This window comes from Narcine bancroftii, chromosome 3 (genome assembly GCF_036971445.1).
Source record: "Narcine bancroftii isolate sNarBan1 chromosome 3, sNarBan1.hap1, whole genome shotgun sequence".
Taxonomy (NCBI): domain Eukaryota; kingdom Metazoa; phylum Chordata; class Chondrichthyes; order Torpediniformes; family Narcinidae; genus Narcine; species Narcine bancroftii.
The window spans coordinates 61,943,061-62,430,770 of NC_091471.1; the positions used below are offsets into that span (position 1 = coordinate 61,943,061).

General features: G+C 40.1%; 4 protein-coding genes, 1 long non-coding RNA gene and 2 other non-coding genes across 15 annotated transcripts; 6 read left to right on the forward strand and 1 right to left on the reverse strand.

Moving 5' to 3' along the window:
* The first annotated feature begins 52,447 nt into the window (after positions 1 to 52,447).
* On the forward strand, positions 52,448 to 52,593 carry LOC138759726 (small nucleolar RNA SNORA66). The gene has a single exon (XR_011355053.1). It is a non-coding gene; the product is annotated as a small nucleolar RNA SNORA66 (small nucleolar RNA).
* A 56,589-nt stretch (positions 52,594 to 109,182) lies between these two features.
* zfr (zinc finger RNA binding protein) lies at positions 109,183 to 214,448 on the forward strand. Of its 7 annotated transcripts, XM_069924174.1 has the most exons (22): positions 109,183 to 109,300; positions 109,598 to 109,658; positions 109,995 to 110,083; positions 110,268 to 110,349; positions 154,150 to 154,429; positions 155,214 to 155,337; positions 155,892 to 156,101; positions 167,475 to 167,695; positions 176,328 to 176,516; positions 179,736 to 179,997; positions 180,377 to 180,552; positions 184,601 to 184,720; positions 185,345 to 185,490; positions 186,024 to 186,162; positions 186,493 to 186,692; positions 187,594 to 187,762; positions 188,198 to 188,339; positions 191,434 to 191,531; positions 192,386 to 192,481; positions 194,683 to 194,794; positions 200,123 to 200,220; positions 212,244 to 214,448. In XM_069924174.1, exons 3-22 carry the CDS (start codon positions 110,047 to 110,049, stop codon positions 212,427 to 212,429), a joined length of 3,087 nt encoding a protein of 1,028 aa, XP_069780275.1. In that variant the 5' UTR covers positions 109,183 to 109,300; positions 109,598 to 109,658; positions 109,995 to 110,046; the 3' UTR covers positions 212,430 to 214,448. The 7 variants fall into 7 exon arrangements, with proteins under 7 accessions (XP_069780275.1, XP_069780278.1, XP_069780274.1 ...); XM_069924177.1 differs by lacking the exon at positions 109,598 to 109,658; XM_069924173.1 differs by lacking the exon at positions 109,183 to 109,300 and having other exon boundaries at positions 109,411 to 109,658.
* Positions 123,845 to 123,990, forward strand: LOC138759727 (small nucleolar RNA SNORA66). Its single transcript, XR_011355054.1, has one exon. It is a non-coding gene; the product is annotated as a small nucleolar RNA SNORA66 (small nucleolar RNA).
* Positions 214,449 to 233,927: 19,479 nt separating the features above from the next.
* On the forward strand, positions 233,928 to 262,153 carry LOC138756123 (myotubularin-related protein 12-like). Its single transcript, XM_069922768.1, has 2 exons — positions 233,928 to 234,020; positions 260,615 to 262,153. Exons 1-2 carry the CDS (start codon positions 233,961 to 233,963, stop codon positions 261,194 to 261,196), a joined length of 642 nt encoding a protein of 213 aa, XP_069778869.1. The 5' UTR covers positions 233,928 to 233,960; the 3' UTR covers positions 261,197 to 262,153.
* A 14,564-nt stretch (positions 262,154 to 276,717) lies between these two features.
* On the forward strand, positions 276,718 to 357,493 carry mtmr12 (myotubularin related protein 12). Of its 3 annotated transcripts, none has more exons than XM_069924180.1 (17): positions 276,718 to 276,944; positions 302,137 to 302,188; positions 303,138 to 303,277; positions 304,693 to 304,765; positions 309,424 to 309,560; positions 312,232 to 312,325; positions 316,123 to 316,264; positions 318,814 to 318,889; positions 329,097 to 329,200; positions 329,787 to 329,917; positions 330,569 to 330,647; positions 342,675 to 342,745; positions 342,935 to 343,104; positions 348,504 to 348,674; positions 351,178 to 351,336; positions 352,474 to 352,530; positions 353,819 to 357,493. In XM_069924180.1, the coding sequence occupies exons 1-17, from the start codon at positions 276,759 to 276,761 to the stop codon at positions 354,398 to 354,400; spliced, it is 2,424 nt and encodes an 807-aa protein (XP_069780281.1). In that variant the 5' UTR covers positions 276,718 to 276,758; the 3' UTR covers positions 354,401 to 357,493. The 3 variants fall into 3 exon arrangements, with proteins under 3 accessions (XP_069780281.1, XP_069780282.1, XP_069780283.1); XM_069924182.1 differs by having other exon boundaries at positions 276,739 to 276,885; XM_069924181.1 differs by lacking the exon at positions 352,474 to 352,530 and having other exon boundaries at positions 276,719 to 276,944.
* On the reverse strand, positions 342,816 to 386,832 carry LOC138757208 (uncharacterized). Its single transcript, XR_011353421.1, has 2 exons — positions 386,084 to 386,832; positions 342,816 to 343,083 (listed from the first exon to the last, which is right to left on the reverse strand). It is a non-coding gene; the product is annotated as an uncharacterized lncRNA (long non-coding RNA).
* On the forward strand, positions 386,202 to 473,891 carry LOC138757207 (Golgi phosphoprotein 3-like). The gene is made up of 4 exons (XM_069924183.1): positions 386,202 to 386,699; positions 426,012 to 426,143; positions 449,440 to 449,554; positions 471,554 to 473,891. Exons 1-4 carry the CDS (start codon positions 386,445 to 386,447, stop codon positions 471,976 to 471,978), a joined length of 927 nt encoding a protein of 308 aa, XP_069780284.1. The 5' UTR covers positions 386,202 to 386,444; the 3' UTR covers positions 471,979 to 473,891.
* The last annotated feature ends 13,819 nt before the right edge of the window (positions 473,892 to 487,710 follow it).

The following is a 487,710-nucleotide window of genomic DNA, read 5'->3' on the forward strand; positions in this document are numbered from 1 at the left end:
AGAGCAGAGTGACAATATTTTAAACCAAATCCAGGGCACAAAAGGTGGGAGTTAAATTTATTTATATATATAACGAAAAACAGTTTATTGTCAAACACAAAACTACATACATCAGCCATAGCCAAACAGGTGTAAAAAAGAACCACAAAACTACCCAAGTAAGGGGAGTCACGTGATAGAGTAGTGGCCGGTAGGGGAACTCCAGCCCTCATCAGAAAAGTAAAAAAAAGATAGAGAAAAAGCAAAGGCACAAACATAAAAACCAAAACAAAGTGAAAGTAAAAGTGTGGAGAAAATGGCAGCGAAGAAAGAAAAGCCAAAAACAACGGGAAGAAAAGAAGGAAAGACGTTGGAAGAAGAAGGTGAAGGCCTTACCTGTCCGAGGAGGCCTGCCGTGGAGAAAGAAGCCCGCTCCCTGAGGTCAGTCAAAGCCCCGAACTCGGGACAACAAAAATGGCTCACTGAGCTAAACAAAAGTGCGCAAGCGCGATGCGCAAGACAAAAATAACACTGACGGGAGGGGTGACCAGCTGAGGAGTAGATCTCCACAGCTGAAACAGGCAACTACGACACAACAGCAAGAGGAAAACATAGAAAATAACGAGAACAAGAAAGAAGAGAATAAAAATAAGAAATCAAAGAAACAACAGATGACCAACCCAGAGGAAGAAGACCAACATCAAGACACTTCTAATAAAAATAAGAAGACCAAAAATACCCAACAAAATAAAACAAACAACCCAACAAGAAAACCAGAAGAGACAGAGGACACAGATCCTGGAGTGGACTCAGAAGAAGAGGAGGAAGAACACAGAGAAATGGAAGATGAAGGGAAGGGCAAGTACATAGATATATGTTTTTTTAAAGAATATATGGAAGCAGTAAAAGAATGGCAGTCACAAGAATTCAGTGAAATAAAAAGAAGAATAAAAAGTACAGAAGAAAAAGTGAATAGATTAGAGATGATCATGACAGATATAGGAAAAAGAGTAGACAAGGTGGAAGAACGAGAAACAGCCATAGAAATGGAAGTAGATGACTTAACAAAGAAATTAGAAGAATCTGATAAAAAAAAGTTAAGGTGTCACAGGAGCTGTTAGCTCAGAAGATAGATATAATGGAAAATTATAATAGAAGAAACAATATAAAGATAGTGGGCCTTAAGGAAGATGAAGAAGGCAAAAATATGAAAGAATTTATAAAAGAATGGATCCCCAGGGTCCTAGGAAGACCAAAATTACAGAAAGAAATGGAAATAGAAAGGGCAAACAGAACATTAGCCCCTAAATCACAACCACAACAAAAACCAAGATCCATTCTAGTAAAATTCCTAAGATATACAACAAGAGAAAATATATTGGAGAAGGCAACGAAAAAAATAAGAGAAGACAAAAAACCACTGGAATACAAGGGTCAAAAAAATTTTTTCTATCCAGATATAAGTTTTGAACTCCTGAAGAAGAGAAAGGAGTTGTTCAATGTAGCAAAAACGACCCTATGGAAAAAAGGTTATAAATTTATGTTAAAATACCCAGCAGTACTTAAAATAGTTATTCCGGGGCAGCAAAACAAACTATTCTCGGATCCGGAAGAAGCATGAAAATTTGCAGAACAACTACAAAACAGACAGAGAGATGAAGAGATGAAACAAGAACAAAAATGACAACAAACTATATGTATGTGTGTATGTAGGTATATATATATGTGTATGTATATATATATGTATATATATTTAAAAAATAGAGTATAGGTAAGAACTAAGAAAGGGAAGTAAGGAGGGAATTAAGAGAGTGACCTTTGTTATATATGAAGATTAAAATCTTTTCTGGGGGGGCTGGGTGGGGAAGAATTACAGTCACTGCGAAATCAGTTGACGCTTGCGAGTGAATTCGCAAATCCAAATGGAGAGGGGAGATGTGGTTGCCCGACAAGGGACAAAGGGCAACTCAGGAAGGGGAGAGACTATTTGGGTTAAAGGAATTTTAGATATGAGAATAGTGCAAATATTTTATGTTTTAGAAATGTTGTCTTATAATGTGTTCAAAAAAAGAAAGCAGAAATGGATAAGAAGGGAAGGTGGTGATGAGGAAACAGAAAGGAAAGATAAACAAAGTATGAAATGCCTATGTAGAACTATATGACTTTAAATATTAATGGAATACATAACCAAATCAAAAGGAAGAAACTGTTAAATTTACTGAAAAAAGAAAAAAAATGATATAGCATTCGTACAAGAAACACATCTAACTGAAGTGGAGCACAAGAAATTAAAGAGAGATTGGATAGGACATGTAACAGCAGCATCATATAATTCAAAAGCCAGAGGAGTAGCTATATTAATCAATAAAAATGTACCAATCAAAATAGAAGAGGAAATAATAGATCCAGCAGGGAGATATATAATGATAAAATGTCAGATATATTCAGAATTTTGGAATTTACTCAATGTATATTCACCTAATGAAGAAGATCAAAAATTTATGCAAGATATCTTTTTGAAGATAGCAGACAAGCAAGGGAACATACTAATAGGAGGGGATTTTAACCTTAATTTGGATACAAACATGGATAAAATTGGAAAAAAAACTAACAGAAAGAACAAAGTAACCAAATTTATAATTAAATTGATGCAAGAAATGCAACTTTTGGACATATGGAGGAAACAACACCCAAAGGAAAAGGAATATTCATATTATTCGGGCAGACATAAAACATACTCAAGGATAGGCCTATTCCTGTTATCAGCCCACATTCAAGGGAGAGTTAGGAAAACAGAATAGACTATTATCGGTCCACTCACCCCTGTTATTGGCAATAGAGCTAGAGGACATCCCACCAAGAATGTATAGATGGAGATTGAACTCCATGCTACTTAAAAGACAGGATTTTAGAGAATTAATTGAGTACAAATTAAAATGTACTTTGAAATAAATACGGAATCAGTGAAAGATAAGTTTATACTATGGGACGCAATGAAAGCATTCATCACAGGGCAAATAATAAGTTATGTAACTAAGATGAAGAAGGACTATAATTGGGAAACAGAACATTTGGAAAGGGAAATAATAAATATAGAAAAAGAATTAGCAATAAAGGAATATACTACTCACAGAAGAGAATTGGCAGATAAAAAAATAAAATATGAAACACTACAAACATATAAGGTGGAGAAGAACATAATGAAGACAAAACAGAAATATTATGAGCTAGGAGAAAAAATGCACAAAATTCTAGCGTGGCAGCTTAAGACAGAACAAACTAAAAGAATGTTATTGGCATTAAGGAAAAAGGACAAACAAATTACATATAATCCAACGGAGATCAATGCAAACTTCAGGGAATTCTACGAGCAACTATATCAAACTGAAAACGAAGGGAAAGAAGACAAAATAAATGAATTTCTAACTAAAATTGAACTACCAAAATTACAGTGGAGCAAAATAAATTAATAAAACCATTTGAAATAGAAAAATTACAGGAGATAATAAAAAAACTATCGAACAATAAAACACCAGGAGAGGATGGATTCTCAATAGAATTCTATAAAACATTTAAAGACTTATTAATTCCTCCCCTTCTGGAAGTAATTAACCAGATTGATAAAACACAAAGCATACCAGATTCATGCAAAACAGCAATAATTACAGTAATACCAAAGACAGGGAAAGATCCACTTGCACCAGCGTCATATAGACCAATATCTTTACTTAACACAGGTTATAAGATAATAGCTAAACTATTAGCAAACAGATTAGCCGACTATGTACGAAAAATAGTAAATCTAGTCCAAACTGGATTTATTAAAAAAAGACGAACAACAGACAATATCTGTAAATTTATTAACTTAATTCATGCAGTAGAAGGAAATAAAACTCCAACAGTAGCGGTTGCTTTAGACGCAGAGAAGGCTTTTGACAGAGTAGAATGGAATTATTTATTCAAAGTACTACAAAAATTCAGCTTACCAGAGAAATATATTAATTGGATTAAAGCATTATATAAGGGGCCATTGGCGAAAGTGACAGTAAATGGATATATATCAAAACAATTTAACTTAAGCAGATCAACAAGGCAGGGATGTCCACTATCTCCCTCACTGTTCGTGTTAGCTATAGAACCACTTGCAGAACTGATAAGAACAGAAAATAAAATAAAAGGGATAAAAATAAAAAAGAAGGAATATAAAATCAGTCTATTTGCAAATGACTTTATAATATACTTAACAGAACCAGAAATATCAATAAAAGAATTACATAGGAAATTGAAGGAATATGGAGAAGTGTTGGGGTACAAGATCAACGCAAATAAAAGTGAAGCAATGCCAATGAATAATGCGGATTTCTCAAAGTTTAAGAAAGAATCGCCATTTAGATGGCAAACGCAAGCAATACGATACTTAGATATACAAATAAATAAAAACCTCGGCCATCTATATAAACTCAATTACCATCCATTAATGAAAAAATTACAAGACGACTTAGAGCATTGGAAAGACTTACCACTAACACTGATAGGAAGGATAAACTGTATTAAAATGAACATTTTCCCAAGGATACAATACCTATTTCAGTCATTACCAATACGCCTAACAGAGAAATTCTTCAAGGAGTTAAAGAAAATAATAAGGAAATTTTTATGGAAAGGGGGGAAACTGAGGATAGCACTAGATAAATTAACAGAATGGTACAAACAAAGAGGCTTACAACTACCAAACTTTAAAAATTATTATAGAGCCGCACAATTAAGATACCTATCAGATTTTTATCAAACAAGGGAAAAACCAGATTGGACTAGATTAGAACTAGATAAAATAGGGGAGAAGATACCTGAACATATACTATATAAATGGTATGAAAAATTGGTACAACGTAGGAATTCACCGGTATTGCATCATCTGCTCGACATTTGGAAGAAGATTCATGTAGAAAGGAATAAAACAAATTACCAACTACCAAAACTAATATTGACGCAAAATCAGCTAATCCCTTTTACAATAGATAACCTTTCCTTTAGAGAATGGGAGAGAAAAGGGATCAAAAGAATAGAAAATTGTTTTTCAGGAAATAAATTATTATCCTTTGAACAAATGAACGATAAATATAATATAACTCACGATACAATGTTTGCATACTACCAACTGAAAACCTACTTGAAGGACAAATTGGGAAACAGTCTGAGGTTACCAGAAGGAAGCAATTTTGAATATGTGATTACAGAGACAATAATAATCAAAAAATTTGTAACAAACATGTACATCAAACTGCAAGAAAAGGAGAATGAGGAAACAAATGGTAAAACTAAACAAAAATGGGAACAAGATCTAAACATAAAGATAAAGAAGGAAACATGGGAGAAGCTATGCTCTGGAACTATGAGAAATACAATAAACACGAGGTTACGTATGATACAATATAACTGGATACACAGGCTATACATCACACCTCAAAAGTTAAATAAATGGGACCCAACAGTATCAGACAGATGTTTTCGCTGTAAAAAGGAAATGGGAACAACAATTCATGCAATTTCGACATGTGAGAAAGTAAAAAAATTTTTGGAAGATCTAAACCAGTTATTAAATAAAATCACAAAAAGCAATATACCAAAAAACCCAGAGATCTTCCTCCTAAGTAATATAAGAAACAAAGAATTTGGACTCAATTTGGATGGAGCACAAAAAAGATTTGTTATGATAGCCCTAGCTGTAGCAAAAAAATGTATTATGTCAACCTGGAAATGAGAAGATAACTTGAGAATACAACAATGGTATATAGAAATGAATAAATGTATTCCATTAGAAAAAATAACATATAATTTAAGAAATAACATTACAATATTTGAACAAATATGGGAGCCATACATGAAACACAATAGAGAAATCCTACCGTGGACTTCCACCACCTAAAATGACAGAAGGAGAAGATAATGAAAAGAACTGACTCAGTAAAATTTCTTGTTTATTTTTATTGAGTGACAACATTGTTTAACGGGTTTAATGTATCTTATAGTTTGAACTTTAAATAAATGGGAAAGGGAGTAAGGGAGGGAGGGAAGGGAGGGGGAAAAAGGGGGAGAAAACGACACTATATATTTCAGAAGAAAAATGTCTGTATGTATCTTGGTCAATATGGTTTATCGTGTGAAAAAGAAAAAAATTTTAAAAAAAACTACCCAAGTATGAAAAGAGATTTGAAAGATAAATAATAAATACTCAGTTACCGTGACTCAAGAAAACAGTTCAGTAAATTAAAGAGTGCAATCCTGCAGACAGATCTTTTTGGAGTCCCAGAATAATTTATGTTGAGGGAAATAAGGGAGGGAGGGAGGGAGGGAGGGAGGGAGGGCGGGGGGGGGGGGGGGGGGGTTCAAGAACATGAAAGCCACTGAAAAAAATACAGTTCTTAAAGTTGGAAGTGCAAGACTTCAGGCTTATGCACATTTTTCTGGAAGATAGCAGCAAGTAGAGGTTGGGACTAAGGTGATAGAGCTCCTTTATAATGTTGAATGTCTTCTTGAGGCAGAGACAGATGTATTCAATAGAAGGGAGGTTAGAGCCCATAATGGACCTGCAGCCTTCTGTATTCTGGGACTGAAATCACCAAACCAGGCCATGATGCAACCAGACCACATATTCTCTCTACTGTGCTTGTAGATGTTTGATAGAATATTCAAAGACAAGCCAAACTTCCTCAGACTTTTGAGAAAGTGAACCTGTCATCATGCCATCTTCTCAATGTGCTAACTTCAGAAGTCCTTCTGCATGTGTACTCTGAGGAACTTAAGGGTGCTACAGAGTACTCCTGAAATGTTCACCTATTTCTCTTTCCAAAGTTACTGCCTATCCTGCAGAGTGTTTCTAGCATTTTCTGGTTTTATTTTTATACTCTTAAGGGCTTTGACAATGTAAGTATAGAATTAGTGAGAGAAGTGTATCAAATAATTTTCAAGGTAATGGTGTAGCCACTCAGTACACAGATTATAAAAATATTCACTTTTAAATTGTGCCATTTTGAAATTCTCTACACAAGAGGACTGTGAATGCTAAGTTGCTCAATATACTTAAGGCATAGATCAGTAATTATTTAGATGTTAAGCTTATAAGTGCAATCATTAAGTTAAAAGATGAATAAGCATCTGATTAAAATGGCAGAGCAGTTGAATGGTTTTTCCATGCAGCAACTCCTCTTGTTCAGAGAACATATTATATGAACTGTTTGCTCTTGACCTAGCAGATGACACCAAAATTGGTGGTGTAGTGGACAGCGAGGAAGATATTTAAATTTACAACAAGATCCAGGTCAGTTGGGAAGGTCAGCCAAGGAGTGGCAAATAGAATTGAACTTTTAACAAGTTTGTGGGGTTGCACTTTAGTAAGTCAAACCAAGGCAAATGGTAGGGCCCTGGAGAGTATTGTGGAACAGAGAATCCTTGGAGTACTGATGCATCATCCTTGAAAGTGGACAAGGTGGTAAAGAAAGCATTTTGGCATTCTTGCCTTCATTGGAGTCAGAATCAGAATTTATTGTCATGAACAAGTCACAAAACTTGTTTTGCGGCAGCATCACAGTGCAAACATTTTTATAAACCACCTTATAAGAATAAATAAAAATAGTGCACAAAAAGTCAAAGTAAGGTTCATTGATCATTCAGGAATCTGATGGCAGTGGGGAAATAAGCTGCCCTTGTGCTGCTGAGTGCTTTTCTTCAGGTAGGGGATATGCAGCAGCCACTAGATACTGTCCATTCCTGTACTTCTGTCCCTGTGAAGTGTGAGCTCTGGTCAGTCAGTACCTCCTATGGTGCTCCATAAATGGAAGAGAGACATTATAGCTCTTTAATGGTGCTGTCCTGGTCACCCCGCTGTCAGGGCACCACCACCAGGACACCTGAATATGTGTCGACCATTGTGAGGACGTACTGCTTTTTATTTTGGTGTGGGAGAGGGCTTTTATAGTCAATTTGCCATACCTGACTCGCTCTTGTGCCCAGTTGAATGCGGCTCTGAGGGCTGTTGTCCACCCCCTTGGATTTACTCATTGACAAATCGGGCAATTGACCACCACTGTTCTTGCTTCATCATGGGAGAGTGAGACCCTCTGCCCATCTTCACATCCCCATATGCCCACTTTTACAGTGCACCCATGATGCCAAGGGTCCAGGATTGCTCAGCTCAGAGTGAGTGCTAGCATACTGCCATGCCATTTGCCGCAGCTTAGAAATCAATGTAGTCTCTTTTAGGATGAGTGTGACAGCCATAAGCTCGATAGCCCTTTGCCCCTTCTTGTGTAAGTGTTTTACCCATGACGGGGTGGAGCGCCATCACCTTCCACACTGTTTGCTGCATTTCCACCGCTGGAGCCATCAGTAAACAAAGCTTCTTGCTGCTGTCTGGTGACTAGGGTGTTGAATAGTTGACCCCAGGCCATGGGGGAAAGGCTGCACTGCAGGTAATCCAGGTGGGAGCACATCACTTTCGAGCAGGGATATGACCTGTCCATGTAAGCATCTCACCTCTTCAGGATCAGCCTCTGCACAATCCGCTATGTACCATTTCCATTTAAGTATGGAGGACCATTGGGCACAGTCCTCCTTGTGGGTGGCATCCTCAGATTTAACCCTATGCATGATGGAGAGATGCAGCTAGAGTGTGACTGTCTCTCCTGATGTCTGGTGCTCTGTGGCTAGAAGTGTGAGGTAGCAGGTGAGCAGCTGAGGTTTAATGGGGAATAGCAGGAGGCAGCTTTGGGGAGGGACTTGGTCCAGAAGCCAAATGGGACTCTAAGACCTTGCCTCTTTTGCCAGAGGCCCCACTCAGCCATTGTCTTTTTAGCAGAGACCAGTCAGTACTCAAGTCGGTTGGGGGTGGTGGTGGTGGGTGGGGGGGTGGGCGGGGGGGAGCAGCAGCAGTGCCTATTCGAAGGCCTGTTTTTCCATTTCAAATGTATTTTGTTGCTCAGGTCCCCAATGAAACACAGCTTTTTTTCCTGGAAACACTGGACAGTGGACTGAGGAGCATGGAGAGATGGGAAATGTTTTAACACCATTAACCCAAAAGACTCACGAAACTTTGTGTCTCAACTTTTTTGGTGGGTATCGCTGCATTGAGGATTTTGCTTTTCAGGCTGCAGTAATTTTTCTGCTGCCCGAGTGCCACTGGATGCCCAGGAAAAGGACTATTTGTCTGGGACCCTGTACCTTTTCCAGGTTAATGGCCCATCCTCACGCTCACAGCAAGGTAATCAACAAGTTGAGGGCTTGTGCTACCACTTCCTCTGAGAAGCCCTGGGGGAGGGTATCATCAATGTAGTGTGCCTCTGAGATATCCGAGTTGATATTTTCTAAGTCCCAGGTGATTAACCCATGACACAATATGGGGTTGTGCACATAGCTACAGGGCAGATAGCAAAATGTAAACTTTCTGCCCTCCCAGGTGAAGGAAATTGATCTTGGGAGTAGGGACTGAGGGGGATGGAGAAGAAAACAACTGCGAGGTTGACAACTGAATACCAATGTTTATTCTCCCATTCCATAATGTCCTCCACCAGTGTGAATACTTCGGGGACTGCAGCAGTGAAGGAAGTATGCAACTTTGTTTAGTTCTCTGTAATTGATATTCATGAGCCACATACCATTTTTCTTTTGCACAGGCCAGACTAGGCTGTTGAATGGTAAAACGGCAGGCCGGATGACTCCTTCACACAATAATGTGTCTATAAAATCAGTGATCTCTTTGTTGCCCCCAAGCACCCACCCGGTGTTGTTGATTACTGACTACCTTGGAGGTGGTGAAAACAACTATAGGCTCCCATTTGGCCATCACAACTGCTATGGTCACACGAGCAACTCCAAAGGTGAACTTTCCCTTGTTGGTGCATAGGGATTGCCCCTTCAACATGTTTGAGTGAGCCAGCAACCAAAACGGGGAAGGAGTGGGATGCATTGTTGCCTATAGATAAGCGAAGGATATCTTCTCTAGCCAGGATTATGGAGCCTTCTAAACTCTCTATGGAGACCTGCAGTCCTCCCAAAACTGCAGAATTTCTGGGGATGATAGAGGGCTCAGCCCCAGTGTCTACTAGGGCCATTTAATGCTATGTATTTCCTTTGCCCCAGGGTACAGCCACTAGGATGTATAGCCTCAGGTCACCTGACCAGGAGAGGATAGTGCAGGCATTCCTATGGGAAGGGCACAGATGTCTGCAACCTCGTGTGTAATGTTTTCTGCTGCTGGATATGAGCAAGTTCCTGCTGCAGCAGGGTTCTCAGCTAAGGGAGTCAGGGGCCACAGTAGTTGGGGAGGAGCTGAGGGAGGCTTGTTCTGAATTGTGGCTGGGGACTTCGGAGCTCCTCTCCAACAGGGTTTCACCCTGCAATGCTCTTTTCAGAGCATGTACAAAGCAGAGGTAGGGATCCCATGAATGCGAGCATGCTCCATGCCAGTGGGCACCAACGCCATAAACAACTCTTTGTGGATAAATTGGGGCCCCTTGTCGCCCACCCTCACCTTGGCCTCACTGACTTGACTGGGTGTCCCCTCGCCCCATTCCATGTATTCAAGTCCTTCTAATAATCTGATGGCTTCCCGGACAATCTTCCCATTTGTCAGTCCCTTAAGGGGTAGGATCACTGATTTTAGGTCAGGGTGTGCTGTGCTGACTACAAAGTCTGCTAGGGCATTAGTAACCCTCATGTTCTCAGGGAAATGGCAGTTGCAGGCTCCTCATATATGCCTGTAATTAAAACCCATTCTCATATTACCCTTGTCCTGTCATTAATTGTGTTCCACTGTTATGGGTGGTATAGGTCCCATTCTAGCAGGGTTGGGTATTGGGCTTGCACTGCCATTACCACCAAATCCCACAGGGAAGTGCCATCGAAGGGCATGATAAATTGTCTTCTGGTCCGATAAGCTCCCAATGCGCTTGTTTCCTGATGGGAGAGGTTCACATTGGGGGCCCCTCTCATTCCAGAGCCTGAGCAGCCATGTGGCCAGGTGTTCACCTGGCACTGGGGTTATCTGCCTCCCAGCATGTTCAGCTCTTTCGCTGAATATTCCTGTGCCATTGTGGTTTCACAGTGGCCACAAGTATGTCCATTCGAGGTCCCCCATTCTATGCTGCTTCCCCATTCAGTTGGGTCAGTGGGGTGCCGTCGTGGCAGGTCTGCGACCGCATGGTCATGTACCTAACCTTCAGGGGTTTGGGTGCAAAGGGGGGGAAGGATGTGTGGGGCAGGTTTTGTCCTCCTCACTCTCATCCATCCACACGTTCCCCTCCCCAAAACATGTGTCAAACCTGTCCCCTCACCAGACAATGGCCCAGACCTTAACCAGGTCTATCTGCCAGCCAGACCGGTGTGCTGCGTGCAGCTGTGGCATTTTAAGCACCCTACAGGTTACCTCTGTCTCTCTCACCTCGAGATCAATTGCTTGGGCTTGGGCAGTCTGTGCTGCCTAATCCAGTGCCTCTATCTCCAAACCTTTCCTTTTTATGATCTCACGATGGTTTCTCAGGAGAAATGCTAGTAGCCAAAAGGCACCCTCTGACTCCACTCAGTTTTTAGGGACCCTGACTTCTTGAGGAGGGACACCACGTGGTGACCCATTTTCTCACCATGTGAATCCAGATGCTTGGACCAGTCTACTGGTTTGCTATGGTCTGCCAGCATGCTTGCCAAGCACTATTGTCGGTCCTCCCAGGGATCCATCCTCTCTGCCTGCACTAGCTCTCCTGCCACGATCCCAAAACATTCCCCCTGCAGCTGTGTTCAGTTGTAATTCTAAGGATCCTGCTCACAGCACCAATTGTTATGGGTGTGAAACTGGTTCAATAGGTCCCAAGGGAAATGAGTCTGAATGAAGCAGTCTTTTATTTACACGTGTAAGAGAGTTGTAACAGGGGTAAAACCCACACACAAACACATACCTGCCGGATTAAACAATACTGTTACAAGTCTAGAGGACCCCCAAAACCCAACAGTAATAGAAATTCACCAAGAAAAATGGTTACTTAAACAAAAGTTGCTTTCAATGATCTTTAAACATGAAAACAGGATCAAATATTAACATTACTATTAACTTAACTTAACCTAACTTAACCCTCTTCTAATTCTAAGCACACATGTATATAATGTGTACATGTTTAGGAAAGTTCTTTGATTCACAGTCCAATCTCACTCTGCGTCATGGCAGAGGAGTGGAGACCAGCTCATCAGAGTCTAGATATGCCAGTTTCAGGCAGTCGACAGTATATGTTTCATCCTTCCCGCCGATGTCGAGGACAAAGGTGGAACCATTGTCTCTAATGATCCTGTAGTGCCCCTCATAGGGTCATTGTAATGTTGGTCTGTGTGCGCTCCTCCTCATGAACATATGCCAGCAAGTCCTTAGGTCATTTGGGGCGCTATACTTGGGCTGGTTGTACTGTTGGGTTTGGCACGAAACCAAGGACTCCAGCTTCTGTGGAGGTTCTCGAGGTTCGCCGCAGGGTCTTCCAGACATTTATCAAGGCCAGGAACTCCCTGGGAATGATTAAAGGCACACCGTCTCCACTGCCGAGGCATTGAAGTCCTCCTTCAGTGCAGTATGGATTCCCAGCAGGACCCAAGGCAGTTCGTTCACCCAGTTGGGACCCTTGAGCCGGGCCATCAAGGCTGTCTTGAGGTGCCTGTGGAAGTGCTCCACCAACCCATTGTCCTGTGGGTGATATGCTATTGAATGGAGCTGTATCCCCAGAAAGTTAGCCAGTTCCGCCCAGAGCCCGGAGGTGAATTGTGCCCCCGTCTGAGGTGAGGTGCTTCAGGACCCTGATCAGGACACCCATGTGTTGATGACTGCCCTGACGCAGGTCCCTGAGGTTGTATCAGACAGTGGGACTGCCTCTGGCCACCTAGTGGAGTAGTCTACCATGGTCAAGAGGTATCTCTCCCCACAAGGAACCGGTAATGGCCCCACTAAGTCAATGTGCATGTGGCTGAACCTGAGCTGCACCATCTCAATAGTCTGTGTGGGCACTCTAGTGTTAACCTGCGCTTTGGAGGACTGACAGTTCATGCAGGTCTTGGCCCACTGACTGACCTGTTTATGGAGCCCATACCAGAAAAACCTGTTGGCCACCATTTTGACCATGGCACAGATGGCGGGATGCACCAGGTTATGGATAGCCTTGAAAACCTGGCACCTCCATGCAGCCAGGGCAATTTGGTGGGGGATGTCAGTAGAAATATTGCACAGCAGTGTCAGGTTACTTGGGCCAACAGGGTCGTCTTCCACTCTGAAACCTGAGATGGCTGTCCTGTAAGCTGGGAACTCAGGGTCTTGTTGCTGTGTTTGGCCCCTTGGGACGGGGTGTGTATTGACTTGATGTGACAGAGCATCAGCCACCATGTTGTTTTTCCCCACAATATATTGAATGTCTGTGGTAAATTTGGACACGTAGGACAAGTGTCTCTGCTGTTGGGCCAACCACAGGTCCGATACCTTATGGAAGGTGAAAGTCAGTGGCTTGTGGTCAGTGAATACCCTGAATTGCTGGCCTTCCAAAAAGTAACATAAATGTTACCGCCAGGTACAGCGCTAACAGCTCCCGGTCGAAAGCACTGAGTTCTGGGGAGTGGAGGTGCCTGCTGAAAAATTTCCTTTTACTTTCTCGAAGGAGAGTGGCAACCCGCTCTCCCAGAGGTGCACTTGATGGGTTTAACTTCTCATCCCAACTAACTTACACATTTCTGAAATAATTTTTTTCAAATCATCTTTAGTGAGCAATAATTCTAACAAGGACTGTCGAGGTAACTAACTCTAGTGATTCTTGAAAGATTATTATCTTTCAGATCCTTGGGTTGTAGTCCATCTGGTTCAGATAACATATCCACTTTCAGCTTCCCAAGCACCTTCTCCTTGGTGTTAGCGATTACTTTCCAGGACCTTAGTGTCCACTCTTGCCTCCCTCACTATTTATACAGTATATCTAAAACACTCTTGTTATGCTCTTTTATTATTTTCTTTAATTGGCACCAATTGTACTTTTCAAAAGGCCAAGACTTGTGAATTTTGCAAAAAAAATTACCTGTCAAAATTGGATTCAAAAAACTATTAATAACTTGTGTTTTCAATTTGCAGATGATCTATCCGGTGAACTTCTTGATCAAATGACTATATTTTCTTATAATCATTCCCAGGTATTCATTATTTAACAGATAGAACACTCATCAAATATATACTACATGACACTGCTTCATTTTTTATTAACTGAAATTAATCAGCAAGAAACTATTATCTTCTGACGACATATGCCTTAAAAATGAAATTTGCTGTCATTGCATTGGTTTTCAATGATCCCTTGCACAAATGGAATTACTCTTGTGATAAGGAGAAAGAATGTTACATTTAAGAATATAAACAATATTACTTCTCCAAAACTTTCTTTTATTCTCAGATCATTTGTAATAAATTTCATCAAGGATTCCTGCTGCTAGTCACTTTTAAATTTGTAAGGGAATATACTGTTTAAATATTTAGAGCTATCAAGGGTAACTAAAACTACAAAATATTCATGCAGCCCGATGTTATTGCTAAACTGTTGGTGTTTGTGACAAACAAGGAAGTGAAACGTGAAAGTCTGTAGACACTGTAGCTGTAATAAAAATGCAGAAATGCTGGAGGAATTCAACAGGTCTTATGTATTTTTTTTTCCCGATTTATTGTCAGAGTACATACATGACTTCACATACAACCCGAAGATTCTTTTTATTGCAGACAAGGCAGAATTACCACTTATTGGCAGTGCTAAAAAAAACGGACTCAATGTACACATGTAAACAAATTTAAAAATGGAAATAAATTGACTGTGCAATACAGAGAAAAAAATCAATAAAGACCAAAAGTAAGAGTCCTTAAATAAGTCTCTGATTGAGTTTGTTGTTGAGGAGTCTGATGGTGGAGGGATAATGTGGTGGAACATGGTACTGCGGACATGTCCAGGCATGACCACACTGGGCTGGGCAGGATTGCCCAACTTCTGTGCCTGTAGCCCCTCCCCATAAGATCACCTAATAAAGGCTGAGAGCCCTAGTCTCCTCCCTCATACCTGCCCTGGATGTGAGCCAGCAGCATGTAGAGGCATGCCTGGGTTTTCTGATTAATGAAGCCTTTGACTGCTTGCTTTGTGTCTGCAGGTAGCATCTGTTCCTGAACCTGATGGTGCAAGGCACCTATATCTCTTTCCTGATGGCAGCAGTGAGAACAGAGCATGTGCTGAGTAGTGTGGATCATTGATGATTGCTGCTGCTCTCCGATTGCAGCAATTCCTGTAGATGTTCTCACACAGTCTATAGTAGGAAAAGATATATAACCAATGTTTCAGGCCTCAGCCCTTCAAGGTATGAGTAAAAAGTAGGCAGGTGCCTTAATTAAAAGACTGGGGAGAAGGAAGGAAAGAGTGAGGGAGGAGCACAGACCAATAAAGAGTGAAAATTGAACATAGGTAGGACTGGAGAGGAAAGGTGAGAATTGACTGGGGGGTGGGCGGGGGGAGGCATTTGTAGTGATAGAGTGCTAGTGATTCTCCTGACCACTAGAAGGAGTTGGAGACTAGTTTGTGGCAGCTTGGGGTTGGATTCGAGATGGATGCCTCCGTATGGTCATGAATATTGCTAAAAAATATAGTTTTTTTTATATTTTATTTTTCAGTTTTCAAACTCAAACTCATACAGTGATCAGTATTCATCAAAACTTATGGTCATAATTTCTGTATAAGGTTCACCATTGAGTCTGAGCCCTTTTTCTACCCTTCCCTCCCTCTTTACCACACACAACAAATCACGTAATATACTACATTTAAGATGCACAAAACAATGGTTAAAAACATAAATCAGGGATGTGTGGATTTGTTATGCCCCGGTGACCTGTAACCTGGTCAATATCCTATCCATGGCTTCATTTTTTTGGATTGGGATGAGATGAAGCTAGGCTGGGAGGCAGGACGGCCCACCCTATAGCTGTGCAGCTATGAAATTTAGATTCGGTTTCCAAATTTTAAGGAAACTACTGTGCTTTTTCCTGAGATTGTAGGTAATTTTCTCCAGGGGAACACAGCTCTGCATTTCTGCATACTAGCATGCAATGTTCAAGCTGGAGTTGGACTTCCATGTAACTGCTATGCACTTCCAGGTGGCTGCCAATGTGGCCACTGCCAATGTGATCATTACAAATTAGATTTGAAATTTTGACAGCTTCATTATAAGTCTTATGTCCATCATTTTTCCCAGAGGAACAACTCTGGATCCTGTGGGAATTCTTTGCCTATGATTTTCTCCAGGACTTCAGCCAGGTCCACCCAAAAGAACCTTGGTACACGTCCAACTTACGTCCACGAAAGTTCCTGTTGCAATGCCACATTTGACGCATTGGTCTGAGACTTCCGATTCTGATCTGTTTAATTTTTGCGCCTCAGATATAACTGGTAAAGGAAGTTGTACTGCACCAGCCTGTATCGCACATTAATGATTGCCGTCATGCCAATCCGACACAGGTCAGACCAGCACTGCTCGTCAAATATTATTTCTAAGTCTGACTCCCACCTCTGCCTTGACTTGTGAAGGCCTGATTTTGCCCTTCTCCTGCTTACCTGAAGTAAGAAGTAGTTGCTGAAATAAACTTCAATGTGTTCCCCTTTAGAATCAGGGTCTCAACGTTCACTGGATGCTGGTAGTGCCATAATTGAACCTAATTTTTCCCTGAGAAAAGATCTTATTTGTAGCTAGCAGTGGAATGTCCTATTTGATAAACCATATTTATTTCTGAGCTGCTCAAATGACATTAGCGGCCCCTATTCGTAACAGTTCTCTATGCACTGGACACCATTACAATGCCAGGTGTCTCGGATCTTGTTACCCACCAACCATGGGAGCTGTTTATTCAGAGCTAGGGGTGTTTTTGGAGACAGCCCCAGTTTGAATCCTATTTGTTAATTGATTTTCTTTCAAATTAGTTTTAATATGGGGCTGCCTTTCTTTCCAGATAGCAATTTAGCATTCAATTTGTAAATAAAGTCCTCTGCTATCTTCTCTCCCATCATGTGCAAATCAATTTGTGCCCAGGATGGTACACCTCCGCCTCAAAGAGTGAAGCATGTATCTTGATTGGGCTGCCCAATAATTCCTCCACCTCCCTCGTGTACTCCTTTTTAACTGTTTTTGTGTACCCAATTATCTGACCTCTTAAAAATGCTTTGAGGGTATCCCACAGGAGAAATTTATCTGGAGTAGGGGTGTAATTTGCCTCATAGAACATGGCTATTCTGTCCCCTGACAAAACTACAAAACTCTGGCTTCTTTAGCAGCAATGTGTTAATCCACCACTTGTACATTGCATCCTGCTTATCTGGCAGAGGTGAATGATCTGAAAGAAGTATTGCTACATATTCAATCACCATGATCCTACCCTCTATGAGGGCCGAAGCCAAGAAAAAAATCTATTCTAGAGTAGGAGTCGTGTTGCTTTGAATAGAAAGAATAGTCCCTCTCCCTCGGATGCTTCCATCTCCATACATCTATCAAATTCAGCTCCCCCATACAGTCAATAGTAGCCCTTGCCACCTTTGTCTTGGTTATCTATTTTGTTGTCTTGTCCAAGACAAGATCCAGAGAAAAGTTAAAGTCTCTCCCAACCAAAATATTCTCGCTTCCCTCTGCCATTTTCAGGAAGGTGTCTTTTATAAACTTCTCATCATCAAAGTTGGGGGGAATACATATTCAGCAAGGTCCAGGGCTCTGAATATATCTGATAGTGCTTCAATATGAACCTCCCTGTTTTGACTGTGACCACGCTTTGCACCCTTCCTGGAACACTCTTTCCTATTAGGATTGCTACCTCCCCTTGCTTTCAAACTGAATGAGGAGGCTATCACCTAGCCCAACCACCCCCTTTTCAATTTTTTGTGTTCCCATTCTGTTAAATGTGTTTCTTGGAGGAAGGCCAGATCCGTCCTCATTTTCTTGATGTGTGCCTAGACCCTTTTCCTTCTCACAGGCCTGTTCAAAACATTTACATTGAGACTAATATATTTTATGCTATGAATCATTACCCCAGGGACTTCCACCAGGTTTGTGCCCCTGTGCCTCAGCAGTTCCATTCCCACCATCCCCCCATTTCTTTCTGTCCAGCCAGCCAGTGCATCAAATCCGAAGAAAATCAGGGGATGACAAAGCCAAAGGGATAAACAAAAACAAAAAGGAAACAACATATAACACCATACATTGAAACAACTGACCAATCCCATGCCTTTATCTCCCTCTCCTCTCCAGCCACTTTCTCTGAGCCTCCCAGACCATTTTCCTTATTGTTTCTACTTTTACACCCAGATATTTACATTTTTTAAAATTTTGTTATTTCATAAACATTATTTACATTCTTAATTGTTACAACTTGCCAGTTGCTTCACAAACTTTTCAGCCTCTTTTGCACCTGAGAAAAATTTTCTCTCCCCACCCCCCCACCCCTGGCATTACCATCTTCAAGACTGCTGGGTATTTAATTACACACTCATACCCCTTTTGCTTTGCTGCCCTTTTTAGTGGCTCTAATTCCTTTCTTTAATGCAGGAGGGGCTCACTTATATCAGGATAAAAGAATATTTGTTGTCCTCCAGCTCCAGTACTCCACTCCCCCCCCCCTTCACTTTCGCCACAGCTTTCAACATTTTTTCTCGATCCTGATGTTACAATAGCTCCACCAGTACCAAGCTTGGCCTTTGTCTGGGGCTTGGGTGCAAAAAGAAGGATCGATGGGCTCTCTCAATTTCTACTAATTCCTCCAGACTTTTCTTTCCCAGGTCTCAGGGAGCCAGCATTGAAAGAAGGCTACAGGGTTTCTCTCCTCTATCTCTTCCTTTAGTCCCACAATTTTAATTATATTGCGTCGACTATAATTTTCAAGAATGTAAATTTTCTGCCATAAACCCCCGCCCATTCCACCGCCCCTCATACTGTAAGCTCTTTTTCCAAATGCCCTATCCTGTCCTCATTATTCCCTATTCTTTCTTCCAATTCTGTCATCCTCCCTTGCAAGACATTCAATACTGAATGGCATTTGTCTAGTTTGGCAATTAACTGGCCCATTTTCCTGCCCAAGTGCAATGAGAGTCTTTTCTCTGTTTTCTCTACTGCTTCTAGAATCATCCACAGTGAGGGTTCCAAGTCCCCCCTCCTTCCTGCCACCAACATCTTGGCCACCTCATTCTCAACAGTACCACCTCCGTGTTGCTCCTATCATTCCCAGCATCCCCAGAAAAGCCAGTCGCGTTCTTGACCACCTTTGCTGCCTCAGGGCCCCTCCTCTTCCCCTTCTTACCACCTGTCAGAGCTTGTTATTCTGGGGAGGTAGATGTTTCCTTCCTTCTCACTGGACAAGCCAGTGGAGATATTTGTTATCTCCTCCCACGTGGGGCCAAAGTCTTCTGCACCATCCTGTGCCGTCTTACCCACTGTTGAGCTCCAAGCCCACTCTCCTGCTGCCTGTCATTCATCTCGAGGTAACTGGGTTTGTTCCAGCCCCCTCCATCTGCATGATGCCTTCTGGTGACCGGTCCCTAACAACACCACCAGTTTTCTCGCGGTTGATAGCCTCCTCCCCCATCACTCTGTCAGGCGAGTGTTGGGGCTTCCCCCAAGTTGGTTTGCTACTGCTGATATTTGGCACCTTGGGGCTCCAGGCCCTCTGCCTTTGGTGCTCCCAGTGCCATTCTGCTGTTGTCGAGGCAGGCTGGCTCTGACCTTGCTAGCTGTCTTCTGCTGTTTGGGATTCTTCCTTCCCATCCTCTTCTGGTAAGTACCTTGTTCTTTACTTTTATGCTTTTGAAGTCTTCTGAAGTGAATTTCTGGGTCTTCGTCCTGGTCCAGAAGCAATTAGGGACACATCCTCCTATTCCCTTTGTATCATGTGACCGCTCCTAAAGTATAGGTGTTTTAAAAGAACCCAAGTTCCTTTATTGCAATAAAAGAAACATCACATGGTACCAGGAGTGAAATCAGTCAATATAGCAGCAGAGAAATGGAAAGTGTGAAGACTCCTGATGTTGTAAATTAGACTGGAAATGTCGACCACAAGTGGATGCTGCTCAAACAAAGGTTCATGCTGTAACTGCAAGCTACTGGACTCTATAGCAAACCTGATGGATGGAAGATTACACTGTTACTTATGTGGTGGGACCTCAAGCATTAGATGTTTTCAATACATTTGTTTTTGCCAAGGCAGAAGACCAGGGCAAGTTCGACAAGGTGAACACTGTTCACCAAAAAAAAATGAAACACTCAAGAGGTACATGTTTTGCTCATTCACGCAGCTGAAAAGAGAGTGTTTGTATACTTTTTTAACAACTTGAAACTATTAATAAGAAAGTGAGAGAGAGGTTGATGCGAGAGACAGTGTTTACCTGAGCTGGACCTGAGAAGATGTGCCTTGCAGTGAATTAGCTCTGCAGTATGTGAAAAAGTTAGATGATAGTGGAAAAGCCAGTGAAAATGAAGGCATAGCCATAGCTGCAGTGTGTGCCCACACACACAAACAAAAAATGAGCCGTAGGAAACAACAAAAATATGGAGAGACATTCAATTGCAAAAGATGTGGCACTCAACGTGCATCTAAACAATGCCCAGTCGAGGAGTCACGTGATGGAGTAGTGGCCGGACGGTGAACTCCAGCCCTCTCCAGAAAAGTCGGGAAAAACAAGAGAAAATACAAAGGCACAGAAATACAAGTTAAAGAAAAGTGAGTATAAAGGAGGAAAGAAGATGGAGACAAAAGGAGAAAAATCAAAATCAACGGAAAGAAGAGAGGAAGAGAAGACAACGGAGGAAAAAGGTGAAGGCCTTACCTGTCCGAAGAGGCCCGCTGTGGAGAGAAGACCCCACTTCTCAGGTCGGTAGAAAGAGAACTACAACAATGGCTCACAGAGCCGAGTAAAAGTGCGCAACCGCGCATGCGCGACTCCTCGCGCATGCGCGATGCGCATGAAAAAAAACACACCGACGGGAGGGGGGACCAGCTGGGGAGTCGATCTCCACAGCCGGCAACGACAGCTGCAGAACACCTGCAGCAAGAAGAGACCACAGAAGACAATGGAAACAAGAAAGAAGAGGAGGAAAGGGCAGCAAAGAAACAACAGATGGTCAACCTAGAGGAAGAAGAAGAGGAAGAATACAGTGAAATAGATAAAGGGAAAGGCAAGGTAAAGGATATACTTGCTCTTGTTAGAGGATACATGGAGTCATTTAAAGAATGGCAAACACAGGAATTCAATGATTTAAGAAGAAGAATAAACAACACAGAAAAGAAAATAAATAAAATGGATATGACCTTAACAGAAATGGGGAAAAAAATGGACAAGATGGAAGAACGGGCAATAGCAGCAGAAATGGAGGTAGAAGACTTAAAAAAGAAATTGGAGGAATCTAATAAAAAAACTAAAGAGACACAAGAATTACTAGCCCAAAAAATAGATATAATGGAAAATTATAACAGAAGAAATAACATAAAGATAGTGGGCCTTAAGGAAGATGTAGAAGGCAAGAATATGAGGGAGTTTATAAAAGAATGGATCCCTAAGGCCCTAGGATGTCCAGAACTACAGCAAGAAATGGAAATAGAAAGGGCACATAGAGCATTGGCCCCTAAACCACAACCACAACAAAAACCAAGATCTATTGTAGTAAAATTCCTAAGATATACTACAAGAGAAAAGGTACTGGAGAAGACAATGGAAAAAGTAAGAGAGGGCAACAAACCACTGGAGTATAAAGGGCAAAAAATCTTCATTTATCCAGATATAAGCTTTGAACTCCTAAAGAAGAGAAAAGAGTTCAATGCAGCAAAAGCGATTTTATGGAAGAAAGGATATAAATTTACACTGAAGCATCCTGCGGTATTGAAAATATTTATTCCAGGACAACAAAACAGACTATTCTCGGATCCAGAAGAAGCACGAAAATTTGCAGAACAATTACAAAAATAGACTGAGGGATGAAGACGGGTAATGAGAGCAAAAATTATCACGATTGATATGTATGTGGGTAAAGACAAAAATAGACTGAGGGATGAAGACGGGTAAGGAGGGTAAAAATGACCACGATTGATATGTATGCGGGTAAAGAGGTATAAGAGTGAATAGAGACAATGGGCATATGTGAAAGTATCTGTAATTAGAGGAAAACATAGAGAGTATAGACAAGAATTAATAAGGGAAGGTAATGGAATAGAGAGAATAAGGAGGGAATTAAAAGAGTGACCTTTGTGACATATAAAAAGCGAAATCTTTTCTGGGGGGGCGGGGTGGGGGGAAATAGCGGTCACTGCAAAATCAGTTGACGCTTGCGAGTGGATTCGCAAATCCAAATGGAGAGGGGAGATGTGGTTGTCCGACAAGGGATAAAGGGCAACTCAGGAGGGGAAGGGGAGATTGGGGATAAAGAAGATAGAAATAGGAGAATAAGGAAAATGTTGGATGTTGTAGGAATGTTGTCTGGTAAAGAGTTGAAAATAAGAAAACAGAAATGGAAAAGGAGGAAAGGTAATGATGGAAAAACGGAAAGAGAAGATAAACAAAATATAAAATGGCTACGCTGAACTATATGACTCTAAATATTAATGGAATACATAACCAAATTAAAAGGAAGAAACTACTAAATTTACTGAAAAAGGAAAAAATAGATATAGCATTTGTCCAAGAAACACACTTAACTGAATTGGAGCACAAGAAATTAAAGAGAGATTGGGTAGGACATGTAACAGCAGCATCGTATAATTCAAAAGCAAGAGGAGTGGCTATATTAATTAGCAAAAATGTGCCATTTAAAATAGAAGAGGAAATAATAGATCCAGCAGGGAGATATGTTATGATAAAATGTCAGATATATTCAGAGCTTTGGAATCTACTTAATATATATTCACCTAACGAAGAAGATCAAAAGTTTATGCAAGATATCTTTTTGAAGGTAGCTAATACGCAAGGGAACATACTAATAGGAGGGGATTTCAATCTGAATTTGGATCCAAATATGGATAAAACGGGGAAAAAAATTAACAGGAAGAACAAAGTAACCAAATTTATAATTAAATCAATGCAAGAAATGAAACTTGTGGACATATGGAGGAAACAAAACCCAAAAGAAAAGGAATACTCATACTACTCGACTAGACATAAAACATACTCAAGGGTAGACCTATTCCTGTTATCAGCCCACATTCAAGGGAGAGTTAGGAAAACGGAATATAAAGCTAGACTATTATCGGACCACTCACCCCATTTATTGGCAATAGAGCTAGAGGACATCCCTCCAAGAATGTATAGATGGAGATTAAACCCCATGCTACTTAAAAGACAGGATTTTAGAGAATTTATTGAAAAACAATTAAAAATGTACTTTGAAGTAAATACGGAATCAGTGGAAGATAAGTTTATACTATGGGACGCAATGAAAGCATTCATTAGAGGGCAAATAATAAGTTATGCAACCAAGATGAAGAAGGACTATAATCAGGAAACAGAGCAGTTGGAAAGGGAAATAATAAACATAGAAAAAAAATTAGCAATAAAGGAAGATACAACCAAAAGAAGAGAATTGGCGGATAAAAAAATAAAATATGAAACATTACAAACATATAAGGTGGAGAAGAATATAATGAAGACAAAACAGAAATATTATGAACTAGGGGAAAAAACACACAAAATCCTAGCATGGCAGCTTAAGACAGAGCAAACTAAGAAAATGGTATTGGCAACAAGGAAAAAAGACAAACAAATTACATATAATCCAAAAGAAATTAAGGAAATCTTCAGAGAATTCTATGAACAATTATACCGAACCGAAAACGAAGGGAAAGAAGGGAAAATAGATGAATTTTTGACTAAAATTGAACTACCAAAACTACAAATAGAGGAACAAAATAAATTAACAGAACCATTTGGAACAGTAGAAATACAAGAGATAATAAAAAATTTACCAAATAATAAGACACCAGGAGAGGATGGACTCCCAATAGAATTCTACAAAACATTTAAAGACCTAATAATACCGCCCCTCCTGGATGTAATCAACCAGATTGATGAGACACAAAACTTACCAGATTCATGTAAAACAGCAATAATTACAGTGATACTAAAACATGGGAAAGATCCACTCTCACCAGCGTCATATAGACCAATATCTCTGCTAAACACAGATTATAAGATAATAGCTAAACTATTAGCGAACAGATTAGCAGAACAGGTATCGAAAATGGTAAATTTAGACCAAACTGGATTTATCAAAAAAAGACGCACAACAGACAATATTTGTAAATTTGTTAACTTAATTCATGCAGTAGAAGGAAATAAAGCACCGGCAGTAGCAGTTGCTTTAGACGCAGAGAAGGCCTTCGACAGAGTAGAATGGAATTACTTGTTCAAAGTATTGCAAAAATTCAGTTTACCGGAGAAGTATATTAATTGGATTAAAGCATTATATAAGGGACCGTTAGCGAAAGTGACAGTAAATGGACATGTATCAAAGCAATTTAACTTAAGCAGGTCAACGCGGCAGGGATGCCCACTATCACCATTATTGTTTGCGCTAGCTATAGAACCACTAGCAGAATCGATAAGAAGAGATAATAATATAAAAGGAATAAAAATAAAAGACAGGGAATATAAAATCAGTCTGTTTGCGGATGATGTGATAGTGTACTTAACAGAACCAGAACTATCAATAAAAGAACTATATAAGAAATTGAAGGAATATGGAGAAGTGTCGGGATACAAGATAAACGTAAATAAAAGTGAAGCAATGCCTATGAATAACGCGGATTTCTCAAAATTTAAGGAGGAATCCCCATTCAGATGGCAAACGCAGGCAATAAGATACCTAGGTGTGCAAATAAACAAAAATCTAGGCCAATTATATAAACTCAATTACAATCCACTAATGAAAAAATTACAGGACGATTTAGAGCATTGGAAAGAGCTACCACTAACACTGATAGGAAGGATAAACTGTATTAAAATGAACATTTTTCCAAGGATACTATACTTATTTCAGGCATTGCCAATACAACTGACAGAAAAATTCTTCAAAGAGTTAAAGAAAATAATAAGGAGATTTTTATGGAGAGGGGGGAAACCGAGGATAGCACTAGACAAATTAACAGAATGGTATAAACAAGGAGGCTTACAATTGCCAAACTTCAAAAATTATTATAGAGCCGCACAATTAAGGTACCTATCAGATTTTTATCAAACAAGGGAAAAACCAGACTGGACGAGACTAGAATTAGATAAAATAGGGGAAAAGATACCTGAACACATATTATATAAATGGGACGAAAAATTGGTACAACATAGAACTTCTCCAGTATTACACCATCTCCTCAATATATGGAAGAAGATTCATGTAGAAAGAAATAAAATAAATTACCAAATACCAAAACTAATATTGACGCAAAATAAGCTACTCCCTTTTACAATAGACAACCTTGCCTTTAGAAAATGGGAAAAAAAAGGGATTAAAAGAATAGAAAATTGTTTTTCAGGAAGTAGATTCTTATCCTTTGAACAAATGAGAGATAAGTACAATATAACGGGAGATACAGCGCTGGCATATTACCAACTGAGATCCTACTTGAAAGATAAATTAGGAAGCAACTTGAGTTTACCAGAGGGAAGTAACCTTGAATATGTGATTACAGATACAATGTTAATCAAAAGATTTATAAAAAATATGTATATTAAACTGCAAGAAAAGGAAAATGAGGAAACAAATGGTAAAACTAAACAAAAATGGGAACAAGATTTAAATATAAAGATAAAAAAGGAAACATGGGAGAAGTTATGCTCTGGAACGATGAGAAATACAATAAATACGAGGCTGCGTATGATACAATATAATTGGTTACACAGACTATACATTACACCGCAAAAGTTAAATAAATGGGACCCAACAGTATCTGATAGATGTTTTCGATGTAAAAAAGAAAGGGGAACAACAATTCATGCAATCTGGACATGTGAGAGAGTAGAAAAATTTTGGGATGATCTCAATCAGATATTAAATAAAATAACAGAAAACAATATACCAAAGAATCCAGAGATCTTTCTCCTAAGTAACATAAAAAATAAAGAATTTGGAATTGACTTGGAGGATGCACAAAAAAGATTTGTTAAGATAGCCCTAGCTGTAGCAAAAAAATGTATTATGTCAACCTGGAAATTGGAAGATAATTTGAAAATACAACAATGGTATATAGAAATGAATAAATGTATTCCATTAGAAAAAATAACATATAGTTTAAGAAATAATATTGAAATATTCGAACAAGTATGGGAGCCTTACATTAAATACAATAGCGAAAACCTACCGGGAACAAACATTACCTAAGTTGATGGAAGGAGAAGAAAAGAAAAGAATGGACTCAGTAGAATTTCTGGTGTATTTTTGTTGAATGACAACATTGTCTAACTGAATTAATGCAACCTAGATTGTATAACTAAAATGGAAGAGAGGGGGGGGGATGGGGGGGTGGCTTGGGAGGAGGGAGGGGGGAGGGAGAAAAAGTCACTGTAAATGTGTGGAAAAGAAAAAGTGTATATCATGGCTATTGTGATTTATGGTGTGAAAAATAAAAAATTTAAAAAAAAAATAAAAAAAAAAATAAACAATGCCCAGTCTATGGAAAAGTCTGTAATGACTGCAAAGGAGAGAATCATGATGCAAAGCAATGTTTTTCCAAACGGAAACAAAACAGAAGTGAAAGCGTGTACACTGTACACACTATAACTGAAACTGCTCCCAGTGATACACTCTTTGTGGGCATGGTAGGTGCAAGATTATTTCTCGAACACCCTTTCCTTTTTTTTAATTTTGCAGTGGGGGGAGTGATATTTGGGTAATCATATGCGACAGCAGTTTTAAAATACTATTTATCTGGTGTATGTCATAATGTTCTATCTGAATCTTGGAAAAATTAAAATATTTTTATTGAGTTTAAAAATTATTTTCTTTATAAAATATTTTTATTGAGTTTAACATACAATTCCTACATAGTCTTTAATAAAACAAATAATAGGTCATATCATATACATATGGATAGAAAATAAGTAAAACTACTTTAAACTATCCCTTAATCTAAACAAAAGGTAATGTAGTGGACCGAGCAGCTGCACAGCTGGGCAGACAGAATCGCCACTCTGAGTGGCCAGCACAGAATGGTGCGGGCTCCCCTTCTTTGCCCAGAAGCCCACATTTGCAGACCTCTGTGGGTTGACAGAGTGTGTTGCTTCCCTGCTGGCATGTTGCCAGAAAAACAATGACTCTGCAGCAGGCTAACTTCACTCCCCTTTGTGAGGTGCACTGTCATCACTCCCCTTTATGAGGTGCACTGATATCACTCACCTTTATGAAGCACATAATTGTTCAAAATAAAAAACAGTTGGTAGTTGACTCTTCTCTGCTAAGCTGTGTTTCTTGAGCTCAGCAGTTAGTACCACTAAATTGGTGACCCCGACAGGTGCTCAACGTCTTTTGAGCCCCAACAGTGAAACATAGTGAGAAAGCCTACAGAATGAATGTTCGCAGTAGCTGTGAAACTGCCCATCTTCTAGCCTCACAGATCACGTCCATGGTTCCAGCAGGCTGAGGCACAGTTCCACATTAGGAACAGAACAAATGAAGCCACCAAATTCTGGCATGTGGTCACCTCATTAGATGAAAATTCTGCTGCCAAGGTAGATGATTTTATCAACAACCCGCCTGAGGAGGATCAATACAGTGCTTTTAAGGCACACCTTGTGGTGATACAACCACCAATCTACTGCAGGAGGCGATCTCTGTACCTGCAGGAAGACCACCTAAGGCCTAAATTCACCTGGCTGTCTTTCAATCAGCCGACCTGAATATAGATCTGAGCTGGCCCCTCCTGAGGCAGTCACACAGTGACTGGTGTTCAGTCTTTTACCTGAATAAAGCCTGTTGTACAGTCTTCGAGTTTTGTGCTTGTTTGCTGCTACCTCAGTCCACCACAATTTATTCAGGTAAAATTGAAAGAATGACCATGGAGAAGTTCCTATCAATCGGGAGCCTGGAGATCGACCTTCAACACCTGGAAGCCCAAGCACACTTCGAGATCTGGAGGCGCACGATTGAGGCGATCATCCTACACAGTCGGAGGTGATCAACACAAACCAAAAGCGACTCATGGTGCTCAACACCAAGCTGGGCCCCCGAGCCTTCCAGGCCATCAAGGACTGCACCGACTACGAACTGGCAATGGCTGTCCTGGAGAGCATGTACAAACCCCTGAAGAACGTGGTCTACGCCAGGTACCTCCTCAGCATCCAGTCTCAGCAGCCAGGTGAGATGGCAGATGCTTACCTGGGGGTCCTAAAGGAGCTAGCCCACCCGTGCCTGATCGAGATCGGGGTGACCAAATGGGAAGTGGAGCGATTGATCCGAGATGCCTGTGTGCGAGGGCTGCACTCGAGGAGCGCCCGGCAGAAGCTGTTGGAAGAGAACATCACCTCACTTACCAGGACCAAGGAGGTGGTCCATTCCCTGGAGGTTGCAGCTCTCCATGATGAAGTCTTTGACTCCTGACTCCCCCAACACCCAGCCTGGCAGATGCAGATGACCACCTTAGCCAAAGGGATGCACGTGGAAGAGATGATCGTTGCTGCCGGCACCCCGCACCCCTGTAAGTACTGCGGGTCCCAGTGTGGGTCAGACAGGCGATCGCACAAAGGCTGTCCAGCAAGGAGCTTGTACTGCTCCCAATGTGGGAGGAAAGGCCACTTCCAGTGCCACCTCCAAAGCATTACCCTCAATTTCAGCAGGCCCCTCCCCCGCTCACACTCCACAGTGCGCAGGCCTGTAATGGCCCCAAATCCACCTGCGGCCTCTCCACCCTGTGGATAACCCCCCTTGCCCTCTCCGATTGCAGGACCATAGGTGCCAGGAACAGGAGATATTGCGTGGCTGACTTGGCCTTCATTAAGGCAAAGAGCCCAGCACCAGTCCCTGGAGACTCCAAGTCCTGGTGGTCAAAGGGGCAGCAAACCGTGGATGGGCATTGATACAGCCAGACCATAAACCAGTACACACTTCTGGATGCCTACCCCCTACCCAGAACAGCCGACATGGTCAATGAGATAGCCCGCTATAAGGTCATCTCGACAATTGACCTAAAATCGGCCTACCACCATACACAGGACAAGCCCTATACCACTTTCGAGGCAGACGGCACCTCTACCAGTTCCATCGAGTTCCATTTGGGGTCACGAATGGGGTCTCTGTTTTCCAGTGGGAGATGGACCGCATGGTAGATCAGCACAACCTAAGAGCGACCTTCCTGTACTTGGACAATGTCAGCATCTGCGGCCACAACCAGCAGGACCAGGATGACAACCTGGAGAGATTTCTCCAGACAGCCGAGGAGCTGAACCTCACGTACAACAAAGAGAAGTGCATGTTCAGCACCATTCGCCTCACCATCCTAGGGTACATCGTGGAACATGGTGTCATCGGTCCTGATCCAGAACGCATGCGTCCTCGAATGGAGCTGCCCCTCCCCCACATGCTCAAGGGCCTCCACAGGTGCCTTGGGCTCTTCTCCTTTTACTCACAGTGGTTCCCCCATTTCGCAGATAAGGTTCACCCTCTGGCCCAGGCCAATGCCTTTCCTCTCCCTCCCGAAGTGCAGGTAGCTTTTGCCCACATCAGGCAGGACATCGCTGATGCCACGATGCATGCCATGGATGAGACCACCCCATTCCAGGTGGAGTGCGATGCCTCTGATGTTGCCCTCACAGCCACCCTCAACCAAAAGGGTGACCCGTGGCCTTTTTCTCCAGGTCCCTTCACAGTTCCGAGCTCAGACATTCCTCCATTGAAAAGAAGGCCCAGGTAATCGTGGAAGTGGTCCACCACTGGTGCTACTATCTGGCAGGTCCTCCTCACCGACTAGCATGCAGTGGCATTCATGTTCAGTACCACCCATAAAGGCAAGATCAAAAATGATAAGATCTTGTGCTGGAAGTTGAGCTGGCCATGTTCAGCTACGACATCCAGTACAGACCGGGAAAGTTCAATGACTCCCCTGATGCTCTGTCCCAGACCTGCACGGCGGTGCAGGCTGACCAACTGCAGGTGCCACACAACTCCATTTGTCACCCAGGCGTCACACACCTGTACCATTTCATCAAGTCCCGGAACCTCCCCTTCACCATACAAGAAGTCCGGACCATGACTGAGTCATTCAGGGTCTGTGTGGAGTGCAAACCGTGCTTCCGTCTGCCACAGACCCACGTCATAAAGGCCACTCGGTCCTTCGAACAGCTTAGCATCGACTTCAAGGGCCCCCTGCCTTCCACGAACAAGAACGTCTTCTTCCTCACAGTCATAGACGAGTACTCCTGTTTTCCCTTCGCCATCCCTTGCCCAGACACCTCCATAGCCACCGTAATCAGGGCACTGATGCAGATTTTCAACATGTTCAGATACCCGGCAATCATCCATAGTAAACGGGGGTCCATCTTCATGAGTGAGGAGTTGCGCCAGCACCTGGTAGCGCGAGGCATTGCGACTAGTTGCACGACTAGTTACAACTTAAGGAGCAATGGGCAGGTGGAGCACGAAAACAGGATGAACTAGAAGGCAGTCCTCCTGGCCCTGAGGTTCAAAGGCTGGTCCATCGACTACTGGCAAGATGCCCTGCCTGAGGGACTCCATGCCATTAGGTCGCTCTTGTGCACAGGTACAAACCAAATCCCTCACAAACGCCTTTTCTCATTCCCCAGGAAATCAGCGACTGGAATCTCACTCCCAGCTTGGCTCACATCTCCAGGACCGGTGCTCCTATGTAAACATGTGCGGGCCCAGAATGCTGACCCGCTGGTCGAGCAGGTGCTCCTCCTCCATGCCAACCACAACTACGCCTACATGAGGTACCCCAGTGGCATGAGGACACCGTCTTGACCAAGGATCTGGCACCAGCATGGGCACCTCTGCCGCCCCAGCATCACGACTATCTGACCCATCTTCCCCAGGATCCGGGGGCTGAAACACTCCCTCCGCCCCTCCAGCAAACCTCACTCCTGCCGATCCACACCTACCCAACCACAAACAAATGTGCAAATAAACACCACGCTGCCCACACTGGTGCCCGCCACAACCATGCTGGACTCAGCCAGCAACCCTAGCTGACTTTTGACCAGGAGCCAACCCTGCGACAGTCACAGAGACTTCGACGGCCGTCGGACCATCTAAATTTGTAGATAAACTTGTAAATATCACCCGGCACCATTTTACACACTCCCGCCAGGACAATTTTAAGAAGTGGGTGAATGTGGTGATATGACCACCAGTTTACTGCAGGGGGCGATCTCTGTACGTGCAGGAAGACCACCTAAGGCAGGTGTGTCAAACTCAAATTCACAGAGGGCCAAAATTAAAAACTTGGTCTAAGTCGTGGGCCAAACTAAATATTTATTGAAAATTTTCAACAACATCTGCATGTTTTCTCTTCTTTCAACATATGTAATGTTAAACTTTTTCTTATTAAAATAAATGTTTAATAATAGTTTTGGTTAAACGCTTTCCAGAAGAAGCATTAACAAATGAGAAATAAAATATTCAATAAATAATATTTCTCTATAGCCTTTAAGCTTCTTTTAAATTTTTTTTTTTCACAAGCCAACAAGTCAAAAAATAACAACTTGCTTCAATGAAAATCCAATCTTTCAACTATGAACAGTCCAAAGTTAACCAAAGAAAATATTAATCCAACCTTAGCTTGCTACACTGTGATTTACTCTGATGCACCTGGGTCTAAATCAGATACTTGGCATCTCTTCTTAGATGCAAGTTCTCAGAGTCTGCCTCCCACCTGTCTTGAAAGGTCCTGTTTTCTGTCTTTCGTTTGGCCATTTTTCGTAAGGGGTTTATTACATGTGAGTTTGGCGACAGGTCACAGATGCTAATGAAAGTAAAGAGAGGAGGTGGGGGCAATTAGCGAGCTGACGGGCCTGCGCCAACGCATTTGCAAAGCATTCTGGGATTTGTAGTATTAGCTGTGCATGCGCTATACTGGCACGGCGGCCAGCGGGCCAGCTCTAATACATATTTCATATGATCTTGCGGGCCAAATATAATTATATCATGGGCCAAATTTGGCCCGCGGGCCTGAGTTTGACATGTGTGACTTAAGGGCTGACTCCTCCTGGCCACCTGTCAATCAGCTGACCTGAATAGAGCCAGTCACATGGGAGCCACTGAAGCATGAACTGGTGTTCAGACTTTTACAGTCTTCGAGTTTTGTGCTTGTTGCTACTACCTCAGCGCACCACACACCTCCTTGCGACTTTCGGCATGGTCTGATCTGGAAAGAGGCACATGCCTATTCTACTTCGATGATTTGGATGCAGATTTGTTAGTTGACGTGAAAGGGTGCCGTTTGGTTTACACCATCACATTCCACACATACCCACTTTCTTCAGGTCATCGGTTGGCAACACTGCTATGTGTGCAAATACTTGACCGATGATTTTGTGAACTTATTAGCAGAGTTTCCTGAACTACTTACACCAGATTTCCATTTAGTCTCTCCACGTCATGGAGTTCAGCACTACGTAACCACTATCGGCCCTCCCCTACATTCCAATGCACGCAGTTTCCCCTGACTGGCTACTACAGGCCAAAAAAGAGTTCAGAAGGTCCGATAGTCCTTGGGCATCACCAAAGCCCAAAGCATCCGGCGGCCTAAGACCTTTTAAAGATTACCGACACCTCACTGGCACAATTGTGCCAGATAGGTATCCAATACCACACATTCAAGATTTCGCCGTCAACCTCCTTGGAAATCGTATCTTCTCGAAGATAGACTTAGTAAAAAGTTATCACCAAATTCCTGTCCACCCAGAGGATATCTCTAAAATGGTCATTATTACTCCATTTGGTCTATTTAAGTTTCTCAGGATGCCTTTCGGCCTTAAGAACACACCTCAGATGTTCCAACGTTTAATAGACACCGTCACGAGAGATTTGCCTTTCCTCTTCATCGTCCTCAATGACATCTTAGTGGCCAGTGAGTCAACACAAGAGCACAGACAACATCTGTGACAATTGCTTCTGGATTTTGGCCTTTCTATCAACCTTGCAAAGGGTGCATTTGGCAAACACTCAATTGACTTTTTGGGACACAGGATTTCAAATGCAGATGCAACCCCACTTCCAGACAAAGTATCAACCATTTGGGCCTTCTCAAAGCCCACTACAATTAAAGGGCTACAAGAATTCCTGGGAATGGTTAACTTTTATAATAGGTTCAACCCAGCAGCTGCCAGGATCATGAAGCCCTTGTTCCACATCCTCACCAGCAAACCTAAAAAAACTGCTCTGGACTACAAGGGCCACAGAAGCATTCAACAAACCAAAAGAGGCACTTTCAAAGGTAACCATGTTGGCCCACCCCCATATGCATACCATGCTTGTGCTCACATCAGACGCATCGAACATTGTCATGGGGGTGGTCCTAGAACAGAAAATCTGTGGTCACTGACAACCCCTGGCATTTTTCAGCCGCCACTTACGCCCACCCAGATTAAAGTACAGCGTTTTCCACCAGGAGTTGTTAATGCTTTATCTGGCCATCAAACATTTTAAATATTTTCTCGAAAGCAGGCATTTTACTGTGTTTATTGACGATAGCCTCTAACGTTTGCCCTTGTGAAGATTACGGATCCCTGGTCCCCGTGTCAATAGAGACATCTAGCCAATATTTCTGAATTTACCTCTGATGTGCGGCATTTGTCTGGTAAAGACAATGTTGTAGCTGATGCCTTGTCCAGAACAGAGGTCAATGTGATTACAGGAGGGCTGGATCTCCGGCTTCTCACAATAGCCCAACAAGAGGACCAGGAGGTACAAACTTTCTGTACAGCTATTACGGATCTACTCTTAGCCAACACATTCCAATGAACCCCAAACAGGTGAACATATTTAGTGATACTTTAACCGGCCACCCACAACCAATCATTCCACTGTCTTGGCAGAGGAAACTTTTTGACCACATTCCTGGCCTCTCCCATCCATCCACACAACCATCAAGCTTATGTCCTCATGGCTTAAGAAAGCAGGTCACTCACTGAGCATGAATATGCCTCTCCTGCCAGGTAGCTAAGGTCCAATAGCACACCTAAGCACCGCTTCAACAATTTCCACCTATGACTCAAATGTTTTAGCATGTGCACATAGACATTGTAGGTCTGCTGCCCATGTCCAGAGGTCAACGGTATATACTAACAATGGTTGATCATTTTACCCACTGGCCAGAAGCTACACTATGGCTGAAACGAGTGCTTGGACTTTTCTCTCGACCTGAGTTGCTTGATTTGGAGTACCAGTCCATCTAACCTCTGACAGGGCAATTCAGTTTATTCAACCTTGTGGACAAACCTGGTGAGACTTTGCGGTACGCAACTACACCATACCACAGGCTAATGGGCAAGTGGAAAGTTTTCACCGGCATCTGAAACAAGTTTTGCGGACAAGACTTAACAGGCCTCAGTGGGCAGATGAGTTACCGCAGGTGCTGTTGAGTATTAGAACGGCACTAAGGATGACTTGGAGACCTCTTCTGCAGAATTAGTTTACAGTGCTCCACTTCTAGAATCAGCAGACATCATTCCTTCTCCAGCCAAAGATAGATCCTTGGTTACAGAGGAATTACAAGAACTAAGAAACAAGATGGGTTCCCTGGCTCCAATTCCAGCAACTCGTCATGGATCACTGCCCACACATGTTCCTGCTGCTGTAACATCCTGCAGATGTGTAAAGCAGTGGTTCTCAACCTTTTTCTTTCCACTCACATACCACTTTAAGTAACCCCAATGCCATTGGTGCTCCGTGATTAGTAAGGTGGTATGTGATTGGGAAGGTAAGGTTGAGAATCAACTGAATCAATTGTAACTGAAATATTTTGCTTGAGAAAATTTGTCATTGGCCCATTTCCTTTGGAGTTATGAAACTGTGCACATAATGAGTCAATTAGGTATGATTAAAACAATGGTTTTCAAACTTTTTCTTTCCACCCACATACCACCTTAAGCAATCCCTTACTAATCACAGACCACCTATGGCATAGGGAATACTTAAAGTGGTATGTGAGTTGAAAGAAAAAGGTTGAGAATTACTAGTCTAAAAACAAGCTTGCCTGTATTTTTCCTAACTTTTTCATTGACTTGTATGTTTTGGTCCTATCCAGTTTTGGAAAGATATTGGAAAGGTATCTTTGATATTCTTTCAATAATTCTTGTAATTAATTTGCAGCCAAATCATTTAACTGCTCTTTTTGGAGTTTTAGGACCAGATGTAAGTCATTGTCTGGCTTCTGGATTCAGATGATAGCCTTCACTACCCTGATGGATAGGAGAGCAATTCTTTTGAGATGGAAGGAACCCACTCCTACTATAGTTCAATGGTTTTCTCAAACCGTGGCCTGTTTGAATTTAGAAAAAAATTAGAAGTGCCACATCTAATTTTTCGATTAAATTTGAAGAAACTTGGCGCCCATTCAAATAATATTGTCATGTGAAATACATTCTAACATTTTTCTTTTGGAGTTGTTGTCCCTTCCTGATATCATTAAGTTTCTCCTATGGGTGAGGACTAGGCTTCTTAGATTTCATGAATGCTGCTCCAAGGCTTTCCAATGCTTTTTTTTTGTGTTGTTTTTGTTTTTTATTCTTCTTTTAAATAGATTAGTATAGGAGTTTTTAGTACAATGTGAATTCTTTTTTCCCTCTTTGACTGTATAGGGAAATTAAGACACTATTATTTTTATTTGGTTGTTGGTATATTGTAATGTAACCTTATTCTCTCCATGAATTGTCCACTGTATGTTTCATATTATTTTAAAATCAATAAAGATTGAAAAAGGAAAAGAAAAATCTCAGTGAAATGTCACCGAGAATCCAAAGCCTGATGATGAAGCTACAACGTTATGACTTTGAATTGGTGTACACACCAGGGAAACCTATAGTGTTAGCTGATGTGATATCCAGGGCAACGACGCAGAGTGAAGCACACAATGAGAGTTCCACAGAGACAGATGAGTATATCCACATGAACCTGATCACTGAATTGCTTCCCATATCTGACATGAAATCCAAGCAAATTGCAGCTGAAACAGAAAAGAACACAGTTCTACAGAAGGTCATAAAGAATCTGAATGAAGGATGTTAGCCATACTACATCAGAGCTGAGCTGAGTGTGGTCAATGGGTTCTACTCAAACAGAATAGAATTATCATTTCTCAATTACTGTGACAAGAGATGCTGAAAAGGGTGCATGAGGGGAACCTTGGAATGAAAAATCCAAGAGGAGGGCCAGAAATGCTGTTTATTGGCCAGGGCTAAATGCTGACATTGACAGGATGGTTTCAAGCTGTGAGACCTGTTTGAAACATCATACAAAGCAGGCAAAGGAATTCATGATCATAACTGATGTACCAGCAGAACAATGGCAGAAAGTTGGGACTGATCTGTTCCACATGGATGGAAATAATTATTTGCTGGTTATTGATTATCTATCAAACTATCTGGAGATTCCACTGCTTGTGTGATCAAACATATAAAATCAATCTTTGCAAGACATGGAATTCCTCAAATTGTCTACAGTGACAATGAACCATGCTACAGCTGAAGAAAATTCCAGAAGTTAGCAGAAGAGTATGGTTTCGACATATGACTTCAATTCCTCTGCATCCACAGTCAAACGGTAAAGAAGAGAAAAAAGTTAATGTAGTTAAACAGTTGCTCAAGAAAACACTAGACAGTGGCTCAGATCCATATCTAGCTCTGTTGAGTTACACAGCTTCACCACTTGAACATGGCATGCCACCTGCTGAGCTTCTGATGGGACATAGATTACAGGTTTGTTCTCCCTTCAGTCGAGTGTGAGCTTATGTCTACACTACAATTTTATTATCTTACAACACAGGTAGGGTTCAAGAACAGGCTACAGAGGGGAGGAGTCACGTGATGGAGTAGTGGCTGGTAGGGTAAAACCACCCCTCTCCAGAAAAGAAGAAAAAAAGTTAAGAAAATACAAAGTTCAATAAATACAAAATATAAGAAAAGATAAAGTTGCAGAGAAGAGAAAGAAAATGGGACCCAAGAAGGAAAAAGTAAAAACAACATGAAAAAAATAAGAAGAAAAAACACTGGAAAAGAAAGGAGAAGGCCTTACCTGCAAGAAGGAACAGGGAGCCGTGGTGGAGAAGAGCGCCAAATCTCCGAGGTTGGTGTCGGCCCTGCGGAGTTAGGACCCCCGACCGGTGGACTGGAAAAATGGCTCTCTGAGCCAAACAAAAGTGCACAATCTAAGGTAAAGGAAAACACCGACGGGAGGGGGGCTCAGCCAAGGAGCGGGCAACCACGGCGCGACCAGCTGAGGGATGCCCGACATCAGGGCTCTCAGCTGGAAGAGGAGGAAAGCACCAGGAGAGGGAGTGAGTACCAGGTGAGAAAGAAAGTCGACAGGGTGAACGAAAAGAGGAGCAGCAGCAGGAAGCTCGACAGATGAGCAGCTCAGAAGAAATGGACCAACAGAAAGAGGCCAAAGCAAGAAGAGACCCAACAAAGTGAGACAAGCAACTCATCTGAAAAATCAGAAGAGACAGATAAAGAGACAAAGATACAAAGAAGAAAAGAAGAAGACACAAACACAGGTCAGACACAGAAGAAGAGGAAGAAGAAGACCAAGATCTTCACAGAGAGATAGAAGGCAAAACAGATGGACAAAATAAAGATAAAGCTTTTTTTGAAGAACAAATGAGAGCATTAAAAGAATGGTTGTCATTAGAATTTAGTGCAATTAAAAGAAAAATGAAAACAGAAGATAAAATGCAAAGATTAGAACTAGTCATGATAGAAATAGGGAAAAGAGTAGAAAATGTGGAAGAACGAGAAACAGCTATAGAAATGGAAGTAAATGACGAGGAAAATTGGAAGAAAGTGATAAAAAAATTAAAGAAACACAAGAGTTGTTAGCTCAGAAAATTGATATGGTGGAAAATTATAGTAGGCGGAAACAACATAAAAATAGTGGGCCTAAAGGAAGATATGAAGGAATTTATAAAAGAATGAATCCCGAAGGTCCTGGGAATGACAGAAATGCAGTAAGGAATGGAAATAGAAAGGGCATACAGAACATTAGCTCTGAAACCAAGATCCATTTTAGTAAAATTTTTGAGATATACGAGAAGAGAAAATATACTGGAGCGGGCAAGGAATAAAATTAGAGAAGACAATAAACCATTGGAATACAAGGGTCAAAAAATATTTTTTTACCCAGATATAAGTTTTGAACTCTTAAAGAAGAGGAAGGAGTTTAATACAGCAAAATCGATCCTATGGAAAAAAGGTTATAAATTCATGTTAAGGCATCCAGCTGTGCTTAAAATATTTATCCCCTGGGAGCAAAACAGACTGTTCTCTGATCTGGAGGAAGCACAAGAATTTGCAGAACATTTGCAGGACAGAAGGAGAGATGGAGAGATGTATTAAGAATGAAGAACAGCGATAAAATATATATAAAGATGTGAAAACAATGTATATGTAAAGAACTAAAGAAGGGAAGGAAGGAAGGGGGAAAAAAGGGACGGCTTTGTTATATGTGTAAAAAAAAGTTTTCTGGGGGGATTTGGGGGGAGAGAATAACTGTCACTGCGAAATCAGTTGACGCTTGCGAACAAGATCGCAATCCAAATGGAAAGGGTAATTGTGGTTGCCCAGCAAGGGATAAGGGGCAACTCAGGGAGGGGGGAGGATATTTGGGGTTAAGGGAATATTGGATGTGGGAGCTGTTGGAGTATTTTATGTTTTAAATGTGTTGTCAGACATTGAGTTTAAAAAGGGAAAATAGAGATGAAAATGGGGAAAAGGGGGATGGTGTTGGTGAGGAAGGGGAAATGAGGTGTAAACAGGATATCAGATGGCCACATTGAACTATATGACTATAAACATTAATGGAATACATAACCAAATTAAAAGGAATAGGCTATTAAATTTATTGAAAAAAGAAAAAAATAGATATAGCATTTGTTCAGGAAATGCATCTAACTGAAGTGGAACATAACAAATTAAAGAGAGACTGGGTAGGACACGTAGCAGCAACATCATATAATTCAAAAGCTAGAGGTGTAGCTATATTAGTTAATAAAAATATACCAATGAAAATAGAGGAGGAATTAATAGATCCAGCAGGGAGGTATATAATGATAAAGTGTCAGATATATTAGAATTTTGGAATTTGCTCCTAATGAGGAAGATCAAAAGTTTATGCAAGATATTTTTTTGAAGATTGTAGATACACAAGAAAATATATTGATAGGAGGGGATTTTAACCTTAATTTGGATCCAATGTTGGATAAAACTGGACAAAAGACTAGTAAAAAGAATAAAGTGGCAAAGTTTATGGTTAAATCAATGCAGGAAATGAAACTTATGGACAAATGGAGGAGGCTGCACCCAAGAGAGAAGGAATACTCATATTATTCAAGTAGGCATAAAACATACTCAAGGATATGTTTTTGTTGTCGGCCCATATTCAAGGGTGAGTTAGGAAAACTGAATATAAAGCTAGATTAATGCAAGGGAGGAACTGAAAGAAATCAGTATCTCTAAGGACATGGTCTTGGGGAAATTGATGGGATTGAAGGCAGATAAATCCCAAGGGCCTGATAATCTACATCCTAGGGTACTTAAGGAAGTGGCCATTCAGATAGCAGATGCTTTAAGAATTATTTTCCAGAAATCGATAGACTCAGGGTCAGTACCAATGGATTGGAGGGTAGCTAATGTTACCCAACTATTTAAAAAGGGGGGTAGAGAAAAAGCGGGGAATTATAGGCCGGTGAGCCTTACATCAGTAGTGGCCAAAATGATGGAATCCATTATTAAGGATGTAATAGCGGAGCATATGACTAGCAGAGAAGGGATCGGACAGAGTCAACATGGATTTACAAAAGGTAAATCGTGCTTGACAAATCTATTGGAATTCTTTGAGATGGTGACAGGTAAAATAGATGGGGGAGAGCCAGTGGATGTGGTGTACCTGGACTTCCAAAAGGCCTTCGATAAGGACCCGCATAAACGACTGGCTTACAAAATCAAGGCTCATGGGATTGGGGGCATTGATGTGGATTGAGAACTGGCTGGCAGGTAGAAGACAGAGAGTTTGGATAAATGGCTTGTTTTCTGAGTGGCAGGCGGTGACCAGTGGGGTGCCACAGGGATCTGTACTGGGACCCCAGCTGTTTACAATTTACATTAATGATCTGGATGAGGGGATTGGATATAATATCTCCAAATTTGCAGATGACACTAAGCTAGGAGGGGTTGTGTGCACGGAAGAGGGGGTCTGGAAGCTCCAGTGTGATTTGGATAAATTGAGGGACTGGGCAGATACATGGCAAATGCACTACAATGTGGATAAATGTGAGGTTATCCACTTTGGTCATACAAACCGGAGGGCAGATTACTATTTGAATGGCAATAGATTAAGAGATGGGGAAGTGCAGAGAGACCTAGGGGTACTTGTACACCAGTCTCTGAAGGCGAGCATGCAGGTACAGCAGGTGGTTAAAAAGGCAAATGGTATGTTGGCCTTCATATCAAGAGGGTTTGAGTATAGGAACAAGGATACCTTACTGCAGCTGTACGGGGCCTTGGTGAGACCCCACCTGGAGTATCGTGTGCAGTTTTGGTCACCTTAAATAAGGAAGGATGTTCTTGCAATGGAGGAAGTGCAGAGGCGATTCACCAGGCTGATACCTGGAATGGCAGGAATGACTTATGAGGAAAGATTGCGCAAATTGGGATTGTACTTGCTGGAGTTTAGAAGATTGAGAGGGGATCTCATAGAGACATATAAAATTCTGGCAGGACTGGACAGAATGGATGCAGATGGGATGTTTCCAATGATGGGAAAATCCAGAACCCGGGGCCATGGTTTGAGGATAATAGGCAAACCATTTAGGACCGAGATGAGGAGGAATTTCTTTACCCAGAGGGTGGTGAATCTGTGGAATTCATTGCCACAGAGGGCAGTAGAGGCAGGTTCATTAAATATATTTAAGAGGGAATTAGATCTATTTCTTCAGTATAAGGGTACTAAAGGTTACGGAGAGAAGGCGGGGACGGGGTACTGAACTTTAAGATCAGCCATGATCTCGTTGAATGGCGGAGCAGGCTCGAAGGGTCGAATGACCTACTCCTGCTCCAATCTTCTATGTTTCTATGATCATTCACCCCTGTTATTAGCAATAGAACTGGAGGACATCCCACTAAGAACATATAGATGGAGGTTAAACTCCATGCTATTTAAAAGGCAGGAATTTAGAGAGTTTATTGAACGCCAAATTAAAACATATTTTAAAATAAACACAATCAGTGAAAGACAAATTTATATTATGGGACGCAATGAAAGCCCTCATTAGAGGGCAGATAATAAGTTATGTAACTAAGATGAAAAAGGACTACAATCAGGAAAAAGTGCAGTTGGAAATGGAGATAGTAAGTACAGAAAAGGAACTAGTAAAAAGGGATGAAATAACGAAACGGAGAGAATTGGCGGACAAAAAAATAAAATACGAAACATTACAAATGTACAAGGTGGAGAAGAACAGAATGAAAATAAAACAAAAGTATTACGAACTGTGAAAAAAAAACACAAAATTAAGTCTGGCAACTTAAAACAGAGCAAGCTAAAAGAACTATATTGGCATCAAGGAAAAAGGACAAACAAATTACATATAACCCAATAGAGATTAATGAGAACTTTAAGGAATTTTATGAACAATTATACCAAACTGAGAATGAAGGAAAGATGATAAAATAGAAGAGTTTTTAGCTAAAATTGAACTGCTGGAATTGCAAGAAGAGGAACAAAACAAACTGATAAAACCATTTGAAATAGAAGAAGTACAGGATATATTTAAAAAGCTGCCGAACAATAAAACGCCTGGAGAGAATGGATTCCCAATAGAATTCTATAAAACATTTAAAGAGTTATTAATTCCTCCTTTTCTGGAAGTAATGAACAAGATAGAAGAAACACAAAACTTGCCAGATTCATGTAAGACAGCAATAATTACACTAATACCAAGACGGGGAAGGATCCATTAACACCAGCATCATATAGACCAATATCTCTACTTAATTCAGATTATAACATAATAGCAAAATTATTAGCATACAGATTGGATGATTGTGTACCAAAAGTAGTAAAACAAGATCAAACTGGATTTATTAAGAAAAGATGAACAGCGGATAATGTCTGTAAACTTATTAATCTAATTCATCCAGTTCAAGGAAATATGAAGCCAACTGTGGCTGTTGCTTTAGATGCAGAAAAAGCCTTTGACAGTGTAGAATGTTTAAAGTATTACAGAGGTTTAATCTACCAGAAAAATATATTAATTGGATTAAAGCATGATATAATGGATCATTGGCAAAAGTAACAGTAAATGGATATGTATCAAACCAATTTAAATTAAGTAGGTCAACTATATAGGGATGTCCATTGTCCCCCTCATTGTTCCCTTTAGCAATAGAACCTTTGGCAGAACCAATAAGAACAGAAAATAAAATAAAAGGGATAAAAATAAAGGAGGAGTATAAAATCAGTTTATTTGCAGATGACATCATAGCATAAAAAATTGAAGGAGTTTGGAGAAATATCAGGATACAAGATCAATGCAAATAAAAGTGAAGTGATGCCAATGAGTAATGCGGATTATACAGAATTTAAAAAAGAAACAAGCAATACGATACCTAGGTATTAGGTCAGATAATAACTTAAGTCACCTGTACAAACTAAATTATTAGCCACTAATAAACAAATTGCAGGAAGACTTAGAACATTGGAAAGAATTACCGCTAACATTGATAGGGAGGATAAATTGCATTAAAATGAATGTCTTCCCAAGGATACAATAGTTATTTCAATCGTTGCCAATTCTCTTAACAGAGAAATTCTTTAATGAACTAAAGAGAATAATAAGAAAATTCTTGTGGAAAGGGGGGAAACCGAGGGTAGCGTTAGATAAATTAACAGAGAGGTATAACCAAGGTGGTTTGCAGTTACTAAACTTTAAAAATTATTATAGAGCTGCACAATTAAGGTATTTATCAGATTTTTATCAGACAAGGGAAAAACCAGACTGATCTAAGATAGAACTAGATAAAATAGGGAAGTAGGTACCGGAACATATACTTTATAAGTGGGATGAAAAGCTGGTGCAATATAAAAGCTCACCAGTATTGCATCATTTACTTATATGGAAGAAGATCCACTTAGAAAGGAAAAAAATGAATTACCAAATACCAAAATTGTTATCGACACAAAATCTGCTAATCCCTTTTACAACCGATAACCTTTCCTTTAGAGAATGGGAGAGAAAAGGAATCAAAAGAATAGAAAATTGCTTTTTGGGAAATAATTTATTAACATTTGAACAGTTGAAGTACAAATATGGAATAACTCATGGTACAATGTTTACATATCATCAACTGAAAGCTTATTTAAAGGATAAATTGGGAAACAGACTGAGATTACCAGAAAGAAGCAGCTTTGAATATGTGATTACAGACACAATGATAATTAACAAACATTTACATTAAAATGTTTACATCCCTAACGTCGAAGTACTCGAGATGGCAGAGGTCGACAGCATCGAGTCCACGCTGCTGAAGATCCAGCTGCGCTGGATGGGTCACGTCTCCAGAATGGAGGACCATCGCCTTCCCAAGATCGTGTTATATGGCGAGCTCTCCACTGGCCACCGTGACAGAGGTGCACCAAAGAAAAGGTACAAGGACTGCCTAAAGAAATCTCTTGGTGCCTGCCACATTGACCACCGCCAGTGGGCTGATAACGCCTCAAACCGTGCATCTTGGAGCCTCACAGTTTGGCGGGCAGCAACCTCCTTTGAAGAAGACCGCAGAGCCCACCTCACTGACAAAAGGCAAAGGAGGAAAAACCCAACACCCAACCCCAACCAACCAATTTTCCCCTGCAACCGCTGCAATCGTGTCTGCCTGTCCCGCATCGGACTTGTCAGCCACAAACGAGCCTGCAGCTGACGTGGACTTTTTACCCCCTCCATAAATCTTCGTCCGCGAAGCCAAGCCAAAGAAGAAAGAAAAAAGACATTAAAATGGAAGATAAGGAAAATGATGAAATAAACTAAACAAAAGTGGGAAAAGGATTTAAACATAAAGATAAAAAATGAAGCATGGGAAAAGTTATGTTCTGGAACTATGAAGAATATAAGAAACACAAGGTTATGCATGATACAGTATAATTGGTTACACAGGTTATATATTACGCCTCAAAAGTTAAAAGAATGGGATCCAACATTATCAGATAGATGTTTTCGCTGTAAGAAGGTAATGGGAACAACAGTACATGCAATTTGGGCATGTGAGAAAGTGAAAATGTTTTGGGAAGATCTAAAGGAGTTATTAAATAAAATCACAAAAAATAATATACCAAAAAATCCAGAGATCTTTCTTCTAAGTAACATAAGAAGTAAGGAATTAGGTCTCAAATTGAGTAAAGCACAAAAAAGACATTATGATAGCCTTAGCAGTAGCAAAAAAATGTATAATATCAACTTGGAAAATATCAACTTGAGAATACAGCAATGGCACATGGAAAAGAATAAATGTATTCCATTGGAAAAAATAACATATAGTTTAAAAAATAAAGTCACATTATTTGAACAAATTTGGGAACCATACATGGAACATAACAGAGAGGGCTTGCCTCGGACCTCCACCCCCTAAAATGATAAGAAGACAAAACGACTTGATCCAGTGTATAAAAGTAGATGACCCATTTTTCTTGTTTATTTTTCATTGTGTGATGACATTGTTTAAGGGTTTTATTGTATTGTATATGTTGAATATTTATTGGTTTTGGAGGGGGGTGGGAAGGGGGAAGGGAGGGTAGAGGGGAAAAAAGGGAGAAAATGCCACTGTGTATATTTAAAGAGAAAAAAGTTTGTATATATTTTGGTTGATATGGTTCACAGTGTGAAAAATAAAAAATTATTTTAAAAAAAGAACAGGCTAAAGAGGAGTTCTGGGTTTAGGCGGGAAACCAGGGTTATATATGGGCCCCAGGGGGAGGAGCCAAGATGTGGGACCAGTTGTCAGTACAGCACACTCCTAGTGAATCCCATTTCACTACATTCACCCCTTCCTTCAGAATTAAGGGTCTGTGGCTGAAGAGAACAAGAATCAGAAGCCAGTAATCGACACAGAAAATAAATATTTACAATACTCTTTACAGATTCAGGCGGTCCGGGGGTCTGGAGATCCTGGTGGAGCGCTTTAGCACCAGGGGCCTTGGGCTCCTTGAGTCTCCTGGTCTGCCTGTGATGGAAGAGTAGTGGGCTGGAGCTCCGACTCGATGATAGAGGGAGGGTTCCTCCTAATCCAGGTCCCCTGAGGCCATGAGCAGGAGTGGGGAGAAAAAGCTTAGTAGTACGTGGGGCACCTGAGGCAACGGATCCTCTATTCTGGCGGGTGCCAGGTCCTTGATGGAGATGGTGTCCTCCCAGCCATCTGGGCACTCCACATAAGTGTATGTGGGGTTGGCAAGGAGCAATTTCACCCACGGGGTTGTTCTTGCTTCTCCTCACATGCTTCTTGAAAAGGACCGGACCAGGACTAGTGAGCCAGGCTATGAGTGTAGTCCTCGATACTGACCTTCTGTCAAATGTAAACATGAGCTCATGAGGAGTAGCATTGGTCGTAGTGCAGAGTAATGACCAAATTGAGGAGCTATGCAGCTCATTTGCGGCGGGAGAGACTGAATGTCTGGAGGAGGAGAGTTTTAACCACCTTGTACTTGTCATTAGTTGGTGGCTGATGCAGGAAATTGATCACATAACCTGCAGTCTCCTGGTCGAGGGTGCTCACCACTTAATAGTATGTGGTGACGTCTGCAACTATCTGCCTAATTTGGAACTGTGCCTCAGCTTGTTCAAACCAGACCACTGTCTAAGTTGTCCAAAAGGAAGGCAGTTTGAGGAAGAATGCACTTTGTGAGGCAACGTTGTCCATGCAAGGTTCAAAATTCGTTGGGCCCATCAGGGTCACCAATGTAGTTGAGCTGTGTTGCAGCAAAAGAAGGAGTCTGACTCGAGTGGCATCCAGTTGGAAAACTGTTTACTTGTTCACACATATGTGCGTTTTAAATATTCCTCGCACTCTGCAGGGAGGACACCACTCTGCACACCACAGGGCAGAAATTATGTCACCTTCCGGCCTGCGGTTCGCCCCACAGTCAGACTCCTCACAGTTGCTGACATCAGTGGTTCATCTGCAACTTTCTGAGATGGTTCAACCTGCACTTGGGCGAGTCACCACAATGTGATAAATGGTGTGCATGTACAATAAACATTAAAAGCCATGATGACACCTTGGTCAAGGGTCTGGAGGAGTTATATCGTTCTTGGAGACACATAACCACCTCCACACTAAGAACATTATCAAAGATCGGTGGGATCTTTTATTACAATTTTTTCATGCCAGATGGCCTCCCACTTAATACAGAAAAATAATAAATGAAAACAGTTGAGAAAAATAATTGAAATAGGTTTACATATTTTTCCAAAGATACCATCTGACCTGCCAATAATTTCTGTTTTCATTTCTGTTCCACACCACCGCCACCCCCAGAAGTAAGATTAATACAAAATGATATATCAGTTGCTCTTGTTTAAGCAGCCTTCTTAAGTGGCGAATTCCTGGAGAAACATTAAAAGTCTCAATACATTGTGGCAATATAATTTATTGCCACATTGTAATACTGCCAGCAAAACTAGGACAGACAATGCTGTACAGTGTTGTAAATATGACTGCGTAAGAAGAGTTGTAATTACGCAAGCTTAATTTCCTGAACTTGATTGAGCTGGATTAAAATATTTGGCTGTGTATTTGCCAAGGTCAGACCCGATGGAACAAAAAACCTTGAAGTTGATTAGGAATCAGTTGAGATGAAGAGACCAGCTGCACATGTTTCTTTTCATACAGAACACCACTCAGAAACAAGTGGATCTTTATTTTTTAATCAATGTACATCAACAAATGTGGCTTCCCCTCTACTACCACCAACTCTGGCCCTACCAGCATCTCCTTTATTTCCCACACAACTGTCCTGGTCCCCCCTGCCTCTAGAAGCAACAAGAACAGCATTCCAATTGTTCTCACCAACCACCCCACCTGCCTCTGCATCTAACATATTATCCTCTGCAAATTCTGTCACCTACAACATAATCCCAAGAACGGGTCATTCGAATGTAGGTGATAGGTGAATGTACGATGGAGCTGTGTTCCCAGCAGGCACGACAAGTGCGGTCCACAGCGCAGATGGGCCGGGAGACAGAAACGTGGCACCCAGGTGGAAACGAGGGCCCTGGTGCACGACTCTCCTCCTCTCTCCACCTTCTGCAGGAACCTCCCCCTCTCCCTAACCCTCATTCCTTTCCCTTGTTACCTATACATGTGACCATAGGATATGCTATACTTGTACCTGCACCTTCTTGTTCACCATAATTTGGGCCGCAAACAATCCAAGTGAAGCAACACTTCACTTGTGAATCTGCAAAGGTCATCTACTGCATGTGGTGCTCCTGTGTAGCCTCCTCTATATTGGAGTGACACTGACTTTGTTTCATTGAGCAGCTTTGGTCTGACCAGTGTAATAGTGGGAACCACCCAGTGGCCAACCATTTCAATCCTGCTGCTCCTCTTTCCCAAGTTTGTCCATGCCCTGATGCGCTGCTAAAACCAAGGCCACATGCAAATATACTTCTGCCTGGGCACTCCAATCAGATTGACTTCTCTGGTTTCCATCAGACCCTTCCCCTGTCTCTTTCTTCCCCACCCCCTTTCCTTTCCTTCCAGGGGAATAATTTCTCAGGTTTTTTTTCTGCCCTCCCAACCAGATTCACCTTGCCTGTTTATCCTTCCCCCTCCCTTTTTTTTCATTCAGGCACTGCCTGCTTTTCGCTCTTGAGGAAGTGCTCAGGTCCGAAATGTTGGTTTTAGATACGTGCTTCCTATGAACGCTGCGTGACTTGCCAAGTTTCACCAGCACTTTTGAGTACAATCACAGCGTCTGCAGCCTTGCTTCACTATTGTGGTGGAAGGTATTTGCAGAGACGTCTGGACTGGCCAGTCCCAACCTACCTGACCTTCCCTAACCTCTCCCTGGATTTCCGAATTAAGGATGGCGTGCCCGGACTTACCCTTCTTGCTCCTTTACCTGGAACCTGGCCAAGTAGTCTATCAGTAATGCTCTGGTTTTTTGGTATATTAAATCCGTTTAATTACTCCATTATTTCGACGTGATCACTTTGCGTAACGACATCATTGGTTAGTTGTTTTAAATCTCTGCTGTGGTAGGGATTCGGACACGAGGCATCGAAGGGTGATCATAACTGCTGCTCCGTTGTCTGGATAAGAGGTTTGCATTTCCGCTGCCCATTATTTTACTGCTCTCTTAATTCTTGTGTTTGTGTGATTGTTCAAATGTACACTTTCCTTGTTTTATTTTCTCTCAGTCTGGTTGACAATGAAATGACGGCTCTGATGAACTCCAGCACCCAAAAACGCGCATGCGCGGTGTGCCTCCTCCGGACTGCACAGAACGCATGCGCGGTGTGCCTCCTCCGGACTGCACAGAACGCATGCGCGGTGTGCCTCCTCCGGACTGCACAGAACGCATGCGCGGTGTGCCACCTCACATCACGCATTCACTCCACACGGAGCACGCTAAAAAAGTAAGGGATGGTCCCTCAGCCTCCGTTTGTCCAGTAATATTTACGGACGGTAAGTAAAATTAACACGAAAAGGGCAATATTTTGGGGTTGAGAAGACTGAAGGCTGGAAGGGTTGCGGTGGGGTTTCTTTGTTCGTGGTGGGTGAAGCGGACCGATGTGATGTGCGGGTTCTGATGAGGTTTTCCTGCTCTCTCCCTTCTCCCTCCTGTTCGTTTGGGCGTTGGTCCTGGCGCTCAGTGCCTGGCCGGCTGGGCGAAGATGCCAAAATGGCGACCAGTAACTACTTTGGATTTGCCCACGGTGGTGCTGCGCAGTACAGGTACGTTCTCCCCTCGCGCGTTCCGCCGCGGCCTCTCTTGCTGCCTCCATTCAGAGCTCACGCTTCCCTCCTTGCCTCATTTGAGGGCAGGGGGAGGACCTCCCGCTTCAACGTCGGGACCGGGTCGAGCAACGAGCGCGTGTCATTTCTTTATCTCCTTTCCTTTGGTGATAAAATGGCGACGTGGCGCGCGGTTTCGATGAATGCGGTAGGTATTTTTTAAATTAAAATGCGCTCACTTTTGGAGTCGTATAAACCTGTGGAGTTCGATATTCGTTTTCTTTCTAGGAAAAGCGCACTGATTTATAACGTAAATTCTGCCCTTTGGATGAGGGATGGGACTGGGACCCGAGTCTGAGCACGTGGTGCCATGCAGCAGAACATTGGACACAATTTGACGAATGGTAAGTAAAGTTAACAATTCTAAAATGTAGAGAAATTTCGTGGGTTGATCAGACTGGAAGTGCTGAATAAAGAATTGTTTTCGCGCTGTGATGTGTGTGTTCCAATGATGCTCCCCTCCTCTCTCTCTCTCTCTCTCAGTCTTGGGCGCTTGTGGGGCTCAGAGCCTGGCCGGCTGGGCGAAGATGCCAGAATGGCGACCAGTAAGTACTTTGGATTTGCCCACGGTGGTGCTCCTCAGTACAGGTACGTTCTCCCCTCACGCGTTCCGCCGCAGCCCCTCTTCCCTCCCTTCAAAGCTCACGCTTCCCTCCCCACCCTCCTTTCACCCGCTAGTCTCTTGTTAATCGTGCAGGGACAGACCTAAACACGACGATGAGTAAACTGTTTTGCTTATTACGGACGTTGTTTCTTTTTAAACTAAAACATCTTTTCCATAGTCAAAATGACATGCACGGTTTCGAACAATGCGGTTGCCTTCTCCAAATTATTCACTTTGATTAAAATGCTCATTTTGTTGGAGTCTTATCAACCTGTCAAGATTTTTTAAAGAAAATTCGCCGTGATGACCCACTCCGTTGTATGAGGAACTTGTATCAAACACGTGCGACTAGGACCCCTGGGGCACTGAGAATGTAACGGCAGAGAATCAGTTTTCATTATCATTGGCTTTAAGAAAAATAACAAACCTGTCTACTACATACACTTTACAGTTAGCTGTTTTAGTTAGACATTTAATGGCTCAAATTTAATGTCGTATTTCGAGCTCCCATTTTGAATTTTAAAGTTTTAACAAGATTTAGTATTAATGTAACAACTGAAAAACCTCACAAAGATAAGCGTATACAGAGCCGTTGTCATACCCACACTCCTGTTCGGCTCCGAATCATGGATCCTCTACCGGCACCACCTACGGCTCCTAGAACGCTTCCACCAGCGTTGTCTCCGCTCCATCCTCAACATCCATTGGAGCGCTTACACCCCTAACGTCGAAGTACTCGAGATGGCAGAGGTCGACAGCATCGAGTCCACGCTGCTGAAGATCCAGCTGCGCTGGATGGGTCACGTCTCTAGAATGGAGGACCATCGCCTTCCCAAGATCGTGTTATATGGCGAGCTCTTCACTGGCCACCGTGACAGAGGTGCACCAAAGAAAAGGTACAAGGACTGCCTAAAGAAATCTCTTGGTGCCTGCCACATTGACCACCGCCAGTGGGCTGATAACGCCTCAAACCGTGCATCTTGGCGCCTCACAGTTTGGCGGGCAGCAACCTCCTTTGAAGAAGACCGCAGAGCCCACCTCACTGACAAAAGGCAAAGGAGGAAAAACCCAACACCCAACCCCAACCAACCAATTTTCCCTTGCAACCGCTGCAATCGTGTCTGCCTGTCCCGCATCGGACTTGTCAGCCACAAACGAGCCTGCAGCTGACGTGGATTTTTTACCCCCTCCATAAATCTTCGTCCGCGAAGCCAAGCCAAAGAAAAAAGAACATGGTGCAGTTTGATATTGTCACGCATTTTGCTCATACCTTGCCTGAAGTCTCTGGTCCAAAACGTTGCTTATGTATCTGCCTCCTATAGTAGTTGTGGGACCTGCTTTTGTGAGTAATGATTTTTCCACTCTCCTGAAGTCAATGCCCAATCAGACTTTGCTTTTCCTATTGCAATGTCAGATTTGTGTACCACATTTTTTTTTTAAACTTTGTTAGAACCATTCTCTTTTATAGTTTCACATTATTGTTATTCCTGAAGTTATTTTGAAACTGGTGAGCTTTCATTTGACATAAATGAAACAGTACAACTTCTAAAGTTGCTTTTGCAGTTGTCTCACTGGTCGAAACCCAAACTGTTCTCAATTTAAAAGTAATTGCATATTTAAACATGCAAAATTTTGCCGGAGTACTCATACTTGAGTGCATTACTTTTATGTTGAATATACATTTCCTTATATTTTACTCAATTTTGGAATACTTTACAGATGTTGATTTAAGTATGTTTTTGAGTAGCTCCTGCTATTGTAAAACATGAAAACCATGTGTCGAGAGCTTTGTATATGACAGGGAAATTAGCAGAATTTTTAGACTTGCAGCATGGTAACAGCCCTTTTGGCCCATGGGTCTGTGCCAGCCAAATATAACCAATTGACCAACAACCCCAACTTTTAAAGTCAGAGTACCTGGAAGAACCCCACCACAGAACTGGGAGAATGTAGAAACTCCTTACAGTGCCAGATTTGAGCCCAGGTCTCTGGCTGGCTGTGCTGCCTTATTTTTCTTTTGAGCAGGTGATTACAAAATGGATGAAAGACAACCAGATTCTTTCAGATTTCTGAAAGCCCCTCAAATTGCCACATGATTCACTGAATTGAAGTTACAGAGAGGCATTTTTATGGTTGAGGATTGGCTGCCTGAAAGCAAAAGTTAGGGATAAAGCAACTATTTTGAATTGCCAAGCTATAATGAGTATTTTATGAAGTGCTGCTAATGCCTTATTTATATTCTTCAACCTTTTATGGTCTGGATAAACAAAACCAAGTTGTTGTTGTCATGGTCATATTTTCAAAATCAGGCATATTTACATCTAATTAAAGTGACAGAAAGGGTCATTTATTGTGGAATGAGTAGCATTAGCAAATTTAGTGATTCGAGGTCTTGTTTGGATATCTGAAGTGTGATTGTCATATTTAACTGTTCTGCTGTAAATATAAAATTTGTTATGATATCTCCTTAAAATATTGGCTTCAACAATAGCATTTTGTATTTGGGCAAATATAAAATTATTTAATTGCCCTCTTGTTTAATTTTTATTACAAATCTACTTTTGTATTCTAAAAGTACAAAGCAGGTTCCCATTGGCAAACTAGATCACTTGCCCAGCATAATGTTGCTGGAGCGAGGGGAACACGTTTGCAATATTAAATTGTAACTGTGGTTACAGGCAGAATTCCAGCTAGCTGATTCACTTTATTTTGGCTAGCAGCTCTGTATCACGTACAAGAAAATAATGCACTAACAGCTTCTTTTTTTTATTGCTTAATGGTTCTAAAGGTTCTTAAATTTAACAAACAATCCTTTTGAGATTGTAAGCTTCTTCAGCATTTTTAACATAAATGCCATTTAAATCTTTTCAATATTTTTATTGACATTGAAATTTCACATCAAAGAAATAGTGCATAAGGATATGTTAAATACAAAAGATACATTACACTTGAATTATATTTCATCCAAGGTGCCCCACATTTTCAATTAAATTATATTAATATTTTTTTAAAATCTAAACCCACTACCAAGAAAGAAGCTATTTGGCCAAAAAAAGACAATTTTTATCAGTAATCTTTTACCTTTCAAAAAAGTTTCCCACAATGTTTGAAATTTTGAATTCAAATTAGAAATTGAGCATCTAATCTTGAAATTTAAACATGATATGCTGTCATGGAGCCATTGAGCATGAATAGGCAGAGCAATGTCGCACAGTCTGAGCAACACTGCCCACCTAGCCATAAGAGAAATAAAAGGTAATATATGCAGATCAGATGGTGTTTAAGTTCTGTCATTCTCTCCAACAATACTAAATAAAGCAGTTAAGGAATAAGGTTTAAAATCAACTTTGAAAAGTGCAGAGAAAGTTTGAAATACTTCATTTCAATATTTCTAAAGACTGACCTGTCCAAAACATATGAATTAATTAAGCATCTCCATTGTTGCATTTATCACAATGAGGAGGTAGATTGACATGTGAGCTCTGTGGCCTACTTTAAGTTGTAGGAGAGAGTAGCAGGCATATAAAACCAATGTGAAAATTACATTCCAAGTTTCTTCAGAAATTAAAAGCTGTAGGTCCTCTTCCCAGGCTTTATTTTATCTGAGGGAGCCTCTCTTGTTCCCAGCAAATCATTAATGTTAGATATTGAACTGTTAGAAAAGGTAAGAGTTCCATTATTGTCTCTTCTCTTTGACTTGGCTTCGCGGACGAAGATTTATGGAGGGGTAATGTCCAAGTCAGCTGCAGGCTCGTTTGTGGCTGACAAGTCCGATGCGGGACAGGCAGACACGGTTGCAGGGGAAAATTGGTTGGTTGGGGTTGGGTGTTAGGTTTTTCCTCCTTTGTCTTCTGTCAGTGAGGTGGGCTCTGCGGTCTTCAAAGGAGGTTGCTGCCCGCCGAACTGAGGCGCCAAGATGCATGGTTTGAGGCGATATCAGCCCTCTGGCGGTGGTCAATGTGGCAGGCACCAAGAGATTTCTTTAGGCAGTCCTTGTACCTCTTCTTTGGTGCACCTCTGTCACGGTGGCCAGTGGAGAGCTCGCCATATAACACGATCTTGGGAAGGCGATGGTCCTCCATTCTGGACGTGACCTGCCCAGCGCAGTTGGATCTTCAGTAGCGTGGATTTGATGCTGTCGGCCTCTGCCATCTCGAGTACTTGGATGTTAGGGATGAAGTCGCTCCAATGAATGTTGAGGATAGAGCGGAGACAACGCTGGTGGAAGCGTTCTAGGAGCCGTAGGTGATGCCGGTAGAGGACCCATGATTCGGAGCCGAACAGGAGTGTGGGTATGACAACGGCTCTGTATACGCTAATCTTTGTGAGGTTTTTCAGTTGGTTGTTTTTCCAGACTCTTTTGTGTAGTCTTCCAAAGGCGCTATTTGCCTTGGTGAGTCTGTTGTCTGTCTCGTCGATCCTTGCATCCGATGAAATGGTGCAGCCGAGATAGGTAAACTGGTTTACCGTTTTGAGTTTTGTGTGCCCGATGGAGATGTGGGGGGGCTGGTAGTCATGGTGGGGAGCTTGCTGATGGAGGACCTCCGTTTTCTTCAGGCTGACTTCCAGGCCAAACATTTTGGCAGTTTCCGCAAAACAGGACGTCAAGCGTTGAAGAGCTGGCTCTGAATGGGCAACTAAAGCGGCATCGTCTGCAAAAAGTAGTTCACGGACAAGTTGCTCTTGTGTCTTGGTGTGAGCTTGCAGGCGCCTCAGATTGAAGAGACTGCCATCCGTGTGGTACCAGATGTAAACAGCGTCTTCATTGTTGAGGTCTTTCATGGCTTGTTTCAGCATCATGCTGAAGAAGATTGAAAAGAGGGTTGGTGCGAGAACTCAGCCTTGCTTCACGCCATTGTTATGTAGAATATAACATGCATGAAATTCTTTAACTTTGTCTACTGTAAGGAAGACTGAGTCGCTACTATGTCCAGCGACCCTCAGAAATGAGGCCCCAGCGAAGAAACGTGATCCCTGAGCTATTGGAGCCTGCGTAGAAATTTTGTAAATTAAAAATTACATCAGTTAAATTCTGATCAGTCCTCTTAGGAAATGTATGTAAATATAGATAATGAAAAATTAGAATTTGGTAGTCCATCTTTAACTGAAAGTTGCGCAAAAGTGAAACTCCTCTCGACAAATATATCTTTAAAACATTTTATCCCCAATCTATACTGTTCTTTAAAAGTTGCATCAATCCTGGGAGGTTTAAAAAAAAATTAGAAAAAATAAAGTCTCGAAAGAAAATCTCATTAAACCAAAATATTTTCGAAATTGTATCCAGATCTTCAAAGTATGTTTAACCACTGGATTATTTAAAGGTAAAAGAAGTGAGGATCCAAGAAGAGAAATAGAAAATTTTGTAAAAGAATTAGATTTGAAAGAGACCCATATTGGACAATCTTCACTCTTAATAATATAAACAAAATGTAAGATTTTGTATATTGACTGCCCAATAATAAAACCACACTTTTTAAATTTTAGCTTTTTTGTTTTATTTTTGTAATTTCCTAGCTGCAGTGGTTACAGGTACACGATCCTTTATCTGGAACCCTTGGGGGACAGTGTGTTCTGAATTTTGGGTTTTTCTGGATTTCGGAAAGCCAGATTTAAGCCCACCTGAATTGTCCTGCCGTCTGCCCCCCCCCCAACCTTCTCGGCCGCCTGACTTGCGGTGCCACCTCTCTCCCCACTTGCTGGATTTCAGATGTCCAAATAAAGGATTGTGTACCTGTATTGTTTTAAGTATTATCACATGTCAAACCTGTTTGAATACTAACTATTGAATCATAATTTTATGTACTTCATTAAGCATGCTTTGAGCTTCATCTTCCTTTGCTTTCTTTGACTGTGTCCAGTTTTTTTGTTGCAAATCTGTTTTGATTTCTCCATTGGAAATTAGCTTAATTTTTTGTATAGGCATTCATGGATTTTTTCCCATATGCAGTGGAATATGAATATGCTTCTTGATAGTGCAAACAGAGCCTGTAGCGCCTTTGGAAGACTACACAAAAGAGTCTGGAAAAACAACCAACTGAAAAACCTCACAAAGATAAGCGTATACAGAGCCGTTGTCATACCCACACTCCTGTTCGGCTCCGAATCATGGGTCCTCTACCGGAACCACCTACGGCTCTTAGAACGCTTCCACCAGCGTTGTCTCCGCTCCATCCTCAACATCCATTGGAGCGCTTTCATCCCTAACGTCGAAGTACTCGAGATGGCAGAGGTCGACAGCATCGAGTCCACGCTGCTGAAGATCCAGCAGCGCTGGATAGGTCACGTCTCCAGAATGGAGGACCATCGCCTCCCAAGATCGTGTTATATGGCGAGCTCTTCACTGGCCACCGTGACAGAGGTGCACCAAAGTAAAGGTACAAGGACTGCCTAAAGAAATCTCTTGGTGCCTGCCACATTGACCACCGCCAGTGGGCTGATAACGCCTCAAACCGTGCATCTTGGCGCCTCACAGTTTGGCGGGCAGCAACCTCCTTTGAAGAAGACCGCAGAGCCCACCTCACTGACAAAAGGCAAAGGAGGAAAAACCCAACCCCAACCAACCAATTTTCCCCTGCAACCGCTGCAACCGTGTCTGCCTGTCCCGCATCGGACTTGTCAGCCACAAACAAGCCTGCAGCTGACGTGGACTTTTTACCCCCCTCCATAAATCTTCGTCCGCGAAGCCAAGCCAAAGAAAAAAAATGTAGATCATGAGGACCAAAAAGGTGGATTTTGCTGTTGCAATATTTTACCCATTTACAGCCTACGTTATGATTTCAGTACATGAAGCATAGTATTTTTATTCGTGTTGTAGCAAATTTTTTTTTTGCACTAAATGCATCAGTTGTATGAAAATTTCTGTATTTAGGTGTATTTTGCACAGCTGTGATAAACAAGAATTTCAGTGCGTTTGTACATGCAACAAATTTGTTTTTTTTCCTGCTTTTTGTGAACAGAAAGTACTCGGAGAACTCACCATATGATTGTTGATACTATCCTGAAAATAAACAAGTCTCGCCTACTCTTGTTTGGGGTTTATTGGCAACATTAAGTCACAATCCCCAGTCAGCAATTTTTTTACAGAGAACTTGCATGGTTTTTTCCATTCTGAAGTGTCTCCCTTCAAGGAGTGGCCATTCACACAGGAATGGCCAAAACTCCAAATATCCATATCACACAATTTAGACAGAATGCATGAAGTGCATTATTTTAGGAGGCTGGTTTTCCTATTTGTTTTCCTGTTGTTCAGGGCTTGCCTGCAGTTCAGTTTTGACTGCAGGCAAACTGAAAATAATTATGGGTTGAGGGGGTAAAAGCAGGAATGAGTCCTTATCCCATTCTTATCTTTTTACAGAGACTTCTAGGAAATTGGGAATAATTTCCTGGAATGCAGTGGCTGCGTAAGTTTTTATTTTTAAAAAAAAACAAAAACCATAATTAACAAGCACCTTTGGCACAAAGATAGTTCTTACCACTTGTCAGATATGCACGAATATCATTCAGGCAAATGTGGTCTGCTACATTCAATAGGGAGTATTGAACATGATTTTGCCCAGATTAAACGGCCCTACCCTAAGGTGGAAGGAATGTTATTTGTACAGTTGTTTTAAATGCCTAATCTATGATACTCCCCTAAGGAATTCCAGCAATGATATCCTCAGATTGGGCAAATTGATCTTCACTAACAACAACTTTATTCATTTGTTGGAAGTCATTCCATTCACTGGAGTATCTTGCATGTAATTTTCACTATTTACTATGCATGTAGAGCATCTTGTGTGTGTGATTTTTAAAAAAATTATTGCTGTTGCAACTTAATGCAAGCACTCACTTTGACCCAGAATTGATTCCTGTCTTGTCAGTAACGGGATACATTGGGTAATAAAATTATAGATGACATTTCTATGCATTTTTTTATGTTTTTGATGGTGCCTCTTGATTATTCAGTTTGAGCAATCTGATCTTTTCTAAATCTTGCATTTAAAATTGTGGTATACAGTGTGCTAAAGTAAGATCTTAAAGGATAATGCCAATACTTTTGTGAAATGACACATCCTCTACCATGATGATTTAAGAGGTTGGTTATGGAGCAAATGGACTATCTTAAAAAGGACCCAGACACATTTCAGTTTCTCATCACAACAGGTCAATAGCAGGTGCCATTTTGCTACTCCTCAACTCTGTTACATCACCTACATCACAGGAACACCTATGTCTGGTTGTGGCTTGTCAACTACATTTTTTAAAAAAACAATCATTCCAGCAAGACTCCTGACCTCTCAGCCCCTTTACCTGGCTTTCTTCCCGTAACCTTTGATGCCCTGGCAAAACCAGAACCTATCAATCTCTGCCTTAAATACACCTAATGACTTGGCTGCTGTAACCCCCCCCAGAGGTAACAAATTTCACAATTCTAGCTAAATAAACTTCCCCCACATCTCTTCTAAGCAGACACCCATCAATCCAAATTAAAGGTAGAGATGTAGATGTTTTTTGATTTTAGTAAGGCATTTTGAAAGGTTACCCATGGTGGGCTTATTGAGGAACATTGTGAAATTTAAAAGTCTGCAAATGTGATTTTAGTAAAAAATACTGAAGGACTTGGTGAATGGGGGAAAATTGACATGAAGGGTGGAGGTGTTTGGAAAGAGTGGAACCTTTTGCATTTAGCATTGACAGAATCCAGGTTTGGGCAGAGGAATGGCAGATTGAGTTCCATTTACAAACATCAAGTGATGCACTCTGGAAAATCAAAGTGAAGGAACAGAGGTATCTTGGGGTACAAGTCTGTAGATTCTTCATAGTTGCTGTATATTTGATAGGGTTTTAAAGAAGGTATATGGTGCACTAGCTAGAATTAGGGGTGATGGAGAGAAAGTGGGGACGGGGTACTGAACTTTAAGATCAGCCATGATCTCATTGATCATGATCAAAGGGCTGAATGACCTACTCCTGCTCCTATCTTCTATGTTTCTAGCCTTCATTAATTGATATTGTTGCAGCTCTAAAATTTTGATCAGGCCATACTTGGAGTGAAGTACTTAGCACAAGTTAGAATGAGATACAAAATTATAAAGACAATGCTATTAAATAATAAACTTGTTTATCCTTGGAAATTGGATAATTAATAAATCCTAACTTTCTCTTTGGAACTGAATTGCAGGCACATTAATGGAGATGAATGAAGCTTTCTACATCAGTAAGCACCTGGAATTTTAAATGGGCCTCTCCAGCCAGAGTGAATTTTGTAAACAAGAAATCGCCAGAGATAACAGCTTGCTGCAGTTTCAATGCAGTTGGTTAAATATCTCTATTGTCACAACATGAAGGAAAAAGCAACACTTGTTCGCTGCTTTATCACATTAAAAGGTGGTTCCTGTGCAGCTATTCCCCACGTCAACACCAGAAGCCTAACTACAGGTCCAATCTTCTGCTTACAATGGTGACCTCGAACACTATGAACCAGTGGAAAAGTGGGATGGTTTTCTGGCCAAACCCTGAGTATTTCCATTTAACAGCTGCAATGTAAGCGGAATTGTAGTTTAAATGTACCAACTTTGTTTCTATACAGTATTTAAACAGTGCTGATGACATGACAATTGTGATGACCTATTTTCTTTGCCTGTCCTGGAATATCTCTTCCAGAGAAAGCAGGGGGTAAATTTATATTTTTTTTACTATATCTGAGAGTAAATAATACAGAATTTACTTGTTTTCATTAAACTAAACCGTTTGCTTACATACTGGGTTTTTAAAAAATCTGGAAATAGTCATTACCTTTGAGGGGAAAACTTTGAAGTGTGCAGTGATTTCTGAATCCAATATTGAAAGGATTGCGTTGGATATTTATTTTGATAAATTGGACTGAATTAATAGATGCCAACTATAGTTGACAATAATTTCAAACAGAATCCAGGGTGGAATTAATTGTGTTTACATATTTTAGAAAATCTTAACTTTTGAAGTACTTTTCATCTGGCATATTCCATAAAGGTACTTTTTTTAAAAAATAAAATATTTATGAATTATAAGAATGAGTTATTTTTATGTGCGTGAATTACATTTGCACTAAATTTCTTGCTGCGTCTAAACAGGTACATATTTTTGGGGAGGCATGAAACTGACTACAAAGTGCATGAGGCGACCCCAGTTTGGGAGAGGTGAATATGAAAGATTAATAATAAATATTCATTTATGACTACTGCAAGAAAATAAAAGAATGCAGTGGTACAGACATGTCTTTGTGGTTCCAGAATAGTTTGAGGGTAGTAACAAAAGGTTAAAATGTCTGCCATTGTAGTCATTGGGGATGGTTATTGCGAATTGTTTAATGTTGAAAAGGAGGATTTACCAGAAGCGTGTATTTAGACAGTTGAATTTCAGGAGATCAGATGTTCCAAACCTCGTAAGGGTATCATGGATGTTTTCAAATCTTTTGTCAGGGGGCTTGGTTTCATTAAAAGAGGAAGAATCACAGGTTCCAGTTAAAATTCTTAGACATATTGGGGCTGCTCAGTCACTGTTGTTGGAGAATGTTTTAGCTCTTGATCAAGACTGACACAGGGGAGACAACTTTGATTAGAGGTGTTGGAGGTGAGGTAGTCAATATCTCTTCACAACCTAGTGCTGAATTCAGAATTAGTCGAAGGACCTGCTGTAATCGGAGTGCTTTTTTTTTAAAGCTTTATTCATTCAAAAAACATTATATATGACATATACAGCAATTAAACATGAAAATGAACTTTTTATATATATATATAAAAAGATTTCCCCCCCCCCCCCCCCCCTTTCAGCCAACTCTCCTCAGGAGAGCCATAAGAAAAAAATTTAAAAAAATTAAATATTCATATTAAAATCTAATCAATATAAATTGAAATGTAAATGTTCTGAGTATAATAGTCTGGCCTTTCTGTCACTTGACCTTTACAGTCCAGCAAGGCATCATCATAGTTCAGTGAGGAGTACAGAGGCATGTACTAGTTGTGTCTAAAAGTGATCTGGCCCTGGGATTGAAACAAAGGCTCACAAATACCAAATACAATTCACTGGACAGAGCCAAGTAATCTTGCACCAAATGGATCAGATCAAAGCTTTACAGGCCTGCCACAGCCTCTGGATAATTAACCAGCTACCAGGAAAAGGCTTCACAATCAGTGCAGGTTGGAAACATCACTTATCCTCACAGACCATTGATACAGGGGGATCCAAGGCAGTGAGCTTAGTCCCCTATTCTTTTCACCTCATATTACATAAGTATTTTTTAATGTTTTATGCAGTCGGTAGGAGAGAAGTATGGAAGAACCCAAAACTTGGCTCCTTCATAGGGAAAGGCAATCATAAGCTTTAAGGAGAGTCGGGGGTGGGGGTGGGAATAGCCGGGAAAAAAAAGTTAACGGCTGGTGAACCGGTGCGGACTCGAAAGGCCAACATGGCCTGTTTCTGTTTATATAACAGCCACTTATTAATAAAAAAAATTAATTATGTGAAATGTAATTTTTTCCATTATTAAACAATATTTCATCTCATTATGCCATCTCGTAATATCAATCATTTGTATCTTTCCACATACTAGCAATAGATTTTTTTGCTACGGATAAAGCTAAATATACAAAAGCAATCTGAAACTTATCTAATCCCAAGCCTTTCAGAGGTTGCAAACTACCTAATAAAAATACTGTTGGATCTAAAATTATTTTAATCTTATACAGGTATTCTAAAAACGATTGAATTTTCTTCCAAAATGATTATATGTATACATGACCAAACAACATGAAAAAAAGTTCCAACTGTATCACCACATCTAAAACACAAATCTGATTCATTAAAACCATGTATTTTTTAAATTTTTCAGGTGTCAAATACAATTGATGCATAATGTGCATTTATCAATCTAGTTACACTATCATAACAGATATCTAACCAATCCTCTTCAGAAAAAATAAAACCAATATCAGCTTCCCATTTAATTTTAGATCTATCGCAAACCTTTTTATCCATACCATCCTGTAATATTTGATACATAAATGAAATATAATCCTTCTCTGGTACCTTCATAAGAGAAGTCTCAAATGTAGTCATTTTAGGTAAAATCATATCTACCAAACAGACATTTTACCAAAGATTGAATTTGATAATAAAGAATTCTTATCAATACCAAAATCTTCCCTCATCTGATTAAAAGATAACAACTTACCCTCTAAAACAATCTTCCAAATTTTTCACACCTTTAAATCTCCAATGCAATAAACTTTGATTATGTATTGAAAAAGAAATAAATTGATTGTTATACAATGGAGTCAAAGCCAATAATTTACCCCTAGAACCTATTTTATTTTTATTTATCCATAACTTCATTAAATGTTTTAGTATAGGCACATTATATTGTTGTAACAAATTCATATTCCACCTAAACAAAAATTGATGTATTTCAAATTCAGAAATACTAAAATCTCAATTTTAGCCCAACTAGGAGGCTGTACCAAATCCATCAATTAACTAATAAATTTAAGTTAGGCTGCCTCATAATAATTTTGAAAATGTGGTAAATGTAATCCCCCCTAACTCATATTTCCAAGTTAATTTATTCAAAGCTACTCTCGAACATTTACCCCTCCATAAAAACTCTAACCATTTTATTTAAATCTCGAAAAAAAAATTATCAAGTAAATACGGAATAGATTGAAACAAATATTGTATACGCAGAAATATATTCATCTTAATTGTATTTATCCTTCCCATTAAATTAATAGGTAAATCTTTCCATTTAATCAAATCAGTTTTAATTTTTTTCATTAACAGAGCATAATTTAATTTATATAAAGATTGATAATTAACATTCAAAATTATACCCAGATATTTAATTTGATCAGTCCACTTCAAATTAATAATATTCTTATAAACTGAATAATCTCCTTCAATTACTGGTAATATTTCACTTTTTCCCCAATTAACTTTGTATCCAGAAAGATATCCATGTTGTACTAAACCTTCCTTCAAATGCAAAAGTGACTGAGCTGGATTTGTTAAATACACCAATACGTCATCAGCAAATAAATTAATTTTATACTCATCTAAAACTTTCATACCTTGTATCTGTGTATTTTGTCTTATCAACTGTGCTAAAGGTTCAATCACTAACACAAACAAAGCTGGTGATAAAGGACAACCTTGACGAGTTGATCGAGTTAACTTAAAAAGATTCCGAAATCAAACCATTTGTCAATACTCTTGCAACAGGTTTACTATATAGAGCCCTAATCCAACCAATAAAAGAAGGACCAAACTTAAATTTTCCAAAACTTAAAACAGAAAATTCCATTCAACTCTATCAAATGCTTTTTCTGCATCTGAAGATATCACCATTGGATGATCTAAAGATTGTCGAAATCTATTAATCAAACTAATCATTCGCAAAATATTTTCTGAAGCATATCCTTTATAAAATCTGTTTGATCAATATGAATCAACTTTGGTAAAAATTTAGCCAATCTATTCGCTAATACTTTAGCTATTATTTTAGAATCAAATGGAGATTGGTCTATATGAAGATACCTTCAAAGGATCTTTTTTAGGAATTACTGTATTTAAAGCACTAGAGCACTAGAGGTAAATCATAGTGTTCTCCAACTTTACGTAATACATCCCCAAACACTAGATAAATCATCATTAAAAATTTTATAGAATTCAACCAAAAATCCATCATCACCAGGCGATTTACCATTTGGCATTTCCAGTATAGCCATTTTAATTTCTGAATCAGTAAATGGTTCTTCTAATTCCTGTATATCTCCATCCTCTAATACGGTAAATTCAACTGATTTTTTAAAAATTAATTGATCCAGTTTCCTGTTTTCCTTCAGATGTATATAACTTTTTATAAAATGAATAAAATTCATCATTAATCTCACGAGATTTATAAGTAATGAGAATTCCGTCTAACAGCATTAATAGTCCTCGATATCTGTTCTTTCTTTAATTCCCACGCCAATACCTTGTGTGCTTTCTCTCCCCATTCGTAATACCGTTGTTTAGTCCTATTAATCACACATTCAAATTGTTAGGATTGCAAGGTATTATATTTCAATTTCAGCCTAGATAATTCTATTTTCTGATCTTCTGTAGCATCTTTCTGAAATTCCTTTTCTAACTCATCGATCTTTTTCTCTAATTCAAGACTCTGATTTAATCGATTCTTTTTTATTTTATAAGTATAACTAATTATTTGTCCTCTCAAATAAGCTTTCATAGCATCCCATAATACAAACTTACTTTGAACAGATTTAGAATTTTCTTTAAAAAAATTAATTTGTTTTTTTAAAAATCAATAAATTCCGTATTTTTTAACAACATTGTATTAAATCTCCAACAATAAGCTATTTGAATTTTCTCAGAAGTTTCAAATGTAAAATATAACAGAATGATCTGAAATCACTCTACTTTTATATTCCGCTTGTTTTATTTTCCCTTGTAAATGTGCCGATACTAAAAAGAAGTCAATCCTTGAAAACGATTCATGTCTAAATGAATAAAAGGAAAAATCTTTCTCTGTTGGATTAAGATGTCTCCAAATATCTACTAAATTAAGATCTTTCATCAACACTTGGACCTGGATTGCCATCTTGGATTTTTTAACTTTATTCGGAGATTTATCTAATAAAGGTTCCAAAACACAATTAAAATCACCACCAACTAAAGTATTATCATTAGCTTGACCCAAACATAAAAATGCATCCGAAATAAATACTTCATCATCTGCATTTGGAGCATAAACATTAAGTAAAGTCCAAAATTCACTAACAATCTTACAATTCAATTTAAGAATACATCCTGCCTTTTCTTCCATTGATTGTAATTCTAAAGATAAATTTTTATGTATTAAAATTGCTACACCTTTAGCTCTGGAATTAAATGAAGAAAAATATACACGCCCAACCCAATCCCTTTTTAATTTTGCACTTTCCTTCACGTTCAAATGTGTTCTTGTAAAAAAGCAATATCAATTTTCATTTTCTTAATATACGCCAAATCTCGCTTATGTTTAATCTGACTATTTAATCTTCGAACATTAAAAGTAGCAAACCTCAACTTCGACATATCTACTATTATTACTAAATACCAATAATATATTTATATAAAAACTCAAATCAATGTATATAGGCCCTCCAATAAAAAAAATCACAAATTAAAAACTAAGAAAAAAAGTAAAAAAAAATAAATAAACCCCCCCCCCAAAAAAAAACTACCAAAAGGTAGTAATCCCCTAAACAAAAATTGGGTGTGAATCACCCACCAGTGGCTGATGACTAATAAAGAACTTAATGCAAATCTCCCCCTCCCCAGCCAAACAATCAGTAACATCCAAATATAATAAGAGAAAAAATAAAATAAGAAAATTCTTCTTTACATCCAAAAGACTCCAATCTCGAAGATCCCATTCCGGAAGGAGGTGGACTCTTTCCATTCCCATTTTTCCCATTTCTGCCATTTCTTCCGTTTCCAGAGCTACCAAATTTTTTTTTAGGAGATAATGGTAGACTATGTCTTTGTCCTCTTATATCTGGCAATGAGTCAGCAAAAATCATTGCTTCACAATCAGTTTCAAAAAACCGAAATTGATAGTCTCCATAAAAGACTACACTGCTGGGTAACGAAAAGTAGACTTATAACCTTTACGCCACAAAACTTTTTAAACTGGATTAAGTCAACGTCGACATTGAATGACATCTTGACTCAAATCAGGATAAAAAAAGACTACTATTCTGAATCAATAATGGGGTTTGTCACTGTCTCGCATTTTGTACTGCAAGTCGAAGTATTGCTTCTCTATCCAAATCGAATTATTACCGGTCTCGAGGGGTTGACCAGCTGAGGGTATTCTTCTTAAAGCTCTATGGGCTCTTTCCAGTACCAATCCCCCAGTGAAACATTCTTGCCCTAATATTTGCGGAATCCAGTCTTTAAAGAAACGAAGAGGGTCTTGTCCTTCTATACCTTCTGGCAAACCAACAATTTTCACATTATTCCTTCTTTTTCAATCTTATTATTATTATAATTTATAAACACATACAGTTCAAAGAGATATAAAAAAAATACATAGTAAGTAATGAATTAATACAGAGATATTAAACAATAATATTACAGAATAAAAATATATCATAAAAAAAATTTTTTTGATCAGTTTAGGGTGTGAACTATCTCTACAAAAAAAGATATAATTAATAACAATATATGAAAAAAGAGAAAAAAAACCCCAAAAAAAGAAGAAAAAACAAATCTGAATTTAAAAAAACCTACAGATATAGCTAAACCACGCCGATCACTCCGATCTCATCTTACAGCCCAATTATCATACATAATCATAGAAAGAAAACAGAGCCAGATCAACTCACCACAAATGAAAATATTGAATAAATGGTCGCCAGGTTAACTCAAACTTAGAAGGGGATTCATAGACAGAGTTTCTAATTTTCTCTAAATTTAAACATAGTATGGTTTGGGTAAACCATTGGAAAACAGTGGGAGGATTTACCTCTTTCCAATTTAATAGTATAGATCTTCTAGCCATTAGTGTAAGAAAATCAATCATACGATCCGCAGGAAGAGATAAATAAGTCAAATCTATCATAGGTAATCCAAAAATTGCAGCAATGGGATGTGGTTGTAAATCAATATTCAAAACAGTAGATATAATGGAAAAAATTTCCTTCCAATAATTCTGTAAAGAGGGACAGGACCAAAACATATGTGTAAGGGAAGCTATTTCCAATTGACATTTATCACATATAGGATCGATATGAGAATAAAAGCGATGGAGTTTATCTTTAGACATATGAGCTCTATGAACAACTTTAAACTGTATTAGTGAATGTTTTGCACATAGAGAAGAAGTTTACCAGTCGCAGAATTTTATTCCAATTTTCATTAGAAATATGAAGGTTGAGTTCTCTTTCCCAATCATTTTTAAACTTTTCAAAAGTCCCAGAATTTATTTTTGTAATTATATTATATAATTTAGATATATAAGTGTATGTTTAATTTTATATTAATCTATACTAGGGTTGGTGCCAGAACACAGCCTTGCTTCACGCCATTGTTAATGGAGAAGGGTTCAGAGAGCTCATTGCTGTATCTGACCCGACCTTGTTGGTTTTCGTGCAGTTGGATAATCATGTTGAGGAACTTTGGGGGACATCCGATGCGCTCTAGTATTTGCCAAAGCCCTTTCCTGCTCACGGTGTCGAAGGCTTTGGTGAGGTCAACAAAGGTGATGTAGAGTCCTTTGTTTTGTTCTCTGCACTTTTCTTGGAGCTGTCTGAGGGCAAAGACCATGTCAGTAGTTCCTCTGTTTGCGCGAAAGCCGCACTGTGATTCTGGGAGAATATTCTCGGCGACACTAGGTATTATTCTATTTAGTAGAATCCTAGCGAAGATTTTGCCTGCAATGGAGAGCAACGTGATTCCCCTGTAGTTTGAGCAGTCTGATTTCTCGCCTTTGTTTTTGTACAGGGTGATGATGGTGGCATCACGAAGATCCTGAGGCAGTTTTCCTTGGTCCCAACAAAGCTTGAAAAACTCATGCAGTTTGGCATGCAGAGTTTTGCCGCCAGCCTTCCAGACTTCTGGGGGGATTCCAGCTGCGCTGGATGGGTCACGTCTCCAGAATGGAGGACCATCGCCTTCCCAAGATCCTGTTATATGGCGAGCTCTCCACTGGCCACCGTGACAGAGGTGCACCAAAGAAAAGGTACAAGGACTGCCTAAAGAAATCTCTTGGTGCCTGCCACATTGACCACCGCCAGTAGGCTGATATCGCCTCAAACCGTGCATCTTGGCGCCTCACAGTTTGGCGGGCAGCAACCTCCTTTGAAGAAGACCGCAGAGCCTACCTCACTGACAAAAGGCAAAGGAGGAAAAACCCAACACCCAACCCCAACCAACCAATTTTCCCCTGCAACCGCTGCAATCGTGTCTGCCTGTCCCGCATCGGACTTGTCAGCCACAAACGAGCCTGCAGCTGACGTGGACTTTTTACCCCCTCCATAAATCTTCGTCCACGAAGCCAAGCCAAAGAATCTATACTAATAATGTGATTATATTCTTTACTATTTTATATCTGAATTGCTGAAAATGGCGATTTTTTTATCTTTTGTTTATTAAAACTTTTCATGGTTTTTTTTTACATTCGCCATTTTCTCTTTGTCTTTCTTCATAAACTAATTTTAAAATGATTTAACTCTTTATGACTTTGTTTTATCAGTAGGTACTACACAATTACGATTTTTCTTTTATTTCTTTTTAAATATTTTTCTTTCAATATTTAGTATTTGATTTTAGCTTGAGTTATCCTTTTTATAAGTTGAGCTGCCGTCTGAAGACATGGGGGTAGGTTTAGTATTATCTCTTCTTTTTTCTCTGATCACTCTCTGGTCAGATGGGGGGCTTTGTGGGTGGGGGGTGGGTTTTGTTTTTCCTTCAGGGGTTCTTATGTTTCATTTTCTTTTGTTTATTCTTGATTTTTCTTTTAGAACTACAGATATGGCTGACACGTCGTCATTTCCGGTCCTTCCTTATATCTTAATTCTTCTTCCGGGCGCATGGGTCCCTGCTTTGGTTAACCCTTTATATACTGGAGGGTTGACCTAAGTAATGGATCAAAACATTAATTTTGTCTCTTGGAATGCTAATGGTCTAAACAACATGTTTAAAAGGAGGAAGGTCTTTAAAGTATTCCAGAGACTGAAAGCACAGATTATTTTTTTACAGGAGACTCATGTGAGGAAGGAGGATAATCTGCATTTTTTAAAATCTTGGAAAGGCCCACAATTTCATGCCAACTCATGCTCTAAGACTCGAGGTGTATCTATTTTTATTGATCCCTCTATTACATTTGTTCAACATGACATCAGTGTAGACCCTAACGGCAGATTTTTATTGGTTACTGGGTTATTATTCAATATTAAGGTTGTCATGGTTAATGTTTATGCCCCGAATGTAGATCACCCTGAGTTTTTTAGATCTTTGTTTACTATTTTACCCAATCTAAATGAATATCATTTAATAATGGGTGGGGATTCTAACTGTTGTCTGAATCCCCTGCTAGATAGGTCGAAACCTTCACAGCTCCTACCGAATAAATCGGCTACATATATTAACTCTTTCCTTACTAACTCTGGAGCTGTTGATATTTGGAGATTTCTTCACCCGACAGATAAAGAGTTTTCATTTTTTATTCATGTATACCATTCATACTCGAGAATTGATCACTTTTTTATTGATTCACGTTTTATTCCACTTGTAACTGCTTGTAAGTATGACATTATAGCCATTTTGGATCACTCTCCATTACAACTCTCTCTTAAATTCAAATACTCTGTTTCTACTATTAAGCACTGGCATTTTGATGTTACATTATTGCAAGATTTAGACTTTGTTAAATTTATGAAAGAACAAATTAACTTTTTCTTTTCAACAAATTACACTACGGAAATTTCTTATGGAATATTGTGGGATACATTCAAGGCTTATATTCGTGGTCAAATTATTTCTTAGTCAGTAGCTTTGAAGAAATGCATCAAAAACAAGATTCATCTATTGGTTGAGAAGATTAAAGACATTGATAAGAAATATGTGACTGATCCTACTGAAAAACTTTACAAACAAAGAATTGAACTGCAGATGGAATATAATTTGTTACTTACATCTTCGATTGAAAACCAGCTAATTAGATCTAAATCTGATTTTTATGTGCATAGTGAGAAATCGGGTAAACTGTTGGCTAATCATCTGAAGAATATTTCAGCTAGACGCCAAATTGTGGAGATTCGCAAACAGAATGGAGAACTGACTGTTAACCAGGAAGAGATAAATCAATCTTTCCAAAATTTTTATACATCCTTATATAGTACAGAATCCCCTCAAGACCTTAGTAATATGTTTAATTTTTTAGAACATTTGAAATTCCCAAAAGTATTACCGCAAGATAACTTAGAATTAAGTAAACCCATTACAGATTCGGAGATCAATAATACTATTTTCTCACTGAACTCGGGGAAAGCACCAGGTCCCGATGGATATTCTGTGGAATTTTATAAAGCTTTTTCTTCTACTCTCTCTCCCTGGCTGATTAAGATGTTTGATGAATCTATCACATTGGGTAAACTACCACAATCATTTTACAGAGCTACGATTTCTCTAATCTTGAAAAAAAATAAAGACCCGACCGAATGTTCTTCTTATAGACCTATTTCTTTGTTGAATGTTGATTCTAAGATCTTCTCTAAAATTCTAGCGACAAGGCTAGAGAAGATATTACCATATATTATCTCTGAAGACCAGACTGGATTCATTAAAAATCGTTATTCCTCCTTTAATATTAGAAGATTGATGAATATTATTTACACTCCTTCACATAAGTCTTCAGAATGTGTTATTTCACTAGATGCTGAGAAGGCCTTCGATAGAGTAGAATGGCCTTATTTATTTACAGTTCTTGAAAAATTTAATTTTAGTCCGATATTTATATCTTGGATTAAACTTCTTTATAATTCCCCAGTTGCCTCGGTTTTTACTAATACCCAAAGATCGCCATATTTTCGATTATTTCGGGGCACCAGGCAAGGGTGCCCCCTTAGCCCTTTATTATTTAACTTAGCTTTAGAACCTTTGGCAATTGCTATCAGAGAAGCACCCAATATTACTGGTATTATTCGTTGCAGGGATATTCATAAAGTATCACTATATGCAGATGATTTATTGTTAAATATTTCCAATCCTGAAAATTCTATTCCTGCAGTTTTATCTTTATTAGCCCAATTTAGTAATTTTTCGGGATATAAACTGAATTTAAATAAAAGTGAATTATTCCCTTTTAATGGATGGATCCTTATTTATGATAGTTTACCTTTTAAAATAGCTAGAGACCATTTTATATATTTAGGGATTAAGATTACTAAAAAACATAAAGATTTGTTTAGGACTAATTTTTTCCCTCTATTGGACCTGATCGGCAGTTTACTTACCAATTGGTCACCATTATCCCGAATTAATGCTATTAAGATGATGATCTTACCTAAATTTTTATATATATTCCAAGCTATACCTATTTTTGTTCCTAAATCTTTTTTTGATAAGGTCGATTCTAAATTGTCCTCGTATATCTGGCAAAACAAGAATCCTAGATTGGGGAAAAAATATTTACAGAAATCTAAACTAGAGGGAGGGTTGGCATTACCCAACTTTAGAATTTATTACTGGGCAATTAATATTAGTTACTTAAGGTATTGGTTGAATTATTCAGAATTATCTCTAGATCCCCATTGGGTAAATTTAGAAATTAAACCGATACAAAATTTTTCAATTAGCTCTATTTTGGGAGCTGCTCTCCCTTTTACTCTTACTAAATTATATAAACAAATTGATAACCCAATGGCTAAACATACACTACGTATATGGTTTCAATTCCGGAGATTTTTTGGCCTAAGTCATTTTATCTTGGAAACTCCTATTGTACTAAATTTCCTTTTTCATCCCTCTCTAATTGATCAAGCTTATTTACTCTGGAAAGTTAAAGGTATAACATGCTTTTCGGATTTATTCTTGGATAACTCTTTCATGTCATTTGAACAATTATCCATGAAATATGATTTACCTCGATCTCATTTCTTTCGATATTTGCAGATTAGGAGTTTCTTAGTTTTGACTTTACCCTCTTTTCCCAATCGGGAGACTACGACTGTTTTAGAGGATATACTATATTCAAAATTCCCTCCAAAAGGTGTGATATCTACATTATTCCTTCTGCTTTGGTTTTCCAAATAATCTATTTTTCTTTCTAGTTCCTATGATCATAATTCTATGACTGATTTTTCCACCTTCAACACTTTTTCTGTGTTAAAAGTCACTTGTTGTTTATAGTTCAAAAAAGCAGTCTGAATTTTTTTAAATTCTTCATAAGATGCATCCACATGTGTCTTAACCATATTTAATTCTGAACTTATACCAGCATTCATTTGAACCATTTCATTCATCAGAGATGTCAACAAAGGTTTTATAACAGCTTGAATAACTGCATTCAATTGCGTACACTGTAAATCAGTAAAACTCAGCTCTGCTCTCTCTGACATGGTGGCAGAAAAGGTAACTGCAGCTCCTGCTGCAATTCAACAGAAGGCATAAAAGTTTTACTGCGGGTCTGGACTCCAAGCGACGGCACCCAGACTTCTTCAGGGGGTCGCCGCTGGTCTACCCCCGCATCTTTCTTGTTGTTTTCTCATCCATTCGCGAAGAAAAGCGATTTCTTCAGATTCTAATGCTACCTGATACATTTCCAACAATGGAGTCATCTTCCTGCGTGCTCCCCGCATTGAAATCGAAAGGCTTTCCAAATCGGGATTCATTTCTTGGGAACACGTACCTTCTTCCGGAAAAAGGGTAATTCCAGCACCATCCTTCATTTGGTGAGTAATAGGTTTTTTTTTCCGGCCTCCACAGGTGATCTTTGGGATTTAGGCAATGAAGAAATTGAGCCTGGGGCTGTTTCAATTCATCTAGTCCCCAGATCTTCAGCACTTTGAAAATGTATCTTCTTTTGAACTTGAAATTTAGTCTTTTTTACCATTAGTGGCCATAATAATTCCTTAATACTTTAAACTAAAATTTAAAAAAGTTTAAACTTGAAAACAAAGGGTTAAAAAAACAGGTATTTAAAAGTCTGGCCAGAGAGGTCGAGATTGCACGTCTAGACTCTATGCCATCTTGCCACGCCCCCCGTAGTAGGAGTCATTTCAAAGTTAGCCATGCAAGAAGTTTCATTTTTATTAGAAAATGATTTGGCCGAGGAGTTGGGTTAGTAAGGATGAAGTTGAAGAAGATTAAGATACTTCCTCCATGTGCTGTAACAAGGTCTTTGTTTAAGAAAATTATGAGAGCAGAGGAAGATCCAGTTGATACTTTCCCAGTACTTCTGAAATAGTCTTGAAAGAAGAGGTTAATTGTGAGAGTAAGGATTGCTTTGTCAATTAAAGTTAATTCAGCAACAGGACAGATCCAGATCTTATTGACAAGGGATATTACTAGAAGGGTGAATTGTTGATAAGGAAATGGAGACCTATTGATATTTCTGCTAATGAAGAGTGGGTGGGGGGGGGGGTGATTCATCAGGTGGTCATTCCTAGAATTTACTGGAATGAAATTTTAAATCTTGCCACAGGACAGTCATCTTAGTGTAAAGAAAACCATTGTGATAGAATATAGATGTTTTTGGGAGATAAATTGGGGCAGGGTTTTTAAGTGTAGGTCACATACAAGCACTTTAAAACTGATCTTATTTAAATATTGGAGCTCTGCTCATGCTAGACATGTTGGGGGCAACAGTCAGGCTTTGGAGAGTGCCCAAGAGACTTTACTAATGGATTTTTTTTTAAAAGGCAACAAATGAAAGCTTGTTGGAGCTGCATTCTGTCCAGAGTGGAACTTGCTGTTCTAGGAAGGTCATGTGGTTTTGCAAGCAGAGAGAGTAACACAGGTTTTCTGTGTGTGTGTGAGAGAGAGAGACACGATTCAGTTCTACAGTTCAGTAGCAGCAGCAAATGGAACAGGACAAGCTGGCAAGCTTGTGGAAAACCCCGTTTGGAAGATGGGTTGTGAGTGCTTAGTTCAGCCTGGTCAAAGCCCTTGTGGCCAATAGAAGAGGAGATGCTGCCTGTATAATGTTTCACTTGAAATGAGGAAAACAAAAGGAACTCTGGTGACCTGAAAGAAAGGTTATCATCTGGAAAATCCTGATGGGAAAAGTTTCTTTGGCGAAATACTGAAGTGGCTGATCGGAAGGGATCAATTGTGTGTCCAATGAGCAAAAAAGTATTTGAAAACCAACAAGAATCTTCCTGAGAGGTAACCATTTACCTTTCAAGCACCAAAGCCTGGTGAAATTCCTAAATGTTCAGTTCTGTGCACAGTACAAGAATTGCCTGATACTAGTGAACTTGGAGGGATGGAGAAGTAAGATTGGACTTTAAACCAAGTTCAAGAATGTGACCACGGATGTTTCGAGTCTTTGTGTTAATAAATTCAGAAAAGTTATCATCTAATCTATTCAGAAAATGTCCTTGTTCCTGAATTTTAGTAAAAGGAGACAGAACTTAAATTTAGGATTGAGAACTAGAGATTTAAGTGAGTGATAATTATCTATGTTTTTTCTTCTTTGGCTTGGCTTCGCGGACGAAGATTTATGGAGGGGGTAAAAAAGTCCACGTCAGCTGCAGGCTCGTTTGTGGCTGACCAGTCCGATGCGGGACAGGCAGACACGATTGCAGCGGTTGCAAGGGAAAATTGGTTGGTTGGGGTTGGGTGTTGGGTTTTTCCTCCTTTGCCTTTTGTCAGTGAGGTGGGCTCTGCGGTCTTCTTCAAAGGAGGCTGCTGCCCGCCAAACTGTGAGGCGCCAAGATGCACGGTTTGAGGCGTTATCAGCCCACTGGCGGTGGTCAATGTGGCAGGCACCAAGAGATTTCTTTAGGCAGTCCTTGTACCTTTTCTTTGGTGCACCTCTGTCACGGTGGCCAGTGGAGAGCTCGCCATATAATACGATCTTGGGAAGGCGATGGTCCTCCATTCTGGAGACGTGACCCATCCAGCGCAGCTGGATCTTCAGCAGCGTGGACTCGATGCTGTCGACCTCTGCCATCTCGAGTACCTCGACGTTAGGGGTGTGAGCGCTCCAATGGATGTTGAGGATGGAGCGGAGACAACGCTGGTGGAAGCGTTCTAGGAGCCGTAGGTGGTGCCGGTAGAGGACCCATGATTCGGAGCCGAACAGGAGTGTGGGTATGACAACGGCACCAACCCTCTTTTCAATCTTCTTCAGCATGATGCTGAACCAAGCCATGAAAGACCCCAACAATGAAGACGCTGTTTACATCCGGTACCGCACGGATGGCAGTCTCTTCAATCTGAGGCGCCTGCAAGCTCACACCAAGACACAAGAGAAACTTGTCCGTGAACTACTCTTTGCAGATGATGCCGCTTTAGTTGCCCATTCAGAGCCAGCTCTTCAGCGCTTGACGTCCTGCTTTGCGGAAACTGCCAAAATGTTTGGCCTGGAAGTCAGCCTGAAGAAAACTGAGGTCCTCCATCAGCCAGCTCCCCACCATGACTACCAGCCCCCCCACATCTCCATCGGGCACACAAAACTCAAAACGGTCAACCAGTTTACCTATCTCGGCTGCACCATTTCATCAGATGCAAGGATCGACAATGAGATAGACAACAGACTCGCCAAGGCAAATAGCGCCTTTGGAAGACTACACAAAAGAGTCTGGAAAAACAACCAACTGAAAAACCTCACAAAGATAAGCGTATACAGAGCCGTTGTCATACCCAATTATCTATGTAGAGCTGGCTCTTCAGCGCTTGACGTCCTGCTTTGCGGAAACTGCCAAAATGTTTGGCCTGGAAGTCAGCCTGAAGAAAACTGAGGTCCTCCATCAGCCAGCTCCCCACCATGACTACCATCCCCCCCACATCTCCATCGGGCACACAAAACTCAAAACGGTCAACCAGTTTACCTATCTTGGCTGCACCATTTCATCAGATGCAAGGATCGACAATGAGATAGACAACAGACTCGCCAAGGCAAATAGCGCCTTTGGAAGACTGCACAAAAGAGTCTGGAAAAACAACCAACTGAAAAACCTCACAAAGATAAGCGTATACAGAGCCGTTGTCATACCCACACTCCTGTTCGGCTCCGAATCATGGGTCCTCTACCGGCACCACCTACGGCTCCTAGAACGCTTCCACCAGCGTTGTCTCCGCTCCATCCTCAACATCCATTGGAGTGCTTACATCCCTAACGTCGAAGTACTCGAGATGGCAGAGGTCGACAGCATCGAGTCCACGCTGCTGAAGATCCAGCTGTGCTGGATGGGTCACGTCTCCAGAATGGAGGACCATCGCCTTCCCAAGATCCTGTTATATGGCGAGCTCTCCACTGGCCACCGTGACAGAGGTGCACCAAAGAAAAGGTACAAGGACTGCCTAAAGAAATCTCTTGGTGCCTGCCACATTGACCACCGCCAGTGGGCTGATAACGCCTCAAACCGTGCATCTTGGCGCCTCACAGTTTGGCGGGCAGCAACCTCCTTTGAAGAAGACCGCAGAGCCCACCTCACTGACAAAAGGCAAAGGAGGAAAAACCCAACACCCAACCCCAACCAACCAATTTTCCCCTGCAACCGCTGCAATCGTGTCTGCCTGTCCCGCATCGGACTTGTCAGCCACAAACGAGCCTGCAGCTGACGTGGACTTTTTACCCCCTCCATAAATCTTCGTCCGCGAAGCCAAGCCAAAGAAAGAATTATCTATGTAATGGAAACAATTAAAAGTGATCACTGAAGAAATTTATGATGGGAATTGCATGACAAATTATAGCATTCTGCACATTGCAGATTTTAATTTGTATTTGTTCACTCATGGTATCTCTTGCATCCTGAAGGTGGTTTCAGCTTTGCTACAGTGGAATTACATTAAAATTTGGTGGGCACTTGTGAAATGAGATTTTTAGCATCAAAATTTGGTCCCATCAAATTAAAGGAATTCAGATTATAGTTCTTGAACTAGGGCCAAGTTATTGATAGGGTTTTGACAAGGTGAGAAGAGGGATTTTTGTTTCATCCCACTCTGGCAGTGTTTTTGGCTTCTTAAATAGTCCTTGCACTTGAACCTCTCATCAAACGCTCCAGTTGAACCATTAATCAAAAATTATAATGTCATTCAGTAGAAAGCTTTGTCCTTTTTTTGTGGAAATTCTATGGACAGGTATATTCAAAATATGTAAGCAAAGCTGCCAAAAGGATATGGAGAGAGAAAAGGTGCCATAGGATATGAGTACTGTACTGATATCCATTATTTGTGACTGGTTTTCCAATGCAAGAAGTTGTTTGCAACTAAATATTATAGATGGGCTTAGAGGCCTGCACTGAAATTTGGTGACTTCAAGTAGTATGTTGGCGAGATCAGTGAAAATTGCCACCTGCCACTGCACGCAAATTGGGGGAAGTGCATAATCTCAGACTTGTTCATAGAATATATGATAAAAATATTGACACTATGTTCTTTGTAAAACAAGATTTTCACTATCTCAGTTCATATGACAAGAAATAATTAAATCAATTCAAATGGAAGCATCACTCATCCCAATTTAGCTAAAACATTAGTTCTCACCATCTCTCCACTGCCACTACTAAACACAAGTCAAGATACAAATTGGAAGCAGGGGTAAGTAGATTACTATTTCTGTCTATCCATGGTAATGTTTCATCCATTGTTTATTAGGAAATATACTGTAAGAGCCCAAGGCTCGTTTCCATTGTCAATTTGGCTGCAGGTGGGATCTGGAGGTGCTTGCACTATTGACTTGGGTGCGCGCATGCGTGAGGGTTGTGTGCAGTTGAGGCAGATAGCCCGCATTTACTGGTTGGTTGGATAGACGGTGGGTGAGTGAAGCTTTGATATTTTCTATTGACTGTTGCATGTCACATTTCCAAAGACTGGTCATTACTGTTAGATGTTAGACATTGACAGTTATCCTTAGCATGAGTGACACCATATTATCATATTATCAGAAATGTTGTACCAAGTTCAAGAATGTGACCACGGATGTTTCGAGTCTTTGTGTTAATAAACAATTTACAACTCATCTGGGCTTTAAGAATTTATTCAAACGCATCACAGTAAAAGCCTGCAGCCTCTTGGTGGCTTTTTTTATGGGTAGTAATCGCTACATTTTCTTCAAGAAAATATTGAACTGGATTTTGTTGGAACATCCTCTTGGAGCTATACTGAAATCAATATGGTGGCCATGTTCGAAATGCTGAGTGGAGGGTGCTGACAGCAATCCACCTCCATCGGTCAGAGCATCAGCCACAGAGGGGTCCAAGGCTTCTAATCCAAGAGAAGAACATTCTATGAATGCACTGGCAGAGTCATTTGTTGAGAACCACAGTGAAATTGACTGTTGTCATGGTGGAAACTCGCTCATTGACAGTGCATCACAGCCATCAGAAGTGGTAGGATTACTTTATTTTTTCTATTTTAAAATGTTATTTTTCAATTTTTCCCAAAACAAACAGCATCTGGGAAAAAAAACCCAATTCTTTTTAAAATTTTTACACTTTTAGTATAATTCACTTCTCAGATTCAAACATTGTCGACTTACTTACAATTTCCTTCCTTCCCCCAAAACTTTGAAAATTAACAACTAAAGCAATTAAAGTGACAAACAGAAAAATGGTAAAAAGAAAAGAAATTCAGCATACCTCCAGTTTCTAATCTACTTCCACTCTGAGGGGCCTCATGACTGTTTGTCTTTATGTATTTTGTTCGCATTTTTGAACTGGGCTGTTCGAGCTCTAGATAAGGCTGCATATTTTGGCAAAAGTATTTCTTAAATTATTTTCTCCATGGGCACGCAGTTGTGCATCTCAGTGATCCATTGAGTGATGAGCAAGGGGGAGTTGGACTTCCGGGTGATCACAATGCATTTTTTTGCCACTGACAGCAATGTCTACAAATTTAATTTTACAATTAATGTTCTGCTCACATCCTCTAGGTTTCCCAATAAATCCAGCGGGAAGCCTATTCCTGTAATAATTGTTAATAGATAATTCCAACCAAAAGGGTCTCATCTTCAGGAGTGTATAAAGGTACCAATTTCTAACCCACACCTAAAGCACACTTCTGATATCTGATTTTCCTTTATGTAATTTTTGTGGTGTGAAATATGATTGAGTAAGAAATTATATTGTACCAGATCACCGATGTTGCATTTTCCCTACATGTATCTGACCAACACTCATTATCGATCATTTTTCCCAAATCAGACTCCCTCCTCTCCTTCAATCTTTGCATGCCCAGTTTTGGGCTCTCACTTTGAAGTACCAAGTATATTCTGAATATAAATTTGGGAGCGCCTCCCAGTCGAAGTAGTCCTTCCACCTTGTTCCCTTCAGGTGGGGTTTCTGTATTTATTTAGTAGTCCTTCCACCTTGTTCCCTTCAGGTGGGGTTTCTTAATTTATTTAGTAGTCCTTCCACCTTGTTCCCTTCAGGTGGGGTTTCTGTATTTATTTAGTAGTCCTTCCACCTTGTTCCCTTCAGGTGGGGTTTCTGTAGTTATTTAGTAGTCCTTCCACCTTGTTCCCTTCAGGTGGGGTTTCTGTATTTATTTAGTAGTCCTTCCACCTTGTTCCCTTCAGGTGGGGTTTCTGTAGTTATTTAGTAGTCCTTCCACCTTGTTCCCTTCAGGTGGGGTTTCTGTATTTATTTAGTAGTCCTTCCACCTTGTTCCCTTCAGGTGGGGTTTCTGTAGTTATTTAGTAGTCCTTCCACCTTGTTCCCTTCAGGTGGGGTTTCTGTATTTATTTAGTAGTCCTTCCACCTTGTTCCCTTCAGTTGGGGTTTCTGTAGTTATTTAGTAATCCTTCCACCTTGTTCCCTTCAGGTGGGGTTTCTGTATTTATTTAGTAGTCCTTCCACCTTGTTCCCTTCAGTTGGGGTTTCTGTAGTTATTTAGTAATCCTTCCACCTTGTTCGCTTCAGGTGGGGTTTCTGTATTTATTTCGTAGTCCTTCCACCTTGTTCCCTTCAGGTGGGGTTTCTGTAGTTGTTTAGTTGTCCTTCCACCTTGTTCCCTTCAGGTGGGGTTTCTGTAGTTATTTAGTAGTCCTTCCACCTTGTTCCCTTCAGGTGGGGCTTCTGTAGTTATTTAGTTTGAACACAATTTGGAGGTGCTGCAGTTTTCCACTGGGGACTGTTGATTTTGCGCGTGCTTGAGCTCGGGATGGATGAACAAAGATGCGAAAAATGGCCGTTGCTGCTGAAGCACGATTAAAACCACTGCAGAAGAGATGGACTGAATTTAAAGTCAGGAACTGGGAAATGTCTGAAGATAAAATGAAGAGGACTAAGATGCAAATGACGTGCAATTCCAACTGGAGAAAGTCCAGTATTAAGGCAACATCTGACATGCAGGATTAAATACAACCAGGTGACAGTGTGTCAAATGTTGGAAGCAGGAGAAACAAACAAAGTTCTTCTGGATCAGTGTTTCCCAAACTGGGTTCTGTGGAACCCTGAGGTTGCATGGAAAATACTAAGGTTCCTGTAGAAGAAATGACGGGGATCTATCTTTTTCCTTGTTACTTTTTACCTTTAATTTCATTTGTTTTAGGGAAGACAAAATGGTGGCTGTGGGGATGGGGGAGGCCCCTCCGTTAATGTTCACCTCGGCAGCTCATTTGCCCAATATCTGCTCAAATTGGCGCTCAGACTCAGCCTGTCTGTCAAAGGGTCTGGACCAATTAGATGGGAGGATTGTGACATCTTCTCCCCACCCATGCTGCCAATCACTGGGCTGCCCCATTATGACGTAGATGGGCAGACGGGCACAATGGGGGTTAAGGTTCAGAAGCTCCTCCCCATCTAATCCACAGCACTCACTCCCCATGTGTGATCAGCACAGCGGGAGTTCTTGAGCTTTTTAACCTCACTTGTGTGGTGTGCTCCATTTGTCATTGACTATATAAACTGTGCGGCTGGAACTAAACCGCTTCTGCAACTAACTTGCTTCTGCAAAATGAGGGAGTAGCTGAAATGGCAGGTAGAGGGGAAACCAATTCATTGGCGTGACTTGTGTGATCACAGCATCTTGGATCCGACACTTTTTCATTAAAACAAGTGATGGTGCGATGGGAGTATGGGATCTCAGCATGGGAGTACAACGGGGCTGCCTGTGCTGGAATGACCACCAGGACAGGTAGGTTAACGCGTTCTCGCTCTGGAATCCAGCTGCACACGAGGAGGGAGAGGCTTTTCCTAGGAGTTGGATGCTTGATTTGGACAGTGGGTTTTGGTTTGACGAGTTGAGTGGATGCTGTGTTGATCCACTGTGGAGCCGAAAAGACAACAAAAGTTTTTAATCACAAAATCCTACTGATAATGGAATTTTGAGCAGCCAAAGTATTGGTGGAGTAAGTTCACAGGTCAGGCAGCATTCATGGAGAGAAATGGTCAGTTGTTGAATTTGGAGCAGAACAGCAAGTGGCAAATGGTGTTCATGGTGGGGACCCTTGGTCTTGGACCAGATCTCCAGATGCTAGTGCTGTGGGTAGGTGGAGGGGCATAATAACCTATTTGGGGGACATAGCCTACAAATGCCTCCTCCCCCCCCCCCCCCAAATGATGCCAACCCTGTGTAGATGCCAGGTCTTTAAAACTGTAATTGATGATGAGGTTCCATAATTTCCAAGGGTTCCCCAAAAGGGTTCTGTGAGCTAAAAGGTTTGGGAAGGCATGTTCTAGACCAAGCTTCAGAGTTTCCAGTAAAGCATCTACATTTATAAAGGCTAAGGCTGAAATGGCAATATATAAAAATTGCTGAAGGATAAACATGCTTTGGAAGAGCAGGAGAAACAGCTAAGGAGGAAAGGGGATCAGATAAGGAAAGAGGAGCTGGACGCTGCTACTAGGCCCAAAGTGAGGGTACTAGGAGCCTTAAAGGGATCTGGTGTTCAAAGCAACTTATCTGAAATGTCTGATGGTACAGAGTCTTATCTTGAGAAAGGACACAGGGAAGGAAAGCATTTAATGTTAAGCACATCCTTTCGTACCACAGTAACAAGACATGCATACTCATGGACAAATCCTCCCAAAGCATGGTGTTACCAATCCACAAACACCAATAATAGCAGACAGCTGAGCTCAAATCTAATCTTTCACCAGAGCTGCCTTTTGACACTCCAGATAAGCATCAGAAATCTGGGTGAATATGCACATGTGACATCTCCAGCTACATTCAGGAAGGTTAAGTCTTTACTATAGGAGCATTTTGAGCATAAAATTCCTACTGTGGTGGCTCACCTGCCAGGATATCAAACCAGCTCATGAAGTCTTGGGCAGCATGATGACATCTCCTTTGCCAATGTGTACACGGGATTTTTTAAAAAAGTGCACAGATACAACTGGACTGTGACTCTTCATTTCGCACCATGATGCAGCGACTACACTACAGCTTGTATGGAGAAGGCTCTTTCATGGTCGTCAATAAAACCTGATGAGACAGAAGCCTTACGAGCATTCAACTCTTTCTAAGAGGATGTTGTAATGCCATGGAAGATATTAACTTGACATACCTGCTGATATGCTAGTCATCATAAGGAAGCTGCCCTACCAGCTGAGGGATATATGGAGAACTGTGGCCTCTGATTTCTGGGAACAAACACAATCAAAGAGCTACCTTTAAGGATAAGGGGGATTTCCTTGAAAGGCAAGTGAGAATTGCAACAGAGCCTGTATTTGGAAATATCTAAGACACTCCAACAGTGGGCAAAGATGTAAGGAGGTCCAAGTCGCAGCGTCATCCAAGAATAAAAGGAAATATCTTGGCCACCACTGTGACGGTTGCAGATAAGGAAAATGATAAAGGAACGACCAAAAAGGAGAGTTTGCCTGCTGTGAAGAGCTGTTTGTTCTGTGGAGGTGGACATGCTTTAAAGATGTGTCCACATAGGGAGAAAATTGCTTTCCTAAAAGAAAATGGTGTATGTTTTGGCTGTCAAAAGGACACATCAACAAAAACTGCAGAAAGTGACTCCGCTGCAACATGTGCAGTTTTTTTTTGATATTTGATTAATTTTTTATTCAATAGTTTTTTCAGTAATGATACAAACAATTAAATAAAATGTAAAAAAAACCTTTTAAGAGACCTGCCTTAACTTGAATATGTTTCCCTTACATTTGACCTCCCAAAGGGAAACACCTTTACAGGTGTGGATGCCCATATCCATAACAGACTTATATTTTGTATTCTTTGATAGTCCTTTACACAGTTGACAACTCCATCAATTTCTGCACTTACTTGTTCCCCCATCTTCATTTTCATCAAAGTCACTTGTATTTATGACAAACAACAATAATCCTAACCACAATCCTGTGGAACACCACTAAGTACAGTCCACCTGCCTTCCATATGCCAGCCAATTCAGAATTCAAACCAATGATGTTTCAACAGATGCACGAATTCCATTAGCAGACCATGGGGGTCTTTGTCAAATCCACCAACTTTGTAACCTCCTTGAAGAAGTTCATCAAATTGGTAAGACATGACCTGCACCACCCCCCCCCCCCCAACAAAGTCATGCAGACTGTCCCTAATAGCCAAGCCTTTCCAAATCTGCATAAATCTTATCCTTAAATTTTCCTGCCACTGATGTGAAACTCAGCATCCTATAATTTCTTGGATATCCCAATTTTCCTTCTTGAACAAAAATATAACATTGCTGTTCATTATCCTCTGGGACCTAGTCTGTAGTAAGTTCAAGCGCTCCATCCTCAATATTCATTGGAGCGACTTCATCCCTAACGTCGAAGTACTCGAGATGGCAGAGGCCGACAGCATCGAATCCACGCTGCTGAAGACCCAATTGCGCTGGGTAGGTCACGTCTCCAGAATGGAGGACCATCGCCTTCCCAAGATCGTGTTATATGGCGAGCTCTCCACTGGCCACCGTGACAGAGGTGCACCAAAGAAGAGGTACAAGGACTGCCTAAAGAAATCTCTTGGTGCCTGCCCCATTGACCACAGCCAGTGGGCTGATATCGCCTCAAACCGTGCATCTTGGCGCCTCACAGTTCGGCGGGCAGCAACCTCCTTTGAAGAAGACCGCAGAGCCCACCTCACTGACAAAAGACAAAGGAGGAAAAACCCAACACCCAACCCCAACCCACCAATTTTCCCTTGCAACTGCTGCAACTATGTCTGCCTGTCCCGCATCAGACTTGTCAACCACAAACGAGCCTGCAGCTGACGTGGACATTTACCCCCTCCATAAATCTTCGTCCGCGAAGCCAAGCCAAAGAGAGAAGAGAGAGAGAGAGAGATATTAAAACCTGACCAAGCAGCGTTGCACGAAAACACACAATGATGATATAAGCAAAATAAATATTTTATATATATGTCAGGGGTGCTTTTGCACGTCCTCCCTCGTTCATCAACCCCTTCTATCTCGCCTCTGTACTCTAGGCCTTGGAAGGGTTTGGGCCCGAAACGTGGACCATTCTATCCCACCCCCTCCGACCCTGCTCAACTCGTTTGTCCTGGGAGACAGCGGTACCTGCACTCGAGGTCAAACAGTAGCATTTACCACCCGCCGCCTTCACCTCACCCTCTCGACCTCCACTGCCTGTCTCTCCCTTCTCCCTGCTCCTGCTGCTCCAACATGTGCAGTTTAAAGCATCCCAAAATGCTGCATGTCCACCAAAGAAAGAAGGAAATGGAAAAGGAACAAGCAGAAAGAAAGGAGGCAGCTGTAGCCTCTGTTCAGACAAGTGGTCTTTCTGGATCCAGTGAAGATGATTGCAAAGTCAATAGTGCCTGTACAAGTCAAAGCCAGGAAGGGAAATGAAACAGTACATACTTGCGCATTTCTTGACCTAGGTCGCACTGCATCATTTGAAGTTCCAGTATTCTATGGAGAACTATGGGTCAAAGGAAGGTATTTGAAACCAGCATTATTTCAGGCCTAGAGGCTGCTGGATTGGACAGTAGCAATTTTTATGTCCTAGGCATATATATTCAGAAGACTATGCCCGTGCACAATGGAAGCATCTCATTTCAAAACAATATCAACCGGTGGTCTCATCTAAGGAACAGTGACCTGAAATTGGCTCTGAGATAGAGTTGCTGATTGGCTCAGATGTACCAAAGCCTCTGGAATAGAGTGTGAGAGACTGACCTTGTGCTGTTAAAACTATGCTTGGTTGGACAATTAATGGACCATTAGGAGGAAAAACCACTAATACGCAGGAGCAGTTTAGCAACAGGGTGTCAACAGAATGTCAGTTGTGAAACTTGGTGAACTGTGGGAACAATAGTTCAGGACTAACTTTCCTGAGTGCCTCAGTAACAATCAATATTGAGAGAAGACCAGCAATCCTTGGATTTAGTCTCAAAATCTGCCAAACTAGTTGATAGCCATTATTGCATTTGATTACCTTTAAAGGAAAGTGTTGCAGAATCCAGAGGACCCCAAAAACCAACAGCAATAGATATGCACTACAACACAGGGTTATTTAAACAAAAGTAGTTTTAAATTATATTTGAACAAGAAAACAGAATTAAACTTTAACTTATTACTTAACCTACTTACTTAACCTACTTACTTAACCTACCTAACCCACTTAATCCCCCCCCCCCCCTCTAATACTAAGCGCGGGTGTGTGTAATGTATATTTAAGATTAGAAAAGTTCTTTGGATCACAGTCCAATCTCACTGATTGCAGGCAATTCTTGTACTGTGCACAGAAGTTAGTATTAACAAAGTTCACCAGTCTTTGGTGCTTAACAGGCAAATGATTACCACTCAGGAGGGTTCTTGCTGGTTTTCAGAGATTCTTTTTCCAGGACATCCGCAACTGATTCCTTCTCAATAAATCTTGCTGATGAAACTTGCCCCCTTCAGGGTTCTCCAGATGATCCTCTTTCTTTCAGGTCACCTTTCACACTGCCGGTCTTCTCCTTTGACCAGGCAGCCTTCCAAAGTTTGCCAGCTTGCCCCTCTGGAACTGATTTCTGTGACATCTCTCTCTGTTTCACACCTTCCCTCTGAGAGCCAAAACTGTTCTGTCTCTACCTGCAAAGATCACATGCTCTTCCGGGCCAGCTGTATTCTCCAACTTGGTTGCTCTTTCTGCAAAAAGCACTCCGTAAAAGTCCTGCAAATATTTTGTGTTTTAAAATGTTTGTGTGCAACCTGCTCTCGCAATTCCTCCCAAACCACCGCAAAATACTGTCACAAAAGTCCTATGAAGGTGTTGGACACAAAGTCTGACCTGAAAGTTCCAACAACTAGAAGCATTATGGATCTTGAAGCTGGATCTGTCCTTCCTCATCCTAATCACAAAATGGTGAATGTGGCTTCCTTATTCGCTGATGTGCAATCTATTCTCAATGATCCAATAGCTGGTTTTGCATCTATTGTTCCTGCTGAAGGTGCTATTGTTGCTATTTTAAGATATAGCCAGAAAGACATGGATGCTGCAATGTGAGCTGTAAAACATGAGATTGCCATCTAGGAAGGTATGACTTTGGGATGGAAACAGAAGCACGAGGAAAACCTTGCACAGAGTGCAGAGATGAAGAAAAATTGTCAATGAATGTGCTAAAATCGGTTTTCAAATGGAGGCCTATGACAAAAAATGAAAAGGCCAAGGCAGAGTTAGAGAAAGAAACAAAAGAAAAACAGCAAGTCTTAAAGATGAATTCCATTGAAACAATTTTCTGAGTTCAAATGATTTGAGAAACAAAAAGTACATGAATGGATTCAGGATCTTCATATGCTGGAAGACAAAGGTTGATAGATGCTTCAAACCCACAAACTTTGGAATAGTGGCATCTGTTCAGCTGCATCATCATGTGAGGATAGTTACAGAACTGTTGGTTACTTGTTACTGCGTAATAACCATAGTCAGAAAATGAGCAAATGTAATAATTGCCCAGATCCAATTAATATTGTTATCACCCTTGGTGCAGATGCAGTGAGGCTGTACTTTATTCAGTTGTAAGAGCATAAAATTTACAGTTTGAAGGAGTGAGGGATGTTTTCCTGCCTTGGTACAATGCATACAGATTATTCAGATTGCAGAAGGAAGAGGGTATTCAATTTCTTTTCAATGAAAGTACAGTTGAGGACAGTGACAACATCATGGATAAATGGATGCTTTCATTGACACAATCCCTTATCTAATTTTTCAAAACAGAAGTTGAATCATACAGAATCTACACTGTGGTATCCAGACTAGTCAAATTTATAGACATGCTCACGAACTATAACACAGTTATAGTCAATGGAGTGTCTTTAGTGATAGAGATAATACATGTACAATGTCAGTAAAGCAGACTAAGCCCAGCAAAAGACTGACAGCATGACATAGATTCATTGCCGTCTCTTCCCCCCCCCCCCCCCCCGCCACCGGTAGAAGTTGGGTTAAAATTAAAATAACAATTTCTAGAGTAATATTGAAGCGAGCAAGCACTTCTACTGTAAGCATAACATAGTCAAATAAATGGCATTGAAAATTTACTGAGATAGCCAAAACAAGGCTAGCAACTATCAGCGCAATCAGAATATAATGAGATGTTTATGAATAGTGGAGCTCTCGGGTTGTTTTCAAACGTGAGAAGACCTCCTTGTTGGAGCAGGTGGTGATTTTGCAGGAGTGACAACCTTGGGAACTGGCGGTGATGATACAGTTCCCTGGTCTGTAGTGAAAGATGGCAGGACTTCTGGACCCACTCCAGAATCACCTGCTTGAGGCTGTGGGGCCTCAGCATGGACATCTAAATGCTAACTAGGGGTCACAGGCTGGGGTGGTGCGTCCAACCTCAGGATCACTCTGAGTGGAGTCGTTTGGAAGGGTTGAGCCAGGCAGGGCTAGGTGTCTTAGGGGTACTGTGTCCATGCTCCCATCTAGAAATTTAACATGGGCAAAATTGGGATTAGTGTGCAGTAGTTGAACTGGCTGGACTAGAGGGTCCGTTTTACGCGTCCAAGCGTGTCTCTTCGGCAGCACGGTTCCAGGTCCAGATAGATAGGCTGGCCAATCTATCACAGTCCCTGATTTCCTAGGAAAAGTAAACATATGTTGATGAGGTGTTTGATTTGTGGCTGTACATAATAGGGACTAAATAGAATGTAGTGCCTCAGGTAACATGTCCTGCCACCAAGTAACAGGGTAACCATGTGTCTTTAACGTGAGGTTAAGTCTTCCAGACAGTGGAGTTAGCCCTTTTGACCTGCCCATTGCCCTGGGGATTGTAGCTCGTGGTGCGGCTGGTGGCAATCCCCTTGCATAACAGAGCTTGGTGCAGCTCTGCGCTCATGAATGCTGAGCCTCTGTCTTTATGAATGTAGCTGGGAAAACCAAAAATACTGAAGATTCGGTCAAGTGCCTTAATGATAGATGTCGTTGAGACATCAGGGCAGAGTATCGCGAAGGGAAACCTTGAATATTCGTTGATTACAGTAAGGAAAACACATTTTTGTTGTTAAAAGGTAATGGCCCTTTAAAATCTAAACTGATCCTTTCAAAAGGTCAGGTCACTTTGATGAGAGTGGCCCCCGGAGCTTTAAAGTACTGCGGTTTGCATTCCACGCAAACAGGGCAGCTTTTAATCAATTTTCTGACTTCTTTGAGGGAGTAAGGAAGATTGTTAGCCCTTATATCGTGGAAGAATCTTGTGACCCCTGGGTGGCACAGTCTGCTATGGATCTCCTTTAGTCCTTTAAGCTGAGGACCGGCAGTAGTTCGTGACAATGTGTCGGAGCATTTAACTTGGCAGGTCTGTACAGGATCTCATAATTTTAAGTTGAGAGTTCTATTTGCCAGCATGCCATCTTATCATTTTTAGTTTTACTTTTGTGTTTAGTATTAAGCATGTCAGCTACAGATTTCTGATCAGTGACCAGGGTGAATTTTCTACCAGCTAGAAAGTGTCTCCAGTAGCGAACAGCTTCAATGATAGCCTGGGCTTCTTTTTCAATGGCTGAATGTTTAAGTTCAGGTCCGCATCGCATGCGGGAGAAAAATGCCACTGGTCTGCCCTTTTGATTAAGGGTTCCTGCTCAAGTACAACCTGAGGCATCGGTTTCCACTTGGAACAGGACATCTTGTCAATGGACAAGAGTGCAGCTTTAGCAATATCAGTTTTAATTCTCTCAAAAGCTTTCAGAACTGCTGGAGAGAGAGGGAAAGATTTTGTGTCAAATAGGGGAGATGGCTTTGTAGCGTAGTCACGTACCCATTTGCAGCAGTAGGAAAAGAATCTCATACACCTTTTAAGGGCTTTGGCGGCGGAGTCTTGGGGTGGCAACTTCTTAAGGGGTGCCATTCTTTCAGGATTGGGGCAGATTTCACCCTCGTGAACAATGTAGCCCAGAATGGGTAGTTCTGTTGCATTGAATGTAATTTAACTCTCTCGTTAAATGTAAGGTTGAGTTCTTTGGATGTTGCCAGAAATTTTTTTAGGTTGTTATCGTGCTTGGTCTGTGTCTTATCACAGATAGTGACATTATCCAGAGAGGGGAACATACCCTATAACTCATACATGCTAACGATTTTATCCACCTCCCTCTGAAACACTGACACACCATTAGTGACCCAAAAAGGTACCCTTCTAAACTGGTATAGGCCCCCTCCCCCATCAGCCTCGAACACCGTGTAGGGTAGTTCATGTTTTTAGTGGGAATTTGCTGGTAGGCTGTCTTAAGGTCGATAGTCGAGAACACTTTATATTGTGCTATCTGATTAACCATTTCATTAATGTGAGGCGGGGTAGGCGTCCAAGTTAGTATCTAAGTTAGTATAATGGTTAATTGTCTGGCTGTAGTCAATAACCGGTCGTTTCTTAGTGTGATTTTTTTTTCTCACCACTACCACCTGGGCTCGCTAAGGACTCCTGGTGGGTTCAATCACCCCCTCTTTAAGTAGTCTCTGAGTAATCTTACACTTGTCCAATATAGTCCTAAGTTCACTACAAGCCATAAATATCCATCGGTTCGCTGAATATCTCTGCAAATTTAAGGCTTTGGCAACCTTTTCATGAATGTAGCTGTCAGTGCTGCCAGAGTCTATTAAGCAATCGACAGTCTCACCATTCATCTCCCCCTTCATAGTCGACTGTTCCAATCCATAACAACCCCCAAGCTTTACAGTTAATTGAGCTATCACGGGGGAATTTTGTGTTGATCTCACTTCACCATCACTAGATTCAGTGGGCTCGTCTGAAGATCGATTCTCTTCCCCCCCCCCCCATCGCAGTTGTTTTCCATTCCAGCGGCTCTTGGATGAATTTTCTTGGTGTTTTTCTTCTTATCAGTGGGAGTATTTTTCGCCCTACATGCTTTAGCGAAGTGGCCATGTTTCCCACGGTAGCTGCAAGTAGTGAATCGAGCTGGACACTTCTGTCTGGGGTGCCAGCTCTTATTACAGAAGTAACATTTGACAGATGTTTGTCCCTTCATCCCCCTCGGGGTTCCTGGGTGTTTACTTTTCAGTTTCTAGTATTTTGCTGGACCGCATAGCACTTCTCAGTGTTTTGGCTAACGTGACTCCTTGACCATAGATCAGAGGCTCTGTTTCTAATAACTTCTGACAGATATAACTGGAGGCGATTCTGTTGACTAAAGCATCCAGCTTCAGAGTATTGGGGTGTTGTTCCATATTGACTGCCTTGACATTGCATTAGTTTGCCAATGAGTCGAGAGCCAGTGCATAGGCAGCATCACTTTCCCCGGGTTTCTGGTGTCGAGTCAGCAACTGGTGTCAGACAAGTACCACATTCTGTGGCACCACATAGTAAGCGGTCAGTCGTTCCTGGGCTATAGCCAGAGTCGCAGCTCCTCGAGTAACAGCAAAAGGGATATCACCCAGTAAGGAGTTCAGGTGGCCCCACTGTATTCTCTCATCGACCACATTGTTCTGAGCCATGTAGTAATCGAAACAAATAATCCAGTGGTTGAAGATTTCTCTGGCCCTCGGGCAGACTGGTCGATCATCAGCCACTCTGGCTTGAGTGCTGTATCCATTTCTACTAGTAAAATTGAAGTGCCAGTTAATGAAGGAATCGAAGGCTGTGTAGTTAACCAGGAATCATGGCTTTTATTGGTAGAAGCTAAGTAGTACAATAATGAATGATAATGGGTGCATACACAATTATAGCCAAGGGGAGTGTCTTTCATGGTAGAGATAATACACGTCCAATGTCAGTAAAGCAGACTAAGCACAGCGAAAGACTGACAGCATGACACAGATTCATCACAAAGATCATAGAAGGTTAAAGGGTGAAAATGGTACAAAGCTTTGGACACTTCGTTTGCTATTTTATTTGACGTGCTGGCTGATGGCACTCTTTACACCATATACCACTGAACTTGTACTAGAATGTAAGGCACTTGGTTGATCCATCCTTTGGAGAAAATAAGGATACACAAAGCATTTACTACCTTATGCTCCTACAAGTAAGGAAATCTGTTATTGATAAACTTATTGAGGCAGTAGTTGCCCAAATGCAGTCAGTTATTGAGCTTGGAAGAGTGATATGAGACAAAAAGACCCTTCCTGTTAAGTACCCTTTTGAAAGAAGCTGTGGTTATTCACTAGGATTCAGAAGCACTGAAAGAAAACAGATCCCTGGAAAAATATATTCTGGAACTCCATATTGGGCAGCTGACATTATCCATGAAGACAACAGTTTCTTCTGTAAATATTTGATGCAAGTACAAGCAAACATACTCAATATGAAGCCTATTCTGATGTCCAAGGTTTGGTTCTTTTAGATGTCACACTTGACCAATCAACGTTGGATGAAGGAGTTGCACAAGAGGTGATAAACCTTATCTAAAGCTTAAAAAAAGGCTCACCTTGTGCCCTCAAATGAGATCAAGATTTATTATAGTTCCCAACCCTAAGAGCATATTTGGATAATGTTATTAAGAATCACACTGATTTTTATCTTGGGAACAATAGAAGCCTTTCTGATGCCCTATCCTGTAACAAATTCTGCTGAAGTGGTAATCCAAGAAAGAACACAGTTGAAGGGCTTGAATCTTGATTTGGCTCTTGTGAAAGGCACCTCATATACTGGTGCTTCACCTTTGGGCCCAATCTGTGCATCTTTCAATGTCAAGATTTCTGTGGATGGAAAAAGGGCAAGTTGGTGTTGGAAAATACAAAGGGACTAGTACGCCATGTTTGGATCAAGGCCAAAACCAGCTTTTTGAACAGACCCATCAACAAAGTCTGCCTTCCACAGAGGTGGAGGAACTTTGACAAGCCCAAACTGGCTTTTTGTTATTTGGATCTTGGCCCTTCCCCACTACACAAACTACAGACTTTACCAGTCCAGAGAAGTGGTAACCTCTGGCTATGAAGAAAATCTACTTAATACTGGAATTTACTGTATTTGTTATTTATAATTGTGTACAGTGAAACCCCGTTATAACATGATTGTTGGGGTCCATAAAATCTCATTGTGAAAAAAGTGGGGTCACGCTAAATCGGGGTTTCACTGGTTTTCCCTGTTAAATTTGCATTCCTACATTATTTCAATTTCTCCTTTATTTGGAACATCCCAGTTATTCTGTATGCATTTTAAATTAATCTGGGAGCCCCCCTACTCCAATGACTTCGCATTATATCTGAATTCCCATTAAATCCAGATGCATAAAATCAGGGTTTCACTGTAACTATTATTTGAGGCATAACAATTAGGGACCTGTGTAAGAGCCAAAGGCTTGTTGGTACCATTGGTGAGTTTACTGATAAGGATAAATAATATTGTTTTATTTTCCTAATGTAATTATAAATTATATTTTATTATTTCAGATATTTAAATGTCGATTTAAATTGGGAGTTTTTGTTGAAAATCTTGGGCTATTGGGAAAAGGCTTTTAGAATTTTCATCAGAAGGCAAGAGAATTGGGACTTCAGTAGGCTTTTTGCTTTTCAAGCCTTCTCCTCTCCCTGAATGTCCTAATAGCTGATCTCCACCAGTTCCACATGGACCTCAATTTCTTATTTTTCAAAAATGTAACTAAGTTCTTATTAAATTCCCCCAATATTCTGGAATATGCAACCTTCCAGGGTGGATACTTTGATAGATTACCATGCTCCCTGAAAAGAAATTCTTATACACCTCAGTTTTAACTGTCTTCTTCCTTGTAACTATATTCCCTGGTATGACCCTTTCCAACCAGAGGATGTATCTCAATCTCCATCTTCTAAACACCAAAGCTTATAAATCTTATGATTTTAGCCACTCCTGATTGGTCAGCACTCCCATCCTAGAAATCAGTCTATTGATGCTCAGATGGACTGCCAATGGTAGTATATCCTTTCTTAAATAAGGAGATCAAAACTGTATAGATGCCACACACTGAACAAGTATAATGATTGTAATACAATGGCATGTAAGCAGTGTCCCTAGCCAATGGATCTATAACAGAGCTGACAGAAATTACAATGTCAAACAAGGCCGCCTCATTGGCCCAACATTTCTCATGGAAATGTTACAATGATGGACTGATTCATGTTTACAACCTTCTAGTTTCCTAGGGCATAATGCACAGCAGTTCTTTACCACCTTGATGGGATACTTTCAGTAGTGCACCTATTGAAGTTAAGGGATGCTGGTGACATGTCAAATTTCCTCAGGCTTTTGAGCAAGTAGAAGCTCATGCACTTTCTTGGCCATTGGAAAAACATGGGTGGACCAGGACCAGTCACTGGAGAGGTTTACTCCGAGGAACTTTAAGCTGTCTGCTCTCTCCACCTCAGCATTTTTGATGCTGACTGTTGAGTGTACTCATCCTTCCTCTATAACTTAGAGCTCTATAATCACTCTTTGGTTTTGCTGACAATGAGGGAGATGTTGTCCTGGTACCAAGCCACAAGTTTCTCTCTCTCATCTGTCCTCTATTTTGTGGTTGTTAGAGATCCTGCCTATGATGGTGGAGTCGCTTGCAAATTTATGTGGAGTTGGAACTGCATTTGGCCATGCATTCCTGAGTATACAGGGAGTATGGTATTGGAGTGAGTACTGTTATGAGCCCAAAGGACCCCAAAACCCAGCAGCAATAGACATTCACCAAGACAAGTAGTTAAACAAAAGTTGTTTTTAATTATCTTTAAACATGAAAACAGATTCAAACTTTAACTTATCTCTATTCTTAACTAACCCAAATTAACCCTCTTCTAATTCTAAGTGCACGTGTATAAATTTAAGAAAAGTTCTTTGGTTCACAGTTCAATCTCACTTCTCCTTCTTCCAAGTTCTCTGGTTGCAGGCAGTTCTTATACTGTGCACAGAATTCAACATGTATGAAGTTCACCAGGCTTTGGTGCTCGAAAGGTAAATGTTTACCACTCAGGAAGGTTCTTTGGAGGTTTACAGAGAGATATTTGTTGTTCCAGGTACACCATTAGTCATCTCAATGTCTCGCTGATGAAACTTGCCCCATCAGGGATCTCCAGATGGTAACCTCTTTCAGGCTACCACAGAGTTCCTTTCTGTTCCACTTATTCCAAGAGAAACACCAGACAGATAGCACTTTCACCATCTGCCACTCTTGAGCTTTGTTTCCAACCAGCTTCTCCTGGCTTGCGTGTTCGGCTGCTTTCAGTGTCACACAAACACTAGCTGAGAGAGCTTGTTGAGCTTGTTTTTTCTCTCTCTCTCTCACTAACTGCCAACTGCCAGAAAGCCCATGTGACTCTCATTTGCAAAAATCCCCACCTTCTTCAGCAAACCACAGGAGTTCTCCCTCTTGGTCAAGCTGTTGTCTTAGGTAAACAAAACCCAGGAGTGACCTTTCAGTGAGTACTCTGTAGGTACTTGCAAACAGCTAGTTTGTCATCTCCAAAACAATGATCTATTCATTTCATGACGTCATTACAATTAGCACCTACTTGTGAAATGTGCACATCATTCTCCAAAGTGTCTGCAATGTTACTGAATATGAATTCTTAATATTTCAAATAAAATCTGTTTTAAAATGTATGTAGGTAACCCACTCTAATCTTACCAAATTCCTCCTAATATTTATCCATTTCAATACACATCCTTATGATGCCTGGCATTGATTGTGGAAGAGGTGCTGACATCAAACTTCAATGAAATATTGTCCATTGAATGATTTGTTAATCAAGTTCAAATTATTTTCTTAAATTGTCACCAGTTATGCATCTATTTATTTTTCAAATGGCCAAGTGAATTTTGGAAAACAATATCCATGGATTTATTTTTTTTTAAAAAGTAACTTGTATTCCAAAAAAACCTGAAATCTTTGGAAATGGGATTCAGAGGAGAATTATAAATCATTTGCACTTTTAAATTGCAGTATTTCTATCAGCTGAACTTCTTGATTAGATGACTACTTTCTTGTAATCAATCCCAGAAATTTATTATTGAACAGATTAAACACCGAGTACATGACACCGTTTCATTTTTTATTACCCAGTCTAATTTAATCAGTAAGCAAATACTCTGAAGACAAATACCTTAAAATTTGAAAACTATTGACTCTGTGACCCCCCACAAATGGAATTACTCTTGTGATAAGGAGAAAGAAAATACTATCTCGAACATAAATTGTTACTTTCTACAAAACCTTTCTTTTGTTCTCAGATCATTTGAAATTAATTTCATCATGGATTCCTGCTGCTAGTCACATTTAAATTTGTAAGGGAATATACTGTTTAAATATTTAGAACTCTCAAAGGTAACTAAAACTGCAAAATATTCACACAGCCCAATATAATTTCTAAACTGTTGGTGTTTGTGGCAAATAACAAAAATTCTGTTTACATTTAACATTGCTTGTTCTGAGGGATTTTCCTTGTCTTGAGGGAAAAAAAACCATACTGTCCTCTTCAATAAATATTACAAGATTAGAATTTTATAATGGTATCAATCGAAAAGGTGACAAGTAAAAGATGAGACAGATATGTGGTCAGTTGACTAAAATTTACTGACAAAGTAACAATAGAATTTTATGAACAAAAATGCCCAAACAACTTCAAGCAAGACAAATTGCTGTTTTGGAGTCATGTTCCATCATTTCGCTGGTGAAAATGAGGAGTCTTTCTCTACTTTTTTTTCCATCAAAATACATGAACAAGTCTTCACTCCACATACCTGTCTTGTCGCTCATTTGCCACAATTGATTTCTCCTCTTGCATATCATCAGAAAGGTATAATGAAGTGAATCTTCCAGTCATTAGAAATAATCATTACAAATATTAGCTCTCATTCCCTGATGAGTTAAATGTTTTATGCTTGTTTTGATCAGGGAGCCAGAAGGGAGGTGATGTCCACATCAACTACTACAAGCACCGCTGCATCAATGGGCCTCCTCTTGCAGTCGGGACAGCCTTCCGGTAGGTGAACCTACCAAAAGCGACTGGACCAGATGAAGTCCTGAGAGCCTGTGCTGATCAAATGGAAGATGTATTCACAGATATCATTAATCTCTGCCTACATTGTTCCTGCTTCCTTCAAGGTCAACTATCACAGCTGTACTGAAAAAAAAAAAGCACTCCAATTTTCTTATCTGGAAAAAGCTACAGTTCTCATATTTATCTCAGCAGTAACATCAGAACTCAAAAACCAGAGTGGAAGCAGATCATCCTTGATTTTGAATGGTTTTCTCAAAAGAAAGGGAAGAATCCTCTCAGCATTTGGTGTCTTCTATCACTGCCCAGAAAATAGGATGTGATAAATGGAGTGCAAGTACAATAAATATTAAAAAGCCTTGATGACACTTTGGTCAAGGGTCTGGAGGAACTATGCAGTGCTTGGAGACACATTAACAACCTCCTCACTGTGATGCACAGCTAGATGGCTTTGAGGATTGCTTAGAACATTATCAAGGATCTTTTGTTGCAGTTTTTCTTATGCCATGTGGCCTCCCACTTAATGTAGAAAAACAATAAATAAAACTAGTTCAGAAAAATAACTAAGAGCTTGTGTCCCATTGATTTGGTTCTCCAAACTACTGGTAATGGAGCATTGGTTTTACCATAAACTTCCCAATGCATACATGAGAAGGGCATGTCGATCATTTGTAGTGTTCAAACCGAGAACAGATCTCATCTTTAAAAAATTTTTTTTTTTCACTCTATGAACCATATTGACCAAAATACACATAAACCTTTCCCTCTTGAATATACACAGTGCCATTTTCTCCCCTCCCTCCCCACCCACTCAACGTTCAACATATATGATACATTAAACCCATTAAACAATGTCATCACACAATGAAAATAAACAAGAAAATTGTGTCATCTACACTGGGTCAGTTAATTTCGTCTTCTTCTCCTGTCATTTTAGGTGGTGGAGGTCCGCGGTAGGACTTCTCTGTTGTGTTCCATGTACGGTTCCCAAATTTGTTCAAATACTGTGATGTTATTTCTTAAATTATATGTTATTTTTTCCAATGGAATACATTTATTAATTTCTATGTACCATTGCTGTATTCTCAGGCTATCTTCTGATTTCCAGGTTGACATAATACATTTTTTTGCTACAGCTAAGGCTATCATAATAAATCTTTTTTGTGCTCCATCCAAATTGAGGCCAAGTTCTTAACTTCTTATATTACTTAGAAGAAAGATCTCTGGATTTTTTGGTATGTTGCTTTTTGTGATTTAATTTAATACCTGTACATCAAACTGCAAGAGAAAGAGAACGATGAAATAAGCTGTAAACCCAAACAAAAGTGGGAACAAGATCTAAACATAAAGATAAAGAATGAAACATGGGAAAAGCTATGCTCCGGAACTATGAGAAATACAATAAACACGAGGTTACGCATGATACAATATAATTGGTTACACAGGCGATACACCACGTCCCAATGGGACCCAACAGTATCAGATAGATGTTTTTCGCTGTAAGAAGAAAACGGGAACAATAGTACATGTAATTTGGGCATGTGAGAAAGTGGGAAAGTTTTAGGAAGATTTCTCATCTTTCGAAGGAAAGATTCTCTTTGCCATCCAATAAGCTGGATTCATCTGCCTAGCAACTTACTCACATTTTTAACCATTTTTCACAGTGAGTTTGGCCATCTTGACAGCAATGCTTGCTGATGTTTATTGGCCTGCATATGCAGCTACACCAACCAGTTTAACATTAGGCAGTCCATAATTCCTTTTGAATTTCTCAAATCAACTTGAAAGGTAGTTTCCTTGACTATGCTCTCCCTGACTTGACAGCTTCCTGGTTTCAGTGATTGTACAGACACTTTCACAAATTGCTGGTCCTTTCAGCAGAAGTCTTTGTATGTGTTTGGACATCATTTAACTTGCTCAGTAATTTCTCCATTTTTCATGAGGCTCTTGAGAGTCATTGAGTTGCACAACATGGAACCAGGTCCTTTCGCTCAAATTTGTCCATTATCCCTCTGAATTTTTTCTATCCATGCACCTGTCTAAATGCTTTTGACTGTTATAAATGTCTCCACCTCTACTAGCTCCTCTGGCAACTTATTCCATATGCCCACCACTCTCCAAGTGAAGAATTACCCTCAAGTCCCTTTTCATCTTTGCCCACTCATCTCCAAGCCATGGCCTCTAAATTTTATGTTATTAGCTGGGGAAAAGCCTACCACTTTGTGCCTCATGATTGAATAAACCTCCATTGGGCTCCCAGATCACCTCTTACGATCCAGCGAGAAAAATCCTGACACATCCAGCGTTATAATTAAAGCCCACTAGTCCTTGCAAGATTCTGGTAAATATTTTTTGTGACCATCCCAGCCTAATGATATCTTTTCTAAAGCTGGGTGACCATTACTTGTATGTGGTTTCACAAAAATCCTGTACAGTTGTAACATGATACCTCTGATCTTCTATTCAGAGGCCTGACAAATGAAGCAAGTCTTCACTACTGTCGACCTGCTTCACTACATTCTTGGAATTATGTACTAGTACTCCCCAAATTCTCTGTTTTACAAAGCTCTCCATGGGCATGCTATTCACTGTGCAAGTCCTGCCATGTTTTAACTGACCAAAATGCAGCACTTTGAAGTAATGTGTAAACACATTACTAATGTGTTTAAAATCTGTTGATCCATGGCCCTCTCTCCCAGTTTGTCAACATACTGTTTTAACCTCAGACAACTTTCCTCACTCCACTTTTCCACCAATTTTTGTGACATCTGTAAATCTTGCTAATTACATTGTCATCCAAATCATTAACATAGATGACAACCAGTGGACCCAGCACTGCGGCACATCACAGGTTACCGGCTTGAAGTACAAATAACAACCCTCCACTATCAACCTCTATTAATCAATCGGTCACCTTACCCTTGATTCCATGTGTTCAGACCTTTCAAACCACCCTTGCATGTAGGTGTTCTTTCCCTCTCTATCCTCATCAATTTTCTTGGCCACCTCTTTATTAAAAAAAACTCCTTTGCATAAGATACAATTTCACACACAAAGGTATGCTGACTAGCCCAAATCAGTGCTTGCGTCTTCAAATACAAGTACATTCTGTTTCTCAGAATCCTCTGCAGTAACTTGTCCACAATTGATGTTAAACTATTGGCTTGCAGCTTTTTTTTGGAAATAAAGGCAAAACTTTCACCATCCTCCAGACAACTGCTCCTCACCCTTGCCTAACATTCCACTAGGACTGCTGCATTTTCCTCCCTTGCTTCCTGTAATCTCATGAGACACACTTGATCAGGCTTTGAGATTTTAGCTTCTTTATGTTTTAATCCCTCCAGCACCTCCCCTCAGGTAATGTGGACTATCTTCAACACATTGCTATTTACTTCCTGATTTCCCTAGCCTTCATGCTAAATACAAATGAGACTTACTCATTTAGGACCTTGCCTGAATGCAGGATATGGCAGGTTTTATGGACACTCAGTGTCACTGAAGGGACTCACTTTTGCTTAACGTGTCCTGATAGGCAGTTGTACTACCATTCTTCTTTGTGTGCCTCTACAGGGTAAACAAAGTTGAAACTTTTTGTGTACATCTGATCTTGATCCTGGATTTGCCCTGATGATAAGACTCATTGCATAAGTATCAGCAATGTCTTCCTTTTTCAACAGTGGGTTTCTAATGCAGAGGACAGAGCCATTGACCGCAATTCCTCTATTTCACACACCTCTGCTCTCATCTCTTCAGAACAGAATAGAGTGCCCAGAATAAAAGAGTGTCACGCGAATGATTGCCCTCATAGACAAGTGAGAAGTACAAACACGCTTTTAATACCTTACAGTCAATGGCTGGTAGACACAATAGTTCTCAGGTGAATCTGAGGTAAGGTGGGAAAACCAGGGTATATATTGGGGTAAGTGAGGGTGGAGTCAGCCATCAGAACAACACAAACTGAATTTCAGTACACTGCATTCACCTCTTCAGAATTGGGCCTGTGAATGAAAAACAGATCATTCATTAAAAAAACTAATACCTCACAAATATTTACAAGTTGAGTCTGTCAGGTGGTCTGGTAATTCTGGTTGAATGCTGCAGTACTGGAGGACTTTGAGCTTCTTGGACCCCCTGTGGTACAGGATCAGTGGGTCTCAAGGGCTCCAGCTCAGGATGTGGGGTGGATTGGACCACTTCCCGAGTAGCGTCCTCTGGGACCCTGTGTGGGTTACCTGGTAGTTCTTGGCTCACTTGATGCATCGAATCCTCAGTTCCGGTGGGTGCCAGGTCTCTGATTGAGATAGTGTCCTCTTTGCCATCAGGGTATGCCACAAGCATTTGTTGGGTTGGTGTGCAGCAGGTGCACCCTCTTGATTGGAGGTCTGCCTTGCTGCTCCTCAGGTGCTTTCTCAGCAGGACTGGCCCTGGTACCAATAGCCAAGCTGGAAGAGTAGTCCCAGGTGTGGATTTCCTCTGGAACATAAACATAAGCTCGTGAGGAGTTGCATTGGTTGCTGTGAAGAAAAGTGACCTTATGGAGTGGAGCGCTGTGGGTAGGACTTCTTGTCAGCATGAGTCTGGAAGACCTTTGGACTGGAAAGCCAATTTCACGGCCTTCCATATAGTCGAGTTCTCTTTTTTAACTTGTCCATTCCCCAGAGATTTAGCTAGTCATCCTTGAGGCAATGCCCCTTACGAGCAGGTACCCAAACAGGGTGAAAATAGAGTGCAAGGCCCTGATGACCATGGTGGTCATGTTTTGGCAGGGGATGGTGAATGGAAAACATGAATACTCATTGATGATGTTGAGAAAGTACACATTTCCATTGGTGGAAGGGAGGGGACCCTTGAAATTGACACTGAGTCATTCGAAAGGGTAGGATGCCTTTATCAGGCGCGCTTTGTCAGGGTGGAAGAAATGTGGCTTGTTCTCAATGCAGACCTGGCAGGACCCGGTCATTTCCCTGAGGTCCTCAATGGTTTAGAGCAGGTTACATGCCTTGACGAAATGAGTTATGCGAGTGATGCCTGCTCATCGTGCAGTGATTGCAACTGACTGGTGTGCGTAGAGGCCCAACTTCCTCTTGATGGGACATCTGGAGGTAATTAAGAGTACCTGGCCTGTATCTTATGTCATAATTATAGGTGGAGAGTCCCATTCTCCACCTAGCGATCTCCTCATTCTTTATTTTCCCCCTGTTTGCATTATTAAACATAAATGCCACTGATCTCTGATCAGTGAGCAGTGTAAATTTTCTGCTGGCCAGGTAATGCCTCCAATGCTTGATGGCCTCTACAATGGCTTGAGCCTCTTTCTCCACAGATAGGTTCCAAAACTCATGGCCTTATAGGGTGTGGGAAAAAAAAAGGCAACTAACTTGCCTTTCTGGTTAAGGGTAGCAGCCAGAACTACGTCAGAGGCATCGCTTTCCACTTGGAAGGATGCATTCTCATCCATCGCATGCATGGTGGCCTTTGCAAAGTAGCTCCGAATTCAGTTGAAAGCCACCTGGGCTTCAGCTGATGATGGGAAAGAGATGGACTTTAAGAGGGGGTGGAACTTATCTACGTTGTGAGGGACCCACTGAGCATAGTAGGAGAAGGAACCCAGATACCTCCTTAAAGCTTTCATGGTCTTCGGGATTGGGAGGTCTATCGGGGAGCATTTGATCGGGGTCAAGGCCAATGATGGCATTCTCCACCACATAGCCCAGGATTGCCAGACATTTCATTCAGAACATGCACTTACTAGAGTTGTATATGAGGTTCAGGGCCCTGGCCATGTGGATAAACCTCTGGAGGTTGGCATCATGATTGTCCAGAGATTGTCCACAAATGGTAACATTGTCGAGATAAGGGAAGGTGGCTTTCAACCCATACTCTTTGACCATTTTTTCCATCTGAATCTGGAAGACTGAGACCCCATTAGTGATGCCAAAAGGGACCCTCTGAAAGTGATAGAACCATCCGTCTGCCTCAAATGCTGTGTAGGGGCAGTCCTTGGAATGGATCAGTTACAGATGGTATGCAGCTTTCAGATCTATGGTCGAATAGACCTGATACTGAGCAATTTTGTTTACCATGTCCGGAATTCAAAGAATGAGGAATGTGTCCAGGAGTGTGAAGCAATTAATTGTTTGGCTATAGTTCATCACCAGCCAGGACTTTTCTTGCTTGGCTCAATTATGTTTTCTTTGAGCATCCGCTGTGTCTCGGCTCTGATAAATTCCCAATGCCCCACACTGTTATCGCCTGCTCTTTGTAGCTATTGGTTTGCCATCGGGAGTCAGGTTCGGAATCAGTTGGGGGGGGGAATCAATATTTAGGGTGGAGAGGCCGCATGTGGCGTCCAGCTTTTGGGACCTTCCATTCCGCATCATGATTGGAAGAAATGGGCCAGAGTACTCCATGGTCACGCTTTTAAAGTGACACAGGAAGTCCAGGCCCAGCAACACAGGAGCACACAAATCCATACAATCGGTACATACAATCGGAACTTACAAAATTCCATCCCTCCCCCTTTTTCAATTATACAATACCCCTGGATCGCAGTAGAGTGTGAGTCCATTAAACAAACTCTTAAGTTATACCCCAGAGCCATCGCAGAGTTTATAAAGCTCTCAGTGGAGCCAGTGACTACTAAGCAATCAGTCAGTTGTGCTTTTACCCTCACCTCCTGTGGTAGCAGCAAGCAAGCACAAAATTCAGACCGTACAACAGGCTTTATTTCAGTAAAAGTCTGATCACAATTCAAGCCTTGGTGGCTCCCCATGTGACTGGCTCAGGAGGGGCTGGCTCAGGTTTATATTCAGGTCGGCTGATTGACAGCCAGCCAGGTGGAGTCAGCCCCTGACTCCAGAGATTGGCCCCTGCAGTAAGCTGGTGTCGTATCACCACATTCACCCCCTTCTTAAAATTGTCCTGGTGGAGGGAGGGGGGATGTGTGTAAAAACAGTGCCGGGTGATATTTACAAGGTCCAGCAGCCGTTGGAGTCTTTGGGACCGTTGCAGGGTTGGCTCCTGGTCAAAGGTTGACGAGGGTGTGGCTGCTGCCTGAGGGTTGGGTGGGTCCAGCATAGCTGTGGCAGGCGAAAGTGTGGGCAGCGTGGTGTCTACCTGTATGTCTATCCGCGGGGGGGGGGGGGGGGTGGTTGGGTGGGTGTGGGCCTCTCTTGAGGGGCGGAGGAAGGAAGTCGGCCCCCGGATCTTGGGTGGGCCAAGGGTACCCATGGTGGGGAAGTTGGGCTGGGTGGTCATGATACTGGGGGTGGGGCCCCTGCTGATGCCAGATCCCTGGTCGAGATGGTTTCCTGTTGCCCACTGGGGTACCTGATATAGGCGTAGTTCTAGTTGGCGTGGAGGAGGAGCACCTGCTCGACCAGTGGGTCAGACGTGGGCCTGCATGCATTTGTGGAGGAGCACCAGTCCCGGAGATGTGAGCCAAACTGGGAAGGAGACCCCAGAAAAAGTGCTTATGAAGGGTCTGATTAGTAGCCATGCACAAGAGCAACCTTATGGCTTGGAGGGCCTCTTGCCAGTAGTCAACGGACCAGCCTTTGGACCTCAAGGCCAGGAGGACTGTCTTCCAGATCATCCCATTTTTGCGCTCCACCTGCCTGTTGCCCCTCGGGTTGTAGCTAGTCCTGTGACTAGCTGCAATGCCTTGCACTACCAGGTACTGCCGCAGCTCCTCACTCATGAAACTGGACCCTCGATCACTGGATGAATCCCAGGTATCTAAACACGATGAAGATTTGCGTCAGTGCCCTGACGCATGGCTGTGGAGGTGTCAGGGCAAGGGATGGCGAAGGGAAAATGGGAGTATTTGTCTACGACTGCGAGGAAGTAGACGTTCTTGTTCGTGGAAGGCAGGGGGCCCTTGAAGTCGATGCTAAGATGTTCAAAGGGCCAAGTGGCCTTGACGACTTGGGCCTGAAGCAGGCGGAAGAAGCGCAGTTTGCATTCCACGCAGACCCTGCATGACTTGGTCATGGTCTGGATTTCTTGGACGGTGAAGAGGAGGTTCCAGGACTTGATGAAATGGTACAGGCATGTGACACCGGGTGACAAAGGGTGTCGTGCAGCGCCTGCAGTTGGCTGGACTGCACATTTGCGTAGGTCCGGGACAGGGCATTAGGGGAGTCATTAAACTTCCCCAGTCTGTACTGGACGTCATAGTTGAACGTGGCCAGCTCGATTCTCCAGGCCAAGATCTTATCATTCTTGATCTTGCCCTCATAGGTGGTGCTGAACATGAAAGCCACTGCACGTTGGTCAATGAGGAGGGTGAACCTCCTGTCTGCCAGGTAGTGGCGCCAGTGGAGGACTGCTTCCACGATTGCCTGTGCCTCCTTTTCAATGGCAGAGTGCCCGAGCTTGGAACCTTGAAGGGCCCTGGAGAAAAGGCCACAGGTTGTGCCCCTTAGTTGAGGGTGGATGTGAGGGCAACATCAGAGGAATCGCACTCCACCTGGAATGGGGTGTCCTCGTCCACAGCATGCATCGTGACATCAGCAATGTCCTGTCTGATGTGAGCGAAAGCTGCTTGCGCCTTGGTGGGGGAGGGGGGGGGGGAGAGGAAAGATGGAGGTTTGGCTCAGTGGGCAGACCTTGTCCAAAAAATGGGGACCCACTGAGAGTAATAGGAGAAAAGCCAAAGGCACCTGCAGAGGGCCTTGAGTATGTGGGGGAGGGGCAGTTCCATTAGTGGATGCATGCATTCTAGGTCAGGACCAATGACACAATGTTTGCAAGGCAGGTGGTGCTGAAAATACTCTTCTCTTTGTTGTAAGTGAGGTTCAGCTCCTCGGCCATCCGGAGAAATCTCTCCAGGTTGTCAATGGTGACATTGTCGGGAGGTCACTCTTGGGTTGTGCTGGTCTACCATGCAATCCATCTCCTGCTGGAAAACACAGACCCCACTAGTGACCCCAAACAGGACCAGGCAGAACTGGTAGAGGCGCCCTCTGCCTCGAAGGCAGTATAAGGTTTATCTCAGGCGTGGATAGGGAGCTGATGGTAGGCTGTCTTTAGGTCAATTTTCGAGAAGACCTTATAGATGACTACCTCATTGAACATGTTGGCTATTCAGGGTACTGGATAGGTGTCCAGTTGGGTGTACCGGTTTATGGTCTGGCTATGATCGATTACCATCCTCAGTTTGCTTCCCCCTTTTACCTCTTGGACTTGGGCTCTCCAGGGACTGGTGCTGGGCTCTATGATACCTTCTGCCAGAAGCCACCTCACTGCCTTAATGAAAGCCCTGTCAGCCACGCAATAGCATCTGCTCTTGGCAGCTATGGGTTTGCAATCTGATGCAAGATAGTTGAAGAGGGCAGGAGGGGTTACCCATAGCATGGAGAGGCTGCAGTCGCTGGGCTGTGTGCTGTGGAGTTTGAGCAGGGGAGGGCCCGCTGAAGTCGAGGGGAAGGCTTTGGAGGTGGCACTAGAAGTCTAGCCCTAAGAGGACTGGGGCACAGAGCTGGGGGATGACCAGGAGCCTGAACCCTTGGTATGTCCCCCCTCCCACATTGTCAATTCCACTGAGCAGCACCCGATGGCTCTGATGGAATGGTCCTGGGCAGTGAAAGCAATGGAAAAGTTTGTGGGACAGACTTTGAGCTTTAATGTCCAGGCCACGTTCAGGTGCACAAAGCTCTCAGTACTACCACTATCGAATGGGCATCCTGTTACCTTCCCATTTGACAGCGATGTCCATCATTGAGCACCTGAGGCCCTTTTTAAGGTGGTGTATGCTAGGACCATCTCGGGGTCCGAGTTGCTGCTCCCCAATCGATAAGGCAAGTAGCGCCCAGTGGCTTCCTTCCAGGGCGTGGGGTGTGTCAGTTGGGCGATTGGGTATGTGCCCATGTTGACCATGTTGTCCAGTCAATCTGATGCGCGCATTGCACCAGTCGGGGCCCAGCTCGCCCAATATGGCGGTGCCCGATGGATGCACATGGTGTCTGTGCAGTCGGGCAACCTGACTGGCAGTGAAGCTGAAGGTGACGTCATCCGAGTGAGTGGAAGTGACATCTTTGGTGCAGGTGGAAGTAGTCCGAAGGAAGATGATAGCACTAAGGGTGAGCACACTGTAGCGGTGCGGGTTGGTGGTGGTGGTGGAAGTGACGTCAGTGGTGAGGGCGGAAGTGGTGTGGCAGGTTTAGCATTGCCCGGTCCTCGCATGTGGGGGTTTTTGGGAGGGCTCCCAGCTGGTTGCAGAGGGCCAAAGATCTCCCAACGAGCATGGAAAGGCACACTTTAGTGAAGTGGCCTTTCTTCCCACATCAGGAGCAATGTGAAATCCTCAACAGGCAGCCTTTGTAGGATTGCCTGTGTGACCCACACCGGGACCCGCAGTACTTACAGGGCGAGCTGCACCAGCGGCTGCAACCGTCTCCTCTACGTAGGGTCCTTTGGCAACGGAGGTCGTTTGGAACTGCCAGGCCGGAGTTGGGGGAGTTGGGCATCGAAGACCTTTGCATGATGAGCTGCATCCTCCAGGGAGCGGCTACCTCCATTGCCCTGGTAAGTGAGGCAATGTTTTCCTCCAGCAACTTCTGTTGGGCACTTGTCTAATGCAGCCCTCACATGCAGGCATCCCGGATCAGTCGCTTCACTTCCCCTTGAGTCACCCTGGTCTCAGCCAGGCACGGGTGGGCTAGCTCATGCAGGGCCCCCAGATAGGCATCTGCTGTCTCACCTGGCTGCTGGGACCTGATGCTGAGCAGGTACCGGGCATAGACCACGTTTGTCGGGGGATTGTACATGCTCTCTCGGATGGCCATCTCAGGTTCATAGTCCGTGCAGTTCTTGATGGCCTGGAAAGCTAATTGGCTCAGCTTGGTGCAGAGCACCATGAGCCATTTCTGATTGGTGTTGATCACCTCAGCCTGTGTTAGGATGATCGCCTCAATCACATGTTTCCAGATCTCAAAGCATGCCTGGAAATTGGGGTGTTAGTGGTCAATCCCCAGCTCCCGATCGTCAGAAACTTCTCCATGGTCTCTCTTTAAAATTTCTAATGGATTAAATTGTGGTGCATTGAGGTAGTAGCAAGCAAGCACAAAAGACTGTACAACAGGCTTTATTCCAGTGAAAGTCTGAACACCAGTTCAAGCCTTGGTAGCTCCCCATGTGACTGGCTGAGGAGGGGCTGGCTCAGGTTTATGTTCAAGTCAGCTAATTGACAGCTGGCCAGGTGGAGTCAACCCATTAGGTGGTCTTCCTGCAAGTACATAGATCACCCTCTGAAGTGGGCTGGTGGTTGTATCACCACACCTCCATCATTGAGCGATTTAATTGGTGAGGTATTGCCTGATCCAGGATGACCAATGCCAGTGCCCCAGAAACCCTGTCACTCCCCATGCCGATGTCGACTCTCTCCTCTTGGCCCATGGGCAGACAAGATGGCGTCGATCATGAGGCGAGCCAATGAAGATCCAATGAAGGACTAGATGGCTTTGACCTCTAGGCATGGCAAGATGGCTGCTGTGGCTTCCCACGATGCTTCACTTCCATTGGCAGTTCCCGCCATAAGGTGCACCAAGTCACTGACATCGAGCAGTACAGAGAGGCAGAGGCTGGCATTTCAGTACTCGGGCATGGGTTGAGCAATGACTCAGGGGTTGCACACGTGGTTGCTGTCTTTGTGTTATTTTTAGTCCAGTAGGCCTTCACCCAGTGCTCTCACTTACTCCATCCTGAGCGCACAGCGTCCTTTGCAGGGCATTGGGTTTGGGGGTGCTATGCCTGTCCACAGAAGTAGCATCCCCGGTTGCACGTGGCCGCAGTGGTTGGTGCTGGGGCTGCAGGGATCCTCGTTGCCCTAATGAATTGGTTCTCTGAAAAGGCACCGTTTTCACCTGTGAGGTTGTCACTCCCAGTTGGGCCTGTTCGAGCATCTTCGCCAGCTCTCGGGTGCTGGCCGAGTCTTTCTTCCCCAACAACTCCAACAGTTGTTGCCTCACCTGCCTTGTTCTCACTCCTGCCACAAGGGTGTCCCGGCTTTGTTCCTCCTCTCTCATCCAGGCCATGGCCACTTCATAGTGATATTTTCTGGTCAGGGCCCACAGTTCAAGAACACAATGTTCCTTAGGTGAATCTGAGGTAAGGTGGGAACACCAGGGTTTATATTGGGGTAGGTGAGGGTGGAGCCAAGAAAAGTGCCAGCCATCTGAACAATACACAGTCAGTGTATTCCAGTTCACTGCAAAGTGTCTATTTTCTTTTGTTCCTTGCTTTAGTATTCCTGATTCATCTGGAACTCTTTCCCAGTCTCTTTAAAAAAAAGTTTAGTTGATAAGGAGACTTCCTGCCTCTGAAATCTCTTTTTCTTCCTCTATTTCCCATGTGTTTGCTCCAACCTCTCCTCTGGTAGAGAACAAAGACAGAATTTCACTGGTATTTCAATGTATTATCCTTCACACTTTCAGACAGTTGCAAGATAATCCCACCACCAATCACATCTTCCACTACCACCATCTCCCCCCCACCCCTCGCTTTCTACTGCTCTCTCTGGAACTCCCAGATCCATTCTTCTATCCCACCCACCACCCTGCCCTTCCCATTGCAACTGGAGAAAATGTAATATCTTCATTCACTGCTTCGTTTCCCACCATCCAGAGGACCAGATAAATTAAGTAATGGCCAGCAATGGGAGGTACATGGAATTCCAGAAGCCTTTGATCAGGTCAACATAATAGGCTTATTGGTAGAGTTGAAGCTATTGCCACATAATGGAAATTAATACCATGAATACAAAGTTGACCCCGTTAAAGACAGTTGTGGTGAATGTTTTTTGAACTGGAAAACAGTGAAGTGTGTTCCAGAGATCCGCGTTGAGGTCGTTTTATTTATCTGCATTAATGAGCTGGACTTGGGGGTGAAAAGCATGATTTCTGAATTTATGGATGACACATTGAAAAATAGATGGACACTTGAGGAATGATGTATTGCATGTGAAATTTAACGTGGAGAAATAAAATGCTCTGCATTTTTTTAGGAAGAATGAGGAGAAACAAAAAGTATATTATTCGAAGAGGGGTGCAGAAGCAGACAACCGAGCCCTCTGTCTGCGCAAGCCACTGGAAGGGATAGGGAAAGCTGACATGGAGATAATAGGCAAACACAAAAAGGAAGCCGCGATTTCTTTTTCATCACGATTAAGTGCAAGTGTGCCATAGATAGTTTAGCATCGAGGCCTGATGGTACAGAAGTAGCTCTGACGAGAAGTCAGCGACCCTAAAAGGTTTCCATATTTTTCCACGGATGCCACCTGACCTGCCGATGATTTCGGTTTTCAGTTCCGGTTTCCAGAATTTCCGCGCCCCCTCCCAATGTGGGCATCGCAGAAGTCAGATGAATACAGTGTGATATTTCGGTGGCTCTTGTGCAGAACACATTGAGGCAGCGTTTTGGAGTGCAGAACAAAATTCCTGGGACAGCTGGTAAGCCTTTTAGCGTCATGCTGTGGATGGGATGGGATGTGGTGGGGGGGAAGCCATGATATTGCCGCAATATTGGCGCACTGTGTAATACCGCGAGCAAAACAAGGACAGAACATGCTGACCGATATTCTGAATGCGACTGCGTCCGAAGAGCTGTAATTGTGTGGGCTTCATTTCCCGGACATGATAGAACTGGATTAAGCTTGTAGGCTGCGGACTTGCCAAGGTCAGACCCGATGGAACAAAAAAAGCCTTGAAGCTGATAGACCAGCTGCAACGTTTTTTTCTCCCATACAGATCGTCACGCAGAAACAAGTGGATCTTTATTTTGTTTTAATCAGTCGACCGTCCAACATTGGTAAGTTGCTTTCCTCCACAATCTCTGCTGTGGCGTTGGGGAAGGGGGGGGATTCAGATACACGAGGCATCGAATGGTGCAGTAACCCTTTCTCGCTGGTGGTCCGGATTTCCATTCTACATTTTTTTTTTCCGCCACGTTCTTAATTCTTCCGTTTCGCGTCGCCGTCCCGATGAAAACGAGGTGTCTGAACCCTGTCTCGTGTTTGTCAGCCTGGTCGGTTCCAGAAGGAAACGCTCGCTGTGGTCGCGCAAGAGACCACAGCTCCCAGAAGGCATCAGCGCCCCCGCGCATGCGTGTCGTGCCTCCCACTGAGGGTGACGTCTCTCTCCACAGGGTACACACTTGAAAGGTAAAAGGTCGTCGTCGGTCGCTCAAAGAAACCCCCATGATTCCTATATGCCCAGTTGTTTCTTTTACATATGGTAAGTTGAATGAACAACTTATAAGGAGGAGGATGGGGCGGTTGTGGGGGCTGGAAGGGTTGCGGTGGGGTTTCTTTGTTCGTGGTGGGTGAAGCGGACCGATGTGATGTGCGGGTTCTGATGAGGTTTTCCTGCTCTCTCCCTTCTCCCTCCTGTTCGTTTGGGCGTTGGTCCTGGCGCTCAGTGCCTGGCCGGCTGGGCGAAGATGCCAAAATGGCGACCAGTAACTACTTTGGATTTGCCCACGGTGGTGCTGCGCAGTACAGGTACGTTCTCCCCTCGCGCGTTCCGCCGCGGCCTCTCTTGCTGCCTCCATTCAGAGCTCACGCTTCCCTCCTTGCCTCATTTGAGGGCAGGGGGAGGACCTCCCGCTTCAACGTCGGGACCGGGTCGAGCAACGAGCGCGTGTGTTCGATTTTCATTTGGTTCAAGGCGCTTTTCTTCCTTTGTTCTGCATAAATTAACTCCCCTTTCACTCGTCACAAAATGGCGACATGGTGCATGGTTTCCAATTAGGATGCGGCTGTTGGGTTTTTTTTGATTAAAATCCGCACTTTTGTGTTTTGTTTTGGAGTCTCCTCAATCTGTGCATTTGGATTAGATTTTAAAAAAAAATGATAAATCGCCTTGATTTGTAGCGGTCGCTCGTTGTGTTGCTTGAGGATCATCAAACAGGTGCGACTTGGACCCGATTTCGAGCTCTTGGTGCAATGTAGGCAGAGAATCAGCTTTCATGATCATTGTGTTCTTGGGGGGGGGGAGACACCCCATGTTCAACATTCCCATTGCAATTGACTGTTTAAGTTCAACATTTAATGAGCCGAATTTACTGTGGCATTAAGACCTCCTAATTCCGGTTTCCTTAAATTTTTAACGGTATTCATGTAGTGTGGTGGCAACTTGATAGTTTCCAATACTTGGAGTAAATTCCTATTCGTGCATCTTTCCAGAAAACGGTGCAAATGCACGTGGTGGGGTGGGTTGATGGTGGAAAGGAAATGAGGACCATGATAACAAAAATGCATGGGTTTGCAATCCAGCCTGTTTTGGTTCAGAACTTGTTCACAGTAACAAATTCAATAAAGACCTCTCATCGCTGATCTGCTGCAGTATTTCTTCACTGGGTATTTAGAGAGGTGATTTTCATCTTCTTTTAATTCAAATAAGTTAGGAAGAGCTTTCAGCTGCAAAGTTGAGCCTTTGTGGATTTGGGTTGCACATTTAAAGCTTATTTCCTTTACTGATAGTCAGTTAATTTGTAAAAATTATACCTAGCACAAAGAGAAGTGGCTGCCCCTTATAATTTCAATTCCTGAATGCTTTTAGAAATAGTTGTCGACACCAGAGAAGAACTTCTAGTGTTGTATTTTAGAATAAATGTGACTTAAAGTAAGCATCCTTGCACAACTCAAAAGTTGTAGCAATTTCAAGTTGGTAAATTTGATCACAACTAATAAAGTGTTAATTCCAAACACCAATATTGCTTTACTCACCTTGGGTATGTATTTTTAAATGTATGCAAATGAAATATGTGGAAATGGGGTAGAGCTTTTGTGTGATGTAGAATCAGAAGGCAAAGAATACAGACTAAGAAGAGATGGAAGTGCAGAATGGGTGTGTGATCTGCCAATTACTGTCCATGTGAGAACAAAAATAACTTGGATTGACAGGAACAGTCTTGGAGATAAATGAGATGATATTACCAGGGATTATCTGTTCTGGTAATCTTATTTCATTGGTTATGATTTGGACAGTTCCTCAACCAACTCAGTTGAATTACTGTGAAAGGGTGGATTGCCTTGGGGAATTTGGTTTCTTGTCTGCAAAATGAGGATTTATACTAGTAAAATGTTCTTTCTGATGATCTAATTATGTTACTTTCCACTTGATGTTAAGAGAGCAGTTCATAAAGTTATTATGTTTTTACTCCAGCAACAGATAAATTTATTTTGAAAATCGTGCCTTGTCTTCCACTGATTGAAAATTGTTTTAAAGAAAATTGAAATATTTTGGGCATAGTTCATGGAAGGACTAATTTAATGCAGACTTTCTAATTGGGGTACAAAGTACTTTTAGATGAGTTTTGTTTGGAAGGGTGGTAGCTATTTCTGAGGTGAGAATGCTTCTTGATCAGGTCAGAAAGATATATTTTGTAAATGCAATGACAGAAATTCTTAAATTCATAAAATTCATATCTGAGCCATTCAGATCTCTGATTTATTCATTATGTACAAACAGAGTGAAGTCAAAGCTCATCAGGTGAGGTGTGGGTTTATTGTACGAGGACGGATTGAGCAGGCTGTCTGCACTTGCTTGAGTTAGGAGGTATATCAGAGAGTGATTAGGATTTGAATCTTATCTATTCTGAGATTGAGTGAAAGCACAGCAAATTATTTACTTCAGAATAATTTGTGTTTAAACCATGTAGCTTCAGAATCAGAATTTATTGTCATGAACGAGTCATGAAATTTGCTGTTTTGTGGCAGCATCAGTGTAAACATTCATATTATAACCATCTTGCACTATTATTATTTTATGATAATGTATGAAAAATAAGGCATTGACTTTGGTTCATTGATTATTCAGGAATCAGATGGCTGCGGGGAAGAAACTGACCTTGCGCCACTGAGTGCTCATCTTTAGGCTCTTGTGCCTTTTTCCTGTTGCTAGCAGAGTGAAGAGGGCATGGCCTGGGTGGTGGGGGTCTTTGAGGATCGAGGTTGCTTTTTTAATACGCCACCTCATGTAGATGTCCTCAATGGAGTGAAGTCTGGTGCCTGTGATGTCACAGGCCGAGTTGACAACCCTCTGTTGCTTATTCTTGTCCTGAGAGTTAGCACCTCCATACCAGGCAGTGATACAACCAGCTCTCCACCTATAGAAGTTTACAAGAGTCTTTGGTGACATACCGAACCTCCTTAGACACCTCACAAAGTATAGCTGCTGGCAACTTCTTTGTGATTGTATCAACTTGGAGGCTCCAGGCCAGAACCTCAGAGATGTTATACCAAAGAATTTGAAATTCTTGACCCTTTCCACTAATGATCCCTTGATGAAGACTAGGTCATGTTCCTCCGACTTCCTCCTGAAGTCCACAATCATCTCCTTGGTTTTGCTGACGTTGAGCGTCAGGTTGTTGTCGTTACACCATTCAGTGAGCTGATCTATCTCCTTCCATGTACCTTTCTTCATTGCCATTTGAAATTCTGCCGACAACTGTGGTGATGACATTGGATTTGTGCCATCTTTCCATTAATATTCAAAAATATGTTGGTCTCTTCAATATACAAAAACAACTAACCTTCCACAATCTTGGTCAGAATTCCAAAGGTTTACTGCTTTTTTTGATGAAGAAACATTACCTCTTTTAAATATTTTTATTGAGTTTAACATAATAAGCATAAAGACAATGACATAATGAATCAGTTGTATACAGGTAAATACATACCAAAGGGAGTGGGGGGAAAAAAAAGCAATGGTTAAATGCATAACTTACTTATAATAGCCATCTAGTAAAGATAATGTATGCAGCCATGTCAGACCCATTTATTAAACTGTTGTATTAATATAATAGATAAAAAAGGGAGAAGAAAAACAAAATTTACTCACTTCTAATTAAGGTAACCTTTTAGCAAAGAAAAATAAATTAATAATGATGTGGAATCACTGGTGACCACCCCCTTCCCCTTCCCCGGGAGAACAGACAAAGAATTACTGGCGCTTTCAATTATTAAAAAAAAATTCTAAGAATGGGCACTATAACTTGTTACATTGAAACTTTATATCTTTAATATATCATATAACTGCTGCACATGAGTAGGGATGAATTCTCATTTTCATTTCAGTAAAATATCTCGTCTGGCTGTCAATGCTTAGACTTTTTCTTGAGATGCCAATAAAGGTTCATCTGAGTTGTGAGAAAAAACCGATCTGAGCAATTAATGGACAAAGTTCGAAGATAATCTTAAAAATTGTTGATAGCTTGAAAAATCTTTTTCCAAAATTTCTCTAAATGTGGGCATTCCCAGAACATATGAATCAGAGAGATTTCAAAAATTTTACCTCTTTATCCTTGACTTTAGATATCCAAGCTAGGGCAAATGTTAATTGCATTTCTTATCCTGTCAAATCCTTTGGGTATGCTGTGTCATTGAGGACTCTATATGAATGAGAAATGATCTCATTGACAAGTGGGATGTAGAGTTAATATTTTCTCAGCTTGGAGTATGTAGAACCAGGAGTCTGTCTCAAAATAAAGGCCTGGCTATGTCGACCGGTTTCTTTCTCTGGAGGAAAAGGGAAGGGGTACGTTGGAATTCACTGCCTAAGAGGATGGTAGAGCTTTCGTTGCTTGCCATTTCCGACCCAGGGGTTTCATGTTCCCCCCCCCAATAAGATGAAGCCACGTAATCTATGCATATAAAATGTAGTCTTTATTAACTTCACGCAAGTCGGTGAGAGTGAATTTTGTTTTGTATCTCAATTTCTTGCATTGTGATTTATTAGAATGTATTTCTGTTACCCGAAGAGCTGTAATGTTGAGATTGCCTGTATATTCAAGAGATTTTTTTCTTTGTATAAAGCAAATCAAGGGACAGGGGGTCCTCAGAAAACTGGTGCTGAGGTTAAAAAGTCAGCCATGACCTTGTTGAATGGCACATGGAGCCAAATGACTATTGTTTACTGATGTAGCTTGTTTGAGGAAATATTGAATTGGTTTCATTGTCTATTAAACTTTGTGAAAACATGCAAAATCATAATCTGAAAATGTACACCTCAATATTGTGTTTAACACTGCACTGAATCCTAAAATAGATAACCATACCAATACTTTTGTGACTGGCATCTCTGGATTCTAAATCGGAGCTCATTCAAATTATCCTGCCCATATTCTAATCTGTAGCTTAATGACTTGTTCTTGTTTCTAGATCTTTCTAGGATCTGACCCACTTCCCTTAGTTTCCAATTTGACCTCATCAACCTCCTTTTTTTTGATTGGTCATCAATATTCATAAACATTCTCCTTCTTTGTTTAAACTTGTTTGGTAGCTATGACGAGGCTAATTACATTTTGCTATATTCATATGTGCAAGTTTTTAATAGTCATGGAGTTTTAAACCCCACAGGGCCAGTTTGTCCATGCCAAATATCATTCCCATCTGTTTCCATCCCATTTGCCTACATTAAGCTGATATTCCCTCCAAGCCCCTCCAATCAATGTAGTTAACCAAGTGTTCTTTAAAGAAAGCAAATCTACCTGGATCTACCACTTGGGTAGTTTGTTCCATATCCCACCACCACCACCTGAGTAAAGAACTATCCACTCATGTCTCTATGAAATCTTTATACTAATGTCCTCTTCAGTTCTACTCGATAAAACCTAAAAAAGATCCCCCTCTCAACCTCCTGTCCTCTGAGGAAAGCTTCCTGAAGCTAGGTGAGCAACCTGCACACAATATTCAAAGTATGGTCTTGCCAAATTCTTGCAGAACTTCCAACATTTAGTCTGAACACAGGCAAGAACAAAGGCAAGAATCCCATGTTTTTTTTTTAACTACTCTGTTTACCTATGCTGTCATCTTTAAAACTCCCTTTGCTACCCTCTTCTTGGGCTGTCATCTTTAAAGAGCTATGTACCAGTATCCATAGCTTTCTCTGCTCTATAACACTCTTAAGAGCACTGGTCCTGCCCTGGTTCATTTTGCCCAAATATGGCACCTGGAACTTTTCCAGGTTGAACTGCATCAATTATGATTTAGCCCTTTTCCTCATATGATCTGAATTTGATTGCATATCAAGATAGCTTTTGTTGGTATCCATTGCATCAGCTATTTTTTGCCATCAACAAACTTGGCTTGTCACATTCTTGGGTGTTAATTAAGAAAAGCTTGGATCTTTTAAAAAAAAAGTGCCCTTTTGCCACTCTCAAACTTGTGTCACAAAGCCAATTCTTAAAATGAAGTCGACTTCCTATCCCATAACTTTCCATACAAATCTTGATATAAGATATTAGCTTTGTGGTAGTAGAATTTAAAAATCATTGAATATTTTGAGCTTGGGTGATAAGTGCTGTCAGTAAATTGAAGGAAAGGTTTTGTTTGGGAATAATAATGAGCAAAGGGTTTTAATCCTATCACAACTGACATTTAGGTAAAACTGAATTTAAAATGTTGGGAGGTGTGAAATGTGAATTAAAAATACTAAACATAATTGAGTTGATAGGAAACGTAGTGGAGTGGTGAGAAGAAAGAATACGTTAAGGAAATCAATGAAGAATTTGAAGTCATGTGGAATAAAGCATGGCAAGCCATTTAAGGAAAAATGTTAGAGACACTGGAACTGACAGCAGATGGAGAGTTTCTATTTGTGGACAATAGTGGTATTTGAGTATTGTATATTCCCATTTTTTTACAAGTAGTATTGAAAGTGAGATCAGTGTTGAAGCTAGCAGCAGAACATGATTTGATAAATTTTGAGCAGAGATTGCTTGGTAATTCGCCAAATCCTAGTGAAGGCAAACAAAATGCTCATTGGTACTGTTCTAGTTCTAAAATATGCTCATTTGTCCACTAAGGCTTGAAAATAGCTGGTGTCTCATACAAGATGGAAGAGAAGGATTAACTCAGACTTTGCAGTACTTTTTCTATTGAGACAAGAATGAAGAAATTGTGAAGATTAGTTTCACAGAATATATCACCTCTTTAAAATAATGAAAACAATGCAGAAGTGGTGTATAAATTTTCAGATGTTCGTTTCAAATTCACATTTAGCAGATGAGGTTGTAATAGCAAAGAACAATTGCTTGTGAGGCGTCATTAGGGCATTGAAAGGGGAGATGGTTAGAGACTCTTTCCCAGAGTGGAAATAACAAATACCAGAGAGCATAGATTTTGGGTGAGACGAGAGTTTATTTTTGCATGGTGGCAAGTACCTGTAACGTTCTGCCAGAAAGAGTGATGGAAGCTGATACGATAGTGATGTTTAAGAAGCATTTTGACAGGCACATGAAGATGCAGGAAAAGGAGGGATATTGTTCATGTGCAGGCAAATGGGATACATTTAATTTGGATCAGGGTTGGCCCAGAAGTGTCTGTTCTTGTGTTGGATTTTTCTAATTTCTAAGCAATTGAAATGTCAATGATTTATGGAATTTGGATAATAGTCAGAACATTACAGCATAGATGCAAGGATCGACAATGAGATAGACAACAGACTCGCCAAGGCAAATAGCGCCTTTGGAAGACTACACAAAAGAGTCTGGAAAAACAACCAACTGAAAAACCTCACAAAGATAAGCGTATACAGAGCCGTTGTCATACCCACACTCCTGTTCGGCTCCGAATCATGGGTCCTCTACCGGCACCACCTACGGCTCCTAGAACGCTTCCACCAGCGTTGTCTCCGCTCCATCCTCAACATCCATTGGAGCGCTTACACCCCTAACGTCGAAGTACTCGAGATGGCAGAGGTCGACAGCATCGAGTCCACGCTTATGAAGATCCAGCTGCGATGGATGGGTCACGTCTCCAGAATGGAGGACCATCGCCTTCCCAAGATCGTATTATATGGCGAGCTCTCCACTGGCCACCGTGACAGAGGTGCACCAAAGAAAAGGTACAAGGACTGCCTAAAGAAATCTCTTGGTGCCTGCCGCATTGACCACCGCCAGTGGGCTGATAACGCCTCAAACCGTGCATCTTGGCGCCTCACAGTTTGGCGGGCAGCAACCTCCTTTGAAGAAGACCGCAGAGCCCACCTCACTGACAAAAGGCAAAGGAGGAAAAACCCAACACCCAACCCCAACCAACCAATTTTCCCTTGCAACCACTGCAATCGTGTCTGCCTGTCCTGCATTGGACTTGTCAGTCACCAACGAGCCTGCAGCAGACGTGGACATACCCCTCCATAAATCTTCGTCCGCGAAGCCAAGCCAAAGAAAGAAAAGAAGAATAAGGTCAGCTGTCCGTCTTGTGCTCCAGGAAACATCCACCCTTGTAACTTGAATCATGAACATTTTTGTAATTTTCTTTCTACAATTCCCAGGATTGTCCTCTTAACTTAAATGAAATGACAACATTTGTCAGTCATCAATCCTCCAGTACCTGTCCTGTGGCTGGGAAGGGCACAAAGATATTGCCAATGCTCCAGCAGTCTTTTTCTTTGCTTCCTGTAATAACCTGGGGTACATACCATCCAATCCTGGGGACTTGTGTACCTGAATATTTTTAAGAAGACGCAGCACATACTCTTTCTTGACTTTAACAAGCTTCAGCACATTAGCCTGTTCCATAATGACCTCACATTCACCAAATTCCCCCTCCCAAGTGAACACAGAAGCAAAGTATTCATTTAAGACCACCTCTGCCTCCACTCATCCTACCCTCATTCTCATCATCCTTTTTGTTCTTCACATACTTGTAGGATACCTTTGAATTTTTCTTAATTGTACTTGCCAAGGTCTTGTGCCTCCTTCCAGCTCTCTGGAGTCTGTTTTTAAGCTCCTTCCAGTCTACCATATAACTCTCATGATCCTTTCCTGATTTTTGCTTCCTAAACCTTGTATATGCTTCCTCCTGATGAGCTGTCCCACCTCTCTGTTCAACCATGGCTCCTTTACTCGACCATCTTTTCCTGTCTTATTGGGAGAAACCTGGACCTTGCGCATGTGATTGTTAAACATCATCCCTATTACTGCTGTGCTTTTCCCTGAAAACATCTCAAAAGTTCATTTATTATCAAAACATGCATGACCTTACATACAACACGAGATTCTTTTTGTGGGCCAGACAAAATTTCTTTTTTCTGTAACTGTACTCAAGAATAAAGAAATGTAAACAAAATGTGGAAGTACAGAAAATAAAAAAAATAATGTGCAAAATAAGAGTCCTTAAATGTCTCTCTGATTGAATCAGTTGTTTAGGAGTCTGATGGTTGAGGGGTAGCAATTGTTCCTGAACGTGGTAGTACGAGTCCTAAGGCATTAGCAAGAACAGGGCATGTCCTGGGTGGTGTGGATCCTTGATGATTGCTGCTGCTCTCTGACAGCAGCATTCCATGTAGATGTTCTTGATGGTGATGTACTAGGCTGTATCCTCTACCTTTTGCAGGGCTTTACACGCAGATATTGGTGCCCTATTCCAGGTCATGATGCAGCTGGTCAGCACACATTCCACTACACATTTAGAAGTGTGTTAAGATTTCAGATGTCATAACGGACCTCCACAAAGTCCTGAGGAAGTAGAGACATTGACGTGCTTTCTTCATGATGACATTCGTATGTTGTCCAGGAAAGGTCCTCTGAAATAGTGGCTCCCAGGAATTTAAATGTGTTTACCTTCTTGATGTCTTTTTTTTCCCCCAGTGGATTGTACACCTTAGGTTTTCCTTTCTTAAATTCTGCAATCACCTCCTTGGTCTTGGTGACATTGAGTGAAGATTGTTGGAACATTTGTTCCCAAATTACTCTTCCACATAAAGAGGAGTGAAACACAAAAGTCTGCTGTGATTGTAGTAAAAATACAGAAATTCAGGAGGAACTCAGCAGGTCTCGCAGTATCCATAGCAGGTAAAGATGTATTACTGATGTTTCAGGCCTGAGCACTTCTCATGGTATAAATAAAAAACAGATAGGCATCTGCATAAAGACTGGTGAAAAGAGAGGAATGGCAGGGGGAGCAGGACAGACCAATGGATAAAAGGTGTTAATTGGATATGAGAAGAAGACAGGACGGAGGAAAAGTGAGAATTGATTGGGGAGGGGTTTGTTTTTGGGTCGGTGAAAGGAAATCGAGGGAAGAGAGCTAGAGGAAAGGAGATAAAAGGAGTGACCTATAGGACCAAGCCTCTGTCATGAAATCCCATACTGTTGGTGGCTAACCAGACCAGGCCTGCAACATGAATTCCCACCCTGGAGGCTGACAGATCGAGCCTCTGATGCAAACTCTCACCCAAGCCACAGCAGCCAGCTTTGGACAATCTGTCGCCAAGGCATCAACCGTCTCAACTTCACCACTCGCCTTACTCATTCCAGTTTCATCCCTCAGAACGCCTTGCCCTCCATGCCAATCCCAACCTTACCATTAAACCCATTGACAAGGCTAATGCTGTTGTGGTCCGGCACACTGACCTCTATCTAGCTTAAGCCAAACGACAACTCTCAGACAGTTCCTCTGACTTATCCTTCCAATACCCCCACCACATCTTTCCCTATGTCTCCTTTCCTCAAGCTCTGTCTTCCTTTTCCCCCTCCCCCCATCAATTCTCATCTTTCCTCTCTCCTGTCCTCTTATCCAATTAATACCTTTGTTGGTCTATGCTCCTCCCCTACCATGCTTTCCTTTTCACCAGTCTTTATACAGACATCGAGTGAAACATGAAAGGCTGCAGATGCTTTGATTGTAGTACAAAGACTGAAATGCTGGAGGAACTTGGTTGGTCTTTTCAGCATCTATAGGAGACAAAGATATCTTGCTGATGTTTCAGATCTGAGCCCTCCTTTAAGGAGAAATCAGAAAAGGCAGAAGCAGGATATATCACAAAGCCTCAATAGGGAGGAATCCAGACCAACACAAGGTGTTAATTGGATGTGATAAGGGACTAGGTAGAATTTCTCATGTCTGTGCAAAAGGAGACAAGGAATGGGGAAAGCAGGGGTTGGGTTTAACGAAAGCCAGAGAAGTCTATATTAATACCATCCAGTTAGAGGGTGCTCAGCTGGAAAATGAGGTATTGTTCCTCCAATTTACGGGTGGCCTTGGTCTGACAGCACATGGACAGACATGTCAGCAAAGGAAAGGGATGAAAAATTGAAATGGGTGGCCATGCTATTGTGGCGGACAGAGCCGAGGTGCTCAATGAAACAATCTCACAGTCTGTGTTCAGTCTCTGATGTAGAGGAGACCACAGTGGGAGCACCAGATGCAGTGGATGACCCCTGCAAATTTACAAATGAGATGTTGCTTCATTTAGAAGGACTGTATTGGGCCCTGAATGGTGCTGAGATGCCTTTTTGATGAAGGTATGAGAACCTATTGAGTTCCTCCTCCATTTATGTTTTTACTGCTTTTTTACAAGTCTGCTAGCCCTTCTCTGATTAAACACTTTTTCATTTTGTCAGGGAGTTGTGGTCAATGTCACTGAAATGTTCACCCACCAAGATATTTGTCACCTGACCAGGTTCCTTCTGAGTATGAGATCTAGAAAGGCCTCTACTCTTGTTGACTTGGCCACAGTGTGTGTCAGGAATGCTTGGACACACCTGACAAATTTTGCCCCATCTGAACCTTTGCATGAAGGAGGTGCGAGTCGGTATTAAAGGTTGAAATCTTCCATGACACCAATCCTGTTATTTTTGCATTTTCTGTAATCTGCTGACATGCCTCCTTGACAGAACTTGTATTTTGCCTTCTCCTCTGTGTTGCGGTGAATATTTGGGGGCCTAAAGAACCCTCTCAATAGAGTGATTGCTCCCTTCCTGTTTCTGACTTCCACCCACAATGACTCTGGAGACAATCACTCCTCTACATCTTCCCCCTTCTGCAGCTGTTATACTATCCATGCCAAACCCCCCCCCCTTCTCTTTTACCTTCCTACCTATCCCTTTTGAAACGTCCAAACCCTGGTGATTCCCATTTTCTGCCTCATTCTGTTCTTGTCTTTCCAATTACAGGCAGATCTCATCTCAGATTGGTGTTGCTATTGGTTCAGGTTGTATATTTTAATATTTTGCCACTTGATTAGTACAGTATTTTCTTGGATTATTTTTAAACTGAAGTGAGAGAAGTCTATCTTAGTTCCCCATAGGCTGCAAGGCTTTCATTGGACTTGGTGAAAAAGTTATTAGGTAAGTTTTGTGCGTCCATTGTAGAGATACAACCTTTAAAGTTGCTTCTCTGTGCCTTTTCCTCACTGGTCCAACCACACACACACACTTTTCAGTGTTGAAGGTACTGCATATTTAAGCATGCAAAAGCAAAATGTTGCTTTCGGATTATGTAAGAAATTTCTGTTTCACAAAGATTGACATCTTTGCCTATTAGTTTGCTCTTGAATATACACTTGTATTTTGTCACTTAATTTTGGAATATGGTGCTTATGTGGATTTAAATAAGGTTTTGAAATAATGCTTTGAGCAGCTCTTAATTTTGTGAAATTGTGAAAACCATGTTAATCAGCTTTATATGTGCCTCATGAGTGGGAAATTGTGCTTCGCAAGTTCTTTTGTGGAGGCATCCAGAAGATGTCCATTCAGATTTCGAGAAGCATCTCCATAAAAGTTGCTGTTTACTGTATTTGATGAAGATTCAGTGAATTGAAATTATTAATGAGATATTTTTATGGTTGAGGCTTGTCTGCCTTAAAGCAAAAGGTATGGATAAATGGTCCATACACAAGTGCTGAAGAAATTCAGCAGGTCCTGCAATGTCCATAGGAGAGTAAAGATATATACCAATGTTTTGGGTGCATGGATAAATGGACTGTTTTCATTTGACAAGCTGTAATGTGTAGGGTGCTTTATGAGCTGTGCTAATGCTTTAATTGTTCAGATTCTACAGCAATCTTTCAACGGTTGGGTAAACATTAAAACTAGGTTGCTGCTATTGCCATATTTTCAACGCCAGGCGTATTTACTTACAATTTGAGCAAAAGAAAAGATTCTGCATTTTGAAAATTGCTAACACCAACAAACTTATGGGGATTCCCAGAGGTTTTGTCAGTCTGGATGTTGCTTCTTTGCATCAGACCAGATAAATTGACGGAATGTTATGGTCAGAAAAGTAGTTAACAATGGTATCTCCTTCAGAGATTGGCTTCAACAACAGCATGATGTCTTTAGGCATATACAGAATGATTTACAGTACAACTCCAATTATCCAAAATGGTTGGGACTGGGCCCATTTTGGATAAATGTTTTTTTTGGAGAGCCAGTCTTTTTTTTTTAAAACAGCCCAGTAGCAAGAGTGATACACTTGTAACAGTGTTTAAGCAACACCAAACAACAATGTAAGGCTTTTTAAGCATTTAATTCTCACCAAAAAAAAATGCTGACCACTGGCGATCACCGACACCTCCCCACTGAGCCCTTGGTCCTCTGCAGTCGGTGCTGGAAGCCCGAGGTCCATCGCTGGCGGAGCTGGAAGTCCGACGTTAGGGTTTGAAAAAAAAAATTCAGATAACTAAGGATTTCGGAGAATCCGACTTTGGATAATCGGAGTTGTAGTTAGTATATTACTCTTCTTCTAAACTTGTTCTTTTAGCTTCTATTAAAAGCTTGTCCATGGCAGTCATTAGGGGGAAAAAAAAGCATTTTTCAGTCAGATTTTGTATCTCAGAAGTACAAAGCAGTTTGAGCCTCTCGTCGAGGTATTGAAAAAATGTTGGTAAGCATCTGAGCAAAAGAGTAAGTGGGGGGGGGGTGGAGAAGGTGTCATTATTTCCATATTTTCAAAACCAAGCATATTTACATGCAATGAGAGTGACAGGGTCATTTAGTTTGGAAGTGGATCACATTAAAAAAAATTTAGTGATTCAAGAGCTCTTGTCATTCTGAATATCTAAAATGTGATTGCTTGTTTGCAGCAGAACATTTAAATATGGTCAGAAAATTGGTGACAGTATTTTCTTAATATATTGGCTTCCTATAGAAATATTTAATTGTCCTCTTGTTTAACTTTTATTACAAGATTGTTCATGGCAGTCATAAGGGAAAGAAGTAATCTTCAGTCAGCTGTTGTATTCTAAAAGTACAAAGCAGGTTCTCATTGGCAAACTAGATCACTTGCCCAGCATAATGTTGCTGGAGCGAGGGGAACACATTTGCAACATTAAAGTGTAACTGTGGTTACAGGCAGAATTCCAGCTCGCTGGTTCACTTTATTTTGGCTAGCAGCTCTGTATCACATACAAGAGAACATCGAACAGTAACAGATTTTTGTTCTTTGTTTAAAGGTTCTTAAAATTTGATTTAAATCTTTGAAAGATTGTAGGCTTCTTCTGCAGCATTTGAAACATTTTTGACATGATATTTAAATCTTAGCTCTTTATGTTGTAATTTTCTAGTTGCAGAAGTATTACTTATTTTAAGTTCTATCACGTGTGCAGCCTGTTTGAATACTGACAACCAAAACATCATTTTGTGTTTTGTAGCAAACGTGTCCTAAGCTTTTTCTTTTACATGCTTTATTTCTGATTGTTTTGGTTTCTCCATTAGAAATTAGGTTCACTTTTTGTGTGGGTATTCATGGATTTCTTCCAATGTACTTGCTCTTTGAGATCTATGCAATAAATTATGAATATGCCTCTTTGATAGTCCCAACTAGGCCTATTCATTTACCCTTTACAGATTTGCAGATTATGTTGACCAAAAAAGTGGATTTTGCTGTCGCAACATTTTGCCCATTTACAGCCTGTGTTTTGCACTCTGTGCACGAAGCAGAAAATACTTGAATTCGTACATTGTATCAAATCTTATTATTTTTACACTAACTGCAACTGTGCATCTATAATTTTTCTAGTGTGGAAATTTAATAGATGTTCCTTTGGTATATTTTGTGTAACTGTGTAGTTGCAGTTACACATGGGGGTACGTACAGAAGAGCAAGCAAGTAGGGATGTATTCTTAAGTAGCATTGGGCAAATCTTAAAACTTCACTCCCAAGCAAAAATATTGTGTCCAATTCTAGACATTGTACCTTTTGAATATTTTTGAGAATGTAAAAGGCAGTTGCTCGAGTGATTCCTGAGAATAAATTTACAATGAGGAAGCCAGATGAATGCAAGTTGCTAACAGACTGAATGGATGTTGTTGATGATGTTTGACAGAGATCAGTGTTCTCATTTTAAGTAGAAACATCCAAGAAAATGTAATAGTTGTGGAACATCACAAAGTTCAGCTGGATTGAAAGAATTTAGTCTTTTTAATGGCTAAAGTATAAATACCAAGAAGGTATAGTATTTAGGTGATTGGCCAAAGAACCAAAGGTAACACATTGAAATTGGTCAGAGTAAAACTGCAAAAATATTTCCCAGAATATGCATGAGGCAGAGGAATGTCAATGGAATGAAATTGGAAAGAGGATGAAGTTACAGTCAATAGCCAAAATTACAAATAAAAATGTGATACTTTTCCTGTGGAAAATTTGAACTAGGAAGATTTTGAATTGTGCTTTTTAAGGAAGACTATCAATGTTGAGAGATTCACATTTTCAAGATCTTAGAATTGAATAAGGAAAATGGAGAAATTTGGTTAAATTGAGGATTTTTGGTTGGAGGTAGTATTCAATAATTGCGTTTTTTCACATTGCTTGAAGAAAGAACAATGTCATAATAGATAATTAAAATACTGCAGATGCTAATAAACTGAAATTAAAACAGGCTGGAATGTTTGAGCAGCCCAGCCAACATTTGTGAAGATGAATGTTGTGAAGCGTGTTTCAGAGTGACCTTTATTCAGAATTTACCTTCTCCGAAAATGTTCAGTTTCTATTTCCATAAATGCTGCCATATTACCTTCTGAGTGAGGTCTTGGGAGAATTAAAAGGGCAGAAAGCAACTGTGGTAAGATAAAAAGATCTTTTAAGATTACAGAAATGTGGATGCAGGGTGGAGATGATTGGGAATTAAATATTCAAGGGTAAAGGGTAAATCCAAAGGGTATGCAGGAAAGTAAGGTAGGTGGGGTAGCATTTGATTAAGAATGAGATTGGGGTTTTAGTGATGGTACAAGATCTAGGGAGCAGAATGTTGAATATATCCCTGTATATGGAGAGGGATTAGAAATAGCAAAGGAAAAAAAACACATTATTGGGAATTTTCCATAGGCCACCAAATAATAACATTGCGATGACACTGACAATGCCCCAAGTAATGTATGATGTATGGAAGAATGCAACTGCAGTAGGCCTAGTGAACTTTAATATCCACATAGATTGGGCAAATCAAGTTGATTGAGGCAGTCTTGAAGAAGACCACATCTGTTGTAGCTTTCTTGAACCGACAAGAGGACATACTATCTTAAATCTTGTCAATAGAATACTCTTGGAAGGAGTGATCACAATATTTCTCGTACAAATGAAGAGTGTGTTATCTCTAAACAAGGGAGTCCACACCAATTTTTGAATCACCTGCAAACTTGGCCATAAACCAATCAATTCAATAATTCAGATCATTAACATGTAATGTGAAAAATTATGGACCCAATACTGACCTCTGCAGGACAGCACAACCTGGTGGCATTCAGCCATAAAATGAATTCTTTATTCCCACTCTGTCTTCTACCAGTCAGCCAATCTTGGTGGTACCGTTCCTGCCATACCATGGGCTCTTGTTTCACCACTTTGTGTGTAGCCCCATGTCAAAGGACTTCTGAAAATCTAAGTGAACAATATCCAATAACTTTAATACACAAAAGTGCTGGAGAAACTCAGCAGCAGGTCACACAACTTCCATTGAAAGTAAAGACGTATGTAACCAACTTTTCGATCTTAAGCCCATCATCAAGTATGAGCAAAAAGCATGCAGGCATCTGAATATAAAAGGTGAATGGTAGGAGGGAGGAAGGGGCAGGGGAGGACCACAGGTCAACAGGCAAGTAATCATGGATGGGAAGGCAAAAAACTGAGGTGATAGGGTGGGGGTTGGGGGGGGAGTTCCCCCTCAGAATGAAGAGGGATGGGGGTGAGGAGCTGAAGGGAAGGAGACATAGGGAAAGGGAGAGAGATGGAAACAGGAAAAGTCAATGTTAATACCAACTGTTTAGAGTGTGTCCACATAGAATATTAAGTGTTGTTACTTCAATTGGTGGGTGGCCTTGGTTTGGCAGTTTGAGGCCATGGATAGAGATCTCAGTTGGGATTGGGGCATCGAATTAAAGTAGTTGGCCACGAGGAAGTGAAGGTGGTCAACGAAACAATCTAACAGACTGTGTTTACATTCTCTGATGTAGACCTTGCCACAAGGGAAGTCCCGATTAGAGGTGGTCACGTGATGGAGTAGTGGCTGGTTAGGGAAAACTAGCCCTCCACAGAGTTGGAAAAAAAAGTAGAGAAGAAAAGTTTAAAAAAAAAAGTCATGATAAAAAGTATAAGAATTTGAAGATGGCTCCAAAGAAGGAAAAGACTACAATGTCAAGTAAAGAAGAGATAAAGATATTGCCAGAGAAAAAAGGTGTCCAGGAGCAGGGAGCTCTCCCCATGAGGGTGGCCCAGTTGGTGAAGCCGGTAAGCAGACAGCTGGGTGGCGATGTTCCTGGGGTGGTCTTGAACGTTACTTTGCAGAGCCTGGAAAAGAAAAGCCAGCGTACATGCGCAGTATGCATTGTAGCGAGGATGCAGATGGGAGCGGACGCCAACAGCAAGATGCTGAATCAGCAATAGGTGAGGCCGCAGAGAAGACACCGGTAGAAGCAGGATCAACACTGAGCCAAGAAATAAGGTTAGAGAAAGATCAAGAGGAAGATAAAGATTTGAAGAAAAAAATGCAAGGTAAAAAAACAAGCAGATAATTGATAAGGAATACTTTGATAGTCAAATAAAGATTCTACTGGAAACAATGACTGAGTTCAGTAATATTTAAAAAAATGCAAGAGACAAATGTAAAAATGCAAAGAATGGAGAATGCTAAGGCAAACATGAGAAAACGATGTGATGAAGTGGAAGACAGAGTGATAGACGTGGAAATGGAGGTGAATGAGTTAGGAGAAAAATTGGAAGATTGAGATAAGGAGATTAACAAGACATATGATTTATCGGCCCAAAAAATTGACATATTAGAGAATTTCAACAGATATAATAATATAAAAATAGTGGGCCTGAAAGAAGGTTAAGAAGGTGCAGATATAAAAGGATTTATAAAAAGATGGATCCCACAAAGAACTCCCAAGAAGAAATAGAAATTGAAAGCATTGGCGCCAAAGTCGCAGCCTCAACAGAAACAGCGATCAATACTAATAAAACTACTATGATATACAATAAGAGAGAAAATATTGGAACTGGCAATGAAAAGAGTGAAAGAAAATAATGAACCATTGGAGTACAATGGGAAAAAATATTTTTTTATCCAGATACGAGCTTTGAACTTTTAAAGAAATGAAAGGAGTTTAATTTAGCAAAAATCATACTATGGGGAAAAGGTTATAACTTTGTGTTACGCCATCCAGCAGTGTTGAAGGTATTCATCCCTGGTGGGCAAAATAGACTGTTTTCAGATCCAGTAGAAGCTCATCGCTTTGTAGATGATTACCAAATAAGCAACAAGAGTAAAGGAAATACTAAAAGGACTGTTAAGATAATGTATATAAATAAGTTGGAATGTTATAGTTTGAGTATAGACGTTTAAGGAAAAAAAAAGGCTTTCTTAGATTCTTAAGAATAATAGTGATTTCTTTGGGGGAGGGCTGGGGGGGGGGAGGATCTGCCCACTGCGAAATCTGTCGACATTTGCGGTACATACAGCAACCCACATAGAAAAGGGAGTTGTGTCTTGTGAGGTGGCAAGGGCAACTCCGTAAAGGGGGATTTAATGTTATTTTCTTTAATAATTTTTTTTGGTTTTCTCATGGTTTTTGTTATTTTCCTATTGTGTCATTGCATATAGTAAAGAGTAAGAACAATTGAGTGATTTTAGAAGAAGGGAGATGGAAGGGTTGAAGAGGTGGGAGAGATGAAAATGGATGGATTACTATATGACTATTAATATTAATGGAATCCACAATCAAATTAATAGACAATAGGAGCTGGAGTAGGCCATTTGGCCCGTCGGGCCAGCACCGCCATTTTAGATGATGGCTGATCATTACCATCAGTACCCCTTTCCAGCCTTATCCCCATAACCCTTAACTCCGTTACCCACAAGAGTCTTATCTAACTCTCTTTTGAACATAGTCAGTGAATCCGCCTCTACCACCCTCTGTGGCAGAGCATTCCACAGATTCACACTTCTCTGGGTAAAAAAATGCTTTCTCATCTCCGTCCTAAAGGGCCTACCCTGTATTCTTAAACTATGCCCTCTAGTCCTCGTCTCCCCCATCATTGGGAACAAGTAATCAGACTTCACCTTGTCTATCCCCCTGATGATTTTGTATACCTCAATCATGTCCCCCCCTCATCCTTCTAAACTCCAATGGATACAAGTCCAGTTTTTCAAGCCTTTCAGCATATGTCAACCCCGCCATCCCTGGAACTAACCTTGTAAATCTGCGCTGCACACCCTCTATAGCTAGTATGTCCTTCCTCAAGTTTGGAGACCAGAACTGGACGCAATACTCCAGGTGGGGTCTCACCAGGGCCCTGTATAACTGCAGAAGGGCGTCTCTGTTCCTATACTCCAATCCCCTCTTTATGAAAGCCAACATTCCATTTGCCTTCTTCACAGCTTTCTGAACCTGCATGCTAGCCTTCAGTGACCGGTGAACAAGTACACCCAGATCCATTTGCACTTCCCCACTCCCTAGCTTGTCTCCATTTAAATAATACTCAGCTTTCCTATTAGTTCCCCCAAAATGAATAACCTCACATTTGTTCACATTGAAATTCATCTTCCATTTAGCCGCCCACTCCTCCAGCCTGTCCAAGTCCCTCTGCATTTTCCTTACATCCTCCTCACACCCCACACCGCCACCCAGTTTAGTGCCATCTGCAAATTTGCTCATGTTATTTATAATCCCCTCATCCAAATCATTAACATAAATTACAAACAACTGAGGACCCAACACCGATCCCTGAGGCACTCCACTCGTCACATCCTGCCATTCTGAAAAAGACCCATTTACTCCAACCCTTTGTTTCCTATCTCTTAACCAATTTCCTATCCATGTCAGCACCTTACCTCCAATACCATGCTCCCTGATCTTGCCCACTAGACTCCTGTGCGGTACCTTATCAAAGGCCTTCTGGAAGTCCAAATACACCACATCCACTGGCTCTCCCGAGTCCACCTTCTTTGTCACATCCTCAAAAAATTCCAGAAGGTTAGTCAAGCATGACTTACCCTTAAGGAATCCATGCTGACTAGCCCTTATACTATTATTACTGACTAAGTGTTCTGCTATTTCTCCTTTTATGATGGACTCCAATATCTTCCCCACCACTGATGTCAGGCTAACCGGTCTATAATTTCCCGTTTTCTCCCTCCCTCCTTTCTTAAAAAGCGGCAAAGAAAGTTACTGATACAACTTAAAAAGGAAAAAAATAGACGTAGCTTTTATACAAGAAACACATTTAACTGAGTTAGATCACTGCAAATTGAAGAGAGACTGGATAGGTCATGTAGTGGCATCATTGAACAATTTAAAAGCCAGTCATTAGTTAATAAGAATCTGCCAATTAAGATAAAGAAAATAATAATAGACCCAGCGGGTAGATACAAGGAAAATGATGAAACAATATATAAACCCAAACAAAGTTGGGCAAAAGATTTAAATAGATGAATAAAGAATGAAACATGGAAGGAACCGTGCGTAGGGACCAAGAGAAATACAATAAATACTCGGTTTTGTATGATACAATACAATTGGCTACATAGATTATATGTTACACCTCAAAAGTTAAAAGAATGGAATCCAACACTATTGGACAGATGCTTCTGTTGTCAACAAGAAATTGGAACAATACATGTAATTTGGACATGTTAAAAAAAAAAAGTAAAAGTTTTTGGGAGGATTTAAACCTAATATTAAATAGAATTACAAAAAATAGGATGCGAAAAGATCCAAAAATCATCCTGTTAAACAACATAAAAAAAACAAAGAATTAGGCCTAAAATTAAACAGGGCTCAAAAAGATTTATGATTGCACTTGCAGCAGCAAAAAAGTGCATAATGATAACTTGAAAAACAGAAGCAACCTTAAATGTACAACAATGGTACATCAGAATGAACAAGTGTATTCCATTAGAAAAAATTACATTATGATGTATTATTTCCAGTATTTCGACGTATTAGAGAAAGCAGCAGAAACGTCTTCTCTTCCGGAATCTTATTCCTGAGTATTGATTACAGATATTCCAAAAAAAAGAGACCCGTTAAATATAGACCAATCTCTTTGTTAAATGTAGATTATAAGATTGCAGCTAAAGTGTTGGGAAATAGGATAGCAAAATATTTACCAAAGTTAGTTCATGTAGATCAAGCAGGATTTATTAAAAATCGTTACACAGCTGATAATGTTGTTAAATTAATTATGTTAATGTTTCTAGAGAACAACATCATTTACCTTTGGTAGTGACTTTAGATGCAGTAAAAGCTTTTGATCGTGCTGAATGGCATTTTTTATTTAAAATTTTGGAACATTTTAAATTTGGTCCAGCTTTTATTGGATGGGTAAAAGCCTTGTTATCACACCATACAACAATTACAGCACAGAAACAGGCCAGATCAGCCCTTTGAGTCCATGCTGAACACCTTCTCCCACCTAGTCCCATTGACCTGCACCCAGCTCATAACCTTCCATCCATATACCTATATCCATCTCTCATCTATGTACCTGTTCAACTTTTCCTTAAATATGAAAATCCAGCCCACATCTACCACTTTGACCGGAAGCTCATTCCACACTCGCACTACCCGCTGAGCAAAGAAATGTCCTCTCATGCTTCCCCTATACTTTCCCCCCTTCAATCTCAATCCATGTCCTCTTGTTTGAATATAATAATTCTTCAGCTAGGGTATTAACAAATGGATTAATTTCTCTGACATTTACTTTATCAAGATCAATGAGACAGGATTGTCCATTGTCTCTGGCTTTATTTGCTTTAGTGATTGAGCCTTTGGCTTAATCTATTAGACAGAATGTTAATATTAAAGGTATTACTTTTGGGGAGGATGAATATAAAATTAATCTATTTGCGGATGATGTGTTAATTTATCCAACAAACCCTAAAGAATCTTTAGTATATTTACAGACATGTTTGGAACAATATGGAAAGATGTCTGGGTAGAAAATTAATTGGGACAAGAGTGAATTATTACCTGTTTCAAAAAAGGATATTCAGAATATAAACAGATTACTCAGTTTCGTTGGTCGAAAAGATAAAGTATTTAGGAGTCATAATAAATTTGGATTATTGTCAGTTATATCATTGAACTATGAAAGCAAATTTGAAGAAGTGGAAAGTTTTACCTCTAACTTTTAATAGGAAGGGTGAATTGTATTAAGATGAATGTGTTTCCATAATACAGTATCTTTTTCAGTCTATTCCTTGTTTTTTACCAAAATCTTCTTTTAAAGAATTAAATGCGGCTGTTCATTTATTTTTGTGGAAGAATAAATTATCTAGATTTTCATTGCAAAAATTGACTTGGAAATGTGCGTTACGAGGTCTTCAGTTACCTAATTTTGAAAATTATTACGAGGCAGCACAATTGAAATTTATTAATTGAATGTGAGATAGGGAGCAAGTTCCTATATGGGCTAAGGTAGAATTAACTCAACTTTCAGAGAAGTCCTATTAATGTTCCTGTACTTAGACATTTAATTGACATTTGGTATAAGAGAGATTGTATAATTGGAGCAAAGGATAAAATTACTGGTCGGACTCCCATATATATATATATATATATATATAGATTGGACTAGTCAAATTGGTAAAAATACTGAGGAGGAGGAATTCCTTGAATGTTTACGGGACGGTTATCTAGACCAATATGTCGAGGAACCAACTCGGGAGCAGGCCATTTTAGATTGGGTATTATGCAATGATAAGGGGCTAATCAACAATCTTGTTGTACGAGGCCCTTTGGGAAGGAGCGATCACAATATAATCGAATTCTCACTCGACATGGAGAGTGATGAAATTAAAACCGAGACTCAGGTCCTGAATTTAAATAAAGGGAATTATGATGGTATGAGACGGGAGTTGAGCATGATTGATTGGATGGTGTTTATGGGGGGAGTTGACTGTGGATAGACAATGGAAAGCATTCACAGATCTAATGGAGAAATTGCAAAAATCGTTTATACCGGTTGGGCATAAAAATAAACCAAAAAAGGTGACTCAACCGTGGATAACAAGGGAAATTAGAGACAACATTAGGTCCAAAGAGAGAGCATATCAATTGGCCAAAAAAAGTACCGCAACCGAAGACTGGGAGCAGTTCAAGATGCAGCAAAGGAGGACAAAGGGATTAATCAAGAGAGCAAAACTAAATTACGAAAGTAAGCTTGCGGCAAATATAAAAACCGACTGCAAAAGCTTTTATAAATATGTCAAGAGGAAAAGATTGGTGAAATCCAGAGTAGGTCCTTTGCAGTCGGAATCAGGGGAATATATAATGGGGAATAAGGAAATGGCAGACCAATAAAATTCTTACTTTAGTTCTGTTTTTACAAGAGAGGATACAAATAACCTCCCAAGGATGTTGGGAAACATAGAGACTAATGCAAGGGAGGAACTGAAAGAAATCAGTATCTCTAAGGACATGGTCTTGGAGAAATTGATGGGATTGAAGGCAGATAAATCCCAAGGGCCTGATAATCTACATCCTAGGGTACTTAAGGAAGTGACCATTCAGATAGCAGATGCTTTAAGAATTATTTTCCAAAACTCGATAGACTCAGGATCAGTACCCATGGATTGGAGGGTAGCTAATGTTACCCCACTATTTAAAAAGGGGGGTAGAGAAAAAGCGGGGAATTATAGGCTGGTGAACCTTACTTCAGTAGTGGGCAAAATGATGGAATCCATAATTAAGGATGTAATAGCGGAGCATATGACTAGCAGAGAAGGGATCGGACGGAGTCAACATGGATTTACAAAAGGTAAATCGTGCTTGACAAATCTATTGGAATTTTTTGAGATGGTGACAGGTAAAATAGATGGAGGCGGGCCAGTGGATGTGGTGTACCTGGACTTCCAAAAGGCCTTCGATAAGGTCCCGCATAAACGACTGGCTTCCAAAATCAGGGCTCATGGGATTGGGGGCAAAGTATTGATGTGGATTGAGAACTGGCTGGCAGGTAGAAGACAGAGAATTGGGATAAATGGCTCGTTTTCTGAGTGGCAGGCAGTGACCAGTGGGATGCCACAGGGATCTGTACTGGGACCCCAGCTATTCACAATTTACATTAATGATCTGGATGAGGTGATTGGATGTAATATCTCCAAATTTGCAGATGACACTAAGCTAGGAGGGGTTGTGTGCACGGAAGAGGGGAGGTCAGGAAGCTCCAGTGTGATTTGGATAAATTGAGGGACTGGGCAGATACATGGCAAATGCACTACAATGTGGATAAATGTGAGGTTATCCACTTTGGTAATACAAACCGGAGGGCAGATTACTATTTGAATGGCAATAGATTAAGAGATGGGGAAGTGCAGAGAGACCTAGGGGTACTTGTACACCAGTCTCTGAAGGCGAGTATGCAGGTACAGCAGGTGGTTAAAAAGGCAAATGGTATGTTGGCCTTCATATCAAGAGGGTTTGAGTATAGGAACAAGGATACTTTACTGCAGCTGTACAGGGCCTTGGTGAGACCCCACCTGGAGTATTGTGTGCAGTTTTGATCACCTTATCTAAGGAAGGATGTTCTTGCAATGGAGGGAGTGCAGAGACGATTCACCAGGCTGATACCTGGAATGGCAGGAATGACTTATGAGGAAAGATTGCGCAAATTGGGATTGTACTCGCTGGAGTTTAGAAGATTGAGAGGGGATCTCATAGAGACCTATAAAATTCTGCCAGGACTGGACAGAATGGACGCAGATGGGATGTTTCCAATGATGGGAAAATCCAGAACCCGGGGCCATGGTTTGAGGATAAACCATTTAGGACCGAGATATGGAGGAATTTCTTTAGCCAGAGGGTGGTGAATCTGTGGAATTCATTGCCACAGAGGGCAGTAGAGGCAGGTTCATTAAATATATTTAAGAGGGAATTAGATATATTTCTTCAGTATAAGGATATTAAAGGTTACAGAGAGAAGGTGGGGACGGAGTACTGAAGATCAGCCATGATCTCGTTGAATGGCAGAGCAGGCTCGAAGGGTCGAATTATCTACTCCTGCTCCTATCTTCTATGTTTATATATATATATATATTTTTTTATAATATATATAAATATTTTATATATATATATTTTATATATATATGTGTGTGTGTGTACACTATATATATATATATATATAGGATTATACCATTTTCAATAGATAGTTGTTATTTAAAGGAATGGGATTCAAAAGTTTTTCGAAGGTTAGATGATTTTTTTGAGAAAGGAGTTTTTTTAATCTATTACAAAAAAAATCCATATTTCACTGAATTCAATGTTTGCTTATTATCAAATACGAGCTTTTTTAAAAGGAAATTTTGGACAAGAAATTAAACTTTCTAATTTGTCCAGATTTGAAAAATTAATTACAGAACCTTTGGGGGGGGGGGGGGAAAGATTTATATCAGAAATGTATAACTTGTTGCAAGAGAAGATGAATAAACTTGGTGTTTTTAGAATTTTTAGTGTTTTACAACTTATATTGGAGAAGGATTGTTTAAAGATATGTGGTTGTCCTGGTTAAACTTGTGCTTCTCACCTTGTTCGTTTTAGATTGGTCACAATGTTTCAGCTACTGAAAGAAAATAGACACACACGCCCAGAGCACTTCAGTTTATACAAATCTTTATTACAAATTCTAAAGCTGATATCAAACTACAATATGCAAGCCCTTCCCAATTATACTTATCGACGCCTGGACTGGTCCCAAGTGCAGAAGCGAGGCAATGACCGCACACTTGTAGTAGGTTGTCGGGGCGCCGGTAGCAACTTCTCCACCTCCCCTGACCGGGACGTTGGCTGGACTCTTGCTGAGAAATGTTGCCACTTCTCAGAGAGTCTCAAACTTCAGCAGTGGGACCATGCCTTATATTACCCAAAAATTGCTTACTCAAATACCTATTCCCAGCACAAAAAGAAAGATAAGCGAGCAAGCTAGGATGCCTAGGCTTCTATCGAATAAGACAACTTTCAGCTTATCACTTTGAATACATGGTTTATATTGCGTCAAGATTAAGTCTCTGCCTGAAAGACTGTGACCAAAACAAGCAGGAAGATTCTTGGCACACAGATGTCTTTTTGTCAGATAACTGTATATCTGGGCCCCATGGTGAAATTTAGCTTGTATCTGCTGAGTCTCAAGCAGGTTACTGATTCTCAGCCTTGCAGGAGCAAAAACATGGTTTAAATCCTCCAATACATGTGCTAACTAAGTTGATTAATGTAAGATATAATTTAGTTAATTATAATTTTGTACATCAGTTATATGTTTGACACCGGAGAAGTTGAAAAGATATGGTTTTCGGGACTTAGTTTTATGTTTCTGGTGTGGAGTACGAAAAGGGACTTATTTACATTCGGTTTGGTTATGTGAAAAGATGCAAAATTTTTGGTTAAAAGTTAAACAATTTTTAGAACGTTTATATAATTTTCCGTTATTACTTGATCCTATATTACTTTTATTAGGATTTATGATGGACTTAAGGGGATTGAAATTGGATAAATTTCAAATCACTTTTATTCGTTTGACTTTAGCTGTTGCGAGAAAATGTATAGCAGTATCATGGAAAGATGATGTAGAGGTTCGTATTCAAAGATGGCATAATGATTCCAATCTTGTAACTATTTAGAAAAAAATAACAAAGATTACATAATAATTATTTTTTAACTAAAATGTGGGGTCCATATTTAAAATATATGGGTCATAGTATATGTTAATTAAGATATTTTAATTATTTTAAAATTATTCTTTATACATGTTATGTTGAGGTATTTTTAGCCATTATATAAGGCTCCATTAGTTTGGGGTAGTTAGTAGGGATAGTTTGGGTTTTTTTGTGGGGGGTTGTGGTTGTTTGTTAATTTACTAATTTAAGACTATGTATTTTACTAATGTATTTTTGTAACAGGAGATTTTTTTATTGTTTCGTTGTATTATCTTAAAATATAAAGTTTAAAAAAAACTTACATACAATCTAAAAGACAAATATACTTTATTTGAACAAATTTTGGAAACATACATAGAATATATTAGAAACCACCAATTTCAGACCTCCATCTCTTAAAATGATAGGATACAAGTTTGTAAATATTCAAATATGAAATTTTGGATGACACAATTTCTTTTTCTTTTGTCTTCTTCCATTGTTTTTTTTCTCTTTTTTCTGTTATGGGGTGGGAGGAAGGGGGGGGAAATCACTATATTTTAATGATGAATATTTGTATATATTGTTATTATCATGGTTCACAGTGAAGAATTAAATCACCCCTGAATATTGACAAGTGAAGTGTTGCTTCACTTGGAAGGACTATTTGGAGCACTGAATGATGATCAGGGAAGAGTTGTGGGTACAGTGTAGCATTTCATGTTACAGAGATGGGTACCAAAGGTGGCTATCAGTGGGAAGGGATGAGTGGGTAAGGGAGTCACAGAGGAAGCGGTCCCTGAGGAGAGGAGATGATATGTTTGGTGGCGGGATCATGTCGTAGGTGGCAGAAATTGCGGAGGGATAATATGTTGAATGGGGAGGCTGGTGGGGTGGTAGGTGAGGAACAGGGGAATCCTATCCTTGCTGCATCTTGGGGCCAAGGCAGATGTGCAGGAAATTGAGGAGATATGGATCAGGGCTAAAGTGATGACAGTGGAGGGAAGCCATGTTTTTTGAAGGAGGGCATCTCAGATGTTCTGGAATGAAGGACTTCATCCTGGGAGCAGATGAGATGAAGACAGAAGAATGGAGAGAAAGGAATAAAATTCTTTCAGAGGACAGGGTGTGAAGAAGTGTGGTTAAAGTAACTGGGAGTTGGTGGGTTTGTAGAAAATGTCTGTAGAGAGTTAGTCTTCTGAGATGGAGACAGAAATCGAGAAAGAGGAGATGGGCTGTGAATTTGAGGTCAGGGTGGAAGTTGGCGGTAAAGTGGGTGTATGAGGCAGCATCAAGGTAGTTGCCAATGTAGCGGATAAAGTGATGAGCCTTGCCTGTGTGGGCTTATAAACATTGGATTGCTCCACATAGCCAATAAAAATGCAGGCAGAGCTAGGACCCATGACTATCCCCTCAACTTGGAGAAAGTAGGATGTCAAAGGAGTTGTTGAGGCTGAGAATAAGTTCTGCCAGATGGAGTAGGCTGGTGATGGAGGGGGTCTGGTTGGGTCTGTTGTTGAGAAAGAAAGGACTTTGAGACCTTGGATAGCAGGGATGGAGGTGTACAGAGATTGGATGACCATGGTGAAAATGAGGTGGTTGAGTTCAGGGAATTGGAAATTTTTTAAAATAATTTTTTATTTTTCACACTGAACCATATCAACCAAAATATAGACAAATGTTTCTCATGTTACAGAGTGGAATTTTCTCTCTTTCCCCCCCCCCCCCCCTTCCCACCCCCCCTCCAAAACCAATAAATATTTAACATATACAATACAATAAAACCATTATACAATGTCTTCACACAATGAAAAATAAACAAGAAAAATGTGTCATCTACTTTTACACACTGGATCAAGTCGTTTTGTCATCTTATCATTTTAGGGGGTGGAGATCCAAGGCAAGCCCTCTCTGTTATGGTTCCCAAATTTGTTCAAATAATGTGACTTTATTTTTTAAATTATGTTATTTTTTCCAATGGAATAATTTAATCATTTCCATGTACCATTGCTGTATTCTCAGGCTCTCTTCCATTTTCCAAGTTGACATTATACATGTTTTTGAAACTGCTAAGGCTATCATAATAAATCTTTTTTGTGCTTTGTCCAATTTGAGGCCAAATTCCTTACTATTTATATTACTTAGAAGAAAGATCTCTGGATTTTTTGGTATGTTATTTTTTGTGATTTTATTTAATATCTGATTTAGATCTTCCCAAAACATTTAAACTTTCTCACATGCCCAAATTGCACGTACTGTCGTTCCCATTTCCTTCTTACAGCGAAAACATCTATCTGATAATGTTGGATCCCATTCTTTTAACTTTTGAGGTGTGATATATATAACCTGTGTAACCAATTATACTGTATCATGTGTAACCTTGTTTTTATTATATTCTTCATAGATCCAGAACATAACTTTTTGTATGCTTCATTTTTTATCTTTATGTTTAAATCCTTTTCTCACTTGTTTCGGTTTATAGCTTATTTCATCATTTTTCTTATCTTGCAGCTTAATGTACATGTTTGTTATAAATCTTTTAATTATCAGAAGGAAGCTGCTTCCTTCTGGTAATATCCGTCTGTTTCCCAATTTATCCTTTAAATAAGCTTTCAGTTGATGATATGTAAACATTGTACCATGAGTTATTCCATACTTGTACTTCAACTGTTCAAATGTTAATAAATTATTTCCCAAAAAGCAATTTTCTATTCTTTTGATTCCTTTTCTCTCCCATTCTCTAAAGGAAAGGTTATCGGTTGTAAAAGGGATAGCGGATTTTGTGTCGATAACAATTTCGGTATTTGGTAATTCATTTTTTTCCTTTCTAAGTGGATCTTCTTCCATATATTAAGTAAATGATGCAATACTGATGAGCTTTTGTATTGCACCAGCTTTTCATCCCACTTATAAATTATATGTTCGGGTAACTTCTCCCCTATTTTATCTAGTTCTGTCTTAGTCCAGTCTGGCTTTTCCCTTGTCTGGTAAAAATCTGATAAATACCTTAATTGTGCGGCTCTATAATAATTTTTAAAGTTTGGTAACTGCAAGCCACCTTAGTTATAATTTATCTATCGCTACCCTCTGTTTTCCCCCCCACCCCCCCTCTCACAAGAATTTCCTAATTATTCTCTTTAGTTCATTAAAGAATTTCTCTGTTAAGGGAATTTGCAATGATTGAAATAAGTATTATATCCTTGGGAAGACATTCATTTTAATTAATTTTACCCTCCCTATCAATGTTAGTGGTAATTCTTTCCAAAGTTCTAAGCCTTTCTGCAATTTCTTTATTAGTGGTTGATAATTTAGTTTGAACAGGTGGCTTAAGTTATTATCTAACCTGATACCTAGGTATCGGATTGCTTGTTGTTTGCCATTTAAATGGTGATTCTTTTTAAAATTCTGTATGATCCGCGTTGCTCATTGGCATCACCACTTTTATTTGCGTTGATCTTGTACCCTGATATTTCTCCATACTCCTTCAATTTCTAATGTGATTCTTTTATTGGTATTTCTGGTTCTGTTAAGTATAGTATGATGTCATCTGCAAATAAGCTGATTTTATACTCCTTCTTTATTTTTATCCCTTTTATTTTAATTTCTGATCTTATCAGTTCTGCCAATGGTTCTATTGCTAAAGCGAACAATGAGGGGGATAATGGACATCCCTGTTTAGTTGACCTACTTAATTTAAATTGGCTCGATACATATCCATTTACTGTTACCTTTGCCAACGGTCCATTATATCATGCTTTAATCCAATTAATATATTTTTCTGGTAGATTGAACCTCTAATACTTTAAATAAATAGTTTCATTCTACTCTGTCAAAGGCTTTTTCTGCATCTAAAGCAACAACCACTGTTGGCTTCTTATTTCCTTGAACTGCATGAATTAAATTAATAAGTTTACAGACATTATCCACTGTTCGTCTTTAATAAATCTAGTTTGATCTTGCTTTACTATTTTGGTATACAATCCCCCAATCTGTATTTTATAATTTCGCTATTATCTTAAAATCTGAGTTAAGTAGAGATATTGGTCTATATGATGCTGGTGTTAATGGATCCTTCCCCGTCTTTGGTATTACTGTAATTATTGATGTCTTACATGAATCTGGCAAGTTTTGTGTTTCTTCTATCTGGTTCATTATTTCCAGGAGAGGAGGAATTAATAACTCGTTTTATAGAATTCTATTGGGAATCCATCCTCTCCAGGTGTTTTATTGTTCGGCAGCTTTTTTAATTAATATATCCTGTACTTCTTCTAATTCAAATGGTTTTATCAGTTTGTTTTGTTCCTCTTCTTGCAATTCCAGCAGTTCAGTTTTAGCTAAAAACTCTTCTATTTTATGATCTTTCCCCTCTTTCTCAGCTTGGTATAATTGTTCATAAAATTCCTTAAAGTTCTCATTAATCTCTATTGGGTTATATGTAATTTGTTTGTCTTTTTTCTTTTATGCCAATACAGTTCTTTTAGCTTGTTCTGTTTTAAGTTGCGAGGCTAATATTTTGTGTGTTTTTTCTTACAGTTCGTAATACTTTTGCTTTATATTCATTATGTTCTTCTCCACCTTGTACATTTGTAATGTTTCGTATTTTATTTTTTTATCTGCCAATTCTCTCCTTTTCGTTATTTCATCCCTTTTTACTAGTTCCTTTTCTGTACTTACTATCTCCCTTTCCAACTGCTCTATTTCCAATTGTAGTCCTTTTTCATCTTAGTTACACAGCTTATTATCTGCCCTCTAATGAAGGCTTTCATTGCGTTCCATAATATAAATTTGTCTTTCACTGATTCCGTGTTTATTTCAAAATATGTTTTAATTTGGCATTCAATAAACTCTCTAAATTCCTGCCTTTTAAGTAGCATGGAGTTTAACCTCCATCTATTGCTAATAACAGGGGTGAATGATCAGATACTCAGTTTTCCTAACTCCCTTGCATATGGGCCGACAACAAAAACGTATCAATCCTTGAGTATGTTTTATGCCTACTTGAATAATATGAGTGTTCATTCTCTCTTGGGTGCTGCCTCCTCCATATATCCACAAGTTTCATTTCCAGCATTGATTTAACCATAAATTTGGCCACTTTATTCTTTTTTCTAGTCTTTTGTCCAATTTTATCTGACATTGGATCCAAATTAAGGTTAAAATCCCCTCCTATCAATATATTTCCTGGTGTATCTACAATCTTCAAAAAAATATCCTGCATAAACTTTTGATCCTCCTCATTAGGTGCATATATATTGAGCAAATTTCATAATTCTGAATATATCTGACACTTAATCATTCCACAGCTCCCTGCTGAATTAATATATCTATACCTCTAGCTTTTGAATTGTATGATGCTGCTGCTACGTGTCCTACCCAGTCTCTCTTTAATTTGTTATGTTCCACTTCAGTTAGATGCGTTTCCTGCACAAATGCTATATCTATTTTTTATTTTTTAAGTAAATTTAATAGCCTCTTCCGTTTAATTTGGTTATGTATTCCATTAATGTTCATAGTCATATAGTTCAACGTGGCCATCTGATATCCTATTTACTCCTCATTTCTTCTTCCTCACCACCCCATTTTCCCCATTTTCATCTCTCAGTTTTCCCTTTTTAAACTCAATGACTAACATATTTAAAATATAAATTTTATAAACTCCCACATCCAGTATTCCCTTAACCCCAAATATTCCCCCCCCCCCTCTCTGAGTTGCCCCTTATCCCTTGCTGGGCAACCACAACTACTCTCCATTTGGATCACGATCCTGATCACAAGTGTCAACTGATTTCGCAGTGACAGTTATTCTCTCTTTCTCCCCCCCCTCCCCAACCCCCAGAAAACACTTGTTTTTAAACACATATAACAAAGTTCTCCCTTTTTTCCCCTTACTTCCTTCCTTTCTTTAGTTCTTGTTCTTTGTTTTTATATCTTTATCTATATTTTATCACCATTCTTTATTCTTATTACATCTCTTCATCTCTCCTTCTGTCCTGCAAATGTTCTGCAACTTCTTGTGCTTCCTCCAGATCCGAGAACAGTCTGTTTTGCTCCCCGGGGATAAATATTTTAAGCATAGCTGGATGTCTTAACATGAATTCATAACTTTTTTTCCATAGAATTGATTTTGCTGTATTAAACTCCTTCCTCTTCTTTAAGAGTTCAAAACTTGTGATGGATAAAAAAATATTTTTTGGCTCTTGTATTCCAATGGTTTATTATCTTCTCTAATTTTATTCCTTGCCTGCTCCAGTATATTTTCTCTTCTCGTATATCTCAAAAATGTTACTAAAATGGACCTTGGTTTTTGATGTATCTGTGGTTTCGGAGCTAGTGTTCTGTGTGCCCTTTCTATTTCCATTCCTTCCTGTATTTTTGTCATTCCCAGGACCTTCGGGATTCATTCTTTTATAAATTCCTTCATATCTGTGCTGTGCCTTCTTCATCTTCCTTCAGGCCCACTTTTTATGTTGTTTCGCCTACTATAATTTTCCAACATATCAATTTTCTGAGCTAACAATTCTTGTGTCTCTTTAATTTTTTTTTGTCACATTCTTCCAATTTTCCTCTTGAGTCATTTACTTCCATTTCTGCAGCCGTTTCTCATTCTTCCACATTTTCTACTCTTTTCCCTTTCTGTCATGACTAGTTCTAATCTTTGCATTTTATCTTCTGTTCTTTTCATTTTTCTTTTAATTGCACTAAATTCTAATGACAACCATTCTTTTAATGCTCTAATTTGTTCTTCAAAAAAAGCATTATCTATATTCGGTCCATCTGTTTTACCTTCTATTTCTCTGAAGATCTTGGTGGTCTTCCACTTCTTCTGTGTCTTTACCTGTGTTTGTATCTTCTTTGTATCTGTGTCTCTTCTGATTTTTCTGATGAGTTGCTTGTCTCACTTTGTCGGGCCTCTTGCTGTTGGTCCTCTCCTCTCATCGTGCATGCGCAGTTGCGCACTTTTGTTTGGCTCAGAGAGCCATTTTTGCAGTCCACCGGTCAGGGGATCGCGACTTCGCAGGGCCGACACCAACCTCTGATATCAGGGACTCTTCGCCACCATGGCTCCCTGTTTCCTTCGTGCAGGTAAGGCGTTCTCCTTTCTGGTGTCTTTTTTTCCCATTTTTACTTTTTCCTTCTTGGGTGCCATCTTTCTCTTCTCTGCAGCGTTTTCTTTTATTTATATTTTATATTTGTTGTACTTTGTCTTTTCTTGAATTTTTTCTTCTTTTCTGGAGAGGGCTGGTTTTACCGTACCGGCCACTACTTCATTACGTGATTCCCTCCAGACTTGGAAGTTGTTGAAGTTACGGAGGCCACGTAAAGTATTGCAGATGTAGGTATGGAGAGTTTGGACCGGGAGGAAAAAATAGAGTTGAGATAAGATGACACCATTTCGGTGGGGCAGGAGCACACAGACACAATGTGTGCACTGTGACAATTGTAGATGTTCAGTGGGAGATCAAACCAGGCATTGTGGGACTCGGAAATGGAGGATGGAAGCTGTGGGAGGGAGATAACTGGAAGTGATGAGGTCAGAGATGTTGTGAGAGATGTGGCTTGATGTTTTTTTGGTGGACTCCTGTTCTTGGGCTCCTGTTCGAGGGTAAGTAAGCAAATAAATTTTCACTGACTCATTTATGATGTTTGTTAGTTCGTCAAAGAATTCAAGCTAAGGTCACCCCTGAAGGAAAACATGTTGACTTGGATAATTTTATCATTTTCTTCCAAGCTCTCTGAAACCTTATCCTTAATAATGTATTATTAAATCTTGCCAATCATTGAAGTCTGGCAAACTGGACTATAATTACCTTCTTATGCCTCCCTCCCTTCATAAAGAGTGAAGTGATATTTGCTATTTTCCAGACCTGGAATCATTCTTGACAATAATGGTTCTTGAAAAATCACAACCAATGCCTCTACAGTCTATTTAGTTTCCTTTTTCTGAACCCTAGAGTGTAGTCCATCCATTCTTTCAGGGAGAACTATCCACCTTCAGTCCTTTTTCAGCTTTGTAAGCACCTTCTCCTTGGTAATAGTGACTACATTCACTTCTGCCACTGTACTCTCAAATTTCTGGTATGTTGCTTGTGTCTTAAACAATGACTACACAAAAGAGTCTGGAAAAACAACCAACTGAAAAACCTCACAAAGATAAGCGTATACAGAGCCGTTGTCATACCCACACTCCTGTTCGGCTCCGAATCATGGGTCCTCTACCGGCACCACCTACGGCTCCTAGAACGCTTCCACCAGCGTTGTCTCCGCTCCATCCTCAACATCCATTGGAGCGCTTACATCCCTAACGTCGAAGTACTCGAGATGGCAGAGGTCGACAGCATCGAGTCCACGCTGCTGAAGATCCAGCTGCGCTGGATGGGTCACGTCTCCAGAATGGAGGACCATCGCCTTCCCAAGATCGTGTTGTATGGCGAGCTCTCCACTGGCCACCGTGACAGAGGTGCACCAAAGAAAAGGTACAAGGACTGCCTAAAGAAATCTCTTGGTGCCTGCCACATTGACCACCGCCAGTGGGCTGATAACGCCTCAAACCGTGCATCTTGGCGCCTCACAGTTTGGCGGGCAGCAACCTCCTTTGAAGAAGACCGCAGAGCCCACCTCACTGACAAAAGGCAAAGGAGGAAAAACCCAACACCCAACCCCAACCCACCAATTTTCCCCTGCAACCGCTGCAATCGTGTCTGCCTGTCCCGCATCGGACTTGTCAGCCACAAACGAGCCTGCAGCTGACGTGGACTTTTTACCCCCTCCATAAATCTTCGTCCGCGAAGCCAAGCCAAAGAAACAATGAACACTGACTAAATACCTATTTAGTTCATGTGCTATTTAATTGTTGTGCATTACTGCTTTGCCATTTTCTTGCAGTTGAATATTTTGCTTCTGTTTTACTCTTTTGTGTCTTAAGACATTTTTTTTGATGTCTTATTATTGGCTAGCTAACCTTCATATTTTGCCTTTCGTCAGCTTGTTGGTTTTTTGTTTTCAAAAGCGTCCCAATCCTCTTGCCATTTTTGACACATTGAATGCCATTAACTACTATATTTTTTCACATATAACCGCGTTATATGCGTATCTTCCAAACTAGGTCCCCCCCCCCCCCCCCCCACACCGTGCTTTGTAAGCATGTGCGCACTATACAAGAATATTTTTACATGTTGAAAGAACGCACAATTAACAGTGGGCATGGGAAGTCAAACTGGCAATCTATAGCGAGTGTGGGAATATGCATAATTAATAGCAGCCAAGGAAAGATGCGCTGGCAATTGATAGCAAGTGTCGGAATATTGATGAGCTTGGGAATATATAATAGCAGCATTTGAAAGAACGTGCACAATTGATAGCGGCCGGGGGGTGGGGGGGGGGGGGAGATGCGTCAGCAATTTATAGCAAGTGTTGGAATATTACAGGGAGTATGAGAATATAATAGTGGCAAAGAAAGAATGGATACAATTTATAGTACGCGTGGGGAATTTTTGATCTTGGGAATTTCTCTTTGTACTTAATGGTATGATTATCCTATAAACAGAACATTCTGGTCAGGACTCTGCACCTCATCCATATTAATTGCCCAAACCAGTCCCTGAGGGAGATTAACATATCAAGTGCCTCTGATTTGAGACAAGAAGAATTAAAATCTGCTTAATTCTGAAGCTTAAGCTGCTTTCAGGTGGCCAGAATACCCAACTGTAAAGTGCCTATTCTACCCCACTGCGACTGTCGGGTGGCCACCTGAAAGTGGGGAACCTGGCCAGGAGGAGCACTTACCTAACCCTCCTCCTGTAAGTATATTCTCTGGCTCAGAGAATCCCCCATTGCACCTGAAAGCCGCAGTGGGAATACAGCCACAGTCTACAGGAGCCAGTGTTTGCTCGGACGTGTCTCTTCAGCTGGCACGTTCAGGTGACAGAAAGGCGTCTTCTCCATGGCCACCTGAACATCCTAGCCGCGTCTGCCAGCGCATTATCTGCGTCAGAGCACCTGAAAGCAGCTTTAGATCTGTTTAATTTATTCATTGTCTAAGCTTGTAAATTTGTTGTAGCAGGATGCCATCTATATAATGTGTGATTGACACCTCTGCGGGGAGGGGCGGTTGGGGGGGGAAGAGTTGTTGGGTGTTAATTGTGGGAGATTGACTGTGGCCTGGTTTGTGCTTTGTCTAGTGTCCTATTTAAATTCATATTGCTTTTGCTAGTCAGAATTTAGAATTCTACACCTGCACGTTATACGCATGTGTGCGTTATATGAAAATATTTTTTACATCGTTTGATTTTGTGGGTGAAAATACAGTATATGCTCTCTCCTTATATTTGGCCTCTGGGATTAAACTCCAATCTGCTATTTTTCAATCCATATCAGTAACTGATCTATATATTTTATTTGATAACCCTCTAAGTTATCCACAACTCCACAATCTTTGTATCATTTCCAAACTTGCTAACCTGCTCACCAACCTTTTCATCCATATCATTTGTACATATCACAAGCAACTGGGATCCCAACACTGTTTGATTCCTGTGGAATGACACTGATCAATGACTACCTTTCTAAGTGAAAATAAACCCCATCCCTCAGAATCCTCTCCAGCAACTTAAGTTTAAATTTGTTCAATTTTGGCTGCCTCATGGCAGTGGTATTCTCTTCTTGCAGGATGTGGGAAATCTGGGACAGCACAAGTGTCCCTGACGTCTACACCTGCAAGAAGTGCATCCACCTGCAGCTCCATATAGACTGAGTTAGGGAGCTGGATGAATTCTGGATTATTTGGGAGGCATTGTGAGTGACAAATGAGTTAGATTTACTCCTTGGACACATGAAATAGGTAACTGGGTGACAGTAGGGAGATGCAGAGTGCTTCTGTGGCAGCCCCCTCCATAACCAGTATATAGTCTTGCATAATCTTCTGTGGGGGGGGGGGGAAGATCATGGAAATTATCTCCCAGGAAAAAGTCAACAGTGGTGGGGTGTGGGGGGTGGGAGGAGGGGGAGGGGGAATGGGAATGGGAATGATTTCCCAGGAAAAAGTTGCAGCAGTGAGGTCTGACTGTGGCTCAGAAGTGAGAAGAGCAATAATTTTTAAACCTTTATTTACTGTATGGTAGAAATCATTCTGTTCATTTATACCCATGCTGCCCAATTACACCCAAGTCAACCTCCAACCCTGTACATTTTAGAGGGTGAGAAGAAACTGGAGCACCCAAGAAAAACCCACACAGATATTTGGAAAATTGGATTTCAACTGGTGCTGTAAGATTATCACCCGATCCGTGCTGCCTATATGGTAGGCATTGGTTTGGAGAATAGACAAGAGGTTTTGTGGAAGGGATGGAGACTCTCAGATGGAATGTTGTGTCCCAGTGGCCAGGGTCAGATCTGTCCCCGAACGAGTTCATAGAATTCTGGAGCAGAAAGGTGATCAGCCAGATTATGTGATATATACATTCACAGGACAAGTGATGAGGCCCTGAAGAGAGGAAGGAAGCTAAAGAGCAGGACCGCAAGGGTGGTAATCTCTGTATTGTTGCCTGTGCTATGCGCTTGTGAGGCAAGAATAGGAAATTATGGGAGATGAATGAGTGGCTCAAGATTTGGTTCAGGGGTTTAGCTTTGTGGATCATTGTGATCTCTTCTGGGGAAGGTATGACATGTTCAGGAAGGACAGGTTGAACCTGAACTAGAAACTGACCAATATCCTTACAGCAGGTTTGGTAGAACTGTTGGGGAGTGTTTAAATAAGCTCGACGGGGGGGGATGGGAACCAGTGTGTTAGGTCAGATGATGGAACAGTTGGTGAAAAGATGTGATTGAGGAAGCACAGGAAATGGATGGAACATAAATGCAGCAAGTTGAATGGGTTGAAGTACTAGGAATAGAGTCAATGAATTCAGTTTGGGTCAGTACATAGAACTATGTCTTTGCTGTCTTGGAGGCAGGAATGGCTGCTGAACGAGCTGAGCTCTAGATGTTTCAAGCTGGATAGGGAGGGAGGTAAAAGAGGTGGGGAGTGGGATGGTTGATCAAGGATACTATCACAGCTGTAGAAAAGGGGCAAGTAGTGAAGTGATTGTTTATCGAAGCAATGTGGTTGGAAGTCAATAAGGGGGCAAGAACCCTACTGGCTGTATATTATAGACCCCCCTCCCAAGTCATCAAGGAACAGATAGGGGAGTAGATTCCAGAAAGATGAAAAAAAAGGTGTAATGATGGATAATGTTAATTCTCCTATTTTGATTGGCCTTCTTGGAGTGAAGGGTTTGGATAGAGTGGAGTTTGGTGTGTTCAGGAAGGTTTCCTGATACAATTCTTGGATAGGCAAACTAGAGGAGAGGCTATACTTAGCTGATATGGGGAAATGAACCAGGTTGTGTGTCAGATCTTAGTGACTGAATGTTTCAGCGAAAATTATCACAACTCCTTCTTCTTTACTATAGTGCTGGAACAGGAATAGACAATTTGGGAAAACATTTAATTGGGGCAGGAGAAAATGCGGTGCAATTAGGCAGGAGCTTGGAAACTTAAATTGGGTGTCGTACTCTGGGAAATGTATGGCAGAAATGTGGAAAATTTTAAGGGAACATTTGTTTGGTGCTTGGCACAAGTAAATTCCATTGAGGCAGGAAAAGGATGGTAAAGTGAAAACCAATGTGCACAAAAGATGTTTATAAAATCTAGTCAAGAAGACAAGAGAAGCTTATGAGGGGTTTAAGAAGATGGGAGCTCATAGAGCTCTAGAAAATTGCAGGATTGCCAGGAGAGGATTTAAGAGCTAGAAGGAAGGGGCCATGAGAAGGCCTTGGCAGGCAGGATTAAGAAAGGCTCCAAGTGTTTTACCAATATGTGAAAAATAAGAGGATGAGATGTATGAGGATATGTGTGCATAGGGACAGGAAGCATCAGAGGTCCTTAATGAATATTTTGTTTTAATTATTCATGTGAGAAAAGGACCTTGGCAATTGTTAGGATGACTGAAATGCTTAAGCATTTTGATGTTAAGAAATAAGATGTGTTGGAATTTTTGAAAATTTGCCAGGACCAGACGAGAAGCTAGGAAGGAGATTGCTAAGCCACTGGCAATGATCTTTACATTATTGGCAGGGACAGGAGAAGTACGGAGGATGGAGGGTCACAAATGTTACTCCTCTGTTCAAGAAGGGAAGTAGACATAACCCAGGAAATTATAGACCAATGTATCTTCAGTGATGGGCAAGCTGTTGGACAAGATGCTTAGAGACAGGATTTCTAAGCATTTACAGTGATGTAATCTGATTAGAGCTTGTAAGCATGGCTTTGTCAGGGGAAGGTCATATCTCATGACCCTAAATTTTTTGAGAATGTAACACAGCACACTGATGAAGGTAGTGATGGATGTAGTGCATATGGATTTCAGTAAGGCATTTGATAAGATTAATTAAACATGAAAGGCTCATTTAGAAAGTAAGGCACAGAATCCAAGGAGACTTTCAGGATACAGAATTGGCTTGTCCAGAGAAGGCAAAGAGGGTGGTTGTAGATAGTTCGTATTCTGCAGGAAGTCGGTGTTCTGCAGGGATATGTCCTGGGGCCTTTCCCCTTTGTGATTTAAAAAAAATATATAAATAACCTAAATGGAAAAGTGTTTGGGGTGGGGGGGGGGGGGGTTATGAAGTTTGTGGATGACACAAAAATGGGTAGTGTTTTGGATAGTCTGGAGGATTGCCAGAGGTTGCATTGATAGGTTGTATAACTGGGCTGGGAAGTGGCAGATGGAGTTTATTCCAGAAAAGTGTCAAGTGGTTCATTTCAGTAGGTCAAATGTGAAGGCAGAATACAGTTAATGGGAGGATTCTGAGCTGTGTGGAGGAACTGAGAGATCTTGGGGTCCATGGGACACTCAAAGCTGCCCCATAGGTTGTTAGTAAGAAGGTGTTGCTGCATTGGTCTTCATTGGGATTGAGTTCAAGAGACTTGGGACATTATGGCAGCTGTACAAGACCTTACAAATTATCTAATTAGTTGGGCTCCACTTGGAATATTGTGTTCAGTTCTGGTCACCTCACGATAGGAAATGTGTGGATGTTATAGAGAGGGTGCACTGGAGATTTACAAGGATGCTGTATGGATCAGAGAACATGCCTTATGAGGATAAGTTGAGTGAACTTTCTTTTCTCCTTGGAGTGATGAAAGATAAGGATGACCTGATGGAAGTGTACCTGATGATGAGAGGCATTGATTGTGCACATGTCCAGAGGCTTTTTCCCAGGACTGAAATGGCTAAAATGAGACGCATAGTTCAATGTTTCTTGGGAATAATTTTACTTACAAAGGGGATAGAAGAGGTATGTTTTTCCACACAGTGGGTGGATGGAATGTGCTGCATGCATCAGTGGTGGAGGCAGATACAATAGATCTTTTAAAAGACTATTAGAGAGACACTTCTAGTTGAGAAAGATGTCGTTTATTGTTTGTTTTTGTGTAAATTGGAAAAATTAATACTGTAATATGCATGCTTAATGGTTTCCTCCAATTTTTTCTCTTGTGCCACCATGATATCAGAGTTTGCGAGCAATGATTCTGGGGCAAAAGTGAAGCTGCCAAAACTTTGCATAATTAATTGAAATAAATCCAAATTTGGCTCTAATAGCAATTTTTTTTGTCAGAAAGCTGTTCAGCTCCAAAGCCTGTAGCAGATTTAGTTTGTTCCACTCCACTGTTCTATCATGCACCTAGTCGTCCATACCCCTCCATACCTCTTCCATCCATATACTTGTCCAAATTCTTTTTAAATGTGAAAATTAAGCCAGCATTCACCACTCATCTGGAAGTTCGTTCCACGTTCCCACCACTCTCTGCGTGAAGAACTTCCCCTAATGTTCCCACTAAACTTTTCCCTTTTTACTCTTAGCCCACATCCTCTGGTTTGTATCTCACATACCCTCAGTGGAAAAGCCTATCTATGTTTACTTTGTCTATTCCTGTCATAATTTTAAATACTTCTATCATTCTTTTAAGATCCAGGGAATAAAATCCTAATCTGTTTAACCTTTCCCTGTAACTCAGTTCCTGAAGTCCGGGCAACATCCTCGTATATCTACTCCACTCTTTCTATTTTGTTGATATCTTTTCTGCAGTTAGTATTGCATTTTGTAATACTTCTCAAGTACCTCATTTGCTCCATCTTGCCTATACCTGTTATATACCACCTTCTTCGGAACCAAAAACCAAGGTTCCTTGTACCTTCTAATCTTTTGATCCTAAAAGGAACATACAAATGCTGTACTCTCAAAATTTCACCTTTGAAGGTCCTCCACTTACCTCGTATATCCTTGCCTGAGTCCACACATTCTAGATCCTTTTTCATTTCCTCAAAATTATGGCCTATCTCCAATTTAGACTCTCAACCCGAGGCCCAGACCTATCCTTCTCCATAATTAACTTGAAACTAATAGTATTATGATCATGGTACCCAAAGCGTTCCCCTACACATACTTTTGTTATCTGTCCTGTCTCATTCCCTAAGAGGAGATTCAGTATTGCACTCTCTCTAGTTGGTACTTCTACATATTGATTTAGAAAACTTTCCTGAACATATTTGACAAACTCCAAGCCATCCAGCCCTTTTTCAGTGTGAAAGTTAAAATCCCCTACTATCGCAACATTGTATTTCCTGCAGTGTCTGCTATCTCTATACAGATTTGATCCTCCAATTCTCATTGACTATTGGGCTGTCGAAAGTACAATCCCATGAGTGTGATCATTACCTTTCTCGTTCCTCAGCTCCACCCATATATCCTTAGGAGGCAAGCCCCCTGGTCTGTCCTGCCTGAACACAGCTGTGTATTTTCCCTGATGAGCAATGCCACTCTTCCCTCTTTCATTCCCCCTGGGTTCTATCGCGTCCAAAGCAACATAAGTAGGTCCTGTCCCTCCTGCAACAAATTTCACTCATGGCCACAATGTCATAATTCCATATGCCAATCCATGCACTAAGCTCATCTGCCTTTCCTACAAAACTCATTGCATTGAAATAGATGCATCTGAGAACATTTCAACCCTGTTCAACCCATTGACTTCTAATGGTGCATGCAATTTTAACATCATCTTTTCTCTCCTCCACTACTCTATCTGCTCTAGCACTTTGGTTTCCTTCCCCTGCAAAGCTAGTTGAAACCCACTGGAACAGCACTAGCAAACCTTCCAGCAAGGATATTAGTCCCCTTCCAGTTCATATACAAACCATCCCGTCAGAACAGGTCCAGTCTTCCCTTGAAGAGAGCGCAGTGATCCAGAAACCTGAAGCCCTCCCTCTTACACCATGTCTTTAGCCATGTGTAAAGCTGCATTATCCTCCTATTTCTAACCTCACTAGCACATGGCACAGGTAGCAATCCCGAGATCACTAACCTGTAGGTCCTGTCATTCAACCTAGCGCCCAACTCCCTGAACTCTCCTTGCAGGTCCTCCTCACTTTTCCTACCCATGTCATTGGTCCCTACGTGGACCATGACATCTGGCTAATCACTTCCCTCTTGAAAATGCCGTGAACTCTATCTGAGATTATCTTGGATCCTGGCACCAGGGAGGCAATGTACCATTCAGGATACTTTATCCCTTCCTCAGACCTCTTATTTGACCCTCTAAGTATGGAATCCCTTATCTCTGCTTGCCTTTTCTCCTCACTCCCTTTCTTAGCTGCAGGACCAGACTCCTGTCAGAGACCTAAATGCCATGGCTTCCCCCTAGTAGGCCGTTCCCCACCAACAGTTTCCAAAATAGTATACAGGTTATAGAGGAGGATGCCACAGGGGTGCCCTGCACTGCCTGCTTGTTTCTTTTCTGTCTCCTGTCACCCATCTACCCTCCTTCTGCCTTATAGGTGTGAAGGTGTTCCTGTAACTCGTATTTATCATCCCCTCTGCCTCCCAAATGATCCGGAGTTCATCGAACTTCCAGCTCCAATTCTTTTACTCGGCTTTTCAGAAAATGCAGCTGGATGCTCTTCTTGCAGATGCTGTCAGGGATGCTGCCAGCTTCCCTGACAACCCACTAGTTGAACAAAATGTATATTATCTAAAAACCTGCCTTTAACTGTGCCTACCTGCTTAATTGTTTTTGTTCTTTGAATAGAGTGGCTTAGCACCCTTGACCAGGCCCACTCCTACAATGACTGCTCCCTCATTGAAATCCACTCATGAACTCCAGAAATGGCAAAATTCTATTTGTTTGGAAAAAGTATTGTGGATTTTCACATTTAAAAATTCCAGTTGTGTTTTGGTGTGCAAGCAATACATTTAACTCATCCAACACATCCTTGTCCTCAGAAACTGGTTAAAATTGCTGTGCCTAATCTCTATTACATTTTCTAAAATATAACTACTGTAATTTGTGCAGTATTTGATAGCATATCTGTTTTTGGCTTTGTTACAAAATATAAAATGTTTTGTCTTTTTGACCAGCCAACAGCCGGCCACTGGCATTGCATACTCCCATCCAACCACAGCTGGCAGCTACACAGTCCACCAGGCACCAGTAGCTGCTCATGCTGTGACAGCAGCCTATGCTCCTGCAGCTGCTGCAACGGCAGCCAGACCAATTCCTGCTGCAGCTGCAGCAGCTGCTGCCACAGCAGCCTATGGAGGATACCAAGCCACACATACTGCAGCAGACTATGGATATACACAACGGCAACAAGAAGCGCCTCCACCACCTCCACCAGTTACTTCGCAAAATTATCAAGTATGTGCTAGATAACTTTTTTTCATGTTTGGGCATATCATTGTAACTATTTATTACTTTTGGAGCTTATACTTATTTCCAAGCCCCAGAAGGGATTTTAAAAAGTGTTGCAAAAGCAATCATTGCAATGCTTTCTTATTGTCATGTTTTTAAATACCATGCGTTTGTGTAAATCCAAAGTGTTCATCATTGGTAGATTTGTTAAATGGGTTCAGATGTTGTACTACAAACTTGTTTGTAGGTATAGCTTTACATTTCAAAAATTTTGAGAGAAATCATTTTCTTGTAGTTGAAGTGCGACAAATAGACTCATTCTTTTTGGGACTGAACACCGACATGAATAGAAAATTTCTTGCAGAAGATTGCAATGGTTTTGAAGCAAAGGCAATTTGTTTAATATTTCTATATCTGGATTGGAGGGGATGGGGAGAAGTGTGACCATTCTTTTCCTTTATTAATCTGCAGTGTGCACATCCTCAAAAAAAAATTTCACCTGGAGAATCAGTGGATTTGGGTTGAGTCTATTTGCTTTGTATTTTTTTATTGATTTATAATGTTCTGCATTATTTTTAGTGATACTGTTCATGGAATTATGTTTGTTCTGTCATTAACTGCTTATTATGTTTTACTATCTAGTTTTTTTGAAATTTTATGCACGGTAACGTTGACTGAAATTGATTTGGATTTATTATTTCTGACGAAACTTTCTCGTAAAAGCCTGTGTTTGAGTTTATACTTGATCTGGAACATAATTTAAAGTTCCAATTGAACCATTCCATTTCAGGACACTTACACATATGTGCGCTCCACAGCACCAGCAATAGCCTATGATAACAAACAATATTATCAACAGCCTGGTGCTACAGCTCAGCCACAGCCAACTGCTGCAGAAGCATACTATCAAGCTGGTGAGTCTAGAACTTTGAAGAAGTTCATTATGAAAGTGAACTTTCCTTGTCACATGTAGAGTCTGCTGTAACTTCTTCACAACAGCATAGTTAGAGTGCCTTAACCATGTTTCCTGGAAAAGGAAAGAGTAATCAAATGCTTGATTTTTCAATAGATGTGAATACTGTCTTTTTTTTTCTTTTTTCCAGCTTCAATTACACTATCTTCTCCCACTCCAAATTAAGACTTGGCACTTGTGTGATTGTTGTTTACTGCAAATTATGGTGCACAGGCTCGTTTATGCGAGTTTAGGTGACACTTCTGCTGCCTTCAGCTGGGTGAGCAGAAGAGCCCATTTTCTAATGCATAATAAGATAACTTGAGGGATAAATGTGAATTTAAGTTGACGTATTAGAGCAGAATTTTAAAGCATTAGGTCCTTTGAGCTGTGTGTGCTGTACTACTTTTAAATAGGTGGGCTGTAGATTAGTTTTTGTGTGTACTAATAACTGGAGGAAATATTGACCAAAAAAAGATCTTGTATCAGTTCCCAAGAGTTACCATTTTGTTTCAGCTGCAAAGGCAGGATATAGCCAAGCTGCCACACAATATACACAAGCTCAACAGACTCGACAGGTGACAGCAATCAAACCAGCGACACCAAACCCAACTACCACCTTTACTGTTTATCCTGTATCCACAACTGTGCAACCAGCAGCTGCCACTGTGGTTCCATCCTACACTCAAAGTGGTACATATAGCTCGACTGCTGTGACATATACTGGTAAGAATTAAAGTGTATTTTTTGATGGATTTAGAAATTTAAAATGAACTACAAAATAGACAAACAAAATTATGGGTGACTATGTTCCATCATACTCAAGAGAAATAAGAACCTAATTTTCTATGGGTAGGAAGTAAGTAGATTGATTCAAAGTAAATTAGAATATGAGAATATAAATGCAAAAGCCTGATAATGAATAATAGGAAGAAATTAGCAAAAATAAACTAGAAAAACTGTAGGAGGCAGTAAGGGAATTAGCAATGTTTATAATGCAGATTAAAAGATGGAAGAATGTAAATTTTTGGGAAAATTTTTTTTTTAAAGGTTGAAAATATTAGGAGGGTCAGACAGACAACATCTATAGAATGAGAAACTTAATATTTACGATGTAGACAACATCTATAGAATGAGAAACTTAATATTTGCGATATAGACAACATCTATAGAATGAGAAACTTAATATTTACGATGTAGTCAACAGCTATAGAATGAGAAACTTAATATTTACGATGTAGTCAACAGCTATAGAATGAGAAACTTAATATTTATGATGTAGTCAACAGCTATAGAATGAGAAACTTAATATTTACGATGTAGACAACATCTATAGAATGAGAAACTTAATATTTACAATGTAGACAACATCTATAGAATGAGAAACTTAATATTTACGATGTAGACAACATCTATAGAATGAGAAACTTAATATTTACGATGTAGACAGCAGCTATAGAATGAGAAACTTAATATTTACGATGTAGACAGCATGTATAGAATGAGAAACTTAATATTTACGATGTAGACAACAGCTATAGAATGAGAAACTTAATATTTACGATGTAGACAACAGCTATAGAATGAGAAACTTAATATTTACGATGTAGACAGCGTTTATAGAATGAGAAACTTAATATTTACGATGTAGACAACATCTATAGAATGAGAAACTTAATATTTACGATGTAGACAGCAGCTATAGAATGTGAAACTTAATATTTATGATGTAGACAACAGCTATAGAATGAGAAACTTAATATTTACGATGTAGTCAACAGCTATAGAATGAGAAACTTAATATTTACGATGTAGACAGCATGTATAGAATGAGAAACTTAATATTTACGATGTAGACAACATCTATAGAATGAGAAACTTAATATTTACGATGCAGACAGCATGTATAGAATGAGAAACTTAATATTTACGATGTAGACAACAGGTATAGAATGAGAAACTTAATATTTACGATGTAGACAACAGGTATAGAATGAGAAACTTAATATTTACGATGTAGACAACAGGTATAGAATGAGAAACTTAATATTTACGATGTAGACAACAGGTATAGAATGAGAAACTTAATATTTACGATGTAGACAACAGGTATAGAATGAGAAACTTAATATTTACGATGTAGACAGCATGTATAGAATGAGAAACTTAATATTTACGATGTAGACAACATGTATAGAATGAGAAACTTAATATTTACGATGTAGACAACATGTATGGAATGAGAAACTTAATATTTACGATGTAGACAACATGTATAGAATGAGAAACTTAATATTTACGATGTAGACAGCAGCTATAGAATGTGAAACTTAATATTTACGATGTAGACAGCAGCTATAGAATGTGAAACTTAATATTTACGATGTAGACAGCAGCTATAGAATGTGAAACTTAATATTTACGATGTAGACAGCAGCTATAGAATGTGAAACTTAATATTTACGATGTAGACAGCAGCTATAGAATGAGAAACTTAATATTTACGATGTAGACAGCATGTATAGAATGAGAAACTTAATATTTACGATGTAGACAGCATGTATAGAATGAGAAACTTAATATTTACGATGTAGACAGCATGTATAGAATGAGAAACTTAATATTTACGATGTAGACAGCAGCTATAGAATGAGAAACTTAATATTTACGATGTAGACAGCAGCTATAGAATGAGAAACTTAATATTAACGATGTTGACAACATCTATAGAATGAGAAACTTAATATTTACGATGTAGACAACAGCTATAGAATGAGAAACTTAATATTTACGATGTAGACAACATCTATAGAATGAGAAACTTAATATTTACGCTGTAGACAACAGCTATAGAATGAGAAACTTAATATTTACGATGTAGACATCTATAGAATGAGAAACTTAATATTTACGATGTAGACAACATCTATAGAATGAGAAACTTAATATTTACGATGTAGACAACATCTATAGAATGAGAAACTTAATATTTACGATGTAGACAACATCTATAGAATGAGAAACTTAATATTTACGATGTAGACAACATCTATAGAATGAGAAACTTAATATTTGCGATATAGACAACATCTATAGAATGAGAAACTTAATATTTACGATGTAGTCAACAGCTATAGAATGAGAAACTTAATATTTACGATGTAGACAACAGCTATAGAATGAGAAACTTAATATTTACAATGTAGACAACATCTATAGAATGAGACACTAATATTTACGATGTAGACAACAGCTATGGAATGAGACACTTAATATTTACGATGTAGACAACATCTATAGAATGAGACACTTAATATTTATGATGTAGACAACATCTATAGAATGAGACACTTAATATTTACGATGTAGACAACATCTATAGAATGAGAAACTTAATATTTACGATGTAGACAACATCTATAGAATGAGAAACTTAATATTTACGATGTAGACAACATCTATAGAATGAGAAACTTAATATTTACGATGTAGACAACATCTATAGAATGAGAAACTTAATATTTACGCTGTAGACAACAGCTATAGAATGAGAAACTTAATATTTACGATGTAGACATCTATAGAATGAGAAACTTAATATTTACGATGTAGACAACATCTATAGAATGAGAAACTTAATATTTACTATGTAGACAACATCTATAGAATAAGACACTTAATATTTACGATGTAGACAAAAGCTATAGAATGAGAAACTTAATTTATGATGTAGACAACAGGTATAGAATGAGAAACTTAATATTTACGATGTAGACAACAGGTATAGAATGAGAAACTTAATATTTACGATGTAGACAACAGGTATAGAATGAGAAACTTAATATTTACGATGTAGACAGCATGTATAGAATGAGAAACTTAATATTTACGATGTAGACAACATCTATAGAATAAGAAACTTAATATTTACGATGTAGACAAAAGCTATAGAATGAGAAACTTAATTTACGATGTAGACAGCAGCTATAGAATGAGAAACTTAATATTTACGATGTAGACAACAGCTATAGAATGAGAAACTTAATATTTACGATGTAGACAGCATGTATAGAATGAGAAACTTAATATTTACGATGTAGACAACATCTATAGAATGAGAAACTTAATATTTACGATGTAGACAACATCTATAGAATGAGAAACTTAATATTTACGATGTAGACAGCATGTATAGAATGAGAAACTTAATATTTACGATGTAGACAACAGCTATAGAATGAGAAACTTAATATTTACAGTGTAGACAACATCTATAGAATGAGACACTAATATTTACGATGTAGACAACAGCTATGGAATGAGACACTTAATATTTACGATGTAGACAACATCTATAGAATGAGACACTTAATATTTACGATGTAGACAACATCTATAGAATGAGACACTTAATATTTACGATGTAGACAACATCTATAGAATGAGACACTTAATATTTACGATGTAGACAACATCTATAGAATGAGAAACTTAAAATTTACGATGTAGACAACATCTATAGAATGAGAAACTTAATATTTACGATGTAGACAACATCTATAGAATGAGAAACTTAATATTTACGCTGTAGACAACAGCTATAGAATGAGAAACTTAATATTTATGATGTAGACATCTATAGAATGAGAAACTTAATATTTACGATGTAGACAACATCTATAGAATGAGAAACTTAATATTTACTATGTAGACAACATCTATAGAATAAGACACTTAATATTTACGATGTAGACAAAAGCTATAGAATGAGAAACTTAATTTACGATGTAGACAACAGGTATAGAATGAGAAACTTAATATTTACGATGTAGACAACAGGTATAGAATGAGAAACTTAATATTTACGATGTAGACAACAGGTATAGAATGAGAAACTTAATATTTACGATGTAGACAGCAGGTATAGAATGAGAAACTTAATATTTACGATGTAGACAACATCTATAGAATAAGAAACTTAATATTTACGATGTAGACAAAAGCTATAGAATGAGAAACTTAATTTACGATGTAGACAACAGCTATAGAATGAGAAACTTAATATTTACGATGTAGACAACGTATAGAATGAGAAACTTAATATTTACGATGTAGACAACGTATAGAATGAGAAACTTAATATTTACGATGTAGACAACGTATAGAATGAGAAACTTAATATTTACGATGTAGACAACATGTATAGAATAAACTTAATATTTACGATGTAGACAGCAGCTATAGAATGAGAAACTTAATATTTACGATGTAGACAACATGTATAGAATAAACTTAATATTTACGATGTAGACAGCAGCTATAGAATGAGAAACTTAATATTTACGATGTAGACAGCATGTATAGAATGAGAAACTTAATATTTACAATGTAGACAACATTTATTAATATTTACGGTGTAGGTCCCTTCATTTGAACTCTGGTCTAGGTCCTGAAAGATCATTTATTTCTCTTTTCACAAATGCTGCCTGATCTGTATTTTCAGCATTTTTAAAAATAGTCATGTGGCCTGTGCTTGTTCATGTTCATGGTGACCATTCCTTTTATAAGCATTTGGACTGCAGCCTTCTCTAACTTGGTGATTCAAATGCTCATCTCCTGTAGGTGACTTTGTAGGTGGAATATGCAAATACAATAAAATCCTTGTTAACTGCAATTCAAGTAACCAGCAGCCTGAAGCAACCAGCAAAATAAAACTGCTGAAAATTAATAGCATATTATCCCCGGGTCTTGTATGCGAAGTTGAAATTTTGGTGATAGTGGTGAGTAATGCCAAAAGTGATCATTGTCACTGCATGGCTCACCATCGATCGCTGGGGGCTGATGGTGGGCTGTCGGGGTGGGGGCGGGGGGAAGCAGGGTGATGGAATCATTGTGGGGGCTGGTGGCAGGCTGTTGGGAGACCGATTCATTCCACTGTTCCCTCCCGACAGCTTGCCACCAGCCCTGATAGGTTTCACCGCCTGCTCCCTCCTGACAGCTTGCCACCAGCCCCAACAGATTTCTCTGTCTGCTTCCTCCTGACAGCATGCCACCAGCCCCGACACTGATCCCACCCCCTGCTCCCATCCAATGCCAATCCCGCTGCCTGCTTCCTCCCAACATCTTGGCACCAGCCCCCACGTGGCTCACTAGCATTGCCGCCACCTTTCGTTGCACACCAAAATACAAACGCATAGTGATATTCAAAGATGGCTATAGGTGAAAACTGCTCAAATTATACTTTGCACACAAAATAAAAGTGGTAAACCATGCTAAGGAGCATGGTAGTAGAGCAGCAGCGAGGGTTTTTGGTGCACCGCCTACAGCAAAAATGATACGAGAATGGAGAAAGCAAGAACAGCTATAGACTGCTATAAAGGGTGAACATAACCTTCATTGTACAACCCCACATTAGCCAAAACTTGAGTTTAAAAAAAACTGGGTGATCAATGAGAGAAATTCGGGGAAATGTGTTTCTATCAAAATGATAATTAATAAGACCAGGAGATTAGGAGAAGAACAACGTTTTGCAGGAAGGTTGGTGTTGCCGGGTCATGAAAAGGAATGGTTCATCAATGTGTACAAAAACATCTATTGCACAGAAAATGCCAGCAAATTATGAAGACAAAATATTAGAATTTCATAAATTTGTAATAAATGCATGAAAAATACAGTAACTTGTTTGAACTGGGCTAAATAGGGAACATGGTTGAAGTTCTAATAACATGAGAGATTTTTTCTTAATATTTTCTGCTAAAATAGGGTCTCGAAAAGGTCATATGCCCATGAGTCTTGTGTGCCATCAAATATGGCAGGTAAAAAATGAAAGTTTAAAATTGGCACCCCCTAGTGGTCAGTTTACAATTCACATATCACGCAATCTCGAGCACTGGCAATTTCATTTATCCGGCATCTGCCAATCCTCATAGGTGCCAGATACCAGAGGTTTTACTGTTGTGTAATTTTGAGTCGTAAGATTTGGAGATTAAAGAAATGAATACTTTTAAGTTAATAGGACTAAAAGCTAATCAATACACCAAACTTGTGTCAGTGCAGTTGCTGTAAATTTAGTGGGGTAAATTGATGTTTGTTCTTGAATTCCTTTGGATTAGAATGATTATTGTAGATTGGGAATGAAAATAGCCTGCATTTTAAGAAAGATAGGGAAGAGAAAATTGATAACCACCAGGCAGTTATCCTGATGTTGGTGGTCAGCTGAATTATGGCATTTTAGACATCTGATGTCCCAGCTTCAGGGGCTCCCTGAGTCGTGAATAACTTGCAGTAATCAAGACTATACTGAAATTCTCCAATTAGTATTTGAAGGATTTTGTAAGCCAGTAATGTTTCATGGTGTTGATTTATGACTGAATACAATACATATTCCATTAGTTTACTTATGGATAGTGTAAGGGTGATTATTCGAGCATTGGATCATTGTTATAGCAAATTAATGTAAAGTGATGCAATCTGGATTACTATAGAAAATGGATAGACCTCTGGATTGAAACCCCTTGCATAACCTTGGGGTGCTTGTTATTGGAGAAGCATTAAAATTTTGTAGAATCAGTGTGGGTTTGAAACATCAATTAGATTTTGAAAAATCTGTTCATACAAGTTTTTCATCAGGATGTAATTACAAGGAGAAACAAGTGTTAGAGATTTGAATCCTAAAAAAATGATTTGTTCTTCATCAAATTGGGTGCACTATTGAGGATTCATGAACATGCAAAAACACTTGGTAAAGCAATACTGAGGTTGGACAGATTGCAGTTAGCTTGGTACAGTAATTTGTATGGTGATTCTAAGCTGTTTATCTGTAAATTATTTTAATGAAACTGGATCTAATCTGCGAGATTCGATGATGGGGTGGGAATTAAATTAAGAGGGTATGTTGCCTTCAGGTAAGAGTTGATTCAAATATTGAAGATGAAATGTCACATAGAAAAAGGTACAACTCCGATTATCCAAAATGGTCGGGACTGGGCCCATTTTGGATAAACTTTTTTTTCAGAGAACTGGTCATTTTTAAAAAAAATCAGCCTCATAGCAACAGCAGAAGTGTTTATACAGCAACAAGGTAATGCTTTTAAATCATTAAAATAAAGTTTAATTCTTTCAAAAAAAAATGCTGGCCTCCACTAATTACCGATACCTCCCCACCGAGGCCCCACTTGTGCCAGAAGCCTGAGGATCCTGCTCCTGCCCAGGAGCTTGAGGTATGCTGGTGCCGGGGGCTCAAGGTCTACTACTGCCGCTGCCTGGAGCCCGGCTCTGAAAAAGTTTCGGATAAATGAGGATTTCAGGTAACCTTGCTTATCCAAAAAAATTTTTTAATTTTGGAGAATCTGATTTTGGATAATTGGGAGTTGTACTGTAGTTTTAAATGCAGAATCAAAACACTTTTTCAAGTGATGGATTGTGAAGTTCTTGTACATAAATTGAGAGATAGAATGCAGATTCAGCAAGTAAATAGGATGTTAATCAACTGATTATGGGCCATAAGCCAGAAATAATAATGGTTTAATCCTGGCTTTCTGACATGGTGCTTAATTTCAGATTTTGGCATCTGTGGTATTTTTGCTTTTTTTTATGCACCTTACCCTTAAACAAAAGGGGGCATAATTTAAAAATTTAACTAGAGTTGGATGTCGGTGCAAGCAAACTGGCCTACTGTTCAATTTTTGTCTCTTTTGCATAAGGAAGGGTGTAGAGTAGAATCCCTATTATCTGGCACCTACTGGGATTGCGAATACCGGTTATGTGAATTTTTGGTTGACTGAGACTCGCTTCCAATCCTAACAAATACACCATTGAAAAGACAAGACGATGAAAAATGTAGTAATTGGAAAACAAAGGAGTATCGTTGTTTTTAATTATGCAAAGTTCACTTTAATCAGGTAATTCCCATAAGTTACAAAATTTAAATTGGAGCCCCGGTCACTGGTGCTGTAACAGTATTGTGCTACTCTAACTGTGCTGCCGTTGTAATTCACTGCCCCTCCAAAGTTCACAAATAAAGCCTCACTAATGTACATAACGCTGATCAAGATAGACTCTTGCTAGGTAGGTATCGGGAAGTCTCAACACCTCTGCCGTCTTTCCCCTCCCCCTCCATATCCTATCCCCCATCCTGCTGGCTCCAACTCGAGTGTCCAGGTCAGGCCCTCGGCACACCTTCCTCGTGCAGATAACCTGGGTTACCTTCACGCAAATGGCATCGATGAAGTAATGCGTGCACATGGTTGGGGGGCGGGGGGGCATGGATAGTTCAGCAGGGCATACGAGTGTGTGTCCAACCAATTCTCAGTGATCCCCTACAGCAGGGGTGTCAAACTCAAATTCTCGGAGGGCCAAAATTAAAACCTTGGACAAAGTCGAGGGCCGAATTAAATATTTATTGAAAATTTTCAACAACATCTGCATGTTTTCTCTTCTTTCAACATATGTAATGTTAAACTTTTTCTTATTAAAATAAATGTTTAATAATAGTTTTGGATAAACTCTTTCCAGAAGCATTAACAAATGAGAAATAAAATATTCAATAAATAATGTTTCTCTATAGAGGATTTGTCAAATGTTGCTAGTGTGCTGTCGAATAGTAAAATCTGAGGGCTATTGAGAATGTGGGAGAATAACATGATTCCTGAAACAATCAAATGGGTGACTGATTGTGGGCATGAACTCTAGCAGGGTTATTTGCCATGCCCTTTTTCCACTGGTACAGATATCCTTTGATTTACACACTTTTCAAGTTTTATGCCTAATGAGCTTGTATCCAGGTGCAGGACCATTTTTAACCAGGAATATATTTATCACTGTGACATGAAACTATTGGAAGATCGTTTTATCCTGAGATTAAAGTTCATAATCCTTACTCAGGCCTGTGTGCGGGAGGGCGGGGTTTGCGGGCGATCGGGTTGGACAACGACAATGCGGGGGCATCGGCTCTCGCTGCAGGGCGGCATCTCGGCGGATCAGCGGCCCCGTCACCGTGAGTCGCGGGTCGGCCTGCGGCAGGGAGGGGGAGTGGGTAACGGTCCTGGCGAGGTCAGGCCCCCCCTGAGTTTCTGCCGGACCCCCCCCTTGACCTGCTGAGTTTCTCCCAGACCCCCCTTGACCTGCTGAGTTTCTGCCGGACCCCCCTTGACCTGCTGAGTTTCTCCCGGACCTCCCTTGACTTGAGTTTCTCCCGGACCCCCTCCCCTTGACCTGAGTTTCTCCCGGACCCCCTCCCCTTGACCTGAGTTTCTCCCGGACCCCCTCCCCTTGACCTGAGTTTCTCCCGGACCCCCTCCCCTTGACCTGAGTTTCTCCCGGACCCCTCCCCCTTGACCTTCTGAGTTTCTCTCGGACCCCCCTTTGACCTGCTGAGTTTCTCCCGGACCTCCCTTAACCTGCTGAATTTCTCCCAGACCCCCTCCCTTTGACCTTCTGAGTTTCTCCCGGACCCCTCCCCCTTGACCTGCTGAGTTTCTCTCAGACCCCCCTTTGACCTGCTAGTTTCTCCCGGATCCCCCTTTGACCTGCTGAGTTTCTCCCGGATCCCCCTTTGACCTGCTGAGTTTCTCCCGGACCCCCTTTGACCTGCTGAGTTTCTCCCGGACCCCCTTTGACCTGCTGAGTTTCTCCCTTCTGGTGTTTTTACGAGAACCACAGACTTTCGCTCATACGTTGTTAAGGGGGATCAAGGCCCAAACATTGTCAGGTACCTCTCTGCTGGATAAAGGATACGATTTAACCCGCTGAGTTTCTCCAGTGTTGGGTTTTCATGAGGTAGAGTCAAAGGGCCGAAGGGCCTGTTTCTGATCTGTAATGTTCTACGGACCCTGCTCTTCTTTCTGTGCCGGTGTCCCAGGACCTTTCCAGGGCAGTCTCTGCGCTCAGGACCGCACTGGGATCCCGGTCAGCGGTGGAGGAACAGGTGAGCGCGGCTAATCCCAATCCAGCCCACGCCACTCCCGAGATTGGTGGGGGGTTCCATCCTACCTGCCTGACCAGCCTCGCTCTCCACGTGTACTCCGGGCACCCGCCGCTGGTCCGGTGGGATGGCGACTGGCGGCCGGTGCCCCCATCGCCCGGCGGGGAGCCCCAATCTTCCCTCCGGCGTCCCGACTCCATCTGCAGCTCCAAGAAACGCTGTGCCACTGGGGTTCCGGGCGCTGGGAAGCGGCCTTGGCTTCCCCTGACACCGGCCAGGCCGCGCTGCGGTGGGGAGTGGGCGGGGGGACACGACAGCGTGTTTATAAAACCACCCACCACTACTTTTCAAGGACCAGGATTTTTCTCTCTCTCACCCTGGGACACAGCAGTTACTGTGCATGCGCTATACTGGCGCGGCGGCCAGCGAGCCACCTCTAATACATTTTTGATATGATCTTGCGGGCCAAATATAATTATATCGGCCCGCGGGCCAGTGTTTGACATGTGTGCCCTACAGGGTCCATCTGCCCGGTCTTTTTAATTTACAGTATTTATTTCCTCAATTTTTTTATAGCCTCTTGTTTGAGTTTCCAGTTGATTGAATTCCACATCATGGGAGTCTTCTATACTTAAAGGAAATATATTGAAGTTTCACTCGTTTAATCTGTAGAGATGGAGATGTTTGCAGCTTTTCTTGTTCAACTGTAAGGCCCCTTGATCCAGTTGAGCAATTAGTATCCTCCATCACAATCTGAGATTTATGACCAATGTTAACGGCTTGAAAAAAAAGTCTGGATCATCAGTTGTCCAGTGACTTCAACCATTAAGATTCATGATGTGTTTGTCGTAAATTATTTTTGAATTAATGGGCAGCTATTTATGATTTTTTTCAGTGCTAATATTTATTTTCCCCCTAATGAATGAAAAACAGATAGCTTCCCCTTAAACGGGCGGAAGAATTGAATCAGTGATTCTGGTGCTCCGTAATGTTTATCTAGCTTCAAAATGAACATCCGAGAGATGACAAGAAATCTTTATATTATTTCAAGGTTGATCACTTTTTATATATTTATAACCTTTGTTTCAAATGTAAAATATACTTGTGTTTGAACTGTGTGTGAATGAAAATTTTGTTGTGATGGGATTTTTTGATTTAAATTTTATTTTATTTTGTAGGAGCTACATATGCTGGATATGAAGCTGCAGTGTATTCGGCTGCATCGTCCTATTACCAACAGCAGCAACAACAACAGCAACAAAAGCAAGCTGTAGCTTGGGCTGGGAGTACGTTCACTAAGAAAGTTCCTTTTCAGAACAAGCAGAAACCAAAGCAGCCACCCAAGCAACCTCAGATTCATTACTGTGATGTTTGTAAGATCAGTTGTGCAGGGCCCCAGGTAAGAAAATGCTAAATTTAAAAATTGTCAATGGTTGCATTCAAATAGGTGTCTTTTCAGTTGCAGTTTACTTTCTGATTTTTTTTGCAGAACTGGCTAATACTGTGTATCTATTCATCCAGTTAATTTTCAAAACAAATTAGATTTTGTTTTCTCTGCTTCAGTTCGTAATGTTGTGCCAACCTACATAAACTTATTCTAATCCTTCCCTCCCTCACTGACCATAACTTGCCATTTTTCAAATATCTATGTGCCTATCTAATAGTAGTTTTAAATGTTCCAATTGTATCAGCCTCAACCACCATCCTGACAATGCATTCCAAGAACACACTAGCCTGTTTGTATAATAATTTTAAAAAAACCCTCTGATTTTGCCCCCTAAACTTTCCTCCGCTCACCTTAAATGGATATCCTCTGGTTTTAGAATTTGCTGCCCTGTGAAAAAGTTACTTGCAAGTGTTTAGAAATTAATTGAGGGGAAGACAACAAGGGAATTGAAGACAAATTTGGATATGATGTATTGAGAGCTGAATTTTTAGAAAAAAAACAGAAATTGGAATTAATGGGGTTTAGTGGTACCGATAGAATTTAACTGTAAAAAGATGTGATTTTGTTTTCATTTATAAAGGTAATGGGGCATTTCAGATACTTATTAAAAGAATTGTGACGTCTGCAGGTCTTGGTAAATTTTACTTCCAAGCACACTGATTTCAGGGATCTGTTAAGTAAAGAGATCAGGAAGTGTATTCTTAAAGAGTTAAAAGAAAAAGATTTTTCCCATAGTGGGAGGGACAAAAGAGCTGAATCATTAAACAAATGTCATTAGAGACGGGTATAGTGCCGGAGGATTGGTGTGTTGCGCATGTGGTTCCTTTGTTTAAAAAGGGTTCGAGGAACAAGCCTAGCAATTATAGGCCTGTAAATTATGTCTGTGGTAGGTAAATTGATGGAAGACGTTCTTAGAGAACGCTCCATATAAGTATATGGAGGGACAGGGTCTGATCAGGGACACTCAACACGGATTTGTGTGTTGAAGGTCATGTTTGACCAATCTTGTTGAATTTTTTGAAGAGGTGACTCGGAATGTTGATGAGGGTAGAGCAGTAAGGCCTTTGATAAGGTTCCGCATGGGAGGTTAATTAGGAAGGCTAAGTCCTTGGATATTAATTTGGTGATAGTCAAATGGATTCAACAGTGGCTGGAAGGAAGGTGCCAGAGAGTAGTAGTAGATAATTGTTTGTCAGGATGGAGGCCGGTGACAAGCGATTATACCTCAGGGTTCGGTATTGGGACCATTGTTGTTTGTCATATATATTAATGATCTGGAGAATGGGGCGGTAAATTGGATTAGTAAATATGCAGATGATACTAAAATAGGGTGAATTGTGGATGATGAAGAGGGTTTTCAAAGATTGCAGAGGGATTTAAATTGCTTAGAGGAGTGGGCAGAAAGATGGCAGATGGAGTTTAATGCTGATAAGTGTGAGGTGCTTCATTTTGGAAAGAATAATCAAAGCAAGACAAATGTGTGGTAAATGAGAGGGCATTGAAGAATGCAGTGGAGCAGAAAGATCCCTGAAGGAAGGAGTGCATGTGGATAGGGTGGTGAAGAAGGCCTTCAGTATGGTTGCCTATATAAATCAGTACAGAGAATATAGGAGTTGGGAAGTAATGATGAAACTGTACTAGTCATTGGTGAGGCCAAATTTAGAGTACTGTGTGCAGTTCTGGTCACCGATTTATAGGAAGGATATTAACAAGATAGAGAGAGTGCAGAGAATATTTACAAAAATGTTGCCTGGGTTTCAGCATTTGGAATACAAGGAGAGTTTGAGCAAATTAGGTCTTTATTCCTTGGAACGTAGAAGGCTGAGAGGGGATTTGATAGAAGTGTTTAAGGTAATGAGAGGGATAGATAGAGTTGATGTGGAAAAGCTTTTCCCATTGAGAGTAGGAGAGATGGATACAAGAGGTCATGGGTTGAGAGTTGACGGACAAAGGTTTAGGAGTAACATGAGGGGGAACTTCTTGAGGGGGAACTTCTTGAGGGGGAACTTCTTGAGGGGGAACTTCTTGAGGGGGAACTTCTTGAGGGGGAACTTCTTGAGGGGGAACTTCTTGAGGGGGAACTTCTTGAGGGGGAACTTCTTGAGGGGGAACTTCTTGAGGGGGAACTTCTTGAGGGGGAACTTCTTGAGGGGGAACTTCTTGAGGGGGAACTTCTTGAGGGGGAACTTCTTGAGGGGGAACTTCTTGAGGGGGAACTTCTTGAGGGGGAACTTCTTGAGGGGGAACTTCTTGAGGGGGAACTTCTTGAGGGGGAACTTCTTGAGGGGGAACTTCTTGAGGGGGAACTTCTTGAGGGGGAACTTCTTGAGGGGGAACTTCTTGAGGGGGAACTTCTTGAGGGGGAACTTCTTGAGGGGGAACTTCTTGAGGGGGAACTTCTTGAGGGGGAACTTCTTGAGGGGGAACTTCTTGAGGGGGAACTTCTTGAGGGGGAACTTCTTGAGGGGGAACTTCTTGAGGGGGAACTTCTTGAGGGGGAACTTCTTGAGGGGGAACTTCTTGAGGGGGAACTTCTTGAGGGGGAACTTCTTGAGGGGGAACTTCTTTACTCGGAGAGTGGTTACTGTGTGGAATGGGCTTCCGGGAAAGATGGTGGAGACGGTGTCAATTTCGTCATTTAAGAAAGAGTTTGATAAGTATATGGATGGGAGGGGGATGGAGGGATATGGGCGGAGTGCTGGTAAGTGGGATTAGAGGAGGGTACTTGGATCAGTGTGGACTAGAAGGGCCAAATTGGCCTGTTTCCATGCTGTAATTATATAATTCTAAATGCTCTGGGGGGGGGGGGGGGTGGATTGTAACCAACTTTTTATATATTTTTTAAATGAGAAAGGTTCATGATTTAATAATTTGTGTCGAACCAGAATTGATTAACAGTCTTGCAACCCATATTATGTGATAATGTCCTTGCCATTCAAATAGACTGCTTTGTCATTGAAGAGCGTAAAGTTATTGGGAGTTGACAAAACTACAGTTATCCAGACACTTGGAGAGCATGTCATCATGCTGTTAACTTGTACCTTGTCATTGATGGTTGCAACTTATTGGTGGACACCTAAATGTTGTTCAGATCCTCTTGCAAATAGGCTAATTTTCTCAGGAGTTGTGAATGAAATTAAATGTGCAGTTGGAAGACTCGGAAGTGGGAAAAGGTGCAAGTCATTTAGTCGCTTAATTCAGGTCTGATCAAGTCTACTCTTCATTAACCACCATTCCCTTACTGATTGGAAATTTCGGCCTGAAATGTACACGTGGAATCTGCTCTCATAGCAAAGAGTTCCAAAGAGTTAGAACTTTGAGCAAAAAAATTCTTCTTTATCTTGGTTTTAATGGGCACCTCTGCCTAGAAATCATGCGCTATGGTAGAGAGACCATCATGAGAGCAAGCATCCAGTTCCTAATGAACTTTCTGACCTTGTGATGAAAGGAAGATCATGATGAGGTAAATGAAGGTGGTTAGGTCCAGCAGCGATTTCCTGGGGCTGGACTAATTGGCCTCTAAAAGCTGCATCCATCTTTCTTTGTACAAAGTGTGATTCCAGCTAAGATGGAATTTTTATTTTGTTGCTCAAGGTCTTTAATTTTGTCAGTATTGTTTGATATAACACTGTGTCAAATGCAGCCTTTGCATCAATGTGAATCCCTCTTGTTTTACCTCTAAATTTATAGGTTGTGATGGTGTACTGCAATCCAATCAGTTCTGCCTTGTCCCATCTATAATGCACAAAAACTTGATGTGATTTGTACTCTGAGTGCAGATGGAACTTTGCTTCTATTAGAGCTTGAAGTAAAGCACGAAAGTCTGCAGACACTTAGGTTGAAGTAAAAACACAATGCTGGAAAAAAACTCAGCAGGTCAAACAGTGTCCTTAATATAGTAGATACATAACCAATGTTTTGTGCTTGAGCTCTTCGTTGAAGTATGGAAAAATGTCAGCAGGTGTCAGAACGAAAAGGTAAGGGGGAGGAGCATAGTCCTAAAGACAGATGATGAGGAAGGGAGGGTATAGCAGCAGGAAGGGGGACGAAGGAGAGGGAAAGAAGACAAAGGGAAGGGAGGGAGAATATAGAGTAGGTCAGCAAAAAAACAGAAGTTGATGTTAATGCCATCCAGATGGTGAGTGCCAGAATGGAAAATCAAGTGTTGTTCCTCCAATTGGTGGGATAGTAAATGAGGCCAAGGACAGACCTCTGAGTATAGGAGTTGGATGCAAAATTGAAATAGTTGGGCACTTGGAGGTCCCTGCCACTAATATGGACAGAGCGAAGATGCTCAGTGAAGTGATCTCCCAGTATGCACCCAGTCTCTCTGATGTAGAGAAAGCCACAAAGGGAGCACCAGATGCAGTAGATCATTCCTGTAGATACTCAAGTGAAGTGTTGCTTCACTTGAAAGGACTGTTTGGAGCCCTGAACTGTGATAAGTGTGGCGCTGTCGGTGCAAGTGTGGCACTTCCTGTGGCACAGAGGAAGGTTCTAGAGGGGTGGGCAATTGGTGGGGAAGAATGAGTACATGAGGGAGTGGTCCCTATGGAAGGCAGAGAGAGTAGGAGAGCGGCAGGTGTGTCTGGTTGTGGTACCATGCTGTAAGTTCTGGAAATTCCAAAGGAGATGTTGGATACAGAGACTGGTGGGATGGTAGGCGAGGATAAGGGGAATCCTGTGTTTGTTATGTCAAGGAGACTTTGCGGTCTACAATAACAGCTCCACCAGTGATATCAAGAGTCAGATAAAGAAGAGCTGACCACATGGACACAGAGGGGGCTACAGGTCAAGCTGAGATGCCAGGACCTGAGGCTTCTGCTCCCTACCATCCTCCTGGCCAACGAACAGTTTTTGGAGAACAAACTTGATGAACTCCAAGCCAGACTTTAACATCAGAGTGATGTGCTTTATGGAAACATGGCTAAACGTGGACATTACAGACACTACACTGCAGCACAAGGGCTACACCCTCCATTGCACTGATGGAACACTGGTGTCTGGAAAAACCATGGGAGGCAGCGTTTGTATCATTATCAATTAATTGTGGTGCACAGATGTGATGGTCATGTCCTAGTCCTGCTCCCCGACCTGGAACATCTGGCGATCATGTTTCTCCCATTCTACCTGCCCAGGGAGTTCACCGCCACCATCCTGGCTGCAGTGTACATTCCGCCCAGGCTAACATCACGCTGGCACTGGAGGGACTGAGCACTGTGGTAAACAGCCATGAGCCAGCGCATCCTGGTGTCTTCCTGATTATTGTGGGAGACTTCAATCAGGCCAACCTGAAGAAGTCTCTGCCAAAACTACCACCAACACATCATATGCGAAAACAGAGGAACCAACACACTCTACCACGACCACACTACACCAAGTCTGATCACCTGGCTCTACTTCTACTCCCGGCGTACAAGCAAAGACTGAAGACCACAGCACCAGTGGTGAAGGTGGCAAATGTGTGGTCAAGAGAAGTAGAGAAGTGTCTGCAGGACTCCTTTCATTTGGTGGACTGGAACATATTCAAGAACTCATCCATAGACTTGAATGAATATGCAACGTGTCACCGATTTCATCACAACCTGCATGGATGAATGTGTGCCAACGAGCAAATAATGGGTGTTCTCCAACTAGAAACCTTGGATGAATTAGAGAATCCGCAACCTGCTGAGGGCGAGAACAAAGGCATTTAAGGCCGGGGATCAAGATCTTTACAAGAAGTCCAGGTACGACCTGTGGAAGGCCATCTCTGAAGCAAAGTGGCAGTTCCAGAGGAAACTAGATGCAGAGACAGATGCACACCAGCTATGGCAGGGAGTGCAGGCCATTACAGCTTACAAAGTGAAGGCAAACACTATAGATGGCTGCAATGCTTCACTACTCAATGAGTTGAACGCCTTCTATGCCCGCTTTTGAGAAGAACCACCAAACAACCAGCATCCCTGAAAAGACCAAGGACCCAGTGATAACTCTGAGGGTGACATCAGAACATCATTCAAGAGGTTGAACGCTCACAAGGTGTCAGGTCCTGGTGACAAACCTGGCAGGGTACTGAAAATCACCGCCAACCAATTAGTCTGAGTGTTCAGACATTTTCAGCCTCTGTGGCAGTCAGAGGTTCCCTGTAACCAAATGTGGGCTGCCTCAACGTCTATTGCCCAGTAACATTGAGGGCAAGTCTGATCACCTGGCTGTACTTGTATTCCCAGTGTACAACCAAAGACTGAAGACCATAGCACGAGTGGTGAAGGTGGGAGGTCATGGCCAAAATTATAACATAATTAAGCAATTCACCTATAGTAACAATCACTCCACAGCATGTGCAATATTGCTGGGCCTCCACTCAGCTCTGGATCACCTCAAAAACAGCAATTTATATGTATGGCTGCTCTTCATTGACGACAGCTTGGCCTTCAATACCATTATTTGCTCAGTGCTGGTCAAGAAGCTACAAACTCTAGGCTCTGTATCCCCCTCTGCAACTGGATCCTGACTTTCTCATTGGAAGACCACATTCAGTACGAATTGGAAACAACATCTCTTCCTCACTGATCATCAACACGGGTGCACCCCAAGGATGCGTGCTTAGCCCGCTGCTTTACTTGTTATACACCATGACTGTGTGACCAGGCACAATTCCAATGCCATTTACAAGTTTGCCGATGACACCAAAGTTGCTGGCAAAATCACAAACTGCAATGAGGAAGCATTCAGGAGGGAGATGGATCAGCTTGTTGAATGGTGTAACGACAACAACCTTGCACTCAATGTCAGCAAAACCAAGGAGATTATTGTGGACTTGAGGAAGTCAGGGGAACACAACCCAGTCCTCTTCGAGGGCTCAGTCATGGAGAGGCTCAAGAACTTCAAATTCCTGATGTCAATATCTTCAAGGATCTGTCCTGGAGCCTCTCTCTATGTTGATGCAATCAAAAGAAGGCTTTGCCGATGGCTATACTTTGTAAGGTGTCTGAGGTGGTTCGGTATGTCACCGAAGACACTCATGGAGAGCATTCTGACAGGTTGTATCACTGCCTGGTATGGAGGCACCAACTCTCAGGACAAGAATAATCTCCAGAGGGTTGTTAACTCTGCCTGTGACATCCCAGCCACCAGACTTCTCTCCATTGAGGACATCTACATGAGGCAGTGTCTTTATTTTAAAAAAAAAAGCAGCCAGCCTCTATCCTTAAAAGGCCCAGGCCATGCCCTCTTCACTCAGCTACCATTGGTGAAAAGGTATAGGAACCTAAAGATGAACACTCAGTGGCACAAGGACAGCTTCTTCCTCGCTGCCATCAGATTGCTGAATAATCAATGAACCAAAGACGCTGCCTAACTTTTCGTGCACTATTATTTTTATTTTATTTTTTATAGTTATGTCATAATTTGGTTATAATATGTACATTTGCATTGTGATGCTGCCACAAAACAGAATTTCATAACTTGTTCATGGCAGTAAATTTTGATTTTTGTGAAGGGGACAGTGGGAAATGGAGAAGATGTGGGTGAGGGCAGAGTTGATGGTGGTGGAGGGGAAGCCACATTTGTGGAAGAAGGCAGATATTTCATATTTTTGAACAGATGTGGAGATGGAGAAATTGTGAGAAGGGAACAGAATCCTTGCAGGGGACAAGGTATGATGAAATGGAGTCGAGGTAATTGTGGGAGTTGGTGGGTTTGTTCTCGGGGGATGGACATTGATGTCCCACATCTTTTGGTTCCCCGAGAAGATTCCCTTTTATCTGAAGCTGAATCATTCTTACTCAACTGCAAGATGAGCTTCTGATCACGTGTAGTATCGCCAAGCCAAATCTCACAAATCACTTCCTAAGTGTGGAGGGGTTAGTGAGATTGACAGATGGGAAGAAACTTCCTTGTCTATGTTTGATCTGATTCTGTGGCCTCAAGGCATCTGAAGTCAACATTAGTGACTTTCAGCCCAATCCTTTCCAGTGCTTTGCCACTGTGCTGTTTCAGACTTTATTCTGATGGGAGATCTCTACTACTGCGGTGGACAGAGCCAAGGTACTCAATGAAGTGATCTCCAATCTGCATTCAGTCTCTCCCAGTGGCACCCATTCAATTCCCTGCTCCATTCCCTTGCCGACTTGTCTGTTTATGGTCATATGCACTGCCAGACTGAGACCATGTGCAAATTGTAGAAACAAAGCCATCTGGGCACCTTCCAACTGGATGGCAATAACATCAACTTCTCTGGCTTCTTTATCCACTCTCACCCCCCCCATCTTTTCTTGTCTTCCTTTCCTCTAGCTTTGTCTCTTTTTTTTCCCCCGTATCCCCTTTCAGAGCCATAAACAACTTTTCACCTTTCCTCTACCCTGAACTCTTACAATATCCAATTAACATCTTTTGGTCATTTGGTCTGTATTCAATTCCCCTCCCATTCTTCCCTTGGTTCCTACCTGTTTTTTTCCTCAAATCTTGAGGAAGGGCTCAGACCTGTTGGTCATATGGACGTTGCATGACCTGTTGAGTTCCTCCAGTTTTTGTTTTTACTTGTATTGGAAAAATTGTTTGCTGAATATTTGAGGGAAAACCAAACTTTCTACTTCTTCAGACTTACAGGGAACATTTGGAAGGACAGAAACACAAGAAGAAGGAAGCTGCTCTGAAAACCACTAATCAAAGTAGCAATGCTGGAACAGCTCGAAGCATTCAAAATCAGCTGCGATGTGAACTCTGTGATGTCTCTTGCACTGGAGCTGATGCATATGCAGCACATATTCGTGGAGCAAAGCATCAGAAGGTAAATTATTTTTAAAATTTTATTTATTCAATAAAACCTGTTTTTTAAAAATCTAAGATCGTTATATTCCACATACTGACTTACGTTTCTTTTTACTTCATTTGAGCCCTTGATTTGTAGATTATTTTTGCAGCTGTGTTCCATGGATGTCAATCATATAGACTCTGTGGGGAAACCCTTCAGATTTGGTGGGATTGCTTCTTGATTTAATGATCAAAATCAATGCTCTCAAAAGACAACTTGGGATTTGAAATTTTTGGGCTGTTGTGTACCTGGACCCCATATGAGTGCTTCATTTTTCTGAATGTAGAATGTAGAATATGAAAAAGCTAACTCTCCACTCCTAACTGGCATTTCCAAGTTGATGCCAACTCTTCGATTTGACTTGAGGTCATCTCCCCATTCTTTTCCCATCCCCATCCCTTCCCCATGAACAGTATTTTGACAGCTGATAACATGTACAAAAAAGGTGTGTTAAACAGTTTTTAAATTACTTTAAGATATGTAAAAAATCTATCAAAATTATTTAAAACCTAACAAATAATTAAACTTTAAAAATAATTCAAGCACGACCTTCCATGCCATTTCACCCTGGAGTAAACCTGAGGGCTGGTTGCAAAGGGATCTGAAAAGTTCCATCCATTCAAGCAGTTCCCACTGTGTTACATTTTACTTTATCATCTGTAAATTGTGCATTTCCACATGTACTTGGGTAATGCCCAGGCTGCTTATTAAATAGTACTGGATTTTTTTTCTAAATTAATGTTAGAAAGTCCAGCTATTGTTTTTGGATCTTAACTGGTTTCCATTTCCTCCATGATAGTTTTCTAAAACTGAATTAGCTTTTGCATTCTTAGTTGATCACAAGATGAGCTTCTGACCACACATGCACTAACACTGTGAAATTATTTTCATCACTTTGCCTTAATTCTGAATTACTGAAGCCCTCATACCTTTGCTTGAGTTCGACTGCATGTCAGCTGCCTTCTAGCTTTGTAGATTTAAGATTATTCAGATTTTTAAAGTCCGTAACTGAACTGGCATCGATTCCTTCTCCTCTTGCTCACTAACCTATCTTGAGTATTTTGCTTGAGAGCCAAATTAAAAATTTATTCTTTCTGATCTTCTCAGAACTTGATACTTGCTATCTCTGTAACATCTTCCATGCCTTCAGTCTTTGAAGATGTGTATGCTCTGGACTTCCAGGGTCCTGCACTTCAATTTATTCATTACTCCAATAATGAAACTTTGTTTTATTTGAGGTCTTAAGTGAACCACTGTCTATATCCAAGGAAAAAATATCTTTGGTTATGTAACAAACAATGGCTTTATTTTTTTCATTATCTCTGTCATTGGCTACTTTCACTGCAAGATCAGCTTCTGGAAATTTTTATTTGAATATTTTTTTCTCTTAGCTATTTGTTTGCAAACTTCCTCTATGACTGAGTTTTGATCACCTGTCCTCATTGCTCCTTTCTAGGTTTGGTGCCATCTTGATGATGTTTCAGTGAAATGAGGTTTAATGTGCTCTATAAATTAGTTTAAAACTTGCTGTAATACAAATTGGAACCAGTGCCTTCATAAAAGTTGCATTGGTGATAACAGTGCATTTTGTGCACATTTTGCAACAAAGCTGTTTGGAGAATAACTGGTTACTGTGGCTAATTTATTTTTTCCTTGTCAACAGAGGAAAAGCAAATTTAAAACCTCTTGTCTGAGCTGAAGTGGCATGGCTTAATATTAGTGAAATATTGGCAATAGGCTCTTGTAAATGAGATTTTAAAAACAAGAGGGTAATAAATTTGCAGATAATGCAAAAATGGGAGGAGTTGTGAGAAGGATATCAAAGTATTTGGCAAGATGTAGACCAATTGGAAATATGGGTAGAAAAATGGCAGATGAAATTTAATCCAGATAAGTGTGAGGTGCTTCATTTTGAAAGGTGAAATGTATAGTAAATGCAAGGAACTGTTGGAGTTTTGTGGTACAAGTTCGTAGCTCCCTGAAAATGGCAACACAAGTAAATGGGATGGTAAAGGAAGCTCATGACACGCTGGCCTACATTGGTTGATGCATTGAGTAGAAAAGGGAAAGTCATGTTGCAGCTATCTTTTGGTTAAGCCACATTTCAAGTATTGAGTGCAGTTTCGGTCACCTCATTATAGGAAAGATGTGGAGTCGGTGGAAAAGGTGCAGAAGTGGTTTGCCGGAGTGTTTCGTAGATTGACTATAAGGAGAAGATAGGTGAACTTGGATTGGTTTCTCTGGAACGTTGGAGACTGAAAGGTGACTTGCTAGAAGTATATAAAATTGAGAGGCATAGATGGTCATTATCCCAGACTAGAAGTGCCAAATAATAGAAGTGCCAAATAATAAGATGAGGGGGAGAAAGTTTAAAGGAAATTGATGAGGCAACTTTTTTTTTTATACAGTGGGAGGTGACTGGAATGTACTGCCAGTAAAGTGATGGAAACAAATGAGAATAAAGTTTGAGGCATTCAGGAGGGGAGGGTATATGACCATGTGCTGGTTAAATTAGCATTGTGGCACAGGAATTGTGGGCCTTACTGTGTTCATTGTTTTCTCGTCTATTTTACTTCTCCATCATACCATATTTGCAACTTGAAACTAAATTCTAGATTGTTAGATTCTGGACACTTTGTGGGTTACATTTCAAATCCCTTTCCATAACTTTTTAATCAAAGAAAGGTGCAAGGATTGAACAAATTACATTGAATGAAAATTTGGGTGAGATGTGGGCTGCAGATATTAAGCTAAAAACACTTCAAATTGATGCAGACAACATATTACTGTTATTGGTTTTGACTTTCAAATATTTTAATTTAAAAATAAATATTCTTTGGTTTCATCTCATCTATGTTCACTGCTGTCTGATCATTTAAGCAAGTTAAATCCTGCATAATTCAAAGGGGCATACATCATTCTTGTTGCAAAGAAAGGTAAAAATCCAACACAGTGCTCCTCCTGTAAGCCAATCTCTTTATTAAATGTTGATGTCAAAATTTTGGCTAAAGTTTTGGCCCATAAATTTTCTGTACGATTTGTTTGTCTTTGTAAGTCGATTTAATAAAAAAAAAAATCTAAAAAAACATTCTTGTACTTTAACTAGTTGAAAAATTAATCTCCAATTTCATTGTCTCAGTTCACAAAATTTCTTGAATGCCAAATTAATGGTTGTATTTTTCTGATTTTCATTAGGTTGTCAAGTTGCATACTAAGCTTGGCAAACCCATTCCATCCACAGAGCCCAGCATGGTCAGCCAGACAACAACTACAACTACAGCTGGGGCTTCTGTCAAACCAGCTACACCAAATCCACCCATAGGATCTAGCAGTGGAATGGCTGCTGCAACTCCCACTGTTGTGAAGACTAATCCAGTCACTGCTGTATCTGTCAACAATGTGGCCAACAAGTTGCTTGCTGCAAAAAAAGCACCAACTCCGAAGATTACTTTTGTCGGCAAGTACACAATATATTTTTCTTTAATCAGGAAGCTGGCTGTGCTGCAGCTACAGTTCCTATTTGCTAACTTGTTGAATACCACCAAGCTGTGGTAATTGAAGAGTATTTGCTGCTTTCAAAATTGAAAAATGGAGGGAAGAACCAGAATAATAATTACTGTGACAACATCAAAACTCTGTCTTAAATGATGTTCCAAGTGTCATAACTCTGACTTCATGTAGATAAATCTAAAATGAAGTCCTCGTGATCATCCATTGGCATTGATGATTCTGATGTCATGCATTTTGATGAGTTCCAGGTATAATGTAAAATATAGACATTATCTGCTGTAAAAATAAAAAGGCTGGACTGATTGAAGTATTGAATTGTTCTCTAGGTGGTAACAAGTTGCAGTCTACAGGAACTATAATTGAAGAAGCCAAAACACCTGAAGTAAAGTTGGCGACACCACCTGTTCAGGAGTCCAAATCCGAGGCAGTGGTGGAGCCAATAACAGCACTTGCTGCACTGCAGAGTGATGTTCAGCCTGTTGGTCACGATTATGTGGAAGAGGTAATTTTACCGACTATTAATGATGTGGTCACATCTTGATTGGCATTTTTTCTTTTTAAAAGAATAAAAGATGCTTGTATAAACTGGATGAAAAATAACGATCTTAGCAACTTTATGCAGAAAAATTAAACTCTTCCATGTACTGCAGTATTAAAATATTAATGTGGGATGTCTAAAATTATTAATTGAAAGCTAATTTGGTGCTTCTTGCACAATTAATTTATTTGTTGAATAGATAAGAGGAACTTTTGAATTTTGATGAACATTCTGAAGAATTGATCGATGTTAAATGAGAAGATTATGAAATTCATTTCACTTATCCTTTGTGTGAAAGCAAGTGACTTTTGTTTTGGTCCTTGCCTTCTCAGGTCTGTCAATTCTTACTGTCAAGAGTGGCATTATCATTGTGAGAAATAGCTGGTATATGCCCTGTAATGGGTTCATATCTGGATTTTAGACTTCATTATGTATTCTAAGTTGACACTTGACCACTGAATTTAGAATGACAAAAAAAAATCCTTGTTCAGGTGGTCATAGTCATTAGTGTTTTCAAAGGACTTCTAGGTTTTTGCCATTCATTCTATAACCAGGATTAGCTAGTCGTTATTAATATTTATTGTTTTTGCAATCTCATGATCCATTTCTGTGACTTTTCTTAAACTTTTATTCTCATAGGTTTGCTTTCAAGTTGAAATCAAAGGATATCTAGAACTGCACTGCAGGAAAGTTTTAACATATCTAAGTAGAGGAGATGATTATGTAATATCGGGATTGCCGTAAATATTTGTGTATAATGCAAAAATTTTTACCCCCTTTTTCGCCTCAGAAACAGAAGTAGGATTTAAAAAAAAAATTCTGGGCGGCTTGGGTGGGCGAGTGGTAGTTGGCAGCGCAACTCGTGTGGCAGAGTGGGTGAGGCGAGGGGGGGGGTCACATGAAACGTGTATCTTGCTGTTGCTCTAATTTCTATCCATGATGTTTTCTCCTGGAGCGAAGAGAAAACACAGTGTTTATGATGCATCATTTAAGCTGAAAATGATCAAGTTCGCAGAAAGCAATAACAAATGTGCAGCCTCCAGAGAATTTGGTGTTGCTGAGAGTAACGTCAGGCTTTGGAGGAAGCAGAAATCAGAAATAGCCCAGTTGCCCTTCACTAAACGTGCTGGTAGGGGAAAGCAGGCTCTGTATCCAGATCTGGAGAGGGCACTGGTTGACTGGGTAGAAAGGTGGAGAAAGGATGGCTACATTGTCACCTGTTTCCATATCCAGCTTCAAGCTAGGAAACTGCAGAAAGATCGCAAATATGGAGTGAGTGTCATGGTTGGTGTCAGAGGTTTATGAAGAGTCACTCCCTGGTCACACAACAGAGAACCAAGATATCACAGAAGCTTCCCAGTGATTTAGATGACAAGATCATAGGTTTTTATGATTTTGTGATTAAGGTAAGGATGGAGCATGACTTTGATATGAATAATATTGGCATATGGGTGAAATTCCCTTGTGTTTTGATATGCTTGGTAACAGAACTAATGACAAAGTAAGTACTAAGACAGTTTATGTAAGGACGACAGGTCATGAAAGGACCCATTTCACCGTAGTTTTGTGCTGTTTAGCTGATGGGTCCAAGTTACAGCCAATGGTGATCTTTAAGCGTAAGACCATTGCAAAAGGTGAAAAGTTCCCACCAGGCATTCTTGTACACTAATATCCCAAAGGGTGATTGGATGAAGAGGGCGTCAAACTGTGGTTGAGAAGGTGTGGAATAGAAGAGCTGGATCTCTTTTAAATAAATTGTTAATGTGGGTCCAGTTTCAAGCCCATCTGACAGAAGCGGTAAAGAAGTAGCTCAAGTGATTCAAGTCACACCAAGCTGTTATTCCTGGTGGCTTGACAAGTGTACTGCAACCCCTTGATGTCATGCTGAATAAGCCATTTAAGGACCATGTTAGAAAAGACTGGATTTCCTGGATGGCCTCAGACCAAGTGGAGAAAACAGCAGGGGTAAATCTCAAGAAACCAGGCCTATCCACTGTTGTTTCCCGAGAGAAGCAGGCCTGGGATTCACTTCTAAGTAATATGGTCTCTGAGCTTTTTAAAGACAGGAATCAGCAACAAAATGGATGGGACTGAAGATGATGTTTTAGGGGCTGATGCAAGTACCACCACTTCTTCAGACTATGAACATGAATCTGAATATGAAATAACAGACACAACCGGCTGGGACACAGATGAGAAGATCAACAGAGAAGAATGGGATGCGCTTTTTGGAGCATCTGATGACGATGAGTCTGATTTTGAAGGATTTTAAATAATGTTTTTCTTTTTATTTATGTTTATATTTTGAACAATAAATTGATTGTTTATTTTGATGATTTTGTAACCTCATTCAGCGCAACATCACTCCACAACCTGTCAAAGTGGCACTTCCATGATGATTTTGGCCCAATAAAAAGTGGGGGGGTGTCGCATTATACATGGGGGTAAAATTTTCCCCTCAAAAATGTGGGGGTGCATTATACACAAATATTTATGGTAGTTTATTTTTTGAAAAGCCTGCAACAGTGACCCAATTTTGCACCTTCTGAATCCAGCCAAAGTAATTAAATTTCAAAAACCTGAACTGTAAATTGCAAGCAGTAATTGTTTAAAAATATTTTAAGAGTTTATTTACTTTTTTTTACAATACATGCAGTCAATTACAAAATTAAAAATTGCAAGTACAAATATAAATCCAGTATTTACTCCATGGTGGTTTGCCCCAATCCCCACCCACTTAAGAAAAAAGCCCAAAGAAAAAAAAACAAGAAAAAAGCCCAAAGAAAAAAAAGCAAGAAAAAGAGATAAAGAAAAGAAGGAAAAGTGCTGCATATTCCATGAATCATAAATTGATGTTCTTTTTAATTTTCTTTGGTGAAGATCAATGCAGATGTCAAGGGTTGGGCAGAATGCAATTAAAGATTTAGATCTGTAAATTGTAAATATGGACGCCAAACTCGTAAAAATATGTACTTATTTCTTAAAGTTGTAGGTAATTTTCTCGAGGGGAATACAACTATGTATTTCAGCATTCCAACATACCATACCTAGATGTGAATCAGACTTCCATGCATCTGTTAAACATTTTCTAGCCACGACCAATGCAACTGTTTAAATTGTGTAAAATTGTTTAAAATTTTGAATAGGGAAGTGAACCCATGGTTATTCTTGTAGCGGAAGCCTTTGATCTGTGTGCCTTTTTTGGCTTGTAATACTCTTTAAAGTATTTCCATTGTTTTAGTGTCACATAAAAAATAAAACAAATGTTTATCTCATTGAAAGAGGCCATTTTTCTCAGTTCTGCAGTGTTGACAATCTTGGGTTTTATAGGAAGTGAACTGTAATTTTCTGTGCCCTTACTGAGGTTCCCTTTCCAAAGTCTTTTATGGATTACGAAAATTTTGTAATGTTCCTTTATATTCGCCCTTTCATCATGGGTGTATCAATGGTTTAAAGATATGTTGTTGCTCTAGGAGAGTAATTGTCAACTGCAGGGGATTGTTGTCAAATATTTAAAATATTTATTATGTCAATACATCTAAACATATCAAAATATTTGGGTTTGAGTTGAAGAAATTTATGAGGTAGGTTGTCGTTTTATCTGTTGCTAGCCAAAAGCGATTAATCTTGATCAGTAAGTAATAAATATGCAAGTACTTGACCAAGTACTTTTTAAATGAGAAATTTTCCGTCTTCATCACCCATTAAGGCAGACAGTTTTGGACCCTACCACTTGGTGGTGAAAGTTTTAATTTCTCGGTGTTTCCTTCCAGGTTGAGAATAATAATTTTAAAAATTGCTCATGATATTTCGAATATTCCTATGTGCCTGGTATTTGTTTTCTTAGTCTGGCTTATTCTTGGATCAACCGAGCAATGCTGGAAGACTTAGATGTGATGTACATTAGTAAACAGTCACCTTGACATTCCCCTAGTTATGTAACGGCTTCAAGGGGACAATATCTTATTCAAATTTTTTTTTTGTAAATTACCAGTATTTTCTTTTGTCTAAGGTTCGAAATGATGAAGGCAAAGTGATTCGCTTCCATTGTAAGTTATGTGAGTGTAGTTTCAATGACCCAAATGCAAAGGAAATGCATTTGAAAGGAAGAAGACACAGGCTGCAATACAAGGTGAGATTTCAATTCAAGTTTATCATCTTCCGAATGTACAAGTGCAACTGGTCAAAACAGAGTTCTCGGTCTTCAGTGTAAAATAATGCAAATATATCTACCTATCTATCTCTAAAATAAATAAATGTTGTTAAATAAATAGTAGAGTGTCAGGATTTGTATGTGCAGTTCATCAGTTCAGAGCTTCACTGCTCATGGGAAGAAGTTGTTTCTCAGCCTGGTGGTTCTGGCTCTGATACTCCTATATCTCTTTTCCAATGAGAGTAGCTAGAAGTTGCTGTGTATGGGATGATGGGGATCCTCAACAATTTTGTGAGCCCTCTTCAGACATTGATCTTAGTAGATCACGTCAATTTGGGGCAGGGCGTGGTGGAGGGAGACCCCAGTGATCTCTCTGCCACTCTTGCGTTCCTGTGGATTGACCTCCGATCCTGTGCTCTCCAGTAACCATACATCACTGTTATGCAGCTGGCCAGGAAACTCTTGATAGAACCCCTGTAATAAGTTGATAGGTTGGTGGCCGGTAGGCTTGCCTGCCTCAATCTTCTCTGGAAGTATAGTTTTGCATTCATAATTGCCAATCTATTTTTCAAAAAGTATGAAATGTTTTTCTTCTAAATCAAGAAAAAAGTAAATCCTGAATTGCAAGTTGAAGTAAAGCCAAGCATTAGAGCCAGAAAAATTCAAGAAGAGAAAATGAGAAAACAAATGCAGAAAGAAGAATACTGGAGGCGTAGGGAGGAAGAAGAGCGCTGGCGAATGGAAATGAGGTAATCAAAATAATTTAAAGTTGCATTTTCATTTTGCTGATTCTCCTGTTTGGAAGTTAAAGCTGTGAGGATTTATTTGTAAGTAATCTTGCCCACCTTCTGCAATTCAATTTTTTTCTTGTTCCATAATTTCTGTTCATCTGTTGCTTTCAAGAGCAAGGGTACCTGTTTTCTCTTTTCCTTACCACCACTCTTGAAGAAACATGTCTGAAAAATATATTCAAATATCCACAGTTGATCATCATATTGTTGGATTGTCCAAGAAACTATCTATAATGTCATTCTGGAAAGGAAATCTTACCTCACCCAGGCTGATCAGTATGATGCCAAGTGCAGTGTTGACTTGTATCCTTCGTTACTTTTTCAGGTTGAAGCCAATTAAGGTTTAGCAAATAAATTCTGGATCTGGCACTGGTCCATAATTGTGAACAAATAATTTAAAAAAAAATCTTACAGAGCAAGTTGTAATCTTGTTAACTTGTTTTGAGATATTTAAATCAGCTGAGCTGAGACAAGGTTTCTTTATTGTTCAGGCGGTATGAAGAGGACATTTACTGGAGGAGGATGGAAGAAGAGCACCATTATTGGGATGACCGCCGCAGAATGGCTGATGGCTATCCGCCAGGCCTACTTGGTGTTCGACCTGGAATGATGCAGCCCCAGGGGCCAATGGTATACTGTTTTTAATGGTTTAGCCTTTATTTGTTGAACAAGGCTGAAAAGTTAAAAGGCTTTTGGATTTAATTCCTTTTTAACAAACTTGAATCTCACTGTCTCCTACTGAACATATTTCGACTTCTTGCATCTTTCTAAGTTGAAAAGAACCTTTGCAGATGTGGCCTTTTTGGATACCAGCGATAAAATATAGTCGTATAGAAAAAGAGATTGTTATTTGCATTCTTCAGAAGGAGTAAATTCATTGCAAGTTAAAATCTGCCTGCAAGTTGCTTTCATTCCAGAGGAAATGCCAGATTTTGGTGCCAATTATACATCTTTGCTTAGCCTCCTAGGCGTCCAGACTCCTCAGATGATCGTTATGTTATGACAAAACACGCAGCTATTTACCCAACTGAAGAGGAACTGCAGGCTGTTCAGAAGATAGTTTCACATACTGAACGTGCTCTTAAACTTGTGTCTGACTGCATAACAGAGCAAGATAAGCCAAAGAATAAAGAGGATGATAAAGATGTCATTAAAGATAGGTATGGAATGTTATGGTTATAGTTAGATTGTTTGACTTTGTAAAATGTGATCAGTTGCATTATTTTATGGAGCATACTCCTGTCATTGGATTTAATTGTTTAAAAATATACAGCATGTTTTAGAATAGTTTGCTACCACAGTCATTTTTTAAATTGCAGTTAAGTCTTTAAGTGTATAATTTCAAAGTATCAAAGCGAAGTTTATAAAATATTATGCTGTGCAATGGATTGTTAAAATTTCATTTGGCTTATTTAAGAAAATAAATTATTTCTGATTACTTGACATGAAACTTAAATTGAAATTGTATTATTTAAATTTGGGGAATACTGCTTGTTTTTTGACCACCATTTGACATTTGAGAGAAGTCTGAGCGAAATTGGCAAAATCTTTATAATTTTAATTGCATTTCAATTTCTCTCTTCTATAGATGCTTTGCTGGATTTTGAGTGTGCAGTTTTTACTTTTTGAGAATATATGGTTTCTCACTGGTGCATGTCAATAGGCATAGTTTCATAAACTTGGTGCATGTAATTTTTTTTGCATGAATATGGGCATTGCTGGCAAGGTTAGCATTTCTTGTAAATTACTAATTGTCATTGAACTGAATGCATTAATGATTATTGAAAATTAATCACTGATTTGTTATGAAGTGATGCATTAAGCTAGAATCTTGAATGATTAAAGACTACAGTCTTGCCAGAAAGATCAGCTTTGTTCATTTGTTAGCAGGCTTTGTTTGGAAAAATTGGCAATTAAGATAGACTTTGACCTAACATCTGAAGGGAAGGAATATATTGTACATCTGTCAGAAAATCTACCATTGGCAATTAACTTTTTTGCCGTTGACTTGAATTTAAGTGCAATTATTTTTTTCTTCTCTGCTGCCCAAATTTGCTACAGAAGAGATGATAACCAGAGAGCTTTGAAGGGTGTTATGCGAGTTGGTGTACTTGCTAAAGGGTTGCTGTTACGTGGAGACAAAAACGTGAACCTTGTACTGCTCTGCGCTGAGAAACCAACAGGAGCCCTGCTGAATCGCATTGCAGATAATTTGCCGAAGCAGCTTGCGGTATGGTGCATGTAGTCCTAAAAGAAATTGCTTTTTTAAAAAAAAACTTTAACTTTGAATCTAAAACTGTGTTAACAATGTTTTAGCGCTTGACAATAAATTTAAACTTTCAAGTAGAATAAATGCTGGTATTTATTTGCAGATGAAGCACACAAGGGGTTAATTTTAACTATTTTTGGAGTGTCACTCCAATAGGTAGTTAGCTTTTTGAGTGTGGGTGTTGGGGAGAGATTTTTAAAAATCAATGACTGTAAATATCAAATAGAAAATTCCTGGGAATACCAAACCTTTTGACATTTGTAAAGAAAAAAAAACCCTAAACAATATTTACTCCTTTAATATATTGTCTGTATTTCCATCTTTTTTGTTCTTGATTTTGAAGGATGTTCCAATTTGATCGTGTAACATTGCTTTGTTTTAAAATAATGACTATAGGTAACTACTCCTGAGAAGTACGATGTGAAATGCTGCGTCCCTGACTCGGCCATAATTATTACTTCAAATGTGGAACCAAAAATGCAAGTCACCATCACACTCACATCACCGGTCATTAGAGAGGAGAACATGGGAATTGGAGGTTGGAAGTCTAAGATTCTTTACTTGTCTGCTTTTCTCTTCTGTTAACCTACTTGCTATCATATGCCAATGGGCCCTAGGAGTTACTCTATGACACTTTTCCATACATAAGAGATTTGAAAGAAAGTGAAGTACAAAGCATGTTAGTGTCTGTAGAATGTGAAGTAACCCGTGTGGTAGCAAAGGAAAGTGTTGTAGAACTTGCTATTCTGAGGTCCCTTGGTATTCAACATGTAGCTCCCTGAGTGCAAGTTGAACCTGTCTCTTAATACTATTTTTGTATTGTAATTTATAAGTGTGCTGGTATTTTTTATATTTTTACACATTTTTTTATATTCAAGGAATTGCTCATGTCAGAACAGGGCTCTTAAATTCAGGTTTATCATTTCAAAATTCTGGGATTTCTGACATTTTACAAAATTGAAGCACAGATTTGGATAATTGGTAAATTGTCTTGGATGGCTCTATCATTTTCCAAAGCAGAATTTAAAAAAAAAAAAAAAAAAATTAAAACATAATGAGTAAATGCAGTTTATTAAATATTTAGAAAGTAATTTGGGGATAAAGACTTAAAATATACTCACTGAAGTCAACCTACATGATATTTGACGAAGAATAATTTTGGGCAAATTGATAGCAACACCTTTTCTAATTTAGGAAATGGAACTAAATTCTTAATTTTCATTGAATTTTAGAGCCCTGGTGATGTAAATTACCAGATATCATTTGGGTTTTTGGAACCTCCTTTGGGAAGTTATTTAACAACTAATGAAGGCTTTGCGAGAGGAATCTCTGATGGATGAGGGACTGGGTATAACGAAAAACTCCTTAATTGTTAGATTGCACCCGTTTACTGAGTCTGCGTGTTTTGCTCCTGTTGACTCTGCAATAACTTGTGTTGGGATGTAGATTTCCTGCAAGATGGTTGTTTTTATCTATCCATAGCTCATGGATTCAGTCCAAAGCCTTCTAGCATCAACAGCAAGAGTCGAATCCTCTCAGGGGCTGCTGACACGTCATCGGAAGGATTTTTGACCAAGGTTTTTGTAAGAGCTTAGCCACACCTGCCACACAGTTGTTGGATGGACTGGGGCCACTCCAGCCTTGCTTATATATAAAATGTATCCAGAGATCGAACAATGCCACTTAATGTTGATATCAGATGTTTCTGTTTACTTGAAGTAAATTGCTTTTCATGATGCTGCCTTCTTCGAAATTACATTTAATTGAAGTTCTAATTTAAGAATTCAATTTCAATCCATTGTACTTGCCAACTAAAATCATCCAAATTTAGATTGAGGGTTGTTTTGCTTTCAAGCAAATCCCTGGTATGTTATGCCAGGACATTGCATACTGCCAAATATGTGGTATCGGTCTATCTCAAGTATTTCTTACAGAATTCTATTTCCTTTCCTGCTTTCTTTGACTTGGTTTAATGGCACTGACATTTATGTAATTTTTTTTCTATGAAACTAGTAGGGCCACAAAAATTCATTAGTTTTTAATAATCCATTAATCAAGTCCTTTCCTCTTGGTAAAACATCAATTCCATTGTTTTCAAATACTTGATTGTTACATCTGTAATTGAGGACACCATTCTTCTGAGTCAAATAGAATAAATTTGCCCTTAAAAATAGTTTAGAAGTATATAATTAACAAAGGCCAAGTTCACCTCCAGCTGGCACCAGACTATCATTATGGCCCTTAATCCCAGCGTTGAATTGCAGATGCTGTAAATCTTAAATAAAAATAAAAAATACTTATCAGGTCAGCAGCATTGGTAGAGGGAAACGGTTCAAATATAGGGTCCATGGCACATTGTGTAGAGTTATTAATGCAAATCTTTAATGAATTTTTCATTTATTTTGCATTTTGTTTACCTGTTAGTAAATTTATGCCACCCATGTGTCATTTCTTCAATTAAAGCAGGTGGAAGTTGATTCTAACACCAAGCATAGCATTAATAAATTGTATTTTAGAGATCAATGCCTTTTTTTTTAGTAAAACATATTTAAATGTGATGAATTCTTCCACATAAAATGTTTGTTGTCCAAGTTGTTTAAAAGTTGAGCAGTTTTATTGATGGTATTGCCTCTGCTGGGTGGACTACTTTGAATTTTATTTTTCTGACACTTAGTTTGAGGAAATTGTTTAATTTTGAAAGCCGCAGAAGTTTCTAAAGTATTTTTTTGTATCTGTGACCATAAGTCCTAAAGACAGTTGGGTTTGCATTTTCAAATGCTGGCCTACTTACTTTACTCAGCATTTAACATTGAGGAGCCTGCATCAACTACAGTGTTGTTTTTGTATCCAGATCATGTATTTTCAAAAAAATTGAAAAATGTGAAGTGCTTAAACTAATCAGGTATCATCAGTGGAGATAACAAAAAAATTGATGCTTCCTACTTGTCCCTTTATTCAATCCCCCAAGATTAGATTTTATTCTGAGTGATTCTTTTCATCTATGAGAAGAAACATGGTTGACATACTTTTTTCCCCTCCTTTATTTTTCCTTTGTGTATCATTGGGTACTTTTAAATAGTTCACCAAATACAACATTGGAACGTAGTCACTGGCATTGAACAGAAGTTCAACTTGAGTGGAACACTTACGCACTGTTTCTTGAAAGATGATTTTTTCCTAAGAAACCCATAAACATGAAATACAGTGAACTGGTTAAAAGGTGCACCTTGTCAATTGACCCATTCTAGTTTGCAAGATCCCTTAATTTTTTTACATGGATTTCTGGAGGCCCTTCTATTACATGTTCTGAAATGGCTGGAGTAGTGTGGCTTCTAGTCCTCCTCGTGTTTTAGGGAAAGGAAATATTTGGAACAGTGTCATTTGCTTTCGGTACACTGGACATTCTTGAATGTGTCATTATTCATCAAGTTACTTGAGATACAAAAACTCAAGTGCAATAATGTGTTTAATTGGAAGTTATTGGATATTTCAAAAAAAGTTACATTGATAATTCCCTCGTGTGGTTAATTTTTCGTAGAATGTGTGGCAGTATGGCTATGTTTCTGAAATGTCATGCCTACCTGGTCAAACACCCATTCCTCACTGCACTTTGCCAATTCGATCCATTTTAGATGTAACCTCGGTTATGGTGAAAGACCCACCGGACGTCTTGGACAGGCAAAAATGCCTTGACGCTCTGGCTGCTCTCCGCCACGCTAAGTGGTTCCAGGTTCGGAACATCATTTTACTTACTTACTTGTAGCCTTATGAGAGATGATTGAGTTTGACTTTTCCATGAAAATGAGCTGTTACATTAGTAAACCTAATATTCCCAAGGCTGCCTACGTTGATTGTGCCTTTGCCTAGGAAAGTGACCAGGAAAAATACATTTGATTATTTTATCCATTGTTTCAAACTTAAAATTCTGCATTAACATTTTTTTCTGGTCATCAACTGTAGCATGAGGCATCCTTGTATTGTTTTATGTAATGTATGCACTTACCAGTATTGTCTTGTAATTGTTCCATAAGGCTGCAGTTTAACTAGCTCTTAAAAGGGTGTTTGTAATGCTTTACGCTCAGCTTTCATAAACTTTTTTTCACCTGCTTCATTTATAATTTGTAAGATTTAATGTTTATGTTCGAGCGGGAGACAGAAGTTGCTCAAACTTACTGTGAATTTGCAGTGTGGCAAACGTGCAGTAAGAATCGGCAATCTACTGTGTTCCGTGAGTTATATTTTCCTTTTAACATGTGATTATGTACTTTCCATGGATAAATCTTGTGTTCTTTAAAAATGCCATAAAGGAAGAACGTGGGGGAGAGGAAGTTCTCAAGAGGCCAGGAAGATGAGCTAGGCCAGCTTCTTCCTGTTTCTGCTGTGCACTTTGACCCCCATTTCTTCCACAGAAGAATTCTGCTGTGGACCGTAGGCTCACGAGTAAAGTGCTGGATATTTTTTCTTTGAATCCACCATCTTTACAAGCTTTTGTTTCAAAGCAGCAGCGTTTTTCCCCCATTACTTCGTCTCTATCCTTGAGATTTACTGACAGCAATGTAACTTAGATTTTTGTTTTTGCTCTAGGCTAGAGCCAATGGTTTGCAATCTTGTGTGATTATTATTCGGATCCTGCGTGATCTCTGCCAGCGTGTACCAACCTGGGGAGTTTTGCCAAGCTGGGTGAGTGTACCTTCTATTTGGTTCTAGAAGTTATTTTAAATATTATTGGGATTGACTTTTTCAATGTACAGAAGAATGTTTCAATTTCACAGTATTGCATTTTTCTGTGATTAAAAGTTGGCCACAAAATAGTTGTCAAGAAGTAGCATAACTATTTATTACTGTTACCATAATACAATAACTACTCTTTAATACTGAAGATCTATGCTACAGCCAGCCTTGTAATTTCGCAATAACATTGGCTTATAACCAATTGTCTAAAAAATTGGCCAGGTATATCAATTGCAGAAAATAAAGGATAAACCTAATCTGGCTCATTACTATCTCATCAGCCTGCTCTGAGCAGCCAAAAAAGATGAAAGCATCCTTGGCATTACTTTCAGGTAGCATTTACCAGTTTACTCCTCTCTGATGGTCAGATTAGGTTTTGCCAGGATATCCTCACAACATTGATTGAAGAGCTAAACGCCAGACATGACTTGCCTTGAGAAGTATTATTTGTCTGGTTGTGGTTGTGGTTGAGTCCTTGTAAAACTGAAATTAGTGGGCAGCAAAGGGAAAACGCTCTCGTGCTTGAAGTCCTACTTTTGTTCACAATGACTCGAACAAACTTCATGCTTCAAGAAGAAATCTTCTTTTCATAGAACATGGAACATTACAACTCACTCCTCCAGGCCTTTCAGCCTATGATGTCAAGTCAACCTATGTAAACTTAGTCTACCACAATCTTAATGTTTCCCTACCTCACACCTATAACCCTCTCTTTTTTTGCCACCATATTCCTTTTGAATGCCCTTATTGTACCAGTCTCCATCACCTCTCCTGGCAATGCATTCCAGGCACCCATCACTCTTAAGTAAAAACACTTACCTCTGACATGGTGCCTAAACTTTCCTCTGCTCATCTTAAACAGATCTCCTTTGGTATTTGCTATTGTAACTCCAAGAAAAAAGTGCTGGCTGTTCAACCTGTCTAAGCCTCTCATAATCTTGTACCTCTCTCATCCTTCATTGCTCCACGAAAATCCCTAGCTCTGTCAACATCCAGGTAAATCATTTCTGCAATCTCGTCACAGCATTTACATTCTTCCTGTAGAGAGGACGAGAAATGAACACGATACTCAATATTCCCTTTCCATCTGACAGTCATCCAGCTTCCTGCCTCCAATGTGTGAGTGTCTCCCTGTCACCCCCTTTGCCTCCAGAATTGCTCTAGCTGGGTATACTTCTCACAGGTGTAGTCATCCTGTCCCAGATTTCTCTCATTCTGCAAGAGGAACAAAATACTGCCCTACCTACCATTCCACTGCTCAAACTATACAATAAGAAAAGACATGACCTAATCTGATTTGCTCTTTTCTGTGCCTTCTTTTGGAAACCTTTTTTCCAATAGGGCCTTTGTCACTTTCCTCAGCTTCTGCTTGCCAAAGCCTCTGTCTCTCTTTTACACTAGCCTCTGAATCCAAAGATTCAAAGTTTTACTCTTACACTCACCACCACCACAATGGCTGCTCCTCATTGGTCACTCCTCTTGGATTCCGCTTTCTTTTATTGACTACAGTTAATTAGCCACTCTCAGAATCATCTACCTTTACTGGTGCTTTTGCTGAGGAGGATAAAGATCTAAAGGCCACTTGGTGTCTGTTGTTCAAATATACCTTCAAACATCAAAACTATAGAGCTGGGTCACCTAAATTCAAATGGAACCTGAAAATGTGTAACTCTTAATTTTGTTTTTCTGTTTCATTAAATGTAGAATGCTATGAAGCTGTTTTAAACCGAATGTAACTTTATTGATTTTGGGAGTATCTGCCAGTTTTGCCATCAATGTTGAAACTTGTAACCATATACCAAAAATTCCAGAACACCTGTTGCCATTCTTGCATTTTTATAAGATTCTGACTAATTCTTTTGGATTCCTTGAGCTCTGCTCTACCCTCAGAACTTCAACTATATCTCAACCCACATTGTCTATTATCTTAATTTCCCTATTGTTATTTGAAGCTCCTGCAAATTTTGTCGCTACTAGAACTTTCCTCATAAATTGCCTTGAATTGTTTTTAAGATCTCTGATCTATTCTTTCCTCTCCATTTTGAATTACTGTTTCTTCATTTACATCTCATTTGACATTTTCTGGTAACCAATGTGAAATAATTAACTGTTCTGAAGTGTTCTATACTAAAATTTTGTAATTTACATAGGCCATGGAATTGCTGGTTGAAAAAGTCATCAGTAGTGCCTCAGGACCACTTAGTCCAGGTGACGCCATGAGGAGAGTTTTTGAATGTGTTTCATCTGGAATACTCTTACCAGGTGAGTTCTCTGTGTGGTCCTTAGGTAGCCTTTCAAATAATGGTACCATTATTTTAAATAAAGCAAGACTGTTATTCATTAATCTCTGCCAGTTTATAATCTCTCCCATCTACTACCTCTGTCCTCAGTTTGAACCCAATCAATCTTCTGCAAATGTTTATTGTTTCGTTAAAAATCACAGTAAAAAAAAGTTCTAAGATGCCTTCTGAATGAAAGTTTGTACGTTACCCATTGTAGTGTTGCATATTTTCCCAAAAGTCATAAATTAACAGTGAATAGACTTTTAAGAAGATTTTATGCAATTGAGATTTCAGTTCATGTTGATATCTGCATTTGTCTCACCTCAATAATCATCCTTACTATATACCACTTTCAGTGTCAATGCTGTGGCTTGTGTGTGCCATCTAAAAGATGCACTGCAGCAACTCAATAGACTACTGTGATCACACCATCTAACCTGCTGTTGAAGAAAAGAGATATGGTTGTGGGTGAACATCGACAGCTTTGTATTCCTTCTAAACTCCACACCATCCTGACTTTTGTATTGCCTAACTATCGTGCTCTGGGACAAGTAATAAAGAGAAGATAGATTATGAAAGTAAACTAGCAATAAATCTAAGAAAGACAGTTAAAAAATGTTATAAAGAGTGAAAAGGTGGCTAGAGTGAATGTAGGTTCCTTGGAAGATGAGAAGGGGGATTCATATTGGGTAATGTGTAAATGGTTGAGGCATTTGGAAAACTACATTGTGTCAGAGAACACTTGTAACGTGCCATAAACAGATGTGATGGGAGATGAGCACCTAAGTACAATTGCTATCAGCAGAGAGGTAGTGCTGAGCAAGCTAGCATGGCAAGTTCCCTGGTCATGTGGAAATGCATCCCAGGATACTGAAAGAAATGGCAGAAGTTATAGTTGGTGATAATTTACTAAAATTCTCTGGAATATGGCCAGGTTCCTGGCAGATTGAAGTCAGGGAATGTTACATCACTGTTATAAAAATAGATATCGGCAAAAGGCAGATAACTATTGGCCATTTAGCTTAATATCTATAATTGGGAAGATGCTTAAAGCTTTCATTCAGGAAAAAATGGCAGGAAGCACAGGTCCTGTTTGATTAATTTACTGGAGTTCTTTGAGGATATAATGAATGCAGTGGATAGAGGGAACATGAGAATGTTGTACAATTGGATTTTCAGAAGGCATCCATAAAATGCTGCATGAAAGACCAATCCTTATGGGGTTGCTGGTAATGGATAGAGGATTGGTTATCTGATAGAAGGCAGAGAGTTGGGATAAATGGATGTTTGGATGGCATTCAGTGGTGAAGGGTGGAAGGGCAGGGGTCAGTGCTGGACCTGCAATTGTTCACAATATATTGATAATTTGAACAAGGGAACTGAATGTAGCACATGTAAATTTGCTTCTGACACTTCATTGAGTGGAAAAGTAAATATTGCAGAAGATGCAGAGTTTGCAAAGAGGTTAAGTGAGAGATGCTCTGGCTGATGGAGTATAATGTTGGTATAAATGCAAGGTCAATCACTGTTGAAGGAAAATAGAAATCGGGATATTACTTAAATGGTAAAAGAGTGCACATTACTATCATGCAGAGGGACTTGGAAGTGCTTGTATATGAATCACAACATGTTGATTTGCACGTGCAACAGGTTACAAAGATGGCAAATGAAATGTTGCCCTTCATTGATGAAGAGATTGAATTTAAGAGCAGGAAGCTGCACCTGGAAAACTGCCTGCACTTCTGGTCTCCTTAGTGGAGAAAAGGTGTACTGACTTTTGAGGCAGAGCAGAAAAGTTTACCAGATTGATTCCAGAGATGAGGGGGTTAGAGTATGAGGGACGATTGGAATGTCTGGGATTGTACTTGTTGGAATTCACAATAATAAGGGGGAATCTAATAGAAACATAAAATTCTGAAAGTGAGAAACAAGATCAAGGTGAGATTAGAACTGGGGGATATAATGTTGAGGTTTAAAGGAGTAGGTTTTGGACAGAGATAGGGAGGAATTCTCTATTCTGAGAAGCAGTGGAGACTACTCATTGAATCGATTTAAAGCATATCTGAGGAGATTTTTGCATTGATAGGGAGTTAAGGGTTATGGGGAAAGGCAGGTAGGTGGAGTAGAGTCCATGCCCAGTTCAGCTATGATCTTTAAATGGAGGAGCAGTCTCAACAGTTTGAATGGCCTACTCATGCTTTGATTTGTGTTCTAAAACTAGGTCTTGGTATTTCCTACTTAGCAGCACCGGAGGAGGAAATTCACATGAAATACTACAAAGTTTATTGTGGGCAGTGAATGCCATCCTTTAATTCGTGATGGCCCCCAAAAGATAGAATTGTTCATTGTGGATATCAGTGATATGGCTGGAATTCATTTGACGTCCGAGCGGCATGGTTAGAATAGAGATTAGGCCAAGCTGTTAAAGTGCCATTGACCCAGATTTAGATCCCACGCTGTCTGTAAGGAATTTGTACGTTCTCCCTCTGTCTGCATGGGTTCCTCCCAGGTGTTCTGGTTTCCTCCCACCTTCCAAAAATGTACAGGGATTGTTGGTTAATTGGGTGCCACAGGCTCGTGGGCCAAAAGGCTTGTTACTGTGCTGTATGTTTAAATTTATATTTTGTCTCTCTATGCCTCAAGCTTGGATGATTACATACAGCTGCATTTGTGCATCTGGATTAAATGGCAGCCAGGCTAGTTAAAGATTTCATCCCACAGAAGAAGCAGCATTTCAAAGAGAGGGTGAGGCAACAGAGGCTGACCAGGGAAATTAAAGAGCATAAAAGCAAAAGAGAGGACCAACGGTATTGCAAAAATCATCAGTAAGCCAGAGGATTGATAACTTAAAATCCAACTAAATAAACCACAAGGGGAGAAGAGATGAAATTTTGAAGGTAAGAGAGGAAAAGCGAAAGTCTACAGATGCATTGATGGAAGTAAAAGCAATGTTGGAGAGTCTCAGCAGGTAAAACCGTGTTCTTTGTATAGCAAAGATAAAGATACATAACCGACATTTTGGGCTTGAGGCCTTCAAGATATGAGGAAAATGTAGATGGGCGTCTGAATAAAGTGGTGGGGGGGTGCTGGAGTGATAGCTCTGTGAATGGAGAGGGAAGGGGATGTCGAGCTGGAGGAAAGATAGGGGGAGAGGGAAAATGGGGAGGGGTCGAGCAGAAACCAGAGAAGCCAATGTTAACACCATCCATTTAGAGAGTGCCCAGAAGGTAAGCTACCCAATAATATAAAAGATGATACTTTTATATATAGTGCGATTTTCCCCTTATCTGAAAATCCATTAACTGAACTTTTTTGAGGCACTGACATGATGTCACGAGTTGAAAAAAAAATCACCCAGCTCACCCATGTGGAGCTTTGTCAGCACCAATTTGATAACAACAGAGCTCTGAACCAGCCGGGAAGACAGATGCTGGATGTCGGCTCAGAGAAGCAGGTTGGAATCTTGAGCCGTCGGTGAGTGACTTGAAGGAAAAGTGCATGGGTCAGGGGAGAAATTAGAACATCAATTGTCCTTGTTTCAGATAACTCCCTCCCATCTCTTTCCATTTCTTCTTTGCCCACTGCTGTACTTGGTTTATAAACTGCGTGCCACTGTCTCCCAGCTGCAAACGGTCTGAAAAATCCTTTGTCCCAATGTCATAGAGAGTGGCCTTCCCAGTAACTGCAAGGACCATAGTCTGAAGTGGACTGGTGGTGGGGAGGAGGCAGGGACCGACAACGGCTGATGCTACTGTGCTTTTTTTGGATTTTTTTTTGGTTTTGTTTCGTTAACCGAAAAACCCAATAACCAAAAAATGTACAGTCCCAAGCTTTTTGGATATGGGGAAACTTACTTTATTACTGAGGAGAAAATTTTTGGGAAGCTGAAGGGTCTGAGGGTGGATAAGTCACTTGGACCAGATGAACTACACCTCAGGTTCTGAGAGGTAGTTGAAGAGATTGTGGACACATTGATAGTGATCTTGAGGACTGGAAAATTGCAAATGTCTCTGGACTCTTGAAAGGAGGGAGCCAAAAAACAGAAAATTATGCCTTAGTGGATGCTAAGATTCAAGAGTCAATTGAGGATGATGTTTTGAGGTGCTTGAAAGCACAAGATAAATAGGCTTTCAAACAAAGTTTACAGATGCTGTGATTGTAATTTGCCCAAAAATGCTGTAGAAAATCAGCAAGTTCAGCAGTGTTCTTTATGTAAGTAAAGATATATGACCAATGTTTCAGGCCCCGAACCCTGTGTCAAGTGAGAGCAAAAAGCAGACTGGTGCCTGAATAAAACAGTAGGAGGAGGCCCACAGGAAAGGAATCCTGGGTGGATATGGGTGGGAAGGCACAAGAAATAAAAAGCTGAGATGATGGGGAAGAGCACAGCTCACTGAATGTAATGGGAAGGGGGTGGCAAGCTGGTGCAAAGGAGACGGGGAAGGCCTAACTAAAACAGCAGAAGTCGATATAATGCCATCTAGTTGGAGAGTGCCCAAATGGAATATCAGGTATTGCTATTCCATTTTGCCTTAGTTTGGCAGTGCATGAGGCTATGGGCATACATCAATGAGGCAGTGGAGTGTGGAATTGAAACTGTAAGTCATTAGGAGATACCTGCTACTACAGCTGGAAAAGTGAAGGTGCTCAACGAAACTATCTCCCAATCTGCCTCCAGTCTCTCTAATTTACAGAAGGCCATAATGGGAGCACTGGATACAGTAGATGATCCCTGCAGATTCACAAGTGAAATATTGCTTAACTTGGAATGACTGGGGCCCGTAATGTGGTGAGGGAGGACGTGTGGGTGCAAGTGTAGCATTTCATGTGGTGCAGGTTAGGTGTTACACTTTCTGCCACATTTCCGAAGTCACCTATTTGTTTTCTGGGAACTATGTCACTTGTATCAGACGGTTTGTGACTTTGAATTGGTATTTTTGGACTTGGCAAAAGAAAAAAGTATTTGTAGATAGAAACCTGTGTAATCAGTACTCTCTACTTCCACTGGCTCCCATGTAGACTTTACCATTTTTTCAGCTTTGATGTGAATCTTGGGAAAATGTGGCTTATCAATGCACAGGCAACCATTTCTTTGTGAGTCAGTGGAAACAAAAGTTGATGACATTACATTGTCACTTGTATATGGAATTGGTGTGTTACACCAAAAGCAAACAAAAGATCGTGGTACCTTGTATTTCATCCTTAATTATACTTGTTTATAGGATCCTTTATCCTATATAATGAAGCTGAAAGAGTAAATCTGAAATTTTATGAAGTAGTCAGTTTTTTTTAACCTTGATATTTTTAGGTGGTCCAGGCCTGTATGATCCCTGTGAAAAAAACCCTAGTGATACACTGTATACAGTGACTGGACAGCAACGGGAAGATATAACAGCTAGTGCACAGGTATGATTATTATAATTGGGAAAGGCTAGTTGTGTTTATTTTATTAAAAGGATTATTGTTCTTGATGGTACATAACTAAAGAAGAATAGTGCAGTACAAATTAAACTGTATCTCTTCTTCCATTCCATATGTGTCTTTGTAAAAGCCTTTTAAATACAACTATCGTTTCTGCTTCGCCACAATCATGCAAGCCCATTCCAGGCATCGACCATTATTTTTAAAAAATTGACCCGCACATTTCTGTTTAAACTTTACCCATTTTACCTTAAATGCATGTCCTCTAGAATTCGATATTTTTACCCTGAGGAAAAGAATCTTAACTGTCTTCACTATTAATGCCTCTCATAATTGTATACATTTCTATCAGGTCTTCTCTGAGCAAACAACCAAAGTTTGTCCAATAGCTTATACCCTCTAATCCAGACTGCACCATGGGAAGTCCCTTCTATACCCTTTCTAAAACCTCCACATTCTTCCTGTAATGGGAAGTACAAAATTATACACAATATTCAAAGTGCAACCTACCAAAGTTTTATAAAACTGCAACATCCTTGCTCTGTACAATGCCTCTACCAATGAAGGCAAGCGTGACATACATCGACTATCATTCTGTCGACTTGTGTGGCCACATTCACTAAGCTGTTGATTTGGACCCCACCCCACCCAATCCCTTTGTACATCAATGCTGTTAATGGTCCTGCCATTAACTGTGTTGTTTTCCCCTTATATATGACCTCCCAAAGTGGAAAACCTCACTGTAGCATATATTGAACTTCCATCCATATCTGTAACTATCTGTATAATCTAGGATTGCCTTGAACATGGTCCAAAACTCCACCAATCGTTGCAGCATCTACAAACTTACTAACCATGTTATTTTTGTGTCTATCATAAAAAGCAGGAGTTCCAGCTCTAATTTGTTGCAGAACACCACCAGTCATGAAAGTCCAGCTGGAATAATACTTTCACCACTATCCTCTATCTTTGTAGAAGGCAATTCTGAATCTAAATATCAATTCACCATCATTCCAATGCATCTTTACCATCTACATCAGCCTTTGGGGACATTATCAAATGCCCAAATTTTTTAAATTTTAAAAAAATTTTCACACTATGAACCATACTGACCAAAATACACACAAACATTTCCCTCTTGAATATACACAGTCATTTTCTCCCCTTTTCCGCCCTCCCTTCCCCTCTTCCTTCACCCCCCCTCCCCACTCACTCAACGTTCAACATGTATGATATATTAAACCCATTAAACAATGTCGTCACACAATGAAAATAAACAAGAAATTTGTGTCTTCTACTTTTACATACTGGGTCAGTTCATTTCGTCTTCTCCTTCTGTCATTTTAGGTGGTGGAGGTCCGCGATAGGACTTCTGTTGTGTTCCATGTACGGTTCCCAAATTTGTTCGAATACTGTGATGTTATTTCTTAAATTATATGTTATTTTTTTCCAATGGAATACATTTATTAATTTCTATGTACCATTGCTGTATTCTCAGGCTATCTTCTAATTTCCAGGTTGACATAATACATTTTTTTGCCACAGCTAAGGCTATCATAATAAATCTTTTTTGTGCTCCATCCAAATGGAGTCCAAGTTCTTTACTTCTTATATTACTTAGAAGAAAGATCTCTGGATTTTTTGGTATGTTGCTTTTTGTGATTTTATTTAATACCTGATTTAGATGTAATTGTAATTTTCAATAAAGAAACCTGCTGCAGAGATCTTTCTGTTCGTTCCCCTTGACCAAAAAACAACACTAGCGTGCATATCAGACCAAAAAAAATCAGCCAAGTCCGTCTGTATAGTCGCTCGGTGCTGTGGTCCATTTAGCCATTCTGAAATTCCAAATTTCCTTTTAGATATGGCAGGCAAATAAGATTTCTAATGGATTGTATTTTTATCCATATCTAGAAACTTCAAGTTTTCAAAATCCCCTAAAACATTCCGAGCTATTTTCTGCTCACTCCAGGCAAGCCTGAATTAATTAATTAGCTGCCTTTTATGTTGTCAAGTTACTTTCTGTCAAGTTTTCTGAACTTTTGCATTTGCTTGGTGTATTACTAGGAAACAGCAGTGCATTAAAACTTGACTGTACACATTGTTGGAATGGCTTGCAAAGCTACCATATGTCCCCAACTGATTTAGATCTTCCCAAAACTTTTCCATTTTCTCACATGCCCAAATTGCATGTACTGTTGTTCCTGTTTCCATCTTACATTGGGACCCATTTATTTAACTTTTGGGGCGTAGTGTATTAGCCTGTGTAACCAATTGTATCATGCGTAACCTCGTGTTTGTGGTATTTCTCATAGTTCCGGAGCATAGCTTTTCCCATGTTTCATTCTTTATTTTTATGTTTAGATCTTGCTCCCATTTTTGTTTGGGTTTACAGCTTCTTTCCTCATTCTCTTTCTCTTGCAGTTTGATATACATGTTTGTTATAAATCTTTTAATTATCATTGTGTCTGTAATCACATATTCAAAATTGCTTCCTTCTGGTAATCTCAGCCTGCTTCCCAATTTGTCCTTCAAGTTGGTTTTCAGTTGGTGGTATCCAAACATTGTATTGTGAGTTATACCATATTTGTCCTTCATTTGTTCAAAAGTTAATAATTTATTTCCCAAAAAACAATTTTCTATTCTTTTAATCCCTTTTCTTTCCCATTCTCAAAAAGAAAGGTTATCTATTGTGGAAGGGATTAGTTGATTTTGTGTCAATATTAATTTTGGTAGTTGATAATTTGTTTTATTCCTTTCTACATGAATCTTTTTCCAAATGTTGAGCAGATGGTGCAGTACTGGTGAATTCCTATGTTGCACCAGCTTTTCATCCCACTTATATAGTATATGTTCAGGTACCTTCTCCCCTATTTTATCTAGTTCTAATCTGGTCCAATCTGGTTTTTCCCTTGTTTGATAAAATTCTGATAGGTATCTTAATTGTGCTGCTCTATAATAATTCTTAAAGTTTGGTAGCTGTAAGCCCCCTTGTTTGTATCATTAATTTATCTAGTGCTATCCTCGGTTTCCCCCCTTTCAATAAGAATTTCCTTATTATTTTCTTTAGCTCCTTGAAGAATTTCTCTGTTAGATGAATTGGTAATGATTGAAATAGGTATTGTATCCTTGGGAAGATATTCATTTTAATACAATTTACCCTTCCTATCAGTGTTAATGTTGTCTTTCCAATGTTCTAAGTCGTCTTGTAATTTCTTCATGAATGGCTGATAATTTAGTTTGTATAGATGGCCTAGATTATTATCTAGTTGCATACCATGGTATCGAATTGCTTGTGTTTGCCATCTAAATGGTGATTCTTTCTTAAACTTTGTGAAATCCGCATTATTCATTGGCATTGCTTCACTTTTATTTGCGTTGATCTTGTACCCCGATACTTCTCTCATATTCCTTCAATTTCTTATGTAATTCTTTTATTGATACTTCTGATTCTGTTAAGTATACTATGATGTCATCTGCAAATAGACTGATTTTATATTCCTTCTCTTTTATTTTTATCCCTCTTATTTTATTTTCTGTTCTTATCTGTTCTGCCAGTGGTTCTATAGTTAACGCAAACAGTGAGGGAGATAGTGGACATCCCTGCCTAGTTGATCTGCTTAATTTAAATTGGTTTGATATGTATCCATTTACTGTCTCCTTCGGCGATGGTCCCTTATATAATGCTTTAATCCAATTAATATATTTCTCTGGTAGGTTGAACCTCTGTAATACTTTGAATAAATAATTCCATTCTACTCTGTCAAAGGGTTTCTCTGCGTCTAAAGCAACCGCCACTGTTGGCGTCTTGTTTCCTTGTACTGCATGGATTAAGTTAATGAACTTACAGATATTGTCCTTTGTTCGTCTTTTCTTAATAAATCCAGTTTGATCTAGTTTTACTATTTTTGGTACACAGTCGGCCAATCAGCTTGCTAATAGTTTAGCTATTATCTTATAATCTGAGTTAAGTAGTGATATTGGTCTATACGATGCTGATGTTAGTGGATCTTTCTCCATCTTTGGTATTACTGTAATTATTGCTGTTTTGCATGAATCTGGCATGTTTTGTGTTTCTTCCATGAGAGGAGGAATTAATAAGTCTTTAAATGTTTTATAGAATTCTATTGGGAGTCTATCCTCTCCTGCCATTTTATAGTTCGGTAGTTTTTTAAAATATATCCTGTATTTCCTCTATTTCAAATAGTTTTATTAATTTATTTTGCTCCTCTTGCAATTTCGGTAGTTCAATTTTAGCTAGAAACTCATCTATTTTGTCTTCTTTCCCTTCGTTCTCAGTTCGATATAGTTGCTCGTAGAATTCCTTGAAGTTTTCATTGATCTCCGTTGGGTCATATGTAATTTGTTTGTCCTTTTTCCTTGATGCCAATACCGTTCTTCTAGTTTATTCTGTCTTAAGCTGCCAAGCTAGTATTTTGTGCGTTTTTTTCTCCTAGCTCATAATACTTCTGTTTTGTCTTCATTATGTTCTTCTCCACCTTGTATGTTTGTAGTGTTTCATGTTTTATTTTTTTGTCCGCCAATTCTCTTTTTGTTGTATCTTCCCTTATTGCTAATTCTTGTTGTACTTGCTATTTCCCTTTCCAGCTGTTCTATTTCCTGATTGTAGTCCTTCTTCATCTTAGTTACATAACTTATGATGAACGCTTTCATTGCATCCCATATATAAACTTATCTTTCACTGATTCCGCATTTATTTCAAAGAACATTTTAATTTGTCGCTCAATTAATTCTCTAAAATCCTGTCTTTTAAGTAGCCTGGAGTTTAATCTCCATTTATACGTTCTCGGTGGGATGTCCTCCAGCTCTATTGCTAATAACAGGGGTGAGTGATCCGATAACAATCTAGCTGTATATTCCGTTTTCCTAACTCTCCCTTGGATGTGGGCTGACAACAGGTCTATCCTTGAGTATGTTTTATGTCTACCCGAATAATATGAGTATTCCTTCTCCTTTAGGGGTTGTCTCCTCCATATATCCAAAAGTTGCATTTCCTGCATCGATTTAACCATAAATTTGGTTACTTTGTTCTTTCTGCTAGTCTTTTTTTCCAGTTTTATCCATCTTTGAGTGCAAATTAAGGTTAAAGTCCCCTCCTATCAGTATATTCCCCCGTGTATCTGCAATCTTGAGAAAGATATCTTGCATAAATTTTTGATCCTCTTCATTAGGTGCATATACATTGAGCAAATTCCAAAATTCTGAATATATCTGACACTTTATCATTACATACCTCCCTGCTGGAACTATTATTTCCTCCTCTATTTTGATTGGTACATTTTTATTGATTAATATAGCTACTCCTCTGGCTTTTGAATTATATGATGCTGCCGTTATGTGCCCTATCCAGTCTTCCACGAATGCTATATCAAATTTTTCTTTCTTCAGTAAATTTAACAGCTCTTTTGATTTGGTTATCAAATGCCGAACTTGAGTCCAAGTGGAAACATCCATTGCCTTAACCACTTTTGTCCCCTCAAAAATCTGAATCGTTTGTCAGACATAAGCTGCACAAAACCATGCTGACTGTCTCTAATTTGACCATGCCTTTCCAAAAGTGCATAAATCCTGACTGCACCATGGGAAGTCAGGATCCTTGTGTCCTCTCCAAAAGCTCCCTTACCACTGAGATTTATTGGCTTATAGTTTTCTGGATTACCTCTGTTTGCCTTCTAAAGCAACGGAACAATATTGGCCACTCTTCAGTTTGGATACCAGTCAAGGCCCGAGCAATCTCCTCACTTGTTTCTTTAATAACCTGAGTTATACCTCATCAGGTCCCAGGGAAGTATTCACCTTGATGCCTTTGCGGGAAAAAACCTAGTACGACATAACCTTGATACCAAAATACCAATACGTATTTGTGTTTCCCACATTGTTCTTGCTATCCTTCCTAACCTCCTAGATAAATACTGATACAAGTTATGATTCATTTAGTACCTTGCTCTGTACCTTCCACTCCAAGCATAAATTCCCTCCTTTATCTTGGGATTATCTTGAATCCTACTCACCAAGATCATTTTATCGCTGCTTTAGATCTTTCCTGCCATCAGGAGCCCTCTGATTTTTAACTTGATCTTTGCATATGCCTACGTTTTCTTTTTGATTAAATTCACAACTTCATTTGTCATCTTACCCTTTCTATGCTTTCCCTGCCTTTCCACCTTATTGGCTCTGATTGGCTAGTAATTGACTAACACCCATGTCTGATGTGAACATGCTTCCAATCTACTCTCCCAGCTCCTTTCTAATATTGTTTTAATTTGTCTTCCCTTCCACCCTCTCCCAGTTGAGCACTTTCTCCTGAAATCCATACTTATCCATAACTATCTTAAAATTTGAGGAGTTGTGATCACTTCTTTGTGAAACCCTAATTACCTGACCAGGCTTGTATGCCTCAATAGGGGGTCTGTAGCTAACAAATTCTGCCCCGTCTAAGCCACTGGCATGGTTAATTTAAAGGAACAACCTTGTTGTTTTTGCATCTTTCCACAATCTGCCTACATATCTGCTTCTCTATCCAAGTGGCTGTTGGGAGGCCGATAGTGCAGCCTATCTGTGTGAGTGTACTTTAAGCTCTACCCATACTGTCTCAGTGGATAAGTTCCCTCTGACTGCAGTTGTGCCGCTGCTTAGTATGCGATTCTTCCACTTGTTTTTTAAAACCTCCTCTCAAACTGCAGCGCTGCTGAAATGAAATGCGTGTGTGTGTGCACGCGCTCACACTTCACGCGCTGCTTTAAGGATACGAGCCACTTCCTGTCTGGAACATGTTGGTCTGTGGGAGTGAAGTCAGTGCTTTACGGAGTCGCTGCCTGCTCAGCGCTGTGTGACCAGGAAGTAGCAACATTACCTAGGCAACGCGTGTTGCCAAATGTGGGCTTCTCCTAAGAAGGGAAGGTGGGGGGGGGGGGCCTCCGCCATCTTGTACCAACTGACTGGGGCGGTGATTCAGCCCGTCTAACCGCGCAATTGCTCTGCCTGCTGCAACACCTCCCCAGAATCACTACTACCTTTTGAGCAAGTCACATTACTGTCTTTAGGTGGACATCCTCTGTGTCTGACCTGGGGAGTTGGGACAGACAGGACTGAGTCCAAATGTGCTGCCTTGAGGCCATCAATGGTAAACATGTCCTGCTACCTGCCAATGTCCAGGGTGAAAATGACACCATCACACTGCAACACCTTGAATGGGCCTTCGTAGGGGCATTGCCAGGATGTTCCTTGCTTTCCTGCGAATGAAAACAAAGTTGATTGACTGCAGATCTGGGATAGTAAGCAGGGAACCAAACACTAACTCGGCAGATGATTCTGGCAGGTCTTCTTTTGGTGCTGTGCAAATTCCCAACAGCACCCATGGGAGTTCGTCCATCCAATTTGGGCCTTGTAGTTGGGCTTTTAGGGCTGCTTTTAGATGGTGGTGAAAACATTCAACAAGTCCGTTTGCCTGAGGATGATAGGCCACGGTGTGGTGTAACTGGCTGCCGCAGAACTTAGCTAGGCTTGACCAGAGCGAGGAAGTGATGTGGGTCGCGACGTCAAAATGTGCAACCCAACTGGATGAAAAGGCTGTGGCGTAAGTCTCTGTGTCACATGTGGGCAGGGGTAACGCTTCCAGCAAATGGGTAAAACGGTCAACTATTGTGAATAGATACCGCACAGGGAGCAGGCCCACAATGTCCACGTGTACGTGGTCAAAACAGCATTGCACTAGGGTGTCTGTGAACTTTGGTGCACTGGCAGTCCAAACAAGTCTTTGCCCACAGAGTGATGTCGCGGCAGATTCCACACAAATTTATCGGACAGCAGATGGACCATGGACCTTATCAAAAGGTGTGACAAACTCTGGATTTGGTCGAACACCCACCATCGCCAGGTCATGAATAAGATGGGTCTAGGAAAACCTGTTGATATGTCACACAGTCAAGTTGGGCTTCCTGGTGAAGGACAGAAATGGCTAATCTTAAGGCCTGGATGTCAGTATCCTCCACCTGATCGAACGTACTGCATTGAGTTTGGATGTCTGGAGATGTTTGCTGAGGCGGCTGGGGGCACCACTGGTCATCGACCGACTGCTCAAGTGCTATGCTGACTGCTCTGTCTGATGCGTCGGTTGGGTGGGGGGGGTGGGGGGAAGAGGGGAAGAGTCAGGATGAGCCAGAGATGCGGCATCTGCTAGTGGCAAGGAATGCTTCGGTTCTGTGTGTCCACTGGAGGGCCTTGTCTCTAAGTTTGATGAGGTCAAATAGAGGTCGCACAAGGGTAGCTGCTCCTGGGAGGAAACAATGATAAAAGTTCACCATCCCTAGGAATTCCTGTAGGCCTTTGATGGAGCTCGGCCTGGGGAAAAGCTGGATGGTTTCTTTGTTATCCGGCAGCGGTGTGGTACTGATATGTTGTCCAAGGAAATCAGTGGTTTCCAGACCAAATTGGCACTTCGCCAGGTTCACGATAAGTCTGAACTCCTGCAACCTCTCAAAGGCGAGTCAGATGAGACCTGTGGGTGCTGGCGTTGGGTCTGGCAATGAGGATGTAATCTAGATAGTCGGCATGGATTTTGATTTCATCTTTGTCTATGTCCATGGGATGTTAAAATGTCTGGGCTGTGTTCTTTAATCTGAAAGGCATCCAGAGGAACTCTGAGGCCGGAAGGTGTAATAATCACCATTTTCAGCACATAGTTAGGTTGCACCGGAATCTGATGGTATCCCTTGATGAGGTCCACCTTCAAGAAAACCCGGCAGCTTTGGAGCCATGTAGCAAAGTCTTGGGCGTGTGGGATAGGGTATCTACCTGGGACTGTGATGTCATTGAGCTGTCTAGTCACCGAATGGATGCCAATTGCCAGATTTCTTCTGGTTCATGTACAGTGGGGATGCCCAGGGGCTATTTGAATGGCGGGTGATACCCAACTGCTCCATGGCAGCAAACTTGGTCTTTATGCGTGCCAACTGCTGAAGCTGGCCTGTTCGTTTCCCGTTGCCATGCTTGATTTGTCGTTGGGGTACAAGCATGGAGGGACGCACCGCCAGGTATTGCGACCCCATCTGCAGTAATCACTCTGTCTGGCGTGCGTTGTTATTGGGTCGCAGCTACTTCTGGTGGAACCGACAGAGGGGAAAATCCTTGCCCAGGGGCTGAGCTGGAGGCGCTGAAGTCATAGAATGTATCATGTATCAAGCTCTGCTGCGGGATGCGGTAAAGCCTGTCTGCTTCCTTGGCTACCAGGTGTGATGTTCTGAAGTCCATGTCTGATATTGCCAAAGAAACGTGCACCAGTAGCTTAGAGAGGAACAGGGCTTTGAACAAGAAACAGTTTGTGTGCCCATCAGCTAAAGCCCCCATCTCGTGCATGAACTTGGAGGGGTTTCTATTGTCCAGGCCTTGTAGATTTAGAATGTGGATGACATGCTCGTGCTAGCCGAGTTCCAGGGAATTGAGGAGGAAATACCAGAATTGTTTACTTTATTTGAAGGGTACGAGCAACTTCCTGTCTGGAGCACGTTGGTCTTCGGGAGTGACATAAGCACTTTGTGGAGTCATTGCCTGTTCACTGCTATGCCACCAGGAAGTGGCAACGTTATCTTGGCAATGTGTGTTGCCAAACACTGGCTTATCCATCTTGCGCTGACTGACTGAGGCAGTGATTCAGCCTGTCTAACTGCGTGATCGCTCAGCCCGCTACACTAACAAATCATCAATAAATAAGTTGAATTTGTGTTCAACCTGGCCCAGCAGCTCAGTATGAACTGTGCTGGGGATAATGGACAGCCCTGCCTATTGGACCTACTCAATGGAAACACTGAAGATATCTTCCCATTTGTAAAAACTTTAGCTTTGGGTTTATAGTAGAGAGTCCTAACCCAATGAATAAATGTTTGTCCCAGTCCTAATTTTTCCAGTACCTTGAACAAAAAGTCTCACACTCCAATCTGTCTAAGGCCTTCTCTGCATCCAGAGCTATGGCCACTCCTGGAGGACCTTGCCTGTTTTTGGTATCAAAATGAACCATGATCTTTGCCTGCTTACCCTTGCCTCTCAAAATGTATTATTCACACAGAGATGTATCGACCCTGCATCCTTGCTTCCAGCCAAACACTTCTGTGCCCCTAATTTTCAATTCCGATTGCAATCGCTGAGCTTCATTTGGTCATGGTGCACTGAACAGGTATCTTCTGCAACAGTATCAAAAAGTGATATACCTGAAACTGAGGGAGATGGCCACAGGGGGCCCCTGCACTGTCTCTTTACTCCCTTTGCATTTCCTGGTGGACATCCAACAATCTTCAGGTGTGATCACATGATGTCTTATAATTTATTCAGAATGTCATATTTTTGGGCCTCGTTTATATTAAGTGGTTCTTTTCTGTTTGCCCCTCTACTTTGGGGCTCCCTTCAAGTTGACCTGAGGGAGTGATGTATCATAAATCATTTGCTATTTGGTGCCAATGTGACATGATCTTGTTATCACTGTGTATTTATTTTTACTTAGTGTGCAGTTGTTCATCACTAATTAAAACACACCAAAAACAGCTTTTCTACTTCTGGTTACTTCTAACAATTGAAATGGTTAAATAGGTTTTTTTTAACAATGCTTTTTTTTAACCTGTTATCTTAGCGTTTTCATTATTTCACAACTGATATTAAATTGGTGAGGGAGGTTGTTAGCATTTTTATTAGTTAAATAGTGCCTTGAAGTCTCTGGATTCAAATTATGCTATTAAGTCCTTTGTTAATGTGTATTTGATCATTACTTTGTTCAGTCTAAAAATTACGTTTTGAAATTTGATTGTCTAAATTTGTCATTGAAACATTTCAATTGTTGCCTTTAATTTGGGAAATTCTCATTGAAATTGTGGGCAATTCATTGCTGATTAGAGATGATGCAAATTGGTAAGTTTTATTTAAAAAAAAATATGACTGCTACCAGGAAGTATATTTCATTAATTTCCTTGCTGTTTTCAAATTCATCCTCTTTTTTCCCCCACCCCATCACCTCCCTCACTCCACCAGAACAATGTATTGCTGTTCTTTCAGTATATCTTTCCCAAGGGCTGGAAGCTAAAGCAGTCAGGAATACCCATCCATATATGACTGAAAATGCCCTCCTAGATCTGAGATGACAAAGATTTGGTAAAGTTATAAGGGACTACAAGCTACATAAACAGCAAGGTATTAGGTTGTGTCATGGAGATGAGATAGGTACATGGTCTAGGTGGAACTCCAAAGGGAGGTAAACTCTGGAGATGCAACTCCGAGCCAGCTTGGGACACAGCAGGAAAATGAATGATTAAGGAATGTTTCTTTTTCCAACTCTGCAGTGCAGAAAGATGGTGGAAGTCCCCTTCCTCATGGCAACAGGAAGTTAACTGATGAAAGTCTGCTATAATTTTAATCAAGGAAATATGTAAATAGAACTGCAGGAATCAAACAACTTTTATCTGTTTATCCAATTTATTTTGCCCACACTCTTGCCCAATTTATTTCCTGAGAGAGTGGCAATTTCGGGGTAGATCTGTGCAGCCCTTATCAGAATCCAAATTTGTCATGAGTAAGTCACAAAATTGGTTGTTTTATGGCAGCATCACAATGCAGGCATCAGTCCTCTGTCATGGTTCAGTTCTGCAGTGTGCAGGTATCTCATAACAGGAGATACCTGGAGGGTAACACTGAGAATCAAGAAACTTTTGTTCCATCATGGATCAGAGGCAAGATGTTTGTTGACAGACACTTGGTGTAAAAGTTTGGGGATAATGTCTTTGCTTGGCATGTGTAACTCTAAATCCTGCCTCTGAATTTCATGAATGTACTCCTTATTTTCTTTGGCTTGGTACCAACATCTGTATGGAGACTAATTGGCTTTCTATATTTTCGGCACTACATTGTTGAATTCCATCTTGTATACATCTTTCTAATTGTGTTTATAATTTCTACCTAGAGGAAACAAACTAGAATTTGATAGAATTTATTTTTGTTGCACTCTACAGTTTGCTCTGAGATTAGTAGCATTCCGTCAAATTCACAAAGTCTTGGGAATGGATCCATTACCTCAGATGAACCCACGTTTCAGTGTTCGTAATCGAAAGAGGAGGAGGGACAATAGTGATGGGACGGATGGATTGGAAGCAGAAGGAAAGAAGGATAAAAAAGATTTTGACAGTGGAGAATTTTAAATCATTTCACAAAAAGTCCAAGGTTAATACGATATTGACTATGGACATCAAAAAAATGTCTGATTTATATGTGTTTCAATATTATTTTAAATATATGGTAGTTATGTTAAATGTAAATAAGGTACTCACGCTTTACACTTGAGTGGCATGTTGTCTCAGCATATTTAAACATACCAATTGTTAATGGTCCCATTTGTGAACTTATACAGAACTACTAAATTACATTTTTTTTGTTTAATGGTCAGTGAAAAATCTGTTTTTTATATTTGAAGAGACACTTATGTAAATTAGTATTGCTTCCTTCACCATTCATCTGTTTAGAATAAGCGCAGAGTGGAGGGTCATGTTGATTCCACAAACACAGGTAACAGTATTTCTGAGGACTTGCAATGTAATACTGGAACTTGAATTCAACTAAACACATGCTTTTGCAGAACCTGTGAATTGTCTGTTAAGTATAAAAATTAATGTGTATAAGAATTTGGTTTCTTCAGTTGATCTAAAATTCTTAGCTGTGCAGCAGCGGAAAAAAAAGCAATTTTAATTCAGTGCTTTTGCATTAATTTCTAGTAAATTGGCTTGCATGATTGATCCATACTCTTGGAGGTTTGTGTTGTAGAAATGCTTTCTTTGAAGCTAACTGTTTTCATGTTTTTTTTTCAATGGAAAGTTTATGTAGTTTTATATGGTTCAAATGTAGTAATGCGCTTGTAAGCAATTGCCATATTGAACATTTCTGTTGTTATTGAGGTTGGACTGTACCCATTGTGTATACCTGGTCAATTCTTACTCAATAATAAAACTTAAAGCAACACAAACATTACCCTGTAAGTTGTTTTGTTGGATTGTGGAAGATCCATCACTGCTGCTAAATATGCAAAATGTTTTAATTTTGTAGGGAAAATATCCAGAGGTTATAGACATCAAATTGGCATGTGTTGTATATTGCACTGTTGTACTTTGTTCATTGCATCGTCCTTCAGCTTAAAGGAGTGTACAATCAGGTGGAGCCAATCAGATCAGGTAGTGGTGAGCTTACTAAACCAGTCACCCAAAGTTGGGTACGTGGAATCCAGAGATCAAAGTTCAGATCCCCCCCAGGATTAAATTAAAATTCAATTTAAACCTGTTTTTAAAAAGCTGCTGATCATGAAACAATTGGACTATTATTTAAAACTCATCATTCAGTATCATCTGAATGTCTCCAGACCAACTGCAATGCAGTTGAGTCATAAATGTTACTTGGAATAGTCCAGTAAGCCACTATTTCAAAGAATGCTGCGCACATCTCAAAACAAGAATAAATAAAATTAAACTTTACCAAAACAGCAAATCTCACAGTACAAAGGTATCCGTAGTTTTCTCAACATGCAAGAAAATAACCAGGAAATTGCCTGCAGAGGATTATGGTTATGGAGAGAGTTGAAGATGAAGAGATTTGTTTTCTCTGGAGCGAAGGACTCTATCACCCAAGGCCTAAACTTGGAGAGATATATAAAGTAAGGATTGGTACAATAGATAATAATATTTTCCCATGACCAAATTATTTAAAAATGAGAAGGCATAAGTGTAAGATGAGGAAGTTTTTAAGGGGATTAGAGGTATATGTTTTTTTTTATATACTGGTTGATATCTGGAGGCTCATCAGAGGAAGTGGTGGTGATTGAAACCATCACTGTTTAAGAGACTTATACAGGTACTCAGAGGCAAGGAATGGAAGGTGCAGAACTAAAGCACGCAAATGGGATTAATATAGAGAGCAAAAAGGTTGGCATGGATGTGGTGGACAAAAGGCCTTGGGCGATGCAGTAAAATTCTAAAAAATTCAAAATTGTTGCTCAAATTAAACACAACTGGAGGAATTTGGTCTGAATTTTCTCAGCTTCTGTTAATGTTCTATTTATTTTGTGTGATTGTCATTTCTAATGTTTAAATTGCTGATTTTACTGTTTTGTTAACTTAGCACCTATGTATAAACTGGCTGAAATCATAAATTTAATTAAAATGTGTTCTGAACAACCTTGTAGCATTTGGCCATTAAGTTGCACTGTTAAAGACAAAACCATGTCCTGAATATACGAGGAAGAAAATATTCTGCTGCATCAAAGTGGAGTGAGAACAGAGAATTGTGGTGGATGACACCAGTCGATCCAAATGCACAAATTAGAAAGGCTGAATTTTTTAATTGACTGCAGGTGGCACCCATTACATCTGATGTCCACAGTTTTGAATCTTTCCTCTTCTACTTTTTATATACTAACTTTCCTGTTCATAAATACATCTTCCAATCTTGTTATCAGTCTGAAACATTTGTGCTTCAGCATCTACAGAACTTTTTCTTTGGTTGCAATGTTTGTGAAAATAATTTGTTTCCCCAAATGTGCTCAACAAGAGATGGTAACATTAAAAGTTGTTAAACTTAGCTTATGGGAAATTGATCACCTTTTAATGAGCGCATCACCAGGTTGCTTTATTCAAAATGATCCAGAATTCCAAATAGAGGTCACATGTTGCACTTTGAAAATCGTTTAAATGACCTGAGGAATACAGCCAAAGCTGTTGGGAGGCTGGATTTACAACCTCAGTAAAGCACCTCTTAAAAGTATCTTGCATCTTCAAGATAACCATCGAGCATGATGTTTAAAAGTAAAAGCCAAGGATTGAAGTGGATAAAATATGAAAAACTGAATAAAAACTGATCATGAGGATTTGTATCTTTTGAATGTAAGCAGTTAAATACTGTGAAAGCAGAAACATCCATTGTTCTTGAGGGTATTGTACATGGAATTTTGCTAGGTCAGCCAGCTATAAAGTTGTAATGGACATGAGTTTGTGGTTTCAATCTTGCTGTAACAAATTAAAACATGAGGATGATGAATCTAATGATTTCCTGTGGGGAAGCTGATATGAAAACATTTATGAAAAATTATGATCATTAGATTTTTTAAATCTTTGATCATGCTTGTTAAGGATGATAAATAAGTTCATGTTTGATCCTGAAATTGCTTTAATCGGTAGTAAACCTCTGCAGAGAATGTATAATCCACACCCAGTCTGCCATATATGTAGTTCCATTATCAGTATTTGGTATCTTGGGTGATTACTTCGCCGCAAGTTATTAGGAATAGCAGCAAATCAAAGTCTTGTATGAGGATGTGGGCAATAAATGCAGCCTGGACATAGTAATAGAGGTTTTTGTATGGAAATGAGCACTTTGGCTCAACTTGTCAGTGTTAACCAGGTTAACTGTCTAAAAATAGTCCCATTTGTCTTTTTATCCAATCCTGCTAAACCTTTTCTATCTATGTATCTTTCTATTAGTGTTAAATGTCACAATTACACCCTCCTTTACATCTTTCTTTGGCATCTCATTTCCATATACCCAGAACCCTGTGGAAAACCAGTCTCAGATTCCTTTCATTCTTCTGCCTCTTTAAACCTATGCATTCTGCTACCCTGGAAAAAAGACAGCTCATTAACTTTGTCTGACTTTTATTTACTTCAGTCAAGAAGCTGAGGTTCTTTCTCTCCTGTCTTCTCACCTGTATTCACCTATTTGTGCTCCACCCTTTCCTTCCCCACCTTTTATTTCAGGCATCTTCCATTTTTTCCAGATTCCTGACGAAGGGCTCAAACCAGAAATGTGGTTGCCTTTTACTTTCTGTGGACGCTGTGTGACCTACTGAGTTTCTCCAGCTTTTATGTATTGATTTTGAGATGCAACACAGAGCTATGCTGACTGTTCCTAATCAGTCCTTGCCTTTCCAAACATTCTTTGCAGGTTACAGCCCAAAACAAAAATCATTCTTTTTCTCTCTGCTGCAGCTTGATCAGCTGAGTTTCTCCAGCAGATTGTTTGTGGCTCCAGATTCCAGTGCCTGTATTCTGTTTATCTATGCATAGATGACCCCACTGATCTTAAGGGGACTGGTTCCTTCCCTGGATACCCTTTGCTCTTAATATACCTCTTAAGAACAAAATCTCTTGGGATTCTCCATAACCTTGTATGCCAGAGGTATTACATGCCCTCCCTTTGTTCTCAATGTCACCTTGACCAAGGAGTTTATTGTTGATTTTAGCAAGGGGAGACTAAAGGACCAAGCAACTTTCTGCATTAATGGAATTGATGTGGAGAGGGCTGGTGCCTTCAAGTTCCAGGGAGCTTCTCTATCAGTGGATCTCTACTTGAGCCAACACATCAAAGCAACTGTGAAAAAGGTGCACCAATGCCTCTAATTAAGAATTCTGAGGGGATTTGTCATGTTGAATACTCTTCTATAGGTAAATTGACTGGTTGCACATTTGGCTGTTTTTAATGGTAATTTAATGTATACTATTTTACCTATTTCCTTGCCACAAGAAATTATTTGTGTATACCTTTTTTATGACAATAACCTCATTTCCTCCTGTATGCTTCTCGATGAATCCAACTGCTGCTTTTTAATCCATGAAGTTTGAAAGAAGCAGCATCTTGACACTTAATACTTCCTGGCCTTTTTTAAAATCACTTGGGAAAGGTTGCATTGTTGCGGCAGCTACACTGCTCCTGCAGTAACACAGGTTATTGCAATAACCTGTCTGCAACCAGACAGGTTGAGCTCAGTGAGCAGACTAGTTTATTGCAGGCTGCACTTGTACTCGCAGCCCGGACCTAGCTGAGAACCATGCTGGAGAGCGCTGACTTCACCTGGGCATCACGTGGTCTCCAAGCGTGGGTTTCTGAGCTCCGAGCTGGAAGGAAAGGAAACCCGGCCTACCCCCCACCCCCCCAACAGCGTCATTTTGGCTGGCTGCCCTGCCGCGTGGCTTACAAGCGGGGCTGGTTCGCCTGCCTTGTGGTGAGCCGCCACAGCATCTTGTTTTACCTTTGCCTTAATGACGCTTACACTTTGACCAGCAGCAACCCTCCCACTCATGTGCTTCATGGAATGGTCACTAAACTGACATGGTTCACCTGTGATGGACACTTTTTGTATCTTACGTTTTTCCAGCAAATGAAAATTGTAGATGCTGGCAATCTGAAACTAAAAACAGACAATGCTCCAAAGCTAATTAGGCCAGGCAGCATCTGTGGGAAGGTAAATCTATTCACATTTCTAGTCTTGAGACCATTTTTCAGTTCTGACAAGATTTTGAACCTGAATCATGAAGCCTCCCACAGATGCTCCGTAATAATTCTGAAAATTTGGAATTGAAGTTGTCCTCGCTCATGCTTCCGTGTCAGTTTTTGTAAAGAAACTCGAGATAAATTACTTTTCCATAAGAATAATCTTACTGCCATGTTTAATTCTCTAAACAATATATTTGGTATTGAACCAGGAATAGATGGAAAAAAGATATTGAATACGTGGAAATATATTCCACGTAAATCCTTCCATCTATTCAAATAAAACTTAATTTTATTTAAAGGTATGTAATTTAATTTATATAAATTTTGATAGTCAACATCCACTGTTATATCTAAATATTTGATTTTATTAGGCCACCTAAATTTTGAAATCTGTATACAATCTAAATAATTCTCATTGGAAATTGGTAATATCTCACTTTTATCTCAATTAACTTTGTAACCTGACATTTCTCCATATTGTTTCAAAAGATTCTGAAGTTGTCCCAGAGAATTTCTAGGATATGTTAAATATATTAATACATCTGCAAACAATTTAATTTTGTACTCTTACTCACCAACTTTATTTCTCATAATATTAACATCCTGTCTAATTACTTGAGCCAATGCAAATAAGGCCAGTGACAGTGGGCAGCCCTGTCCAGTTGATCTAGACAAATTAAATGCAGATGACATCTGTCCATTTGTCACCACCTTGGAAGAAGGATTTTTATATAAAGCCTTCTAACCAGTAAAGAGTGATCAAAATTTAAATCTTTCTAACACTTTAATTGAAAAATTCCACTCAACTCAATCAAAAGCCTTTTCAGCATCTAATGCTACCATCATTTGTTGGTTGAGTTGCTTTCTTAATGCATTAATTATTGTAATTAATGTAACAATATTAGCAGCTGAATATTCTTAATCAAACCTGCTTGATCTACATGTACCAATTGCGGTAAATATTTAGCAAGTCTATTAGTTAATACCTTAGCTACAATTTTATCCACATTTTGTAAAGAAATAGGTCTATATGAAGCCACTTTCAAAGGATTTTTTTTTTGGAATAACAGTAATTAACGCCCTAGAAAAAGACTAAAAAAAAACAAACTCATTTCAGTAGCTTGCTTCAACAAATCTGTGAATACCAGTAGCAACAAATCATAAAATTCTTTATAAAACTATTGTAAATCCATCTTCTCTTGGATATTTCCCACTAGGCATAGTTTGTAATACCTCCTTAAGCTCTGAATCAGTTTTTTAAAAAACTATCTAATTCATTTCCATCCTTGTCGTTCAAAGAAGGTAAATCTAGATTAGCCAGAAAAGACTCTATTCAATCATTATCCTGAACCACCTTGTATATAATCCTTGATAAAATAAACTAAATTCATCATTAATCTCCTGGGGTTTATAGGTAACCATCAAATTTTTCCCTACTGCATTTATTGTTCTAGAAGTTTGTTCAGTCTTTAACTGCTAGGCCAATTCTTTATGGGCTGTTTCTCCTAACTCAGTAATGTTGTTTCGACCACTGTATCATTTTGTTTGCAAAGTATTATAATGTAGTTTCAATCTTGATAAATATGGCTTCTTATCTTCTGTTGAATTCTATCTCCTTTTCCAAATTTTGTCTCTGCCAAATATTGCTTCTTAACTTTTGATGAGTAACTACTAATCTGACCCCTTAAATACACGTTCAAAGCATTCCATAAAGTAAACTTTGCACTGAATCCTCATTTGATTGCAAAAGAAATGTATATGATCCCTAATATAGTCAATAAAGTCAAGGTTTTTTTAGTAACATCTCATTAAATCTCCCAACGATATGCAGTCTCAACCACCTCAGAACCCCCACAAAAAATTAGTAATAAAGAATGATCGGACAAAATCCTGCTCTTATATTCAGCATGCCTAATTCTACCTTGTAATTGTGCCGATACTAGAAATAAATCAATTCTAGAAAAAAATCCTGTCTTGAAGAATGAAATGAAAAGTCTTTCTCAGTCGGATTCAATCGTCTTCAAATCTTTCATTAATACTGCCAATCACTTGGCTATTTTTGTTTTCTTCAGCATTTTTGGAGATTTATCCAGTAAAGGATCCAAACAACAATTGAAATCACCACCTACTAAAATATTCTCATTCGCCTGATTCAAATTCAAAAATGTTTCAGTTATGAATTCTTCATCATCTGCATTTGGAGCATAAACATTCATCATTGTCCAGGCTTCTGAGAAAAATTTTACAATTAACCATCAATACTCTACCTGCATTGGCAGAGAATGATTCCAACATTAAAGGTAACTTTTTATGTACTAAAATAGCTACCTCTCTCGCCTTGGAATTGAAAGATGATGCAATTACATGTCCTTCTTTCTTTGGCTTGGCTTCGCGGACGAAGATTTATGGAGGGGGTAAAAAAGTCCACGTCAGCTGCAGGCTCGTTTGTGGCTGACCAGTCCGATGCGGGACAGGCAGACACGATTGCAGCGGTTGCAAGGGAAAATTGGTTGGTTGGGGTTGGGTGTTGGGTTTTTCCTCCTTTGCCTTTTGTCAGTGAGGTGGGCTCTGCGGTCTTCTTCAAAGGAGGCTGCTGCCCGCCAAACTGTGAGGCGCCAAGATGCACGGTTTGAGGCGTTATCAGCCCACTGGCGGTGGTCAATGTGGCAGGCACCAAGAGATTTCTTTAGGCAGTCCTTGTACCTTTTCTTTGGTGCACCTCTGTCACGGTGGCCAGTGGAGAGCTCGCCATATAATACGATCTTGGGAAGGCGATGGTCCTCCATTCTGGAGACGTGACCCATCCAGCGCAGCTGGATCTTCAGCAGCGTGGACTCGATGCTGTCGACCTCTGCCATCTCGAGTACCTCGACGTTAGGGGTGTGAGCGCTCCAATGGATGTTGAGGATGGAGCGGAGACAACGCTGGTGGAAGCGTTCTAGGAGCCGTAGGTGGTGCCGGTAGAGGACCCATGATTCGGAGCCGAACAGGAGTGTGGGTATGACAACGGCTCTGTATACGCTTATCTTTGTGAGGTTTTTCAGTTGGTTGTTTTTCCAGACTCTTTTGTGTAGTCTTCCAAAGGCGCTATTTGCCTTGGCGAGTCTGTTGTCTATCTCATTGTCGATCCTTGCATCTGATGAAATGGTGCAGCCGAGATAGGTAAACTGGTTGACCGTTTTGAGTTTTGTGTGCCCGATGGAGATGTGGGGGGGCTGGTAGTCATGGTGGGGAGCTGGCTGATGGAGGACCTCAGTTTTCTTCAGGCTGACTTCCAGGCCAAACATTTTGGCAGTTTCCGCAAAGCAGGACGTCAAGCGCTGAAGAGCTGGCTCTACCCAATCTCTTTTCAACTTTGAATGTTCTTTCTCAGTCAAATGAGTTTCTTGTAAAAAAGCAATATCAACCTTAATCTTTTTAATATCCAATACTTATTTCCTTTTAATTGGATGATTAAGCTCTTTAACATTAAAAGTTGCAAAATTCAAATTATTCATTTTATCCCCTAAGAGTGGCAGCTCGCAGTCAACATTAATACAAATTAAAAGGCTCCTTCAAAAAAAGTTAATGTTTAAAAAAAACCTTTAACAACTAAAATAAACAACAAAAAAGCCCTCAAAAAGAAAAACTACCACCTTAGTGGTACCCCCCTCATGACCAGGTGTGGTCAATACCACTAGTGGCGGATGACTTTGGAAGTTTCAGTCATCCGATCTCCATAAAAGAAAAAAATTACCATATTTCTGACATTTAGCCCATTGATTTCAATCCACGATCAGCTTGGTTATCTCCTATGTCAATCAATCATTGAACTTCTGGTATCTTCCCATTCCCATTCTTCTGAGAAACCTTCACCATTGATGGCTTCTGCAAATCGTGACGACTGATTATCTGGTAGGAAATTTGCAAAAATGAAAGCATCATAATCAGTCTCAAAAAATTGAGCCTGGAAATTCCGATAGAACAACTTCAATATGGCTGGGTATCTAAAAGCAAATCTATACCCCTTCTTCCACAATACTGCTTTCACCAGATTAAATTCTTTATGCCTCCTAATAATATCTTGACTCAGATCAGCATAAAAGAAAACACTGTGGCCCTGAATCATCAAAAGGCCCTGATTTTGATGAGCTTTTTGTACTCGAAGACGCACAAATATCTCCCGATTCTGGTATCGCAAAGAAAGGACAAGAATTGTCCGTGGAGGTTGACCTGGAAAAGGTGTTTTCCTTATTACTCTGTGTGCTTGATCTAATTCCAATCCATCTGGGAAAGACTCTACACCTAACACTTCAGGAATCCATTTCCGAAAAAATTTACTTGCTCCATTCCTTCAATATCCTCTGGAAGTCCTGCTATCTTATTACGTCAACTTTAATTTTCCAACTAATCAATTTTCTTCAGCAATTCTCTTTTCTGAATATCCCAATAAGTAAAAGAATTCTCAATATAATCCATCCTTTCTGTATACCGATCCATTTTATCATTACAGTCATTAAAGGGTTGTTCAATCTTCTTAAACTTATCTTGTACAGTGTCAACTGCTTTCAAACATTTACTGACATCTGTTTTTACTGTTGAAACATTCATCTTTACAGTTGAAGTTTCCTCACATATGGGCATTGACACCTGAAAATCTTAGATTCATTTGAAAAACCGTATTTTCCATTTGCTTGGTAATATCTTCTATTATAAGGTTAACATCTTCAGCTCCAGCAGAAGTAGTCTTTAAAGTTTGTAGAGGAATAGTTTTTAAAGTTTGAGGCCTACCTTCCATAATTCTGACTGCTTCCACAAGTCTCGTTCCTCCTCCTTCTTCATCCAACAACGCAGGGCTTTCTTGTTCCTCTTCACCTGCCATTATCTCTGCCTGGGTGACCTGACTGTGGGTTTGGACCCCTCGCCTCACACCGGGCCGACGATTTTTTTTCTTTCACCCCCCCCGCCCCCACCGGAACCCGGACCCAGTCAAGGATAGTGTGTATGCACGAGTCTTCGCACATGCCCAGTTCGCCCGACGCATGGAAGCAAGTCTCCTCTGACACTTCACTGCATGCAGCCGAGCCGTCGGCCACACACGTGGTCGCATTCCCCTCTGGGCAGATCGCTACCGCGCCCCTCGGCCACTTCAGGCGCACACCAGAACTCGCGCTTGCGTACCCCCCCACTCTATGGAGGGATTGGAAGTACTGGCACCATCTTGTGTTCCCGAATGCAAGGAGGACACTTGCTCAGAAGGGTTGTCTGCTGCTTGGGAACAGTTCCAATTGACTCCTGTGGTTCTTTCTGGAAGGTAGGCCTTAATTCCTCCGCACTTTCTGCTTGTTTAAAAGTCAATTTCTTCACTAATTGACCTTTTGTTTTCTTTATTATTGCTGAAATCAAAGTTTAATCCACTTCTTACAACTTTCAAAAAATTCTAAATGTCTTTATAATTTGGGTATTAATTATTCAGTTGGAGAGAGGTGTTTCCACATGTCTTCTTCCTACGCCATCTTGCTACATCCCCCCCACCAGCAGCTCATTTTTCTCTTCTAGAAAATTATGAACAGTATTTTTTGTTTTGAAAATCTTCTCAGAACCTGTCCTCTAGAAAGCCAGCGCAGCTCACAATGAAGGACGAGAACACCATATTCCAAATCTAACATTTTACAATATTCTTTGAATTCTCATCTGTTTAATCCTCTTGTTCTAATTTTGTTCACGCACTTCACAACCAGTAACATAACATGTTGCAAATTTAAAGTGATATTTTAGTAGAGGACAACCTAAAAAGTTTTCAAGCAAAATTGTAGTCCCAGTAATGATGCCACTCCATCAGTACAAATACTGATGAGTATCCTAGAATCTAGTTGTAGAGTTTCTAGGCGTGATTTTGCTTTGTCAAATATGTCTGATCCTCATTTTTCCATGAAGTGACTCAAGACCGATGAATTCTTCAAATATGCTAAAATTATCATCAATTCCTCTTATAAAAATGCTAACTGGGCTACATCACATACATCAGCAGGTTTGTCCAAAGCTGGCATGGACAAAGTCGTTCAGTTCTCAGATACATCATGAGAGAGTTCTTTGGTGCATCTTATAACTTGCTTTGACAGAGTAATTTCATCCACTTTCCTTTTGATATTTATATCACCAAGGCATCTTGCAAATATTTAGAGACAAGGTTTAACAATTTATTCTCCATCAGAGAAAGACTTCTGTTTTTTTGGCTAATGCTAAAGAAATTGCCAAACTTTAACGACTTCTTTTAACAAATATATTTTGTCTCCTTTTAATTTCTTTTTTCTTAATCACATATTCTTTCTGTAACTCAGTCCCAAGCACTAGCTTCTGTTTTCCTTCTATTTCAGTCTGATGTTGTGTTTTATAGTGTCTATTAAGATCATGTCTTCTATTATGTGAGAGTATTTTCACAAACAATGCACAGCAGTTTTCCTGGCCGACCTGCTATAAATAAGAACTTCTTTTCCTATGGTTCATTGAATTCATGCTTACTATTACTTTCTGCTTTTCTTTTGCTCATTTTCTTTTGTATTGTGCGTGATGGAACATGGTACTGTGGGCATGTCCAGGAATGTCCTCACTGAGCTGGACAGGCTGGTCCACTTTCTGTACCTGTAGTCCATAAGATCCCCTAATAAAGGCTGAGAGCCCTAGTCTCAGGCATGTCTGGGTCTTCTGATTAATAAAGCCTTTGACTACTTGCTTTGTGTCTGTGAGTTGTCATTGATCACGCTCCATTGATGGGGAACTAAATGACTTATTTTCAAAAAAGTACAGAACTGCAAATGTTCACAAAAGACGAACAAAGCACAACTCCATGGCGCAAGAGTGTCAGTTGTAAACTGACTGGCGAAAATCTGTGATGCACCGCTGGTGCCGACGCCTGGTGCCTCAGGATCAAACGTGCATTGAACAGTGATGGAACAACTGCTGAACAAAAGTCAGCCTTTCCTAGTTTGACTCATGGAGCATTTTTAAAAAAAAATTGAAAACAGATTAATGTGAAAGATAACATTCGCCAAAAGATGCACATGAAATAATAAAATCGCTAAAAATAATTGCAAAGTTTTATATTTTTTCCTCAATAAAACCCATTTCTAGCTCTAAGCTACTTGAATTCCTGTTATAGATTTTTTTTCTACAAATCAATTTTTGGTTAATACTTTTTGCATGAGTAGGCTTACTTTTTTATTATTAAAACTGGGGTGCAATGTACCATTTCTATTCATCCATTGCACCACTTTTGGTGCATGTGCCATAGGTTGGCCATCCCTGCTCCAGCCTTTCTGTGCTTTTACCACAATCACAGCGTCTGCAGACTTTGTGTTTCACTAAATAATGCTGTAGGCCAAAATATTTTTCCCCAGTCATGGGAAAATATCCAGGTTTGTCCTGTGAATCTGGTCTATCTCATAAAACATGTCAAGGAAGTGTTAAATCAGTAAATGGGCCACATACCTTGAGGTAACTTTTCTGTCTGTCAGCATTCCCTTGTTCCATTGTTACGGGCAGTGGACCCATTGAGAAACACAAAATCTTCAGTCATGATCTTCCTTCAGCCCTGTTTTTCCATCTGGAGATGTGGTCTGTGTTGCTGAGTATGTCATACATTTTCTGCTTCATCAGCAGGACATTTACCTTTTCTTTAAACACTTGGTGCCATTCGTCATTGCCAGCATTGCCCTGGGTAGAATTCTTTGATCTTCCCTGTCCTTTCCTGTATTGCTCTCACATGCTTAGTTAAAATATGCATATGAATTTTAAATATCCAACTTGCAGACCTGAATACATCAGCTTCATATTCTGAATGACTACTGTCCTGAACTCCCAGTTTATGTTTAATTATTTTGCAGAAGTACTGCACTGATTTGATCCAGGGATCAGTGCCTTGCAGCCTTATCCCTATTATAATATATTCTGAGGATTTGATGGCAAAACTGGTATTTCCCTAATAAAATAGCAATTGAGTACTTAGGTAAGATAACAAAGAAGATAAATTAACCCATGAAAGAATGAGACAGGAGTTACAAACAGGCCCTCCTCAGGTTATGAACTCTTGATGAATAAACACCTGTACCTACAAATGAGTCCTAACTATCAGGATGCTGGGTCAAGCCGAGAAGAACAAGGAGCGCTGAGCGGATTCGCTTGCTGAGTCAGTGAGGCCGGCGGACAGTTAGTCTTCCTATGCCTGCTGGCTCTCCCTCCACAGCTGTTTCTGTGATCCTCTCCCACATATTATATTTGTTCATTTCCAACATAAACTTTTGGGTTATGAACATTTTTAGAAGAACCCTTTTGTAGTTTTGGTACTGTCTGTATTGGCCAGACCACCAAAAACAGATTCCTTTCATCTTCCTGAACCGATTTGGCTTTGTCTGTCATGTAATCTTGGCTCTTTAATCTCATGACAATAAGTGGGGGTGGCGGGGAGAAACAGCATTACAATACTCAGTGAGAGTTGAACAAACACTCTCTGATTTACTCGTCTGGCAACATTCATCCCAGTCATAATTTTCACATCTGGTACAAACCTGTTATATTCCCATTAAACCCTCTCACTCAGAGGAAACTTAATATCCGATGAACTACGCAGCTGGCTTCTATTAACAGACTCACAATTGACCAATTTATCAATAATATCAGGATATTGTATCTAGTTATTGTGAACCTTTGATTGTGGGTTCATCAATTTCATGCCTTTTTCTTGATTTCCTGTGCCTTCTTTTCCAATAATAGATAAGACTCCCAAGATGGGATTGTGGGTGAATCCCAACATTATGCACCATTCCTTCAAACTTAAAAAGATGATACTGGCTTTAACATTTAGCTATTGTCACTATTTGCCCTGGAAATGGATTACTACATTTTTCATATGGTATCACTTCATTTTTATCCTTATAACAGCACAGAAGAAAGCTATTTGGTCTATTGGGAACATGCCACTTTCCATTTTCCTTATAGGCATGTAATAGTCGATAGCATGTAAAAGTCGACCCCCCCTTCCCTATTTTTGGCCCAAAATCTAGTATTTTTCATATATCATGTGTAAAAGTTGATCCCACCCCCCTACTTTTGACCTGGCCACCCACCCATTGGAGCTCCCAATGACCCAACCGCAGACTCTCGCTTAGGTCCCGGCCGCCCACTCATCCGATCTCCTGATGCCCCGACTGCCTGACCATCCATTCTCCTGACACCCCTAACACGGACTTAGCACCTGGTCCCAGCCGCTGCCCACCCACCAGAACTCCCCATGCCTCGAATTATGTAGACACTTACCGTGGTCAAAAGTAATATATGTGCAATAGTTGATTCTCTAAATTTTACCCTAAAAATTGGTCCATAAAATTCAATTATTTCACTTGTGGATATGGTATTTCCTTGGAAATGATTCTTGCTCACAAATGCCTTATAAAGACCTCTTTCATTCTTGGTGTCATTATAGCTGCAAGATGAGAATTTAGAGTGGCCATTTAACCCATCCAACCACCCTCGTTCTGGCATCCTTGCTGATTCCAGTGTCAGTTCCCACCCCAACCTTCTCCACCCTGATCCTATCGCTGCTGGATCCCACTACCCCTTTCCCCATACCCCCATTCATTATCTTTCCCTATTCCCTCACATCGCTCCCTACTCCTCACCCCCATCTATTCCTTTGAGCTCTTCTTTCTCCCCATCTCCAGCCCACTGCCCCTCTCATTTCTCCAAACTCCCCTCCTGCCAACCCTCCAACTCCCCCTCTGACCTCTCCAACCCTTCAACTTCCCCTCTGACCTTCCCAAGCCTTCACCACCTCCCTCTAATCCTGCTACCCTCCTCCCTCTGATGTTCACCACCCCTCTGATTTCTACTCTAACTCCTGCCATCTTTACTATGCTCTCCGACCTTCCCCTCTCTGAGAGTGTTCCATCTCAGCAGAGGCCTCAGCTCCGTCCCCCTTCACTTTCACCTCAACAAGTTCTACACACGAGGAGTCACATGATGGAGTAGTGGCCGGTCGGGGAACTCCAGCCATCTCCAGAAAAGTAAAAAAAGGATAGAGAAAAAGCAAAGGCACAAACATAAAAACCTCACCAAGAAACATCAGCCATTGTCTCACACACCATCTATGATCTCATCGCTTCTGGTCATCTCCCTCCCACAGTCTGCATGCTCCCACCCCACCAAGTTAGCGTCATCTTATCTCAACTCCATGTTGTGCACCCTGGTCCTGTCCCTTCCTACCTAAATCCACAATATCTCACATGCCTTCCATCACTTGAACCATTTCCCTGGATTTGACCACCTCATTTTCACCATGGACGCCCAATCTCTGAACACCTCCATCCCCCATATTGAAGATCTTAAAGCCCTTTGTTTCTTTCTCAAAACAGACCCAACCAGTTCCCCTCCACTACCAGTCTCCTCGACCTGGCAGAACCTCTTCTCACCCTGAAAAATCTCTCCTTTAACTCATTGTACTTTCTCCAAATGAAAGGAGTAGCCATGGGTAACTGCATGGGTTCCAGGTATGCCTGCCTTTTTGTTGGCTATGTGGAGGAATCCATACTTCAAACCTACACATGCAAGACTCCCAGCTCTTCCTTCTCCACCCATGATTAGCTCGTCAATTTTATCCACTTTGCTGCTAACTTTCACTCTGGTCCATCTCTTGTAATACTCTCCCTTTCTTGATCTCTCTGTCTCCCTCTTGGGGGACGCTCTATATAAATATTTTCTACAAACCAACCAACCAATCACACCCTGACCATTACAAGGATTCCACATAACACTGCAGCACAGTAAAGGCTCTTCAGCCCTCAATGTTGTGCCAACTCATATATTCCTTAAAAAATACTAAACCTTCCCCACCCTGTTACGCTCTATTTCTCTTCCATCTATGTGTCTGTCTCAGAGTCTGTAGCTGGTCTGCTTCACAAAACCTTATAAATAAAGAATACACTTGCTCATTTTTCCACACACCATGAAATCGACTTTCTTTTAACAGAACAATGAATTCTTCAACTCCCCAAACACCACCCAGCCACATCCCCCTGACCTTCTCATTGGATCACTGCCACATGAGTGATCCTGACATAATCAGTCTCCTACACCTGCAACTGCCCCCACCACCCCCCACCCCCACCCGCCAGCTTCCGAGCCATGCAAGGAGGCGACTGATTGAAACTGTCCCGCTACATAACAATCCGGAAGGCTGACAATTTGGACTGACCTCGTACGATTGTGCAAGACAGGCAATGGACAGTCTGACTGGCAAGGGTGTGACTGGTCCTCTGACGTTGGCTCTAATGCAGAATGTGGACCATCGATATACGCCGGCTTTAACCTGTCAATGGAAACCGTGTCAAGTTTTCCATTCCTGTCGTTTACAAAAGTCTTTGGGTGGCATCGTTAGACCTGAAAAGAACCATCATAAATGGGCTGAAGATGTTTGCGAACAGCTTTATGCCAAAGGAATATGGGTACAGGTTTGTGAATCATTCAGCACATTAGCTGCAGGTGACACCTGTCGTGTAGGAGTAGGTTGGAGTAATCTCATGTTTTCCTGAAAACATTCAACATAATTAGCTGGATCATGGAGCGTTGGGCTTGGACTCAGATTCACAAACTCGCCTGGCTAGGTTAATGTAGAGCCATATACTAGCTCTGCTACTGAACATCCAAGATCTGCCTTAACAGCAGTAGACACTCCAAGGAGAACCATGGGCAAACGTTCGCTCCATGTAGATGCATCACCACCTGCTGTCAATGGTGCCTTCAATTGCAAATGGAAAAGCTCAAAGAAGCCGTTGGCCTGTGAATGGTAAGTCATAGTGCAAATACAGGTAGTGCCCAGAAGTTCAGTGAGAGTTTGGAACAATGGCGACTTGAACTGAGACCCTCGACCTGTTGTAATAGTGACTGGACCACTGAAGGATGGAATTCAACGAAACGATCCATAAAAATCCATAAAAGAGCCTCCTGCCACCTGGTAGTCTGGTCTTCACACGTGAGCAGATAAGTGTATCTCTGAGATGGCAGAAATGGGCCTACCGAATCCAGGTGCACATGCTGGAAAAGGGAATCCGGAACAACAAAATCCCCAGCTTGGATTTCGTGTGTCTGGAGACTTTAGAGCATTGACATAGCAAGCAGGTCCTTGCCCAAAATCCAACATCCTTTTTAACATGAGGCCAGGTAAAATGTTCTGCAACTAATTTGATTGATGCTCTCCTACCAGGATATGATAGATTGCGAAGAGCCTCAAAAATCTCCCACCTCATAGTCACCGGCAAAAAAAAGGCCGAGGCCTTCCTGTGGAAAAATCACAGACTAACTTTTCACCTGATTCATCCAGGGTCACATCTTGAAGATGGAGATGAGAGTTGATCCAGCGATACCAGATGAGATTGGGATCAGTGTGGTGTGCATGAGCCATGGTGGTGAAATTGATGGCAGTAGTTGTATGTAAGGCATCAATGGTCAGGGTGTCAGCCACAACATTTTCCTCAGATGTACCATATGTCCAATGAAAATTGCAAGACAGCGTCCAGGTGTTGAATTTCTCTGGGTGAGTAGGGATGTGCGCTTGTACTTGCTGGTGGTCTGCATAAATGGTGAAAGGATGACTTTCTAATAAAAAGTTCTCAACCTAACGTACTATACTTTGCCTGAGCGGTGACAGCTTGGCTGAAAAAAACACCAAAGGTTCCAATTGCCCACAAACTCGTTGTTCTAATACTGCTCCCACAGCAATGACAAAAGCATTGAGATTCTGAAGTACAAACGTTGTGGCATTCGCAAATGTAGACATTACTTCGTTGAAAGACTGCACGGCATTGTTTCCCAAAATTAATAGCCTTTTGGACATGGACTTAATGAATCCTTTTAGTTGTTCAGTAAGGAGTAATAGAGATGCTGCAACATTTGGCAGGAATCAGTGATAAAAAATTTATCAGGCATACAATACTTTGCAATGAGCCAAACGTAATGATATGAACAGGATGCAAAGTTGGGCAGAAAAGAAGCAGATGGAGTTCAATCCGGATAAGTGTGAGGTGATGCATTTTGGAAGGTCAAACCAGAAGGCTGAGTACAGGGTTAATGGTCAGTTACTTAGGAGTATGGATGAACAGAGGGATCTTGAGAGTCCAAATCCACATATCCCTCCCCATCACCTCAGCTTTTTTCTCTTCTGCCCTCCCATCCATATTCACCTATGTCCTTTTGCCTGTGGGCTGTGCTCCTACCCTTCTTACCTCCTCTCCCCTCCTCCCACTCAGTCACCTTTTTTATTCAAGCACCTGCCTGCTTTTTGCTTTTTGCTTGTTCATTGATGAAGGGCGCAGACCCAAAACATTGGTTACCGTTTGCTTCCAATATGTGCTGAGTTACCTGCTGAGCTTCTCCAGCACTTTTATGCATCCCTCTACAATCACAGTGTCTGCATAAGCACATGTATGATATGTTGGAGGAAACTGGAACACCCAAAGTGAACCCATATAGTCAAGGAGAGAATGTGCAAACTATGTTGACACAGCACCTGAGCTTCTGGAACTGCTCTCTGCAACAGCACGAAGTGCAGCACTGTGCCCACAAGGACATTGGAGGTAATTATCATGGATATCGCCGCGTAAAATGCTCTGGAGAAATGCACAAGCTTTGTTATGTTTAACCAATGAAGTATTTCTGAAATGCAGTCCCTGAAAGAAGATTTTGTGTGTAGCAAACAGCTACAATCAGCAATTTACAGATGATTTGCTTTACAGTAAAGTTGCAGTACTGTGGGAATAATGGTCATATTTCAAAATTGTCACACTTTTTTTGAGGGCAGACAAGGCTGCAGTTTAATGTATCATCTGAAATGTGGCATCACTGCAGTATTCTCAGTATTGCAAATTAAAGCAAGCAACGTTAGATACCTTTAAGTAAAGAAGAAGGAAATATGAAGATCTTTAGTACAATTAATAGCAGATAAATTATTTGCCCTGGAGAAAATATAATCCAGGTTGGTAAATAAAGGTGGGAAAATAGCAGAGCCCTAACCGCTCCAGGAACACCAGAGAATGGGAACATGTTGATAAAGTAAGAAAGAGGTGGACCAGTTTATCACAGACCAATCAGCATGGTGTTAGTGATGACAGCATCTTTGGAAAGCATTCTGACAGACAGTTTAAACCTTTAGTTGGAAAGAGAGATTAATAGAGATCAGTCTGCTTGGAATTGTTTCAGAAAATTTATGCCTGATATGAGGAATTTAATCAGGGTGGAGTTGTTGATGTATGTAGCTTTCATGGATTTTAGTGAGGCAATTCAAGGCAAAATGTCAAGTTCATCGAAAGTTAGCTCAGTGGAGGAGCAAAAACTGGTTGTTTTTGTGAGTGGTAAGTGGAGTTTTTGTGAGGCTTGAGGCTGGATCCTTGGCATTTTATGTCTGATAAGCACACGAGCCTTGATGAATAATGAATAAAAGTGGATATGTAATTGATTATGAGGAAAAAAACTGAAGATTGCAGCAGAATATTATTGGAATGGGGATCTGAGAAACAAAATAGCCACAAAAAAAAGTTGCTGGATGAACTCCAAGGATCAGGCAGCATCTGTGGAGAGAAACAAAGAATTAATGTTTCAAGCCAGAACACTTCATCAAAACTTCTCCTCCAGAGATATTGCTTAAGTTCCTTCAGTAACTCGAGGGAGCAGTTGTCGTCAGAGTGGGCTAAATCAGAGAGGTAAGGCTTTGGCTCAACAGGCTTCAGTGAAAACTCAAAACAGCTGAGGGAGAGAAGGAGTTGAAATAAGAAAGGGCTACTCTAGTCAAGGAACAAAAAGGATTTAGCAGGCATGGGCAGGCTTCAGATATCATCCTCCAGTCATAAACAGTGGGGATGGCAGCCAAGGCAGGGGAACGCTCCTCTTGCAAAATGTGGACCATTTGGGAAGCCAACAGGATCCCTGACGACTGCATCTGCAAGAAGTGCATCCAGCTGCAGCTCCTGATAAGCAAAGGTAAGGAATTGGAGCTAGAAGTGGATGAAGTCCAGAAAATTCAGGAGACAGAGGGGGTGATAGACAAGAGTTACAGGGACCCTATCACACTCTAGGAGGCAGGAGGAAGGTAGTTGGATGAAAGTCAGGAGAGGGAAAGGGAACAGGCAGGTAATGCCGGGTGCCCCTGTTCAGTGCCATATTAACCATTTGTTTGAGTAGGCTGACACCTAGGGGCCTAGAATGTAAGGGGTCCATTAAACAACAATAGAAATAAGGGATACAACAATAGAAATGTTACTTTAACAATGCCAAAGGGAACTCAGCCACAATATAAAAGTATTTTAAAATTGCAACAACTTGTAGCTTTCAACGCTCCTGTTGATTGGTTTTCACCTATTGTTATGGAGCATGGATTGACTTTTGGGACTGTGGACTGTCATTATAAAGGATGGATTTCTGCTAGGAACTCTGTGCAACTTGTGGTACAGCTGAATGCTGACTGACTTGCCAATTGCTTGGAACTTTTGAGAACAAAGGGAGAATCCAGCTATGAAGCAAAGAGCGGCAGTTGGAGCGGCAGAGGGCAGCTGGAGAGCTGTGTGAAATGTACATGCCTCATAAGTGAGGATTTGTAAGTTTACTGCAGCGCAAGATTAGTCATTTCTCTTTTTAACATTCAATTCTTATGGAATGGCGAAGCAGTTCAAGGTGTCAAATAGCCTACTCCTGCTCCTAGTTCTTATCTTCTAAAACCCGAAGCAGTGGCGGGGTTCTTACAAAGTCCATTGCCTCCCTTGGATCCTTAAAAAACTTTCTTTCCCCTCCTGCCCTCACTATCTTCAGCGTTGCCGGGTGAAGGAGGGTAAATTCAATTCCTTTTTGTTCCAGGCTCTTTTTAACCGGGTCAAATTCCCTCCTGCATTTCAATAGTGCAGTGCTTATGTCTAAGTAGAATAAAATCTTCTCCCCCTCATATTCCACTGGACCCCCCCTTGCCATCGCACTCACCGCTGCCACCTCTCTCTCCTGATAGTGAAGGAGCCTTACTAGGATGGAGCGTGGCTGTTGGTTTGGACCCAGGCAGTGTTGGGGGGGGGGGGGGTAGGGGGAGGGGGGGTGCAGCAAGAGACCAGTGGGCCCATTCTATTTCCAGGTTATTTCCAATTTTTTCCCTCCCCAGGTTTATCTTGGATCCACTTTTTCAGGAACTCCACCATATCTCTCCCCTCCTTTACCCCCACAATTTTAACCATATTCCTCCTGCTGATGTTTTGTAAGAAATCTATCTTCTGCCACATCCTTATCCTATACCTCTCCTATGCATCCATTTCATTCTTCCTCTTATCTAATCTTTTTTTCACTCTCTCAATTCTTTCTTCCGTTTCAGATATCCTTTCTGTCAAGTTATCCAGCCTTTCTTTGATTGCCCCTGTGGTGGTATGTCATGCACGTTTCCCAAGGCGAACGTTGGAGAGGGGCGAGGAGAGACTGCTAGAGCAGTAAGTATTTAAATTCTTGATTTAGCTTCACGGGCCTAGTTGGATCGGGCTGCTGCTTCTCAGAGGGCAACAGAGTTGGTATTTCCCAAGGCGACCATTGGAGGAGGGGCGAGGAGAGATTGCTAGAGCAGTAAGTATTTCAATTTTTGATTTAGCTTCGAGGGCCTAATTGGATCGGGCTGCTGCTGCTCGGAGGGCAACAGAGTCGTTGTTTCCCAAGGCGACCGTTGGAGGAGGGGCGAGGAGAGACTGCTAGAGCAATAAATAAATTGCTTGAGGGCCAATAAAATAAAAGGAGTGAAAGGTGAGGGAGTGGGGCAGTAAAGGAGTGGAGACTTGAGACTTTGGCTCAAGAGACTTAGGCACAGAGAGGCTGAGGCACAGGTAAAGGGGTAAATCTCTTTTTTTCTTTTTTCATTTAACATAACACAACATAACATAACAATTACAGCACGGAAACAGGCCATTAGGCCCTTCTAGTCTGCACCGAACCAAACACTCCTCTCTAGTTCCACCTACCTGCACAATGACCATAACCCTCCACCTTCTTCTCATCCATATACCTGTCCAGCTTTTTCTTAAATAATAAAATTGACTCTGCCACCACTATTTCTCCCAGAAGCTCATTCCACACCGCTACCACTCTCTGAGTAAAGAAGTTCCCCCTCATGTTACCTCTAAACCTCTGCCCCTTAACTCTTAACTCATGTCCTCTTGTTTCAATCTCTCCTACTCTTAACGGAAATAGTCTATCCACATCCACTCTGTCTATCCCTTTCATAATCTTAAATACCTCTATCAAATCCCCTCTCAGCCATACGATCTGGTCCTTCTATGCCTTTTGGCAAACCAACAATTTTCACGTTGTTCCGTCTAGATTGATTCTCCAAATAATCAACCTTTTTTGCTAAATTTTTATTTTGGATCTGCAATGTTTCAATTATTCTATTTTCATCTTGCAGTTGATCCTGTATATCGACTAAACCTTGATCATACATTTCAAATTTTTCAATGGTTTCAAGCTTAAAAGCTCCATTAATGGCTTCCGCCATCGCATTAATCTTGGAAATAAACGGGTTCACAAAATTAGTTAAGTGACTCAATACAGAATATATCTTATCTTCAAGATCCTTAACAAACATTTCAACAGAAGTAGATTCAGGCATAATGGGGTCTTGCTGTTCCTTAGAGACCACGGGATCTTCTGTCTCTTCCCTTAATTTAGTATCTTTTCTAGCAGTTTGACTTCTTATAAAAATCCCTGTCAAAGTCCCCCCAGCAAAGCCACGAGACTGAAGATCAGGGTTATCTTTAAGCCAAATCTCTTTAATCATCTTCACTGAATCGATGTCTGGAAAAACCGTTGTAATTGAAGATGCATTTTGCAGCGCCACCACTGTAGCAGTCGAATGACAGTTCTTTAACTCTCCAGCTGGTGGCGCCCCGGCTGATTCAACTGTCAAAGTCTGAGTAACAGCACTCACAGTGGCCGTTGTGTGAAATACTGGCACCCGGCCAGCTCTTTGTTCTGAAAGCTGCTGAATGCGACCTTCAAAGAGCCTTACCAGTATAAAACGGAGTTTCAATGCCGAATTCTGTACATCTTCTTCTGGATCCATTCTACGCTGAGTCCTGGCTTCTTGTAAACAAGTAGGCTCAGACAATTTCGGAAAATGTAGTTTTTTAACAGTCTGTTGATATTTTCTTTTACCTTTTTTTTGCATATAAACCATTAGGCACTAATCCAGCACCTCTTATTATTTATAAACTTTTAAAAGAACTTTAACGGGCACTTAAAGACAAAACAATAAATCAGAGTCAGGAGAGGTCTGGAAGGCACGTCTGTTCCCTACGCCATCTTGCTATGCTCCCCCGATTGTTCCCAATGTTGAGCAAGTCTAGAACCAGGGGTCACAGTTTAAGGATAAAGGGGAAGTTCTTTAGGACTGAGATGAGGAAGAATTTTTTCACTTAGAGGGTGGTGAATTTATGGAATTCTCTGCCACAGGAAGTGATTGAGGCCGGTTCCATAGCTATATTTAAGAGAGAGTTAGATTTAGTACTTGTGACTAGGGGGATCAGGAAGTATGGAGAGAGAGCTGGAACAGGGTACTGAGTGGATGATCAGCCATGATCAAAATGAATGGCAGTGTAGGGTTGAAGGGCCAAATGACCTTATCCTACACCTATTTTCTATGTTTCAATTACATCACCTGGTGACCTTGTATATAAGCCCAGGGGGGAATCCCTTCCCCCTCATTCTGGCCTTGGCTTGTACAGAGGCAAGACCAAGGCCTCAAAGCCTAGCTGTATACCAGTCTATTAAAACTAGTGTTTAACCTGCACTCTGCCTCGTGTGGTTTGATGCTAGTAGCCTACAATTTAATAGACTGCTATACATCTCCAGAATGGACACCCCGCTAGACCTGACTCAGGAATCCAGGAATGGAAACGGGCCCTGGGCATGTGCAGCCGAAAACGGACCAGCTAGAAAGCTGCGAGATCAGGATCAAGAGCGAGGGGGGAGCCCACCCCACAATTGTAGTGGATTTTGGAGGTGTCAGAAACAACCCAAGATAAGTAACGAGTGGCAGAGTGCCCTACCTGTCATGAACTCACCAGGACCAGGATCAGCCGTGCAGCACGTGGGGATCCCTGGGTAAGTAACGAGTGGCAGAGTGCCCTACCTGTTCGCGAACTCACTAGGGCAGCACACGAGGTACCTGGTATACAACCAGGAGTCATGCCAGACACAGGTGAAGGGCATACAGCAAGTTGCCTTGCTGATCGTGGTTTACCGGCAGGATCAGGGGGATGGGCTGTTATCCCAGAGCCACCCCCAAATGTCTCTGATTCCCCAGAGGGGGCCTGTGTCTCCTCAGGGGCAAACAACCATGTGCGAGAGGGATCAGGCCCAGCACGCGCCTACCCCCAGCTATCAAACCACAAGCTGAGGCTGAGCCAGGTACTGTGGCCAGAGAAGCTTGAGCTGGATCCCAGAACCCCCAGTGCGAGCATGCATTTTGGCCGGTGGTATAGGTGTTTTTTAAATTACGCGGAGGTAGAGGGAGTGTCAGAGGAGGAAATGCTGGTGCTACTGGTGACTCAGCTGGGAGATGGTCCGTACTCGTTAATTCAGGACACCAAGTCATACTGGGAAGCAATGGACACTCTGCAAAGACATTATAATAGGGGGGAACAGTGAGCTGCACTCCAGGCACAGACTCGTGTCCAGGTCGCAGCAAGCAGGGGAGTCTGTTAGAGACTTTATACTCGCGCTGAAGGATTTGGTGAGGGCTTGCAATTTTAAGACAGTATCTGCCCAAGAGTACGCAGATGACCTGGTGAGGGACAGAATCGTAGCCGGGGTCAGGTCAACGGAGATAAGACAGAGGCTGTTGGAAAAGAGGATAATGAGGCTAGATGAGGTTGAAACCATTGCGGAGCTCTGGAGGACTCTCAGAGGGAGCTAGAGGAGTACACTGAGTCGGACTCATGGGCCACTTACAGGGAGAGGTGCACAGGTGAACAAGGGCAACACTCCGCAGCAACTGCCTCATTAGACCGTTCCAAGTGTGTTTTTTTGGGGCAGCTAAAGCACCCCAGAGCCCACTGTTCAGCTAAGGAGAAGGACTGCTTGAGGTGTGGAAAGAAGGGGCATTAAGTGAAAGAATGCAGAAGTCTCAAGGCTCCCGCCAAAGCCCTCTCTCATGCAAATGAGAGGCGGGAAAGAGCTTCTCCTTCCCCCTCAGGCAAGACAAAGCAGAGTGCCATGTGCTGTTGGCCATCTTGGGAAGCCGGGCAGAGGACACAACGACCAGATGACGGCTTCATTACCAAGTACTACGATCGAAGTTGAGATGAAAGTTCCTATCAAAATGGAGGAAGCACCAGGCTGGCCTCATTACAACTGAATCAGGCAAGTCTGCATGAACTACTGGACACGACCATTAGTATTAAGGTTAACGGGGTTACTGTAAATTGTTTGGTGGATAGTGGGAGTACAGAGAGCTTTATAGACCAAGGGTTGGATTTTCAGTGCCAATTGAAAAGCATCACAATGGTGCTCGATGGGGCGCTTCCCCCATTAATCCTTAGAAGGAAGTGTTGTTGCAACCTCACAGCCCTGAACATAGAGCCCCCCCTTTATTCATGCACCTCACACCTGATTGCACCCCGGTGGCCACCAAGAGCAGGAGGTACAGCCCAAAAGACAGGGAGTTTATCGGTGCAGAAGTCCATAGACTCCTGCAGGAGAACATTATAGAAAAGAGTTCCAGCCCCTGGAGAACACAAGTAGGGGTAATGAATTCCAGGGAGAAGAGGCGTATGGTCATAGACTACAGTCAGACTATCAACAAATTCATGCAGCTTGATGCATACCCACTTCCGCGTATCGCGGACATGGTAAACAACATTGCCCAGTACAAAGTGTTCTCCACTATCGACCTCAAGGCAGTGTACCACCAGTTGCCCATTAGAGAGAGCGATAGGATATACATGGCATTCGAAGCGAACGGCAGGTTGTACCAGTTCCTCCGCCTCCCCTTTAGTATCACCAACGGGGTATCCCTGTTCCAGCGGGAGATGGACCGCATGGTAGACGAGTACCACTTAAAGGCAGAGTTCCCGTACCTGGACAATGTTACGATCTGCGGCCACTCACAAGTTGACCATGATGCTAACCTTCATCGTTTTTTTCAGGCAGCAAAGGAGCGCAATCTAACGTACAATAAGGATAAATGTGTCTTTAGCACCAGGAAGTTAGCGATCCTGGGCTACGTGGTGCAAAACGGGGAAATCAGCCTGGACCCAGCCCAGCTGCTTGACCTTCCCATCCATCATTCTCAAAAGACATTAAAGAGGTTTCTGGGGCTGTTTGCATACTATGCTCAATGGGTCCTCAATTACGCCGACAGGGCCCGCCCACTCATAAAGGCCTCAATTTTTCCCCTCAGCCTTGCTGCTATCAAAACCTCCAAAGAGATCAGGGATCTGATTGTGAAGGCAACCCTGCAATCCATTGATGAGACGGTCCCTTTTCAGGTAGAGACCGACACCTCAAGATGGGCAGTCGGTGGCCTTTTTCTCGCAGACCCTCCAGGGGTCCGAGATAAGACACTCGGCAGTGGAGAAAGAGGCCCAGGCCATTGAGGAAGCAGTGCGGCACTGGAGACATTTTCTGGCCTGTAAACGCTTTACCCTTGTCATGGACCAATGATCCTTGACATTCATGTTCGATAACCAGAACAAGGGGAAAATAAAAAATAATAAAATCTTGCACTGGAGGATAGAATTGTCAACGTACAGCTACGACATCCTATACCATCCAGGGAGGCTCAATGAGCCCTCAGACGCATCGTCCAGGGGCACTTGTGCGGCCCTTAATCGCATGTACCAGCTGCAGAGCTTGCACAATGAGCTGGGCCACTCGGGAGTCACGAGGGTCTTTCACTTTGTCAGGGCCAAAAACCTTCCATTCTCAGTTGAGGAGTTACGGACGGTAAGCAGGGGTTGCCCCATCTGTGCGGAGTGTAAACCACAGTTCCATCGGCCAGACAGTGTCCCCTTAATAAAAGCTACCAGGCCTTTAGAGTGGCTTAGCCTTGACTTCAAAGGCCCACTTCCGTCCTATGACAGGAACATCTATTTCCTAAACGCCCTTTGCTATCCCATGTCCTGATGTCACCGCAGCCACAGTAATAAAGTGCCTGCAATCTATATTTAGTTTGTGTGGGTACCCTAGCTATATACACACGGATAGGGGTGCTGCCTTCATGAGCACTGAGGTCCAACAGTACCTCAGGAATAGAGGCATTGTGACCAGTCGCACTATGAATTATAACCCTAGGGGGAACGGGCAGGTAGAAAGGGAGAACGCTACCATCTGGAAGATGGTTCTGCTAACACTCAAAGCAAAGGACCTACCAGTAGCAAGGTGGCAAGACGTGGTACCGGAGGGTCTGCACTCCATACGCTCTTTATAGTGTACCGCCACTAACGTGACACCACATGACCGTATCTTTTCTTTCCTGAGGAAAGCTGCGACAGGCACCGTGCTTCCTAGATGGCTGATGTCGCCGGGTCCGGCCCTCCTCCACAAGTATTGCAGACGCCACAGGACGGACCCGGTGGAGGAGCCCATGGAAGTGAGGCACGTGAACCCTCACTACGCCTACATCACGTTTGAGGATGGATGGGAAGAATCGGTGGCCACCAGGGACCTCGCACTGGCAGGAGAAATGGGTGGCACAGAAGAATTACAGACCCCTACAGATCAGCAGGACGGGACAGCATACGATGCGGGAGCACCACAGGCTCCGGAGGATCTGCAGGAAGGAACCACGGTCGACTCGGGAGGGTCGTGGACCCCCATGGAGCACCATGAAGAGCAGCAGATGAACACACCCTCGCCCAGGGCCAAGACCCCCAGGCCCTGGCACACCCCCACCTACCCCGCATCCTGCACCGGCTCCCTGAAAGTCCAGGAGCAAGAGGAAACCGCATCAAATACTGGACTTATGAATGGGTGCAAAGAGACAGAGGGGGTGAGGGTTGGGGGAGGGCCAGTCACAATTTTTTAAGGGGGGGTGAATGTGGTGGTATGTCATGCATGATGTCATTACACCACTAGGTCACCAGGTGAGCCACCTGGTGACCTTGTATATAAGCCTGGAGGAGGGGGGGGGGTATCCCTTCCCCCTCATTCTGGCCTAGGCGTGTACAGAGGCAAGACCAAGGCCTCAAAGCCTAGCTGTATACCAGTCTATGAAAACTAGTGTTTTACCTGCACTCTGCCTCGTGTTGTTTGATGCTAGCAGCCTACAGCCTGTCATTAGTATCTTCAAAGTTCTTTTTATCTGGCCAATGGCCTCCAATATCTCTCTGGGAAAAGGCAACAGGTCCTCTTGCCCCTTTATCTAACTTCAACCTCCTTGCACTGTCCTTCTTTTACCCCCTTCTTCTTCCTCCTCCACCTCACTATCTGACTCCTGGCATGTTACTTTCCCCCTGATTCCCCTCTGGCTGTGCTGCTCCCGGAATCCTCCAGGCCCGATGTCTTGAATGCCCTCTGACACCTTGAACGCCCTTCACGCCTGCTGGTTAGAGAGGCCTTTGTCTATATTTTCTCCTTTACTTTTTCTTCCAGCCCTTAGTGTCCTTCTCTCCTCTGCCGCCAGCATCGCCATCCACTCCTCCTCAGCTCAACGCCACCCAACCTTGGGCCCTGAACCGTCCATGACCAACACCGCTCCTGTCACCACCCGTGTTGCCATCCGCTCCTCCATGGCTAAGCCCCCACAACCTGCACCCGACTGCGCTCATACTGCTTCGGTCGCGCCCCCTTGAGATCCAACCATATTGGGGCCACTGTTTCTCTCTCCTGAGTGAATCCTTGGGAAGCTTTAGGGCTCCATTGTCGTTGACACCACCATTGATGTCTTGTTAGGCCCAGGATGGCCTCTCCACCTCCACCACATGTTGAGTCTTTTCCTCCATTCTGTTTCTTCATTCTTTTTTATTTCCCTTCTCACTCTTTCTTCTATTCATATTCTTGGTTGTCTTCCTTCTTTTTGGGGGTCTTCTTATTTTAGGGGATCTTCCTATATCTATCCTTTATTCTCTTTTCCTCAGGGAGCTCTTGGATCACCTTACCAGCCCCTCACCGCCATCTTGGATCTCCCGGGGATTCCATAGTTAGGGAGACAGATAAAAGGTTCTGTGTAAGTGACTGAGCATCCTCGATGTTGACTCCCTGGTGCCAGGGTCTGAGATCATGGCATTCTTAGGAGGGAGGGTGAGTAGCCAGATACTGTGGTTCATATAGGGACCAAAGACATAGGTATGAAAGTTGAGGAGTTCCTTCAAGGAGAGTTCAAGGAATTAGGCACTAGGTTGAAGGACAGGACCTCCAAGGTTGTGATCTCAGGATTGCTACCTGTGCCATGTGCTAGTGAGGTTAGAAATAGGAGGATAATGCAGCTTAACATGTGGCTAAAGACATGGTGCAGGAGGGAGGGCTTTGGGTTTCTGGATCATTGGGCTCTCTTCCAGAGAAGGTGGGACCTGTTTCAAAGGGAAAGTTTGCATCTGAACTGGAAGAGGACTAATGTCCTTGTGGGAAGGTTTTCTAATGCTGCAGGGGGGAGGGGAACCAGAGTGCCAGAGAAGATAGAGGAGCGGAGGAGGGAAAAGATGATGTGAAAATTGCATGCACTGTTAGAAGTTAATGGGTTGTACATGGTGGAAATTTTTGAAAGTGCATCTATTTCAAAGGAAGTAAAGTAGGAAAGGCAGACGAGCTTAGAGAGCCTGGATTGGCACATAGAATTATGACATTGTGGCCATTATTGAAACTTGGTTGCAGGAGGGGCAGGACTGGTAACTCAATGTTCTTGGATTCTGTTGCTTTAGATATGATAGAACGGGAGGGATGAAAGGGGGAAGAATGGCATTGCTCATCATAGAAAATATCACACCTGTGATCAGGCGGAATAGACTGGAGGGCTCGCTACTGAGGCTATATAGGTGGAGATGAGAAACAGGAAAGGTATGACTACACTCAAGGGGTTGTATTATAGACAGCCCAATGGTCAACGAGAATTGGCGGAGCAAATCTGTAGAGAGATATCAGACAGCTGCAGGAAACGTAAGGTTGTGAAAGTAGGAGATTTTAACTTTCCACATATTTTTTTTAAATTTTTTTTATTTTTCACACTTTAAACCATATTGATCAAGATACATAGATTTTCCTTTTCAAATAAATACAGTGTCGTTTTCTCCCCCCTTCCCTCCTCCCCTCCCTCCCTCCCTCACCTCCCCTCCCACTTATTTAAAGTTCAGAATCTAAGATACATTAAACCCGTTAAACAATGTTGTCACTCAATAAAAATAAACAAGAAATTCCACTGAGTCAGTTCTTTTCATTATCTTCTCCTTCTGTCATTTTAGGTGGTAGATGTCCACGGTAGGTTTTCTCTATTGTGTTTCATGTATGGCTCCCATATTTGTTCAAATATTGTAATGTTATTTCTTAAATTATATGTTATTTTTTCTAATGGAATACATTTATTCATTTCTATATACCATTGTTGTATTCTCAAATTATCTTCTAATTTCCAGGTTGACATAATACATTTTTTTGCTACATTAACAAATCTTTTTTGTGCTCCATCCAAATCAAGTCCAAATTCTTTGTTTTTTATATTACTTAGGAGGAGGATCTCTGGGTTTTTTGGTATATTGCTTTTTTGTGATTTTATTTAGTATCCGGTTTAGATCTTCCCAAAATTTTTTCACTTTCTCACATGTCCAGATTGCATGAACTGTTGTTCCCGTTTCCTTTTTACAGTGAAAACATCTGTCTGATACTATTGGGTCCCATTTATTTAACTTTTGAGGTGTAATGTATAACCTGTGTATCCAGTTATATTGTATCATACGTAACCTTGTGTTTATTGTATTTCTCATGGTTCCGAGCATAGTTTCTCCCATGTTTCATTCTTTATCTTTATGCTTAGATCTTGTTCCCATTTTTGTTTGGTTTTACCATTTGTTTCCTCATTCTCCTTTTCTTGTAGTTTAATATACATGTTTGTTATAAATTTTTTGATTATCATTGTATCTGTAATCACATATTCAAAATTACTTCCTTCTGGTAACCTCAGACTGTTTCTCAATTTGTCCTTCAAGTAGGATTTCAGTTGGTAGTATGCCAACCTTACATCGTCAGTTATATTATATTTATCCTTCAGTTGTTGAAAGGATAATAGTTTATTTCCCGAAAAACAATTCTCTATTCTTTTGATCCCTTTTTCTCCCATTCTCTAAAGGAAAGGTTATCTATTGTAAAAGGGATTAGCTGATTTTGTGTCAGTATTAGTTTTGGTAGTTGGTAATTTGTTTTATTCCTTTCTACATTCTTTCTTTGGCTTGGCTTCGCGGACGAAGATTTATGGAGGGGGTAAAAAGTCCACGTCAGCTGCAGGCTCGTTTGTGGCTGACAAGTCCGATGCGGGACAGGCAGACACGATTGCAGCGGTTGCAAGGGAAAATTGGTTGGTTGGGGTTGGGTGTTGGGTTTTTCCTCCTTTGCCTTTTGTCAGTGAGGTGGGCTCTGCGGTCTTCTTCAAAGGAGGTTGCTGCCCGCCAAACTGTGAGGCGCCAAGATGCACGGTTTGAGGCGTTATCAGCCCACTGGCGGTGGTCAATGTGGCAGGCACCAAGAGATTTCTTTAGGCAGTCCTTGTACCTTTTCTTTGGTGCACCTCTGTCACGGTGGCCAGTGGAGAGCTCGCCATATAATACAATCTTCTTCCAAATGTTGAGCAAGTGATGCAATACCAGAAAATTTCTACGTAGTACCAATTTTTCATCCCATTTATATAATATATGTTCAGGTATCTTCTCCCCTATTTTATCTAGTTCTAATCTAGTACTCGAGATGGCAGAGGTCGACAGCATAGAGTCCATGCTGCTGAAGATCCAGCTGCGCTGGGTGGGTCACATCTCCAGAATGGAGGACCATCGCCTTCCCAAGATTGTGTTATATGGCGAGCTCTCCACTGGCCACCGTGACAGAGGTGCACCAAAGAAAATGTACAAGGACTGCCTAAAGAAATCTCTTGGTGCCTGCCACATTGACCACCGCCAGTGGGCTGATATCGCCTCAAACCGTGCATCTTGGCGCCTCACAGTTTGGCGGGCAGCAACCTCCTTTGAAGAAGACCGCAGAGCCCACCTCACTGACAAAAGGCAATGGAGGAAAAACCCAACACCCAACCCCAACCAACCAATTTTCCCTGCAACCGCTGCAACCGTGTCTGCCTGTCCCGCATCGGACTTGTCAGCCACAAACGAGCCTGCAGCTGACGTGGAAATTTACCCCCTCCAAAAATCTTTGTCCGCGAAGCCAAGCCAAAGAATCTAGTCCAATCTGGCTTTTCCCTTGTTTGATAAAAATCTGATAGGTATCTTAATTGTGCGGCTCTATAATAATTTTTAAAGTTTGGTAGTTGTAAGTCTCCTTGTTTATACCATTCTGTTAATTTATCTAGTGCTATCCTCGGTTTCCCCCCTTTCCATAAAAATGTCATTATTATTTTCTTTAAATCCTTGAAAAATTTCTCTGTTAATCGTATCGGTAATGTCTGAAATAAATATTGTATCCTTGGGAAAATGTTAATTTTAATACAGTTTATCCTTCCTATCAGTGTTAGTGGTAAATCTTTCCAATGCTCTAAGTCGTCTTGTAATTTTTTCATTAGTGGATAATAATTGAGTTTATATAGATGGCTGAGGTTTTTATTTATTTGTATACCTAGATATCGCATTGCTTGCGTTTGCCATCTGAATGGTGATTCTTTCTCAAATTTTGAGAAATCCGCATTATTCATTGGCATTGCTTCGCTTTTATTTGCGTTAATCTTGTACCCCGACACTTCTCCATATTCCTTCAATTTCCTATGTAATTCTTTTATTGATATTTCTGGTTCTACTAAGTATATTATAACGTCATCTGCAAATAGACTGATTTTATATTCCTTGTCTTTTATTTTTATCCCTTTTATTTTATTTTCTGTTCTTATCAGTTCTGCCAGTGGTTCTATGGCTAATGCGAACAATAAAGGAGATAGTGGGCATCCCTGCCTTGTTGATCTGCTTAAGTTAAATTGTTTTGATATATATCCATTTACTGTCACTTTCGCCAATGGCCCCTTATATAATGCTTTAATCCAATTAATATATTTCTCTGGTAAGCTGAATTTTTGTAGTACTTTGAATAAATAATTCCATTCTACTCTGTCAAAGGCCTTCTCTGTGTCTAAAGCAACCACTACTGTTGGAGTTTTATTTCCTTCTACTGCATGAATTAAGTTAATAAATTTACAAATATTGTCTGTTGTTTGTCTTTTTTTAATAAATCCAGTTTGGTCTAGATTTACTATTTTTGGTATATAGTCAGTTAATCTGTTTGCTAATAGTTTAGCTATTATCTTGTAATCTGTGTTATTGGTCTACATGACGCTGGTGCGAGTGGATCTTTCCCTGTCTTTGGTATTATTGTAATTATTGCTGTTTTACATGACTCTGGTAAGCTTTGTGTTTTATCAATCTGGTCGATTACTTCCAGAAGGGGAGGAATTAATAAATCTTTAAATGTTTTATAGAATTCTATTAGGAATCCATCCTCTCCTGGTGTTTTATACTTCAGTAGTTTTTTTTATTATCTCCTGTATTTCTTCTATTTCAAATGGTTTTGTTAATTTATTTTGTTCCTCTGTTTGTAATTTCGGTAGTTCAATTTTAGTTAAAAATTCATCTATTTTATCTTCTTTCCCTTCGTTTCAGTTTGATATAGTTGTTCGTAGAATTCTCTAAAGTTTTCATTGATCTCTGTTGGATTATATGTGATTTGCTTGTCTTTTTTCCTTAATGCCAATACCATTCTCTTAGTTTCTTCTGTCTTAAGCTGCCACGTTAGAATTTTGTGCGTTTTTTTCTCCTAGTTCATAATATTTCTGTTTTGTCTTCATTATGTTCTTTTCCACCTTATGTGTTTGTAGTGTTTCATATTTTATTTCTCTTTATTCTTCCCCACCCAGCCCCCCCCAGAAAAGATTTTAATCTTCATATATAACAAAGGTCACTCTCTTAATTCCCTCCTTACTTCCTCTCTTCCCTTACTTTCCCTTACTAATTCTTATCTATACTCTATATACTTTCTTTTAAATATATATACACACATGTACACACATATATACATACACACACACACACACACACACACACACACACACACACACACACACACACACACATATATAAATATATATATATATATATATACATATATAGATATCCATATACACACATACATATAGTTTGTGGTCATTTTTGCTCTCGTTACATGTCTTCATCTCTCTGTCTGTTTTGTAGTTCTGCAAATTTTCGTGCTTCCTCCGGATCCGAGAATAGTCTGTTTTGCTGCCCTGGAATAACTATTTTAAGTACCACTGGGTACTTTAGCATAAATTTATATCCTTTTTTCCATAGGATCGCTTTTGCTGTATTAAACTCCTTCCTCTTCTTCAGGAGTTCAAAACTTATGTCTGGATAGAAAAAATTTTTTTGACCTTTGTATTCCAGTGGCTTTTTGTCTTCTCTTATTTTCTTCATTGCTTTCTCCAATATATTTTCTTTTGTTGTATATCTTAGGAATTTTACTAAAATGGATCTTGGTTTTTGTTGTGGTTGTAGTTTATGGGCTAATGTTCTATGTGCCCTTTCTATTTCCATGTCTTCCTGTAATTCTGGTCTTCCTAGGACCCTGGGGATCCAATCTTTTATAAATTCTCTCATATTCTTGCCTTCTTCATCTTCCTTAAGGCCCACTATCTTTATATTATTTCTTCTATTATAATTTTCCATTATATCTATCTTCTGAGCTAATGTGTCTCTTTAACTTTTTTATTTCTTTTTTAAATACTCTACTTCCATTTCTATGGCTGTTTCTCTTTCTTCCACCTTGTCCACTCTTTTTCCTATATCTGACATTCATTTTTCCTTCTGTACTTTTTATTCTTCTTTTTATTTCACTAAATTATTGTGATTGCCATTCTTTTCCTATCCCAGGACACTGACCAGCCGATTTACTGGGGTGCAAGTGTAAGAGGGGCTTAGGACAGGTGACAGACATATGTGAAGAGGAACATTTTGGGTCCAGTGATCAGAATGCCATTAGTTTCAATTTTATTATGGAGAAGGATAGGTCTGGGCCTTGAGATGAGATTTTAAATTGGAGAAAAGCCAATTTTGATGAAATGAGAAAGGATCTAGAATGTCTGGATTGGGATGTTGTTTTCAGGCAATGATGTTCGAGGTAAGTGGAAGACCTTCAAAAGTGAAATTTTGAGAGTACAGTGTTTGTATGTTCCTGTCAGCATTAAAGGCAAGGTTAGCAAGCATAGGGAACATTGGTTTTCGAGGGATATTGGGGGATCTGATTCAGAAGGAGTGATGTATAGCAGAGACAGGAAACGGAGAAAATGAGGTACTTGAGAAGTATAAAGAATGCAAGAAAAACCTCAAAAAATAAATCAGGAAGACTAAAGGGGGACATGAGGTTGCTTTGGCAGACAATGTGAAGGAACATTTTAAGGGTTTCTGCAAGTACTTTAAAAGCAAATTAGTCCCAGAGTGATTGGCTGTTGACTGGGTGCTACCAGTTTCCCCAATAATGCACAAAGACTAAGGGGCTTTATTACACTAGAGATTGCTGGCCCAGGTTAAGGCTAGGGAAATGAGGAGAGGAAGAGGGGACTCAACCTTTATGGCCTGGGTCACATGGGAGGAGACCAGGGAGGAGTCTAGGAGAGGATGTCATCAGGAGGGCAGGCCAACCTGTACATACAACTATATCATTACATTTGCTTTATATGGAGTCAAAAGAGATGGGGAGATCTTAATTTTTTTTCCCTTCAGTGTTCACTCAGGAAACAGTCACAGACTCATGGGAAGTAAGAAAAACAAGCAGTGAGGTCATGGAATCTACCCAGATTAAAGAGGAGGAAGTGCTTGCTGTCTCAAAGCAAATAAGGGTCATTCACATGAGAGGAGAAGTAGTGTGGAAGTAAAGTTACTTTTGATTGTAACTCTTGTGTCCAGTCTCATCTCTCTGTGAACCCACTGAACGAGATACTTTTCCAAACATGTGTGTGTGTGTGTGTGTGTGTGTGTGTGTGTGTGTGTGTGTGTGTGTGTGTGTGTGTGTGTGTGTGTGTGTGTGTGTGTGTGTGTGTGATGTAAAATCAACAGCAGCGTGGCCACACCATGCCGATCAATTGGATCAATAGGCTGGACCCCCGTTGAGAAAAGATAGGGCACCACGAGGCAATCCTCCTTAAGAAATCAGGATTTCCTGAAACTGAGAGGAGTCCTGCACCAACACAAAATTGCAGGAAAATTAGGTCAACAGGGTGCACAGAATGACAGGGAGATAGAATCCCTGCAGCATCACTTCTGTGCACTACAGGAGACAGCACAGACTGCCCAAGTGCCAATGACCAACCTAGAAATAAAAGTCATGGAGCCAGCTTCCAAGCTGATTGAAATGTAATAGGGAATCAGGAGTGTGTTTGAAAGTCTGTTTAACTTGGGTTTGATGTGAATGACTATATAGTTGATTAGTAGTAGAGTAATTAAATATTGTTTGAGATCTTCCTCTGTTTGTCTCCTTTGTGTTCAGTAAAGTTACCTTCGAATATAACAATTGTGTCCAGACTCATCTTTCTATGACCTATTGAAGCTGTAATTTTTCTAAATACAACACATGGGAAACAAACTTTCTACATTTTCTGTGTCAATGCCTTTCAACATTTCAAATAGTTCAATGAGACCCATACCCCATTCTCTTAAATTCCAATGAGTATAGACCAAGAGCTGTTAAATACTCTTCACATGTTAACTCTTTCATTCCCTGAATCATCCTTGTGAATCTCCGCTGAACTCTCTCCAATCCACAAACTTTTTAAAATGAGGACCCCAAAACAGCTCTCAATACTCCAAGTGAGGTCTCATCAGTGCCTCTTAAGTGTCAACATCACAGCATCCCTGATCTTACCTTCTATTCCTCTTGAAATGAATGCCAGCAACGCATTTGCCTTCTTCTCCACCAAATCAACATGCAAGTTTACCTTCAGGATATCTGGCATGAGGATTCCCAGGTCCCTGTACATCTGAGTATTTTCTGTTTTCTCCACATTTAAAAATGGTCTGCCCATTCATTTTTTTCTGCCAGATTGTATTTCATTTTCCACTTCTCTGCCTATTCTCCTAATCTGTCTCAGTCAATCTGCAGCCTTTGTTTCCCCAACACAACCAGCTCCTCCACCTCCCTTTATATCATCTGCAAATTTGGCCTCATAATCCAATCATTTTTTTGGAATATTTTATTTTCCATCAATAAATAAGGAGATAACATCACTAACTATTACAGAATATATCAATATCTCCCAGCAATCTACATATATTTGGTGTTTCTCCCCCTCCCATTCCAACCCCTCCCCCACTAAAAATAAGAGAAAGACAGAGAAAGCAAAAGGAAAGGGAGAAAAAAATGGAGAGGCTGGATGAGGTATTGGCACTTCCATTAAGTGGAGGCTGTGGAGCCACCCCCTTATATAATTACTTTTATTAATCCATCTATTGGTAGATCTCTGTAAATCTTTTTATCGGGGGGTGGCTACAGCTGTGCTCCCGTGTACGTCAGATATGGCTGCCATATTTTAATAAAGGTACTGAGTCGGTTTCTCAGACTACATAATTATTTCCATGGGAATACAGCTATGCATCTCAGTAAGAGGGGAGTCAGACTTCCAGGTCATCGCTAAGTGATAAATATTAATTGAATTTGGAATTTAGTTCATTTTTAGCTGTGTCTGTAAGGTTCCCCAGCAGATACAAAGTTGGATCTGGGAGAAAGGTTACCTTTATCATCCTGGTTAGAATGTTGGCCAGATCCTGCCAAAATGGGGCTGCCTTTGCGCAGGAGCAGGTTGCATGAATGAATGTTCCCTGCTCCACTCCACACCTGAAGCATGTCCTTGGCACCTCTGGTTTTGCCTTGTGAATCTTTTGCTGTGTGAGGGAGAGTTGGTACAGAAAGTTGTATTGAACCAATCAGTATCTAGAATAGATCACTGTTGTCGTCCTGTCTCTACACCAATCCAACCAACATCTCTCATCAATTGTGATGCCTAGGTCTGACTCTCTCTTGATCTATGTAGGCCCTGCTTGGGGCTTTCATCTTGGAGCCTCGAGTACATTCTTGATATAAATTTGGGTGTGTTTCCCAGTCAAAACAACCCTTCAACCTCATTAGGTGTAGGCGGGGTCATTGTAGGGCCCCACCTATTCCTTAGAAATAATCTTAACTGGAGGAAATAGTGAAAGGTCCCATAAGACAAATCGTATTTACCCTTTAGCTGCTTGAAAGCCATAAGTTATCTCCCATCATAGCAGTTCTCAATATGTTGGATCCCCTGCCGATCCCAAATCTCTAGGATTTTACTGCCCATGTTCATGGGCATCAATTTATTATGAGTCAGTGGGGCCCTTTGATGATATCTCCACCCACTTTCTCTCCAAGACGTTCATTGATCTCGTGCCAGATTTTAATCAGATGTTTCAGTATGGGGTTATCCATTTTTTTTGCTATTAATTTGGCATCTCATTTGTAAATGAAATCCTTCACTGTCCTCTCCCCCATTGCATGCAATCCCATATGCACCCAAGAGGATGATTTCCCCTCCTCAAAGAAGGACCTCAACTGAGCTGCTAGATAATATTTCTTAAAATTAGGAATTTAAACCCCCCAGCCCTATGTCAGTTTTTCAAAGGCTATTCCAGGTACTTTCCCATTCCAGATGAATTTACTTATGCTATCATTCAGTGTCATAAAAAAATGATTGTGGCAATGGAATTGGCAAAGACTGGAAGAGGTATTGGAGTCCCGGCATCACCCTAATCTTTATGTAGTTAACTCTCCCCATTAGGGTGATGGGCAGATCCCTCCATCTCATTAAGTCACCTTCAGTCTTCTCCAGCATAGGGAGGGGTGGTTGAGTTTATATAAATTTCATAATCCAAATCATTAATGTACAACACAAAAAGAAGTGGCACCAACACTGACCCCTATGGAATGCCATTAGCAACTGGCAGCCAACCAGAATATGATCCCTGTATTCCAACTCTGCTTCCTGCCAATCAGCCAATGCTCTACCCATATCAGAATGTTTCCTGTTGTACCAGGGGCTCTTATCTTATTAAGTTGCCTCATGTGCAGCACCCTGTCAAAGGCCTTCTGAAAATCCAAATAAACCATATTTACTGCATCTCCTTTATCCAGTCTGCTTGTCACTTCTTCAAAGAATTCCAATAGGTTTGTCAAGCAAGATTTTCCCTTCATGAAACCATACTGGGTTTGGCCTATTTTGTCAAGTATCTCATAACATAATCCTTGACAATTGCTTCCAACATCTTCCCAACAACTGACATCAGGCTAACCGGTCTATAACTTTCTTTCTGCTGTCTCTCTCCCTTCTTGAGTAGTGGGGTGATATTTGTGATTTTCCAGTCAACCAGGACTATAGCAGAACCTACTGATTCCTGAAAGATCATTATCAATGCCTCCATAATCTCTACTGCTACTTCTTTCAGAACCCGAAGGTGCAATCCATCTCATCCAGGAGACTTCCCCACCCTTAGACCATTCAGCTTTCTGAGCATAGCTTTCCTTTGATATAGTAGCCACACTCACTTCCCTTCCCTGATACCCTTGGATAAAAGGCACACTGCTAACATCTTCCACAGTGAAGACTGATGCAAAATACTCCATCACCTTGTCTCTCATTATTATTTCTCTAGTGTCATTTTCTAATGGCCCTATATCTACTCTCACCTCTGTATTACTATTTATATACTTGAAGTTTATTGTACCTTTGATATTATTTGCAGCCTACTTTCATACTTCATCTTTTCCCTCTTTATGAGGTTACCTTCCCAAGTTTACAAACTTCCTAATCCCATATCTTCCCACTAATGTTTGGTTCCTTGTATACCCTCTCTTTTGCCTTTTACATTGGCTTTGACTTCCCTTGCTAGCCACAGTTGTGACATTTTCCATTTGAGTATTTCTTCAATTTTTATCTGTTTGTCCTGCACCTTCCACATTTCTTGTAGAAACTCCATTTATTGCTGCTCTGCCATCTTCCCTACCAGTGCATCCCATTTACATTGATCAGTTCCTCTCTCATGCCACTGCATTTCCATTTCCCAACACATCTGAAATTAGTTTCTCTTTGTTAAATCTCAAATTGATCTCAAGCATATTGTGATCACGACGACATACAAAAGAGTAGTTCATAGAAGCCAATTGCCTGCAGCCTGATGAGTGCCCCCTCCTTGAAAATGATTATACCTTGAGGTTTGCAGTTAGTAAATGATTTTAATGAACTATGTGATAGAAAGGGAAACCAATGGTTGATAATTGAGTTCATGATGTTGTGTTAAACTAATGTATTCAAACTAAAAAAAAACAGATTCCAAGTGTTATACCTCCAGCTCTTGCAGGGTAAATTGCCTGGGTTTGGGAGAGATGGTTGGGGTGGGATGAGTGAACAAGGGAGTCGAGGAGAGAGGGATCACTGCAAAAAGGGATGGGGAGGGAAGGGTGTGGGGAATTGCATTATAGCTGTCAGAACTAATGAAGAATGATCTGCTGGATGCAGGGACTGGAAAGGTAAGAGGTAAGGTGGTCAGCTGAGAACAGGTGTGGGAAATGGAGGAGATGTAGTTGAAAGCTTCATCAACCACATGGAGGGGAAGGTACGTTTCCTAAAAAAAGGGGACATTTCAAATGTCCTGGAAAGGAAAGCCACATCTCAAGTACAGATATGGTGGAGACGGATAAATTGAGAGAAATGGGTGGTGTTCTCACAAGAGACAGACGTAGTCAAGGTAGCTGTGGGAATCAAGGGGCTTATGGTAAATGTCAGTGCATAGTTTGTCTCATGAGATAAAGACAGGAAAGGAGGAAAGTGACAAAATACTCCATGAATTTGGCTTCTTGAATATCTTTTTTGAATAATATATCTCATTTTCATTCCATTGTAACCAGTGAAATGATGTTAAAGTACCATCGAACCATAGAATATTACTGCACAGAAACAGATCCTTTCAGCCCTTCTAGTCTGTGCCAATCCATTTTTTTGTCTAGTCCAACTGACCTGCACCCAGTCCATAGCCCTCCATATCTCTCCCATCCAAATACCTGTCCAAATTCTTCAAATGTTAAAATTTGTCTGCATTCACCACTTCAGCTGGCAGCTCATTCCACACCCCACCACTCTCTGTGAAGAAGTTCCCTCTCATGTTTCCCTTAAACTCTTCCCATGTCCTCTGGTTTGTATCTCATCTACCCTTAGTGGAAAAAGCCTGCCTACATTTATTCTGTCCATCCGCCTCATAATTTTAAATATCTCTGTCAAATCTCCCTTCATTTTCTTCTAAACTCCACGGAATAAAGTCCTAACCTTTCTTTTCCCTGTAACTCACTTCCTGGAATCTGGGCAACATTCTAGTAAATCTTCTCTGCACTGTTTCTATCTTATTGATATCTTTCCTGTAGTTTGGTGACCAGAACTGCACACAATACTCCAAATTTGGCCTTACCAATGTCTTATACAACTTTATCACAATATCCCAACTCCTATACTCAATACTTTGATTTATGAAAGCCAATATGCCAAAAGCTCTCATTACAACCCTATTCATCTGTATTCCCAGATCCCTCTGTTCTACCACACTCCTCTGTTCCCTATAATTTACTGTGTTTGTCCTTTCTTGGTTGTCCTTCCAAAATGCAACACCTCACGCTTGTCAGCATTAAATTCCATCTTCTATGTTTCCATCTAGTCCAGAACCCTGTGCAAGCTTTGAAAACCTTCTCCACTGTCCTCAACACCACCAATCTTAACGTTATCTGCAAATTTGCTGGATCCAATTTACCCCATTATCATCCAGATCATTGATATAGGTGACAAACAATAATGGTCCCAGCACCGATCTCTGAGGTGCATCACTAGTTACAGGCCTCCAGTCTGAGAAGCAATCATCCATCACTACTCTCTGGCTTCTCCCATCCAGCCATTGTCGAATCCAGTTCACTACTTCACCATGAATACCGAGCGTCTGAACCTTCCTGACTATCCTCCCATATGGGACCTTGTTGAAGGCCTGACTAAAGTCCATGTAGACAATATCTACAGCCTTTCCTTTGTCAACTTTCCTGGGAACTTTGAAAAGCTCTATAAGATTGGTTAAAGTACTGAAATTTCAGAATTTCAGCATCTCCCTTAATCTCCCTACTTTTACAATGCTTATATCGTGGGTTTTGATTTCTGCTTTTTACTCTGTATATAATTCTTATTGTTCATTCACCAAAAATGCAGAAGTGAAAGCCAGATCAGAATAAAGGAAACCAAGAAGAACATGCTTCTCTTTTGGGTAGGATTTTGTGAGATTCGTGGCAAGCACTATCCTTACCAATGACTTCCAAACCTGAGCCACAGTCATCTTGGGAGTGATGTTTTGACTGTTAGATGACTAAGGAATTCTTAATGGAAATATCAGTGAGGAAATATTATTGGAAATTAAGCTATCATTCAACTCTAACATACATACAGCACTCCAAATTTGAAGAGCAAGAGCATAATTACAGAGTACAGAGTTACATGATAAAAATCAGTTAGTACATAGCAAGGGCAGCATTATGATATGATGTTCATTCATGAGCCTGATGGCTGCAGGAGAGAAATATCTTTAAACCTTCTCCCCATGGAAGAAAGGAAAAGAGAATGTATCCAGGGTGGGATAGGCCCATCAGTGCATTAGCTGCTTTTCCTGGGCAGCAGGAAGTGTATATGAAGTCTGTGAAGGGGAAGGAAGTTGCGTGATGTTCTGAACTGTGTTCATCACTTTCTGTAACCACTCATGTTGGGTGGAGCAGCTCTCACACCATACTGCGATGCATCCAGCCAGAATGCTTTTGATAGTGTACTTTTAGAAGTTGTTAAGGCAACATTGCAATCTTCTTAAGCCTTCTATTGAACTGCAGGCATTGGCATTATTTCTTGATGATTTGTTAACATGGTTGGTCCAATTCAGGTCACTGAAAATGTTTATTCCCAAGAACTTGAAGCTCTCAACTGTCTCATATTCAGTGCCATTGATATGGACAGAGGAATGAGCTCTAGCCACCCCTCCTAAAATCGATGATCAATTCCTCTGTCTTAATGATATTGAGAGAGAGGTTGTTTTCATGGTACTAGGCTACTAGACTCTCAATCACCTTTCTGTCCTCCACCTCATTATGTGATATTTAGCCTTCACTTGTGATGGGGAGGCAGGTGTTCCAACTGCAACCGGTATTTTCTGATATTAATGATACCTCTGGTGACTGAAAAGTTCCAGGGCTAAACCAGTGCATATGAAAGATATATTTCCAAGTCAAAATGGAGGTGATCATTGCAACTAGAGGTATTCCCTTGTACCTGCTGGGCTTGTGCGACTGGGAGGTTGATATTGTGGGAGTTATGGGTGCTGTTAGAATCATGGTGCATTTTGTAGCCATGGCGCGATTGATGATTGGGTGATTGATTAACTTGATACTGGTATTGATTAACTTAACTGGTAGTCCCTGAAAACAGGGACAGAGTCCAAGGGTTAAGGATAAGGGTAGTTTTAGCCTTGTCCATTCCCCTTTGCTCTTTAATTATCCACATAATGATGCACAGTTAAATCTGAAAAAACAGTAGAGCATCTGATTCCTTAGTTATTGCCGTCTGCAGAACGGTGTTGTAGCCTTGCAGGGTTAGCCTATCACTTGAAGAAATGTTTGATTCAGCTCTTGGATTGCCATACTCAAACCAGAAGTTGCCCCATAGTTCTTTTTCTTTTTCAATCTTTTTATTGATTTCATAATAATAAAACCTATAAACACATGGCGTATATGGAATGCATAATAAGGACAGAAAGTAACACACTTCATACAAAGCTATTATAATCAGTACCAATATTACTAATCACTGCTAAACCCTAAATTATTATAACATCTCTCCTCACTACCATATGAGTTGTATGGTGAAAAGATTAGTACACACTGCTGCAAAAAAAGAAAACACAAGAAAAGAACATAAATTTATCATCAAAATTGTTATTGTTCTCAAAGTTCTGGAAATAGTTCACAAATTGTCCCACATATTTTGAAAATTCATATTTGTGTCATTTACAGAGCATCAGATTTTCTCTAAATTAAAGCAAGACATAATTTCACATAACCATTGAGTATGAGTGGGCAGAGCAGCATCTTTCCACCTAAGTAGTATTGCACATCTTGCCAAAAGGAAAGTAAAGGATATTATTTGATGTTTCGTTGGCATTAAAGCCATGCCATTCTCTCCAATAGTGCTGAAAAGAGCAACTAAAGGGTTAGGCTCTAAGTTTAAGTCAAGATTATTAAAAAAGTCTAAGGGAGTCATGTGATGAAGTAGTGGCTGGTCAGGTAGAAGCAGCCCACTCCAGAGAAAATTGGAAAAAAGTGACAGAAAAGCAAAGCTTTGAAATAAAACATTAAAAGAGTCGTTAAATAAACAGTACAAGAGAAACCTGAAGATGGTTCCAAAGAAAGAAAAGCCTACAATAAGTCAGGAAGAAACAAAGAAATTACCTGACAACAAAGAAGAAGGCCTTACCGGAGTTCGCGAGCCAGGAGCTCTCCCAAAGAGGATGGCCCAAGCTGCGGAGTCGGTAAGCAGGCAGCTCGGGGGCAACGGCGTGCACGGTGGGATCACAGAGCCAGAAAGAGAAATCTTGCTTGTGTGGTACAAGACACCGAAAAGTGCGGACGTCAGCAGCAGGTTGCTGCTAATACAACGGGAATAACTATGGGAGAAATTATGATGAAAATGGGCTCATTATTGAGCAAAGACATGGAGCAAGAAAAAGAAGCTTTAGAAGAAACTAAAGAATGACAGGAAAGAAAACAAGGTAAAAGGCAAATCCAGACAGTGGATAAAAAAACACTTTGATGAACAAATAAAAACTTTAATGGAAACAATGATGTTTGAGTTTAAAGCTATTAGAAAGTCTATACAAGAAACAGATATTAAAATTCAAAGAATGGAAAATGTAATGACAGAAATGAAAAAGCAATAGTGACAGATGTGGAAATGGAGGTGAATGAATTAAAATAAAAATTGGAAGCTAGGGACGAAAAGATTAGGAAGTCACATGATTTATTGGCCCAGAAAATTGACATTCTAGAGAATTTTAGTAGATATAATAATATAAAAATAGTGGGCCTGAAAGAAGGTGAATAAGTCACAGATATAATAAAAGGATTTTTTAAATGATGGATCCCGCAGATTTTGGGAGCAGAAAAACTCCAAGAAGAGATAGAAATTGAAAGAGCCCACGGGGCTTTGGCGCTGAAACCGCAACTTCAGTAGAAACCGTGTTCCATACTGGTAAAACTACTGTGATGCATGACAAGGGAGAAACTATTGGAGCTGGCTGTTAGGAGAGTCAAAGAAATCAAGAGACCATTGGAATACAATGGGAATAAAATATTCTACCCAGATATAAGCTTTGATCTTTTAAAGAAGTGGAAGGAGTTCAACTCATCAAAAACTTTACTATAGAGGAAAGGTTACAACTTTGTGCTATGTCATCCTGCAGTTTTGAAGTTATTTATCCCTGGTGGACAAAATAGACTCTTTTTGGACTCAGGAAAAGCTCGTCACTTTGCTGAGCAATTGCTAAATAAGCAACAAGAAGAAGAGTAAGGAAAACAACAAAACTTAAAAATAATGTATATAAATAGGGTTGTAAGTTAATAGCTGTACTGTAAAAAAGAGCTTTGTTTTATTTTTTAGAATAATATATTATAATTTCTCTGGAGGAGGGCTAGGGAAGGGGGAGAATGGTCTGCCGTGAAATCAATTGACAATTGTAGTTTGTATCACAACCCACAAAATAAAGAACATTGTGGTCATCTTGTGAGTTAGCAAACACAAGATGTTTGCTTTTGTTTTCTTTTTTACAACTCTTCAGTATTTTTATAGTTGTTGTAATTTTATTATTAATTGTGTTGGTGTGTATAGTTAAAAATAAGAACATTCGAAAGTGCAGCTTTGGAGGAAAAGAGATGGAGGGTTTGAGGAGGTGGTATGGAGGTAAAAATGGGTTAATAAAATGAATGCATTGAAATATATGACAATCAATATTAATGGAATGCACAACCAAATTAAGAGGAAAAAATTATTGACATTACTGAAAAAGGAAAAAAAATAGGACACAGCATTTCTACAAGAAACACACTTAACAGAGACATAACATCTCAAACTGAAGAGGGACTGGGTAGGTCATGTATTAACATCATCGTACAATTCAAAAGCCAGGGGAGTAGCTATCTTAATTAAATACAAATTTACCAATTAAAATAGAGAAAGTAATAACAGACCTGGTGGCAAGATATGATTTGTAGATTTATTCAGAATCTTGGAATTTGTTGAACATTTATGCACCTAATAAAGATGATCAGAAATTTATGTAGGACATTTTTTTAAAGTTGTCAAATACACAAGGTCATATTTTAATAGGGGGAGATTTTAATTTTAGCTTTGACCCATCAATAGATAAAACTAGGAAAAATTCCACAAAAAATAAAGCAGCCAAATTTAAATTAAGTTCAATGCAAAACATAAAAATAATAGATATATGGAGAAAATAACATCCAAAGGAAAGAGATTATTCATATTATTCTAATAGGCATAAAACTTATTCTAGGATTGATATGTTTTTATTGCCTGCCCAAGTACAAGGGAGAGTCCAAAAGACTGAATATAAAGCAAGACTTTCATCAGACCATTCAGCCTTGCTGTTATCAATTGCTCTGGAGGATATTCGCCAAAAAGATACAGATAGAGGCTGAATCCCGTGCTGTTAAAAAAGCAAGACTTTTGGGAGTATATAGAACAACAAATCAAAATATACTTTGAGACTAATGTAAATTCTGTAACAGTTAAATTTATACTATGGGACATGAGGAAAGCCTTGATTAGAGGCTTGTTATATGACCAAAATTTAAAAAAAAGAATACTGCTGGGAAATAGAACAGTTGGAAAAGGATAGAGTAATCATAGAGAAAGATGTAATGAAATGAGAAGATATGGGAAAAAAGAGAATTGATGGAGAAAAAATTAAAATATGACTCATTACCAACATACCAAGTGGAAAAAAATTATGAAAACAAAACAAAGATATTATGAATTAGGAGAGAAAACCAACAAAATTCTGGCTTGGCAACTAAAATCAGAGAAAGCAACAAGGACTATTGTAGCAACAGGAAGGGGAATAATCAGATTTCATATAAACCAAGAGAGATCAATGATAATTTAAAGAAATTTTATAAACAACTATATCAAACCGAAATCCTAGAGAAGAACACTGAAATAGATGAATTCTTGTCAAACACTGAATTCCTCAATTACAATTGGAAGAACAAGACAAATTACTAAAACCACTGACAACCACAGAAATACATGATACACTAATGACATTACTAAATAATAAAGCATTGGGCAAAGATGGATTTCCGACAGAGTTTTACAAGGTATTCAGCAATCTACTAATTCAGCCCCTCTTAAGGTAATAACAAGTGGAAGAGACTCAGAATCTGCCTGATTCTTGTAAAATGGCAATAATCTCAGAAATTCCAAAAACAGGAAAAAGACCCGCTGTCTTGTTTGGACTTACTAATGTAACCGTTGCTATATTCCTCGATACCAAACGATTCTAAATGTCTGAAATACCGTAATTTTGTTTCTTGGACAATTACTATTTATGCATGTGGGTCTTGCTGTTGTTACCATCCACTACCAAGATTTTGTTTATTCATTACTACGGTCTTCAAGAAAACCAATTGTGCATCTACTGATGTGTAATACTATTGTTATTGCTGTTTTTCTCCTTAGCCACAACGCCAGATGTCCCTCCCGTCCAGCCCGTCGTATCACTCAAGACCTTCGCCCAAAAAAGGATTTTTGAGGGAAGAGACTGATAACTTGATCAAGACCTTTTTAGGGAAAAAAATAAGCAGATGGACATTTGCAGCTGAGGATCCTCCGGCTGACTATCGTTTATTCTATGAAAATTGGTGCACCAAACCAGTAGATCACCATGGTTTGCTGCTCCCTCTGCATAATGGTCCAGCTTTAAAAGTTTGGGGTCAGCGTTACATGCGTTGGATTCCTGAGGTTCAAATACTGGGAGGTGGTTCAGCAATTGCTTTGAACAAAGCCTGTGAAATTGTAGATGAGATAAAAATTTTACAGACCAAAGTATCTGAGAGGATGCTCAAACAGCAACCAAACTCTCCAAGCAATGACATCTTTGCACCATTTCAACAAGGTAGCCGTCTTTCTTCAACTTTTCCTTTTGGCACTTTGCGTAGGCAGTCTATAAAGCCCCGTGTTCCAGTTTCTACAAATCACTCGATGAGCTTTGGATCAATGGAGAACTTGCCAGATGATGAGGAAGAACTTGGTTTGTTATAGTACAGATTATTCGTCTGGTAACATTTTGATTTTGTTCATACCCTAGCAACTGCACCAAAATAAATTTGGGGAAGTTTATTTAAAAAAAAAAATGACTGTGAATTTATTGAGTTTGAGTGGCAGTGTTTTATTCTTACGTTTTGTTTAGTAAAAGATTGAAGCTGCTGAAGGGCTTTAACACAAAGACCATGCCTTTGAGAGAATGAAGTCCTTGTTAAAAACATTGGTTCAGTGATGACTTGATTTCCTGAACAATTTGGGCCTAAAGTTGGCTCATGGGCATTTTTGTTATTGTTGTAGTAGAGTTAATATTAAAATAATTCCAAAGCTAAGTATCAGGGCAAAGTTTTACAATATGTCCAGACAAACCATTTTCTAAATTACAGATGGTGTGTGGGAAATTTATGTGGCGATGAGATGACATGACTCCATTCTGAAGCTCTTATTTACCAACTTTGTACTCCTCCCCCCCCCCCCCCCCCCACCCCCCCACCTCCCCAATGTAAGCCAGTCTTTTAGGAAAACCCTTTGTTTGACAAACTATTTTTCCGAAGAATGCAAGTGTATATAAAAATGTACATCTGAAATGGATATTCTCTCTCCTTCCATTTAAGTATTTGAATGCCAGGAATTGGATGAAGGAAAAGATTGGCAATATTTCAATGTGTGCCATAAAAAGGTTAAGAATGTTTGCCATTTGCTAGAAAAATAATGTTCATGAGATATTCAAATGATAATTATTTGGTGAATTAAATTAATTTAAACATTGGCCTGTAGATTTACAGATGTATTGTGGCATCTCGAGTACAATCTTTGCAACAGAACCCTAGAATTTTGATTTTTTTTCTATGTAAAAAAAAATTTGTAGCCACTCTGTCATCATGGTTTAATTTTAGAAAACACCATCATAATTTAATATCCTCTGCAGTGCATTATATTTGTACGACGATAAGAATAGAGATGTAAATTAAGATGTATATTAGGTTTTAACTTGTGCACCTATAACCACGAAGAAGAATAAAGATTTTGATGCTCCGACTAGTAGGTAATTGTATGACTTTGGCATTAGCAAACTTTACTGAACAATATTTATTACCAATTGCTGTTGAGATAGCTGATACTAGTTGGTGCTATTAGCTAACCTACTGCACTTCTGGCTACAGAAATTGGTGTTGGGGGGGTGTGAAATCTAAAGAACATCAATGGGCAAAGTTGATGTATCGACTAATAACAAACAGGTTTCAGATTTGTAATGTATCTTGTTTATAATGATATTTAAGGTGTTCTTAAGTGTTGTTTTTTGTTCTGGTGAAATATTTCATCTAATTTTCTAAAATGTTTTTTAAAAATCATTCAGATAAACAGAATTTGGATAATTTTTAATCCAGCTATGTGGTCACAAAGCAGTTTAATCCAAATGGTAATGTGAAATCAGAGAAAATGAGGTATATTTCAGCACATTTTCACCTCAATGATGAACTTAATTTGTATTTCGAGCAGCTTGAGATGCAAGCATATGAATTTTATTTTAAATAACAGTAGAAACACTCAGCTGGTCCAGACATTTATGAAGAGGAGCAGATTTTTTTCAAAACCGTTATCAAGCTGAAATTTGTTTTATATACCCACACTGCCAACCCCCCCTCCCCCCCCCTCCCCCCCCCCCCCAAATTGACAACATCTCAAATAACTCTTGCAATCCTTTTACATCTAAGCAAAATCTCTTGATTATGGAAATACTGTTCTTGTTTTATTGTGAGAAGATCAATAATGTTCCTTAAAATTACTTGCTGTCAATCCCCAAGTAAATCTGCAGTGGAGCCACTAGTATTTTATGGATTACGGTATTAATTCTTTGTACATTGTAATTCTGGAATGAATTATAAATTTATTTTTAAATCTTTAAAATCCTTGCTGCTATAAATTTAAAGAACATGGAGCATTAAGCCAAGAGATCATGCATTCATTGATTTTACTATATTGCAACCACTAGGCAACAACAGTTGGGTTGGAGTCCTGAATGGCCTTGTAGTTTAGCAGTCCCATGCCAGAATTGAAATGCTCCTGCCAAATGATTGTTTACTTCTGTGGAAAAAAAAGCATGATTTAAATTCATTAAAAAAAAAATTAAACTTGCCATTGTGCAACCAGTGGTGGGATGCAATTAAATGTAATTGGCAATATGGCCTATGCTCTAATTACAAATTTTGTTTCCCCCATTTTTCTTTCACCACATTTTGTTCACGGCAGACTTGTATTTTGCCTTTCTGTTGCCTTGATTCAATACATGAATTAGTTTGAACTAAATTTTCCCTAGAGAGTAGTTTTCAACCAGTAGGCAACAGTGCATTTTCCATGCGGGTGCTTAAAAATGGTAAATTAATGTTTTAATTTAGATAAAGATGTGTTTCTTCGAGCTGCAATGGAAAGGCAACAAATCAAAAGTAGCTTTGGATAAACTAATATGGACATATAAACAAGGGGGATTGCAGTTACCAAATTTTAAAAACTATTATAAGCCAATTCAGTTAAGATTTTTGTCAAACTTCTACCAGGCAGGAGAAAAACTGATTTGGCTTAAGATAGAGTTATATAAATTAGAGGAAAATTTTCCTGAACACTTACTATGTTAGTGGAATGAGAAACTGGTGCAACATAACAACCTACCAGTACTACATCATATATTGAAACAATGGAGGAGAATATATCCAGAATGAAGGATGATAAATTATCAAATATCAAAAATGTTGCTGTTGCAAAACCCATTAATTCCTTTTAAAATGGATAATTTATTCTTCAAGGAATGGTCAAGAAAAAGGAATTAAAAGAATAAAAGATTGCTTTCTGTGAAACAACTTATTGACGTTTGAACAGTTAAAAGATAAATATGGAATATCACATGGTAAAATATTTTCATATTATCAACTGAAAACATTTCAAAGAGAAGCTGGGAGCTAATCTAAGGTTGCCTGAGAGTAGTTGCTTTGTATATTTAATCACGGACTATGATAGTTAAAAAAGTTATTTCAAACTTGTATATTAAATTACAAAACAAGGAAAAAGACAAAGTAATATATAAACCCAAACAATGTTGGGAAAAAGACTTAAATATACGGATAAAGAATGAAACATGAATGGAACTATGTGCAGGTACCATGACTAATACAATAAACATTTGGTTTCATATGATACAATATACTTGGCTCCAGTAGATTATATGTTTGTAGAGCTCGTCGAAAGAATCAAAGACTTGTTGATCCAAACCAAGGCTTTTATTAGCAAAAGACAGGAGCTCTTCACAGGTGGCCGGCCAGTCCGGAATGATCCGACCTGGCTAGGGACACAACCCTTTAAGGCCCAGACAATAGGCGTGGCTTAGCTCTCAGCCAATCGCTGTAAGCACAGTCTAGATACAGTAACTATATACACTATATACATTGGTGATAGATCTGTACTATCACATTCACCCCTTCTTGGAGAACTGACCCTGGAAAAAAAACAAAAAAACGAGGGAGAGAATGAAAGGAAGGGGTAGGTTAAGGACTGTAGCAGTCAGGGGTTCTGACCATCTGGCATGACTGCCGTGGTGCCGGGATTGGGGTGGCTGGAGTGGTGTCGCCAGCGGGCTCGTCGGGTGCGACCGCTCCTTCGCTCAATTCCCCGGTCGTGTTGTCGGCAGGGTGGCCCGGGTCGTTGGGGTGCTGTTGGTCCTTCTGTTGTGGCATGGGGCCTGGGGAATAACGAGTTGGGGAAGGTTGGGTTGGGGGGTTTGCTGGGTCTACCGCGTCCTGAGCTAGGTCCCGCACCGAAACAGTGTCCTCCCGCCCGTCTGGGAACTCAACGTAGGCGTAATGTGGGTTCGCGTGGAGTAGAATCACTCGGTCAACCAAGGGGTCGTTCTTTGAGTGCCGGAAGTGGTGTCGCAAAAGGACGGGGCCAGGGACGGTGAGCCATACTGGTACAGTGGTTCCTGATTCGGATTTCCTCGGGAAAAGGAACATCCTTTCGTAGGGGGTGGCATTTGTTGCGGTACATAGGAGGGAGCGGATGGAGTGTAAGGCACCAGTGAGAACCTCCTGCCAGTGAGAGGTGGGGAGACCTTTAGACCGGAGAGCCAGTGTAACCGCTCTCCATATGGTGGCATTCTCCCTCTCGACCTGGCCGTTACCGCGTGGGTTATAGCTCGTGGTCCTGCTTGAAGCGATACCACACTGTAGAAGGTACTGTTGCAGCTCTGCGCTCATGAATGAGGACCCCCTATCACTGTGGATGGAATTGGGGTACCTGAAAATGGCAAAATTACTGAGAAGGGCCTGTATCACTGAGGTGGCAGTGGTGTCTGGGCAGGGCACAGCGAACGGGAAGCGGGAGTACTCGTCGATGGCCATAAGGATGTAGTTATTACGGTTGGTCGACGGTAGGGGCCCCTTAAAGTCTACGCTAAGATGCTCGAAGGGGCGGGTGGCTTTGATTACGTGGGAGTTATCCGGACGGAAGAAGTGGGCTTGCATTCAGCGCACACCGAACAGGTTCGGGTCATGGAGTGGATCTCCTTGACTGTTTAGGGTAGGTTGCACGCCTTCACAAAGTGGGCAAACCTAGTGACCCCTGGATGACAGAGCACCTCATGGAGTTTCTGTAGTCTGTCCATCTGTATGCTGGCGCACGTCCCCCTGGAGAGTGCGTCAGGCGGGTCGTTGAGCTTACCAGGCCGGTACAGGATGTCATAGTTAAAGGTGGAGAGTTCGATTCTCCATCTGGCGATTTTGTCGTTTTTTATCTTACCACGCTGGGTGTTGTTGAACATGAAGGAGACCGCGCGTTGATCAGTCAACAGTGTAAAGTGCCTCCCAGCGAGGTAATGTCTCCAACGATGCACCGCTTCAACTATGGCCTGGGCCTCCTTCTCGATCGAGGAGTGTCTACTCTCTGGACCCTGGAGGGTTCTGGAGAAGAAGGCTACAGGCCGACCGGCCTGGTTCAAGGTGGCTGGCAGGGCGAAGTCGGATGCATCGCTCTCGACTTGAAATGGGACAGACTCATCGATCGCGTGCAGCGTCACAGCGGTGATGTCGGATTTGATTCGATCGAAAGCCGCTCTGGCTTCGGTTGAGAGGAGAAAGGAGGTGGTCTTGATAAGAGGACGCGCCTTGTCGGCGTAGTGTGGAACCCATTGGGCGTAATACGAGAAAAGGCCCAGGCAGCGTTTGAGCACTTTCTGGGTATGGGGGGTGGGGGGGTAAGTCCATTAGGGGACGCATGCGGTCAGGATCTGGCATGACTATCCCGTTCTACACCACGCAACCTAGAATAGCAAGTCGTGTGGTCCGGAAGACACACTTGTCCAAATTGTAAGTCAGGTTCAGCCGAAGGGGAGTTTGAAGAAATTTGTCTAGGTTGGCGTCGTGGTCCTTCATGTCGTGGCCGCAGATTGTGATATTGTCCAGATAAGGGAAGGTAGCGGTTAGCCCGTTCTGGTCCACCATCCGGTCCATTTCCCGCTGGAAGACCGCGACACCATTCATGACCCCGAATGGTACCCTGAGAAATTGATATAGCCACCCATTCGCTTCAAAGGCCGTGAATGGTCGGTCCTCACAGCGGATTGGGAGCTGGTGGTAGGCTGAACATAGGTCAATGGTGGAGAATATGCGGTATTGGGCGATCTGGTTCACCCCATCCGTGATGCGTGGCAGGGGGTATGCATCCAGTTGCGTGAAGCGGTTAATGGTTTGGCTATAGTCGACCACCATCCGTAGTTTTTCCCCGTTCTTGACAACCACCACCTGGGCTCTCCAGGGGCTTGTACTGAGTTCGATGATGCCCTCATCCAGCAATCTACGCACCTCACTCCTAATGAATTGCCTGTTTTCGTAACTATATTGCCAACTTTTGGTGGCCACAGGCTTCCAGCAGGGGTGAGGTTTGCGAAGAGTGCTGGCGGGGCAATCCGGAGTGTGGAAAGGCCGCAGGATTGGCCTCGGGGCACAGGGGCGGGTTGCTCGGGTGCTTCGGGGGTGGGGCGATGGCAGACCGAGAGGGGGCGTGGGGTCCCCCAAAGTGTAGGGACACCGTTCGGAACTGACACTGAAAGTCTAATCCCAGCAACACGAGGGCACACAATTGGGGATGGACGAATAATTTGAAGTGGGTGACCGTTACGCCCTGTACTTCCAGCGTGGCGATGCAATACCCCTTTATCCCAGTCGAGTGCGACCTCGTCGCTAAGAGATCCTCCGGGTAGTGGGGATAATGTCAAGTCCCCAACGGAGGGCCAGATCTGGCTGGATAAAACTGTCAGTTGACCCAGAGTCAAATAAGCAATTGGTGTAGTGTCCATTCACTTTAATCAGTTCCATTGCTCTGGTGAAGGGATGAGAGCATTGCTGGTTTAGTGTTATTGAAGCAGTTGACAGGGGAGTTTCGCGTGATGACGTCACGCAACGGGATGACGTCACGCAACGGGATGACGTAATAGACGTAGTCAACGCTGGAAGAGCAGGTTGGAGGAACTCCCGGAAGTGCTGTTGTGGAGGCGGATGAAAGGTAAGTAGTGGGGTTTATAGTTGCTCGCGGTTGGCAGTGCGTAGGTTGTTGATCGCGGCAGTCGGGCCCCGGCGGTCGTCAGTGATGGACGCTAGGGTGAGTACCTGGTTGGCCGTGGGGGTGGCTGTGGCGGCGGCAGCAGCAGCAGTTGCCACAGTCGGGACCGAGGCCGGGTCGAGTGTTCCGCACGGGGGCGAGAGGCGGGCCAACACCATGGTTGCGAGGGTGGGCTGCTCTTTCCGGGTTCGGCATCTCCGTGACATCAGGCGTTGCCATGCAGGGGAGCCCTCACTGTCATTGGACGAGAGCTCTGGGGAAGAAGAGTTTGAATGGGATAGTGGCGATTGGGCTTCACACGAGGCACTGTGTTTGCCGGCGGCCATTTTAGACCTACAGACTGCAGCAAAGTTGCCCTTTTTAAGGCACTTCTGGCACCTGGCTTTTCTTGCTGGGCACTGGGACCTGCTGTGCTTGTCCATCCCGCAGAAATAACATTTTGGGTTCGCACGGGGCAGTGTAGCAGCAGCCGACAGGCCATCAGTATCTCGGGGGGGTGGTAGGGTAGAAGGGCACTCTACTCACATCAGAACGAGGGGTCCAGTCCCTAGAGAACTCGGTGGACTTTAAGGCAGCATCCTCCATTGTGATTGCAATCCGGGCCACGTCCTCTAGTTTTTCTACCCCTTGCTCGAGCAAGCGCAGCCTTACTTCGTTCGATCGGAGCCCGGCCACATAGGCATCCCGGACGAGATCGTTTGTGATCTCGGCAGCAGTTTTGTCCACACAGTTACAGTCCTTGCCCAACACCTTTAATACTTGTAAATATGCCCTGCTGGACTCGCCGGGCTGTTGCTTCCTCGACGCAAGCACGAGCCGGGCATGAACTCTGTTCACCGGTTGATCATACAGTTCTTTCAGTACCTTTATGGCTGCGGTGTAAGTGGTCTCATCCTGGATGTTCTCGTAGACTCTCAAGGACACCATAGACAGCAATGCTGTTAGACGCTGGTTATCCTCTTCTACCTCAATGAATCTCAGGAAGTTTTCAAAGTTCAGCAGCCAGAAGTTAAAGGCTTTGAAGGCTGTAGCTGACTGTGGGTCGATATCAAGTTTTTCTGGCTGAGTTAAACGCTCCATCCCTTTCAAAAAAAATTCTTTTTGCTTATAAAATTGTAGAGCTCGTCGAAAGAATCAAAGACTTGTTGATCCAAACCAAGGCTTTTATTAGCAAAAGACAGGAGCTCTTCACAGGTGGCTGACCAGTCCGGAATGATCCGACCTGGCTAGGGACACAACCCTTTAAGGCCTAGACAGTAGGCGTGGCTAAGCTCTCAGCCAATCGCTGTAAGCATAGTCTAGATACTGTAACTATATACACTATATACATTGGTGATAGATCTGTACTATCACAATGTTACACCTCAAAAATTAAAAGAATGGAATACAACACTATCGGACAAATGTTTCTGTTGTTAACGAGAAATTGGTACAACAGTACATGCAACTTGGACATGTAGAAAAGTGAAAACCTTTTGGGAGGATTTAAACTTAATATTAAATAGAATTACAAAAAATAAGATACCAAAAGACCCAAAAATCTTCCTGTTAAAAAGCATAAAGGATAAAAAAAACGGTCTAAAATTAGACAGAGCTCGAAAATGATTCATTATGATTACATTAGTGGCAGCAAAAAAATGCATAATGGTAACATGGAAAATGGAAACACCTTTAAAAATACAAGAATAGTATATAAAAATGAATCTGTTTTCTTTTTAAAAAATATTTTATTTATTCAACATATATAATGTCAAAAATGAAGAATATTATAGCATAAATACAAAGTAAAATATCAACAAATATATGCTGAAAGTCAATATATAAAAACTAAAGTAATAAAGTCTAAAAAAACCTACAAACTACCAAAAAACCCTATTGACCCTCCCTCCTCCCAAACTAATCTTGTCCCAAAATTAATATATAAGATATTTAGTTATAAAACGATTACAAGTAATTAATTTGGATTGTGTCAGTTGACACTCAAAGACCTCAAAAACATCATAAAGTTATTATATTTTTAGGGAAAACTTTACTGATCAAGAAGGAAATTAATAAAGTCATAATTTTAATTTCATTATTTTCACATATGGACCCCACATTTGCAAAAATAATGAATATTTATCCCTTAAATTATACATAATTTTTTCCAATTGTATAAAGCTTTGAATCTCAGCATGCCATCTATTCAATGTTAATAAAACATCAGATTTCAATATTAGAGTGACACATTTCCTTGCTATTACTAAAACCAACTTAACAAACTTTAATTGGGAATCTGACAACAATAATTTAGGAGTAACACTCAAAATTTCCTAACATAAGTAATTCAGGATTTAAAGGTAAGTTCACTTCTGTTATCCATTGTAAAACTTTACTAATAGAAACCCAAAAAGGGTTAACCTTTGAACAAGACCACGGAGAGTGAAGAAAAGTTTCAATTTCTGTTCCACATATAAAACATTGATCCGATAAATCTGATCTCTATTTACTCAATTTCTAAGGAGTAATATACAATTAATGTAAAAAATTACAATGAAGTAATCTGTATTGTACATTAATAGTATTTGTCATAGCCTCTTTACACAAATTTTGCCAAACTTGTTGATCTATTATCGTGTCCATGCAGCCATGGGTATCACCTCTGGCCAGCGGGTGAATCTATTGATGGCCGTGAACATGTACCTCACTGGGAGAGGGCCAACGATGTCGACGTGGACATGTTCGAACCTGTCTTGTGCCGGCATGAAAGTCTGAGGGGGCTTTGGGGTGTTGATGCACCTTGGCACGCTGGGATTGTAAACAGGTCCGAGCCCACAGGGTAATATCTTGGCAGAGACCATGCCACACAAACTTGTCCAAGAGCAGGCAGACCATGGACCTTATGGAGGGGTGAGATAAGCCATGGATCTGCCAGAATTCATAAGAATAATATCTCCAATGAACTGACTTGGGACCAGTTTACGTTGAGGTGGTGATGAGAAAAGCAAATCAATGACTCAACTTTCTGAGAAGAGGAAGGAAGATTGGCATGTCCTCCTGAACTTCAACAACTTCTGCTGGTGCATCATCGAAACCATACTGCACGTATCACCACTTGGTATAGGAGTTGTTCTACTCAAGAACTACAAAGAGAGTGAATGCAGCTTCGAGCACAACACAAGTCCCCCACTCTGTGGACTCCATCTACATCTCTCACTACCTTAGAAAGGCAACCAACATACTGAAAGACCCAAACACCATGGACACTCCCTTTTCATTCCTCTCAACATGGAGAAGGCTTCAGAGTGTGAAAATGTCACCAACAGGCTAAAGGGACGAAAAAACAAAAGCCAGCAGATGCTGTGATTGTAGTAAAAACAAAAAAATGCTGGAGGAACTCAACCAGCATCCATAAAAAGTAAAGATATATAACCAACCTTTTGGGAAGAAGGGCCCAGGCCCAAAATATTGGTTATATATCTTTAACTTCACTATGGACACTGTTGGTCTGTTTGCAGAAGAACCTTCTAACTACACTCAGCATTTTGTGATAGTTAAACTTAATTTCAAGGCGGATTGTGGTAATTTAATTTATACTGTTGTTATGTGGCTCTGTGGATCTGTAGATATATGACATAAACTAACATGTCATACCCCATATGGAATGGGGACAATAAACTCGTGTAATACCCCATACACTACGGGGACAATAAACTCTCATGTCATACCCCATATAGAATGGGGACAATAAACTCTCATGCCATACCCCATGTGGAATGGAGACAATAAACTCCTATCTCATACTCTATACACTATGGGGACAATAAACTCTCATATCCCCATGCAGTATGGGGACTGTTATATAGTCAGGATAATGTGAATTATTTTGTAATCACGTAAGAATACACTCTTCTCACTGTAGTAACTGTAGTGCACCACTGTGGGGTGTATGTAGATGTATATGAATGTGTGTGAACAGTTTCCTGAGATGGTGGGAGGCATTCTTAAGTAAAGTCTCTTTTGTTATTTGAATCTTGCATCTCTAAATTATTTAAGATGCCTTCCAAGAAACACATAGAGACAGAGCATGGTGGCAGTGGTATAAGAGAACAAGAATAAAGCCATACAATTAATTGTAAGTCACTGAAATACGAAGGGGAAGAAGAGAAAAAAACATTACTGAAAAAAATGGCTGGAGCAACAGCAGTTCACCCAGTGATGGACGGGGAGGCCGAAGACATTGTTTAAAAAGTTTCAGCACAAGTCCATTCAAAAGCTATTTTAAAAATGCAACAGCAAGGAGAAGGTCAGTTATATACTTCTCTGGACATGGGAGCAAGGCCTTAACTTATTTAATAGCTGGGAGTTTACAGAGGTGGAAAAAAAAGATCCAGAGCAGATATTTGCAAAGATTGCTTCTCACCTTCAACCCAGATCTAACCATATAATTAAACGCTATGAATTTCAAGGTTTAATGCAAGAGACTGATGAAACTGTTGATAACTTCCTCACGAGACTAAATATTGTTGCTGAAAAATGTAGATTTAAGGATGTCGAGGAAAGATTAGTTGATCAACTCAAATGGGGGAGTGCCCATCCCAAAGTGCAAAAGTCTCTTATAGGGAAGGATAGCTTGAAGCTGGCTGAAGCTATAGAGACAGCCAGAGCCTTCGAAGCCTCGAGGATGCAAATGAAATCCCTATCTATGCAGACCTACCTACAGCAAAGAGAAGGAAGGGTTGATGCTATAAAGAACACAATCATTAAAGTGTAAACCCCAAGACCTACAGGAAGTGTGGCAGACAAAGCCTCTTTGGTGACCGAAGCAAATGCCCCACATACAGTTCTGAATGTAGAGTCTGTGGTAAAGCAAACCACTGGACGAAGATATGCAAGTCTGGTATGAAGAAAACAGTAAAAGCAGTGAAGAAAAAAGACAAGAAGATCAACCACATAAATGGAAACTATAATGAGGACTCTGACACCCAGATAGTGGACATAGAATCCATAAATCTTCACGAGATGTCAGTGAGATGAAAGGAAGTGAATTGCACACAAGGATCCAAATACAGAAGACAATCCAGAACAAGCCTATGATATTTAACCGGATACCGGATAACAAAGCAACATCCTTCCACTCAGACTCGACAGCCAGATGTTCCCAGAGAACATAATAAATAAAAGGGTATCCAAAAGATGGCACATTGGAAACAGCAAAGGTCACATTGATGGCCAATGGTGGACCCACGATCAAGCAACTAGGGAGAGCTAAGATCAACAGCTGACATAAGAGAAAGAACATCCTCTGTACGTTCTACTTGGTAGATGCAGATTAACCAGCAATTCCAGGTCTGGATAATTGCTGGGAGTTGAAATTGATCTCTGTCAATTATGAGATCCAGATGAAGAAGATATCCAAAAGGATCAACAGAGACACTCTATTGGAGAACTGACCTCCAGTCACAAACAAGGATGAGCTCATGAGCATGTACCCTGAATGCTTTGATGATTCAGTTGGATTTTTTGGCAATTTTGAATATCACATCACCATGGATCCAAACTACAAACAAGTCATCCGGGCTTCAAAGAAAGTACCACGAGAGTTTAAGAAGAAGCTGGAGCAAGAACTAAAGGACATGGAAAGGATTCAAGTCAGAGCCAAAGTGACTGAGCTGGCTGACTGACTGGGTAAATTCCATAGTGTCAAAGAAAAACCAAATGGTTGCTTAAAAAATATGTCTGGACCCCAAAGACTTAAATCAAACAATAAAAAGGGGCCACTACACAACACCGACACTAGAAGACATCACAGTGGAATTTACAGGATCCAAAATCTTCATCAAGCTAGATGCGAAGAATGGATAGTGGAATGTGGAAACTAGATGAGGAATCAACACTACTAACAACGTTCAATACTCCATTTGGTCGTTACAAGTTCCTGCGACTATTTTTCAGCCTAAAGGTGACCCAGGACGTGTTCCAACAGAAGATCGAAGAGACCTACAGGTGCTGTTGGCATCGTGGACGACATCCAGGTTTATGGCAGAGATGGAAAGGCTCATGATCTTCATCGACATGAGGCCAAGGAGAGAACACAAGGAGCTAGAATGCAAATAAATGCATTATAAAAGAGAAGGAATGCCAATTCTTCAGAATGATGTACACTCCTGATGGGGTAAAGCCAAGCCCAGAGAAGGTTAAAGCCATTGCTAAGAAGGATCACCCAAAGGACAAAAAGGAACTCAGAAGTTTCCTTGGGTTGGTCCAATACATGAGTTCCTTCATACCACATATGTCAGACTACACAGCAAACATCAGAGAGTTGCTGAAGGAAGATGTGGTATTTCAGTGGTCACCATCACATCAAAGAAGTTTTGACCAGCTCAAAGAAATATTATGCAGAGAAGTGGAGTTGAGATACTATGATAGAGAAAAAGTCCTCACTCTGCAAGTAGATGCATCTAACAGAGGCCTTGGTGCAGCATTAGTACAAGAAGTTAAACCAATAGCTTTTGCCTTAAAAGCACTAACAACAGCGGAGACCAGATATTCCAATATTGAGAGGGAGCTGTTGGCGGTTGTATATGGATGTGAGAAGTTTTATAAGTTTCTGTATGGAAGAAAGTTTATAGTGGAAAGTGATCATCATCCACTGGAACACATCCAAAGAAAGAACCTAAACACGGCACCAGCTAGACTGCAGAGATTACTTCTACAACTACAATGTTACAACTTTGACTTAAAATACATACCAGGCAAAGAGATGGTGCTTGCTGATAACTTGTCACGACTTTCCCAAATAAAAAATATGAAATGGAAAACATGGGGATCAAGATACATCATCTCGTCAGTGTGGCCAGTAATAAATTAAGCCAGATCAGAGAAGGTACCAGTAAGGATGATGTGTTGCAAATGCTTTCTCAACAAGTAATACAAGGATGGCCAGAGAGGATAAAGCAGATACAGCCTTCAGTACGTCAATATTGGTCTATCATTGACGTATCGTTGGAAATGGTGTTCTGTTGGCTGGATCAAGACTGATTATACCTGAAACAATGCATAAAGAGAGTCTCCAGAAAATACATGCAGGTCACATGAGAATGGAGAAAAGCAAGCTCAGAGCAAAGACAGCTGTGTACTGGACTGGTATATACAAAGATATTGAAAATATGGTAGCTACATGTCATACATGCCAAAAGTACAAAAACACACAACAAAAAAGGAAATTATTTCCCCAGAAGTACCAGCCAGGCCATGGCACACAGTGGGAGAATCAAGAGTGGTATTTAATAGTAGCCTGTGGTATTTAATCGTAGTCTGTTACTAATCCATTTGTCAAAAGGATGAAAGACCTGAAAGTGTCAACTATCTCCTCAGAAATGAGAGCGCACCTTGCTGAACAAGGAATACCCGAGCAAGTAATATGTGACAATGGAACACAGTTCACGTCACCAGAATTCAGAAAAGCTGGCTGCAGAGTATGGGTTTATTATCACTACATCATCCCCATATGACCCCAAAGGTCATGGGTTCATTGAAAGACAAGTCCAAACTGTGAAAAGCACACTAGTTAAGTGTTGTGAAACAAAAGAAGACCCAGACCTAGCTCTTCTCTCATTATAAGCAACACCTTTAAGGGCTGACATGAAGTCCTCGGCAGAACTTCTAAATGGCAGGAGATTTAAAACAACTCTGACAAGCAAAATACCCTCTCCAGAAGACCAGGAGAAAACAAGAAAAAGGCTGGCTGATATGCAAGAAGGATGCCAGCATTATAACAAACAGGCACAGACATTGCTAGAAGTCTCCAGAGGGCAGCATGTGCATATTCACGAGCCAATGTTGAAAACATGGACCCCAGCAAAGGTCATCAGAGAAGCTGAGACACCAGATCAAATCCACAAGATGGCGAAGCCAATACTGCCGCCAGTGCGATATTGATGAGAACGATTTAAAAATAGTTGTGTAAATAAACTGGCTGACAAGTTCAGTTACTTAAGTTGCGCTGTGCAGTGAACTGGGATTCACTGGTAGTGTATTATGCTGATGTCAGGCTCTGCCCCCATCTGCTCACATATAACCCTGGTTTCCCGCCAAAACCCACAACCCTTCCGAAGACTACTGTGAAACCCTACCCATAGTTATAAGCTAATAAAAGCGTTTGTTCTCCCTCCAGTCATGAGAGCTTTTACTCGCGCTACACACTGGAAAGAAAGTGATAAGGAACACTAATTTTTTTCTTTATCTTGATAAGGAGGGATGTTATATAGTCAGGATCATGTGAACTATTTTGTCAGAATACACTCCTCTCACTGTAGTAACTCTAGGGCACCACGTGGGGCATATGTATAGTGTGTGAACTATTTCCTGAGATGGTGGAAGGCATCAATAAGTAAAGACTCTTTTGTTATCTGAATCTTGCATCTCTAAGTTATTTGAGAAGCTTCCCAAGTAACACAGAGACATAATAAACTCTCATGTCATACCCAGAAGGAATGGGCCATGAGAGTATATTGTCATAGACAGAAGAATAGACCATTAACCTGCTTGATCAACAACCAGAAACGTATTTTGCTCCACTGCTACGTGTGCGGCTTGTTGCACCCATTCGGTGACTGCACGAAGTGGCAGATGTTTGGAGATCTTTTCGCAGGCTTGAGCAGAAGTGAGAAACTCCATTCACACCTCAAGTGTGTGAAGACGTGGGAAAGAGCGTTTGCAGGAAAGATTGGCACTTCAACTAACCAATCAATGAAAGACCACGGTTTTCTAAGTCCTTAAAAGGAATGGAGAGAGGCAGAGACGAGCAAATCGCCTCCAGTGGGATGGCTCGCCGGGGGGAGGGGAGGGGGAGCACTCACATTGATTGGCACAGCCGTGGACCAATAGAAGCAGCGCCCAGAAGAAGCGACGACGCGACATCGGGGGCCCTTTATTAAATGACGCAGAGCCAATCAGAGCCGCGCAGAAGGCGGGTTCAATGAGCGACCGCACTACCTGCGGGAGCGGCAACAAAGTCACCCGGAAAACACGGCGACATGTTGAGTTTAGGGTCCGGAGGGGGAAAAACAGCGAAGCCGTCTTTCGTGTCTTACGTTTCTCCAGAGGTGGGTGTCCCCGTGGAGTAAATGGGAAGCCCGGATTTTGGCTGAACCTCTGGCTGGCGGTGAGGAAGGGACCTGCGGAATGGGTGTGGTGATTGTTTATGGCTGCTGCCGCCGCCACCACTCGGAACAAGCTTCACACAGCCCCAGTCATGCTCCGCCCCTCCCCCCAGTCATGCTCCCCCCCCCCGTCATGCTCCCCCACCCCAGTCATGCTCCCCCCCAGTCATGCTCCCCCCCCAGTCATGCTCCCCCCCCAGGTCATGCTCCCCCCCCAGGTCATGCTCCCCCCCCAGGTCATGCTCCCCCCCCCAGGTCATGCTCGCCCCCCCAGGTCATGCTCGCCCCCCCCCAGGTCATGCTCGCCCCCCCCAGGTCATGCTCGCCCCCCCAGGTCATGCTCGCCCCCCCCAGGTCATGCTCGCCCCCCCCAGGTCATGCTCGCCCCCCCCAGGTCATGCTCGCCCCCCCCAGGTCATGCTCGCCCCCCCCAGGTCATGCTCGCCCCCCCCAGGTCATGCTCGCCCCCCCCCCCGGTCATGCTCGCCCCCCCCCCCGGTCATGCTCGCCCCCCCCCCCCGGTCATGCTCGCCCCCCCCCCCGGTCATGCTCGCCCCCCCCCCGGTCATGCTCGCCCCCCCCCCCGGTCATGCTCGCCCCCCCCCCCCCCGGTCATGCTCGCCCCCCCCCCCCCGGTCATGCTCGCCCCCCCCCCGGTCATGCTCGCCCCCCCCCGGTCATGCTCGCCCCCCCCCGGTCATGCTCGCCCCCCCCCGGTCATGCTCGCCCCCCCCCGGTCATGCTCGCCCCCCCCCGGTCATGCTCGCCCCCCCCCGGTCATGCTCGCCCCCCCCCGGTCATGCTCGCCCCCCCCCGGTCATGCTCGCCCCCCCTCTGTCATGCAGACTAGGGTAAAAATTGGCATGGAGAAATAAGCGGTTGAGGGGTAGTTTTTGACTGGACCAGTGAATGGCATGATTTATTGATGAGAATGTTGGTGGATATTTGCTTATGACATGAAAAATCTTCATATCTTATAAAAGTGAACGATGTTAGATCCATGTGATCCCAGAAATCGATTTTGTTATCTTCAATGATGTGCAGGACAGTATCCATTTTGGAAGTGAATGGAAAATTATCGTGGTATGGCTCACCTGTCCTGACTAAGTCTGAGTGTCATCGAACAAGTTGTTCTTAGAATTGTTTAAAAAGAGTAAGCTTGCATTTGGATTGAGTTTCTTGCAAACTTTCTATGAGTTGACACTTTTTCCAGTAAGTTAAGTATGTGATAATATCGTAAATATTACTATTGATAAAGATGTCAGCAAATTTAAGTAGGGGGTGAGTTCATGGCCAGATCAGCCATGATCTTATTGAATGGTGAAAAGTGTGATGAGCCAAGTGACCTACTCCTGTTTCTTAAACACAACTCAGCAATCCCTGTTATCTATCTATTATATCTATATAATTTCTCTATTATTATCTGTGATTAAACTGAGTATGTACTGCATTCAGTCATTAATACAATAAAACATTTTGTACCTTGTTTTTGATGCTCATGATGATATCTAATTTCTGTGAGTCGGGTTGTTTGTACTTGTTGAGGCTATGTACATAGTGCAATTGGAGGCTCAGTTCATTGTCTCATTCAAAAAGTAACACCTGTTAATTGGTTAGGACTGGACAGAAATATCAGTTAAGGTCATGTATAGTGGCCCCTCTGCAGTTTCTTCAAGCTTTAATCCACAGGGATCAGAGGATGGATGTGAGATGAGCATCCTTTTTGTGAAAATAGTGGTTAGTACCCTGTTAGAATGTCTTCTTCCCATATTAAAGGCATATTTTCCCCTGCTGTGCAGTATGGGTAATTGCATGTTGAGTAATTGCATCTTTTATTGTGTTTGACTTGATAGAGGAGGAAATAGTGAAACTTGAGTGAATTTATTTCATGTAGTGCTTGATGTTCCACTGTGAAAAGTATAAGATTTTTAATACAGTAATGTTGAACTTTGTTTTCAGATTGGAGATCCATTGTAGGTATTGGTATCTTTTTAATGAGGTGCATAATCTTGATTATTATATTGACCACATTTAGCTACTTCAAATGGCATTAAAACTTTAATAATCTGAAACTGTTGATGGTGCTGGACTAATTGTCTCTTGGATTCCAAAATTAACAGTGCAACTTTTGGGGGGGGGGGTGGGGGGGGGAGGGGAAGGAAGCAAAATCATGTTGTAATAAAAAATTCAGTGAGCCTGATGATCTTAAAAGGAAACACTGCACTGATCCCTGACTCCAATTCCACAGCGCATCCACAATACAAATAGAATCCAAAACACTGGGCCTCGGTTGCACCCACAGGCTTCACCTTGTCATTGGCTGCACTTTGAACCCCTCCCTGCCTCTAGCTGCCCACTGTTGCACTCTGATACCTTTGGTTGCATTCCAAACTATTAAGTGAGCAAGGTGCTGAACAACTAGGGTTTTCCAACAATCGTATGCTAGATTATTGGACTTTTGTTGAATAATGGAGGGACCAGGGACCCATTTATATTTTTTTATGCTCTCTTGTGGCTTTATAGGTCATGAGGATAATGTTTTGGTTGAAAATGTGCTGTTCTAGCTTGCAGGTATGGTTGATATCTACAACTATATGTGTAACGTAAAACTGAAGGAGAGACTGGAACATTGCAGATGGCCACCGGGAGCTTTTCAACAATCTGCTCACTTACCACCCTCTCCTTCACTCCCAGGTAAAGCTTCAATTCAAAATGAAGGCTTTCAATTTTTCCTCCTGTAATGAGATTTCACATAAGTGGCCTTTTGCTCAACCAACATTTGTTTTTATTATAAAGAAATTTAATCAGTTGAAAACTATTTCTGGAATTCTTTAGTGCAGAAATAGAAGTGGCAATTACTCTGGGGAATTCCTTTTATCTAGAACTGGGTTCCGTGGAAAGGTGTAGGGGTTTGTGGGAGAAATGGCGGAGTAATAACAATATACCTGTTTTTCATGAAATTACTTATTATCTCTGTCTTTAATTCAATTTGTTTTTGGGATGGCAGCAAACCGTGCACTCCACACTAATAAAACAAAATGGCTTCGTTAGGCCTTGCGTCACAAGTGCAGACGTCAGGCCTGCGCATCATTTTCAATGAGAATCCAATTTCTTTTGGCACAAAGCTGGCCATATTAAAGATATTCCACATATGCAATGTTAAGAACCATGGATTGTTGGATTAAAAAAAAAACTAGGAGACATGATAATTCATCTGAAGAAAGTACTGAGATGCCACTTTTTTTAAGTGGAGATTCTTTGATTACGCCGATTTTGGAAAAAAAATAGTGTTGTAAAGAAATGAAGGTATGACAAAAAGTACTTCCTCTGATACAGAGGAAAGTTCGGACAAATTTGCCTGTGTCAACTTTGGCTTTGCAATTAGCACAAAAAAAGTTTTGCATGAAGCCTGCACCAAAAACCAAGTTCTCAGAACGAAACACGAATGGTCATAGGCTTTCAATAGTGGGCAAGTTCACATATTTTGGAAGTTGCCTCCCAGGATCAGGCGATGTGATCATGACATCAACAATGGGATGGCAAAATCCAGCCCTGCTTTTGAAAGACTAAAGTATGAGAGTAAAGAGGAATCGACTTAAAGACCAAGCTGAAGGGCTCTTGTGCTGTGTCATAGCCACCTTGCTCTACTGTATATGGATGATCAACAAACAAAGCAGACAACTTGACCACTTCTACGTGACCTGTCTGAACAAAATACTTCACATTAAGTAGTAAGACTAGATTCCAGACACTGATTCAGTCCCAGACAAGTCTCCACAGATTTTGAACAGTGCTGAATGAATCTGATCAGATGGATAGGACATAAAATTTTAAATTTACACATTCAGCACAGTTACAGGCCCTTTGGGCCCATGAGGCAGTGCTGCCCAATTACACCCAATTGACCTACAAGCCTGGTATGTTTTGAACAGTGGGAGGAAACAAGAACCCCCAGGGAAAACCCATGCAGACATGGGGAGAAGGTACAAACTCCTTATGGACAGTGTGGGATTCAAACTCCGTTCTTGATAGCTGGCGCTGTAACCTAATCATGTTGCCCATGTTAGAAGAATGTTTGGCAATAATGACGAAAAACTGTCTTAGGGTTAACAATCATGTGATGGACAGAAAAAAATAAACGCTCTTGGAACATTGCTGAAGATTTTCAACATTGACACACACTATCGGAAACAAGGTTTGGATCATCCTGTTTTATATGCCTCCATAAAAAGTTGTTTATTCATGAGGAAGAAAGAATTTGGATTACTTTTTGCACCATCCCTCCAGCTTGTGATTTCCCAATCGCATCTATAATAAAACTCCAAACCATCCATGACAGTTCTGTAATCCCAATGATTGTACATCTGGTGTACCAGAAGATGCTTGCTATCTCCCTCTATTTGCCTACCATATTCACACAAAAATGTATGTAACACTAAGAATTTAAGGTGAACTGAAAGTTGTTTGGTTGCTTATACCTGTACACTTCTTATAGTAATAAAAGCAGGACAGGAAACATTACTTGCATCGGATCTGCTAATTTTCAAAACAATACTGTAACTGTGGAGATATTAAGCACATTTTAGATTAATTTAAAAATGTTAAATAACTTGGTCTGTTTCTTGTCAGCTTGCATGTACAAATGCTAAATAACTTGTTTCCTTCCTGTGTGGCAAGTTTATGAAGTATTGCAGTCTCGTAACTGCAATTGAATTTTAAAAACTTATTTTCTGTCTAATTATACTCAGTTTGTTTATTTTTTACTGTTGCCTTCATTAGAATGCAAGAATACAGAAAAGCCATTTAGCCTCTTGGAAGATGTATCAAAAACACTTAAAAAAAAAAAAAAAAAATTGTTTAAAATTACACATTCATCCTTTTATTTGATTTCCATCTTTGTATCCCATTACTCTGAGCAAATTTAAAACACTTTTATAGCAGCCCACGCGCGGAGACACGGACAGGCCTGCAAAATGGCTGATGACCATACGGACCTGGGAGTGACACTGGCCGTCATCCCAGGTGAACTGCACACGGCAGAAAGATGGAGAACTCTGGTGATAACGCCGGCCAATGCAGGGCCCTGACATCAGCGCCAGTGGCCCATATAAGCAGAGCTGCCAGTGCAATAAATCAGTCTTCGACCGACTCCTCGTGGTGACTTCTTCCCACACTTAGTGGTAGCATGCACACTAAAGTGGTGACCCCAACAGGTCCAACCAGCAGTTGGATCTAAAGATAACAGATCAAGTGGAGCCAGTGATCATCCACGCAGTCTCTCTCAGGATCCCACTGTTCTGGGTGGCTCAGCCACAAGTGTGGTTTGAGCAGGCCGAAGCTCTGTTCCAGCTTCACCACATCACTGCCAATTTCACCCGCTACTTCTACGTCATGAGTGCCCTCGATCAGGACACAGCAGCAAGGGTCATAGATTTCCTACCGGAGCCTCCAGAGCAAGGCAAATACGTGGCCCTCAAAGAGCTACTAACTTGCACTTTTGGGCTTTCCTGGCGCAAGTGCGCCTCCTGATTGCTGCATATGGACGGATTGGGGAACAGGGTCCCAACCGCCCTCATGAGAGAGATGCTAGTGTTAAACAAGGGCCACAAGCCTGACCTGCTGTTTGAACAGATCTTTCTGGAGCAGCTGCCCAAGGATATACGACTCTTTCTTATAGACGAGGACTTCAGCAATCCTTGAAGGGTCACGGCCCAGAGAACATGCTCTGGAGAGCGAAGAAGGACACCAGTGGTGTTGTGGATCACATCAACAAGCCCCACAAACAACCCTCGGCGAGATCAAGGCCAGCGGAGAGGCAGGTGACCAACCTGGGACAGCAATGCTACTACCATAACAGTGATGGGGTGCAGAAGCTCGTCAATGCCACCCACCCTGTGGTTTTTGTTTTGGGAAATGCCCTGGCCAACAGCCATTGATGGCGGCAGATGTTGGCCCATGTGATAGCCTCCTTTATGTCTGGGACTCACTGTCGGGCAGACGTTTCTTGGTCAACACGGGTGCTAAGATAAGCCTCCTACCCCCCCCTCAAGGTAGGTCTTGACACCCGCAGTGACAATCAGGGCCCAGCACTGAGGGCAGCTAACAACTCCTACATTCGAACTTTGGGGCCTTCACCATCCCTTTTTGTTTTGGCAACAGTTGGCAACAGCCATTTTACATGAACCTTCACCCCCGCAGCAGTGGCACAACCGCTCCTGGGGACTGACTTCCTTTGGGCCCACTGCTTGGTTGTGGACCCTGAGGGATGGTGCTTGGTGCACACCAGAACTTTCCAGACTCTGCCTCTGGGGGAAGCCAAGCTTAATCCCTGTCCCCCACCCCCCCCCCCCCCCCAAAAAACGTGGATTCTATATCTTTTGGACAATGAGTTTGCCAGCATCCTGGCAGAGTTCCCCTCTATAGCGGTGCCACAGTTCTCTGCAGCCGAGCCAAAACACATGGTAAGGCACCACATACTTGTGGGGGAGGGGGGGGTGCTCCACGGCAGGGCAAGCTGGGGATTGTGCAGCACTTTGACCATCCCTGGGCCTCTCCCCTCCACAAGGTGCCTAAATCAACAGGGGGTCGGAGACCATGTGGTGACTTTTTTTTTTCTTTTTTCTTTCTTTGGCTTGGCTTCGCGGACGAAGATTTATGGAGGGGGTAAAAAAGTCCACGTCAGCTGCAGGCTCGTTTGTGGCTGACAAGTCCGATGCGGGACAGGCAGACACGATTGCAGCGGTTGCAAGGGAAAATTGGTGGGTTGGGTGTTGGGTTTTTCCTCCTTTGTCTTTTGTCAGTGAGGTGGGCTCTGCGGTCTTCTTCAAAGGAGGTTGCTGCCCGCCAAACTGTGAGGCGCCAAGATGCACGGTTTGAGGCGTTATCAGCCCACTGGCGGTGGTCAATGTGGCAGGCACCAAGAGATTTCTTTAGGCAGTCCTTGTACCTTTTCTTTGGTGCTCCTCTGTCACGGTGGCCAGTGGAGAGCTCGACATATAATACGATCTTGGGAAGGCGATGGTCCTCCATTCTGGAGACGTGACCCATCCAGCGCAGCTGGATCTTCAGCAGCGTGGACTCGATGCTGTCGACCTCTGCCATCTCGAGTACTTCGACGTTAGGGGTGTAAGCGCTCCAATGGATGTTGAGGATGGAGCGGAGACAACGCTGGTGGAAGCGTTCTAGGAGCCGTAGGTGGTGCCGGTAGAGGACCCATGATTCGGAGCCGAACAGGAGTGTGGGTATGACAACGGCTCTGTATACGCTTATCTTTGTGAGGTTTTTCAGTTGGTTGTTTTTCCAGACTCTTTTGTGTAGTCTTCCAAAGGCGCTATTTGCCTTGGCGAATCTGTTGTCTATCTCATTGTCGATCCTTGCATCTGATGAAATGGTGCAGCCGAGATAGGTAAACTGGTTGACCGTTTTGAGTTTTGTGTGCCCGATGAAGATGTGGGGGGGCTGGTAGTCATGGTGGGGAGCTGGCTGATGGAGGACCTCAGTTTTCTTCAGGCTGACTTCCAGGCCAAACATTTTGGCAGTTTCCGCAAAGCAGGACGTCAAGCGCTGAAGAGCTGGCTCTGAATGGGCAACTAAAGCGGCATCATCTGCAAAGAGTAGTTCACGGACAAGTTTCTCTTGTGTCTTGGTGTGAGCTTGCAGGCGCCTCAGATTGAAGAGACTGCCATCCGTGCGGTACCGGATGTAAACAGCGTCTTCATTGTTGGGGTCTTTCATGGCTTGGTTCAGCATCATGCTGAAGAAGATTGAAAAGAGGGTTGGTGCGAGAACACAGCCTTGCTTCACGCCATTGTTAATGGAGAAGGGTTCAGAGAGCTCATTGCTGTATCTGACCCGACCTTGTTGGTTTTCGTGCAGTTGGATAATCATGTTGAGGAACTTTGGGGGACATCCGATGCGCTCTAGTATTTGCCAAAGCCCTTTCCTGCTCACGGTGTCGAAGGCTTTGGTGAGGTCAACAAAGGTGATGTAGAGTCCTTTGTTTTGTTCTCTGCACTTTTCTTGGAGCTGTCTGAGGGCAAAGACCATGTCAGTGGTTCCTCTGTTTGCGCGAAAGCCGCACTGTGATTCTGGGAGAATATTCTCGGCGACACTAGGTATTATTCTATTTAGTAGAATCCTAGCGAAGATTTTGCCTGCAATGGAGAGCAACGTGATTCCCCTGTAGTTTGAGCAGTCTGATTTCTCGCCTTTGTTTTTGTACGGGGTGATGATGGTAGCATCACGAAGGTCCTGAGGCAGTTTACCTTGGTCCCAACAAAGCTTGAAAAACTCATGCAGTTTGGCATGCAGAGTTTTGCCGCCAGCCTTCCAGACTTCTGGGGGGGGATTCCATCCATACCTGCTGCTTTGCCACTTTTCAGTTGTTCGATTGCCTTATATGTCTCATCCAGGGTGGGAACCTCATCCAGCTTTAGCCTTAGGGGCTGTTGAGGGAGCTGGAGCAGGGCGGAATCTTGGACTGAGCGGTTGGCACTGAAAAGAGATTGGAAGTGTTCTGACCATCGGTTGAGGATAGAGATCTTGTCTTGTCTTAAAGCCGTCCTGTCCAGAGAAGAAACAAGCCTTCCGTCGCGCATGCAGCCATCTTCAGCGCAAACTCCGGGAGATCCAAAATGAGTGGTGGACTAGCCTCGCCAAACGAACACAGCTCAGCACGGACATTGGCGACTTCAGGGGTTTCTACGAGGCTCTAAAGGCTGTGTACGGCCCCTCACCCCAAGTCCAAAGCCCGCTGCTCAGCTCAGACGGCAAAGTCCTCCTCAGCGACAAGATGTGGTGACTAAAGCCACCTCAATGAGGCCACCATGCCTGACAGATATCCTGTGCCCCACATCCAAGATTTGGCTGCCCCTGCCAAGCTTCTCGGGTGTTCTCCAAGGTGGACCTCCTCCAATGGTACCACCAAATCCCATTTCACCCCAGGATGTCCCCAAGACTGCAATCATAACCCCCTTTGCCTTTTTATTCCTCCGCATACCCTTTGTTCTAAAGAACGTGGCACAAACTTTCCAGTGGCAGATGGATGCAGTGGGCCGGGACCTCCCATTTGTGTTCATCTATTGAGATGATATCCTCATTGCCAGCTGCAGCTGCAAAGACCACACAGCCCACCTGAGACAACAGTGAGTTTGGGGTGACCATCTACCCCGCAAAGTGCCAGTTCGGACTGGACAACATCGATTTCTGGGGCACAGGATAAACAGACATGGGTCTACACCCCTCCTAGAGAAGGTTGAGGCGGTCTGGCTCTTTGCTAAGCCATACACGGTAAAAGGCTTCAGGAATTCACCAGTATGATAAACTTTTATCCCAGGCACGCATCATGCACCCCTTCTTCGTGCTGATGACAGGCAAGGCAAAAGACACCGCTTGGGGCAAGGAGTCCTTGAGTGTTCCAGTATGCCAAAGATCCACTGGCCAATGCCACCCTCCTGGTCCTCCCCAGATCAAAGGCACTTTCCGCCCTAACTGTTGAAGCCTCCAGAACAGTGGTAGGGGGTGTGCTCGAACAACTCAGAAGAGGCATCCCCTGGCCTTTTTCAGCAGTCAACTCCACGCCCCCCAAGAATTTAAATACAGTGCTTTTGACCGGGAGCTGTTAGCACTGTATCTGGCAGTAAGAAATTTCTGTTACTTTTTGAAGGCCAGAAATTCAGGGTATTCACTGACAGCAAGCCACTGACTTTCACCTTCCATAAGTTATCGAACCCATGATCGGCCCGACAGCAGAGACAAGTGTCCGAGTTAGCACAGACATTCAGCATATTGTGGGGGAAAAACAGCGTGGTAGCTGACACTCTGTGATCAAACTGATACACCCTCTATCCCAAGGGGTCAATTTCATGGCTCTCTCCAAAGTGCAGCAGCAGGATCCTGAGATCCCTGCTTATAGGACAGCAGTTTCAGGGTGGAGGATTTCCCGGTTGGCTCAGGTCACACTGCTGTGTGATGTTGCTATTGGCAGCCCCCGCCCCATCATTCCGGCTGCATGGAGGTGCCAGATTTTTGAGGTCATCCACAACCTGGTGCATCTCTGCTATGGTCAAAACGGTGGCCAAAAGGTTTGTCTGGAATGCCCTCTGTAAACAGATCAGTCAGTGGGCCAAGACTTGCACTTCCAAAGTGCAGGTTCAGACGAGAGTGCCCACACAGACTTTTGAGCCGGTGCGGTGCAGGTTCAGCCACATACACTGACTTAGTGGGGCAGTTACTGGTTTCCCATGGGGCAAAATATCTCTTGTCCATAGTTGACTGCTTCATGAGGTGGCCATAGACAGTCCTGCTGGCTGATACCATCTGATTCGGGAACCCAGAGCACCTCACCTCTGATAAGGGGGCACAATTCACCTCTGGCAGCACTGAGTAATTTCCTGGGGACATAGCTCCACCATTCAATGGCATATCACCTGCAGGCCAATGGGTTGGTGGAACGCTTCCACAGGCACCTCAAGGCAGCCTTAATAGCCTGGCTCAAGAGTCCTAACTGGGTGGATGAACTGCCTTGGGTCTGTGGTGCATCTTTAATCATCCCTGATAAATGCCCAGAAGACCCCGCGGCGACACTTGAACGTGGCAAAAGCATGGTCCCATTCAACCACCACCATGGGCCAGCCCAAGCATCGCATCTTGAAGCATCTAAAGACTTGTCAGTACATGCTCGTGAGGAGGGGTGCACACTGAGCACCCTTACAACGACCCTACAAGATCGTCAGAGACTATGGTTCAACCTTTGTGCTCAACATCGGTGGTAAGGAGGAGACTTCTACCGTTGACTCTCTGAAACTGGCATATCTAGACTGTAACGAGCCGGTCTCCACTCCTCCCCTGAGATGCGGGGGAAGGCCACCTAAGGCTAAGGACAAGGGGCCGATTGCTGTTCTGGGTTGAGGGTGGGGGGGGGTGGAGTGTGCAGCGGCCTGTGCATGGAGACATGGACCCATCTGCAAAATGGCCACAGTGCAGACCTGGGTGTGACACAGGCCATTGTCCCAGGTGACCTCTGCATAGCAGGAAGATGGGGAACTCTGGTGGGAACGTTGGCCAATCAGAGATTAGTGCCAAGGACCCCTATAAGTGTGAAGTCCAGAGCAAAAGAAAACACTCCTTTTTCAAGGCTTTGATGTGCGTGTCATTCTTCTCCACGCTTGCATAGCATGTACACTACACTTTATTGATTTTATTTTTCTCGTGTTGAATTCAATTTTTAACAAAAAAACTTTTCCAACTTGACGTTCAATTTAACCCCATCTTTCTGTGTATCTGCAACTGCTGATTTTGGTTGAATGGTTGAGTGCTGCCTTGTGTTGGGCTAATTAATTGCAAATTTGGAAAGGTTGCCAATTTTTTTCCTCTTTTGCATACATCACTACCTTAGGAACAGTTTTGAGTCTTCCACTGAACTAAAGTTTCATAGCTAATTCAATCTCTTTAATTTGTGAATACTTTGATAATAATCTAATGTTGTTCAGAAAACCAAATAATTAAGTAACAAAAGAAAATGTTTGGATGTTGGCATCTTTGTCCTCAATTGATATAATAGTATCTAAATTGGAATCTTCTGTTGATTTTTTTTCTCTCTCCTTTCCCCCCTCCCCTGCCCCCACACATGGTGATGGTATCAGCATAGTTGGTGGTGAGTAATGTGATAGAAAGTGCTGAGATGAGGCCTATTTAGGCGTGGACAATCCCTTCACAATACGAGGAGGGATAAGGAAATCTTTCCATCTTTTGATTCAAGTTCTTACCTCAATTTTGAATGTTAATTATTGACAACTATTGGTATACTACTGTATAGGTATATTTTAAAACTTGTCCTTTCACTTGTATAAAAAAAATTATGTTCAGCACGGTAGAAACAAATTGTGGCCATTTAAACCTGCGCTGCCCAAAGTAACCTACTACCCTGTACTGTTTGAGGGTGGAGGAAACGCACGCAGGCACAGGGAGGACCTACAAACTCCTTATGAACAGTGCCGGATTGTAACCCGCGTCGCGAGTGCTGTAACAGTCTTATTGTGCTAACTGCTACGCTAGTTGTGCTGCCGAATACTTTTGACATTATCATTTTTAATTTATCAATGTTCATGAACTGATAAAGCAGTGCAACTTGCATTTTGGATTAGGTGGAAGAAGTGTTGTCATGGTTTGTTTTTTAGTCAGTTGAAGCTGCATGTCAATAAGCACATGGATTAAGTGGCTTTCATTATTTTTCTCTGTGCAAGTTGTATTAGAAACTAAGTTCATTTAAGCTTCTCATCAACATATTCGAGTGCTTATCCAAAACTGGTCTCTGTTTTAATGTGCACGTAAAATGCAATATTTGTGTGCCTTTAGCAACAGAAAACCTGTATGATTCAACTGACTGTATAAATGCACAACTTTCTGGGTTCCAGCTGAAAGGGTCCAAGTAGTTAAAATCTCCCAAGGAATGGGAAACACTTGGGTCATTTTGCATCTTGTAACTAACATTTTATGTTGATCATCTTTAAATTTAGTCCGAACAGTACTAAAGCCAGGCAATCAGTTCATGGAGAATGTAGATGGAAAGAAAACATTGAGGAAGGGATAACTTTTGAAAAGATGAGTAAATGACAAAATACTGAATTTGGGACTATAACCTACTCCAAATTTCATTATAATCTTGGTAAAAATGGCATGAGAGACTACCTTAACATTTAATGCAACAATCAACCAAGGATGTCTTGAAGTTGCGCATCAAGTCAAAAATATTCCACTTGTTGCAGTTGAGTCCTACGCAAAGGAAGATAGTTGTTGGCCAATTGTCTTATTCCCAGGACATGTGGAGAGTCTTATTTCTGTCAATACCTTGGCCCAATCGCTGCCAGCCGCTGCTTCCTTTGTCATTTTGTTAAAGGTAGAGGGGTTTGAAGATTGCACAACTTTTGTGAAAAAGAGACAGCTTTTGCCTGTGTGCACAGTATTTGAATGTGAGTTGATAAATTATTACAGATAACAATTGTGCAAGGCAATGAGCATCTGCATTTGGAAGTATTTCCACCTACCCTTTGGTATTTAAAATATTGCATCAGAGTCTCTCTCCATCTTGCTGGGGAATCACCATGGACCCCAAATTTGAACTGGGCCAGTGGCATAAATAGTAATTGAAAATCAAAGATCCCTGTAGATATTGAAAGATGGTGGAAATACTCAGGCTGGGTAGCATCTGTGGAAAGAGAACCAATTAATGTTGTAAGTCTGAGATCCTTCAGAACTCTACACAAATGTAAAATGCAGGAGTAGTTTAGAAGCTGGATATTCTATGGAAGTTGAGCTTTTCGCCCACCTGTAATGCCCAAGTCAAGCAAGCAATATAAAACTTGGTTAAGTTCAATTCCTATGTGCAATATTTGTGATTTGTATCCTCCTCTGCCAATTTACTTTGTATAATATATTTTGGAAAAACTCCTAAGTTCGATCGTAAAGACTTTTAAGTGTTTCCCACCAATCCATATCTACAAAAAAACAGTATCAACCTAACTGTTCTCACTTGAAAACCTTTTTTTTAATCTATCTCTGAATAAAGAAGTTTCCCCTCCTGTTACTCCTAAACCTTTTGCCTGTCAACTCTCAACCCATGACCTCTTGTATCCATCTCTCCTACTCTGAATGGGAAAAGCCAATGACTGTTCATTAGAAATGCAGGTAGCTGGATGGGCAGAGAAAGGAGAAAACAAACAGGTGCAATTGATCATTTGGAGTGCAAATGCAGGATTAGATTGTTTGGACCAAATAATTATTTTTCCATATTGCAAACCTCATGTAGTTCTGTGGAATAAGAGTTGTGCACAAGGGTGGAATTGGCTAATGTTCTTGACAAAAGAATGTTACTTCACAAATTGGAAGTCAGCTGGTCTTGCAGTGTCCATAGGAGGTAAAGACGTATTACTGACATTTCAGACCTGAATCCTTTTTCAAGCTATAAGCAAAAAAAAAACAGACAGGTATCTTAGAGTAGATATGCACTACAACACAGGGTTACTTAAACAAAAGTAGTTTTTAATTATAATTGAACAAGAAAACAGAATTAAAATTAAACTTCTTCTTTGGCTTGGCTTCGCGGACGAAGATTTATGGAGAGGGTAAAAAGTCCACGTCAGCTGCAGGCTCGTTTGTGGCTGACAAGTCCGATGCGGGACAGGCAGACACGATTGCAGCGGTTGCAGGGGAAAATTGGTTGGTTGGGGTTGGGTGTTGGGTTTTTCCTCCTTTGCCTTTTGTCAGTGAGGTGGGCTCTGCGGTCTTTTTCAAAGGAGGTTGCTGCCCGCCAAACTGTGAGGCGCCAAGATGCACGGTTTGAGGCGTTATCAGCCCACTGGCGGTGGTCAATGTGGCAGGCACCAAGAGATTTCTTTAGGCAGTCCTTGTACCTTTTCTTTGGTGCACCTCTGTCACGGTGGCCAGTGGAGAGCTCGCCATATAACACGATCTTGGGAAGGCGATGGTCCTCCATTCTGGAGACGTGACCCATCCAGCGCAGCTGGATCTTCAGCAGCGTGGACTCAATGCTGTCGACCTCTGCCATCTCGAGTACTTCGACGTTAGGGATGTAAGCGCTCCAATGGATGTTGAGGATGGAGCGGAGACAACGCTGGTGGAAGCGTTCTAGGAGCCGTAGGTGGTGCCGGTAGAGGACCCATGATTCGGAGCCGAACAGGAGTGTGGGTATGACAACGGCTCTGTATACGCTTATCTTTGTGAGGTTTTTCAGTTGGTTGTTTTTCCAGACTCTTTTGTGTAGTCTTCCAAAGGCGCTATTTGCCTTGGAGAGTCTGTTGTCTATCTCATTGTCGATCCTTGCATCTGATGAAATGGTGCAGCCGAGATAGGTAAACTGGTTGACCGTTTTGAGTTTTGTGTGCCCGATGGAGATGTGGGGGGGCTGGTAATCATGGTGGGGAGCTGGCTGATGGAGGACCTCAGTTTTCTTCAGGCTGACTTCCAGGCCAAACATTTTGGCAGTTTCCGCAAAGCAGGACGTCAAGCGCTGAAGAGCTGGCTCTGAATGGGCAACTAAAGCGGCATCGTCTGCAAAGAGTAGTTCACGGACAAGTTTCTCTTGTGTCTTGGTGTGAGCTTGCAGGCGCCTCAGATTGAAGAGACTGCCATCCGTGCGGTACCGGATGTAAACAGCGTCTTCATTGTTGGGGTCTTTCATGGCTTGGTTCAGCATCATGCTGAAGAAGATTGAAAAGAGGGTTGGTGCGAGAACACAGCCTTGCTTCACGCCATTGTTAATGGAGAAGGGTTCAGAGAGCTCATTGCTGTATCTGACCCGACCTTGTTGGTTTTCGTGCAGTTGGATAATCATGTTGAGGAACTTTGGGGGACATCTGATACGCTCTAGTATTTGCCAAAGCCCTTTCCTGCTCACGGTGTCGAAGGCTTTGGTGAGGTCAACAAAGGTGATGTAGAGTCCTTTGTTTTGTTCTCTGCACTTTTCTTGGAGCTGTCCAAGAAAATTAAACTAACTTATTACTTAACCTACCTAACTACTTAATCCCCCCTCTAATACTAAATGCAGGTGTGTGTAATGCATATTTAAGATTAGAAAAGTTCTTAGGTTCACAGTCCAATCTCACTGATTGCAGGCAATTCTTGTACTGTGCACAGAAGTTAGCATTAACAAAGTTCACCAGTCTTTGGTGCTTAATGGACAAATGGTTACCACTCAGGAGGGTTCTTGTTGGCTTTCAGAGAGAGATTCCTTTCCCAGGACATCCGCAACTGATTCCTTCTCAATAAGTCATGCTGATGAAACTTGAACCCTTTAGGGTTCTTCAGATGATCCTCTTTCTTTCAGGTCACCTTTCAGATTGCCAATCTCCTCCTTTGACCAGACAGCCTTCCAAAGTTTGGCAGCTTGTCCTTCTGGAACTGATTTCTTTCTCCTCTCTCTGTTTCACTCCCTCCCTCTCTGAGAGCAAAACTGTTCTCCTCTGCCTGCAAAGATCACAGGCAAGCTGCTATCGATACTTTGTTGACTCCTGCAAAAAGCATTCTGCAAAAGTCCTGCAAATATTCTGTGTTTTTAAAATGTGTGTGTGCAAGCTGCTCTAACAATTCTTCCCAAACCACCTCAAAATACTCTCACTTTAGAGATTAAAAGGGAAGAATGGGAGGGAGAGGATTCCAGACCTAACAGTGGAAAGGTCAACAGTGATGTTGCTTGGATATAAGAGGAAAGGTGAGAATTGATTTTGGCTCTGGGAAAGTAGACAGGAAAAAGTGGGGGGGGGGGGGATGGGGGAACAGAACTAGAGAAAAGAAGACAGGGGCATTTACATGGAAACTGGAGAAGTCTATGCATGAGATCATGGACAAGCATGTCAGTAAGGGAATGGGGTCAGGGAATTGAAATGGGTGGCCACTGGGAGATCCATGCTAGGGCTTGAGAGCAGCAGGTAGTGCAGATAGGAACAGTAAGAGAGAGTGTCTCAGAATTTCCTGTCCAGACTGAGACCACCAGCGTATTGGAGGAACAACATCTCATCAGTCTGGGCACCCTCCAACCAGATTTAACATAGACTTCTCTGGTTTCTGTTTAACCCAAGCACCCCCCCCCCCCCCCCACCATCTTCCCCCAGCTCGTGCTCTTGTTTTTCCCTTTCCGTCTGTCTCCTTTCTGAGTCAAAGTGATTCTCCCCTTTCCTCTTGTCATACACCTTTTGTCTGTTGGGTCTGGAGTTCTCACCTTTAATCTCTAGACTTTAATTAAGATGCCTGTCTGCTTTTTGCTTATACCTTAAAGGTCTCAAGCCTGAAATGTTGGTAATAGATCTTTACCTACTATGGATGCTGTGAGGGATGCTGTGAGACCAGCTGAGTTCCTCCAGCATTTCTCTTTACTGCAATTTCAGCATCTGTAGACTTTTGTGTTTCACATTCCAAATTGGACATATTCCATACTAAACGATGTAATGAACAGTTTGAGTATTTTTAATAATCTGATAATTTTCATGTTCACTTTCTAATACCAGATTTATTGAATTAAAATTTATAATTTGATAATAACAGGTGCATCAATATTAGAACTGCCAACAGTATCTGATAGATGTTTTCGATGTAAAAAAGAAAGGGGAACAACAATTCATGCAATCTGGACATGTGAGAGAGTAGAAAAATTTTGGGATGATCTCAATCAGATATTAAATAAAATAACAGAAAACAATATACCAAAGAATCCAGAGATCTTTCTCCTAAGTAACATAAAAAATAAAGAATTTGGAATTGACTTGGAGGATGCACAAAAAAGATTTGTTAAGATAGCCCTAGCTGTAGCAAAAAAATGTATTATGTCAACCTGGAAATTGGAAGATAATTTGAAAATACAACAATGGTATATAGAAATGAATAAATGTATTCCATTAGAAAAAATAACATATAGTTTAAGAAATAATATTGAAATATTCGAACAAGTATGGGAGCCTTACATTAAATACAATAGCGAAAACCTACCGGGAACAAACATTACCTAAGTTGATGGAAGGAGAAGAGAAGAAAAGAATGGACTCAGTAGAATTTCTGGTGTATTTTTGTTGAATGACAACATTGTCTAACTGAATTAATGCAACCTAGATTGTATAACTAAAATGGATGAGAGGGGGGGGGATGGGGGGGTGGCTTGGGAGGAGGGAGGGGGGAGGGAGAAAAAGTCACTGTAAATGTGTGGAAAAGAAAAAGTGTATATCATGGCTATTGTGATTTATGGTGTGAAAAATAAAAAATTTAAAAAAAAAAATAAAAAAAAATATTAGAACTGCCAGGTTGAGAAAGAACTTCTTCCCACAGCCTGTGAGATTGATGAGCAGTATCCTTAAGCTTGGGTTTATGGAATAGGTTAATAAAATTATAAAATATATCTTAAAAAGGTATAGATTGTGGGGATTTAGTTTGGGTATTAGTTAAGGTACACTTCACAAACACATCTTAGTAACATTTCACAAAAGACATTTCATTTGAAATGTAAGAGCTATGTCTTTGGTGGAGCCTTCATCTCTACATTGACTTTGAAGAGTACTTATGATCACAAGTAGGCGTTAATTGGATTGATGTGGTATGAAAATGAACTATTGTCTTGAAAGGAACAGATGTCCAGGCTCAGAAACTGATTAATCTTTCGCTGCGATCCAAGTTTGGTTCAAGTTTGCTGTTCTGAGGGGTTTTGCAAACAGAAAAAAAAACCATGCTGTTTTTAGAGAGAGGGGGAGAAAGTTTCAGTTTTCAGCAGGAAGAGGTGTTGGAAACTAAGTTTTGCAGTCCTGCTAGAAGACCCCATTTGAAGACTTTTTTGAGTTTTGAGTTCAGCCTATAGTAAAACTTTCTCAATTGCAAGAGTATGTGGCTGGTTAATGTGTTTCTCCTGAAATTTGGTGGGGGGGGGTGGTGGGGGAGAAGAAAAGAATAACTCTGATAACCTGGAACAAGAGGTTATCTTTTGGGAAAACCCATGACGGGACAAGTTTCTTTGGCCAGACACTGAAGAGGCTGATTGCAGGAGATCAGTTTGTGTCCAATGAATATCTCTCTGAAACCAACAAAGACCTTCCTTTGCAGGAACAATTTAAGTTAAAGCACCAGAGTGTCTAGTGAAGATCATAAATGTTGAATTCTGTGCACAGTATGAAAATTGCCTAATACCAGTGAACTTGGAGAAGTGAGAAGTGAATGGACAGTGAAACGAAGAACTTTTCTGGACATATACACATAACGTGTACACACACGCTTAGAATTAGGAAGTTAAGTAAATAGTAATAAGTTAAATATTGATTTTGTTATGTTTGAAGATGATTAAAAACATTTTTGTTTAAGTAACCATTGTCTTTGTGTTGCTGGCTTTTAGAGTGGGCTCATGACACTTATTGAGTAAATTATTCTAGATTATTGATACATACTTAGAAATATTCCATATGTACGTGCTTTGTGAGAAATGTATTGTGTATCTACTGCAATGCAGAAAAACACTTTTTTGTCTGGTTGTTTATGTGCAGTCAGATGATAAACTTGAACTAATTTGCCATGGTGAGATTTAAATATGTTCGCCAGGAACCTAATTCAGTACATATTTTTTCTGGTGAAACTTCATGGTTGGGTCATAAATGTTAAGAACTTTCAAATTGCAAAAGGATCTTCAATTGCTTGCTTTTGAGTTTCAATTGCTCAAAGGTCAAAGAATGAGACTCCTGTTGTGGTAAATAATCTTTGTAAGCAATTACACACTCAGCATAATTTGTTTACATCACAAATTCAAAATTGCTTGTGCCAGTATTTTATGAAAGTTGAATGTTGACATACAAACATAAGGTGAAATTTATGTAGAACAGGTTTTGCATCATACATGGTTAGTATAAGCCCCCTTCACACTAGCAAGTGATCCCAGGAATTGACTGCCAATTGAGTTTTAAAGTGAATAACATGAAGCAAAATCAGCTCAATGTCTGCATCACTTGACATCATCTTACTCCCAAGTACAATCTCTGGCATCTGCAGACACCTGTGTTGCAATCAGGCAAGTGTGAAATGGGTAATTGCATTGTGGGATTGAAATGACCCAAGTTTTTGTGAGTTTAGGAATGTGAAGGAAGAAAAGATACCTTTGTTTTAAACTTTGCTGTGGGAAAGTCGCAGCAGGAGAGAGGAAATAAATAGCAATAGATGACAATTTTTAAATGACATGGGAAAATTGGTAGTCTTATAGTGCTAAATTTATAAAGACCACAGGGGGTGGAAATGACAGACCTGACTTCTCAGAATGCTGTGTGGCTGAGAAACCCCATGAATGGTCTGTCCATGTAGCCAGGCATACAGGCCATTTTCTACTGCATGGAATTCTGCGAGGGCAGGTCCGCCATTGCTCCCCCCATATAGTATTTATAAATTCTCTGCTGTATGAATTGTCTGAGATGGCGCTGCCGTCTTTCCCACGCTGTATGAATTGTCTGCAATGGCGCTGCCGCCTTTCCCATGCTGTATGAATTGTCCGCGATGGTGCTGCCGCCTTTCCCACGCTGGTTAAGCACGCTCTGCTATTGCTATTTATTACTAGTCCTTTCCCATGGTCCCTTATATAGGTTTATATAGGTCGGCACAACAATAACAGGGACTCGAGGGCTCCTACTGTGCTGTACATAAAGCTTGATTATGTTATAATTGGGCATGATATAATTTTGTTCAAATATATTTATTGGGATTTAGGGCAGTTCCACCATCGCTCGATGCATTATGATGTCACCTTTACAAGGTAGAACAGTCCTAAAACTGAGGATGGCTTCTTGCAAGTGTGAATGCGTACAGTGTCCCAGTTAGGAGTGGTCAGGTGTGAAAAGCCATACCCTCATTCCTATCCCAGGACATTGAACGGCTAATTTAGGGGACTCAAATGTGAAAGGGGCTATAAATTAACACCAGAGTATATTCATGCAATGAGAGAATATCAGTTTTAGATTTATTACTGTTTATGAAGATCTTTTGGCTCCAACGGTGTGGATGGATTTTGTGCGAAAGACGAGCCTAAATATAATTACAACAACAACAACAACAACAACAATTACAATAAGTCCATTTATTACTGGTTCCAGAAATAGATTTGGGACAAGGGTTCTGTTTGCACTATGAATTTTTGCTATATGGTGAACATGCAGAGGAGAGATTGGAAAAGACATAACTTTAAAAAAAAAAGTATACTTGTTTAAAATTATGTAGTTAAAATAAATTCCTACGTGCGTGAGAAATGGTGCCTCATATTTAAGTTTTTTTTGTATAGGTGACCAAGAGGATAGATAACCATACAACCACTTACAGCACAGAACAGGCCAGTTTGGCCCTACTAGTCCATGCCGTAACAAATCCCCACCCTCCTAGTCCCACTGACCAGCACCCGGTCCATACCCCTCCAGTCCTCTCCTCTCCATGTAACTATCTAGTCTTTCCTTAAATGTAACCAATGATCCCGCCTCGACCACGTCTGTCGGAAGCTCATTCCACATCCCCACCACCCTTTGCATAAAGAAATTTCCCTCATGTTCCTCATAATTTTCCCCCTTCAATCTTAAACCATGCCCTCTCGTTTGAATCTCCCCCACTCTTAATTGAAAAAGCCTATCCATGTTTACTCTGTCTGTCCCTTTTAAAATCTTAAACACCTCTATCAAGTCCCCTCTCAATCTTCTACCTTTAGCAAGGTCCTGCATGGTAGGCTGGTCCAAAAAGTTAGATTGTAGGATTCTGGGTGAGGTAAACAATTGGATGGGAAAATTCATTTGGTGGATCCAGTGTGGCAGTAGAGAGGAGTGGTTTTTTTTCAGATTAGTGGCCTGTAATCAGTGGTATGCTAGTGGTTCTCGTGTGAGATGCTGGATCCACTTCCCATGTGTATTAGTGATTTGGATGGGAATGCAGATAATGATTATTTGTGGATGAAATGACACTTGGTTCGTGGAGAGGGAAGAACGTTGCAATAGGATCCAGGTAAACTGGGCAAAATGGGCAAAAATAAATTCAGCAGCTCATTCAACATCTATGGAAAATAAATTGCAACCAACATTTTGGACCTGAGCCCTTTGTCAAGGTATTAACAAAAGGTAGGCAAGTGCAGCACAGTCCAACTGGTAAGAGGTATGAGTGGGAGGGTGGATGAGGAAAAAAAGCTGAGGTGATGGTGAAGGGATAGCTCTCTCAATAGAGAGGGAAGGGGTAGAATGGTTTAATCTGTAGAGAATTTGTCTCCCAGGATAGCGATCAAGAAAGGGAAGAGCGTCATCAGATAAAACATGAAGGTACTATTTGAGGTCTGGAATACTGACCTCTACTTGCCGAGGTCAACTGGCAGGTCTTAAATACCAGTGGAAAGTAGGGCTCCACCAAGAAGCCTCAAGCCACTGTAATGTCATTTCTAATCATCTCTGTCCCACAACCTGGTGCTGCCTGGTTCCATCTCCTACCCAAAATCAACAAATCCAATTCCCATTTGTTTCTACGTGCTTCTAGCCCACCAAACTGGTATCATCTTGCCTCTACTCCATTTTGTGTCCATCTCCCTCCTCTCAGTCCATTCCCTTTCTGCCCACATCTGTGATACCTTACATGCCCTCCATCTCTTTCCAGTTCCTTGGATTTGACTGCCTCATTTTCTCCATGAATGTCCGGTCTCAAAGCCCTTCATTTCTACCTCAAAAACAGATCCAGTCTGTCCCTTTCCACCACTCTCCTCTGCCTGGCAGAACTTTTCTCGACTCAATAACTTCTCCTTTGACTCATCCCATTTTCTCCATTTCCAAGGTGGAGACATAGGTACCCACATAGGTCCTAGCTATGCTTGTCTTTTTGTTGGCTATGTTGAGCAATTCATGCTACAAGCCTATGAAGATGAGGGTCCTCAACTCTTTCTCTGTTACATGGACAACTACATTGGTGCTACATCCTCCACACATGAACTTATCAACTTTATGCACTTTCTTGCTAACTTTCACCCTGACTTCAAAATTCACTTGGTCCATCTCTGACACTTCCCTTTCTCAATCTCTCCATCTTGGGAGACAAACTTTCTACAGATATTTTTACAAATTTACAACTCAAGAATCTCAATTACACCTCTTCAATCCTGACCCCCTGTAAGGATTCTATTTCTTTCTCTCTCTGCCTCCAATGTATCTGCTGGCAGGATAAGGTCTTCTATTCCAGAACATCGGAGATTTTTTCTTTATTTAAAAAAAATGCCTTCCCCTCTACTGCCTTGAATGTATCTTCTCTATTTCTTGCACATCTGCTCAGGTCCTCTCCACCCCAAGATATAACATGGATAGGATTTCCCTGTCCTTACTTGCCCTCTTCAAATCCAACATATTAACTGATGCAGCATTTAGAGGAAGTAAAGGTTGACCAACAGATTGGACCCAAAGCCTTCAAAGTATGAGCATGATCCTACCACCATGATCCTTCCTTTCTGTTCTCTGTATTTTGCAGGGACCATTCCATCTGTGACTCTCTTGTCCACTTATCCTTTCCCACTATTGCCCCCTTGGTATCTATCCCTGTGACTGTACGAAATGCTACACTTGTGCCCTTGCTACCATATGGGGCCCCCAAACAGTACTTCCATGAAGCAACATTTCCACTTGTGAATCTGCAGGGGTCATGTTCAGCATCCAGCTGCCTTTATTAGACTGGGAGACTGTTTCGTTGAGCACCTTCGCTTTGTCTGCTGCAATAATAGAGTCCTCAGAGTGGCTAACCATTTTAATTCCAGACCAACATGTCTATCTCTGGCCTTGTGCACTGCCAAACTGAGGCTACCTGCAAATTGGAAGAACACCTTGTTTTCAGTTTAGGAGCTCTTCAACTGACTCCCTCAGCTTCTGTTAAAACCCTAGCCCTTTTGTCTCCTTTAATCCAGCTCTCTACCTTCTTTCTTTACATTCAGAGAGTGGCTCCTCTCCTATCTTTTTTCTCTCTTCTATCCTCTAACCTCTATCCACCTGTTGGCCTGTGCACCCCTTCACCTTTTTATTTTGATGCCTGCATGCTTTTGGCTCATACTTTGAAGGCTTTGGGTCCAATCTGTTGGTCAACCTTTACTTCCTCTAAATGCTGCATGGTCTGCTGAGTTTCTGTAGCACATTTATGTATTCCACTGCAATCCCAGCATCTAGACTTTCCTGTTTAACTACAGATGGATTTTGGCAAGTTAAACTCTGACAGGATGTACACACTGAACAGGAGGCAGATAAGCAAGGTGCTTTAAGAAGCAATTGGTCGATGACAGAAAAAGCCACAATTGCTTGGATTTTTCAAGAGATTTAAGAATTTGGCTGGCACCATGGTGTAAATCTTAAATTTAAAAAAATGCATCAATGCTTGAAATACTTGGTCAGCAATGATCTATGGAGAGGAAATAGTTTCCAATTACTGATCTTGCTTCAAAATAATAGAATACTTCATATTCTTAAGAAGTCAAAGGAGATTTGGCATAGCCTTGCCTACTCTCTCTACAAGTGCACTGTGCAAAGTATACTTACTGGTTGCATCACAGCCTGGTTTGGTAATTTGAGTGCCCAAGAACGCAGGTTCATCAGACTCTGACTTCTGTTTGAGGCATATCCTCAAGGCAGCCAATATCATGAAGGATTTCCCCCCTCACCCTGGTCACAACCTTTCGTCACCCCTACTTACAGAAGGTACAGAAGTCGGAAAACCAGCACCTCTAGATTTGAGAACCGTTTCTTTCTAATTGGTATCACGCTCTTGAGTCTCCCCTTGTTGCACTAATCATGGACTGCTCTGACACCCCAAGAATTGTTTGCACTATTGTAATGCCACTTTTGTTTTGAACAATGGTAACTATTTATTAACTATTCATCTTTTGTACAAATTTGTTTTTAATGTTATTGTACATTATTGTTTTAAATGAAGTATCTGTTTGGCTGCATCAAGTAAGAATTTTGGGGCAGACTTTGTATAGTGAACAGTAAAACCCCTGTTATCTGGAATTCAAGCAACTGGCAAAAAAAAAAGTGCAAAATAAATAGGTAAAAAAATACGGAAGTGTGGCGGTACGCCATTAGGCAGACGAACCGGCCCCGCTTTTCACACAAGTGGCGGGGCAGCTGGCCAAAATGGCGCTGTCAGGGGTTTCCTCCCGACCTCTGCACCGGGCTCAGAAGCCCGCGCTTGGAGACCCACATGACGTCGGGGGCCGCCCAGCGCCGTTTTCAGCCAGGTCTGGGCTGGGAGTATAAGACCAGCCAGGCAGCCTGCAAGTTTTGGCTCACTGAACTCAACCCGTCTGGTTGTGTGATCCTTCAGTTAGCAGTGTTACTGCCGCTACAGAAGCTTAAAATTGGCATTCCTTGCTGTCAGTTCACCAATCACACAACATGCAATCTCAAGCAACTGAAAAATTCACTTATCTTGCATCTACCAATCTCTGTAGATAGTGGATAACAGGAGTTTTACAGTATAATTACCATTAACATCTTTTCACTGGCATGGATTGCTTTTATGTAATAAAGGTCTACAATTCTGATATTCTTATTGGAGAAGAATAGCGTGTGGAGCACATACTCTTGGATGATGCATTTGACACCATCTGTAATATAAATGTTCTGGAGTTAATGTAGATTGTTTTCCTTGGTCATGGATTGATGTAAACTTTTTTTTCAGGAAATCAAAAAAAAGGAAGGTAATAATGACTTGAAGCCACACTTACTACCAGGTAAAAAAAATACAATATTTTTCTGCAGTAAGTTATTTGTATTTTGAGGGAGAGCATTGAGAGGATGAAACCATTGATTGGAAAACAAACAAGGATTTGATTGGCATGGCAATGGATCCCTCTTGGGTGAACTATTCTCGATGACGAGCCAAGCATAATTTGCTAGTGGGACCTGATGAGCTTCAGCTCTTTTTCCTCTGCTGCTTGATCTACGGAGTTCCTCCAGCAGTTTGTGTTTGGCATCAGATTCCGGTGTCTACAGTCTCCTGTGTGTGTCCTGAATGATGAATGGGTTGGAGGCCTGACAAATGTGCATTTTGTTATCAAAGACAGTGTTGAAGAAAAGGTAATGTAATCAAATTTAAATATAGACATACAACATGGTAATAGGCAATTTTGGCTCACAAGCCCGTGCTGCCAATTAACCTATATCCCCAGTATGTTTTTTGAAGGGTGGGAGGAAATAAGAACCCTCTGGGTGGGGGTTGGGGAGAAACCCACACAGACACCAGGAGAACCTACAAATTCCTTACAGACACCTTGCATCCTATATGTAATATAAATCTATGCCAGATTAGATCCAAGATTTCGCTCCTATTCACTTTCCAAAATTTTTCAGATTCAGTGATTCAGATGCTGATTTACTTGTTCTGGAATTACAATAGTATGGATATTTTTCAACAAAGAATTTTGTTCATTGCAACATTCCTTTAAGCACAAATATAAACAATAGCAGAAAACCAATGCTAAAAATCCATTAAAAATGCACTATTATTAAAGAAGGTACTTTTTAAAATTTAATCTCAACTACAGTACTGTAACTGGCTTACTTGGATGAGAATCTTTAGTAAAATGATGAAGGATAAATTGTGATCTATTTTAATTTCTCTATTCAATATGTCAGTACACTTAATTTACTAAAATCTTAGTTTTCCACTATCTTGTATAGGGGAACTTGTAATTTGTGAAGCAAACATGGTTGTGAAATACAGTCGGGAAGATTCCTTACAACGAGGCTTTTATGGAAAGCTCATCTGTACAAATTTCAAGATTTCCTTTTTAAGTGCTGAACAGCTGTTGGATGATATGGTAAGCTTCACCAAAGCCATTCCAAGGAAACCTAAAGCTCTGTTGTCATGAAGGGCAGGTAGCAGGCTCACCAGGTTTCCTTTCAAATGGCATACCTTATTTCCTGACTTGGAAGCACATCACTAATTTCTTTTCATTGTTGATTAACAAAATTGAGATTGCCTTAACCAGAAGTTGCATTGTAAAAAGGTAGCTCACCACATACATTTGGAGATGGATAATTATGACCTCATCAGCAATAGCAATTCCCTATAAATATTTTAAAAAGTACTTTGTGTGTGGGAGGTGCATCTGGATTCTTGAGATGTTTGTGTTATCTGTGAGCTGTACCCACAGCTTTCTCCAATTTGTCTTAGTAAGGTGGAATATATCAGATTTGCATTCTGCAGTTGAGCCCAAGGTCAAAATTAGTCAGCTGGCATGGGGCATCGGTTGGAACACTGATTGGCAGTGGGAGTCTTGAATAGAAGCAGGTGTATACTTAAGTAAATGTTTGACATTGGTGGCAATGTGTTGAAGGAATAACCTTGGCAATGGAATACTGTTGATGACAAGAATTACTTAAAAGAAAGGTATACATGTTTCATTTATATTTTGGTTTGCAGAAAGCTGTTTAAATTGGTTCAATGTCCTTTCATGGAAGATTGGTTTCCCAATTGTAAGCATGTGAAAGGCAGGAGAACTTGGGCTCTACTGCTCAGAAGATTGAAAGATTATCTTAAATATGATGGGAATTGTATCACTTTAGTGAAATTAAGACTGGCGCAGAGATCCACTTAAGCTAGTGCAAGTTCTAGAAAATTATTTTCTTGAGTAATTGTGTTTGGGGGGTGGAATGGAAATGAGCAGATAATTTTTTTTCTTTTAAGTCCAGATTTATGATAATTGTTGGGATAAGGGTGTCTCTTCTGGAGGGGGGGGAGGGGTGTTGGGGAGAGGGTGGAGGGAGGAGGGAGGAGAGAGAGTAAAGTTGAGCATATTAGACATGTTTTCATTGCCGATTAGAAAAATGAGAGGCAACCATTGAAACTTGAGGTTTGAGGACACTTGATAGCTAGTTGCATGTTTCTCCATACACAGTAGTCAGTAGTAGTTTCAGACTAAGGGGTTGCAATTTAAAGTGGAGATGAAGAATTTCTTCTGAGGGTTAAGTGTCTTTGTTCTCTGGTTTAAAGTTGTGGAGGCTATTACTGCATTTTTGAAGATGCTATTGTGCTAACCATTAATCTATTAATTTTCATGGAATTTTTGGGTAACTATAACAATCTACTCATTTTTTGTAATTGGAGATTATAACTTAAATGGAATTGCTATGCTGAGTTAGCTGTGATTTATAAATGTGACCTTGCCATTGGATTGGCTGTCCTCCATTTACGCCCATGTCATTTTTCTCTTTCTTATAACTTACATTTTAGGAACAACCTTATAGAAATAAACTGATGGGTGAAAATGATATATCCTTGCTTTGTGTGGACCAGATCTTTGGAGGTAATGCAGTGATTAAATGCCATGGAGCTATTTGTTTTAAAGTATACTTTGGTTCTGTAATTATGTCCTTACTGATTGTGACCACCTATTTGATTTCTGATGTTTGTCCACTCTGTTTACCTATCTTGGCTCAGTTCTAAAATGTGTCTTTGCCATTCCCTGTTGAGGCTTGTACATTATGGATTGCAGGATAACTGCAAGAAGTAAATGTCTTGGAAAGAAAAGACTTGTTTCTCAAAACTTTCCTTAACAAAAATTGCATTCACATGCTAAGTTTTTAAAAACAGCATTTTGTTAAATAGTTAGAGGATCTATGAATTCTGTTACATATGGGCATACAACAAATATAGAAGATGACACTTGTTGCATAATATCATTTCTACGTAGTTGCATCTTGCTGTTACATCTTGCAACTTCTGTATTTCATATGTTCACAAATAGTAACAGCAGAAATTTATTTTTTTTTCTTTTCATTGAAGATTCCTCCAAATACTGCTCTCAAATGCCTTGCAACCTTCAGATATTTTAGGTGACAGTTATTCCTAATATTAAATAAATATAAAACATTTCAAATATTCACCAGATCATGCATTATATGTGGAAAAAGTTAGTTGCAGATCATTAAACTTGGATCAAAACAAGGGAATGTCGGAAACTGAGCATGTTTATTGTAAGTTGCAGAGGAGAAAGTAAAGTAGTGAAAACCAAGGGGACAGAATTACTCCTGATGGTTTTGTTGGCTGCCTTCACTACTGTCTGCTAAGATGAAAATCATGGACCTAATACTAACTTTGCCTCTTTGATACAGTCTGACTTGAGTGTTTCCAACACTCTGCAGATGCTGTAAATTTGAAATAAAAGGTTTTTAATTTTTGATAATGATTATTAACCTCCCTATAATTTTCTATTGCATTTCTTGATCATTAACATGTAGAAACTTCTGAGAATTTTGCACCTTGTCAGTGTTTTTAAGTGAAGAACAATGCCAAAGGAAATCGGGGCAGCCAGAGACAAAGCATGCAGCTATTAATTTTAGTTATTTCAAATATTGTCTTAATTGTTGGGTTGGTGTATAGGTATCTCAAAACTGTTGTAAATATTTGAATTGAATCCATTTTGTATTGATAGGATTTTTAAACTTTTAGCATTGTCATAAAATTGATGCCTTTTTTAATCAATGGCAACATTGAAAAGAGATTTCTAATTTGGCATTAATTTCAAATGTTCAATTGCCTCGTTCAAGGCAAATCCAAAGATCAAGATTGTACCTTCAAATACAGAAAAGCATAGTTATGATTCTTTGAATTTTATTTATTAAATCAAGATGCATATATTGAAACATGCAATTAATAAATAAAACCTAATAACAATTCAAAAAATACATGCATGATATTTTAAAATTAAGCCTCTATGACCCCCCCCCAACCAACCCCAAAAGAAAAGAAAGAAGGAAAAAAAGATAAACCATAACAACAAAATTCATCAGTTAATTACCATGGTTTGGAGTTACACCACTGCCAAGCTAATACTTTGAGCTCTTCCCCTAATTCATAATATCTTTGTCGAGTTCTCTGTAATAACTTCTCAAACTTAAGTTTGTAACAAATTATATCATAACTTCATATTAGTTAAACTTCTGTGACATTTGCTGTAAATTTTTTTCTAATATCTCTTCTCTAATTTAGTTACATCACTCTACATGTTTCTTAATTTTAGCAGTAATTTGTCCCCTCAAATATGCTTTTAAAGCATCCCATAAAACAAATTTACTATTAACTGAATCCACATTTATTTTCAAAAACAACTGTATTAGATCGCTTATAAAATTCTACATTTTTCAACAACAAAGAATTAAATCTCTCTGAACCAGTACATGTTAGTAATAACAAAAATGATCTGACAAAATTGTACTCTTGTATTCAGCTCCAATAACCGACTTGAAATTGTGCTGATACTAAAGATAGATCTATTCTGTAATAATAATCGTGTCAAAATGAATAAAATGAAAAATCTTTCTCTTTAGGATTTAACCTTCTCCATATATCTACTAAATTCATATCTTTCATTAACACCAACTGTTTAGCCATTTCAATCCTAACTACTGTTTTTGAAGATTTATCTAATTATGGATCCAAACAACAATTAAAATCCCCTCCTACCATAATTTTTTCATGTTTGATTTAAGTAAAGAATCCAACATAAATTTCTCATCCTCTATATTAGCATAAATATTTATGGAAGTTCAAGACTAAAAAAATTTTTACAATTAACAATCAAAAGTCTACCAACTGACTCAATAACTGATTCCAATTTAAAAGATAACTTTTTATTAATCAAAATAGCAGCTACTCTTGTTTTCGAATTAAACAATAACTTCTCCAACCCAATCTCTTTTCAATTTCTGATGTTCCTTCTCAGTCAAATGTTTCTGCAAAAAAGCAACACAACCTTCAATTTTTTAATGTACACCAATACTTTTTCCTTAATCGAATTATTAAGCCCGTTAACATTAAAAGTAGCAAAATTTAAATTAGTCATCGTTCCAATTCATTTCAAAAACAACCTTACCACACATGATGGAACTTGTCTCCATGGCAAACACACAAAAAGCGCTTAAAAAAAATCTCAAAAGAAAAAAACCCAAGAAACAATAATACTGTACTACAGTATTACCTCCCTCCATTATGCAGGGTGACCAATGCCATAAAGTGGCCAATGACTTGGTAGTTAAACCACCTCCCCTGAACAAATCTAAAAAATTAATTATCAAGTAATTTCAAGTAACTTGATTATCGTCGATATCAATTTCAATCAACTGCTGAGATTTCTTCTCTCGCCCTCCACTCTTCTCCTTCTGAACTGGTGCAGGCTGTTGAGAAAAACTTTCTTGACTTTTCATCTGTTTATCATCCAGTAGAGAATTAGCAAATGTTAGAGCTTCAGCATCACTAAAAAAATAACTGAGATTGAAAGTCTCCATTTAAAAAAAACTTAAGTACAGCAGGATATCAGAAAGCAAATTTATATCCTTTCTTCCACAAAACAGCTTTGGCAGAATTAAATTCTTTACATTGCTTAATAACAGTTTGACTTAAATCAGCATAAAATAAATCTATTATTCTTAACTACCAGGGGGCCTTAATTACTTCTCACATTTTGAACTGCAACTCTTAAAATCAATTCTCTATCTTGATAGCATAGACATCTAATCAGGATAGAGTATGGAGCTTGACCAGGAAGAGGTTTCCTTCTTATCTGACCTCTGTCTAATTCCAAACCATTTGGGAAATATTATTTCTGCCTCATTTATATAATGAGGTGCTAACTATTTACAACTATTATTTCCCAAAACTTCAGGAATCCACTTCTGGGAAAAAAATTGAGCCTGGTCTGGACACTCAAAATTTTCCAGAAGACCAACAATTTTAACTTTATTCCTTCTACTTTGATTCTCCAACACATCAATTTTCTTCAATAAATAATTTCTCTGAATTTCCCAACCAGTGAATGAATCCTAGATCTGACCCATTTTTTCTTTTTTTTCTTTACATTGTTCCACATCCTTATAGTTATGAAAATCTCTTCAATCTTCTTAAATTTATCTTGTATCTTATTCACCATTTTTACACACTTTGCCACATCCAACTTAATAGATGATATCTCTCCCCTTCTTATCAGTAAGTTGTTCCTTCAAAGATGAAAACCCTTGACCCATCTGAGTTGCCAAATTTTCTATCTGTTTAGATATATTAACTTGGTGGGTCTGAATAATGAGGGTCAAATTTAAACTTTGTTGAAACCTGTTTAGATATGGGCTTACCCTTGTATACAAGTCTCTTCCTCTTTCTTACATGGAAAGATTTCTTCTTCTTCCAGTCCCTCTTGATGTCTTCTTCCTTCACCGTTGATGCAGATGGCATTTCAGCCTGACTACGGGTTTGGGTCACCCCTCCCGTCAGTCCAGCATCGCTGGGCCAAGAAAAGTCTGGTTCCCCCCATAGCTCAGGCTGAACTCAATATAACGCACATGCATGGTTGCTCCTCATAGTCTGGAGGAGGACATCTTCGGGCTACGGTGCCATCTTCTGCAATGCTGCGTGAAGTCGGCGCCGGAGTCAAATGAGTCTTATCCAGGGACTGCTGTTGCGGTCTTGGGTGAGCAGGAATAGACTCTGCAGGCTCCATTTCAAAGGTAGGCCCAAGTTCTTCCGTACTAGATATCTGTTTAGAAGTTGTTTGTTTTTAACTGCTTGTACTTTTGTTTTCCTCAGAATTGCTTTCCAGAATATATCAACAATATAATCCAATATTTTCTAAAATGTTACAAGAACTTTATAAAGTTCTGCCGGGGAGGTGCTCTTTCACATCTTCTTCCTACGCCATCATACCACGCCACATCCCCCCCCATCTTGATTTTTTTTGAATGAGCAAGAAGTGTTTACTCCTGGATGCTGATCTCTAAAGCATATTATCCTATAGCTCACAGCTTGCTCTTAGTAGGACCAATCAGTACACAAATTTGGCTGCTTATAGGATATCAGTGGCAACATTTTGAATTTCCATTGAAAAGCACTTTGGAAAGAAGCTGTGAAAGATGTTGCTTAGTCTTAAAAATACTTGCAGATGATCAATAAACTTTGGTGTATGTTTTCTTCCAGTTTATGATGACAAAAAGAAGCCTCTATTGCCTGGTGCTATAAAGAACAAAATCCCTGAGAAACTGCTTCTTTATTGTAAAGACTTTCGGGTCTTTCAGTTTGGCTTAAGATATTCCAAAGAAGAGGATGCAAGAAGGGTAATGAGAATTATATTTTCTGATTTGAATGTATTTTAAGTACTCATTCCTTGTATATTTTTCATTCTGTTTGAGAAATAATTTTGGGATTGTTTTTTTTGAGAACCATGTTGTGCATGAGAAAGCCATGTGATGACTACTTTGTGACACTGGGTAGGGTAGCCACTGTTACAAGCTCCTGTTTCACTTAGTGTGAGTATCACTTTAAGGGCTAGTACAGGCTGCAACCATTCACAGCTTTGGAGAGATTGGGTGGCATCAGCTAGTACAGAGTGTACCCAAATTTGCCCCTTTGGAGAGGAGAAAGGATGGGTGCTTTTTCCAGGGACACAGATGGTGGGAGAGCCCTTTGTGTGGAACACAGAAGGAACAGCACATTATGATTAGTGGCCATCTCCTCAAATACAGCAGGAATGACTATGATAATGGGCAATTCAGCTGATTTTCCCTGGCGGGAATTATTGAATCCCCACTTTGACCAAAGGAAAGGTCACTTTGATTGATTCACGCCTAGGTTTTGGAAGCAGGAGAATTGCTGCATCAGATTGTGACCATAGTAACGGTCATTTTGATTGACCTGCACCTGTTTTGAAGCTTTGTGGAAGTCGTGCATTTTGTTTCCCCTACGCAAGAAAAAAGGAACTTGTGAAAACTATTTGTTTGAAAGGATATTTATCGGGAAGAAACTAGAGGAGGATTTGTGATTTTTCAGTAGTCTGGTCACTCTCTCTCCCATCTCCTTTGAGATTACATCTGTGTATCAGTTTAAAAGTCTGCATTTCGACAATGGATTTCTAAGGGTGAACTTTGGAATGACTTTCCAGAATTGTGCCTGAGTTATAATAGTTTGACATAGATGCACAGACACTTATTAGTTAGTTACTAATATAGTGTTTCGAAAGAAAAATATAACACTGCTCTGGTGAATTTTCATTGCTGCTGGTCTGCGATGTAACACCACACTTAAACAAATCTTTTTCCATAAAAATCAATCTTGTAGTGGGAAAGGGGGAAACTTTGCCTTTCTCTTTTTGCTTTGAAAGGAAATTATGGTAGTTTCCTCAATTCTCCATTACTGTTGGATTGACTGTTGGCTTTCATGTACTAAAACTTGCTTTTGTAACTTGCAAAACAGTGTTGTCCAGTGATCATCACCACAAATGACATCCAAGCAAATGGGGTTATCACTGTTACCTGCATGTTCCCTTTTCTTGAAGGGAACATGTCACTTCCTAGATTTGCCTATTCTAATGCTTTCCTCTCAACCTGCTCATCAAGAACATTTCCTGTGCCAAACCCTCCATTAAGCTTCACTTTAGTTGCTGATCTGTAATTGATCCCAGCCCCCTTAAGTTGAACAATAAAATTTCATTCTCAAGTTTTAGACCTTTGCCTCTTACCTTGGCATATTCTGGCCTCTAGCATATTGGAGATTTTATTTTTAATTGTTGCAGCTTTGTTGTTTTGACCCCAAGCTCTGGAATATCCTAGAATGAACCACTTTTGTACTCTTTCAAATTGACCATGTGGCTAAAGTCTTTGGTCATCTGTCTTATTTTTCTATCAGAATTTATTATCCTGAAGAAGTCATTGTTTTGCAGCAGCATCAAAGTGTAAACATTTTATATAAACTGTCTTAATAAATAAATAAAAACAGTGCAAGAAAAAGAATCAAAGTAAAACAGAGTCTGTGGTTCATTGATCATTCAGAATCTGATGGGAGAGGGGAAGAAACTGTCCTTGTGCTGCTGAGCGCTCGTCTTCAGGCTCCTGTACCTTTTGAGTGGGTTGATTCTAAATTGCATCCGACAATGCACCATGAAGTGCTTTGAGGTCTATGTGAAAGATGTTAGTGTAGATGACTTCCCACTGTCATGACTTCTTGATGCTTCTGTGCTTTCTATGCTCCTGTATTTAATTTCTGTTCCTCAAGAAATTAACTCCACAAAATTGTAATTGTTTTGTTTTATCTTTATTAAAGCATTACAATTTTCCAAGATGTGAAATGCACCTGTAGATCAATTGTACCTTTACTTCATTTGCACTGTTGCTTTCCAAAGAGTATGGAGCCTCCTGATTCCTCTCCCCAGATCTGTACAAGGAACATTTGCAGATGCTTTGTATGATTGATGGAGAGCATAATGTTCCATAGTTCAAAAGGCAGTAGGTCTTTCTGCAGCCTGTGGAAAGGCACCATTGTTCACTGGCGCCTCTTTTTAATATAAGGAACTAAGTGGACAAAGATGTGGTTCCGTGAAGAATTGGGCAAGAAGATGCTCAAGACATCCTTGGGGGAAATATTAAGAGGGTAAAAGTGATGTATCTTCTGAGGTGGAGAATTTTAGATGAGGTATTGTAGGAATGAATTTAGTTCTTAATCAGGTAGAATTATGACTGAGATGTTTTATAGGGAGAGTGGGGCCCAAAAGTGGTGTCAGGGAATAATTTGTCAATGGCAATTCTTCTTTTGAAGTTGAAAAACTGAAAAGTTTTTATAAAATGTCAACTTTTGAGGAATAAAACTAGTTTGGTTAGTTAAGTATTTGTTTTTCAGTCTTTCTGACGTGGGAATGATAGGATAACTTAATTTCTGACTTTTGCTCTTTTATCCACCCCTACAATGAACTATTGAGATTTCTACTCACTGCAGATGTCTTTTTATTTCTTTCAGTTGATCCGAGGGATAGTTCACCATTGTTTGAATCCAACTTCTTTAAAATGTTTGTTTGCTTTCTCCTATGTTGGCACAGCAGGTGGTCTTAAAGGTAATGCCTCATAAATCCTGTTTTTTTTCGCTAATGTCTTGATACATAAACATGACAAATTGAACAACCTTGACTCTAAGTATTCTTTCTAGTGTGTGGCATTTATTTTCCTTTGTCCTTTTAATTTTGTGGATTAAGGTTGATGCTTAAAATTCTTTGGTTCTAGCCTAGAAATTCCAATGATATCTTGTAGAAATAATCTTTGTGGACACAAGGAATGATCTCCATAGGTCTCGCCACATCTATAGGAGGTAAACGTGCATTACTGACGTTTCAATCCCAGGCCATTCTTCAAAGTAGGAGTAAAAAGCAGGCAGGTGCCTGAATAGACGAAACAGTGAAACTGAAGGAATCTAGGTGTATTTTTGTTGGGGCGGGGGATGGGGGTGAAATATTCCAGGGCAAAAAGTTCAAAGGACAATTGTATTTGGAAAGGGTTCTGAAATCCGTTTGATGCAGTATTCCGTAAGATGGCTATTTGATGCGAAGAAACACTACCTGCAAGTACAATGGTAAACACTGGAGACTGAAATCACAAAGGACCAAAAAAGTTTCTTCCTGTACCTCCTGCTCCACCCCATAAAATATGATGAAAGGAGAAACATCTGGAGGGAAATTCAAGACTTCAGTTGAATACAATTTATCTTGCCACTGAAGTATTTTCCCTGTTCAAATAATCTTCAAAAAATGAACAGGACAAATTGTCTGGCAAAAGCAGTTCACATTTTTTAAATTGTACCTCAAGTATGAGATATTTGGCTACATGTGAATCTGAGGTGAGTAGCAGTTTCTTATGGAGTTGTGGTTTATTTGAATTGGACCGGTGATGATCACTGTAAAATTAAGTTTGCATTGTTATTTTCTTTTTAACTTGCTAAAATTTTAGTTAATCGATTTAAACTATATAGTGTTTGCAAAATTGCAGATATTTAAAAACAATATAATGTTATTGATGGCAGCATTTAAAACTTGGAAATAACTAAGGCTGTAGTATGGAGCCCTCCAATGCAGCAAGAACATGGAGCAGGAATAGGTCATATTCTTCCATTGTTCCCATTTACTTAGAATCCCTTAATATTCAGAAATCTATTTGTTTTGAATGAACTTGATAATGGGGTTGTGGAGGCTCATTGACATGGAAAATGAAGTTTCTTTACTGTATTTGTGAAGAAATTTCTCATCAAATAGTCCTAAAGTCCTGTAACCCTGGCCTGTGACCATTGATTCTGAACATCTCAACTGGGGTGAACATCCTTGCATTCAGTCTGTTGTCTGTTTTAATTTAAAAAAAAAATTAAAAATCTTCTCATTCTCTTCTTCAGTGGGAAGTGTCTGTCCATGGTCTCCAGCCATGCCAGACTGAGACTATGCAAATTGAAGGAACACCAACTCGTATTCTGTCTGAGCACCCTCCAGCTGATCGCATTAGCAAAGACCTCTGGTTTCTACAAGCCACCCCCACCCTCTGCTTCCCTATGTCTCCGTTTGTAGCTTTGTCCATCTCTTTCTCCTTTTTCTCATGTGCTCTTTTTCTGTCTCCTTTACCCCAGGTCTGTAATCACAGAGCCAACCCCAATCAATTCTCACCTTTTCCCTCTCCTGTCTTCTCCATATCCATTTAACACCATTTGTTTGTTGGTCTGTACTTCTCCCCCTGCATTTCTTTTATTGGGAGAATATAGACCTGATTTACTTATCTCTATGTACAACAAGCTCATCATCCTTAGAACCTTTGCTGCAATCTTGTAACTTTTGCTTTTTTAGGTAGGGAAACCAAAATAGTTCTGTAGGTTCATTTGAAAGATCAATATCGACTTTTAGAAAAATGTCGACTTTTAGAGCTTAACAGAATGGAACAGGAGCTTTGGCTCAACTTGCCCATGCTGACCAAGTTAATGTTCTGGACTAATCCCATTTGCCTGCATTTGTTCAGAGATGTTTTTATGCATGAATCTCTAAATGTCTTTTGAAAATTGAAATTCTCCTTCTGCTATAGCTTTCTCTGGTAGCTAATTTCAGATGCAGACTATTTTGTGAGTGGAGTCTTTCCTCTCATCTTAAACTGATGCTTTCTAATCTGAAATTGTCTACCATTGGGAAAAGATTGAGCAATAACTTCATTCATTTACTTGATTTTTATGTACCTCTGACAAGATGACTCCTCAACCTCCTGTGTTTCAGGGAGTAAAGATCCAACTCTCCCCATAACTCGAGCACTCCTTCAGCCCTCAACATCCTGATCAATCTCCTCTGTATCCCTGCCAACCTTTTGATGTCCTTCCTGTGTCAGGGTGACCAAAATTGCACACAATATTCTACAGGTCTCACAAAATCCTTGTAAAGATGTATTTACTGAACTCTAATCTTATAGAAAAGTGTTGGCCTAATTGCCTCTGCAAGTCAGCTTTGGCTGACCTTTTTTTAAAAAAAAACAAGGGCATGCAAGACCATTTGAATATTAACATGATGGAACAAAATCTTGTATTATTTTTGCTTTTCAAAATGATCTTGTGTTTGTAATAAAGTAGATTTCACTTTTTCCCACTTTTTAACCACTCACTTAATTTTTCTATTCCCCTTGAAGCCTCTTTGCATTCTTTCCTATTTTCAACCCCACCTGGTTAGTTATCATTAGTATATTTGGAAATCTAACATTTTGGTCCATTCTGCAACAGAAAAGGAAGTGCTGCAGCCCCAGCATGCATCGTAAGGGTGACCCACAAACTGAAATGATTAACACTAATTGCATGGATGTTGACAGTGATATTAAGCATGAACCAGTCAAATAGCTGTTGACAAATTCACAACTGCATATCAGGCATGATTTGGACTACTCTTAAGGATCTGAATGCTTCCATTTAATCTCTTTGGGTATTCTCTGATACAATTTTTTCTGGTTTTCCCACTCTTAGACCTTGTGTATTATTAATTTTCCTTTGTTTCATTGCACTCCCTATTGTTTAACCAGTAATTATAATTGTATGTTTTAAAACTTAATGGAGTCTTGAGATTTGAGTGGAATTCTTGGTTCCATGGCTCCAATTTTTTGTCGCCTTTCCTTGTTGCTGTGCAGTATGGCAGTTTTTAATACTCCATCCCACCCACATTGTTTTCTTGTATTATGACCTGTAGATCCCCTGGTAAGCAATGGTTAGTTTGTGAAAGTCATTATTTGATCTCTTTGCTCAACATCCATGTTCCTGTACCTTCTGACATACTTGTGTATAATGTTAATGGTCTTTGTGACACACAAAGATATTACTGACAAAAGAATGGAAAAGGAAATTAGATTTTTTTCATTGTACACAAGTATGTAGCAAAGTTCCTTGCAATTCAATTTTAAACTATAGTTTTACTAGCCACTTTCCCTGTATGAAGCATAAACAGTGTAAAATAAATTATATTGATCAGAGTCTAGAAATGTATTTCAAAAGGCTCTGTGTGCATGAGAAACTGTATATAAGTAATCCTAAGGGAGTTTTCTGCTATTCTATAAAAATACCTGCGAACAAAGAACATTAAAATGTTGCTGTTCGAAATATATACAGTATATGCATGCAGAATATCACTTCTGAATGCCAACTAATGAAACTTACTGTGGTGAACTGATGAAAGAAGGTCAATGGGTTATAGCACATCTATGTGTAATCACTTCAACTTTCCCTGATTTAGTTGAAATCTGAATTTCAATTTTTAGTTCCAGTTTTTTCCTAATTATGTGTAGCAATTGACATTTGTTTAAAGTGCATGAATTGTTTCACTGATGAAAATAAAAGGTTAATTACTTTTTCCACCAGTTGGTCCTGGGGCAGCTGAAGGGGAACCTCCAACTCTAATGTTTGAAACTAAAATTGACTGGAAAGTGGAACTGGAGCGGACGGGAGGTCTACTGAGCAACAGAATAATTTCCCTTAATGAAAATTATAGCATCAGCACACGGTGGGTATTTGACAGCAAGATATTATGCTAAGTAATTTGGTTTTGCAAGGAAATCTATTAAAACAAGAAATTGCAGATGTTGGATTCTAGAGCAAAACACAAACTGGAGGAAGTCAGCAGATCAGGCAGTACCCATGGAGGGAAATGGATGATTGATATTTCAGGTCCAAGCCCTTCTTCAGGACTCGTGGAAATTTGACAATGTTTTGTTACCTTCCCAAGTAAATAAAAAATGTAAAGATCCTTCAGATTTTTAAATTCTATCTTTAAAACAAAAATGGTCACTGTCCACAGGATACAGAGTTCAAGAACTAACAGTGATAGAGCATCTTTAATTGTATTTCTTTCATGGTATTCTGAAAATGGTGCTTGTCAATAAAGTGATAGTGAAGGGACAAGACATGGGCAACTTAGCAAAGTTCCAGAAATAGCAGGGATAAATTTTCATGATTGGTTCAGAATAGCCAGTAGGAAGCAAGTTCCTCGCCTTCAGATTGTGCATTAGGATTGTTTGAGCTTGGTGTAAAATGTTGTCCTCAGCCAGTTCTTTGATAAGGAAATTCCTCAATACTGCATAACCTAATGAGGCTGAAATAAATTAGTTAAAAATTGAATCTGTGTAGGTACTGTGATTCTGCCTTAAATGGAGCAAGAATGAAGAAGTGGTGCACTTCCACCATTTCTCAGAGTTTCTTTGTGCTCTCAATTACAGCTTCTCGATTTTGGGCAGTCATGGATCCTAGACTTGCAGGAATGATTTATTTTGCAGAGCAGGGAAAGGATTAGGCAAATAAAAAGGGTAGAAACCAAGGCTACAAGCAAAAGTGGAATTTTTCTCTCCAATCTGTGTTTATGGGTATTTGGAGGCAGATAAACATCCAACAGTTCAGTTAGCGCAACACTCTTGGAGCACCAGTGACCCAGGTTCAATTCCGGTGCTGTCTGTAAGGAGTTTGTACATTTTCCAGCTGCGTCAATATCCACCCACCTTTCAAATTGTACAGGGGTTGTAGATTAATTGAGGTATTTGAGTGGTACAGGCTTCTGGGCTGGAAGAGCCTGTTACTGTGCTGTATTTTTAAAGTTCCTTTATATTTTTTGTAATTTTGCTTTTTTATTAGATGCTGGGTTCTGTAAATTCCAGTGTTATTTTCCTTCTAATTACCCTAATTCATCCATTTACAGTGTTGAGAAAGCCTTTGTATTATAATCACAATCTTATTCTCCACCTGATCACAGATGTACCTTTTGATTTTTCTATCTATCCTCCCCTTCCCTGCAACTTTTTCTCGCTTTCCCATTTCTGAAGAAAAGTCATTGATCAGGAGAATTAACACATTGCCTGACCTCCTGAAAAATCGTCTGTTTGCCTTCAATACTTGAATATTTTTGTACCTATGATCAGAATGGGACTGTGTACTCTGTAATCTGCTTATGTTTTGTAATAATACTTCATACTTGGCTATGTATTTAGTTTCTCTAACCACGATTGCTATTTTGATTTATACAATTTTTAAACTCTTTCAATGTTGTCTTTATAAATTGGCTGCTAAATGCATCATTCTTTCATTTGAGAAACAAAAATAGATTTGTTGTGACTTGTGACCAAAGCACATGACCCAGTTGAGCTGCCAGAGTAGTATACAGTTTCCTAACATTTAGCTATCAAGGCAAGTGTCCTGGACATGTTACTTCAAATATAACATGGCTATACTTGCTCAAATAGACCTGCAAAGAATTTAAGGTGATCAGGGCATTCTAACTCTCACTGTTCCTGCTCTGCTTTTGTTAGGATCACTGCACTACCTGTGGCAGAAAAATGGACTAAGAACTTTGAATATTCTGGAATAATTTTGTGTGTGAATCATACATGCTGTTTCTTGCATGTTCCTTCATATCCTTACCTGGGCAGAACTTTGGTGCACTGTTAAACACTATATCTAGTTTTGGATGTCATTTTCATCAAAAGTAAAGACTTGATGTAGGTAAAACCTAAGTTGATAGGAGAATGAATCTATTTATATATAATAGTACTTCACAAAAATAATCAGTAGAGATGTGACTAATGCAATCAAAATTTAGGTGTTTAATGGTGTGAACCAAGAGAATAAAAGTAGAATTATGTAGCCCATTTCTAAAATTGAATACATTAGGTTAATGGTGATTTGGGAAGGTGAATTCACACATTGTCGAGGATGGTTATAGATTGCCAGCAAGCACTCGCCTATCTGGAATGAATCATTGAAGTTGAGGGAAATAGTTCGATATTGAGATTTGTTATTCATGCCTTTATCTGAACTTTAAAAACAAAATGAAGTGAAAAGCATGAATTATTAATATAAGGAAAGTACAGGAATTAACTGTTACTGAGAAGTCACTCGGTGAATTGAAATTTGGCCAGTTGGATGTCATAGAGTTGAAGGAAGGCTGGTTCAACTTGGAATATCTTGCACTTTGAGCAGAAGGACCATCAACGAAATGCATCAAGTTTGTATTTTGGTTGACATATTTTACATTTTTAATAATCTGCTTGTATTCTTTTGTTTTAGACTTCCACAGTTCTTTGTCATTCCTTCATTTGTTTCTGATGATGATATTAAGAAATACAAAGGAAAAGGAATTCCTGTAAGTTTGATTGGTTTTTCAAATATTGCCCCACTCCATCCCCCATGCAACAAATACTGTTATCTTGTGCAGTCTGTTCTACAAATGATTTGATTTAAAGAAACATACAGCGCAATATCAGACCCTTCAGGCCCACGAGCCTGTGCTGCCCCAAATACCTCAATTAACCTACAATCCTGGAACATTTTAATTCTTTCTCTGAAGCCTTTTAAGAACAGGGTTGTTAGAACCCTGTTTTGATGCACATGCAAGGATCAGTAGCCTGCACAGCATCTAATCAGTAAAATAACATTGATGCATCGAATTAGAGATTTGCATAGTTGTTTGAATGTTATGGATGATATCAGCATTAAAGGGTGGAATGCACTGTTGACTCTGCTATTGGCTCTCAAATATAGTAATTTCAAGACTAGTATCCTCATTTTCAAGTAACTACAACTTCAAGAGAAAGATGATAGAAATCTCAGCTACAAAATTTGTCGTCTTGTTCAACATTAAAAAAAAAACTCCACCAATTGGGTATTGATTTTGATTTTCTTAGCTTTCAGTTCTTAATTTGTATTCCTATCCCCTGTGTCCCTCCCTGCTCCATCTCCCTTTTAAGGATTGCATTCTTGTTAAACAATTTGCTTCAGTAAAGCGATCGAAAATTGGCAGTCGTGAATTTGAGCAGTTTGTTTTGTCGGTTGCTAATCTGTTCCCTCCTACCCCACTCTTAAACATAAATTTGGTTGTTATCCCAATATTTTCTACTCTATTGTGCTCCCTTGTGCCCACAACTTTACAATCAAATGCCAGTTTAAATTTGACAACACTGCAGTTGAAGGCTGATTATCAAATAGTGAGATGATTGACATGCCATATCCAATGTCGTGATGCTAAGATAACAACCTTCCTTAACAATAAGGCAAAGGAGTTGATCATTCATTCAGGAAGGGTTTTAGAACCTGTACCCTGTCCACATGTTACTGAAGTGAATCCTATAACCTGACATGGACAAGCCACACTTGCATGACGGTCAAAAACTTACTAACACCTCTACTTGGAAGATGAAGAAGTTTAGCGTGTTCCCAGCAACTTCTATAGTGCACCACTGAAAGCATACTTGCTGGATGCATCACAGCTTTGTATGGGATCGGTTCTCTTCAAGATCAGAAAAGCTACAGAACATTGTGAATGTAGCTCAACATCCTGCAAATCATCCTCTCCTCCATGGACTCCATCTACACTCCCAAGGAAAAGCAGTCAACAAGCTTGAGGCAAGGCCCTACCCACTCTATACACTCTGTTCTCCCTCCTATTAGGGAGAGGGCTCAAGTGTTAAATAGTGCACTAACTGTCTTTAAAGACTATTTCTTCTCCACAAACCAGGCTACTGAGTGAATCCCTCAACAGTGTCATGCTGCCCTTGATATGTACTCGTTTACCTTTAAGTCAAGTTTGTACAATGAAACTGCATTGTTCGGTCCTCAGTGCAAAACATGCAGAAACACAACCAGACATAACACACATACAGACAAATAATACATAGGACCAGTTTATATCTTTAAAAATAAAGTTTTTTTTTAATTGTTATGAGCCCAGAGGACCCCAAAACCCAGCAGCAATAGAAATTCACCAAGACATATGGTTACTTAAAAGTTGCTTTTAATTTTCTTTAAACATAAAAACATGATCAAACTTTAACTTATTACTATTTTTTTAAACTTTATTTATTTGTTCAAAAAACAAATAATATATGACATATACAGCAATTAAACATGAACATGAACATTTTTTAATATAAAAAAAAGATTTCCCCCTTCAGCCAACTCTCCTAAGGAGAGCCATAAAAAAGAAAAAAGAAAGAATATTAAAAATAAAAGTTAAATATACATATTAAAATCTAATCAATATAAATTGAAATGTAAATATTCCGCGTATAAAAGCCATTTATTAATAAAAAAAATATAATTATCATGCAAAACATGTAATTTTTTCCATTATTAAACAATATTTCATGTCATTATGCCATCTATTAATATCAATCATATTTGTATCTTTCCATGTACTAGCAATACATTTTTTCGCTACGGATAAAGCTAAATAGACAATGGACAATAGGAGCTGGAGTAGGCCATTTGGCCCGTCGGGCCAGCACCACCATTTTAGATCATGGCTGATCATTACCATCAGTACCCCTTTCCAGCCTTATCCCCATAACCCTTAACTCCGTTACCCACAAGAGTCTTATCTAACTCTCTTTTGAACATAGTCAGTGAATTCGCCTCTACCACCCTCTGTGGCAGAGCATTCCACAGATTCACACTTCTCGGTAAAAAAAATGCTTTCTCATCTCCGTCCTAAAGGGCCTACCCTGTATTCTTAAACTATGCCCTCTAGTCCTCGTCTCCCCCATCATTGGGAACAAGTAATCAGACTTCACCTTGTCTTTCCCCCTGATGATTTTGTATACCTCAATCATGTCCCCCCTCATCCTTCTAAACTCCAATGGATACAAGTCCAGTTTTTCTAGCCTTGCTGCATATGACAACCCTGCCATCCCTGGAAATAACCTTGTAAATCTGCGCTGCACACCCTCTATAGCTAGTATGTCCTTCCTCAAGTTTGGAGACCAGAACTGGACGCAATACTCCAGGTGGGGTCTCACCAGGGCCCTGTATAACTGCAGAAGGGCGTCTCTGTTCGTATACTCCAATCCCCTCTTTATGAAAGCCAACATTCCATTTGCCTTCTTCACAGCTTTCTAAACCTGCATGCTAAACCTTCAGTGACCGGTGAACAAGTACACCCAGATCCATTTGCACTTCCCCACTCCCTAGCTTGTCTCCATTTAAATAATACTCAGCTTTCCTATTACTTCCCCCAAAATGAATAACCTCACATTTGTTCACATTGAAATTCATCTTCCATTTAGCCGCCCACTCCTCCAGCCTGTCCAAGTCCCTCTGCATTTTCCTTACATCCTCCTCACACCCCACACCGCCACCCAGTTTAGTGTCATCTGCAAATTTGCTCATGTTATTTATAATCCCCTCATCCAAATCATTAACATAAATTACAAACAACTGAGGACCCAACACCGATCCCTGAGGCACTCCACTCGTCACATCCTGCCATTCTGAAAAAGACCCATTTACTCCAACCCTTTGTTTCCTATCTCTTAACCAATTTCCTATCCATGTCAGCACCTTACCTCCAATACCATGCTCCCTGATCTTGCCCACTAGACTCCCGTGCGGTACCTTATCAAAGGCCTTCTGGAACTCCAAATACACCACATCCACTGGCTCTCCCGAGTCCACCCTCTTTGTCACACCCTCAAAAAATTCCAGAAGGTTAGTCAAGCATGACTTACCCTTAAGGAATCCATGCTGACTAGCCCTTATACTATTATTACTGACTAAGTGTTCTGCTATTTCTCCTTTTATGATGGACTCCAATATCTTCCCCACCACTGATGTCAGGCTAACCGGTCTATAATTTCCCGTTTTCTCCCTCCCTCCTTTCTTAAATATACAAAAACAAGCTGAAACTTATCTAATCTCAAGGCTTTCAGAGGTTGCAAACTACCCAATAAAAATACTGATGGATCTAAAACTATTTTAATCTTACACAGATATTCAAAAAACGATGGAATTTTCTTCCAAAAAGATTGTATATGTATACATGATCAAACAGCATGAAAAAAAGTTCCAACCGTATCACCACATCTAAAACACAACTGATTCATTAAAACCATATTTTTTTAATTTTTCAGGTGTCAAATATAATTGATGTAAAAAAATTGTAATTAATCATTGCATATCGTGCATTTATCAATCTCGTTACACTATCATAACAAATAACTAACTAATCCTCTTCAGAAAAAGTAAAACCAATATCCATTTCCCATTTAACTTTAGATCTATCCCAACCCTTTTTATCCATACCATCCTGTAATATTTGATACATAAATGAAATATAACCCTTCTCTGGTACCTTCATAAGAGAAGTCTCAAATGTAGTCATGTTAGGTAAAATCATATTTCAACCAAACATGCATTTTACCAAAGATTGAATTTGATAATAAAGAAATAAAGAATTATCAATACAAAAATCTTCCCTCATCTGATTAAAAGATAAAAACTTACCCTCTTTAAAACAATCTCCTAAATTTTCCACACCTTTAAATCTCCAATGCAATAAACTTAGATTATGTATTGAAAAAGAAATAAGTTGATTATTATACAGTGGAGTCAAAGCCAATAATTTACCCCTAGAACCTATCATTTTATTTTTCGTTATCCATAACTTCAATAAATATTTTAATATAGGCACATTATATTGTTGTAACAAATTCATATTCCACCTAAACAAAAATTGATGTATTTCAAATTCAAAAATAGTTGCCATCTCAATTTTAGCCCAACTAGGAGGCCGTACCAAATCCATCAATTAACTAATAAATTTAAGTTGGGCTGCCTCATAATAATTTTGACAATGTGGTAAACTTAATCCCCCTAACTCATATTTCCAAGTTAATTTATTCAAAGCTATTCTTGAAAATTTACCCCTCCATAAAAACTCCCTAACCATTTTATTTAAATCTCGAAAAAAAAATTTATCAAGTAAATACGGAATAGATTGAAACAAATATTGTATATGCAGAAAGATATTCATCTTAATTGTATTTATCCTTCCTAGTAAATTAATAGGTAAATCTTTCCATTAAATCAAATCAATTTAATTTTTTTTCATTAATGGAGCATAATTTAATTTATATAAAGATTGATAATTAACATTCAAAATTATACCCAGATATTTAATTTGATCAGTCCACTTCAAATTAATAATATTCTTATAAACTGAATAGTCTCCTTCACTTACCGTAATATTTCACTTTTTTCCCAATTAACTTTATATCCAGAAAGATATCCATGTTGTACTAAACCTTCCTTCAAATGCAAAAGTGACTGAGCTGGATTTGTTAAATACACCAATACATCATCAGCAAATAAATTAATTTTGTACTCCTCATCTAAAACTTTCATACCTTGTATCTGTGTAAATTCCGTATTTTTTAACAGCATTGTATTAAATCTCCAACGATAAGCTATATGAATTTTCTCAGAAGTTTCGTATGTAAAATATAACAGAGAATGATCTGAAATCACCCTGTTTTTATATTCCGCTTGTATTTTCCCTTGTAAATGTACCAATACTAAAAAGAAATAAATCCTTGAAAACTATTCATGTCTAGATAAATAAAAGGAAAAATCTTTCTCTGTCGGATTAAGATGTCTCCAAATATCTGCTAAATTAAGATCTTCAACGCTTGGACCTGGATTGCCATCTTGGATTTTTTTAACTTTCTTCGGAGATTTATCTAATAAAGGTTCCAAAACACAATTAAAATCACCACCAACTAAAATATCACTAGCTTGTCCAAAACATAAAAATGCATCTGAAATAAATACTTCATCATCTGCATTTGGAGCATAAATATTAAGTAAAGTCCAAAATTCACTCAAAATCTTACAATTCAATTTAAGAATACATCCTGCCTTTTCTTCCATTGATTCTAATTCAAAAGATAAATTTTTATGTATCAAAATTGCTACACCTTTAGCCCTAGAATTAAATGAAGAAAAATATACATGCCCAACCCAATCCCTTTTTAATTTCACACTTTCCTTCACATTCAAATGTGTTTCTTGTAAAAAGGCAATATCAATTTTCATCTTCTTAATATACGCCAAAATTCGCTTACGTTTAATCTGACTATTTAATCCTCCAACATTAAAAGTAGCAAACCTCAACTTCAACATATCTACTATTATTACTAAATACCAATAATATCTTTATATAAAAACTCAAATCAACGTATATAGGCCCTCCAATAAAAAAATCATAAATTAAAAACTAAGGAAAAAGTAAAAAAAATAAAAATAAAAAAAAACAATAAAAAATTCCCCCCCCCCCAGAAAAAAACTACCAAAAGGTAGTAAACCCCTAAACAAAAATTGGGTGTGGATCACCCACCAGTGGCTGATGACTAGTAAAGAACTTAGTGCAAATCTCCCCCTCCCCAGCCAAACAATCAGTAACATCCAAGTATCATAATAACAAGAAAAAATAAAATAAGAAAATTCTTCTTTTCATCCAAAAGACTCCAGTCTCGAAGATCCCATTTCGGAAGGAGGTGGACTCTCCATTCCCATTTCTGCCATTTTTTCCATTTCCAGAACTACCAAATTTTTCTTTAGGAGATAATGGTGAGCTACAACTTTGTCCTCTTATATCTGGCAATAAGTCAGCAAAAATCATTGCTTCACAATCAGTTTCAAAAAACCGAAATTGATAGTTTCTGTAAAAGACCTTCAACACTACAGGGTAACGAAAAGTAGACATAACCTTTATGCCACAAAACTTCTTTAACTGGATTAAGTCGACGTTGACGTTGAATGACATCTTGACTCAGATCAGGATAAAAAAAGACTACTATTCTGAATCAATAATGGGGTTTGTCATTGTCTCGCATTTTGTACTACAAGTCGAAGTATTGCTTCTCTATCCAAATAACTCAGTCATCGAATTATTACCGGTCTCGGGGGGTTGACCAGCTGAGGGTATTCTTAAAGCTCTATGGGCTCTTTCCAGTGCCAATCCCCCAGAGAAAAATTCTTGCCCTAATATTTGCAGAATCCAGTCTTTAAAGAAACAAAGAGGGTCTTGTCCTTCTATACCTTCTGGCAAACCAACAATTTTCACATTATTCCTTCTGCTTTGATTTTCCAAATAATCTATTTTTCTTTCTAGCTCCTTCTCACGATCTCCTAATTCTATGACTGATTTTTCCACCTTCAACACTTTTTCTGTGTTAGAAGTCACTTGTTTACAGTCCAAAAAAGCAGTCTGAAATTTAAAAAATTCTTCAAATGATGCATCCACACGTATCTTAACCATATTTAATTCTGAACTTATACCAGCATTCATTTGAACCATTTCATTCATTAGAGATGTCAACATAACTGCATTTAATTGCATACATTGTAAATCCATAAATCTCAGCTCTGCTCTCTCTGACATGGTGGCGGAACAAGGTAACTGCAGCTCCTGCTGCAATTCAACAAAAGGCATTTTAAAAGATTTACTGCGGGTCTGGACTCCCAGGGACGGCACCCCGACTTCTTCAGGGAGTCGCCGCTGGTCTCCCCCCGCATCTTGTTGTCTTCTCATCCATTCGCGAAGAAAAACGACTTCTTCAGATTGTAATGCTGCCTGATGCTTTTCAGCTTCCACAGGCGATCCTTGGGATTTAGGCAATGAAGAAATTGAGCCTGGGGCTGTTTCAAGTTGTCTAGGCCCCAATTCTTCAGCACTTCAAAAATTTATTTTCTTTTGAACTTGAGATTTAGTCTTTTTACCATTAGTGGCCATAATAATTCTTTTTTTTAACTAAAATTTTAAAAGTTTAAACTTGGAAACAAAGGGTTAAAAAACGGGTATTTAAAAGTCTGGCCAGAGAGGTCGAAATTGCATGTCTAGACTCTACGCCATCTTGCCACGCCCCCCAACTTATTACTATTAACTTACTTAACCCCCTTCTAATTCTAAGCGCACATGTATGTAATGTGTGATGTATGTGTTAGTTTAGAAAAGTTCTTTGGTTCACAGTCCAAGCTCCCTTTTCATTCCTCCAAGTTCACTGGTTGCAGGCAATTCTTATACTGTGCACAGAATTTAACATTTATAACTATAGGTGTGATCAGCGGTAATTTGTGATTTAGGGCAAATTAAACTCTTAAGAACCGAATTTGGCTTTATGCAAGATTTAGATGAAAACTTTGCATCACTTGGGTATGGATTCAAACTTGAAATATTCTGCGACATTGAAATTGGTTGTGTCAGACATTTGCATGTTGCAACTGAATTTTGTTGGGAAAAATGATCCATGTTATACTGTTCTAATCAGATAACGTTTTTAATATTTGATTAGGAATTTCTCATGCCAGCTTTGTTCATTTCATGATTTAAAAAAAAAAAATCATAATTAATGGTCGACTTTAGATAACTCCTAAATGTTGTGCAGAAATTAACTTGACTCATTCCATAGATGTTGTTAATGAAGTAAAACCAGAACTGCTCAGGCCCTTTTGGGTTATGCCATGTTCGTTGCTAATTTCTTGTGGAATCTCTGAATTCAGAAGGCCTTGTAAATTGGACATTTGCTTTCCAAGATGTACTTCTGGTTCAAGAGTAGATTTGTAGATTAAAATAGTATAGAATATAGAACAGTATGAGCCCACGATGTTGTCGACCTATATAAATCTATTCCACATTAATCAACCCTTCTCTCCTTCACAAACCATGACCCTCTATTTTTTTTTACATTTATGATTCTTTAAAGTGTTTCTATTGTATCAGCCTCTATCAGCACCCCTGAAAAAGCATTCCAGGCACTCACAACTCTAATTTAAAAAGAACAGCTCTGGCATATCCCCAAAACTTTTCTTCCCCTCACCTTAAACATGTGTCCTCTGGTATTGACTATTACTGCTCTGGGAAAAGGGTGCTGTCTGTCTGCTCTCTCTATGGCTCTCAAAATCTTGGGTACTGCTTATTAAGTTGCCTTTTGTCCTCTGTTGCTCCAAAGAGATTCCCTTTCCATAGTAACCCACAGTATATACTGTCCAGCTCTAGGGACTTTTCTGAATCTTTTTAAGAAACTCCAACACTATCTTTTTCTTAACGTTGACCTACTCCAAATGCAGGCCATATGTAGCCACATGAGATCAGTTTAGTGGAAGGCTGAAGGGAACTGTTCCTCTGCTCTACATTCTATTTTCCTACATGCAATCCCTTCCAATCCAATGTGTTCAGTTTTTTTCCCGCTCTTAAGTCTATTGAATTTTCAAACAAAAAACTTCTGCATAATTGAACTTTGTTCCTTTTGAAGCTGAGTCTTTCTCTGACAAGCTAACTGATTATCTTGGTATTGTGACTGTTTTTGGGAGATAAATTGGGAAAGGTTTGTTAGAGTAGGTCACATACAAACACTTTAAAATAGATCTTATTTGAAATACTGGAGCTATGCCCCATGCTAGACATGTCTGGGCAAACAGTCTTTGCAAGAGCTTTGGAGAGTGCCCAAGAGACTTCACGAATGCTTTGTTTACAAAAAGACAACAGATGAAAGATCTTGTGGGAGCTGCAGATTGTGTGGAGCTGTTCTGAGGGTCATGTGGTTTTGCAAGAAGAGAGAGGGTCAAACAGGTTTTCTCTCAAAGAGAGAGACACACAGAGATCACTTCTACAGTGTTACAGCCAGCAATAGCAGCTGGGACTGGAACAGGACAAGCTGACAAGCTTGTGGAAAACCCCATGTGGAAGACTGGTTGCAAGTGCTTGATTTAGCCTAGTCAAAGCCCTTGTGGTTTATGCAAGAGGAGAGGGCTGGCTGTCTCATGTTTCACTTGGAATAAGAGAAACAAAAAATAACTCTGTGGTGACCTGAAAGAAAGAAGTTATCATCTGAAGAACCCTGATGGGGCAAGATTCTTTGGCAAGACACTGAAGTGGCTGATGGAAGTAAATCAGTTGTGGATGTCCTGGAACAACAACTCTCCCTCTGAAAACCAACAAGAACCTTCCTGAGCAGTAACCATTTACTTTTCATACACCAAAGGCTGGGTGAAATTCATAAATGTTAAATTCTGTGCACAGTATAAGAATTGCCTGCAACCAGTGATCTTGGAGGAACGAGAAGTGAATCAAAGAACTTTTCCGAACTTTCACATTACATACATGTGTGCTTAGAATTAGAAGGGGATTAAGTAAGTCAATAGTGATAAGTTAAAGTGTGATTCTATTTTCATGTTTAAAGATAATTAAAAGCAACCTTTATTTAAGTAACCATTTGTCTTGGTGAATATCTATTGCTGCTGGGTTTTGGGGTCCTCTGGGCCCAACATAGGCTATATTTGTAGTGAAGATTCTGTACACATGCAGGATAGCACTCTGCTATTCTAAATGTGAGAATGGAGCAGATTTAAAAAAAAACACAAGCCCTGCTACAATATTTCTCCAGATTCTAGCATATGCAGCCTTGTGTGTCTTGTTTTTATTTGTCTTGTTTTTATTTGTCTTGTTTTTATTTGTCTTGTTTCATTTCTTCAAGTAAATTTAGTACTTTGTAAAATATTTCTAATTTATCATTGTGCAGCTTTGGTGCTGGTCTCACTCCAATGGTTCTGCGTTGATGAAGATGGCAGCTCCTCCTGTAACTGATGACAGTACTTCACAGATGGACAAAATTTGGAGTGAAAGGTTGGTAGTTTAATTTCTCCTTCAGATGGGCATATTGTGAAATCTCAATTTGGAACGTGTCTCTTTTAGAGTTGGAAATGTTCTTTACCAGGTATTGTCAACTGTTTTGTATGCTTTGCAAATGATTTTCTCCCAACATCAAGTCTGAACAAAATCATACAACAACCATGCTCACCAATGAAATTATTGATTGAAATGCCCAATCAAAAGTACTAAATTGGTTCGGATATTTTTGATTTAGAGCTTTCAAACTGCACCCCAACTCGCATTCTACCTTGAGCAATCTCTTGCTAATCAGAGCACTTACGGCATAGGGATTGCTTAAGGTGGAATGTTAGTTTGAGTGGTGAGGGCTGGGTTGTGGGGGGGATGCAGTTTGAAAACCACTGAATTAGAGCCAAGAAATATCAAATTTCCCACTTGGTAAACTAAAGGAAATCTTATAATATTTAAAGAAAAGCAAATAATAGATCAAACCCTAGAATAGGTCTTTGTATTTTAAAACTCTGAGTGAGAGATCTGTCTGCAGCATTTGTAAGAATTGTCTGCAATTTAATGTCCTGTGATGTTCCTTACAAATTTGTAGGTTGTTTCATGCTCTTGGAGAAATGCATCCCTTGAATCACATGGTCAGGACAGAGGTTCTTTCAACTGCACTGCCAACTCTTCAGGAGATACAGGCTTCGTACAGCAGATTTAAACAGCTGTTTCTTATGGGTAATTTTTTGATATTAAATTGAAACAACATGTGTTAAGGTGCATTCAGCTCATTAAAGATGTTTTAATTTTGAATTTGAAAATCAAGCTTTCATGTCTTTGTAATAAACGTTTTCATAGTTGTAGATATTTAGGATTATATTCTACATTTTGTGATTTCTAAGTAAGGGAGTAAATTCACTGGTGTAGTTATAAATGTTTGAATACTTGAATTCAGGGTATGCTTTTTCTTTAGCTTGGCTTCGCGGACGAAGATTTATGGAGGGGGTAAAAAGTCCACGTCAGCTGTATGCTAATTGCTTATTAAAAGATGTTTGATTGTATTTCACATAATATCCAGAATTTTCTCTCCAAAGTGCAGCCATGGTTTCTTCTGGGAAGATTTTGTTATGGATGAATGTTTTAGTTTTGTACTGAAAAAATTGTGTAGCCAGTGTTCTTTTTTTTAAAATTTATCATTTGGGTTTTGTATATTTGGCGACAGTTTTACTTTATAAAAATAGACCTTTCAATAATATTTACATGGATCCATTTTTTGGCTTTTGCATGTTAGGAGAATATCCAAAATTCTTTTGAATCAGTTTTGGCCCAACTATTTTTTTAAAGAAACTATTGTGCTTTTTTATTATTATTATTATTATTCTTGTCTAGATAATGCTGCTGACTTCTGGGAATCTGACATTAAATGGCTGACTACTATAGAAAATGCAAATTGGTTGGAAGTTATCAGGTTTGTGCATCATTTCTAAGTGTCAAATCATGATTCAGGAGTTTTTTTTTGGGGTGGGGGGGGTGGTGGGTGAGCACACTCAACACATTTTAAAACTGCATCAAAGAAACAGGTCCAGATTGAAAGGATTTGAATCAATGATGGAGAAAATTTTCAAAATTTGGGTTACAAATAAAAAGTTTATTACAATATTACTCAACGGTAAGTAAAAGTACAAATGCAGTGATATATTTTCCAGTAAATTGAATAAGCAACAAGTCTCCATTCTTCTGTGTGTTGGGGACTTCAGTTGAACATTGGCTTGTCTGGAACGCTTGCTGTTCTTTGCGCTGTTCACCATCCTAGCCGAAGGAGACCAATGGTCTGGCTTGTAGTCAAACTTTTGTATTTAAAACAGCAAATAAGAGCCCACACTTTCTGCTACAGTCAGAGTTCCCACCTGCTTCAAAAAGGAATCAATCATCTTGGTGCCCAAGAAGAGTTGGGTGAAGTGCCTCAACGACTATCACCCAGAAGCACTAATATCTAATATCTGGTTTGAAAGGTTGGTCATAGCCAGAATCAAAGACCTGAACCCACTGCAATTTGCCTATTGCCACAATTGTTCCATAGTGGATGCAATTTCACTCAGACCTGGATTACCTAGGAGGAGTCACGTGATGGAGTAGTGGCCGGTCAGGGAATTCCAGCCCTCTCCGGAAAAGTTGAAAAAAAAAAACGCACAAAACACAAAGGTACAAGAATAAAAATTAAAACAAAGTAAAAGTAAAGGTGAGAAGAAAATGGCAGCGAAGAGAGAAAAGTCGAAAACAACGGGAAGAAGAGAAGACGAAAGAACGTCGGAAGAAGAAGGTGAAGGCCTTACCTCTCCGAGGAGGCCTGCCGCGGAGAGAGAAGCCCGCTCTCTAAGGTCAGTGGAAGTCCCGAGTTCGGGACTACAAAAATGGCTCGCAGAGCCGAGTAAAAGTGCGCAACCGCGCATGCGTGAGGAGTCGCGCATGCGCGATGCGCATGAAAAAAAACACTGACATGAGGGGGGAACAGCTGTGGAGTCGATCTCCACTGCTGAGAGTGACAGCTGCAACACAGCAACAGGAGCAGGACATAGAAAATAACGACAACAAGAAAGAAGAGAGCAAAAAGAAAATAAGGAAACAACAGATGGCCAACCCAGAAGAAGAAGAAGAAGAAGAACATAGAGAAATGGAAGAAGAAGAGAAGGCAAGACAATGGATGTATCATTTTTTAAAGAATATATGGAATCAGTGAAAGAATGGCAATTACAAGAATTTAATGAGATAAAAAGAAGAATTAAGAGTGCAGAAGAAAAAATGAATAAAATAGAAATGGTCATATCAGAGATAGGAAAAAGAGTGGATAATGTGGAAGAACGAGAAATAATCGTAGAAATGGAAGTAGAGGACTTAAAAGAGAAATTAGAAGAATCTAATAAAAGTTAGAGGCACATGAGCTGTTAGCTCAGAAGATAGATATAATGGAAAACTATAATAGAATCAATAATATAAAGATAGTGGGCCTTAAGGAAGATGAAGAAGGCAAGAATATGAGAGAATTTATAAAAGATTCGATCCCCAGGGTCCTAGGAAGACCTGAATTACAGGAAGAAATGGAAATAGAGAGGGCACATAGAACATTAGCCCCGAAACCACAACCGCAGCAAAAACCAAGATCCATTTTAGTAAAATTCTTAAGATATACAACAAGAGAAAATATATTGGAGAATGCAATGAAGAAAATAAGAGAAGACAAAAAGCCACTGGAATACAAAGGTCAAAAATTTTTTTTCTATCCAGACATAAGTTTTGAACTCCTGAAGAAGAGGAAGGAGTTCAATACAGCAAAAATGATACTATGGAAAAAAGGATATAAATTTATGCTAAAGTACCCAGCGGTACTTAAAATAGTTACTCCAGGGCAACAAAACAGACTATTCTCGGATCCAGAGGAAGCACGAAAATTTGCAGAACAACTACAAAACAGACAGAGAGATGAAGACATGTAACGAGAGCAAAAATGACCATGAACTATATGTATGTGTGTGTGTGTGTGTGTGTATGTATGTATGTATGTATATATATATATATGTGTGTGTGTGTAGATGTGTATACATGAGTGTATCCGTATTTAGAGGAAAATATATAGAGTATAGATAAGAATTAATAAGGGAATGAAAGGGAATAGAGGGAAAAAGGAGGGAATTAAAAGAGTGACCTTTGTTATATATGAAAATTGAAATCTTTTCCGGGGGGGGGGGCTGGGTGAGGAGGAGTTACGGTCACTGCAAAATCAGTTGACGCTTGCGAGTGAATTCGCAAATCCAAATGGAGAGGGGAGATGTGGTTGCCCGACAAAGGATAAAGGGCAACTCAGGAGGGGGAGGGGAGAATGGGGTTAAAGAAGTTTTAAATAGGAGAATAAGGAAAATGTTTGATGTTTTAGAAATGTTGTCTAATAAAGTGTTCAAAACAAGAAAGCAGAAAAGGATAAGAAGGAAAGGTGTTGATGAGGAAACGGAAAGGGAAGATAAGCAAAGTATGAAATGGCTACGTTGAACTATATGACTTTAAATATTAACGGAATACATAACCAAATCAAAAGGAAAAAACTGCTAAATTTACTGAAAAAAGAGAAAATTGATATAGCATTTGTGCAAGAAACACATTTAACTGAAATGGAGAACAAGAAATTAAAGAGAGATTGGGTAGGACATGTAACAGCAGTGTCGTATAATTCAAAAGCAAGAGGAGTAGCTATATTAATCAGTAAAAATGTACCAATAAAAATAGAAGAGGAAATAATGGATCCAGCAGGGAGATATGTAATGATAAAATGTCAGATATATTCGGAGTTTTGGAATCTACTCAATGTATATTCACCTAACGAAGAAGATCAAAAGTTTATGCAAGATATTTTTTTGAAGATAGCAGATACGCAAGGGAACATATTAATAGGAGGGGATTTCAACCTTAATTTGGATTCAAATATGGATAAAACTGGGAAAAAAATTAACAGAAAGAACAAAGTAACCAAATTTATAATTAAATCGATGCAGGAAATGCAACTTTTGGATATATGGAGGAAACAACACTCAAAGGAAAAGAAATATTCATATTATTCGGGTAGACATAAAACATATTCAAGAATAGACCTATTTCTGTTATCAGCTCGTATGCAAGATAGAGTAAGAAAAACAGAATATAAGGCTAGAATATTATCGGACTATTCACCCTTGATATTGACAATAGAGTTAGAGGACATCCCTCCAAGAATGTATAGATGGAGATTAAACTCCATGCTACTTAAAAGGCAGGATTTTAGAGAATTAATTGAAAGACAAATTAAAATGTACTTTGAAATAAATACGGAATCAGTGAAAGATAAGTTTATACTATGGGATGTGATGAAAGCGTTCATCAGAGGGCAAATAATAAGTTATGTAACCAAGATGAAGAAGGACTATAATCAGGAAACAGAGCAGTTGGAAAGGGAAATAGTAAATATAGAAAAAGAATTAGCAATGAAGGAAGAAGACACAACCAAAAGAAGAGAATTGGCAGATAAAAAAATAAAATATGAAACACTACAAACATATAAGGTGGAGAAGAACATAATGAAGACAAAACAGAAATATTATGAACTAGGGGAAAAAATGCACAAAATTCTAGCATGGCAGCTTCAGACAGAACAAGCTAAGAAAATGGTATTGGCATCAAGGAAAAAAGACAAACAAATCACATATAATCCAACAGAGATTAATGAAAACTTTAGAGAATTCTATGAGCAATTATACCAAACTGAAAACGAAGGGAAAGAAGGCAAAATATATGAATTTTTAACTAAAATTGAACTACCAAATTACAAATAGAGGAACAAAATAAATTAACAGAACCATTTGAAATAGTAGAGATAATAAAAAAAACTACCAAATAATAAAACACCAGGAGAGGATGGATTCCCAATAGAATTCTATAAAACATTTAAAGATTTATTAATTCCTCCCCTCCTGGAAGTAATCAACCAGATTGATAAAACACAAAGCTTACTAGATTCATGTAAAACAGCAATAATTACAGTAATACCAAAGCAAGGGAAAGATCCACTCACACCAGCGTCATATAGACCAATATCATTACTTAACACATATAAGATAATAGCTAAAGTATTAGCAAAAAGATTAGCAGATTATGTACCTAAAATGGTAAATCTAGACCAAACTGGATTTATTAAAAAAAGACGGACAACAGACAATATTTGTAAATTTATTAACTTAATTCATGCAGTAGAAGGGAGTCAAGCGCCAACAGTAGCAGTTGCTTTAGATGCAGAGAAGGCCTTTGACAGAGTAGAATGGAATTATTTATTCAAAGTATTGCAAAAAAATTCAGTTTACCAGAGAAGTATATTAATTGGATTAAAGCATTATATAAGGGGCCATTGGCGAAAGTGACAGTAAATGGATATATATCAAAGCAATTTAATTTAAGCAGATCAACAAGGCAGGGATGCCCACTATCACCCTTATTGTTCGCATTAGCTATAGAACCACTAGCAGAATTGATAAGAACAGAAAATAATATAAAAGGGATAAAAATAAACGACAAGGAATATAAAATCAGTTTATTTGCGGATGATGTTATAGTATACTTAACAGAACCAGAACTATCAATAAAAGAATTATGTAAGAAATTGAAGGAATATGGAGAAATGTCGGGTTACAAGATTAACGTAAATAAAAGTGAAGCAATGCCAATGAATAATGTGGATTTCTCAAAATTTAAGAAGGAATCACCATTCAGATGGCAAATGCAAGCAATAACGTACCTAGATATACAAATAAATAAAAATCTCGGCCATCTATATAAACTCAATTATTATCCACTAATGAAAAAATTACAAGACGAATTAGAGCATTGGAAAGATTTACCACTAACACCGATAGGAAGGATAAACTGTATTAAAATTAACATTTTCCCAAGGATACAATATTTATTTCAGACATTACCAATACGATTAACAGAGAAATTATTCAAGGATTTAAAGAAAATAATAATGACATTTTTATGGAAAGGGGGGAAACCGAGGATAGCACTAGATAAATTAACAGAATGGTATAAACAAGGAGGCTTACAACTACCAAACTTAAAAAATTATTATAGAGCCGCACAATTAAGATACCTATCAGATTTTTATCAAACAAGGGAAAAGCCAGATTGGACTAGATTAGAACTAGATAAAATAGGGGAGAAGATACCTGAACATATATTATATAAATGGGATGAAAAATTGGTACTATGTAGAAATTCTCCGGTATTGCATCATCTGCTCAATATTTGGAAGAAGATTCATATAGAAAGGAATAAAACAAATTACCAATTACCAAAACTAATAATGACGCAAAATCAGTTACTCCCTTTTACAATAGATAACCTTTCCTTTAGAGAATGGGAGAAAAAAGGGATCAAAAGAATAGAAAATTGTTTTTCAGGAAATAGATTATTATCCTTTGATCAAATGAAGGATAAATATAATATAACTCAAGATACAGTGTTGGCATATTACCAACTGAGATCCTACTTGAAGGACAAATTAGGAAGCAGTCTGAGGTTACCAGAGGGAAGTAACTTTGAATATGTGATTACAGATACAATGATAATCAAAAAATTTATAACAAATATGTATATTAAACTGCAAGAAAAGGAGAATGAGGAAACAAATGGTAAAACTAAACAAAAATGGGAACAAGATTTAAATATAAAGATAAAGAAGGAAACGTGGGAGAAGTTATGTTCTGGAACGATGAGAAATACAATAAATACGAGGTTACGTATGATACAATATAACTGGATACACAGGCTATACATTGCACCTCAAAAGTTAAATAAATGGGACCCAACAGTATCTGACAGATGTTTTCATTGTAAAAAAGAAATGGGAACAACAATTTATGCAATCTGGACATGTGAGAAAGTAGAAAATTTTTGGGAAGATCTAAACCAGATACTAAATAAAATTACAGAAAATAATATACTAAAAAAACCCAGAGATCTTCCTCCTAAGTAACATAAAAAACAAAGAATTTGGACTTGATTTGGATGGTGCACAAAAAAAGGTTTGTTAAGATAGCTCTAGCCGTAGCAAAAAAATGTATTATGTCAACCTGGAAATTAGAAGATAATTTGAAAATACAACAATGGTATATAGAAATGAATAAATGTATTCCATTAGAAAAAATAACATATAATTTAAGAAATAATATTGAAATATTTGAACAAATATGGGAGCCATATATGAAACACAATAGAGAAAACCTACCGGGGACATCTACCACCTAAAATAACGAAAGGAGAAGGAAATGAAAAGAATTGACTCAGTGGAATTTCTTATTTATTTTTATTGAATGACAACATTGTTTGACTGGTTTAATGTATCTTAGATTTTGTACTTTAAATGAATGGGGGGGGAGGTAGGGAGGGTGGGATGGGAGGAGGGAGGGGGTGGGGGAGAAAATGACACTGTATATATTTGAAAAGGAAAATGTATGTATCTTGGTCAATGTGGTTTATGGTGTGAATAATAAAAAAATTAAAAAAAAAAGACCTGGATTACCTGGACAACAGCAATACAGGTAGACAATCCTTTATCTGGAACCCTTGTGGGATAGTGTGTTCCGAATTTCGGATTTTTCCGGATTTCAGAACAAAAGCCAGCTGCCCCAGATTTAAGCCCAACCAAATTGTGCTGCTGTATCCACCTCCCTTCCAGTCATGCTGCCATCTCCTCCCCGCCCGAGTCGCGCTGCCGTCTCTCTCCCCTCTCCTGCGCCCAACCTACTCGCTCTGCTGTGTCTCTCTCACTCTCTCACTCTCTCTCTCACACACATCAGGCTGCTTTTCACCCATTTTCAACACCATCATCCCCTCAGTACTGGTTAGCAAGCTTAAAAACCTAGGCCTTGCACCTCCCTCTGCAATTGATCCTTGACTTCCTCATAAGAAGACCACAGTCAGTGCGGATTGGTTACAATAACGTCTCCTCACTGACAGTCAACACAGGCACACCTCAAGGAAGCATACTTGGGCACTGCTCTCTTTCTACCCATGACTGTGGCAAGGCACCCTTCGAATGCCATCTACAAATATGAGGCCACAGTGGTTGGCAGAATCACAGATAGCAATGAGGAAGCATATATGGGAGAGACCAATCAGCTAATTGATTGGTTCCACAATAATCACCTTTCACTCAACGTCAGTAAAACTAAAGAATTGATTGTGACCCTTAGGAAGGGGAAAGCAGGAGAACATAAACAAGTCCTCATCAAAAGGTCAACAGTAGAGTGGGAAGAAACCAGATTACTGGGTGTCAACATTTCTGAAGACCTATCTTGGGACCATGTTGATGCAATTATGAAGAAGGCATGTTGGAAGCTATTTTCTTTAGGAGTTTGTGAAGGTTTGGTATGTCACCAAAGAGTCATGCAAATTTCTACAGTTGTATTGTGGGGAGTAGTCTTGACTGCTTTTAACACTGTCTGATAAGGAGGTGCCAATGCACAAGACAGGAATAGGCTGAAGAAAGTTGTAAACTTAGCCAGTGCCTTCACGGGCATTAGTCTTCACTCCATTAAGGACGCCTTCAAGAGGCCGTGCCTCAAAAAAAAAAATCAGTTTCAATCATCGAGGGCCCTCACCACCCAGGCCATGTCCATTTCTCACTGCTACCATCAGGAGGGAGGTTCAGGAGCCTGAATGCATGTGCATACACACTCTATGCCATCAGATTTTTGAAGAGGCAATGAATCTATGGACACTACCTCATTTTTTTCACTCTTTTGCACTAGTTTTTTTATTTTATTTCTATAAAATTGTCACTTATAATAATTTTGCACCTTGTACTGCACAACACTGCTATACGACACTCTCATTCATGGCAATAAACCTGATTCTGATTTCTCCTAATATTTACACACTTTTATCAATCATTTGGCAAATCTAACTAGCTAAGAAAAGATTTGTGGATCAAAATTTGCACCTAACAAGGTATTTTGCTCCACAATCATATTTATCTTATTTTCTACATGTCTCAAGACCTTCACGCACTGGCTTTCTCAATCAAACCTATGTGTTTTCAGGCAAGTTTTTATTTATTTATAGCAGGCTTCTTCTCAAGGTCTGAGTTTAACCCTTTTATTACATTCCACCCCCACTAATTGGTCTACAGCAGCTGATCTGAACCACACATTTTTTAGTAACCTAGTAGAATACTGTGGACAGCCAAAACACAAATGCTGAAAGAGCTCAGCCGGTCTAGCATTCTCCAGCATTTCTGTTTTGACCATAATCCATGTCTGCAGACAAGCAGCTGCATAGTTGATAATTAGAATAATAACAAATATTATAAACAGGATATTCATGACATAGGAGACTTCAAGCATACCTTTACATAATTACTGTTCATCCACTGGAGAGACAAGCCCATTCCAGAAGATTGGTGACCTTCACATGCTGATCTCTACTCATTCATTAGGGCCTTTCTACGTTTTGATAATTTGATGCAATTGCTAAATTGGGACTGGGATATGCTGATTGCAAACCAAGGCCAAAGGTTCACATCCATGTTGTGTTGCCTTGAAAAATGGAACGTACTATCTGACTATATTTCAAGATGCAAGTTGCTGAAGACCTTTGAGGGTGTTATCCTGGTCTTCCCAGAAGACCAGAGTGGGGCCACTGATATCTTTTGTTGCAGATGAAGTGGATAGATATAGTTGACTTCAGTCCCTTCCATTATAATTATTACTGAACAAGAAAATCTGCAAATATTGGGGTCAAGTGCAATTCACGAAAGTGCTGGGGAAACTCAGCAGGTCACACAACATCCATTAGGAAGTAAAAGATGACCAACTTGATATACCTGACAAAGCAGCAGGCCTGAAACGTTAATTATCCTTTACTTTCTTGGGTGCTGCATTTCCTGCTGACTTACCCAGCACTTTCGTGTATTGTATTTTTAAGGTGGGGGGGGAGACTTGCAGCTAAGATTTATGAATACTTTTGCTTTGAAAAAAATTGTCGGATGAATGCTCAGTGATAAAGCAGTTCTGGCATCAGTTGTATCTTTTGAAATATTTGGTTATAATATACCATACATGCTGCATACCTGGGGTTTCAATGTGTGCACTTAATATGTTGATTATGAGCTGTAATATGAAACTGAGGAATTCTCTGTCACTGAATGTTTCATGATACACAAAGCTGAAGTATTAAATAGGTTTGTCAGATTGCTACAGATATATTGCAATCTGTCATTCAATGCATCCAGGAAAGAAACAAATTTTCTTTGAAATCTAGGGGATGTGATTTTTTTTTTCTTTTTCCTGCCAAACTGGATGACCTCTCATTTATTAACATTGTACTCCATCTGCCAGACCTTTGCCCACTCATCTAACTTAACTATATCCTTCTGCAGCCTCTCCACATCCTCTGTACAATTTGCTTTTCCACTCAATTAAGTATAATCCGCAAACTTGACTACACTACCCTCTGTCCCATCTTCTAAATCATTAATGTAAATGGTGAACAGCTGTGGGCCCAGCACCGCCCCCTGCAACACCCCACTTACCACTGCCAATTGGAAAAACACCCTTTTATCCTGACTCTCTGCCTTCTGTCAGTTAACCAATCTTCAATCCATGCCAATGTACTTCCCCAACTCCATTCATCTGTATCTTATTGATAAGCCTCTTGTGCGGCATATTATCAGACGCCTTTTGGAAATACAAATATACATCAACCTGCTCCCCTCAATCTACTGCACCCATTATATCATCAAAGAACTCCAGCAAGCTTGTCAAACAAGACCTTCTCTTTCTTAACCCATGCTGCGTCTGCCTGATGGAACTCTTTCTTTTTAAATGTCTCAATATTTCATCCTTAATGACAGCTTCAAACATTTTCCTGACTACAGATGTTAAACTAACTGGCCGATAGTTACCCATCTTCTGTCTTTTTTTAAAAAGTGGCGTGACGTTTGCTGTCTTCCGATCTGCCGGGACCTGCCGAGAATAGAGAATTTTGGTAAATGACTACCAACCCTTCGACTATAACTCCCGCCATTTTCCTGATGGGATGCATCCCATCAGGACCAGGGGATTTGTCTACTTTCAGTCCCATTAGTTTGCTCATCGCTATCTCTTGTTTCAATCATTTTATCGAGGCCCTCACCTCCCTTTGCATCCCTATCACGACTCTTTGGCTGTTGGACATGTCTTCCACTGTGAAGACTGACACAAAATATCTGTTCAATGCCTCAGCCATTTGCTCATTACTCAATATCAATCTCCCTTTCTCATCTTCCCAGGGTCCTATGTTGACTCTAGTCACCCTCTTACGTTTTGTATATTTATAAAATTGTTTGCTATTTCTTTTTATATTTTGTGTTAATTTACCTCATAATCCTTCTTCCAGTTCCTTATTTCCTGTTTAGTTGTCCTTTGTTCCCTTTTAAAGTTTTCCACTACTCTTAGCTACTTTGTACACAAGGTTTTAATTTTATACTTGACTTTATTTCCTTAGTTAACCAAGGCTGACTCTTCCCTCTTACTGCCCTTATTTTTAAATGGGAATATATTTTTGTTGAGCACTGAAAAATCTCTTTGAAAGTCTTCCACTATTCCTCAACTGTTCTGCCAACTTGCCTGTGCTCCTAGTCCATGATGACCATTTCCTCTCTCTCATCCTGTTGTAGTCTCCCCTGTTCAAGCATAATAGATCCAACTATTGCACCCTCTCATCTGTATGAGAAATTCAATCATGATATGATCACTTTTTACAAGAGTGTCCCTAATTATTAGATTGTTAATTCTAGATCTAAAATAGCATTCTCCCTTGTTGGTTCCTTAACGTGCTACTCAAGAAAGTTATCACAGATGCATTCTTTGAAATTATCCTTCAGAGTTCATCGACCAACTTGATTTTTCACCATCTACATGGAAGTTAAAGTCACCCACGACAACTGCCGTTCCATTCTTGCATGCCTCAGTTCTCTCAGTTAATTGCCTGTGCCACTGTGCTATTGTTTGATGGGCGATAGACAACTCCCACCAGTGATTTTTTTCTCTCTCTTTACTATTCTTAATTTCTACCCAGATGGACTCCACATTCTGTTCCTTGGATCTTGTATCGTCTCTCACAATTGCCCCAATCTCATCTTTGATAAAGAGCGCCACCCTACCACCTTTACCATCCTATCTATCTTTTCGTACTACCCGATACCCTTGAAAATTTAATTCCTAACCATGCCCATCTTGCAACCATGTTATTACATCCAGGACTAAACAAAGACTTGGAAGAACCTTTTTCTAGCTTTTGTAATTTGCAACTAAATCTGTTTTTGGTCATTACTACTCTTTGCCTCATAGAGTGCATTGATACAAAATTTATGCTTCAGTGACCACAAATGGACCTTTTGGCCTTGCAAAACAGATTGCTTCTTTGTGTCAAGTGGATGTGATTGTATTTAATTTTCATTTAAAATGTTGTCATTTGTCTTGTCAGAAAAAATGAAAATGTATTTCTCGCTTCTAATTAAATCCTGACTGAGAGCAAAATCCATTCTTTTTAATCAATCTTGTCAGCTAATGTTTGTTTTGAATGCAACATGTACAGAAAATTTGTCTTTGTTGCACCCACAAAACATTTATTAAATACCAGCAAAAAATTTGGGTGGGGTGCTTGTTTCGGAGTTCAATATTTTACTTTCAAGATTTCCTTCAGTGTTGTTGTTCAACAAGCATGAGTATTCAAGCTCTTTAGAAAAAAAATTGAGCCACATGCTGCATTGAAGTAGTTCTGGGAACTTGTGCGGCAAATAAGACCCTTACCTGAATTTAAGATGAGATTTTGACCTTTATTCTGCCAGTTTAAAAAAGAATGGAGAAAAAATATTCAAGATCTCTTTGTTTCACTTTTTAGAACACTTAGTTTGAAATATAGACTGTTCTTATTGCAGGCAATGTTTAAAGAAGGCCTTGGATATTGTTGAATGCTTGGAGCATAAAAATACATCGGTGCTGCTTGTGGGTAAGAAAGAATTAGAATTCTTGTGTTAAAATCTTCTCAATATCAAACAAATGTAATCATGTATAAAATGTGAATGCCATTCTTATTCATTTATTTTTCTATTTAATCAGAATTCATTTTTTGTTTATAATGTTCACCTTTCTCATTAGGAAAGCTATTTTATGAGTGTTCCTATTTTCCAACTTGCAGAAGAAAATGGCTGTGATCTGTGCTGTGTTATAGCTAGTTTGGTCCAGGTGATTATCGATCCACATTTTAGGACAATAACTGGCTTCCAGAGTTTAATCCAAAAGGAATGGTTGATGGGTTCCCATTGCTTTCTGGACCGATGTAATCATCTGCGAGGCAATGATAAAGAGGTAAGTGTTAAACATTTATAATGTGGTAATGGAATCCACAACAAAATTAAAATCTGCATTGCTGAATGCTGTAATGTAAGGTGGCTTCATAATTGGGTTATGTAAATAGCATTCATTATATTTCTTCAACTGTGTTCAAATTGTGGATCAAGGCTGAAATCCATTTTGGTTCATAGAATTGAATCATGGGATTCCTTTGGTTTGCATTCAGCAAGCTTAAGTTTGTTTGCTCATTGATATCATGGGTACGCTACATCAGCCTTTCTCAACTGGGGCTCTACATCTCCCCCTCCTTCTCCCCCCCTCCTTCTCCCCCCCTCCTTCTCTCCCCCCCTTCTCTCCCCACCCCTCTCTCCCGCCCCTTCTCTCCCCCCCTCCTTCTCTCCCCCCCTCCTTCTCTCCTTCTCTCCCCCCCTCCTTCTCTCCCCCCCTCCTTCTCTCCCCCCCTCCTTCTCTCCCCCCTCCTTCTCTCCCCCCCTCCTTCTCTCCCCCCTCCTTCTCTCCCCCCCTCCTTCTCTCCCCCCCTCCTTCTCTCCCCCCCTCCTTCTCTCCCCCCCTCCTTCTCTCCCCCCCTCCTTCTCTCCCCCCCTCCTTCTCTCCCCCCCTCCTTCTCTCCCCCCCTCCTTCTCTCCCCCCTCCTTCTCTCCCCCCTCCTTCTCTCCCCCCTCCTTCTCTCCCCCCTCCTTCTCTCCCCCCTCCTTCTCCCCCCCTCCTTCTCTCCCCCCTCCTTCTCTCCCCCCTCCTTCTCTCCCCCCTCCTTCTCTCCCCCCTCCTTCTCTCCCCCCTCCTTCTCTCCCCCCTCCTTCTCTCCCCCCTCCTTCTCTCCCCCCTCCTTCTCTCCCCCCCTCCTTCTCTCCCCCCCTCCTTCTCTCCCCCCTCCTTCTCTCCCCCCTCCTTCTCTCCCCCCTCCTTCTCTCCCCCTCCTTCTCTCCCCCCTCCTTCTCTCCCCCCTCCTCTCCCCCCCTCCTTCTCTCCCCCCTCCTTCTCTCCCCCCTCCTTCTCTCCCCCCTCCTTCTCTCCCCCCTCCTTCTCTCCCCCCTCCTTCTCTCCCCCCTCCTTCTCTCCCCCCCTCCTTCTCTCCCCCCCTCCTTCTCTCCCCCCCTCCTTCTCTCCCCCCCTCCTTCTCTCCCCCCCTCCTTCTCTCCCCCCCCTCCTTCTCTCCCCCCTCCTTCTCTCCCCCCCTCCTTCTCTCCCCCCCTCCTTCTCTCCCCCCCTCCTTCTCTCCCCCTCTCCTTCTCTCCCCCTCTCCTTCTCTCCCCCCCTCCTTCTCTCCCCCCCTCCTTCTCTCCCCCCCCTCCTTCTCTCCCCCCATTTGGCCAAAAATAGAAGTACAATACAACTCCGATTATCCAAAATGGTCAGGACCGGGCATATGACAGATTAAACTGTTTTTTCAGACACTTGTCTTTTTTTAAAAAACAGCTCAGTGGCAACAACATTTCACTTGCATCAATGTTTAAACAACAAACAACAAGGGAAGGTCTTTGAAGCACTAAAATAATGTTTAATTCTCACCAAAAAAATGCTGGCCGTGGCCGATCACCAACACAAACCCACTGCTGCTGGTCCCCAGGGAAGCTTCCTGGGCTGGTGGAACACTCACTGACGAGTTGGCGGCCTCCTGTCTCCCAGGTCACTGGAGCTCCCGATTCCCAAGTCCCTACTCCAAATCCTCCTCTATGCCGACCGCACACGTTCACCAGGGAGTCTGTTGTGCATGTGCAGTTGTTTGCTGAGGGGATGGTTTGGAGTTGGCATTGGGAGCTCCACTGTGCCAGGAAGGGGAGGGAACACTACTGAGCCAGAGGTCCCCGCTCCTGCCTGAGAGGCTCGTCTTTTTGATGACGCCAGGAACAAGGGATTCTTCTGACCACTTGCAGCTGGGAGACAGTGGTGTGCAGTTTGAAAGGGCAAGTTGGAGAGAAAAGTCAATAGGGGTAGGTGAAGAAAAATGAGAAAGAGGGGAGGGAGTTACCTAAAACAAGGATAATCATTGTTCTAATTTCATGTCCACTGAATTTTTTTCAACATGTGAAGTCAGTTCCACTCAAAAGAAAAAAATCGGATAAATGAGAATTTCTGATTTGTTTCAGATATCCTCATGTATCCAAAAAAATTTTTAAAATTGGATAAATGAGGATTTCAGATAATTGGAGTTATTATAGCTGATGAAGAAATGAAGATGAGAAATTGTTCAGCTCTGGGATTTAGAATTAATAAACTGTTTCAGATTGAAATTGAAACAATATAGGAAACTTAGCTTGCATTCCCAAATAAAGTGCTAGAAACTTGACAAATCACGCAGTAACCGTGTAAGGAAAAATAGTTGATATTTTAGGTGGCTGACCTTTTCATTAGTACTGGAAGAAGATTGGCAAATATGTTGTAAGTAAATTAAAACAAACTTTATAAATGACCAAGGAACTAATCACTGTTGTAAAGCAAAAATAATTTGCTGGAAATCTGAAATGGAGACAAAAATGGCTGAAATACTCAGTAGGTCAGGCAGCATCTGTGGGGAGAGAAATAGTTTCTGTTTTAAGTTGATGACCTTTCATCAAAGGACTATTTTGCTGGCTGATTCAGTGATGTTTCCTGCTCTTGTACTGAATTAGAAAAGTTTCAATCAAGTTTCAAATAACTGTATTCCTTTAATCTCTTTTATCCTTTGTACCCTTAAATTTTATTTCGAGAGAAAAGGAAAGCATTCTAATGAAAACTCATTGACTTGAAACATTACTGTTTGTTTCTCCATTGGTGCTGTCTGACTTGCTGAGTATTTCAATCAGTGTTGTTTTTAATTTCAGTAAGTTCAGTTCTTGGCTTTGTGCATACATTATGGGAGACTATACTGTTGTCAATTCCCAGCAGGAAGCATGATGGGATCGATATAACCAAAATAACTGACAGAGGCAGGAATAAGGGTGATATGGAAAAGTGGAAGTTGAAAGCAAAATTGATAAAACTATATCAGTTGAAAGCAAGAAATAGCCATGCTGGAACCATCATTGTACCAAGAAAACATGATGAACACGTGTAGAACCATAGAACATTACAGCATAGAAAACAGGCACTTATAACAATTACAGCACAGAAACAGGTCAGTTTGGCCCTTCTAGTCCATGCTGAATACCTAATCTTATTGATCTGCACCCAGCCCATAACCCTCCACACCTCTTTTGTCCATATACCGATCCAATTTTTCCTTAAATATTAAAATTGAACCTGCATCTACCACTGACATCTGGCTGCTCTTCGCCACCCCCCCCCCCCCCCACCCCGCCTTCCAGAATACTGTGTACTCAATCAGAGCTATCCCTGACCCTGGCACCTGGGAGGCAATATACCAATCAGGAGCCCCGATCTGATCTAGCAAAACTCCTATCTATTGCCCTAACTAGCAAGTCCCAAATTACAAGAGCTTCCACCCCTCCCCGACTTCTGAGCTGAGGGGCCATCCCCCATGCCAGAGACCTGACCACCGCAACTTGTCCTAAATAGGTAATCTCCCCAACGGTATCTAAAACAGTATACTTATTAATGAGGAATGGACTCATGGGTACCCTGCACTGTCTGTCTCTTCCACCCCTTTCCCTTTCCTCAGTCACCCAGTTAGCTGGCTCGTGGTCTGTTTGGGATGACTGCCTCCCTGTAACGCCCATCTACAATTGCCTCTGTCTCCCTTATGATCCGAAGCTCAACTCATCTAGCTGTAACTCCAGATCCCTAACACTGTCTCCCAGGAGTTGCATCTGGATGCACCTTTTACAGGTGTTATCATCAGGAACATTGGTGCTGTCTCTGGCCTCCTGCATCCTGCAATTGGAGAATGGGACTACCCCAATTGCCTCCATAACCTACTCTTAGTTTAATTAAAATAAACTTACCAACCTTGCCTCACTGGGAGCATTTTCTCAGCCTCTGCTTGCTGAAGTCTCTCAAGCCTAAGCCTTGGAAGTCCTACTCCTTCACTATGCCACTTGCTGGCCACTCCTTTACCTAACTCCCCCTTTATTGGTCCTTGCCAATTAATTCAGTTACCCAATTGGCAAGGCCAAAGTCCTGATCCCATGCTCTTTTTAAACTTCCTAAAATCTACTAACCAACATGACACACTTGACCCACCTCTGACTGAAAAGCAACAGGTTGTCCAACCTGTTATTCTGCCTACTCCCACTGATCTGCACCCATTCCATATCCCATCCACGTTCCTGTCCAATTTTTTCTGATATGTTAAAACTGAGTTGACATTCACCACTTCAGCTGACAGGTCATTCTATGCTCTCACCATTCTCTGATTGAAGAAATTCCCTCTGTTACCCCTAAACTTCTCTTCTTTCACCCTGAACCCATATCCTTTGGTTTGTCTCTCATAAAAACTCAGTGGAAAAAGCTTACTTGTATTTACACATGATAATTTTGTATTCCTCTATCAAATCTCCCCTCATTCTTCTATGCTCCAGGGAATATAGTCCTAACCTGTATAACCTTTCCCTGTAACTCTGTTCCTCAAATCCTGGGAGTATCTTGGTGAATAATATCTCCACTCTTTCCATTTCATCTTTACTGTAGTTAGGTATCCCAGACTCCAAATTTGGCCTTGCCAATGTCTTGAACATCTTTATCACAATATCCCAACTCTTATCCAGAATACTATGATTTATGAAAGCCAATGTGCCTAAAGCTCTCTTTACGACCATATCAACCTGTAATGCCACTTTTGGGAACTATATCTGTATTCCCAGATCCCTCTGTTCTTGGATTTGACCTTGGTCATTGGATCTGCTGCACATCAGGAATCCCAGATGAAAAATGGAATCCAGGGAAGTCTTGGCTTGATTCACAGTTCATTCTTGTCTGTTGACTCCAATCCTTACCAGTTGGTTAATTATATTGCCATCATAACTGGTAAAAACCAGATCGGCTCTGGGTCTGCATCTCTGTCCAGGTTCAATGAAATGTTAGTGTCCTTTGCAATTGAATGCCAGCTGAGTCTGATGACACCCAGAGCAAAACTCCTCCTTTACCCATGCAGTATCCTCTCAGCTTGGCAATTCACCCAGGTATTTGATGGCCAATTGAAGACATTGCCAGGATAAAGATGAGGATTGTAGGTCTTGAGAAGATCTCCGATAGTTTGAGCTTGAACACAGGGTTTGTGAAATCGTTGAAGGTTATTATAAAGGCAAGAATGAGATATTTTGGTTTAAGAGAACAATTAAAACTATTGTTAACTCCCAATGCATATTGCACGATTGTACAGTGGATCATATTTGTATGGGAATGGCTTTTGGTTTTCTCTTGTAAACTGTTGTGAGGAAACTGTTTATAATTACTTTTTTTGTCAAGTGTGATTTTAAAAAAAAAAAATTTTCTTTATGATGTTCTTGTACTTGAAGGCACCAGTATTTCTTCTCTTCTTGGAATGTATCTGGCAATTGCTTCAGCAGTACCCACCAGCCTTTGAATTTACAGAGACCTACTTGACGATATTGTCAGACAGTATGTATATTCCCATCTTTAGCACCTTCCTGTTCAATTCACCGTACCAAAAGGATAATACTCAAATGGTAGGTGACGCAAATTGATACTTTTTAAAAAATCCTTTGCAATTAATTTGATTTAGCTACGTGATCATTATTTGATCTGTCATTAGTTGCGATGACTCTGATAACTTTTGTGACTTCATTATTTGCAATGTAATGTCAGGTGTGACAGAGTATTATGAGGTAGCTTGGGAGGAATTGCTCGAGCAGTTTGCACACATATTTTAAAACAGATTATTTGCAGGACTTTTGCAGAGTGCTTTCTGCAAGAGGCAATAAAGTATCAACATACAGCTTGCCTGGGAGCATCTGATTTTTGCAGGCAGAGACAGAACAGCTTTGTTCTCAGATCGGGAGTGAGAGAGAGAGAGTCACAGAAATCAGTTCCAGAGGGACAAGCTGGCAAACTTTAGAAGGCTGCCTGGACAAGGGAGAAGACTGGTGGTCTGAAAGGTGACTTGAAAGAAAGAGGATCATCTGGAGAACCCTGAGGGGGGCAAGTTTCGTCAGCAAGACTGATTGAGAAGGATTCAGTTGCGGATGTCCTGGAAAAGAAATCTCTCTCTGTAAACCAGCAAGAACCCTCCTGAGTGGTAACCATTTGCCTGTTAAGCACCAAAGACTGGTGAACTTTGTTAATGCTAACTTTGGTGCACAGTACAAGAATTGCCTGAAATCAGTGAGATTGAACAGTGATCCAAAGATCTTTTCCAATCTTAAATATACATTACACTTTATCATTTTAGGTGGTGGAGGTCCACGGTAGGCCCTCTCTGTTGTGTTCCATTTACGGTTCCCAAATTTGTTCAAATAATGTGACTTTATTTTTTAAATTGTTGTTTTTTCCAATGGAATACATTTATTCATTTCTATGTACTATTGCTGTACTCTCAGACTCTCTTCTGATTTCCAAGTTGACATTATACATTTTTTTGCTACAGCTAAGGCTATCATAATAAATCTTTTTTGCGTTTCATCCAGTTTGAGGTCTAATTCTTTACTTCTTAGAAGAAAGATCTCTGGATTTTTTGGTATGTTGCTTTTTGTGATTTTATTTAATACCTGATTTAGATCTTCCCAAAACTTTCACTTTCTCACATCCCCAAATTGCATGTACTGTTGTTCCTGTTTCCTTCTTACAGCGAAAACATCTATCTGATAATGTTGGATCCCATTTATTTAACTTTTGGGGCGTGATATATAGCCTTTGTAACCAATTGTATTGTATCATGCGTAACCTCGTATTTATTATATTTCTCATAGTTCCAGACCATAACTTTTCCCATATTTCATTTTTTATCTTTATTTAAATTTTTTTCCCCACTTTTGTTTGGGTTTATAGCTTATTTCATCATTCCTCTTGCAGCTTAATGTACATGTTTGTTATAAATCTTTTTATTATTGTTGTTTCTGTAATCACATATTCAAAGCTGCTTCGTTCTGGTCATCTCAGTCTACTTCCCAATTTGTCCTTTAAGTAGGTTTTCAGTTGGTGGTATGCAAACATTGTACCATGAGTCATTCCATATTTGTACTTCATTTGTCCAAATGATAATAAATTATTTCCCAAAAGACAATTTTCTATTCTTTTGATCCCTTTTCTCTCCCATTCTCTAAAGGAAAGGTTATCTATTGTGAACCAATAGATTTTGCGTCAATAATAATTTTGGTAGTTGGTAATTTGTTTTTTTCCTTTCTACATGAAACTTCTTCCATATGTTGAGTAAATGGTGCAGTACTGGTGAACTTCATAGAATGAGAAGAAGACAAAATGACCTGATCCAGTGTGTAAAAGTAGATGACACCATTTTCTTGTTTATTTTATTGCATGATGACATTGTTTAATGGGTTTATTGTATTATATATGTTGAACGTTTAATGGGTTTTGAGGGGGGAGGGAAGTGAGGGGGGAAAAAGGGGAGAAAATGCCACTGTGTATATTCAAGAGGGAAATGTTTGTGTATTTAGATTAATATGGTTTATAGTGTGAAAAATAATTAAAAAAATATATATATACATTACACACACCTGTGCTTCGTATTAGAGGGGGATTAAGTGGGTCAGGTAAGTTAAGTAATAAGTTTAATTCTGTTTTCTTGTTCAAATATAATTAAAATCTACTTTTGTTTAAGTAACCCCGTGTTGTGGAGCATATCTAATGCTGCTGGTTTTGGGGTCCTCTAGACTCCGTTACACAGGTGAGAAGAGAAACATAACATTACTGATTATTCTCTGGCAATTGGAACCAGATGATGATGGCTTCATCCAGCTAAATGACTGCAGTTCTGAATGATATATTTATAGTGAATGAAATTAAAAATGCACTGTTTGTAACTTTTGATATTTATGGTTTTCGGCTAAATATACATTTGTACCAAAATACTCTCTCAAATATCAATTGCAATAATTTAAAAAAAAATCTTGGCTTCAGAACACTAATGAATATTATCTTGTTCTGGTCCTAATCAAATAACATGTCTTCATATAATCTGGTTGGCAAAATAATGTTATTTATTTGTTTTGGCAGCTTGGTGAAGATCGGGGTATTCTTAGTAGATCTTTGAAACTTCCCACTGTGTGGGAATGGTCTGTGCAATTTGAGAATTCTGTTCAAGCACTCTTCTATAATCCACTTTACATTGGAAAACCAAAAGCTAGAAACAATAAGAGAACTCATCGTGTTAAGGTAATTTTTTAAAATTTTTGAGTCAGAAATGCAGCATGGAAATAAGCCCTTTAGTCCACAGAGACCACATTGACCAACAACCATTCATTCATACAAAGGCTACATTTAATCCCATTTTATTCTTCATTCCCATATTCTGCAATTCACCTACACAATCCAGTGGCCACTTAAACAAGAAAACTCGTAGTTACAGGGAGAACATGCACACTCCACATAGCCGGAGGTCAGGATTGAACCCTGGTCTCTTGTACTGTGAGGCAACAGCTCTACTAGCCATACCTCTGGACTGCCTGCTAAATGTGAAAATGTTTATTAAAATATGGAATTTTCAAATGCTATTGTGAGAACACTCCACATGTACACATTAGGTAGTCAGGGGTGGAGGTGTTGTTCACCAATTTTGGTATTCCCTGAAGCTCAATTACACCTTATTCAAAATGGTTTAATATTTTAAATCTTCATGTCAAGAATAATGCATAAAATTCACATTAAATTACTGCTACTGTTGTTGATGGCTTTGTTAAAGTTATGAGCAACACACAACACATCTTGTAAAGAATCAGGGTATGACTGTTAATGCAATATTACGAACCAAAATGAATGACCTTGCATTTGTCTGTCTAGAATTACATCTGCTATGTATCTACCCATTCACCCAACTTGTCTAGATTCTTTTGGATTGTCTTTGCATCCTCAGTTTGCAATCTGTCATGTTCCCTTCAGATTTGATTCAACTGTATATTTGAAGATTTAATATTTCATGTAAAATAACTGATATACTGGCCCTGGCCAAACAATCCACCGGAGCTCCCGACTGTGGACTCTCACCAAGGTCCTGACCGCCTGCCCATCTGAGCTCCTGATACCCTGAAAGCAGACTTACCACACGGTCCAATTCTGGGAATACTTTCCAAGTGTTTGTTTGTTGTTGTTGTAAATAATTTTAGTGTTTTAGTGGTGTGTAATTACCAGTTTTTCTTCTTAAATTAGGAAGCAGTGATGTAATAATAGTCACCTTTCTCATGCCATGACATGCCAGTTCTGGCTCCCTGTGGATTAACCACAAGATAGTGGCATTTTCTTACACAAGTTGTTTTTGTCATCTTTGAGTAAATTTCCTTATTCATATTGTCTAAGGATTCTGCACAGAAGTTCTTGGAGATTGTCCATGAAAATTATCTGGATATTCCAGAGGTATTTTAAGGACTTCAATTTTTGATCAGAACCATCTACTAACTTGATTGGGAGGGTGCATGTGGGGTAAAATCACATTTGGCTTGTATGTGCCTAAATTCTGAGAAGCCATTGTTCAGATCATGGATTATAATTAAAATTCTAATATTGACTGCAGGTAGGTAAACTATAATTTAGAATCTCCTAAACAATCTAGACTATCCAAAGAAGTTTACGATACCAAATGCCATTGTCTGCTTCTTCTAAATAGTTTTATTTACCTGCTAGAAAAAGTTTATTCTTGGCTTTTTTTTAGTGAAAATTTTCAGGATTTAAAACATTACAAAAGGATATTTTATATTCATAGTTGCTAACATTTTCTGTTGGATGCTTAAAGCAGTCCAGAATATTTGTAACTGCAGTATAAATATTACAATGTCAGAATTTATTGTAGTCTTTGGTTTCGTATTCTGACTTTTATAAAAAGGATCCTTTATACAAGGTCGATCAATTATGAGAAATGCCTGGAAAGAAAATTTTGCACCTTAGTTCCTCAATGAATAAATGTGCAACTTAGCCAAATGCCCTAGAAAACTTGTAAGCTGACCTGTGCTTTGTGCTGATAAACTGAGGGGGGAATGAATGTCAATCTCAACTGTTTTTCTCCTTCTTTGATAAATTGCTTATCAATGTTCTAGTTTAGACTAGCATATAAAAGAACAGCCACTTAGTATTTTTGGGAAGGCATTAGAAACCTGCCAGTATCCATGAAACCAACATAATCTTGAACTCTGAAAGGAAAGGATGGAAAATATTATTTTGATCTTTCTTTGTCCACTTTTTTTGTAGTACAGTTTGTGTATCTTCAATTTTGTCTTAAATTCAAAATCTTGCAAGTTTTTATTGTTCATAGCCTTCCAAACTGCTTATTTGGAGGAAAGAACTATTTGTATCATTAAAAAGATTTATTTAAAAGAAAATTCTTGGTTGTGATTTACCACATCAATCTGAAAGTGAAAATTACCCCCTTGAGACTTGCCTGTGTGCATGCAATGCTCTGCTGATTCATTGGCCGTTTTGCTTGGACTTACTAATGTAACCGTTGCTATATTCCTCGATACCAAACGATTCTAAATGTCTGAAATACCGTAATTTTGTTTCTTGGACAATTACTATTTATGCATGTGGGTCTTGCTGTTGTTACCATCCACTACCAAGATTTTGTTTATTCATTACTACAGTCTTCAAGAAAACCAATTGTGCATCTACTGATGTGTAATACTATTGTTATTGCTGTTTTTCTCCTTAGCCACAACGCCAGATGTCCCTCCCATCCAGCCCGTCGTATCACTCAAGACCTTCGCCCAAAAAAGGATTTTTGAGGGAAGAGACTGATAACTTGATCAAGACCTTTTTAGGGAAAAAAATAAGCAGATGGACATTTGCAGCTGAGGATCCTCCGGCTGACTATCGTTTATTCTATGAAAATTGGTGCACCAAACCAGTAGATCACCATGGTTTGCTGCTCCCTCTGCATAATGGTCCAGCTTTAAAAGTTTGGGGTCAGCGTTACATGCGTTGGATTCCTGAGGTTCAAATACTGGGAGGTGGTTCAGCAATTGCTTTGAACAAAGCCTGTGAAATTGTAGATGAGATAAAAATTTTACAGACCAAAGTATCTGAGAGGATGCTCAAACAGCAACCAAACTCTCCAAGCAATGACATCTTTGCACCATTTCAACAAGGTAGCCGTCTTTCTTCAACTTTTCCTTTTGGCACTTTGCGTAGGCAGTCTATAAAGCCCCGTGTTCCAGTTTCTACAAATCACTCGATGAGCTTTGGATCAATGGAGAACTTGCCAGATGATGAGGAAGAACTTGGTTTGTTATAGTACAGATTATTCTTCTGGTAACATTTTGATTTTGTTCATACCCTAGCAACTGCACCAAAATAAATTTGGGGAAGTTTATTTAAAAAAAAATGACTGTGAATTTATTGAGTTTGAGAGGCAGTGTTTTATTCTTAGGTTTTTAGTAAAAGATTGAAGCTGCTGAAGGGCTTTAACACAAAGACCATGCCTTTGAGAGAATGAAGTCCTTGTTAAAAACATTGGTTCAGTGATGACTTGATTTCCTGAACAATTTGGGCCTAAAGTTGGCTCATGGGCATTTTTGTTATTGTTGTAGTAGAGTTAATATTAAAATAATTCCAAAGCTAAGTATCAGGGCAAAGTTTTACAATATGTCCAGACAAACCATTTTCTAAATTACAGATGGTGTGTGGGAAATTTATGTGGCGATGAGATGACATGACTCCATTCTGAAGCTCTTATTTATCAACTTTGTACTCCTCCCCCCCACCTCCCCAATGTAAGCCAGTCTTTTAGGAAAACCCTTTGTTTGACAAACTATTTTTCCGAAGAATGCAAGTGTATATAAAAATGTACATCTGAAATGGATATTCTCTCTCCTTCCATTTAAGTATTTGAATGCCAGGAATTGGATGAAGGAAAAGATTGGCAATATTTCAATGTGTGCCATAAAAAGGTTAAGAATATTTGCCATTTGCTAGAAAAATAATGTTCATGAGATATTCAAATGATAATTATTTGGTGAATTAAATTAATTTAAACATGGGCCTGTAGATTTACAGATGTATTGTGGCATCTCGAGTACAATCTTTGCAACAGAACCCTAGAATTTTGATTTTTTTTCTATGTAAAAAAAAATTTGTAGCCACTCTGTCATCATGGTTTAATTTTAGAAAACACCATCATAATTTAATATCCTCTGCAGTGCATTATATTTGTACAACGATAAGAATAGAGATGTAAATTAAGATGTATATTAGGTTTTAACTTGTGCACGTATAACCACGAAGAAGAATAAAGATTTTGATGCTCCGACTAGTAGGTAATTGTATGACTTTGGCATTAGCAAACTTTACTGAACAATATTTATTACCAATTGCTGTTGAGATAGCTGATACTAGTTGGTGCTATTAGCTAACCTACTGCACTTCTGGCTACAGAAATTGGTGTTGGGGGGGTGTGAAATCTAAAGAACATCAATGGGCAAAGTTGATGTATCGACTAATAACAAACAGGTTTCAGATTTGTAATGTATCTTGTTTATAATGATATTTAAGGTGTTCTTAAGTGTTGTTTTTTGTTCTGGTGAAATATTTCATCTAATTTTCTAAAATGTTTTTTAAAAATCATTCAGATAAACAGAATTTGGATAATTTTTAATCCAGCTATGTGGTCACAAAGCAGTTTAATCCAAATGGTAATGTGAAATCAGAGAAAATGAGGTATATTTCAGCACATTTTCACCTCAATGATGAACTTAATTTGTATTTCGAGCAGCTTGAGATGCAAGCTGAAACACTCAGCTGGTCCAGACATTTACGAAGAGGAGCAGATTTTTTTCAAAACCGTTATCAAGCTGAAATTTGTTTTATATACCCACACTGCCAACCCCCCCTCCCCCCCTCTCCCCCCCCCCCCAAATTGACAACATCTCAAATAACTCTTGCAATCCTTTTACATCTAAGCAAAATCTCTTGATTATGGAAATACTGTTCTTGTTTTATTGTGAGAAGATCAATAATGTTCCTTAAAATTACTTGCTGTCAATCCCCAAGTAAATCTGCAGTGGAGCCACTAGTATTTTATGGATTACGGTATTAATTCTTTGTACATTGTAATTCTGGAATGATTTATAAATTTATTTTTAATTCTTTAAAATCCTTGCTGCTATAAATTTAAAGAACATGGAGCATTAAGCCAAGAGATCATGCATTCATTGATTTTACTATATTGCAACCACTAGGCAACAACAGTTGGGTTGGAGTCCAGTATTTTTGTAATATTTTCTTTAAAAATGAACTGTCCAAGTTGTTGATCATTTCATTTCATTTTTGTTATGGAGATTACAGATCACTCAGATTTTGACGAGCAGGTTTAATGAAGTTGCCAGGAAAAGTGATTTTTGGATTCCTGCATTGTCCCAACAGGATATTAGTTCTCAGTATGTATGAATATTTTTGTGAAATTAGAATGCGACCAGAACTGCTCAGTGAAATTGTTCAGAAAAATTGCTTTATTTTTCAAAAATTTCAATCCTGGTTTATTGCATTATTTATTAAGCTCACTATAATAGTTTATACCAGTGGTTTACATACTTTCTCTCTTTCCCCCCCCACCACTAAACTTGTACCACCTTCAGTAATCACAATGCCATAAGTTCTCTGTGATTAGTAAGGGATTGCTTGAGGTTGAATGAGAGCGGGAAGGGAAGGTTGAGAATCTCTGCTCTAAACCCTATTGTTACTGAAATATTTTGCTTGAGAAAAATTGTCATTGGCCCATTTCCTTTGGAGTTATGAAACAGTGCACATAATGAGTCAATTAGGTATGATTAAAACAGGGGTTTTCAAAGCTTTTTCTTTCCACTCACATTTCACCTTAAGCAATCCCTTACTAATCACAGCACTTGTGGCATCGGGATTGCTTAAGGTGAAATTTGAGTTTAGGAGGGTAGTTTAAAAACCACTGGTTTATACCAATGAAAGCATGTTTGTTTTCTATTAAAATTCCTTTATACAACCTTACAGGTAAAGTGTGCATGTTCTCTTGAGCTTTCCTTGTACTTATTGCATAAGCTTTTTGATGCATCTTGTATACATACCTTGGTTGAGTTTTACTGCATGTACAGTTTGACCTTCAGAAATACAAAGGGCTGCCAAAATTATTTTTAAAATACTATATATTTAATCAGCCTGTTGAATCTGGTTAAATGTGGCTCGTGGAATAACTGAATTTAGTCTTTTTGTAAATTTGTACGAAAGAGCATTCATTTTTTTGGTTACATGGTGCTTATGTAAGCAACTGGAAGAAATTTGTTACCATGAAATTGCTTTCATTCATTCAGCTGTGCCAAATGGCATAGTACTGTACCTGGAAATAAATGAAATGGCAGTTCGTTTCTTTGTGATTTGTACAAATGGGCGAGGAGATAAAACTTGAAGTACACTTCAAAGAGTTCAATAAATGTTGATTACAAATTGAACACTATTCCGACTTTCCTAACTAGCTCCTTAAAATTACTTGCTTGAGAAATTCTGTGATTTCTTGCCTCCTAAATTCTTAACCATTTCAGTTCATTCATTGCATAAATTTCAGTCATGATCACATTTCATAAGCTTTAATGAAAAGTCCAGATGATTTGTCTAATTTGCTGTGTGACTATATTGTAGATGTTCTGATTGTGTAACTTGGGTGCTTAAGAACCTAAGAAAGAGGAGCAAGAGTAGGCCATCTGCTCCTTGAACCTGCTCCACCATTCAATGAGATAATAGCTAATCTGATGATATTAAATTTGGTAGTTCCAATGTTGACAGGAATTCATTGATTTTTTAACTGCCAATTCTGACTTAAATAGATTTTCATAAAATTGCCTAAAGGTCTCATTAATTTCTCTTGGTTTATACGAGATCCTGTCATTCCTGGTTTGATGGTCCTTGAGGCCTGTTCTGCCCTCAACTGCCAAGAGAGGACTTTTATCGGTGCTCTCCCCCAATGCATAAATATTTTTTTACCTCATTATGGCCTTTTGTACACTATATGTTTGAACCGTATTTATTTGTTTTTTATTAGAGCCCTATATTGTTCAGAACCAGATTTTTGAAAGTCCCTCTCTAAGCATGTAATTTCCTATTCTAATTTTCTACCTCCCTCATGTATTCCTTTTTGAAAATTTTATTTATTAATCATAAGTCATACAATAAAAAAAACAAATAAACATATACATGATGATTTTGTAAATATACCCCATATGATCTTCCTCTCCCCACCCCCCTCTCAACTACCCCAAAAAGAAAAGAAAGAGGAGATCACAGAACATAAAACTCTCAATCAGTGGTTTGCCATGGTTCGGAGCAACACCATCAATGCTTGGGAATAAAATTAATAATTCAACCCCATATATTCCAAATACGGGCTCCAATTTTTAACCAAAAAGGAATAATCATTATGTAAATTGTTATCTTTTCCAATTGAATACAAGAACTTTCTAAATGCCATCGCTGAATACTCAAATTAGACTCATTCTTCCAAGCAATTGCCAAAAATTTTCTAGCCACAGCTAGGGCCAATCTCAAAAAAGCAATTTGAAATTTATTTAATTTCTTAATATATCCCAATAAAAATACTAAAGGATCAAGTGCAATTTTCAATTTAAAATTAACTTCTAAGAATTCCTTAAAGCTACCCCAAAAAGGTTTCACCGTATCACAAAGTAGAATGTAAAAAAGAACCAACTTGTTATGACATCTAAAACATAAATCAGAAGAAATAAATTTATATTTCTTTAATTTCTCAGGGGTTAAATATAATTGATGAAGAAAATTATAATGAACCAATCTGTACTTTACATTTTCAATTTTAGTTGTACTATCCTCTCATAGATACATCCAATCATACTGAGAGATGTGAACAAATCTTTTTCCCATTTTAATTTAGATTTATAAACATCTGACTTAAGCATTTTATTCTGCAATAAAGCATACATCTCAGATACAAGTTCTTTCTTGCCACCATCAGTAAGTAAAATTTCAAAATTAGAGCGCTTGGGTAGCCGTAACGTACACCCAAAATTATCCAACAATAGAGCTTGAATTTAATAAGAAAACGAGTATTCGAAAAAATATCTTGCTTCATGACAATCTTCAATTAATTTAATACCTTTCTGATCCCACAACTTCAGAAGTTGATTATTAAGTGTAAAAGGAAAAAGCTTATTTTGAAACAAACGAGTTTTACCCGAAATTTTACCTTGAGTACCTATAATTTCATTTTTTATTCCACGATTCCATTAAATGTTTTAACAAAGGTAAATTATAATAACTGAGAATTCCATCTCTAAATAAACTGATCCATCTTCTCACCAATCTGAGAGATAATGCAATATTAGCCCAAATCAAAGGTTTATCCACTTCAAATTTATAAATTTATAAATTTCAACTGTGCTGAATCATAATAATTCTGAAAATGAGGAAGTTGCAAACCTAGTGCATTCTTCCAAGTTAATTTCTGTAATGACACCCTCTCCATTTTACCTTTCTACAAAAACCACCTCACCAAAGCACTTAGATCTTTAAAAAATGTTTTGAGGAATCTTGCAAGGAATAGATTGAAAAAGATATTGAATTTGAGGGAAGATATTCATTTTAATACAATTAACATGCCCTATTAATCTTTCCACCAATTCAAATCATATTTAATTTTAGACAGTAATGGTAAGCAATTTAGTTCTTGTACATTATTGTAATTACTATCTGTCTTAATACCTAAATACTTAATCTTGACAATACTTAAATTTGACAATATGCCTGCACAGAGAATAATCCATTTCCACTAAAGGCATAATTTCACTCTTCCCAGTTAATTTTATAACCTGATAACTTCACCGAACTGCCCCAATCTATCATTCCTTTTTGATTGCTTCAATGTATCCAATTATTTGACCTCTTAAATCTGCCTTTTGGGTGTCCCAAAGTTGAAATTTATCTGGAGTAGACGTGCAGTCAGTCTCACAGACCATGCTTATGTGTTCTAACAAAACTTCTTTAACAGCAATGTATTAAGGCACTATATATACACTGTCTCTTGCTTATCCAGCATTTTTATATTTAATGCCAAAGGTGAATGGTCTGACAGAAGCCTCGCTGCCTATTCTGTCTCCATGATTTCCCTTGAGTTTTGCTTTGTCCCCATACATCTGTCCAATGTATGTAGACAGAATAGGCAGCGAGGCTTCTGTCAGACCATTCACCTTTGGCATTAAATATAAAAATGCTGGATAAGCAAGAGACAGTGTATATATAGTGCCTTACAATTTTAGTTGTACCATGCTGGGCACAATGAGGTGGGATGGATCAGGTGCTGACTGTTCCTCCTACCTTGCTGGTTGTCTCTGTCTTGTTGGTGTTTTATATTTCCCATTATTTTCAGGTAGGGATCTTTATTTATATGTTCTTACTATTTTTATTGTTTATTCTTTCTTTTTAAACTGTTTTTGACTTTCCTGGTCCGGGTCCTCTAGGGGTCGACATCCAGCTCCTCCCTCCATCACGTGACCTCTTCCTGTACTATTCCTGACCTGTTCTCATCTAAGCCTGTTGAGCCAAAGCCTTACCACTCTGACGATTATCACTCTCCCCCTCACCCACCCACCCCCTTTGTCTTCAGCTGCTGTCTTTGCTGAGTTTCTCCATTTTCAACCCCTTTGTCTTTGTAACGTTAATGTTGCAGCAGAATAAAATGAAATTGTTGAACATCCTATTTCTCCTGAATTCTGTTAAAACTGACATCTGATTAGATGTAAAGAGTCCATAGTTGTGCTCATTTAAGAGCCTTGTTAAATAGGTTTGGTGTTTTTAATTGGCAGATGCAGCACAGTAACAGGTTCTTCAGCCAATGTGCCTTTTGCTCCCAGATACATGTGACAAATTGAATGGAATGTGGGGGGAGAATGTACAAAAACTCCTTACAGATGTTGCTTGATTTGAACTTGGGTCACTGGTGCTTGTTAGGTCTGCTTTGTTCATGAATGAGTGAGACAAACACCAGACTGAGTCGAAATCAGGGTTCTTTGTTCTTCATTACCGGATTGTAACACTTGCGACTAACAATGTTAGTCGGAGAATGCATTCTGCCGTTATCAGCAAAATGGTGATTTTTTATACCCTTGGATACGTGCTTAGAACATCATCATATCATTACTTGTCCAATGACTAAAACTGTTGCTATCCTTTCCCTGCTAGCTTCCTGCCTCTCAATCCATCAATGTCTCTCTTATCTTGTAAGTACAAGGATGCATTCACATCTTGTTACAGCCCTGTACAGGGTAACTCCTTACACATTCCCATCTCATGATGTTTTACCTTACATGCTGTACTGGAGTTGTGGTAACCATGTTGCCCAAACACAAGTGTCCTTGAGCAGTTTTTAACAAACAATCTAATTTGTCATCCAATGCCCACCTAAGAGAGCCAATTTTTTTTGTGTGGGGTGGCAAATAGAAATGCCAATGGGACTACAAAAATTATCTTGGTTCCTAGACTGGATCTTTTGTTCTGTCCATATTCACCAAGTAACTATACGAATCCCCTTTAACAACAGCTTCTATTCTTTGGCAATTTAAGTGCTTCTCCAGATACTTTGAGAATACCTTCCTCCATCCGGCTAAATTTGATAGCTAGGAGAAATTCTTCAGGTTCCAGTTGCTTGACAGCAGTTTGCAAGCATATTAAAACAATTGTTCTGCAGTAGGCCTGTCCCGCATCGGACTTGTCAGCCACAAACGAGCCTGCAGCTGACATGGACTTTTTACCCCCTCCATAAATCTTCGTCCGCGAAGCCAAGCCAAAGAAGACCTTTCTCAGCAAGGATCCTTAACAAGCAAGGCTGTTATCATTGCCTCACTTTGCTTGAACTTGAATGTTGCTTGTCTCCATTGTTCTTCCCACAGGAATCAAATTAATATTCAGAAACACTGGCAAGTTGTTCACTTGCAAAGGTTGCTGATAACCTCCAATCTCCTGCTCCCTAGGCCTTAATGGAGCACCCAGCACCACCACCTGACCAGTGGTCACATCTGCTTACCGTCGACAAGCCCCATTCAAAAGCTGCCATCCATTCAGGAAACAAGGTAGACATGCTTTGCCACAGGTGAGATTGAAACAATGCTGTTTCAAATCTTCCCTCCACAGCAAACATTCAATGTATGGAAAACCAGTTGGATAAATTTTAAAGCAAGATTTTTCAGAGTTGAAGGGCTGCTTTGTGCTCTGGTTCACAAAGACAAGGCTGCATCAAAATGCCTACCACTCATTCCACGCCTGCACTTTGCTAAATCAGACCAACAGTCAGTGCTTCTCCTACCTGCCTCCAAGCAGAAGCTGAGATACAAGTTCCTGGTGATGAGATGTGCATCATTTGACTGAGGAAATAGTTGACATTCATGTGCCTGGGTAGCAGTGCCTACTACATGATTATCCCTAGCACCAGGGCCTGGCAAGGTTGAATACTCAGCAACCTATTATCTGTGATGGGTTTACAGGGCAATGGTGATGTGTATTGTTTTGGTTTCCATATTTAAGGAAGGATGTGTTTTCATTGGAGACAGTGCAGAGGAAGACCACTGATTCCAGGGAGTAATGTATATGAAGCGATCGATCAATTTGACACAGTGGAATTTAGAAGAAAGAGGTGATCTTAATGAAATATACCTTATTTTCTGTCTGGGCAATGACTTTTCTGCTTTCTGCTGAACTTGCTTGTCTTTTCATTCTTCTCCCTTTTCCAGTTCTCCCCCTTCTACCCATCCATCCTTCCCCTGATCAATGCTGTCCCCCCTCCACCTAACATCTGTCCCTTCCTCCCTCCCAATCTTTTTGTTTGGATGCCTACCAAATTTTTTCATACCTTGATGAAGGGTTCTAGCCTGAAATGTCAGCTATTTTGACCTTTGCTACATATAGGACACCATTTGACCTGCTGAGTTTCTCCAAGATTTTGTATTTTTTTACTTCCACCATGGTGTCTACAAAATTTTTGTGATTTACTAATCATGAGAAGTATGTTTCCCTAACTGGGGAGGTCAAAACTGAGGGGTGGGTTCAGAATTTGAGAACAAAGAATCGTCCAATTAAGGTAGAAGAAATAGAAGTAACAGAAGGAAATCTGTCTCAGAATTCAGACAATGCTGGCTGGCAGAGGAATCCAGACCAACAAAAGGTGTTGATTGGCTATGATAATTTTTAAAAAAAGTTTAAGTTTTAAAAATTTAATATTTAGATATGCAGCTCAGTAATAGGCCGCTTCAGCCCACAATTCCATGCTGCCAAGTTGTACCCACTCAATCTACACCCCAGTACATTTCGAAGAGTGGAAGAAACCAGAACCTCAGAGTAAAACCCATGCAGACATGGGGAGAGTGTACAAACTCCTTACAGACAGCGTGGGATTCGATGCCCAGTTCTTATCATTACCACTATAAAGGTGTTGTGCTAACTGCTACACCAACCATGCCACCCTTGGACAAGGTAAGAATTTATCATATTTGTGCGAAAGGAGACGGGAAAGACAGAGCGAGGGGAAGAAATTAGGTGGGTATGGTTTAACAAAAGCCAGAGAAATCTATATTAATGCCATCCAGTTGGATGATGGCCAGTTGGAAAATGAGGTGCTGTTCCTCAAATTTGCAGGTGGTCTCAGTCTGGCAATGCATGACACCATGGATAGACATGACAGAATGGAATGAAAAATTGAAATGGGTGACCACTGAGAGATCCACACTATTGCGGCTGACAGCGCTGAAACGCTCAACTAAGCAATCTCCCAGTTTGTGACCAGACTCAGACGCAGAGGAGACCACAACGGGAGCAATGGATGACCCCTGATTCACAAGTGAATCATTTGGGCCCCAAATGGTGATGAGGGAGGAGGTGTGGGAGCAAGTGAAGCATTTCCTGCAGTCATGTGGGGGTGGGAGTGGTCCCTGCGGAAGGTGAAGAAAGGAGGAGAGGGGAGTATGGGTCCAGAAGCGGAAATGGTGGAGGAGGATGTGTTGGATGCCAAGGCTGGTGAAGTGGTAGGTGAGGACAAGGAATTCTGACCTTTGTGTGTGGGGGCAGAGGGGGCCAGGGCAAATGTGCAGGTAATGGATGATAAGCCATTGAGTGCTGAGTTGATGGTGGGAGAGAGAAAGCATGTTGTTTGAAGGAGGACATCTCTGATCTGGCATGGAGTCCTCAACCTGGGTGCAGATTTGTTGGAGGGATTGAGAGAATGGAATGGAATCCTTACAGGGTAGGAAGAGTTGTAGATGAGGTAGCCTTGTACCTTCTACATTTAACACTTAATCAAGCACAGTTACATGCAACATTCAGGACGTTCACAACAAAGGAATGATCCATAATGGGGGGGGGGGGGGGTTATAGGTCTGTCATGGCAGCCAGTGCTCTGGCTGTTTTCCTTTTCTTGTATTTTCCTGGTTGGGATGGGATGCCCCTCCTACCCCGGCTGTTCCATTCCCCAGCAGCAATTGGGAGGCACTCAAACGAATGAGTTAACACAAAATTTATTAACCAAACTAGCAATAATAGAATTAACTCAATAAACCTAACATCTGAACACCAGCTTTAATGGAAACTCTATATCAACAACAGACTATTATACAGCATATGTGGAGGGGAAAAACCCCAGACCATTACAGTCCAGCCTGAAATCCCCCAAAATTCCCAAAAATAAACCACAAAACCAAAAACACTCACATCAGTCATGTCAAGTCTGTCAATGGAACACAAGACTGCCTTGGGCACTCATGTCAAACTCTGGCCCGAAAAATGTATTAAAGGTGGCCGCCGCCGCGCCAGTATAGCGCATGCACAGTAACCGCTGTGTCCCAGGGTGAGAGAGAGAAAAATCCTGGTCCTTGAAAAGTAGTGGTGGGTGGTTTTATAAACACACTGTCGTGTTCCCCTGCCCACCCCCTCACCGCAGCGCGGCCAGGCCGGTGTCATGGGAAGCCAAGGGCGCTTCCCAGCACCCGGAACCCCAGTGGCACAGCGTTTCTTGGAGCTGCAGATGGAGTCGGGACGCCGGAGGGAAGATTAGGGTTCCGCGCCGGGTGATGGGGGCGCTGGCCGCCCTGCGCCTTCCCACCGGACCAGGGGCGGGTGCCCGGAGTACACGTGGAGAGCGAGGCTGGTCGGGCAGGTAGGGTGGAACACCCCGCCAATCTCGGGAGTGGCATGGGCTGGATCGGGATTAGCCGTGCTCACCTGCTCCTCCACCGCTGACCGGGATCCCAGCGCGGTCCTGAGTACGGAGACTGCCCTGGAAAGGTCCTGGGACACCGGCACAGAAAGAAAAGGGGGTCCGGGAGAAACTCAGCAGGTCAAGGGGGGTCCAGGAGAAACTCAGCAGGTCAAGGGAGGTCCGGGAGAAACTCAGCAGGTCAAGGGAGGTCCGGGAGAAACTCAGCAGGTCAAGGGGGGTCCGGGAGAAACTCAGCAGTCAAAGGGGGATCCGGGAGAAACTCAGCAGGTCAAAGGGGGATCCGGGAGAAACTCAGCAGGTCAAAGGGGGGTCCGAGAGAAACTCAGCAGGTCAAGGGGAGGGGTCTGGGAGAAACTCAGAAGGTCAATGGGAGGGGGTCTGGGAGAAACTCAGCAGGTCAAGGGAAGTCCGGGAGAAACTCAGCAGGTCAAGGGGGGTCCGGGAGAAACTCAGCAGGTCAAAGGGGGACCCGGGAGAAGCTCAGCATGTCAAGGGAGGTCCGGGAGAAACTCAGCAGGTCAAGGGGGGTCCGGCAGAAACTCAGGGGGTCCTGACCTCGCCAGGACCGTTGCCCACTCCCCCTCCCTGCCGCAGGCCGACCCGCAACTCACGGTGACAGGGCCGCTGATCCGCCGAGATGCCGCCCTGCAGCGAGAGCCGATGCCCCCGCACTGTCGTTGTCCAACCCGATCACCCGCAAACCCCGCCCTCCCGCATACAGGCCTGAGTAAGTATTATGAACTTTAATCTCAGGATAAAACGATCTTCCAATAGTTTCATGTCACAGTGATAAATATATTCCTGGTTAAAAATGGTCCTGCACCTGGATACAACCTCATTAGGCATAAAACTTGAAAAGTGTGTAAATCAAAGGATATCTGTACCAATGGAAAAAGGGCATGGCAAATAACCCTGCTAGAGTTCATGCCCACAATCAGTCACCCATTTGATTGTTTCAGGAATCATGTTATTCTCCCACATTCTCAATAGCCCTCAGATTTTACTATTCGACAGCACACTAGCAACATTTGACAAATCCTCTATAGAGAAATATTATTTATTGAATATTTTATTTCTCATTTGTTAATGCTTCTGGAAAGAGTTTATCCAAAACTATTATTAAACATTTATTTTAATAAGAAAAAGTTTAAAATTACATATGTTGAAAGAAGAGAAAACATGCAGATGTTGTTGAAAATTTTCAATAAATATTTAGTTTGGCCCTCGACTTAGTCCAAGTTTTTAATTTTGGCCCTCTGTGAATTTGAGTTTGACACCCCTGGCTTTGGGGATCGAAAGGGCTACCACCACCCTTCACTTCCTTTATCTAGGAATTTCCACAACTCCTCCAAAGTTTGCTTTCGGGTTCACACATGCCATTCTGGCATGTGAGTCCTCTTCTTTGGACACCTTGCCCTGAGTGGTCTGGTGACCCTCCAAAGCCCTTTGATGTCTGTCAAAGTCGTCCCGTCCCCCCCCACCCCCGCCCATGGTAGCATAGCACTACTACAGTTGTCAAATCTCCAGCAGTAAGTTCAATCTGGAGAAAAAAACAAAATAGTCAAACTCCATAGCATGCCCAATTGAGTGGTAATTGGGGAAGATAGGGTGGTGAGGCACGATGGTCCACATTATAATTGTGCTCCTATGAAATTTGCATATGGTTGCCAAATTTTCAAGGAAGTGTTGTACTTTTTCCTTACGTTGTATGTAGTAATTTTCTCCAGGGGAACACAGCTTTGCATTCCAGCATGTTCAGGCAGAAGTCAGACTTCCAGGTAACTGCTATGCACTTCCTGGCCACTGCCAATGCGATCATTACAAATTGGATTTGAAATTTGGACAGGTTCATCAGAAGTCTTATGTCTGTTATATTTCCCAACAGGAACAACTCTGGGTCCTGTGGGAATTCTTGGGCATATTACTTGAGGAAACATGAGTAGCAGTGACACATTTTATGATATGTATTGAACTGACGATACAATGAATGCATATTATAATTTGATATCAAAGGAAAAGAGACAATACTACACGATAAGCCTGAACATTTGAAGAATTAAAATGATCCAATCCAAAATGTTCAATGACAATTTCTGCCCATGGATGCTGCATGACTTTTGAGTTCTTCCATCATTTCATCTTGTGCGAAGTATTAATATCTACATGTTTGGACAAGTGCATCTACAAAAACTACTCAAGATTCCCAAAACAATCCCTTTGATTAGTAAGCACCCAATCCAACAATCTAAATTTTCATAATCATTGCCATTGCACTGGAGCTACATTGTCTGCCAAATACTCAATACTGCACGTTTTCTACCTCGGTTCCTCCACGAAAAAATCCCAAATCTGTAACTTACCAAAGACGATGAGGACCGCAGGCATTCACATGAGAACTCAGCTATCAAAGTTCTCTCAAAATTGTACAAGTCTGCAACATTATGTTGGACAGTGGGTTTAGGTGGCAGAACTCAGTTTCAATCAGTATGTCCTATATTTTCTCAAATTCTTGTGGAGTTGTGGTGGGGTGGGGGGGAAGCAATGCTGCTGTTTTGGCAACGCTGCCACTGGTGTGGACCAGGGAGAGCAAGGAGCGGAGCACTGCCTGAAGGATACTGCCGCCCAGTCCTACTGCTCCATATAGGCCTTAAATCAGCCTGTTGAAAGAGCCAACAGTGTTTTATTTAAAATCCTCAAACTGCAGGGTCTGGACCCAAGATGACGACGCCTGTTTTTGACAGCAGCCACAAGAGGTTGCAGACTTGAGGGGAACAGTGGACTGGCACAGGGCACCAGTAATGGGGGGAAAAACACCTCTACTGAGAAGAAGCAGAGAAGATGAGCCAAAGGTTGATGACCACAGTGGTGGATCGGCAAAGGGCTCTACCGCTGCAGGATGTTCACAGGCAACTAGTTGCTGGTGACTTGCAGGCATGGAACTCACACAGGCTGTGGGTGAATTAAGGTCAAAGGACTCTCACCAGACTGCAGGCTGCTGGAGACTGGCTCATGACAACCAGGTACATTGGGATTCAAGAGGATGCTAAAGGGCTCCTGAAGGGCTCTGTGTGCTGAATGTTGAGATTTGGATCTGGGCTCAGGTTGCTGATGGTTTGAACTGAACTGGATTCTTGTGTAGCTGCATAGGCTATGTGACCAATGGAAGCAAATCCACAGACAATCGATGACTCTGGGGGGACTCTTTTGCTTTTTTCTCTGACTGTAATCTTTGCACTTTTGTTTTGTCATATCACACATCGCTTCTCAGACTTTTGGCTAATTCAAGTATTGTTCTTTTAAGAACCGATCAACTGGATCTGTGAGGATCTATAGCTGCAGCATGGAAGAGGAAGGCACCCGAGAGGATGTTTTGGAGCAGGAGATTATCTGATGTGAGCTGGCCTGCTGATGGAGGGTTGAATCCAAGTGGATTGAGGGACAAATCTAACACCCTTTCCAGCCGTAATTCCAGCTCTGCAAGGATGGCTGCAACAGGAAACTTATTCAGCAGCACAAAATCTGGAACACTGACAGGGTGGCAATGAAGGACCCTAGCAAGGGACTGCCATTTTCATGGGACCTCTTTGTGTGCAAGGTCCTGATGGAATGCCTCAAATTTAAGGTGAAGGACACCTACTGCCTCCAAGATGTCATGCACAATAGTCACTTTGATGTGGCATTCAAGACTGCGCAGGATGGCAGAGGTTGCTTTGGGATTTCCAGGCGAAGGGGAACATGGTTCCACTCTTGTTCTTCAAGGTGCAGCCATTCTTCACCCTTCCAACTCAGAAAGAATGAGTGATAATTGTGCACATATTCAATCCACATGTGCCAGTTGTGGCTGTGCTCAGATTCTTTGGCCATTAACCATATAACAGTTTATGGCATGGAAACAGGCCATCTCGGCCCTACAAGTCCACACTAGTTTACTCAAACAACTCCGCTAGTTCTCTGCCCATAACCCTCTAACCCCCTCTTATCCATATATATATATATATATATATATCCAGCCTCCTATTAAATGAAAGAATTGACTCTGCTTCAACTATTTCCTCCGGAAGATTATTCCATTCAGCCACCACTCTCTGAGTGAAGAAGCATCCTCTAATGTTTCTCCTAAAATTTTGCCCCCTTACCCTCAACTTGTGTCCTCTTGTTTCAACTTCCCCTGCTCTCAGGGGGAAGAGTCTACTTGCATCTAGTCTATCTATTCCCTTCATTTTAAACACCTCTATCAAATCCCCTCTCAACTATCTACGTTCCAAGGAATAAAGTCCTGACCTCTTCAATCTTTCTCTGTACTCTAGGTATTTTAAGCCAGGCAACGTCCTTGTAAATCTTCTCTGCACCCTTTCCACCTTATCTATATCCTTCCTATAATTTGGAGACCAGAACCGAACACAATACTCCAAACTTGGCCTCACCAATGCCTTAAACAGTTGCAACATTACTTCCTAGTTCCTATACTCTTATGCTATGATTAATGAAGGCCAGCATACCAAATGCCTTCTTAACCACTCTGTTAACATGAGAATCCACCTTCAAGGAACCCTACACCATAACTCCAAGATCTCCTTGTACTTGTGCATTCCCCAATGTCCTCCCCTTTACTACATGTCCTATTTCGATTATTTTTACCAAAATGAAGCACCTCACACTTCTCTACATTAAATTCCATCTGCCATCTTTCAGCCCAACTCTCCAAACCAAATCCCTCTAATCCCTGAAAACCTTCCTCGCTATCCACCACTTCCCCCTATTTTTGTATCTACTTACGCAGTTAACCATCCCATCACCCAAATCATTAGAATAAATTATGAACAACAGCGGATCTAGCATCGATCCTTGAGGTACTTCGCTCATCATAGGCTCCCATCCTGACAGACAGTTGTCCACCATGACCCTCTGCTGTCTCTCCTCCAGCCACCTTTGGATCCATCTTACTATTTCTCTATTAATCCCTAGTGAGTGAACCTTCCTTCCTAACCTTTCATGTGGAAGCTTATCAAAAGCTTTGCTAAAATCCATTTAGACTACATCAACTGCCCTACCTTCATCCACCTTCCTTGTCACTTCTTCGAAAAACTCAACAAGGTTCGTCAAACATGACTTCCCCTTCACAAACCCATGCTGGGTGCCATTATGTCGAGAGGATAGGGATTTACATGGATGCCAAAAATGCATTTGGAATCTGGCCCAGAAAACAACAAATGAAGGAATTGCAACAAACTTGGGCATGTGGCTGCTCAATCCAGTACAGTCATCTGCAAGAAGGAAGGCTATCAGACCAAGGACTGTGGAGAGACAACCAATGCTGCATCTTGTGTGGGGAAGCAGGCCACCTCTACAGGGCTTGCCCAAAATGTGCAGTCACCCATGCACAGGCAACAAGAGGGCAAATAGCCAACACCACAATCCCCAGCAGGGTCAACACCACCTCAATCTCAACTGAAAACTCAGTTTCGCCGACTGTGACAGATATCAGATGTAGAGACCCCAAGCAAATCCTCCTCAAACCCCAGCCACAAGTCTGGAGGCCCCTCCTGAGGAGTAAGAGCCTACGTAGGAGGAAGTCTGCAGGGGAAGAAAAGGGTCAAGGTGCAAGCAGAAGCTAGCAACCTGTTGACATCTGAGGAGGAAGCTGTTACAAGCACCAGACACAGTCAGAGGAAATGCAAGGATGGAGAGGAAAGAAAGTAAGAAAATGGATTACAATTAAGCCTTATGGTGGGATGCACAGCACTCAATGCCCCACAGCTCTGGAAGGCAATGAGCAAGGCAGAGGCCAGTGGTACCCAGCTCTGGGAGACTGGGAGCAGTAGACGCTGTGGATTCCCAATTATGGGAGAAGAGTACAAACCAGCCAGGGAATGGAAGATCAGGAGCACAGGTGGATCGTCCCCAGTGACACCACCAGCATTACCTGAGGAGACTCCACTCCCAGAAGAAGATCACACCCTGTTCTTGAGCCCACAATCAGTAGTGAAATTCACCAAAGCATTGGGTATGTGGGCTCTGGCTGATGGACACTGACCGGACTATAAGGATTGTGAACTGGAGACTTTCATGAACAAAAAATAGATTAAATTCTCAACTCAAAGTGCGCAGAGTTAAACTCACTATGAGATGAATTAACGTTTTACAATACCTTTGTAACATCAAAACAGATGTGATTTTTTTTTTCTCCCCCCACAGGAGTGTGGGCTGCCACACCTCAAACTTTCGGAGATGGTCGTGATTGGTTGTCTGTGTGGTCAGGAAGGAATGATTGTCACACATCTGGTCTGGGCATCTTTCTGCAGGGAGGAAACTTTGCAATCACTGAGGTTAAGGAGGTGGTTGGGGGATATCTCATGGTAGATCTGAAGTCTGCGACACCCTGCTCTGGCTGATCAATATGTACACTTTGCCAGTGGGGAGTGAGAGGCTGGCAGTCTTCCAGCAGCTCTCACCATTGCTGGCGAAGTCCAGGCCAGTTGTTCTGGCCAGTGACTTCAACTGCATCATCGATGCAACTGGACAATTTGGCAGTTCCGACAGTAGACTGGACAGCTCTTGCAGACTCCTGATGAAGACTAAAGGACGCACAGCTGTGCAATGCTTTCAAAATCCCAGGAGATGGAGCACAGCACAACCATCTGGTTGAGATCGGATGGATCAACCTGGACCTGGACAGATTTTGTCCAGGTCACAGAACCAAAATAATTATGCCGGTGTTCTTCTCTGACCAAAAGGCGGGCAGGGGAATATGGAAGCTAAATGTGCAGTTGCTGACCTCAGAAAACAGAGGAATTAAAGGAGTGCACTGGTTGGAGAACCATAAAACCCTCTTTGACTACCCAGTCACCTGGTGGGAAGCGACCAAGGAGAGCATCAAGAGTTTCTTTATCCTTAAATATGTTCAGAGGGAAAGATAGAGGCAGCGGGAATTGAGCCATTTCCAGACTGGCTTGCAGCAACTCCTTCTGCAATTAAGAGAGGTGAATGTGAGGGAGGAATTCTGAGAGGTGAAGAGCCAGCAAGCCTTGCTGTCCACCTCAGAGTCCTCCACAACCATCTTCCAGTCCAGAGTCTGCACAGTGGAGCAGAATGAGATGTGCTTGCATTTCTTCTTCCAAAAGGTTAACAGAGGAAGCACTGTGATCAACAGCCTTGAGTAAGAGGATGGCTCAGTCACATCCTGGCAGATGGATGTTCAGAGGATTAGAAGATCCTTTTATGGCAATCTGTATGACATTAAGGCTACAGACAGAATAGCCTCACAAAATTTCCTGTTCTCCATCACAGAGGTCTGAGAGGACAGCAAGCAGGAATGTCTGGATCAACCAAAGTCTCTGGGGGAGCTCATGGACACCATCTGTTTCTTTGGGTTGAGTAAGACTCCCGGAAGTGATGACCTACTGGCTGAGTTGTACACTGTTCTGTGGGACTGGGTGGGCCCAGACTTGCTGGAAGAAAACAGTGCTATGTTCCTGACAGGAAGCATGTTAGACTCCATGAGGAAGAGCATCGTTACCCTCATCTTTAAACAAAAGGGGGAAGAAGGAGGATATCAGGGATTGGAGACACATATCATTACTAAATATTGACTACAAATTCCTGTCCAAGGCCATCGCCAATAGTCAAGTCTGCCCTGGGTGGAGGTAATCCACCCACACCAGACTTGCAAGGTTCCAGGCAGGAAGATCTGGGACAGCCTCGTGTTGCTCAGGGATACCATTGACTATGTGCAAGTCAAAGGGGTGGACACCTTCTTGTCAGTTTGGACCAGGAGAAGTCTTTTGATCAGATATCTCACACATGTATAATGGATGTGTTCTCCAAAATGGGCTTGGGTGTGTGAATCCAGAATTTGATTAAACTGCTCGACACAGACATTTGCAGTGCAGTCCAAATCAATGGGTGGGAGTTAGACAAGGCCTCTGTCTTCAGTCTTATTTGTGTTGCATAGAGCCCTTTAACTGAATCCATCAGGAAGGACAAGGATATAAGAGGTGTGACGTCGCCAGGCCATGGAGGACTCGTATCAAGGTCTCACTGTATATGGGCGATGTCGCTGTCTTCTGTTCGGATACACAATCTGTCTGGGGATAGACAAGCATATGAGGGGATTTTGAGTCTGTATCATGTGCCAGGGTAAACCAGAAGAAGAGCAAGGCAATGCTCTTTGGTAACTAGCCTGAATAGTCCACTGATTGCACTGCTACTTACCGTGGGAGGACCTCAAACACTAGAAGTCTTCAACACTTTTTTACCGAGGCAGATGACCAGGGAAAGTTCCACAAGGTTATCGAGATGTTTCAACACTGTTCACCAAAGTAAAATGAAACATTCAAGAGGTACGTGTTTTGTGCACGCAGGCAGAGAGCTTCAATATTTTCTTAATGGACTTGAACATGCAATTTTGGATCATTGCAAGATTCAATGATCCATGATCAAATTGTGTTTGGAATTAGTGATGGGGGGGTGTGTGGCAAGATGGCGTAGAGGGCAGACGTGCGATCCCACCCCTCCTCAGCCAGTTTTTTAAGCACCCGTCTTTAAAGTTTATCTAAGTGATTAAAAGTTGTATCTTTATTTTGGGAACATTAGTGGATCATAATGGCAACTAACGTTTTAAAAAAAAAGAAAGCTCAATTACAGAAGAAATTACCTTTAAAAGTGCTGAAGAATTGAGGCCTACCTGTCCAGCTGAAGCCATGGAATTGTTGTTTGGAACCTCCAAGGCACAGAGAACTCCTGCCAGGCTGAGTATTACACGGGCGCCGACCTTGTCTCCACAAGATGACGCAGGCATGTTGATGAGCTCGACCGGAATTGATTCACGAGTTCGTGATGTCGGACACGCAGGCAACCCAGCTGAGAGAAGCCCTTGAGCCCAGGCTGCCGTTGGGTGAGCCGGGGACGCGCAGGATGGCATTGGTAGCTGCCTCTGCGCAGTTCCTGGCCTTGCCTGGCATGCGTGGTGCTTCAAGGGTCTGTGAGTTACTGGACCGCGTGTGGGCTGTGGGGAGGGGGGGGCCCGAGCGGTGGCGTCCCGACGTGGTTGGGATACCGCTGTCAGGTGTACAGACCTACAGCTGCACCGGAAAGGGCCCGACAACGTTGGAAGAGGAAGACACCTTTAACGAGCAGTTCACGGGAATAATTGGAGATGGAGTCTAGAGAAGGTAGGCCTCAAAATGTGGAACTGGAACCTGGAATGGAGTGTGTTTGCACAGTCTTGGAAGGGATTGCCTATCATATGGACAATATGTCTAAACAAATGACTCAAAGATTTTTGGATGTGACAACTAAAATATCTAATATGTCTGAAGATATAATGCATTTACTGACATCCCTCTTAACTGTAGATATATCAGTGGATACAGTGTAAGAAAATATTTTTAAAAATTGAAACAGCTTTTTCTGAATGTAAAATTCAAGTTGAACGTAACAAGGAAAAAAGAGAGAAAGTGGAAGATTTGTTTGTGGATTGGGGAATCCAGAAGAAAGACTTACTGGAAAAAAAAACTGATTCATTGGAAAATCAAAGTTGGAGAAACAATGTGAAAATTGCGGGTTTTCCACAAGACATTGAAGGGTCTGATCCAATAAAATTTTTCAAGAGTTGGATTCCTGAGGTAAAGATTCCTGGGCAAAGATTTTTTTTTGGAAGGTTTAGTATTGGAGAGGGCACATAGAGCGTTACGAAATAAACCGTTACTGGGACAACCACCACGAGTGGTCTTAGTTCGGTGCCTGAACTATCAAGACAGAGAAATGGTATTACAGTTGGCGGGACAGAAGGGACGACAAAGTCAATCTCCTATAATGATTCAAATAACAGAGTATTTTTTAACGCAGATTTGAGTCAAGAAATTATTAGGCGACGACGGGAATTTAATTCAGATAAAGAAGTAATGTGGTGGAAGGGTTATAAATTTGCTTTTTGATATCCTGCTGTGTTAAAAGTCTTTTATGGTAACTTTCAATCTCAATTTTTGAGAATGATCATGATGTATTAATTTTTGCTAATTCATTACTGGATTTACGAGGACATGGAAGAGTTTCACCACTGTCGCCTAAAAAGAGGGCAAATGGGCAGAATGGGAAGCGAGGGAAATTTGGAAAAAATGGAAAGAAAGAGGTTTTAACAAAGTCTTATTGACATTGAAGATCTGGAACAATCATTGGGAATGGAGTCATTGGGTTGAATATATTTACAGTACTGGATCGTATTGATGTGAATGATGTATTTCTGGATAGCACTGAAATCTTTGATAGTCATCTGCCACTAGTGGGGTTTATCACATCCAGTTTTTTAGGGCATTACTACCTTTGGGTAGTTTTTTTTGGGGGGGAATAATTAAATTTTTTTTATATCTACTTTCTTTAAACAAAATATTTAGGGAGGGAGAGTGGTTTTAACTTACTAGAAGGGGAGCGATATTTTGTAGTAAGTGATTATATTGTTCGTTTGTAACGATGTCTAATTTGAAATTTGCAACTTTTAATGTTCAGGGGTTAAATAATCCGATTAAGCAAAAGCAAGTTGGGGGCGTGGCAAGATGGTGTAAGGAACAGACGTGCCTTCCAGTCCTCTCCTGACTCTAACTTATTGTTTTGTCTTTAAGTGCCCATTAAAACTCTTTAAAAAGTTTATAAATAGTATGAGGTGTTGAATTAATACCTAATGGTACATTTGTTTAAAAAAAAGTAAAAGGAAACATCAACAGATTGTTAAAAAATTATATTTTCCGAAATTATCTGAGCCTGCTTGTTTACAAAAAGCCACGACTCAACGTGAAATGGATCCAGGAAAATAAGCGCAGAATTTGGCATTGGGACTCCGCTCTGTATCGGTTGGTCTTTCTGAAGGTCGTTCTCAGCAGCCTTTAGAACAAAGGGCTGGCCGGGTGCCAGTATTTCAAACAGCGTCTACTGTGAGTGTTGTTACTGAGATTTTGACTGCTGAATTAGCTGGGGCGCCACCAGTTGGAGAGTTAAAGAGTTGTCATTTGACTGCTACACCACCAGTTACAACAGCTCTTCCAGATACAGACGTAATGAAGCTTTTAAAGGTGGTTTGGATCAAAGATAACCCTGATCATCAGCCTTCTAACACTTCTGGGGGGTCTGTGGCAGGGGCTCTTACACGGAGTCAAACTGCAAGAAAAGCTACTAAATTAAAAGAAGGGATAGAAGGTCCTTTGATTCCACAAGAACAGCAGGATCCCACCATGTCTGGATATATTTATGTTGATATACTTTTCAAGAGTCTTGAACATAAGATATTTTCTTCAATGATGCATTTAGATGATTCTATGAATAATCGTACTTCTAAGATTAATCCATTGGTGGATGTCAATACTCAACAGATGGCTGATTATGGAGCTTTTAAATTCGAAACTATTGAAAGACTTGAGATGTGTGATCAAGGATTATCTGATGTACAAGATCAATTGCAAGATGTGAATAAAACAATTGAAACGCTACAGACTCAGAATAAAAATTTAGCAAAAAAGGTTGATTATTTGGAGAACCAATCCAGACGGAATAATGTGAAAATTGTCGGCTTGCCAGAAGGCATAGAAGGGCCAGATCCAAGAAAATTTTTCACTGAATGGATTCCACAAGTGTTGGGACAAGATAAGTTTCCTGAAGGTTTAATATTGGAACGGGCTCATAGAGCTTTGAGAAGGAGACCTTTTTCAGGACAGAATTCAAGACCTGTTCTGGTTCGCTGTTTAAATTACTGTGATAGAGAGACTATTTTACATATGGCTATTAGAAATGCACAGCAAAACAGATCTCCTTTGATGGTTCAGAGTAATCGTGTTTTCTTCTATCCGGATTTGAGTCAGGAAATTATGTTTCAACGACGTGAATTTAATTCTGTGAAAGAATTATTGTGGAAAAAAGGATACAAGGCAACATTTAGATACCCTGCGGTACTGAAGATTTTTCAAGATGGATATCAACCAAAGTTCTTCGATAATCGTAAAGAAGCTACGGATTTTGCTCAGTCTTTACCAATTACGCAATTCCAGGAACGACGTAGTCCCCCACGGTCTCCAAAGAGGGCACAGTTGCAAGAAGGGAATCTAATTTCTGGAAGAAATGGAAGAAACGGTGGTCGCAATGGCAAAGTTGATTAAAAAAGAATTTAAAAAATTTTTTTAAAAAATTTTTTTATTATTTTTTTGTTGAGAAGATTTCAAATAGTGATGGGAGTTGGGAGAGGGAACTGGGTGGGCACCAATTTCCAGAAGTCATCAGCTGTGTGTGAGTTATCTCACACCCAATATTTTGGGGATATTACCGCATTAGGCGGTTTAAACAGGAGGAGGTAATTGTGACCTCCGACCTGTTTTTTTTTCTTTTTAATTTTTGGGTTAGGGAGTGAAGCTTTTTTTTATTATCTTTTTTAAATAATTAAATTTTTTTATATATAACTTTTTTTTATTTTTTTTTAGTTTTTGGTTGTAATTTCAAAGGGGAATTAAGGGTTTTTTTCTTTTTTGGGGGGTTTCTTTTTTTTCTCTTTTTTTCCTTTTTTTGTTTGTTTTTTGTTGTTGTGTTTTATTGAGTGTAAGAAATGTCTAAATTGAAGTTTGCTTCTCTTAATGTTAAGGGTTTAAATAATCCTATTAAGCGTAAGAAAGTACTTGGTTATTTAAAAAAAATTAAAAGTTGATGTTGCTTTTTTTATAGGAAACTCATTTAACAGATAAGGAACATTTGAAATTCAAACGTGAATGGGTTGGGCAAGTTTTTTTATTCTTCGTTTAGTTCTAAGGCAAAAGGTGTGGCAATTTTGGTACATAAGAATCTACCATTCCAGTTACAGAATGAAGAGAAAAATGGTGGAAGATTTAGGACATAAAATAGCTGAAGAAGCTTGGATGGAAATTTGTCAGAATAGTATTCGGAAATTAATTAATGCTAGACTAGCGATGATTAATTATAATTTTATTCATCAGCTATATTTAACGCTGGAGAAATTTAAAAAATTTGGTCTTAGCAAGTTGGATTCTTGTTTTCAATGTGATCAGCCGGCCAATACTTTTTTGCATACTGTTTGGCTTTGTGATCGATTACAACAGTTTTGGAAAGGTATTCAATCTGTTTTTAACAGTTTATATAATATCCATCTTGTATTAGATCCCGATATATTTTTATTAGGGAACATGCAATCATTAATTGATTTAGGGTTAGAGGATTATCAGATTTCATTTATCTATTTAGCTTTAGTTGTGGCTAAGAAATGTATAGCACTTACTTGGAAAGATAGAAATATACTAACTTTAGATAAGTGGTATTTGGAAATGGAAATTTTGTTTGACTATGGAAAGGATATCTTTTTCAATTCAGGATAAGATGTCTTTTTATAAGTTAAAGTGGACTCCGTTTGCTAATTATATGCATTTAAGTTTGATTTAAATATATGTTTAAGTGTGATATTTTAGTATTGACAATTTTTTTTTGTTGTTGTTAGAATTTTTTTTAGGTTAAGTTTTATCTCTTTTTTTGTAAGTGGGTATTTTTTTCATATATAATATTGTCAATTTTATTAATTCTTCACTCTTTATTTGGGGGGGGAGGGTTGGACTAATTTTAAGTTAGACTATTAATATTGTGTTACAATTAACGGGGGGGAGGTTATTTTAAGTTAGACTATTAATATTGTGTTACAATTAACGGGGGGGGGGGTTATTTTGTGTAGTTTTCTGATGTAATATTGTAATCATACCTTTTTTAATTTTTTTTTCTATTTTTCTTTAAATGTAATTCTTTATTGTATTCATGTTATAAAATTTTAAATAAAATCTTCAAAAAAAAAAGCAAAAGCGAGTTCTGGCTTGTATCAAGAAAATGAAAATTGATATTGCCTTTTTACAAGAAACACATTTGATTGAAAAAGAACATTTAAAATTGAAGAGAGATTGGGTTGGGCATGTGTTTTTTTTCATTTAATTCTAAAGCAAGGGGTGTAGCAATTTTAATTCATAAGAATTTGTCTTTTGAGTTGCAAACTATGGAAGGGAATGCTAGAAGGGTTTTAAAGGTGAATTGTAAAATTTTTACTGAATTGGACTTTGCTTAATGTTTATGCACCTATCGTGGATGATGAGTGTTTTATTTCGGAAGCTTTTTTGTTATTAAATCAAGCTAATGAAAATATTTTAGTTGGAGATTTTAATTGTGCCTTGGATCCTTTGTTGGATAGATTCCCAAAAAATATAAAGAAATCAAAGATGGCAATACAAATTGGGGCCTTGATGAAGGATTTAAATTTGGTGGATATTTGGAGAAGGGTTAATCCTACAGAGAAGGATTTTTCTTTTTACTCATCTCGACATGATTCATTTTCTAGAATAGATTTTTTTTAGTATCGGCACATTTACAAGGAAGGGTATTACAGGCAGAATATAAAAGCAGAGTTATATTAGATCATTCTTTATTTTTTTCTTATGTAAGTTCAGAAGTGGAAAGTTCATCTTTTGATGGAGATTTAACACAATGCTGTTGAAAAAACCAGAGTTCGTTATCTTTGTTAAAGAACAGATTACTTTTTTTGTCTGAAAATGTTAATTCAGTAAAAAGTCATTTTGTGTTATGGGATGTGTTAAAAGCTTATTTAAGAGGACAGATTATTAGTTATACCACTAAAGTTAAGAAGCAGTATATGGCAGAAAGTTTAGAATTAGAAAAGCAAATTAACGAATTGGAGAAGGAATTTCAGAAGGAAGTGAGAGAAGATGAAAAAGTGGCTTTGACTAAATTGAAATGTAATCATAATATGTTGCAGACTTATCAATTTGAATGTTTAATAGATCTAAGCAGCGTTATTATGAGTTTGGTGAGAGGGCACATAAGGTACTTGCATGGCAGTTAAAGAAAGAACAGGTTTCATGGATTATTAATGATGTAAAAAATAATTCAACAGTTACCTAATAACCTCAGGAGATTAATGACCAGTTTTATTCATTTTATAAAAAGTTATCTACTTCTGAGGGGAAACAGGATAATGGTTCTATTGATTCCTTTTTTTCTAAGTTAACGTTATCAGCATTAGAAGAGGAGGATGTTATGGATCTGGAAGCTTCGTTTACAGAATTAGAGATTAAGGAGGCTATGTTGGAAATGCCCAATGGGAAGTCACCAGGTGATGATGGGTTTTAGGTAGAATTTTATAAAAGTTTTTATGAAGATTTATCTTCAGTGTTTGAGGAGGTATTACAACAAGTGACTGAACAGCATGAGTTACCAGAATCCTGCTCTAGTGCTTTAATTACTGTAATCCCGAAAAAAGATAGAGACCCGTTGAGAGTGTCTTAATATAGACCTATTTCTTTATTGAATGTTGATTATAAAATTATAGCAAAAGTATTAGCAAATCGACTTGCTAAGTATTTACCTAAATTGATACATGTTGATCAAACAGGTTTTATTAAAAATAGAAATGTTTCAGATAATATTCTTTGATTGATTAGTTTGGCTAATGCATATCGACAGCAGCCCAACCATCCAATGGTGGTTACACTTGATGCGGAAAAAGCCTTTGATAGGTTAGAATGGGATTTTTTATTTAAAGTATTGGAGAAGTTTAAATTTGGCCCTTTTATTTGGTTGGGTTAAAGCTTTATATATGCACCTGACTGCTAGGGTGGTGACAAATGGTCAAGTTTCATCATCGTTTAAATTGACGCGTTCAACTCGACAAGGTTGTCCATTGTCACCAGCTCTATTTGCATTGGCTATTGAACCGTTAGGTCAATCAATAAGGCAGAATGAACAGATGAGAGGTATGAGAGTTATGGATAAGATTAATTTATTTGCAGATGATGTTTTGATATATTTAACAAACCCAAAACAATCATTGCCACATTTACGGGAATGTTTATGACAATATGGAACATTATCTGGATATAAATTTAACTGGGACAAGAGTGAAATTTTGCCAGTCGGAGAAGGAGATTATTCAGAGTATAAAAATATTATAAAACTGAAATGGTCTGATAAAATTAAATATTTGGGAATAATTGTAAATACTGAGTATCAATCTTTATACAAGTTAAATTATGTTCCATTATTAAAAAAGATTAAAGCAGATTTAATTAAGTGGAAAGATCTTCCATTAACTTTAATTGGTTGAGTTAACTGTATTAAGATTAATCTTTTTCCTCTTATTCAAATATTTATTTCAATCAATACTGTGTTCTCTTTCAAAGGGTTTCAGGATTTAAATAAAGTTACAAGAGAATTTTTATGGAAAGGTAAACTACCACGGGTAGCATTATATAAACTTACTTGGAAGTATGCGTTAGGTGGGCTTCAATTACCTCATTTTCAAAATTATTATGAAGCAGCCCAGTTTAAATTTATTAGTAGATTGATGGATTTGGACCAGCCCCTGAGTTGGGCTAAAGTTGAGATGGCTTGTATTTCTGAAGTCGAGGTGTATCAATTTATATTTTTAGATGGAATGTAAATTTGTTGAGGGAATATAATATGCCGATATTAAAATATATATTAAAATTATGGATTAAAAAAAGATTTTAGGATCAAAAGGTAAATTGTCAATTTTAACTCCATTATATAATAATCAGCTAGTTTCTTTTTCAATGTTTAATAGTCATTTAAAGAGTTGGGATTCTAAGGGTATAAAAACATTACAGGATTGTTTTGTAGGACAGTTTATTTCTTTCAATCAATTTAAAGAGTGTTTTGATATTGCTGAAAATTCTTTATTTGTTTATTATCAATTTCAATCTTTGGTGAAAAATATGTATGATAGAGAGATGATTTTACCTGCATTGACGGATTTCGAGTCTTTGATTTCTTCTATACCAAAAAGGGGTTATATTTCTGTTATGTATTAGAAGACAATATGGTTAAGTCTGAATGAGAGAAGTCTAAGCTTAAATGGGAAAATGATTTGGCTTTCATTTTTCCTGAAGACTACTGAGCAGATATGTGTTATGATAGTGTTACTAAATTGAATGGTTAATTATAATTTTCTACATCAGTTGTATTTAACCCCAGAGAAATTGAAAAAATATGGTTTTAGTAATTCGGATTCTTGTTTTAGATGTGCATGTACTAGAACTTTTTTACGTGCTGTTTGGTCTTGTATGCATGTACAACCATTCTGGGATGAAATTAAGTTAATTTTGGAAAAAATATATTTTAAGTTACCATTAGATCCATCTATTTTTTAATGGGTTATATGATTCCTATAAGGGGATTAAGGTTGGATAAATTTCAAATTGCATTTATATATTTAGCATTGTCTGTAGGTCGAAAATGTGTAGAAAGTACATGGAAAGATAATATAGTGATTAATATAATGCGATGGCATAATGAATTGAAAGCTTGTATTGTTATGGAAAAAAATTACATATAATCTGCATGACAATTTTTTTTAAAAATAAGTGGTTACCATATTTGGAATATATGGATTTAGATATATTTTGATTTACTATATGTGTTTAGTTTCAGTTTTTTTAATATATATATTTTTTTTCAGCTCTCCTTAAGAGAGCTGGCTGGTAGTGGGGGGGGTGGGGATTTGATTTAATTTTTTTTCTTGTTTTTAATTTTTTTATATATAACAAAGAACAAGATATAGGAAACAACAAAAAGATGGAAAGACATTCAATTGTAAACAATGTTGCACTCAACATGCACCAAAACAATGCCCAATCTATGGAAAAGACTGTAATAAGTGCAGGGCAGAATCATTATGCCTAGCATGTTTTTTCCAAAGCGAAACAAAACACAAGTTAAAGCATGCACTCTATAAAATAAGCTGCCCTCAGTGATGCATTCTTTGTGGCGATGATGGTGCAGGAAGATTTCAAACCAATACACTGAACAGCCAAGCATGAAGAGAGTTGAGAAGGACAAGTGGATGGCACCATTGCATGCAAATGGAGCAGATATTTCTTTCAAGCTGGGCACGGGGGCAAAGGCTAATTTGATCTGTAAGCATGACAGGATAATGAAGATAAAGCCATCCATCCAAAATCTATTCAGCTCAAAGTCACATTGACACAAAAGATATATGTTGATTAAAGGTGAAAGATAAAGATCACTGCCTCATGTTTGCAGTAGTCCCAGATGGACAAGAATCACTGCTTGGTGACAAAGCACGTGAAAGCTTAAGCCTAGTAAAGAGAGTGTATCGCATTAATAGCCCCAATGCATGGAGCAGCGAAGAGGAAATACTGGATCAATTTTGACATCTTCAAGGGGTTTTGGGTTCTACCATTCACCTATAAGATACAGTTAAAGGAGGATGCACAACCAGTAGTGCCACTAATAGCAAAGCTCAAGCAGGAACTCAACTGAATGATGTCCTAAGGGTCATAAAGTAGAGGAGCCCACAGAATGGGTGAATTCAATGTTGTGTCAAAAAGAAAAACTGTAGCCTATGTGTGTGCATGGACCCAAAAGACTTGAATGCCATTATAAAGAGGGAACATTATCAGATTCCAACTAGGGATGAAATTACAACTGAGATGGCCAGTGCAAAGTTTTTTACTAAATTAGATGCATCCCTGGGCTTCTGGCAATTAAAACTGAATTAAGATGGCACAAAATACTGTACGTTTAATACACCATTTGGTCAATACCCTTGTTTAAGGATGCCTTTTGGAATTTCCTCACCTCTGTAAGAGTTCCACAGGACAATGTAGCACATCATAGAAAGCATAAATGGGATACGCGTGTACATAGATGACATAATCCTATATGGATCCCACAAGAAACACACAGTGAGAGGCTCATCAAAGTGCTACAATGCATCCAGAATTATGGATTAAAGATAAACATCAAAATGTCAGTTGGTGTGAAGGAAATCACCTTTCTGTGAGATGAGCTGTTAGGGGCAGGTGTGGAGCCAGACAAGAGCAAGGTGAAAGCAATTTTAGAGATGTCTAGACCCACTTAAAAAAGAAAGAGCATATTGAGAGTGCTGGGAATGATCAATTTCATTGGTAAATTCATTCCAAACTTGTCTTCCAAAACAATGTACCTGAGGAAGTTATTACATGACAAATGTGAATTCAAGTGGACAGCAACCACGACGAAGAATGGAGGTGACTGAAGACCATTCTAACTACAGAATTGGTGCTTTTGACATTCATCTTCCAAAGGCGGAATAGGTACCATACTCCTTCAGGCTGTGGGAGAAGATTGGAGGCCAGTCGCATATGTATCAAGGACAATGACCACATCTGAATGTCAATATGCGCAGTTAGAGAAAGAGTATCTAGGTCTGGTCTATGGACTTGAGAAATTCCAGTTACGTGAATGGTCTACTGACATTTATGGCAGAGAGAGAGACCACAAACCAGTAATAGCTATAATCAAGAAAAATCTGTGAGATGTCGCCGCGAATTCAAAGTCTGATGAAGCTACAACATTATGACTTTGTATAGGTGTACGTATCAGGGAAACTTATTGTGTTGTCCTGGGCAACGACACAAAGTGAAGCACCCAATGAGAGTTCCACAGAGACAGATGTGAATCTCCACGTGAACCTGATCAATGAATGACTTCCTGTCATTGACATGAAATCCAAGCAGAATGCAGATGACACAGAAAAGGACACAATTCTACAGAAGGCCATCAAGAATCTGAAGAATTGCCGAGAGATGAATGTCAACCATACTACATCATCAGAGTAGAACCTAGTTTGTCAACGGGTTTCTACTCAGACAAAGCAGAACGATCATTCCTCAATCACTGTGATAGATATGCTGAAAAGGTTCCCTGAGGAGCACCGAGGAATAGAAAAATGCAAGAGGACCAGAACTGCTGCTTATTGGTTAGAATGGTTTCAAGCTGAGACCCTTCTGAAACATCATACAAAGTAGCAAAAGGAATCCATGATCATAACTGACTTACCAGCAATTTGTGCATTGTTAATATAAATGAATCCTCGTTTCTTTATTACTGATAAGAAATAGTGGGGGGGGGGGGGGAAGAGGAGCGAAAAAGAAAGTGCCACAGTGGAGGTAATGGGGTACAGGTTTTGAGAGACACTATTGTGAGAAACAGAAGTACCTTCACAGAATTTGCTCGAGACAAAAATTGAGAACAAAGAACTTTTATTATACTATTACAACAATGCAAAGTTGGGTGCTTCCCCTTACCCTGGGAATACACACATACACTGGGGCTCACCCAACTTTTATACATTTCATTTCAGTACAGAGATACCTTCCCCCCAACATTCTTCTGCCTCCTGGATTGGTTTAGCATTAGGTAATTCTGCCCACGTGGATTCTAACTTCTTATCAGTTTATGTGTCTTCCTGCAAACTTGTTCGCCAGAGAAGTATCATGTCTTTGTTCTTCACTCATTAATCAATCCCAAAGACTTGCTAAAGCTATCTACTTGTTATCCTGTTTTGAAGATCCCTAGTTTATTACACTTTTACAACCCTTCCTCTCATTCCAGCATCCCTTCACCCTGATTTAACCCATAATACTTCATCTCTAATGAGCACTTGCTTGACTCCTCACATTCCAGTATCCCTTCACCTTAAGTTAACCCATAATACTTTATTCTTAATTGGCACTTGCTTGACTCCTAACATTCCAGTATCCCTCACACTATGAATGTAAAAAGTCTTTAATGGTTTTCTTGTTTTGTAAATAGTCTATTTTGGGGAGGGGTTGGGGGGGAGAATGACAGAAGATAGTGTCTGGTTTGAATTGGGCTTTCCCTTACCTCCACTGTGCCTGAATCCCAGACGGCCCTGCACTGTGGCACTTAAGGATGGTGACTCACTCCCCCCGCGACCTGCCCGACCGGAGGTGACGGTGACCGGTACCCTTGGAGCCTGAAAAGGCCTCCACTGGGTTAGAACCTCCGCTCTCCCCCCTTCTCCCCAGGGCGCCCGCACCTCCGGCTCGGCAGCGGCGCGGCCACTGCCACATCCCCTGTGACGTCACGAGGGCCTCCCCGCCGCCATCTTGCTGGGAAGTCACCCAGTCGAGGGCCGCTTGCACTCGGGGAATTTTCACCTCCCTCTCCCACCCCCAGCCCCTAGGCGAAAGCAACCGCTGCCCCTCCAACCTCCGGCGTTTCCATGCATGAAGTCTCACTGCTGACGAGGGGAGGAAACAACAGCCGCCGCCGCCCTCCTGCCATGTCGACTCTCACCCAGAGGAGCTCCGGCCTTGTCCAGAGGAAAACCGAAGCTTCCAGGAGCGCGGAGAAAATGCCCGAGGGCGACGAGGAGCGGAGGGACGAGCAGGATCAAGAGGACGAGAAGTGTGACTCCAAAGAAACTCGCCTGACCCTGATGGAGGAGGTTCTGCTCTTAGGCCTGAAGGACCGGGAGGTCTGGTTTCTTTTATCAGGTTTCACTTTAAATGGGGGAAAAAAAACGATTAAAAAAAATGTGCGGTATAATTTAGATCCACGGTGGGTTCATCGCTCAACGAAAGAGGTTTGGGCGAGAGGTGGATTGGTTGAGATGATTGACGTACACGTGAGCCAATGGGGAAGGGAAGTCCTGATTTAAAACCACGTGTAATGGAATCGGTCCAATTGGAGTGAAGACAAAGTGGGACTTGCGTGAGTCGGCTCCTGTTGGTGTAAACGACCGCAAGCCAGTTCAGTCCCGCTAGGTGTTACTGAGAGCAATGTCAAAATGACCCTCGATGTGACGGGCAATGGACAGTACTTGGTGTTTAATGGGGAACTAAAAGGAATAGCATTCTCAAATGAGAGGGAAGAAAAAAAAAAGTCGGCTGGCAGCACTTGAAAACCAGAGGTTGTTTTGCACAAAGACGTGAAACAATCGTCTGGGTGGACGAAGAAAGTCTGCGGACACTCTGATTGGGAGATGTTGCTCCATTCAGGTCCTTTCAAGTGAAGCGTCTTGTGAATCTGCAGGGTCCTCAGCAGCATCTGGTGCCCCTGTTGTGGCTGCCTCGACATCAGAGAGACTGGTGGCAGACTGGGAGATCGTTCCGTTGAGCACCTTCACTCTGTCAGCAGCAATAGCAGGGACCTCCCAGTGCCATCTATTTCAATTCCGCACCCTTTTCTCTCTCTCTCTTGCGATCCCTTTTGTCTCCTTTCTTCCAGATCGCCACCCCCAATCACTCTTCAGCTTTTTTTCTCTTCCGTCCTCCCACCCTTGTCCACCTATGCCTGTTGGCCTGTGCCTCTCCCACTAGCCCTTCCCTCCTCTCCTACCCCACCACCACCTTGTCAGGCAGGCATTTTCCTGTTTTTTCCCCATACCTTGATGGGCTCATGCCCAAAATGTTGGTTACATCCCTTTGATTCCTATAGATATTGCATGACCTGCTGAGTTTCTCTAGCTCTTTAATGTATTGCATCACAAACATTTTTTTTGTTACCAGTGCAAGAATATAAGAGCAGAAATCAAATTATTTCATGGCAGGTGCACCACCATTCTCAAAACCATGGCTAATCTTTTATCTCAGCATCCCTTTCCTGCAGTAACTCCAGATTTTTTTAACTTTAATTTTAAATCTTGATGTTCAGAGATACAGCATGGTAACAGGTCTTTCTGGCCCACTAGTCCATGCTGTCGAATTACACACATGTGACCAATTAACCAACCAATCCCTTATTTCTTTGGATTTATGGGAAGAAACCAGAGTGCCCAGTGAAAACCCACTTTGTCACTGGGAGAACATACAAGTTTCTTGCAGACAGCAGCAGATTCAACCCCCAGTCACTGCCACTGTAATAATAATATGCTACATGCTGCACTAACCATTTCTCTCAGTTTTTGACATTTATCAATCTCTGTCTTGATCCATTCCCATTTTTGAATATTTTTTTCTCATCTCTATTCTGAATGCCCTTGTTTTGAGGCTGTGATCTTTGGCACTATATCCCCTGTAAACCCTGGAAGAATTGTTAACATTTCAATAAAATCTTTTATTATTCTAATCCCTACTGTTGGCATTGTTTTCAATATCTCTACTCACTTTCTGAGTTTCCAATCTAGTAAACTTTCTGTTTACTCCCATTACTTTAAGTGTATTCTTCCCTAGTTATAAGTCGTGTCCCAAACTATCATGGCAACATGGCTGAGGCAACATTTGTGGATAGAGAAAGATTAAAACTGTTTCTGTTTCCACAGGTGTGGTCTGTTCTGAGTATTTCCATCATTTTCTTGTTTGCAGATTTGCAATATTTGAAGCTTCTTTGTTTTTTTTTGGTCGAGCTCCAGATGACTCAAACCTTCTTGTGGTTAAGGCTGACATACTGCTAACTGTGTTGGTGTTTATTTAGAAATCCCTGAAAATGTGGTATTAAGGCTTATGTAGTAATTACTGAGATGTATAAAGGTAAAAGTTTAAAAAAAAATTGTAGATAGTAACATTGAAATCTTGCAAAATCTCCAAACCTTTATGTGAACTTTTAATGGGACTTGAATAGTTTAAAATACTTCAGTGTGGGGGGGGGGGGGGGGGGATTTCTGAACAGGCCTGAAAGTTAATTTTTAAGTAATACATCAGTGCATTTTGAGTCTAGAATGGATATTTTGATTTTTCTAAAACTAAACTCAAAAGTAGAATGAGACTGATCAGATGTCTTGAGTGTGACGTAGTTCATAAGTCTGTACATGCTGGAGAACTAGAACAATACATAAGTGCTGGAGAAATTCACAGGTCACACAGCATCCATGAAAACCAATATACAGTTAACATTTTGGGGAAGGGCTGAGGCCCGAAAGGTCGCCTGCTTGTTGCTTTCCAGGAATGATCTATGATCCAAGTTCCTCTAGCACTTCTGTGTAAATGTGATTATTGATTATTTTTTCATATAAAAAAAATATTTTGCCCTTTTATGGTTTGCAGTACAGTACACATCAGTCATGGCAACATTTGCTAATGGAGATGTTTGATTTGAATAACATTTATATTTTTCTTGAATATCTTTCTTGTAAACTTTCATCAACAAATTTAGGAAACCTTGCTTAGCAAGTGCTTTGAGAATTGTGGTGGTAAAGTAGGGTTATAAGTACTTCGAACACTTGTAAAATTGCTCATGAAATATTTATGAAAACTGAATTTCCTTTAGGCTTTCTTCTGTGCTGCAACAATGTTTGTGTGGATTGCCTAATGTAAATTCCATGTGCCATTTCTACTTTTCAAATTTATTTTTTGTGGAAGGAGTGTTATGGATTGTAGATTTTGCTTTTATTAAACTTGGATAGTATTGACCAATGTTTCTCACTTTAAGCAGAAATATACTGGGTTATTGCTGGATGCAGATTATCTCCACTGTTTATTAACATGAAAGTAACTGCTTCAGAATAATCCATTTCATGTGGTGAACATCTTTATTGCACATACACACATTCAATCACAGGCATTAAATTTTGTGTTTTCATATCTTGAATTTTGGTTTACATTTGATATATTACCTTCGTTCAATATGGAAAAAGTGAACACTGTATGGGATATGACTTTCATTATTCTCTCGAGGCGGAAAAGCTGAGGGGTAAAGTTGTGGCCTTGAGCATAGTAAGAGAATTGCAATCAATATCTGGCTGACATTATGCTGGTTTAAATTTAGGTTAGTTTTCCAAAGTATTTATGAATAATTGCAGAAATGAAACATGAGGTAAATGGAGTCAGACAGCTTATTAGTATATAATTGTTTGTTTACTTTTGTATTGGACATGCTTTCATTGATGTGGTTGAAAGTGGCTACTTGGTCCTGATTCATCGTACAGATAAAAACGGGTGTTACCCAATGCATGATTTTCTGTCACTTAAAATTAAGTCGCAGATGAAGGAAAATGGACATAATAAAATGAATTGGCAGAAAAGTATGCATATCTTGTGATTATATAAACACAATTTGCAGAGGCTTTTTTAAACTAGAAGAATCTTGCAAAGGTGACGAGAGATTTTGGTGATTGTAGGGAATGAATATGGTGCATGTGCATTTTAGAAAAGTGTTTGACAAGATCCCCATCGTTGGCTTATTCAGACACATGTGATCCATGGAACTTTGGCTGCATTGATTTAGAATTACTTGCTTGCAGAAGGCAAGTAGTAGATGGCAAGTTTTCTGTGAGTAAGTTTGCAGATAACTTTAAGGTTAAAGGTGTGAATAGTGTTGAAGGATGTTGTAGGTTACAACAGGATATAGGCAGGATTCAGAATTCGGTGGAGAAGTGACAGATGGAGTTCAATCTAGATAGGTGAAGTGATGTACTTTGGAAGGTTGAACTTGATGGTGTAGTATGTGGTTAATGGCAGAATTCTTGTGTAAAAGTACAAAGGGTGTTTTAAGTCCATAAATCCCTCAAGATTGCTGGCCACATTTAAAAAAAAAGAATTTATAATACAAAGTTGATTGGATGGTTAAGGCATGTGGTGTGCTGGCTTTCATTAGTCAGGGATTGAGTTCATGAGCAGTGAAGTAATGTTGCAGCTCTATAAAACTCTAGTTTGACTGCCATGCAGTTCTGGTTGCTTTGTTACAGGATGTAGAAGCTTTAGAGAAGGTGTAGAGGAGATTTAGCAGGATGTTGCTTGGAATGGAGAATGTCTTATGAAAAAAGGTTGACCAAACTAAGTCTTTTCTCCTGGGAGTGAAGAAGGATGAGAGGAGACTGAATGGAAAAATATAAAATTATGAGAGGCATAGGTAAGTGGCCAGCCAGTACCTTTTTGCATGGCAACAATAGCAAGTACTAGAGGACATCTAATTGGAGGAAAGTTTAGGGGAGATGTCAGAGCTACGTTTTTTTTTACAGAGCCAGGAGTTCATTGCCCGGGATGCTGGGATATTCGGAACATTTAAAAGATTTAGATGGGCACATAATGTAAGAAAATAGAGGGATATGGGTGTGTTATTGGGAAGGTTAGATTGCTGTGAAGTAGGTTTATATAGGTTGGCCCAACTTCAGGGGCTGAAGGCCCTGTTCTTTGCTGCAATGATGAGTGGTATATACTGCAGCATTAAAAATTGTAGAAAATAGACAAAGTTGTAAAAAATAGGCTTTTGTTTTCATGCCTAATAAGTTGTATATAAAATTTATTTTTGAACTCATTCAGCTTTTTGTCACACCTCTCTTCCTCCAACTAACAAGTTATACTGGAAAAAAAAATGTTAATAAATCTTACCCACATGCATTCTGCAAATGCCACTTTATCCAGTAGAAGGACACAAAATGTTGAAATCTATAATTTTAATAGACTTAATTTTGAATACATTGAATGTAATAATAAAAGTTTATAATTACTAAGTGCTCTCATGTCATTGTGTTGTAGTGGATTTTTGTTGCTCCTGATGGAATCAAGCACAGAAATCTCTTTATTAACTCTTCATGAAGAGGCAGCTATCTGGAAGAGCCTTCTCCTGATGTCACACGAAGCAGCCTTGTAGGGTCTCCACCGAGCAAGCGGATCTGCTGAATATTTATACACTCAAACAAGGTAGTTAGGGAAGAGAATACATACATATGTGATCTGAAGGTATACCATACTTAAAGTAAAGCATTACATATAGGACAAGCAGCAAACCCCATCCATTTCCCCAAGTCTGCAGTCTTCATGATTATACATCAAGGTTTAAAAAAACATGCGGTTAGAACAAAGGTCAGTTTATCATTCTTGAAACTCAGCAAAAAACATCATAACCCCTTTTATTGCATTCCTTCACCATTTGTTTTCGTTCAACTTCCATGCGGAACCAGGCGCCGCCAGTTTGAATACATAACTAATACATAGTGTATGTGGGGTGAAAAGTTACAGCAGTGTTGGGTCCCAGCAGACTGCCAAGAGTCTCATGTGACAGATTGTTATATATTGTATATAGATGCGTTTTAAAGGAGATAAATTGTGGCAGGTTTTTTTAGTGTAGGTCTCATACAAACACTTCAAAACAGATTTCATTTAAAATGCCAGATCTCTGCTGAAGCCAGACAGTCCAGGCTCCGAGAGCCCTTGCAAAAACTTTGAAGAATACCTATAAGGACTTCACAAGTAGGGGTTAATTGGACATGCTGTGAACTAATGGATTATTGTTTTGGAAAGCAACAGATGAACAAACTCAGAAGATTGGGTTTGGTGCTGCAGTCTGAGTGCAGTTTGCTATTCTAAGAGAGTCATGTGGTTTTTCTGAGTGAGGGAGAGAGAGAATTCAGTTCTCCAGTCAGCAGCAGCAGCTGGAACTGGAACATGTCAAGCTGGCAAGCTTGTGGAAAAACCCCATTTGGAAGACGGGTTGCGAGTTCTTAATTCAGCCTGGTCAAAGGCCTTGTGGTCCATACAAGAGGAGAGGACTGGCTGCATAATGTTTCACTTGAAATAAGAGAAACAAAAAGGAACTCTGTTGTGACCTGAAAGAAAGAGGTTATCATCTGGAGAACCCTGATGGGGCAGGTTTCCTCGGCAAGGCACTGAAGTGGCTGATCTGAAGGAATCAGTTGTGGGTGTCCAACAAGCAACAAGTCTCTCTCTGAAAACAGACAAGAACCTTCCTGAATGGTAACCATTTACCTTTCAAACACCAAAGCCTGGTGAAGATTCATAAATGTTAAATTCTGTGCACAATATAAGAATTGCCTGCAACTAGTGAACTTGGAGGAGTGATAAGTGAGATTGGACTGTGAATTAAATAATTTTTCTGAATTTATATACACATTACATACACATGCGCTTAGAATTAGAAGGAGGTTAAGTTAATAGTGATAAGTTAAAGTTTGAACCTGTTTTCATGTTTAAAGATAATTAAATGCAACTTTTGTTTAAGTAACCATTTATCTTGTTGAATTTCTATTGCTGCTGGGTTTTGGGGTCCTTTGGGCTCATAACATTCAATATTCACTTCGATACATCATTCCCTCCTTTTATTATTTCATGATAACTACTATAAGGACTGTGGAGGATTCTTGGACAGTATAGAAACAGTAAATCTATAAGAGCAGAAAGCATAAAAGTTTTTTTTCCTCCAGCCACTGGATCCATCCAGTAGCAAAGCACTGTGCAAAGGGATAGGTGTGATGATAAGGCATTTCATATCAATTTCTTGTGAGACCTATATCCCTCTTTTTGTATGTGTTTCACCCATTTAGTGATGTTGTCAGAGCTGTTCGTACAGTAGCCTTGATCTATAATCTTACAGGTCTCCCCACAACCAACCAGAATAGTCAGGGTCCATTCGGTTCTGATTGTCACTGTACGGATGGCAATCATCTTTGCTGACACCACCTTCCCAGCTGCTTGGAGTCCCTTAGCCTTTTGAATTGCCAATAACCCTAGCTTCTGAGTCAGTGAACCAGCTCTTTGGATGTCTTTCTCATACTGTAAAAGGGAAATAGAATCATAAAACCTGCTCCATCTGAGAGATAACTCTATTTGTCCTGAACCTGGTTACATCTTGCCAATTAGGATATTGGTGTAGCTTTTGTACATGATGTGTTGAGGGAACAACATATCCCAATTAACAAAACTGTCCAATTAGTAGTCAGCCTTGGATATGTCTTATGTCAAAAATAAGTCTCATTGTATATGGTAAGAGTTTTACATCAACTTTCTTCTAGCTTTAATATGGTTATATAACTGTAGGTACCATTTAATAAAAGATATAATGTTTATATCCTTACTTTCACTTGTCTGTGATCTGTTTTGTCTCAAAATCCATTCTATCACTTCTTGTATGGGGTAGGGGCTGGATCTTGAGGGGATACCTCCCGTTGAGTGGTTAGAATATGGGAATAGATTCAACAGCTATAAACATTGATCAGCATTTTAATTAAGACATGTTTAAGAAGTTATTATGCTGCCATCCAAAATTCCTTTTTTCCGTCACAACTCCAATATTCAGTTCAAATGTCAAGGTGACAAAAAAAGGCATAACAATAAAATTCTCATGTTGTAGGTGGGCCTTTTTCCTTAAGTTTGTTTGGTGTATCCAGTGAGGCTGTCCTTCAAGCTTTACTTCAGTCATTGTTGTTGATGTGACCTGGAATGACCCTTTCCAGCAAGTTCAAAATTTTTTCCGATCCCAGTTCTTTATGAGAATGTAATTTTCAAGTTCAGCATTAGGATAATCACCTCATCAATCTGTTGGATTCCACCCCCTCCCCCACACTTTTTAGGTGACCTTGATGTACCTGTGAACGCACCACTCGAAAAAATTTTAGTTAGATTACTCAAATATTTGCTCGTGTCATCACCTAATGATAATAAATACATCCCTTCTGGCGGAGTGGGCTTTGCTCTTCAAGGTGTCTGTATTGCCTGTACATGGACTATCTCTGCAGCAGATAGCCCCGACTTAGCCTGAGGAGTCTTTGCATTTTAAACAATGCTAGGGGAAGCACTTTTTAGCCAATCTTAGCCCTATTTCCTCAGTCAATTTCCAGCTTTATTTTTTTTAAATGTTTCATTCGCACATTTATATTCCTGCTGTCTGGGGTTAATGGGAGTAGTGGAACCACTAATTCCTTATACAATTCTACATTTATCTTGGCTATAAAGTGAGGACCATCATCTGAACCCAGTTCACCAGGCAGTCCATAGCAGGGAATTATTTCTCTTAACCAAATTGTAAACTAATAGTCAAAGCAGTAAAATAAAATCTTAACTAATAGTCAAGGCTGTATTGTCTTTAAATAAAAAGAAAATTGACTAATTGTAAACACCAAAAATGGCCTCCTGGCAAGAGGGGAGGGTGTCCCTTTACCGAAAATTTGGGTACCACCATGGCTGCAGCGAGGTATTTACAGTAAGATATTTATCATTCCCTCTTTGCAATGTGGATATCATTATGCATATTCTTTGGCTTGGCTTCGCGGACGAAGATTTATGGAGGGGGTAAAAAGTCCACGTCAGCTGCAGGCTCGTTTGTGGCTGACAAGTCCGATGCGGGACAGGCAGACACGGTTGCAGCGGTTGCAGGGGAAAATTGGTTGGTTGGGGTTGGGTGTTGGGTTTTTCCTCCTTTGCCTTTTGTCAGTGAGGTGGGCTCTGCGGTCTTCTTCAAAGGAGGTTGCTGCCCGGCAAACTGTGAGGCGCCAAGATGCACGGTTTGAGGCGTTATCAGCCCACTGGCGGTGGTCAATGTGGCAGGCACCAAGAGATTTCTTTAGGCAGTCCTTGTACCTTTTCTTTGGTGCACCTCTGTCACGGTAACCAGTGGGGAGCTCGCCATATAACACGATCTTGGGAAGGCGATGGTCCTCCATTCTGGAGACGTGACCCATCCAGCGCAGCTGGATCTTCAGCAGCGAGGATATAATCAAGTAACAAAGATATCAAGGGGGGCGTGGCAAGATGGCGTAAGGAACAGACATGCCTTCCAGTCCTCTCCTGACTCTTTGTTATTGTTTATAAGTGCCCATTGAAACCTTCTAAAAAGTTTATAAATAGTTAGAGGTGTTGAACTAGCTTCTAATGGTACAATTGCTGAAAAAAAGTAAAAGAAAACGACAACAGATTGCTAAGAAATTACATTTCCCGAAGTTATCTGAGCCTACCTGTTTACAAGAAGCCAGGACTCGGCGTGGAATGGATCCAGGAAGAGAAGTGCAGGATTCGGCAACGGAGCTCCGCTCTTTACCGGTAGGGCTCGTTAAGGATGGCGCCCGGCAGCCTCTGGAACAAAGGGCTAGCCAGGCGCCTGTATTTCAATCAACGCCCGCTATGAGCGCTGTCGCTGAACCTTTGACAGTTGGAATAGCTGGGACGCCGCCAGCTGAAGACCCAACTTTAGAGAGACGTCTGCCGATTGATGTAGCGGTGGCGCTGCGAAATGCACCACCAGTTATGAAGACTTCAATAGATCTTGATGTAATGAAGGCTCTTGATGTAATATGGGTTAAGGATAACCCTGACTATCAGTCTTCTGATACTGCTGAGGAGGTTGTGGCAGGGGTTTCTACACGGAGTCATACTGCAAGAAAAGCAGTTAAACCAAGGGAAGGATTAGAAGATCCTCTTGTTATTCAGAAACAGCAGGATCCTATTTTGTCTAAATCTATTCCAGTTGATATGCTTATTAAGAATCTTGAATTTAAGTGATCTTCTTCAATCAAAGAGATAGGTAAATCTTTGGTTCAAGTTAACACTAAGCTTAATACTTTGGTGGTTGATTATGGAGCTTTTAAGCTTGAAACGAATGAAAGACTTGATGTTTGTGACCAAGGTATAGTTGAGGTACAAGATCAAATACAAGACATAAATAAAACAATTGAAACTTTACAAATTCAGAATAAAAACTTAGCGAAAAAGGTTGATTATTTGGAGAATCAGTCTAGACGGAACAACGTAAAAATTATTGGTTTGCCAGAAGATATAGAAGGACCAGATCCAAGAAAATTTTTTACCGATTAGATTCCACAAGTGTTAGGACAAGATAAGTTCCCGGAAGGTTTAATATTGGAACGTGCTCACCGAGCTTTGAGAAGAAAGCCTTTTCCAGGACAGAATCCAAGACCTGTTCTGGTCCGTTGTTTAAACTATTATGATAGAGAGACAATTTTGCGTGTAGCTATTAGAAATGCGCAACAAAGTAGATCTCCTTTGATGGTCCAGAACAATCGTGTTTTTTTAAATCCGGATTTGAGTCAAGAAGTTATGTCTCAACGACGTGAATTTAATCCTGTGAAAGAAGTGCTATGGAAAAAAGGATATAAAGCAACATTTAGATACCCTGCAGTATTGAAGATTTTTCAGGATGGAGATCAACCAAAATTTTTTGATAACCCTAAAGAAGCTATGGACTTTGCTCAATTGTTACCAATCACGCAATTCCAGGAACAACATAGTCCTCCACGGTCTCCAAAGAGAGTGGAGACGCAAGATGGGAATCGAATTTCAAGAAGAAATGGAAGCAATGGTGGTCGGAGTGACAAAGCTGATTTAAAAAAAAAAAAATTTTTTTTCTTTTCCGAGAAGATTTAGATAATGATGATAGTTTAATGTGAAATGGGAGTTAGGAGAGGGAACTGGGTGGGCATTATTTTCCAGAAGTCGTCAGCTACGTGTGAGTTATCTCACACCCAATATTTTGTGGGAGTTACCGCATTGTGTGGTTCAGACAGGAGGAGGTAGTTGTAACCTCTTACCTGTTTTTTTAAAATTAATTTTTGGATTAAGGAGTGAAGTTTCTTTTTATTATTTAAAAAAAATATAATTTCCTTTTTTTGTTGTAGTTTTAAGAGGGGATAAGGGGAGGGGGTCTTTTTTTTCTTGTTTTTTTCTTTTTTTTCCTTTTTTCTTGTTGTGTTGTTGTAAGAAATGTCTAAATTAAAGTTTGCTTCTCTTAATGTCCAGGGTTTAAATAATCCTATTAAGCGTAAGAAAGTACTTGCTTACTTAAAAAAATTAAAAATTGATGTGGCTTTTTTGCAGGAAACTCATTTAACAGATAAGGAACATTTGAAACATAAACGTGAATGGGTTGGACAAGTTTTTTATTCTTCATTTAATTCAAAGGCAAAAGGAGTGGCAATTTTGGTGCACAAGAATTTACCATTTCAGTTACAGAATGAAGAGAAAAATGGTGGAAGATTATTAAAACTGAATTGTACAATCTTTAACGAGGCTTGGAATTTGCTTGATGTTTATGCTCCAAATGTTGAGGATACAGCTTTTGTTGTGGATATGTCTTTATTACTTGGACAAGCAAATTCTAATGTGATGATTGGGGGAGATTTAAATGTGGTATTGGAGCCTTTATTGGACAAATATCGAAGAGCAATTAAGAAATCTAAGATGGCAGTGCAAGTGACTAACATGATGACAGATTTGAATTTAGTTGATATTTGGCGAAGATTTAATCCTACAGAGAAAGATTTTTATTTTTATTCTTCACGCCATAATTCTTTTTCAAGAATTGATTATTTTTTAATTTCAACACATTTGCAGGATAGGGTTATATCTGTGGATTATAAGGCAAGGTTGATTTCAGACCATTCATTGCTATTATTAGAATATCAGAGTTCACAAGATGTTCAGAGAACTCCAAGATGGAGATTTAATACTATGTTATTACAAAAACCAGAATTTATTAGTTATTTAAAAAAACAAATTAAGGTTTTTATTAGTAATAATATTAATTCTGTTTCTAGTCATTTTGTTTTATGGGATGCAATGAAAGCTTTTTTACGAGGTCAAATTATTAGTTATGCTTCTAAAGTAAAGAAAAAGAGAATCAGAGGGATTGAAGATTTAGAGAAAAAGATAACTGCTACTGAAAAAGAATTTCAAAAAAATGCTACCGAAATGCAAAAGAATCAGTTAACTAATTTAAAATTTAAATATAATGAATTACAAATATATCGGTTTGAATGTTTAATGAATCGAACTAAACATAAGTTTTATGAATGGGGTGAGAAAGCTCATAAAGTTCTCTCATGGCAGTTAAAAAAGGAACAATTATCTAGGATTATACCAGCAATTAGAAAGAAATCAGGTATTACTTTTAGACAAAAAGAAATTAATGAGGAATTTTGTAATTTTTATAAAAAATTATATACTTCAGAATGTAAAGATGTAACTGAAGATGCAATAGATTCTCTTTTGAAAAATATTAATTTGCCACAACGGAATCAAGAAGATAGACAAGAGTTGGATAAATCTTTTACAGAAAATGAAATTGAAATGGCGATAAGAGATATGCCAAATGGAAAGGCACCTGGTGAAGATGGGTTTTCTATAGAGTTTTATAAAACATTTTATGTTGATATATCTCTTATTTATAAGGTTGTAATACAGCAAATTTATAAAACTTTTCAATTACCTGAATCTTGTTCTCAAGCAATAATTACGGTTATACCAAAAAAAGATAAAGATCCTTTACAGGTTTCTTCTTATCGACCAATATCGTTGTTAAATGTGGATTATAAAATTGTAACTAAAGTTGTAGCTAATAGATTAGCTCAATATTTACCTAAAATAATACATAAAGACCAAACAGGATTTATAAAAAATAGATTTGCGTCTGATAATATTTTGTGTTTAATAACTTTGATAAACACATCTAAATCTCAAATGAATTATCCAATAGTGGTTTCGTTGGATGCAGAAAAGGCTTTTGATAGAGTGGAATGGAAGTTTTTATTTAAAGTACTTGAGAAATTTTGTTTTGGTTCCTCGTTTATTGGATTGATAAAGGCTTTATATAATAGTCCGAAGACTAGAGTTGCTACCATTGGGCAGATTTCAGAATCTTTTGATTTAACAAGGTCTACTAGACAAGGATGTCCATTGTCACCTGCTTTATTTGCCATAGTTATTGAACCTTTGGCACAATTAACACGTCAAAATGAAAATGTTAAGGGTATGAGAGTTTTGAATGAGGAATATAAGATGAATTTATTTGCTGATGATGTTTTATTATATTTGGTGGATCCTGATACCTCTTTACCAGCAATTCAAGAATCTTTAGAAAATTATGGTCAATTATCTGGTTATAAGGTAAATTGGGCTAAAAGTGAAATTTTGTCAATTTGTAAAGATGATTATTCAATATATAAAAATATTATAAATTTGAAGTGGACTAAACAAATTAAATATTTAGGAATTAATGTTAATACAGAATATCAAGATTTATATTCAATTAATTATCTTCCTTTAATAAAAAAGATTAAATTAGACTTGATTAGGTGGAAGGATTTACCTTTAGGTTTATTGGGGAGGATTAATACTATAAAAATGAATATTTTTCCTCAGATACAATATTTGTTTCAATCAATTTCTTATTTAAAAAAAAAAGTTTTTTTCAGGATTTATATAAAGCAGTTAGAGACTTCTTATGGAAGGGAAAATTTCCGAGGGTAGCAATGTGAAAGTTGATGTGGGATTTTCAATTTGGAGGTTTGAGATTACCGAATTTTCAACATTATTATGAGGCAGCTCAATTTAAATTTCTTAGTGCATATGGAGGATCCACCTAGTTGGGCAAAGATAGAAATGGCAGTTATTTTAGAAAAATTTCCACATGAGTTTTTGTTTCGATGGAATAAAAATTTATTATGAACTTATTGAATTTATGGACAAGTAAACTTAATAACTTGGGACTTTATAAATGGTCTTGGTGATTGCCATTATATAATAATCAACTTGTTCCTTTTACAGTCTCCAATATCACTTTGAAACAATGGGAAAGGAAAGGAATAAAAAAATTATCATATTGTTTTTTTGAAGGATGTTTTTGTTCTTTTGAGGAATTACAAAGGAAATTTGGTATTAGTGGAAATTCTGTATTTGTGTACTATCAGTTAAGATCATTTGTAAAACAGATATGTGGCCGACATATGATTTTATTGCCTGAAACTAGTTTTGAGAAATATGTACTTTCCATACCAAAAAAGGGGTATATATTTGATTTGTATTGTATTGAGACATATAAGGCAATTGAACAACTGAAAAGTGGCAAAGCAGCAGGTATGGATGGAATCCCCCCAGAGGTCTGGAAGGCTGGCGGCAAAACTCTGCATGTCAAACTGCATGAGTTTTTCAAGCTTTGTTGGGACCAAGGAAAACTGCCTCAGGACCTTCGTGATGCCATCATCATCACCCTGTACAAAAACAAAGGCGAGAAATCAGACTGCTCAAACTACAGGGGAATCACGCTGCTCTCCATTGCAGGCAAAATCTTCGCTAGGATTCTCCTAAATAGAATAATACCTAGGGTCGCCGAGAATATTCTCCCAGAATCACAGTGCGGCTTTCGCGCAAAGAGAGGAACTACTGACATGGTCTTTGCCCTCAGACAGCTCCAAGAAAAGTGCAGAGAACAAAACAAAGGACTCTACATCACCTTTGTTGACCTCACCAAAGCCTTCGACACCGTGAGCAGGAAAGGGCTTTGGCAAATACTAGAGCGCATCGGATGCCCCCCAAAGTTCCTCAACATGATTATCCAACTGCACGAAAACCAACAAGGTCGGGTCAGATACAGCAATGAGCTCTCTGAACCCTACTCCATTAACAATGGCGTGAAGCAAGGCTGCGTTCTCGCACCAACCCTCTTTTCAATCTTCTTCAGCATGATGCTGAACCAAGCCACGAAAGACCTCAACAATGAAGACGCTGTTTACATCTGGTACCGCACAGATGGCAGTCTCTTCAATCTGAGGCGCCTGCAAGCTCACACCAAGACACAAGAGAAACTTGTCCGTGAACTACTCTTTGCAGACGATGCCGCTTTAGTTGCCCATTCAGAGCCAGCTCTTCAGCGCTTGACGTCCTGTTTTGCGGAAACTGCCAAAATGTTTGGCCTGGAAGTCAGCCTGAAGAAAACGGAGGTCGTCCATCAGCCAGCTCCCCACCATGACTACCAGCCCCCCCACATCTCCATCGGGCACACAAAACTCAAAACGGTCAACCAGTTTACCTATCTCGGCTGCACCATTTCATCAGATGCAAGGTTCGACAACAAGATAGACAACAGACTCTCCAAGGCAAATAACGCCTTTGGAAGACTACACAAAAGAGTCTGGAAAAACAACCAACTGAAAAACCTCCCAAAGATTAGCGTATACAGAGCCATTGTCATACCCACACTCCTGTTCGGCTCCGAATCATGGGTCCTCTACCGGCATCTCGTACGGCTCCTAGAACGCTTCCACCAGCGTTGTCTCTGCTCCATCCTCAACATTCATTGGAGCGACTTCATATCCAACATCGAAGTACTCGATATGGCAGAGGCCGACAGCATCGAGTCCACGCTGCTGAAGATCCAGTTGCGCTGGGTGGGTCACGTCTCCAGAATGGAGGACCATCGCCTTCCCAAGATCGTGTTATATGGCGAGCTCTCCACTGGCCACCGTGACAGAGGTGCACCAAAGAAGAGGTACAAGGACTGCCTAAAGAAATCTCTTGGTGCCTGCCACATTGACTACTGCCAGTGGGCTGATATTGCCTCAAACCGTGCATCTTGGCGCCTCACAGTTCAGCGGGCAGCAACTTCCTTTGAAGAAGACCGCAGAGCCCACCTCACTGACAAAAGACAAAGGAGGAAAAATCCAACACCCAACCCCAACCAACCAATTTTCCCCTGCAACCGCTGTAACCGTGTCTGCCTGTCCCGCATCGGACTTGTCAGCCACAATCGAGCCTGCAGCTGACGTGGACTTTTACCCCCTCCATAAATCTTCGTCCGCGAAGCCAAGCCAAAGAAAAAAGATTGTATTTTACAAGAAAATGAAAGCAAGACAGATTGGGATAAAGATAAGTTGAAATGGGAAAAAGATTTAGGTTCTATAATAGCTGAAGAAGCCTGGATGGAAATTTGTCAGAATAGTATTCGGAAATTGATCAATGCTAGATTAGCGATGATTAATTATAATTTTATACATCAATTATATTTAACACCAGAGAAATTAAAACAATTTGGTCTTAGTAAGTCAGATTGTTGTTTTCGTTGTGATCAGACGGCCAATACTTTTTTACACACTGTTTGGTTTTGTGATCGATTGCAACAGTTTTGGAAAGGTATTCAATCTATTTTTAATAGTTTATATAATATCTATGTTGTATTAGATCCTGATATATTTTTATTAGGGAATATGCAATCATTAATTGACTTAGGCTTAAATGATTATCAGATTTCTTGGCAGTGGCCAAGAAATGTATAGCGCTTACTTGGAAAGACAGAAATATATTAACCTTAGATAGGTGGTATTTAGAGATGAAGTCTTGTTTAATTATGGAAAAGATATCTTTTTCAATTCAAGATAAGATGTCTTTTTATAAGCTGAAGTGGACTCCATTTGTTAAGTACATGCAATTAAGTTTGACTTAAATATGTTTTATGTGTGATATTTTAGATTTGATAACTTTTGTTTTATTAGTATTTTTACCTGTTTTTTTGTTTGTGAGTGTTTTTTTTATATATATATAATATTATTAACATTATTAATTCTTCACTCTTTATTTTGGGGGGGAAGGGTGTTTTTTTTTAATATATAGAATTTTTTTTAGTGGCCGTATATATGGTGGGGGGGGGGGGTTGGACTAATTTAAGTTAGGTAATTAATGCTGTGTTGTAATAATTACTTTATTTTTCTTTTTCTTTAAATGTAATTTTTTTGTTTTATTCATGTGATAAAATCTTTAAATAAAGTTTAAAAAAAAACAAAGATATCAAGTACTGTACACATGTTTGGGCTGGCTGGCATAATCTTGTATCTGAGAATTTATCTATAAAACTTGTTTATGTGGCCGCTCACCACTAGGCAGGCGAACCGGCCCTGCTTGTAAGCCAAGCGGCGGGGCAGCCAGCCAAAATGGCGCCGTCAGGGGTTTTCCCTTCCTTCCAGCACCGTGCTCAGAAGCCCGCGCTGGGGGACCATGTGATGCCCAGGTGACGTCAGCCTCCTCCAGCACATTTCTCAGCCAGGTCCGGGCTGGGAGTATAAGTGCAGCCCAGCAGCCTGCAATAAACTAGTCTGCTCACTGAGCTCAACCCGTCTGGTTGTGTGTGTTCTTTCAGTAGCCGTGTAGCTGCCGCTATATCTACATTTTTTTGTTTGGTATTCTTGTCTCTGTTGCTGAGTTGCTGCATTTCAATGCATTCAGGAATCATTTGGATCTTGTTTAACCACCAATTGATTGCATCACCTTTGACGGTTTGCAGGAACACTAGGTTAACTTATGATTGAGCTTAAAGAGCCCTCATCTTAAAGAAAATTTAAGTGTTTAAATTGTCATGATGCATATTCAATGATTATCAAGCATTGTTGTACTTCAAAGCATATAGTCACCAGGCTGGAGAAGGGGTACCTGTTTGCTGCCAATGGGTTCCTTGGGATGCCTCTGTATCTCTTTCACCTGTGAGTGTAGGACTGACAGTGCTTTGGTTAGCTGCTGTATATGGATGACCATTTTGTCACTTAATCCATATAAATCTGAAATAACATCTTGTTAGTTTTTGGATTTTAACCCTGTACTGCCGTGTGGGGTTATACACATTTTAAATAAAGCCAACAGCAATACCTTTATCCAATTCAACCCAGTTTCTTCTGATAATTTAGCCAACTTATTCTTTAAGGTCCCAGATAGATCAATAAGAGCAAGACAATACTTATAGTCACGTACTCTGAGTAATTCTATAAAATCAATCTATATACACTCAAATGGTAGGCATTCATGTCCTTTCCTGAGGGCACAATTTCTTCACCAGGATTATTTTGCTGGCAGATGATATATTCCTGTGCCACTCCTCCTTAGTCAAATATTTTATTGCATGTATATAATTAAGCTGTCCAGTTTAAAAAATAGTATTAGGCACAGAAATTGTCCAGCAGGAGTGGTTCATAATTCAGTTTCTGGATTTCTAGCATATCCACTGAAATTAGCAGCGCAGGGGCATCCCCTTGAAGTTATGCTACATCCCCATTATCAGGCAAGACCGTTCTATTAGTGAAGGGACTGTTTATAACAGCAGCTTTTGCAGGTCCTGGTATGGGCATAAATATTCCATTCCCTATCATGTAGGCTCTAATAAGGGCAAACAATTCAAATTGTTGGGAAAGACTTGAGGCAGCCGTCTTTATAACTTCATTCGTATTTTTCCCAATGGCATCATCTGCACAGTGTAGTCCTGTATCATCAACAAAGGCTGATGGCCAATAAACCAAGTTGTAGTTTCATCAATGGGACTGTCCATTAAACCTTGTCGTGCCAGAAGTCAAAAGATAATTACGCTGCAAACAATCATAATCTGGTTCTTCAAGTTCATCTGGAGATGGTGTTAAAAAAGGCTGTTGAGTTAGCAGTAATACTGTCGTGGAAGGTCAGATATGAATTCACTAAGAGAAAAAATCCATAGTGGCTCAAAGTGCTTGAGTCATGTGGCCTGTTTGATTAGATGTCAGGAGAGCTGCCACTGAATGCTGGATGTATTTCACTCTGGGTTTCAAAGGTGCCTTGGCTCTTTCTTTATTTCTGCTCCTCTAGGCTGTTCTTTGGTATTATCTGACCAGTTTATATTAGTCTTATGTTCACTTTTATATATCAATTTTTCTGATGAAATATGCTATTTTTATTTGATTGATCATTGGGTAAGGACCTGCAGTACTGGGACATGAGCAATATTGAAACGATGCAGTTCGTCAGTTTCTTTTTTTGTAAGTACATATAGCATCTATCCCCTGGTAGGTCTAGACATGTATATCTTGAGGCAAGTTGGTGATAATGATTGCACTCAATGTACGATGGTAGCTGAATTGACATGGGTACTTGGAGTAGACAAAATAGGGTTAATTAAAACAAGAAATCTCTAAACTATTTTTGTTAGTTAATCAGAAATTAATGACAGCTCTGATGACTGCAGTGAAAATGCACTTGTATCCTATTAATTTCTGCAAACATGATGTATCTCAATCCTGGAATTCTGATTAAAAAAATATATATTTTTAAGGAAAGTTAGCACAGTGAAATTTATCTTTTTTTAGTTTTCTGGTATTAGAGGGAGTAAATGCTTAAGATGCCAGATGGGTGTTAATCAAGTGGGCTGCAATGTCATGCATGGTGTTGACCTCTGATGGTGCTGACTGGCAGCATCATGGTCTAATATGGGAACATCAATACCTCTGAGCATAAAGCCTTCCAAAAGGTAGTGGAATGGGGTTCTGTTTACTGCTAACTTTCACCCTGATCTCAAAATCACTTGTTTTTCCTTGGCGACACTCTCTCCTTTCTTGATGAGACGAACTTTCTGCAGAATTTTTACGAAGCCACCAACTCCCACAATGAACTCTTCAACACCTCTTCACATCCTGTCCCCAGTAAGGATTCTATTCCTTTCTCTCAATTTCTCTGACTTTGTCACATCTGCTCCCAGGATGAGGTCTTCCATTCCAAATTATCCCAGATGTCCTCCTTCAAAAAACATGGCTTCCCCTCAACTACCATCAACTCAGTTCTTACCCATATCTCCTCCATTTCCTGCACATCACATTCTGCATTTCACTCTGTGTTAAATCACCTAGACTATACGAACCTCATATGTCAGGCTGTTGTTTATTGACTACATCACAGCATTATGCCACCCTATTGCACCCAATTGTCCTACAACCCCTGGTACATTTTTAAGGGTGGGAGGAAACTAGAGCACCCAGAGGAAACCCACTCAGACACTGGGAGAATTTAAACTCCTGGTCCCGATCGCTGGCGCTGGAATAGCATTGCGCTAACCACTACACTAACGATGCTGTCCCTTATCCTCTGCAATTTCTGTCACTTACAGCATGATCCCACCACCAGACACATCTTTCCCTCTTCTCCCCACTCTCTCCATAACTCCCTCTTCCAGTTTTTGTTTGGCAACTCCCTGACTCTCTCCATTCCCCATCTCTCTCCTTTCATCCAGCTTTCCACCCTCTTCCTTCTCCATTCAGTATTATCCCCTCCCCTACACAAAGAATGCCGGAGTCTCTCCGGCATTTTTGTGCAATTCCCAAGAAACTAATATAGGCTTTTGGTTTAGAGGTTTATCTGAAGAAAATAATGTTGGGCTTTCTTGCTGAAATTTAAATCTATACTACCTTCATCTTACATTGGTTTGATCCTTGCATCTTAAGGATTGATTTTCAGCTTTCTTGCCATCACTATTTCTGAACTTTACTTATCAAGTAAAGTTTACACATCTCTCTCCCTTTCCCTTTAGATCACTTAACGAATGTGAACTTCCCATCAGTGTTATGTGTTGTAGGATGCAGGGTTGGTAAAGCTGACTGTTTATGACCAAATATAATCTGATGAAAATGTAGGGTACCTTGGATGAAATGATATGATTTAAGTATAATGTATCTTGACCTTCAACATATCCAGTATATCCATATGTACTCTATATTTTTGGATGTAAAATTTCAATGTTAATAAAAATATTGAAAAAGAAGAAAATTAGTATCTCCACATAAATGATTTCAACTTAAATAAGAGAGCTTTGTTATAATGTGTCCAGAAGATATGAACTGCCATTGCCTAGGATGTTGACTTGGACATCAGTTGATTCAACAAATATATTTACTGTTGTCAAAGTTTAGCTTTTATTTGAATATCTCTGATTAACTGATACAAATTAGTTATAGGTGAAGAAGTTGCTTACTATTTATTTAATTTATCCTGCAGAAATGGTTTTCTCTTTTCAGAGTTAGTGCATTTTAGATTTTTAAGTTGGTACTGTTTATGTCTTATTGATCAGCTGAACTATTTTTTGACACTGATGGGGATCAAAGTATTCAGGTTACTTTGGCAGAATTTGCAGAATGTTAACAGACCAATTCCAAACTCTGGGACTATACTACTTGTTCATAGCTTAGAGTTTATACTTAAGTAGATGTCTATATGCCAACAGTAGACAATGTCAGAACACATATACGCTTTCCATTGGTTAAAATTTGACTTGCCATTTAACCTTGGTGATATTTTGCTTTGCAAGTTGCTGGAAGTGGAGGATGGGATGGTACCAGCTACAAGGTATCTGATTCATGAAAAAAAAACAAGGCAACAACAAACATCAATCAGATGTAACAACTATGAAATTTGCACAGTGAGGAAAACGTTTTAAGTTTACTTAATAGAATTCCATTAATCGCTGAAGGAAAGAGTCCCCACAGTTGTAATAGTCAGTTATAATGCAAAAATAAGTTGGCTGACACTGATTAACACTGGTTGGTTAAAACAATACTTGGATTTTAAATATTTGACCTGCTGGCAAGCATAAATCTTAGCTATCGTCCAGGAACAGGATCTTCATTCTGCTGAATGCATTCAAATAGTAAAATAGACAGGTGTTTTTCTTAATTCATAGTAGAATGGCTCTTGTCAGAAGCTGCTGTGGCAGTTGTACATAAATGACAGCACATGATGCTACAAAAATAATATATTGTGGATGTTAAAAATCTAAAATAAACACAGAAAACTCCAAAAGTATTCATCAGTTCAGTCAACACCTGTGGAGTGATATCTTTGATATCAAAGTAGTCTTCCTTTATTTCCCCAAAATGGGCAACTTGAGGAGGAAAGAGGCTAGAAATGGACAATGTGTACATTGAAAATTGGTAGAATAAAAGCAACAATGCAACAGAAAAGGGAGGGACCATTATTAAACTGAAACAGAAACATTCTACATCTTCCATAAATGGGTTTGCACCTCCAGTTACCCACAGCTATCCCACTTTCTCATGCAGTCGTTTTCAAACTGCCTCACCCCCCACCCCCACACAAATTCCACCTTAAGCAATCCCTATGCCATAAGTGCTCTGTGATTATTAAGGGATTGTTTAAGGTGGTATGTGGGTGGAAAGTGAAGGTTGAGAACCACTGCTCTAGACCCAATTGTTACTGAAATATTTTTGAGAAAAATTGTCATTGGGCCATTTCCTTTGGAGTTATGAAACCTTGGAGATAACAAGTCAATTAGATAGGATTAAAACCACTATTTAATACAGGTTTAAGTCATGAAAGAAGACTGACTTTGGTTACCTCGTGCAAATAATTTTTTTAACACCTACAACTTCACCTCAGAAGGCATAGATGTTAATATATATTTTCAGTGCCATTGTAATTTGAGCATCAGAGTTTTGTACCTCAGTGTTGCCCCATGAAGAGCACTCACTGAATATCTTAGCTGTGATTTGTCTGAAAAGTAACTCATTAAATTAGTGTGTTCATTGTGTTACATATAGAACCTATTTCATGCACAGTGCAAGCTGACAAATTAGTACAATAAGGAAAATTTGTGCAAGTAAGAATTCATATTCTAATCAGTGCTAATAAATACAGTGTTGTATTAGGAAAAAAACCCCAACTCAGCAAGTATTGCTATGAACTGATTTTACATTCATTAATGTTATTTAAGTCTGCATTTTGTATGTTACCCTGGAGATGTGGTTACAATTTAGCAACTATTGAAATGCTTTTAAAAAGCTTTTGAACTGGTGATCAAACTTGCCAAGTAAATGCTTGGAAACATAGAAACTTGGGTCCCTGATGTTGGTTATAAATCTTGAGCTAACACACCCAAGGAAATGTCTTCTTCAAACAAAATGCAGTGTTTCAAGAATGTGGTTCATCACTTTCATGTGATTATTAATGGCCAACTTAAATGATGATTCCACCTGACCAAATAAACATGTATCCGTTTTACTATAGAGAAGGAAATAACACGGATGCAAAACCTCACAGTGAAAGTGCTTTTACAAAGGAAGAGTGTTCAAAATTGAAGTTTTTTCCATCACAACATATGTAAACTGGTTCTGAAAATTGTAGTTTATTAAATATTGAAATTATTACTGTACAACAGTTTCAAAGTCAAATAATATTTTGGGTCATCAGTATATACATGTATGTTGTATTTTTTTACTTTCACAGTGCATGTTGGTTAGAAATTGAAGATGATTTCGGTATAGATAAGACTATTTCACATTTCTCTGACAAATTGTACGTATGTAACAGAATAAACTTAGCCAAACTACAGAACAGCAGCCAGGTAATTCGAAGAGAATGAGGAAAGAATTTAAGATAATTGGCAATACTCAAGTGAAGGGAAAATGAAGTAGCTGCAAGCTGTGTTGTTTGGCATATATTTGATAAACCCAGAATTAGGATTAGTGTAGCAGTTGGTGCAATGCTATTATAGGGTTAGTGATCTGGGTTAGAATCCAGAGCTGTCTGTAGAGAGTTGGTATGTTCTTCCTGTGTCTGACTGGATTTCCTCTGGGTGCTCCAGTGTTCTCCCACCCTTCATAAGCATATGATGATTGTAGGTTAATTGGTGTATTTGAGGGTCACTGGATATGGGGCGGAGGGTCCTGTTACCATGCTATATGTCCATGGAAAACCATCTGTCATAATGCTATAATTTCTGTAATGGTGCCATCCATGGTTTTGGAAAAACTATTAGCCATTTTTTTTCTAGAGCTGCAGCTATCTTAATAATTTCCCTTGAATTGCGGGCTACTCCCCTCTTTCCCCCCCCCCCACTCCAGTTGGGGAAAGTTATCATCCAGAGCGCTCTGGCTCTGAGATCCCTTGTTTCCTCTGTGGGAAGGAACAATGCCAGACCAGGATCTTCAGAATCTATATATGGGGTGTAAGGTAACCCAAGAAGCAACATCTCTTCCAATTCTTGCTCCCTTGTTGGGGGCCCCACTGACTCGCTGTTTCTCCTGGGAGCCATAGGTAGGTCCTTCCCCACAAACCCATTGAGTTCTATTCAGGGGATGCTGGTTCAGCTGTAGTACAAATGGCACATGTGTCATTGCCCAGAAAGCAAGTCCCCTTGCCTTTAAAAATTACAGTAGCAGGCAGCATACCATAAGCTTTCCTAACTACCTTATCAACCCGTGCAGCATCCTTGAGATATCTATGGATTTGGATGCTAAGGACTCTTCCACACTGTTAAGAATCCTGCCTTTAATCACGCACTGCACCTTCAAGTTTGACCAATCAAAATGCATCACCTCATACTTAACCAGATTGAATTCCATCTGCCACTTTTCCACCAAACCCTGCATCCTGTCTATATTCTGTTCTAACCTACAACCTGTTCTATCTGCAACACCTCCAACCTTCATATCATCCGCAAGTTTATTATCACGCACTGCACCTTCAAGTTTGACCAATCAAAATGCATCACCTCATACTTAACCAGATTGAATTCCATCTGCCACTTTTCCACCAAACCCTGCATCCTGTCTATATTCTGTTCTAACCTACAACCTGTTCTATCTGCAACACCTCCAACCTTCATATCATCCGCAAGTTTATTGACCCATCCCTCTACTTTTTTGTCCAGGCCATTTATACAAATTGCAAAGAGCAGGGGTCCCAGAACAGATCCCTGTGGATTTCCACTGGTCACTGTCCTCCAGGTAGAAATACTTTCAGTCAACTATTACCCTGCTTTCTACAGGCAAGCCAATTCTGAATTCACCTAGCCAATGTTTCTGAATGAGTCTTCCATGGAGGTCCTTGTCAAATGCCTTGCTAAAATTCATATACAGTAAAATCCCTGATATCTAATACCTATGGGGATTCGTAGATGACAGATAAGTGTATTTTCTGGTTGCTTAAGACTTACTATTACAATGCCGAATACACCTGCGTTAAGAATTAACTTCATTTGCATGAATATATAAACCTTAAAACATTTTATTTTCAGTCACATTTTTGGAAAACATTTAACAGTCGGTGCATCTGCAGGATCCTCCCCCTCCATAGAACTGCCCGAATGACAAACAATGACATTATAGATAATTAATCCTCCCCAAGTTTACAGATAAAGCCTTTCTAATATACTAATAAAGATAACAACTCTTACTAAACAGGATAAGGTGACACTTTAAGAGACCCCACGGTGAGCAGCATCAACCAGCTCTTCATCCATTGGTGTTTCATGCATGTTTATTCAACAGTTGCTATGAGCAAAGCATGACCAAGGCACCTCACTGGTTGAATATTTGCTCCCATCTTCACTAAAGATTTATGTGTTACTTCAGAGAAGATTTGCTTTTACAATTTTAAACTCGTATTTTTTACCTATTTTTTCCTTTTTTATTTTTCTTATTTTCCTTGTTTTTTTTTTTGCCAGTTGCTTTAGGCTGCTGGTTGCTTGACTTCCAGATACCAGGGGTTTTACTGTACACCACATCTACTGCCCTACCTTCATCAATTTCTTTTGTAACCTCTTCAAAAAAACTCAATTAGTCTCGTGAGGCATGACCTTCCTTTCACAAAGCCATGCTGACTATCCCTGAGAAGACTGTATTTCTCCAAATACTTGTAAATCCTGTCCTTTAGAATCCTCTCCAAAAGTTACCCACCATTGATGTAAGGCTCGCTAGTGTTTCATTCCCAGGATTCTGCCTATGACCTTTTTTATTAACGGGGATGACATTTGCCATTCTCCAATCTTTGGCACTTTCATTGTGGCCAAGGAGAATGCAAAGATCATTGCCAATGCCCCAGCAATCTCTTCCCTCACTACCCATAGCAACCTGGGGTATATCTCATTGGGTCCTTTGGACTTAACAATCCTAATGTTTTCAAGGTGAGCCAGCACTTCCTCTTTCTGAATCTCAATATGGTCCAGCACATAAGCTTGTTCTATTCTGACCTCACCTTGACCAAGGTCCTTTTCTCTGCTGAATACTGAAGCAAAGTATTCATTTAGGACCTTCACAACCTCCTCTGCCTCCTTTATCCTTAAAGCAGGCCTACCTTCAATCTCATCATTCTTTTGTTTTTTACATATGCATAGAATGCAGAGTGAGGTTGTGGGTTTCTCTGGCTTCTTGGGTGTTTAGGGCAGTCCTGCTGTCAATGCCTCCTTTGACCATAATGGTAACACTTAAGAGGACTTTCTGATCATGAAATAATTTGATTACCACCCTCGGGGCCTGTAGGGGGTTGATAGCCTCCTGATTCTGAATTAGGTGGGGGATAATCCTGTTGTTGGTATGGAACCTATGGGAGTCTCTTGGTTTCTCCTTGGAGGGACACGTGGAGTGTGTCTCCTTTGCTGGATGTACTCTGTCTTAACTCTGGTCAGGGGAGTGTTTCAGAACTGTCCCAAAAGGCTTTCACAGCTGAGTTAAGTTGGGCTTGTGTGGATTCAGACCAATTCATAGTGTTGATTTTAATTTTGTCACTCACCTTACTGGGCAGGACCTGGAGGAGGAAAGCACAGTACTATGGGGGACTGGTTCGCTGCTGCATACAGCAGATACCTCGATTGTACAGAATAGAATTTTTTTTTATTTAGACATACAGGCCATTTCGGCTCAATTACACCAAATTAACCTGCAACCTCCAGTATGCTTCAAACAGTGGGAGGAAGCTGTAGCCCCAGGGAAAACCCATGCAGAACATACAAACTTCTTACAGACAGCGTGGGATTCAAACCTCAGTCCCGATTGCTGGTGTTGTAACAGCATTGCCTAATTGCCTCTCTAACCATGCCGCCCCATGTCATTGAAGACCTCCAGGTAGTCATCTGGGGTCTTTCTTGGGTCTAAGACCTTAGTTATATCTACGGAAGGAGCCAGAAACCTGCATTCAATCTATTTTTAGTTAGTCAAGTGGCGGCTAGCTGGTCATAGTTGCCATGTTAGAGGTCAGCAATGAATTGGGTCTGATGAGTGGGAGTAAGGGAGGCCATAGCCAACTCCAAATCTCTGGAGTTAGCAGAATAGGTGGTTAAGTTAGTTCTCAAGTAATTACAAAATCCTTGGGGGAGTCTACCTTTTTGTCCAGGGCAGCATTCAATATACCATAGTTTTTGGAAGGGGCCTAGGCTTATGGATTTGCATAGTGGGCGCTTTGGGGTTAAGAACAATCCTCATCGGTATATGATGTTGAGGTGGTATTGGTAGTGGAAAAACTCATGGCCTAAGTTTAAAGTCCAGTCTGGGAAAGGTCCAGTCTGACTGCAGGTGTGGCAGAAACAGGTGTTGGACTTCCCGACTGCCTGGGGAAAGGAAAATGACTGCTGAATTGGTGGCTGAGATCCCAATCATCATCTTTTGGCGAATCAATTGATATGTCTGGATAGAGGCAGTATATCCCAGATCTATTCTAATTTTTCATGGTCAGTATATTCTGTTTTTACTATAATTTCTTTCTTATCTCATGCCTGCTTCCATCCCTTATCTGAATCTTCACAAATCACTGCCAACTCCTTGGATCTCCCCTTTTGTCACAGATATCTATTCATCTTCACTTAACATTGTTAGTCCAACAATTTAATTTGTGCCTGTCTTCTTTTATTTTTGCCTCTTGTTGCCATAGACCAATCAGACCACCATGCTCCTTTTTCTCCCTTTCCTTTCATGTTCTTCTAGCCGTATTAAATTTAAATGAAAAGTACCTCCTCTAGCCCAATTGTCTTTTCCCAAATGTTTAAACAATTGGAAAGACATTTGACTCAATTTCTTTTCATAATTTGGATATTTGTCTTATTATTTTCTGTAATGGACTACTTCCCCTTTCTTTATCCATTTGGGTGTACATGGTTTTTATTTATTGGAAGACAAAACTTCCCAGTGATTCTGGGGTATTTGAACTGCCCATTTGCTCTTTCTTGTTTTTTACCCATCAGGTCCCATCAGTGGATTTTCCTTGCCAAAATGAGGGAACAAACAGAATCGGCAGGGAGCAGAGGGGAACCAAGGTTAAAGCTTAACTTGTGGGCCCATTCTTCTCTGATTCGCCCCACTTTTTCAGTGTTGGAGAGGGGTCTACTATTGGGACCCTTCTCGCAGCGCCAAACTGCGGAATTCCTTCTTTTTCGTTTCAGACCTAAGGAATAACTTCTGTCCCAATTTACTTTAAACCACACACCATTTATTTGCAAGCTTGCGTCACTCAGTTGATGAAGTCTCACTCATGAAGATCAGATATCTCCAAGTGATCCCTGAACAAGGTCCAAGCTTGCTTCTTCACATTTGTTATTATGCACGCTGACATAACTTTGCTAGTCACCCTTGATGAGTGATTCACAACTATCTCCTGCTGCAGGCATTTCCTAAGTTAGCCTTGAGCACCTTGGTATTGATCAGCTCAGAGGATGGTAACCAACACAGCGCCTTCATTTCCCTTGTAATCATTATACATATAACAAGATTAGTTAAGCCATCAACAGATATTTAAGGGTGTTAACACATTTAGACATGTCCCAATTCTTCTTGTTCTTTACAATATTCCTCATCTAAATTAAAAAAAAAATTAAATTTGTGAATATGTGATCCTAACTACTGGATTTACTGTATTCCAACTCCAGTGCAAACTGATTTAAATTAAACTGTGGCATTATTCTCTTCAATCTTTCTCTCTTCATTGCTCCAACTTATTTCCAATACATTTCAGCGGGAATGGGGAAAATCTACAATAGGAATGCAAACTTTTCAATCATTGTCCCCTCCACTCCCAAACTAAGGTCACTCTCAACTTGGTCATTAAATCGCACCATATGCCGATAACATCTGCACACATGCTTTGTTGAACGCAGCTTTGTATAGATGACTTGTTCACTGAAACATGGGGAAATGGCCTGACTTTAAATGTTCTCAAAAGAAAATCAAAAAACTGTAGATTCTAGAAGTCTGAAATAGGAACAGAAAGTGTGAGAAATAGTAAATTATCGATAATTTTTCTCACTTCTCAGACATTGGTTGAAGTTTTTCCAACATTTTCTGTTCATATCCTCAAAAGAGAGGTTCTCGACCAGCTTGTACCCAAGTACACAGCATCACCCTTCATTACAGTTCACAGTGAGACAAAGAAAATGTGCATAACTTTCCCTATTTTAGGAACACCTTTCAGACAGTCATTGATGACAAAATTCACTGCCGCCCCTGGTGCAGCAGAAGCACAGATGTTAGCCTGTTTGAGTAAAAGAACATTCAGAAATGACGATAACTCATGGCCTACTGGGGAATAGTGAATAGAGCAAACACCTCAAAGCACTCAACTTGTTTTTTTCATCGTCCACAAACTTTATTGTTGGATAAGCAAAGTAAAAATCTTTCTCCATGTCAATAACCCTAATACTGAGACTCTAATTATTTAACTAAATTGCTGTTTATATAATTTTTCATCCATACTTCCATAGAATGGAAAAGGAGCTGTTTGTTTATGATATTGAAGAGAATTTTATTAGCCTGTTCAAATATTCTGGCCTGACCCTGTCATCATATCTTCTTTCTTTCTTCTTCTTCTTTGGCTTGGCTTCGCGGACGAAGATTTATGGAGGGGGTAAAAAGTCCACGTCAGCTGCAGGCTCGTTTGTGGCTGACCAGTCCGATGCGGGACAGGCAGACACGATTGCAGCGGTTGCAAGGGAAAATTGGTTGGTTGGGGTTGGGTGTTGGGTTTTTCCTCCTTTGCCTTTTGTCAGTGAGGTGGGCTCTGCGGTCTTCTTCAAAGGAGGCTGCTGCCCGCCAAACTGTGAGGCGCCAAGATGCACGGTTTGAGGCGTTATCAGCCCACTGGCGGTGGTCAATGTGGCAGGCACCAAGAGATTTCTTTAGGCAGTCCTTGTACCTCTTCTTTGGTGCACCTCTGTCACGGTGGCCAGTGGAGTGCTCGCCATATAATACGATCTTGGGAAGGCGATGGTCCTCCATATCGAGAGAAGGTAAAGGTTCCATTATTGTCACATAATACGACATTTAGAATGTAACATGCATGAAATTCTTTAACTTTGTCTACAGTGAGGAAGACAGAGTTACCATTGTGTCAAATGCCCCTCTCAGAAATGAGGCCCCAGCAAGGAACAAACTTGCGACCCCCGGTTTACAAGAACAGTGCTCTAACTACTGAGCTTTTGGAGTCTGATATGCTGTCAGATTGTTCTCTTCCAGATGATAACCCTTCTGCCTATGATCTCTTTAAAAAAAAGCAGGGACATTACTCCCGTGTTATTTATAATACTTTGTGTGAAAATTGGCTGTTGTGTATCACATGTTATAACAGAGTCTGCACTTCAAATTAGTTACAAAGCATTGTGGGCCATCACTGTCATGAAAGGTGGTTATTTAAATGCAGTTTTTTTTGTCTTTCTCATTTTATTTTCTTTGCTCCCTTTCTAGTTCTAAAGGACCTGGTCCATTTGATCAGGCATTCTAATGTGAGAATTCTGTAGCAGACTGACAATTTACATAGCAACTGTACAAATAAGTGTATTTTGACAAGTGTATAGTTGTGATATGCTGAATGAGGACGTGAAGGTGGGTATGTTTCAATTTGTCTCCAACATTTAAATTTGTGCCTCAATTTAAGAGCTGGAAAGAATGAAGAAATCATCCATTTTAATTCACTGTTGCACTGAAATACCCAAGTTCCAAGTTAGAGATTCAATCTTCCCTGTACATTGATTGAATTGATTGTAGTACGTACTATGAACTGTGATTGTCAAGCCTCTCATTTCCAACCTAAAATTGCTTATTTGCTGATGAAGTCTGGACCTCACGACACTTGTGGGCAGCAAAATCCCCTAGCCTTTCCATCACTGGACAATCACTACCTTTTACCTGGTTAGGGATTTTTCAGTGCAATTGAATTACTGAATAATGAGAGATATCTCACTGAGATTCCTGGGATTCTAGCTAAATCTTCGAACTCCTATGATTGACTAGTGATGGTGAAGGAGGGCAAATGCAGAGAAATATCCTGTTTACAAATAAATTTGGCTTTATAACTTCTAATCCAGGGGTGGCCATACTACAGCTCCCCTGGCCAGCTGCAGTCTGTTGCCCATTTTTAAGTGGCCCAGGCTGAATTTTAAAAATAAAATGGAATATGGCCCGTTAGAACATAGTCTCTGACAATAAATGTACTTTCAACACTAGGTGCGCTGCCACTTTGAACAACTACAATGTTGAAATGTTCCTCATCGATGAAAATGTTTACCTCAATTAAAAAAAACATTTACTTCAGTTGATTAAACATGGCGGAACCGAAAAGACGAAAAATAGCAAGGGAATGCTGAAAATTTCAGACACAGTGGGAAAATGAATACTTTTTCACAGAAGTTAAGGGGAAGTGTGTGTGTTTGATTTGCAAGGAATCTCTTAACTTTAATAGCCTCTCTACAGATTTACCCATTGCATCATAATCATTAAGATGGACACTTGGGCCATAAACTGTATTCACTGAGAGTTGTGGAGGAATATTGGAGACTGCTTTATCCCTTTCTTGAACTCTTCTCCTGTTCTTATTTTACACCCAACTTTTTATTTTGCGCTACTTTTTGAATGAGAGTTTTGAAGAGTTTTATTGTGTTCATTTAAATTAAATTTAAGATCAGCAAGTGCAGAAATGCCTACTGTAATCGACTTCAATAAACTACTGTCTTGTCTGCATTTAAATTGTTCAGTAGTGTTGTGTTGTGATAGAAAATTAATTTTTCATTGTACAGGTGTTTTCTGGTTTAAAAACACCATTTTTCTTGCAGTGTAACTGGTTAGAAACTGCCTGCCTTAATATTGTTTGGCTTGTGAATCCTTATATTTTTCTGAATGTGGCCCACAATCAAAGAAGTTTGGCTATCCCTGCTCGAATCAGTTAATAATCATCAGAAAGTGATGAATGTGTTGGCAATGCTATTAAGCATAATTTTCTCACCAATAATCCACCTACTTTTGTTCAGTTTGAGTCTTGCCAGAACCTCTTGCTCCAGATCCAAGTCCAAGCTTGAACCAAAGAGTTGAATTTAATAGGTGAGGGGAGGGACACCCTGTGACATCAAGGCAACATTCGATCATCTGTGGCGTCAAGGAGTCTGGTCAATGGGCATCAAAGGGAAAATTTTTACAATGGGTGGACTCAAACCTGAGTCAAAGGAAGGTGATTATTGTTAATGGTTGTTATACATCCCAATCCCAGGAAATCAGTGCACGAGTTCCTTTGAGCAGAATACCAGGTAAATTGACTTTCTCCAACTCAAGGTCACCGATGAATGCACAGCCTTTTATTTAATTTGTATCTCCTCAGTAAATGCAGGCAGCGTGATCTAAACAGCATTTAGACATTAGACTAATAAACCATTCATATCAGGCATCATAAAGGACCCCCATCATTATAAAGGTTCCTCACCACCATGGTTACAACCTCTTCTGACTGCTACCTTTGGCCAGATGGTACAGAAACCTAAAAAATAGCACTTCTCAGTTCAAAAACTGTTTCTTCCAAAAACTCAGATTCTTGAACCTCTCCTTGATACACAAATTATGGACTAATGCGACAGCACAAAAGGACTGTCTGCACAAATGCAAATCACTTTTTTACAACAGGATTCTGTGAATTTTATTATCTATCCTATATTTATTGCCATTTTTAATTAAGTTTAATATTATAGTTTATTTTAGTGCATTTGTACATTATGCAATAGAAATGACAAACTCCTTATTATCTTCAAGAGGGATCAGCTGATGACTGCCATACTGCAATCCACTGAAGAGGTACTGGGCTTCTCCTCCAGGAAAAACAAGGACTGGTTTGACAAAAACAACCAGGAAATCCAGGAGCTGCTGGCAAAGAAGCGAGCTGCCCACCAGGCTCACCTTGCAAAGTCGTCCTGGCCAGAGAAGAAACGAGCCTTCCGTCGCGCATGCAGCCATCTTCAGTGCAAACTCCGGGAGATCCAAAATGAGTGGTGGACTAGCCTTGCCAAACGAACCCAGCTCAGCGCGGACATTGGCGACTTCAGGGGTTTTTACGAGGCTCTAAAGGCTGTGTACGGCCCCTCACCCCAAGTCCAAAGCCCACTGCGCAGCTCAGACAGCAAAGTCCTCCTCAGCGACAAGATCTCCATCCTCAACCGATGGTCAGAACACTTCCAATCTTTTTTCAGTGCCAACTGCTCAGTCCAAGAATCCGCCCTGCTCCAGCTACCTCAACAGCCCTTAAGGCTAGAGACTCACCCGGGAAGAGACATATAAGGCAATTGAACAACTGAAAAGTGGCAAAGCAGCAGGTATGGATGGAAACCCCCCAGAGGTCTGGAAGGCTGGCGGCAAAACTCTGCATGCTAAACTGCATGAGTTTTTCAAGCTCTGCTGGGACCAAGGAAAGCTGCCTCAGGACCTTCGTGATGCCATCATCATCACCCTGTACAAAAACAAAGGCGAGAAATCAGACTGCTCAAACTACAGGGGAATCACGCTGCTGTCCATTGCAGGCAAAATCTTCGCTAGGATTCTCCTAAATAGAATAATACCTAGTGTCGCCGAAAATGTTCTCCCAGAATCACAGTGCAGCTTTCGCGCAAACAGAGGAACTACTGACATGGTCTTTGGCCTTAGACAGCTCCAAAAAAAGTGCAGAGAACAAAACAAAGGACTCTACATCACCTTTGTTGACCTCACCAAAGCCTTTGACACCGTGAGTAGGAAAGGGCTTTGGCAAATACTAGAGCGCCTCGGATGCCCCCCAAAGTTCCTCAACATGGTTATCCAACTGTACGAAAACCAACAAGGTCGGGTCAGATACAGCAATGAGCTCTCTGAACCCTTCTCCATTAATAATGGCGTGAAGCAAGGCTGCGTTCTTGCACCAACCCTCTTTTCAATCTTCTTCAGCGTGATGCTGAAACAAGCCATGAAAGATCTCAACAATGAAGACGCTGTTTACATCCAGTACCACACGGATGGCAGTCTCTCCAATCTGAGGCGCCTGCAAGCTCACACCAAGACACAAGAGCCACTTGTCTGTGAACTACTCTTTGCAGACGATGCCGCTTTAGTTGCCCATTCAGAGCCAGCTCTTCAGCACTTGACGTCCTGTTTTGCGGAAACTGCCAAAATGTTTGGCCTGGAAGTCAGCCTGAAGAAAACGGAGGTCCTCCATCAGGCAGCTCCTCAACATGACTACCAGCCCCCCCACATCTCCATCGGGCACACAAAACTCAAAACGGTCAACCAGTTTACCTATCTCGGCTGCATCATTTCATCGGATGCAAGGATCGACAACGAGATAGACAACAGACTTGCCAAAGCAAATAGCGCCTTTGGAAGGCTACACCAAAGAGTCTGGAAAAACAACCAACTGAAAACCTCACAAAGATTAGCGTATACAGAGCCGTTGTCATACCCACACTGCTGTTCGGCTCCGAATCATGGGTCCTCTACCGGCATCACGTACGGCTCCTAGAACGCTTCCACCAGCGTTGTCTCCGCTCCATCCTCAACATTCATTGGAGCGACTTCATATCCAACATCGAAGTACTCGATATGGCAGAGGGCGACAGCATTGAATCCACGCTGCTGAAGATCCAACTGCGCTGGGTAGGTCACGTCTCCAGAATGGAGGACCATCGCCTTCCCAAGATCATGTTATATGGCGAGCTCTCCACTGGCCACCGTGACAGAGGTGCACCAAAGAAGAGGTACAAGGACTGCCTAAAGAAATCTCTTGGTGCCTGCCACATTGACCACTGCCAGTGGGCTGATGTCGCCTCAAACCGTGCATCTTGGCGCCTCACAGTTCGGCCGGTAGCAATCTCCTTTGAAGAAGACCGCAGAGCCCACCTCACTGTCAAAAGACAAAGGAGGAAAAACCCAGCACCCAACCCCAACCCACCAATTTTCCCTTGCAACCGCTGCAACCGTGTCTGCCTGTCCCGCATCGGACTTGCCAGCCACAAACGAGCCTGCAGCTGACGTGGACATTACCCCTCCATAAATCTTCGTCCGTGAAGCCAAGCCAAAGAAAGAAGAGCACTGGCCTTGCAAACCAGGGGCTGAGAGTTCGTTCCTCACTGGAGCCTCATTTCTGTGAGGGGCGTTTGACAAAGTGGCGACTCTCATGTTTGTTACATTCTAAGTATAGTATTACATTCCAATAATGGAACTGTTACCTTTATTATCCAAGTAGCAAGAAATAACCATCTCCAAAAAAAGTGTAATCACCTATTCTCGATATTCTTTGTATTACCGTTGCTGAATATCCCAACTATAAATATCCTGAAGGTCACAAGAACAGTTATGCAAGTTCAATGAGTTCAATAGCAGCTGGGTGTTCTGTAATGAATGATTCATCTCCTGATTCAATGTGTTTCTGCCATCATGATGGTAGGGACAATAAATATTACTCCTAGCTCATGGGACAAAAAAGTAGGAGTGAAAAGAGGCCTCTTCACATCGAGGGTGATGGGGATATTGAATGAGCTGCCAAAGGAAATGGTAGTTTTGGCTGGCTGTATCTGGAAATCTAGTATTTCTTTCCATCGTTGTAGTTTTTTGTTTTTAAAACCAATTATGAGAATAAATGAGTAGTGAAGTGAATTAATCATTTGGTGTAATAGATCTTAACCATTACCTGTTCCAATTTATGAAATCTGTGCACAGTGAAAGAATGGAATTTCAAGTGCAGGTGAAACTAAGTTAACTTTCTTGTTGGTCACAAATGTGTTTATTTACTCCTGGCATTATACTCCATAATGTCATTATGGAAATAGAGAAATCAGGGCCAAGGGTTGAGGTTTTTGATTGGGGAAAAGCTAGATTTGAGGAGATGCGAAAGGACTTGCAGGGTGTGCATTGGGACAATTTGTTTTATGGGCAGGATGTAGTAGAGAGATGGAAGTCTTTTAAAGATCAGATTTTGAGAGTGTAAAAGCTTTATGTTCCTGTTAGGTTAAAAGGAGGGGCAAAAGGTTTGAGAGAGCCGTGGTTTTCAAGGAATATTGGAAACTTGGTTCGAAGAAAAAGGGAGGCGTACATTAGATATAAGAAGCATGGAGTTAAGGAGATGTTTGAAAGATACATTGAATGTAAGAGGAATCTTAAGAGAGGAATTAGGAAAGCTAAAAGAAGGTACGAGAAAACTATGGCAAGCAGGGTGAAAACTAATCCAAAAGAGTTCTACAAATATGTTAATGGTAAGAGGAAAGCTAGAGACAAAATTGGTCCCTTAGAAAATCAGAGCGGAAAACTGTGTGTGGAGCCTAGAGAAATGGGGGAGATATTGAACAGTTTCTTTTCTTGGGTATTCACTAAGGAGAAGGATATTGGGAGATGTGAGATAAAAAAAGCAAATTGGGTAAATATGGGGAATATAGAGATTACAAAAGGTGTAGTTTTAAGGCTTTTGAAGAATATAAAGGTGGATAAGTCTCCGGGACCAGACGGGATCTTCCCCAGGACATTGAGAGAAGTGAAGGAGGAAATAGCAGAGGCTCTGGCGGTAATTTTCCAAATGTCATTAGATATGGGGATAGTGCCGGAGGATTGGCGCATTGCGCATGTGGTTCCGTTATTTAAAAAGGGTTCAAGGAGGATGCCTGGCAACTATCGGCCTGTAAGTTTGACGTCTGTGGTAGGTAAATTAATGGAGAAAATTCTTAGAGATAGTACTTATAAACATCTGGATAGACAGGGTCTGATCAGGAGCACTCAACATGAATTTGTGGGAGGAAGGTCATGTTTGACCAATCTGATTGAATTTTTTGAAGAGATGACTAGGAATGTGGATGAGGGTAGCGCAGTGGATGTTGTCTATATGGACTTCAGTAAGGCCTTCGATAAGGTACCACATGGAAGGTAAGTTAGGAAGGTGCAGTCTTTAGGTATAAATTTTAAGATAGTCAGATGGATTGAACATTGGCTGAAAGGGAGAGGCCAAAGAGTGGTAGTGGATAATTGTCTGTCAGGTTGGAGGCCAGTGACCAGTGGTGTGCCTCAAGGATCTGTATTGGGCCCATTGTTGTTCGTTATATACATTAATGATGATGGGGTGGTGAATTGGATTAGTAAATATGCAGACGATACTAAGATAGGTGGAATAGTGGATAATGAAGAAGGTTTTCAAGGATTGCAGAGAGATTTGGGCTGCTTAGAAAAGTGGGCTGAAAAATGGCAGATGGAGTTTAATGCTGATAAGTGTGAGGTGCTTCATTTTGGTAAGAAGAATCAGAATAGGACATACGTGGTAAATGGGAGAGCATTGAGGAATACAGAAGAGCAGAAAGATTTAGGAGTAATGGTACATCGTTCCCTGAAGGTAGAAACTCACGTGAATAGGGTGGTGAAGAAGGCTTTTAGTATGCTGGCCTTTATCAATCATTGCATGGAATATAGGAGTTGGGAGGTGATGTTGAGATTGTATAAGACGTTGGTGCGGCCTAATTTGGAGTTCTGTGTGCAGTTCTGGTCGCCTAATTATAGGAAGGATATAAAGAGAGTGGAGAGAGTGCAGAGAAGGTTTACCAGAATGTTGCCTGGGTTTAAGCATCTGGAGTATGGGGAGAGATTGGACAGATTGGGTCTTTATTCTATGGAGCGTAGAAGGTTGAGAGGGGATTTGATAGAAGTATTTAAGATTATGAAAGGGATAGACAGAGTGGATGTGGATAGACTATTTCCGTTAAGAGGAGGAAAGATTAAAACAAGAGGACATGAGTTAAGAATTAAGGGGCAGAGGTTTAGAGGTAACATGAGGGGGAACTTCTTTACTCAGAGTGGTAGCCTTGTGGAATGATCTTCCGGGAGAAATAGTGGCGGCGGAGTCAATTGTATTATTTAAGAAAAGGTTGGACAGGTATATGGTTGAGAAGAAGATGGAGGGTTATGGGCATTGTGCAGGGAGGTGGGACTAGAGTGGGGTGTTTGGTTCGGTGCGGACTAGAAGGGCCTAATGGCCTGTTTCCGTGCTGTAATTTTTATATATATATATATATATATATTACCCTCCAAAACACATTCTAATGAGAAACAGTTTAGATGTAATCATGTTTATATTAAGCTAACAGAGCACTTCTTAGGGTATACATGATCCAGGAATTTTTGAAATGACGATGGTGGTAAGTTTATGAATAAGCCACCCATTTGATTTGGATTATGAATCTAAAACCAAGATTACATTTTTACAGTAAGAATTGAAGTCTCACTATAGCACAAAAATCAAGACTGTTTCCAGTGTGGTACTTCAGGAAGAACAGCATGATGCTGTCTTTTGTATGAGATGTTAAACTTCAGCACAACCTGATCTCAAATATTTTTAGAGATCTTGGAGCACTATTTTGTTGAAGTATGCAAGTTACTATTGTTACGAGCCCAGAGGACCCCAAAAGCCCAGCAGCAATAGAGATTCACCAAGACAAATGGTTACTTGAACAAAAGTTGCTTTTAATTTTCTTTAAACATGAAAACTGAATCGCACTTGAACTTATCACTATTGACTAACCTAATTTAATCCCCTTCTAATTCTAAGCGCACGTGCATGTAATGTGTTTGTGTAAGCTCAGAAAGTTCTTTGGCTCAAAATCTAATCTCGCTTCTCATTCCTCCAAGTTCACTGGTTGCAGGCAATTTTTATACTGTTCACAGAATTTAACATTTATGAGTTTCACCAAGCTTTGGTGCTTGAAAGGTAAATGGTTACCGCTCAGGAAGGTTCCTGTCGGTTTTCAGAGAGAGATTTGTTGTACGTTCCACTTCAGTGTCTTGCCGGAAGAAACTTGACCCCTCAGGGTTCTGCAGATGATAACCTCTTTCTTTCAGGTCACCACACAGTGCCTTTTCTGTTACTCTTATTCTAAGTGAAACATTAGTCAGCCAGTTCTCTTCTCTTGCATAAACCACAATGGCTTTGATCAGGCTGAACCAAACACTCACAACCCGTCTTCCAAATGTCCTGTTCCAGTCCCAGCTGCTGCTGCTGACTGTAATGTTGTTGAAGTGATCGGTCTGTCTGTCTGTCTGTCTGTCTGTCTGTCTGTCTGTCTCTCTCTCTCTCTCTCTGAGAGAAAGCCTGTTTTACTCTCTCTGTTTGCAAAACCACATGACCCTTTTAGAACAGCAAGTTCCCTTCCAGACAATATGTGGTTCCAACAAGCTATTTCATCTTTTGTCTCTTGGGCACTCTCCAAAGCTTTTGCAAAGGCTCTGAGGCCCCGACATGTCTAGCATTAGCGGAGCTCCAGTATTTCAAATAAGGTCTGTTTTGAAGTGTTCGTATGTGACCTAAACTAACAAACCTTTCCCAATTTATCTCCCAAAAACATCTCTATATACTCTGTCACACTATCTGTATCCTGGCCAATCTTTTTCCATCAATTAACATTTGCTGTTTGTAGGAAATTGCTGTGTGCAGTTATTAAGTTTCCTACATAACAGAACCAACTATTTTGGGATAACCTGAAAATAATGAAAAGACCACTTTATAAATTTGTTTTTCTTTTCCTGCAGGGTTATACATCATTTTGGAATGACTGCATCTCCTCTGGGTTGCGTGGGTGCATGCTGATTGAATTGGCACTGAGAGGACGCTTGCAACTGGAATCTTTTGGCATGAGACGCAAAAGTTTACTAACAAGGAAGGTAAAAACCATAATTTAAGATATGTTGAATAGAGTTTGTTTCATGTAGAGAAATAATCACCCAGTCATAGAATTCCAACATAATGAAATATTTTTTTGCATATTTTTCAGCTATATTACGTGTAACAATGTATAGTTGTATAGATACCTGAATGTGAATTTCTACTTTCTTATGAAAAAGATTGTGTTCTCAAATATGTTCATCAGAGAATTGTTCATATTAAATCTATCTATGTATGCCAATATTTTAGAAGTACATTATTTTTTTCATATTGGATACATGCAAGGCAGTCACAATGGCAGTGGAAAAAAACTGCAGATTCTAAAAATCAGAAATGTAAACAGAAGATGTTGGAAAATCCTCATTGTGTAAGATAGTATTGGTAGAAAGAAGCTAGAGTTTTTGTGAGGGCTGAAAAATCTTCAGAACTGGGTGAAAGTGAGGAAAAATATTTTTAAGTTGCAGAGCTGGAGTGCGAGGGATGAATAAAACAAAAAAATTATGTCTGATAAGGTAAAGTTGGTGTTGCTGAGGTGTTTGCATCACTTACGGAATCATTTGGTTGTTAAATTAATGAGCATAGTTAAAAAGGTGTGAAAACAAACAAAATGATACGTTGAAATCTGCGAAACATCAGTCAGAAGAGTTGCTGACACCTGAATCCAAAAGGTCAATGCAGGATATATGCAACAGATCAGATCAGGGCCAGATTAGGCAAATGCGGAGCCTGAAGCATATGTTATAATGGGCCCCTCAACCCTCAATTTAAAAATTACACATAAATATTATAACATCTAGTAGTTTAAAAGAGAAAACAGAAGGGGCAAGTAGGACACCTGTTACATATCAAATCAGCAGCAAGAGTAATAACCAAGGTAATGGTTTTGGTAAAACAATATTTTTTTTATTATTAATAATTTAACACCTTACATAACTCTAAACTTAACTCTAACTTAGCCCCACTATGCACAAATGTATATATATGTGTGTGTGTGTGTGTGTGTGTGTGTGTGTGTGTGTGTGTGTGTATAAAAACCAAAACCATTACAGTTTAAGCTTGATTCTGAAGAGATGATTTTAAAGTTCATCTCATAAAGTTTTTGTGTTGAAACTCAAAGTCTTTACTTCTGTTCAAAAACAATTATGGAGTAAGTGTGAGGCATCGGATTTCTTTAAATTATTGCTCAAAATCAATAATGAAGTATTTTGAAACATCAAGTTATCAGACCTCTTTAAAACTCACAAATTTCTTTTGTAGAGTTTTCAGAGCAATGTTTCTTCATACAAACAATTTTCTCTCTCTTGCATGGAGATTTTGGAATCCATGTTCCATACTCTAAATCTGTCCTTTTTTTCTCCAAAGAGACAGTGAAGTGGCTATTTTCTACCATGATGATTCACAAACCTAGACAAGGGCTACATGCAGTGGATATACGAAAATGAACACAGTGGCAATCTGTCCTCTTTTCTAAAGAGATAGCAAAATGACAAAATTCTTCAAAACCACTTTTCCAGTGTTCCTCCTTTTCATAAGGAGAACATAAACAGCATTTTTTATAATTGCATTTCAATCCTGTCTAACTTATAGGATGGTCAAGCCGCTGCTTCAATCCTTTGTTACCTACAGGATGGCCAGATGTCATCTGGTTTCAAAATGCCTTTCGTTCCAGTAATATGTTTCTCTGAAAAACTCTCATCACATGACACAAGACATCATTTTTTTTTTGTTTTATGTCTCCAAAAGCATGAATCATGCCTTTTGAAGTTACTTCACTTATATATACTAGAAGCATCTCTGTTCACTTAGACCCACTTCAAAAATATGAATTAGAGCCCATGGACTCTGCCCTGTCTACTGCCATTGAATTAAAAGTACTGCTTGTTTGAAAAGCTGCCTCTATAGAATTTCCATTCTAACAATATAAGTAAATAAGCAGGGTCTTGTATTTAAACAGATGGCCTCCTTGAGCAACCAGCAATTCTTCCTGCATACACAGCTGTTTCTCCAGCAAACAGCTGTTGTTTTGAGTTTGAAATGGAGAGCAGTGGGGCGTGGCAAGATGGCGTAAGGAACAGACGTGCCTTCCAGTCCTCTCCTGACTCTAACTTATTATCTTGTCTTTAAGTGCCCGTTAAAACTTTTTAAAAAGTTTATAAATAGTATGAGGTGTTGAATTAATACCTAATGGTACATTTGTTAAAAAAAAGTAAAAGGAAACATCAACAGATTGTTAAAAAATTATATTTTCCGAAATTATCTGAGCCTGCTTGTTTACAAAAAGCCACGACTCAGCGTGAAATGGATCCAGGAAAAGAAGCGAAGAATTTGGCATTGGAATTCCGCTCTGAATCGGAAGGTCTTTCTGAAGGTCGTTCTCAGCAGCCTTTAGAACAAAGGGCTGGCCGGGTGCCAGTATTTCAAGCAACGTCTACTGTGAATGCTGTTACTGAGACTTTGACTGCTGAATTAGCTGGGGTTCCACCAGCTGGAGAGTTAAAGAGTTGTCATTTGACTGCTACACCACCAGTTACAACAGCTCTTCCAGATATTGACGTAACGAAGCTTTTAAAGGTGGTTTGGATCAAAGATAACCCTGATCATCAGCCTCCTGACACTTCTGGGGGGTCTGTGGCAGGGGCTTTTACATGGAGTCAAACTGCAAGAAAAGCTACTAAATTAAAAGAAGGGATAGAAGGTCGTCTGATTCCACAAGAACAGTAGGATCCCACCATGTCTGGATCTACTGATGTTGATATACTTTTCAAGAGTCTTGAACATAAGATATTTTCTTCAATGATGCATTTAGATGATTCTATGAATAATCGTACTTCTAAGATTAAGCATTGGTGGATGTCAATACTCAACAGATGGCTGATTATGGAGCTTTTAAAGTCGAAACTATTGAAAGACTTGAGATGTGTGATCAAGGATTATCTGATGTACAAGATCAATTGCAAGATGTGAATAAAACAATTGAAACGCTACAGATTCAGTATAAAAATTTAGCAAAAAAGGTTGATTATTTGGAGAACCAATCCAGACGGAATAATGTGAAAATTGTCGGCTTGCCAGAAGGCATAGAAGGGCCAGATCCAAGAAAATTTTTCACTGAATGGATTCCACAAGTGTTGGGACAAGATAAGTTTCCTGAAGGTTTAATATTGGAACGGGCTCATAGAGCTTTGAGAAGGAGACCTTTTTCAGGACAGAATCTAAGACCTGTTCTGGTTCGCTGTTTAAATTACTGTGATAGAGAGACTATTTTACATATGGCTATTAGAAATGCACAGCAAAACCGATCTCCTTTGATGGTTCAGAGTAATCGTGTTTTCTTCTATCCGGATTTGAGTCAGGAAATTATGTTTCAACGACGTGAATTTAATTCTGTGAAAGAATTATTGTGGAAAAAAGGATATAAGGCAACATTTAGATACCCTGTGGTACTGAAGATTTTTCAGGATGGATATCAACCAAAGTTCTTTGATAATCCTAAAGAAGTTATGGATTTTGCTCAGTCTTTACCAATTACGCAATTCCAGGAACGACGTAGTCCTCCACGGTCTCCAAAGAGGGCAGTGCTGCAAGAAGGGAATCTGATTTCTGGAAGAAATGGAAGAAATGATGGTTGCAATGGCAAAGTTGATTAAAAGAAATAATTGTGATGGGAGTTGGGAGAGGGAACTGGGGGGGCACCAATTTCCAGAAGTCATCAGCTGCGTGTGAGTTATCTCACACCCAATATTTTGGGGGAGTTACCGCATTAGGCGGTTTAAACAGGAGGAGGTAATTGTGACCTCCGACCTGTTTTTTTTTTCTTTTTAATTTTTGGGTTAGGGAGTGAAGCTTTTTTTTATTATCTTTTTTAAATAATTAATTTTTTTTAATATATAACTTTTTTTAGTTTTTTTTAGTTTTTGGTTGTAATTTCAAAGGGGAATTAAGGGTTTTTTTTCTTTTATTTTTTTTGGGGGTTTCTTTTTTTCTTTTTTTTCTTTCTTCCTTTTTTTTGTTTGTTTTTTGTTGTTGTGTTTTATTGAGTGTAAGAAATGTCTAAATTGAAGTTTGCTTCTCTTAATGTTCAGGGTTTAAATAATCCTATTAAGCGTAAGAAAGTACTTGCTTATTTAAAAAAATTAAAAGTTGATGTTGCTTTTTTACAGGAAACTCATTTAACAGATAAGGAACATTTGAAACTCACGTGAATGGGTTGGGCAAGTTTTTTATTCTTCGTTTAATTCTAAGGCAAAAGGTGTGGCAATTTTGGTACATAAGAATCTACCATTTCAGTTACAGAATGAAGAGAAAAATGGTGGAAGATTATTAAAATTAAATTGTACAATCTTTAATGAGGCATGGACTTTGCTTGATGTTTATGCTCCTAATGTTGAGGATACAGCTTTTGTTGTGGATATGTCTTTATTACTTGGACAATCGAACTCTAATGTGATGATTGGGGGAGATTTGAATGTGGTGTTGGAGCCTTTCTTGGATAAGTACCCAAGAGTAATTAAGAAGGCTAAGATGGCAATCCAAGTGACTAATATGATGGCAGATTTGAATTTAATTGATATTTGGCGAAGAGTTAATCCTACAGAGAAAGATTTTTCTTTTTATTCTTCGCGACATAATTCTTTTTCTAGAATTGATTATTTTTTAATATCAGCACATTTGCAGGATAGGGTTACATCTGTGGAGTATAAGGGTAGATTGGTTTCGGATCATTCACTATTATTATTAGAATATTTGAGTTCACAAGATGTTCAGAAAGCTTCAAGATGGAGATTTAATACTATGCTATTGCAAAAACCAGAATTTATTAGTTTTTTAAAAAAGCAAATTGAAATTTTTATTGGTATTAACTGTAATTCTGTTTCTAGTCATTTTGTTTTATGGGATGCAATGAAAGCTTTTTTGCGAGGCCAAATTATCAGTTATGCCTCTAAAGTAAAGAAGGAGAGAATTAAAGAGATTGAAGACTTAGAGGAAACGATAACTGATACTGAAAAACATTTTCAAAAACATGCTACCGAAACGCAAAAGAATCAGTTAACTAATTTAAAATTTAAATATAATGAATTACAAACATATCGGTTTGAATGTTTAATGAATCGAACTAAGCATAAGTTTTATGAATGGGGTGAGAAAGCTCATAAAGTTTTGTCATGGCAATTAAAAAAGGAACAATTATCTAGGATTATACCAGCGATTAGAAATAAATCAGGTATTACTTTTAATCAAAAGGAGATTAATGAGGAATTTTGTAATTTCTATAAACAATTGTATACTTCGGAATGTAAAGATGTAACTGGAGATGCAATAGATTCTTTCTTGGAAAATATTAACTTGCCACAATTGAATCAAGAAGACAGACAAGAGTTAGATAAACCTTTTACAGAAGATGAAATAGAAAGGGCAATAAGAGACATGCCGAACGGAAAGTCACCTTGTGAAGATGGGTTTTCTATAGAGTTTTATAAAGTTTTTTATGCTGATGTATCTTCTATTTATAAGGATATATTACAACAAACTTACAATACTTTTCAATTACTTGAGTCTTGTTCTAACGCAATAATTACGGTTATACCAAAAAAAGATAAAGACCCTTTACAGGTTTCTTCTTATAGACCAATTTCGTTGTTAAATGTAGATTATAAAATTGTAGCTAAAATTATGGCTAATAGATTAGCTTAATACCTGCCTAAAATTATACATGGTGATCAAACGGGATTTATAAAAAACAGGTATGCGTCAGATAATATTTTACAGTTAATAACCTTGATAAATAAATCTAAATTTCAGTTGAATTATCCAATAGTGGTTTCATTGGATGCAGAAAAGTCTTTTGATAGAGTGGAATGGAAGTTTCTGTTCAAAGTACTTGAGAAATTTTGTTTTGGTTCTTCATTTATTGGGTTGATAAGGGCTTTATATAATAGCCCGAAGGCTAGAATTGCTGTCAATGGCCAAATTTCAGAATCTTTTAGTTTGACAAAATCTACTAGACAAAGATGTCCGTTGTCACCTGCTTTATTTGCTATAGTTATTGAACCTTTAGCACAATTAATGCGTCAAAATGAAAATGTTAAAGGTATGAGAGTTCTGAATGAGGAATATAAGATTAATTTATTTGCTGATGATGTTTTATTATATTTGGTGGATCCGGATATTTCTTTACCTGCAATTCAAGAATGTTTAGAAATTTATGGCCAATTGTCTGGTTACAAAGTAAATTGGGCTAAAAGTGAAATTTTGCCAATTTGTAAAGGTGATTATTCAGTATATAAAAATATTACAAATTTGAAGTGGACTACACAAATTAAATATTTAGGAATTAATGTTAATACGGAATTTCAAGAATTATATTCAATTAATTATTTTCCTTTAATAAAAAGGATTAAATTAGATTTGATTAGGTGGAGGGATCTACCTTTGGGTTTACTAGGGAGGATTAATACCATAAAAATGAATATTTTCGCTAGAATACAATATTTGTTTCAATCAATTCCTTATTTTTTTTTAAAAAGTTTTTTTAAGGATTTATATAAAGCGATTAGAGAATTCTTATGGAAGGGAAAATTTCCGAGAGTAGCAATGAGAAAATTGATGTGGGATTTTCAATTTGGAGGTTTAAGATTACCGAATTTTCAGCATTATTATGAAGCAGCTCAATTCAAATTTCTTAGTGCATTAATGAATATGGATGACCCGCCTAGTTGGGTAAAGATAGAAATGGCGGTTATTTTAGAAAAATTTCCTCATGAGTTTTTGTTTCGATGGAATAAAAATTTATTACGAACTTATGATGTGCCAATATTGAAACATTTATTGAATTTGTGGACAAGAAAACTTAAAAAATTGGGACTTGAAAATATATATTCTGGAAGATTGCCATTATATAATAATCAACTTGTTCCTTTTATGATTTCCAATGCCACTTTGAAACAATAGGAAAAGAAGGGAATAAAAAATTTATCTGATTGTTTTTCTGAGGGTTGTTTTTGTTCCTTTGACGAATTACAAAGGAAATATGGTATTAGTGCAAATTCTATATTTGTATGTTATCAATTAAGATCTTTTGTAAAACAGTTATGTTGTCAACTTATGATTTTATTGCCTGAATCTAGTTTTGAAGAATATGTACTTTCAATGCCAAAAAGGGGATATATATCTGATTTGTATTGTATTTTACAAGAAATTGATAGTAAAAAAGACTGGGATAAAGATAAGTTGAAATGGGAAAAAGATTTAGGACATAAAATAGCTGAAGAAGCTTGGATGGAAATTTGTCAGAATAGTATTCGGAAATTAATTAATGCTAGACTAGCGATGATTAATTATAATTTTATTCATCAGCTATATTTAACGCCGGAGAAATTTAAAAAATTTGGTTTTAGTAAGTTGGATTCTTGTTTTCGATGTGATCAGACGGCCAATACTTTTTTGCATACTGTTTGGTTTTGTGATCGATTGCAACAGTTTTGGAAAGGTATTCAATCTGTTTTTAACAGTTTATATAATATCCATCTTGTATTAGATCCCAATATATTTTTATTAGGGAACATGCAATCATTAATCGATTTAGGTTTAGAGGATTATCAGATTTCATTTATTTAGCTTTAGTTGTGGCTAAGAAATGTATAGTACTTACTTGGAAAGATAGAAATATACTAACTTTAGATAAGTGGTATTTGGAAATGAAATTTTGTTTGACTATGGAAAGGATATCTTTTTCAATTCAGGATAAGATGTCTTTTTATAAGTTAAAGTGGACTCCGTTTGCTAATTATATGCATTTAAGTTTGATTTAAATATATGTTTAAGTGTGATATTTTAGTATTGACAATTTTTTTTGTTGTTGTTAGAATTGTTTTTAGGTTAAGTTTTATCTCTTTTTTGTAAGTGGGTATTTTTTTTCCCATATATAATGTCAATTTTATTAACTCTTCACTCTTTATTTTGGGGAGAGGGTTGGACTAATTTTAAGTTAGACTATTAATATTGTGTTACAATTAATGGGGGGGTTATTTTGTGTAGTTTTCTGATGTAATATTGTAATCATACCTTTTTTAATTTTTTTTCTATTTTTCTTTAAATGTAATTCTTTATTGTATTCATGTTATAAAATTTTAAATAAAGTCTTAAAAAAAAAAAGAAATGGTGAGCAGTCACAAGACTTTTATGACTGTTCGCAGTTCTGAATTAGCAATCACTCAATCTTTTTAAGCAAACAAGTTTCCAGCAGATCAATGGCTTAACAGACTTTTCGTCCTTGCAACTGGCTTCTTTCCCTGAGTGTATAAGAGTCTGTGGTGTCTATAAAAGGCAAATGCGTGATGTGCACCCAAAAATTAACTTTACTAAAATATATATATTCAGTATAACTCCAAATTATCTGAAATCGGATTCTCCGAAATCCTTATTTATAAGGATATCCAAAACAAATCCAAAATTTTTTCAGAGCCTCACAGGTTGAAAAAAAAATCCACCCAACATGAAATTAGAATGACGATTGTCCTCATTTCAGATAACTCCCTTCCCTCTTTCCATTTCTTCTTTACCTACCCCTATCGACTTTTCTCTCCCAACTCTCCCTCTCAAACTGCATGCCACTCTCTCCCAACCATAAGCGGTCAGAAGAATCCCTTGTCCCGGTGTCATCAAGGAGAGCAGCCTCCTGGGCAGGAGCGGAACTTCAGCCTCAGTGGTCTTCTCTCCCTCCTCTTCCCTTCCTCTTCCTCGGCACAACAGAGCTCACGACACCAAACCCTGTCCTTGGCCTTCTACTGCACATGCACATTGGACTCCCCGGTCTGCATGTGTGGTAGGTTTAGGGACTTGGGAGTCAGGAGCTCCAGTGACTGGGGAGGCAGGAGCCCACCGACTGCCAGTGAGTGTTCCACCGGCCTGTGAAGCCTCCCCGAGGATCAGCAGCAGTGGTTGGGAAGTGTTGATGATTGGTGGCGGCATTGCGGCCTGCAATTTTTTGGTGAGAATTAAATATTATTTTAATGCTTAAAAAGCCTTCCCTTGCTGTTTGTTGTTTAAACAATGATGCAAGTGATTTACTGTTGCTACTGGGCTGTTTTTTTTTAAAATGACCAGTTCTCCAAAAAAAACATTTATCTGACAAATGGATGATCTTGACCATTTCGGATAATTGGAGTTGTACTGTATTTTGAACTAAAGATTATAACTTTAAAGATTAATATTAACACAAATCTGTTACACGCCAAATGCCAGGGGAAGCTAAATTCAGAGGAGAGAGATGAACTCAAAGTGATAAAACATTGCAAATGCAGCCAGTAGCCTCGCATATTTTATGAACATGGGTGTTGGTGACTTGAGGACATAGGTCCTCCAGGCCCAGCTTTCTGGCGACTTGGAGAAAGTCTGCTGTGGTCTATTCTAAGTATGGACTGCAGCGTAATAAACTGCGTGCTATAGTTTTTTTTTCAGAATGGCAGAGTGATGGGGTGAGCGTGTGCTTTAAGTTCATCAGGAAGCAGGCTGATAAATTGTTCTCCCTTAGGGGACTGTAATTTTTAGCTGCTTTGAAACAAGTGCAGGTAGAGAGAGATAATTAGAACGCAACTCATCCAATTAAATTCCTATTTTTTTAATAAGTATTCATTTTTGTGGAATCTCAATTATTTTTACTCACCCAACCTTGTCAACCTCATTTATTATCTCCAAAACAATTGAACTTATTCTTTTTAAAATGATGCTTGCTTTCTCAGATCATTATATTCAGTGATTATATCCTTGATGAAAGGTTATAATAATTTTTGCTACCACCCCGTTAAGCTATCACATTTCCCACCAATTCCCCCCAAAACCCAAACAGCCATATATCACTAATAGTATTACTTACACTTTAATTTTATTTATATATGTTGCTTGATGTCTGTGTTTGTATATGTTAACTGTTGTTAATGCAACCCTGATCTTCTTGTGTTTGAATCTGAAACCTAATAAAAAGATTGAAAAGGAAGAAATATATTTTAATATACTCTACACCATCACATTCATCCACTTTATAACATGAAAATGGGGTATTGTGGTATCTCATAGCCGCGCCACACAAATTATTCAACCAGTAAGCAGCCTTGTTGGTATGACTCGTCACATGCGGTTTTGATCGGTTGACATAAAAATGGAGAAGAGTAACATTTGATCCAGCAATGATTTTCCAGGGAAGGGAGTTAAAAGGATGATTTTTCATTCATATCTGGGCTGGTTTATACAAATAGCTTCTTCATTGCCTTCTTAATAGCTCAGCAAATCAATTTGTTTGTGGGCAATAACAAATACTGCCAAACCAATTACACTTATACCCCTTGAGCCAATAAATCTCATGAATGTTCTTTCTGGATTATTTGGTTGCTTATTTCCAAATGATGGTATGAGCTTGAGAGAAGTTTCTCTTAGCTTGTAACAAATCACTTACAACACTGAACCCACATTCTACTAAATAAGATGATGGAAAATGTATCAATAGTTCCCTTGCTAAAGTAGTTGAGTTTAGGTATTTCTTTTCAACGTTGTTAGACAGCCACTTTGAACAGAGTTTTCACAGATTTATCATGTTGCAACTCAGATAATTCCACTTGGTATTGCACTGGATCTTCAGATAAGTTAAACAAGAGGGAAAATCCATTGCCTTTAAATCACAAAATCTATCATTGAAGTCAGTAACCAACATTTTCAAATGGTCAACAATGACATTTGTAGCAGCATTAGTTACCTCACACTTATTCAACCAATAGATTTGACTGAAATTTCATGTAGAAATATTCCTTTTGTCCTAATTCTAGAAGTGTCATGAATCAAAATATATTTATTTTTGCATCAACGAGTGTCATATTTGCTACTTGGAGATGCTTGTTCAATGCACTTAGTTTCTCAAAAATGTCTGTCAGGTAACTCACATAAGCTTTGCCATCTGTTGTTAGCAAGAACTTCATTTCAGGTTTGTCCTTCAAAAACTTGCTGAGGAGATCAAACAGTTCCATAAACCTTTTGAAGTAATTTCCTATTGACAACCACCTTACTTCAGTGTGAAGCCAAAATCTCAACATATTCTGCATTTTTATTGACACAAAACTGATTAAACAGATGTTCACATTTGGCATTAGGTTTGATGGCATTAATACACAATCTCATAATGCAGTATCTCGTGTAGAATAGGGGAAACTTGCTTTGCAACTAAGTTTTCTCGGTGGATAATACAATGCAACACTGACATGTTTGGATTTTCATCCTTCACTAATTTTAAACATCCTGTTTTTTTTTAACCCATCATAATAGATGGACCATCTGCAGCACAAGATGCAATGTTTTCTTTTGGTATTTCATTTTCATCCATATAATTTTTGAGCTTGCTGTAGATATCATCTGCAGTAATGGTTATTTCTAATGATCCACAAGACAACATCTCTTCTTAGGAACATAGGAAGTAGGAACAGGAGTAGGCCAAAAATGGCCCATCGAGCCTGCTCCGCCATTCAATACGATCATGGCTGATCTAATTTATGACCTAACTCCACCTACCTGCCTTCTCCCCATATCCCCTAAATATTCCTACGTCCCACTAAAATATTCTTAAGCCCCACGCCCACCAAAATATTCCCATGCCCCACCTTGAGAATCTATCATCTAAAGCTTTTCATCCAGTCTTGGGCATCACAAATTATGCAGTTTCTGTGAGATATCACACTCCCATAGTCTGTGTCAATAACCCCAATTAAAGGTGATAATTGACCAAAATTGCTAACCTTAAACTGTTTCACCTTCAATCAGGATGCGCCTGTGGTGTCTCATAGCTGCTGTACAAAGATAAAAACAAAAATGTTAAAGTTAAATATCCAGTCTGTCGTTCATAATTCTCATGTCTGGACTATGCTAACTCTCTATACACTGGGGTTAGCCAGTCCTCCCTAACCCGTCTCCAGTTGGTTCAGAATGCCATGTCTCGGGTCTTGACAGGTGCCATGAAGAGGGACCTTATCACTCCAATTCTGGCCTCCCTCCCATGGTTTCCGGTGGAGCTCAGAATCAACTTTAACCTGTTGCTATTTAAATATAAGGCCGTCAATTACCTTGCAACCTTTCCCCCCCCCCCCCCCCCACCCCATATCTCTGCTCCCAAGCAGCTCAGGTCAGCTACCGCAAGACCCCTGGCTGATCCATGCACAAAGGGGAGACTGGGCATTCCCCTGACCATTAAACTGGCTCCTTCCTTCAAATGCTTTAAATCCAAGTTAAAAACATACCTTCTCGCATTAGCATTTAACACCTTAAACCTGTACGTTCTTAACCACTGACAGCGTTGCTCGATTCACTGCAATTGTGGTCTATTTATAACGTCTTAATGGTTGTAATAGTTTCGATCAGCAGCTCTTTGGTCAATGCAATTTGAAAAAAATGTGCTATATAAATAAAGAACTTGAACTTAATGTGGTCACCACATGCGTATTTGAATTCTCCAATGTAGAGGAGATCACATTGTGAGCCCTGAATGTAATACACTCAATCAATGTTTCTCAACCCTTTTTTTGCCCACTCACATACCAACTCAGGTAATCCCTTACTAACTGTTATATGTGGATTGTGGAGGAACATGTGGCATCCCTGTCTCTGGAACATTGTGGACTGCAAAGGGTCATGTGACCCCCCTGTCTGAAATTTATTCAGAAGTCCCTACCAACTGACAATCAAGGTTGGCCACCCATTAGTGTGCATCTTACAGTTGGCTCATTTAAGTGACTCAGTGTCAGACGCCCAGCTCAGAACAGTAGAAAGATAGATGTATGCCACATTTCTTTCTCTCTGCCTCTTGGTCCAAGAGCCAGGCGTTGCTTCACACCAGGTCACTACTATGGATGTTGCTGAAGGAGTCGTGGTAGGGTGTGCACTACACTTAAGTTGAGCCATAGTACTGTGCTAGATCAATGCTTGCAGAGAGCCACACCCCTGTTGGTACAGGGAATCAAGAGTGTGTTTGAACGTCCCTCTGTAAAGTATGTATTCGAAATGGAGCATGTAGAAGATAGACGACCACTGGTATCGGAGTTCAACGTGGGTCTGATGTGAATGTCTACATCATTGTTTAGTAGTAGAATAATTAAGTAACATTTGATATCTTCCTCTGTTTGTCTCCCGTGTGTTCAATAAAGTTACCTTTGATACTAACACTAGACTCATCTCTCTGTGAACCCACAGTCCCTGATACTTCCCAAACTCAACACTATTCACAGAGCACCTCTTGTCTATGACTTCCTACTCCCTATTAATGAGGCCCATTGAAAGCTTGAGGAACAACATCTCACCGTCTCATTGAACATGTTACAGTATTTGAAGCTCAATATTGTACTCTGTAATTTTAGGTAACTCGTGTTTGGATCTGCTGTAAAATTATCCATACCTAATGTTAATTCAACTTTTTGTTTTGCTAACATTGAGGGAGAGTTTGTTGTCCTGACACCACACGACGAGGCTCTCCATCGCTTTCTTGTACTTCATCATGCCATTGTTTGAGATCCAACTCACAACAGAAGTGCCATCTGTGAATCATCTGTGATGGAGTTAGAGCAGTATTTGGCAGCACAGTCATGAATGTATACGGTGTATAGTTAGTGACTGAGTATGCAGCCTTGTGGGAGCCAGTGTTGAGGATTATTTTGAGAAAGATGTTGTCGCTGGTCTTCATTGATTGCTATCTGCAGGTCAAGAAGTCCATTGCAGAGGAGAGTGCTGAGACCAAGGATTAGAGTTTGGAGATGAATTTGTTTGGGACTATGGTATTGAAGGCAGGGCTATAGTCAATAAATAGATTCTAATGTAGGTTTCACCTCAATCATGTCCATCCCTTTCCAAATATCTGCAATCATAAATTATGACGAAAAGTTTGGGATTTAGAATAAGATGTGGTCTCATGAAATTTATGTTTGGCAGGGAGGAATAAATAAATTGATATTTTAAAAATTTGCTTTTCTTGAAGCAAGAGCAGATTATATGGCTTTGTATAATGGAAAAATCAAAGTACGGCTTGTTTTCCAGGAATATAAAACCTCCATAATGCAGTCAGCCGAAATTTGTTTTCTCACTTTCCAAGTTCTAGTGAAATGTCCTTGACTTGAAATGTTAAACAGTTATCTTTCCATGGATGTTGCTTGATTGCTGAACATTTCCAGCATTTTCTGTTTCGTATCAGTAAGCATTGCTGTAGTAGAATCAGGATTTATTGCCATGAACAAGTCATGAAATTTGGTGTTTTGCGGCAGCATCAGAGTGTAAACGTTCATATTATAACCATCTTACTACATTACTATAAAAATTAAAATAATAATAACAAATATAGTGCACAAAAAGTAAAGGTAGTATCTCACTGGCAGAGACGTCGCTGCGACTAAAACATAGTTTGCGTTCTCACCAAGGCAACGTCTCTGTGGCATTGCCGCGACCTCTCCTCAGTCTCCAGCAGGTTGCGGAGAGGTGGCGGAGACGTCGCAGAGAGGTCCCGGCGACACCGCGGAGAGGTTGCGGAGACGTCTCCTCAGTCGCAGACAACATTAGTCACCGAGGAGAGGTCGCGGAGATGTCTCCCCAGACGCGGACAACATTAGTCACCGCGACTGATGGAAATGTCACGGAGACCTGCTGGAGACTGGAAAAAGTCTCCAGAAAAATCGAACATATTCAATTTTTTGGTGACTCCCCGGAGACCCGGGTAGTCTCCAGGAGATGTCTCTGCAATCAGCGTAGACTCGAGTCACCACCAGATCTCCACCTAGTCTCCAGGCCAATGAGATAGGCCCTTAAGGCAGTGTCTTTGGTTCATTGATTATTCAGGAATCTGATGACAGCAGGAAAGAAGCTGTTCTTGTGCCACTAAATGCTTGTCTTTACCTTTTCTATATCTTTTCCCTGATGGTAGCAGAGTGAAGAGGGCATGGCCTGGATGGTGGGGTCTTTGAGGATAGAGGCTGCTTTTTTAAGACACCACTTCATGTAGATGTTCTCAATGGAGTGATGTCTGGTGCCTGTGATGTCACAGGCCGAGTTAACAACCCTCTGAAGTTTATTCTTGTCCTGAGAGTTGGTGCCTCCATTTGAGGCAGTGATGCAACCAACCAGAATGCTCCCCACGGTACACCCGTAGAAGTTTATGAGAGTCTTCTGTGACGTACCGAACCGCCTCAGACACCTCACAAAGTAAAGCCATTGACGAGCCGCCTTTATGATTGCTTTACTGTGGAGGGTCCAGGACAGATCCTCGGAGATGTTGTCATCTAGGAATTTGAAGTTCTTGACTCTCTCCACACTGAGCCCTCAATGAGGACTGGGTCATGTTCCCCTGATTTCTTACTGAGGCACTGCGGACTGCATTTTGCTGACTTTAAAAAAATATATTTTTTAAAAAATTTTCACATTATGAACTATTTCAACCAAAATATGTACAAACGTTTCTCATTAAATTTACACAGTAGTCTTTTCTCCCTTTTTTTCTCCCCCCCCCCCGCCTTTCCCTCCCTCCCCTCTACCCACCCCCCTCCAAAACCCATAAATATTCAACATATACAATACAATAAAACCATAAAACAATATTTTCACACAAAGGAAAATAAACAAGAAAATTGCATCATCTATTTATTACACACTGAATCTAGTCGTTTTGTCTTCTTATCATTTTCATTCTCATTTTAGGGGATGGAGGTTATGGGCAAGCTCTCTCTGATATGTTCCATGTATGGTTCCCAAATTTGTTCAAACATTGTGACTTTATTTTTTAAATTACATGTTTTTTTTCCAATGGAATACATTTATTCATTTTCATTTCCTGCATTGATTTAACCATAAATTTGGCTACTTTATGCTTTTTACTTGTCTTTTGTCCAGTTTTATCCAACATTGGGTCCAAATTAAGGTTAAAATCCCCTCCGATCAGTATATTTCCTTGTGTGTCTGCAATCTTTTAAAAAAAATCCTGCAAAAACTTGTGATCCTCCTCGTTAGGCGCATATACATTGAGCAAATTCCAAAATTCTGAGTATATCTGACACTTTATCATTGCATACCTCCCTGCCGGATCTATTATTTCCTCCTCTATTTTGATTGGTATATTTTTGTTAACTAGTATGGCTACACCTCTAGCTTTTGAATTATAGGATGCTGCCGTTACATGTCCTACCCAGTCTCTCTTTAGTTATTTTCCTCTTCAGTTAGATGTGTTTCCTGCACAAATGCTATATCTATTTTTTCCTTCAATAAATTTAGTAGCCTCTTCCTTTTAATTTGGTTATGTATTCTATTAATGTTTATAGTCATATAGTTCAACGGGGCCATCTTATATCTTGCATACACCTCTTTTCTACCTCCATCCCCCTTTTCCCAATTTTCATCTTTTAGTTTTCTCTTAGTACACTTAATGTATGACAACACATTTAAGACATAAAGTACCCCCGCAGTTCCCACATCCACTAATACCTTAATCCCAAAAGTTTCCCCCCTCTCTGAGTTGCCTCATATCCCTTGCTGGGCAACCATAACTCCCCTTTTCATTTGGATTGTGATCTTGTTCGCAGTGTCAACTGATTTTATAGTGAAGGTTATCCCCAGCCCTCTCCAGAAAACACTTTTTTTTAACACATAAAACAAAGCTCTCTCTTTCCCCCCCCCTTACTCCCTTCCTTCCCTTCTCTTTTTCCTCTTTAGTTCTTTACATATACATTGTTTTTATATCTTAATATATACTTTATCTCTGTTCTTCATTCTTGTTACATCTCTTCATCTCTTCTGTCCTGCAAACATTCTGCGAATTCTTGCGCTTTCTCTGGATCCGAGAACAGTCTGTTTTGCTCCCTGGGCATAAATAGTTTAAGCACGGCTGGATGTCTTAATATGAATTTGTAACCTTCTTTCCATAAAGTTGATTTCGCTGTATTAAATTCCTTCCTCCTCTTTAAGAGTTCAAAACTTATGTCTGGGTAAAAAAATATTTTTTGACCCTTGTATTCCAATGGTTTATTATCTTTAATTTTATTCCTTTCCCATTCCAGTATATTTTCTCTTGTCGTGTATCTCAAAAATTTTACTAAGATGGATCTTGGTTTTTGAGGTGCCTGTGGTTTCGGAGCTAGTGCTCTGTGTGCCCTTTCTATTTCCATTTCTTCTTGCATTTCTATCGTTCCCAGGACCTTCAGGATCCATCCTTTTATAAATTCCTTCATGTCTGTGCTTTCTTCACCATCCTTCAGGCCCACTATTTTTATGTTGTTTCACCTACTATAATTTTCCAACTTATCAATTTTCTGAGATAACAACTCTTGTGTCTCTTTAATTTTTTTGTCACTTCCAATTTTTCTCTTGTCATTTACTTCCATTTCTACAGCCGTTTCCTGCTCTTCCACATTCTCTACTCTTTACCCTATTTCTGCCATTAGCAGTTCGAACCTTTGCATTTTATCTTCTGTTCCTTCTGTTTATCATTTTCCTTTTAATTGCATTAAACTCTAATGAAAACCATTCTTTTAGTGATCTCATTTGTTCTTCAAAAAAGACTTTATCTATATTCTGTTCATCAGTTTTACCTTCTATTTCTCTGTGAAGATCTTGGTCTTCTTCCTCTTCTTCTGTGTCTGTATCTGTGTTTGTGTCTTCTCTTTTTTGTGTCTGTGTCTCTTCTGTTTTTCCTGATGAGCTGCTTGTATCTCTTTGTTGGGCCTCTTCTTGCTGGGCCTCTTGTTGCTGGTCCTCCCCTCCTGTGCTGCTCGTCTGTTGTTCCTTGTCCTCCAGCTGAGAGCCCTGGTGTCAGGCATCCCTCAGCTGTTTGCTCTGTGACAGCCTGCTCCTCTGCTGAGCCTGCTGGTGTCCTCTTTCTCCTTGGATTGCGCAGTTGCACATTTTTGTTTGGCTCCGAGAGCCATTTTTGTAGTTCACCGGCTGGTGGGTTGTGACTCCATAGGGCAGGCACTGACCTCGAGGGTTGGGCTCTCCTCGTCACCACAGCGTCCTGTTCCTTTGTGCAGGTAAGGCCTTCTTTCTTCTCCGGCGACTTTTAAACTTTTTTTCCAGTTATTCTTACTTTCTCCGTCTTGGAAGCCATCTTTCTCTTTTCTATCTTTATCTTCTATTTCTTATATTCTATTTTTGTAATGCTTTGCTTTTTCCTAACTTTTTCCCTATTTTCTTGGAGAGGTCTGGTTTTCCTGACCGGCCACTACTCTATTATGTGACTCCTCGCATTTTGCTGACTGTGGATAGAAGTTTCAAAGGACATTTGATCAATCAAACCAGAAACTTTGGGTTTATCCGAATATGTTGTGAGTGCAAGACCCAGATTGGCTTAAAAATCTGTATCTGTTGGAGAATTAGCTTTCATACCTGTTTAGCCAGATTTTTAGGTTTGCAGATAAATGAGATTTTTTTAAAATGTGGGTTTTAATGAGTTTTAAACTCCTCAATGTTAAAGAGAAGTCAAAGTTGGTCAGGGTACATTTGGAGCAAAACTATAGGCTGTACCTTTGATTAAGTGTTGGTCTAAAACTGATATTCACATTTTGCATGGATTTTGAATATGCCTCAAATACTTTCTCAACCTGCTTATAACTTTCATTGATTTACTTAGAGAAAATGTTCAACTTTTTGTAAGCTTTGCCAACTTTCCTCTTCAAGTGGTACCACAAAAACCAAATTGTTATGCTGTCATTTTTTTAAGGTAAAGCACCTCAAGATATGATTGCAGTGTTATAAGAGACTGAATATGTTTATTTTTGTAAGATGTTTTTGCTTGATTTCTTTTAAATCAACTTTGGTTAATTAAAGTTTTGATAAATTAAGAACTATATATGAATTAACTACTAATATTCTCTGCTCCTCAAAGTCAATTTGTTTTACAGTTTTCCAATATCGCAAATGAAAAATATGGCAATATTGAACATCTGAAATAAAATGGAAAATACTGGCGGTTAAGCTGCATCATTACAATTTATCAGGAATCCATTGTGTCTCTGTTATTTTCTGCAGAGCATTCTCATCAGTTGCACTGCTTTCCTGGTGCTCAACAACTCATTTACTTCTAAACGTTTATTCAGTTTACTTCGGAAATCACAATGGAATCCATTACATTTTCTGGTCACACATTCCCAATTATAATTTGTCATGACATTTATAAAGGTTAAAACCTTGTGTTTTTTTAACTCTTAGTTAATTTTGTGCTATCTCTTTAAGAGACTATTGTTTGTAGTGTTACCATGGAGACTATGATGTAATATGTCATAATATCATGTAGACTGACTACTTGATATTATTCTTCAGGATGGAGGAAAGGCGTGAGCATGAGAAATTTTTCTTTGAATTGTGTTTCTTTTCAAATACTTTTTTGTCTGTTTAAATATCATTTTTTTCCCATAATTTAAGTATGTGATGTAATACTGATGAATTGTTGTATTGCACAAATTTATAAAGTATATGTTCCCAATATTTTCTCCCAATTTGTCTAATTCTATCTTAGTCCAGTCCGGTTTTTCTCCTCTCTGATAAAAATCTGATAAATACCTTAACTGAGCTGCACAGTAGTAATTTTGGTTTGGTAGCTTCAGCCCCCTTTGTATCTCCATGATATTTAAACAAACAAAAAAATATTTAAAAAGAAACACAATTCAAAGAAAAATCTCTCATGCTAATGCCTTCAGTACATCCTGAAGAATAATTAGCAAGTTGTTAGTAACTGGCTACATAGATTCTATATTACTTCTCAGAAATGAAAAGAGTGGTACCCAACAGCATCGAATAGATGCTTTCGCTGTAAACAAGAGACTGGAACAACATTACCTGCAATTTGGACATGTTCAAAAGTGAAAACTTTCTGGGAAGATCTAAACCTGGGAATCTGGTAAGATTAAACAAAATCACAAAAAATAATATACCAAAAGATCCCAAAAAAATCAGGACTAAAATTAGACAGAGCCTAAATAAGATTTATTATGATATTGCTAGCAGTAGCAAAAAAGTGTATTATGACAATTTGGAAAATGGAAGTAAGCCTTAAAGTACAACAATGATATAGAGAAATGAGCAAGTGTATTCCATTAGAAAAAATTGCATACAATCTGAAAGACAAATATACATTATTAGAACAAATTTGGGAACCATACATAAAATATGCTAGAGAATGCAGATTACAGACCTCCATCTCTTAAAACAACCTGATTATGAGCACGATCAGATTTAAATATGTAAAAGTGGATGATATGACTTCTTTGCTTTTTGTTATTTCTTTGTTTTATGTGTTATTATTTATTGATTTTTGAAAAGGAGGAGGGAGGGATGAAAGGGGGGAAAAGGTGGGGGGAAAGAGGAAATGCCACTGTGTACATATTAGTGATGATCAATTGTGAATGTTACTATTGATATGATTCATGGTGCAAGAAATTTTAAAAAAATTAAAAATATATCATTATGCATCTCTTTAAGCTAGTACCTAAGCTTTTGTATCATACAGTAAATACAGTAAATTCATCATTATGAAAGTCTTAATATGAAGTTATGCAAAATGTTTATCTGTTTTATCAATGAATTAAAGCTGCGTAAAGCAGCAGTCACAGAGTTGGATTAATTGGATTAAAGAGATAAAAATTCAGAATATTGTAACTCATGCTTTTGCAAGATTATTCTTCAAAATTAGGATATATTAGAATAAAGAATGTGTAGACTATAACATTAAAGAAGCTTTTCTCACATCACCCAAACATTTTGCCACCCCTTAGTTACTTTATCTAAACTCTTAGTGATTTTGTTCACCTCTAACAAATTTAATTTGACACAAGTTCTTTTTTCTAAAATTTAGCACTTGAATCTCCCATTGTCACCCTTTTCGGCTAACCCATTTAAATCCTAAAGTCTACTACTTTTACTTTATTTACCTTGTTAACGATAACTAATACTCTTAACCATTTACTAGATTTGCAAGCATGGTAACATCTGCTGATTCTAATGTTTACCTTGCAAACCCATGTTAATAATTAATTTTAATAAACAGTAGAGGTGCCAGCACCAGCTTCCTGCCTCCTTCCATCCAGCATGTAAAAGGGTGATTCTTTCTGCAGTTAAGCCAACCTGCTGTTAGAGATCCTTTTATTCCACGAGCTTTTGCTGAGAAGACCATATTGGACTTAAAATGCCTTCTGAAAATCTATATATACTTCTATTACATTACTCTCATCTAATTCCCCTGTCAAACAGAAATAGCAAAAAACGAGGCACAATAGAAATTAGGTTTTTTTTTATTACTGAAAAAGTTGGTGAGTCTAAAGCTTGTAAATTCAAAGGACCTAATGATATATGTCCTAGACATGACTGTAAAGATAGTGGATACAATTGTTGTCATCTTTCAAAATTCTCTTGATCTTGGAATGGTTTTTTCAAATTGGAGGGTAGCAAATCTGACACCATGATTTAAGAAAGGAGGGAGAATTCAAATGAAGAACCATCAACACTGTAGTTGGGAAACTTCTGGCATCTATAATGAAGAGTGAAATTGACAGAACACCTATAAAAGAATAATAAGATTGAGCAGAGTCATCATGGAATTTGTGAAAGGGATTGTGCACTTTAAGGATGTGCCATAGATTTGTTAAGGGAGGTATATTTAGATTTTCAGAAGTATTTTGATAAGGTTGCGCAAGTAATTTTGGTCATCAAGGTTCAAGAATATTTCCCCTCCCTCAATGGATTCCATCTGCATCTCCTGCTGCCTAGGATCAATCACACCCTGGGTTATCTTCTGGTTCCTCCCATCAGAAACAGAATTTATTGTCAAGAATATGTCACAAAATTTATTGTTTTGAAGCATTGTGCTAAATTACATTTCAAAAGATTGTTGTGATATCATTCAATGAGCTGATCTGTCTCCCTGTATGCTTCCTCATTGCTGTCTGTGATTCAGCTGATGACCATGGTATCACCAGCAAATTTGTAGACGGTATTTGAATTTTGGATAGCCACACTGTCATGAGTGTAGAGTCAATAGAGTAGTGGGTTTTAACACACCCTTGAGGTGCACCTGTGTTAATCGTCAATAAGATGATGTTGTTTCTAATTCATACTGACTGTGGTCTTCCGATGAGGAAGTCAAAGATCCATTGAAGGCTGAGTGTAGTTGATGAACAGTAGCCCAATGTAAGAGTTGCTGTTGTCTAGGTGATCCAGAGGTGAATGGAGAGCCAGTGATATTGCGTCTGCTGTGGAGCGATTGTGACAGTAGGTGGATTGCAGTGCGCCCAGATCTTTACTTAGGTACATGTTGATTCTGGCCATGACCAAGCTCTCAAAGCATTTATCACAGTAGATGTGAGTGCTACTGGACATAAATGTTAAGTATGTCAAAGCATTCACTGACAAGCTTAAATACTATTTCTTTTCCTCTATTCCTAAAAGAACTCCATAATACTATACCATAAGCTACACTTGCTTGGTGTTAATTAATCTTTCTTTTCATTGCAGTCTATATTCCGTAATTGTGCTCCCTATGAATTTTAGAGATAACCTGTTGGTCTGCTCGGAGATGGACCCTTCTCACTGTACTAATGATAATAAGCTTAAACTTAAACTAAAACAGTCTGGTTAATGTGCTGACATGGATTAAGAATTAGTGAAAAGACAAAAAACAAGAAGTGAGAATAAACTGGAGCACATAGCAGGAGGGGAAGGCTTTAGAATTTTGGGTCATTATGATAATTTGTGGAGAAGGTGGGATTTTACAGACCAGATGGGTTGTTCCTAAACAAGAAAGGACAATTTTTCTGGATCTGTATTCTTTGAAGTTTAAATGAATCAAGGATGATTTTATTGAAATGAGGAATTCTGTTGAGATGTATCACTAAAGGGAGAGCCTTGACAAGGAGAAATATAAGAAAAGGAGACAGTCATTAGCATGAATTTTTTTCTGTAGAGGGTGATGAATCCAGAATTTTCTACCCTGGATGGTTATGGAGGTATGATCTTTGGATGTTCAAATAGGCATTCTGCTGTTTTTGTTAGTGAATGAGACAACTAGGAACTGTAAATATTTAGATAGTTGATGAAGCCCAAACGGCCAGCCATCTGCATCCAGACTGGTGAAATAATATCTTTCTCAAAGTTCTACAGACAGAAGTCATCTCTCAAAATAATCCCATTAAGACTTACTGTAATATTCTCAAGAGAAGAGCAATTGTAATGGTAGATGTTAATTGTCATCTAAACATAAATGGCTTGGAATTTAAATTTTAAAACAGTTTATTTGCTTGTCTCTTTTAGGTTATCTGCAAGTCAGATACCCCTACTGGAGATGTATTGCTTGATGAAGCCTTGAAACATATTAAGGAAACGCAACCTCCAGAAGCAGTGCAAAGCTGGATTGAACTTCTTAGTGGTGAGTGGGGAAAATATAGGGCAGAGTATGGGTATGAAGTAAAATCAGATATTTAAAATATTGTGCTATATAACATACAGTATGTTTTTACTATGGGAGTAGTATTTTCTTTAAGAATGTAATTTATTCTCAGAGGTGTTTATTGTGTTGTGCTGTTTATCTAGCACAAATTAAGATTGGTGGAAGTGGGTGCAGTAAGTAGACCTGCTACTTCATAGTGACTGGTCCAAAACTACTTGTTTATTGTCATGAACAAGTCATGAAATTCAGTGTTTTGCAGCAGCATCTTGGTGCAAACATTCATATTATAACATCTTACGACATTACATTAAAAAAAAAATCGTGCTTGAAAAGTAAAACAGTGTCTTTGGTTCATTGATTATTCAGGAATCTGATGGCAGTGGGGAAGAAGCTGTCCTTGTGCCGTTGAGTGCTCGTCTTTAGGCTCCTTTACCTTTTTCCTGATGGTAACAGAGTGAATAGGGTATGGCCTGGGTGGTGGGAGTCCTTGAGGATAGAGGCTGCTTTTTCTATTTAAGTCACCACCTCATGTAGATGTCCTCAATGGAGAGAAGTCTTGTGCCTGCGATGTTGCAGACTGAGTTAACAACCCTCTGGAGTTTATTCTTGCCCTGAGAGTTGGCGCCTCCATACCAGGCAATGATACAACCGACCAGAATGCTCTCCATGGTACACCTGTTGAAGTTTACGAGAGATTTTAGTGACATACTGAATCTCCTCAGACACCTCACAAAGCATAGCTGCTGGCAAGCCGTCTTTGTGATTGCATCAACATTGTGTGGAGTTACCATGTTCTCCCTGTGATTTTGTGGGAATCTCATAGGGAGGATAGTCGAGCAGTAGTGGATGGAGTTGCTGCAAAAATGAGAAAGGTGCAGGATAAATCGATACCAAAAAAGAGGAAATATTTGAATGGAAAATTGTCACAACAATGAAAAAAAGAAAGATAGGGTTAACAAGGAGGCAGAAATTAGTGGGAAGATAGAGGATTGGGAAAGGTTTTAAAAACTTGCAAATGGAAACTAAAAAATTCATAAAGAGGGAAAGTATGAAATATGAAACCAGGCTAGCAAATAATATCAAAAAACTTCCTCAAATATATAAAGATTAAAAGAGAGGTACCACTAGAAAATAATAATGGGAGACAAGGAGATGGCAGAGGAACTAAATAAGTATTTTGCATCAGTCTTCATTGTGGAAGACATTAGCTGTGTGCCAGATATCCAAGGGTATCAAGGAAGGGAAGTGAGTGCAATTACGATTTCAAAGGGGAAGGTGCTTAGTAAGCTGAATGGTCTAAAAGTAGATAGGTCACCTGGATCAGATAGATTACACTCTCGAGTTCTGAAAGAAGTAGTGATAAAGATTGTGGAGGAATTGATAATGATCCTTTGGGAGTCATTAGATTCTGATATTGTCCTGGAGACCTTGAAAATCACAAATGTCAAGAAGGGAGGGAGGTAGCAGGAAGCAAATTATAGACCAGTTAGCCTGACATCAATGCTTGGGAAGATGATGGAGCTGATTGTCATGGATGAGGTTACAGAGTTCTTGGGAGGCACATGTCAAGACAAGCTAAAGCCAGATTTGGTTTCCTTCATGGAAAATCTTGCTTGACAAACCTGTTGAAATTCTTTGAATAAGTGACAAGCAGGCTGGATAAGAGAGATTCAGTAGATGTTGAGTAGTTGAATTTTCAGAAGGCCTTTGACAAGGTGCCGCACACGAATCTACTTTACAATGTATAACAAGAAACATACTAGCATTGACAGGAAGCAGAGAATCTGAATTTGCGCATTGCACTGACTGACATTACTGCCTCGGGGATAAAAAGTCTGACCTTGCCTTAGTGATGCTTGCTCTCCACACTAAAGCCAGAGTTCACAAAAGCTTACATTACCAGCAGCACTCAGATCGCACAGTCACCCTTCTCAAAAAGGATGCTCTGCTATAACCTGCCTGCTTTTTAAGTCCATAAGACATAGAAGCAAGAATAGGCTATTCAGCCCATTGAGTGTGCTTTGCCATTCAATCATGAGCGGATTCATTTTCCCACTCAGCCCCTCTGCCTAGGCTTCTCCCTATCACATTTGATGCACCGGCTAATCAAGAACCTATCCCATAAATTCACCCACCGATGCACCTCCACAACTGCCTGTGGCTACGTTCTTCTTGATTGTGGCCTTCTTGAACCATGTGGGTAGGCTAGAGAGGGACTCCATCTGGGCCAGGTGCTTTCCATAGGTTCACTATCTGGAAGGCCAATTTGATGTTTGTGACAGTGACCATGGGTGTGGGTGTGCTCAAGGTTTAAGAGGTTTTGCCATTGGCTTGCTGTGTCCTCTTAGAAGGAACATAGAATACAATGAGCTGTTGTTTGCTATTCTGGCAAGTTTTGCTTTATCGCCTGAGATGACATGCTTGCTCTACCACATATGCTTTGTGTCTGTGAGGTGTGCTTTGGATTCCAGTCTGGTTTGGTACTGCTTCTTGGCATTCCTAATGGCATTGTACAGGATGTGTGTGGATTTCTTATGTTGGGCTCAGTTGTCTGACCTGTATGCCTTGTTTCTGGCCTTCAGAAGTGAGTGGACCTTGCTGTTCAGCAGTTGTTTCTTATAGGGGAGCACATGGATTGTTCCCTTTGGTAAGTAGTCTTCTACACATTTGTTGATGAAGTCAGTGATGGTTGTGGTGTATTCATTAAGAATGGTTGCTAAGTTCTCAAGACCAGTCTACTGATTCAAAACGCTCGCTTAGGATGTCATCAGTCCAGCAAAGTTCAAGTTTTACTATCAGTTTCTCGTCTCAGCTTCTGCTTGGAGGTAGTTATGAGGAGCATTGACCGGTGGTGTAATTTTACAAAGTGCAGGCAGGGTAGGATGAAGTGGAAGGGATTTTGATGGTTGTGTAGAAGAAGCCAAGCACGTTGGGGCCTCAGATGGGACGGGTGATGTGTTATTGAAACTTCAGATGCACACTCCTGATATTGGCATGGTTGAAGTCTGCAGCTATGATGAATGTGGCTTAAGGGTGTTTCATTTTAAGGCCTTTGATGGAGGTGAATAGTCATCCAGTGCTAGCTTTGTGTTCACCTGGGTTGGGGTGTAGATGGCTGTCTGTATAACTGAGATAAATTTTTGTGGCAGTTAATAGGGAATGATTGTCATAATTCACTGTCTTCATATACTTTGTCAAGTTTATTGGTATTCCTATGAATTACCTTGGGATGCTTTGTATTTTAAAGGCACTGTGTAAATGCAGATTATCATTGGATGGCTGTTTGCACAATACTCTGCATTTGCAGTTGCATCCACATGATGTCACCATAAGCCAGTTTATTAGATGTTCTTTGTGATCTTATTTCTTAATTAGAATTGTAAAACTTTAGAACACAGATGGCAGTTATTGTTTTGGGATACTTTATAAGAGAAAAAATGAACAGAATTGCTGGGATTAATTATAATTGTAAGAACACAAACTAATTTTATTTGACTTGCAAACGTTGTTGTGCCTTTAACACTCCAGCCTCTTTGTACTCCTGTTCCCCTCATAACACCAACAATAGCATCAACAAATTGATGGTTAAGTCAGGATGCCTTCACTTTCTGGTCAAATAAAGTACTGAAGGAATTCTCAGATCTGCAGAATACATACTCTTTGCAATAAAAATGTTTTATATTGAACACATTTTCCTCTTTATAGCTTTGCAAGATATCCATTGCATTTAAATCTCAGGATATTTCTCTCTTGAATGAATATTTGCTCATGGCAAAGTTTCTTGCTGTCCATAACTTTATTAGGGATTACCTGCAGAATAAACAACTGCTAAGTGGTCTCACAGCTCACAGGACAGCCTGAAGCTCTGCAATCCTGCTGTATCTAGTCATGAATTGTCGTGGACAATTAAAAGGTAAATGGGAAGTGGTATCCACATTCTCAAGGCAGGCATGGCCCAGCATGTGAGTGGGGTAGCATTTGGAGCCATGTTCAATAAGAAGTGCTCAGTAAACCAAAGTAGGCTTTCCTTGGCTTCCAGCATCACAGAAGTCAGTCTTCAGCCAATGCATTTCACTCCATGAAATATCAAGAAGAGATTGAGACCACAGGATACAACAAAGTACTTAGGACCAGACAACATCCCAGCATTAGTACTGAAGATCTGCATTTCTGAACTACCTGTATCTCTAATTAAGGTTTTTCAGTGCAATTACAACTCTGGTGTCCAACCAACCAAATAGAAACTTGCTCAGACATGTCCTGTTAACACAAGGCACTTCAAAGGCAACCCAGCTGCATAATGAGTTATTTTTTTTAAATTGACAGTGTTGTCAAGTGGAACTTGCTCACCAGTACTTACTCAGAGATGCCCAGTTTGAATTTTGCTAGGACCACACCATTCTAGACATCATAACAGATTAGTCCAAATATTATGGACCAATGAACTGAATTCCAGTGGTGAGTTGACACTAGGAGCGGTAGTTAGCACACCATCCATGCATGGAAATATATTAACAGTACTTCACAATTGCCAGTCCTTAACATTGTAACTCTTTCCACAGTAGTGGTGTGAGAGGACCTTTGGCAGATTGCTAAAGCCGCTTTCAGATGGCCACAATACCCGACTGTAAAGCCGCACATTATACTCCTGTGCGGCAGAGGGGTGGCCATCTGAAATGGGAAAAGCCGGCCAGGAGGTCTACTCATCCTACCCTTCTCCAGTAGGTATAATATCCTGCTCGGACTATTCCCCATTGCAGCTGAAAGCAGCTCAGGAAAAGCTGCTAGCAGCTTTCAGGTGCCTCTCAGAAGGCAGGCTGACTGTCAGCTGGTGACCCGCTGCCGACACCTACCCTCCCCACTGCCGACACCTACCCTGCCCACTGCCTGACAGTCCCCTGGCATGGGACTACGGGGCTGGGGGACTACGGGACTTACGCACGCACACAAAATCCCGCTATATTTAAAAGGTGAGAGCTTTCAATAAGTCAGGATTCTCGGGGACAGCCGCCCCAGTCCTGTACTCCCTCCCGCCTCTGGCTGCCCCAACCCCGTACTCCCCCACCGGTCACCCCAGCCCTGCAGTCCTGCGCCGGGGGCTGTCAGGCAGCGGGGAGGCGAGCTGTCAGACTGCTGTCCCGAGTAGCCGGCTTTTGCTGCTGGCACGTTCAAGTGCCAGAAAGGTGGCCTCTTCGTTTGTGCTACTGGACAATAGTCGTTGAGGCAGATGACCTTGCTCTTCTTGGGCACTGCTGGGATGATTGATGGCCTTTTGAAGCAGGTGGGAACCTTTGACTGCAACAATGAGAGGATGAAAATGTCTGTGAACACTCGGCTAGTTGGTTGGCACAGTTTGATAATCTCAGGGAAAAGCCGCTTTATCAGAGACAGGTGAGACAAATAAATCTCAGTTGTTTGCTGTATTGAGACGTGGCTAACAGAGAAAACACTGGGCGTCCTGATCTAACCGATTCATAGACTGGATCAGAACTCAGATTCTGGCAAAGCAAGAAGGGGCGATGTGAGGTTTTTAGTTAATACAGATACAAAGTGGTACATGGACATTTGCCTTGGAACAAATCCTGATTAAATGCAGATCATTCTAGCTACCACAAAAGTTCTCATTAGCGATTCTCACTGAGTTTATATCCCTCCTGATGCTGATTACAAATAGGCACTCGTGGAGCTGCATTATGTAGTCAGCAAATAAGAGACAGCCCACCCGACACACTTCAAATCATAGTTGGTGACTTTAACCAGGCCTTTTTCAAGAAAACCCTGCCCAATTAATATCAGAGGTCCTAGCTTACTTGATAAGGAAGATCTACCATTCTTTCTTGAGGTTGTATTTTGGAAAGTCAGATCGCCTGCAGGTAAAAGAATCTCAGGGTTGTGATGTCATGTACATAAGTACTCTTGTCAATAAATCTGAACTTTGAGATGTAATTGGAGAGGAAGGAGTGTTTCTTTTCATATGAGCTGCATTCACTGTCTTCCGTAGTTTCTTCCGATCTTAAGCAGAGCAGCTCCCATTATCATGCAATGATACATCCAGTAAATAAGCTTTCGATTGTGGTCCTGTAGAAGTGTTCAAGGGTCAGAGGGGACATGCCAAACTTTTTTTGGATCTTGCAGGTTTCAAGGCAGCCACCAAATTCCTGGGCCCAAGAGAGCGACAGTAACTGGACTAATTTCCACCCAGTGGCAGTTACCTCTACCATCATGAAGTGCTTTGAACAACTTGTAATGAGACACATCAAATCACATCTTCCAGTGATATTGGACCCTTTCCAAACTGGTTGGCAGATGATGCTATATCTTTGACCATCCAGTCTGGCCTGATACACCTAGAAAATGATGCCTCATACACCAGACTGCTGTATATTGACTTCAGCTCAGTGTTCAACACAATCATACCTCAGAGCGTGATGGATAAACTATCCTCATTGGATTCAATACCTCTCTCTGCAACTGGATTCTGGACTTCTTGACCGAAAGACTGTACACCTCAGGGCTGTATTCTCAGCCCACCACTGTTCACACTGCTGACTCATGACTGCATTACTTGATTTAATACAAACAGAATCATCAGGTTTGTAGATAATACAATAGTTGGCTTCATCAGCAACAATGATGAGTTGGCTTACAGAGAGGAGGTTGGAAGGTTCATCTAATGATGCAAGGAAAGCAACCCAAGTTTCATCATGGACAAGACAAAGGAGATGATTGTGGACTTCAGGAGGAAGAATGTCAACCACTCCTACTGCACAGAGTTAAGAGCAGAATGTTCCTTGGTGTGCATATAGTGGACAACCTATCCTGGACCCACAATACCTCCTCATCAGTCAGGAAGGAGCAGCAGTGTCTACACTTGTTGAGGAGAGCAAGGATACTTCCCCCATCATTGCAGGAGCATAATTAAGAGTGTCCTGCAAAACATTGGACCTGAAGTTAATACAAAGGGCCATTAAAACAGCCATGAAGACCACTGGGGTCTCCTTTTCCTCTATTGATGTCATTCACCAGGAGCATTGTTTAAATAGGGCTCAATTATTGAAGATCCTGACCATCTATCGCACAGGTAGGAAGTAAAGGAGCATCAAAATTGGGACCACCAGGGTGGGAAATAGTTTTTCCCCCCCACAGGCTGTGAGATTAATGAACTGTATTCTGTAGCATTGCATCTATTGTGAATGAAATAGAGTAAATTATTCCAGAATATTTGTATGTACTGTATAATTTTAAAGTTTTATGTATGTATGTAATTATTATGCTCTGTGTGAGAAATGTATGATGTGTGTGCACCATGGACTGGAGAAATGCTGTTTTGTCTGATCGTTGATAGTAAACTTGAATTTGAAGTTAGTTTTCTAGAAAGAAGAGACTTGTGCACTTTGTTGACTGTCACAGTGGTGCACTTGTCCTTGGTGGAGACATCTGGCTTCTTGATAAAGTCTCTCTTAGCTGATTTCTGGAGATCATCTCAAAGGACTGAGGATGTTCCTGAATAAAATGCAATACAGTACAGGAAATGCCTTTGTGATAATTTATACAGTTGTAAAAATACTATGCTTTAAATGTAAATATTGCAGAACTGGTATATTTTTTATGAGTAGATATCTAAAATTCATAATGGAGATAATCAATGATAAGATGACACAAAGGTCAGAGGCATTGTGGATAGTGTAAAGGTTGTCATAGATAGTGTAAAGATTGTCATAGGTTATAACAGGATATAGACAGGATGCAGAGATTGGCACAGAAGTGGCAGATGGAGTTCAATCTGGATAACTGTGGTGATGGATTTTGGAATGTTGGTGTGAGCGGGGAGGCACCGTTGGCACCGCGCTGACATGTGCCGACGTGTAGACTAGCGCATGCTGCCGCACTACGGGCCCAACGTCGCGATTTCGCAAAGTCCTCAACCGTTTTCGTGCTGCGGGGGGACCCGCTCCACGTCGGGCTGACGAGATCGGCCCGACGTGGACAGGGGTCCAAACCCGCAGCAGAGCGGCCAGAGAATATACCAGAAGAGTATGTTGAATACCTGGATGAAGATGATCAGGAATTATTATTGATGGCAACAGAAGGCTATTGAAGGTAGACCCAGATCTACAAAAATGGCTTCTCCATTTAATTCTGTTACTTCACCTACTTTAACAAATCCTTCACCTGAATCTGATGTGGTTACGATGTTTGAAGAGTTAACAAAACAAAATGAAAATATTATGGCTTATAGGACAACTGGGTTTCATAGTATAGATGAACAATTCGTTAAAGTAAAAGGGAAAATGTCTAGTTTGTGTGGAGAAATTGCTGCTATGAAGGGGATCTTAATAAATGCCTATTTTTTGGTCTAAGATTGTTTTATAGTTAATTTGAGTTGGAGAAAATTTTTCATTAATGATAACTGCTCAGTGCCTTTTTATTAAATATAAGCTTTCCAAGAGCAGAACACTTCTTGGGAAACTATTAGAGGGAAAATTTGGACAAAAGTATTGTCATGTCATGTATTCACACCAAGGACAGATTTAGTGTATTTCAGTTTTTGTTTTTCTTCTTAAGTGGCCACATACCCTAGTGGTTGTGGGCCACATACAGAAAAATATAAAGAGTCACGGGCCAAAAAATATTAAGCACGGCAGTTTTCAGCACGACAGTTTTCAGCTAGTTACTCTGCAAGAAAAACTGAGTTTTGAGACGAGAAAACCCCCAGTTCCATCAAAAATTCATTTTCTATCAAAATAACCACACAAAACTACTGTTGTCATTACGGTAGTTTATTGATGTGCTCACATATTACAGTAGGCATTCCTGCATCTGCTGCTCTTTAAATGAATTCAGTAAAGCTCTTTAAAAGTCTGATTTAAAAAAAACCCAATGCAAAATAAAAAGCAGGGTGCAAAATAAGAAAAGAGGAAAAGATCAAGAAAGGGACAAGGCTGTCTCCCACATTCCTCCACAACTCTCAGTGAATACAGTCCATGATCTTAATGATTATGATGCAATGTAATTCTGTAGATAGACTATTACAGATAGACTATTAATGTTAACAAATTCCTTGCAAAACAAACAAACACATATAACCATATAACCACTTACAGCACAGAACAGGCCAGTTCGACCCTACTAGTCCATGCCGTAGCAAATCCCCACCCTCCTAGTCCCACTGACCAGCACGCGGACCATACCCCTCTAGTCCCCTCCTATCCATGTAACGATCCAGTCTTTCCTTAAATGTAACCAATGATCCCGCCTCGACCACGTCTGCCAGAAGCTCATTCCACATCCCCACCACTCTTTGCGTAAAGAAATTTCCCCTCATGTTCCCCTTATAATTTTCCCCCTTCAATCTTAAACCATGTCCTCTAGTTTGAATCTCCCCCTTTCTTAATTGAAAAAGCCTATCCACATTTACTCTCTCTGTCCCTTTTAAAATCTTAAACACCTATCAAGTCCCCTCTCAATCTTCTACGCTCCAGAGAAAAAAGCCCCAGTCTGCACATCCTTTCCCTGTAACTCAGACCCTGAAATCCTGTCAACATTCTCGTGAACCTTCTCTGCACTCTCTCTATTTTGTTTATATCTTTCCTATAATTTGGTGATCAAAACTGTACACAGTACTCCAAATTTGGCCTCACCAATGCCTTGTACAATTTCATCATAACCTCCCTACTCTTGAATTCAATACTCCGATTTATGAAGGGCAACATTCCAAATGCCTTCTTCACCACACCATCTACCTGAGTATTAGCCTTGAGGGTACTTTTTACCATCACTCCTAAATCCCTTTGTTGCTCTGCACTCCTCAATTGTCTATCATTCAATGTATATGACCTATTTAAATTTGCCTTTCCAAAATGTAGCACCTCACATTTATCTGTATTAAATTCCATCAGCCATTTCTCAGCCCACACTTCCAGCCTTCCTAAATCACCTTTTAATCTACGGTAATCTACCTCACTGTCCACAATACCACCAATCTTTGTGTCATCCGCAAACTTGCTTATCCAATTCTCCACCCCTACATCCAGATCGTTAATATATATAACAAATAATAGTGGACCCAGGACTGAACCCTGATGAACTCCACTAGTCACCGGCCTCCAATTGGACAAACAATTTTCTACCACTACTCTCTGACACCTCCCATCCAACCACTGCTGAATCCATTTCACTACCTCCTTATTTATACCTAATGCCTCCACCTTTTTTCCTAACCTCCTGTGGGGAACTTTGTCAAAAGCTTTACTAAAGTCCAAATAGACAACATCCACAGCTTTCCCTTCATCAACCTTTTTTGTAACCCCCTCGAAGAACTCAACCAGGTTTTTCAAGCATGATCTACCCCTGACAAAACCATGCTGATTACTCCCTATCAATCCCTGTACCTCCAAAAATTTGTAAATAGCATCCCTCAGAACACTTTCCATCAACTTGCCCACCACAGACGTCAGACTTACAGGCCTATAATTCCCAGGTTTGCATTTGGACCCTTTCTTAAACAGAGGAACCACATGCGCCACCCTCCAAATCTTTGGCACCACCCCCGTGGCCAGTGGCATCCTAAATATCTCTGTTAATGGCCCCACTAACTGTCCACTAGCCTCCCTGAGTGTCCTAGGGAATATTTTGTCCGGTCCGGGAGATTTATCCACCTTTATCTTTTTTAACACAGCCATCACTACCTCCTCGGTTATCCTTATATGCTTCATGACCTCCTGACTATTTTTCTTTACTTCAACTGGTTCAACATTTCTTTCCCTAGTGAATACCGAGGCAAAGAAATCATTCAAAATTTCCCCCATTTCCTCAGACTTCTCACTCAGCCTACCCTCGCTATCTACAAGGGGTTCAATTTTATTTCTCACTAATCTTTTACTTTTAATGTACTTATAGAAACCCTTTGGATTTATTTTTACTCTGTCAGCCAAAGCCTCTTCATGCCTTTTTTTTGGCCTTTCTAATTTCTTTCTTAAGATTCCTTCTACACTCCTTGTAGTCCTCCTTCAACTTCTCAGCTCCCTGCTCTTTATACCTCTTGTACACCTCCCTTTTTCTCCTAACCAAATTTCCAATATTCCTCGAAAACCAAGCCTCCCTATGACTTCCAGCCTTTCCTTTGATCCACACTGTACCCTCAAAATTTATTTTTTGAATATCTTCCATTTTTCATTAACATCCTTACCTGAAAATATCCTGTCCCACTCAATACTCCCCAAATCCCTTCTTATTCCTTTGAAATTTGCTCTTTTCCAATCCAGAACTTCAACTTTAGGCCTCTCCTTGCTCTTCCCTAAAACTACTCTAAAACTAACAGAATTATGATCACTAGACCCAATTGGTTCTCCAACATTAATGTCCGCTACCTGACCTAGCTCGTTCCCTAACAGGAGATCCAGTATTACACTGTCCCGAGTTGGTTCTTCTACTAACTGATTTAGAAAACAATCCTGAGCACATTTAACGAACTCCAGCCCATCCAGCCCTCTAACCGTATGTGTGGGAAGTTAAAATCTCCCATGATCACTACCTTATGATTTTCGCACATGTACGTTATCTCCCTACAAATTTGTTCCTCTAATTTTCTTGGCCCATTTGGTGGTCTGTAATACATCCCTATTAGCACCCTCTTGCCTCCTCCACCCCTCAATTCCACCCAAACAGCCTCACTGGTTGATCCCTCCATACCATCCTGCCACCTCACGGCAGTAATGGCCTCCTTAACAAGCAGAGCAACTCCTCCTCCTTTTTTACCCCTTGATCTATCACATCTAAAACAAATGTATCCTGGAATATTAAGTTGCCAGTCCTGCCCCTCCTGTAGCCAGGTCTCACTAATTGCCACAATATCGTGACCCCAAGTATCTATCCATGCTCTCAGCTCATCTACCTTGTTCACTATGCTTCTTGCATTAAAATATAATGACCCTCACATATATTCTCTTTTTGACCTTCTACCCTAATCTCCATCCTACCTTTGTTATCTTTTTTATTCCTATCTAGGTGGCCATACTCCCTGGACACTGCTCTCACACTCTGTTTCCCCCCCCCCCCCCACCCCCTGCCAAACTAGTTTAAACCTTCCCCCACAGCTCTAGCAAATCTGCTTGCCAGCACATTGGTCCCCCTCCAGTTCAAGTGGAGTCCGTCCCTCTTGTACAGGTCTGACCTTCCCCAGAAGAGATCCCAATGATCCAGAAATCTTATCCCTTGCCCCCTGCACCATCTCTTTAGCCACGCATTCATCCTCCACATCCTCCTATTTCAACCCTCATTAGCTCGTGGCACGGGCAGCAATCCAGAGATTACTACCTTGGAGGTCCTGTTTTTTAACTTCCTACCTAATTCTACATAATCCTGTTTCAGGACCTCATCCCTACTTCTAACTAAGTCATTGGTCCTCTCCTTCCCCTTGCAGAATGCTATGTACTCGATCAGAGATATCCCTGACCCTGGCACCAGGGAGGCAACATACCAACCTGGATCCCCGATCTCATCCCACAAACCTCCTATCTGTTCCTCTGACTAATGAGTCCCCAACTACAAGAATCCTATTCTTATCCTTCTTTCCCTTCTGAACCTTTGAAATTTTCGGCACTTCCTTGCTACTTTACGTCTTTTCAGTTTCACTATGTTTAATCAACTGAAGTAAACATTTTTAAATTGAGGTAAGCATTTTCATCAATAAGTAACATTGCAACTGTTGGTCTAGTATTTGTTCAAAATGGCAGCCACATTTACTGTTGAAATTAAGAAGCATAACGTACAATGTACAAAGATTAAAACCTTTTATTTTTGATTCTTAGTTAATTTTGTGCCTATCTCTTTAAGGAAAAGTATTGTTTGAAACATTACCATAGTGACTATGATGTAATATGTTGTAATATCCGCACAGGCGAAGAGCTTGCATCTCTTTCTTCGATGAACTATGAAGGAGACGTGAGCTCAAGATAATTTTTTTGAATTCATCTTATTTTGTCCTGTATATCTCTTTAAAGTTCAATTTTGTTATTTTAAATTCAGTAAATGCTTTGTTTACTCATCGTTATGAAAATCTTAATGCGAAATTATGTAAAACATTTATCTGTTTTATCAACAAATTAAAGCTACATAAAGCTGCATTTACAAAGTTTGGTTTATTGGATTAATAAAATACTAATTCGGAATATCGTCCAGACGTTTCCTTGAAGATGACATGTTTTGAAATTAGGAAATATTAGTGTTACAAGTCCAGAGGACCCCAAAACCCAACAGCAATAGATATTCACCAAGACAAATGGTTACTTAAACAAAAGTTGCTTTTAATTATCTTTAAATATGAAAACAGAATCACACTTTAACTTATCACAATTGACTTAACTAACCTAACTTAACCCCCTTCTAATTCTAAGTGCACATGTATGTAATGTATGTGTAAGTTTAGAAAAGTTCTTTAGTTCACAGCCCAATCTCACTTCTCATTCCTCCAAGTTCACTGGTTGCAGATAATTCTTATACTGTGTACAGAATTTAACATTTATAATACTGATTTATTGACGGTTTGCTCTGCCTTATGTAGGCCTGCTGGGCCTAGGTGGCCTGCCACTACTGGCAGAAATTACATCACTGGCTTGCCAGATGCTGATTGGCTGGTGTCCCTACCGATGCTCGCTGTTTCCCACCATGTGGCCTGCAGCCCTTTAAGAAAGGTCATTTAGTAGGCATAGCCCTTGCAGGATTGCCGTGTTCGGCCACCATCTTGTGTTTCAGGACGCCTACCAGGTTGCAGGCCGCCACAATATATAAAAAAAGAAAATTTATTTTTAAATCAGTCAACCAACCTCCACAGAAAGTTGTTCATAAATTACAAAGTTAATTATGCATTTATCCAGCTCTTATTCTATTCTGTTTCAGATCCACCTTTACTCCCAATAGCTGTATTTCAAAATTTGCAAATACGTAAATGTTCTTGATAACATTTACTTTGCTTGAAATTTCCTTGATGAATTTGAGATCACTTGTTTTAAGCAGAAATATCACCATTCCAAATTATCCTGGAGTGTCACAAAGAAAAAAAAAATCCAAATCCTTGCAAGCTTACAATGACGTTTGATTTTTGAGAATTATTTGTAACCCGAACAGTCTGTAAGTTGGATATGAACAAAAATAGTGCACAGAGATCACAGAAGAAACTGTGACTGGAAGAGTAGCTGCTAAGAGATCTCGCTGGCTGTTTTTTTTTTATATTTAGCAATTTTTAAACCACAACTGTAAATAAATTTCTTTCAATAAAATGCTTCAAAAGTTATACATGTGGTATACAAAATCTTTCCCCCCTCCTCCTCTTTCCTCAAACACCCCCAAAAAAAGAAAAAAATAGAAGTAGAATAAAGAAAAACTGGAGAATGTCAAAAGAATAAACTGATTAAAGAGTTTTTAAACAATGTAATGATACTGGAGGTGACCATGAGATGGGATCTTCAGAGAGCCTATTATACATTCATACCCACATTTTGCAAATATGGGTACCATATTTTCCAAAATATCTGATACATATTTTGTAAATTATAAGTAATCTTCTCAAATGGTATATAGCTATGAAGTTCTGCATCCATCCCTAAATCTGTATCTGATTTCCAAGTAATAGCTATACAGTTCCTAGACACTGCTAAAGCAATTCCTACAAATTCAATTTGATACATAGTTAATTTTAATTTAGGTCTTATAGTCATAATATTACCGAACAAAAATAGCATCAGATCCTGTGGGAACTTAACCCTTGTTATTCATTCCAAAAAATGTTCAACTTCCAACCAGAAGCGTTTAGCTTTACAAATCAATAATTCCAATTCACTCTGAGTAGGTAACGTAAAATTAGGACCTATCCTGTCAGTCAAAAAAAAGCCTTAACTTGATAATAACAGAAAAAAAGTATTATTTTGGCACATTAAATTTATTCTTTATTCATTCAAAAGTAACAAATCTTCCAGCTTCAAAACAATTTTCTATTCTCTCAACACCCATTTGCATCCAACTCCTCAGAAATTGATTATCCATAGAAAATGGAATGTCTCTTTTGACATAAAGGGATTTTTTCATGAAATTAAACCTTTCACCCTTATTTCATAATCAATTTTATTGCATAAATCAATCAAATGTTTCAAAACAGGTGTACCTCTACTTCTCACCAATAATTTTGAATTCCACTATAACACAAAATCCTGTATATTAATTTCTCCCATTTTACTAAGTTCTATATTAATTGTTAGGTCTGCTTTGTTCGAGAATGAGTGAGTCAGACACCAGACTGAGTGTTAGTTGGAGAAGGCGCATTCTCCCGATATCAGCAAGTGGTGTTTTTTTTTTACCTCAGGACATATACTTAGTAAATTATCATACCATTACACTGTCCAATGAATAAGCTGCTGCTACCCTTCTCTGTTATAACACTTGCAACTAACAGTGTTAGTTGGAGAAGGCGCATTCTCCCGATATCAGCAAGTGGTGTTTTTTTTTAACCTCAGGACACGTACTTAGTAAATGATCATACCATTACACTGTCCAATGAATAAGCTGTTGCTACCCTTCTCTGTTAGTCTGCTGCTCATCAGCTTGTTATTGCCAAATTTATCTTGAGCGTACAAGGTCACACCTGCATCCTGTTACTCCTTAGTACTGGGTGACTCCTTCTCTGGTCCCAACTCATGATGTTTTTACCTTACATAGCCCAAGCAGGAATCCTATCTACACAAAACAATGCATTAATAAATCTCAATCGAGCTGCCTTATAATAATTTTTAAAATGAGGAAGTTGTAAACCTCCCAATTCAAACTTCTAAATTAATTTTTCCAAAGAAGCCCTCGCCATTTTCCCTTTCCATATTGTATTCAAGTATTAAAAAAATCTTTGTGGAACTTGACTGGAAAAAATATTGAAAATATTCATGTTAATTCAATTAACTCTACCAACTAAAGTTATAGCTAAATTATTCCACCTGTTCAAATCTTCTTTAATTTTATTAAATAGTGGTAAATAATTCAATTTATATAAATTATTTAAATCACTATTAACTCCAATATCTAAATATTTAATTCCAGTATCTGAGTGGCCTTTTTACAATGAGAATAGTCACCCTTAATTTAAGGCAAGATTTCACTTTTATCTCAATTAATCTTATACCCAGATAATTCACCACATTCTTCCAATGTTATAATTGTCACAACAAATTTATAGGGTCTGTAAAATAAACCAAAATGTCATCAGCAAATAAATTTATTTTATATTCCTCTTGATTCCATTATACCATAAATCTTAAAATCTATTCTAAAGACTTTATTGCCAAAATAAACAAAGCTGGTGATAAAGGACATCCTTGTCTACTTGATCTAGTTAAGTTAAAAGGAGTAGAAATTTGTCCATTAGTCACCACCCTTACAGTTAGATTTTTATGTAAACCTCACTGGCTCAGTGAGTGCCAAAGTCTGTGGCAGTACAATGGGATTGGGAGGAAGAATACATCAGCCTCACATACTGGACAGACTCAATGGGCTGAATAGCCAAATTCTACCCTTATATTTTATGGTCCTATGGGCTTGGAGGATGGGCAGAAGTAGGAGTGGAGAGAGAAGGAATGTGGAAATGTCCTGTTCCCATGAGCATAAGATCCATGCAGCTGCATAGCAGCCGGCAAATTCATCAATTCCATTCCACTGGTCTCTTAAATGCTTGCTCATATGGGGTGTACTTAAATCAGCTGACCGTAACCTGGGGAGGATTTGTAGAGGAGCCTTTTTCATATTCTTCTTTGTATTATCATGGAGTGTTAAATAAATTAAAACAGTGATAGGAAGAGCCAGAACTTAAAGTAGCATTAGATCTAGTTTCAATTAGAACATGATAAAAGCACTCACCACATCATGCTGCTCTTGTGTTTCTTTTGAGCAATAAAAAATTATTTATTAAATAGAATGGAAGAAGAAATTATGATCACATCTCAAAAGAAGAATCAAAGATGATGCACTTAGTTTCAGAGTTTTTTGGCAAAAACATCAGAAAACCCACAGAGGTCTGCCCAAGATTATTGCACCCATGCCCACACAGACCACAAGGGTTGTGGGGTGCGGGAAATCAACGGAACTGGTCCAGGACACCAGCAAATAAATGCTGGGAACACCTCACCTGAGAAGAAGAAGAAGCCTAAGAGAATCCCTCAGGAAGATGACCATAGCAGCAGACCAGTAAGGGCTCAGAAGCTGAAGGACCGTCACCAGGCTTATGTGAACCAGGTATTAGAATCAGGAATCACAAGATTGCCAATGACAAGAAACACTCTCGAAGGACCTCAGGCATTGACGACACCCGAATTGCTTCAGAGGTTCAGAACTCGGAGAGCAGGTTAACTGCTGGAACAGCTATGTGGCTGCAGAGGTTACAGGAGCACAAGAGACAAATCTGTGAATATTGGTCTCTGAAGGGACTCTGCTCTGCCTCTCTTTTGTATTATTATACACAACAATAAATAAATCTTGAATTTGATTTTGAAGAGATCATGGTCTGCTTTTGTTCTCTAATAGCAGAGGTGAAGCCAACGTCAAGTTATGGTGAAAGATAACGAGTTAAAGGCAGCGGTAATAATGAAACAGTGCTGGATTAAGCATCATGTTTAAAAAGTCATCTAGATTTGTATCATTGGCAAATGTGCTTAAGAAAAGTTACCAATATTTTAAAAACAGTAGCAAGGATACAAAGTAAAACATACACTACACTACTTGAGAGGTAAAAACCAACCAATCAAAAAGGTATCCATTTCAGCAGGGGTGGCCAAACTGTAGCCCATTTCCCATTTTAAGTGAATGTTGTCTCTAACAATGAATTGTACTGTGTATAGACAGCACTTTCCAGGTTCTAGTGTGACAGATTATGTTTTGTTTGGATTGTATATAGATATGTTTTTGGGAGATATATTGTTAAGGTTTTTTAGTGTAGGTCACATACAAACACTTTAAAACAGATTTTATTTAAAATACTGGAGCTCTGCTTATGCTAGACATGTCGGCCCCAGAGCCTTTGCAAAAGCTTTGGAGAGTGCCACGAGACTTCACTAATGGATTGTTGTTTACAAAAAGGCAACGGATGAAAGAACTTGTCGGAGCAGCAGACTGTCTGGAGTGCAACTTGCTGTTCTAGGAGGGTCATGTGGTTTTGCAAGCAGAGAGAGTATGTGGTGCCACAGTTAACCTCAACAGAACCAAAACATGGGGTATGGCACCACAACCTCACTAAGGGCACCCCCCCCACATACCATGGCACACCACCTTCCCCTCCCCCCCCCCCCACCCCGAGAAACTCAACCTCGTAAAGGAGGAGTTCTGGAAGATGTAAGAGCTGGGAATAGTGTGGCAGTCTGACTCTCTCTGGGGAGACCCCTGCACATGGTATCGAAGAAGGTAGGAGGATGGAAGCCATGCGAGGACTATCGCCGCCTCAATGAGGCCACCACACCAGGACTTTACTGCAAACTTATAGGAGGCATGGATATTTTCCAAGGTTGACCTAATCAGGGACTATCACCAAATCCTGGTCCAACTGGAGGACATTGCTAAAACCACCACCATCACACTCTTTGGTTTGTTTGAGTTCCTTAAGATGCCTTTCAGGCTTAAAAACACAGCTCAAACCTTCCAGAGGCCAGGATCTCAAGTTTGCATTCATTTACTTGGGAGACATTCTGATAGCCAGCCGGAACCATCAAGAACATGCAGTCCACATAAGACAGCTATGCAACTGCCTCAGCGAATTTGGCCTAATCTTCAACCCGGTCAAATGCCAGTTTGAGCAAGAGACAACAGACTTCCTGGGCCACAGAATCAATAGACAAGGGGAGACACTTCTGCCCAAAAAAGTAGAGGTCATCAGGTGTTTTTATGGAGGTACTGAATTAGGCAGTTGGATCGCATACTCTGCTGGAATCTTTCTCAACAGCAATAATAATTGTGATTCCTAAGAAAGATAGGGATCCATTGAAACCATCATCATATAGACTGATTACTTTGTTAAATACGGTCTGTAAAATGCTAAGCAAGGCTTTGGCAAATAGATTGGCAAGATTTTTGCCTAAGTTGATAAATAAGAACCAAACAGGATTTGTAAAGAAAAGGCAATCAGCAGACAATGTAACAAGACTGCTTAATGTAATTCATGTGGCCCAGAAAAGAGGTGAATTTAGTGTGGCAGTTGTTCTGGATGTGGAAAAGGCCTTTGATAGATTGGAGTGGGACTTTTTATTTAAAGTATTGAAGAAATTTGGATTAAGTCAAAATTGGATCCAAGCTCTATAAAATGAACCCAAGACTAGAGATGTAACCAATTGTCGAATATCTTTGACATTTCCTCTATCTGGGTCGAGTAGACAAGGATGTCCACTATCCCCGGCTCTCTTTATGTTGGCCATAGAACCTCTAGCGGAAATTATTTAAAGGGATCCAAACATTAAAGGGTTCAGAGTGGACCAAGATGAACATAAGATTAGTCTTTTTGCAGATGATGTATTAATATATCTGACAGAGCCAGTAGCTTCTTTACAAAGACTGCACTTGGAAGATTATGGGAGGTCTCTGGGTACAAAATAAATTGGAATAAAAGTGAGATTATATATTTAACGGACGGGGATAATGAACTGTAATAGAAATATACAGTTTAGATAGCCGATAAATGGGATCAAATACTTGGGGATTAAAGAAGATAATTTTTAAAACTTGTATAAATTGAACTTCCTCTCCTTGCTTAAGAAAGTTGAAGAAGATTTAAATAAATGGTTAACTCTTCCAATAACTCTGATCAGAAGAGTGAATGGTATCAAAATGAATATATTCCGGTGTCGAAAATACCGGTTTCACTCTTCCAATACCATTACTGCAGAAATTCTTTTAAAAGTTGAATAAGCTAATTAAGAAGTTTCTTTGGAAAGTTAAGCCAGCCTGAATCTCCATGGAAAATTGGAAATATCATCTGGGATGTTTACAACTCCCAAATTTTAAATCTTACTATTGGGTGGCCCAGATGAAATTTGTCACTTCCTTCTTTGATGGAAGAGAGAAGCTTCATGGGTAGAAATTGAACTGCACCAAGTTGGAGAGAGAGTAGCAGAAGATTTTATATACAAATGGGATACTAAAATAATTTCTTCTGGAAAGGAGGCACCATTAATAAAGCATATTTTGAATATTTGACACAAATTGAACAATTTAATTGGATCAAAAGTCAATCTTTAAACAATAAGTGTAAGCAATCTAAATGAAAATGAATGATCTCTTCCTGCCGAGATACTGCAGCTGTGATTAGAAATGTTTTGTGCTGTCATTCAAGTTTCAAATGCAATTTCACTTGCATAAAGCCTGTTTTGAATCATAGAGTGATAATTTCTTAAATGATAGGAGACTATTTGATTCATGTGGTCTCCATGTGGAGCAATTTATTCATTCCCATTCTTGAGCTCTTTCACTCTGCTCCAAATTATTTTCCCTGAAGCCCTCACGTGATTCCTTTTTGAAAGCCCTGATTGGTGTTTATAGATAGTCATAATTTCAGATCATAATTGCTCATTGAATACAAACATTTCTTACATCTGTGTAAGGAAGATCTATATAAAGATGGGCTAATAAGATCCAGATTGAGGCACATTTCTTTGGACTCACTTTATAAATTTAGCATTGAATGCTGCATGTTTCAACTTGTCACCCAGCACATAATTTATCAAGTATTTAGCTTCAGCTTTTGTTTTGTAAACCTCTTGTCTGGAGATTGTGCCAGGAAGGCAATAGTTCTAATAGATTTTGAAAAATATTCAACTTACTCTGAGTTATTATTTTCAGTTTAGAAATATAGTTTTGTTTGAATTATTATTCGCAGGTTCGAATTTACTACTTCATTTAATTTATTACCAATCACATTATCCGCAGTTTTATGTGTATTCTGGAAAGTAATAAAGCAAACATTTTTTTTTTCCCTGTTCACAAAAATCACTAACAATAAATTTTGACTCTATTGACTATTCCTTTGCACTGCACTGGACAGTCTGCTGTTATGCATATGTGCACATACTACCACACTGATAAATAATATATTAGGAAGATACTACATATCCCTGTCCTGATAAATGATCCATCAAAAAGGTGCACATTTATCAGAGGACTAGTGTGAAGCATAACAATGTGGTCATGGATTTTTCTTTCATATTTTCCTAATACTAATTAAAATGCTGATCTTGGAGAGTAATTTGATGAAAATATGACATTTCTAAGCATGATATAGTTAAAATGAAACAGCTTCAGTGTAACTTAACAAATTTGAATTAAAATCAATTTGACAAATACTATAAATTGGAAAATACATGCAGAAAACATTGAATATTCTTTTTAAGATTACAGTTTAAAAAAAGGTAGGGTCAGTTCAAGATCTGGTGGTGTATTTTGTAAAGACAATGTGTTTTTCATTGCATTCCTCAATGATAAAAACATCTTTTTAGTAAATACAAGAGGATTGTCTGATAAAGTAACCTTTGTATTCAATATTCATTTTACCTTCCTGTGATAGTACAGATTCAATCACCAATGTGTATATGGACAGATGGTAGTGTAGGATGACTGTGATGGGCTGAGAGTGTAGCCACACCTACTGGCAGGTCTTAAAGGATTGCTCCTAGCCAGACCAGGTCATTCTGGACTGGTCGACCTACTTGTGATAGGCTCCAGTCTTTTAGTTATTAAAAACCTTGCTTTGGATCAACAAGTCTTTGGTTCTTTCGACGCGCATTACACTGCTTTATTTTAATTCTTTATTTGAAATGAAGTAGTTAAAATGTTGGAGGATTGTTGGATACTTGACATTTTTCAGATTAACAAAGAGTATATGAACTTCTGAAAGTTATATAATTCATTCCAGATCTTTTATGCACAATTATTAATTACGTTTTTTTTATTTTCTCTTTCCACCTTAAGGTGAAACATGGAATCCATTAAAACTACACTATCAGTTACGAAATGTCCGTGAGCGATTGGCTAAAAATCTAGTGGAGAAAGGTGTACTGACTACAGAGAAACAGAATTTCCTGCTGTTTGACATGACTACACACCCTCTTACCAACAATGTCATTAAGCAGCGCCTTATCAAAAAAGTACAGGAAGCAGTGCTGGATAAATGGGTGAATGACCCTCATCGGATGGACAAGCGTTTGCTTGCCCTTATTTACTTAGCCCATGCCTCAGATGTACTGGAGAATGCCTTTGCCCCTCTCTTAGATGAACATTATGACTTGGCCATGAAAAGAGTACGACAGTTACTGGACTTGGATCCTGAAGTTGAATCTATGAAGTCTAATACAAATGAATTACTTTGGGCTGTAGTGGCAGCTTTTACCAAGTAAAATATAGAGAATTAAATGATTATTTGTTTTCCTGTTTTTCTTCTACCATTATAATTCTTGTCCTCTTTAAATGGTAATGGAATTAGTCCTTTCCTTTCAGACTTGCTTAATCACTTGTGTATGAAACACTGCATTTCTTACAGCCAAAAGATACTATTTCGTTTTTGTGGCCTGTACAATTCTCTACACCCCTCCCCCTCCCCCTATTTAACTCAAATGAAGTTTATTCCTGATACATTAATAACTAGTCAACCAAGATATTTTGTCTGTCAGTATTTTTTATGTAATACAGTTTAAATAAATGGGGTTGGTGGGTTTTGTACGTGGAAGGAGCATTCATTTTTTTTGGATTATAAACTGCATTGCCATTTAAACAACCATCACATCCATTTGGTTTATAAAAATAAGGAGGGGGTTCAAAATGCTGCACTATAAAACACTAAAAATCTGCCTTGCTGTATTATTTTCCATTACAAATGAAAGCAATGCCATTCCTTAATGTAAGAGAATGTAGTGTTTTGTTCCCCATTCCATCCTTTTAAAAACCAGCTACTTCTAAAATGTAGCTTGCATGGACCCCTCAATTTGTGAGGCTTTGCATGATTACATTTTTTCTTGGCGGCATTAACTTTGAAATACCCCAGAATTGATTTTACTACATTGAAAATAAACATTTATTGTGAAATTATGGTTGATTAAGATACTACTATTCACAATAGGCATTCAAAAAGTAGGCAAGCATACAAACATGAAAACTCCAAAGAATACATGGCAAGGAAGCCTAGTATTGTTTTCTGGTTCATGTCTGAGAGTCACAATTTATAATTACTCAGCCAAATTCTCCATTGAGATTAGACTACATGTCCTTTTTAATTCTGCCTCTGTACAAGAACAGAAATGTTTCTTAAAATTTTTTACATTTCTGTTAGGATTTGTGTTGATGTATTTTTGTTTTTTTGTAAGCCATCTCTTTTTAAATTATTACACCAATAGTGACAGAGGAGGCCTTCTAACAATAATCTATGTTAGCAAAAGTAAATGGACACAATTCTGCGATAGCCAACATTCCAGTATAGCATGTATATAGTTCAACTTGTATATTTACCTATTCCATCCTAGATGTTTGCAAGACAATGAATTCCACATCTGTCCTCATCTGTGTTTCACCACTGATTTGGTGAAAAGGGGCTTTTTCTGTAAAGCATGTTCAAATCTCCTATATGTGATATTTGATGTATGTGAAAAAGTACCTTGCAGTTGCTTGGACCTATACATAGCATTTTATGTTATTCAGTGTGAAATCCTAAGTTGATTTTAAGTCATTATTATGAGTACATTTCATGTCAAAGAATGGTTGTGATTGCAAGATGAGTGCAATTTTTTTTCTCCTTTTCAGTTCGTTGTACACTGAAAAGGATGTGAAATCTCATTTTATGTTTCCTGCAAAAAAATGACTGATTTTAGTTAACAGCTACTTTGGAAATCTTTTGTAGGGATGGCATGTGAATAATTAATTGCAAATTCACCCAATGTAATTATTAAGGGTGTTTTTTGTGGAATAGTAAATATTCCAATTATGGCACAGATTTTATTAGTTTTATGTGCAAGTTGTTTTAGTATTCGTATGAAATTATTGGCATTTCAACCTGTGTGCTCTTTCCTCTCCTTGCTTTACTGGCTGTTGATTTCACCATATTTATATAAGGTAAATAACAAGATGATTAGCAAAACATTGATTCATGATGTATTACAAATGAATGATGGGGCTTACAGGTGCTTCTGAACTATTTTTGTTTAGGAATTCGAAACAACGATACTAGATGGTGTAGAGCTGTAGACTTGAAATTAAAGGGAACCCTGATCTGTACACTAGATTTTTACTTTTCAGTTAATAAACTATGATTTTGAAAGGACCTGAAATTTGCATGATTAATGCGTTCATTCATTCTCATAAGTAATATTTATGGAGGTGTAAATCATTTTGATATGTCATACAAAACGCATTATGCAATAATATAAGATCTGGTTCAAATCCCCAGATTCCCAAGGTTAAATGTTAATCTAAGTTTAAAATTGATATGAACTTTTCCATTTGCCTTCACTATGTTCTACTGGCATTATCTGATCTGGAAATTGAATTTAGGAATACAGGGTAATAGAATTTGAATATATCATTTTTAGAGTTTGCTGTGTATCAGACATGAGTTTAGCTGATTCATTTGATAAAAACATTTTTTTCCTGACAATTGATTATTTCTGTAATGTAGAGCTTAATTTTCGTGGCATTTCCATGCTTGTTTTTTTTAAACTTTCTATTTACCTGTAATTGTATGACCAGAAAGGAAGTTACAGGTGACCTCATAATTGTCTTTGAAACGTGCTGTGAAAAAGGCTTTCCTGTAATCTACTTGACTAGAAATTTGTTGCAACTTTATTTTTCAGACACAATGTTACTGAATTTTATGTCTGCCATCCTGACAAAATCCAAGATGAGACCACATTTAAAAAGATCCTGATTACCCATATAAATCTGAACTGAATTGTATTCAACAATCACTGTCATTACACTTTGTTAATTTAGCTGTATGACTGATCTGGAGAATAAAGTATTTTGTCTAATTTATGAGTATAATGAACTTGCACTTCCAATGACCAAGGATCAAACACAGTTCCTATTTTTTTTTAAAGAATAAGTATGTCTTGCATACAGCTGGGTCATGTATGTGAACTGGTAGAGCAGACAAAGAAGCCATAGCACAATTAAATACAACCATCAGTGAAACATACCAATGACGATCAGCAACTGCTCTGAAAGCAAGTATTTCTGTCGCCACTCAGTTAATGACCACATCCAGGAGTTAACGCTTTCAGCAGATCATATGTTTAAGAAAAAAATGTCATTTTTTGCTAGCTCCCATTTATTTGCTTCAGACTGGACGTATCAGCTGGAAAATTTGGTTATGGCTGTGCATTAGGTCCAAAGAGAGAGAATATCAATTGGCCAAAAAAAGTACCGCAACCGAAGACTGGGAGCAGTTCAAGATGCAGCAAAGGAGGACAAAGGGATTAATCAAGAGAGCAAAAATAAATTACGAAAGTAAGCTTGCGGCAAATATAAAAACCGACTGCAAAAGCTTTTATAAATATGTCAAGAGGAAAAGATTGGTGAAATCCAGAGTAGGTCCTTTGCAGTCGGAATCAGGGGAATATATAATGGGGAATAAGGAAATGGCAGACCAATTAAATTCTTACTTTAGTTCTGTTTTTACAAGAGAGGATACAAATAACCTCCCAAGGATGTTGGGGAACATAGAGACTAATGCAAGGGAGGAGCTGAAAGAAATCAGTATCTCTAAGGACATGGTCTTGGGGAAATTGATGGGATTGAAGGCAGATAAATCCCAAGGGCCTGATAATCTACATCCTAGGGTACTTAAGGAAGTGGCCATTCAGATAGCAGATGCTTTAAGAATTATTTTCCAGAACTCGATAGACTCAGGATCAGTACCCATGGATTGGAGGGTAGCTAATGTTACCCCACTATTTAAAAAGGGGGGTAGAGAAAAAGTGGGGAATTATAGGCCGGTGAGCCTTACATCAGTAGTGGGCAAAATGATGGAATCCATTATTAAGGATGTAATAGCGGAGCATATGACTAGCAGAGAAGGGATTGGAAGGAGTCGACATGGATTTACAAAAGGTAAATCGTGCTTGACAAATCTATTGGAATTCTTTGAGATGGTGACAGGTAAAATAGATGGGGGAGAGCCAGTGGATGTGGTGTACCTGGACTTCCAAAAGGCCTTCGATAAGGTCCCGCATAAATGACTGGCTTCCAAAATCAAGGCTCATGCGATTGGGGGCAAAGTATTGATGTGAATTGAGAACTGGCTGGCAGGTAGAAGACAGAGAGTTGGGATAAATGGCTCGTTTTCTGAGTGGCAGGCGGTGACCAGTGGGGTACCACAGGGATCTGTACTTGGACCCCAGCTGTTCACAATTTACATTAATGATCTGGATGAGGGGATTGGATGTAATATCTCCAAATTTGCAGATGACACTAAGCTAGGAGGGGTTGTGTGCACGGAAGAGGGGGTCAGGAAGCTCCAGTGTGATTTGGATAAATTGAGGGACTGGGGAGATACATGGCAAATGCACTACAATGTGGATAAATGTGAGGTTATCCACTTTGGTAATACAAACCGGAGAGCAGATTACTATTTGAATGGCAATAGATTAAGAGATGGGGAAGTACAGAGAGACCTAGGGGTACTTGTACACCAATCTCTGAAGGCGAGCATGCAGGTACAGCAGGCGGTTAAAAAGGCAAATGGTATGTTGGCCTTCATATCAAGAGGGTTTGAGTATAGGAACAAGGATACCTTACTACAGCTGTACAGGGCCTTGGTGAGACCCCACCTGGAGTATTGTGTGCAGTTTTGGTCACCTTATCTAAGGAAGGATGTTCTTGCAATGGAGGGAGTGCAGAGGCGATTCACCAGGCTGATACCTGGAATGGCAGGAATGACTTATGGGGAAAGATTGCACAAATTGAGATTGTACTCGCTGGAGTTTAGAAGATTGAGAGGGGATCTCATAGAGACATAAAATTCTGGCAGGACTGGACAGAATGGATGCAGATGGGATGTTTCCAATGATGGGAAAATCCAGAACCCGGGGCCATGGTTTGAGGATAATAGGCAAACCATTTTGGACCGAGTTGAGGAGGAATTTCTTTACCCAGAGGGTGGTGAATCTGTGGAATTCATTGCCACAGAGGGCAGTAGAGGCAGGTTCATTAAATATATTTAAGAGGGAATTAGATCTATTTCTTCAGTATAAGGGTATTAAAGGTTACGGAGAGAAGGCAGGGACGGGGTACTGAACTTTAAGATCAGCCATGATCTCGTTGAATGGCGGAGCAGGCTCAAAGGGTCGAATGACCTGCTCCTATCTTTTATGTTTCTATGTATTTCAGATAAGAGATCAGTTACTGTTTAAACATAGTGTCATGCAATAAAATAGAAATGTAATATTACTTAAAATTGCCTTTAGTCTGCCATATAACAAAGATTTGACATTAGCATTACCCATACCCCCATAAAGTCAGACAAAGAGAAGCAAAAGAGAATCCCCCCAGAGTCATCGAGTGTCAGTGAATTTGCCTCCAGCGCTTCTGCAGCCACACAGACTCCAGTTTAAACCATTGGTAGCTCGAGTCCAGATCTAAACCTGCAACATGATGAGGAAGCCTTCAGCAGCCAGGGCCCTTCAGGAGTCCTTCATGCCTTCAGTATCCTCTTGAATCTTGGTAGCGATACTTGGTTCTCATGTGTCAGTTTCCACTACGAATGTCCAATTCATAGTCATCTTTACACGGACCCAGTGTCCATTGTCAATACGAGTTGATTGTCATAAGTGTAAGTACAATGTACAGATGTACTGATATTCTTGCTATAGCCCAACAGGTTGTAAGATACACCAACTATACAATTGAGATAATAGATAAGAACATGTAAAGAAAGGGACAGCTGTTGAAGTGGCCAGCAACTGAGTGGCTCTGAGACAGAGTGGGACATTGTGTCTCTAGTGGCTTTGTTGAGTTGTGGCTGAGGAAGACTTTGCTCCCAGTTAGGCAAGAGTAGTAAGTTTCTTTAAGCTAGTTAATTAAGGAATTGGGTAATGGAGTTAGGGCAGTCTGATGTTCAGATTTCAGGATGTGGGAAGTCAGGAACAACACATCTGTTGCTGATGGCTACACCTGCAAGAGGTGCATCCAGCTGCAGCTCCTGATAAACCAAGTAGGGAACTGGAACTGCAGCTGGATGAACTTCAGATCATTCGGGAGGCAGAGATAGGAGTTTTTGGGAGGCAGGGAGCTGGGTGACTGTCAGGGTGAGGCAAGGGGAAGAGGCAGAAGGAGCAGAGTACCCCTGTGGCTGTTCCCATCAATGATAGGTGTATCGTTTTGGATACTGTTGGCAAAGTCATCTCTGGCACCGAGTCTGGACCCTCAGCTCAAAAGGGAAAGAGGGATGAGAGTAATGCAGTAGTGATGGGGTATTTGATAGGGGGACAGATAGGAGGTTCTGGGGGTGAGAGAGTCTGTTGCCTTCCTGGTGCCAGAGTCCGAGATATCTAGGATTAAGTTCTCCCAATTCTAAGGAGGGAGGGTGAGCAGCCAGATGTCATGGACCACGTGGGTAGGAAGGGCATGGAGGTCCTGCTAGGAGAGTTTAGGGAATTAGGTGCAAAGTTGAAGCACAAGACCTCCAGGGTAGTAATCTCAGGATTGTTAGCCGTGCCATGTGCTAGTGAGGCTAGAAACGGGAAGATAATGCAGCTAAACATATGGCTAAAGAGATGGTGCAGGAGGGAGGGCTTCAGGTTTCTGGATCATTGGGCTTTGTTCCAGGCAAGATGGGACCTATTCCAATGGGACAGTTTGCACCCGAACTGGAAGGGACTAGCATCCTTGTAGGTAGGTTTGCTAGTGCTACTCCAGGGGGTTTAAACTAGATTTTCAGGGGGCGGGGAATCAGTGTGATAGAGCAGATAGTGAGGTGGAGGATGGTAAGGGCCATGCAAGGACTGTATGTAAAGACTGAAAGCAGAGAAAGAAATTATCTCAGATGTATCTATTTCAATGCAAGGAGTATCATTGGAAAGTCAGATGAGCTTAGAGTGTGGATTTGCATGTGGGATTATGATGTTATTACTAATAGTGAGACTTCGTTCCAGGAGGGGCAGGACTGGTAGCTCAATGTTCCAGGGTTCCAATCTTTTAAACATGATAGAGGGGGAGGAGTGGCATTGCTAGTCAGGGAAAACGCTGTTTTTAGACAGGACAGCACTGTGGACTCGCCTACAGAGACCTTAAGGGTGGAGCTAAGGAACATGAAAAGTGCGCGCACACTAATAGGCTTGCATTATAGACTGCTCAATAGGCCGAGAAAATTGGAAGCGCAAGTCTGTCAGGAGATAGAGGACCATTGTAAGAATCAGAAACTTATGGTAGTGGGAGATTTTAACTTTACACATATAGAATAGGACTCCCGTGCTATAAAAGTAATGGATGGCTTAGATTTTGTCAACTGTGTATAGGAAAGTTTTCTAAATCAATATGTAGAGGTACCAACGAGAGATGATGCAATACTTAATCTCCTATTAGGGAACCAGACAGGTCAAGTGGCAGGTGTCTGTGCAGGTGATCACTTTGGGTCCAGTGACCATAATGACATTAGGTTCAGGTTACTTATGGATAAGGGTAGATCTAGTCCTCGAGTTGAGGCTCTAAATTGGAGAAAGGCCAATTTTGTGGAAATGAGAAAGGATCTCAGAGGAGTCGATTGGAATAAGCTGCTTTCTGGCAAGGATGTGTCCAGCAAGTGGAAGGCATTCAAAGGAGAGATTTTGAGGGTGCAGAGTTTGCATGTTCCTTCCAGGATTAAAGGCAAAATTAACAGGCATAGGGAACCTTGGTTTTCAAGGGATACTGGTGATATGATTAAGAACAAGAGAGAGGTGTATAACCCGTATAGTCAGCAAGGAGCAAATGAGGTACTGCAAAGTATAGAAAATGTAAGAGAATACTAAAGAAGGAAATCAGGAAAGGAAAAAGAAGGCATGAGGGAGCTTTGGCAGATAATGTGAAGGCAAATCCAAAGGGTTTTTAACAAGTATATTAAGAGTAAGAGGATAACGAGGGACAAAATTTGTCTCCTAGAGGATCAGAGTGGTCAACTATGTGTGGAGCCTCATGAAATGGGGGAGATCTTAAACAGTTTTTTGCACCAGTATTTACTCAGGAAACTGGCATAGTGTAGAAGGAAGGAAGGGAAACAAATTGAAATGTCATGAAATGTATAGCGATGAGGAGGAGGTGATTGGTGCCTGACAGTGAATAAAAATAGACAAATATTCCTGGGCTGGTATGATATTCCCTTGGACATTGAGGGAAACAAGTGTTGAAATTGCAGGTGCCCTGATGGATATATTCAAAATGTCCTTAGCTATGGGAGATATGCCTGAGGAGTGGAGAGTAGCTCATGTTATCCCACTGTTTAAGAAAGGTTCCAAGAGTAAACTATATAGGCCAGTGAGCCTGACGTCAGTAGTAGGTAAATTATTGGAAGGAGTTATGAGAGATAGGACGTCTACGTATTTGGACATCCATGGACTGATTAAGGATAGTCAGCATGGCTTTGTGTGTGGTAGGTCATGTTTAACAAATCTTGAAGAGCTTTTCGAGGAAGTTACCAAGAAGGTAGATGAGGGAAATTCTGTGGATGTTGTTTACATGGACTTTAGTAAGGCCTTCGACTAGGTCCCACATGGGAGGTTAGTTCAAAAGGTTAAGACGCTAGAAGGGTTATGAACTGGTTTCAAAATTGGCTGTGTGGGTGAAAACAGAAAGTGATAGTGGATGGTTTCTTCTCAGATTGGAAGCCTGTAATGAGTGGTGTGCCTCAAGGATCTGTGTTGGGACCATTGTTGTTTGTTGTCTATATCGTGGTAAATTGGATCAGCAAGTTTGCTGATAACACAAAGATAGTAGGTATAGTGGACAGTGAGGAAGATTTGAACCAAATGAGAGAATGGGCCAGTAAATGGATGATTGAGTTTAATGCAGACAAGTGTGAGGTATTGGATTTTGGAAAACAAATCAAGGAAGGACGTACACTGTAAATGGTAGGGCATTGAGGAATGTGGAGGAGCAAAGAGACCTGGGGATACAGGTACTTTGTTTCCTGAAGGTGACATCACAGGTGGACAGGGTTGTAAGGAAACCTTTTAGCATCTTGACCTTTATAAATCAAAGTATTGAGTATAGGAGTTGGGATGTTATGTTGAAGTTATATAAGACATTGGTGAGGCCAAATTTGGAATATTGTGTGTTGTTCTGGTCACCTAACTATAGGAAGGATATCAATAAGACTGAAAAAGTGCAGAGAAAATTTACTAGGACATTGCCAGGTCTTCAGGAGTTGGGATACAGGGAAAGATTAAACAGGTTAGGACTTTATTCCTCGGAATGAAAAATAAAGGGAGATTTTATAGAGGTTTACAAAATTATGAGGGGTATAGACAGAGTAAATGTGAGAAGGCTCTTTCCACTGAGATTAGGAGAGATAAATATGAGGACATGGCCTTAGGGTGAAAGGGGAAAGGTTTAGGGAGAGCATTGGGGGAACTTCTTCACTCAGAGAGTGGTTGGAGTGTGGAATGAGCTGCCATCTGATGTGGTGGGAGCAGGCTCGATCTTGAGTTTTAAGGATAAATTGGATTGATACATGGATGGGAGAGGTCTGGAATGGGAGCAGGTTATTGGGACTAGCTGAACAATAGTCAGCACAGACTAGAAGGGCTGAATGTCCTGTTTTCTATGCTGTAGAATTCTATGGTTCTAAATGTAAAACAATAGGCAAATATTCACAGTCCCAGTTAGTGCAAGGAAAAAGGTGATGTTTCAGTGACGCAGATCTTTTGGTGGTTCTGGAATGGTTTAGGGTTAGGGTAATATGTCATTAGTCTGCCAGCAGCTGGACTAGAAGAGAAAAAAACTATTCTTGAACCTGGAGGTTCTGGGCTTCAGGCTTCTGTACCATCTGCTTGAAGGGAGTAGTGGGAAGAAATTGTGACCAGCCTGATGGGAGTCCTTGATGATGTTTGCTGCCTCACGTAGATGCTCTCAATGGATTGGAGGTCAAGTTCATGAAAGACCTGGCAATGTTTGTTACTTTCTCCAGATTTCTGCATTCATGGACACTCACATTTCCAAACCAAACTGTGATTTAACCAATCAATAAAGTTTCCACAGTACACTTACAGAATCTGTCAAGTTAATTCAGCATTAGACTCACCAGAGATGTACAGACTTGATAATCAATGTCCAATGAGTATTTTTCTATCTTTATGGAGTTCTTTGAAGATGCTGAAGTGCCAAGGTATGATGCGCATGTTCCTTATAGAGTGTTCAATTCAACTGATCCTAGACATTGGAATGCAGTATGAATGCAAAACTGCACATGGGGTTCAACAGGATAAATTCCTCGAAGAGTGAGATTTCAGAAAGTAGTGTATTAGTAATTAGTAGATTCTTGCTGAGTTCCATTTTACTTGACTATGAGCAAAGACGTGTAAATATGTACATCAGTACAGAAACCACCTGAAATGCACTAACATAGTGTGGATTTGTGGTGGTGGTGGGGGGGGGGGGGTCATGTGACCTCTCCATCTGGAACCAGGTCGGAATGTGGATTGTGAAGGTTCGTGTTGTTTATGCTCTTTGCCCTCAAAAAGCAATAATGTAGATTTTCCCTTATCAACATTCCAAAATGCAGGCATCTACTCTCTTTTAAGATGCCATCTGTCTACCTTGATCAATTGCATCACATATTTGTTTATAAATTATCGATGTGGAGCATTCCCCCATCCCCCCCCCCCCCCCCCCCCCCCAGCTGCTGATAAGGGGAGATGCATCTCTTTCAGTCCACTGAATGGATATTACTTGTCTTTAAGTTCATAAGGAACAGTACCTCGACTTCCCCATCTGATCTTGCGTGTAACAGCAGCCTGCTCTCAAGCCACGCACTACATTTTTATCGAGGCTAAATAAAAGCAGAGGAAAATCTAAATAAAGTTCAATGATATGGTAGTCAGATCCTTCCTCACATCTGAGAAAATGCCAACAATGTTCATGTCTGGAGGACAGAATTAGCTGAAATGGCAGCGACCTTGGCTGCATTTATGTAATTGCACAGCACACTGTTGCACAGACTGCCAGAGTAAGGGAATGATTGAATGCTGACTGGATCAGTACATTCTTCAGCTCCAGGTACTTGTAGCTTCATTCTTAGAGAAACCTTGCTGTGCCTGATGCTCAGGCTGAAAAATTTTCTCATTGTTGATTAATGAATAAAAATTAGTCTTCTTATCTTGAAAGAGGATTCATGTCAATGTGATGGTAAATGAAGCAGTGATGAAAAAGTTATTTTTAAAATGGCATGAAACATTTTCTTACCAAATAGTTCGTCCCCAATTCGCTGAGAAATGCTGAGGAAGATCAAGATGCGTACACATTATCCTTTTATTTGAGATGATTCAGGTATCGTTTCATTGCTCTGCAATTATTATCCAGATGTAATTCACTTTATGGAGGTAATTCACATAATGGAGGTATGAGCTGCTTCCTTAAGCCTCTGCATAAGCCTCTGGTTCATATTTACACACAGAGACAATGAAGGACCAGCAATGTTTTTTTAATATAAATAAGGATAATGCTTCATTTGGAGGGGGGTGAACAGGAGTGTTCCTGTGTGCTTGTCGCCCTCGTCCTTTTATATGGGTGAGGTGTTTGGGAGGTACCATCGCAATTAGCAGGGCCATCAACTGCAGTAAATTTTGTACATAATACTAAGGAAATTTGGCATATTTCACCTGCATCCCTTAATAAATTCTGCCAGTGCGTCATTGGAACCATCCTGTCAGGGTGCATCACCATGTAGTTGGGAACAGGTCTGCCCAAGACTGCAAGAAATTACTAAGAGCAGTGAATGCAGCTCAAATATACCCTGCTTGCCACCATACCTTCTGCTGCTTTGCAAAAGCAGCCAATGTATTTAAAAACTCATTCCAGCCCATTAGATAGAGAGCACAGGTGTAGGAAATTGAGTTGATTGTGTAAGGGTGCACAGTAGATGTATTTCACTCACTAGCAGTAAATAAAGGTAGGAAAAGGTCTGAGAGCAGTCAGCGAGGAGTGGCCCAGTGAAGGAGTGGGATTCAGAGTGCCGAGGCTTCGACTCAAGAGGTGGAGGAAAGAGTTTTTATTTATTGCATTAGCTTAAGGAGTTTGTTTCTGGTATGGCAGGAGATCTCAGACCTGTGTCATGCTCCTCCTGTGCTATGTGAGAACTCAGGGATACTGTCAGTTTCCCTGGAGACTATGTGTGCAGGAAGTGTGTCCAGCTGCAGCTCCTGATTGACCACATGTTGGTACTGGAGCTGCACATGGACTCACTCTGGAGCATCCGGGATGCTCATTTAGTGAGTTGGTCACACCACAGTTTTAGAGGGTAGAAAAGGATAGGGACTGAGTGACCAACAGTAAGAGAAATAGTAGGAAGGTAGTGCAGGTGTCTCCTGCGGTCATCTCCCTGCAGAACAGATATGCTGTTGGGGGAGATGGCTCACTAGGAGTAGGCAGCAGTAGCCAGGTTCATGGCATCGTGGGTGGCGCTGCTGTCCAAGAGGGCAGGAAAAAGGGTGGTAGGGCAATAGTCATAGGGAATTTGCGCAAATGAGACTCCCGGATGGTGTGTTGCCTCCCTGGTGCAAGGGTCAAGGATGTCTCAGAGAGGTTGCAGGACATTCTGGAAGGGGAGGGAAAACAGCCAGCTGTCATGGTCCATATCGGTACCAACAACATAGGAAAAAAAAAGGGATAAGGTCCTACAAGATGGACTTAGGAAGTAAATTGAAGAGTAGGACCTCAAAAGTAACAATCTCTGGATTGTTACCCATGCCACGAGCTAGTCGGAGTAGGAACGACAAGATAGCTAGAATGAATTTGTGGCTTGAAAAGTGGTGTATGAGGGAAGGTTTCAGATTCTTGGAACGTTGGAACCGGTTCTGGGGCAGATGGGACTGGTACAAACAGGACGGTCTGCATCTGAGCAGGGATGGGACCAATGTTGTTGGGGGTTAGTTTGCTAGCGCTGTTGGGTAAGGTTTAAACTAACGTGGCAGGGGAATCGGACCAAGTCCAGAGAGTCAGGGGTGTAAAATAAGAATAGAAGCAAAAGATAGCAAGGTGAAAAGCATTAGTTGCAGAAAAGTAAAAGCGGGGTGGGGGTGGGGGTGGGTGGGTGGGGGGGGAATCAAAAAGAGCTATTTATTTACATAATAGTAAAAGGGATAGGAGTGTGGCTAAAGAAAGGCTGGAGGCTTCGTGTCTCAATGCAAGGAGCATTTGTAATAAAATGGACGAATTGAATGTGGAGATAGCTATTAATAACTATGATATAGTTGGGATCACAGAGACCTGGCTTCAGGGAGACCGTGACTGGGAGCTCAACATTCAGGGTTACTCAACATTCAGGAGGGATAGACAGAATGGAAAAAGAGGTGGAGTAGCCCTGTTGGTTAGGGAAGAGGTGAACGCCATAGAAAGGAAGGACATCAGTGTAGAGGATGTGGAATCCATATGGGTAGAGCTGCGAAACACGAAAGGGCAGAAGACGCTAGTGGGAGTAGTGTACAGGCCACCCTACAGTAGAAGTGAGGTTAGTGAAGGAGTCATGTAAGAAATTGGTAATGCGTGCAACAAAGGCATGGCAGTTGTCATGGGTGACTTTAATCTACATGTAGATTGGGTGAACCAAATTGGTAAGGGTAAGGTTGAAGAGGATTTCTTAGAATGTATGCGGGATTGTTTTCTAAATCAGCATGTTGAGGAACCGATGAGGGAACGAGCCATTCTAGACTGGGTATTGAGTAATGGAGAAGGGTTAATTAGCAATCTTGTTGTAAGGAACCCCTTGGGCAAGAGTGACCACAATAGGGTGGAATTCTTCATTAGGATGGAATGTGACAGAGTTGATAAGGATACAAAGGTTTTGAACTTGAAGAGGAGTAACTTTGATGGTATGAGATGTGAATTGGCTAAAATAGATTGGGAAATGGTACTTAAAGAACTAGCAGTAGAAATGCAATGGCAATTGTTTAAGGATAGCTTGGAGCAAGTGCAGAAAATGTGCATCCCAGTTTGTATGAAGAATAAATCGAGGAGGGAAGCACATCTGTGGCCAACAAGGGAGATCCGAAAGAGTGTCAAATCCAAAGAAGGAACTTACAAATTAGCCAAAAAGAATAATATCCCTGATGATTGGGAGAAATTCAGAGTTCTGAAGAGGAGGACAAAAGGATTAATTAGGAAAGTAAAAAGGGATTATGAGAGGAAGCTGGCAGGGAACATAAAAAAATGACTGTAAAAGCTTTTATAGATACGTTAAGAGAAAGAGATTCGTTAAGACAAATGTGCGTCCGTTGCGGACAGAAATGGGTGAGTTGAACATGGGGAACAAGGGTATGGCAGACTGTTTGAATTACTATTTTAGTTCTGCCTTCACCAAGGAAGACATAACTAATCTACAGGAAATTATTGAGGATCAGGGATCTATTGTGACGGAAAGACTAATCCTGAGGATTGGAGGGTGGCCAATGTAACCCCACTCTTTAAGAAGGGAGGGAGAGAGAAATCAAGAAACTATAGACCAGTTAGCCTGACATCGGTAGTAGGGAAGGTGCTAGAATCGGTTATTAAACATGCAATTGCAGTACATTTGGAAAGTAGTGGTATCATCTCACAGAGTCAGCATGGTTTTGTGAAGGGGAAATAATATTTGACGAATCTAATAGAGTTTTTTGAGGATGTAACTAGTAGAGTGGATGGGGAGAACCAGTGGATATGGTATATCTGGACTTTAGTAAGGCATTTGATAAGGTTCCGCACAGAAGACTAGCGTATAAACTTAAAGAGCACGTTATAGAAGGTATGGTATTAAGGTGGATAGAGAATTGGTTGAGGGACAGGAAGCAAAGAGTAGGAATAAATGGGTTCTTTTCAGAATGGCAGCCAGTGACTAGTGGGGTACTGCAGGGCTCAGTGCTGGGGCCACAGTTGTTTACGATATATATCATAACATAACATAACAATTACAGCACGGAAACAGGCCATTAGGCCCTTCTAGTCCGCACCGAACCAAACACCCCTTTCTAATCCCACCTCCCTGCACAATGCCCATAACCCTCCATCTTCTTCTCATCCATATACCTGTCAACGACTTAGATGTGGGAATAGATAGCAGTATCTCGAAATTTGCAGACAATATGAAGTTGGGTGGCAGGGTTAGCTGTGTGGAGGATGCTAGGAGAGTACAGGGTGATTTGGACAAGTTAAGCGGATGGGCCAGGATGTGGCAGATGCAGTTTAATATGGATAAATGTGAGGTTATCCACTTTGGAGGTAAGAACAGGAAAGTGGATTATTATTTAAATGGTATCTGTTTAGGAAAAGGGGAGATGCAGCGAGACTTGGGTGTTGTAGTGCACCAGTCGTTGAAAGTGGGCTTGCAGGTGCAGCAGGTGGTGAGGAGGGTGAACGGTATGTTGACGTTCATAGCGAGTGGATTTGAGTACAGGAGTAGGGAGATCCTACTGCAGCTGTACAGGGCCTTGGTGAGACCACACCTGGAGTACTGTGTGCAGTTTTGGTTGCCTTATCTGAGGAAGGATATCCTTGCCCTGGAGGGGGTGCAGAGCTGATACCGGGGATGGAGGGACTCGCATATGAAGAAAGGTTGGATAGACTAGGCTTGTGTTCTCTGGAATTTAGAAGATTTAGGGTGGATCTTATAGAAACTTATAAAATTCTTAAGGGTTTAGGCAGATAGACGCAGGAAGGTTGTTTCCAATGCTGGGAAAAACCAGAACCAGGGGCCATAGCTTAAGGATAAGGGGGAATTTTTTTAGGACTGAGATGAGGAAAAATTTCTTCTCTCAAAGAGTGGTAAATGTGTGGAATTCTTTGCCACAGGAAGTAGTTGAGGCTGGTTCCCTGTCAATATTTAAGTGTAGGTTAGATTTGGCCCTTGTGACCAAGGGGATTAGGGGATATGGGGAGAAGGCAGGAACTGGGTACTGATCAGCCATGATCATAATGAATGGCGG

Excerpts from the sequence above, each read along its gene's own strand:
- LOC138757207 (XM_069924183.1), top strand. The coding sequence starts at position 386,445 with ATGCATGAAGTCTCACTGCTGACGAGGGGAGGAAACAACAGCCGCCGC. Across the intron at positions 426,144-449,439 it reads AAAGTTTACTAACAAGGAAG|GTTATCTGCAAGTCAGATAC; the intron begins GTAAAAACCATA and ends TGTCTCTTTTAG. Across the intron at positions 449,555-471,553 it reads CTGGATTGAACTTCTTAGTG|GTGAAACATGGAATCCATTA; the intron begins GTGAGTGGGGAA and ends TTCCACCTTAAG.
- zfr (XM_069924171.1), top strand. The coding sequence starts at position 110,204 with ATGAGGTTTTCCTGCTCTCTCCCTTCTCCCTCCTGTTCGTTTGGGCGT. Across the intron at positions 176,517-179,735 it reads GTGGAGCAAAGCATCAGAAG|GTTGTCAAGTTGCATACTAA; the intron begins GTAAATTATTTT and ends GATTTTCATTAG. Across the intron at positions 180,553-184,600 it reads GTCACGATTATGTGGAAGAG|GTTCGAAATGATGAAGGCAA; the intron begins GTAATTTTACCG and ends CTTTTGTCTAAG.
- mtmr12 (XM_069924180.1), top strand. The coding sequence starts at position 276,759 with ATGAGCGACCGCACTACCTGCGGGAGCGGCAACAAAGTCACCCGGAAA. Across the intron at positions 318,890-329,096 it reads ACAAAGGAAAAGGAATTCCT|CTTTGGTGCTGGTCTCACTC; the intron begins GTAAGTTTGATT and ends ATCATTGTGCAG. Across the intron at positions 329,918-330,568 it reads TAAACAGCTGTTTCTTATGG|ATAATGCTGCTGACTTCTGG; the intron begins GTAATTTTTTGA and ends ATTCTTGTCTAG.
- LOC138756123 (XM_069922768.1), top strand. The coding sequence starts at position 233,961 with ATGTCATGCACGTTTCCCAAGGCGAACGTTGGAGAGGGGCGAGGAGAG. Across the intron at positions 234,021-260,614 it reads GAGGAGAGACTGCTAGAGCA|CCACAACGCCAGATGTCCCT; the intron begins GTAAGTATTTAA and ends TTTTCTCCTTAG.